At 50.4% G+C, this 576,716-nt stretch overlaps 2 protein-coding genes across 2 annotated transcripts; both read left to right on the top strand.

The window, feature by feature from the left end:
* Positions 1 to 46,379: 46,379 nt before the first annotated feature.
* Positions 46,380 to 91,978, top strand: LOC138528294 (pepsin A-like). Its single transcript, XM_069639758.1, has 9 exons — positions 46,380 to 46,432; positions 51,084 to 51,240; positions 55,599 to 55,716; positions 60,706 to 60,824; positions 60,910 to 61,106; positions 75,806 to 75,922; positions 77,955 to 78,099; positions 81,920 to 82,018; positions 91,720 to 91,978. Exons 1-9 carry the CDS (start codon positions 46,380 to 46,382, stop codon positions 91,846 to 91,848), a joined length of 1,134 nt encoding a protein of 377 aa, XP_069495859.1. The 3' UTR covers positions 91,849 to 91,978.
* A 66,077-nt stretch (positions 91,979 to 158,055) lies between these two features.
* Positions 158,056 to 465,940, top strand: LOC138528236 (pepsin A-like). The gene is made up of 7 exons (XM_069639691.1): positions 158,056 to 158,110; positions 458,909 to 459,027; positions 459,135 to 459,331; positions 460,396 to 460,512; positions 463,116 to 463,260; positions 463,685 to 463,783; positions 465,812 to 465,940. The coding sequence occupies exons 1-7, from the start codon at positions 158,056 to 158,058 to the stop codon at positions 465,938 to 465,940; spliced, it is 861 nt and encodes a 286-aa protein (XP_069495792.1).
* Positions 465,941 to 576,716: the final 110,776 nt, after the last annotated feature.

The raw sequence follows: 576,716 nt of genomic DNA on the forward strand, positions 1-576,716 counted from the left end.
ACGAGATGAAAGCCCTCAATCCTTGCATTGAAGACTCTGACAGGGAAATGTAGAAGCTAGCTGGGACCTAACTATGGGAGCCAGAGGGAGTCTGGGTGCAGGAGAAAATCCTTAACTAAAATCCTGACCAGATCTGTGCTGTCCTCAGAGGAGCCCTACTATCAAAAGTGTCAGGGGGGACCTGCCAGCCTTAATCTCCATCTCACATAGCGGGTAGGGCGGTGGTACTGGGAAGGCCCTTGGTACATTGTATTAAATCCAATTCAATTTCATTCCACCATAGAAAATCCCCTGTCCATTAAAATAAATTGAATTGTGTGGGGAACAGCCCACCTTAATCCTTTCCATTAAATTGTGGGGAGGCAGGAAGCCGTGTAGATCCTTATCTCATTGAATTGCAGTTAAATCAATTCATTCCCATATAGAAAAACACAGGTTGAGTGTTGTTAGAATTCAAAACTAACAAAGTTCATGCCCAGTGTGTTAGAGCTGGTATAGACAATAAAGACGTGGGCGTCTGTCCTTCTGAAACGCCTGACTCCTGTCCTTAAGGGGGGTGTCCATAATCTCAAAATAAGGAACCCTAACACGCTGCTATTAAAGCAAATGTAGAGGGTGGCAAACAAATGTTCCCGTTTATTCCCAGTGACTCCAAAAGCAGAATCCCAAAGCACTGCCTGTCCTTTGGATTTGTGTTGCAAAACAATGTTTCCATTGTATTGTGAATGTTTTCTATTGGTTAATATAAAATTAAATCTGATGTAAGTTGTGACTGCATATTTCAAAATTCTACCTGTGTTGTTTTAATAACGGAAAGTAATTTGGAATTGTGATATTGTGTAGTGCCACAGCATTGGTGTTTGCTAGTCGTCTTTGTCAAACCTTAAATAAATAAATATATATTATTTTTTTTAACACACTTTATTGGTTTTTTAATAACAATACAAAAACAAACGAAACATGTAACGTTTAATATATAACATACAACATATGACTTGGCTGGCTACTCGGCACCCCGCAAAAGTGTTCTTCTTCAACTGCCCCTCCGGGTGGGCAGACGGCCTTGTCGTTTGATCTCCCCTTGTCCTTATGGTAGTTCAGCAGCTTTCATTTATGCCTGCTTGGTCTAAGGGGTGTTCTGAGTGATCTCCTCTACTGTTCTACCTCCTCCCTCGGGTCTTCCCCTTCACTTACCTCTCTTTGTTCAAACAAATCTTGCATCAGTGAGTTCCATGCCATAATCTTTTGTCCTGCGTCCCTTGCATCCCCGCTCCTTTCTGTGCTGCCCTTATCCACACTTCTGTTTCTGTCATCGCCCACTTTTTGAAGTCTGCCCACCATAAGTCTATTCTTGGGCCCTCTTTAGAGGTCCACGCCATTGCTATCTGCCTTTGGCTAATATGCTTAGTAGATCTTTCATTTTTGCAAGATGTGACTTGTGTCTGTCTCCTCTTGGGAAGAGGCACAGTAGATATAGCTCAGGATTCTCCTCCTGTATTTGGAGTCCGCTTCCTGCCACCCTGTGTCTTATTTCGTCCCAGAAGACTCTTATCACGGGGCAGGTCCATAACATATGTATCATGTCCGCTTGCCCCTCCGAGCAGCGAGGGCATGTGCGGGGGTCCCCCAGCCCCATGATGTTCATTCTTTTGGGCGTGAGGTAAGCCCTGTGTGTGACATATAATTGCGCTTGTCTGAACCTTGCGTTCCTCGATACTTTTTTGGGGTACCTCAGCACCCTGGCCCATTCCTGATCGCTGAGGGGTCTTCCAAGTTCCTCCTCCCAGCTCCCTCTTGTGTGTAGCACTTGCAAGTTATTGGGTTTTAGCATTTGTTCATATAGCCTTGAGATTGTGTGTCCCCCTTCTGCTATATTGTACCAGGCGTCCAGTTCTCCTTCTGTGTCCTCTTGTTCTGGCCATTCCGGCCACCTCTTCTTGATTGTCAGTATTATCCTATTGTATAAGATGAATTGGCCTTCATGTATATCGAAGCTTTCCACCATGTCTTGGAACTCTGCCCACCGATCGTCCACCCTCAAATCACCTATTTATGCTACTCCTTTGGCCTCCCATTGGGATCTATATATTGCAAGTGTGTTAGGTCTGTGCCAAGTAACCCTGCCAATGGGATCTGTGACGAGCAGGGGTCTTTAGCCTTCTGGAGTGTCCACGCCCTCGCCCATAGTTTCATTGCAAGTTTGAGCATGTTAGGCAGGGTCTTGAGTATGGATTTATCAAGCCATGGGATTTCCCGTAGGTAGTGTGACCCTAGAGCTGGCTGGAAGAGTGTTCTGTCTATTGATTCATCCTCCCCCAGCCATTTAACCACAAATTGCAGTTGACCTGCCAAGTAGTATTTTTCGAAGTCTGGCAGCCTGATGCCCCCCTCTGCGTACTCTCTTTGCAAGGTTGTCATTGCGATCCTGCACCTTCCTCCACCCCACAGGAAGCTCCTCGCTACCATGTTCAATTCTTTGAAGAAGACTCTGGGTATGGCATGCAGGATGTTTGTGAAGTAATATAGGAGTTTTGGGAGTACCACCATCTTCAAGATAGCTGCTCTTCCCATCATCCCCAGAGGGAGTGTCTCCCAGAAGTTCATGGCTCCTTGTATTTTGTCTAGTGCCGCCTGTGTGTTTTGTTCGTGGGATTCTGCGGTGGTAAAATGTATCATTATTCCTAAGTATCTAAAGGAGTTTGGTGCCCATGTCAGGCCCATGTCTGGGAGTTTGTCTCGGGGGGTTCTTTTTAGGTCGGCCAAAGGGAAGATAAGGGACTTTTCCTTATTGATGGCTATCCCCGAAAGTCTAGTGTATGCTTCCGCCGCCTCTAGAAGGCAGGGCAGATTAACGCGCGGGTTTTCGACGAAGAGGAGGGCATCATCTGCATATAACGAGATCTGATGTACTACCCATCTATGTCTATTCCTGTGTCTTCGTATTCCGCCCTGAGGAAGACCGCCCACGGCTCCAATGCCAATATATATAGCATGGGCGACAGTGTGCAGCCCTGTTTGGTACCCCTATATATTCTCCAGGCTCTTGAAATGTGTCTTCCCGTTTTTACTCTTGCTCTGGGGTCTTTGTATAATAACCTAATCCATCTAAGGAACCCCTCCCCTATACCGAAGGGGGCCAGAACACTCAACAGCCACCTCCAGCTAACCGAATCGAATGCTTTAACGGCATCTAATGACACCACCGGGCACTCGCCCTGTCTCTGATTCATCTGCTCAATTACGTGATGTAGTCTGCAGAGGTTCCAGGACTTGTTGCGCCCCGGGACATAGTCCGTTTGCTCTGTGTGGATCAATGCTGGTATCACTGTTTTCAGGCGGTTCGCTAAGACCGCTGTGAGTATTTTAGTGTCCTGGTTGATAAGGGAGATCGGTCTATACGAGGCGCATTCTCTTGGGGATTTCCCAGGTTTAAGGATCGGTATGATTGTCGTTTCCAACATGCTGTTTGGTAGTTGTATATTCTCATATGCCTCCTGGTATGTTTCTAGCATTTTTGGGGCGATGGTGCTCTTGTATGTATTATAAAACTCTCTTGGGAGTCCATCCGGTCCCGGGGCTTTGCCCGTGGGGAGCTCGGAGATCACTGCTTCGATCTCCTCTAGTGTAATGGGGGCGTCTAGTTGTTGGGCCTGTTCTGCTGTCAGTTTTGGTAACCGTATCTCTGCCAGGGCATACGTAATATCTTCCGGTTCCACTTCCGAACTAGGTGCATAAAGCCTCTCGTAAAAGCTAGCAAATAGGGTGTTTATTTCTTCTTGTTTCCTGACTTCCTCCTTTATTTCTTCTTGTATTTCTTCTTGTTTCCTGTCTCATCCTCCAGTACCACTATGGGGTCCCTCTTATTTTCTTGTTTAGTAAGCCATGCTAGGAGTCTGCTGGGTTTATCCCCTTCCGCATGCAGTCTCTGTAGGTATTTCCCGTAGTTCAGTTTCCCTAGTTTTTCCCAGAGTTCTATACATCTTGTTTTCAACATTAGTAATTCCCTGGGTTCCTCGCCTGCCTTTTCTGCTCTTCCTTCTTCCGTTTTTATTTCTTTTTCTAGTTTATCTAGTTCCTCTGTGATTGCTCCTTTTAGGCCCCCTGTTTTCCCAATGGCTGCCCCCCTTATAACTACCTTGAATGCATCCCAGAGCGTAGCATTTCTGTCTACGCTTCGCTCATTGAGTTCGAAGTAGTCATCTATCACCTCTTGTAAGTGTTCTGTCAGTTCGCTTTCTTCTAGCGCCTCCACACGGAGGCGCCATGTTGGTATTGGGGTTTGCCTAAAGGTGTGTGCCCACGTTGCTAGTATCGGGGCATGATCCGATAGTGTGCGTGCTTTGATATCGATTGCTGTGAATTCTATTAGGGATTCGGCCCCCGTAAATAGGTAATCTATTCGTGTGAATATTCCGTGGGGTGCGCTATAGTGTGTGTACCCCCTCCCCTCTCCGTGTACCTGCCTCCATATGTCCACCAGTTGCAGTCGAGCCAGAGTCCTATGAAGTTCCTTGGCCGGGAGTGCTGGTCCTCTGTGCTTATCATCTGACCTATCGAGGAGTGGGTTAAGGGTGCAGTTGAAATCTCCTGCCCAGATGAGTGTAGCGTCTCTGTATTGAGCCACCCTAGGGGCCACCTTCTTGAAGAACTCTGTTGCGTCGTGGTTTGGGGCGTAGGTGTTTATCAGGCATATTTCCTTATTTTCTAGCATTCCATGCACCAACACTAGCCTCCCTTCCTGATCGTTTTCATGCTTTATTAGTTGGAACGGCACTCCTGGTGCAATCCATATTAGTGCCCCTCTTGTGTAATTCGAGTATGTGGTGCTATATACCTGTCCTCCCCACTTCTTGGCCACCTTGGCCTGTTTTTCCTGTGTCAGGTGCGTCTCCTGGAGCATTGCTATTTTGACTTTCATCCTGTTGAGCCAGGCGTACACTCTGAGCCTTTTGACATAGGCGTTGAGTCCCCGCACATTCCAGGTCGCTATTTTGATCTCATCTGGGTTCATGTATTTTGTTGTTTGCTTCGTTGCTTCGGCTCTGTTGTCCCATAGCCTTCTTTCTATTTAATGCCCTGTTCAATCTCTTTTCGTCTTGCACTTGGGGTCTTTCCCTTTCTTCCTGGTTTTCTCCGCTTCTGCATCTGGGGGGAACTCCTCTGATGTACTGCTGTGTGCCTTTCTGACCTCTGTCCGTTCGGACTGTTCTGTGGCCGCAAGGGTTGTTCTGTCTAGCGATGGTGCCGTGTGCCATTCGTCCATACCTCCTGTCAACCAACTTCTAACCCGCAACTTCTTGATCCCAAACTTTAACTTTCAAACTAACGCCCAGCCACCCATCCCCTGCTCGGGCCTCGCCGCTTCCCTCGTCTCGCTCCGTTAGTCGAGGCGGACTCGCTGCAGCGTAATGCCTTGGAACTGGCATCCGAACTCGCTTCGCGCTCTTCTTTGGGGGCTTGGTTTTTCCCAGCCTGTGCGTCTCTGTAGAGCCAGTCGCTCCTTGCTATTGTCCTTGTTCTCCTGACTTCATTTGTACTTTTGGGTGTCTGGTATCTTATTGCTAGCTGGTTGGGGATCTTTTCACCGGGGCTGGTCCCTCCCGTTATTGGCGTTTCTCGGCCTCAGTTGGGGGATCCCTTGTGCCTCCATCCATGTTTGCGCTTCCTCTGTGGATTCGAAGAAGCATGATTTCCCCTTGTGTATCACCTACAGCTTAGCTGGGAAAAGGAGCATGTATCGTATCTCTGCTCTTCTGAGGCGTTCTTTCGTGGGGCCAAACTGTGCTCTTTGTTTCTGAACTGTAGCTGTATAGTCCGGATATATTGTGATCCTGGAGGAATTCCTGGTGATCTCACCCCCTCCCCTTGAAAATGCTAGTATCCTCTCTCTATCTTTAAAGTTCATTATCTTGGCGATCATTGCTCTTGGTGGGGCCCCGGGCCGAGGTCTCCTAGTTAGTTCCCTGTGCGCCCGTTCCACCACAAAGCCCTGGGATAATGTCCCTGCTCCAAGTTCCTGGAGGATCATATTTTCGACAAATCCTGTGGGATCGTTTCCCTCCTCACCTTCCGGAACTCGATTATGCAGACGTTGTTCCTCCTTGCCCTACCCTCTGCATCTTCGACTTTCTGTTCCAGGTTCTTGACTCTCTGCAGCACTTCAGACATTTGTGCTGTTGTGACCGTGAGGTCAGTGGTATTTTGCTGTACCTGCTGTTCTGTAGTCATAACCCTGTCTGTCTGGTTCCTGGCATCCTGGCGAAGGAGGCCCACATCTACCATGACTGCGTCCATCTTTTGTTCTAAGGATGCCTTCAAGGCTCCTATAGCCACGTCTATTTTGTTTTCCAGACAAGTCCTTAGGGAGGTAATCGCTTCTAGGATCACTCTGTCTTTCCCGGTGTCCGGTTGGCGTAGGGTGCCCGACTCCTCTGTTGCCGCCGCGTCCGGCGGATTTGATTGCTTCTTCCCAGGCGCTTTGGCGAAGGCGTCCATGCTGGCCTGTTTGGTTTTCGCTTCTATATTCTTGTTAGGCATTGCTGATATGCGGGCTCGAGGTATGGGTCCCCACCTGCTCCTTTTAACAGGATCTGTGTACGATCTCGCTTGGATATGGGTTACTGGTGCCCGTGCTTTCTTTGTTTTGCCACAATCTTCTAGCTTATGTGCCTGGCGCTTATCTGAGGGGCATGCCGGCTCTGTCGGCTGTTCTTGAATGGGTTTCTGTTTCCTTATGTCCTTCTTGCCAGACGGCGGAGTTCTCCTGGGTTTTCTTTTATTTTTCTCAGTGTCCCTGTGTGTGTTGGGTGGTGTGGGTTTCCTCCTGTGATCTGTCCGTCAAAATCTTGCTAGATTATTCGCCGACCCAGGATGGGGGGACTCAGTTTGGTTCGCCTCTTCCTTAGATCTGGTCGTTATGTGCCCCAAGATGGGGTGGGGTCCCAACCTCGGCCTCCCCCGTTTATTGTGCCGTTGCCCTGCACTTATTCTGGTGTGGGGGGGCCCTGGCGTGTATCTTGATGTAGCTCTTTTCTTATCCCCCTGCCGTGCGTGTCTGCCGGATTCTCTCGGGATTCCCCAGTCCTCGGATGGGGGTGGTTGTCCCCCGGCATCCCCGGTAGTTTTTCCTCACCTCTTTTCCCGGGGCTTTCTGCCTCGGGTGCTTCTCTCCCCTCCTCCTGCCGGATTTTGGCCCTCCGAGGACAGCTAGAAAGCTCCAGGCACTCCCTACTTCTTTCTTGACCCGCTGGGATTGCCGGGTCTTCTCTCTGCAGTTCTGGTCCTCTGGTGCTGGTCCGGGGCGTCTCGCCCTCCTGCAAGTGGTCCTCGTGAGGCTTCTCAGGTCTTGCCTACGCCGTGGGTCTCGCGGTACGCCTCCTAGCCTGGTCGCCTGTGGTTATGTTCCTCCGAGACTTTCTGCTTCGGGCGCTACTCTCCCCACCTCGACCCCTCCGCCTCCATAGGGGTCGCACCTCCTGCTGGATTTCGGTGCTCCGAAGACAGCTGGAAGGCACCGGGCACCCCGGTCCCGTTCTTCCTTCTCGACCGATGGGGCCCGACGAGATTGCCGGATATTCTTTCGGTGGTCCCAGTCCTCTGGTGCTGGTCCGGGATGTCTCGTCCTCTTTGCGAGGCTTCTTGGGTCCCGCGTACACCACAGGTCTCACGGTACACCGCCTGATCTGGTTAGCTGTCCTGCTCGTTCTTTCGTGCTCGCTCCCTCTCGGCAGGTGTCCACGGCGGGTGTCCGCTGCTGCTCTCTCTGGGCTCAATGCTGGGCGCAATCCGGCATTCCCACTTGGATCGGCCCTCAGTTCGCGGGGTCGCATCGGTGGGCCGCCATCTTGGGTTTTTAAACTCGATATGTTCCAGGATCGTTTTCTCCCCGTTCCACGGTCCGATTTTCTACCAGAGTTGGGTCGAATCGTCCGCAGATGTTCCGATACTCTCATGCAAAGTTTTGTGCAAATTTGGTCAGTTTGTAAGGATCTTATACAGGATCAAGCAGGAGCTCTCTCTGAGCACGTCCTCAACGCATGGCCGCTTAGCCATGCCCCCCCAAATATAGATATATTTTTACTATGCACAGGTCTGGTACCTAGTCCATTGGGGATATAGGGTAATTGTTGGGGTTGGTGCAAGATAAGTGGGAAGCCTCACTAAAGCTGAATCTGGATGAGCGCTTTGGGGGCATGCCACCTTTCTTGGGGGGAAAGGAGCTCCCTGAGTTGAGTGTGACCGCCTAATTAATCGCAACAGGATATGGTTATCTTTTTAAGGAAAAATTGATGAAGGTAATTTGTACAAAGTTATTATGTGATTCTATGTGCAATAAATAAATAACACACTAGAGCGCTCCGCAGCGGGCATCTCACTCCCACTACGCCAACTTGGTTCACTCCTCCCCTTGTGGGCTCAGCCCTATTCTCGTCCATGCTCAGGTGGATTAAGAAAGGTCTGGACTGGGGAGGCCACGTGACACTAAACACTGCCCCTCTGTGGTGAGCACTGCATGCAGTCAGGCCATGGTCTCTGTACCCAGTACTGCATCCACGCTTCTTCCTTTAATGCAGTAACCTCTGTCTTTATACGGATTGACTCAATGACTCAAGCAGCACAATGTGTGTGATCCCACAGACCTGCCTTGTTGACTCCGGGTTTTGCACATTTATCTGGGTCTCCGGGGAAGAGCGTGGCTTTTCTGGGATTTTCCCACATTGCACAAAAGAGTGGCACACAAGGACATCCTCTGCCAGCCTGGTTAGCCAGTCCGGCACTGTTCACTTGGCCTTCTCGTGAGTTGCCTCCAGAATCACAATTAATGCTGTTTAGGGCAACACACCTAAAATAAAAACTTCGTTTTACCTGTGTTTGAACTCCCAGACACCTGCCAAATTACCGCCCTTCTGTTAGTGAAACCTGTGAGGCAGCAATCATACTGTATTCATTGTCACTGCCTCTACTATTCACTCAGGGAGCGGACCGCAAGCACACAGGTTATCACTCATCACGTGAGCCCTGGGCTGCTGCCATGAACACACACCCCCCTAATCTCCTCCCATCGCCTTATCTACTTGCAGATATTGTAGCTGGCGAGGTGAACGCGCGGGGAAATGAGGCAAAGTTTGGAATCTGAAGCTGGGTGCCCCTTTGCACTTCTACAATCTGGAAGTGGTTGTGTCCTTGGACTAATCGCAATGGACGCACAGACCGCAACTCTCAGTACTGCATTACTGTTAAAGGGTGCCAGCCCAAGCACGGCATACCCACAACTGGTACAGCACTTTGCTGCTCTCGAGCAAGGCCTGTGCTATAAACCTAAGATACACACATGTTCTTTCATCAAAACGCGCCCGCTCCCTGGATGTACTTCCGGTTACCTTCTGTGGTTTGGAACATGCATTGCTCTCGCTTTTGGATATAAGGTGTACATCCATACTCCACCCAGTCACTGGGAGAAATTGCGACACAATGACGTTGCCTGGGGAACAGGTCCACCCATACTCCTGGCATCGTGATCCCTTGAGCTCTCAGATGCGAGTTCAGACCATTAGCCAAATGTACTCTCCAGTGGCAAATCATTGCCCGGATGCCCTAACCTCGTGGCGAGGAAAGTAAATGGGTTGCAGGCGAGTTTGTTTGGTTTAAAACATACGGGAGTTGGTCTACCTGATGCTCCAGGACCAGTGGCATGCCTCTAAGAATGTCCCCTGGTTGGGGGAGGATGCCCCCAATATAAACATACAGGTCTATACCTGCTGCAGCTGATGCACAGGCCTTTCAGATGTACATTCTTTGGGGTTCGTCCAGGTGAACCCCCTGGTGAGCGTGGCCATCTGCTAGTTGTGTGTCTGACGCCGGATTTACAGATGCAAAAGCGACAGCTAATTCACTGTGTTGGGCTCATTATTTAGAAGCCCGCTATTTTTCATAGGCAGTGAAGGTAGGAGTATTGCTTTTTCATGGTGCAGGTTTTATCTCGACCACCATGCATTGTGGGTCCCTGCAGACGCTGACAACATTAACTTGGCTGCTGTGTTGTGGCTTATCCTGGATGTGAGCTCAGTGGCATTGCATATATTCCCAGGCAACGTGAATTTGCTTATTTTATACACCTTCTTGCGTGCCCTGCAGGTGCTCCTGAAAGTGAGTCGTGTTTGTTAACTAAAGTGTTCCATACAGCCACTTCTTGAGTGCCCTGCAGGTGCTCCTGAAAGTGAGTCGTGTTTGTTAACTAAAGCGTTCCATACAGCCACTTCTTGAGTGCCCTGCAGGTGCTCCTGAAAGTGAGTCGTGTTTGTTAACTAAAGCGTTCCATACAGCCACTTCTTGCGTGCCCTGCAGGTGCTCCTGAAAGTGAGTCGTGTTTGTTAACTAAAGCGTTCCATACAGCCACTTCTTGAGTGCCCTGCAGGTGCTCCTGAAAGTGAGTCGTGTTTGTTAACTAAAGCGTTACTCTACATCCACTTCTTGAGTGCCCTGCAGGTGCTCCTGAAAGTGAGTCATGTTTGTTAACTAAAGCGTTACTTTACAGCCACTTCTTGAGTGCCCTGCAGGTGCTCCTGAAAGTGAGTCATGTTTGTTAACTAAAGCGTTCCATACAGCCACTTCTTGCGTGCCCTGCAGGTGCTCCTGAAAGTGAGTCGTGTTTGTTAACTAAAGCGTTCTATACAGCCACTTCTTGCGTGCCCTGCAGGTTCTCCTGAAAGTGAGTCGTGTTTGTTAACTAAAGCGTTCCATACAGCCACTTCTTGAGTGCCCTGCAGGTGCTCCTGAAAGTGAGTCGTGTTTGTTAACTAAAGCGTTACTCTACAGCCACTTCTTGAGTGCCCTGCAGGTGCTCCTGAAAGCGAGCCGTGTTTGTTTACTAAAGCGTTCCATACAGCCACTTCTTGAGTGCCCTGCAGGTGCTCCTGAAAGTGAATCGTGTTTGTTAACTAAAGCGTTACTCTACATCCACTTCTTGAGTGCCCTGCAGGTGCTCCTGAAAGTGAGTCATGTTTGTTAACTAAAGCTTTATTCTACAGCCACTTCTTGAGTGCCCTGCAGGTGCCCCCTGAAATTGATTTGTGTTTGTTTACTAAAGCGTTCCATACAGCCACTTCTTGAGTGCCCTGCAGGTGCTCCTGAAAGTGAGTCATGTTTGTTAACTAAAGCTTTATTCTACTGCCACTTCTTGAGTGCCCTGCAGGTGCTCCTGAAAGTGAGTCGTGTTTGTTTACTAAAGCGTTCCATACAGCCACTTCTTGAGTGCCCTGCAGGTGCTCCTGAAAGTGAGTCGTGTTTGTTAACTAAAGCGTTACTCTACAGCCACTTCTTGAGTGCCCTGCAGGTGCTCCTGAAAGTGAGTTGTGTTTGTTAACTAAAGCATTCTCTACAGCCACTTCTTGAGTGGCCTGCAGGTGCTCCTGAAAGTGAGTCATGTTTGTTAACTAAAGCGTTACTCTACAGCCACTTCTTGAGTGCCCTGCAGGTGCTCCTGAAAGTGAGTCATGTTTGTTAACTAAAGCTTTATTCTACTGCCACTTCTTGAGTGCCCTGCAGGTGCTCCTGAAAGTGAGTCGTGTTTGTTTACTAAAGCGTTCCATACAGCCACTTCTTGAGTGCCCTGCAGGTGCTCCTGAAAGTGAATCGTGTTTGTTAACTAAAGCGTTACTCTACAGCCACTTCTTGAGTGCCCTGCAGGTGCTCCTGAAAGTGAGTCATGTTTGTTAACTAAAGCTTTATTCTACAGCCACGTCTTGAGTGCCCTGCAGGTGCTCCTGAAAGTGAATCGTGTTTGTTAACTAAAGCGTTACTCTACAGCCACTTCTTGAGTGCCCTGCAGGTGCTCCTGAAAGTGAGTCATGTTTGTTAACTAAAACGTTACTCTACAGCCACTTCTTGAGTGCCCTGCAGGTGCCCCTGAAATTGATTTGTGTTTGTTTACTAAAGCCTTCCATACAGCCACTTCTTGAGTGCCCTGCAGGTGCTCCTGAAAGTGAATCGTGTTTGTTAACTAAAGCGTTACTCTACAGCCACTTCTTGAGTGCCCTGCAGGTGCTTCTGAAAGTGAGTCATGTTTGTTAACTAAAGCTTTATTCTACAGCCACTTCTTGAGTGCCCTGCAGGTGCTCCTGAAAGTGAGTCGTGTTTGTTTACTAAAGCGTTCCATACAGCCACTTCTTGAGTGCCCTGCAGGTGCTCCTGAAAGTGAGTCGTGTTTGTTTACTAAAGCGTTCCATACAGCCACTTCTTGAGTGCCCTGCAGGTGCTCCTGAAAGTGAATCATGTTTGTTAACTAAAGCGTTACTCTACAGCCACTTCTTGAGTGCCCTGCATGTGCTCCTGAAAGTGAGTCATGTGCTGTTAACTAAATCTTTATTCTACAGCCACTTCTTGAGTGCCCTGCAGGTGCTCCTGAAAAAATTGATTTGTGTTTGTTTACTAAAGCATTCCATACAGCCACGTCTTGAGTGCCCTGCAGGTGCTCCTGAAAGTGAATTGTGTTTGTTAACTAAAGCGTTACTCTACAGCCACTTCTTGAGTGCCCTGCAGGTGCTCCTGAAAGTGAGTCATGTTTGTTAACTAAAGCTTTATTCTACAGCCACTTCTTGAGTGCCCTGCAGGTGCTCCTGAAAGTGAAACGTGTTTGTTAACTAAAGCGTTACTCTACAGCCACTTCTTGAGTGCCCTGCAGGTGCTCCTGAAAGTGAGTCATGTTTGTTAACTAAAGCGTTACTCTACAGCCACTTCTTGTGTACCCTGCAGGTGCTCCTGAAAGTGAGTCGTGTTTGTTTACTAAAGCGTTCCATACAGCCACTTCTTGAGTGCCCTGCAAGTGCTCCTGAAAGTGAATCGTGTTTGTTAACTAAAGCGTTACTCTACAGCCACTTCTTGAGTGCCCTGCATGTGCTCCTGAAAGTGAGTCATGTGCTGTTAACTAAAGCTTTATTCTACAGCCACTTCTTGAGTGCCCTGCAGGTGCTCCTGAAAAAATTGATTTGTGTTTGTTTACTTAAGCATTCCATACAGCCATGTCTTGAGTGCCCTGCAGGTGCTCCTGAAAGTGAATTGTGTTTGTTAACTAAAGCGTTACTCTACAGCCACTTCTTGAGTGCCCTGCAGGTGCTCCTGAAAGTGAGTCATGTTTGTTAACTAAAGCTTTATTCTACAGCCACTTCTTGAGTGCCCTGCAGGTGCTCCTGAAAGTGAAACGTGTTTGTTAACTAAAGCGTTACTCTACAGCCACTTCTTGAGTGCCCTGCAGGTGCTCCTGAAAGTGAGTCATGTTTGTTAACTAAAGCGTTACTCTACAGCCACTTCTTGTGTACCCTGCAGGTGCTCCTGAAAGTGAGTCGTGTTTGTTAACTAAAGCGTTCCATACAGCCACTTCTTGAGTACCCTGCAGGTGCTCCTGAAAGTGAGTCGTGTTTGTTAACTAAAGCGTTACTCTACAGCCACTTCTTGAGTGCCCTGCAGGTGCTCCTGAAAGTGAGTCGTGTTTGTTAACTAAAGCGTTCATCTTCAGCCACTTCTTGAGTGCCCTGCAGGTGCTCCTGAAAAAATTGATTTGTGTTTGTTTACTAAAGCATTCCATACAGCCACGTCTTGAGTGCCCTGCAGGTGCTCCTGAAAGTGAATTGTGTTTGTTAACTAAAGCGTTACTCTACAGCCACTTCTTGAGTGCCCTGCAGGTGCTCCTGAAAGTGAGTCATGTTTGTTAACTAAAGCTTTATTCTACAGCCACTTCTTGAGTGCCCTGCAAGTGCTCCTGAAAGTGAAACGTGTTTGTTAACTAAAGCGTTACTCTACAGCCACTTCTTGTGTACCCTGCAGGTGCTCCTGAAAGTGAGTCGTGTTTGTTAACTAAAGCGTTCATCTTCAGCCACTTCTTGAGTACCCTGCAGGTGCTCCTGAAAGTGAGTCGTGTTTGTTAACTAAAGCGTTACTCTACAGCCACTTCTTGAGTACCCCCGCATGTGCTCCTGGGAGAGTGATGTTTTTCACAAAAGATCTACCTGCAGTGATGACCCTGAAAAAAGAGTGTCATGTAAGTATTTAATGGTGTCCTGTAGTGGGTGTGGTTTGCTAATGAGAGTTTAAATTCAGAACACCTTCGAGAGCCTCTCAGATGTCAATTTTGATCAGAAATGACTAATTTATTTAATTTTATTTACATTTATATAAGCACGCTAAACCGATGGGCATCAAGGCACTGGTAACAGTAGCATGAACGTCAATGAATAGGTGGCTGGGGGCGGCATTTGAGCAGGAGGGATAAAGGGGCAGGAGAAGGATGGCCAATTGAAGATTAGTGTTTTTAGCTGTTTCTTGAACGGCCAGCAGGAGGTTTCAGCATGCAGGTGGAGCAGCAGAGAGTTCCAGAAACAGGTGGCTGTGGCTGGGTAGCTGGAGCACCCCGCTCTTGTGCGCTTGAAGTATAGTGTGGTCAGACGGTGGCTGTGGATGGATCTTGAAGGTCTGGTAGAAGTGGTCTTGGTTATTCTCAATGAGAGGTTGGATGGAGCAGAGTTTGAGAGACATCTCTGGGTAATAGAGAGAACTTTGAAAGGCGATCTATTCCCACTCGAGTAGCCAATGTGCAGATCTTATTTGGGCTGATTGGGGATGGTGGTGCGGCTGGCATTGTTTTGAATTATCTAGAGTTTGTTAAGGTTGCGCTTGGAGGTGCCAGCAAAGAGAGAGATGCAATAGTCCAGTCAGGAACCAATGGCTGCTCTAGCTATGCTTAGACTGTCTTGGGTAGAGAGGAATGGTTTTCTGGCCGTTATGAGTTTTGTGGTGTGGGCTGCTGACAAGGCAATTGCGTTGACCTGTGCGGTCTTGTTGAGGCTGGTGTCAAGGTAGATGCCCACACTCTTAACAGATGAGAAGACTGGGATGGTGAAGGCATCTAAAGTGAAGGTGGGAATGGCGGGAATGGCGGGGTCCAGCTTGGGTAGGTATGCAGGGGTGCTCACAGTAAGGATTTCTGTTTTATCATCATTGAGGCAGAGTTGGTGGGTGGCCATCCATGTCTGGATTGTTTCATAGATTTTGCTCAAGGTGCCACTGTCCTGGTTCTGGTTGCCAGAGAGGGGGAGGAGGATCGGGGGTTACCTGTGGAATTTGTGTAGCAAAAGCAGAGGGTGTCGAGGTGGTCAAAGAGAGGTTAATTATATATGTTATAAATGGTGGGGGAGACACAGGATCCTTGTGGGGCACCATAGGGTTCTGAGGTCGGATGGGCAGAGGAATTTTCGTGCAAAGTCGCGAGCGGTATGTCAGCTATGAATGATACGACCCATGTTGTTGCTTCGGGGGAGAATTAAAATAACACATTAACATTTGGCAGCGGCTCTCCCCAGAAGTGTGCCTGTACATTAACACAAAGAAGACAACAATCAGTGTGTCAATTTATGATGATCTGAACAAAGTGAGTTATAGACCAGGGAAATAACTGGCTTAAAAATTAACATTAGCCCAGGGGTCCAAGTGTTTCAAAGTAATGAGAAGTCTTGAGAAAATGTACACAATGACATGATTGCAGTGCACTGGAGGGAGTGGTAAGGGCCAGGTAGGGAGGATAGGGGAGAGAACCGAGAGAGCTCCGTGTTTCTCAAGTAAGTGAAATTTAGGCCAAAATGTTAAGATATGCACAGTTGTCTGGCTTTGATTGTAATTGGCAGTGTGTTCCAATGGAGCAGGACAAGTAGGAAGAATGAACGGAAGAGAGAGGAGTTGGGAGAGGGGCATAAACTGTGAGGAAGAGTGCAGAAAAGGAGCAGTGGAGAGGAGAGAACAAGATGATGAGTCGACAAAGATGAAATCAGAAAGGTATTGAGGGGAAAGACCATTTCTAGCTGTGTAGACCATGAGAAGGGACATGAAGAGTTAGCGGTAGAGCATGGAGAGACAATGGTCATTGTGTCCATACATGGGAGTGGGGGATGGTCTGGGTAGGCTGTCTAAAGTGCAGGTCACAAAGCTGAAGAATTTGTCTTACAGGGTGTAGGAAGGCCAAGATGTAGGCACAAGCATTGAGGGGCGGGTAAGAAATGGGCACATTTTGCAAATGTAGAGAGTGTTAGTAAGTAGTGATACATTGTTGCACACAGACGTTGCTAGGATTAGGAAATGCATGTTGTGAGCCATGCGTGAGGGAGCAATGAGATCCTTTGGGAAGGAGCTTGGAGAAGGGAGTGAAAGTATGGTGTTGCAAGAAGGAAAAAAGTGGCTTCTATTTTGGAAGAATTCAATTTTTTATTTATCCGTGTTGGTTTTGAGAGCAACACCTCAGGTGAACCCTCTATTTCCTTCAGTTTGCCGATGATTGTCTTTGCCTAGTTATTCAACATTAAACTGTTAGATTACATTATTTCCTTATGAAGTAAGTCCAGAATCAGAGGGCGAGGGGACGCAATACATTTCCTGTAAAGGGCTAAGCTGTTCCATTCCACAGAAGCTTTTAGGGATGGCAAACCCATCTCACAGTGAATGATCTGAATTGGTGTAGATGGATGGAGACGCAGAACCTTTTTCCAGAACAGACAATCTAACTGGGGCCTTTCGGTCTCCGGGATGTTAAACATCACCCCTGCTCCGTAAGTCAGGGAAGGGGTCACTTTTGATTTCTAGTACATTACTACTGGAGCAATCGAAAAGCGACCGTATTTTTTGTTTAGTGCTCGCACCTGGCTTGCTAGAGCTTCAGTTTGCTCTCTTAAATAGGTAACCATTGGGGCTTCAGTTCGAGTGTCGCTGAGCCATACTCCTGGGTACTTAAATATATGCACTTGTTCAATCCGCTCCCTATCCAGGAACCATGTGTGCAGATTTTTCCCTTTATTTGAGTTTCCAAAAATCAGGATCTTAGTTTTCTCTTTATTTATTTCTAGGCCATTGGTCTTGATGTAGGATTGAAGGCAGTCCAGCTGGTCGAAGTGCAAGTCCCAGTTCGGTTTGGTGGAGGTGCACAAAGTCAGAATTGGCACCTTTCCTCTTGTTCAAGGTGCAGTGAGCCCAAAGTGAGCAGTTTGGTGTGGTAGAACAGGGCTTTTCAGCTCGTCTGTCCCTGCGGTTCATGTGAGGCCTCAGCAGAAGATTGGAGGACAGGATGCTTCCGTTCAGGGTCTGCACTCACAGCTTAGGAATTTAGTTACAGCGTGGTTGGTCCTGGTTCAAGGGACTGGTCACTTCCGATGTGCCCTGGGAGTGGTAAGGGGACAGATCTTCCTTCTGCCTTGGACGGCCCATTCTTCCCCAAAGGCTGAGGGATTTGGAAAGTACAACTTTCCCAAAGGAAGTCCAGTGAGATCTTCAGAGCAAATCTGAGGCCTTAAAGAATCTGAGAGGAGCTGAGAGTAATCTGCTGAAGGGGTTGGAGAACCCTTCTTTTAAGGGCACAAGTCCCCAGGTGTCAGAAAAGATCTCTCTTTTAGGCATCTTTCCCTCCATATTCTATGGACCCAACACGTTTTGCTTTTGTTTTTTTACCTGGCCTGACTTTTTATAGGAATGTCATTTATTCAGTTGAATTCCCCCTTGCCTTTTTGCTCGTGTTGTCATGGGGAAACTGATCAGTCCTTCAGACTATCAGTGCTGGGAAACTAGGTTTCCCTTTGTCTGTTTTGGTAACTTTTCGAACAGCGCACACAGCATCTTACAATGCAGCGCACAGGAATACCTTTGCATGACACAAGATTTTTACAATATTGGATTTTTAGATACTTTTTAATGCGTCCAAAGACAAGATGGTGGCAGCAAATACATTTTTGGCGAGGGGGTTGTCTACCACTTATTTATTTCACTGAAAAGTAATTATAATTTCAGAAAAAATATTAAACCAAAATCACAAACAAGATTAATCGGAGTGTATCAATAAAGCTTTGGAACAAGGATATGTAGAATACATCAGAAAGCTAAGGGTTCTCTTAGCTAATGATACGCTCTCGCTAAGCCCTATTAGAAAGTGGCAACTGTTTCCACAATGTTCAAATGGCGTTTAAGTCGTGTCCAAATTATAATCGATCAATCTTTTGTAAAAAAGCCCCAATGCCACTTTTATTTTTTCATGCAAGGCAGAGTACATCCAAAGTGTGTCCAAAATAATTGCCAGTGCATTTCAGAGTGCCGGCCTTCATCAGGGCTGAACACTGTTAATAAAACTTGATTCTTGTTGCTGATGATCAATACAAATAAATGCAGACCATTAAAATCCACATAGAAAAATGAGAAAAGAAATAAATTGCACAGTCAGAATTGCTCCAGGTGTGTAATTCAAGAGGAACTAATTAAAGAAAGGGTTTCCCTAAGAACCGAAACACACGCATTAACAATCTGAATGTGTTTACCTGAGGACATCTACAGAATCAAAAACAAAAAACATGTGAAACATTCAGACTTGGTGCGTGCTCCATGGTAGAAGGAGCCACATCACCGGTAACATGTAACCATAGCATGTAACACATGTTTTTTTTGACCTGGGATATGAAGTCATCAATGTATAGAGTCGGAATTACCCATGTCTACCTGTTGGTGAACAGAGGCAATGCGAGCAGCTAAAATAACCAAACTCTAATTCAGCGCTTAACAAACAGCCTTCTATGATTGTTTGAGTTCAGGTTGTGAGCAGCAGGTAGAGGAAAGCTTGTCCTCATCTTTTATTTACCTGTGGCGCTGTTAAAAGGTACCATGACATCACGTGCACGCATGCACAATGACATCACGGCTGCCTCACTTCCCGCTCGCCCTGAGAAACAGAGCGCGCGGGTGAGACAACCGAAGGCAACACAAAATAAGGTTGAGGTAAGTAAATACACATTCCAGGACTAGTTTACAGATATAAGTATGATGCTAATGAGCTTACTGAAAAAAGGGGGGGCTCATGCCATGCTGAGCTGAGAACAACACAAATATACTTAATACTAATGAAGTGTTATGGTGTACCCAAATAAATCCTTAAGCGTGAAGAATGGTTGGAGTCACACATTAAAATAACCCTAAATCAAAAAGCAAATTACATGAAAGTTACCCACAATAGAGCGGTACATTGCCATTACATTTACATTATATACTTGAGAAGTAATTAGACAGGCCAGGGCTATATTTAAGTATAGCAATAGATCCCAACAAGTTATCCATAGGACAAATATGCAAGAACATGTCTGGAACTAAATAATACAGTAGAAATCATTTTCAACATTATATATAACACATAAAGTTGATCTCTTCATTCATTCCCTGAGGAGCCATGGTATCAAGTCGCTCTATGCAAAAGGTTTCCCTTTGGTCTAGCCTTATGGCCAATTCTTCATCTGCATCATGCTTCGTGATTGTTTCTACTATTTGAAAGTGGATTTGAGGGATGTTATGTTTCTTTTGCCACCAATGTTGCGCTCTTGTGGAGTTTGCATTGTTGTTCTTAATCCAGGATCTCTGTTCATTCCATCTAAGTTTCCCTTGCCATCTGGACTGTCCAACATAGAAGAGCCCAAATGGGCATTTAATGGTATGAATAATGTTTGCGGTGTCACATGTGGCAAAGCTGTTAATCCTGATTTTCTCACCTCATCTCGGGTGATTGATTGTGTTGCCTCTGGTCACACATCCATAGTTACTGCAATGCAGGTGTGGGAAAGTTCCATTCCATGTTGTCATTGATTGCTTGGACAACCTTGTCAAGACAAGACCTGCAAGGAAGCAATCAATGACAACACGGACTGGTGCCTTCCCATGCAAATGGGTCCTGTCTGCAATTCAACCTGAATTGGGAGCTGGGTGCAGGTGTGCATGCATATTATGTTTCTAAAGACTGAGTGGAGGTCATTACAACCCCGGCGTTCCCACTTTAACGCCTGCTTTTGGCAGGCGTTAAATTCCATGGCGCTAACCCGCCATGATGCTAATTACGCCGCCGTAATTTACGGCGGCGTAATTAGCGCCTTCCCCACTCCCATTATGCCCTATGGGGCAAAAATGGGAATGGGGAAGGGAAAATGGGAAATGGGGATTTACCGCCCCACTCACCTTGGAATGGGGCGGTAAATCCGCCATCCACCATGGTGTAAACATAGTTTACACCATGGTGGTAAAGTTGGTGCACTTAGCACCAAGGTTGTAATGACCTCCTCATTACGACCCTGGCGCTAAGTGAAAAACGATGGTGGTAAATGGTTACCGCCATCGTTTTCCGCCAGGTCCGATCATGACCCGTGACCGTTAACTACTATGCCATTAGCGGCATCGTAGTTAACGCTGCCGCTAACTGCGCTAAGGGTGCGCGCACGCGACCGGCCACACCGTACTTAGCGCCATGGCGGAAAGGTACGCAAATGCCGACCCAAGCGGACATGCACCTAACGCCATCACCCAGCCCGTTAAGTACCTTACCGCCGTGGTGCTAATTACGCCATCGCGAACCAACCATAAAGGGCCATGTAAAGTGAATGCAGCTGCCACAGGTGCACAGAAACAGCACAGGTGAAGGCAATACAGACTCAGGAAGTACAAAAAGAGCACACCCCACCCCTTCCCACACCCAGTCACACTCCACAATGATACCAATACGACTAGCAATGTTGGGGCTGGAGGACCTGATAGCAATGCATGTGCTACAACAGCAACAACAACAACAGGCAGCACAGAGGAGACGCAGGAGGAGAAGGAGGGCAAGGCAGGCCCAGCAAGCCCCACCAGCACAGCCAGTGCCAACACGCAGGCAGCCCCCAATCCCACGCATCAGAGCCAATCAATTCAACCTCACTGCTGAGCAGATCCACACCCTATACCGTTTGGACCGGGACACCATCACCGCCATCGTAGACATGATACACAACGACATCGTCAGCATGATAGAAACTCCAACCGCCACCCCCCCCCCCCACTAAAGGTAATGTCTGTACTCCACTTCCTGGACACAGGCACCTACCAGCACACAGTGGGGCACTTGCATGGCATTTCACAACCATTATTCTCACGAACACTCATCCAAGTGCTCGATGCCCTCCTCAAGCACACAGACAACCACATCTCATTACCACGGACTGCCCAGGACATTGCAAACACCAAAGTGGGTTTCCATGCACTAGCCGGCATACCCGGTTGCATTGGTGCCATCGACTTGAACCCATGTGGAATTGGTGGTTCCACGTGCCATGGAGGTACCGTACCGCAACCGGAAACAGTTCCACTCAATCAACGTGCAAATGGTCTGTGACTCCAACAAGATCATCACACATTGTTGTGCCCGATTCCCCGGATCAACCCATGATTCTATGGTCCTGAGGAACTCCACAATACCACGCTACATGGAGCGACATGCAGGCCCAAGATCCTGGCTACTCGGTGAGTCCAATGTCAAGACCATGGAAATGTGAAGTGGGTAGGTGAATGACGTACCAATGCATACCTCACCTGGCTGAAAGGGGGGGGGTGATGCATACTCCACCTGGCTGAAAGGGGGGGGGATGATGCATACTCCACCTGGCTGAAAGGGGGGGTGATGCATACTCCACCTGGCTGAAGGGGGGGGGGATGATGCATACTCCACCTGGCTGTGAGCAACACAGAGAACGGAGACAGAGGATGGGCACTCACAATGCACACAACCCCTCTGCATACATTGGGTGATGGCATGCAAAACAGGCCAGGGGAGCCATGAGCATATACTGGTTGCATTGTGTGAATCAATTAGTGCATGTAGAAGTGGTCCAAAGTAATAGTTGGATGCAAGCCATGTTGGCACATCATGTTCTTGATCAGACGACATGACTGACACATACATTCTCGCCTACATACAGGTGATGCAGGCTATCCCCTGAAGAGGTGGCTCCTTACACCAGTCCGGAACACGCAGAACCAGCACGAGGAGGACTTCAACCGTGCACATACACGTACTCGTGTGGTCATAGAGCAGACATTCGGCCTCTTGAAGGCACGGTTCCGATGCCTCAGCAGGTCTGGTGGGGCACTCCTGTACCGCCATGAGAAGGTGGCAAAGATCGTCATGGCATGTGTCATGCTACACAATATGTGCGTCAGACGGAATGTGCCCCTGCCCCCTGACGCAGAACTGCAACCACCTGACGATGAGGATGAGGAGGGTGCAGATGGGGCACCACCCCATGGAGGAGGCGACGCACAGGAGGGGCGTGCAATGCGCCAAAGTATCATCGACCACTGCTTCTAGCACACACGGCTGGTGTGAATCACATGGAGACTGCACTTGGGGCACTGTGTGTCTCTGGGACATGCACACTGTGGACTGTACACCAATAAAGCACACATACGCAATGAAAATGTCCACACATTTCATTTTGGGAAAGAAAAAAGTGTATTTAAACTATGAAACGTCGTGACACACCCTCTCCCCCCTCCCCCTGCACACCCCAACACACCCCCTCTCCCCTCCCCCCTGCACACCCCAACACACCCCCCCCCTGCACACCCCAACACACCCCCTCCCTGCCCCCGTGCATGCACGTCCTGTAGGGTGTGGGTGAGCTCAGTGAGCGCACGACGCAAGCCGGCAAGTCCAGCACAGATGTCCCTGGACATGGCCTGCATGGCATCCCTCAGGGTGGCAGTGCTCTGCGCTACTTCGGCCCTTAGGGTCTCCGTGGCCTGTTCAATGGTTGCCCTAGCCCCCACACATTCCGGGGCATGCTCAGCCTGCATCGTGGACAGTTGTTGCTGCCGTTCTGTGATGTCCTCGAGGGACTGCTGCCCCTGCTGGCCCATGGCCAGTGCTGGTGGTGTGATGGAGGGGCTGCTCCCCTCCTGTGGACTGAGGACTGGGCATGGGGTAGAAGGCCACTCCTCTACCTCTGTGTGCCCCTGTGTGTGATCCTCATGGGGGCTGGCGTCTGACAAACAGGGGGAATGTAGTAGGTCAGTGGGGCTTCTGACTTCGTGCTCCTCAATGTCTGAGTCTGAACATGCAGCTATTGCAGCTGTCTCATCCATGTTGCTGCTGGCCGCTGACCCGGTGCCTTCTGTGGCACGCAATGTTGGTAGAGGTGGAGCAGCTGCTGCTGGCCTGCTGACTACAGGGGTGCTTGCCGGTGGGACGTCCGGTATGCTTGCAGTGGGTCCTGCTTGTTGTGGGGTCTGCTCACTGCAGCTGAGGTTGAGGGTGTGGGGACGGTATTATTGGCCTTCTTGGCTCTCTTCGTCGCAGGGGTGTCCTGGTCCTCGGGGTGTGAATCTGTGCCTGTGGTGGAGCAAAGGAGGGAGGGCGTTATTGATGGGTCTGCGGACTTTGGAATGACAATGATAGACATTATTCTGGTCAGTAGATGAGGCAGATTTCAGGCAGGGCCATGCAGGTTGTCTCCTTTTAGTGTGGAATGTGGATGCAGGTATGCGGGTGCCAGCAGTGCATACAGGGTGGTGCTCGCATGTGGCTATGGGCAGTGTGGAAATGTGTTGCATTTACACTCTAGGGCAACCTTGTGCTACACATGAATGGACTGCAGTGACTATGGCATGTCTTGTTTGAGGCACCTACCTTCATCGCCTGATGTCGGAGCTCCCCTTTCCATCCCTCCGACGCCTTCAATGGCTTCCATGCCAATCGTGGTTGCACAAATCTCCTCCCACGGTTGGAGTTTTAGTGGGGATTCCGACCCTCCACCGGTACCCAGGGCAAGGTTGCGGTTCGCAGAGATGACGGCTCTGACCGGTATGCGAAGGTCGTCCCAGCGCTCGGCCACCAGGGCCCAGATGGCCTTCTTTTTCCCTATCGCTGTCCTGGTCATTTCCGGGGAGAAAACGACAGCTGCGTTGTCTTGCAGGGTCTCCGCAAGCATGCAGAGTTCCTCCCGGCTGAATCTTTCCTGGCGCTGGCGGTCACATGCCTTCTTAACAGCTTTAGGCATTTTTGGGTAGTTGGATGGGTGGGTGATTGGTTGGGACAGGTGTCAGGGTTGGATCTGGTGTTGTTCGGTAGGATGGCAATGGATTGTGTTTTTAAAGATGGCTGACGTGCTGTTTTCCGTTCCGGCACGATGACGCTATTTCCGGTTCTGCTTTTTACGGCCACCGCAAATTACGGTGGCGCTAATTACGGTGGCCGCTACTTACGGTGGCGGAAGTGCACCTTGCTCGCTTTACGATGCCGGTAGGGGCCTTTTCCGCCATGGCGTTAATTGTATTACCGCCATGGCGTAATGCTCGTGCACGATGGGTCGTAATGTGGCGCTCTTTACGCCATCGGCCCACGGCGTAAACGCTCATTACGCCATGGCGGTAATGACGGAAGATTACCGCCTGGGTCGTAATGAGGCCCATTGTGTTTATAAAGTCGAAAATAGCATTAGAGTGATGTAATATGGTGGCAAAGCACAGAATGGACAATGAGATATTCTATACACAGACAGAACATCATTCTGGCTAAAATGCCTTTAATGGAAATACATGTGACCAAAATGTGGCTTGAACAAGAAGAAACTGAAGAGTGCTCAAAGTGTGTAATGATGAGATCATTTTAAAGTTGAAACGTTTGAGGACACCATGCCTTCAGAAACTTGACTAATGGACAAAAACCTAGACTTTTAATGAGGCTGTGTCTGAAGCCTTATCTGAAAGAGTCGAGCTGCATCACCTATAAATTGAATAGAACACCTGAGGACAAGTCAGACATGCATGCTAGAGCATATTTCATTCTGAAGGGTTAGACCAATTAAATTGAATTGCCCAATGCGCTAATGTTTAACTAGGTAGTTGCTTAAGACTGTGCAGGGAGAGGTGGGGGCATTTTGCTCCCTCCCACTTTGCTATAACTTAGCTCTGTGTAATGCTGGGAGGGGGTTCTTTTTGAGGCAGGGAACTTGACCACAGCAGATAGGGCTGTGCTGTATAAGCTATGATGAAATAAACCCTTATGAATTTAACAGTCTCTGTGCTGATCCATTTGAGTGGTCCTTATTGAATTGTGTTGGAGTACCCAACCTCCTCGAGGTGCAGCTACTTTGTCTTAAGGTATTCGAGGACGAGCTCTGATTCTAGGGGCACGTCAGAGGTCACTCGATCCTCGTTTATATTTGGTAGCAGAGGATGGTTCTTGACCATCAACTATTAATTAAAATAAGACACCTAATGGCCGTTGACACAAAGTAACTCTATGTCTTCGGCAATATCACAAGTCGTTCGCCATTTCGGACTGAGTAGACTGTGATGCTCCCCATAGGCAATGACTGCAGCTGGAGCCTGAAGGGACCCAGCACATCCCAGCGGACCAGACGAAAAACCTGAAGAAAGCAGTGATCGCAAAGGGACGGTGGCGGGAGAACAGAAGGCGAGTGAAAGCTGCCGTAGCCGATAAAGAGAGACAGGGACACAGGGAAAAAGAATAATGGCAGTCAAGATTTGGGAACAAACCAAATATGTTAACTGCATTTAAAAATTAATAACAAGAGTAAAAAATTAATGAGGGACATGCATGTAGGTGGTCGGGGTTTGTGTCTGACTTTGTTACATGTCACACTATGTATGTGTCCAAATTTGTATGTTGTGGCTGTTCATGTGGCTTGCTTCGTGGCATAACTGTCTGCGTGCACAGTTAAAACATTGGAACTAGTATAAAAATGATATTTTAAGCTGAATAAAAAATTGGCGTCAAGCCAAGGTTTTAAAATTGCAAAAAATTGCATTAAAATAAGTGGTTACTTTAAAGCACACACATTCATGGTGATAACAGCCCAAAAAGAGTTAAAAAACTTGTCAAAAGTACTAAAATGCTGGTACACTTTAAGCAAACACATTGGGCCTCATTACACTGACGGCGGTAAGGGTTAACGGTCACCGTTAATGGCAACGGTGACCGTTAACCCTTACCGCCGTACTACGAGGTCCCTTTGCGGGTTGGAGGATTTAACGCCTGCTTCTTTCAGGTGTTAAAATCCAACCCGCTAAGGGACCTCGGAGCTAATTACGGCACCGCAAAATTGCGGTGCCGTAATTAGCGCCTTCCCCAGTCCCATAGAGCCCTATGGGGCAGAAATGGGAATGGGGAAGGGCAATGGCGGAAAGGGGATTTACCGCCCCTCACACCTTGGAATGGGGCGGTAAATCCCCTTTCCGCCAAGGCGGTGCCGGTATTTTACCGGCATGAGCCATGGCGCTAATAGCCATTGTGTTTCAAACCAGCAGCTATGGAGTTAAAGTTGTATTTCCATATAGCAGGCAAGATAACTGATAAATCGTGCTAAGAACGATGGATTTTCGCATTGAAATGGCTGAGTTGTAGTGATTTAGGGAAGTGTTGTCCTTGTGCGTTACGAGAAATAAAAACATGCTTGCTTTATGGCCCATGAAAATGAGCAGTGATTTGTCAAGGAAGGAATGTGCAAAGACAGTTTGGAGATAAAACACTACCCGGCAAATGACCCTGCCTTGCAAAGCTGTATAGAAAAAAAAAAAAAAAACAGGCTGTAGGCCTCGTGGGAACAAGGTATGATAAGTAGATCGCAAAATGCAAAGAATCGTTCTGAGCATTGTTGTGAATTATGGAATAAAAGGCCCACATTTAAAGATAGGGGAAATACACTAGTGCAGTTACATGCATTAACAAAGCGCTAAGGGGATATTTATTAATGAAAACAACAGCTAAATATTTCTGTGGGATGGCTGGGAAATGCAGGGCTCAGATCTGGCTGGGTCATCACATTTTTGTTATTCTTGACTCGTGGTGGGCATGCTAACAGCCGATGTAATTGTGAGGTTATTTCAGTGATCTATAGAATGTTTGAGTACATGTGTGTTAGATATTGCATTTAATTTCAAAGACAGAGTGCATTGCATGCAGAATGAAAGTGTCTCACGGCAGAGCAGCCCCAGCAATTGTAGGAAAAGTGCTTGATTGCATATTAATGCGTCCGGCCTGTTGTGGAAAGCACTGCAAGATTCTTTCATTCTAGTACTGGTGAGCGGACATCCCAGCTCTTAGGAGCAGATGACTAAAAGCTAGGTCCCATTGTGGAGTTTCAAGAATAGGCATACATTATTGGGGTGACCAGGAGGGTCTGGGGAACTAACAAGAATAATTCATTCCGATAAGGATGAATGAGCACGGACGAAAAGACATCTTTTGCACTCTGCCAATGAGGTTAACAAGAAATGCATTATTACTGATAGCTTGTGCGTGCCTCATCTGGGTTATGAGAGGCATCTGTGTGAGAACATTCAGTATTACCTAGAGGCCGTACTCTCAGTCAGACATACTATGCGGCCGTGTAGCACTTAAGACAAGCATTTAAAATGTATAGAAGATTAAATGAGATACCCAGGATCACACAGCGTTTAAGGGGTGAAGCTGGGATTTGTACCAGTATTGCAATTCCAAGCAGCTGAGCACTTTCTCTACCAGATCTTAACACAAACTAAAACAATCTAATGTTAGAAAATTATTTGCAAAGTACGCAACCCGCATTTCCAAACATGACAATTTTTAAAACCAAAATGTTACAGAAGGGGGGTTACACAACGTGGGAATGATGTTAGCATCAGTTCTCCATTATTAAAGGGATTTCCCACATGCAAGTAGGTAAAACCTTGCAGAAAACAGCACAGTAATGCAAGGGATCCTCTATGTTTTGACCAGGATCACTGTACCGTTTGCTGGCATAGCAAGGATACAAGCATGAACACATTTGCTGCACAGTCTCGAATTTGCATACTTGGTTGCCGCTGGGGCGGATATTCTATGCACATCTTATAAGGGATTGCTTAGGTTTTAAGAATGCCCAGCTGAGCATGCTAATTTTAACCCCTTTCTGGTGCAGGAACAGTGCTGCTAATGGCAATGGGTTTGAAGCCTCAGCAGCATGCAATCAAATTTTCCTGGCATGAGCTATTTTAGCCCAATGTAAACTGGAATCTTTCTTTGGGCCAGGCAGCATTGTGGGGGCCCTGGGCAGCCACCCCATGAGCCCTCCATTAAAAACGTCTCTGGAGTCTACTGTCGTGTGTCAAGGAATGAGCGATTCCTAGTAGCATGGAGCATGCAGAAGCCCATAGGCATTGTGGTGCTATTGAAAAGAAGGGGCTTGCAGAATTACACTAAAAGGCATACACTAGGGGCATCGCCTGTGGTTATAAAACAAATAGATATATATTATAGTTACTATGGATGAGCTGCATGTTAAGCACACACTGGATAGAGTGTATTAAGTAAAACACAGCATAGTGGTTAATTTAGCAAAAGGGGGATAAGTACAGACACTGCTGGGGGAAATGATAGAGGTAGGTAACCAAAGCAGGGTTGACAATTTTGCGAGAAATAAGAAGGGATGGTTCTGCACCAAATCCACTAGAAAAGCATTCCATGATTTGGGGACAAGACGGGGAGCTTAGCCCTGTGGCATTAGCCCTTTTTGTTGAATGGGGACAGCAGTGGGTAACAAGGAGCCCATGAGCAAGAGCACTGGGGAGTAGCGCAGGATTTAAGAAATGCTTGCTCCTCACATTGCATGTCGGAAAAGCTTCTCACCTAGGTAGGCCCTGCAGTGACATGTGTGTATGTGTTTATGTATTGTTAAGTGCTTTATGGAAACAGAATGCTAGCAGTAGCAGTGATCTTTAACACTAATGTTGCAGGGTGAGCGCGCATAACTGAATTGTTAAATGAGGATTTTAATCCTTGCATGGGAAGGGGAATTCAAAGCTGTGTATGACCATCCTGCGCACCCAATGGGGGAACCAGCGATGACAATGAAACATGTCTTAGCTCCATTTCTATTCCGTTCTATTGTGGGGTGGCAAGCAGCCTAGTGCAGTTAGCCAATCTGGCCCTGGCCGAGCATCGCAGAAAATATTAGCTGGGTCATTGCGCCAGCAGTCCCAGTGGCACATACATGCAGGACTGCCAGTAACTTAGGCAAATGGAATATGGCAGTCAGTGTGTGAAAGTTGCTTTCTATACCATGCGTGGCTCTAAAGGAGCCAGAGGATGGAGGTCATAGCCTAATTTAGCTGTCTCCTCGCTCTCAACCCCTTTCTGGGCTGGCAGAGATCCTGTAAAGGGCAGAGTCTGTGTCTGTGCATAGCTGTAAATGCCACCAGCCTCATACATGTCACTCAATGGGGTGCTGTTTGGACACATGGCTTTCATACCCATTGTTTGCAGACACCTTGGCTCAGATATTGCTTTGTATTTCTGAGATGTGGACTTTTAGTTAAGTTTATTGTGTATGTGCGATGTATGGCAGAGGCACAGTGTTCCCAGTTTTGCGAACTGCCTTTGGGGCATTAATAGGTGCTTTATTTTAGAAAATTGTTTTTGTATGCATTATTTGTTAATGCCTTCACATTAGTCCAGTCCAGGTGTCCGTAAGCTGGGAAAAAAACATTGCTGACATTTCAGTGGATTCCAGTCCAGGCTGTTTAGGCTCATAATTAGGCCAGGATTGGTAATGTCATTTTTCTGTAGGGCTTGAACAGTAAATTGCACATCTTGGAAGCCATTTTTCCAAAATACCTTGCAGAGGGAGTAGCCACCGGCACACTGGTTGGTATAATGTGGCCTAGTTCACTCCCGACTTCCAACCAAGATATGTACGCCCCACCAACTTCCAAGTCACCAGCCGCCACTGGGCTGAACTGATCCTAGCAGCAGTATCAGTTAAATATGCCAGCACTGTGTAAGACTTGCATTTCTGACTTTAAAAAAGTAGCCTTTGCTCCATTGATAGCCAGTGAGCAGTTCATCTGGCGCGAATTCGTGTGCATTATTTCAAAGAATACTGAGAGTTGCATACTGCTGCACTCTGCACTTTTAGAGCTTGTGAAGATTTTGTAAGATGCCTGCAAGAATGGCAGTGTAGTAATACAATTTAACACTGATAATGACACGAGAAATGAATGAGCAGGTGGTGTAAGTATGGCAGGGAAAGGAAAGGGCCGGAGGCATTAGCAAATGAGATAGTGAAAGGGAAGTAATGACACAGACGTCACTCCACCAAAATGATAGAGGTAGCAGAAGTGACATCTCATGACCCTTGACCTCTGATGATACCACTATAGGAAAAGGTTTAAACATTTTTTCAATTTCTAGGGTAGCAAAGGGGACCGTGGGGCAACACGGGATACCTCCGGGGGTGCAGCCACAACCCCTGGGGACCCTCAAATGACGTCCCTGCAATGGCACTGTAACGATAAAAGTGCAGCAAACAGAGCGTAGCATGTAACCTGGCATGGCACAAGCAAGGGTTATTTTACAGCTGCAAAAATAGTGTTAGAATTAAAAGAGGTAGTGATAAACGTCATGAGACGAGGAGCAAGTGATTTTACATGGGGTTTTAAATCAACGTGCAGACAGGGGCAGGCACTGCCCTGTAGCTGAATGATCCACTGCCATTCATGCGTTCTATCATTTTTGACTTAGAATGCCCCCTGAAATTAAAGGAGGTTACTGGATCATCTGTGACCTGCTTTTGAGGAATTCGGGGGATAGCACACATGTAGTGAAGGGGGTTTTTGGGGTGCTCCTAATTGGCTTTTTCAAGGAGCTCCACCGTGACTGGTAGGACAGTCTGCATGGAGTCATACCAGGGGTGGTAGTTTACAATTTTGAGGCCTTGTCAGCCGGAGTGGAGAACATTTTTATTAAATGGGAAAAAACTCTCGGTTTGAGTCGGACGGTTGAGATTTTGGCATCGTAGAAATTAGGTAAATGAAAAAGGCTTGAATGACAAAGCGTGAAAGCATGATGACAGTGTTAGGGTCACCAAGGGGTTACCAAGGAAAGCATGAATTTTTAGGGCATACCCCACTTAAACACAAGCAATTTTGAAGGCATGAAAGCGGCAGAAGGCAAATGAGATTGGGCGAGTGAGAAGTAAAAGATTTTGGTATGTGTGCAGTGTGATAAATGTAGCCAGCTGTATAACCTGGTGAAGGAAAAAAAAAAAAAGAAGGGAGATGAAGGATTTTAGAAATTCAGGCACAGGCTGTGAATTATGAACATTTGCAGACACAAGGTAGAAACAGATGGACCCAGAAAAATAAAGACAGCCATAAAATAGGGAAATATGGCAAATAAATAAAAGAGCGAGCGGAATGAAATAAGAAGCATGAAGGACAGTAGTGGTTCAAGTAAGGAATATCAGTGGGACACATGAAGTAAAAATGTAAGGAATATCAGGGGGGCACCTGAAGTAAAAATGTAAGGAATATCAGGGGGGCACCTGAAGTAAAAACGTAAAGAATATCAGGGGGGCACCTGAAGTAAAAATGTAAGGAATATCAGGGGGGCACCTGAAGTAAAAATGTAAGGAATATCAGGGGGGCACCTGAAGTAAAAACGTAAAGAATATCAGGGGGGCACCTGAAGTAAAAATGTAAGGAATATCAGGGGGGCACCTGAAGTAAAAATGTAAAGAATATCAGGGGGGCACCTGAAGTAAAAATGTAAAGAATATCAGTGGGACACATGAAGTAAAAATGTAAAGAATATCAGGGGGGCACCTGAAGTAAAAACGTAAAGAATATCAGGGGGGCACCTGAAGTAAAAATGTAAGGAATATCAGGGGGGCACCTGAAGTAAAAATGTAGGGAATATCAGGGGGGCACCTGAAGTAAAAACGTAAGGAATATCAAGGGGGGCACCTGAAGTAAAAACGTAAAGAATATCAGGGGGGCACCTGAAGTAAAAATGTAAAGAATATCAGGGGGGCACCTGAAGTAAAAATGTAAGGAATATCAGGGGGGCACCTGAAGTAAAAATGTAAAGAATATCAGGGGGGCACCTGAAGTAAAAATGTAAGGAATATCAGGGGGGCACCTGAAGTAAAAATGTAGGGAATATCAGGGTGGCACCTGAAGTAAAAATGTAAGGAATATCAGTGGGACACATGAAGTAAAAATGTAAAGAATATCAGGGGGGCACCTGAAGTAAAAATGTAAAGAATATCAGGGGGGCACCTGAAGTAAAAATGTAGGGAATATCAGGGGGGCACCTGAAGTAAAAACGTAAGGAATATCAAGGGGGGCACCTGAAGTAAAAACGTAAAGAATATCAGGGGGGCACCTGAAGTAAAAACGTAAGGAATATCAGGGGGGCACCTGAAGTAAAAATGTAAAGAATATCAGGGGGGCACCTGAAGTAAAAATGTAATGAATATCAGGGGGGCACCTGAAGTAAAAATGTAAAGAATATCAGTGGGACACATGAAGTAAAAATGTAAAGAATATCAGGGGGGCACCTGAAGTAAAAATGTAAGGAATATCAGTGGGACACATGAAGTAAAAATGTAAAGAATATCAGGGGGGCACCTGAAGTAAAAATGTAAGGAATATCAGTGGGACACCTGAAGTAAAAATGTAAAGAATATCAGGGGGGCACCTGAAGTAAAAACGTAAAGAATATCAGGGGGGCACCTGAAGTAAAAATGTAAGGAATATCAGGGGGGCACCTGAAGTAAAAACGTAAGGAATATCAAGGGGGGCACCTGAAGTAAAAATGTAAGGAATATCAGTGGGACACATGAAGTAAAAACGTAAAGAATATCAGGGGGGCACCTGAAGTAAAAATGTAAAGAATATCAGGGGGGCACCTGAAGTAAAAACGTAAGGAATATCAGGGGGGCACCTGAAGTAAAAATGTAAAGAATATCAGGGGGGCACCTGAAGTAGAAATGTAAGGAATATCAGGGGGGCACCTGAAGTAAAAATGTAGGGAATATCAGGGGGGCACCTGAAGTAAAAACGTAAGGAATATCAAGGGGGGCACCTGAAGTAAAAACGTAAAGAATATCAGGGGGGCACCTGAAGTAAAAATGTAAAGAATATCAGGGGGGCACCTGAAGTAAAAACGTAAGGAATATCAGGGGGGCACCTGAAGTAAAAATGTAAAGAATATCAGGGGGGCACCTGAAGTAAAAATGTAAGGAATATCAGGGGGGCACCTGAAGTAAAAATGTAGGGAATATCAGGGGGGCACCTGAAGTAAAAACGTAAGGAATATCAAGGGGGGCACCTGAAGTAAAAACGTAAAGAATATCAGGGGGGCACCTGAAGTAAAAATGTAAAGAATATCAGGGGGGCACCTGAAGTAAAAATGTAAGGAATATCAGGGGGGCACCTGAAGTAAAAATGTAAAGAATATCAGGGGGGCACCTGAAGTAAAAATGTAAGGAATATCAGGGGGGCACCTGAAGTAAAAATGTAGGGAATATCAGGGGGGCACCTGAAGTAAAAATGTAAGGAATATCAGTGGGACACATGAAGTAAAAATGTAAAGAATATCAGGGGGGCACCTGAAGTAAAAATGTAAAGAATATCAGGGGGGCACCTGAAGTAAAAATGTAGGGAATATCAGGGGGGCACCTGAAGTAAAAACGTAAGGAATATCAAGGGGGGCACCTGAAGTAAAAACGTAAAGACTATCAGGGGGGCACCTGAAGTAAAAACGTAAGGAATATCAGGGGGGCACCTGAAGTAAAAATGTAAAGAATATCAGGGGGGCACCTGAAGTAAAAATGTAAGGAATATCAGGGGGGCACCTGAAGTAAAAATGTAAAGAATATCAGGGGGGCACCTGAAGTAAAAATGTAAGGAATATCAGGGGGGCACCTGAAGTAAAAATGTAAAGAATATCAGGGGGGCACCTGAAGTAAAAATGTAAGGAATATCAGGGGGGCACCTGAAGTAAAAATGTAAAGAATATCAGGGGGGCACCTGAAGTAAAAATGTAAAGAATATCAGGGGGGCACCTGAAGTAAAAATGTAAGGAATATCAGGGGGGCACCTGAAGTAAAAATGTAAGGAATATCAGGGGGGCACCTGAAGTAAAAACGTAAGGAATATCAAGGGGGGCACCTGAAGTAAAAATGTAAAGAATATCAGGGGGGCACCTGAAGTAAAAATGTAAAGAATATCAGGGGGGCACCTGAAGTAAAAATGTAAAGAATATCAGGGGGGCACCTGAAGTAAAAATGTAAGGAATATCAGGGGGGCACCTGAAGTAAAAATGTAAGGAATATCAGGGGGACACATGAAGTAAAAACGTAAAGAATATCAGGGGGCACCTGAAGTAAAAACGTAAAGAATATCAGGGGGGCACCTGAAGTAAAAACGTAAGGAATATCAGGGGGGCACCTGAAGTAAAAATGTAAAGAATATCAGGGGGGCACCTGAAGTAAAAATGTAAGGAATATCAGGGGGGCACCTGAAGTAAAAATGTAAAGAATATCAGGGGGGCACCTGAAGTAAAAATGTAAAGAATATCAGGGGGGCACCTGAAGTAAAAATGTAAGGAATATCAGGGGGGCACCTGAAGTAAAAACGTAAGGAATATCAAGGGGGGCACCTGAAGTAAAAATGTAAGGAATATCAGGGGGGCACCTGAAGTAAAAACGTAAAGAATATCAGGGGGGCACCTGAAGTAAAAATGTAAAGAATATCAGGGGGGCACCTGAAGTAAAAATGTAAAGAATATCAGGGGGGCACCTGAAGTAAAAATGTAAGGAATATCAGGGGGGCACCTGAAGTAAAAATGTAAAGAATATCAGGGGGCACCTGAAGTAAAAATGTAAGGAATATCAGGGGGGCACCTGAAGTAAAAATGTAAAGAATATCAGGGGGGCACCTGAAGTAAAAATGTAAGGAATATCAGGGGGGCACCTGAAGTAAAAACGTAAGGAATATCAAGGGGGGCACCTGAAGTAAAAATGTAAGGAATATCAGGGGGGCACCTGAAGTAAAAATGTAAAGAATATCAGGGGGGCACCTGAAGTAAAAATGTAAAGAATATCAGGGGGGCACCTGAAGTAAAAATGTAAGGAATATCAGGGGGGCACCTGAAGTAAAAATGTAAAGAATATCAGGGGGGCACCTGAAGTAAAAATGTAAGGAATATCAGGGGGGCACCTGAAGTAAAAACGTAAGGAATATCAGGGGGGCACCTGAAGTAAAAACGTAAAGAATATCAGGGGGGCACCTGAAGTAAAAACGTAAGGAATATCAGGGGGGCAACTGAAGTAAAAACGTAAAGAATATCAGGGGGGCACCTGAAATAAAAATGTAAGGAATATCAGGGGGGCACCTGAAGTAAAAATGTAAGGAATATCAGGGGGGCACCTGAAGTAAAAATGTAAAGAATATCAGGGGGGCACCTGAAGTAAAAATGTAAAGAATATCAGGGGGGCACCTGAAGTAAAAATGTAAGGAATATCAGGGGGGCACCTGAAGTAAAAATGTAAAGAATATCAGGGGGGCACCTGAAGTAAAAATGTAAAGAATATCAGGGGGGCACCTGAAGTAAAAATGTAAGGAATATCAGGGGGGCACCTGAAGTAAAAACGTAAGGAATATCAGGGGGGCACCTGAAGTAAAAATGTAAGGAATATCAGGGGGGCACCTGAAGTAAAAACGTAAAGAATATCAGGGGGGCACCTGAAGTAAAAATTTAAAGAATATCAGGGGGGCACCTGAAGTAAAAATGTAAAGAATATCAGGGGGGCACCTGAAGTAAAAATGTAAGGAATATCAGGGGGGCACCTGAAGTAAAAACGTAAGGAATATCAGGGGGGCACCTGAAGTAAAAACGTAAAGAATATCAGGGGGGCACCTGAAGTAAAAACGTAAAGAATATCAGGGGGGCACCCGAATAAAAATGTAAAGAATATCAGGGGGGCACCTGAAGTAAAAATGTAAGGAATATCAGGGGGGCAACTGAAGTAAAAACGTAAAGAATATCAGGGGGGCACCTGAAGTAAAAGCGTAAGGAATATCAGGGGGGCACCTGAAGTAAAAACGTAAAGAATATCAGGGGGGCACCTGAAGTAAAAATGTAAAGAATATCAGGGGGGCACCTGAAGTAAAAATGTAAAGAATATCAGGTTGGCACCTGAAGTAAAAATGTAAAGAATTTCAGGGGGGCACCTGAAGTAAAAATGTAAGGAATATCAGGGGGGCACCTGAAGTAAAAATGTAAAGAATATCAGGGGGGCACCTGAAGTAAAAACGTATGGAATACCGGGGGCACCCGAGAAGAGTAAAACGTAAGGAATGCCAGGGGGCACCTGTTCATTTAAACCCCATGTCGGGGTATTGATTAGAAGGCAGGTATATGTGTGTCCACCTGGTGTTTGTCTAGTCTGTCAAGTGTCTGTTATACATGTCCTGTTGTATGTCACATGTAAGGAATCAAGTAAAAAGCTTAATGCGATTCTACAGTTGAGAAGGAATCACACATAGATTGATGATCTTGAGTAAATTGGCGGAAAAAATAATTTGCGGGAATGGACTGGATTGGAGCTCGCTGCAGTTGATGCTCGCTCATAGTAATGGGAGGGTTTGGACTCACATAAGGATATCAATAGAAACAGAGTTAAGCCCAGAAAATATTACTCCAATTGGAGGAGTGGGTTAAAGGTACCGCCCACAAGATGTTATGCTGCAGCTACAAATTGAGCCTTAATCTAAAGCCATTTTACCACGCATGGCAACTTACTTGCATGCCGCATATACAAACAAAAAGTTAGAAAAACGCTATGCTGTGCTCGAGTTGTAAAAATATAAGAGCAAGGAAAGGAGGAAGAGCCTCCAGCAGCTTGGTTGAGAAAAATAAATATGCACTGGGGGAGTGAGGCGCCTGCAGCAACTCCTACCACACCTGAGACAGGAACCGAGGAAAGTAAGCCTGAGGGACTTTGCCCATTAAAGAGAGCTAAAAGCAGCCACAGGTTATAACAACCCCGCTTATCAGTCATCTTCATACAGTAGTAGCAAAAATCAAGGGAATGTTAAGGACAAGAATCTCACATCGCTAGTCAAGGGACAAGGGGAGACACGATGATGCGTTAATGAAGAAGGGGATCAAGCACAGACAAGGGCATCTCTCAACAAGGGAGAGAGGGAGGAAGAGGAAAGAAAGCGAAGAAAGAACTGATGAGATAGCATTTACAAAGGACGAATGGATGGGACGACAAATCTCATTGAAACTCGATGGGATAGGAAGTGAGGATGGGAGGCCTAAAGAGTAGTTAAGGGCCAGAATGTTAATTAGGAAAGTTAGGCTAAGGCGAGAACAGCTTTATCGCGAAGAGCAAGAAAAGCAGCTCGATCGCAAACCAGAGAGCAGCCTATGAATGTGACAGACAGAAACAGCAAAGGTTAAAAGAAAAGCAAAGGTACATGAAAGAAGGGATGAGGAAATTCAAAGGAAAAATGAATATAGAGATAAGAAAAAGGGAGAAGAGAAGGGTCAGAGAAGAGGCGAGGAAGCACAAAAGGATTGGTCACAGAAATAAATAAACAAATAAATAAATAAATCAGGAAATACTGAAGTGAGTGGTTATCTTGAATAAAAAATAAATAAAAGGATAAGGGATAAACTGAAAAGCATAAAGAAAAAAGAGCAAAAAGTGGAAAACAAATGTCACTTATGAGGTTCCCGGGCGAACAGAAAAAAGGAGCATTGGGCAATAAAAAACACCAGGAGAGCATGAAGACCAAGAAAAGGGGCATGGCTGATAAAATTGGGTCAATTAAACGAAGGAAACTCACACAAACCATTTTAGGTAAATATGGTGAAATAAGCAAAACAACTTGTGAATACCAGTAACAATTTTGATTTATTTTACAGACAAGCTACGGACCTCTTCCATGGAAGCACAAGAAATTGTCTGCATGGCCTTATATTAGGGAGAAAAGAGAAAAAAGGTAAGTACTAGGTCACGCCAAAAGGGTTTGAACACGCAATTGATCAACACTAAAGGTAAAGGGATCCAGGTGAGTAGCAGGAAAAGGTAGCAAGAGACACAAGGTCTTCACAAGTTAGCTGTGTTTCCCAAGATAGGTATAATCAGGTGGGGAAAGAGTAGAGAAATAGATAAACAGCATGGCCATTCCAGACAACCACAGAAAACAGACGTAAAATTGAAGGTGAGTAATTATTTTCATGTTCATAATGTCAAAAGGATTGTTATGATAGAGGTATGCAAGCATTAGAATAGGCAAAACATTAATGGGAACAATAAAGGTGGAGGCACGTAGTAAAAATTGGTGCCATAGTCTTAGAAGGCAGGGGTAGGCTAGATCAAGTTAGACAGGGATGGTGTGCAGCGAAACACCTCTGTTTTATCTCCCTAGGATGAACACAAAGCACAAGCATAGACCATGGTCTAACTAACAAAAACAAAAAAAGAATAGGAAGAATGGCTGCTGAGCTGAGGAAGTATGTGCAGCTAACCAGGAAGAATTTGCTGCTAAGCTGAAGAAGTATGTGCAGCTAATTATTTAGGGAATTAGTTGTTTATGTGCACCAACGAATAGGGGAGAATGACCCAGAGAGTATTTTTTGCTAGCAGAAAGGGGGAAAGGGGGTTAAAGTCAGGAAGAAAACCTGACGCCTTGTAAATGCCCAAATGACTTTTGCCTTTATTTTTGACTTTCTACAGACGACAGGGATCCCCAAGGACTTTTCTATCATCTACTACAGACGTGCCTAGAAGACTAGGAAAAGAGGACATCTTTCTTTAATTGTTTTGTCTCCCTAGGGTTGCATGTTGCACCCGGAAGGGTGAATGCGTCCCATGTTGAACATGATGTATTAAGTGGTATTGAAAACAAAAATCATTGTCTGAGCCAGCTGACACTGTGCTAGGAAAGGGGGGTATTTTAGTTATGGTGTAAAAATGACCCACAAAAGGGGAATGTTTAAAAGGAAATGTTGTGTAGCTTGTCTAGGAGGCAGGGGTGTCAAATAAGAGGGAATGTCTCAATTCTAAGGAATGAATAATAATAGCCAATGCGAAAAGAGGTTAAGGAAATGGGTTGGTAGGAAATGTGTTAGATAAGTAGAGACCCGGTTATTTTACAAAAGAAACTCATTCTGTTTTATATTACAGGTATACGTCGAGGGACCTGTATGCCTTGGAAAATTGACATCGAACCGCGTGAGGAGAGAGGGAGGTCGTAGAGGAACCCAGTGAAAGGCAGACGCTGAATTATGTCTGAAAAGAGACTCCCCCAACCCTGCATCCCCATGCTGAACCATCCCCTCTTCTGAACCTATCAAACAATGAACCCATTTGAAAGAGAAACACTCTGGGAAAAAGTGAAACTCATGTGAAAAGGAAAAAACAATGGACTTCTGGTCTAAGCTTCAAAAGAACCTGGGAGACCGACTGTGAAAACAGCACAATGGAAAGGAAAAGGTGACAGGACACAGACTGTCCACTAACGCCAAACTCATGACAACTACAACGGAAGATCCAGAAAAGGAAAGAGTGTGGACAAGAGGGAAGGACGAAGAGAAATGATATTCATGGGCAGGAGAAGATGCTCAAGGAGAGATTGTACTTTGTTGGGGTGGGAGTTGCAGACAAGGTGTGACATACGACGAGACAATGGGCTAATGGGTTACCTCAAAGCTTGACCAAACCTCTTGAGTCTCACAATGGCTGTGAATAGTCCAAGGCATACAGTTATATTAATGGCACACAGTTACAGGAAGTAGGGCTTACATGGAAGGAGATGACACACACATGTTTGTTTTTAGTATGACAATACGTTAGTATATGCCACATTATAAAATCATGTTAGGAAATGTTTAGATAAATGTTAAGGTGAATGGAAATAGAATATGGTTTAAAGTTGTTGTTTTAAAGACATGGGAGATATATATATATATATATATATATATATATATTGAATCAACAGCTGAATGAAGTGGAGCCCCCCCCCACTTAAACCTAACCAGAGAAATTCAAAAGGACTTATGTGGTGTTGCAATTATGCGGAAATGTTTTTTTATAATGTTACAGCATACTAGTATTCAAAGGCCTTGTGTTTATAAAGTCAAAAATGGCATTAACGTGATGTAATATGGTGGCAAAGCACAGAATGGACAATGAGATATTCTATACACAGACAGAAAATCATTCTGGCTAAAATGCCTTTAATGGAAATACATGTGACCAAAATGTGGCTTGAACAAGAAGAAACTGAGGAGTACTCAAAGTGTGTAATGATGAGATCATTTTAAAGTTGAAACGTTTGAGGACACCATGCCTTCAGAAACTTGACTAATGGACAAAAACCTAGACTTTTAATGAGGCTGTGTCTGAAGCCTTATCTGAAAGAGTCCAGCTGCATCAACTATAAATTGAATAGAACACCTGAGGACAAGTCAGACATGCATGCTAGAGCATATTTCATTAAGAAGGGTTATACCAATTAAATTTAATTGTCCAATGAGCTATTGTTTAATGAGGTAGTTGCTTAAGACTGTGCAGGGAGAGGTGGGGGCATTCTGCTCCCTCCCATTTTGCTATAAATGAGCTCTGTGTAATGCTGGGAGGGGATTCTTTTTGAGGCAGGGAACTTGACCACAGCTCATAGGGCTGCGCTGTATCAGCTATGATGAAATAAACCCTTATGAAATGAACAGTCTCTGTGCTGATCCATTTGAGTGGTCCTTATTGAATTGTGTTGGAGTATTTGAATCCTGCACCCCAAACTCCTCAAGGTGCAGCTACTTTGTCTTAAGGTATTCGAGGACGAGCTCTGATTCTATGGGCCCGTCAGACGTCACTCGGTCGTCGTTAACACTGGTTTTACCAGACGTGCAGAGCGGGTCCCGCAAGGGGAAGAGGGAGCAAACAACGGTCCACTCATAACCGGCCCGTTTTTTGCTCCCTCTCCTATTCCCAGTCAGCCCTCTGGGGGCTGAAATGGGAATGGGGAAGGTCCAGGCCCGGGTTCCTGGATGGAGGAATTACTGGGCCCTCCGAACTTGGAATGGCATGGTAATTTCCCATTCTGGGAAACCGGACCCGGACCCGATTTTGGCGGCAGCCATGCCGCAAATAGCGGCATGGCTACTGCCAAAATCGTAATGAGGCCCACGATAATATAAAATGTTCAATATCCTTCCAGTCCATCCTAATATCTATATCCAAACCTGTGTTATTTTGCGTTTAGCTGCTAACTGGCAACCCTGTGTTATTTTACATTTAGCTGCTAACTGGCAACCCTGTGTTATTTTGCATTTAGCTGCTAACTGGCAACCCTGTGCTATTCTGAATTCAGGTGCTAACTGGCAACCCTGTGTTATTTTACATTTAGCTGCTAACTGGCAACCCTGTGTTATTTTGCATTTAGCTGCTAACTGGCAACCCTGTGCTATTCTGAATTCAGGTGCTAACTGGCAACCCTGTGTTATTTTGCATTTAGCTGCTAATTTGCAACCCTGTGCTATCTTGGCTCTCTGGTGCTTGGGACTCCAGCTGTGGGGCAATTTGCTCTCTGCCTCCGCAGCCACACTATGTTCACCTGGCTAACACCTATCATGTTCCCCTTCTGTGTCATACTGGACAATGTACCTTGTAGCGCTAATAATTACATAGCCCACAGGCACGGCCTAGCTAAACTCGCCCGTCCTAGACATCATCCCATACCATGCCCCACACCCTTCCTACCATGACTCCCCCTGTTCCCACCCACTCACCACCTGCCCCCCACATCACCCACCAACATAGGCCCCACCACCAACACAACAAACAGCCACCTCAGACTGAACACCGTGCCTAACCACACCAAGCGTCTTGCCAGCCTCAAGCCTCCGGGACCTACCCCCTCTCTCTCTCCTAATCTCACAACCCGCAACAATAGACTAGGCACTAGACTATCTAACACAACCAGTAAGCCCACTGCAACACTTAACTCGAAAAACTATAAGGAACACAAGGCCCCCAACAAACCCACGCCACCACCACTAAAAGGAGCTCTACTCAATGTCAGATCCCTCGCTGCCCACCCCATTGAAATAGCTGATATCATTCTCACCAATGACCTAGACTTCCTAGCCTTAACAGAAACCTGGCTTCATGAAGCATCCGGACCACACTTATCTTTAGCCATCCCGGCTAATTATAGCATCCTCAGAGCCGATAGACCCAACGCTAGGGGAGGAGGCGTAGCTATCATCTACAAATCCCCTTTAAACTTCAGATCAGTGGCCTCAGTGTCACTCACTTCCTGCAAACTACTCACTGTCAAGTTACAAACCTCCACCACAAGCGCCATCACTCTCCACGTCATATACAGACCCCCAGGGCCCCCTGCGGTCTTCGAAGAAGACATCACATCCCTCATTGCTGAAAACGCCAAGCCCTCAGCACAAATCATCATCCTCGGGGACCTTAACCTAGGTTACTATGACCCCAACGACGCACCTGCCTCATCCTTAGCCAATGCGCTAACCGAACTTGGCTTCGTACAACTCATTGTCCACCCCACCCACCAGAAAGGTAGAATCATCGACTGGGTAGCGACCCACAACTGCAACACACTTTGCAAGGACCCCCAACCTTGGACGGATCACCACCTCATCCTACTCGAGGTCAACACCAACCAACCTATGCCCAAAAATAGCCCCTTAGCTCCAGCCTCCCCTACCAGGAACAAACGCAATATTACTGCTGAAGCACTCATACCCTTGATCCTATCCACCCTCAATGCACTCCCATCTAACGCTGACCTAAACTTACTGGTCGACACATTCAATGATTCCATGGCCAAGGTGATGGACACCATTGCCCCTCTGAAACTTCGCAAAGTCAAACCAAGAGCTCACCTGAACTCCTGGTACACCCCAGAACTCAAGCTACTCAGAAAAAAGAAAGCAAAAGCACAACTTTCCTGGAAAACCAATCCTAAAACTGAAAATAAATCAACTCTCACGACCATATCCTCCCTATACAAAAATGAAATAATTTGCTCTAAAAGAGAGGCATACAACATCAGAATTGATCAGGCTGGATCCTCCACTAAAGAATTATTTAAAATCCTAAAAGAGCTGGAAAATCCCAATCCGCCCGCGGATACCTGCTCAAAAGACAAACCATGGTGCACCAGTATCCAAAACGCCCTTAACAACAAAATCATACGACTCCAAACTAAAATCGAGGACAACCGCCTACAACTTTCTAACAATAAACTCACCAACCTTGGCTCACCTACGCCTAGCAATACCAAATCAGGCTTTACATTCAAAAAAGTAACCACGGTAGAAGTCCAGAAAATCATCTCCTCACTTAAGCCCTCAAATTGCAAAGGAGATGGCTGTCCCGCCCAGATCATAAAGGACATGGCCAGAGACCTCTTCCCTTTCATCACTAAACTCATCAACCCATCATTCCTCAACAACTCTGTCCCCAGCAATCAAAAAACAATCATGGGTTCTTCCACTCCTGAAAAAACATTCCCTCGACCCAGCCATCCCCACAAACTACAGACCCATCACCACAGTTCCCTTCCTACTAGAAATCTTGGACAGGGTCGCTTACCTCCAAATTCAGGAATACCTGGAATCCAACCAACTGCTAGGAATACGCCAATCAGGCTTCAGACCTCAGCACGGAACTGAAACTGCCAATGTTGACCTCAAATGCCAAATTGATGAAATTAAAGACAAAGGCAACACCGCTATCCTACTCCTCTCAGACCTCTCAGCAGCCTTGGACCTGGTCGACCATAAAATCCTCTGCAGCCACCTAGCGACCGCAGCTCACTTCTCATCTGCTGCAGTCGCCTGGATACAATCATTTCTGGCAAACAGAACCATGCGGGTTTTCTCGGCCACAGATGCCGCAGAGCCCATCCCCATCTCCTGCGGAGTCCCACAAGGCTCCTGTGTCTCCTCCACTTTTTATAACATATTTACAAAGCCTCTATTTGACCAACTGGACCGTCTGGGTGTCACCTATACAAATCACGCAGATGACACCCAGATACTCCTTACCATCACAGGCAACTACCAGGCAGATGTCACCCGGATAAACAAGACATTTTCCATCATTCAGGCATGGATGGCCTCCCATGGCCTTTGCCTGAACGATGAGAAAACAGAGCTCCTCCTTGTCTCTCCCAGCAACCTGGCAAAATTGAATCCCAAATACAACAACATCACTATCGATGGTCACACCATCCCCATTGCCAAAAGCATAAAAACGCTTGGCTTTTACCTTGATGCTAACTGCAACCTCTCCAAACAAAGTAACATGATTGCCTCAGCCTCTGCTTACACTGGCAAACTTATCAGGGCCAGTAGACCCTTCCTATCTTCCAACAGTTGCCTCACTCTTGTGAGAGCCCTCATACAATCCAAACTGGATTACTGTAACAGCCTGTACCTAGGTGTCAACCAATCTATACTCAACAAACTACAAATACTTCAAGATAACGCACTACGCGCAGCACTCAACATTCCCAGACAGGAGCACATCTCCACTGCCAGGAACTCCTGCAAATGGCTCTCCATCCAACAAAAAATCGACCTGAAATCAATCTGCCTCACATATAAGCCCCTAAACCACTTAGCCCCACCTTATCACACCTACAAATTCTCCATGAAACCCGCCACTAGAACCACTAGATCCTCCATTGCCCTTTGCTTGTCCGTGCCCAGATTCCTCTTAAAAAGAGCTGGAGGAGCTAGCTTCGCAGTACTTCCCTCCCAACTCTGGAACACCTTACCACTCCACATTAAAACTATCGAGTCCTTCCAGATCTTCAGGAAACATGGAATCAGTAACCCCACCATAGGCTCTAATATATGTACATTCTGTAAATTGTCGTTTTCGATTACTGTAGTTCCTCCCAATAAGGGAGTACCCTGCCTTTGCTCAAACATGTCTGTATACCTTGTAAACTGCTGTAATTGGAATCTGTATGCATCACAACTATGTAACTGTCTTCTTAAGCGCCCTTCTACCTCCGGGTTTGGACCGCTATACAAATTTAAAAAAAAAAACAAACAAACAAACAAATACATTGCAACAGGAACAATTTAAGACCAATAAAGGTCTATCAGGGGCATCCATGAATATTGCCCCCTCATAAGATCAGTGTTTATCTGTTGAAAGTAGTGGGATAATGCCCTGTTTTAAACCTTGAAGAAAATGAGTTTTGCCTGGATTCTTCTAAATAGTAATACCCAATTCCTTAAATTCTTCCACCACTTCCAAAATGTCAGCTCCAAGGAATGACTTATACTTTTTAGCGGTACTCCTTTGGTCATGATAAACCCGATTCCAATGATGGGGTCTATTGTGCATGTGTGAATGCTGACTCCCGGCTACACTGCAATCGGATCAGTGTTTTATCCAGCAGAATGAGGTCATCGGCATAAGTCAACCATCTAACCCTCATTCCATCTAACCTTGGGGGGAAATTCTAAATCCGATCTATCATTTCGGTGAAATCCGTCAAATAGTGATTAAAGAGAAGGGGGGTCAGGATGCACCCCAGTTTTACTCCTCTGGTTATCAATATGTTCTTTGACAACCACCCCTTCTCACTCAATTGGATCCTAACACCATGTTCCTCCTGTCACGTAATGACCAGATTCAACAAGTCCATTGGAAGATTTAGGGACTGGACATTTTTCCATAACATCACTCTTTACACTGTATCAAAAGTGGACTTACAGTCCCAAAAAGCAATGTGCCATGGGCGCCTGTTATGCTTACACATGTCTTCTATGAGGGAGTTTAGGATACACCCTCACACCGCGGTGACAACACCCTCCTTGAATGGTTTGGAAAATACTCGGGCTATATTTCTGACAAGCTCAGTCTTGTAATCTTTGCACAATGCAAAGAGTACAACTCTTCCCCACCGCCTCCAGCAGTCATGTGGGGCTACAGGGATTAATTTACGCTCTGGGCCCATTTTTGTGGATGGGGACACGTGTGTTTTTTTTTTGTTTTTTTTTTTTCTGCCAGGAATCAGGAATACTGTGTTGAAGTAAAGAGATGTTAAACAGCAAAAATTGTTATTTGGAAATACTGCTCAGATTCTAATTGTCTCAGATAATACAACATTTAAATATGTGTGGGCCTCCTTCCATACATGAATGCTGTATATTTGGTCTCGCTGTAATGTCACTACTCATGGGGGAGGGGTGACATTGAAAGGTATGTATACAGAGGTGTAAGGTCAGGGCTAAGGGAAATCCTTGCTCCATCTCCCAAGGTGGGTCTTTAAATGGATCCTTATCACAATGTGCAATGAGCTTAAGCTCTAAAGTGGAAATGTGAGCTGTACACTCTTCAATGGAAATGTCCATTAATGCCTCCATAACTGCGCCTCTGCGTGTGTTTAGGCGCACATTGTTGCTAATCTTTATCTAATCTTGGAGTGACAGGTGTGTGTGCGGCAGTTATGCAACGTTATCAGCCTCTTTCAAGATTAGGAACTAAGACCACTCTCTTGCTTTGAGGTCCGATAAGACCTTGATCCATATCTCCCACTCGCGGTCCCTACTCAGCCGTGAAGGTCCTCTCAGGGGCAGGACTCAAGTATATAAGGGGCCTCTGCGTAGTAGCAGTCACACTCCTTGCCACAGAGCCCGCATTCCTTCCTGCAAGCGCCTGGCAGAAGAGAGGACCATGAAGTTGCTGCTGTTCCTTGGGCTGGTGGCACTTTCCGAGTGTCTCATTAGGTAAGTGTCTACCCAACACTTTACTACTCCTGAGGCTTCTGAGATCAGAGAACTGAGTGATCCAGGCAGGCCTAGTGTCAGATCATGTCACCTCTGCTCAACATGTGTCCAGCTTGCTACTTGCAAATGACTGGATGCTTCATTTCACTGCAAATATGAGGAAGTCCCGCCTCAAAGAGAGCAAGCGTGCAAGTATTGAAGCAGAGGGGTGTTGGCCTGGTCTTATATTGTTAGAGATTAATACCTTTTGACGTGGAGATAATATAACATTGCTTTGACACCCTGGCCAGATGGCAATTCATTACAGACCTCAGGTCTGGAGTAACAGGGAGAAAGGGGATGGGCCTCAGGACTGGGGTCAGAGGGAGAAAGAGGAGGGGCATCAGGACTGGGGTCAGAGGGAGAAAGAGGAGGGGCCTCCGGACTGGGGTCTGAGGGAGAAAGAGGAGGGGCCTCAGGACTGGGGTCAGAGGGAGAAAGAGGAGGGGGCTCTGGACTGGGGTCAGAGGGAGAAAGAGGAGGGGCCTCAGGAATGGGGTCACAGGGAGAAAGAGGTGGGGCCTCAGGACTGGGGTGAGAGGGAGAAAGAGGAGGGGCCTCAGGACTGGGGTGAGAGGGAGAAAGAGGAGGGGTCTCAGGACTGGGGTCAGAGGGAGAAAGAGGAGGGGCCTCAGGACTGGGGTCAGAGGGAGAAAGAGGAGGGGCTTCTGGACTGGGGTCAGAGGGAGAAAGAGGAGGGGCCTCAGGAATGGGGTCACAGGGAGAAAGAGGAGGGGCCTCAGGACTGGGGTGAGAGGGAGAAAGAGGAGGGGCCTCAGGACTGGGGTGAGAGGGAGAAAGAGTAGGGGCCTCATGACTGGGGTCAGAGGGAGAAAGAGGAGGGGCCTCAGGACTGGAGTGAGAGGGAGAAAGAGTAGGGGCCTCATGACTGGGGTCAGAGGGAGAAAGAGGAGGGGCCACAGGACTGGAGTGAGAGGGAGAAAGAGGAGGGGCCTCAACACTGGAGTGAGAGGGGGAATGAAGAGGTAGCTCAGGACTGGAGTGAGAGGGAGAAAAAGGGAGAGGAGGGAGCACAAGACTGGAGTAGGAGGGAAAAATAGGAGGGAGCTCAGGACTGGAGTGAGGGGAGTAAGAAGAGGGAGGACAGGACAGGAATGAAAGAGAAAAGGGGGGAGCTCAGGGCTGGAGCTAGAGGGATGATGCAAAATACAGGTTAGAATCAGAGGGGAGGAGATGAGGGAACAGTGCCCCAGAATGAATTCTGAATCATCGAATGATGTACCTCGGGAATAAAAAGTGAGGGACAAGCGCGCATGGGAGAGCGCTACGAAGAGACGCAGGAAGCGCAGAAGTGGAAAGTACGAAGGTCTGGCCAAATGAAGAGGAGAAACACAATGTGCAGGAGAAGATGGGGGTGCAGAAAGTAACTAGGATAGACCTCAGGAAAGGGAAGGGAGTGGAAAGAAGGATGCAGCGAGCTCCAGGATGGGTAGGGTGGGAAAGGAACACGAATGCAGAAGGTTACAGAAGCCCTTCTACACAAATAGTTAGACTAATTCACCCTGACCCCTTGCCAAGGTAATACTGCTCAGATGTTTGGCAATTATATTGCAACAATAATCACCTTGAGAGTCCCACCAGAAATACTATCAAAGGCTTTAACGAAAACTGTGGGTGACCTGCATCAGGTGTTTGCTCACCACCTGACTGGCCATTCTGCAAATGCTTTGATTTAAGGATACATATATTTATTTAACGGCGAGAGTGCATTCTTAATTTTCGACTTTATTTTAGTCCTCAATATTGACTCATTTAAAAGTGAAAAGCCAATGGCGACTATGTCACATGGCACGATACGTTCTAATTATGTGTCTTTTTTTTCATCTTAAATTATTGGTTGACAACGTCTCCCTAGATAGGTGCCATGGGCCAAAGGGGCCAGAGGTTTGGTATCACTGGTGAAATAAGCCTGCAAGACCAGGTCTCTTGGTCTTGTAGACTTTCTCAAAGTTTAATTTAGCAATTGTTTCCATGGTATCCTCTGTTCCTTTTACATTTCATTGATACGAGATACACACCAAACCAGCCTCCACCACAAGCATGGGTATGAATGTGAGAGAAGGTGTGTGGGTAAGTGACTGATGGTTAAATTGGCGTGTATGTGAGTGTGTGTGCAGGGGAGGATGTTTTGTGTGAGTGTCCATGTGGAGAATGCACTGTGAATGTTCTGGGCGACTTATGAGTGAATGTGAGACAATGTGTATTGGTGATTGACTGCTGGGTAAATGGGTATGAATGTGATTGATTGTGTGTGTGTTTGTGTGTGTTAGTGTGGGGTGTACCTGTGCACAATACAGTGTTAATGTTCTGAGTGCAGATATGAGTGAATGTGGGATATGGTGTGTAGCTGAGTCACCAGTGGGGGAATTGGTATGAATGTGATTATCTGTGTGTGTGTCAGTGTGTGGGTGCGTGCGTGTGTGTGTGCGCGCACGCGCGTGGGTGTGTGAATGAGCGAAAAGGTGTATGGGAAGTGACTGGTGAGTGAATGGGTATGAAAGTGATTCTGTGTGTGTGAATGTTCTGTTTGGATGCACATGCAGAGAATGCAATGTGAATGCCCTGTGAGTGTGTGGGAGTGAATTTGAGATAAGGTGTGTGGGTGAGTGACTGGTGGGTGCATGGGTGATTATGTGTTCTCATGAGGCAGTGAGGGTCCAGATGCAGTGGAGCATTGTTGACATTTAAAAAAAGGGACATTGCATGTATTACTGGCATTTTAGAGCTAATTGATTAGTGTTATTATGTGGCTAGACTGGCATTTTGATTAAGGCAGTTTAGCCCGGCTTACTTTCATGACATGTTTTACTGGGCCGCTATCATACAGTAAGCATAATTATTGTTATTATGTGGCTAGTCTGGCATTTTTGGTGCAACCCGTCGAGCCATTTCTTACTGTCATGACATTTTGTACTGAGCATCTATGATAAAGCAAGTATGATAACTGTTATCAAGTGTCTAGACATTCCTAGATTGGAGCCAGTTTGCATATGTTTTCTTATTGTGGCATGACATTATTAATGGCAAAGCCAATAGGAGTATATTTTTATGTGAGATTACTTCTATGTATTGGTTGAGCCAACATGGACATGTTTTCTTATGGTATCAGTACTGGCTTTATTCTCAAAGCAGACATGATTAGGTTCATATATGGGGTTATTGGCATATATTGGTGCTGCCAGCTTTGTAATGTATGGGCACAGCCAGATAGAACAGGTATCTTTATACTGGGACATCATATTTGCAAAGGAATGAAAAGGCTTTGGGAAATTCCCCTGTGCACTCTTGGTGATTTGTATCTTCTGGATGTTTGCATGGGTGACCGTACAAAATTGAATGCAAACTGTATGGCTTTCCATGCATTTCTTCACTGAATGTGTGCTGCATAATACAACATTGTATCCCATTATTACAAAAAGTCCCCTTTTGTTGGTTCAGGCACCCTCACTATGCTCGGTCACTCGTACATGCTTGTATTAAATATTTACACCCCTCTACTTAAAAAATGACCCGGCCACCACTGGTGGCTAGTACATTTGTGAGCCAGGGGCCAGGAACCACCCCTTTATTTCTAGGCTAGGTGAAAGATTTAAGCTTTGATTAAAACACATTTTACACCTTTCACCTAGTGCAATGTGCACGTGCCCCTGCAGTGGCATGATCATCATGGCCATTGAGCAGGCATGACTGTCCATGCTGGCCTGAAGTGTGGTGTGGCCAGTGCAGTGTGCACATGCCCCTGCAGTGGCATGATCATCATGGCCACTGTGCAGGCATGACTGTCCAGGATGGCCTGAAGTGTGGTGTGGCCCGTCACTGTGCACGTGCCCCTGCAGCAGCATGATCATCATGGCCAGTGTGCATGCATGACGGTCCAGGCTGGCCTGAAGTGTGGTGTGGCTAGTGCGGTGTGCATGTGCCCCTGCAGCGGCATGATCCTCATGGCCATTGTGCATGCATGACGGTCCAGGCTGGCCTGAAGTGTGGTGTGGCCCTTGCAGTGTACACATGCCACTGCAGCGGCATGATCATCATGGCCATTGTGCATGCATGACGGTCCAGGCTGGCCTGAAGTGTGGTGTGGCTAGTGCGGTGTGCATGTGCCCCTGCAGCGGCATGATCATCATGGCCATTGTGCATGCATGACGGTCCAGGCTGGCCTAAGTGTGGTGTGGCTAGTGCGGTGTGCACGTGCCACCTGCAGCGGCATGATCATCATGGCCATTGTGCATGCATGACGGTCCAGGCTGGCCTGAAGTGTGGCCTTGCCAGTGCATTGTTGAAGAGATGGGCAGGGGGCCGGTGGGGCCCCAGCATGGCTTACATGCATTACCTCACTGTTACTAAGATGTGCCACTTATGCGGTGTCACACACAGGGTGAAATGCACTTCGAGGACATCCTTCCTCGCTGTTGTGTTGAAGCTATGCACTGTATAATTACAATCCTCTTCTCTTTCTTTCCTGCCATGAACAGTACATTCTGAAACAGCCCCCGTGCACTGAGTCCCCGGTGTCTAACTTGCCCCGCCCACTGTGTGTCTGCCTCCTTCTGCCTCTGTGTAAACATCTCTCTCCACATGTCTGCTGCAGGATTCCCCTCAAGAAAGCAAAGACTCTGAGGGAGAAACTGAGAGAAGAAGGCACCCTCAAAGAATTCCTGGAGACCCATGAAACATACCCAGGTGCCAATGGAATCCCAACCCAGGACGCTGTGGTGACTTATCAGCCAATGACCAACTACTTGGATGTAAGTGTCATATTCCTCTGTATTGGCCCAGGCTCACCTGACATGAGGGGAAGAGGGAGGCGTCAGGCACAGCTGGGCACATGTGGTTTCACACTGGGATGAACATCTCTGGAGCTAACTCATGCTGCTGCCTGCTGGCTTTCAGGAACACAGCCCTCCTTAGTGTGCAATATATGTTTGGATTTGATATAATACATAATACACCTCGTGAACAAAGAGAGTAACTTCAGAATCCCACTAGAATAAGAACACGAAGGGGGGTCCAGGTACAAAGATGGAAGTGAAACATGTTTAAACTTCCCAAGAAAGACCTGCAGAGAACTGGTTGAATATGCATCGCAAGTTAGTACACACATGAACATACACATGGAATACAATATCTAATTCAGTGCTGCGAAGCAATCGAGGTGATTCCCATTTAACTGAGTGAAGTCGCCCTGGGAGGCTGAAATGGGGGTGGTGAAGAACCTCAGGGGGGTCCTCTGGAAAAGAGAATATATTTATTCTCACGCAGGCACCTGTGTGGCCAGTAATATGCTTTGCAAGTTGCTTGTCCTGCCAGGAACATCTGAAGACGGTACATATTGTTGTGATGGAGTAAGAGAAAATAAAAGCACCACAACCACAGTTCTAGTCACTGTGAAATGACGTTCAACGACCTCATATGTGATATTTACCCTGTGGCATCCCCTGCAGTTCTGGGCAATGTTTGACTCATGAGGCACGCACACACGCACACACACGTCACACGCACACACATCCTTAATGCTCTTGGTGTTTGATGTCCTTAGTATTCATCCCAGCCATGTTCACAGCTCCAACTGAGCCAATCTTTGTGGAGCCAGAATCTGCAACTTCCACGTCCTTTTCCTAAGTGTGTATTTGTATGTGTGCATGTCGACATTATGCGATGGCATGTTTCCATAGTACCATGACGCACGTGGGGTGTTTATGGTATGCAGGTATGAGGCATGTGACCACATTCCTTCTAAGAGGTTTTACATAAATGTCAGGGCAGCCACGGCATTATTGAGGAGAATGCAAAGTGGGGTCAGCAAGAGGGGAACGAGTAAAGTACCCCTGGGGTCCATCCAGAGAACGCAACATTTCCATCAAGATAGCTGAGTCAGTAAATGCGACCTTTCCCATGACCCATATGCCCCCCGAAAGGAAAGGGTTTGATCAGTGCAAGCCCCGCCTTGCATCAGTGAGAGTTTGACAAAGTACTTATTGTTGAACTGCGTGAATCTGAGATTTCAGAAAAGGCTCCCTCCAGAGGATCTTAGGATGACTGGATAACATGCTATGCACGGGTCTGCGTGATATCTTCACTGCTCCAGGTGTGTAGTAGGAACATGCACCATATTGGGCTGGGTCACTGCCAGTCACTCATCTTAGTGAGGGAGGACGCATGTGCACAAATGTGACGTGTGATACTGCCATAGAGACAGGTCATGGCACCTCTGGCAACTCTTTAGTGCTGTTACAGCGCGAGACACCCATCCCTCGTGGGTTACTCCAATGAGTACTACCTGGGTGTGTGATATGTCATCAGGAAGTGTGCTTGGTCAGTCTGCAGCTCGGAAAGGCAAGTCCTCTTGCATCTCTCAAGGGCATCTGCATTGTCTGAAGGCTTCATTTCCCTCTAGACATAATAGTGTTCATTTCTTCTGCATCTGACACATTGGCCTGCGGGATATATTCTGGAGTTACACCTTATACTGTGGGATTTTATGGTGGTAGTGTCACTTGTGGTAATTTTTTGGGGTGTTTCTTTCTTTATATTTGTGAGACTAACTTCAGAATGTAACCTAAAGAACTGTTCTCTTTACCGGGGTACTTCTTTACACTAATTACTGAACTTGGTACACTCAGAAGGGTAACTAATGTTTTAAGCCTCACAGCATTTTATTTACAATGCTGCCATATGCCCTGTTGGCTGAGTTGCAAAATCATAAGTAATACGTTGAAGCAGCGAACATTAATTTACTCTCTAACTAGAGAGTTCACAACAGTCATCTCACTTGGAAACATTTATTTTCGTGCACATGTTTGTGTGTACAGATCAAGTAAACTCACTAACTGCCGCAAAAATATACCAGGACACCCGACGACTGTAAGCTGCTGTTTTTTATCGTAATAGATGAATTTATGAAATGCACATGGCAACAATTCTGCATGTGACAGAACTTCTCAGTGCAAATGTTTTACAGGGAGAAAAATCACATTACAAAATAGAATGAGCTGTGAGCAGTTTTACCGATCCAACCTTGGAAGCGAATAGCTTTGCAAGAGTTAGGCTCTGTGAAACGATAGAACGATATTGCATAAACATTCTCTTTCATTCTAAATCACATGTACTTTTTACATTTACAACGCTACACATGAAAAGACCTGTCTCTCTGTCTAACGGCTTAACAGGCACACTTCAACCCCTTCACTTTGACCAATATTACCTGAAGGCAGCAATATTCTTGGCTTGAGTATGATCTAGAGAATCCCCATCAGTCTATTCGCCCACAGATAAGGACTACCATGACCCCAGGAAGTCTGCCAGCACTGGACGCTGTCCTGCAAATCACAGTCCTTCACAGCACAGCGTCCCAGGAAGCCTGCCTGCCAGCCCGTCTCAGCCCAGCATTTGAAGGTGTCGCCAGAATGTCTCTCTCTAGATTTTACTGGATGTCTGCCCTAGTAAACCCACTCAAGTCCTCATGTTACCTCTTGCTGCCACTCAAGGAGAATATCTCCATCTGGAGCCACCCACATCACCCGATCTGCTCAGTGCTTTTCCCATTGAGAATTACTGTCCTGCTGGCTACAAATGGTGCATCGCTTCCTTTCACTTCCTTTGCTCCCTTCCCTTCCACAATGGTTCTTTCAGCCAAGAGGAATTTCATGCGTGCACCATCCTGCAGGAGCCTAGCTGGCACGTTTGTGTTTACATTGAACAGAGCCTCAGGCATGGATATTTGAATTCAGGTTTTTCGCATATAAACTAATTTGCACTCAGTGTTAAGGACACAGGAATCAGTTTGTTAATTGGGATTGGATTAAGTTAGTATGTTAATGCATATTAGTTATCAAGTTTGGTGCAAATTCAATCAAATGGAATATTATCCTGAAATGAAACACATTTAAAGCATGCTCTGCATTTCTGCCCATTTGGCTTACCGGTTGCATTGACAACCTATGCCCCGCATACGTTTGTATTTCTGTATTTCTGTATAAAGCCCACACTAAAACTACATGTGCATGCTAAGCTAACAAGGGCCTGTAACTCAACCCCCCCCAGCTATTCACAGTCCCCATCGACTCCTACAGGCCCACAAATTGCAGGCAATTAGCGTCACAGATGGCAGAGTTTTGGCTTTGAATTCTGCAGACAGGACCTGCCTCTGACATTTTCTTTCCATGGAAGCTATCAGCAGGGTGAAAGTACCACACACCTCTACACTGCATTTGACAACAAATGTGTTCTGAATTTCACAAGCAAGTATTCAGGTGTATCTCAGAGGTTTGCCATTGTGTAAACTGATGGCCTGTGCACAGGTTACCATTAACCTCACAAGCAAGTATTCAGGTGGATCTCAGAGGTCTGCCATTGTGTGAACTGATGGCCTGTGCACAGGTTACCATTAATCTCACAAGCAAGTATTCAGGTGGATCTCAGAGGTTTGCCATTGTGTGAACTGACGACGTGTGCACAGGTTACCATTAACCTCACAAGCAAGTATTCAGGTGGATCTCAGAGGTTTGCCATTGTGTGAACTGACGGCCTGTGCACAGGTTACCATTAATTTCATAAGCAAGTATTTAGGTGCATCTCAAAGGTTTGCCATTGCGTGAACTGACGGCATGTGCACAGGTTACCATTAATCTCACAAGCAAGTATTCAGGTGGATCTCAGAGGTTTGCCATTGTGTGAACTGAAGGCCTGTGCACAGGTTACCATTAATCTCACAAGCAAGTATTCAGGTGGATCTCAGAGGTTTGCCATTGTGTGAGCTGAAGGCCTGTGCACAGGTTACCATTAATCTCAAAAGCAAGTATTCAGGTGGATCTCAGAGGTTTGCCATTGTGTGAACTGATGACCTGTGCACAGGTTACCATTAATCTCAAAAGCAAGTATTCAGGTGGATCTCAGAGGTTTGCCATTGCGTGAACTGACAGCCTGTGCACAGGTTACCATTACATCTCATTTTCTAAGCCTGATGGGAATTTTCACTGTTCTCAATTTGTGATTAAACATACTTTGTGTAGGAACAAATGAACACATGTTCTCGAGCCCTTCATAAAATTAAACAGGAACATCAATGAGTCCTTGAAGCTGATCTTTATAATTCCTATTTTTGCAGCTGGCTTATTATGGAACCATCTCTATTGGAAATCCCCCCCAGGACTTCAACGTGTTGTTCGACAGCGGCTCCTCTAACCTCTGGGTCCCATCTGTGTACTGTAACAGCTCGTCCTGTGGTAAGTACTGCTGTGTGCTTAATGCGTGCACGCAGGCCAGCCCTGCTGCTGCCACATCATGCCAGGCCACCCCTCTGTCTCCTGTCACCTGATCTCTAGAGTGATGGATTCATCGGCGCGGCTGATGAATGTTTGTGTAACTTCTCCATCCTCATGTGTGAAGCATACACATGTCATAGACATGTCAGTCTGTGCAGTGAGGTCACTAGTAAGAGTGTTCAGTTCACAGTCATCCATTAGGCTGTCCGATAGTTTGGCTGCAAAGCTTTGCATCGCCCCGGTTCTTCACCATCTGGAAATGCTCCCCAATAATGCAACCAACAATAGATGAATAGATTGATATAGTTTCAGGAAAGTGTGTTTGCAATATATTTATGTGCAATCAGAAAAATATGCATAACATTATATACACTTATGGGGTCATTACGACCCTGGCGTTAAGGAGTTTAACAGCGCCGTAAAGGGTGTCGGCGGCGTTAAACCCTTAATGCCTGATTATGAGGTCCCTTTGTGGCTCCCGACCTTAACGACTGGTCTGGTCCTGCATAGGGACGTCTGAGGTAATTACGGTACTGCAATTTACGGTACCATAATTACCGCCTTCCCCAGTCCCATTGAGCCCTATGGGCAAAAATGAGAATGGGGAAGGGCCAATGGTAAATGGGGAATTATCACCCCGCCAACCTTGGAATGGGGCGGTATTTCCCCATTTACCATTGGTGGACTCGTTACAATACCGGCAGCAACCATGGTGCTAATAGCGCCATTGGTTACCGCCTGTGTTGTAATGAGGGCCTTACAGACCGAGGAAGGGGTCATTATTGTGGGATAATTGCCTGGCAGCAATTTATGGCCTGAGGAGAAGCCTAGGGTCATATGTTGGAGATGGGTCACTATCCCAAGCAATAATGCACCCTCCTGGGGTCTGCAAGGCTATTAGCACATGAGGGCCTTAGAAACACATGTTTAGGAGTTTTGGTGATGAAGTAAACATGCTACTTTAATACTGGGTAAAGCAGCAGGCGACAGAGTTAGTACATTACATGTAATTTTATGTTTTAGATTTAAATAATAGTTGCTCTAATAAGTAAATCATTTGAAGTGAAACGTGGGCTAACCAAAACAGGTTTAACTTGAACCTGCATTTGGTTTCATTTAAAAGTACACAACAACTTTCTCTTTTGCGTGTTAAAGAATATGTTGCAGCAAAAAAACAGGTCTTCACACGAGAGGAAGTATCTTGCTGGAATACATTGTGTGCCTGGAAATTGCATTGTTGTTCCCTGTCTGCTTTTGTAGACAGAATGATCAGAGCACAGTAAATAGCTGTATTTACTGACTGCACTCTAAACCTTCCGATTGGCTGAGAGGAGGTCAATAATGATTTCCATGTGCTAATATCCAATAATGGAATGATTTTTCCTGTGCTTGCCATTTCGAGTCATATAAGGTGAGGATTCTCACATGTCTGATGAAATGGAAATGCTGTTCAGTGTAACATGTGATCACAAAGCGCCTACATCTATATACAGATTCAAACTAGCTCCTGAATATCTGATCAAATCCAACAGCATAGTAGCTTTGTGCGTGTCTCACCTGTGAGCACTCTGACCACCGTGCCCTGTGTTTCCTCGCTCCAGCATTGTGGGTAAAACCATTGCTCTGCCACACCCACCTGCCACCACACGGATACCAGGAAGCAGCACAGGTGGGTGCCATGACCACTTCAAGCCTCTTGCTCAATGAGGCGGCGGCCATCTTGTGGTGGAGGGTTCACGGTAGTGAGGGCAAGTCAGAGGTTTACCTGGAAAGGTCCTGTTCTCTCTCTGCCTCTCAGACCCCTCATCTTCTGACACTGAATGCCACATCTCTCAGAGGGGCAGCCAGGCTTTCTGATCAGTCCCTTCATGGTACACAAGCTAATCAACATGCGTGTTACAAGAACCCGGGATTCATAAATCTGTGCTATACAAACACCAATATTCACTGACAACAAACTGTATAAACCTAAAGGCAATCTTGCAGTTTATTGTGAACAACGCTGTGCTTTTTTGACAGATATGGAAAAGAATCTGTTAAACTTGAACCTGCTTATGTTAAATTTATTAAATAGCTGCTCCAATCACTTGGCCATAGGCATGGCCGTGCGGAATTGCCATCTGGCAAGGGTGCAAAGCCCTAGCTTTTTTGATTGTTAGTACATAAAATGGTGCGGGTGATTCTTTCCCCAAAGGGAGAATCTACTAACCAGATCCCCCTTTGTCACAGCTCTGTACCAAAAGCATAGTGTACTTTTGACCCACTGCATAAATAGCCTGATCCGCAGCACCCACTCTGCTCGTAACACAAAGCAGGTTGAAAGGTTAGAAGAGGCCCACTCGACCACAGCAGTGAAAGGAAAGTGACTCCAGCACTGGGGCGACATTGAAGATATATCCCCAAGTACCCAAACTACGATGATCATGAGTGTCCCGTGGTGATGGCAGGGTGATCTTTAATCCATTCTTGACTTTAGGCATAGTGCATGGCAATGCATATGATCATGGCCACCATGCCCCAATTGATCCTGCACAAGGGATTGTGTATTCAGATCAGACGGGCCGATACGGCCGCATGGCAGGACAGAAACCCCGACGACACATCCTTTCTTTGAGTCTATTAGCGAGAGATGGTAATCCCTACCCCGAGAGACAGAAGTGCCACAGGCAGCTGTCCTGGGCCCAGTTATCAAAAGAGCAACCCATCCAAGACGAGTAGCCCCACACCACAGTGCTGAAAACGCAAAGGTTATTTTCTACCAGTAGGAGGGAAGGGGGCAGGAGTGCTTTGGATACTGGGAGAAGCCTTCTGCCATCATGTTTCTCATTATCTCTCTCTTCTTTCCCACCTCCTCCACTTCCATGGAGCAAAGTACTTTGGGTGCACAAATCAAAAACGCAAAGTCCACTCCAGCTGAGTGCGGGGATTTGTCCCTGAAAGCGGATTAGCTTTAGACCAATCACCAGAAGGCCTTTTACCTTTTAAAGAAGGGTCCTCACACCCCTTCAGCAGAACACCTTCAGTTTCTCAGGGATTTTTTAAGGCCAAAGCGAGGTTCTGAAGACACTCACCTGGACTTCCTTTGGGAGCAGCTTCACTGTTTAAAGTGCTCCGCCAGAGGGGAACAATTCAGACATCAAAGACAGATGTTAGATCTGTCCCTTAACCACTCCTAGGGAACACTGGGGAGTGACCAGTGCTGTGGACAAGGCCCAACATTCTGCAATGTATCTTCTGTGCCAGAAGAGCAGACCGTGAACTGAAGCATACTGTCCTCAAATCCTTTGCAAAGGCCTCACAGCAACCCAGAGGGCCAGACCAGTCTCCTTGATCTCCTGCCCCAAAATATTTCCTCCAAATTCCATGTACATTGAATGATGGTTAGGCACTGGTGTCCGTGTTCCTCCAACCAGTCGAACTGCTGCACTGCCTCTTATCCAGCTAGACAATGCATTGTGTCATCGCCAGGTATGAACCTTGCATGGCGTGAAGTGTCTGCTCAAGTGCCGGAACTGGATCTCTGGAGGGTCACCCGCTGTCTCTAACCGGGGGGTTACAACCTCAGTTCAGCCCTGCTAGCCCAAGAACTGTCACCTCATTGATAAAACGTCAACACACCCTCGAGCACCACTTCACGATCATCGCTCAATGACTAGAAGCACTGGAGCATCATTCGCCATTCTCTTCCAGCGCCTTAAGACCGACTCAGCCTGGCCAATTTTGAACCATTCTTGGGACCACTCGACTTGCATCACTTGAACCACTGCCGTTCGATTGCACAGAGACGCCAGCATTTGACCGTACTCGATGCCCACTTGCTGTTAGGGTCTCCACGATCCTACATGGCCGACTGAGCCAGATCAGCTTACATCATTTTTCGATGCATCGGCCCACCCAGCATTGAAACCAGATACTGTGACACTGAGCTTCCCCCACGGTCCACTGAGACCCTAGGTACTTGTTAGCTCATGATTGCACTTGCATCCTGCAACATATCCTTTTTGGTAGTCTATTACATACCAACCCAAGATCTAAACTGAGAGTGCTACTTTCTACAGTCTGTTGCATCTTTTCTGTGCTTTCCTTTGGGGTGTGTTTATGTAGAGTGCAGATGGTGGGATTCAGTTTACATTTTTATAAAACCTTGATTGGACATTGCCTTTCTTTTGGATTGTGGTACTGTGTTGTTTGGGTCACTACTGTTTCACATTCAAAACCCTCTTGAGAGTATAGCCCTCCCTCGTCCCTCGTTACCACAAAAGGCAGAGGCGGTATATCTCTTGATTGTGGCTGTTTTACCTTCATGATTGTGTTGCGTTTTTGTTTGTAGAGGTGTGAGGCCTGAGTGAGCCATTTTACCCCAGGTCATCCTGGTACTACTGTGAGGCAGGATAGAATTTGTCACAATGGCGAACTCAACATTAGTTGAAAGTTGAAAAAACACCATGGAGCTCATTTGCCTTGAGGTGTGACATCAATTCAAAGAGTAAACTTCAAACACTGAATTTATGACTTGATGTGTAGTGGGTGCATGGCCACGGTCACTAGCATTGCCATATGCGCATTGCGATAGTCCTTGATGGCGTTTGATGAGTACCAGTGCACCCTGAATGTCGAACGTGCATTTAGATGGTCATTGATCAGTAAGATGGTAATTGGTCAATCAATAACCCTACTGGGATTTGCATTGGTGCAAATGAGGGTTAATTGGTATATGTGGGTGGTCATATCTGCTTTGAAAGTGTCATTGAGACCGTCAGGGGTCACTGAAGTAATGAGAAGCCCTTCAACGTATACAGATGTTGGTGGCACAGTCAATGTTGAGGCCATCGCTTCAATGGGATGGTCAGATGGGTAAACCGGTGGCCTTTGCCCCCTTCAGAGGGCCATTGCAGGGGCAGGAATGTTCCCATCATTGTAAATTAAAAACAATATATTTTGCATCCACAGCAAATCACAAGAAGTTTAACCCTTCCAGCTCCACTACATTTAAGCCTACTAATGAGTCCATTTCCCTCACATATGGAACTGGAGATTTGACTGGAATCCTGGGATATGACACTCTGCAGGTAAGGGGATTGGAGTGCATGCATTCCCTCTTGGAGTTTAGGGGTCGGCACGGCTTTTCTGACTGTTGACTCCTTTTGCTCCTAGGTCGGAAGTCTCGTGGTCACAGACCAGGCCTTCTCCCTGTCCTACACTGAAGCGGACTTCTTTGTTGATTGGCCTTTCGATGGATTCCTGGGATTGGGGTATCCTCGTCTTGCTATCGATGGAACCATCCCTGTTTTTGACAACATGTGGCTACAAAACCTGCTCCCTCAGGATGTCTACTCGGTCTACTTGAGCCCGTGAGTTAGATCCTATCCATGCAATCTTCATCAATGTAGAGTGTTGAATCATTCCAATAGAAATATTGAGGTTGAGAGGCCATTGTCAATTCTATATTTGCTAATTCTCCTTCAGATTCCATGTGACCAACCTTTCTGCAACCAACTACAGTGTATTCTCTGTGCTCTGTTAGGGGTGGTCTCTGTATCTTATGGTATGGTTATACCGTAATTTTCCCAAATGATTGGAAGTACAACAATTTAGTCAAAACTCTTGGGAGGATAGCTGGATGGAGTAGATAATACAGGGAAACATAAATACATGTGTTGTCTGGAGAGAGTTGCACCGGCCATTCTTAATATGTCTTTGGTTAAGGTAAATTCCAGATGTTTATGTAGAGACACTGCTCTGTACATAATGTTCCAAGCTTTACATTGAAGTGCTTTGTATTCACGCACCATTGTATTTAGTGTGATCCGAGAGGTTTTGCAGGTATCAGCCAGTCTGCAGGTATTTGTTGGTACTGTAAATCAGGCATTTCCATCCCCTGTTCCACTGGCACAGATGGTGTTGGATTTGAGCTAAGGTGGGAACCTTTGGTGTTGCGCTGATGACAGGTTGACCTGGTGAGAAAGATTCTAAGTGGTCGGGTGCCACGATCATTGTGGGATAAAGGATTGCATTTGGAGATGCTGGTTAGACAGGCACAAAGGATTCCATAAAGGTATCCCGCATGGGTATAGGTGATGCCTCCACACAGGAGAGCACTAACAGATCTGGGCCTGAAGGAGAAGAAGGTGCAATGGAAAAAGGATGCAGTGCTGGGGTGAAGAGAACCCGAGGACTTGTGTCCCTGTTACTCGTAACCTTTGTATCTTTACAGTTTACAGGTTTTGGGTTCTGGCAGCTTCTGAGGGTCTTTCTTTTAGCAGCAAGTTGTGGTTTGTGAAAGGACACAGTGGTTAAGTTGTTTGTCCGTGCTGGTCACAGGTGCTAGAACACAGGTTATGAGTGAAAGGGAGACAGGGATTACTCCCATAGCCAGGAGAATTGAAGGAATGCTCATGGAAGCACCTAAGGAGTCATGGCTCCAGAGAAGGTATGAGAAGTGCAAGATTCCTACTGGGGAGTGGTCATTATCTTGGGCAGGAGGGCAAAGTGTCGAGCTGCTATGCAGAGACGTTGATGTTGACAGCCTCTGACTACCAGTTCTGTCTCTAAAACACAATTGCCCTCAGTTATCTATCACACTCTAGTTTATGTTTTCTATTCTGCACACATAATAAGGTAATTCCTAATGTCTACACCTGTTTCAATGGGAGATATCTAATCTATCTCTCAGCTGCCACCCCCTCTTCATCAGGACCAATTCCTCTTTGATCACAGGCATGTGTGCACGCCTTCACTCACATCTGATGCTCATGTCCAACACTGTCTCAGGTTACAGTCTAAATCTCTAGAGTTGATTCCTGTTCTTCAGAGGAACCTTTTCGGTGGTTGTGTGTCTTTTTATAGACCACAAAGTGGTAAATGGTTTTTCTGTTTGACCTTCAACTGCTCGCCCGTTCAACTGGTGACCCTTTATTGTACCCCATGTGCAGCTGCATATTGTCTGACCCCAAGTGGCTGACGTATACATCTGTTCACCCCCTTTCCACGTCCTCCCCTGCTCTCCCTGGCCCCAGCATAACATATCCCATCCGTTCTGCATTTTTACCTTTAACTCAATACACTTTCTTGTTTCATCATTTGGATGGTCTTTCCCCCCTGAGGTACCCTTCACTACCCCCCTCACTCCAACCGGACCGAACCACCAAATACCCTCTGTATCTACCTTCCCATGCCATCACCGCCACAAAACGCTTGTTAGTTACCTAGGCTCTGCCACCAGTGCCATTTTCCCACATCCCAGACACGCCCCCTCCCATGAATTAAAGCCACCCTAGCCCTCTCCCCACCTTACAAGCATAACCTCGCCATGAATTCCAGCCACTCTAGCCCTCTCCCAACCTTACAAGCCTACCCCTCCCATGAATTCCAGCCACCATATCGCTCTCCCCACCTTACAAGCCTACCCCTCACCATGAATTCCAGCCACCCTTGCCCTCTCCCCACCTTAAAAGCATACCCCTCACCATGAATTCCAGCCACCCTTGCCCTCTCCCCACTTTACAAGCATACCCCTCACCATGAATTCCAGCCACCCTAGCCCTCTCCCACCTTACAGGCATACCCTGCACCATGAATTCCAGCCACCCTTGCCCTCTCCTACCTTACAGGCATACCCTGCACCATGAATTCCAGCCACCCTAGCCCTCTCCCCACCTTACAAGCATACCCCTCACCATGGATTCCAGCCACCCGTGCCCTCTCCCCACTTTACAAGCATACCCCTCACCATGAATTCCAGCCATCCTAGCCCTCTCCCCCACCTTACAGGCATACCCTGCACCATGAATTCCAGCCACCCTAGCCCTCTCGCCACCTTACAGGCATACCCCTCACCATGAATTCCAGCCACCCTAGCCGTCCCTCACCTTACAGGCATACCCTGCACTATGAATTCCAGCCATCCTAGCCCTCTCCCCACCTTACAGGCATACCCCGCACCATGAATTCCAGCCACCCTAGCCGTCCCCCACCTTACAGGCATACCCTGCACTATGAATTCCAGCCACCCTAGCCCTCTCCCCACCTTACAAGCCTACCCCTCCCATGAATTCCAGCCATCTTATCCCTCTCCCCACCTTACAAGCATAACCTCGCCATGAATTCCAGCCTCTCTAGCCCTCTCCCAACCTTACAAGCCTACCCCTCCCATGAATTCCAGCCACCATATCCCTCTCCCCACCTTACAAGCCTACCCCTCACCATGAATTCCAGCCACCCTAGCCCTCTGCCCACCTTACAAGCCTACCCCTCCCATGAATTCCAGCCACCATATCCCTCTCCCCACCTTACAAGCATAACCTCGCCACGAATTCCAGCCACCCTATCCCTCTCCCGACCTTACAGGCATACCCCGCACCATGAATTCCAGCCACCCTAGCCGTCCCCCAACTTACAGGCATACCCTGCACTATGAATTCCAGCCACCCTAGCCCTCTCCCCACCTTACAAGCCTACCCCTCCCATGAATTCCAGCCATTTTATCCCTCTCCCCACCTTACAAGCATAACCTTGCCATGAATTCCAGCCACTCTAGCCCTCTCCCAACCTTACAAGCCTACCCCTCCCATGAATTCCAGCCACCATATCCCTCTCCCCACCTTACAAGCCTACCCCTCACCATGAATTCCAGCCACCCTAGCCCTCTGCCCACCTTACAAGCCTACCCCTCCCATGAATTCCAGCCACCCTAGCCCTCTCCCCACCTTACAAGCATACCCCTCACCATGAATTCCAGCCACCCTTGCCCTCTGCCCACTTTACCAGCATACCCCTCACCATGAATTCCAGCCACCCTTGTCCTCTCCCACCTTACAGGCATACCCTGCACCATGAATTCCAGCCACCCTAGCCCTCTACCCACCTTACAAGCGTACCCCTCACCATGAATTCCAGCCACCCTTGCCCTCTCCCCACTTTACAGGCATACCCCGCACTATGAATTCCAGCCACCCTTGCCCTCTCCCACCTTACAGGCACACCCCGCAGCATGAATTCCAGCCACCCTTGCCCTCTCCCACCTTACAGGCACACCCCGCAGCATGAATTCCAGCCATCCTAGCCGTCCCCCACCTTACAGGCATACCCTGTACCATGAATTCCAGCCACCCTAGCCCTCTCGCCACCTTACAGGCATACACCTCACCATGAATTCCAGCCACCCTAGCCGTCCCCCACCTTACAGGCATACCCTGCACTATGAATTCCAGCCACCCTAGCCCTCTCCCCACCTTACAGGCACACCCCGCAGCATGAATTCCAGCCACCCTTGCCCTCTCCCCACTTTACAAGCATATCCCTCACCATGAATTCCAGCCATCCTAGCCGTCCCCCACCTTACAGGCATACCCTGTACCATGAATTCCAGGCACCCTAGCCCTCTCGCCACCTTACAGGCATACCCCTCACCATGAATTCCAGCCACCCTAGCCGTCCCCCACCTTACAGGCATACCCTGCACTATGAATTCCAGCCACCCTAGTCCTCTCCCCACCTTACAGGCATACCCCGCACTATGAATTCCAGCCACCCAAGCCCTCTCCCCACTTTACAAGCATACCCCTCACCATGAATTCCAGCCACCCTAGCCGTCCCCCACCTTACAGGCATACCCTGCACCATGAATTCCAGCCACCCTAGCCCTCTCCCCACTTTACAAGCATACCCTTCGCCATGAATTCCAGCCACCCTAGCCCTCTCCCCACCTTACAGGCATACCCCGCACCATGAATTCCAGCCACCCTTGCCCTCTCCCCACTTTACAGGCATACCCCGCACTATGAATTCCAGCCACCCTAGCCCTCTCCCCACCTTACAGGCACACCCCGCACCATGAATTCCAGCCATCCTTGCCCTCTCCCCACTTTACAAGCATGCCCTTTGCCATGAATTCCAGCCACCCTAGCCCTCTTCCCACCTTACAGGCATACCTCTCACCATGAATTCCAGCCACCCTTGCCCTCTCCCCACTTTACAGGCATACCTCTCACCATGAATTCCAGCCACCCTAGCCCTCTCCCCACCTTACAGGCATACCCTGCACCATGAATTCCAGCCACCCTAGCCCTCCCCCCACCTTACAGGCATACCCTGCACCATGAATTCCAGCCATCCTAGCCCTCTCCCCCACCTTACAGGCATACCCTGCACCATGAATTCCAGCCACCCTAGCCCTCTCCCCACCTTACCGGCATACCCTGCACCATGAATTCCAGCCACCCTAGCCCTCCCCCCACCTTACAGGCATACCCAGCACCATGGATTCCAGCCACCCTAGCCCTCTCCCCACCTTACAGGCATACCCCGCAACATGAATTCCAGCCACCCTTACCCTCTCCCCACTTTACAGGCATAACCCGCACTATGAATTCCAGCCACCCTAGCCCTCTCCCCACCTTACAGGCACACCCCGCACCATGAATTCCAGCCATCCTTGCCCTCTCCCCACTTTACAAACATGCCCTTTGCCATGAATTCCAGCCACCCTAGCCCTCTCCCCACCTTACAGGCATACCTCTCACCATGAATTCCAGCCACCCTTGCCCTCTCCCCACTTTACAGGCATACCTCTCACCATGAATTCCAGCCACCCTAGCCCTCTCCCCACCTTACAGGCATACCCTGCACCATGAATTCCAGCCACCCTAGCCCTCCCCCCACCTTACAGGCATACCCTGCACCATGAATTCCAGCCATCCTAGCCCTCTCCCCCACCTTACAGGCATACCCTGCACCATGAATTCCAGCCACCCTAGCCCTCTCCCCACCTTACCGGCATACCCTGCACCATGAATTCCAGCCACCCTAGCCCTCCCCCCACCTTACAGGCATACCCAGCACCATGAATTCCAGCCATCCTAGCCGTCCCCCACCTTACAGGCATACCCTGCACCATGAATTCCAGCCACCATAGCACTCCTCCCACCTTACAGGCATACCCAGCACCATGAATTCCAGCCACCCTAGCCCTCCCCCCACCTTACAGGCATACCCTGCACCATGAATTCCAGCCACCATAGCACTCCCCCAACCTTACAGGCATACCCAGCACCATGAATTCCAGCCACCCTAGCCCTCCCCCCACCTTACAGGCATACCCAGCACCATGAATTCCAGCCACCTTAGCCCTCTCCCCACCTTACAAGCCTACCCCTCCCATGAATTCCAGCCATCATATCCCTCTCCCCACCTTACAAGCCTACCTCTCCCATGAATTCCAGCCACCCTAGCCCTCTCCCCACCTTAAAGCATCCCCCTCACCGTGAATTCCAGCCACTCTAGCCCTCTCCCCACCTTAAAAGCCTACCCCTCCCATGAATTCCAGCCACCTTATCCCTCTCCCCACCTTAGAAGCATAACCTCGCCATGAATTCCAGCCACCCTAGCCCTCTCCCCACTTTACAAGCATACCCCTCACCATGAATTCCAGCCATCGTATCCCTCTCCCCACCTTACAAGCATAACCTCGCCATGAATTCCAGCCACTCTAGCCCTCTCCCCACCTTACAAGCCTACCCCTCCCATGAATTCCAGCCACCTTATCCCTCTCCCCACCTTACAAGCATAACCTCGCCATGATTTCCAGCCACCCTTGCCCTCTCCCACCTTACAGGCATACCCTCACCATGAATTCCAGCCACCCTAGCACTCTCCCCACTTTACAAGCATACCCCTCACCATGAATTCCAGCCACCCTATCCCTCTACCCACCTGACAAACATAACACTCACCATGAATTCCAGCCACCCTAGCCCTTCCCCACCTTACAAGCATACCCCTCACCATGAATTCCAGCCACCCTAGCCCTCTCCCCACATTACAAGCATACCCCTAACCATGAATTCCAGCAACCCTAGCCCTCTCCCCACCTTACAAGCCTACCTCTCCCACGAATTTCAGCCACCTTATCCCTCTCCCCACCTTACAAGCATAACCTCGCCATGAATTCCAGCCACCCTTGACCTCTCCCCACTTTACAAGCATACCCCTCACCATGAATTCCAGCCACCCTAGCCCTCTCCCCACCTTACAAGCGTACCCCTCACCATGAATTCCAGCCACCCTAGCCCTCTACCCACCTGACAAGCATACCCCTTACCATGAATTCCAGCGAACCTAGTCCTCTCCCCACCTTACAAGCATTCCCTCATCATGAATTCCAGCCACCCTTGCCCTCTCCCACATTACAGGCATACCCCGCACCATGAATTCCAGCCACCCTTGCCCTCTCCCCCACTTTACAAGCATACCCCTCACCATGAATTCCAGCCACCCTTGCCCTCTCCCCACTTTACAAGCATACCCCTCACCATGGATTCCAGCCGCCCTAGCCCTCTCCCACCTTACAGGCATACCCCGCACCATGAATTCCAGCCACCCTAGCCCTCTCCCCACCTTACAGGCATACCCCACACCATGAATCCCAGCCACCCTTGCCCTCTCCGCACTTTACAAGCATACCCCTCACCATGAATTCCAGAGACCTTAGCCCTCTCCCCACCTTACAAGCATACCCCTCACCTCAGGAAGTGTTTGTGGTCCATCCTAAATCTGGTGTACCTGATTAAATCCAAAGCTGCCAGTATGATGGAGTCAAGACAAGTTGGGGGTGGGGGCCTTTCTTTCATTTCTGTTTTTTAACTGCATTCTCACTCGTTTTTACTGCTGCATCTCTGGGCATTTGAGGATTGGCAGGTATAGTGATGCAGTGAGATCCCCCTAGAGCTTGCTCGAGCTGAGAACCCTGAAAAGCAACTCAAGATTAAGGGGTACTTAGAACATTAGGAAGCACCAGGAGTCAGAGACACACTGAGAACCATGTGAAGCTCTTTGAACCTCAGGGGAACTGAGGACCATGTGAAGCACCATGCGGGCACTAGGAAGCTTAAACAACACCTTCGTCCTGAGGAGATGTTAGAACCCTTAAAATAACCTGCACTTTAGAGATGCTGAGAAGCCTAACAAAGGTCCTGGAGCCTGAGGGACACCGAGAACCATGTGAAGCGCTTTGAACCTCAAGGGAACTAAGGACCATGTGAAGCACCATGCAGGCTCTGGGGAGCTTGGAAAACACCTTCACCCTGCGTAGAGTTTAGAACCCTTTAAAGAGCCTGCAACTGAGAAATGCTAAGAAGCCTATCAAAGTTGCTGGAGCCTGAGGTACACTGAGAACCATGTGTAGGACCATGCCGGCACTTAGGAGCTTGAAAAACACCTTAAAACTGAAGGTTTGTTAGTACCCTTTAAAAAGCCTAAACGTGAGAGATGCTGAGAAGCCTAACACAGGTCCTGGAGTGTGAGAGGGCACTGAGAACCATGTGAAGCGCTTTGAAGCTGAGGGGAACTGAACATGTGGGCCTTGGGGAGCTTGAAAAAAACATTCAAGCTGAGCAGATGTTAGAACCCTTAAAAGAGCCTGAACTTTAGAGATGCTGAGAAGCCTAACAAAGGTCATGGAGTGTGAGAGGGCACTGAGAACCATGTGAAGCGCTTTGAAGCTGAGGGGAACTGAACATGTGGGCCTTGGGGAGCTTGAAAAAAACATTCAAGCTGAGCAGATGTTAGAACCCTTAAAAAAGCCTAAACCTGAGAGATGCTGAGAAGCCTAACAAAGGTCCTGGAGTGTGAGAGGGCACTGAGAACCATGTGAAGCGCTTTGAAGCTGAGGGGAACTGAACATGTGGGCCTTGGGGAGCTTGAAAAAAACATTCAAGCTGAGCAGATGTTAGAACCCTTAAAAAAGCCTAAACCTGAGAGATGCTGAGAAGCCTAACAAAGGTCCTGGAGTGTGAGAGGGCACTGAGAACCATGTGAAGCGCTTTGAAGCTGAGGGGAACTGAACATGTGGGCCTTGGGGAGCTTGAAAAAAACATTCAAGCTGAGCAGATGTTAGAACCCTTAAAAGAGCCTGCACTTTAGAGATGCTAAGAAGCCTAACAAAGGTCCTGGAGTGTGAGAGGGCACTGAGAACCATGTGAAGCGCTTTGAACCTGAAGGGTGCTGAGGACCATGTGAAGCACCAATGCCGGCCCTCGGAAGCTTGAAAAACACCTGAAAACTGAGGAGATGTTAGAACCCTTAAAAAAGCCTAAACCTGAGAGATGCTGAGAAACCTACAAAGGTCCTGGAGTCTGAGAGCATCACTGTGAAGTCCGAGAGATGCCAAGGACATGTTTCAGCTGTTGCGTTTTCAGAAAGCGCCCAGACTCTAAGAAGGGTGAAGGGAGGTTTTGGTAAGGAATGTAAGTAGTGTATTGTCACTTAGTTTGCTATAAAGAAATCGGTTAACTATTGTGCAGGTCTTTTATCAGCAAAATAAGTGGAGCCCTTTAGTAAAGTATTTCCACATAGTTCGCTGAAAATAAAACCTGAAAAAATATTTTTTTAGGACTTATTTTATATTGAATAATGGAATGGACAAGGCTAGTTTATAACTATGTTCTTGAGTTTGAGGGAAAGCAACTGCAAAGTTTAGATTTTCCTGGCAAAATAAATGAAAGATTCTCACCACGTTTCCTAACAAAATCTCCAACTGCAGTCCCTTTTCTAGTTTGTTTTTCACCTGTTCTGTGCATTTTGAAAACTTCAAAACTCCTTTTTTTCATTAATTCAACGCACATCTACTGATTTAGTGATGTTTTTAATTTCGCTAAATTGGGGACATATAATGCACAACTAAACAAAAACAAATGATCGAAGTGAAATTGCCAAATGACCCACATTTCTCCCCAGTGGCTCTTTGATGTGAAATTATTTATGAAATGTGGCTTTCATGAAAGCATCTTTAGTAATCCACTGACTCGCCAATCAGAAGCCCTGATTCCTCATGCGCACCACTCAAAAGGACTGTACATAGTCCATGAATTCGAGTGTAGGAAAAGGGGTGCACTTCTGTTGTGATGACCAACATATGCTCACACTTAACATATAGTCACCCGAGTGGTGCTCATGGCATCCTCTTGTGGAGGTGAAAGGCGTGTAATTGACTTTGCACCAGCCCTACTAGCCATACTAGCTAGATATAGGCACCGGCCTAGTAGCACTTTTTCTGAATCTTCAGATGTTTGTATCATGCAATGGAATGAGGTCATTGTTCATATTACCACTGCCTGCCACTCATTTCCTCACTCTGAGAAGTGTGAAAGTCTTCATCAGGTAACACTGGCATGTGCTGAGTCCTCCTCAGCCCCACAAGAGTCTCAATGCTACCGGCAGGTCATAGTTAATTTCCCAACCTCATAGTAACTCCCTGTCCTGCACTCATTCTGGAAGTCTCAGAAGGATGACCACTCTAACTAAGCGCATACCTTTCCTCTGATTAGTTCATCCCCGCCCTAACCATCCTCACACGTGAGAGTCTTATTAAATCAGCACACTGCAAAACTATGCATGGCAATAGGACCCAGTCGAGCATTGAAGGCAACAAGAGGTGACACATTCTTCCACAGCCCATCAGGTCTTTCAGAGGTAGGAGGCTCCTGATTAACCGAGCTGTGTAAATTGTGCATTTCCAGTGCCTATATCATATGTCTGTCAGTACAATTGAAAATAACACGCAGAATTGAAAGGAACAAGTTCAAATGCCACAAACACCCACCAAGCGAAGGAGGCTGGGGATGGCCAGCTGCTTCCCAGTGCTCCCATGTTACATTAGAAGGGCAGAGACTGGCCAGTCCTCCCTTTGTCTCTTTGTTTTGTTTGCATTCTGGTAGCTGTCCTTTTCCTTTTTCACCTTCCTCGAGAACATCATAGACAAGATCAAGAATGAAAGCAGAGCCCTCTTCAAAGCCATCAAGCGTTTCATCAACCATCGTCTTGACCCACCCGTACTGCACTCCATTGAAAAACCTCCCACCATCAACTCTTTCTCTGTCTACACGATCTGCATGACCCACCATCACATACACACAAACGTCACAACTGACAGCACACTAAATATCCTTTCTCACAAAACCACAACTACCTGGACAACTTTCAAGACACTCACCAGGGAAGACCTGCCTGCCTCCCTAGTATCCATGGAGGTCACATTGTATGTAGACAAGATCATCCCTGCCTCCGTAGTCAAGACCCTTATGAATAAAGGACTCCTCCCTTACCTGACAATGATCATCTGCTCCCTTACTCAAGACACCTTACCGTTCACCCTCAAGACAGAACAAAACGGCCTTATTTTCAAGAAACCAACACTGGACCCAGAAGACATCAGCCACTATTTCCACGTCACCTATATTGTCTTCCCAGGTAATTGCTACCAAATTAGCTCTAGACCCGGATATAGCATAGAAGCAGGTAGCATCAAGGTTATCGATGATGCCCTTAGCATCCTGCAATTTGGGGATGCTTGTCTCTTGGTGCTTCTCTACACTGTTGAGCACCTGACACTCACCGACACTCTACATTGTCCCATGAGGATCTGAGAAACTGTCCTCGGCTGAGTTATGTCATAACTTGCTACTCACCAACAATTTGTCAAAATGTATTTCTCCACATATCCAAATCTACCCATGCCCTGTAGTGTCCTGCAAGGATCCATCCTTTCCCCATGTCCTGTAGTGTCCTGCAAGGATCCATCCTTTCCCCATGCCCTGTAGTGTCCTGCAAGGATCCATCCTTTCCCCATGCCCTGTAGTGTCCTGAAAGGATCCATCCTTTCCCCATGCCCTGTAGTGTCCTGCAAGGATCCATCCTTTCCCCATGTCCTGTAGTGTCCTGCAAGGATCCATCCTTTCCCCATGCCCTGTAGTGTCCTGCAAGGATCCATCCTTTCCCCATGCCCTGTAGTGTCCTGCAAGGATCCATCCTTTCCCCATGCCCTGTAGTGTCCTGCAAGGATCCATCCTTTCCCCATGCCCTGTAGTGTCCTGCAAGGATCCATCCTTTCCCCATGCCCTGTAGTGTCCTGCAAGGATCCATCCTTTCCCCATGCCCTGTAGTGTCCTGCAAGGATCCATCCTTTCCCCATGCCCTGTAGTGTCCTGCAAGGATCCATCCTTTCCCCATGCCCTGTAGTGTCCTGCAAGGATCCATCCTTTCCCCATGTCCTGTAGTGTCCTGCAAGGATCCATCCTTTCCCCATGTCCTGTAGTGTCCTGCAAGGATCCATCCTTTCCCCATATCCTGTAGTGTGCAAGGATCCATCCTTTCCCCATGTCCTGTAGTGTCCTGCAAGGATCCATCCTTTCCCCATGCCCTGTAGTGTCCTGCAAGGATCCATCCTTTCCCCATGTCCTGTAGTGTCGTGCAAGGATCCATCCTTTCCCCATGCCCTGTAATGTCCTGCAAGGATCCATCCTTTCCCCATATCCTGTAGTGTCCTGCAAGGATCCATCCTTTCCCCATGCCCTGTAGTGTCCTGCAAGGATCCATCCTTTCCCCATGCCCTGTAGTGTCCTGCAAGGATCCATCCTTTCCCCATGCCCTGTAGTGTCCTGCAAGGATCCATCCTTTCCCCATGCCCTGTAGTGTCCTGCAAGGATCCATCCTTTCCCCATGCCCTGTAGTGTCCTGCAAGGATCCATCCTTTCCCCATGCCCTGTAGTGTCCTGCAAGGATCCATCCTTTCCCCATGCCCTGTAGTGTCCTGCAAGGATCCATCCTTTCCCCATGCCCTGTAGTGTCCTGCAAGGATCCATCCTTTCCCCATGCCCTGTAGTGTCCTGCAAGGATCCATCCTTTCCCCATGCCCTGTAGTGTCCTGCAAGGATCCATCCTTTCCCCATGCCCTGTAGTGTCCTGCAAGGATCCATCCTTTCCCCATGTCCTGTAGTGTCCTGCAAGGATCCATCCTTTCCCCATATCCTGTAGTGTGCAAGGATCCATCCTTTCCCCATGTCCTGTAGTGTCCTGCAAGGATCCATCCTTTCCCCATGCCCTGTAGTGTCCTGCAAGGATCCATCCTTTCCCCATGCCCTGTAGTGTCCTGCAAGGATCCATCCTTTCCCCATGTCCTGTAGTGTCGTGCAAGGATCCATCCTTTCCCCATGCCCTGTTGTGTCCTGAAAGGATCCATCCTTTCCCCATGCCCTGTAGTGTCCTGCAAGGATCCATCCTTTCCCCATGCCCTGTAGTGTCCTGCAAGGATCCATCCTTTCCCCATGTCCTGTAGTGTCGTGCAAGGATCCATCCTTTCCCCATGCCCTGTTGTGTCCTGCAAGGATCCATCCTTTCCGAATGCCCTGTAGTGTCCTGCAAGGATCCATCCTTTCCCCATGCCCTGTAGTGTCCTGCAAGGATCCATCCTTTCCCCATGCCCTGTAGTGTCCTGCAAGGATCCATCCTTTCCCCATGCCCTGTAGTGTCCTGCAAGGATCCATCCTTTCCCCTTTGATCTTTAATCTTTATCAGGAACTTCTTGCATCACTCCTAGCTCCACACAACATCGACATCCATCAATATGCAGACGACACACAGCTCCATCAGAGACATCCAGAGGCGTAAGTCCTGGCTTACATTAATCCAATCCTGGATGCCCAGTGTCTTCCAGAAATTCAACCCCGCCAAGACCGAATTCCTACTGCTGACCAACGACCTTGAGCATCCAAAACTGGATCTCTGCCATTAACATCTAAGACTTCAGATCCTAGATGCAAAACTATGCAAAGCACCTTGGGTTCCACATCAACAGTCACCACAGCTTTGCATAGCAAGGAAGAAATAAACAGCATTTTACCAACTTTGCCTCCTGCAGAAAAGCAATCTTGTCATCCCAACAAGCAACTTCACATGTGCTCTCCTATCCGGAAGGCCTTGTTGCGACCACCCTGGGACCCTATAGATGTGTCCTGAGTGCTAAAGCATGTCGCACCAAAGGACTCTGTAATTCCTCCACATCACTCCACCCTCATCAGACTGAACAACCATATATAACCTTCAAATCCTCCTGTATCATCCACAAGGCTGTCTCCATGATGCTCCTAAGCTACCTTGCTGTGAAGGTCAGCATCTCCAGACGCCAATGATCCCCCAGAAGCAAGGGCAGGTATAGACTTGGCCTCCCCTATTTCAGGAAGGAAGGAACCAGAAGACAGACCTTCTCTGACTCTGCCCACATGCTATGGAATATCCTGCCCAGAATCAGCAGTATCATCACCTTGATTCCACATTTCAGACTCTCCTCAAGGAGTGATCTGCCCTAACCCCTAGGCCCACACACCCTCCTGATTATACATGTCTTTACTGCCGCATTGCCAGGCCTCTGCCTCCCCTCTCTGCTTCCCTCACCACGTTCTCCCCCCTATGAACTGTAAAGTGCTCAGTTGCTTCCCGAAGCTAGGTCTGCACTCAATAAAGAACCTACAAATAATACCATGTATAATAATTATAATATTAATAAGAATACAAGTAATAAATGCTGCACTACAAGCCCCAGAATCCACAGGTGAACCATGGAATTCATGGACTGCTCATGGCTAGCCTGGGATCACATGAGAGTTCTGGCTCCTTTTGTCTGAGCTGCAGTGAAGGTGGTCGTATTCTCGATGTTCCATCTTTTTTCTGCTGTGCCAACGCCATTGGGCTTCTGAACTTGGCAAATCCCCCACAGAGCTCCAAGGATGCTGCGGGTAACTGCCACCCTTCTCCTACCAAACATGGTGCTTTTTCCTTCTAAAAAAAGGGACCAATGACTGGAGTGGAAGGTGAGCACTAGATTTCATGCTGTAGGTTTAACACACTAGGTTCAGGGTAGACTTAAGGAACACTGACCCCAATTCCTTCTATCCAGGGAATAATGTAACATGACAGATAGGAGGGTACATGCCAGCAGAGTTATTGCTTGCAGTGGGTGAAAGGGGCAACCCCAATGCAGGTCCCACTGAGCAACTCAGAATAGTGCAGAGTGGTTTGTTTGGCAAGGAAAGCCATTGGCAGATTGTGAGCACGTGCTTGCATGCCTTCCGGATGTCAGATATATAACAGTTGTTCTTTGTACCATTACTGTATCCTTACTGCAATCCATCACCCGCACAGCGCATTGTTTCCGTTCACTCCTTGGTGCAAGCTTGGCGTGCCACACGTCTAACATCTACCTCTGCGTTCCTCTTTCTCATAGACACGGGGAGAGCGGTAGCGTGGTCATCTTTGGAGGTATCGACCCTTCGTACTACTATGGATATCTTCACTGGGTTCCTGTGTCCGAGGAGGCGTACTGGCAGATCACCATGGCTGGGTACAGTATCCCTCTCTAGAGCTGATGACTATACAGAAGGGGAGTGGCAGGGGCGGCACACCATAGAAGGTGACCAGAACACATAGGACTGCACATCTCCATGACAACCATGGCTCAGTTCATTGGTTGCCCATTGGCTGAATTTCCCTTGGAAATTGACCTTGTTCAATCCTTGCTTTAGTCTAAGAGCTGATGAGCAATGACTTGTGAGCTCCAGAACATTCTTCTCCTTTAAGGCCAGACCCTGAGGGGGCAATATTATATATGTCCAAGTACTCAAACATTCCATGATGGTTCACACATGTCAATGATTCACCATTTGGGGGTTTTGTCTAATGCTGGCTTTATGTGAAATCCTCACAGCAAGAATTTCAAAATGGCTGCATGTCATTGAGGTGGGACGGCCATCCCATAAGGCACTTACCATCAATCAGAACACGCCACACATTTTACCCTGTCCAAAGATAATCCAATTCTTCACGCCACAGTGACATCGCATTATCGGCCATTATGGCATGAAGCATGACATTGAGGTGGAGCGGCCATCCCATAAGGCACTTACCATCAATCAGAACACGCCACACATCTTACCCTGTCCAAAGATAATCCAATTCTTCACGCCACAGTGACATCGGATTATCGGCCATTATGGCATGAAGCATGGCATTGAGGTGGGGCGGCCATCCCATAAGGCACTTACCATCAATCAGAACACGCCACACATCTTACCCTGTCCAAAGATAATCCAATTCTTCACGCCACAGTGACATCGCATTATCGGCCGTTACACACATATTCACACAGGAATAGCTGTCCTCTTTCAAGAATGTTCAGAACATGTCCTTGATTTGTATTCACTGCATTCAAAGTCCCTGTCTTTATCATGGCTGAACATTGGTAAAGGAATATTTTTACTTTCAGATCATCCATATCCGACCCACCTTCTAAACCTCCATTATTATATTCATTCAGATTTATGTCCTCATTAGTAGGAAGTTCTGGCAAGGTCTCTGCATTTATTTCTGTAAGACTTTTTTATGTTCTTGAGTAAAGGGGTAATTCCCACTCAGAGAAACACACTGTGTCCAGACAGTTAAAGGATGGTTAACCTCATTGATCACCTTAGGGAGTATATACAAGATCCCAACACGGCAGGTTGCAGAGGATCCAGGATCTGTTTTGCAGAGAAGAAGCCCAATCTTCCTGGTCACAAGCGTTAAGCAAAATTCACAGACAGATCTGCCTTCCTCTAAAACCAAGTGTCTGGGAATGAAAGATGTCTTATGCTCAGCGAGATACAAGGGACAAAATAAATGAAAATGCATCAAGTACTCTGCCGCATTTCGACAAAAAGGGCAAGAAATCCACTCGTGCTCTTTGGAATTCCATACTGAAGCGGTGGAATGCAATCGCACACCGCTGAAGCTCATTTGGAAAATGGTCACATGATATGTAATGTGTGATGACCAGAGAAGGTAGGGCGGGGTCCCCCGAGAAGCAAGACAGTGCTTCATGAGATCTTTTCAAGGATTTAGTAATTTCACTGTATGTCCTAGCAGTTACATCAAGCCACAGAAGGTCAGCCCTGTATATCTATATCTAATATATGTTACCGGCTTGGTACTACCACAGCACTAGTATTCTGTGAACTGCACTAAAGGATGGGGTTGCAATATGAAGCTAGGCATTAATGTCCTCAAATCATAACATTCAAAAGTACCCACATAGCAATAGATAAAGATCTAGGATCCCTCTTCCAGACACATGGAGCTTTCCGAGTCCAGGCTTACAGAGTTCAGACCTGCCATTCAGCTCGTGTGGTATACAGTGTCATGATGCACTCCTACAAATAAGAGTGGCTCTCCATGCCAGCACGGTTGAGGACTGTATGCACTAAAAATAGCACATCTGAACAACACATGCAGAGAAGGTCCCAAGGGTACACTAATTCCACAATTGACACGGTTAAGGGATGTACTCTACACGGACGCCCCAAGAATTGATTGAAGGTGTCTTGTTCCTCCTTCCACAGAATCACCATTAATGGAAACGTGGTTGCTTGTGATGGCGGCTGCCAAGCAATGGTGGACACTGGCACGTCTATGCTTGGCGGCTCAGTTCTTGGCATTTTAAACATCCACAATGCTATTGGGGCGACTCAGAACTCTAACGGAGAGGTAAGTCTTGCAGGCTTCTCATCATTACTGTGGAATCAAAGCATTAATGTAATTCCCACATGGGAGATCCCGGCATATTATGATCCTCGGCATATAATGATCCCAGGCATATTATGATCCCTAACATATTATGATCTCTGGCATATTATGATCTCTGGCATATTATGATCCCTGACATATTATGATCTCCAGCATATTATGATCCCTGACATATTATGATCTCTGGCATATTATGATCCCTGGCATATTATGGTGATATTATGATATCTGACATATTATAATCCCTGGCATATTATGATCCCTGGCATATTATGGTGATATTATGATCTCTGGCATATTATGATCCCCAGCATATTATGATCTCTGGCATATTATGATCCCTGGCATATTATGGTGATATTATGATCTCTGGCATATTATGATCCCCGGCATATTATGATCTCTGACATAGTATAATCCCTGGCATATTATGATCCCTGGCATATTATGGTGATATTATGATCTCTGACATATTATAATCCCTGGCATATTATGATCTCTGGCATATTATGATCCCCGGCATATTATGATCCCTGGCATATTATGGTGATATTATGATCTCTGGCATATTATGATCTCTGGCATATTATGATCCCTGGCATGTTATGATCCCTGACATATTATGATCCCCGGCATATTATGATCCCTGGCATATTATGATCCCTGGCATATTATGGTGATATTATGATCCCTGGCATATTATGATCTCCAGCATATTATGATCCCCGGCATATTATGATCCCTGGCATATTATGGTGATATTATGATCCCTGACATATTATGATCCCCGGCATATTATGATCCCTGGCATATTATGGTGATATTATGATCCCTGACATATTATGATCCCTGGCATATTATGATCTCCAGCATATTATGATCCCCGGATTATTATGATCCCTGACATATTATGATCTCTGGCATATTATGATCCCTGGCATATTATGGTGATATTATGATCCCTGGCATATTATGATCTCCAGCATATTATGATCCCCGGCATATTATGATCCCTGACATATTATGATCCCTGACATATTATGATCCCCAGCATATTATGATCCCTGGCATATTATGATCCCCGGCATATTATGATCCCTGGCATATTATGGTGATATTATGATCTCTGGCATATTATGATCCCTGGCATATTATGGTGATATTATGATCCCTGACATATTATGATCTCTGGCATATTATGATCCCTGGCATATTATGGTGATATTATGATCTCTGGCATATCATGATCCCTGGCATATTATGGTGATATTATAATCCCTGACATATTATGATCTCTGGCATATTATGATCCCTGGCATATTATGATCCCTGACATATTATGATCCCCGGCATATTATGATCCCCAGCATATTATGATCCCTGACATATTATGATCCCCAGCATATTATGATCCCTGACATATTATGATCCCCGGCATATTATGATCCCTGGCATATTATGGTGATATTATGATCCCTGACATATTATGATCCCCGGCATATTATGATCCCTGGCATATTATGGTGATATTATGATCCCTGACATATTATGATCTCTGGCATATTATGATCCCTGACATATTATGATCCCTGACATATTATGATCCCCGGCATATTGTGATCCCTGGCATATTATGGTGATATTATGATCTCTGGCATATTATGATCCCTGGCATGTTGTGGTGATATCATGATCCCTGACATATTATGATCTCTGGCATATTATGATCCCTGGCATATTATGGTGATATTATGATCCCTGACATATTATGATCTCTGGCATATTATGATCCCTGGCATATTATGGTGATATTATGATCTCTGGCATATTATGATCCCCGGCATATTATGATCCCTGACATATTATGATCTCTGGCATATTATTATCCCTGGCATATTATGATCCATGGCATATTAAGATCCCTGACATATTATGATCCCTGACATATTATGATCTCTGGCATATTATGATCCCTGGCATATTATGATCTCTGGCATATTATGATCCCTGGCATATTATGGTGATATTATGACCTCTGGCATATTATGATCTCTGGCATATTATGATCCGTGGCATATTATGATCCCTGACATATTACGATCCCCAGCATATTATGGTGATATTATGACCTCTGGCATATTATGATCTCTGGCATATTATGATCTCTGGCATATTATGGTGATATTATGATCCATGGCATATTATGATCCCTGACATATTATGATCCCTGACATATTATGATCTCTGGCATATTATGATCCCTGGCATATTATGATCTCTGGCATATTATGATCCCTGGCATATTATGGTGATATTATGACCTCTGGCATATTATGATCTCTGGCATATTATGATCCGTGGCATATTATGATCCCTGACATATTACGATCCCCGGCATATTATGGTGATATTATGACCTCTGGCATATTATGATCTCTGGCATATTATGATCTCTGGCATATTATGGTGATATTATGATCTCTGGCATATTATGATCTCTGGCATATTATGGTGATATTATGATCTCTGGCATATTATGATCCCTGGCATATTATGGTGATATTATGATCCCTGGCATATTATGATCCCTGGCATATTATGGTGATATTATGATCTCTGGCATATTATGATCTCTGGCATATTATGGTGATATTATGATCTCTGGCATATTATGATCCCTGGCATATTATGGTGATATTATGATCCCTGGCATATTATGATCCCTGGCATATTATGATCCTCGGCATATTATGGTGATATTATGACCTCTGGCATATTATGATCCCTGGCATATTATGATCCCCGGCATATTATGGTGATATTATGACCTCTGGCATATTATGATCCCTGGCATATTATGATCCCCGGCATATTATGGTGATATTATGACCTCTGGCATATTATGATCTCTGGCATATTATGATCCATGGCATATTAAGATCCCTGACATATTATGATCCCTGACATATTACGATCCCCGGCATATTATGATCCCTGACATATTATGATCTCTGGCATATTATGATCCCTGACATATTATGATCTCTGGCATATTATGACTCCCCAGCATATTATGACTCCCTGGCATATTATGACTCCTGGGCATATCATGATCCTGGGTATATTATTATCCCTGGCATATTATGACTCCCTGACATATTATGACTCCCTGGCATATTATGACTCCCTGGCATATCATGATCCTGGGCATATTAGGATCCCTGGCATATTATGACTCCCTGGCATATTAGGATCACTGGCATATTATGACTCCCTGGCATATTATTATCCCTGACATATTATGACTCCCTGGTATATTAGGATCACTGGCATATTATGACTCTCGGGCATAGCATGATCCTGGGCATATTAGGATCCCTGCATATTATGACTCCCAGCATATTATGACCCCGAGCATATTATGACTCCCCGGCATATTATGACCCCCGACATATTATGATCCCCACCATATCATGCTCATGACTCCCATCCATTATTGTAGTAAGAGTGCAGTTAGCCATGTCCCAGATCTATTTTATACTGAGGGTTTTGTCTGAATCTGTGCTCTTTGATCCTCCAACTATCAGTTTCTCCTGTACGTAATCGCTCCCAGTGACCAAACTGTTACTGTTTTCCAAATGTACCTACATTGGCAGCTAATTTCCTAAAATATTTACAGTCAATAATCTTTACATATATAGAGAAACCAGACATCACTTGCTTCTCTGACAATATCTGACGCAATATTCTAACATTTTTGTGTTTGTTTCCAATCCTGTAGTACGTTGTTGACTGTGACAGTATTTTCTACCTCCCGGATATCATCTTCTATATCCACGGGAGAGCATACAATGTGCCGCCCAGAGCCTACATCAACCTGGTAAGAGAGGCATATCCAGCTGGGGGTTCTCCTTATAGTTCATGAAAGCACACGTTGGGTGACATACACCAACATATATGTGAAGCTACTGTGCTAGAAAGCATCCTTTCTTATAACTGAGGAAGTCACTGTAAGACGATAAGGTAATGTACTACATGAACAGTTGACAACACCCAGCCTCTTTTACTCACAAGCAGAGGTTATCCTAATACTAACTTTGCTTTATCTGTATAGTGGTATGTACCTTGAAATGCGGCTCTGAAGCTGCTAACAAAAGCTTGAACAAAGTATTGTCTATAGAGAAATGTGTTAAAGCAAGAGCATTATCCAAACATGCATGATGTAAGGGTTTACTGACTGAAAAATAAGAATTTAGAACAAATTAACCTTATGAAAGTAAAAAAAGAAAATACCTATAGACCAATCCCGTAATGAAGGAGTTATAGGGGAGTCTGGATTGGATCACAGTGAATAGACATTGGAAGGTTGGGATGATGGTATAAGCCAAACTGGTCTGAAATAAACAGGTGCCCCAGTTTGAAGTTCTGGGAGATAGTCCATAAGCAATTCAGCACTGGAGAAACAAAGGTCTGAATAGGAAGAGGTCAGTAGGTGTGGCAGCGTCAGGAGGTTCCTAGGAGTAGGGTTGTTTTACGGAAACATGCCACCATGACGATAGGACCAGAGGAAAGAAAGATTTCCTGACCGCTTCCCAATCATAACACATGGACAAAGCAAAGGCTGGGATGTGTAGCACAATCAGGAAAGAAAAACTCCTTTAGAAGGAGCACTTTCACTATGGAGACCCCCATAAGTGTCCATGTGAAAACCTAGAATTAATGAAATCAAAAAGAGATTTGATTAAAGGCCTAAGTGGTGAGTGATACACGCTAGCGGCACACGAGACTCACCTCTCAGTAGTGGTGCCAAGCTCAAGGCTTACACATTCAATTGACAATGCAAGTTGCTGGTAACAACACGCTCCATGTAGGTTAAGTCAACAGATACAACAATGTAATGTCAACTGTGAGACAGGCATGGCTAAAGAGATGACACAGACACAAGGAGAACTGTTTGAAAACCTTTATGTAGACACTTAGGGTTGGTGTTACGCCTATTTTGCCCTATTCCTAGTTTGAGTTTTCCCTCAACTGATGTAAATAAAAGCCAGTCTAAGTCAGTAAGTCCAAAATAAAATCTATCTTTGTCATAAACCTATGCTTGCCCTCGCATCTAACTAAATGCTGGGTAGGGATTGTCTTACTCAAAAGAATAGTGTTAAAAAGAAAAATTGCTTTGCCCTGGAGCTTTCCTATAGCTCCCTTCCCCAAGTTCACAGTACTCAGGTTCACAAAGTTCCACAGGTCTCTCAGGATTCACTTATCACCAGTTCACGGTATTCATGTTCAAAAGGTTCTGCAGGTCTCTCAGGATCACTTATAAAAAGTTCACAGTACTCAGGTTCAAAAGGTTCCACAGGTCTCTCAGGATCACTTATAACCAGTTCAAAGTACTCAGGTTCAAAAATTTCCACAGGTCTCTCAGAATCACTTATACCAGTTCAAAGTACTCATGTTCACAAAGTTCCACAGGTCTCTCAGGATCACTTATCACCAGTTCAAAGTACTCATGTTCACAAAGTTACACTGGTCTCTTAGGATTCACTTATCACCAGTTCACAATACTCAGGTTCACAAGGTTCCCAGGTCTCTCAGGATCACCTATCACCAGTTCACAATACTCAGGTTCACAAGGTTCCACAGTTATCTCAGGATTCACTTATCACCAGTTATCAATATTCAGGTTCACAAGGTTCCACAGGTCTCTCAGGATTCACTTATCACCAGTTCACAGTATTCATTTTCGCAAAGTTCCACAGGTCTCTCAGGATTCGCTTAGCACCAGTTCAAAGTACTTAGATTCACAAGGTTCCACAGGTCTCTCAGGATCACTTATAATCAGTTCACAGTCGTTAGATTCACAAGGTTACACAGGTCTCTCAGGATCACTTATAACCACTTCACAGTACTCATGTTCTCAAAGTCCCACAGGTATCTCAGGATTCACTTATAACCAGTTCAAAGTACTCAGGTTCACACATTTCCACAGGTCTGTCATGATCACTTATCATCAGTTCAAAGTACTCATGTTCACAAGGTTACACTGGTCTCTTAGGATTCACTTATCACCAGTTCACAATACTCAGGTTCACAAGGTTCCACAGGTCTGTCAGAATCACTTATACCAGTTCAAAGTACTCATGTTCACAAAGTTCCACAGGTCTCTCATGATCACTTATCATCAGTTCAAAGTACTCATGTTCACAAGGTTACACTGGTCTCTTAGGATTCACTTATCACCAGTTCACTATACTCAGGTTCACAAGGTTCCCAGGTCTCTCAGAATCACTTATCACCAGTTCACAATACTCAGGTTCACAAGGTTCCACAGGTCTCTCAGAATTCACTTATCACCAGTTCACAATACTCAGGTTCACAAGGTTCCACAGGTCTCTCAGGATCACGTATCACCAGTTCACAATACTCAGGTTCACAAGGTTCCACAGGTCTCTCAGGATCACTTATCACCATTTCACAGTATTCAGGTTCACAAGGTTCCACAGGTCTCTCATTATCACTTATCACCAGTTCTAAGTACTCATGTTCACAAAGTTCCACTGGTCTCTCAGGATTCACTTCTCACCAGTTCACTATACTCAGGTTCACAAGGTTCCCAGGTCTCTCGGAATCACTTATCACCAGCTCACAATACTCAGGTTCACAAGGTTCCACATGTATCTCAGGATTCACTTATCACAAGTTATCAATATTCAGGTTCACAAGGTTCCACTGGTCTCTCAGGATTCACTTCTCACCAGTTCACTATACTCAGGTTCACAAGGTTCCACATGTATCTCAGGATTCACTTATCACAAGTTATCAATATTCAGGTTCACAAGGTTCCGCAGGTCTCTCAGGATTCACTTATCACCTGTTCACAGTCGTTAGATTCACAGAGTTACACAGGTCTCTCAGTATTCACTTATCACCAGTTCACAGTAGTCATGTTCTCAAAGTTCCACAGGTCTCTCAGGATTCCCTTAGCACCAGTTCAAAGTACTTAGATTCACAATGTTCCACAGGTCTCTCAGGATCACTTATAATCAGTTCACAGTCATTAGGTTCACAAGGTTACACAGGTCTCTCAGGATCACTTATCACCAGTTCTAAGTACTCATGTTCACAAAGTTCCACTGGTCTCTCAGGATTCACTTCTCACCAGTTCACTATACTCAGGTTCACAAGGTTCCCAGGTCTCTCGGAATCACTTATCACCAGCTCACAATACTCAGGTTCACAAGGTTCCACATGTATCTCAGGATTCACTTATCACAAGTTATCAATATTCAGGTTCACAAGGTTCCACTGGTCTCTCAGGATTCACTTATCACCTGTTCACAGTCGTTAGATTCACACAGAGTTACACAGGTCTCTCAGTATTCACTTATCACCAGTTCACAGTAGTCATGTTCTCAAAGTTCCACAGGTCTCTCAGGATTCCCTTAGCACCAGTTCAAAGTACTTAGATTCACAATGTTCCACAGGTCTCTCAGGATCACTTATAATCAGTTCACAGTCATTAGGTTCACAAGGTTACACAGGTCTCTCAGGATCACTTATAACCAGTTCACAGTACTCATGTTCTCAAAGTCCCACAGGTCTCTCAGGATCACTAATCGCCAGTTCACAGTACTTAGATTCACAAAGTTCCACAGGCTACTAAGGATTCATTTGTCTGAACTTAAAGCCCTCTTGTTTACACAAAGTTTCTCCTGTAAAACAGATTCTCTTGTAACAAAGGTTCATCTGGTTTCTTCCGGGGTTCCCTTCCCCAATTTCAAAACTTCAACAGGCTTCTCAGGCTTCCTTTACCCAAGCTCAAAGCCCCTTTGGTTTCAAAAAAAGTTCAATGGGTGTCTTCTGGGATTCCCTTCCCCATATTCAATAGCTTTTCAGTTCTGGTTCAATTTCAGCTTGATGCAAACTTGTCACAAAGTTCATCTATTTCCCTTGGGTCTCCCCTGGTCTTGGCGCAGTTGTTGGGGGGCACAGTCCGCACATTACAGGTCACGCAACTAGGTACCCTGGGTGTTTTCTATGCCCTCTTCTTGCTACTTTCTCATTCTCATAACTACTTTCTTATTCACATGAATTGTAGTTTCTTCAATCTTTCTTGAGGGTGTTTTGCTCATACTTCTCTTCTCGCGCAGCTCACCTTTTCAACCTGCGACTTTTGCTCACACTTTGCTTCTGCGCATATCTCCCCTTTGAAAAAGGGCTTTCTTTCATCACTTAGAGGCTTTTCATGAATGTATCTTCTGTGATACGCAGTCCCTATTATTAGGCACTTCAATTCTCACTGTTCATTCTTCAACGTAGTTAAGAGACTTTCGACAACAAGTATTCTTTCACTCGCGACCACTCCACTACAATGTATTCACTCGCATTCAACACATACTTGGTTTCCCATCATCTGAAACTCATTGGTTGTGCTTCTGAGTTCTCTCTTGCTTTTCTCGTTAGCGTCTTTTCCCCTCAAAGGTCAGGGCTCCCCGCCTGCCCGTTAGGCACTCCTGGGCTCCTGTCTCGACCCAGGGGAACAAACAACTCCTCTGCAACAGGGTGAAAAGAGTCAGCATGCCCTAGATCTCCTCTGAGGAATTCTCTGGCTTCTTGGAGATACGGCTCCTGGCCACGCTTCTTCTTGCCGCCTTACTCTGCAGACTTCAGTGTCTTGGCATTCCGTCCCCCACTGGCTTGTCCTGAGCCAGTCCAGCATCTCCGCTGCTTGCCTTTCTCACCTTTCAGCTCGCTCCTCACCACAACTCCTTTTCTGTTTGAGTCCACATCCTTTATACCACAAAATAAGAATGACTCCATAAATTGGGGCAACATTTACGGAGTCATTTTTATTTTGTGATTTAATGTTTAACGGATTAAGGCTTATTTACCGTTGACCCCGTTGAATTGCGACAATCCTTAAGGTAATCAAAGTAAAGGAAAATTGATTTTAAAGTTGCCCAATCGAAGAGGATATTTAAGGAGTCGGCCATACTATTAGTTGGACTACAAAAAGCCATACATTTATGTTCACCTCCTTTATACATGTGCCAGTCTCTAATAGGTTGCAGATGTAAGGTATTAAAGTCAAGTGCCTGACCTTGCCTGATCTTATTAGTCGGACATGGCTGTATTGAGTGATAGAATTCTCCCACATCCCTCTTCCTCGTCTCTGTACTATGTGTATTCTTACCATAGGGGACCTGCATTACTTGCAGGGGCCTCTTCCTCGTCTCTGTACTATGTGTATTCTTACCATAGGGGACCTGCATTACTTGCAGAGGCCTCTTCCTCGTCTCAGTACTATGTGTATTCTTACCATAGGGGACCTGCATTACTTGCAGAGGCCTCTTCCTCGTCTCTGTACTATGTGTATTCTTACCATAGGGGACCTGCATTACTTGCAGAGGCCTCTTCCTCGTCTCAGTACTATGTGTATTCTTACCATGGGGGACCTGCATTACTTGCAGAGGCCTCTTCCTCGTCTCAGTACTATGCGTATTCTTACCATAGGGGACCTGCATTACTTGCAGAGGCCTCTTGCTCGTCTCTGTACTATGCATATTCTTACCATAGGGGACCTGCATTACTTGCAGAGACCTCTTCCTCGTCTCTGTACTATGCGTATTCTTACCATAGGTGACCTGCATTACTTGCAGAGGCCTCTTCCTCGTCTCTGTACTATGTGTATTCTTACCATAGGGGACTTGCATTTCTTGCAGAGGCCTCTTCCTCGTCTCTGTACTATGTGTAGGGGACCTGCATTACTTGCAGAGGCCTTTTCCTCGTCTCAGTAATGGCTGATGACGTGAAAGGAGGAACAGGATAAGTGTGAAAATACCCCACGAACTCTGAGGGGGGTAGGGTGTATTAGGCTTTGAAAGGGGGGACACCATGTCTCGCCTTCATACATGCTCTTCCCATTCCCCAAGGACCCTCAACTAGGTGCTCCTCCCTCGCTTGTCCACCCCTAGGGTCGGGATCCAAAAGCGTTGGCCCTCCCTGGCCACCTGAATGGAATATCACAGGGGAGTAGGTGAGAGAATGCCTTTAAGCTTCTCACACAACATACATTTTCCAAACATAGTGGTATGTCCATCAGCAGAAAGAATGAACTGTTAGGAGTAAACATTTGGGTAAATAAGATCAAAACAGTTCAAACTTCTAATACTAAATAAATAAAGGACAGAAGTCAATAATGGCCCTGCTTTCAGTGGTCTATTTAGTTCAATGGCGGTAGAAGAATTCTGAAGGTTAGGAAATATGCCATTTTTGGAATCAATTTTAACGACCAGATGTGTGTACGCAAGTACTAGGCCGGCACATTTAGAGGAAAGATCTAGTGGAGTAAATGATCTTTGCACTTGCAGCCATTTTGTGAATTCTCACCAATTAAATGTAAGAAGGTCACTGCCAGTGTTCATGAACTCCTAAATGGCCTCAAATGCTCTTTGTAGATGCTTCAAACCATTGCAAGGATGACTGCCTCCTACAGTGTCCATCTCCATAAACAGTATCTCTATTTAAGGAGAAGAGTATATTGCATGCAAGCACTATTGCATTCTATGCAACTAATCCAGACAGTTTAGTTGAGATACAAAGACAACACCTGTCCAACTATTATTCATCAAAAGCGTTATTTCAGACTGAATACACTAAAAGTTAAACAACATCAATCATGACAACAGCAAAGTGTAATTACAGTCAAAGCTGTAACAGGGAATACAATTCAGAGATGAAATAATATAAACATTAAAAGGTAATGGAAGACAATCAGGTGTAGCACAACACAGGTGCAAGCCTCAGGAGGCACTAGTCTTTGATAGCTTTTGGCTCAAGCTCTCCAAGTGTAATACATTAGGGACTACGTGCACAACTGGTCACTAGTGTTCAGCAAAATCCACAAAGTTGTTGGGCATTGTCTAAAAGCAAATGTCCAAAGTATATGAATTCAACGAGATATAAAGGACCAAGGGTTTAGAAATCTCACCATCAGTTCTAGCTGTTGCATAAAACCACAGAAGATCAGTGATATAACCTTTAATTGTTGACATATTTAGAACAGTCAGAATCTATGGATTCAAAGGACAAGTTCATCTTGAGAAGATCACTGTTTACATGTCCAATATATGGAACATAAAGGGTCTGATCACTTTGATGTAGGTTATTGATTATAAGTGAGGCATTGGGACAATCCATGACTTTTTAAAGAAAAATAACTGGAGCAACATTAAATTGATGACTCAAGTATTCAGGAGTCAGCTTTTTTTGGCATCCCAAATTTGATGCAGAGGAGGGTGAAGCTTTATATAAAAGAGTTCAGGGTTCTTTGTATTCACTCTTCACTAGCATTAGAGCCCGTATTTCTGAGTTATACGGAGCAACTATGTGGACCCTAGCCTGATAAACCATGATCTTCATGTTCACAAGTTAAAACTTATAGAGATATGCAAAATTAAAAATACTTCCAATCGCCTGCTTCATCCTACTGGACTGTTAAATCACATGTTTCAAAATATGCTGGCAAAATCTAAAACCTAAATAATGAAAGTCGTTCCCTTGGGGTATCCTTCATATCATATCATATCATATCATATCATGTCATATCATACATCCTCTCACTCAATGTTTAAAAGACATGATTGCATGAGTCACTCTTTGCAGAGAAAGACACAATATCAGATATACTGGCATTAAAAGAGAGACCTTTTGTCAATATATAATTAGGGTAAGTATCAGAGAAACTGTGCGGTGGGATCAGGCATCTGCATGAGTGAGAACCGGCTTGCCAGAGTGTTGCAAACAGAGAACTGATACATAGAGTAAATAAAAGCAGTGTCATTACTCAAATGTGTCAGATGTCCCCTGTAATCGGTCTCTTCCTCTCTTTCTTTATATTCTCTCATATAATTCCATGCTGCCTTCTCACTGTTCTCTTGGTTGACTCCTCCTATCTCTTCCATCCACCTCCTATCACTCTATATATTCTCTCTTGTAATTCTGTGCTGCCTTCTCACTGTTCTCGTGGTTGAGTCCTTCTATCTCTTCCATCCATCTCCTATCAAACTATATATTTTTTCCCATAATTCTGTGATACCTTCTCACTGTTCTCTTGGTTGACTCCTCCTTTCTCTTCCATCCACCTCCTATCACTCTATATATTCTCTCTTGTAATTCTGTGCTGCCTTCTCACTGTTCACTTGGTTGACTCCTTCTATCTCTTCCATCCATCTCCTATCAAACTATATATTCTTTCCCATAATTCTGTGATACCTTCTCACTGTTCTCTTGGTTGACTCCTCCTTGCTCTTCCATCCACCTCCTATCACTCTATATATTCTCTCATATAATTCCATGCTGCCTTCTCACTGTTCTTCTGGTTGACTCCTCCTATCTCTTCCATCCACCTCCTATCACTCTATATATTCTCTCTTGTAATTCTGTGATACCTTCTCACTGTTCTCTTGGTTGTTTCCTCCTATCACTTCCATCCATCCCCTATCACACTATATATTTGATCCCGTAATTCTGTGCTGCCTTCTCGCTGTTCTTTTGGTTGACTCCTCCTATCTCTTCCATCCATCTCCTATCACACTATATATTATTTCCCATATTTCTGTACTGCCTTCTCACTGTTCTCTTGTTTGACCCCTCCTATCTCGTCCATCCATCTCCTATCACACTATATATTCTTGCCTATAATTATGTGCTTCCCTCTGCCCTTTCTGTTGGTGGACTCCAAGTATGTCTTCCATTTTCCTCCTACTATCTCTGTATATAGACTCTTCTATCATTCTGTGCTGTGTCCTTCCCTGTCCACCCACCTCCTCCTATCGCTCTAAATCCTCTGCTATGTTCACTTCACTTCCTTGTATGCAGCATGGGCGTATGGCATGCCATTGCTTGAGTGTTGGCTGACCAGATGAGACCGCTATGCAAGAATTGATTACTCTAAAAGCTATAAGCGGCCATGTTCCTTGGTCTAGTGTAAAGTGAAAGTCACGGGTGAAACCTTCACACATTCATTTTCAGCTGCTCTTCATTGTGATGCATGTGTATGGTGCAGATGGGCAGCGATCATAATTTTGATCCCACTTTACCCTTGTTCTCCGCCATACAAATGTGGCAGCATTTACGCCAGCATGGACTTTTAATTTTGGTGCACATGTTGTGGATTCCTATGGAATCCTCCTGATTTTTACACCAGCAAAAAGTAGACAGACTCCATAAGACTGCTGCAAATGGTGGGCAGTGTTTACTCAATTTAAATTGCAGAGTTCTAGAGGGAGGTGTAAACGTGAGTTTGCCTCCACTGTACAACTCCCTTTAACACGCGGAAGGGCAAATGATGGTAATTACATGGCAGCGGCCTGTCTGCATCTAAGTGTAAATGTAAGCAGGCTCCTGCAAGAAATGTACATGATTTTCCAAACGCAGCCCCTGTATGAAATGAAACGGTGACTGTGAGAAGAGAGCACTAATCTTGCAAGGCCTACAACAGCCTGCCCGACAGGGCTGTGAGAAGGCAACTTCATGAAGTCACTCTTGCTAAATTTAAATCTTCACACTCTCCACCCTTAGAAATACTGCACCACCAACTTCATTGTCTCCCCTTTTGGCCGATGGATCCTGGGTGATGTCTTCATCAGAGGGTACTACACCGTCTTTGATCGAGCAAACAACTATGTCGGCTTCGCCACCAGCATCTGAACAAGAAAAGTTGACAATCTTATACAACTCTACGTCATGAAATATATGAACAATCAATGTTAGATAAATTGTGAAAACGTGTGTACAATCATGGATCGAATCAATAAATACTCATTAATCAATGAATCCACTTAATGTTTAAATCTGAATTTCTAGAAACAATGAATGTGCGTGTAATTATGGAATGTCTACCAACTAGCAGAGGGAAACTCTGAAGAGAGAAGAACATTGAGATGGGAAAAACCAGAAGAGCTTTGGGGGTAGATGGGAAGGAGGGCAACGTGTGCTGTCAGAGGGCCAACTAACTTCTGAGTGTTCCTTAAAGAGCAGGGGCCTGAACTCCTTCTGAACATGCTGGCGAGATTGAGCCCTTGTGGTGTGAGTCATTGTGCTATTCCAGAGGCTGTGCGCCCCGCATATGGTCCCCATGTTCCCTGACTAGAATGGGAATATCATCGGCTCATCACACCAGAAGTGTGATAATTGGATATGCACTGTGGGTTAAAAACATGGGGCGTGTGATAGCTTGAGATACCAACAACGACTGGGTATGTCAGCGGACAATCACATGGCTAGTGTGAAAACTGGAGATACCAGCAAAGAACAATGGGGACAAGTACAATGTAAGGATGAGTGATCGATCACAAGACAGTTTGCTTACACCAACTAGGGGACCACACCACTGACTCTGCAAACTTCAATCAAGTCGACAGCATCATTCATGCATGGATGGTGATAAACCATCTCTGCCTGAATGATGACTAGGGGAGTTGCTAGGTCTGGAAAAGACCTGGGGCTAAGCTGATGTCGGAATTGTCAGGACTGGGGGCTAGCTGGTCTTTTGGCTGTAGCTCCTGAGATTCTATCCGGGGCTACAAACAAAAGATCAGGGGCTATAGCCCCCTTAGCGCCCCCCCTAGCAACGCCCCTGATGATGACACAACTGAACTGCTCATAGTAGGCTGCCCATACCGCCTCAAACGACGAGACCTGGCCTTTGCTTCCCTTTGCATTGACGGAAACCCCATTAGCGTTGCAAGTCATGTAAAAACACTGGGTGCCAAACTATTTATGTATAAACACATCAAGGCCCTCAGCTCCTCCACAGCCTACACCACTAGACTCATCAACCTCAGCAAAAAATTCCTATCCACTGACATTTGCATCATCCTCACCAGAGCAATTATAGGCAGCAAACTGGACTACTGCAACGCCATCCTTGCAGGCACCTCCTCCAAAAATCTGCTCAAACTTCAACTGATTCAAAACAATGCCCTCCGTGCTGTCTGGAGCCTCAAGCGCTCAGACCACATCTCTCATGGCAGACGTGACGCTCACTGGTTGCCAATCAAAGCATGCATTGATTTCAAGATTCTCTCCCTAACACACAGATGCATCCAGAATTCGGCACCCTCCTTCCTCGCCCAACTCCCCTGCCTACAGTCCTCATCCATTCCTTCATTAGCCATCCCCAGATTCTCAAGAAAAAGAAATGGGGGCACTTGCTTCACAGTCATTGCTCCCACCCTGTGCGGAGCACCCGACCTCTCCACATCCAAGAGCAACCATCCTACCTCATCTTCGGAAAACTGCTAGAAACCTGGCTGTCCAACAAAAATGACTAACCTGAAATGACCTACCTGACTATCCACAGCACTGTCAACAAATACATAAATAAATAAATAGCTGAGGATTGGCATAGGAGGTACCAGAATGAAAAGTGATGGAGTCGGAAGGGTCAGACATGTAGGAGTTGACGAGCCAAGGAGAGATGGAGGTTGACAGTGCAAAAGATAGAAGGGACCTTGATCAAGACAAAGTAGGAAGAGAGTTCCAGTTGTGAGCACTAGTTAGTAAGATGGGAACTTTGGCAAGTGACATTTCACTTGTGCTACCGCTGTCAAATCTAGGCAAGAGTGGACTTGTAGAGTCTGTTTATTTCCAGATAGCCTATGTAGTGTGCGGTAGGGAATAATGCAGATACAAAGCTACATGTATTAGTTGTTGAAGTGTATGGATGGTTTCTGTAGGATTGGTAGGACACTAGTAGTCTTGAATTAACATGAGAGGGTCCAGTTTGCAAGTAATTCAAGTGAGTGGGCAGGAACAGCATGTTTTATTTTTGGTGTGGGGGCAGAGCATCTCTGCTGCAAATACATCAACAAGAGCACATAGCCATTTCCTAATTAAAGTTTTGTAATTTGCAAATATGCAGAGAATGTAGAGCAAATTGCTTTAATTCTTATTGAGAGTCAGGAAGAAACTGCAAAGGCAATGGGGTATAGGATTAAGTAATGCATAATTTAGCAAACCTAAGATGCATTGCAGTAGCCCCAGACATACAGCCGAACAAATATATAAGAAGCGTACTCACAACACACAATTACGTTATTTAATGATGTTTGCATGCATTCAATGTGTCAGTGGGGTGGGATAGTTATTGTGTAAATTCCTAATCTTCGGGGGAGTCAGGGAGATGAGAAAACAATAGGTTATCATGTCAGACCTATTCCACACAGATGGGAAGGTAATATGACATTCTATCGGTCAAACTGCCGCTCTCTCACAACAATACTATTAACATTCACGTCACTTACCGGCCCCCAGGACCTCCAGCTGATTTTCAAGGGCAAATCTCTCACCTTCTCAGTAACAACTTAAAACAATCCACCAAAACCATACTCCTTGGTGATCTCAATCTAGGTTATAATGATCCTAATGACAAAACAGCAACTTCGTTCCTTAGGGACCTCTCTAATTTAGACTTCACACAAAAAATCAAGTCGCCCACCCATTCTAAAGGAAGAACCCTGGATTGGCTGCTCGACCATAACTGCAACTCACACAAGAATTGTCTTGAGAGATCTTAACATCTGGGCGTCAGAAGAGAATCGGCGAGATCCATTTCAAACGGGATTTGTTGCAGGACTTGGAACCAGCATTAACATAACGACTCTTAATGCAATTAAAGAGTTGTGTGCTACAAGAAATCAACCAATTTATCTGGCGTATGTTGATTTCCGAGTAGCCTTTGATTCTGTAGACAGGAGCTTGCTAATTGAAAAATTGTTGAAATTTAGTTGTCCATCCTCGCTTGTAAGCTTAATATATTTACTTCACACTAACACCTCAATGAAGGTTAAAATGAATTTGGAAGGGCTGTTGTCTGAAGAGATTCTCACCAAGCGCGGCCTGAAACAAGGCTGCATTCTTGCCTCCACACTGTTCAATTTGTTTATACTTGACTTGGGTAGCGAATTTAGTAATGTATTGAATGATGCTCCTAAACTTGGGAACCAGAGAATTGCATGGCTTCTGTATGCAGATGATTTAGTTCTTATCTCGCAGACGCCGAGTGGCCTGCAGAACATGCTTGATAAACTGAGTCAGTATGTTACAAAGAACAATTTAACGCTAAACCTGGAGAAAACACAAGTAATGGAATTGGGGAGATATAAGTCAAGAGTAAGGAAACAGTATTGTTGGTTTTTGAATAAGCAAAAGTTGAATGTAGTTAATGAATATAAATACCTAGGTGTTATATTCAGTAACTCTCCTACAAACATGCCTCAAAGAGACAGTATAAAGGGTACACTGTCAACCTTGATATCACAAGCGAGGATCTTACAACATAAGTATGGCAAGTTTTCGTGCAAGCACATTCTTATCTTTTATCAGCAAAAGGTAATTCCTATTGTTACTTATGGGTCCGAGGCATGGTTACCCTTGAAGGCCTGTTATTGGAACAAATTAGAGGCAAGGTTTTGGAAGAACGTCTTGAATCTTCCGAACTCTAGCCCAATGGCTCTGCTTCGTTTTGAATTGGGAATTCTTTCAGTGAACATACAAGCATCTTGGAAGAGATGCTGCTTATTTCGGAAATGCGTTCTTGGCCTATCTAGTAATAGTGTACTTAAGATTCTGGCAGACTATTTACTACGATCTGACCACTTATTTCCATCAAATTGGAGAGAGGCTGTGATGTTAGATTTGACGGAAGCGAACATCTCTCTAGATCTTTTATTATCCAATCCTACTAAAGCCAAAACTAAACTATACCAATTGGATTGGAACTTAACTGAACAGAACTGTCTGAAATTAAAGGACTTTGACAGAGCTCTGTTTGGGCATAAAAAATTTCGTCATACGGCTGATTATTTATTAAAATGTCCCTCTCATATTCTCAGAAATCAAATATTGAGGTTTCGCCTAAATGTATGGCCAACAAAACAAATCCTGTTAAGGAGGGGTATTATTAATCCAGAGTCCTTATTATGTCGTTTCTGCAATGATGGAACAGCTAAAGAAAATCTGAAACATTTATTAATAGAATGTGTTGCTTTTAAAATGCAAAGAAAAGACATTATTAGCAAATTAACAAGGCACCATTGTATAAGACACTCCAATGATGAACTATGGTATGAGCTATTTGCGACATCAAAGATCACAGTAAGAATAGCCACTATCCAATTCTTAAACAAGATACTGTGCTCACTGTAATTTAGTGAGTAACTTGATGTCTGGTGAACGGGAGAATGAATGTAAACCATGGCTTTCTTCCTACTTTTTAATACTTTGATACCTACCCGTATACAGCGTGTTCATATTTGTTTTTGATGTGTTGCCTTTGATTTTGATTTGGATGAGTAGTCATATTAATCATAAGTTGATATGGTATGATGTTTTTATCTGTTTTATTTAATATATTCAAGTCAAGTTGCTTAATTTTATTTTATTGCTAAAAAATTTGTTTCTTTGTATGAGTTTTGTAAAAATAATTTTGTTTTGAAAGGTTAATCTAATTAGCCAACCAAAAAAAATAATAAAAAAAAATAACTGCAACTCATGCAACACTTCCAAGAACTTCCTTCCATGGACAGATCATAGCTGCATACAATTCACAATCCCTACAGCTCCTGCCACAAAAAACACCTCACCCTAGCAAGAAGCTCAAAATAATTAACAGCACTTAACTTACAATCCCTTCTCAATACACCATGCCTAGCCCCGCCATTCTCACAAGACCCGAATATCTTAGCAGACACCTTTAAGGTCATGCTCACCAACGCTATTAACACTATTTCTCCCTTAGCAGAAAAAAAAGAAAAAAGTCCTTCCACTCGAACTCATGGTTCACTGATGACCTCCTAGCAATACGCAATAACAAACGCCAAGCGCAAAAAAAATGGCAAGCTAGCCCTTGGACACGTCTAAAGATCTATTCAAAGATATTGCTAAAAAGTACAAAGTTGCCATTTTCAATGCCAAATCAAAAGCTTACAGCTGTTGAATATCAGACTCCAAGTCTCACTCAAAAGAACTCTTTACCATCTTTAAGGAGCTCACAGCTCTGCCAGTCTCCACTGAAGAGATTCTCAAAGATGAGGCATGGTGCAACAGCATCCAGGCCGCTCTCCTCAAAAAAATAGAGCTCTTACAAAACAAAATCCTTGCTCATTGCAACATTTTACCAAAATCTAATCAGACCTCACAAGTCCCTACAACTAACAAAACTACCAACATCCCAAAATGTGCTTTTAATGATGTCTCAGAATCTGAATTCATAGACATTCTGAAACACCGAAAACCATCAACTTGCAATTGTGATGCCTGCCAGCCAAAGTTAATAATGACTGCGCTGAACCACTTTCCCCACTCATCACCATGTTCATTAATGCTTCTTTCAAAACAAGCACTGTACTGACAGCCTCAAAGAAGCATGGGTTTGCCCCCTCCTAAAAAAAAACAACCTTAGATCCTACGCAGTCTAACAACAACAGACCCACAAGGACAGTCCCCTTCCTTCTAAAAATATTAGACAAAGTTGCACACAACCAAATCCAACTCTACCTCGAAACGAATTCTATCTTAGGAAACAGACAGTCTGGCTTCCGTAAAGGTCACAGTACAGAGACGGCCCTCCTGGACCTCAAAAACCAAATGACCAAGATCTTGGACACAGGCAAACCCGCACTCCTCCTCCTCCTTGACCTCTCAGCGGTGTTCGACCTAGTGGACCATAAAACCATCACCATGCACCTCACTCACTCAGCACATTTCTCCCACCACACCACCTCATGGATTACATCCTTTCTGGAAGGGAGGGCCATGAAAGTGTTCTCAAATACTTCCAATTCAGCTCCTACAATATTACACTGCGGTGTCCCACAAGGCTCGTGTACAGCCCCCACGCTGTATAACCTTTTCATTAAGCCTCTATTCGATAAACTGGATGCACTTGGGATCGCATACACCAACTATGTAGACGATACCCAAGTGCTCCTATCTCTAACAGGCTCTTATCACACAGACGCCCTAGCACTAAAACAAATTTACGCCACCATTCAAACATGGATGGCCACTAACGGCCAATGTCTTAATGGGGATAAGACAGACATCCTTATTATTGGTCAAAAGTCTACACTTCCCAAATTAGACAGTCTCTACATCAACTTTAACATAGACAACTGCAGCATCCCAGTTTTAGCCTTGGTTAAAACGTTGGGGGTACACATTGATGCAGCCCTCTCCATGAATAAACACGTCAGCGCAATTGTCTCATCCTCTGCATTAAGCTCCAAATTAATCAGCGCCATCAAACCTTTCATAACCAAAGAAAACTGCCTCTCAATAGCAAGAGCCACTATAGGCGCTACACTTGACTATTGTAATGCCCTTCTAGCAGGCACCTCTGTAAAAAACTTAAACAGACTCCAGGTCACCCGAAATAATGCACTCAGAGCAGCATTAAGCATCTCGAAAAAGGACCATATCTCACCAGCAAGACCATCCGTTCACTGGCTCCCTGCATAAGAGCGTATCACCTTCAGGATTCTCAGCACAACCCACAAATGTCTCCACAGCACAGCGCCCCCCTATCTCTCTGACACTCGCCACAGACCCAGCTCTAAAAAACCCACCAGATCATGCTACGCTAACAAACAAACTATACCACAAATCAACAAGGCCAAGGCAGGAGGCTCAGGATTTCCCTACATAGCTCCTACACTTTGGTATAAACTCCCCCCTGCACTAAGAGCAGAAAGATCACTCACAAAACCTCCCTCTTCAACTAAAATGCTACCTCTCTTCTGCCAGTCCAATATACAATGACAATGTTTTTTTTCATTCATTTTATATGTACATGACCCTATGTGTAACTAAGTTCTTTCTATTGCTGTAACTAATGCCACGATGCCTCTGGGCTGTTTTGTGCGCTTAACAAATATGAATAAATGAATAAATAAAATACATAGGTTAGTGTTTCCAAGCAGGTCTCACTGTCATCAATTGTGGTTAGTGGGAGAAGCCTTGGGGGAGTAATGTGGCTTTTAAGGATTTTTCAAAGGGTAAAAAGTATTTTCCCTTCTTAAAATGTGAGATAGGTAATTCCATAGCTTGGAGTCTAGTCAGGAGAACCTGCGGCCTCCACTTACAATCAGCACGGATCAGCATAATCAGTGCCGACCTGAGTATGGTTTTAAGGTTGGATTAGGGAGCAAAAGGATTTCAGCCCATACTGTCAGAGGCTCTATACGTGCAAAGGGTCTTGAAGACCACTCTTGGTTTTGAGGAACCCCTGTAGAGATTTTAGTGATGCAGTAACATGGTGACATGTCTTCGCCTACAGTGCTATCGATAGGTTAATGTTGGTGCTCATAAATTGCTGGTAGACTAGACTTTAAGCTGTTGCTGTGGTCCAGGTGAGAGAACATCATAGCTCTGGCCACCTTTGGTTTGTGGAAGAAGTCAAGCAGAGTTAACATTATCCTCTGGATGTGGAACTTATAATGGGCAGATCCCGTTACTTAAGCCAAGTTGTAAACTCTCAGGCACAGACCCAAGCCTTATTGCCTGGGCAGTCTTATGCTCTTTGACCTTCAGCTTCCTGCTCACTGCTTGTGCAGGAGCTCATCCCCTATTGGTCATAATGCACACTGGAGTGAACGTAGGTCTCAATTCTCACCCGAATTCCCCAGCCTGCCCTATCACAACACGTTCTACCTGGTGAAGATGGGGCGAGGTTTCAATACAAGGAGAGTGATGTCCATGCTAACTGTTCCGGATGCCAAACATGTATTCCAGGACTGGCGTGTGTCTGCAAATGTGTGGAGACAGCCATGACTTAATGACTAGTGTGTCTGGTTTTTGGAGCCTAGCTCCCAGCAGCTGCAATCTGTGACCTGGCCTTACACTCCTACCTGATGATCCATATATCTGCATTAAGGATGACAAACCCTATACTGCAAGCATATGGTAGGGGGTATCACCACCAGCATGGGAGACTAGCTCAGGGAAACACTTTGTTTTGGAAGAAATTCATGGCAGAGCAAGAGAGGCTTACTTTCTGGTCCCATGCTTAGAGACTGGTCTCCAGTATTAAGTGCCCAACAAAAGATTAATTAGTTACATTCAAATGTATTCATTAATTTACCGTCCTGTCAAATTTCTGTACATACAATGCATTGATCGAAGCCCATAAGGCAAAGAGCGAAGGCTGTCTTGTGGTTGTCTGGTTGCTCGGGAGCTGTGCTGCAGTTTGGCCTTGCCCCCTGGCCTCATGGTGGTTAAGGAAAAGGAGAGAGCTTCTTACAATCAGAGTACAGCTGTTCTCGCAGCGGGCCCATAAGGCAAAGGGTAAAGGCTGTCCTGTGGCGGTCTGTTTGCTCTTCGACGGGAGCCGTGCTGCAGTTTACCCACTTCCCTGTTCCTGTGGTGCATAAGGAAGAGGAGGGGGCTCCTTAAAATCAGAGGACAGCTGTCCTCGCGGCGAGCCCGTAAGGCAAACGGCGAAAGCTGTCCTGTGGCGGTCTGCTCCGCAGTGGGAGACGCGCTGCACTTTGGCTTGTGGGTGAGCATGAAGAATCTACTGTTTCCATGATCAACAAGGCAAGCCATTGGGTTAATGCCCATTTGGTGGGGGCCCAAAATGAATCCTAGGTCTATCTTAATGGCCAAAAGAGTCGGCGAAAACAGTGACGGGGGATTGAGTGCTTGCCACAATGGCCATGCTGGCAATATTAAGTGACTTGGTCACTGTGTTAAACTCTAGAGGCAAAACATCTGATAGCCAAATCCATGAGAGGTCTGGTTACCCTATGTCCTCAAAGGGGGTGGATGGCAGGGGCTGACGATAGACTAATGGCCCCCAATAAAGTATTGGAGAGAGACAAGGGGTGAGCTACTGTCAGTAAAAAGAACAGCCAGAATCCCAAGAGACAGGAACAAGTCACCAGGCAGGAGGCTATGGTTGCAAACTCCAATCAGTTCAAAGTCCTCGCCACCATTGAGGAATTAGACTGACTGGAAATTGTCCCATCGGAGGCACTAAGTCCTATTTAACCTGCACTTAACATTCAGAGTCATCACCTGGAACCACAACGGAGTAGTCCTGTGGTTGCACACGCTGCATCCATCATTAGCTGGAAAATAGTGGGGGTGAGATCTGAATTCATAGACCAGGATATATACCACCCAAAACCACAATTGAGTAGACCTGTGGCTGCACACGCTGTGTCCATCATTAGCTGGAAAATAGTGGGGGTGAGATCTAAATTCAGAGACCAGGATATATCACCGTGTTTTTGCAAAGGGACTTCAAGGGCAACCACATTTAGAAATACCCTGGGGTCATCAACTATTGATTATTTCTGTATGCATGTTCAACATTGACACCTGAGAAAAGACGGCAAGGTTATGCAAGAACTGCGCAGGGATCACTTCCCAGTTAGGCTATACCTCACGTGGGAAGGCACCCAGCTGTCTTTCATCACTTTCCTGCATTTAGACTCTTGCCAGGTCAATCCACACTGCAGGAGAACAGTTCCATGGGTCAAGCATCAGGAACTAGTGTCTTCTAATTTGCATTTGATTCTCTCAGTCCTGGATGACTCCACACTCCCAGAACGTTTGGTTAAAGCGTGTGTAGAATTGATGGGGTCATTATCCAACAAATTGCAGTTCGATTGTGTACACAAAAAGTGTGGGGTGAAGAGCTGGTTTAATGATGAGTGTAAAACATTAAAAAGAAACCTGCTTGAAGTCTTCAAGGAACCGGATAGCCTGAGGGGGAAATGATCAGGAACAGAGCTCAAAATAATGCGGCTGTAGAGAACAAGCAGGACACTATGGAAAATAAGCCTGGGAGGACCTACTCTGGCAAAGACACACAAAGGTTTGGGGAATTCTTTCACCGGGACCTCCATATAGGAGACTGCAAACCCTAGCTGAAACGCATGTGGATGCTTAGGACTGGGTGGGCCATTTCTCTTGCTTATAGAGGGGCTGTTGCACCTTCTATCTCTGGGGATTGTGGTGTTCCATTTTATTTTTCAGGGAAGGAAGTTGAGGATGCGATTGTTCAGCAAGAATGCAATCTCGTCCCGGGCCCAGATAAGGTCGCTGCAGATCTCTATAAGGTATCGGTGAAGTCATGGGCCCCACTGCTGTACATACAATGCATTGATCGAACCTGTTTTAATGCATTCCTAGAAACAGAGTAATTCCCGCCCTCTTGCAAAAATGCTGCTATCTACCCTATTTTTAAGAAAGGTGACTGTAAAAGCCCGCTAGCTTAGAGACCAATATCCCCCTTGGGCCTATAAAGATTTTGGCCCTATGGTACTGGAACTCATTGAAGAATGGATTCTTTCGAACTCGGTGCTCTCTGATATTTAATATGGCTTTAGACAGAAAGGGGGGGCCTGTGACCAAGCCTTGAATTTATATTTGGTGGGGTCCCATTTTGTGTTTGGAAATACTAGACCAATCTATTTGACATTCATTGACTTAAGGAGCACTTTTGACAAGGTAAACAGAGACAAGATCTGGACGATGCTTGGGTTCACGGGTTGTCCTCCTGGGATTTTCAGGGTCCTGCAATTCATTCATGGAGTGCGACAGGGATATTTTCCCTGGCCCCAGTTATTTTTACATTATACATACATGTTCTCAATAACGCACTTGTAGACTCAAATGTGGACCATCAGCACTTGGGCATCAAGCCCTTCCCTGTTGGCTTTTCCGATGATACGGTCCTTTCCACTTGCACCCCAGACGCTTTGCAAAGACTGATTGATGTGTGCACAGATTTCATGACAAACCTGGATCTGCAAATGAATACAACAAAGTCAGCTGCCATGGCACGCGCAGGGGGGAGAAAGGAGAAAGTTCAGATTAATGAGATGTTTAGTAATGGGCCTCTAATGCTGAGGGTGAAGGAGTTTGATTATTTGGGAATTTGTTTCTCTGCGACTTGGAAGGGAGATGCCCACATATATAAACAACACATTAAAATGAGCCAGTCATTGGGGGATGTGACTCGTTTTATGCATTTGTGTCAGGGGCAAACCCTTCATCTGAATATGGATGTTTATAATGCCCAAACAAGAGCGGCGACCAACTATCTTTGAGGGTATGAACAAATTCTTGTACTCCAGACTCTGGAAAATGTTTTTTTAAAGAAATTGCTTCACCTGCCATGCTCGGCACCCACGGTCGCTGTGCAAGCTGAGGTTGCAGCCAATTATCTGAGAGATGAATGGTCCCAGGCTCCGCTATTAGATTGGTTTAGCGTTTGGTCAACTCCTGTGGCAAGGGAAACTCAAGATATCATTCCGGACCTTGTTTGGAGAGACGCCTGGCGCAACATTCCTTGGCTAAAGTTCATTCATGGTTATTAGGCCCAGTTAAATGCTCTAAGCCTCTTTCCACTGGCTGATTGGTTGAGTCAGGGTGGAAGGAACACTTATGAAAATACTGTGTGTTCTCTGGTTAAGAGGGGGAACCAATCAAGCTTTGATTGATCTCTATTGGGAACCACTTCATGGTGACTAATGTGAACTCCTTAGAACCCTACTTGATGAAGATTGCTGGATTATAAGGAGAGCCCGATTTGATCTCATTTTGCTGAAAGCCAACACAGGCAGTTGGCAAGGCTGTGTGCAGGACTCAGAAGACCCTTGTTGTAAATCAGCAGATGGAAATCCTTTGCATTTTGTCTTGACTTGAGAAAGCAGAGGATCAGCCCTCTACCGAGGCGAGAGAAATGTGTACAATGAGGCCCTGGTCTTTCTTCTGGAAAGAGATTCACTCTGTGTCACGTGGGCATGTGTGTCTACCCTCAGGAAGACTTGGACTGCAAGGAAACCATGTGTGGACACTTTCTCCTGGATCTGCCTCTCGGTTTGCCAAATCATTGATCTGGAAATATGCGGCTCTTTTATCGATGCATGCCCATGTTATTTATTGAGAGACATGTATTTCATTATTGTCATAGTGCTATTGTGCTTGTATGTGTGATGGATCTATCCAAATAAACTAACTTTGATGATAATGCCTTGACATCTTGAAAGACAAAGCACATCTGAAATCTCCAGACCTGAATAAGAGATCTCAGTGTTCCCTGATCCCAACTCCTAAACACACATGTAAGCCCCTCCCCCAAGGGATCAAGAGTCTCTGACTCTGAGATTCAGCCTACAGATCCCTCAAGTCTTGTGACGTCCATGTAGAGAGCATGTAGCGTAGCCCCTGTGTCCTAGGGCCATGCAGTCTTGTTTTCAGTTCCTTCTGCCTGCTCACATTGTCTTTGAGCTGACCCAAGGTACACCATGCTCTCAGAACAGAGCCACCAATAGCCACAGAGCAATTCCACCCAACACACCCGCTGCATCCTATTCTGTACCAGCCACAGAGAAAAAAGAAGGGGGGCACGCCCCATCAGCAGAGGTGTGCCCAATGGTGCTTGGAGACTGGCCTAGAAGGCTTTGGGGGAAGCACAGAGGTGGAAAGGGGATCCAAGCAGATTCTCCAGGCTACTATCAATTAACAAAGTCCCTACTGTGCCAGGAACCCCACTGAGGACCCACAGGTGAGCTCAGTCCCATACCCACATGATGCAAGAGTCGGTACTGTGTGCTGCTGGCATACTAAGAGGAGGAGTGGCGGTGTCTGGGGCAGTTACTGACACTCCCAACCAATCCTTTGCATAGAAGGAATGTCCAGTGTTCTGACAACATGAAGGTAATGGGCAATTGCTACTGGAGCAGCGTAGATCAAAAGGAGAGTCCTTTGCGAGTTTCATGAGCGGTGTTGTATCTGTGTGGGGGAATCCCTGGCCCCCACTGTAATGCTCCTTGAGCCCCGGGCCTCCCTCCACTCCAGGAACTCACACAGAGGCAATGTGACAGGCTCGGGCTCCCCGGTCGCGAATGCCGTGGCCGGGAATGCCCCTTTTATTAATAGGTCATCCGGGCTATTCCCTTAAAGGGGCAGCACCACACTCCGCCTTTTTCATGAGGACAATAAACAATAGCATAACACACTGCATAACTACCATAAACATCTACCACACTCTAACACCCTTAACCCAAACAGCTAAACTTCCCAATGCGCCCCTTCATTCACAGCCACCCCCCTATCCCCACTTAGCAGGTATCTCCTTGTCAGGCTCCATCATGAGCCCAACACAAAGTCACTGAAACTAGCAGGTTTCCCTTGCCCTGTCATCAGGGGGTACCTCCTGCTCGCCTCAGGGTTGGGGGTCACGCTGTCAGCTGGGATCCTCACAGGGGATCGAGTGAGGGGCTCTGCAACACCACACTCGTCGGATATGTCCACACAGTCCTGGTCCAGCGCCACCTCAGTCCTGGATTCCCCGGCTTCCTGAAGAAGCTAACATTCCGGGTGACCGAGGCTCGGCCGTCTGATGCAGTCACCATGGACCCCTTGATTGCTATCACGTCCAGTGGCTCAGGCTCATAAGTTAGTGACAGTTTCCCGTGGGGGTGCCTGTTTCTTATCAGCACCTCGACCCGGGCACAAGTTGTTGTTGGCGTAGACCTCTCCTATCATTCTCTTGCTCAGTTCGTAGTTGCCGCTCCGGCTCCACTAGTTGAGTGTCGATGACTGCCGGCTCATTCTCCCCCACTTCCGACAGCAGGCCTCTTGGACACCGCTTGAAGAGGGCTTCAGCCGGGGCCACTCCCATTGAAGTGTGCGGTGTGGTTCGATACAACCGCAGGAATTGGTGGAGGGCCCTCTCCAAACTCTGTCCTTAACCTTGTGCAATCCGAAAGCCCTCATTTAGCATGTGCATCATCCTTTCAGCCTCCCCATTGGCCCTTGGCCACATGGGTGTGACCTTCATATGGTGTATCCCATAGTCTTTCATCAGGGCCGCAAACCGTTCTCCTTGAAATGGAGCCCCATTGTCCAAGCAGAGTTCTGTGGGGAGAACATGGGCCACAAATACCCTTTCCACTGCCACCACCACATGCTCGAAGGGCACTGACTGGATGAACTCCACCTCCAGGTACCTGGAGTACTTGTCCACCACTACCAGGAAGTGCGTCCCCTGCGATGTGGACCCAAAATCAGCATGGACCACCTCCCTGGGCCGCATGCAGCGTGGCATGGCTTTGATGGTAGGCTCCCTCTGGGCAGGTGATGCTGCCTGACACCACACACATGATACGACATAGATGTCCACCCATTTTTCTAACTTGGGTAAGCAGACCTTGAGGCATCTTTGGTCTTTGCAGCCCCTTGATGGGCTTGGTGTGCCAGGTCTATCACCTCCTGTACTTTTGCCTGCGGGACCACGATTTGATCACCTCTCAGCAGCAGGCCCTTGCTCTGTTGGAATATAGAGTCTCGTTCGTGTATCGGCTGGGTGCCAACAATGCAGATGACTACCTCTCTCGCCATCGAGAGAGTCACCGGGATGGAGAAGAGGATGGATGCACGGATGAGGCCAGGGGCCATATACAACTGGTGGTCGAAGCAGCCACCCCGAATGCTTGACCGCTGGAAGAACTGGAAGTCGCGGCTGCTAACAACGAGTGCTTCTGCATACTCAGAGTTGCACTGCAGCAGGGGTCGTGGAAGAGTGTCTTGGAGTCACTAGCTGGGCTCACACAGGAAGCAAAGGTGGTCCTCAAGCAGCTATGGAGAGTGTGGGAGGAACTGTAATTCTCGGAGAACCCCTGGAGGATTACCCTCACATCTGGGATCCCCTTTCACATGGTCAGTTGACCCCCAAACATAACATTTCCCAAATGTTTGATGAATGGGGGTTTGTTCTGACCTCTGTCTGGTTTGGGTCCAGATGGTGCACTAGCCTGATTTGGTTTCCCTTGTGGTTTACCCTTATGTTGCTGTTTGTGGCCCTTTTTTGGGTTGGAGGTATTAGAATTCCCTTTGTTGTCTTTCTTTGGCTGTTTCCCCGCATCCTTCTTCTGAGTAGCCCCAGAATACTTGTGAGTAGCCCTGTTGGCAACCCACAAGTCATCAGCCTTAGCTAGTTTCTTTGGATCTATCTCCTTAGAATCAGCCAATTGCTGTCTGAGCTCAGGAGAGCAGACATCAAAAATAGACTCCAACATAACAAGAGTTTTCATTCCTTCATAAGTGTTTACTCTGTAACCCTTAACCCAACCATCTACGTTTTTCAAACACTCACATACCCAGGTATCCCAAGTGGTACCGTCATGCTTTTTGAGGGTCCTAAACCTCTTAAGGTACTGCAAAGGGGTTCTCCCAACTCTAGAAATTAAAGCTAGCTTCACACAATCATAATCCATCCTATCCACCTCCCCCAACTCCATGAAAACTTCAGATGCAACAGTGGGTAGCCTAGAGAAGAGCCAGGAAAGCAATTGATTCCTGTGAGACCTTGAAATCCATGGCTATATTCAAACATTGCCAACCAATCTAAAATATCAAGTTTAACCTCATACATACCCACAATTTCTTTAGGCATACGGGGTCTCTTGGGACTGGAAGACCTAGAAGACTCTAGGAGAGAAGCATTTTCAAGAGACAATCTTTTCTTTTCAAGTTCATGATTCAATTCTATTTCTCTGAGCTGAAGTTCTTGGTGCTTTTGTTCAGTTTGAGCATTTAAACGTTTGAATTCCAGTTCAAGCCTCATTTTCTCTAGAGCAATGAATTCAGGACTGAGTGTAGGACCTGTGGGGGTCCCAGTAGATAAGGGTTGAGGTTGCTGAGCAGGCAAGGGGCCAGGGAGGCCTACTTTAAGAGACACATCTACTTCTTCCAACTCATCATTAATAAACATAGTGTCATCTTCAATACTTTCCACATTTGCTAGAGAGTCAGGTATTTCAGACCCACTCCCTAGACTTTGGTTCTTTAACAACTTTTCAACTAATTCAATCTTTTTGCCTTTGGCAGAGAGTTTCCTTTCTTTACACATGTTTCTTAAATAATCTGCAGTGCAACTCAGGCGGGTCTCCTGACTGTGGCTTTCCATATCAGACATGATTAATGTTGCTTTTTAGTGATGTTAGCCTTGTGGTTAGTTGATCCAAGGTAATAGCAGCACTCTAAGTGTAATTACTATACTTTTATCCTCATCGCTGTACACCAGTGTTAGGCAGAATTATATGCAGTACCCTTTGGGAACACTACCACATTTAAGACTACAAGTGACAGTACAATTTCAACTTTGGTACAAGCCTGTACTACACAGTTATAGAGGTAGCAGTAGCGGAGCAGCCAGACTTATCTCAAGAGTAAGTGAGCAGTACAAATAGGTACACAAAGGACAGCAATTACTATGATTCAGGCAAGCATTGACTCCATGTTTCTAAATAAAATAAAATATATTTATTTACTCAACAGTTGTATAACATTTCTTTTTTCATTTATTTGTTTATAGTTACATAGTAACTTTTACAAAAGGTTTCTTTAGTTTTAAGACATAGTAAAAACATATAAAAATGAATAAATATATCTTAGACTTCACAATACAAAAGTTCACAAAATTATAGTGATAAATGTTAAAACAATTACATTTCCCACATTCAGTTTTGATTCTTAATAAGACCACTAAAAAACTCACCGTTTCTAAAAGTAACACATAATGCTAATACATTGTATAATACAGTAAATGGTTCCTTTAGCACAGTTTCAGAGACAGCAATACATCTTCAGGAATCTTACTACTGCAATCTGTAATTTAACTCGTTTGCCATGCAACATGTCCAACCACAAAAGATCCAAGTCAACACACTCAGTATTCGGTACGTTTTGACTAAAGTGGCTAATACGTTCTTTCCTTAGTCCATCACATTTGGTCAACATATGCACCAATGTCTCACAATTCTCCTTTTGCTTACAGAATATGCAGAAAGAATACCCTGTGATCTGTCAATTTCTGATGTCTAATATTTCCCCGTGCCCAGCACGCTAAATAGAAATCTCATGAATTCCTGCCTCCATTCCCTATCCGGGAATTTAATTAAATATGGTGCCGGCTCTGCCATCTTTTTGCAGTCGAATAGAATGTGATTATATAGATGGGTCTTCTTAACCTCATAGACAGTGAGATTCCAGTCAGCGTGAGGTAATCATTTATTCACTTTCATAGGGTTCGTTATAAGCATGTCTCTAGGAACCTTCAATCTATCCAAAACAGCATTTGCTTCCTCCATCATGTCCCGAAGATACTTTGATGTTGGAGCACCGCTCCTGATGCCCTTTCCCATGATGTCAAACAGTGTAGTTTCATTGCTGGCTAACAGTTTCCTATATAGGGCCATTCTGCACCATTTTAGAGCACTTCTCAACGAATGCAGACCGAGCTCATATCGAATAGCCGCCAGAGGCACACATTTGGGCAGACATCTCACCAACGATTTTAACACTTTAGATTCATATATTACAACCTCACCCCTGCACTATAGTGGCGCTAGTTCTCAGCCATAACATACTTGAGCCACAATTCTATTTTTGTACAAATGTATACATGGTGATAGTGAGAATTCACCATATTTTTAATCTATTTTATGGAATTGTATTATCATTGTTCCGACCTTCGCATCCAGTAAGGCCCGAAAATTAGCTTTTTTCTTATTCCCAAACACAGTGTATCCTAAGTATCTTATGGCCATACTTGTTGGCAATTTCTCATGATTTAGGAACCAGGAGCTAGTTTTTTTATTTGTCTTGTGTCACAAACATGCAATCACAGTTTTAGTGTAATTGATTTTTACAGCATTTGTGAGAATATATTCTTTAAAAGCAGTTAAAAGACGTTGGAGACCTATAGGGGTATGATCATATAGGGTCACTTGATTTGCATAAGCAGTCCATAGTACCTTTGTGACCTCAACTTTAGGGGAATTTACTGCAAGGTTTTTTAAACTCCTTCCCATATCTGAGAAATATAAGTTAAATATGGTTGGTGCATATATACAGCCTTGCCGTAGACCATTTTTAGCCCTAATTTCTTGTGATAAAGTCCCCTCCACACTAAGTCACACTTTTAGTCTTGAGTCTTCATGTGTATTGTATAGAATCGACAGCAGAGGTGATGGAATTCCTAAATGGACTAATTTAGTCCACAAAATTGATCTATCCACTAGATCAAAAGCAGACGTTAAGTCAATCGACGCTACATAGATTGGAGGATTTCCTATAGTTCACGCCAACATTTTACAAAATGTTGATTAATAAGCCTCCTGCGTCTGTGCCCAAATTCTTTCTGAACCCAAACTGGTTTGGCGACAAAATGTTAAATTTATCTATCCACTTCCGAATGTGCTCTAGAACAAGACTTGCAAATATTTTGGAGTCAAGGTCCAAAAGGGCTATTGGTCTATAACTGGTCAGTAAAGCCCTGCCCCCTTTCTTATAAATTGGTACTATATATGACATTCTCCAACTTGTTGGGATCGTTTTCGTGTTGAGGATATCTTTAAATAAAAGAAATAACATTTTGGCCGAAAGGTTTACATTCCCCTACATAACCCTTTTACGGAGCAGATTCGGCCCAGGAGCTCTGGATGGGGAGCTTTTAACAATAATACCTTCAATGTCCTTTACATCGAAAGACATATTCCATGAGACCTTTTCAATATTGGGCGGGGGGCTCCATGCCACAATAGAGGGGCTATGTAATATACTGAAATGACCTTCCCATTTCTCAGAGTTGATGCACACTGTTTGGACTTAAGTTTGCTCTAACCCTCCCTTGTTAACCAGTGCCCAGAATCTTTTACGTCACGCAAAGATATTAATATATCCTCTGCATCTCCCTGATAGAGCTTTGCGCACAGACACCTTACTTTTCTCTTCCATTTGTTTTTTATCAAATTGATTTCATGCAACTCCACCTCTGTAGCGGAATATTTATGACGTAAAAGATCAAACCTGAGAAATGAAACCTATGCTTGGAAGTGCGCACCTGACAAATGTTATCTAAAATCCCTCATAGATCAATGCATTTTGTGGTGTTAGTGGTGTGCGTCAGTAGTGAGGGCTGAAAAGTAATTTCTCAGAAACCCTTCAAGGAGTTTAGTAAAACATTGAAGAAGCACTTCACTAAATGCGCTTCCAACTGATGTTCAATTTGGAATGATTAGAGGATATATTAAACCTATATACAATTCACTAGATTTCAACCTGAAAAAAGGGTTCAAATTCGACAAATTGTTAGCTTTACACTGGTAAGTTTTAATGTTCCATAAAAATTGCCACACCAACACGTGTTTTGATAAATATATACTTATTTGGGATGTGACAGAGTCTATCATTTATCACATTTTGTTAGTCTGAGATCGACCTAATTATAAAAACACATTTAATTCATGTTCCTGGTTCAATCCAAGCTGTACACACGTACTTTTCGGATCATACGTGCTTCTTCTTGGCAGAATTTCAATTGTCTGTCTCCACCTCTTATATGTAGCTTGATATGTTTAAGGGCCACAAATTTAATATCACATCATCATGCTATCTGATGTTCCATTTGCCAGTGCTGTGCCAGAGGTAATTTAGCATCTTGACTGTTCAAATTGGCAAGATGTTCTCTGATCCTTATTCTCAATTCCCAGATAGTACTGCCAACAAATACTTTCTTACACACACATATAATTGCATATATGATATACTTTGACCGACAGTTGATAAAGTCAGTGATGTTAACTGTAAGATATCCTTGACAGGAAAATACTTTGGTAGGTGATGTGGCAAACTTACAAAGGTTACATGTACCACATTTGTGAAAGCCACTAGGTTTGGTATTTTTAGATAACCAATGTTCCTGTCTCTTAGAACCAGATTCTATAAAAGGAGAAGCTCAAAAGGTTTTTAAGGGTTGGTGCTTTAGAAAATATAATGCTCGGTTTAGCTGAAATATACGATGCCAAGTCTGGACCTAGTAGTAACAGATTCCAATGTTTATTAAAAATGTGATAGATGAATTTAGAGTCACTGGAGAATTTACTGATAAAGTTCACATATTGAGGAAAAGTAGTAAGGCTCTTAGCTTGGGAACTAGGATTCTGTGATAAGATTGAGGAACGTTCCATTGTTTTAACATCTTGTAAGGCTTTATTAATAATAGGAGTTTGGTAGTCTCTTTCTTTAAATCTGGTTCCTATTGACTTACATCCTATTTCAAAATTTGTGTCCTCACTACAGTTCCTTCGTGCTCTCAAAAATTCACCCAGAGGTATGATGTTAATCACACTTTTTCTATGACTGCTGTTAGCATGCAGAATAGAGTTCACCACAGTCCCTTTGCGGAATGTACAAGTCTGCAAAGTATTATCAATATATAAATGTTGACATCTAAGAACATGATTTCTGTATCATTGATATTGCCAGTGAACTGTATACCAAAACGGTTTTGATTCAGAAAGTTCATAAAGTGATTAAATTGTAGGGGTGTACCTGACCATATGGCAAAAACATCATCAATATATTGTCTCCATATAGGAATATATTTGCTGAAGGGGTTATTATTGAATATATGGAGATCTTCAAAATATGCCATAAACAGATTGTCTAGGGCTGGGGCAAATTTAGCACCCATTGCAAATCCCTTGGTTTGGGTGTAATATTTTCCATCAAAAATAAAATGATTGTGTTTTAAGGTGAATTCTACAAAGCTCTTTAGCATGCGAAAATGTAATGGATGAGATGCTGAGTGTGATCTAAAAGAATGAAAGAATGATCAATGGTCTTTAATGCCAGTGTGTGTTCGATGGAAGTATACAGTGCAGTTACGTCCAGAGTAACCAGAAAGTAATGTGGTTCCCATTTTATATTATTAAGGATTTGTAGGGTGTGTAGCGTATCTTTGAGATAAGCTGCTATGGTGGGTACTAAGTCCTTAATGCAAGTGTCAATATATGCAGCTAAGTTCTCTGTGGCTCCTCCTTGGCCACTCCTGATTGGACGAACCGATGGGAAGTTAGTGTAGGGTTTATGTATCTTGGGTAAGAAATAAACAGTTGGCATTCGTGGTCTAGAATTAATCAAAACATATTTTTCATCATCAGTAATTAGGCCTAGCTGGTAACACTGCGGAATCAGAGTTCGAAGAGCTTCTACCAACTCAACCATAGGGTTATGGGTGAGAGTTTGGCAACAATCCGGTGTCGTAAGGTGTTCTTGTGCCATTGTAATGTAATCTGTTTTGTGTTCAGAATCACAATGTTTCCCCCTTTGTCAGCTTTCTTAATCACTAAAGTGCTATCAGTAGCTAGATTCTTAAGAGCTTGATGTTCCAATTTGGACAGGTTGTAACTTTTACTAGTAAAACTTCTATAATGACCATCCATGTATTGATGTATTTCTCTGCCATTGCACTGTAGAAGATTTCTATTGCATTATCCCCAACGGTAGGTGGAATAAATTTGGATCTGTTTTTTTAATTCCTGAATGTCCATATTGCGTTGGTGTACCCCTAGGTCTCTTTGGGTCTCAACTAGAGATTGTTGATGATCTCCTGTGAGGTTTGCCAAAAGGTGCATGTTTTCAATTTCTTGAATGCTCCTGCTACTGGCTGGCGGTTGTGAGGTATGTGGTATGAAAAAGTCTGGCTTATTATTAAAATACTTCTTGAGTTCAGTTTTCTGATGAATTTATACAAGTCTATTTGCACCTCAGTCATGTCTGAGGTGATGCTTGGGGCAAAGGAGAGGCCATAGTTGAGCACATTGATTTGTGTTTGAGAAAGTTGTATATCTGATAAGTGAATTACTAAGTTTTTAGAATTGGCTTTGTCTTGGATTGTTTTAGACTGGATCTCGTGAATCTTTTGTTTGTATTTCCTGTTCCCTTTTCTCTTTGATCCTCTTCCTCTTCTTCCTCTGAGGTAATGGGAGTTGTTGGAACATTTTGGCCTAAAGGGAGATTTTTTTGAAAGCGTGCTTGCTTAAAGTTTGGCATGTAACTAGAGATGTTGCCCTTTCTGTACCTCTTGATTTCCGCAAGGAAACCTCTTCGATTATGTCAGGCCTCTTCCGAGGTTGAAGCCTGATCTGGGTCATCCGAGCTATTAGTCCCTGGTTCTGATTCAGAGTCCATATCCGATGTTACAGGTGAGGTTGTGGGAGTATTAGCTACTAATTGGTCTCCATCATATTTTGCCTGGAAAGTGTACACTCTATCATTAATATAATCTTTTTTGTCTCTGTAAAACTTCCTAAACCTGCAAACTTTGATATCATCTTGGTATTCAACTAAGATAGTATTCATTTTTTCTAAGTTTTTCTTCTTTTGTAGCGGTTGGGTTGGGCATTTCTGAAATTTCCTTTTTGATCTGTTCTATTTCTGCAGTGACACTGGTGTGTTCTCGTTCAGCATGTTTAACCAGAACTTTCATTGTTATTTCAGAACAATTTGTCAAATTGGCTTCCTAGTCTGATGCTAAATCCTGGTCATCCTGATGGGTAAGATCCGGGAAAATAAGTATCCTGATCCCTCTCGTGATCATGCTTTGTTTAAGATAATTCTTTAGTGAAACTTGTTCCCAGTATTTATTAATTTCTTTTTTGCAGAGACGTTCCATTTTCATACATTTTTGGGCCAGTGTTTCAGTTTTAAGTAGTCTATTCCTAAAAGGATTATGATCTGTGCCACGAGGGGCAAAGAGGGCAGCACTATCCGCTTCCCTATTCTGCATGTATTGTGCCATAGCATTTTGATATTCAAGTGTGCAATAGTATTGTGCAGCACTCCAAAGAGGTAAAAAGAAGTAAAAGATCAAACCTGAGAAATTAAACCTATGCTTGGAAGTGCGCACCTGACAAATTTAATCTAAAATCTCTCTTAGATCAATGGTGGATATGTATTTTGTGGTGTTAGTGGTGTGAGTCAGTAGTGAGGGCTGAAGAGTAATTTCTCAGAAACCCTTCAAGGAGTTTAGTAAAACATTGAAGAAACACCTCACTAAATGCGCTTCCAACTGATGTTCAATTTGGAATGATTAGAGGATATATTAAACATATATAAAATTCACTAGATTTCAACCTTTAAAAAAATGGTTCAAATTTGACAAATTGTTAGCTTTACACTGGTAAGTTTTAATGTTCCATAAAAAAAAGCCACGCCAACACGTGTTTTGATAAATATATACTTATTTGGGATGTGACAGAGTCTATCATTTATCACATTTCATTAGTTCCAAATTTAATATCACATCGATCTGCCATCTGATGTTCCATCGATGATGCTTTGTTTAAGATAATTTTTTAGTGGAACTTCTTGTTTCCAGTATTTATTCATTTCTTTTTTGCAGAGACGTTTTTGGAATCTGGTTCTAACAGACAGGAAACTTGGTTATCTAAAATTATCAAACCTAGTGGCTTTCACAAATGTGGTACATGTAACCTTTGTAAGTTTGCCACATCACCTACCAAAGAATTTTCCTGTCATGAGGGAATCACAGGCTACTCACTGCTGTTACATTCCACTGTACCTTTCCCTCTTACTAGTTCCATCCCCTCTTGCTGTGTAGAACTGATAGGGGCATTAGGGATATCTACCGCATTTAGGGATATCTTATTTTCTTCTATTTTCTTTCGCATTTTGGAGTCTCTATCTACTGTTATCCTTTCCTTAGATTTGGCGTTAAAGAACTGTTGGATACTTCTTACCTCCTCAGTTCCTTCTAATTTGTTGTCATTCTGCTTTTTTAAATCTTTTTTTATTTCCATTTTTTTGTTTGACTGTACCAGCTTTCCCCTTATGATTCATAGCTTCTGATAGGGTGTTCTGAGCTTCTCCATATTCCTTACTATATACTGCCGATACACTTTCTGCTGTATGGTCAGTATCCCCCTCCTTCCCCTGTTCCTGTCTGCCCGACACTTGCTTCACCTCCAAGGCTAGCTAACTTTCTTCATTTAGCTGGGTGAAGTCTGTGGTCCTCCCTCTCCTGATAAGCTACAGATGTCTTTGATGTTTGTATTTGTATTTTTTAGTTTAGGAGAAGGTTGATTTTTCAGTTTTTTTGTTAACGCTGTATTCCCCCCCTCTCGCTCTTTGCTCTTCTTTTGATGGCCCTCGCTCGCATTTTCTTTTCTCTGCGCAAGATGACATACTCAAAAGGAGCCTCTTCGTCCTGATGTATGTTTCCAACATGTGTCTGCTTCTGTGCCTGCTTTTGAATAGCCTTGGGGTATCTTTTTTATGTATGTTTAGGGCATGTACGAACACTTCCAATCTGCTTAGTGTTTCTATACATTCTACCATCATAAGTCTTAGTTCCTATATCTCCCCGTGAGTCCTTTCATGCCCCTCATCCAGGAGATTTAGGATCCTGGTTAGGACCGGAAAGGACTTGAGCGTGGGCATAATCTCATCAGCATTAAAATCCTCACTTGGGTGGTTGAACATGGGTGTCTCATGCTCACGACTCTGAGGGGGATCAGGGGTAGTTGGACTTGAACATTTGTGTAAACCTGACTTTATATCACCCGGTTCCCCATTCCCAAACATGCCCCTCGCTTTCCCCATGCTATTTTCATAGGGGTGACATTTTAGAGATGTCACATGCGCCTCCATTCTTCCAATGATTGCTTTATGGAGGTGTACATTTTCAAGGACCCCTCCCCTAGCCCTTACAGGGGTTGAGGGACCTGTTGAGAGCCTAACCCTTCTATCTAACTCTGCGGTCACTACAGAGACCAATAGGGACGTGTCCAGTTGAGATGTGGAGGGCATAGTATCATCCATGTTTAGGGTTGAAGGCCTTACTGGTATTCCATGCATACTTAAAAAGCTTTTCTGCGAGGGTTCTTTGAGGAAGTATAACTTCTTGAAAGGTTCAGTTTGGTCCTTTATCCGATCTCCTGATATGTTTGGAAGCGGTGGGAATTCAATTCCACTCATTTCCCATTTATCAGTCAGCCCGCCCCCAACAGGCTCTTAGTATCTTTAACATTCATTTTCAGGGTGTGATGGTTTGCCACTTGAGGGATATTTGTGTGTGTGAACACGAAAGACCCACTTGCAATTAGTGTGTTTCTCTTCTGTTTTTTTTTTTGTTGTGTCTCACACAGCGTTGGTATCGTGCAACTTCTTAAGCTTCCCACCATACACGTCCCCTTCACCCTTATACGCACTTTTCTTTTGATTTCCTTTAGCCTCTCAAATCAGCATAGCAGTCATTGTCTATTTACACCTTCATATAGTCTGCCTGCTTCTTCCCCGTACACCTTTCTCTTTTTCCTTAATTTATGCAATTATTTCCATGTCTACCTAATATAGGAATAGGGTAAGTCCCGCCTGTGTGGCACTATCCTCGGCAGACCCGGTACACCTGGACAAACTACACTGCAGGGTGCGCAAACAGTATTTCCGAACAAAGTGTGTTCCACCAATGAGCCACTATCCTTTGGGGCTCGGAGCAACCGCCAAGACCACACTGCGTACTTCACAAACAAGTAATTCCAAACAGATTCTGTCACTTCAGTGTGCAGTTGCCCTAAGCACGCACGGAGCACCCTGAGGCACTGAACTACGTAATATGCGAACAGAATTTCCCAACAATTTTTTACAGTAGTACGCGCTGATATTTCAAAATGCCCTTGACCACTCACAAAGTAGGTACAGCAGCTCATAAATGTACCTCTTTGCCATGGACACTACAAAGGGCTGGTTAGTTCACCTCTCCATTAAAAGATCCTGTCAATCCGTAAAGGGTTCCAGCTGCCCACGCCCCCTGCTCCCAGGCTAACAGGTGAACAGGCACTTCCTTGGCACTTCCGCTCGGGCGCGTGGCCAGTGCCTATTGTAGCCAAGGCTTGTGAGGGGGCGGGGCCTAAAGTAAATAAGTAAAATAGTGTTATAAGGCTTATGTAGACACTATATTTACAGAGTATATAACGTTTGAGGATAAATAGCAATGTCCAAGGCAGCATAGAAGGTCTTCACCTTGAGTATTGGTCCAAAAAAAAGAACGAGCTGCACGTGAGGTACAGCAGCAGGGTGTTCCAGGCAAACAGACACTTCCTTGGCACTTCCGCTCGGGTGCGCGTGCTAAGGTGCGTGGCCAGTGCCTATTGTAGCCGAGGCTCGTGAGGGGGCAGGCATTGAGTATTGGTCCAAAAAAAAAGAATGAGCTGCACAACGTAGGGAACAGCAGCAGGGTGTTACAGGCGAACAGGCACTTCCTTGGCACTTACGCTCAGGCACGCACGGAAGTGAGTATAACATTTCACTATTCAAAGCAAGTTAAAAATCACAATCATAAATACACCACACCACTTCCCTTAAATTCCAGACAAGTTAAGCTCAGCTTGCTGGGAGCAAAATGGCACCCCAGCAATTTAAAAGGGAGGGAAAGACAAAGTTATTAGAAATTAGGCAAAACCAACAGGTAAGTACTCAGGGCAACTGAACAAGAGAGACTACAGTGAGGAGATTAGCTAGAAAAGGCTTAGGGCCAAAGTCAATGGGTCAAAAATCTTTTGCTCAAGATCACACATTTCAGGGTAGTTTGCGGTAAAGTTTGTGGCACAGATTCCGGACAAGGTTGGTTGGTAGAAAAGTTAGTTCAAAGAGAAGAGAAGGACAAGCCCTCAGATTGGAGAATGATTTCAAACACTTTCACCGCGGCTGACCGAAACGGAAAACCGGATTTGCACAGTACCTTAAAACAGAGAGGGGAAAGTTCCTGGTGGTTCCTGCAGGCTCATGGTTCCTGAAGCAACTGTCGGACTGACACGAAGTAGGAAGACTGGCTCTCTGGCCCACTGTAGCTCTGTACAGCAAATTTGACCAGAGGAGGGGTCCTGACTTGTAGTTTGGGAAAACTGGTTGGTCCCACCAGCTCAAGGGAAGAAGTTTCCTGGAGGATCTTCTCTATCGTCGGATTCTGGTGATTCGGACCTGCAGCAGGGCTTCACCAGGTGGTCCAGTCGTGGTAGGGTCCTCTTCTTCCAGTTCCTCGTTGGTTCTTTCATTCCAGTGCCGACTGTCTTTCCAGTCCCAGAGACCTGCTTTTGTAGCAGTTTTCCCCCATTCATACAGCCTGGCTGTCAATCACACAGCAGGGTGGCTGGCCTGGCAAGGCCTGTCCCCTTAGCCAATCAGACAAGAGTGCAACTTTGGTTGCAAAGGGAACCTATGGCAGGGGTCCGAAGATCCCTCCCTCACATTCTGCCTACCTAGACTATCAGGTGCCTTAAGGAGGGCTTCTGTGCAGAAACCCGCAAAAAGACAGCGAACAAAGGAGTCATCCCCGGTTTGGCACAGAGAGAAAAACACAAGACTTTAACAAAAAGAAATGGTGAATAAATCCAGCCAGAACCAAAAGAAAATGTATTTGGTCACGCAGGTTTATGTTCGAGGCTAATATAATAGCCTGAAACACTACCACGTTTATAAAGTATAATTGCGGTAGAAAGGTTAGGGTAGATACCACTGCAACCAGCCAAGTCTTAATGTTAAGGGAGCGAAACAATGCTCCAAGAGGCATAGACAAAAAGGGATAGGAATTAACCCTTTCCAGTACTCCATGTAAGATGGGGTGTACTGGGTCTGTGGTTTAAAGTGACTATATACAGTTAATGGCAACTTTACCTCTTTCTGGGGGACACTAGTCAGCCCCAGAAAAATGGAGTCAGTGGGAAGTCTCAAAGACAACCCTTTGTCACTGCACTGAAGGTGCTGTGTAACACACAAAAAAAAAGTGGTGCACATGGAGTAGGTAAGGCTCCAGTGCCCAAGAACACATAAAAAGTGAAAACACACACAGCAAAACACTTGTAAGAGTGGGAAAAGGCTCACACTCTTACCAGGTGAAAAAAATAAACCCTAGAAATCCAGCAAAGCTGCGAGGGACTCATTAGGGAAGGGAAATCAGCCATTTATGAGAATTCTTCCTAACAATGAGAGAGTGAGAAAAAGGTCTCACTCTCTCTAGGTGGAAAATTAAAAGTCCTAGGGCCTCATTACAAGAATCCCGCTAAAAACGGGGTCATTACCGGCATGGAGGAAGTAGCGGTCCATGCTCCTTTGACGCTGCTAGTAGCGGCTGATTACGAGTGCGCTGGCATGCGTGAACCCCCATGCTGGTAATGGTCATGCCGCCATGCCACTCATCGGCCTCGAACCCCCCCGATAGCGCCATCACGGGACCCGCCGATGCCGCCTCCGCCAAGGAACAACCCCTTAATAACGACCCGGTAATAACAACATGCTAATACCGGGCTCGTAATACCGGACCCGGAAGTAACATCATTGCGTCAGAACGGGAAATGCGTCGGTGGCCATCTTTAAAAACACAATCCATTGCAATCCTCCCAAACCACCACTGCTACAGAGCAGAGACCAGGGCCATTGTGTGCAACATGCCCAAGGCAACCGGAAAAACCACCCCCCGCCTGCGCAATAACGGCTTCTTAGATGAGGAATTGAATATGTTGGCAGATGCCCTTGCTGCCCATCCCGATGAGGTATTTACGAACAACCTCAAAAGGAAGGTGCAGTTCAGGAAGAAGGAAATTTGGGAGGAGGTAGCACGCAAGGTGTCTGTGGTAGGCACCAGGCCCCGGACAGTCAAAGACTGCAAAATGAGATGGGACGACCTCCATCTCAGGGTCCAGAACATCCTGGCCAGCAATCAGAGGGAGGCCATGGACATAGGCGGGGGTGCGCGCTCACCGGTTAAACTCATGCACTGGGAGGAAACCTGTAGCACAACCATCCAGATGGAGTCGATAGAGGGCTTCGGTGAAATGGAGACGGGTGCCGTGACATCTTGAGAAGGAGGTGGGTGACGCTGCAAACCCCAGTAGGCCAAACCATGACGTAGCACAACTGATGTGAACATGAGCCGAAGCAAGGCAATGCATGGCCCATCGTACAAACATTTACAGATCAGAGTCCAGATGGAGACCCAAACCCTGCCACACTGAAATGCATGCTGTGTGCCAATCCCATTACCATCAGACACCCAACACACAAGGACATTTGCATGTAACAAATCGCACAAAGCCCAATACAATGGCATACCACCTGGTATGTATCAGTGCCAAATGGAGATGCCAAGGCTAATGCCAATATGCCCCCTCCTTGAAACTACCCTGTGTGATACACCTATAAGATTGCAATGCATGAGAAATGAAATACCGTACAGCACCATCTCATGCTTTTTGCATGTAAGAGCGTCACTGATACCCTGTATCTCTTCTTCCCCCACAGGCACTGATGGAGAAGGTGGGCGTCAGGACTCATCTAAAAGGCTTTCTATGTCCAGAGCCAGACCGCCGGTCACTGGCCAATCCAGGGCAGGTGCACAGGCCATGCAGGCACACGAGGACACAGCAGCAGTGGACATGACTGGTACCACAGAACTGCCCACAATAGCCGAAGGGGAGGCTGACGGCACCAAGTCCGCTGCCACAAGCTCAGTGGGTGAGGCAGCAGCCACAGCCCCACTCAGTGACATTGATCTAGGAGCAGAGGAGTACGTGGACCAAGGTGGAACAATCCATGTGGAATGTCAGCACACCTCTAGCCCCCCGTCCAACCCCCCAACCCGACTCTCAGGCCACACTCTCCAGCCCCATGCTGGTTCCTGCAGTTCTACTGCACAGTTCTGACCTCAGTACCACCCCCGAGGCCAGCCCTGCAATGGCACGCCCAGCCGCAGCACCCTCAACCTCTGCTGCTCCCACTGACTTGGAGGCACGGCTGTCAAGGGTGGAGGCAAGGCAGGACTCCTTCAATGACCTTGTGCGCCAATATGTGGCTGACGGAAAGGAGACACCGCGAGAGATCGGTCAGGCCATTGCTGGGAACACTGCTGCCATTAATGCATGTGCGGTCATGATCCGTGACAGTTTGGGGGCCGTCACTTGCAGGTCCTGAACAGCATCCTGCAACGCTGTCATGATGCCTACCCCCGGGCATCCGGATCAAGCCCATCAGCCCCGGGAGCAGACATCCAGACATTTACAAAAACCCCAGCAGCACCAGCTAGGGGCTGTCTGGGTTCAGTCCTGGCGCCGTAGGCACTAGGCTCATAATAAAAATCAGTCCTGGCACAATAGGCGCCAGGCTCATAGACTTTACTTACCTGATGCAGACCATGCTGCAAAAGAGTCCAAGCCTACATGAGACCTGGATGGGACTATTTTGTTACAGGGACGATTTTTTACTCGGGGGTGGCTCTACGGAACTTCTTACCTGGAACTACTTTGGAGGCTATTTAAACCACGCCCGAACAGCTGCACATGCTTCTAGTTATTCTGCATCCAGCAGTGTGACGCTCACCATGCCTGCAGCCAGCATCCAGTCTTTTGCCACGCCTGCGTGCCTGCAGCCAGCAGCCAGTCTTCTGCCATGCCCGCCTCGAATCCGGAGCTCCTAGAATAAAGAGGAAGAAAAGGACAAGGTCAGAAAACAAACTTATTTCAAATTCCTCTCCTGATTCTGGATCCATTGCATCTCCGGACCTGGAAAGAACTTCAGTTCTCCACGCGTCGCTTCGCCAGCTCCAGCACCGCGCCATACTCACCAGTTCTCACAGCATCTTTCGATCCGGCACTTTCTCCATCAATTCTTCGCCGTACTCGGGCACCTAGGGGACACAAGAAAAACAAGGTGAGCCAAGGGAATCAACAAATACAACTTCTTACCACCATAGACGTCTCTGATTTACCACCGGCGGTATTATTCCATAACTCTCCACATTTTCATATGCCGCATCTGTAAAGAGGGAGAGAAACAACACGTTAATGCATGCAATAGTTACCGGACAGCGTTGGGTAACACAGACTCTTACCTGAACGCCAGCAGCAGCTACGAGACCTTCTTCTCACAAACTCAGTTGCAACTTATGGAAGGAAGGGGACAAGAGTGAACATCGGGCACATTGAACTCTTTGAACTTGATACTTACCAATCCCGCCTGGGACTTCAGAGTCAATACTTACCGGAACTCTCCCAATGCCTTCAAACCAGTGAAGTAACTGGTATCTACGCGCCCCTGCAAGACACGCAGGATGGAGAGCTCATCTTTTACAAACATAATGTGAGGTTACTAAGGGGATAGCGGAGGTGATTAGTGGGGGACAACAGTTGGGAGGCCATCACTAAAACCCACAGGTGGCTAATCCCTGTCTCCACTTGCAGGAAGATACTTCTTCGGGTCCAGCAGACAAGACTAGGCGGGCCAGTCCAGACAGTCATCTCTGCACTACGCATCACGTTGACGGAGACCGCAGCTATCCGAGTCTGATCGACACCCCTGTGGGGTCCAGGTGAGCGTAACAAACACATGTAGCACCAGAAACCTGCACGGCCTTGCCAATTCACACTGCATCCACCCCATCCTCCACACCTGCATCCTCCGCACCCTCCAGCCCTGTGAAGATGACAAGGCGGAGGGCAAGGCAGACTGAAATGCTGCCCCCGGACACAAAGAAAGCCCGCAAATAGTGGGGAATGACAATGGGTGTGGGGTAGGTGGTGTTGGTGGTGTGTAGGTGATTAAGGGGGTGTTCATTGGTGGTTATGGGGAGTTCATTGGGGGTATGGGGAGTTCATTGGGGGTATGGGGTGTTCATTGGGGGAATGGGGTGTTTGGGGGTGGAGGGGGGAGGGCATGTGAGTGGTGGAGGGAGGACACACTTTTCTGTAGTTTTCATTAATACACCCGTTGTGTGCAAAATCATTTAATGCCTGGACATTGTCCATTTTGTGTGTGTTAATTTTATTCATGACAGTACACAGTGCCCAACTCCCCACATACCCTGTGTGCATGTCCACATGGACCCAATGCTCAGTGTAGCAGTGTATCCATCAATGTCCCTGTGGTTCAGAAGTATTCGTCAATCAGTGATTGGCGTACATCACAGCCATCTTGTGCATCACGTACTGGCAGGGGTGCTGCTTCTCCTCCATCATCATCCTCATCATCCTCTCCCAGTGCATGCATGTCAATGTCAGGTGTAAGTGGTACATTTCTCCGGATGCACATGTTGTGCACCATGATACAGGCCATGGTGATCCTTCTCAGGCCCATAAAGGAGTGCTCCACCAGACCTGCTGAGGCAGCGGAACCGTGCCTTCAACAGGCCAAAGGTCTGCTCAATCACGACACGGGTACGGGTATGAACCCGATTGTACTCCTCTTCATGGCTGCTACGCGGCTTCCACACAGGGGTAAGTAGCCACGGCTTCAAGGGATAGCCTCCATCACCTACATCGTAGCTTTCTGTTCCAATAATGTGTTGATATTGTGTTGGTTATCTGGAAATTGAAATCGTCAACTTTTAGCCAAGATCATTCCGTGTCACTGCCTCTACCCACTACGCATGAGCTCTTTCACTTGGTGCAGAGAGTAGAACATGACCACCAGTCTGGCTCAAGAGCAGCCAGAAGCACAGAGACTGCTCTCCTGAACATCCGTGAAGATCTGCTCTCCAACCATGACTCTAACATTCCCTCTGTCCTCATCCTTCTTGATCTCTCTTCTGCCTTCGACACGGTCAACCATACCATCCTCAACCGTCTCTGGGTATAACTGATCAGGCTCTAGCCTGGCTGACCTCTTTCTTCTCTGATTGACCCTCCCAAGCCCAACTGGGTTCCTTCCTTTCTTCTATCTTCCTCTCTACCTGTAGTGTTCCCCAGGGGTCTAACCTCTCACCCTGTCTTTTCAACCAGTACATGGCAACTCTAGCACACTGCATTGCCATTTTCTGCTCAGATTCCCAGTGCTATGCTGATGACACTCAACTCATTTTCGGGCTGCCCTCAGCCACCTCCTCTCCCTCTCTGATCTCTGATTGCCTAACTGCCATTCAAGATTGGTGTGCCGCCAATGATCTTTGTCTGAATGCCAGCAAGTCGGAGATCCTCCTCATCGGCACACCTTCACCATCCTTTCCCCTCACTCTCTGGCTGGCCTCCGTTGGGCCCTCCGTTGGCCCTCCTCCTATCCCCACCTGCAAGGCTAAAAACCTCGGGGTCATCTTTGACTCCAACCATTCCTTCTTCGCCCACATCTCTGAGGTCTCTAAAAAGTCAATTTCCTACTGCACCTCCTCAGAAGTACTCTGCCTTTCCTCTCCTTCCCCCACAAGCTCATGGTATCCCAAGCTCTGGTTCTCCCTTGGTTGGACTATTGTAACAGCCTCTTTCTAAATCTACCTGCCTCTACTCTCTGCCCTCTGCAACTGATCCAGAACAGGACTGCGAGACTTGTCCTTGGCCTCAAGCCCTGTGATCGTATTTCTCCAGCTCTAAAATCTCTCCATTGGCTGTCAGTTGATGCAAGGATTAAATTCAAAAGCCTCTGCATTGTCCACTAGGCTTTCTGGGGCCTGGGTCCAAAATACCTTCAGCTATCCCTCTGCAAATACCTGCCCTCTCAAGCTCTTCGGTCCTTTCCTCTAACTCCCTCAGGGTCAGTCGTTTTTCAAAAAAACTAGCTGGGGTTGAAATCTGTATTTGGCTGGGGCCTCCCTCTGTAGCAGCCCCTCCCCTGCCTCTCTAAAACTTGAGGAGAACCATCTCTGGTTCCGGACACATCTCAAGACCTTCCTCTTTTCTTCTGCCTTTGCTCCTCATCTCCTCTGCTGATCTGTTCTCTCTTGGCACCGTGCACCTGGCCACCCTCTGTCCTCCGGGCCCAGGTACCTGCTCACCCTGCCACTCCCCCGCACTGCCTTCGGGCCACCCCTTGCACTGGGGTCTGTATCTGAACGCATACAGCCCCTCCCCCTTTTTCTTCCTGCACTTATCAGACATACCCTGTCTGCTGCCTTAAACCTAGCATTTGCAGTTTGCTGGCTGCACTACCACTGTTTGTGCCTTTATTATTTATTTATTATTATTTATCTGTTTCTCCTCTGCTTCGCACTTTCCACTTCTCCCCCCTTCCATGTACTTTTCCCCTCCCCCCTCTCCCATGCACTTGCTCATTCTCAATGTGGCTGGGCCTAGTAAGATCGATCTTTTCTTCTCCCCTGTTCCCCTCCCTTGCCTCGTCGCGCTCTGAACCACTTGTGTACGAGCGCGATAGAAATAACATATCAATATCAATATTAATGCTTTAGAAGTGGAGTGTGTATTATGTGTGCCAATGTGTCCCTCCAGAATACAATGCTTCGGCCCAAAGGCAACCCTGTGGTTTGGCACATAACAGCTCTCTAAATGTGTCTCCTGGTCATGGCGTGGAGTGCCCTTGCATTCCTGGCAAGTCATGCCATGCTGTGAAAGGCGCGTGCATCCGCTGCCTCTTATCTATGCCTAGGCTCTGCAGCTACCAATGAACTCTGTGCTCCTTGAAAGACATTATGGGAACCTACTCTGATTAGATGTCCCCAAAAAGCTTCTTGGTTTGATGTCTGATAAGATATTGAGCTGAAATCGCACGTTGGCACTTCTGAGCGGGGCCTGAAGGTTGCCCGAGGGGCAGGCACAGCAGTATATAAGGGCCCTCTTTACATGGGCCTACACAGCGGGAGTCCTGAGCCTTAGTTCCTGCGTAGATACCGTGGACACTCGCGAGGAACCATGAAGTGGCTGCTGCTTCTGGGGCTGGTGGCCCTCTCCGAGTGCCTGGTCAAGTGAGTCTTTATTGAAGCGCTGGGAAGATTGCAGGGTTTCGGTGATTTCCGAGGCACTGGGAAGGGAAGGTGTCAGAAAGGAAAGACGGACTTAGAGCACAGTAAGGAACTGATGGGGTTTAGGCAGCAGACGTGAAGAGATGAGTAAAGCACGCGTGTGGGTAGATGCACATTGAGGCAGCTCCCTAGAGCTCACCAGTGGAGAGACACCCTTGAGCTCCATTCTGGCCCTAAACGCGTCGAATATATGGGAGGGGAGAGGGCTCCAACACGCTCCTTTGCCTGAGCAGCTTAAGGCGTGTACGGACCCTCTGCAGCCTCATAAATGTATTGCACGTTTTGCCACAAGAAGAGCGACCCCAGCAGCACAGAGCAATGTCTTCCTCTGTGGTTGTGTTGGAGCTCTGGTCTTCGCCTGAGCAGAGACCCCGCAGCCCAGTAGAAAGCCCGAGCAATGTCACAAAGGGGAATCACACGTTAAGCACACATCACCAAGACCCCTCAGGACACCCTAAGCACACACTTTGCTGGAATCCAGGCGCAGCTTCTTGCAGGATCTCTGTAACAGAAGCCGACAGGATCGGGTTTCTTAGAAGTATTTAGCACTGGTGAGCTTTGATATCTGAAAGAGCAGACTGTGAGTGTGTTTATGCAGGCGCAGCCTCCTTTCAGAGAGTACCAGTGATGGCTATGCGGGAGGCCCACTGGGAAATGGAAAATGAAGGAACTGGGGTCATTGCAACCATGGTGGCATCTTTGTAGGTGTTGGTCGCTTGGTAGGAACTGCTGTCATATGCCCAGTTTTGCATGTGCTGGGGGTCGGCCTTCAGCCGTCACACACGCATACAGCCACACGCACCCATGCATGCAAGGAATACACGCCGGAGACCTGTGATGGCTCCGGTCTCCGGCGCGAACTGCCGGGCACCGCCTTTATTTCACTAACACGCATGCGCGAGCCCCGTAGCTGCTCACGCATGCGTTCTGTGTGTACACAGTACACAACATCCCTCCTTTTCCCCGGAAACAAACACTTAACACTTTACTGCAGAAACAACAACAATTAACAACGGGCTGCAGAAGTAGAACCTGGTTCCTTCTTCGGATTTGCAACAACACCTTTCCCCGCCTATGGTGCAGGGTCCATGATAAAGTCTCTGAACTTCTGGGGAAGTCGTCGTCCGGCCCTGCTCGGGTATCGTGGTGCCCCGTCACCAGGGGCCTCTGATGTCTCGTGACCTGCAGTTGGGGTAGCTTCTTCCACCATTGTCTCATCCCCTTTTTCCGGGACTTGTTCTGCTGCTGCCTCGTCACTAGCGGCCTTGATGCGCTTGAAAAATGACACATTTCTGGTGACGGTTCCTCTGGCATTGGCTGTGGTGACCATTGTACCTTTCACGTGTGTTACCCCCAGTGGTTGGGTCTCGTACGTTGTCGACAGCTTTCCTTCTGCTCTTCTGTTTCGTACCAGCGCGGTATCCCCAACCGCGATCTGTTTTTCTGGCAGTCTCCTCCGCGCTGTTTCATTCTCGTTTCTCCATGACCTTTCTAGTTGTACTTGGTCATTGTCGATCACTCCTGGTTGTCTCCCCTCTGACTCCGGTATGAGTCCTCTTGGGATCCCTTTGAAAAGTGCCTCCGCAGGGGCTATTCCAGTTGATAGATGCGGTGTTGTGCGATACTCCCGGAGAAAGTCGAACAAATTCCGTCAGAGGTCCTCACCTCCATTTTCAGATATGCGAAACACCTTATTTAGTGTCCGCATGAAGCGCCCCACTTCTCCATTGGCTCTTGGCCATAGTGGGGTGACCTTTCGGTGTTTTATGCCTCTCTCTTCGCAGTATCGAGCAAACGATTGTCCTTGGAAAGATGACCCATTGTCGGAACATAACTCGAGGGGAAACCCATGGGTAGCAAATATCTTGTCCAAGGCCAGGGTAGTGTGATCAGTGGCCTGGGACTCGACCATTTCCACCTCCAGATATCGGGACCATTGGTCAGTCACTACTAGGAAGTGTAGTCCTCTTCCGGTAGAGCCAAAATCAGCATGTACTGTCCCCCAGGGTAAATCGCTCCTTGCCATGGTCTGAATCGGGGGTCCCTTCTCCGCCGGGCTCGTTGCTTGCCACGGGATGCATGCTCTTACATACTCTTCCACTCTCTTTTCCGATTCGGGGAACCAAACTTTGAGTCTGAGACGTGCCTTCATTCTGGTCATCCCTTGGTGTCCGTTGTGTGCCAACTGAAGGACTTTCGGCACGAGTGGCCTGTGGATCACAATCCGGTGCCCTCTCAGCAGGAGACCATCAGCAGTCACTGACAGTTCTTGTTGTGCACCCCAGAGCAATTGCAAGTCCCTTTGCGTTTCTGCGTTTCTCCGGGCATTGTTCAGGAGGAGCTCCCACCATGCTCCTGTGGCTACCGCACCTTTCACTCTCAAAAACGCCTCATCCGAGTTCGATTCGTTGGCAATTTCTTGTCTTGTCAAGGCAATGGGAAGCGCCGACTCGACGACCATGTGAATGGTGTCCATACAGTTTGCAACCTCCGTAGTGTCTCTGGGTCTTCCTGCGCCGGGGTGGCGAGACAAATAGTCTGCAGGGTTGTGAGTACCTGGGCGGTATACCAGCTTCATCCCGTACTCCATGAGGGATAGCATCCACCTCTCTATCCGAGGTGGCGGTTTGGACGAGGCGCCTGCCAGAATGGGGAGTAGGGGCTTCTGGTCCGTCACCACTACAACAGGTTTCCCCTGAATATATAATCTAAAATGTTTACAGCCCCATAGTATTGCGAGGGCTTCGCGTTCAATTTGAGAATATCTTCTTTCTGTGTCTGTAAGAGCCTTGCTGGCGTATGCAACGGGTCGCATGGATCCCTGTTGATCGGCCTGCACGAGAACTGCCCCAAGTCCCACTGGACTGGCGTCCACTATGATTTCGAACTCCCGGGCTGGGTTGAAATACACCATGGTGTCCTGTTCAGACAGGGCATCCTTGATGGCCGTGAATGCTCTCTGTTCCTTTCCAGTCCACATCCATGCCACTTCATTCCTCGTGAGTGCTCTCAGGGGTTCAGAGAGAAATGCTAAGTCTCGAATAAACCGCCCACAGTAGTTCACCACCCCTAGAAAACTGAGGACTTCTGCCGGGGACCTGGGAGGTGACGCCTCTCGAATGTCTCTCACCTTCTCAGGATCTGGGGATATGCCTCCCGCATGGAAGACAAATCCAAAAAATTCCAGGCTGTCCTTCAGGAATTCACACTTTTCTTGGTGCAGCGTCAGGCCGAGGTTGTGGAGCCTGTGAAAAGTGTTTTCCAGACGCTTGATATGCTCTGCTTCAGATTTGGCAAAGACTAGGATGTCGTCTGACATGTTTATTACTCCTTTTAGTCCGGACAGAGCCCCCCTATGGCATTTTGGAAGACTTCTGCCGCCGAGGAAATTCCAAATCTGAGCCTTTTATATTGATACAGTCCTTCATGTGTTGCAAAGGTTGTAATATACCTCGACTCTGGGTGGAGCTCCAACTGGTGATAACCCACTCTCAGGTCTAGTTTCGAAAAGAATTTCGCACCCTGAAGTTCTCCAACGATGTCGTCCAGAGTGGGAGTGAGATGACGGTCTCTTTTTATGGCCAGATTAGGAAGTCTCATGTCTACGCAAATGCGTACAGCCCCAGGCTGTTTGGGCTTTGGGGCCACTACAATAGGAGAGACCCACGGGGTAGGCCCTTCCACCTTTTCAATGATATCTCGTTCCACTAAGTCTTGCAGCTCCTTTTCCACCTGAGCCCTCAGATGAAACGGTATGTGACGATGTTTCAGCGCCGTTGGTCTGACTGACTCATCAATGTGGAGCCTTATTGGCTCAGCCTTCAGTTTCCCTATGCCCCTGAAGAGCTTCTCAAAGCGTGTCAGCAGGCTGTCCAGATCTGTGTGATACACAGCAAAAGTGAAATGAACCAGGTCGAGTGCTTCAGATGCTGCGCTGCTTAAAAGAGAGTGCGGATTGACGTTGGTTACAAAAAACCTCGCTTTGATGCTGTTTTGGCCATGGGACATTGGGGCTACAAATACCCCTTGGATGGGTAGCGGAGTATCTTCACCAAAAGCGTATATCTGGGCTTTGGAGGGCGACAGGGTTGGTGGGCCTGCCAGTGCGTTGTAATGTCTGTCCGCCAGTACGCAGACTGAAGCTCCCGTGTCAATGAGGACTGGGGTGGGAATCTCTCCACTGTCCACAGTACATATGGGCCTTCTTCTAGTACCAGGGCCATTTGCGATGCTGGAAATGAATAAAATTTCTTCCTCCTCTTCTTCCTTTTCTTCGGCAATGTGTAGGTCGTGCACGTCCTGTTCAAGGGACGATATGCCCCTTGCCGTGCGAGCGCCACCTCTATCGGCCCTCTCTGGTCCTCGGCTTGCTGCCACGGGCATGGCGTCCCTACACAACCTGGCGTAATGCCCCGGTATCCCACACCTGCCGCATGTTCGTGATTTGGCTGAGCATTCGCCCCTGTGTGGGAGGTCATATCCACAATAGGAGCACGACTGAGGGGTACCTGAAGTTGTGGGTCCTTCTCCCTTCTTCGGTGTCCATCTGGCCTTCCCAGGTGTGAACCGTCCGACTGCTAGAGCCTCCTCCTCATTCTTGGGATGCGTGGCTGCGTCCATTTTCGATCCTCTGGCCTCCGCCAGCTCATACGGTCTTCCCATGTCCAGGATTTGCCAGAGGGTCAGCCCTGGTTCCTTCAGGACTTGCCTCCTAAGTTTTCCGGAGCAGCAACCTTGCAGCAGTTGGTTGCAGACCATTTCCTCTTCATTGACCCACCTGCAGGAGCTCGCTAGGTGTCTCAAACGGGCACAAAACTGGTCCAGTGACTCTTCGCTTCGTTGTTTTTCTGCCCCCATGACAAACCTGCCGAAATCAACATTCGCTAATGGTAGGAAGTGATCCCGAAGTGCTTGCTTGACAGCGTCATACGTCACCACTGGAATGTCAAGGGAGTCATATATTTTCTGGACTTCAGTGCCTGCGGAGTACATCATGATGGCGATCTTTGCCTCGTCTTCTGTCTCCCCCGAGGCTCTGAACATCATTTCCAGTCTTTTGACCCATGTGAGCCATTTTGGGCCAAGTTTTGATGGGGGCCCCGTAGTATCAAATTCAGGCATTGGGAGCCAGAGTTGTGCGCACTCTGCGTGGTATTGGGGCAACGGCACCCTCTTCATCTGTTTCTTCACCCATCATGATAGGTACTCACAGTATTGTCTTGGCAGGTTGATGGGTGGTCCGACTCCCAACTGTGGCAGAGTCTACCTGTTGGCTCTTCTGCCGCTTTCTGTGTCACAGCCCTGGTTCAGCTGGGCTGTGGAGTGTCCAAAAATTGCTGCAACTGCTTGCAACGGGCAGATGGCGCACAAGCTCCCAGAATGGGCCGCAACCACTGCATGTGTCGTAGTGAGTGAGCACTCAAAATGGCCGCCGGCTGTTAGAGCGGGTCCGCGACGGCGGAGTTGTGCTTCGTTTCGCCGGTGTCGTCGGAAAACGGGAAGAACAGCTCCGATCCCATCCTCGTCACCAGTTTTGTATGTGCTGGGGGTCGGCCTTCAGCCGTCACACACGCATACAGCCACACGCACCCATGCATGCAAGGAATACACGCCGGAGACGTGTGATGGCTCCGGTCTCCGGCGCAAACTGCCGGGCACCGCCTTTATTTCACTAACACGCATGCGCGAGCCCCGTAGCTACTCGCGCATGCGTACTTTGTGTACGCAGTACACAATACCCAGGCACTCACACCTTGTTGCAGCTGTTGCGATCTTGTGGCCAGGTAGTGTTTCTCCCCCACTCCTACACACACGCCGGAACTGTCGACTTTGCCAGGTATTGTTTTTAACAGGAATTGCGTGACTTGCTGCGTGTAAGTCATGGCCAGGTGCGTGCATATGCTACATGGGTGTGGGCGGCAGACTCCACCTGCACCATGTGTGCTGCACGTGCGCATGGATGTCCTCCCAGTGCTCAGGCCGGGGTGGAGAGGCTGGGGTTCCATCGGCTTGGAAAGGGGTGCCAAACCGAAGGGCCGCGTGGGTGAGTTCCGGTGTGACCCCTAGGAGCCTATTGTGCCTGGTGGCCTCCATGAGGCCACTCCCAGTGGAACTGTAGAGGATGGCCAAGGCCTAAATGCGTGGCTTGCATTGAACGGACCCCAGCCTCATTGCCCCACGTCCTGAGGTGTTTTCAGCCCATAGTTCTATATCGACACTGTGGTGAAGCGCATCCAGGCAGGGAAGTGTGCCTGGCTGGCCTCTGTTTAACACCCCCCCACCTCTCACTTCATAAACTGTTTAAAAAGGCTTGCACAAGATCATGCTGCAAAGTAGCAGCGTGTGCAGTAGACACTGGTGGCCCTCGAATGTTTCTCTGAGGGCCAGTTACTGGCACTGAGGTGCAAGAAATCTCGGATTGGATGCTCTAGGCAAATTATCCCCAGCAGGGTCGAACTGGTGCCCGACATTAACTCGGGCACCAATGGAAGAGTGCCCCACGGTTGCAGGTGGCAAATCATTCCTTTCGGGACAGACGCTTTGAGTAGCACCGCACCGCGAGTTCTTTCGTAAAATAATATGTGTTCAGTAGCAGTGGTCAGAACCAATAGCTGCATAATTAAGTAACACATTGCATTGACACACTTTGGGCCAAAACTGCCCATGCTGTCCAGAAATATTGCCCATACTAGCACGTAAGGCCTCTGCTTTCGGCACAGGCCTGGCTGCTGGACGTCATTCCTTCCGGGAGATTTTCAGTTTGCAGTTGCATGACATCTGGCTGCCCTTAAACGCAAGTGTAGTGCAGCTGAGTGGATATAGAACTCATCGGGCCGACCATCTGACAAACTGGCCTGCCGCCTCCTTCAAAGGCAATATCGACTCTACATTCACACCAAGAAAAGAGTCTTCATTCAAGCCTGCATCTCTGAGGCATCAAACAACACGACCAAACAGTTCAAAGTCTGCTAGGAACCGGCCAATCCTGGAGCAGCCTCCTCTTCTGACACATCCACACAGGTCCTTTTCTCGGCCCTGGCTGCACACTTCATCACACAAACCCAAGACATCCATTCCAGCCTCTTTTCCACAGCATACAGGAACACCGGAGATTCCCTTGCCCCCCCCCCCCTCCTCTTACCCTCTCCTCTTACTCACCTGTCAAACCTGATGAGGTCAGCAGACAAGTGCAATCTATAAAGGCTTCAACGAAACATGTGTAGCCCTCGTCCTCTAAAACCATTAAGGACAGTAGTGACTCCCTCGCCCCAATCTTGGCAGATCTCTGCAATCCCTCTGTTTCCACTGGAGTGTTCCCAACTGCCCTTAAACACTCACTTGTGCACCCTCTGCTCAAGAAAACCCCTCCATTCCAGCAAACAACCACCTTATCTCCATCACTCCTGTTTTGGGCAAACTCCTGGAGAAGTTGGCTATCACTCAGCTGGCCCTCCACACTGAATCTGTTGGCTGCTTCCGTGACCATCAGTCTGGCTTTAGAACACCCAGAGGCACAGAAATTGCTCTTCTGAACAACCGTGAAGACCTGTTTGCAAATATTGACATTAACACTCCCTCTGTCCTCATTCTCCTTGACCTCTCCTCTGCCTTTGAGAAGGTTGACCAGATGATCCTGATCGCATGTCTCTGTGCCACCCTGGGAATCACAGGTCACGCCCTGGCGTGGCTAACCTCCTTTCTCTCTGGCCTCCCATCCCAGGTAGAACTCAGAGCCTTTCTCTCGACTATCGCTCTCTCAACCTGTGGTGCTCCCCAGGGATCTAACCTATCCCCCTGGTTCTTCAACATCTATGTAGCTGCCGTGGCACGGGTGATTGCTACCTTCACCTCTAACTACCAGTGCTACGTGGATGACATGCAACTATCTTTCAGGATACCCTCAGTCGCCTCGTCCTCCGCGATCATATCTGAATGTCTGTCCGCAATTCAGTCTTGGTCTGCTGCAAACAACCTCTGCCTCAACGCCAGTAAGACTGACATCATTCTCATTGAGACCCCTGCTCCCACTTTCCCACTCTCACTGTGGCCGGCCTCCCTTGGCCCTGCGCCTGCACCCACCTGTGAGGCAAAACACCTTATGGTCATCTTTGACTCCACTCTCTCCTTCTACACTCTAATCACTGACATCTCAAAAAATTCTATCAGCTACACCTCCTCAGAGGTATTCTACCTTTCCTCACTTTCCCTCAGCGCCTCACTGTCTCCAGAGCCTTGGTTGTCTTTAGACTAGACTACAGCAACAGCCTATTCCTAAACCTCCCTTCTTCAGCCCTGCACTCTCTGCAACTCATCCAGAACAGAATTGCAAGATTTATCCTTGGCCTCAAGCCCCAGGGACTGAATCCCTCCGGTGCTGAAATCGCTTCGCTGGCTCCCAGCGGATGCCAGGATCAAGTTTAAGGTCCTCTGCATTGTCCACACAGCTTTCTGTGGCCTGGCACCTACCGACCTAAAACTCTTCCTACCTAAATACTGTCCCTCACAAGCCCTCTGCTTATCTACCTCCAACCTTCTGCGAATGAGCCGGTTCTCCAAGCAGAGATTTGGTGGGAGATCCTTCTCCTCAGCAGGTGCTTTCCTCTGGAATAATCTCCCTGCCATCCTCCGTCTTGAGCCTGACCTTCTTAAAGGAGAGTTCCGGGACTTTTTTTTTATTGTTCCTATGGTTCGGCCATGTGTTTTTAAGCATAAATCGGTAGATCGTAGAAAACTTTCCTATGGACCTTACCCGACTTTTCGTCCATTAACGCACTCGAAAACAGCCGCCATTTTCTGATAATCCTATCATTTCCCCCCATCGCCCTGGCTCACCTGCTTTTGCGGCACTAAATCAAATCCCCCGCCCCTGAAACAGACTTGATCAAAACATTCATATTCCCCGCCTCTATCCGTGACGTGACTGTGCTGCGTAGGCAAACGCGCCCAGGCGTCTTCTACGCGACTCCACACAGAACCAGGAAATCAACACAGATGAGCTCACACAACACAGCGCGCCACAATTGGGAATATGAAACTGTACTTTTAAATTGAACCGCAAGATTGTAAATTTGGTAAAGTACATTTATTTGACATCAAATGTTTTGAGAATATTCAGCGATTTGCATTTTTATTTGCTCACGTTCCAAAAAGTTCATTTCGAGGCACACGATGTTCCTTTGCTGTACACAGGGTCTTAGATCATCTCACAATACAGCGCCACAATTCGGAATATGAAACTGTGGTTTAAAAGCAAACGGCAAGATTGTACATTTGGCAAAGTACATTTATTGGACATCAAAGGTTTAGAGAATATTCAGCGATTTGCATTTTTATTTGCTCTCGATCCAAAATAGTTCGTCTTGAGGCAAGCGATGTTCGTGTGCAGTACACAGGGTCTTGGTTTACGATAAAATAAGCTCTTCGGTCGCACTGATAATCGCATGGCTGTTCCAACAACGAGGCACTAGGCCACCACAACGGTCTGTATGTTGCATCTAGCCGTTAGTACCGCGTAAGGGCATACTTGTACTTGGCGATCGTCCCATAAAATGGTCAGGGTGGTAACGTTGTTCACGCGGAGAAGCAACTGGCGGCTGTAAAACCCATCCGCCGGTGTCTGGTACTCGTGACACGGACAGTAATGTAGAATGTACCTGTTTTAAAAACATAAAAAATGAAATTAGTCTCACCATCAGATCTTTATTAAAATTATTCATTTTATATATTAGGTCGGGAAATTATTTCATAGCTAGGACAGTGCAACTGGGTATTATACGTCAAGGGGGGGCTGTAGGATACTGAGACAGTCCCCCAGTGCAGGGGTTGACAGGGAGGCAGTGCAGGTGGAGAGTGGAAGGGCCCCGGACCGAGGTCGCAGACAGTGGACCAGTTGTAGCAGGGGAGAGGGAGAGAGAAAGCAGAAGCAAAGAGGAAGGTTTTGAGGTGCTTGCGTAAAAGGAGATGGTTCTCCCCAAGATAGTGCGCGGTACAAAACAATATGCCACATCGAACGAACAAGTACAACTTAACCCGTCTTTAAAGCTACTGTATAGTAATTAAATTGTGGTATAAACTCATCTAAAGAGTTACTTACATTATATTTGCATTTTCCATTGTGTCTGTGCGTAGGGCAGCCCCGAAATACCACTCCTTCTATGCCGACGTTATTTCTTCTAATGAACGAACATGAAATGGCTTTCGTTTCTGAAATTATATTCATTATCGTTTCTTACGTTATTGCCCCACACCCCCAAAAAGAAGTCTTTCGGGATGGTCCCGGCCTGTCAAGGTCAAATAACAATAGAACCTTATACTGAGTCGTGGGCCATTCCGGCACCCGAGCAAAAAATCAAAGCAGCTGACCTTCACTTTGAACGAGCACACATTCCTAGTTAGCTACATTCAGTGTAAGGCCATCTCACAGGACTTGAAATTTACACTCCATCTTTGCATTTTGTCTGCGTGCTTTGCAGCCCCAGAGAACCATAAATACGGAGACATTCTATATTTTCTGAAAAATTATTTATAATACTGTTTGGTTTAATTTAATGCGCAAATGAACAAGGTTGGATAGACACATTGCATGTACACTGAGCAATCACTTTTATTTACACATTACATAGATACACATATTGAATGGGCCTGCGACATGAGGAGACTCGAAGAACAGACAATCAAATTACAATCATTTAAACCGTGATGTGTATTTCTCAATGAGCTCTTCTTTAGGTGGACATGGAACAGAGGCAATGTTGGGTGGCAATGCAGTTGTCCCCTGCACAGGTTCGTTCACAACTCCATTTATGTGCCTATCTAGGACGTCAACAATAAGTCTCTCAATAAACTCATATTGCATATCCTCAAACACTGGTTTGATCACCCATTGTTTACTTCTTTTAGTGAAGGCCTTATTGTAGCGAAGCGTCCCTAAAGTTCCGGTCGTCCTACTTTGTTGACGGCCAACATTATGGTTATGTGCCAAGACCGCTAGAAGAGTCCGATTTATCATGCCCTCCATGCCAAAATGCAATCGTTTTGGCCTGTACTTTAGGCACATATTGTGGAACACCTCCAAATCTCCTGTGTGGCAGAATTCCGTGAGTCCCCTCAAATCTCTTGTTATAGTTTTATCAAATACAATCTTTTCAATGGCTTTGTGAGTGGGTGATGAAGGAATCAACCACTTCTTCTTCCGTGCCTCCTCTGTGGACAAATGGCCATGTTCACAATTGTGGAAATGTTGGTTCGTGTTCCAACGGTGAACGTTGGTACAGTGAGGCATTACTGACGGCCATTTTTCCAGTAGAATTTCCAACGACCCTCCACATGTTTTTGAGCTCCACCAAAGATGGTTGCTGATTGACTTGGACCACTGTGAAATACCTTGCATATCTTTTTTTTTACCTGCAGCCGACATTTTTTTATTGATTGTTTTTGCAAGATGCCAAACGTCAAATTGGTGATTTATATTTTTGTACTCTTCTCTCATTGTCTTGCCAATTGAAACGTGTCTGTCCGTGGCTATCAGGTCGATCACCATTCCCCGCGATTGTAGTTCTTGCAATGATGCTACAAAGCCAACTTTCTCCATGGCCACTGAGGATGTACTTTGTGACACCTGCACGACCACCGAACTCACAATTTTCGTACTTTCCATGTCCTGAAAGTGGTAGGTGCAGTACTTGGCTGAAAATCCTGGGCTGTCGCACTGTCCATCACCCGCTAGCCTGAACTGTTTGCCCGCGAATGTACTATCAATAGACATTTTTTCCATTCTCCAAGCTTCGCTAATGGCTGGAAATAGATAATCGGTTTGGTATTTGTAGAACTGAGTTTTCGCAATGAAATGGATTCCCACAAACTGAAAGAAAGACTCTAACTTTTTAAAACTTGAACCACTAAAAAGTGCAGCCGCTGCACAAAGTAGATTGCCTGCTGGCAGTTGCCCCAGCATGGGTTGTGCAGACCATGAGAAAGGATGATATTTTGTACAGGTGGCATGTATTTTAAGGTTAGTGCCTCGAATTGCACGAGTCACATTAATCAATGGCTCCCCACATACTTCCCCACCAACCGAATGCCCACATTTCATCCGAATAATAATATCAATCAAACAACTATCGAATACAATGAATTTGGCCTCTTTCCTTATACTGTCACTCTGCATCCCAGCTGGTTCGGCCTGTAAAGTTGAGGACATGTCACTCACATGAAAGGTAGAATCTCTGATATCGTCTTCCGCTATGTTCAGTGATATTGATGGTGTTTCATTGTCGTCCACTTCATTCTCTTCCATTGCAACATCTGTTCCTTCTCCGGCGATGGGTGAATAAGACAATTTCTTCAACTTTCTCGCGGTCTTAGTTTTTGCGGGTGTGGATTCTGTGAATTGATCTCCGACTGCATCCGAACTACCAGGAGGACATTCACTATCAATGGCTGGATGTGGTATAGCTCCGTTGTCAATCACTTCATATTCTTCCCATTGGCACGATGCTTCTCCAGTCTCAAGTCCCTGCCAAAAGGTTTGACAAGCAACATCTCTCGTTCGCTTCACTGTCTGTGTAGATCTAGTTCGTACACCCACTCGCAACTAGAGGACAGATTGGAAAAGGGATGTTCAGTTTAAACACAACTTACAGTATTGAACTATTAACAGTGAAAAACGACATAATATAGTGACCAGGACACTAACCTTCTTTTGCTTTCTTTTCTTTGAAACTTTCTTGCCTCGAACTTCAACATCAGGACGCTGTTGCTCCGACTCGTGTGTGCATGTCTCCACTTCCTCTTGCGCTGCAACGACTATATTTTCATGATAAGCACATCCGTCACGCACTGACGCTCCATCGACTCCCTGAAACATAGAACTTTCATTAGTATGTATAATAATATCGAAAACACAAAATGTACTTGGGGACCAATACCCACGTACATCTCAATAGCAAAACACAAATGAACGCTTTGTGTAGAACATTCAAACGACAATTATTCACGCATAATTGATCTAGTTAGATGGAATTGTCAATATCCATACCTCGTGCTCCTCATAGACTTCCATTGATGATATTATTGAAGATGATGCTTCAGTGACTCCCTGAAACACAGTAATTGCATTAGTATGGTTTTCTATTTTGATAAAAAGAACAGAAACTTTGTGCAGGCGTCAACGGCTCATCTAAATAGACTTGCACAAATGATCAGTTGTCTAAAATAAATAATGGATATGTAAATATGATTCGATTTGCTCGATCGTTGGTAGTGTCACCACCCAGAGGTCTGCATCAACTACTAGGGGTGATGTTCTTGTAGAAGAAGCTCCGTCATCTCCCTGAAACATAGTACTTGCGTTAATAAAGAAGGAAGTATAGCGGATGTAATCACGTCATATGATTTCGCTTGATCGAACTGTCAGTATCCATACCTCGAAATGCATAAGAACATCAAGGGACGCTGTGACTGCGGTGCTCACTTCTGCAAGCTGTTGCGCCGACCCGTAACTGCATGCTCCCCCTTCTTCTTGGACTAATGCTCCATCGACTCCCTGAAACATAGGACTTTCATTAGTAATGAACACAATATTGAAAAAAGAAGACACATAGGAGGGCGACGACAGACGGGCATATCAATGGCTAAAAACGAAAGAAACATTGTGTGTAACAATCACGCTACAAGAATGCAAGATCTGGTGATCTCCATCGATGGAACTGTCTGGAAACGTACCTCGAGCATCTGAGTGACATCAACGGTAGTCGTCAATACGTTGGACTCCTCAGCATCTCCCTGAAAGACAGTACTTGCATTATTTTGGATAACAATAATTATAACTGAAAACAAAGACTAGAGGACGAGTACAAGGGTGTACCATTAGGTAAAATAATTACACGATAAATTAAAACTATTGATTTACATGCCTAAAACAAGTCAGTGGCAGAATAGCCAAGTAAGATTACCCGATAGGCGCTTGAAGTGGCTGATGACTGCAATAACGACACGGATGGAGAATCTTCCGCCTTCATATTGAGTGGATACATAAATGGGGAAATTATTGTTAGCTAATGCTACACACTACCGCAAGGCCGAGAGATAAATACGTAAACTTGACTCACCAGTGGAGGGATGTGGACGAATAGAGTGGGAATAGCGGTTGAGAGCAATTTTCGCCTCGCTCGCGGTGTGTTCTTCTTTATTAGCAATGATGTGGAGTACATGTCTGAGCTAAAGTGCCTGCTGCAGATGCGGTATCGATCACCCCTCTTGTCCGCAAAGACTTCTAGGACTCTACTTTCAAGCTCAGACGGTGGATATCCGCAATATCGGACCCATTCTCTTATCTGATCTATTGTCTTAGGGAAAACATGCATTATAGTCCCTTCAGATTTATTATGGGTCTTCGAAGGGCAACCGCCAATGGAACAGGCAGGCATTGTGGAAAGTTCTGAAAAGTAAAGATCAACAATTCTCTATGAATACCAATGTAAACTCAGAACATGTGACTAGTTCCTTGCATGTACTGTCTTGAACGAAAAGAAATTGGACGCAAAATGATTATGGTACATGGCCTTACCTTGACGAACAAACAGTTAGATGCAGGGATCAGAGTAGTTTCTTGTCGTAGAACAGGGAGCAGTTCACAGGTTGCAAACTGAGGAGTTTCCTCGAAGTGGTCACGGAAGTTCACAGAGACGAAGAGCAGATAACCAGCACCTTCACGGGTTGACTAGCAAAGCGCAAAGAAGTGCTCATTAGAAATATGAAGTGGGTTATAAAGGATTCGAAACTGGGGTGTGTTTGTGAATGAATGACGTGTATATGTCGTGGCATTATGCGGTTTGCAGGGGGGCGTCCAGCGTGAGGGGGGGTGCTTGGCAGGAGACACGGGGTCTGGAGGTAGACATGGGAACAACAACCCATGCTCTATAGACGACTTTGAAGTGTACATGGTCTTTGGCACCTCTTGGCCTTTATCGCTCCCTGACAGCTCCACTTGCCAGCGCAAGTACCCCGGTGCAAACTGCCTTTGATAGGGCAGGGGTGGATTGGGGCGGTGGTCGTGCAGACAAGACACAGGAAGACTCGTGAAGGAGACACACTTATGTGGATTGCAGGGGGGCGTCCAGCGTGAGGGGGGATGCTTGGCAGGAGACACGAGGTCTGGAGGTAGACATGGGAACAACAACCTATGCTCTATAGACCACTTTGAAGTGTACATGGTCTTTGGCACCTCTTGGCCTTTATCGCTCCCTGACAGCTCCACTTGCCAGCGCAAGTACCCCGGTGCGAACGGCCTTTGATAGGGCGGGGGTGGATTGGGGCGGTGGTCGTGCAGACAAGACACAGGAAGACTCGTGAAGGAGACACACTTATGTGGATTGCAGGGGGGCGTCCAGCGTGAGGGGGGATGCTTGGCAGGAGACACGGGGTCTGGAGGTAGACATGGGAACAACAACCTATGCTCTATAGACCACTTTGAAGTGTACATGGTCTTTGGCACCTCTTGGCCTTTATCGCTCCCTGACAGCTCCACTTGCCAGCGCAAGTACCCCGGTGCGAACTGCCTTTGATAGGGCGGGGGGTGGATTGGGGCGGTGGTCGTGCAGACAAGACACAGGAAGACTCGTGAAGGAGACACACTTATGTGGATTGCAGGGGGGCGTCCAGCGTGAGGGGGGGTGCTTGGCAGGAGACACGGGGTCTGGAGGTAGACATGGGAACAACAACCCATGCTCTATAGACCACTTTGAAGTGTACATGGTCTTTGGCACCTCTTGGCCTTTATCGCTCCCTGACAGCTCCACTTGCCAGCGCAAGTACCCCGGTGCGAACTGACTCGTTTGCCGCAGGGCCTCACCAAGGAGAGGCCATCTAACTGCATGTAAGAGGCAGGCTGCAGGATCTAGTACATGGAAGGCAGGGGGTGAGTTTATAAATACCTCACCCTCCCAGGAGAATATATGGGTGCAGTTCACCCTGGAGACCCTGGATGCCTAGGCAGTTAGTCAGCAGCAGGCTGGCCTGTGGTGGCAAGGCGGCACGTGCCAGAGGGGGTCATCTCTGTACCCGGTGCCCAAAAGGATGATTTATTGGGCGGCCTGCGTGAGGGAGGATGCTGGCCGGAGACATGTGGTGTGACAAGACAAGGCACAGGAAGACTATTCAATGGAGACACACTAGATTCATTTAAAAAATCAAAACAACCATTGTTAAAATATATGTTGGGTTTTATTTTAGATCTTAATTTCAATTAAACATAAATAATAAACATTACACATTGTAAAGTTCCGGTTGCAGCACATCCAGGGAAAATCCGCGGTATTGTCCACTGTCGCTGGGGAAATGTTGTCTAATGGCAAGTACCACACAGGCAGGTATTACTCTCCGAACGCGGTGTCCGAGCCTCCCGTGAAGCCACCAAGTGAAGCAACGATAGGCCACCAGCCTGTACCACCTGTGAAAATGAAAGATGCAAACTGTATTAAAATGACAAAACTTTCTTATCACTGTCGATTCAGGTAAAAAATGTCATTCTGCTTTGAAAAAAATTCTATCTAGAAAATGCACAATATGGAACCAATTTACATGCGTTCGAATGATATGTAGATGTAATTTTCTATGTGGGAGACGACCATGACATAGTAGTGGCATCACTGACATCACAACCAGAGTATACTTACTCGTTACTCGGATTACGCGGACGAACACTGCCGCGAAGTTCGTGCATAAGCACCATCATCATCCTCAACACGGTCCGTGAGAGGCAGGCTTCCCTGAACTCTGGCAGCTCGGTGATGCATTGCGGACTTGGCTCGCCTTCCGAAATGTAGGCCAAGCACCCGGAATTTTCACGGCAGCAGCAGTTCTCCTCCTCAGTTGGCATTAGCTCGCACCGATTGCACGTGCACCAGGTGGAGATGCCGTCCATGCGACATGGTCCAGGCTCTTCATCCGTTGACTGGTCCTCCCAACTGCCGTCCGAATCCCCATCGTTTTCGCGTGCTTGCCTTTCCAGTAGTTCTTCCTCGGTTTACTCGGGCTCGTACATATACGGCATTATTGTAGCCATTGTGTGGTAAAGAAAGTAAAATAATTTACAGAGATGGTACAGGTGTTCACAAGGCCTAGAAGCGGCGAAGGTAGCTGACCAGACCACAGAAACGAGTCACAGAATACTCAAAGTAACACAGAGAGAGGAATGGAATCGAAAATCTGCTGCTGTGTGTTGTGAAACGGTGTGTTTATACTTATAGAGGAAAGAGGCGTCCTGACATTTCCATGGCGACACTTCATTAGCTGAGGCGCAGCGATTGTTGACACGAAACGTGCTTTGGCGTTGTGAAATGGGCGGTACGCGTCTGCTGATGTCAGGCTCAGGGGCGGGGGATATGATTTAGTGCCGCAAAAGCAGGTGAGCCAGGGCGATGGGGGGAAATGATAGGATTATCAGAAAATGGCGGCTGTTTTCGAGTGCGTTAATGGACGAAAAGTCGGGTAAGGTCCATAGGAAAGTTTTCTACGATCTACCGATTTATGCTTAAAAACACATGGCCGAACCATAGGAACAATAAAAAAAAGTCCCGGAACTCTCCTTTAAGTTCTGGAAACTCCTCAAGAACCTCCTCTTCTCTTCTTCCTTCTCTCTCCCTCTACCCTGCTAACCTAGCTCTCTGCTCTTTCCCTCTCACCCTCCTCTTCCTTACAGCTTGCTGACTGGGCGCCTGGTGTTCCTCAGAGTTTCACCAGTCCCGGCCACCCCGCCAGTCCTCTCTCGCACTTGCCTCATTGCCCTACACCCACCCTGATTGCACTTGAAATAAGCCCCGAGAGTCGCTCTCTCTGCACTTTACCAATGTCTCCACCGACTGGGTGCACTTGAACTTCCCCCTCCCTGTGACCGTCTATGCACTTGCTCGATGCAACGTGCACGAAGATCGTCTGTCTGTTCTCCCTTGTCTTCACCCCTTAATTGCTCTGGTAAAACAGCAGAATCGCCGTCAGGCCTATTTGCTGTGTCTCAAACTGTTTAATGTATTTTTTACACAATTACTCTGCCTGTGCAGACTATTATCGTTTCAGAATGGCAAAGGCTCTGACCGATGTTTTTTTCCCCCCATGTTCCCACTTTCCTTGAGCGCTTTGAAACACGTTCCTGTGTGTAGGCGCTTTATAAATAAACAATACAATACAGTGACTTGGGCAGTGCCTCATACTTCCCAAAGCTGGGGTGGGCCACAAAAGAGGCATGCCATGAGTGGGAGGGGACAGGTGGAGCGATGGGATTGGCAGGGATGGATGCAGGTAATGGCATATCTGACGTCATGAAGGAGGACTTGAAGCTGTTACGTGTATGGTGGGGTTAGCATTAAACATACGATATAGCATGTATTAACACCGTATGTCCAAAGACTAGTGCGGCACACCACGCTCTCTACCCAGGCATAAACTTAGATTGTGTCCTCCGGGGAGGCAGAGTCTAGGAATTCCAACTAAGGGTGGAAATTCCAAGCACCGCAGCTTCCTTCTCGGAGCCATGCCCCTCCTGTGACTAGGTATATGCTGCATCTGATTGGCTAGGCAACATGTCATGCAGAGAGTGGCAACGCCTTAGCTAATGGGTTCAGACCATCCACCTCTCAAGTCAGACCCTGGGTTTGTGGAACGGCCACCCTTTAGGAATGGGGAAACTACTCCACAAGTGGAAGCATAGAGGCCGCCACCCAGGGTCAGGGTGGTGTGCTTGGCCTTCTGGTCTGGCGGTGGTTCTCCACTGCAGCTGCAGTGCATATGATTTGCGTCAGGCAATCACACATTAACCCTTCACATGCAGCACGTGATGCTTTACAGCCCCTGCACGAAAATACTATTCAGTGTTTCATGTGCCAAGCATCGTGTTGCTCAGGTGTTTATTCTGAAGTCACTGCATTGTCACACGCACACACGCACACCCAACCACCCCACCACACACGCACGCACACACTCTCACACATACACACATTCAGGAGAATGTGTACTTCCGGTACCCAGGAATTTCAAAGCTGGAAATAAACATCGAGGGGAAACAATATTTTTTAAGCCACTATCCATCACTTTCCACACATATTCTAGGACTAGAGTTTGCTTATATAATTGCACCAGTCTTAAAATATTTGGGGATGGGTGTTTAGGGGGTTACAAACATGTACCCATCAATGATTATTACCAGCAACGAAATCACCCTAGTTTATTGCAAGCACACACAATAAGGCCCTGGTCCATAACACAGCAGCACCTCAAACACCCCAAAACACCTGGAGTAACAGGCGAAGGGATGCATAATGACGCGCCCTGCAATTCCCACTTCCTGTGTCTGCATTCCCAGCCAATAAGCAGTGCTTCAATGTCCGCGAATCCCCATCTGTTAGTGGGCTGCTAGACACGTGCCATGTCGGACCAATGAACAGGCGATTTTCCTCCTACTGATGAGTTTGTATCAACACCTACTTCCTGTCTGGGGTGGGCAGAGTAGGAGCCACTCAGATGCAGGTGGCGGAGATCACTGCCGAGCAGGGCAGTGTGAGTGATGTGTACTGCCCATGGTAGACTTCCTGAGTCATGGTGCACAGTTATGCCCCTACCCCCGGCCTGAGGCAGGAACGAGTGGGGCCCTACTGGCGTCCTCTAGCTTTCAGTGGACCACAGAGGCCACCGTAGTTCCAGGCGCAGAGTGGCATGATGGCCAGCTGCTGGTTCTGCATCCACCCCCATGGTGGCATGAAATACAGCTGCTGGTTCCTGCATTCACCCCGCCTCCTGCGCAGTTCACCATAGTTCCATGCTCAGGGTGGCATGAAATGCAGCTGCTGGTTCGTGCATCCAACCCGCCTCCTGTGCAGTTCACCATAGTTCCATGCACAGGGTGGCATGAGAGCCAGCTGCTGGTCTCTGCATCCACTCCACCTCCTGTGCAGTTCACCATAGTTCCATGCACAGGGTGAAATGCAGGCCAGCTGCTGGTCCCTGCAACCACCTCGCCTAGTTCACCATAGTTCCATGCACATGGTGACCTGAGGGCCAGGTGCTAGTCCCTGCATCCACCCCACCTTCTGTGCAGTTCACCATAGTTCCATGCGCATGGTGGCATGAGGGCCAGCTGCTGGTCCCTGTATCCACCATGCTTGCTGCTCTTTTCCACCACTTAGCAAACCCCACCCACCTAGTGCTTTCCTGCTTGCCGCTCTGTTTCCCCACCTAAGGAGCCCTCCAGCCTCTTTTCCTTTTCAGATGGGGAGCAGGTGCAAGTGGATCTAGGTCACCTGGCCTAAGCCCCGCCCACCTGGTGCCTGCCTGCCTGCCGCTCTTTTTCACCACTTAGCAAGCCCCGCCCAACTGGTGCCTTCCTGCTTCCCGCTCTTTTTCACCACTTAGCAAGCTCCGCCCACCTGGTGCCTTCCTGCTTCCCGCTCTCTTTCACCACTTAGCAAGCCCCGCCCACCTGGTGTCTTCCTGCTTGCCGCTCTGTTTCCCTACCTAAGGAGCCCTCCAGCCTCTTTTCCTTTGCAGAGGGGGAGCAGGTGCAAGTGGATTTAGGTCACCTGGCCTAAGCCCCGCCCACCTGGTTCCTTCCTGCTTGCTGCTCTTTTTCACCACTTAGCAAGCCCCGCCAACCTGGTGCCTTCCTGCTTGCCGCTCTGTTTCCCTACTTAAGGAGCCCTCCAGCTTCTTTTCCTTTTCAGATGGGGAGCAGGTGCAAGTGGATCTAGGTCACCTGGCCTAAGCCCCGCCCACCTCGTGCCTTCCTGCCTGCCACTCTTTTTCACCACTTAGCAAGCCCCGCCCAATTGGTGCCTTCCTGCTTGCCACTCTTCTTCACCACTTAGCAAGCCCCGCCCACCTGGTGCCTTCCTGCTTCCCGCTCTTTTTCATCACTTATCAAGCCATGCCCACCTGGTGCCTTCCTGCTTGCCGCTCCGTTTCCCTACTTAAGGATCCCTCCAGCTTCTTTTCCTTTGCAGATGGACAGCAGGTGCAAGTGGATCTAGGTCACCTGGCCTAAGCCCCGCCCACCTGGTAACTTCCTGTCTGTTGCTCTTTTTGACCACTTAGCAAGCCCTGCCCACCTGGTGCCTTCCTTCACCATCACTGTCTTGTGGCCAATGCTGGATTTGACTTTTATGGACTTCATTTATTGACGGTGTGTCACTCTTTCTCAACTCTCATGCTGGACTTCCTTTGCATCTTGTACTAATGGTGGCACTAAATCACGCTGTTCCCATCTTCATCTTGAATCCTGGCTTGCAACATTATGTGTTACTACTGACTTCTGCAATTGTATTTGCTCTCCACTCTTGCTTCTTTTTGACTGCTTACTCTCTTTTCTCTTCTCCTTTCCCTTCTCCCTTCTCCTTTCTCCTCCTCTTACTTTCTTCTATGCACTTACTCTATCAGAATTGTCCCTGGACCTAATATGATAGCAACCTCGTCTGTTTCCTCCACCCTCCCATTACTGTTTTTTTTCCTCCCCACCACCCCTCCAGCACTATCTGAAATGTCACCAGGCCTAGTACAGTAGTCGCCTGTCTGTTTCCATTTCCTTCCCACTCTCCCCCTCCCTTCCTTATCTATGTCTTAGCTCTTGCACCATCTGAAATGTCGTCAGGCCGAGTACAATAGTTAATTTCACATCCTTACTGTTCATGGCCTGTAAGAATGTGGTTGTATTTTCCCCTATTTCCTCCCTTGCCTTGAAGCGCTTTGAAACACATTGTGTATAGGCGCTATATAAATAAATAATCATATCATATTATATCACCCCGCCTCCTGTGCAGTTCACCTTAGTTCCATACGCACGGTGGCATGAAGGCCAGCTGCTGGACCCTGCATCCACCCCACCTCCTGTGCAGTTGACCATAGTTCTATGGGCATGGTGGCATGAGGGCCAGCTGCTGGCCCTGCTTGAACCCCACCTCCTGTACAGTTCACCTTAGTTCCATACGCACGGTGGCATGAAGGCCAGCTGCTGGACCCTGCATCCACCCCGCCTCCTGTGCAGTTGACCACAGTTCTATGGGCATGGTGGCATGAGGGCCAGCTGCTGGTCCCTGCATCCACCCCGCCTCCTGGGCAGTTGACCATAGTTCTATGGGCATGGTGGCATGAGGGCCAGCTGCTGGTCCCTGCATCCACCCCGCCTCCTGGGCAGTTGACCATAGTTCTATGGGCATGGTGGCATGAGGGCCAGCTGCTGGTCCCTGCATCCACCCCGCCTCCTGTGCAGTTGACCACAGTTCTATGGGCATGGTGGCATGAGGGCCAGCTGTTGGTCCCTGCATCCACCCCGCCTCCTGGGCAGTTGACCATAGTTCTATGGGCATGGTGGCATGAGGGCCAGCTGCTGGTCCCTGCATCCACCCCGCCTCCTGTGCAGTTGACCATAGTTCCATGCACTTGGTGGCATGAAGGCCAGCTGCTGGACCCTGCATCCACCCCACCTCCTGTGCAGTTGACCATAGTTCTATGGGCATGGTGGCATGAGGGCCAGCTGCTGGTCCCTGCTTGCACCCCGTCTCCTGTGTAGTTCACCATAGTTCCATGCGCATGGTGGCATGAGAGCCAGCTGCTGGTCCCTGCATGCACCCCACCTTCCTTTGCAGCTCACCATAGTCCCATACGCACAGTGGCATGAAGGCCAGCTGCTGGACCCTGCTTGCACCCCATCTCCTGTGTAGTTCACCATAGTTCCATGTGCATGGTGGCATGAAGGCCAGCTGCTGGTTCCTGCATCCACCCCAACTCCTGTGCAGTTCACCATAATTCTATGTGCATGGTGGCATGAGGTCCAGCTGCTGGACCCTGCATCCACCCCACCTCCTGTGCAGTTGATCATAATTCCATGGACATGGTGGCATGGGGGTCAGCTGATGTTCCCTGCATCCACCCCCATGATGGCATGAAGGCCAGCTGCTGGTCCCTGCATCCAGCCCACTTCCTGTGCAGTTCACCATAGTTCCATGTGCATGGTGGCATGAAGGCCAGCTGCTGGTTCCTGCATCCACCCCACCTCCTGTGCAGTTCGCCATAATTGTATGCGCATGGTGGCATGAAGGCCAGCTGTTGGTCTCTGCATCCACCCCGCCTCCTGTGCAGTTCAACATAGTGCCATGTGCCGGGTGGCATGCAGGCCAGCTGCTGGTCCCTGCATCCACCCCACCTCCTGTGCAGTTGATCATAATTCCATGGACATGGTGGCATGGGGGTCAGCTGATGTTCCCTGCATCCACCCCCATGATGGCATGAAGGCCAGCTGCTGGTCCCTGCATCCAGCCCGCTTCCTGTGCAGTTCACCATAGGTCAATGCATGGTGGCATGAAGGCCAGCTGCTGGTTCCTGCATCCACCCCACCTCCTATGCAGTTCACCATCATTCCATGCGCATGGTGCTATGAAGGCCAGCTGCTGGTCCCTGCATGCACGCCGCCTCCTGTGCAGTTCACCATCATTCCATGGGCATGGTGCCATGAAGGCCAGCTGTTGGTCCCTGCATGCACGCCGCCTCCTGTGCAGTTCACCATAGTTCCATGCGCAGGGTCGCATGCAGACCAGCTGCTGGTCGCTGCATGCACCCCACCTCCTGTGCAGTTCACCATAGTTCTATGCACAGGGTGGCATGAAGGCCAGCTGCTGGTCCCTGCATGCATGCCGCCTCCTCTGCAGTTCACCATAGTTCCATGCGCAGGGTGGCATGCAGACCAGCTGCTGGTCGCTGCATGCACCCCACCTCCTGTGCAGTTCACCATAGTTCCATGCGCAGGGTGGCATGAAGGCCAGCTGCTGGTCCCTGCATGCATGCCGCCTCCTCTGCAGTTCACCATAGTTCCATGAGCAGGGTGGCATGAAATCTCCCTGCCTCTTGTGCAGCTGCCTTGTGCAGAGCAGGCATTCTGGGATAAAAGCACATAGAATGCCTTGGGCCCTCGGTCTCGGGAGAGCTGGGCTTGTACCTGCTTTAAAAAAAAAAATGTTTATTGTGCAATAGACAACATTTGACTTTTAACACATTTACAATCATACACAAGAATAATAAAACTAAAATACTTCGAACAATTTACAAAATTCATATCAATAAAATCTTCATCTTAAAAGGAGAAAAGGGGAAGAAAGAAGAAAAAGAAGAAACAAACAAAAACTCTGAAAAAGCAAACTTTTCTCCCAGAGAAATCAATTAATCCGTAGATCCAGGTTCCACAAAAGAAAGACCACCCATAGAGAAAAGAAATTTCATTATGCAAAGTCCATTAAAGACCCTCAACTACCAGATCTGACCAGGATGACGCTAGTTACTAGGAACTTAATCCATTTGTAACCAAAACTGGATCACTGATTAAATTGATTTCTCTCAAAGCTCTGACAAGTTCCATCGAGAGAGCAGATTCATGGCAGGAGGATAATCTCCCCCAGAAGGCATCAGAATCAAGCCTGGATAGCTGATGGACAAACCTGCTAAATCTTCTGGCCCTCATATTCCAGGTACCCTGAAAATTAGATAGTAGATGTTTAGAAGACTGCAAGACCTTGATACAACACTTGTCTCAGTATGGGTCTATTTTCCCTTCTCTATCTCTAGAGGACAAAATCTCTAGAGTAGGGAGTAGATTTAGACGAAATCTAAGAAGAGATAACCCAAAACTCAGATCAGGCATCTTTTTTAGATAGGCGGGAACCAGAGAGAGGGGCTTATCAATGAGGCAGATCTTTTCGTCCTCCTCATACTGTCAATCATATCAATCCAGTCTCTTTGTTTCTGCATTTGTTTTACTCTATCTGGATTTTGAAACAGTAGGGTCGAATCACAGTCCGCTCTCCCTAAAATTGCCAAGCATCTTTGCTTGAACTTAGCCAGGAACAGGTTTTTACCATGATTCAGCTCACCGGCAATTTCCTCATAAAGTGAGTTCTTAGGAGCATCTAATGCTGATCTATACAAAAACAGCCACTTCCGTTGAAGCCATGATCTAAGAGACAACAGGCCCAATTCATAACGAAGAGAGACTATTGGAATACAATCCAGCAGTCCTAATGTGCGTTTCCACAACTTGGCTTCTCAAGAATCCCACTCGAGGTCCATTGCTAAGATGTTATAATCATGACCAAACAGAAGAATCTGGATTACTTTCCCTATATAGAATTTCACCAAGGGGAGAATAGAAAATTTGCAAAACTGGGATTTGATTTTTTTCATTTGTGCTCCCAATTTTACAACTTTTAACTTCAACATGCACACCAAGTTGCCTTTCGTTGGGAAGGAGCTGATTGAAGCTCCCAAGTATGTCAATTCCGAGACAACCTCAAATGGAAGTTGGTCCAGGGTCCATACATGTTGCTTAATTATCTTTTTTGGATGTTTAAATCTTATTATCTTGGACCTGACTGGATTGATAATGAGGTTATTATTTCGGGGATAGTTTTCTAAGGTGAACAGAAGACGCTGCAGTCCTACTTGGGAATGATCAAGGACTACGATGTCATCCGCATATGCCAACCAATTGATTCTTGTTTTTCCTAATATCGGAGATATTAAACCTATTCCCTTCAGCGCCTCGGCCAGATCTGCCAAAAACAAGATGAACAATAGAGGAGCTAGGAGACACCCTTGACGGACCCCTCTCTTTCCACTAATCGGATTGTCAAAAGGCCTGATCTATCAAGCCTCACCTGCATGGAATTGTTGTGATGTAATTCTCTCAATATTGACAAGAGACTAGGAGGCAAACCCCACTCGTCTAATTGTTTCCATAGAAGATTCCTGTGTATCATATCAAAAGCTTGGCAGAGGTCTAAACAAGCACCAAAGAGGGGCGGGCTCCCTCCTTGGACAGACGGTGAAATCAAGGCGCTCAGAACCAGCCCATTTAGAGAAGTAGATAAACCCTTCCTGAAACCCGATTGCTGTCTTGGGATGACACCCATTTTCTTTGCCCATGATTCCAATTCCCCTAAAATGAGCCCTGTGAAAATGTTACTGACTACATCTAAAAGGGAAATTGGATGATAATTAACCGCTAGCAATCTGTCCCCCTTTTTATAGATTGGTATCACTAGGGAGTTTTTCCATGAGTCCGGGAAGCACTTCTGATAGATTATATTATTAAAAAGTTCCTTTAATATCCCAGCCCATAGGGAGGGGTCCTTTGTGAGGATTGAATTACTCAACCCATTCGGTCCCCCCGCTCTGGAAGTTGATGATTTCCTTATCAGTATTTCCAGATCCATGGGTGTAAAGTTCAGGGGCCACTTAATCAGTGTGTTCCTCTACCCGATTATGGCATTAGGTGAGTCATAAAGACTGGCAAAATGCTCAGACCAGACTTGTTCTTGAATAACCACATCCATTTTTTGATTCCTGCTTACCTCACCTCCCCCTACCATTGTCCAAAAATGTCTTGTGTTTCCCCTCGAGAGAGCAGATACCATTCTCTCTCCATCTTGTTGCCATATAAGATACCTATGAGCCCTGTACCAATTCCTATAGTTGTTCCTAGGAATTCCCAGGCCCTCCTTGAGTTGGACCAAATCTATACAGGATCTCTTCTGCTTCCTTCTTTGCTGCCTAAGCTCCATCTTCCTTTTCACTATTTCAATGTTAGGAGTATGCTTGTGGATCCTATGAGGTCTCTGTAAATTGGAATCAGCAGGAGCTGAGTTTGAAAGAAAGACAGAGAAATCACCAAGATTACAAAAATGCAAACGTTGTTGATCTGATAATTGATTCACCAGGCCCCTCAACTCACAATTTAGATCGCCCCCCCTCTATGAAACTTCCTAACAACGTTTACTGCTCTATTCGTTGTAAGGTCCTGCTCACAGAATAATACATCCCGAACCCCTTCAAACAGCAAAGTGCTCCCTGGATTTGATGGTCATCTATATTCCCTTCCCCCACTTCAAAACTTGAACAAGATTAAAAAATACATTGCGAGGCAAAGAGATAATCGATGGTCGAGAAAGCAGGGCCTCTATGCCACGATGGGGCACTAGGGATGTCCCCCCTCAAATTACCATTAAACATTTCGAGGCCCCATTCATGCATAAATCTGTCCAAATCTTTCCAGTTGCAGTCTTCTGGCAGGTTTTTCCTGCAATAATAAGATCATCGGCGGGATATTGATGCAAACATTCTACCAAACCATTCGAGAGATTAAGCAAAAAATCTGGGAGAGAGATAGCATTGGGGTTCCAGTAGACATTTACAATAAGCCAGGTATTGCCCTTGGTAATCCCTCTCCTCATCACTCTTACCACAAGGATGCCTTCTCTAGCATTCCATACAGTCTTTGAGTTCTCAAAAATCTCATTACTACATGCTACAAGCAAACCCCCTATTGGCCTACCCCCTTCTGACCCTCGAGCCAGTTGCTGAAAAATGGAGAAACCATCCAACCCAACTAAACCAGTTAACCAAGTCTCTTGAAATAATATAAGATCAGATGATTTAAATATTTGTGATTTCCTTGTTTCCTGGGAAAAAGATGTATATTCTCTGGTGTTCCATGACAGTACGTTAATTTGAGTCTTCCCTAGTGTCTCTGCTGGGGAACGCCCATTTTATAGAATACCTTAGAGATTATCTCTGGGACCATTTCCCACATATTTGATGAATTAGAAAAGATTCTCTCTTTGTTATTGGTTTCAGTCTTCTGCTTTTGGGTGTCTAAAAACCTTCATTCATATTTATTAAAGTTGGACATATCTGGGAGATCCTGAGACCTTTGCATTATGGGAGCTGGGAGATTTTCTCGAGAGAAAGACTCTATGGTCTTTTACTTTGCTGTCAACATAGGAAAGACTCTGCGAACCTCTCATCTTCTTGCTGGAATCATACGTGCCTTCCAGGGATTTACTTCCATTATCCCTTAGTGAATTTGCCGTTCCCTGATTCACAACGGGGGTTATTTCAAAATTTTTATTCTGCGGCCCTCCGTCCTCTAAACTTATAGCTTCCCCTTTGATTTCAGCCCCTCCTCCAATGTTCATGCCCTGGAACCCCACTGGGTTTGCGGAGGGACCACTTTTTTTTTTTTACAACAAATCGATAGACTTGATTTTGCGTTTTGCCAGAAGGAATATAGGAGCAATTTTCTTTGGCAGCTCAATTTTGTCCGCTTGGATCCCCACCGTTAATTTTTCCACAGTTGTATTTTTGTCCACCGAATCCTTAGTGTCTTGGCTTTTTGATTTAATAGTCTTCTTAAACTTTTTCCTTGACCCCTTTTGGGGAGACTTTTCTTCTGCTTGATCTCGTATTTTTTCAGACCATCTTTTAAGTTTTTCAGGAATTGACTAGCCCGTGATGTCTTATGGTTCTTTTTACTATTTCCTTGAGTAATTGCCATTGGTGGGATTTCAAGTAGAGCTCTTGCTTGCCTTTTTCTTTTCTGTTTCGTTCTTCCATTTACTTTCTTTTTCCCAGAAACGGCACAATCAGAGTCAGCTGAGGATTTATTAATCGGCTTCTCATGGTCAACTTTCACAAGATCATTATCCAACACTAATGACAACCTCAAGAACTTTTCCATAACTGATGCTGATAATGGGGTATCTTTCAAAACGGATTCTGTACTCATTTTAGAGAAGGCGCCTTTCTCTTGGTTCTCAGAGCTTCTATTACTAGGATCGCTTTTCTCTGAATTGATCATTGATATCCTAAGTAAATTTTCGCAAACTGCTGTTACCTGATCCATTTTTAGAGATTGCTCCCTGACTTCTTTTTGGATCTCCTTCACAGCTACCCCCATTGACTCATTCATTGCCAATTTCAGGGCAGTCATGGTTGAATCGTTTATCTCCAATTCTTTAGTGACCTCTAATAAGATGCCCGTATGCTGCTGAACTTCCATCTTAAGATCTTCAAAAACTTTTACTAGTGAAGTTAGGAAAAAATGTAAGGCCATTATCGTTGGCTGAGCCAGCTCCTAAGATATATTGCCTTGGTCCATGTTAGAAGTTGCTTGAGGACTTTGTATAGGATTAACAGACTTACATACTTCAGGATTCTTGGTGGACGGTTGCCCTTGATATTCACCAACTGCATTTAACTCTACGAGCCCTTTCGGTGATTCCATCACTTCTAACTCCAAGAGATCTTCACCTCTTAGTTCACTGAGATCGTTGATTAACGGCAGTTGAGAATCCCCATACTGCGCTCGAACTACTTCTTCAGTAGATGGTCCATTCATCAAACTATTCACAGAATGTTCTGTTGTTTTTGTCGGCTAGTTTGAGATCACCTTTCTCATCGTCGTTGCTCTTAGTGTCTAATCCAGGGTGCCTTGGAAGAGTGCCCGAATAGGATGACTTAGAGGAGTTGACTCCGTTCCCATAAAACTTGATTCAGCTGAGACTTTTTGGAGCCCTGATCCTGTAGGTGATTGGTTATCAGATGGATAAATGCCAGGGGGGGGAACAAAAATGCCTCCTGCTGTCTTATAGGGTTTGGAAAAACTTGAACTCCTCTTATCAGGACACTCTGAGCATTTTGAGACTACCGCAGTCTTAGAGTGGCCGACCCGATTAGTTTGGGGACCTTGGGTTGAGCTGCGCAGATCATACATTGTGACCCCTATTTCCACCGTCCCCTAAATATGGTAGTAATTCTAAGGTCCAAGTATTGGAACCTAGAACTGGTGGTAGAATATTTATCCAGTAAATGAGAAAATGCAAACTCGTGATAAATAAATAGGTGGCAACACAATTCTCCAATAGCTCTCCCTCCTCCTCCTCGCTTGCACGCTGCTGCGGGTCTTCCTCCAGCCAGTCAGGCAGCCGCGGGAGGACTTCACAGCCGGATTATTTTCGGCCGGATTTTTGCTCAGCAGAGTAAAGGGAGGATGGACTCTCAGGGGGGAGGCTCTGAGGCTCTCTGACCGAACCGCTGCTCAGGCGCCGCCGAGGGGGAGCACCCTGATCGGAGCACAGCACAACACAGCGGATGTGAACACAGAGCTACCGCTGCCGAGCTCGAGGAAAGGACCTCACAGGTCCGGCAAAGATCGTCACAGGTTCGTCAAGGATCATCAAGCCGCACTGCAAAGCTACATCAGCCACTTCCGACAATCACTTATTCACAAAGTACAGAACAGTAAAGGGAAAACACAACGTGCCCTCTATCAGTACCTGCTGCAGCGTGTGACATAAGTCGCCTAGCAACAATATTCTATATGTGTCTGTGCCTCAAGCTAGTATGATGATGGCCTGCTTATTTTTTGTTTGTTTTGTTTAATTGAAGAAATTAAACATAATATAAATGCATGAACATTGTGACTAAGGAGAAAACATGGATCCCTGGGGGGCAGTGAACAGAGACTCTAAGCGCTGCAGAATTAGTAGAGTCGTCATGAATAGTGACATTTAAAGCAGGAACAGGTGGGCTGTGTTCTCTGCCTTCATCTTTTCACCCGATTCCTTTCTTCATAGAATCCCCCTGAGGAAAGGCAAATCCCTGAGGGATCAACTGAGAGAAGATGGCAAGCTCAGGGATTTCCTAAAGACCTACAAAGTGGATCCGGGCAGCAAGTACTTCCCAAGCCTGGCAGCCCAAGTGGCCAATGAGCCCATGACCAACTACATGGACGTGAGTTACTTCAGTATTATTTAACCCATTGCATGCCGGGGTACATTGATTGAGTGGGACAGATTATATAGTGCAGTATGTTTAATGAGCCACCTCTAGGCGCTATGCAACTGCTGTGAAACAGTAACAATCTATTGCCTCAACCAACTGGCTATTTAGGATGTCCTTCAAGGAAGGAAACCTACAGTGCACAGGATGGTCTTGTTGATTTTTAGCAGCTGCTTTGAGTGAACTGTTTATCGGTTCTTTCTCTTCAGTCTCACAATGGTTCCACGCGTTTATTAGGGTTTATAAGGAACAACCGCTACCATTTTTAAAGGTCTCCAGCTGCTTCACAGAGCACTGAGGCACCATGTCCTTAACAACAACTTTCACATGTGACGAACATGCGTTTTGGTTTAGAGGAGTGAGAACGTTTCCTTGTTTAGGAAGACACACACTAAACTGAATTTCTGTTATAGACTTGATGGTCGTGCAGAGTAAGGATACCTCCGTCCCCAAGTACCGCACAGACAACACCAGAAATACTGCCTGCGCGGTCTTTGAGGCCACAGGTGAAGTAGTTCGTAGGCCTGGACTTGGGAACAGCCGGAAAAGGACCCCCCCGATCGCTGCAAGGCAATAGGTTATAGGTAAGCACAGAACAATTGGCAAGAGTATAACAACAGGGTAAGGATCCTAATGGCTTACCTATGTGTCAGTCAAAGATGTGTAATAACAGCAGGCGTTGGGAATCCCCAAATGGCGGAGGGCAGATGGAAGGTAAGCAGACAGGCAAGCGCCCAGCGTGAGGCCAGAGGCCAAGAATCCAGGAACAGAAACAAAATCCGTAAGACAAAACCAGGGACAGTCCAAAGGTCAGGCAGCAATAGTTCCAAGACGTGGTAACAAGAGGCAAAGGGCACGAGGAATCCAATGTAGAAAAGGTGGTCCGGCAACTGGTAATCCAAAGTCAAATACCAGGGCAAGGCAGAGGCAGTCAGTGGTACAGAAAACGTGGTCGAGAATTTCGTAGAGCAAAACAGAATGAGCGTCGCGGAATCCCGGTGGAAACAGCTGTGAAGCGACGCTCATTGATTTCCGGACACTCTTATCCAGCGAAGACGTATCACGTGATGAGGACGACTGAAATCACGTGATACGGAAGCATTTCTGTAGAGGAGAGTCAAGTGACACGTGACGAGCGGATCCTCCTAGGTCCATTCAGGGCACCACGGTAACCTGGGAGCCTCCAACGCAACTGCCAGGAGCGGGAGGGAAGGTAAATGCCAGGTGTACGAGCAAACCCCTGGGTATGATGCCCGAATGGGCGCCTGAACGTGCGTGCATTTGGGTGTATGTGTGAGCGAGTGGGACGGCAGGAGGCCGAGGGTGGGGGCGTGGCAACCTCAGAGATGTTGATAGGTGCAGGAGCCGTAACAATTTCAAGCATCAGCAACATGGTCCAGTTCAGTATTTCTTGAAAACCCTTCATTTTGATATCTTTAAAAACCACCAATATTTGCAGGCAAGAGAAATGAGGCTAAGGATGATCATGTGATTTTCCGTGCATCACCCACGTCGGATTCAAACTCAGTCCTCCCTGCATCACCCATGCCATATTCAAACTCAGTCCTCCCTGCATCACCCACGATGGATTCAAACTCAGTCCTCCCTGCATCACCCATGCCATATTCAAACTCAGTCCTCCCTGCATCACCCACGATGGATTCAAACTCAGTCCTCCCTGCATCTTCCACGCTGGATTCAAACTCAGTCCTCCCTGCATCACCCACGCTGGATTCAAACTCAATCCTCCCTGCATCACCCACGATGGATTCAAACTCAGTCCTCCCTGCATCACCCACGCTGGATTCAAACTCAGTCCTCCCTGCATCACCCACGCTGGATTCAAACTCAATCCTCCCTGCATCACCCACGATGGATTCAAACTCAGTCCTCCCTGCATCACCCACGCTGGATTCAAACTCAGTCCTCCCTGCATCACCCACGCCGGATTCAAACTCAGTCCTCCCTGCATCACCCAAGCCGGATTCAAACTCAGTCCTCCCTGCATCACCCACGCTGGATTCAAACTCAGTCCTCCCTGCATCACCCATGCCGGATTCAAACTCAGTCCTCCCTGTATCACCCACGCCAGAATCAAAGTCAGTCCTCCCTGCATCACCCACGACAAATTCAAACTCAGTCCTCCCTGCATAACCCACGCCGGATTCAAACTCAGTCCTCCCTGCATCACCCACGATGGATTCAAACTCAGTCCTCCCTGCATCACCCACGCCGGATTCAAACTCAGTCCTCCCTGCATCACCCATGCCATATTCAAACTCAGTCCTCCCTGCATCTTCCATGCTGGATTTAAACTCAGTCCTCCCTGCATCACCCACGCTGGATTCAAACTCAGTCCTCCCTGCATCACCCACGATGGATTCAAACTCAGTCCTCCCTGCATCACCCATGCTGGATTCAAACTCAGTCCTCCCTGCATCACCCACGCCGGATTCAAACTCAGTCCTCCCTGCATCACCCAAGCCGGATTCAAACTCAGTCCTCCCTGCATCACCCATGCTGGATTCAAACTCAGTCCTCCCTGCATCACCCATCGCCGGATTCAAACTCAGTCCTCCCTGTATCACCCACGCCGGATTCAAACTCAGTCCTCCCTGCATCACCCACGCCAGAATCAAAGTCAGTCCACCCTGCATCACCCACGCCAGATACAAAGTCAGTCCTCCCTGCATCACTCACGCCGGATTCAAACTCAGTCCTCCCTGCATCACCCATGCTGGATTCAAACTCAGTCCTCCCTGCATCACCCACGACAAATTCAAACTCAGTCCTCCCTGCATCACCCACGCCGGATTCAAACTCAGTCCTCCCTGCATCACCCACGATGGATTCAAACTCAGTCCTCCCAGGATCAACCACGACAAATTCAAACTCAGTCCTCCCTGCATCACCCACACTGGATTCAAACTCAGTCCTCCCTGCATCACCCACGCTGGATTCAAACTCAGTCCTCCCTGCATCACCCACGCTGGATTCAAACGCCGGATTCAAACTAAGTCCTCCCTGCATCACCCACGCCGGATACAAACTCAGTCTTCCCTGCATCACCCATGCTGGATTCAAACTCAGTCCTCCCAGGATCACTCACGCTGGATTCAAACTCAGTCCTCCCTGCATCATCCACGCTGGATTCAAACTCAGTCCTCCCAGGATCACTCACGCCGAATTCAAACTCAGTCCTCCTTGCATCACCCACGCTGGATTCAAACTCAGTCCTCCCTGCATCACCCACGCTGGATTCAAACTCAGTCCTCCCTGCATCACCCACGCCGGATTCAAACTCAGTCCTCCTTGCATCACCCACGCTGGATTTAAACTTAGTCCTCCCTGCATCACCCACGCCGGATTCAAACTCAGTCCTCCCGCCATCACCCACGCTGGATTCAAACTCAGTCCTCCCTGCATCACCCACGCTGGATTCAAACTCAGCCCTCCCTGCATCACCCACGGTGGATTTAAACTCAGCCCTCCCTGCATCACCCATGCTGGATTCAAACTCAGTCCTCCCAGGATCAACCACGACAAATTCAAACTCAGTCCTCCCTGCATCACCCACACTGGATTCAAACTCAGTCCTCCCTGCATCACCCACGCTGGATTCAAACTCAGTCCTCCCTGCATCACCCACGCTGGATTCAAACGCCAGATTCAAACTAAGTCCTCCCTGCATCACCCACGCCGGATACAAACTCAGTCTTCCCTGCATCACCCATGCTGGATTCAAACTCAGTCCTCCGAGGATCACTCACGCTGGATTCAAACTCAGTCATCCCTGCATCATCCATGCTGGATTCAAACTCAGTCCTCCCAGGATCACTCACGCCGAATTCAAACTCAGTCCTCCTTGCATCACCCACGCTGGATTCAAACTCAGTCCTCCCTGCATCACCCACGCTGGATTCAAACTCAGTCCTCCCTGCATCACCCACGCCGGATTCAAACTCAGTCCTCCCTGCATCACCCACGCCGGATTCAAACTCAGTCCTCCCTGCATCACCCACGATGGATTCAAACTCAGTCCTCCCTGCATCACCCACGCTGGATTCAAACTCAGTCCTCCCTGCATCACCCACGCCGGATTCAAACTCAGTCCTCCCTGCATCACCCACGCCAGATTCAAAGTCAGTCCACCCTAAATCACCCACGCCGGATTCAAAGTCAGTCCTCCCTGCATCACCCACGCCAGATTCAAACTCAGTCCTCCCTGCATCACCCATGCTGGATTCAAACTCAGTCCTCCCTGCATCACCCATGCTGGATTCAAACTCAGTCCTACCTGCATCACCCACGACAAATTCAAACTCAGTCCTCCCTGCATCACCCACGCTGGATTCAAACTCAGCCCTCCCTGCATCACCCACGGTGGATTTAAACTCAGCCCTCCCTGCATCACCCATGCTGGATTCAAACTCAGTCCTCCCTGCATCACCCACGCCGGATTCAAACTCAGTCCTCCCTGTATCACCCACGATGGATTCAAACTCAGTCCTCCCTGCGTCACCCATGCCGGATTCAAACTCAATCCTCCCTGCATCACCCATGCCAGATTCAAACTCAGTCCTCCCTGCATCACCCATGCTGGATTCAAACTCAGTCCTCCCTGCATCACCCACGCTGGATTCAAACTCAGTCTTCCCTGCATCACCCACGGCGGATTCAAACTCAGTCCTCCCTGCATCACCCATTCTGGATTCAAACTCAGTCCTCCCTGCATCACCCACGCCGGATTCAAACTCAGTCCTCCCTGCATCACCCACACCGGATTCAAACTCAGTCCTCCCTGCATCACCCATGCTGGATTCAAACTCAGTCTTCCCTGCATCACCCACGGCGGATTCAAACTCAGTCCTCCCTGCATCACCCACGCTGGATTCAAACTCAGACTTCCCTGCATCACCCACGCCGGATTCAAACTCAGTCCTCCCTGCATCACCCACGCTGGATTCAAACTCAGTCCTCTCTGCATCACCCACACCGGATTCAAACTCAGTCTTCCCTGCATCACCCACGCTGGATTCAAACTCAGTCCTCCCAGGATCACCCACGCTGGATTCAAACTCAGTCCTCCCTGCATCACCCACGCTGGATTTAAACTCAGTCTTCCCTGCATCACCCACGCCAAATTCAAACTCAGTCCTCCCTGCATCACCCACACCGGATTCAAACTCAGTCCTCCCTGCATCACCCATGCTGGATTCAAACTCAGTCCTCCCTGCATCACCCACGCCGGATTCAAACGCCGGATTCAAACTCAGTCCTCCCTGCATCACCCACGCTGGATTCAAACTCAGTCTTCCCTGCATCACCCACGGCGGATTCAAACTCAGTCCTCCCTGCATCACCCATGCTGGATTCAAACTCAGTCCTCCCTGCATCACCCACGCCGGATTCAAACTCAGTCCTCCCTGCATCACCCACACCGGATTCAAACTCAGTCCTCCCTGCATCACCCATGCTGGATTCAAACTCAGTCTTCCCTGCATCACCCACGGCGGATTCAAAGTCAGTCCTCCCTGCATCACCCATGCTGGATTCAAATTCAGTCCTCCCTGCATCACCCACACCGGATTCAAACTCAGTCAACCCTTCATCACCCACACCGGATTCAAACTCAGTCCTCCCTGCATCACCCATGCTGGATTCAAACTCAGTCTTCCCTGCATCACCCACGGCGGATTCAAACTCAGTCCTCCCTGCATCACCCATGCTGGATTCAAATTCAGTCCTCCCTGCATCACCCACGCCGGATTCAAACTCAGTCCTCCCTGCATCACCCACGCTGGATTCAAACGCCGGATTCAAACTCAGTCCTCCCTGCATCACCCACGCCGGATTCAAACTCAGTCTTCCCTGCATCACCCACGCTGGATTCAAACGCCGGATTCAAACTCAGTCCTCCCTGCATCACCCACGCTGGATATAAACTCAGTCCTCCCTGCATCACCCACGCTGGATTCAAACTCAGTCCTCCCTGTATCACCCACGCCGGATTCAAACTCAGTCCTCCCTGCATCCCCCATGCCGGATTCAAACTCAGTCCTCCCTGCATCACCCACGCCGGATTCAAACTCAGTCCTCCCTGCATCACCCACGCCGGATTCAAACTCAGTCATCCCTGCATCACCCACGATGGATTCAAACGCCGGATTCAAACTCAGTTTTCCCTGCCTCACCCACGCCAGATTCAAACTCAGTCTTCCCTGCATCACCCACGCTGGATTCAAACGCCAGATTCAAACTCAGTCCTCCCTGCATCACTCACGCTGGATTCAAACTCAGTCCTCCCTGCATCACCCACGCCGGATTCAAACTCAGTCCTCCCTGCATCACCCATGCTGGATTCAAACGCCGAATTCAAACTCAGTCCTCCCTGCATCACCCACGCTGGATTCAAACGCCAGATTCAAACTCAGTCCTCCCTGTATCACCCACGCTGGATTCAAACTCAGTCCTCCCTGCATCACCCACGCTGGATTCAAACTCAGTCCTCCCTGCATCACCCACGTCGGATTCAAACTCAGTCCTCCCTGCATCACCCACGCTGGATTCAAACGCCGGATTCAAACTTAGTCCTCCCTGCATCACCCACGCTGGATTCAAACGCCGGATTCAAACTCAGTCCTCCCTGCATCACCCACGCTGGATTCAAACTCAGTCCTCCCTGCATCACCCATGCTGGATTCAAACTCAGTCCTCCCTGCATCACCCACGCCGGATTCAAACTCAGTCCTCCCTGCATCACCCACGCTGGATTGAAACGTCGGATTCAAGCTCAGTCCTCCCTGCATCACCCACGCTGGATTCAAACGCCCGATTCAAACTCAGTCCTCCCTGCATCACCCACGCTGGATTCAAATTCAGTCCTCCCTGCATCACCCACGCTGGATTCAAACTCAGTCCTCCCTGCATCACCCACGCCGGATTCAAACTCAGTCCTCCCTGCATCACCCACGCTGGATTCAAACGCCGGATTCAAACTCAGTCCTCCCTGCATCACCCACGCTGGATTCAAACGCCGGATTCAAACTCAGTCCTCCCTGCATCACCCACACTGGATTAAAACTCAGTCCTCCCTGCATCACCCACGCTGGATTCAAACTCAGTCCTCCCTGTATCACCCACACCGGATTCAAACTCAGTCCTCCCTGCATCACCCACGCCGGATTCAAACTCAGTCTTCCCTGCATCACCCATGCTGGATTCAAACTCAGTCCTCCCAGGATCACTCATGCTGGATTCAAACTCAGTCCTCCCTGCATCACCCACGCTGGATTCAAACGCCGGATTCAAACTCAGTCCTCCCTGCATCACCCACGCTGGAGTCAAACTCAGTCCTCCCTGCATCACCCACGCTGAATTCAAACTCAGTCCTCCCTGCATCACCCATGCCAGATTCAAACTCAGTCCTCCCTCCATCACCCACGCTGGATTCAAACGCCAGATTCAAACTCAGTCCTCCCTGCATCACCCACGCTGGATTCAAACGCCGGATTCAAACTCAGTCCTCCCTGCATCACCCACGCTGGATTCAAACTCAGTCCTCCCTGCATCACCCACGCTGGATTCAAACTCAGTCCTCCCTGCATCACCCACGCTGGATTCAAACTCAGTCCTCCCTGCATCACCCACGCTGGATTCAAACGCCGGATTCAAACTCAGTCCTCCCTGCATCACCGACGCTGGATTCAAACGCCGGATTCAAACTCAGTCCTCCCTGCATCATTCACGCTGGATTCAAACTCAGTCCTCCCTGCATCACCCACGTCGGATTCAAACTCAGTCCTCCCTGCATCACCCACGCCGGATTCAAACTCAGTCCTCCCTGCATCACCCACGCCGGATTCAAACTCAGCCTTCCCTGCATCACCCAGGCTGGATTCAAACTCAGTCCTCCCTGCATCACCCACGCCGGATTCAAACTCAGTCCTCCCTACATCACCCACGCCGGATTCAAACTCAGTCCTCCCTGCATCACCCACGCTGGATTCAAACGCCGGATTCAAACTCAGTCCTCCCTGCATCACCCACGCTGGATATAAACTCAGTCCTCCCTGCATCACCCACGCTGGATTCAAACTCAGTCCTCCCTGTATCACCCACGCCGGATTCAAACTCAGTCCTCCCTGCATCCCCCATGCCGGATTCAAACTCAGTCCTCCCTGCATCACCCACGCCGGATTCAAACTCAGTCCTCCCTGCATCACCCACGCCGGATTCAAACTCAGTCATCCCTGCATCACCCACGATGGATTCAAACGCCGGATTCAAACTCAGTTTTCCCTGCCTCACCCACGCCAGATTCAAACTCAGTCTTCCCTGCATCACCCACGCTGGATTCAAACGCCAGATTCAAACTCAGTCCTCCCTGCATCACTCACGCTGGATTCAAACTCAGTCCTCCCTGCATCACCCACGCCGGATTCAAACTCAGTCCTCCCTGCATCACCCACGCTGGATTCAAACGCCGAATTCAAACTCAGTCCTCCCTGCATCACCCACGCTGGATTCAAATGCCAGATTCAAACTCAGTCCTCCCTGTATCACCCACGCTGGATTCAAACTCAGTCCTCCCTGCATCACCCACGCTGGATTCAAACTCAGTCCTCCCTGCATCACCCACGTCGGATTCAAACTCAGTCCTCCCTGCATCACCCACGCTGGATTCAAACGCCGGATTCAAACTTAGTCCTCCCTGCATCACCCACGCTGGATTCAAACGCCGGATTCAAACTCAGTCCTCTCTGCATCACCCACGCTGGATTCAAACTCAGTCCTCCCTGCATCACCCATGCTGGATTCAAACTCAGTCCTCCCTGCATCACCCACGCCGGATTCAAACTCAGTCCTCCCTGCATCACCCACGCTGGATTGAAACGTCGGATTCAAACTCAGTCCTCCCTGCATCACCCACGCTGGATTCAAACGCCGGATTCAAACTCAGTCCTCCCTGCATCACCCATGCTGGATTCAAATTCAGTCCTCCCTGCATCACCCACGCTGGATTCAAACTCAGTCCTCCCTGCATCACCCACGCCGGATTCAAACTCAGTCCTCCCTGCATCACCCACGCTGGATTCAAACGCCGGATTCAAACTCAGTCCTCCCTGCATCACCCACGCTGGATTCAAACGCCGGATTCAAACTCAGTCCTCCCTGCATCACCCACACTGGATTAAAACTCAGTCCTCCCTGCATCACCCACGCTGGATTCAAACTCAGTCCTCCCTGTATCACCCACACCGGATTCAAACTCAGTCCTCCCTGCATCACCCACGCCGGATTCAAACTCAGTCTTCCCTGCATCACCCATGCTGGATTCAAACTCAGTCCTCCCAGGATCACTCATGCTGGATTCAAACTCAGTCCTCCCTGCATCACCCACGCTGGATTCAAACGCCGGATTCAAACTCAGTCCTCCCTGCATCACCCACGGCGGATTCAAACTCAGTCCTCCCTGCATCACCCATTCTGGATTCAAACTCAGTCCTCCCTGCATCACCCACGCCGGATTCAAACTCAGTCCTCCCTGCATCACCCACACCGGATTCAAACTCAGTCCTCCCTGCATCACCCATGCTGGATTCAAACTCAGTCTTCCCTGCATCACCCACGGCGGATTCAAACTCAGTCCTCCCTGCATCACCCACGCTGGATTCAAACTCAGACTTCCCTGCATCACCCACGCCGGATTCAAACTCAGTCCTCCCTGCATCACCCACGCTGGATTCAAACTCAGTCCTCCCTGCATCACCCACACCGGATTCAAACTCAGTCTTCCCTGCATCACCCACGCTGGATTCAAACTCAGTCCTCCCAGGATCACCCACGCTGGATTCAAACTCAGTCCTCCCTGCATCACACACGTTGGATTTAAACTCAGCCCTCCCTGCATCACCCAGGCCGGATTCAAACTCAGTCCTCCCTGCATCACCCACGCCGGATTCAAACTCAGTCCTCCCTGCATCACCCACGCCGGATTCAAACTCAGTCCTCCCTGCATCACCCACGCTGGATTCAAACTCAGTCCTCTCTGCATCACCCACGCCGGATTCAAACTCAGTCCTCCCTGCATCACGCAGGCTGGATTCAAACTTAGTCCTCCCTGCATCACCCACGCCAGATTCAAACTCAGTCCTCCCTGCATCACCCATGCTGGATTCAAACTCAGTCTTCCCTGCATCACCCACGCCGGATTCAAAATCAGTCCTCCCTGCATCACCCACGCTGGATTCAAACTCAGCCCTCCCTGCATCACCCACGCTGGATTCAACCTGAGTCCTCCCTGCATCACCAACGCCGGATTCAAACTCTGTCCTCCCGGCATCACCCACGCCAGATTCAAACTCAGTCCTGTTTGTCCTCCCTGCATCACCCACGCCGGATTCAAACTCAGTCCTCCCTGCATCACCCACACTGGATTCAAACTCAGTCCTCCCTGCATCACCCATGCTGGAGTCAAACTTAGTCCTCCCTGCATCACCCACGCCGGATTCAAACTCAGTCCTCCCTGCATCACCCACGCTGGATTCAAACTCAGTCCTCCCTGCATCACCCATGCTGGATTCAAACTCAGTCCTCCCTGTATCACCCACGCCGGATTCAAACTCAGTCCTCCCTGCATCACCCACACCGGATTCAAACTCAGTCCTCCCTGCATCACCCATGCTGGATTCAAACTCAGTCTTCCCTGCATCACCCATGGCGGATTTAAAGTCAGTCCTCCCTGCATCACCCATGCTGGATTCAAATTCAGTCCTCCCTGCATCACCCACGCCGGATTCAAACTCAGTCCTCCCTTCATCACCCACACCGGATTCAAACTCAGTCCTCCCTGCATCACCCATGCTGGATTCAAACTCAGTCTTCCCTGCATCACCCACGGCGGATTCAAACTCAGTCCTCCCTGCATCACCCATGCTGGATTCAAACTCAGTCCTCCCTGCATCACCCACGCCGGATTCAAACTCAGTCCTCCCTGCATCACCCACGCTGGATTCAAACGCCGGATTCAAACTCAGTCCTCCCTGCATCACCCACGCCGGATTCAAACTCAGTCTTCCCTGCATCACCCACACTGGATTCAAACGCCGGATTCAAACTCAGTCCTCCCTGCATCACCCACGCTGGATATAAACTGAGTCCTCCCTGCATCACCCACGCTGGATTCAAACTCAGTCCTCCCTGTATCACCCACGCCGGATTCAAACTCAGTCCTCCCTGCATCCCCCATGCCGGATTCAAACTCAGTCCTCCCTGCATCACCCACGCCGGATTCAAACTCAGTCCTCCCTGCATCACCCACGCCGGATTCAAACTCAGTCATTCCTGCATCACCCACGCTGGATTCAAACGCCGGATTCAAACTCAGTCTTCCCTGTCTCACCCACACCAGATTCAAACTCAGTCTTCCCTGCATCACCCACGCTGGATTCAAACGCCAGATTCAAACTCAGTCCTCCCTGCATCACCCACGCTGGATTCAAACTCAGTCCTCCCTGCATCACCCACGCCGGATTCAAACTCAGTCCTCCCTGCATCACCCACGCTGGATTCAAACGCCGAATTCAAACTCAGTCCTCCCTGCATCACCCACGCTGGATTCAAACGCCGGATTCAAACTCAGTCCTCCCTGTATCACCCACGCTGGTTTTAAACTCAGTCCTCCCTGCATCACCCACACTGGATTCAAACTCAGTCCTCCATGCATCACCCACGTCGGATTCAAACTCAGTCCTCCCTGCATCACCCACGCTGGATTCAAACGCCGGATTCAAGCTTAGTCCTCCCTGCATCACCCACGCTGGATTCAAACGCCGGATTCAAACTCAGTCCTCCCTGCATCACCCACGCTGGATTCAAACTCAGTCCTCCCTGCATCACCCATGCTGGATTCAAACTCAGTCCTCCATGCATCACACACGCCGGATTCAAACTCAGTCCTCCCTGCATCACCCACGCTGGATTCAAACGCCGGATTCAAACTCAGTCCTCCCTGCATCACCCACGCTGGACAAACGCCGGATTCAAACTCAGTCCTCCCTGCATCACCCACGCTGGATTCAAATTCAGTCCTCCCTGCATCACCCACGCTGGATTCAAACTCAGTCCTCCCTGCATCACCCACGCCGGATTCAAACTCAGTCCTCCCTGCATCACCCACGCTGGATTCAAATTCAGTCCTCCCTGCATCACCCACGCTGGATTCAAACTCAGTCCTCCCTGCATCACCCATGCCGGATTCAAACTCAGTCCTCCCTGCATCACCCACGCTGGATTCAAACGCCGGATTCAAACTCAGTCCTCCCTGCATCACCCACGCTGGATTCAAATGCCGGATTCAAACTCAGTCCTCCCTGCATCACCCACGCTGGAGTCAAACTCAGTCCTCCCTGCATCACCCACGCTGAATTCAAACTCAGTCCTCCCTGCATCACCCATGCCAGATTCAAACTCAGTCCTCCCTCCATCACCCACGCTGGATTCAAACGCCAGATTCAAACTCAGTCCTCCCTGCATCACCCACGCTGGATTCAAACGCCGGATTCAAACTCAGTCCTCCCTGCATCACCCACGCTGGATTCAAACTCAGTCCTCCCTGCATCACCCACGCTGGATTCAAACTCAGTCCTCCCTGCATCACCCACGCTGGATTCAAACTCAGTCCTCCCTGCATCACCCACGCTGGATTCAAACACCGGATTCAAACTCAGTCCTCCCTGCATCACCGACGCTGGATTCAAACGCCGGATTCAAACTCAGTCCTCCCTGCATCATTCACGCTGGATTCAAACTCAGTCCTCCCTGCATCACCCACGTCGGATTCAAACTCAGTCCTCCCTGCATCACCCACGCCGGATTCAAACTCAGTCCTCCCTGCATCACCCACGCCGGATTCAAACTCAGCCTTCCCTGCATCACCCAGGCTGGATTCAAACTCAGTCCTCCCTGCATCACCCACGCCGGATTCAAACTCAGTCCTCCCTACATCACCCACGCCGGATTCAAACTCAGTCCTCCCTGCATCACCCACGCTGAATTCAAACTCAGTCTTCCCTGCATCACCCACGCCGGATTCAAACTCAGTCCTCCCTGCATCACCCACGCTGGATCCAAACTCAGTCCTCCCTGCATCACCCACGCCGGATTCAAACTCAGACCTCCCTGCATCACCCACGCCGGATTCAAACTCAGTCCTCCCTGCATCACCCACGCCGGATTCAAACTCAGCCCTCCCTGCATCACCCAGGCCGGATTCAAACTCAGTCCTCCCTGCATCACCCACGCCGGATTCAAACTCAGTCCTCCCTGCATCACCCACGCCGGATTCAAACTCAGTCCTCCCTGCATCACCCACGCCGGATTCAAACTCAGTCCTCTCTGCATCACCCACGCCGGATTCAAACTCAGTCCTCCCTGCATCACGCAGGCTGGATTCAAACTTAGTCCTCCCTGCATCACCCACGCCAGATTCAAACTCAGTCCTCCCTGCATCACCCATGCTGGATTCAAACTCAGTCTTCCCTGCATCACCCACGCCGGATTCAAAATCAGTCCTCCCTGCATCACCCACGCTGGATTCAAACTCAGCCCTCCCTGCATCACCCACGCTGGATTCAACCTGAGTCCTCCCTGCATCACCAACGCCGGATTCAAACTCTGTCCTCCCGGCATCACCCACGCCAGATTCAAACTCAGTCCTGTTTGTCCTCCCTGCATCACCCACGCCGGATTCAAACTCAGTCCTCCCTGCATCACCCACACTGGATTCAAACTCAGTCCTCCCTGCATCACCCATGCTGGAGTCAAACTTAGTCCTCCCTGCATCACCCACGCCGGATTCAAACTCAGTCCTCCCTGCATCACCCACGCTGGATTCAAACTCAGTCCTCCCTGCATCACCCACGATGGATTCAAACTCAGTCCTCCCTGCATCACCCACGCCGGATTCAAACTCAGTCCTCCCTGCATCACCCACATCGGATTCAAACTCAGTCCTCCGTGCATCACCCATGCCTGATTCAAACTCAGTCCTCCCTGCATCACCCACGCTGGATTCAAACGCCGGATTCAAACTCAGTCCTCCCTGCATCACCAACGCCGGATTCAAACTCAGTCTTCCCTGCATCACCCACGCTGGATTCAAATGCCGGATTCAAACACAGTCCTCCCTGCATCACCCACGCTGGATTCAAACTCAGTCCTCCCTGCATCAGCCACGCCGGATTCAAACTCAGTCCTCCCTGCATCACCCACGCTGGATTCAAACACCGGATTCAAAGTCAGTCCTCCCTGCATCACCCACGCTGGATTCAAATGCCGGATTCAAACTCAGTCCTCCCTGCATCACCAACGCCGGATTCAAACTCAGTCTTCCCTGCATCACCCACACTGGATTCAAATGCCGGATTCAAACTCAGTCCTCCCTGCATCACCCACTCTGGATTCAAACTCAGTCCTCCCTGCATCACCCATGCTGGATTCAAACTCAGTCCTCCCTGCATCACCCATGCCGGATTCAAACTCAGTCCTCCCTGCCTCACCCACGCTGGATTCAAACGCCGGATTCAAACTCAGTCCTCCCTGCATCACCCACGCTGGATTCAAACTAAGTCCTCCCTGCATCACCCACGCTGGATTCAAACTCAGTCCTCCCTGCACCACCCACGCCGGATTCAAACTCAGTCCTCCCTGCATCACCCACGCTGGATTCAAAAGCCGGATTCAAACTCAGTCCTCCCTGCATCACCCACGCTGGATTCAAACGCCGGATTCAAACTCAGTCCTCCCTGCATCACCCACGCTGGATTCAAACTCAGTCCTCCCTGCATCACCCACGCTGGATTCAAACTCAGTCCTCCCTGCATCACCCATGCCAGATTGAAACTCAGTCCTCCCTGCATCACCCACGCTGGATTCAAACTCAGTCCTCCCTGCATCACCCACGCTGGATTCAAACTCAGTCCTCCCTGCATCACCCATGCCGGATTCAAACTCAGTCCTCCCTGCATCACCCACGCTGGATTCAAACGCCGGATTCAAACTCAGTCCTCCCTGCATCACCCACGCTGGATTCAAACGCCGGATTCAAACTCAGTCCTCCCTGCATCACCCACGCTGGATTCAAACTCAGTCCTCCCTGCATCACCCACGCTGGATTCAAACTCAGTCCTCCCTGCATCACCCACGCCGGATTCAAACTCAGTCCTCCCTGCATCACCCACGCTGGATTCAAACTCAGTCCTCCCTGCATCACCCACGCTGGATTCAAACTCAGTCCTCCCTGCATCACCCATGCCGGATTCAAACTCAGTCGTCCCTGCCTCACCCACGCTGGATTCAAACTCAGTCCTCCCTGCATCACCCACGCTGGATTCAAACTCAGTCCTCCCTGCATCACCCACGCCGGATTCAAACTCAGTCCTCCCTGCATCACCCACACCGGATTCAAACTCAGTCCTCCCTGCATCACCCATGCTGGATTCAAACTCAGTCCTCCCTGCATCACCCACGCCGGATTCAAACGTCGGATTCAAACTCAGTCCTCCCTGCATCACCCACGCTGGATTCAAATTCAGTCTTCCCTGCATCACCCACGGCGGATTCAAACTCAGTCCTCCCTGCATCACCCATGCTGGATTCAAACTCAGTCCTCCCTGCATCACCCACGCCGGATTCAAACTCAGTCCTCCCTGCATCACCCACACCGGATTCAAACTCAGTCCTCCCTGCATCACCCATGCTGGATTCAAACTCAGTCTTCCCTGCATCACCCACGGCGGATTCAAAGTCAGTCCTCCCTGCATCACCTATGCTGGATTCAAATTCAGTCCTCCCTGCATCACCCACGCCGGATTCAAACTCAGTCCTCCCTTCATCACCCACACCGGATTCAAACTCTGTCCTCTCTGCATCACCCATGCTGGATTCAAACTCAGTCTTCCCTGCATGACCCACGGCGGATTCAAACTCAGTCCTCCCTGCATCACCCATGCTGGATTCAAACTCAGTCCTCCCTGCATCACCCACGCCGGATTCAAACTCAGTCCTCCCTGCATCACAAACGCTGGATTCAAACGCTGGATTCAAACTCAGTCCTCCGTTCATCACCCACACCGGATTCAAACTCTGTCCTCTCTGCATCACCCATGCTGGATTCAAACTCAGTCTTCCCTGCATGACCCACGGCGGATTCAAACTCAGTCCTCCCTGCATCACCCATGCTGGATTCAAACTCAGTCTTCCCTGCATGACCCACGGCGGATTCAAACTCAGTCCTCCCTGCATCACCCACGCCGGATTCAAACTCAGTCTTCCCTGCATCACCCACGCTGGATTCAAACGCCGGATTCAAACTCAGTCCTCCCTGCATCACCCACGCTGGATTCAAACGCCGGATTCAAACTCAGTCCTCCCTGTATCACCCACGCTGGATTCAAACTCAGTCCTCCCTGCATCACCCACGCTGGAAATAAACTCAATCCTCCCTGCATCACCCACGCTGGATTCAAACTCAGTCCTCCCTGTATCACCCACGCCGGATTCAAACTCAGTCCTCCCTGCATCCCCCATGCCGGATTCAAACTCAGTCCTCCCTGCATCACCCACGCCGGATTCAAACTCAGTCCTCCCTGCATCACCCACGCCGGATTCAAACTCAGTCATTCCTGCATCACCCACGCTGGATTCAAACGCCGGATTCAAACTCAGTCTTCCCTGCCTCACCCACGCCAGATTCAAACTCAGTCTTCCCTGCATCACCCACCCTGGATTCAAACGCCAGATTCAAAATCAGTCCTCCCTGCATCACCCACACTGGATTCAAACTCAGTCCTCCCTGCATCACCCACGCCGGATTCAAACTCAGTCCTTCCTGCATCACCCACACTGGATTCAAACGCCGAATTCAAACTCAGTCCTCCCTGCATCACCCACGCTGGATTCAAACGCCGGATTCAAACTCAGTCCTCCCTGTATCACCCACGCTGGATTCAAACTCAGTCCTCCCTGCATCACCCACGCTGGATTCAAGCTCAGTCCTCCCTGCATCACCCACGTCGGATTCAAACTCAGTCCTCCCTGCATCACCCACGCTGGATTCAAACGCCGGATTCAAACTTAGTCCTCCCTGCATCACCCACGCTGGATTCAAACGCCGGATTCAAGCTCAGTCCTCCCTGCATCACCCACGCTGGATTCAAACTCAGTCCTCCCTGCATCACCCATGCTGGATTCAAACTCAGTCCTCCCTGCATCACCCACGCCGGATTCAAACTCAGTCCTCCCTGCATCACCCACGCTGGATTCAAACGCCGGATTCAAACTCAGTCCTCCCTGCATCACCCACGCTGGACAAACGCCGGATTCAAACTCAGTCCTCCCCGCATCACCCACGCTGGATTCAAATTCAGTCCTCCCTGCATCACCCACGCTGGATTCAAACTCAGTCCTCCCTGCATCACCCACGCCGGATTCAAACTCAGTCCTCCCTGCATCACCCACGCTGGATTCAAACGCCGGATTCAAACTCAGTCCTCCCTGCATCACCCACGCTGGATTCAAACGCCGGATTCAAACTCAGTCCTCCCTGCATCACCCACGCTGGAGTCAAACTCAGTCCTCCCTGCATCACCCACGCTGGATTCAAACTCAGTCCTCCCTGCATCACCCACGCCGGATTCAAACTCAGTCCTCCCTCCATCACCCACGCTGGATTCAAACGCCGGATTCAAACTCAGTCCTCCCTGCATCACCCACGCTGGATTCAAACGCCGGATTCAAACTCAGTCCTCCCTGCATCACCCACGCTGGATTCAAACTCAGTCCTCCCTGCATCACCCACGCTGGATTCAAACTCAGTCCTCCCTGCATCACCCACGCCGGATTCAAACTCAGTCCTCCCTGCATCACCCACGCTGGATACAAACGCCAGATTCAAACTCAGTCCTCCCTGCATCACCCACGCTGGATTGAAACGCCGGATTCAAACTCAGTCCTCCCTGCATCACCCACGCTGGATTCAAACTCAGTCCTCCCTGCATCACCCACGCTGGATTCAAACTCAGTCCTCCCTGCATCACCCACGCTGGATTCAAACTCAGTCCTCCCTGCATCACCCACGCCGGATTGAAACGCCGGATTCAAACTCAGTCCTCCCTGCATCACCCACGCTGGATTCAAACGCCAGATTCAAACTCAGTCCTCCCTGCATCATCCACGCTGGATTCAAACTCAGTCCTCCCTGCATCACCCACGCTGGATTCAAACTCAGTCCTCCCTGCATCACCCACGTCGGATTCAAACTCAGTCCTCCCTGCATCACCCACGCCGGATTCAAACTCAGTCCTCCCTGCATCACCCACGCCGGATTCAAACTCAGCCTTCCCTGCATCACCCACGCTGGATTCAAACTCAGTCCTCCCTGCATCACCCAGGCTGGATTCAAACTTAGTCCTCCCTTCATCACCCACGCCGGATTCAAACTCAGTCCTCCCTGCATCACCCATGCCGGATTCAAACTCAGTCCTCCCTGCATCACCCACGCCGGATTCAAACTCAGTCCTCCCTGCATCACCCACGCTGGATTCAAACTCAGCCCTCCCTGCATCACCCACGCTGGATTCAACCTGAGTCCTCCCTGCATCACCAACGCCGGATTCAAACTCTGTCCTCCCGGCATCACCCACGCCAGATTCAAACTCAGTCCTGTTTGTCCTCCCTGCATCACCCACGCCGGATTCAAACTCAGTCCTCCCTGCATCACCCACACTGGATTCAAACTCAGTCCTCCCTGCATCACCCATGCTGGAGTCAAACTTAGTCCTCCCTGCATCACCCACACCGGATTCAAACTCAGTCCTCCCTGCATCACCCACGCTGGATTCAAACTCAGTCCTCCCTGCATCACCCACGATGGATTCACACTCAGTCCTCCCTGCATCACCCACGCCGGATTCAAACTCAGTCCTCCCTGCATCACCCACGTCGGATTCAAACTCAGTCCTCCCTGCATCACCCATGCCTGATTCAAACTCAGTCCTCCCTGCATCACCCACGCTGGATTCAAACGCCGGATTCAAACTCAGTCCTCCCTGCATCACCAACGCCGGATTCAAACTCAGTCTTCCCTGCATCACCCACGCTGGATTCAAATGCCGGATTCAAACTCAGTCCTCCCTGCATCACCAACGCTGGATTCAAACTCAGTCCTCCCTGCATCAGCCACGCCGGATTCAAACTCAGTCCTCCCTGCATCACCCACGCTGGATTCAAACGCTGGATTCAAACTCAGTCCTCCCTGCATCACCCACGCTGGATTCAAACGCCGGATTCAAACTCAGTCCTCCCTGCATCACCAACGCCGGATTCAAACTCAGTCTTCCCTGCATCACCCACGCTGGATTCAAATGCCGGATTCAAACTCAGTCCTCCCTGCATCACCCACTCTGGATTCAAACTCAGTCCTCCCTGCATCACCCACGCTGGATTCAAACTCAGTCCTCCCTGCATCACCCATGCCGGATTCAAACTCAGTCCTCCCTGCCTCACCCACGCTGGATTCAAACGCCGGATTCAAACTCAGTCCTCCCTGCATCACCCACGCTGGATTCAAACTAAGTCCTCCCTGCATCACCCACGCTGGATTCAAACTCAGTCCTCCCTGCACCACCCACGCCGGATTCAAACTCAGTCCTCCCTGCATCACCCACGCTGGATTTAGACGCCGGATTCAAACTCAGTCCTCCCTGCATCACCCACGCTGGATTCAAATGCCGGATTCAAACTCAGTCCTCCCTGCATCACCCACGCTGGATTCAAACTAGTCCTCCCTGCATCACCCACGCTGGATTCAAACTCAGTCCTCCCTGCATCACCCACGCCGGATTCAAACTCAGTCCTCTCTGCATCACCCACGCTGGATTCAAACTCAGTCCTCCCTGCATCACCCACGCTGGATTCAAACTCAGTCATCCCTGCATCACCCATGCCGGATTCAAACTCAGTCCTCCCTGCATCACCCACGCTGGATTCAAACGCCGGATTCAAACTCAGTCCTCCCTGCATCACCCACACTGGATTCAAACGCCGGATTCAAACTCAGTCCTCCCTGCATCACCCACGCTGGATTCAAACGCCGGATTCAAACTCAGTCCTCCCTGCATCACCCACACTGGATTCAAACGCCGGATTCAAACTCAGTCCTCCCTGCATCACCCACGCTGGATTCAAACTCAGTCCTCCCTGCATCACCCACGCTGGATTCAAACTCAGTCCTCCCTGCATCACCCACGCCGGATTCAAACTCAGTCCTCCCTGCATCACCCACGCTGGATTCAAACTCAGTCCTCCCTTCATCACCCACGCTGGATTCAAACTCAGTCCTCCCTGCATCACCCATGCCGGATTCAAACTCAGTCGTCCCTGCCTCACCCACGCTGGATTCAAACTCAGTCCTCCCTGCATCACCCACGCTGGATTCAAACTCAGTCCTCCCTGCATCACCCACGCCGGATTCAAACTCAGTCCTCCCCGCATCACCCACGCTGGATTCAAACTCAGTCCTCCCTGCATCACCCACGCTGGATTCAAACTCAGTCCTCCCTGCATCACCCACGCTGGATTCAAACTCAGTCCTCCCTGCATCAGCCACGCCGGATTCAAACTCAGTCCTCCCTGCATCACCCACGCTGGATTCAAACGCCGGATTCAAACTCAGTCCTCCCTGAATCACCCACGCTGGATTCAAACTCCGGATTCAAACTCAGTCCTCCCTGCATCACCAACGCCGGATTCAAACTCAGTCTTCCCTGCATCACCCACGCTGGATTCAAATGCCGGATTCAAACTCAGTCCTCCCTGCATCACCCACTCTGTATTCAAACTCAGTCCTCCCTGCATCACCCACGCTGGATTCAAACTCAGTCCTCCCTGCATCACCCATGCCGGATTCAAACTCAGTCCTCCCTGCCTCACCCACGCTGGATTCAAACGCCGGATTCAAACTCAGTCCTCCCTGCATCACCCACGCTGGATTCAAACTAAGTCCTCCCTGCATCACCCACGCTGGATTCAAACTCAGTCCTCCCTGCACCACCCACGCCGGATTCAAACTCATTCCTCCCTGCATCACCCACGCTGGATTCAAACGCCGGATTCAAACTCAGTCCTCCCTGCATCACCCACGCTGGATTCAAACGCCGGATTCAAACTCAGTCCTCCCTGCATCACCCACGCTGGATTCAAACTCAGTCCTCCCTGCATCACCCACGCTGGATTCAAACTCAGTCCTCCCTGCATCACCCACGCCGGATTCAAACTCAGTCCTCCCTGCATCACCCACGCTGGATTCAAACTCAGTCCTCCCTGCATCACCCACGCTGGATTCAAACTCAGTCCTCCCTGCATCACCCATGCCGGATTCAAACTCAGTCGTCCCTGCCTCACCCACGCTGGATTCAAACGCCGGATTCAAACTCAGTACTCCCTGCATCACCCACGCTGGATTCAAATGCCAGATTCAAACTCAGTCCTCCCTGCATCACCCACGCTGGATTCAAACTAAGTCCTCCCTGCATCACCCACGCTGGATTCAAACTCAGTCCTCCCTGCATCACCCACGCCGGATTCAAACTCAGTCCTCCCTCCATCACCCAGGCTGGATTCAAACTTAGTCCTCCCTGCATCACCCACGCCGGATTCAAACTCAGTCCTCCCTGCATCACCCATGCCGGATTCAAACTCAGTCCTCCCTGCATCACCCACGCCGGATTCAAACTCAGTCCTCCCTGCATCACCCACGCTGGATTCAAACTCAGCCCTCCCTGCATCACCCACGCTGGATTCAACCTGAGTCCTCCCTGCATCACCAACGCCGGATTCAAACTCTGTCCTCCCGGCATCACCCACGCCAGATTCAAACTCAGTCCTGTTTGTCCTCCCTGCATCACCCACGCCAGATTCAAACTCAGTCCTCCCTGCATCACCCACACTGGATTCAAACTCAGTCCTCCCTGCATCACCCATGCTGGAGTCAAACTTAGTCCTCCCTGCATCACCCATGCCGGATTCAAACTCAGTCCTCCCTGCATCACCCACGCTGGATTCAAACTCAGTCCTCCCTGCATCACCCACGATGGATTCAAACTCAGTCCTCCCTGCATCACCCACGCCGGATTCAAACTCAGTCCTCCCTGCATCACCCACGTCGGATTCAAACTCAGTCCTCCCTGCATCACCCATGCCTGATTCAAACTCAGTCCTCCCTGCATCACCCACGCTGGATTCAAACGCCGGATTCAAACTCAGTCCTCCCTGCATCACCAACGCCGGATTCAAACTCAGTCTTCCCTGCATCACCCACGCTGGATTCAAATGCCGGATTCAAACTCAGTCCTCCCTGCATCAGCCACGCCGGATTCAAACTCAGTCCTCCCTGCATCACCCACGCTGGATTCAAATGCCGGATTCAAACTCAGTCCTCCCTGCATCACCCACGCTGGATTCAAACTCAGTCCTCCCTGCATCACCCATGCCGGATTCAAACTCAGTCCTCCCTGCCTCACCCACGCTGGATTCAAATGCCGGATTCAAACTCAGTCCTCCCTGCATCACCCACGCTGGATTCAAACTAAGTCCTCCCTGCATCACCCACGCTGGATTCAAACTCAGTCCTCCCTGCACCACCCACGCCGGATTCAAACTCAGTCCTCCCTGCATCACCAACGCTGGATTCAAATGCCAGATTCAAACTCAGTCCTCCCTGCATCACCCACGCTGGATTCAAACGCCGGATTCAAACTCAGTCCTCCCTGCATCACCCACGCTGGATTCAAACTCAGTCCTCCCTGCATCACCCACGCTGGATTCAAATTCAGTCCTCCCTGCTTCACCCACGCCGGATTCAAACTCAGTCCTCCCTGCATCACCCACGCTGGATTCAAACTCAGTCCTCCCTGCATCACCCACGCTGGATTCAAACTCAGTCCTCCCTGCATTACCCATGCCGGATTCAAACTCAGTCCTCCCTGCATCACCCACGCTGGATTCAAACGCCGGATTCAAACTCAGTCCTCCCTGCATCACCCACGCTGGATTCAAACGCCGGATTCAAACTCAGTCCTCCCTGCATCACCCACGCTGGATTCAAAGTCAGTCCTCCCTGCATCACCCATGCCGGATTCAAACTCAGTCCTCCCTGCATCACCCATGCCGGATTCAAACTCAGTCCTCCCTGCATCACCCACGCTGGATTCAAACTCAGCCCTCCCTGCATCACCCACGCTGGATTCAACCTGAGTCCTCCCTGCATCACCAACGCCGGATTCAAACTCTGTCCTCCCGGCATCACCCACGCCAGATTCAAACTCAGTCCTCCCTGCATCACCCACACTGGATTCAAACTCAGTCCTCCCTGCATCACCCATGCTGGAGTCAAACTTAGTCCTCACTGCATCACCCACGCCGGATTCAAACTCAGTCCTCCCTGCATCACCCACGCTGGATTCAAACTCAGTCCTCCCTGCATCACCCATGATGGATTCAAACTCAGTCCTCCCTGCATCACCCACGCCGGATTCAAACTCAGTCCTCCCTGCATCACCCACGTCGGATTCAAACTCAGTCCTCCCTGCATCACCCATGCCTGATTCAAACTCAGTCCTCCCTGCATCACCCACGCTGGATTCAAACGCCGGATTCAAACTCAGTCCTCCCTGCATCACCAACGCCGGATTCAAACTCAGTCTTCCCTGCATCACCCACGCTGGATTCAAATGCCGGATTCAAACTCAGTCCTCCCTGCATCACCCACGCTGGATTCAAACTCAGTCCTCCCTGCATCAGCCACGCCGGATTCAAACTCAGTCCTCCCTGCATCACCCACGCTGGATTCAAACGCCGGATTCAAACTCAGTCCTCCCTGCATCACCCACGCTGGATTCAAACGCCGGATTCAAACTCAGTCCTCCCTGCATCACCAACGCCGGATTCAAACTCAGTCTTCCCTGCATCACCCACGCTGGATTCAAATGCCGGATTCAAACTCAGTCCTCCCTGCATCACCCACTCTGGATTCAAACTCAGTCCTCCCTGTATCACCCACGCTGGATTCAAACTCAGTCCTCCCTGCATCACCCATGCCGGATTCAAACTCAGTCCTCCCTGCCTCACCCACGCTGGATTCAAACGCCGGATTCAAACTCAGTCCTCCCTGCATCACCCACGCTGGATTCAAATTAAGTCCTCCCTGCATCACCCACGCTGGATTCAAACTCAGTCCTCCCTGCACCACCCACGCCGGATTCAAACTCAGTCCTCCCTGCATCACCCACGCTGGATTTAGACGCCGGATTCAAACTCAGTCCTCCCTGCATCACCCACGCTGGATTCAAATGCCGGATTCAAACTCAGTCCTCCCTGCATCACCCACGCTGGATTCAAACTCAGTCCTCCCTGCATCACCCACGCTGGATTCAAACTCAGTCCTCCCTGCATCACCCACGCCGGATTCAAACTCAGTCCTCCCTGCATCACCCACGCTGGATTTAAACTCAGTCCTCCCTGCATCACCCACGCTGGATTCAAACTCAGTCATCCCTGCATCACCCATGCCGGATTCAAACTCAGTCCTCCCTGCATCACCCACGCTGGATTCAAACGCCGGATTCAAACTCAGTCCTCCCTGCATCACCCACACTGGATTCAAACGCCGGATTCAAACTCAGTCCTCCCTGCATCACCCACGCTGGATTCAAACGCCGGATTCAAACTCAGTCCTCCCTGCATCACCCACACTGGATTCAAACGCCGGATTCAAACTCAGTCCTCCCTGCATCACCCACGCTGGATTCAAACTCAGTCCTCCCTGCATCACCCACGCTGGATTCAAACTCAGTCCTCCCTGCATCACCCACGCCGGATTCAAACTCAGTCCTCCCTGCATCACCCACGCTGGATTCAAACTCAGTCCTCCCTGCATCACCCACGCTGGATTCAAACTCAGTCCTCCCGGCATCACCCATGCCGGATTCAAACTCAGTCGTCCCTGCCTCACCCACGCTGGATTCAAACTCAGTCCTCCCTGCATCACCCACGCTGGATTCAAACTCAGTCCTCCCTGCATCACCCACGCCGGATTCAAACTCAGTCCTCCCTGCATCACCCACGCTGGATTCAAACGCCGGATTCAAACTCAGTCCTCCCTGAATCACCCACGCTGGATTCAAACTCCGGATTCAAACTCAGTCCTCCCTGCATCACCAACGCCGGATTCAAACTCAGTCTTCCCTGCATCACCCACGCTGGATTCAAATGCCGGATTCAAACTCAGTCCTCCCTGCATCACCCACTCTGTATTCAAACTCAGTCCTCCCTGCATCACCCACGCTGGATTCAAACTCAGTCCTCCCTGCATCACCCATGCCGGATTCAAACTCAGTCCTCCCTGCCTCACCCACGCTGGATTCAAACGCCGGATTCAAACTCAGTCCTCCCTGCATCACCCACGCTGGATTCAAACTAAGTCCTCCCTGCATCACCCACGCTGGATTCAAACTCAGTCCTCCCTGCACCACCCACGCCGGATTCAAACTCATTCCTCCCTGCATCACCCACGCTGGATTCAAATGCCGGATTCAAACTCAGTCCTCCCTGCATCACCCACGCTGGATTCAAACGCCGGATTCAAACTCAGTCCTCCCTGCATCACCCACGCTGGATTCAAACTCAGTCCTCCCTGCATCACCCACGCTGGATTCAAACTCAGTCCTCCCTGCATCACCCACGCCGGATTCAAACTCAGTCCTCCCTGCATCACCCACGCTGGATTCAAACTCAGTCCTCCCTGCATCACCCACGCTGGATTCAAACTCAGTCCTCCCTGCATCACCCATGCCGGATTCAAACTCAGTCGTCCCTGCCTCACCCACGCTGGATTCAAACGCCGGATTCAAACTCAGTACTCCCTGCATCACCCACGCTGGATTCAAATGCCAGATTCAAACTCAGTCCTCCCTGCATCACCCACGCTGGATTCAAACTAAGTCCTCCCTGCATCACCCACGCTGGATTCAAACTCAGTCCTCCCTGCATCACCCACGCCGGATTCAAACTCAGTCCTCCCTGCATCACCCAGGCTGGATTCAAACTTAGTCCTCCCTGCATCACCCACGCCGGATTCAAACTCAGTCCTCCCTGCATCACCCATGCCGGATTCAAACTCAGTCCTCCCTGCATCACCCACGCCGGATTCAAACTCAGTCCTCCCTGCATCACCCACGCTGGATTCAAACTCAGCCCTCCCTGCATCACCCACGCTGGATTCAAGCTGAGTCCTCCCTGCATCACCAACGCCGGATTCAAACTCTGTCCTCCCGGCATCACCCACGCCAGATTCAAACTCAGTCCTGTTTGTCCTCCCTGCATCACCCACGCCGGATTCAAACTCAGTCCTCCCTGCATCACCCACACTGGATTCAAACTCAGTCCTCCCTGCATCACCCATGCTGGAGTCAAACTTAGTCCTCCCTGCATCACTCATGCCGGATTCAAACTCAGTCCTCCCTGCATCACCCACGCTGGATTCAAACTCAGTCCTCCCTGCATCACCCACGATGGATTCAAACTCAGTCCTCCCTGCATCACCCACGCCGGATTCAAACTCAGTCCTCCCTGCATCACCCACGTCGGATTCAAACTCAGTCCTCCCTGCATCACCCATGCCTGATTCAAACTCAGTCCTCCCTGCATCACCCACGCTGGATTCAAACGCCGGATTCAAACTCAGTCCTCCCTGCATCACCAACGCCGGATTCAAACTCAGTCTTCCCTGCATCACCCACGCTGGATTCAAATGCCGGATTCAAACTCAGTCCTCCCTGCATCAGCCACGCCGGATTCAAACTCAGTCCTCCCTGCATCACCCACGCTGGATTCAAACGCCGGATTCAAACTCAGTCCTCCCTGCATCACCCACGCTGGATTCAAACTCAGTCCTCCCTGCATCACCCATGCCGGATTCAAACTCAGTCCTCCCTGCCTCACCCACGCTGGATTCAAACGCCGGATTCAAACTCAGTCCTCCCTGCATCACCCACGCTGGATTCAAACTAAGTCCTCCCTGCATCACCCACGCTGGATTCAAACTCAGTCCTCCCTGCACCACCCACGCCGGATTCAAACTCAGTCCTCCCTGCATCACCAACGCTGGATTCAAACGCCAGATACAAACTCAGTCCTCCCTGCATCACCCACGCTGGATTCAAACGCCGGATTCAAACTCAGTCCTCCCTGCATCACCCACGCTGGATTCAAACTCAGTCCTCCCTGCATCACCCACGCTGGATTCAAATTCAGTCCTCCCTGCATCACCCACGCCGGATTCAAACTCAGTCCTCCCTGCATCACCCACGCTGGATTCAAACTCAGTCCTCCCTGCATCACCCACGCTGGATTCAAACTCAGTCCTCCCTGCATTACCCATGCCGGATTCAAACTCAGTCCTCCCTGCATCACCCATGCTGGATTCAAACGCAGGATTCAAACTCAGTCCTCCCTGCATCACCCACGCTGGATTCAAACGCCGGATTCAAACTCAGTCCTCCCTGCATCACCCACGCTGGATTCAAACTCAGTCCTCCCTGCATCACCCACGCTGGATTCAAACTCAGTCCTCCCTGCATCACCCACTCCGGATTCAAACTCAGTCCTCCCTGCATCACCCACGCTGGATTCAAACTCAGTCCTCCCTGCATCACCCACCCTGGATTCAAACTCAGTCCTCCCTGCATCACCCATGCCGGATTCAAACTCAGTCGTCCCTGCCTCACCCACGCTGGATTCAAACTCAGTCCTCCCTGCATCACCCACGCTGGATTCAAACTCAGTCCTCCCTGCATTACCCACGCCGGATTCAAACTCAGCCCTCCCTGCATCACCCACGCTGGATTCAAACTCAGTCCTACCTACATCACCCACGCTGGATTCAAACTCAGTCCTCCCTGCATCACCCACGCCGGATTCAAACTCAGTCCTCCCTGCATCACCCACGCTGGATTCAAACGCCGGATTCAAACTCAGTCCTCCCTGCATCACCCACGCTGGATTCAAACGCCGGATTCAAACTCAGTCCTCCCTGCATCACCCACTCTGGATTCAAACTCAGTCCTCCCTGCATCACCCACGCTGGATTCAAACTCAGTCCTCCCTGCATCACCCATGCCGGATTCAAACTCAGTCCTCCCTGCATCACCCACGCTGGATTCAAACTCAGTCCTCCCTGCATCACCCACGCTGGATTCAAACTCAGTCCTCCCTGCATCACCCATGCCGGATTCAAACTCAGTCATCCCTGCCTCACCCACGCTGGATTCAAACTCAGTCCTCCCTGCATCACCCACGCTGGATTCAAACTCAGTCCTCCCTGCATCACCCACACCGGATTCAAACTCAGTCCTCCCTGCATCACCCACACCGGATTCAAACTCAGTCCTCCCTGCATCACCCATGCTGGATTCAAACTCAGTCCTCCCTGCATCACCCACGCCGGATTCAAACGCCGGATTCAAACTCAGTCCTCCCTGAATCACCCACGCTGGATTCAAACTCAGTCTTCCCTGCATCACCCACGGCGGATTCAAACTCAGTCCTCCCTGCATCACCCATGCTGGATTCAAACTCAGTCCTCCCTGCATCACCCACGCCGGATTCAAACTCAGTCCTCCCTGCATCACCCACACCGGATTCAAACTCAGTCCTCCCTGCATCACCCATGCTGGATTCAAACTCAGTCTACCCTGCATCACCCACGGCGGATTCAAAGTCAGTCCTCCCTGCATCACCCATGCTGGATTCAAATTCAGTCCTCCCTGCATCACCCACGCCGGATTCAAACTCAGTCCTCCCTTCATCACCCACACCGGATTCAAACTCAGTCCTCCCTGCATCACCCATGCTGGATTCAAACTCAGTCTTCCCTGCATGACCCACGGCGGATTCAAACTCAGTCCTCCCTGCATCACCCATGCTGGATTCAAACTCAGTCCTCCCTGCATCACAAACGCTGGATTCAAACGCCGGATTCAAACTCAGTCCTCCCTGCATCACCCACACCGGATTCAAACTCAGTCTTCCCTGCATCACCCACGCTGGATTCAAACGCCGGATTCAAACTCAGTCCTCCCTGCATCACCCACGCTGGATATAAACTCAGTCCTCCCTGCATCACCCACGCTGGATTCAAACTCAGTCCTCCCTGTATCACCCACGCCGGATTCAAACTCAGTCCTCCCTGCATCCCCCATGCCGGATTCAAACTCAGTCCTCCCTGCATCACCCACGCCGGATTCAAACTCAGTCCGCCCTGCATCACCCACGCCGGATTCAAACTCAGTCATTCCTGCATCACCCACGCTGGATTCAAACGCCGGATTCAAACTCAGTCTTCCCTGCCTCACCCACGCCAGATTCAAACTCAGTCTTCCCTGCATCACCCACGCTGGATTCAAACGCCAGATTCAAACTCAGTCCTCCCTGCATCACCCACACTGGATTCAAACTCAGTCCTCCCTGCATCACCCACGCCGGATTCAAACTCAGTCCTCCCTGCATCACCCACGCTGGATTCAAACGCCCAATTCAAACTCAGTCCTCCCTGCATCACCCACGCTGGATTCAAACGCCGGATTCAAACTCAGTCCTCCCTGTATCACCCACGCTGGATTCAAACTCAGTCCTCCCTGCATCACCCACGCTGGATTCAAACTCAGTCCTCCCTGCATCACCCATGTCGGATTCAAACGCCGGATTCAAACTTAGTCCTCCCTGCATCACCCACGCTGGATTCAAACGCCAGATTCAAGCTCAGTCCTCCCTGCATCACCCACGCTGGATTCAAACTCAGTCCTCCCTGCATCACCCATGCTGGATTCAAACTCAGTCCTCCCTGCATCACCCACGCCGGATTCAAACTCAGTCCTCCCTGCATCACCCACGCTGGATTCAAACGCTGGATTCAAACTCAGTCCTCCCTGCATCACCCACGCTGGATTCAAACGCCGGATTCAAGCTCAGTCCTCCCTGCATCACCCACGCTGGATTCAAACTCAGTCCTCCCTGCATCACCCATGCTGGATTCAAACTCAGTCCTCCCTGCATCACCCACGCCGGATTCAAACTCAGTCCTCCCTGCATCACCCACGCTGGATTCAAACGCTGGATTCAAACTCAGTCCTCCCTGCATCACCCACGCTGGACAAACGCCGGATTCAAACTCAGTCCTCCCTGCATCACCCACGCTGGATTCAAATTCAGTCCTCCCTGCATCACCCACGCTGGATTCAAACTCAGTCCTCCCTGCATCACCCACGCCGGATCCTAACTCAGTCCTCCCTGCATCACCCACGCTGGATTCAAACGCCGGATTCAAACTCAGTCCTCCCTGCATCACCCACGCTGGATTCAAACGCCGGATTCAAACTCAGTCCTCCCTGCATCACCCACGCTGGAGTCAAACTCAGTCCTCCCTGCATCACCCACGCTGGATTCAAACTCAGTCCTCCCTGCATCACCCACGCCGGATTCAAACTCAGTCCTCCCTCCATCACCCACGCTGGATTCAAACGCCGGATTCAAACTCAGTCCTCCCTGCATCACCCACGCTGGATTCAAACGCCAGATTCAAACTCAGTCCTCCCTCCATCACCCACGCTGGATTCAAACGCCGGATTCAAACTCAGTCCTCCCTGCATCACCCACGCTGGATTCAAACGCCGGATTCAAACTCAGTCCTCCCTGCATCACCCACGCTGGATTCAAACTCAGTCCTCCCTGCATCCCCCACGCCGGATTCAAACTCAGTCCTCCCTGCATCACCCACGCCGGATTCAAACTCATTCCTCCCTGCATCACCCACGCTGGATACAAACGCCAGATTCAAACTCAGTCCTCCCTGCATCACCCACGCTGGATTCAAACGCCGGATTCAAACTCAGTCCTCCCTGCATCACCCACGCTGGATTCAAACTCAGTCCTCCCTGCATCACCCACGCTGGATTCAAAGTCAGTCCTCCCTGCATCACCCACGCTGGATTCAAACTCAGTCCTCCCTGCATCACCCACGCCGGATTCAAACGCCGGATTCAAACTCAGTCCTCCCTGCATCACCCATGCTGGATTCAAACGCCGGATTCAAACTCAGTCCTCCCTGCATCATCCACGCTGGATTCAAACTCAGTCCTCCCTGCATCACCCACGCTGGATTCAAACTCAGTCCTCCCTGCATCACCCACGTCGGATTCAAACTCAGTCCTCCCTGCATCACCCACGCTGGATTCAAACTCAGTCCTCCCTGCATCACCCACGCTGGATTCAAACTCAGTCCTCCCTGCATCACCCACGCTGGATACAAACACCAGATTCAAACTCAGTCCTCCCTGCATCACCCACGCTGGATTCAAACGCCGGATTCAAACTCAGTCCTCCCTGCATCACCCACGCTGGATTCAAACTCAGTCCTCCCTGCATCACCCACGCTGGATTCAAACTCAGTCCTCCCTGCATCACCCACGCTGGATTCAAACTCAGTCCTCCCTGCATCACCCACGCCGGATTCAAACGCCGGATTCAAACTCAGTCCTCCCTGCATCACCCACGCTGGATTCAAATGCCGGATTCAAACTCAGTCCTCCCTGCATCATCCACGCTGGATTCAAACTCAGTCCTCCTTGCATCACCCATGCTGGATTCAAACTCAGTCCTCCCTGCATCACCCACGTTGGATTCAAACTCAGTCCTCCCTGCATCACCCACGCCGGATTCAAACTCAGTCCTCCCTGCATCACCCACGCCGGATTCAAACTAAGCCTTCCCTGCATCACCCACGCCGGATTCAAACTCAGTCCTCCCTGCATCACCCAGGCTGGATTCAAACTTAGTCCTCCCTTCATCACCCACGCCGGATTCAAACTCAGTCCTCCCTGCATCACCCATGCCGGATTCAAACTCAGTCCTCCCTGCATCACCCACGCCGGATTCAAACTCAGTCCTCCCTGCATCACCCACGCTGGATTCAAACTCAGCCCTCCCTGCATCACCCACGCTGGATTCAACCTGAGTCCTCCCTGCATCACCAACGCCGGATTCAAACTCTGTCCTCCCGGCATCACCCACGCCAGATTCAAACTCAGTCCTCCCTGCATCACCCACACTGGATTCAAACTCAGTCCTCCCTGCATCACCCATGCTGGAGTCAAACTTAGTCCTCACTGCATCACCCACGCCGGATTCAAACTCAGTCCTCCCTGCATCACCCACGCTGGATTCAAACTCAGTCCTCCCTGCATCACCCACGATGGATTCAAACTCAGTCCTCCCTGCATCACCCACGCCGGATTCAAACTCAGTCCTCCCTGCATCACCCACGTCGGATTCAAACTCAGTCCTCCCTGCATCACCCATGCCTGATTCAAACTCAGTCCTCCCTGCATCACCCACGCTGGATTCAAACGCCGGATTCAAACTCAGTCCTCCCTGCATCACCAACGCCGGATTCAAACTCAGTCTTCCCTGCATCACCCACGCTGGATTCAAATGCCGGATTCAAACTCAGTCCTCCCTGCATCACCCACGCTGGATTCAAACTCAGTCCACTCTGCATCAGCCACGCCGGATTCAAACTCAGTCCTCCCTGCATCACCCACGCTGGATTCAAACGCCGGATTCAAACTCAGTCCTCCCTGCATCACCTACGCCGGATTCAAACTCAGTCTTCCCTGCATCACCCACGCTGGATTCAAATGCCGGATTCAAACTCAGTCCTCCCTGCATCACCCACTCTGGATTCAAACTCAGTCCTCCCTGCATCACCCACGCTGGATTCAAACTCAGTCCTCCCTGCATCACCCATGCCGGATTCAAACTCAGTCCTCCCTGCATCACCCATGCTGGATTCAAACTCAGTCCTCCCTGCATCACCCACGCTGGATTCAAACTCAGTCCTCCCTGCATCACCCACGCCGGATTCAAACTCAGTCCTCCCTGCATCACCCACGCTGGATTCAAACTCAGTCCTCCCTGCATCACCCACGCTGGATTCAAACTCAGTCCTCCCTGCATCACCCATGCCGGATTCAAACTCAGTCGTCCCTGCCTCACCCACGCTGGATTCAAACTCAGTCCTCCCTGCATCACCCACGCTGGATTCAAACTCAGTCCTCCCTGCATCACCCACGCCGGATTCAAACTCAGTCCTCCCTGCATCACCCACGCTGGATTCAAACTCAGTCCTCCCTGCATCACCCACGCTGGATTCAAATTCAGTCCTCCCTGCATCACCCACGCTGGATTCAAACTCAGTCCTCCCTGCATCAGCCACACCGGATTCAAACTCAGTCCTCCCTGCATCACCCACACTGGATTCAAACGCCGGATTCAAACTCAGTCCTCCCTGAATCACCCACGCTGGATTCAAACTCCGGATTCAAACTCAGTCCTCCCTGCATCACCAACGCCGGATTCAAACTCAGTCTTCCCTGCATCACCCACGCTGGATTCAAATGCCGGATTCAAACTCAGTCCTCCCTGCATCACCCACTCTGGATTCAAACTCAGTCCTCCCTGCATCACCCATGCCGGATTCAAACTCAGTCCTCCCTGCCTCACCCACGCTGGATTCAAACGCCGGATTCAAACTCAGTCCTCCCTGCATCACCCACGCTGGATTCAAACTAAGTCCTCCCTGCATCACCCACGCCGGATTCAAACTCAGTCCTCCCTGTATCACCCACGCTGGATTCAAACTCAGTCCTCCCTGCATCACCCACGCTGGATTCAAACTCAGTCCTCCCTGCATCACCCACGTCGGATTCAAACTCAGTCCTCCCTGCATCACCCACGCTGGATTCAAACGCCGGATTCAAACTTAGTCCTCCCTGCATCACCCACGCTGGATTCAAACGCCGGATTCAAGCTCAGTCCTCCCTGCATCACCCACGCTGGATTCAAACTCAGTCCTCCCTGCATCACCCATGCTGGATTCAAACTCAGTCCTCCCTGCATCACCCACGCCGGATTCAAACTCAGTCCTCCCTGCATCACCCACGCTGGATTCAAACGCTGGATTCAAACTCAGTCCTCCCTGCATCACCCACGCTGGATTCAAACGCCGGATTCAAGCTCAGTCCTCCCTGCATCACCCACGCTGGATTCAAACTCAGTCCTCCCTGCATCACCCATGCTGGATTCAAACTCAGTCCTCCCTGCATCACCCACGCCGGATTCAAACTCAGTCCTCCCTGCATCACCCACGCTGGATTCAAACGCCGGATTCAAACTCAGTCCTCCCTGCATCACCTACGCCGGATTCAAACTCAGTCTTCCCTGCATCACCCATGCTGGATTCAAATGCCGGATTCAAACTCAGTCCTCCCTGCATCACCCACTCTGGATTCAAACTCAGTCCTCCCTGCATCACCCACGCTGGATTCAAACTCAGTCCTCCCTGCATCACCCATGCCGGATTCAAACTCAGTCCTCCCTGCCTCACCCACACTGGATTCAAACGCCGGATTCAAACTCAGTCCTCCCTGCATCACCCACGCTGGAATCAAACTAAGTCCTCCCTGCATCACCCACGCTGGATTCAAACTCAGTCCTCCCTGCACCACCCACGCCGGATTCAAACTCAGTCCTCCCTGCATCACCCACGCTGGATTTAGACGCCGGATTCAAACTCAGTCCTCCCTGCATCACCCACGCTGGATTCAAACGCCGGATTCAAACTCAGTCCTCCCTGCATCACCCACGCTGGATTCAAACTCAGTCCTCCCTGCATCACCCACGCTGGATTCAAACTCAGTCCTCCCTGCATCACCCACGCCGGATTCAAACTCAGTCCTCCCTGCATCACCCACGCTGGATTCAACCTCAATCCTCCCTGCATCACCCACGCTGGATTCAAACTCAGTCCTCCCTGCATCACCCATGCCGGAGTCAAACTCAGTCTTCCCTGCATCACCCACGCTGGATTCAAATGCCGGATTCTAACTCAGTCCTCCCTGCATCACCCACACTGGATTCAAACGCCGGATTCAAACTCAGTCCTCCCTGCATCACCCATGCTGGATTCAAACTCAGTCCTCCCTGCATCACCCACGCTGGATTCAAACTCAGTCCTCCCTGCATCACCCACGCCGGATTCAAACTCAGTCCTCCCTGCATCACCCACGCTGGATTCAAACTCAGTCCTCCCTGCATCACCCACGCTGGATTCAAACTCAGTCCTCCCTGCATCACCCATGCCGGATTCAAACTCAGTTGTCCCTGCCTCACCCACGCTGGATTCAAACTCAGTCCTCCCTGCATCACCCACGCTGGATTCAAACTCAGTCCTCCCTGCATCACCCACGCCGGATTCAAACTCAGTCCTCCCTGCATCACCCACGCTGGATTCAAACTCAGTCCTCCCTGCATCACCCACGCTGGATTCAAACTCAGTCCTCCCTGCATCAGCCACGCCGGATTCAAACTCAGTCTTCCCTGCATCACCCACGCTGGATTCAAACTCCGGATTCAAACTCAGTCCTCCCTGCATCACCAACGCCGGATTCAAACTCAGTCTTCCCTGCATCACCCACGCTGGATTCAAACGCCGGATTCAAACTCAGTCCTCCCTGAATCACCCACGCTGGATTCAAACTCCGGATTCAAACTCAGTCCTCCCTGCATCACCAACGCCGGATTCAAACTCAGTCTTCCCTGCATCACCCACGATGGATTCAAATGCCGGATTCAAACTCAGTCCTCCCTGCATCACCCACTCTGGATTCAAACTCAGTCCTCCCTGCATCACCCATGCCGGATTCAAACTCAGTCCTCCCTGCCTCACCCACGCTGGATTCAAACGCCGGATTCAAACTCAGTCCTCCCTGCATCTCCCACGCTGGATTCAAACTAAGTCCTCCCTGCATCACCCACGCTGGATTCAAACGCCGGATTCAAACTCAGTCCGCCCTGCATCACCCACGCTGGATTCAAACGCCGGATTCAAACTCAGTCCTCCCTGCATCACCCACGCTGGATTCAAACTCAGTCCTCCCTGCATCACCCACGCTGGATTCAAACTCAGTCCTCCCTGCATCACCCACGCCGGATTCAAACTCAGTCCTCCCTGCATCACCCACGCTGGATTCAATCTCAGTCCTCCCTGCATCACCCACGCTGGATTCAAACTCAGTCCTCCCTGCATCACCCATGCCGGATTCAAACTCAGTCGTCCCTGCCTCACCCACGCTGGATTCAAACGCTGGATTCAAACTCAGTACTCCCTGCATCACCCACGCTGGATTCAAATGCCGGATTCAAACTCAGTCCTCCCTGCATCACCCACGCTGGATTCAAACTAAGTCCTCCCTGCATCACCCACGCTGGATACAAACTCAGTCCTCCCTGCATCACCCACTCCGGATTCAAACTCAGTCCTCCCTGCATCACCCAGGCTGGATTCAAACTTAGTCCTCCCTGCATCACCCACGCCGGATTCAAACTCAGTCCTCCCTGCATCACCCATGCCGGATTCAAACTCAGTCCTCCCTGCATCACCCACGCCGGATTCAAACTCAGTCCTCCCTGCATCACCCACGCTGGATTCAAACTCAGCCCTCCCTGCATCACCCACGCTGGATTCAACCTGAGTCCTCCCTGCATCACCAACGCCGGATTCAAACTCTGTCCTCCCGGCATCACCCACGCCAGATTCAAACTCAGTCCTGTTTGTCCTCCCTGCATCACCCACGCCGGATTCAAACTCAGTCCTCCCTGCATCACCCACACTGGATTCAAACTCAGTCCTTCCTGCATCACCCATGCTGGAGTCAAACTTAGTCCTCCCTGAATCACCCACGCCGGATTCAAACTCAGTCCTCCCTGCATCACCCACGCTGGATTCAAACTCAGTCCTCCCTGCATCACCCAGGATGGATTCAAACTCATTCCTCCCTGCATCACCCACGCCGGATTCAAACTCAGTCCTCCCTGCATCACCCACGCTGGATACAAACTCAGTCCTCCCTGCATCACCCACGCCGGATTCAAACTCAGTCCTCCCTGCATCACCCAGGCTGGATTCAAACTTAGTCCTCCCTGCATCACCCACGCCGGATTCAAACTCAGTCCTCCCTGCATCACCCATGCCGGATTCAAACTCAGTCCTCCCTGCATCACCCACGCCGGATTCAAACTCAGTCCTCCCTGCATCACCCACGCTGGATTCAAACTCAGCCCTCCCTGCATCACCCACGCTGGATTCAACCTGAGTCCTCCCTGCATCACCAACGCCGGATTCAAACTCTGTCCTCCCGGCATCACCCACGCCAGATTCAAACTCAGTCCTGTTTGTCCTCCCTGCATCACCCACGCCGGATTCAAACTCAGTCCTCCCTGCATCACCCACACTGGATTCAAACTCAGTCATTCCTGCATCACCCATGCTGGAGTCAAACTTAGTCCTCCCTGCATCACCCACGCCGGATTCAAACTCAGTCCTCCCTGCATCACCCACGCTGGATTCAAACTCAGTCCTCCCTGCATCACCCAGGATGGATTCAAACTCATTCCTCCCTGCATCACCCACGCCGGATTCAAACTCAGTCCTCCCTGCATCACCCACGTCGGATTCAAACTCAGTCCTCCCTGCATCACCCATGCCTGATTCAAACTCAGTCCTCCCTGCATCACTCACGCTGGATGCAAATGCCGGATTCAAACTCAGTCCTCCCTGCATCACCAACGCCGGATTCAAACTCAGTCTTCCCTGCATCACCCACGCTGGATTCAAATGCCGGATTCAAACTCAGTCCTCCCTGCATCACCCACGCTGGATTCAAACTCAGTCCTCCCTGCATCAGCCACGCCGGATTCAAACTCAGTCCTCCCTGCATCATCCAGGCTGGATTCAAACTTAGTCCTCCCTGCATCACCCACGCCGGATTCAAACTCAGTCCTCCCTGCATCACCCATGCCGGATTCAAACTCAGTCCTCCCTGCATCACCCACGCCGGATTCAAACTCAGTCCTCCCTGCATCACCCACGCTGGATTCAAACTCAGCCCTCCCTGCATCACCAACGCCGGATTCAAACTCTGTCCTCCCGGCATCACCCACGCCAGATTCAAACTCAGTCCTGTTTGTCCTCCCTGCATCACCCACGCCGGATTCAAACTCAGTCCTCCCTGCATCACCCACACTGGATTCAAACTCAGTCATTCCTGCATCACCCATGCTGGAGTCAAACTTAGTCCTCCCTGCATCACCCACGCCGGATTCAAACTCAGTCCTCCCTGCATCACCCACGCTGGATTCAAACTCAGTCCTCCCTGCATCACCCAGGATGGATTCAAACTCATTCCTCCCTGCATCACCCACGCCGGATTCAAACTCAGTCCTCCCTGCATCACCCACGTCGGATTCAAACTCAGTCCTCCCTGCATCACCCATGCCTGATTCAAACTCAGTCCTCCCTGCATCACTCACGCTGGATGCAAATGCCGGATTCAAACTCAGTCCTCCCTGCATCACCAACGCCGGATTCAAACTCAGTCTTCCCTGCATCACCCACGCTGGATTCAAATGCCGGATTCAAACTCCGTCCTCCCTGCATCACCCACGCTGGATTCAAACTCAGTCCTCCCTGCATCAGCCACGCCGGATTCAAACTCAGTCCTCCCTGCATCACCCACGCTGGATTCAAACGCCGGATTCAAACTCAGTCCTCCCTGCATCACCCACGCTGGATTCAAACTCAGTCCTCCCTGCATCACCCACGCTGGATTCAAACTCAGTCCTCCCTGCATCACCCACGCCGGATTCAAACTCAGTCCTCCCTGCATCACCCACGCTGGATTCAAATGCCGGATTCAAACTCAGTCCTCCCTGCATCATCCACGCTGGATTCAAACTCAGTCCTCCCTGCATCACCCATGCTGGATTCAAACTCAGTCCTCCCTGCTTCACCCACGTTGGATTCAAACTCAGTCCTCCCTGCATCACCCACGCCGGATTCAAACTCAGTCCTCCATGCATCACCCACGCCGGATTCAAACTCAGCCTTCCCTGCATCACCCACGCCGGATTCAAACTCAGTCCTCCCTGCATCACCCAGGCTGGATTCAAACTTAGTCCTCCCTTCATCACCCACGCCGGATTCAAACTCAGTCCTCCCTGCATCACCCATGCCGGATTCAAACTCAGTCCTCCCTGCATCACCCACGCCGGATTCAAACTCAGTCCTCCCTGCATCACCCACGCTGGATTCAAACTCAGCCCTCCCTGCATCACCCACGCTGGATTCAACCTGAGTCCTCCCTGCATCACCAACGCCGGATTCAAACTCTGTCCTCCCGGCATCACCCACGCCAGATTCAAACTCAGTCCTCCCTGCATCACCCACACTGGATTCAAACTCAGTCCTCCCTGCATCACCCATGCTGGAGTCAAACTTAGTCCTCACTGCATCACCCACGCCGGATTCAAACTCAGTCCTCCCTGCATCACCCACGCTGGATTCAAACTCAGTCCTCCCTGCATCACCCACGATGGATTCAAACTCAGTCCTCCCTGCATCACCCACGTCGGATTCAAACTCAGTCCTCCCTGCATCACCCATGCCTGATTCAAACTCAGTCCTCCCTGCATCACCCACGCTGGATTCAAACGCCGGATTCAAACTCAGTCCTCCCTGCATCACCAACGCCGGATTCAAACTCAGTCTTCCCTGCATCACCCACGCTGGATTCAAATGCCGGATTCAAACTCAGTCCTCCCTGCATCACCCACGCTGGATTCAAACTCAGTCCACTCTGCATCAGCCACGCCGGATTCAAACTCAGTCCTCCCTGCATCACCCACGCTGGATTCAAACGCCGGATTCAAACTCAGTCCTCCCTGCATCACCCACGCTGGATTCAAATGCCGGATTCAAACTCAGTCCTCCCTGCATCACCTACGCCGGATTCAAACTCAGTCTTCCCTGCATCACCCACGCTGGATTCAAATGCCGGATTCAAACTCAGTCCTCCCTGCATCACCCACTCTGGATTCAAACTCAGTCCTCCCTGCATCACCCACGATGGATTCAAACTCAGTCCTCCCTGCATCACCCATGCCGGATTCAAACTCAGTCCTCCCTGCCTCACCCACGCTGGATTCAAACGCCGGATTCAAACTCAGTCCTCCCTGCATCACCCACGCTGGAATCAAACTAAGTCCTCCCTGCATCACCCACGCTGGATTCAAACTCAGTCCTCCCTGCACCACCCACGCCGGATTCAAACTCAGTCCTCCCTGCATCACCCACGCTGGATACAGACGCCGGATTCAAACACAGTCCTCCCTGCATCACCCACGCTGGATTCAAACGCCGGATTCAAACTCAGTCCTCCCTGCATCACCCACGCTGGATTCAAACTCAGTCCTCCCTGCATCACCCACGCTGGATTCAAACTCAGTCCTCCCTGCATCACCCACGCCGGATTCAAACTCAGTCCTCCCTGCATCACCCACGCTGGATTCAACCTCAATCCTCCCTGCATCACCCACGCTGGATTCAAACTCAGTCCTCCCTGCATTTCCCATGCCGGATTCAAACTCAGTCTTCCCTGCATCACCCACGCTGGATTCAAATGCCGGATTCAAACTCAGTCCTCCCTGCATCACCCACACTGGATTCAAACGCCGGATTCAAACTCAGTCCTCCCTGCATCACCCACGCTGGATTCAACCTGAGTCCTCCCTGCATCACCAACGCCGGATTCAAACTCTGTCCTCCCGGCATCACCCACGCCAGATTCAAACTCAGTCCTCCCTGCATCACCCACACTGGATTCAAACTCAGTCCTCCCTGCATCACCCATGCTGGAGTCAAACTTAGTCCTCACTGCATCACCCACGCCGGATTCAAACTCAGTCCTCCCTGCATCACCCACGCTGGATTCAAACTCAGTCCTCCCTGCATCACCCATGCCGGATTCAAACTCAGTCCTCCCTGCATCACCCACGTCGGATTCAAACTCAGTCCTCCCTGCATCACCCATGCCTGATTCAAACTCAGTCCTCCCTGCATCACCCACGCTGGATTCAAACGCCGGATTCAAACTCAGTCCTCCCTGCATCACCAACGCCGGATTCAAACTCAGTCTTCCCTGCATCACCCACGCTGGATTCAAATGCCGGATTCAAACTCAGTCCTCCCTGCATCACCCACGCTGGATTCAAACTCAGTCCACTCTGCATCAGCCACGCCGGATTCAAACTCAGTCCTCCCTGCATCACCCACGCTGGATTCAAACGCCGGATTCAAACTCAATCATCCCTGCATCACCCACGCTGGATTCAAACGCCGGATTCAAACTCAGTCCTCCCTGCATCACCTACGCCGGATTCAAACTCAGTCTTCCCTGCATCACCCACGCTGGATTCAAATGCCGGATTCAAACTCAGTCCTCCCTGCATCACCCACTCTGGATTCAAACTCAGTCCTCCCTGCATCACCCACGCTGGATTCAAACTCAGTCCTCCCTGCATCACCCATGCCGGATTCAAACTCAGTCCTCCCTGCCTCACCCACGCTGGATTCAAACGCCGGATTCAAACTCAGTCCTCCCTGCATCACCCACGCTGGAATCAAACTAAGTCCTCCCTGCATCACCCACGCTGGATTCAAACTCAGTCCTCCCTGCACCACCCACGCCGGATTCAAACTCAGTCCTCCCTGCATCACCCACGCTGGATTTAGACGCCGGATTCAAACTCAGTCCTCCCTGCATCACCCACGCTGGATTCAAACGCCGGATTCAAACTCAGTCCTCCCTGCATCACCCACGCTGGATTCAAACTCAGTCCTCCCTGCATCACCCACGCTGGATTCAAACTCAGTCCTCCCTGCATCACCCACGCCGGATTCAAACTCAGTCCTCCCTGCATCACCCACGCTGGATTCAACCTCAATCCTCCCTGCATCACCCACGCTGGATTCAAACTCAGTCCTCCCTGCATCACCCATGCCGGATTCAAACTCAGTCTTCCCTGCATCACCCACGCTGGATTCAAATGCCGGATTCAAACTCAGTCCTCCCTGCATCACCCACACTGGATTCAAACGCCGGATTCAAACTCAGTCCTCCCTCCATTACCCATGCTGGATTCAAACTCAGTCCTCCCTGCATCACCCACGCTGGATTCAAACTCAGTCCTCCCTGCATCACCCACGCCGGATTCAAACTCAGTCCTCCCTGCATCACCCACGCTGGATTCAAACTCAGTCCTCCCTGCATCACCCACGCTGGATTCAAACTCAGTCCTCCCTGCATCACCCATGCCGGATTCAAACTCAGTCGTCCCTGCCTCACCCACGCTGGATTCAAACTCAGTCCTCCCTGCATCACCCACGCTGGATTCAAACTCAGTCCTCCCTGCATCACCCACGCCGGATTCAAACTCAGTCCTCCCTGCATCACCCACGCTGGATTCAAACTCAGTCCTCCCTGCATCACCCACGCTGGATTCAAACTCAGTCCTCCCTGCATCACCCACGCTGGATTCAAACTCAGTCCTCCCTGCATCAGCCACGCCGGATTCAAACTCAGTCCTCCCTGCATCACCCACGCTGGATTCAAACGCCGGATTCAAACTCAGTCCTCCCTGAATCACCCACGCTGGATTCAAACTCCGGATTCAAACTCAGTCCTCCCTGCATCACCAACGCCGGATTCAAACTCAGTCTTCCCTGCATCACCCACGCTGGATTCAAATGCCGGATTCAAACTCAGTCCTCCCTGCATCACCCACTCTGGATTCAAACTCAGTCCTCCCTGCATCACCCATGCCGGATTCAAACTCAGTCCTCCCTGCCTCACCCACGCTGGATTCAAACGCCGGATTCAAACTCAGTCCTCCCTGCATCACCCACGCTGGATTCAAACTAAGTCCTCCCTGCATCACCCACGCCGGATTCAAACTCAGTCCTCCCTGTATCACCCACGCTGGATTCAAACTCAGTCCTCCCTGCATCACCCACGCTGGATTCAAACTCAGTCCTCCCTGCATCACCCACGTCGGATTCAAACTCAGTCCTCCCTGCATCACCCACGCTGGATTCAAACGCCGGATTCAAACTTAGTCCTCCCTGCATCACCCACGCTGGATTCAAACGCCGGATTCAAGCTCAGTCCTCCCTGCATCACCCACGCTGGATTCAAACTCAGTCCTCCCTGCATCACCCATGCTGGATTCAAACTCAGTCCTCCCTGCATCACCCACGCCGGATTCAAACTCAGTCCTCCCTGCATCACCCACGCTGGATTCAAACGCTGGATTCAAACTCAGTCCTCCCTGCATCACCCACGCTGGATTCAAACGCCGGATTCAAGCTCAGTCCTCCCTGCATCACCCACGCTGGATTCAAACTCAGTCCTCCCTGCATCACCCATGCTGGATTCAAACTCAGTCCTCCCTGCATCACCCACGCCGGATTCAAACTCAGTCCTCCCTGCATCACCCACGCTGGATTTAAAACGCTGGATTCAAACTCTGTCCTCCCTGCATCACCTACGCCGGATTCAAACTCAGTCTTCCCTGCATCACCCACGCTGGATTCAAATGCCGGATTCAAACTCAGTCCTCCCTGCATCACCCACTCTGGATTCAAACTCAGTCCTCCCTGCATCACCCACGCTGGATTCAAACTCAGTCCTCCCTGCATCACCCATGCCGGATTCAAACTCAGTCCTCCCTGCCTCACCCACGCTGGATTCAAACACCGGATTCAAACTCAGTCCTCCCTGCATCACCCACGCTGGAATCAAACTAAGTCCTCCCTGCATCACCCACGCTGGATTCAAACTCAGTCCTCCCTGCACCACCCACGCCGGATTCAAACTCAGTCCTCCCTGCATCACCCACGCTGGATTTAGACGCCGGATTCAAACTCAGTCCTCCCTGCATCACCCACGCTGGATTCAAACGCCGGATTCAAACTCAGTCCTCCCTGCATCACCCACGCTGGATTCAAACTCAGTCCTCCCTGCATCACCCACGCTGGATTCAAACTCAGTCCTCCCTGCATCACCCACGCCGGATTCAAACTCAGTCCTCCCTGCATCACCCACGCTGGATTCAACCTCAATCCTCCCTGCATCACCCACGCTGGATTCAAACTCAGTCCTCCCTGCATCACCCATGCCGGATTCAAACTCAGTCTTCCCTGCATCACCCACGCTGGATTCAAATGCCGGATTCAAACTCAGTCCTCCCTGCATCACCCACACTGGATTCAAATGCCGGATTCAAACTCAGTCCTCCCTGCATCACCCATGCTGGATTCAAACTCAGTCCTCCCTGCATCACCCACGCTGGATTCAAACTCAGTCCTCCCTGCATCACCCACGCTGGATTCAAACTCAGTCCTCCCTGCATCACCCACGCTGGATTCAAACTCAGTCCTCCCTGCATCACCCACGCTGGATTCAAACTCAGTCCTCCCTGCATCACCCATGCCGGATTCAAACTCAGTCATCCCTGCCTCACCCACGCTGGATTCAAACTCAGTCCTCCCTGCATCACCCACGCTGGATTCAAACTCAGTCCTCCCTGCATCACCCACGCCGGATTCAAACTCAGTCCTCCCTGCATCACCCACGCTGGATTCAAACTCAGTCCTCCCTGCATCACCCACGCTGGATTCAAACTCAGTCCTCCCTGCATCACCCACGCTGGATTCAAACTCAGTCCTCCCTGCATCAGCCACGCCGGATTCAAACTCAGTCCTCCCTGCATCACCCACGCTGGATTCAAACGCCGGATTCAAACTCAGTCCTCCCTGAATCACCCACGCTGGATTCAAACTCCGGATTCAAACTCAGTCCTCCCTGCATCACCAACGCCGGATTCAAACTCAGTCTTCCCTGCATCACCCACGCTGGATTCAAATGCCGGATTCAAACTCAGTCCTCCCTGCATCACCCACTCTGGATTCAAACTCAGTCCTCCCTGCATCACCCATGCCGGATTCAAACTCAGTCCTCCCTGCCTCACCCACGCTGGATTCAAACGCCGGATTCAAACTCAGTCCTCCCTGCATCACCCACGCTGGATTCAAACTAAGTCCTCCCTGCATCACCCACGCTGGATTCAAACTCAGTCCTCCCTGCACCACCCACGCCGGATTCAAACTCAGTCCTCCCTGCATCACCCACGCTGGATTCAAACGCCGGATTCAAACTCAGTCCGCCCTGCATCACCCACGCTGGATTCAAACGCCGGATTCAAACTCAGTCCTCCCTGCATCACCCACGCTGGATTCAAACTCAGTCCTCCCTGCATCACCCACGCTGGATTCAAACTCAGTCCTCCCTGCATCACCCACGCCGGATTCAAACTCAGTCCTCCCTGCATCACCCACGCTGGATTCAAACTCAGTGCTCCCTGCATCACCCATGCCGGATTCAAACTCAGTCGTCCCTGCCTCACCCACGCTGGATTCAAACGCCGGATTCAAACTCAGTACTCCCTGCATCACCCACGCTGGATTCAAATGCCGGATTCAAACTCAGTCCTCCCTGCATCACCCACGCTGGATTCAAACTAAGTCCTCCCTGCATCACCCACGCTGGATACAAACTCAGTCCTCCCTGCATCACCCACGCCGGATTCAAACTCAGTCCTCCCTGCATCACCCAGGCTGGATTCAAACTTAGTCCTCCCTGCATCACCCACGCCGGATTCAAACTCAGTCCTCCCTGCATCACCCATGCCGGATTCAAACTCAGTCCTCCCTGCATCACCCACGCCGGATTCAAACTCAGTCCTCCCTGCATCACCCACGCTGGATTCAAACTCAGCCCTCCCTGCATCACCCACGCTGGATTCAACCTGAGTCCTCCCTGCATCACCAACGCCGGATTCAAACTCTGTCCTCCCGGCATCACCCACGCCAGATTCAAACTCAGTCCTGTTTGTCCTCCCTGCATCACCCACGCCGGATTCAAACTCAGTCCTCCCTGCATCACCCACACTGGATTCAAACTCAGTCCTTCCTGCATCACCCATGCTGGAGTCAAACTTAGTCCTCCCTGCATCACCCACGCCGGATTCAAACTCAGTCCTCCCTGCATCACCCACGCTGGATTCAAACTCAGTCCTCCCTGCATCACCCAGGATGGATTCAAACTCATTCCTCCCTGCATCACCCACGCCGGATTCAAACTCAGTCCTCCCTGCATCACCCACGTCGGATTCAAACTCAGTCCTCCCTGCATCACCCATGCCTGATTCAAACTCAGTCCTCCCTGCATCACTCACGCTGGATGCAAATGCCGGATTCAAACTCAGTCCTCCCTGCATCACCAACGCCGGATTCAAACTCAGTCTTCCCTGCATCACCCACGCTGGATTCAAATGCCGGATTCAAACTCAGTCCTCCCTGCATCACCCACGCTGGATTCAAACTCAGTCCTCCCTGCATCAGCCACGCCGGATTCAAACTCAGTCCTCCCTGCATCACCCACGCTGGATTCAAACGCCGGATTCAAACTCAGTCCTCCCTGCATCACCCACGCTGGATTCAAACTCAGTCCTCCCTGCATCACCCACGCCGGATTCAAACTCAGTCCTCCCTGCATCACCCACGCTGGATTCAAACTCAGTCCTCCCTGCATCACCCACGCTGGATTCAAACTCAGTCCTCCCTGCATCACCCACGCCGGATTCAAACTCAGTCCTCCCTGCATCATCCACGCTGGATTCAAACTCAGTCCTCCCTGCATCACCCACGCTGGATTCAAACTCAGTCCTCCCTGCATCACCCATGCCGGATTCAAACTCAGTCCTCCCTGCATCACCCACACTGGATTCAAACGCCGGATTCAAACTCAGTCCTCCCTGCATCACCCACGCTGGATTCAAACGCCGGATTCAAACTCAGTCCTCCCTGCATCACCCACGCTGGATTCAAACTCAGTCCTCCCTGCATCACCCACGCTGGATTCAAACGCCGGATTCAAACTCAGTCCTCCCTGCATCACCCACGCTGGATTCAAACTCAGTCCTCCCTGCATCACCCACGCTGGATTCAAACTCAGTCCTCCCTGCATCACCCATGCCGGATTCAAACTCAGTCCTCCCTGCATCACCCACGCTGGATTCAAACGCCGGATTCAAACTCAGTCCTCCCTGCATCACCCACACTGGATTCAAACGCCGGATTCAAACTCAGTCCTCCCTGCATCACCCACTCTGGATTCAAACTCAGTCCTCCCTGCATCACCCACGCTGGATTCAAACTCAGTCCTCCCTGCATCACCCATGCCAGATTCAAACTCAGTCCTCCCTGCATCACCCACGCTGGATTCAAACTCAGTCCTCCCTGCATCACCCACGCTGGATTCAAACTCAGTCCTCCCTGCATCACCCATGCCGGATTCAAACTCAGTCATCCCTGCCTCACCCACGCTGGATTCAAACTCAGTCCTCCCTGCATCACCCACGCTGGATTCAAACTCAGTCCTCCCTGCATCACCCACGCCGGATTCAAACTCAGTCCTCCCTGCATCACCCACACCGGATTCAAACTCAGTCCTCCCTGCATCACCCATGCTGGATTCAAACTCAGTCCTCCCTGCATCACCCACGCCGGATTCAAACGCCGGATTCAAACTCAGTCCTCCCTGCATCACCCACGCTGGATTCAAACTCAGTCTTCCCTGCATCACCCACGGCGGATTCAAACTCAGTCCTCCCTGCATCACCCATGCTGGATTCAAACTCAGTCCTCCCTGCATCACCCACGCCGGATTCAAACTCAGTCCTCCCTGCATCACCCACACCGGATTCAAACTCAGTCCTCCCTGCATCACCCATGCTGGATTCAAACTCAGTCTTCCCTGCACCACCCACGGCGGATTCAAAGTCAGTCCTCCCTGCATCACCCATGCTGGATTCAAATTCAGTCCTCCCTGCATCACCCACGCCGGATTCAAACTCAGTCCTCCCTTCATCACCCACACCGGATTCAAACTCAGTCCTCCCTGCATCACCCATGCTGGATTCAAACTCAGTCTTCCCTGCATGACCCACGGCGGATTCAAACTCAGTCCTCCCTGCATCACCCATGCTGGATTCAAACTCAGTCCTCCCTGCATCACCCACGCCGGATTCAAACTCAGTCCTCCCTGCATCACAAAAGCTGGATTCAAACGCCGGATTCAAACTCAGTCCTCCCTGCATCACCCACGCCGGATTCAAACTCAGTCGTCCCTGCATCACCCACGCTGGATTCAAACGCCGGATTCAAACTCAGTCCTCCCTGCATCACCCACGCTGGATATAAACTCAGTCCTCCCTGCATCACCCACGCTGGATTCAAACTCAGTCCTCCCTGTATCACCCACGCCGGATTCAAACTCAGTCCTCCCTGCATCCCCCATGCCGGATTCAAACTCAGTCCTCCCTGCATCACCCACGCCGGATTCAAACTCAGTCCTCCCTGCATCACCCACGCCGGATTCAAACTCAGTCATTCCTGCATCACCGACGCTGGATTCAAACGCCGGATTCAAACTCAGTCTTCCCTGCCTCACCCACGCCAGATTCAAACTCAGTCTTCCCTGCATCACCCACGCTGGATTCAAACGCCAGATTCAAACTCAGTCCTCCCTGCATCACCCACACTGGATTCAAACTCAGTCCTCCCTGCATCACCCACGCCGGATTCAAACTCAGTCCTCCCTGCATCACCCACGCTGGATTCAAACGCCGAATTCAAACTCAGTCCTCCCTGCATCACCCACGCTGGATTCAAACGCCGGATTCAAACTCAGTCCTCGCTGTATCACCCACGCTGGATTCAAACTCAGTCCTCCCTGCATCACCCACGCTGGATTCAAACTCAGTCCTCCCTGCATCACCCACGTCGGATTCAAACTCAGTCCTCCCTGCATCACCCACGCTGGATTCAAACGCCGGATTCAAACTTAGTCCTCCCTGCATCACCCACGCTGGATTCAAACGCCGGATTCAAGCTCAGTCCTCCCTGCATCACCCACGCTGGATTCAAACTCAGTCCTCCCTGCATCACCCATGCTGGATTCAAACTCAGTCCTCCCTGCATCACCCACGCCGGATTCAAACTCAGTCCTCCCTGCATCACCCACGCTGGATTCAAACGCTGGATTCAAACTCAGTCCTCCCTGCATCACCCACGCTGGACAAACGCCGGATTCAAACTCAGTCCTCCCTGCATCACCCACGCTGGATTCAAATTCAGTCCTCCCTGCATCACCCACGCTGGATTCAAACTCAGTCCTCCCTGCATTACCCATGCCGGATCCTAACTCAGTCCTCCCTGCATCACCCACACTGGATTCAAACGCCGGATTCAAACTCAGTCCTCCCTGCATCACCCACGCTGGAGTCAAACTCAGTCCTCCCTGCATCACCCACGCCGGATTCAAACTCAGTCCTCCCTGCATCACCCACGCTGGATTCAAAAGCCGGATTCAAACTCAGTCCTCCCTGCATCACCCATGCTGGATTCAAACGCCGGATTCAAACTCAGTCCTCCCTGCATCACCCACGCTGGATTCAAACTCAGTCCTCCCTGCATCACCCACGCTGGATTCAAACTCAGTCCTCCCTGCATCACCCACGCCAGATTGAAACTCAGTCCTCCCTGCATCACCCACGCTGGATTCAAACTCAGTCCTCCCTGCATCACCCACGCTGGATTCAAACTCAGTCCTCCCTGCATCACCCATGCCGGATTCAAACTCAGTCCTCCCTGCATCACCCACGCTGGATTCAAACGCCGGATTCAAACTCAGTCCTCCCTGCATCACCCACGCTGGATTCAAATGCCGGATTCAAACTCAGTCCTCCCTGCATCACCCACGCTGGATTCAAACTCAGTCCTCCCTGCATCACCCACGCTGGATTCAAACTCAGTCCTCCCTGCATCACCCACGCCGGATTCAAACTCAGTCCTCCCTGCATCACCCACGCTGGATTCAAACTCAGTCCTCCCTGCATCACCCACGCTGGATTCAAACTCAGTCCTCCCTGCATCACCCATGCCGGATTCAAACTCAGTCGTCCCTGCCTCACCCACGCTGGATTCAAACTCAGTCCTCCCTGCATCACCCACGCTGGATTCAAACTCAGTCCTCCCTGCATCACCCATGCCGGATTCAAACTCAGTCCTCCCTGCATCACCCACACCGGATTCAAACTCAGTCCTCCCTGCATCACCCATGCTGGATTCAAACTCAGTCCTCCCTGCATCACCCACGCCGGATTCAAACGTCGGATTCAAACTCAGTCCTCCCTGCATCACCCACGCTGGATTCAAATTCAGTCTTCCCTGCATCACCCACGGCGGATTCAAACTCAGTCCTCCCTGCATCACCCATGCTGGATTCAAACTCAGTCCTCCCTGCATCACCCACGCCGGATTCAAACTCAGTCCTCCCTGCATCACCCACGCTGGATTCAAACGCCGGATTCAAACTCAGTCCTCCCTGCATCACCCACGCTGGATTCAAACTCAGTCCTCCCTGCATCACCCACGCTGGATTCAAACTCAGTCCTCCCTGCATCACCCATGCCGGATTCAAACTCAGTCCTCCCTGCATCACCCACGCTGGATTCAAACGCCGGATTCAAACTCAGTCCTCCCTGCATCACCCACACTGGATTCAAACGCCGGATTCAAACTCAGTCCTCCCTGCATCACCCACTCTGGATTCAAACTCAGTCCTCCCTGCATCACCCACGCTGGATTCAAACTCAGTCCTCCCTGCATCACCCATGCCAGATTCAAACTCAGTCCTCCCTGCATCACCCACGCTGGATTCAAACTCAGTCCTCCCTGCATCACCCACGCTGGATTCAAACTCAGTCCTCCCTGCATCACCCATGCCGGATTCAAACTCAGTCATCCCTGCCTCACCCACGCTGGATTCAAACTCAGTCCTCCCTGCATCACCCACGCTGGATTCAAACTCAGTCCTCCCTGCATCACCCACGCCGGATTCAAACTCAGTCCTCCCTGCATCACCCACACCGGATTCAAACTCAGTCCTCCCTGCATCACCCATGCTGGATTCAAACTCAGTCCTCCCTGCATCACCCACGCCGGATTCAAACGCCGGATTCAAACTCAGTCCTCCCTGCATCACCCACGCTGGATTCAAACTCAGTCTTCCCTGCATCACCCACGGCGGATTCAAACTCAGTCCTCCCTGCATCACCCATGCTGGATTCAAACTCAGTCCTCCCTGCATCACCCACGCCGGATTCAAACTCAGTCCTCCCTGCATCACCCACACCGGATTCAAACTCAGTCCTCCCTGCATCACCCATGCTGGATTCAAACTCAGTCTTCCCTGCACCACCCACGGCGGATTCAAAGTCAGTCCTCCCTGCATCACCCATGCTGGATTCAAATTCAGTCCTCCCTGCATCACCCACGCCGGATTCAAACTCAGTCCTCCCTTCATCACCCACACCGGATTCAAACTCAGTCCTCCCTGCATCACCCATGCTGGATTCAAACTCAGTCTTCCCTGCATGACCCACGGCGGATTCAAACTCAGTCCTCCCTGCATCACCCATGCTGGATTCAAACTCAGTCCTCCCTGCATCACCCACGCCGGATTCAAACTCAGTCCTCCCTGCATCACAAAAGCTGGATTCAAACGCCGGATTCAAACTCAGTCCTCCCTGCATCACCCACGCCGGATTCAAACTCAGTCGTCCCTGCATCACCCACGCTGGATTCAAACGCCGGATTCAAACTCAGTCCTCCCTGCATCACCCACGCTGGATATAAACTCAGTCCTCCCTGCATCACCCACGCTGGATTCAAACTCAGTCCTCCCTGTATCACCCACGCCGGATTCAAACTCAGTCCTCCCTGCATCCCCCATGCCGGATTCAAACTCAGTCCTCCCTGCATCACCCACGCCGGATTCAAACTCAGTCCTCCCTGCATCACCCACGCCGGATTCAAACTCAGTCATTCCTGCATCACCGACGCTGGATTCAAACGCCGGATTCAAACTCAGTCTTCCCTGCCTCACCCACGCCAGATTCAAACTCAGTCTTCCCTGCATCACCCACGCTGGATTCAAACGCCAGATTCAAACTCAGTCCTCCCTGCATCACCCACACTGGATTCAAACTCAGTCCTCCCTGCATCACCCACGCCGGATTCAAACTCAGTCCTCCCTGCATCACCCACGCTGGATTCAAACGCCGAATTCAAACTCAGTCCTCCCTGCATCACCCACGCTGGATTCAAACGCCGGATTCAAACTCAGTCCTCGCTGTATCACCCACGCTGGATTCAAACTCAGTCCTCCCTGCATCACCCACGCTGGATTCAAACTCAGTCCTCCCTGCATCACCCACGTCGGATTCAAACTCAGTCCTCCCTGCATCACCCACGCTGGATTCAAACGCCGGATTCAAACTTAGTCCTCCCTGCATCACCCACGCTGGATTCAAACGCCGGATTCAAGCTCAGTCCTCCCTGCATCACCCACGCTGGATTCAAACTCAGTCCTCCCTGCATCACCCATGCTGGATTCAAACTCAGTCCTCCCTGCATCACCCACGCCGGATTCAAACTCAGTCCTCCCTGCATCACCCACGCTGGATTCAAACGCTGGATTCAAACTCAGTCCTCCCTGCATCACCCACGCTGGACAAACGCCGGATTCAAACTCAGTCCTCCCTGCATCACCCACGCTGGATTCAAATTCAGTCCTCCCTGCATCACCCACGCTGGATTCAAACTCAGTCCTCCCTGCATTACCCATGCCGGATCCTAACTCAGTCCTCCCTGCATCACCCACACTGGATTCAAACGCCGGATTCAAACTCAGTCCTCCCTGCATCACCCACGCTGGAGTCAAACTCAGTCCTCCCTGCATCACCCACGCCGGATTCAAACTCAGTCCTCCCTGCATCACCCACGCTGGATTCAAAAGCCGGATTCAAACTCAGTCCTCCCTGCATCACCCATGCTGGATTCAAACGCCGGATTCAAACTCAGTCCTCCCTGCATCACCCACGCTGGATTCAAACTCAGTCCTCCCTGCATCACCCACGCTGGATTCAAACTCAGTCCTCCCTGCATCACCCACGCCAGATTGAAACTCAGTCCTCCCTGCATCACCCACGCTGGATTCAAACTCAGTCCTCCCTGCATCACCCACGCTGGATTCAAACTCAGTCCTCCCTGCATCACCCATGCCGGATTCAAACTCAGTCCTCCCTGCATCACCCACGCTGGATTCAAACGCCGGATTCAAACTCAGTCCTCCCTGCATCACCCACGCTGGATTCAAATGCCGGATTCAAACTCAGTCCTCCCTGCATCACCCACGCTGGATTCAAACTCAGTCCTCCCTGCATCACCCACGCTGGATTCAAACTCAGTCCTCCCTGCATCACCCACGCCGGATTCAAACTCAGTCCTCCCTGCATCACCCACGCTGGATTCAAACTCAGTCCTCCCTGCATCACCCACGCTGGATTCAAACTCAGTCCTCCCTGCATCACCCATGCCGGATTCAAACTCAGTCGTCCCTGCCTCACCCACGCTGGATTCAAACTCAGTCCTCCCTGCATCACCCACGCTGGATTCAAACTCAGTCCTCCCTGCATCACCCATGCCGGATTCAAACTCAGTCCTCCCTGCATCACCCACACCGGATTCAAACTCAGTCCTCCCTGCATCACCCATGCTGGATTCAAACTCAGTCCTCCCTGCATCACCCACGCCGGATTCAAACGTCGGATTCAAACTCAGTCCTCCCTGCATCACCCACGCTGGATTCAAATTCAGTCTTCCCTGCATCACCCACGGCGGATTCAAACTCAGTCCTCCCTGCATCACCCATGCTGGATTCAAACTCAGTCCTCCCTGCATCACCCACGCCGGATTCAAACTCAGTCCTCCCTGCATCACCCACACCGGATTCAAACTCAGTCCTCCCTGCATCACCCATGCTGGATTCAAACTCAGTCTTCCCTGCATCACCCACGGCGGATTCAAAGTCAGTCCTCCCTGCATCACCCATGCTGGATTCAAATTCAGTCCTCCCTGCATCACCCACGCCGGATTCAAACTCAGTCCTCCCTTCATCACCCACACCGGATTCAAACTCTGTCCTCTCTGCATCACCCATGCTGGATTCAAACTCAGTCTTCCCTGCATGACCCACGGCGGATTCAAACTCAGTCCTCCCTGCATCACCCATGCTGGATTCAAACTCAGTCCTCCCTGCATCACCCACGCCGGATTCAAACTCAGTCCTCCCTGCATCACAAACGCTGGATTCAAACGCTGGATTCAAACTCAGTCCTCCGTTCATCACCCACACCGGATTCAAACTCTGTCCTCTCTGCATCACCCATGCTGGATTCAAACTCAGTCTTCCCTGCATGACCCACGGCGGATTCAAACTCAGTCCTCCCTGCATCACCCATGCTGGATTCAAACTCAGTCTTCCCTGCATGACCCACGGCGGATTCAAACTCAGTCCTCCCTGCATCACCCACGACGGATTCAAACTCAGTCTTCCCTGCATCACCCACGCTGGATTCAAACGCCGGATTCAAACTCAGTCCTCCCTGCATCACCCACGCTGGATTCAAACGCCGGATTCAAACTCAGTCCTCCCTGTATCACCCACGCTGGATTCAAACTCAGTCCTCCCTGCATCACCCACGCTGGAAATAAACTCAATCCTCCCTGCATCACCCACGCTGGATTCAAACTCAGTCCTCCCTGTATCACCCACGCCGGATTCAAACTCAGTCCTCCCTGCATCCCCCATGCCGGATTCAAACTCAGTCCTCCCTGCATCACCCACGCCGGATTCAAACTCAGTCCTCCCTGCATCACCCACGCCGGATTCAAACTCAGTCATTCCTGCATCACCCACGCTGGATTCAAACGCCGGATTCAAACTCAGTCTTCCCTGTCTCACCCACGCCAGATTCAAACTCAGTCTTCCCTGCATCACCCACCCTGGATTCAAACGCCAGATTCAAAATCAGTCCTCCCTGCATCACCCACACTGGATTCAAACTCAGTCCTCCCTGCATCACCAACGCCGGATTCAAACTCAGTCCTCCCTGCATCACCCACGCTGGATTCAAACGCCGAATTCAAACTCAGTCCTCCCTGCATCACCCACGCTGGATTCAAACGCCGGATTCAAACTCAGTCCTCCCTGTATCACCCACGCTGGATTCAAACTCAGTCCTCCCTGCATCACCCACGCTGGATTCAAGCTCAGTCCTCCCTGCATCACCCACGTCGGATTCAAACTCAGTCCTCCCTGCATCACACATGCTGGATTCAAACGCCGGATTCAAACTTAGTCCTCCCTGCATCACCCACGCTGGATTCAAACGCCGGATTCAAGCTCAGTCCTCCCTGCATCACCCACGCTGGATTCAAACTCAGTCCTCCCTGCATCACCCATGCTGGATTCAAACTCAGTCCTCCCTGCATCACCCACGCCGGATTCAAACTCAGTCCTCCCTGCATCACCCACGCTGGATTCAAACGCCGGATTCAAACTCAGTCCTCCCTGCATCACCCACGCTGGACAAACGCCGGATTCAAACTCAGTCCTCCCCGCATCACCCACGCTGGATTCAAATTCAGTCCTCCCTGCATCACCCACGCTGGATTCAAACTCAGTCCTCCCTGCATCACCCACGCCGGATTCAAACTCAGTCCTCCCTGCATCACCCACGCTGGATTCAAACGCCGGATTCAAACTCAGTCCTCCCTGCATCACCCACGCTGGATTCAAACGCCGGATTCAAACTCAGTCCTCCCTGCATCACCCACGCTGGAGTCAAACTCAGTCCTCCCTGCATCACCCACGCTGGATTCAAACTCAGTCCTCCCTGCATCACCCACGCCGGATTCAAACTCAGTCCTCCCTCCATCACCCACGCTGGATTCAAACGCCGGATTCAAACTCAGTCCTCCCTGCATCACCCACGCTGGATTCAAACGCCGGATTCAAACTCAGTCCTCCCTGCATCACCCACGCTGGATTCAAACTCAGTCCTCCCTGCATCACCCACGCTGGATTCAAACTCAGTCCTCCCTGCATCACCCACGCCGGATTCAAACTCAGTCCTCCCTGCATCACCCACGCTGGATACAAACGCCAGATTCAAACTCAGTCCTCCCTGCATCACCCACGCTGGATTCAAACGCCGGATTCAAACTCAGTCCTCCCTGCATCACCCACGCTGGATTCAAACTCAGTCCTCCCTGCATCACCCACGCTGGATTCAAACTCAGTCCTCCCTGCATCACCCACGCTGGATTCAAACTCAGTCCTCCCTGCATCACCCACGCCGGATTGAAACGCCGGATTCAAACTCAGTCCTCCCTGCATCACCCACGCTGGATTCAAACGCCGGATTCAAACTCAGTCCTCCCTGCATCATCCACGCTGGATTCAAACTCAGTCCTCCCTGCATCACCCACGCTGGATTCAAACTCAGTCCTCCCTGCATCACCCACGTCGGATTCAAACTCAGTCCTCCCTGCATCACCCACGCCGGATTCAAACTCAGTCCTCCCTGCATCACCCACGCCGGATTCAAACTCAGTCCTCCCTGCATCACCCACACTGGATTCAAACTCAGTCCTCCCTGCATCACCCATGCTGGAGTCAAACTTAGTCCTCCCTGCATCACCCACGCCGGATTCAAACTCAGTCCTCCCTGCATCACCCACGCTGGATTCAAACTCAGTCCTCCCTGCATCACCCACGATGGATTCAAACTCAGTCCTCCCTGCATCACCCACGCCGGATTCAAACTCAGTCCTCCCTGCATCACCCACGTCGGATTCAAACTCAGTCCTCCCTGCATCACCCATGCCTGATTCAAACTCAGTCCTCCCTGCATCACCTACGCTGGATTCAAACGCCGGATTCAAACTCAGTCCTCCCTGCATCACAAACGCCGAATTCAAACTCAGTCCTCCCTGCATCACCCACGCTGGATTCAAACGCCGGATTCAAACTCAGTCCTCCCTGTATCACCCACGCTGGATTCAAACTCAGTCCTCCCTGCATCACCCACGCTGGATTCAAGCTCAGTCCTCCCTGCATCACCCACGTCGGATTCAAACTCAGTCCTCCCTGCATCACACATGCTGGATTCAAACGCCGGATTCAAACTTAGTCCTCCCTGCATCACCCACGCTGGATTCAAACGCCGGATTCAAGCTCAGTCCTCCCTGCATCACCCACGCTGGATTCAAACTCAGTCCTCCCTGCATCACCCATGCTGGATTCAAACTCAGTCCTCCCTGCATCACCCACGCCGGATTCAAACTCAGTCCTCCCTGCATCACCCACGCTGGATTCAAACGCCGGATTCAAACTCAGTCCTCCCTGCATCACCCACGCTGGACAAACGCCGGATTCAAACTCAGTCCTCCCCGCATCACCCACGCTGGATTCAAATTCAGTCCTCCCTGCATCACCCACGCTGGATTCAAACTCAGTCCTCCCTGCATCACCCACGCCGGATTCAAACTCAGTCCTCCCTGCATCACCCACGCTGGATTCAAACGCCGGATTCAAACTCAGTCCTCCCTGCATCACCCACGCTGGATTCAAACGCCGGATTCAAACTCAGTCCTCCCTGCATCACCCACGCTGGAGTCAAACTCAGTCCTCCCTGCATCACCCACGCTGGATTCAAACTCAGTCCTCCCTGCATCACCCACGCCGGATTCAAACTCAGTCCTCCCTCCATCACCCACGCTGGATTCAAACGCCGGATTCAAACTCAGTCCTCCCTGCATCACCCACGCTGGATTCAAACGCCGGATTCAAACTCAGTCCTCCCTGCATCACCCACGCTGGATTCAAACTCAGTCCTCCCTGCATCACCCACGCTGGATTCAAACTCAGTCCTCCCTGCATCACCCACGCCGGATTCAAACTCAGTCCTCCCTGCATCACCCACGCTGGATACAAACGCCAGATTCAAACTCAGTCCTCCCTGCATCACCCACGCTGGATTCAAACGCCGGATTCAAACTCAGTCCTCCCTGCATCACCCACGCTGGATTCAAACTCAGTCCTCCCTGCATCACCCACGCTGGATTCAAACTCAGTCCTCCCTGCATCACCCACGCTGGATTCAAACTCAGTCCTCCCTGCATCACCCACGCCGGATTGAAACGCCGGATTCAAACTCAGTCCTCCCTGCATCACCCACGCTGGATTCAAACGCCGGATTCAAACTCAGTCCTCCCTGCATCATCCACGCTGGATTCAAACTCAGTCCTCCCTGCATCACCCACGCTGGATTCAAACTCAGTCCTCCCTGCATCACCCACGTCGGATTCAAACTCAGTCCTCCCTGCATCACCCACGCCGGATTCAAACTCAGTCCTCCCTGCATCACCCACGCCGGATTCAAACTCAGTCCTCCCTGCATCACCCACACTGGATTCAAACTCAGTCCTCCCTGCATCACCCATGCTGGAGTCAAACTTAGTCCTCCCTGCATCACCCACGCCGGATTAAAACTCAGTCCTCCCTGCATCACCCACGCTGGATTCAAACTCAGTCCTCCCTGCATCACCCACGATGGATTCAAACTCAGTCCTCCCTGCATCACCCACGCCGGATTCAAACTCAGTCCTCCCTGCATCACCCACGTCGGATTCAAACTCAGTCCTCCCTGCATCACCCATGCCTGATTCAAACTCAGTCCTCCCTGCATCACCTACGCTGGATTCAAACGCCGGATTCAAACTCAGTCCTCCCTGCATCACCAACGCCGGATTCAAACTCAGTCTTCCCTGCATCACCCACGCTGGATTCAAATGCCGGATTCAAACTCAGTCCTCCCTGCATCACCAACGCTGGATTCAAACTCAGTCCTCCCTGCATCAGCCATGCCGGATTCAAACTCAGTCCTCCCTGCATCACCCACGCTGGATTCAAACGCTGGATTCAAACTCAGTCCTCCCTGCATCACCCACGCTGGATTCAAACGCCGGATTCAAACTCAGTCCTCCCTGCATCACCAACGCCGGATTCAAACTCAGTCTTCCCTGCATCACCCACGCTGGATTCAAATGCCGGATTCAAACTCAGTCCTCCCTGCATCACCCACTCTGGATTCAAACTCAGTCCTCCCTGCATCACCCACGCTGGATTCAAACTCAGTCCTCCCTGCATCACCCATGCCGGATTCAAACTCAGTCCTCCCTGCCTCACCCACGCTGGATTCAAACGCCGGATTCAAACTCAGTCCTCCCTGCATCACCCACGCTGGATTCAAACTAAGTCCTCCCTGCATCACCCACGCTGGATTCAAACTCAGTCCTCCCTGCACCACCCACGCCGGATTCAAACTCAGTCCTCCCTGCATCACCCACGCTGGATTTAGACGCCGGATTCAAACTCAGTCCTCCCTGCATCACCCACGCTGGATTCAAATGCCGGATTCAAACTCAGTCCTCCCTGCATCACCCACGCTGGATTCAAACTCAGTCCTCCCTGCATCACCCATGCTGGATTCAAACTCAGTCCTCCCTGCATCACCCACGCCGGATTCAAACTCAGTCCTCTCTGCATCACCCACGCTGGATTCAAACTCAGTCCTCCCTGCATCACCCACGCTGGATTCAAACTCAGTCATCCCTGCATCACCCATGCCGGATTCAAACTCAGTCCTCCCTGCATCACCCACGCTGGATTCAAACGCCGGATTCAAACTCAGTCCTCCCTGCATCACCCACACTGGATTCAAACGCCGGATTCAAACTCAGTCCTCCCTGCATCACCCACGCTGGATTCAAACGCCGGATTCAAACTCAGTCCTCCCTGCATCACCCACACTGGATTCAAACGCCGGATTCAAACTCAGTCCTCCCTGCATCACCCACGCTGGATTCAAACTCAGTCCTCCCTGCATCACCCACGCTGGATTCAAACTCAGTCCTCCCTGCATCACCCACGCCGGATTCAAACTCAGTCCTCCCTGCATCACCCACGCTGGATTCAAACTCAGTCCTCCCTGCATCACCTACGCTGGATTCAAACTCAGTCCTCCCTGCATCACCCATGCCGGATTCAAACTCAGTCGTCCCTGCCTCACCCACGCTGGATTCAAACTCAGTCCTCCCTGCATCACCCACGCTGGATTCAAACTCAGTCCTCCCTGCATCACCCACGCCGGATTCAAACTCAGTCCTCCCCGCATCACCCACGTTGGATTCAAACTCAGTCCTCCCTGCATCACCCACACTGGATTCAAACTCAGTCCTCCCTGCATCACCCACGCTGGATTCAAACTCAGTCCTCCCTGCATCAGCCACGCCGGATTCAAACTCAGTCCTCCCTGCATCACCCACGCTGGATTCAAACGCCGGATTCAAACTCAGTCCTCCCTGAATCACCCACGCTGGATTCAAACTCCGGATTCAAACTCAGTCCTCCCTGCATCACCAACGCCGGATTCAAACTCAGTCTTCCCTGCATCACCCACGCTGGATTCAAATGCCGGATTCAAACTCATTCCTCCCTGCATCACCCACTCTGTATTCAAACTCAGTCCTCCCTGCATCACCCACGCTGGATTCAAACTCAGTCCTCCCTGCATCACCCATGCCGGATTCAAACTCAGTCCTCCCTGCCTCACCCACGCTGGATTCAAACGCCGGATTCAAACTCAGTCCTCCCTGCATCACCCACGCTGGATTCAAACTAAGTCCTCCCTGCATCACCCACGCTGGATTCAAACTCAGTCCTCCCTGCACCACCCACGCCGGATTCAAACTCATTCCTCCCTGCATCACCCATGCTGGATTCAAACGCCGGATTCAAACTCAGTCCTCCCTGCATCACCCACGCTGGATTCAAACGCCGGATTCAAACTCAGTCCTCCCTGCATCACCCACGCTGGATTCAAACTCAGTCCTCCCTGCATCACCCACGCTGGATTCAAACTCAGTCCTCCCTGCATCACCCACGCCGGATTCAAACTCAGTCCTCCCTGCATCACCCACGCTGGATTCAAACTCAGTCCTCCCTGCATCACCCACGCTGGATTCAAACTCAGTCCTCCCTGCATCACCCATGCCGGATTCAAACTCAGTCGTCCCTGCCTCACCCACGCTGGATTCAAACGCCAGATTCAAACTCAGTACTCCCTGCATCACCCACGCTGGATTCAAATGCCAGATTCAAACTCAGTCCTCCCTGCATCACCCACGCTGGATTCAAACTAAGTCCTCCCTGCATCACCCACGCTGGATTCAAACTCAGTCCTCCCTGCATCACCCACGCCGGATTCAAACTCAGTCCTCCCTGCATCACCCAGGCTGGATTCAAACTTAGTCCTCCCTGCATCACCCACGCCGGATTCAAACTCAGTCCTCCCTGCATCACCCATGCCGGATTCAAACTCAGTCCTCCCTGCATCACCCACGCCGGATTCAAACTCAGTCCTCCCTGCATCACCCACGCTGGATTCAAACTCAGCCCTCCCTGCATCACCCACGCTGGATTCAACCTGAGTCCTCCCTGCATCACCAACGCCGGATTCAAACTCTGTCCTCCCGGCATCACCCACGCCAGATTCAAACTCAGTCCTGTTTGTCCTCCCTGCATCACCCACGCCAGATTCAAACTCAGTCCTCCCTGCATCACCCACACTGGATTCAAACTCAGTCCTCCCTGCATCACCCATGCTGGAGTCAAACTTAGTCCTCTCTGCATCATCCATGCCGGATTCAAACTCAGTCCTCCCTGCATCACCCACGCTGGATTCAAACTCAGTCCTCCCTGCATCACCCACGATGGATTCAAACTCAGTCCTCCCTGCATCACCCACGCCGGATTCAAACTCAGTCCTCCCTGCATCACCCACGTCGGATTCAAACTCAGTCCTCCCTGCATCACCCATGCCTGATTCAAACTCAGTCCTCCCTGCATCACCCACGCTGGATTCAAACGCCGGATTCAAACTCAGTCCTCCCTGCATCACCAACGCCGGATTCAAACTCAGTCTTCCCTGCATCACCCACGCTGGATTCAAATGCCGGATTCAAACTCAGTCCTCCCTGCATCAGCCACGCCGGATTCAAACTCAGTCCTCCCTGCATCACCCACGCTGGATTCAAACGCCGGATTCAAACTCAGTCCTCCCTGCATCACCCACGCTGGATTCAAACTCAGTCCTCCCTGCATCACCCATGCCGGATTCAAACTCAGTCCTCCCTGCCTCACCCACGCTGGATTCAAACGCCGGATTCAAACTCAGTCCTCCCTGCATCACCCACGCTGGATTCAAACTAAGTCCTCCCTGCATCACCCACGCTGGATTCAAACTCAGTCCTCCCTGCACCACCCACGCCGGATTCAAACTCAGTCCTCCCTGCATCACCAACGCTGGATTCAAACACCAGATTCAAACTCAGTCCTCCCTGCATCACCCACGCTGGATTCAAACGCCGGATTCAAACTCAGTCCTCCCTGCATCACCCACGCTGGATTCAAACTCAGTCCTCCCTGCATCACCCACGCTGGATTCAAATTCAGTCCTCCCTGCATCACCCACGCTGGATTCAAACTCAGTCCTCCCTGCATCACCCACGCTGGATTCAAACTCAGTCCTCCCTGCATCACCCACGCTGGATTCAAACTCAGTCCTCCCTGCATTACCCATGCCGGATTCAAACTCAGTCCTCCCTGCATCACCCACGCTGGATTCAAACGCCGGATTCAAACTCAGTCCTCCCTGCATCACCCACGCTGGATTCAAACGCCGGATTCAAACTCAGTCCTCCCTGCATCACCCACGCTGGATTCAAAGTCAGTCCTCCCTGCATCACCCATGCCGGATTCAAACTCAGTCCTCCCTGCATCACCCACGCCGGATTCAAACTCAGTCCTCCCTGCATCACCCACGCTGGATTCAAACTCAGCCCTCCCTGCATCACCCACGCTGGATTCAACCTGAGTCCTCCCTGCATCACCAACGCCGGATTCAAACTCTGTCCTCCCGGCATCACCCACGCCAGATTCAAACTCAGTCCTCCCTGCATCACCCACACTGGATTCAAACTCAGTCCTCCCTGCATCACCCATGCTGGAGTCAAACTTAGTCCTCACTGCATCACCCATGCCGGATTCAAACTCAGTCCTCCCTGCATCACCCACGCTGGATTCAAACTCAGTCCTCCCTGCATCACCCACGATGGATTCAAACTCAGTCCTCCCTGCATCACCCACGCCGGATTCAAACTCAGTCCTCCCTGCATCACCCACGTCGGATTCAAACTCAGTCCTCCCTGCATCACCCATGCCTGATTCAAACTCAGTCCTCCCTGCATCACCCACGCTGGATTCAAACGCCGGATTCAAACTCAGTCCTCCCTGCATCACCAACGCCGGATTCAAACTCAGTCTTCCCTGCATCACCCACGCTGGATTCAAATGCCGGATTCAAACTCAGTCCTCCCTGCATCACCCACGCTGGATTCAAACTCAGTCCTCCCTGCATCAGCCACGCCGGATTCAAACTCAGTCCTCCCTGCATCACCCACGCTGGATTCAAACGCCGGATTCAAACTCAGTCCTCCCTGCATCACCCACGCTGGATTCAAACGCCGGATTCAAACTCAGTCCTCCCTGCATCACCAACGCCGGATTCAAACTCAGTCTTCCCTGCATCACCCACGCTGGATTCAAATGCCGGATTCAAACTCAGTCCTCCCTGCATCACCCACTCTGGATTCAAACTCAGTCCTCCCTGCATCACCCACGCTGGATTCAAACTCAGTCCTCCCTGCATCACCCATGCCGGATTCAAACTCAGTCCTCCCTGCCTCACCCACGCTGGATTCAAACGCCGGATTCAAACTCAGTCCTCCCTGCATCACCCACGCTGGATTCAAATTAAGTCCTCCCTGCATCACCCACGCTGGATTCAAACTCAGTCCTCCCTGCACCACCCACGCCGGATTCAAACTCAGTCCTCCCTGCATCACCCACGCTGGATTTAGACGCCGGATTCAAACTCAGTCCTCCCTGCATCACCCACGCTGGATTCAAATGCCGGATTCAAACTCAGTCCTCCCTGCATCACCCACGCTGGATTCAAACTCAGTCCTCCCTGCATCACCCACGCTGGATTCAAACTCAGTCCTCCCTGCATCACCCACGCCGGATTCAAACTCAGTCCTCCCTGCATCACCCACGCTGGATTCAAACTCAGTCCTCCCTGCATCACCCACGCTGTATTCAAACTCAGTCATCCCTGCATCACCCATGCCGGATTCAAACTCAGTCCTCCCTGCATCACCCACGCTGGATTCAAACGCCGGATTCAAACTCAGTCCTCCCTGCATCACCCACACTGGATTCAAACGCCGGATTCAAACTCAGTCCTCCCTGCATCACCCACGCTGGATTCAAACGCCGGATTCAAACTCAGTCCTCCCTGCATCACCCACACTGGATTCAAACGCCGGATTCAAACTCAGTCCTCCCTGCATCACCCACGCTGGATTCAAACTCAGTCCTCCCTGCATCACCCACGCTGGATTCAAACTCAGTCCTCCCTGCATCACCCACGCCGGATTCAAACTCAGTCCTCCCTGCATCACCCACGCTGTATTCAAACTCAGTCCTCCCTGCATCACCCACGCTGGATTCAAACTCAGTCCTCCCTGCATCACCCATGCCGGATTCAAACTCAGTCGTCCCTGCCTCACCCACGCTGGATTCAAACTCAGTCCTCCCTGCATCACCCACGCTGGATTCAAACTCAGTCCTCCCTGCATCACCCACGCCGGATTCAAACTCAGTCCTCCCCGCATCACCCACGCTGGATTCAAACTCAGTCCTCCCTGCATCACCCACGCTGGATTCAAACTCAGTCCTCCCTGCATCACCCACGCTGGATTCAAACTCAGTCCTCCCTGCATCAGCCACGCCAGATTCAAACTCAGTCCTCCCTGCATCACCCACGCCGGATTCAAACTCAGTCCTCCCTGCATCACCCACGTCGGATTCAAACTCAGTCCTCCCTGCATCACCCATGCCTGATTCAAACTCAGTCCTCCCTGCATCACCTACGCTGGATTCAAACGCCGGATTCAAACTCAGTCCTCCCTGCATCACCAACGCCGGATTCAAACTCAGTCTTCCCTGCATCACCCACGCTGGATTCAAATGCCGGATTCAAACTCAGTCCTCCCTGCATCACCAACGCTGGATTCAAACTCAGTCCTCCCTGCATCAGCCATGCCGGATTCAAACTCAGTCCTCCCTGCATCACCCACGCTGGATTCAAACGCTGGATTCAAACTCAGTCCTCCCTGCATCACCCACGCTGGATTCAAACGCCGGATTCAAACTCAGTCCTCCCTGCATCACCAACGCCGGATTCAAACTCAGTCTTCCCTGCATCACCCACGCTGGATTCAAATGCCGGATTCAAACTCAGTCCTCCCTGCATCACCCACTCTGGATTCAAACTCAGTCCTCCCTGCATCACCCACGCTGGATTCAAACTCAGTCCTCCCTGCATCACCCATGCCGGATTCAAACTCAGTCCTCCCTGCCTCACCCACGCTGGATTCAAACGCCGGATTCAAACTCAGTCCTCCCTGCATCACCCACGCTGGATTCAAACTAAGTCCTCCCTGCATCACCCACGCTGGATTCAAACTCAGTCCTCCCTGCACCACCCACGCCGGATTCAAACTCAGTCCTCCCTGCATCACCCACGCTGGATTTAGACGCCGGATTCAAACTCAGTCCTCCCTGCATCACCCACGCTGGATTCAAATGCCGGATTCAAACTCAGTCCTCCCTGCATCACCCACGCTGGATTCAAACTCAGTCCTCCCTGCATCACCCATGCTGGATTCAAACTCAGTCCTCCCTGCATCACCCACGCCGGATTCAAACTCAGTCCTCTCTGCATCACCCACGCTGGATTCAAACTCAGTCCTCCCTGCATCACCCACGCTGTATTCAAACTCAGTCATCCCTGCATCACCCATGCCGGATTCAAACTCAGTCCTCCCTGCATCACCCACGCTGGATTCAAACGCCGGATTCAAACTCAGTCCTCCCTGCATCACCCACACTGGATTCAAACGCCGGATTCAAACTCAGTCCTCCCTGCATCACCCACGCTGGATTCAAACGCCGGATTCAAACTCAGTCCTCCCTGCATCACCCACACTGGATTCAAACGCCGGATTCAAACTCAGTCCTCCCTGCATCACCCACGCTGGATTCAAACTCAGTCCTCCCTGCATCACCCACGCTGGATTCAAACTCAGTCCTCCCTGCATCACCCACGCCGGATTCAAACTCAGTCCTCCCTGCATCACCCACGCTGGATTCAAACTCAGTCCTCCCTGCATCACCTACGCTGGATTCAAACTCAGTCCTCCCTGCATCACCCATGCCGGATTCAAACTCAGTCGTCCCTGCCTCACCCACGCTGGATTCAAACTCAGTCCTCCCTGCATCACCCACGCTGGATTCAAACTCAGTCCTCCCTGCATCACCCACGCCGGATTCAAACTCAGTCCTCCCCGCATCACCCACGCTGGATTCAAACTCAGTCCTCCCTGCATCACCCACACTGGATTCAAACTCAGTCCTCCCTGCATCACCCACGCTGGATTCAAACTCAGTCCTCCCTGCATCAGCCACGCCGGATTCAAACTCAGTCCTCCCTGCATCACCCACGCTGGATTCAAACGCCGGATTCAAACTCAGTCCTCCCTGAATCACCCACGCTGGATTCAAACTCCGGATTCAAACTCAGTCCTCCCTGCATCACCAACGCCGGATTCAAACTCAGTCTTCCCTGCATCACCCACGCTGGATTCAAATGCCGGATTCAAACTCAGTCCTCCCTGCATCACCCACTCTGTATTCAAACTCAGTCCTCCCTGCATCACCCACGCTGGATTCAAACTCAGTCCTCCCTGCATCACCCATGCCGGATTCAAACTCAGTCCTCCCTGCCTCACCCACGCTGGATTCAAACGCCGGATTCAAACTCAGTCCTCCCTGCATCACCCACGCTGGATTCAAACTAAGTCCTCCCTGCATCACCCACGCTGGATTCAAACTCAGTCCTCCCTGCACCACCCACGCCGGATTCAAACTCATTCCTCCCTGCATCACCCACGCTGGATTCAAACGCCGGATTCAAACTCAGTCCTCCCTGCATCACCCACGCTGGATTCAAACTCAGTCCTCCCTGCATCACCCACGCTGGATTCAAACTCAGTCCTCCCTGCATCACCCACGCCGGATTCAAACTCAGTCCTCCCTGCATCACCCACGCTGGATTCAAACTCAGTCCTCCCTGCATCACCCACGCTGGATTCAAACTCAGTCCTCCCTGCATCACCCATGCCGGATTCAAACTCAGTCGTCCCTGCCTCACCCACGCTGGATTCAAACGCCAGATTCAAACTCAGTACTCCCTGCATCACCCACGCTGGATTCAAATGCCAGATTCAAACTCAGTCCTCCCTGCATCACCCACGCTGGATTCAAACTAAGTCCTCCCTGCATCACCCACGCTGGATTCAAACTCAGTCCTCCCTGCATCACCCACGCCGGATTCAAACTCAGTCCTCCCTGCATCACCCAGGCTGGATTCAAACTTAGTCCTCCCTGCATCACCCACGCCGGATTCAAACTCAGTCCTCCCTGCATCACCCATGCCGGATTCAAACTCAGTCCTCCCTGCATCACCCACGCCGGATTCAAACTCAGTCCTCCCTGCATCACCCACGCTGGATTCAAACTCAGCCCTCCCTGCATCACCCACGCTGGATTCAACCTGAGTCCTCCCTGCATCACCAACGCCGGATTCAAACTCTGTCCTCCCGGCATCACCCACGCCAGATTCAAACTCAGTCCTGTTTGTCCTCCCTGCATCACCCACGCCAGATTCAAACTCAGTCCTCCCTGCATCACCCACACTGGATTCAAACTCAGTCCTCCCTGCATCACCCATGCTGGAGTCAAACTTAGTCCTCTCTGCATCATCCATGCCGGATTCAAACTCAGTCCTCCCTGCATCACCCACGCTGGATTCAAACTCAGTCCTCCCTGCATCACCCACGATGGATTCAAACTCAGTCCTCCCTGCATCACCCACGCCGGATTCAAACTCAGTCCTCCCTGCATCACCCACGTCGGATTCAAACTCAGTCCTCCCTGCATCACCCATGCCTGATTCAAACTCAGTCCTCCCTGCATCACCCACGCTGGATTCAAACGCCGGATTCAAACTCAGTCCTCCCTGCATCACCAACGCCGGATTCAAACTCAGTCTTCCCTGCATCACCCACGCTGGATTCAAATGCCGGATTCAAACTCAGTCCTCCCTGCATCAGCCACGCCGGATTCAAACTCAGTCCTCCCTGCATCACCCACGCTGGATTCAAACGCCGGATTCAAACTCAGTCCTCCCTGCATCACCCACGCTGGATTCAAACTCAGTCCTCCCTGCATCACCCATGCCGGATTCAAACTCAGTCCTCCCTGCCTCACCCACGCTGGATTCAAACGCCGGATTCAAACTCAGTCCTCCCTGCATCACCCACGCTGGATTCAAACTAAGTCCTCCCTGCATCACCCACGCTGGATTCAAACTCAGTCCTCCCTGCACCACCCACGCCGGATTCAAACTCAGTCCTCCCTGCATCACCAACGCTGGATTCAAACACCAGATTCAAACTCAGTCCTCCCTGCATCACCCACGCTGGATTCAAACGCCGGATTCAAACTCAGTCCTCCCTGCATCACCCACGCTGGATTCAAACTCAGTCCTCCCTGCATCACCCACGCTGGATTCAAATTCAGTCCTCCCTGCATCACCCACGCTGGATTCAAACTCAGTCCTCCCTGCATCACCCACGCTGGATTCAAACTCAGTCCTCCCCGCATCACCCACGCTGGATTCAAACTCAGTCCTCCCTGCATTACCCATGCCGGATTCAAACTCAGTCCTCCCTGCATCACCCACGCTGGATTCAAACGCCGGATTCAAACTCAGTCCTCCCTGCATCACCCACGCTGGATTCAAACGCCGGATTCAAACTCAGTCCTCCCTGCATCACCCACGCTGGATTCAAAGTCAGTCCTCCCTGCATCACCCATGCCGGATTCAAACTCAGTCCTCCCTGCATCACCCACGCCGGATTCAAACTCAGTCCTCCCTGCATCACCCACGCTGGATTCAAACTCAGCCCTCCCTGCATCACCCACGCTGGATTCAACCTGAGTCCTCCCTGCATCACCAACGCCGGATTCAAACTCTGTCCTCCCGGCATCACCCACGCCAGATTCAAACTCAGTCCTCCCTGCATCACCCACACTGGATTCAAACTCAGTCCTCCCTGCATCACCCATGCTGGAGTCAAACTTAGTCCTCACTGCATCACCCATGCCGGATTTAAACTCAGTCCTCCCTGCATCACCCACGCTGGATTCAAACTCAGTCCTCCCTGCATCACCCACGATGGATTCAAACTCAGTCCTCCCTGCATCACCCACGCCGGATTCAAACTCAGTCCTCCCTGCATCACCCACGTCGGATTCAAACTCAGTCCTCCCTGCATCACCCATGCCTGATTCAAACTCAGTCCTCCCTGCATCACCCACGCTGGATTCAAACGCCGGATTCAAACTCAGTCCTCCCTGCATCACCAACGCCGGATTCAAACTCAGTCTTCCCTGCATCACCCACGCTGGATTCAAATGCCGGATTCAAACTCAGTCCTCCCTGCATCACCCACGCTGGATTCAAACTCAGTCCTCCCTGCATCAGCCACGCCGGATTCAAACTCAGTCCTCCCTGCATCACCCACGCTGGATTCAAACGCCGGATTCAAACTCAGTCCTCCCTGCATCACCCACGCTGGATTCAAACGCCGGATTCAAACTCAGTCCTCCCTGCATCACCAACGCCGGATTCAAACTCAGTCTTCCCTGCATCACCCACGCTGGATTCAAATGCCGGATTCAAACTCAGTCCTCCCTGCATCACCCACTCTGGATTCAAACTCAGTCCTCCCTGCATCACCCACGCTGGATTCAAACTCAGTCCTCCCTGCATCACCCATGCCGGATTCAAACTCAGTCCTCCCTGCCTCACCCACGCTGGATTCAAACGCCGGATTCAAACTCAGTCCTCCCTGCATCACCCACGCTGGATTCAAATTAAGTCCTCCCTGCATCACCCACGCTGGATTCAAACTCAGTCCTCCCTGCACCACCCACGCCGGATTCAAACTCAGTCCTCCCTGCATCACCCACGCTGGATTTAGACGCCGGATTCAAACTCAGTCCTCCCTGCATCACCCACGCTGGATTCAAATGCCGGATTCAAACTCAGTCCTCCCTGCATCACCCACGCTGGATTCAAACTCAGTCCTCCCTGCATCACCCACGCTGGATTCAAACTCAGTCCTCCCTGCATCACCCACGCCGGATTCAAACTCAGTCCTCCCTGCATCACCCACGCTGGATTCAAACTCAGTCCTCCCTGCATCACCCACGCTGTATTCAAACTCAGTCATCCCTGCATCACCCATGCCGGATTCAAACTCAGTCCTCCCTGCATCACCCACGCTGGATTCAAACGCCGGATTCAAACTCAGTCCTCCCTGCATCACCCACACTGGATTCAAACGCCGGATTCAAACTCAGTCCTCCCTGCATCACCCACGCTGGATTCAAACGCCGGATTCAAACTCAGTCCTCCCTGCATCACCCACACTGGATTCAAACGCCGGATTCAAACTCAGTCCTCCCTGCATCACCCACGCTGGATTCAAACTCAGTCCTCCCTGCATCACCCACGCTGGATTCAAACTCAGTCCTCCCTGCATCACCCACGCCGGATTCAAACTCAGTCCTCCCTGCATCACCCACGCTGGATTCAAACTCAGTCCTCCCTGCATCACCCACGCTGGATTCAAACTCAGTCCTCCCTGCATCACCCATGCCGGATTCAAACTCAGTCGTCCCTGCCTCACCCACGCTGGATTCAAACTCAGTCCTCCCTGCATCACCCACGCTGGATTCAAACTCAGTCCTCCCTGCAAAACCCACGCCGGATTCAAACTCAGTCCTCCCCGCATCACCCACGCTGGATTCAAACTCAGTCCTCCCTGCATCACCCACGCTGGATTCAAACTCAGTCCTCCCTGCATCACCCACGCTGGATTCAAACTCAGTCCTCCCTGCATCAGCCACGCCAGATTCAAACTCAGTCCTCCCTGCATCACCCACGCTGGATTCAAACGCCGGATTCAAACTCAGTCCTCCCTGAATCACCCACGCTGGATTTAAACTCCGGATTCAAACTCAGTCCTCCCTGCATCACCAACGCCGGATTCAAACTCAGTCTTCCCTGCATCACCCACGCTGGATTCAAATGCCGGATTCAAACTCAGTCCTCCCTGCATCACCCACTCTGTATTCAAACTCAGTCCTCCCTGCATCACCCACGCTGGATTCAAACTCAGTCCTCCCTGCATCGCCCATGCCGGATTCAAACTCAGTCCTCCCTGCCTCACCCACGCTGGATTCAAACGCCGGATTCAAACTCAGTCCTCCCTGCATCACCCACGCTGGATTCAAACTAAGTCCTCCCTGCATCACCCACGCTGGATTCAAACTCAGTCCTCCCTGCACCACCCACGCCGGATTCAAACTCATTCCTCCCTGCATCACCCACGCTGGATTCAAACGCCGGATTCAAACTCAGTCCTCCCTGCATCACCCACGCTGGATTCAAACGCCGGATTCAAACTCAGTCCTCCCTGCATCACCCACGCTGGATTCAAACTCAGTCCTCCCTGCATCACCCACGCTGGATTCAAACTCAGTCCTCCCTGCATCACCCACGCCGGATTCAAACTCAGTCCTCCCTGCATCACCCACGCTGGATTCAAACTCAGTCCTCCCTGCATCACCCACGCTGGATTCAAACTCAGTCCTCCCTGCATCACCCATGCCGGATTCAAACTCAGTCGTCCCTGCCTCACCCACGCTGGATTCAAACGCCGGATTCAAACTCAGTACTCCCTGCATCACCCACGCTGGAGTCAAATGCCAGATTCAAACTCAGTCCTCCCTGCATCACCCACGCTGGATTCAAACTAAGTCCTCCCTGCATCACCCACGCTGGATTCAAACTCAGTCCTCCCTGCATCACCCACGCCGGATTCAAACTCAGTCCTCCCTGCATCACCCAGGCTGGATTCAAACTTAGTCCTCCCTGCATCACCCACGCCGGATTCAAACTCAGTCCTCCCTGCATCACCCATGCCGGATTCAAACTCAGTCCTCCCTGCATCACCCACGCCGGATTCAAACTAAGTCCTCCCTGCATCACCCACGCTGGATTCAAACTCAGTCCTCCCTGCACCACCCACGCCGGATTCAAACTCAGTCCTCCCTGCATCACCCATGCCGGATTCAAACTCAGTCCTCCCTGCATCACCCACGCTGGATTCAAACTAAGTCCTCCCTGCATCACCCACGCTGGATTCAAACTCAGTCCTCCCTGCACCACCCACGCCGGATTCAAACTCAGTCCTCCCTGCATCACCAACGCTGGATTCAAACGCCAGATTCAAACTCAGTCCTCCCTGCATCACCCACGCTGGATTCAAACGCCGGATTCAAACTCAGTCCTCCCTGCATCACCCACGCCGGATTCAAACTCAGTCCTCCCTGCATCACCCACGCTGGATTCAAACTCAGTCCTCCCTGCATCACCCACGCTGGATTCAAACTCAGTCCTCCCTGCATCACCCACGCCGGATTCAAACTCAGTCCTCCCTGCATCACCCACGCTGGATTCAAACTCAGTCCTCCCTGCATCACCCACGCTGTATTCAAACTCAGTCATCCCTGCATCACCCATGCCGGATTCAAACTCAGTCCTCCCTGCATCACCCACGCTGGATTCAAACGCCGGATTCAAACTCAGTCCTCCCTGCATCACCCACACTGGATTCAAACGCCGGATTCAAACTCAGTCCTCCCTGCATCACCCACGCTGGATTCAAACGCCGGATTCAAACTCAGTCCTCCCTGCATCACCCACACTGGATTCAAACGTCGGATTCAAACTCAGTCCTCCCTGCATCACCCACGCTGGATTCAAACTCAGTCCTCCCTGCATCACCCACGCTGGATTCAAACTCAGTCCTCCCTGCATCACCCACGCCGGATTCAAACTCAGTCCTCCCTGCATCACCCACGCTGGATTCAAACTCAGTCCTCCCTGCATCACCCACGCTGGATTCAAACTCAGTCCTCCCTGCATCACCCATGCCGGATTCAAACTCAGTCGTCCCTGCCTCACCCACGCTGGATTCAAACTCAGTCCTCCCTGCATCACCCACGCTGGATTCAAACTCAGTCCTCCCTGCAAAACCCACGCCGGATTCAAACTCAGTCCTCCCCGCATCACCCACGCTGGATTCAAACTCAGTCCTCCCTGCATCACCCACGCTGGATTCAAACTCAGTCCTCCCTGCATCACCCACGCTGGATTCAAACTCAGTCCTCCCTGCATCAGCCACGCCAGATTCAAACTCAGTCCTCCCTGCATCACCCACGCTGGATTCAAACGCCGGATTCAAACTCAGTCCTCCCTGAATCACCCACGCTGGATTTAAACTCCGGATTCAAACTCAGTCCTCCCTGCATCACCAACGCCGGATTCAAACTCAGTCTTCCCTGCATCACCCACGCTGGATTCAAATGCCGGATTCAAACTCAGTCCTCCCTGCATCACCCACTCTGTATTCAAACTCAGTCCTCCCTGCATCACCCACGCTGGATTCAAACTCAGTCCTCCCTGCATCGCCCATGCCGGATTCAAACTCAGTCCTCCCTGCCTCACCCACGCTGGATTCAAACGCCGGATTCAAACTCAGTCCTCCCTGCATCACCCACGCTGGATTCAAACTAAGTCCTCCCTGCATCACCCACGCTGGATTCAAACTCAGTCCTCCCTGCACCACCCACGCCGGATTCAAACTCATTCCTCCCTGCATCACCCACGCTGGATTCAAACGCCGGATTCAAACTCAGTCCTCCCTGCATCACCCACGCTGGATTCAAACGCCGGATTCAAACTCAGTCCTCCCTGCATCACCCACGCTGGATTCAAACTCAGTCCTCCCTGCATCACCCACGCTGGATTCAAACTCAGTCCTCCCTGCATCACCCACGCCGGATTCAAACTCAGTCCTCCCTGCATCACCCACGCTGGATTCAAACTCAGTCCTCCCTGCATCACCCACGCTGGATTCAAACTCAGTCCTCCCTGCATCACCCATGCCGGATTCAAACTCAGTCGTCCCTGCCTCACCCACGCTGGATTCAAACGCCGGATTCAAACTCAGTACTCCCTGCATCACCCACGCTGGATTCAAATGCCAGATTCAAACTCAGTCCTCCCTGCATCACCCACGCTGGATTCAAACTAAGTCCTCCCTGCATCACCCACGCTGGATTCAAACTCAGTCCTCCCTGCATCACCCACGCCGGATTCAAACTCAGTCCTCCCTGCATCACCCAGGCTGGATTCAAACTTAGTCCTCCCTGCATCACCCACGCCGGATTCAAACTCAGTCCTCCCTGCATCACCCATGCCGGATTCAAACTCAGTCCTCCCTGCATCACCCACGCCGGATTCAAACTAAGTCCTCCCTGCATCACCCACGCTGGATTCAAACTCAGTCCTCCCTGCACCACCCACGCCGGATTCAAACTCAGTCCTCCCTGCATCACCCATGCCGGATTCAAACTCAGTCCTCCCTGCATCACCCACGCTGGATTCAAACTAAGTCCTCCCTGCATCACCCACGCTGGATTCAAACTCAGTCCTCCCTGCACCACCCACGCCGGATTCAAACTCAGTCCTCCCTGCATCACCAACGCTGGATTCAAACGCCAGATTCAAACTCAGTCCTCCCTGCATCACCCACGCTGGATTCAAACGCCGGATTCAAACTCAGTCCTCCCTGCATCACCCACGCTGGATTCAAACTCAGTCCTCCCTGCATCACCCACGCTGGATTCAAATTCAGTCCTCCCTGCATCACCCACGCCGGATTCAAACTCAGTCCTCCCTGCATCACCCACGCTGGATTCAAACTCAGTCCTCCCTGCATCACCCACGCTGGATTCAAACTCAGTCCTCCCTGCATTACCCATGCCGGATTCAAACTCAGTCCTCCCTGCATCACCCACGCTGGATTCAAACGCAGGATTCAAACTCAGTCCTCCCTGCATCACCCACGCTGGATTCAAACGCAGGATTCAAACTCAGTCCTCCCTGCATCACCCACGCTGGATTCAAACGCCGGATTCAAACTCAGTCCTCCCTGCATCACCCACGCTGGATTCAAACTCAGTCCTCCCTGCATCACCCACGCTGGATTCAAACTCAGTCCTCCCTGCATCACCCACGCCGGATTCAAACTCAGTCCTCCCTGCATCACCCACGCTGGATTCAAACTCAGTCCTCCCTGCATCACCCACGCTGGATTCAAACTCAGTCCTCCCTGCATCACCCACGCCGGATTCAAACTCAGTCGTCCCTGCCTCACCCACGCTGGATTCAAACTCAGTCCTCCCTGCATCACCCACGCTGGATTCAAACTCAGTCCTCCCTGCATTACCCACGCCGGATTCAAACTCAGTCCTCCCTGCATCACCCACGCTGGATTCAAACTCAGTCCTACCTACATCACCCACGCTGGATTCAAACTCAGTCCTCCCTGCATCACCCACGCCGGATTCAAACTCAGTCCTCCCTGCATCACCCACGCTGGATTCAAACTCAGTCCTCCCTGCATCACCCACGCTGGATTCAAACTCAGTCCTCCCTGCATCACCCATGCCGGATTCAAACTAAGTCCTCCCTGCATCACCCACGCTGGATTCAAACGCCGGATTCAAACTCAGTCCTCCCTGCATCACCCACGCTGGATTCAAACGCCGGATTCAAACTCAGTCCTCCCTGCATCACCCACTCTGGATTCAAACTCAGTCCTCCCTGCATCACCCACGCTGGATTCAAACTCAGTCCTCCCTGCATCACCCATGCCGGATTCAAACTCAGTCCTCCCTGCATCACCCACGCTGGATTCAAACTCAGTCCTCCCTGCATCACCCACGCTGGATTCAAACTCAGTCCTCCCTGCATCACCCATGCCGGATTCAAACTCAGTCATCCCTGCCTCACCCACGCTGGATTCAAACTCAGTCCTCCCTGCATCACCCACGCTGGATTCAAACTCAGTCCTCCCTGCATCACCCACGCCGGATTCAAACTCAGTCCTCCCTGCATCACCCACACCGGATTCAAACTCAGTCCTCCCTGCATCACCCATGCTGGATTCAAACTCAGTCCTCCCTGCATCACCCACGCCGGATTCAAACGCCGGATTCAAACTCAGTCCTCCCTGCATCACCCACGCTGGATTCAAACTCAGTCTTCCCTGCATCACCCACGGCGGATTCAAACTCAGTCCTCCCTGCATCACCCATGCTGGATTCAAACTCAGTCCTCCCTGCATCACCCACGCCGGATTCAAACTCAGTCCTCCCTGCATCACCCACACCGGATTCAAACTCAGTCCTCCCTGCATCACCCATGCTGGATTCAAACTCAGTCTACCCTGCATCACCCACGGCGGATTCAAAGTCAGTCCTCCCTGCATCACCCATGCTGGATTCAAATTCAGTCCTCCCTGCATCACCCACGCCGGATTCAAACTCAGTCCTCCCTTCATCACCCACACCGGATTCAAACTCAGTCCTCCCTGCATCACCCACGCTGGATTCAAACTCAGTCCTCCCTGCATCACCCACGCTGGATTCAAATTCAGTCCTCCCTGCATCACCCACGCCGGATTCAAACTCAGTCCTCCCTGCATCACCCACGCTGGATTCAAACTCAGTCCTCCCTGCATCACCCACGCTGGATTCAAACTCAGTCCTCCCTGCATTACCCATGCCGGATTCAAACTCAGTCCTCCCTGCATCACCCACGCTGGATTCAAACGCAGGATTCAAACTCAGTCCTCCCTGCATCACCCACGCTGGATTCAAACGCCGGATTCAAACTCAGTCCTCCCTGCATCACCCACGCTGGATTCAAACTCAGTCCTCCCTGCATCACCCACGCTGGATTCAAACTCAGTCCTCCCTGCATCACCCACGCCGGATTCAAACTCAGTCCTCCCTGCATCACCCACGCTGGATTCAAACTCAGTCCTCCCTGCATCACCCACGCTGGATTCAAACTCAGTCCTCCCTGCATCACCCACGCCGGATTCAAACTCAGTCGTCCCTGCCTCACCCACGCTGGATTCAAACTCAGTCCTCCCTGCATCACCCACGCTGGATTCAAACTCAGTCCTCCCTGCATTACCCACGCCGGATTCAAACTCAGTCCTCCCTGCATCACCCACGCTGGATTCAAACTCAGTCCTACCTACATCACCCACGCTGGATTCAAACTCAGTCCTCCCTGCATCACCCACGCCGGATTCAAACTCAGTCCTCCCTGCATCACCCACGCTGGATTCAAACTCAGTCCTCCCTGCATCACCCACGCTGGATTCAAACTCAGTCCTCCCTGCATCACCCATGCCGGATTCAAACTAAGTCCTCCCTGCATCACCTGTTAGGGAGAATTCTCTGTTTAGGCTGAATTTCCCTACCTAGTGAGTCCCCCAGCAGCTTTGCTGGATTTCTGGGGTTTAATTTTTTCTCCTGCCAAGAGTGAGACTCTTTTACCCTCACTCTTGGACATGTTGAAGTGTGTTTTCTTGGTTAAACCTTGTGTTGAATGGGCTATGGGGTCTTTTACTCCATAGGGCCTCATGTATTTTTGTGGTGTGGGTCACACAGCACCCTCTGTGCCGTGACCCAGGGGTGTCCTAGGGACTCCCCAACATAGACTCCATACCCTGGGACTGACTACTGTCTCCCAGGGCATGTAAAGTCACCAAAGACTTTGCTAGTCTTGAATCCTGAACAGAACCAGTACAAACCATCATATTGTGGACGTACTGGCTGGGGCAATTCGATTGCCCCAGGGTCTGTTAGTCGAGGGGGCACGTCTCCGTCCCCCCTGATCGAGTTTTGGCTGGTGGCAGTGGAAACTACTTTTTATATTCGACCGCGAATATTTCCCTATGGGATTTCCCATTGTTTTAGGCTAACACATTTAATTATTTATTTACGGTAGCCTTAAACATACCGCCGGTTTATATATTTATTTTTATAACTCCGGTTGGGACTTTTTGCCAAAACTTGATTCTAAAATGGCGTTGGTGTTCGCCTCTGTAACTCTGACCCAAAGTGGAGCCCTTTGTTCCACTTTTGGCGGGCTTCTCCACAGAAGCCCTCCAAAGTGGTGCCACTCTGTCTGGGGTACTTAGGAGGGGTGGAGGGGGATTTAGGCACCCTGGACTGAGTTACCTTGGTAACTCAAGTCGCACTCCGTCCTGATTGGCCCAAGTGGTGAGCCGCCCGGCTCACCACTTAGCATGTTTGAGTGACAGCTAGGCTGGGTGAATGGGGGTTTGCTGCATAAAAGCAGGGCTTTGGGGACTGGGACTTCAGAAGTCGCCACAGGACCAAGAATCCGACGAGGGAAGAGCTGAGCCGACCTGCTTCGACGACACCACCCGGTGGAGCCCTGCTGAACCGTCTCACCACTTTTTCCCGACGACCGAGGAGAACTCTTAACGGAGTGGCTCCTTCCCTTGACTGGTGGGGACAACCAGTTTTCGCCTTCTTTCCGTTCTTTGAGGTATCTCGTGGCCGCCTTGCCTGTGCCAAGCACCCCGGCAACCGGAATACCACACTTTACCCCCATACCGCGAAAGTCGGTACCAACCCTTTAACCGGAGGACTCCGCGGCTGGTTTCTTCCCGGGCAGTGCAACGACCCTCTTCTTCTGCTCTTCAGCGAGAACTTCTTCTCCCCTGACCGACGTCGAGCCCTGCTGCCACTGCCTGGAACAACTGCCACCGCTGGAGGATCCTTTCCGCTTAAGGTACTGTGTTCTGCCTGGCTTCCCTTGCTACCGACTGTACGGGGTAGATTTAGTCCCCGGCTTTCGAACCTGGGAGTGCCTGGGACACTTTGGCTAAACTTTCTGAGCCACTCTAACCTCTTTTTGACTCTTTGCAAGACTTTGAATCTCTAACTAACAGTGTGATCTTGGGCACATTTTCGCTCCGGCTACTCTAAGAGTGGGCCCTGCCTAGTGACTTTTGCTCACCTGTGACTTTATTCTTCTTTAAGCCTATTGCAAGTGCTCTGGACCTTAGAGTGGTGTGTCTAACCCATTTCTGCTTTTTCTCTCCCTTTCTTGGAAACTACTAGAGTGTCATCTAACGTTAAGCACTCACCTCTGTTTTAATTAAGTGGTGTTTACTTAGAGTTGTCTAGATAGGAGAAAGGATTGAATCTACTTTCATCATAACTGTGTTGAAGTGCTTTTACTATATTTTTGCTAGAGTGTTTTTAACTTATGTGTATTTTAAATAAATAACTATATACTTTTGAAACCAAGCTCTGGTCAGTGTTTGCTTGTGCTATTGTGTTTTGGTACATATTGTGTATACTTTACATACTGCCTAACTCTTCTTGAGAGAAGTCTGACTGCTCAGCCACAGCTACCAGGTAAATCTGGGTGGTACGGACTGCTACCAAAGGGGTTTACTGCTCTACCTGTAGTCTTAAATCTTTTGCAGTGTTCCCCAAGGGAACTGCACAGGTTTCTGCCTAACACTGGTGTACAGCGGTGGGATTTGTATTGAGTATACATTTTATTGTGCTTTAGATACCTTAGTGCAACTAACCACAAAGCTTAGCACTGAAAAAGTAAAACCTCTAACATGTCAGTTATAGAAAGCTATAGTCAAGAGTCCCTTGCAGCCAAAACTGCTGATTGTTTAAGAGTGCTCTGTAAACATAAGGATCTCCTGACTAAGGGCAAGAAAATGGAGCTGATTGAAAGATTGTTAGCTAACCAAAGTCTGGGTGATGGTTCAGAGGAACCTACCACTCCAGCAACTGTAGATGACAGTGTTGAAGTTAACATGGAACAAAATGTTGATGTTTCTGAGGAAGAGTCAGAAGAGGAGGGTGAGGCTGTTGTAACTGTCCCCCCTAGGCCTCTGCCTGCTCTACCTGCTGTGCCTACTGGACCTTTACCAGGTCCCACATTTAGTCCTCAGTACTTTGAACTAGAGAAAATGAAGCTAGAATTGGAGTATAAGAAACTGAATGCTCAAACTGACAAAGAACTAAGGCTAAGGGAAATGGAGCTCAAGTATGACTTAGAAATGAAGAAATTATCTGTTGAGAATGTTTCTCTCTCTGGCTCCTCTAGAAGTTCCAGTCCTAAAAGACCCCGGATGCCTAAAGAATTGGTTGGTATGTATGAGCCTAAGTTGGATGTGTTGGATTGGTTGTCTCTGTTTGAATATAATCATGGGCTCCAGAACATCACAGGAAATGACTTACTCACCTGGTTGTTCTCTAGGCTTCCCCCTGTTGCAACTGATGTGGTAATGGAGATGGGGGAGGAGGATAGGAAGGACTATGAATGTGTGAAACTAGCTTTGATAGCTAGGTTTGGGAAGACCCCTTCCCAGTATCTTAAGAGGTTTAGGAACCTCAAAAAGCATGATGGTACCCCTTGGGCTACCTGGGTGAGTGAATGTTTGAAAAACTTAGAGGGATGGATTAAGGGTTACAAGGTGAACACTTATGAAGGTATGAAGAATCTCTTTATGTTGGAGTCAATTTATGATGCCTGCTCTCCTGAGCTCAGACAACACTTGGCTGATTCCAGGGAATTGGATTCCCGGAAACTAGCTAAGGCTGCTGACTTGTGGGTTGCCAACAGGGCCACTCACAAGGATTCTGGGGTAACTCAGAAGAAGGATGGGGAAAAACAGTCTAAAAAAGACTCCAAAGAGAATTCTAATAATTCCTATCCCAAAGAGGGCCCCAAACCACAAAATAACCAGGGTAAGCCACATGGGAAACCTAGTCAGGCTACTGTACCTTCTGGCCACAAGCCAGAAGGAGGTCAGAACAAGCCACCCTTCCAGAGAGCATTTGGACAATGCTATGTCTGTCAGGGTACTGACCATATCAAAGGAGATCCCAAGTGCAAGGGTAAACCTGCAGGGATCAGCACAGTCTCCTTAGCCTTCACTCCTGAGGATGAAGTACAGATGGCTAGTGCCCACTTTGAACTCTTTGCTGAAGAACCCTTGGGTCTTCAAGCAACTGTAAACTTAGAGCCTATGGGTCTGGTTAGTCCCCAGAATAGGGTTGTGTATAACTCCCTACCTGTTAACTCTAAGGTGTATTATGTGGACAGTGTTCTTGTCAATGGCCAGGATACTCCTGCCAGGAGAGACACTGGGGCCAGCAGAACAGTAGTGGATGAAAGCTTCTTTCAACCTGAGGATGTGGCCAAAGCACCCAAAGGTCCCACTAAGATGTCTGGAGGCCCTGTCCAAATGGTTCCTATTCTACCAGCCCTCATTCAATGTAACAACATGACAGTAAGGATCCCTGTCAGTGTTCAGACTGAGGTACCTGGGAAGGTCCTGTTAGGGAATGACCTAAGAACTCTAGGAGTAGTGTCACATACCCCCAGGCCTCCCAGTATGGAGAAGCAGAACTTAACCAAATTGGCTAGGAAGGCTACCTTGAAGGACCCTTCTAAGCCTGTGGGACCCTCTACTGAGAACCCCACTACAAGCCCTGGTGTTAGTAAGTTGACCTCTAACCCAGGCACATTTCAGGATAGTATGCTAGGAACATGGGTGCCCCAACCAAGCTCCATCATTGTTCCCCTAGTCTCAGAGTCTCTGACTCCCCCTGCTTCTGAGGAAGAGGTGGATAGACCAACTAGGCCCCTATCTGGACCTGAGAGAACTGGTAATTCTCAGTGCTGGTGGAAAACCAGAAAAGAAAAGTCTAAGGCCAAAAACCTTCAGACTGTTGGACCTTCTACTGAAGACCCCAACTCAAATCCTAATGTTAGGGGGGAAACTCCTAAAATAGGTAAGGGTAGATCTAAGAGGAAGGGGAAGCAGGTGCAGTGCCTAACCCCAACCCCTCCAACCAAGAGGCCTAAGACCCAACCTGCTCCCACAAGAGAGGTGGTGAGGAACCTTGGAGGCCCCTCTAGATCTCAGGGAATCCTTTATAAGGACCCCTTGAAAAAGCCTAACATAGGTTCAGAAGTTGTACCAACTTCTGAGGGACTGGTCAACCAGGTCCCCTATAACAAAAAGACTGATGTTCCTCAAAGGGTTTGTAGGTCCTTTAGCTTGCAAAAGAAAACCTTTGAGTTCTCCCTTAAGCATAGGTCAAGGTGTCACCATCAAAATGCTGATGGACTCTCTAGGATGTCTATCATCGACTAGAGGTATGAGGTTCATCCAGGAGTGGATTAAATCCTCCTGTCCCTTAGTCTGGGGGGGGCGAGTGTTAGGGAGAATTCTCTGTTTAGGCTGAATTTCCCTACCTAGTGAGTCCCCCAGCAGCTTTGCTGGATTTCTGGGGTTTAATTTTTTCTCCTGCCAAGAGTGAGACTCTTTTACCCTCACTCTTGGACATGTTGAAGTGTGTTTTCTTGGTTAAACCTTGTGTTGAATGGGCTATGGGGTCTTTTACTCCATAGGGCCTCATGTATTTTTGTGGTGTGGGTCACACAGCACCCTCTGTGCCGTGACCCAGGGGTGTCCTAGGGACTCCCCAACATAGACTCCATACCCTGGGACTGACTACTGTCTCCCAGGGCATGTAAAGTCACCAAAGACTTTGCTAGTCTTGAATCCTGAACAGAACCAGTACAAACCATCATATTGTGGACGTACTGGCTGGGGCAATTCGATTGCCCCAGGGTCTGTTAGTCGAGGGGGCACGTCTCCGTCCCCCCTGATCGAGTTTTGGCTGGTGGCAGTGGAAACTACTTTTTATATTCGACCGCGAATATTTCCCTATGGGATTTCCCATTGTTTTAGGCTAACACATTTAATTATTTATTTACGGTAGCCTTAAACATACCGCCGGTTTATATATTTATTTTTATAACTCCGGTTGGGACTTTTTGCCAAAACTTGATTCTAAAATGGCGTTGGTGTTCGCCTCTGTAACTCTGACCCAAAGTGGAGCCCTTTGTTCCACTTTTGGCGGGCTTCTCCACAGAAGCCCTCCAAAGTGGTGCCACTCTGTCTGGGGTACTTAGGAGGGGTGGAGGGGGATTTAGGCACCCTGGACTGAGTTACCTTGGTAACTCAAGTCGCACTCCGTCCTGATTGGCCCAAGTGGTGAGCCGCCCGGCTCACCACTTAGCATGTTTGAGTGACAGCTAGGCTGGGTGAATGGGGGTTTGCTGCATAAAAGCAGGGCTTTGGGGACTGGGACTTCAGAAGTCGCCACAGGACCAAGAATCCGACGAGGGAAGAGCTGAGCCGACCTGCTTCGACGACACCACCCGGTGGAGCCCTGCTGAACCGTCTCACCACTTTTTCCCGACGACCGAGGAGAACTCTTAACGGAGTGGCTCCTTCCCTTGACTGGTGGGGACAACCAGTTTTCGCCTTCTTTCCGTTCTTTGAGGTATCTCGTGGCCGCCTTGCCTGTGCCAAGCACCCCGGCAACCGGAATACCACACTTTACCCCCATACCGCGAAAGTCGGTACCAACCCTTTAACCGGAGGACTCCGCGGCTGGTTTCTTCCCGGGCAGTGCAACGACCCTCTTCTTCTGCTCTTCAGCGAGAACTTCTTCTCCCCTGACCGACGTCGAGCCCTGCTGCCACTGCCTGGAACAACTGCCACCGCTGGAGGATCCTTTCCGCTTAAGGTACTGTGTTCTGCCTGGCTTCCCTTGCTACCGACTGTACGGGGTAGATTTAGTCCCCGGCTTTCGAACCTGGGAGTGCCTGGGACACTTTGGCTAAACTTTCTGAGCCACTCTAACCTCTTTTTGACTCTTTGCAAGACTTTGAATCTCTAATGAACAGTGTGATCTTGGGCACATTTTCGCTCCGGCTACTCTAAGAGTGGGCCCTGCCTAGTGACTTTTGCTCACCTGTGACTTTATTCTTCTTTAAGCCTATTGCAAGTGCTCTGGACCTTAGAGTGGTGTGTCTAACCCATTTCTGCTTTTTCTCTCCCTTTCTTGGAAACTACTAGAGTGTCATCTAACGTTAAGCACTCACCTCTGTTTTAATTAAGTGGTGTTTACTTAGAGTTGTCTAGATAGGAGAAAGGATTGAATCTACTTTCATCATAACTGTGTTGAAGTGCTTTTACTATATTTTTGCTAGAGTGTTTTTAACTTATGTGTATTTTAAATAAATAACTATATACTTTTGAAACCAAGCTCTGGTCAGTGTTTGCTTGTGCTATTGTGTTTTGGTACATATTGTGTATACTTTACATACTGCCTAACTCTTCTTGAGAGAAGTCTGACTGCTCAGCCACAGCTACCAGGTAAATCTGGGTGGTACGGACTGCTACCAAAGGGGTTTACTGCTCTACCTGTAGTCTTAAATCTTTTGCAGTGTTCCCCAAGGGAACTGCACAGGTTTCTGCCTAACATCACCCACGCTGGATTCAAACGCCGGATTCAAACTCAGTCCTCCCTGCATCACCCACGCTGGATTCAAACGCCGGATTCAAACTCAGTCCTCCCTGCATCACCCACTCTGGATTCAAACTCAGTCCTCCCTGCATCACCCACGCTGGATTCAAACTCAGTCCTCCCTGCATCACCCATGCCGGATTCAAACTCAGTCCTCCCTGCATCACCCACGCTGGATTCAAACTCAGTCCTCCCTGCATCACCCACGCTGGATTCAAACTCAGTCCTCCCTGCATCACCCATGCCGGATTCAAACTCAGTCATCCCTGCCTCACCCACGCTGGATTCAAACTCAGTCCTCCCTGCATCACCCACGCTGGATTCAAACTCAGTCCTCCCTGCATCACCCACGCCGGATTCAAACTCAGTCCTCCCTGCATCACCCACACCGGATTCAAACTCAGTCCTCCCTGCATCACCCATGCTGGATTCAAACTCAGTCCTCCCTGCATCACCCACGCCGGATTCAAACGCCGGATTCAAACTCAGTCCTCCCTGCATCACCCACGCTGGATTCAAACTCAGTCTTCCCTGCATCACCCACGGCGGATTCAAACTCAGTCCTCCCTGCATCACCCATGCTGGATTCAAACTCAGTCCTCCCTGCATCACCCACGCCGGATTCAAACTCAGTCCTCCCTGCATCACCCACACCGGATTCAAACTCAGTCCTCCCTGCATCACCCATGCTGGATTCAAACTCAGTCTACCCTGCATCACCCACGGCGGATTCAAAGTCAGTCCTCCCTGCATCACCCATGCTGGATTCAAATTCAGTCCTCCCTGCATCACCCACGCCGGATTCAAACTCAGTCCTCCCTTCATCACCCACACCGGATTCAAACTCAGTCCTCCCTGCATCACCCATGCTGGATTCAAACTCAGTCTTCCCTGCATGACCCACGGCGGATTCAAACTCAGTCCTCCCTGCATCACCCATGCTGGATTCAAACTCAGTCCTCCCTGCATCACCCAAGCCGGATTCAAACTCAGTCCTCCCTGCATCACAAACGCTGGATTCAAACGCCGGATTCAAACTCAGTCCTCCCTGCATCACCCACACCGGATTCAAACACAGTCTTCCCTGCATCACCCACGCTGGATTCAAACGCCGGATTCAAACTCAGTCCTCCCTGCATCACCCACGCTGGATATAAACTCAGTCCTCCCTGCATCACCCACGCTGGATTCAAACTCAGTCCTCCCTGTATCACCCACGCCGGATTCAAACTCAGTCCTCCCTGCATCCCCCATGCCGGATTCAAACTCAGTCCTCCCTGCATCACCCACGCCGGATTCAAACTCAGTCCTCCCTGCATCACCCACGCCGGATTCAAACTCAGTCATTCCTGCATCACCCACGCTGGATTCAAACGCCGGATTCAAACTCAGTCTTCCCTGCCTCACCCACGCCAGATTCAAACTCAGTCTTCCCTGCATCACCCACGCTGGATTCAAACGCCAGATTCAAACTCAGTCCTCCCTGCATCACCCACACTGGATTCAAACTCAGTCCTCCCTGCATCACCCACGCCGGATTCAAACTCAGTCCTCCCTGCATCACCCACGCTGGATTCAAACGCCCAATTCAAACTCAGTCCTCCCTGCATCACCCACGCTGGATTCAAACGCCGGATTCAAACTCAGTCCTCCCTGTATCACCCACGCTGGATTCAAACTCAGTCCTCCCTGCATCACCCACGCTGGATTCAAACTCAGTCCTCCCTGCATCACCCACGTCGGATTCAAACTCAGTCCTCCCTGCATCACCCACGCTGGATTCAAACGCCGGATTCAAACTTAGTCCTCCCTGCATCACCCACGCTGGATTCAAACGCCGGATTCAAGCTCAGTCCTCCCTGCATCACCCACGCTGGATTCAAACTCAGTCCTCCCTGCATCACCCATGCTGGATTCAAACTCAGTCCTCCCTGCATCACCCACGCCGGATTCAAACTCAGTCCTCCCTGCATCACCCACGCTGGATTCAAACGCTGGATTCAAACTCAGTCCTCCCTGCATCACCCACGCTGGATTCAAACGCCGGATTCAAGCTCAGTCCTCCCTGCATCACCCACGCTGGATTCAAACTCAGTCCTCCCTGCATCACCCATGCTGGATTCAAACTCAGTCCTCCCTGCATCACCCACGCCGGATTCAAACTTAGTCCTCCCTGCATCACTCACGCTGGATTCAAACGCTGGATTCAAACTCAGTCCTCCCTGCATCACCCACGCTGGACAAACGCCGGATTCAAACTCAGTCCTCCCTGCATCACCCACGCTGGATTCAAATTCAGTCCTCCCTGCATCACCCACGCTGGATTCAAACTCAGTCCTCCCTGCATCACCCACGCCGGATCCTAACTCAGTCCTCCCTGCATCACCCACGCTGGATTCAAACGCCGGATTCAAACTCAGTCCTCCCTGCATCACCCACGCTGGATTCAAACGCCGGATTCAAACTCAGTCCTCCCTGCATCACCCACGCTGGAGTCAAACTCAGTCCTCCCTGCATCACCCACGCTGGATTCAAACTCAGTCCTCCCTGCATTACCCACGCCGGATTCAAACTCAGTCCTCCCTCCATCACCCACGCTGGATTCAAACGCCGGATTCAAACTCAGTCCTCCCTGCATCACCCACGCTGGATTCAAACGCCAGATTCAAACTCAGTCCTCCCTCCATCACCCACGCTGGATTCAAACGCCAGATTCAAACTCAGTCCTCCCTGCATCACCCACGCTGGATTCAAACGCCGGATTCAAACTCAGTCCTCCCTGCATCACCCACGCTGGATTCAAACTCAGTCCTCCCTGCATCCCCCACGCCGGATTCAAACTCAGTCCTCCCTGCATCACCCACGCCGGATTCAAACTCAGTCCTCCCTGCATCACCCACGCTGGATACAAACGCCAGATTCAAACTCAGTCCTCCCTGCATCACCCACGCTGGATTCAAACGCCGGATTCAAACTCAGTCCTCCCTGCATCACCCACGCTGGATTCAAACTCAGTCCTCCCTGCATCACCCACGCTGGATTCAAAGTCAGTCCTCCCTGCATCACCCACGCTGGATTCAAACTCAGTCCTCCCTGCATCACCCACGCCAGATTCAAACGCCGGATTCAAACTCAGTCCTCCCTGCATCACCCATGCTGGATTCAAACGCCGGATTCAAACTCAGTCCTCCCTGCATCATCCACGCTGGATTCAAACTCAGTCCTCCCTGCATCACCCACGCTGGATTCAAACTCAGTCCTCCCTGCATCACCCACGTCGGATTCAAACTCAGTCCTCCCTGCATCACCCACGCTGGATTCAAACTCAGTCCTCCCTGCATCACCCACGCTGGATTCAAACTCAGTCCTCCCTGCATCACCCACGCTGGATACAAACGCCAGATTCAAACTCAGTCCTCCCTGCATCACCCACGCTGGATTCAAACGCCGGATTCAAACTCAGTCCTCCCTGCATCACCCACGCTGGATTCAAACTCAGTCCTCCCTGCATCACCCACGCTGGATTCAAACTCAGTCCTCCCTGCATCACCCACGCTGGATTCAAACTCAGTCCTCCCTGCATCACCCACGCCGGATTCGAACGCCGGATTCAAACTCAGTCCTCCCTGCATCACCCACGCTGGATTCAAATGCCGGATTCAAACTCAGTCCTCCCTGCATCATCCACGCTGGATTCAAACTCAGTCCTCCCTGCATCACCCATGCTGGATTCAAACTCCGTCCTCCCTGCATCACCCACGTTGGATTCAAACTCAGTCCTCCCTGCATCACCCACGCCGGATTCAAACTCAGTCCTCCCTGCATCACCCACGCCGGATTCAAACTCAGCCTTCCCTGCATCACCCACGCCGGATTCAAACTCAGTCCTCCCTGCATCACCCAGGCTGGATTCAAACTTAGTCCTCCCTTCATCACCCACGCCGGATTCAAACTCAGTCCTCCCTGCATCACCCATGCCGGATTCAAACTCAGTCCTCCCTGCATCACCCACGCCGGATTCAAACTCAGTCCTCCCTGCATCACCCACGCTGGATTCAAACTCAGCCCTCCCTGCATCACCCACGCTGGATTCAACCTGAGTCCTCCCTGCATCACCAACGCCGGATTCAAACTCTGTCCTCCCGGCATCACCCACGCCAGATTCAAACTCAGTCCTCCCTGCATCACCCACACTGGATTCAAACTCAGTCCTCCCTGCATCACCCATGCTGGAGTCAAACTTAGTCCTCACTGCATCACCCACGCCGGATTCAAACTCAGTCCTCCCTGCATCACCCACGCTGGATTCAAACTCAGTCCTCCCTGCATCACCCACGATGGATTCAAACTCAGTCCTCCCTGCATCACCCACGCCGGATTCAAACTCAGTCCTCCCTGCATCACCCACGTCGGATTCAAACTCAGTCCTCCCTGCATCACCCATGCCTGATTCAAACTCAGTCCTCCCTGCATCACCCACGCTGGATTCAAACGCCGGATTCAAACTCAGTCCTCCCTGCATCACCAACGCCGGATTCAAACTCAGTCTTCCCTGCATCACCCACGCTGGATTCAAATGCCGGATTCAAACTCAGTCCTCCCTGCATCACCCACGCTGGATTCAAACTCAGTCCACTCTGCATCAGCCACGCCGGATTCAAACTCAGTCCTCCCTGCATCACCCACGCTGGATTCAAACGCCGGATTCAAACTCAGTCCTCCCTGCATCACCCACGCTGGATTCAAACGCCGGATTCAAACTCAGTCCTCCCTGCATCACCTACGCCGGATTCAAACTCAGTCTTCCCTGCATCACCCACGCTGGATTCAAATGCCGGATTCAAACTCAGTCCTCCCTGCATCACCCACTCTGGATTCAAACTCAGTCCTCCCTGCATCACCCACGCTGGATTCAAACTCAGTCCTCCCTGCATCACCCATGCCGGATTCAAACTCAGTCCTCCCTGCCTCACCCACGCTGGATTCAAACCCCGGATTCAAACTCAGTCCTCCCTGCATCACCCACGCTGGAATCAAACTAAGTCCTCCCTGCATCACCCACGCTGGATTCAAACTCAGTCCTCCCTGCACCACCCACGCCGGATTCAAACTCAGTCCTCCCTGCATCACCCACGCTGGATTTAGACGCCGGATTCAAACTCAGTCCTCCCTGCATCACCCACGCTGGATTCAAACGCCGGATTCAAACTCAGTCCTCCCTGCATCACCCACGCTGGATTCAAACTCAGTCCTCCCTGCATCACCCACGCTGGATTCAAACTCAGTCCTCCCTGCATCACCCACGCCGGATTCAAACTCAGTCCTCCCTGCATCACCCACGCTGGATTCAACCTCAATCCTCCCTGCATCACCCACGCTGGATTCAAACTCAGTCCTCCCTGCATCACCCATGCCGGATTCAAACTCAGTCTTCCCTGCATCACCCACGCTGGATTCAAATGCCGGATTCAAACTCAGTCCTCCCTGCATCACCCACACTGGATTCAAACGCCGGATTCAAACTCAGTCCTCCCTGCATCACCCATGCTGGATTCAAACTCAGTCCTCCCTGCATCACCCATGCTGGATTCAAACTCAGTCCTCCCTGCATCACCCACGCCGGATTCAAACTCAGTCCTCCCTGCATCACCCACGCTGGATTCAAACTCAGTCCTCCCTGCATCACCCACGCTGGATTCAAACTCAGTCCTCCCTGCATCACCCATGCCGGATTCAAACTCAGTCGTCCCTGCCTCACCCACGCTGGATTCAAACTCAGTCCTCCCTGCATCACCCACGCTGGATTCAAACTCAGTCCTCCCTGCATCACCCACGCCGGATTCAAACTCAGTCCTCCCTGCATCACCCACGCTGGATTCAAACTCAGTCCTCCCTGCATCACCCACGCTGGATTCAAACTCAGTCCTCCCTGCATCACCCACGCTGGATTCAAACTCAGTCCTCCCTGCATCAGCCACGCCGGATTCAAACTCAGTCCTCCCTGCATCACCCACACTGGATTCAAACGCCGGATTCAAACTCAGTCCTCCCTGAATCACCCACGCTGGATTCAAACTCCGGATTCAAACTCAGTCCTCCCTGCATCACCAACGCCGGATTCAAACTCAGTCTTCCCTGCATCACCCACGCTGGATTCAAATGCCGGATTCAAACTCAGTCCTCCCTGCATCACCCACTCTGGATTCAAACTCAGTCCTCCCTGCATCACCCATGCCGGATTCAAACTCAGTCCTCCCTGCCTCACCCACGCTGGATTCAAACGCCGGATTCAAACTCAGTCCTCCCTGCATCACCCACGCTGGATTCAAACTAAGTCCTCCCTGCATCACCCACGCCGGATTCAAACTCAGTCCTCCCTGTATCACCCACGCTGGATTCAAACTCAGTCCTCCCTGCATCACCCACGCTGGATTCAAACTCAGTCCTCCCTGCATCACCCACGTCGGATTCAAACTCAGTCCTCCCTGCATCACCCACGCTGGATTCAAACGCCGGATTCAAACTTAGTCCTCCCTGCATCACCCACGCTGGATTCAAACGCCGGATTCAAGCTCAGTCCTCCCTGCATCACCCATGCTGGATTCAAACTCAGTCCTCCCTGCATCACCCACGCTGGATTCAAACTCAGTCCTCCCTGCATCACCCACGCTGGATTCAAACGCTGGATTCAAACTCAGTCCTCCCTGCATCACCCACGCTGGATTCAAACGCCGGATTCAAGCTCAGTCCTCCCTGCATCACCCACGCTGGATTCAAACTCAGTCTTCCCTGCATCACCCATGCTGGATTCAAACTCAGTCCTCCCTGCATCACCCACGCCGGATTCAAACTCAGTCCTCCCTGCATCACCCACGCTGGATTCAAATGCCGGATTCAAACTCAGTCCTCCCTGCATCACCTACGCCGGATTCAAACTCAGTCTTCCCTGCATCACCCACGCTGGATTCAAATGCCGGATTCAAACTCAGTCCTCCCTGCATCACCCACTCTGGATTCAAACTCAGTCCTCCCTGCATCACCCACGCTGGATTCAAACTCAGTCCTCCCTGCATCACCCATGCCGGATTCAAACTCAGTCCTCCCTGCCTCACCCACACTGGATTCAAACGCCGGATTCAAACTCAGTCCTCCCTGCATCACCCACGCTGGAATCAAACTAAGTCCTCCCTGCATCACCCACGCTGGATTCAAACTCAGTCCTCCCTGCACCACCCACGCCGGATTCAAACTCAGTCCTCCCTGCATCACCCACGCTGGATTTAGACGCCGGATTCAAACTCAGTCCTCCCTGCATCACCCACGCTGGATTCAAACGCCGGATTCAAACTCAGTCCTCCCTGCATCACCCACGCTGGATTCAAACTCAGTCCTCCCTGCATCACCCACGCTGGATTCAAACTCAGTCCTCCCTGCATCACCCACGCCGGATTCAAACTCAGTCCTCCCTGCATCACCCACGCTGGATTCAACCTCAATCCTCCCTGCATCACCCACGCTGGATTCAAACTCAGTCCTCCCTGCATCACCCATGCTGGATTCAAACTCAGTCTTCCCTGCATCACCCACGCTGGATTCAAATGCCGGATTCAAACTCAGTCCTCCCTGCATCACCCACACTGGATTCAAACGCCGGATTCAAACTCAGTCCTCCCTGCATCACCCATGCTGGATTCAAACTCAGTCCTCCCTGCATCACCCACGCTGGATTCAAACTCAGTCCTCCCTGCATCACCCACGCCGGATTCAAACTCAGTCCTCCCTGCATCACCCACGCTGGATTCAAACTCAGTCCTCCCTGCATCACCCACGCTGGATTCAAACTCAGTCCTCCCTGCATCACCCATGCCGGATTCAAACTCAGTCGTCCCTGCCTCACCCACGCTGGATTCAAACTCAGTCCTCCCTGCATCACCCACGCTGGATTCAAACTCAGTCCTCCCTGCATCACCCACGCCGGATTCAAATTCAGTCCTCCCTGCATCACCCACGCTGGATTCAAACTCAGTCCTCCCTGCATCACCCAAGCTGGATTCAAACTCAGTCCTCCCTGCATCACCCACGCTGGATTCAAACTCAGTCCTCCCTGCATCAGCCACGCCGGATTCAAACTCAGTCCTCCCTGCATCACCCACGCTGGATTCAAATGCCGGATTCAAACTCAGTCCTCCCTGAATCACCCACGCTGGATTCAAACTCCGGATTCAAACTCAGTCCTCCCTGCATCACCAACGCCGGATTCAAACTCAGTCTTCCCTGCATCACCCACGCTGGATTCAAATGCCGGATTCAAACTCAGTCCTCCCTGCATCACCCACTCTGGATTCAAACTCAGTCCTCCCTGCATCACCCACGCTGGATTCAAACTCAGTCCTCCCTGCCTCACCCACGCTGGATTCAAACGCCGGATTCAAACTCAGTCCTCCCTGCATCACCCACGCTGGATTCAAACTAAGTCCTCCCTGCATCACCCACGCTGGATTCAAACTCAGTCCTCCCTGCACCACCCACGCCGGATTCAAACTCAGTCCTCCCTGCATCACCCACGCTGGATTCAAACGCCGGATTCAAACTCAGTCCGCCCTGCATCACCCACGCTGGATTCAAACGCCGGATTCAAACTCAGTCCTCCCTGCATCACCCACGCTGGATTCAAACTCAGTCCTCCCTGCATCACCCACGCTGGATTCAAACTCAGTCCTCCCTGCATCACCCACGCCGGATTCAAACTCAGTCCTCCCTGCATCACCCACGCTGGATTCAAACTCAGTCCTCCCTGCATCACCCACGCTGGATTCAAACTCAGTCCTCCCTGCATCACCCATGCCGGATTCAAACTCAGTCATCCCTGCCTCACCCACGCTGGATTCAAACGCCAGATTCAAACTCAGTACTCCCTGCATCACCCACGCTGGATTCAAATGCCGGATTCAAACTCAGTCCTCCCTGCATCACCCACGCTGGATTCAAACTAAGTCCTCCCTGCATCACCCACGCTGGATACAAACTCAGTCCTCCCTGCATCACCCACGCCGGATTCAAACTCAGTCCTCCCTGCATCACCCAGGCTGGATTCAAACTTAGTCCTCCTTGCATCACCCACGCCGGATTCAAACTCAGTCCTCCCTGCATCACCCATGCCGGATTCAAACTCAGTCCTCCCTGCATCACCCACGCCGGATTCAAACTCAGTCCTCCCTGCATCACCCACGCTGGATTCAACCTGAGTCCTCCCTGCATCACCAACGCCGGATTCAAACTCTGTCCTCCCGGCATCACCCACGCCAGATTCAAACTCAGTCCTGTTTGTCCTCCCTGCATCACCCACGCCGGATTCAAACTCAGTCCTCCCTGCATCACCCACAGTGGATTCAAACTCAGTCCTTCCTGCATCACCCATGCTGGAGTCAAACTTAGTCCTCCCTGCATCACCCACGCCGGATTCAAACTCAGTCCTCCCTGCATCACCCACGCTGGATTCAAACTCAGTCCTCCCTGCATCACCCAGGATGGATTCAAACTCATTCCTCCCTGCATCACCCACGCCGGATTCAAACTCAGTCCTCCCTGCATCACCCACGCTGGATACAAACTCAGTCCTCCCTGCATCACCCACGCCGGATTCAAACTCAGTCCTCCCTGCATCACCCAGGCTGGATTCAAACTTAGTCCTCCCTGCATCACCCACGCCGGATTCAAACTCAGTCCTCCCTGCATCACCCATGCCGGATTCAAACTCAGTCCTCCCTGCATCACCCACGCCGGATTCAAACTCAGTCCTCCCTGCATCACCCACGCTGGATTCAAACTCAGCCCTCCCTGCATCACCCACGCTGGATTCAACCTGAGTCCTCCCTGCATCACCAACGCCGGATTCAAACTCTGTCCTCCCGGCATCACCCACGCCAGATTCAAACTCAGTCCTGTTTGTCCTCCCTGCATCACCCACGCCGGATTCAAACTCAGTCCTCCCTGCATCACCCACACTGGATTCAAACTCAGTCATTCCTGCATCACCCATGCTGGAGTCAAACTTAGTCCTCCCTGCATCACCCACGCCGGATTAAAACTCAGTCCTCCCTGCATCACCCACGCTGGATTCAAACTCAGTCCTCCCTGCATCACCCAGGATGGATTCAAACTCATTCCTCCCTGCATCACCCACGCCGGATTCAAACTCAGTCCTCCCTGCATCACCCACGTCGGATTCAAACTCAGTCCTCCCTGCATCACCCATGCCTGATTCAAACTCAGTCCTCCCTGCATCACTCACGCTGGATGCAAATGCCGGATTCAAACTCAGTCCTCCCTGCATCACCAACGCCGGATTCAAACTCAGTCTTCCCTGCATCACCCACGCTGGATTCAAATGCCGGATTCAAACTCAGTCCTCCCTGCATCACCCACGCTGGATTCAAACTCAGTCCTCCCTGCATCAGCCACGCCGGATTCAAACTCAGTCCTCCCTGCATCACCCACGCTGGATTCAAACGCCGGATTCAAACTCAGTCCTCCCTGCATCACCCACGCTGGATTCAAACTCAGTCCTCCCTGCATCACCCACGCTGGATTCAAACTCAGTCCTCCCTGCATCACCCACGCTGGATTCAAACTCAGTCCTCCCTGCATCACCCACGCCGGATTCAAACGCCGGATTCAAACTCAGTCCTCCCTGCATCACCCACGCTGGATTCAAATGCCGGATTCAAACTCAGTCCTCCCTGCATCATCCACGCTGGATTCAAACTCAGTCCTCCCTGCATCACCCATGCTGGATTCAAACTCAGTCCTCCCTGCATCACCCACGTTGGATTCAAACTCAGTCCTCCCTGCATCACCCACGCCGGATTCAAACTCAGTCCTCCGTGCATCACCCACGCCGGATTCAAACTCAGCCTTCCCTGCATCACCCACGCCGGATTCAAACTCAGTCCTCCCTGCATCACCCAGGCTGGATTCAAACTTAGTCCTCCCTTCATCACCCACGCCGGATTCAAACTCAGTCCTCCCTGCATCACCCATGCCGGATTCAAACTCAGTCCTCCCTGCATCACCCACGCCGGATTCAAACTCAGTCCTCCCTGCATCACCCACGCTGGATTCAAACTCAGCCCTCCCTGCATCACCCACGCTGGATTCAACCTGAGTCCTCCCTGCATCACCAACGCCGGATTCAAACTCTGTCCTCCCGGCATCACCCACGCCAGATTCAAACTCAGTCCTCCCTGCATCACCCACACTGGATTCAAACTCAGTCCTCCCTGCATCACCCATGCTGGAGTCAAACTTAGTCCTCACTGCATCACCCACGCCGGATTCAAACTCAGTCCTCCCTGCATCACCCACGCTGGATTCAAACTCAGTCCTCCCTGCATCACCCACGATGGATTCAAACTCAGTCCTCCCTGCATCACCCACGTCGGATTCAAACTCAGTCCTCCCTGCATCACCCATGCCTGATTCAAACTCAGTCCTCCCTGCATCACCCACGCTGGATTCAAACGCCGGATTCAAACTCAGTCCTCCCTGCATCACCAACGCCGGATTCAAACTCAGTCTTCCCTGCATCACCCACGCTGGATTCAAATGCCGGATTCAAACTCAGTCCTCCCTGCATCACCCACGCTGGATTCAAACTCAGTCCACTCTGCATCAGCCACGCCGGATTCAAACTCAGTCCTCCCTGCATCACCCACGCTGGATTCAAACGCCGGATTCAAACTCAGTCCTCCCTGCATCACCCACGCTGGATTCAAACGCCGGATTCAAACTCAGTCCTCCCTGCATCACCTACGCCGGATTCAAACTCAGTCTTCCCTGCATCACCCACGCTGGATTCAAATGCCGGATTCAAACTCAGTCCTCCCTGCATCACCCACTCTGGATTCAAACTCAGTCCTCCCTGCATCACCCACGCTGGATTCAAACTCAGTCCTCCCTGCATCACCCATGCCGGATTCAAACTCAGTCCTCCCTGCCTCACCCACGCTGGATTCAAACGCCGGATTCAAACTCAGTCCTCCCTGCATCACCCACACTGGAATCAAACTAAGTCCTCCCTGCATCACCCACGCTGGATTCAAACTCAGTCCTCCCTGCACCACCCACGCCGGATTCAAACTCAGTCCTCCCTGCATCACCCACGCTGCATTTAGACGCCGGATTCAAACTCAGTCCTCCCTGCATCACCCACGCTGGATTCAAACGCCGGATTCAAACTCAGTCCTCCCTGCATCACCCACGCTGGATTCAAACTCAGTCCTCCCTGCATCACCCACGCTGGATTCAAACTCTGTCCTCCCTGCATCACCCACGCCGGATTCAAACTCAGTCCTCCCTGCATCACCCACGCTGGATTCAACCTCAATCCTCCCTGCATCACCCACGCTGGATTCAAACTCAGTCCTCCCTGCATTTCCCATGCCGGATTCAAACTCAGTCTTCCCTGCATCACCCACGCTGGATTCAAATGCCGGATTCAAACTCAGTCCTCCCTGCATCACCCACACTGGATTCAAACACCGGATTCAAACTCAGTCCTCCCTGCATCACCCACGCTGGATTCAACCTGAGTCCTCCCTGCATCACCAACGCCAGATTCAAACTCTGTCCTCCCGGCATCACCCACGCCAGATTCAAACTCAGTCCTCCCTGCATCACCCACACTGGATTCAAACTCAGTCCTCCCTGCATCACCCATGCTGGAGTCAAACTTAGTCCTCACTGCATCACCCACGCCGGATTCAAACTCAGTCCTCCCTGCATCACCCACGCTGGATTCAAACTCAGTCCTCCCTGCATCACCCACGATGGATTCAAACTCAGTCCTCCCTGCATCACCCACGCCGGATTCAAACTCAGTCCTCCCTGCATCACCCACGTCGGATTCAAACTCAGTCCTCCCTGCATCACCCATGCCTGATTCAAACTCAGTCCTCCCTGCATCACCCACGCTGGATTCAAACGCCGGATTCAAACTCAGTCCTCCCTGCATCACCAACGCCGGATTCAAACTCAGTCTTCCCTGCATCACCCACGCTGGATTCAAATGCCGGATTCAAACTCAGTCCTCCCTGCATCACCCACGCTGGATTCAAACTCAGTCCACTCTGCATCAGCCACGCCGGATTCAAACTCAGTCCTCCCTGCATCACCCACGCTGGATTCAAACGCCGGATTCAAACTCAGTCCTCCCTGCATCTCCCACGCTGGATTCAAACGCCGGATTCAAACTCAGTCCTCCCTGCATCACCTACGCCGGATTCAAACTCAGTCTTCCCTGCATCACCCACGCTGGATTCAAATGCCGGATTCAAACTCAGTCCTCCCTGCATCACCCACTCTGGATTCAAACTCAGTCCTCCCTGCATCACCCACGCTGGATTCAAACTCAGTCCTCCCTGCATCACCCATGCCGGATTCAAACTCAGTCCTCCCTGCCTCACCCACGCTGGATTCAAACGCCGGATTCAAACTCAGTCCTCCCTGCATCACCCACGCTGGAATCAAACTAAGTCCTCCCTGCATCACCCACGCTGGATTCAAACTCAGTCCTCCCTGCACCACCCACGCCGGATTCAAACTCAGTCCTCCCTGCATCACCCACGCTGGATTTAGACGCCGGATTCAAACTCAGTCCTCCCTTCATCACCCACGCTGGATTCAAACGCCGGATTCAAACTCAGTCCTCCCTGCATCACCCACGCTGGATTCAAACTCAGTCCTCCCTGCATCACCCACGCTGGATTCAAACTCAGTCCTCCCTGCATCACCCACGCCGGATTCAAACTCAGTCCTCCCTGCATCACCCACGCTGGATTCAACCTCAATCCTCCCTGCATCACCCACGCTGGATTCAAACTCAGTCCTCCCTGCATCACCCATGCCGGATTCAAACTCAGTCTTCCCTGCATCACCCACGCTGGATTCAAATGCCGGATTCAAACTCAGTCCTCCCTGCATCACCCACACTGGATTCAAACGCCGGATTCAAACTCAGTCCTCCCTGCATCACCCATGCTGGATTCAAACTCAGTCCTCCCTGCATCACCCACGCTGGATTCAAACTCAGTCCTCCCTGCATCACCCACGCCGGATTCAAACTCAGTCCTCCCTGCATCACCCACGCTGGATTCAAACTCAGTCCTCCCTGCATCACCCACGCTGGATTCAAACTCAGTCCTCCCTGCATCACCCATGCCGGATTCAAACTCAGTCGTCCCTGCCTCACCCACGCTGGATTCAAACTCAGTCCTCCCTGCATCACCCACGCTGGATTCAAACTCAGTCCTCCCTGCATCACCCACGCCGGATTCAAACTCAGTCCTCCCTGCATCACCCACGCTGGATTCAAACTCAGTCCTCCCTGCATCACCCACGCTGGATTCAAACTCAGTCCTCCCTGCATCACCCACGCTGGATTCAAACTCAGTCCTCCCTGCATCAGCCACGCCGGATTCAAACTCAGTCCTCCCTGCATCACCCACGCTGGATTCAAACTCCGGATTCAAACTCAGTCCTCCCTGCATCACCAACGCCGGATTCAAACTCAGTCCTCCCTGCATCACCCACGCTGGATTCAAACGCCGGATTCAAACTCAGTCCTCCCTGAATCACCCACGCTGGATTCAAACTCCGGATTCAAACTCAGTCCTCCCTGCATCACCAACGCCGGATTCAAACTCAGTCCTCCCTGCATCACCCACGCTGGATTCAAACTCAGTCCTCCCTGCATCACCCACGCTGGATTCAAACTCAGTCCTCCCTGCATCAGCCACGCCGGATTCAAACTCAGTCCTCCCTGCATCACCCACACTGGATTCAAACGCCGGATTCAAACTCAGTCCTCCCTGAATCACCCACGCTGGATTCAAACTCCGGATTCAAACTCAGTCCTCCCTGCATCACCAACGCCGGATTCAAACTCAGTCTTCCCTGCATCACCCACGCTGGATTCAAATGCCGGATTCAAACTCAGTCCTCCCTGCATCACCCACTCTGGATTCAAACTCAGTCCTCCCTGCATCACCCATGCCGGATTCAAACTCAGTCCTCCCTGCCTCACCCACGCTGGATTCAAACGCCGGATTCAAACTCAGTCCTCCCTGCATCACCCACGCTGGATTCAAACTAAGTCCTCCCTGCATCACCCACGCCGGATTCAAACTCAGTCCTCCCTGTATCACCCACGCTGGATTCAAACTCAGTCCTCCCTGCATCACCCACGCTGGATTCAAACTCAGTCCTCCCTGCATCACCCACGTCGGATTCAAACTCAGTCCTCCCTGCATCACCCACGCTGGATTCAAACGCCGGATTCAAACTTAGTCCTCCCTGCATCACCCACGCTGGATTCAAACGCCGGATTCAAGCTCAGTCCTCCCTGCATCACCCATGCTGGATTCAAACTCAGTCCTCCCTGCATCACCCACGCTGGATTCAAACTCAGTCCTCCCTGCATCACCCACGCTGGATTCAAACGCTGGATTCAAACTCAGTCCTCCCTGCATCACCCACGCTGGATTCAAACGCCGGATTCAAGCTCAGTCCTCCCTGCATCACCCACGCTGGATTCAAACTCAGTCTTCCCTGCATCACCCATGCTGGATTCAAACTCAGTCCTCCCTGCATCACCCACGCCGGATTCAAACTCAGTCCTCCCTGCATCACCCACGCTGGAATCAAACTAAGTCCTCCCTGCATCACCCACGCTGGATTCAAACTCAGTCCTCCCTGCACCACCCACGCCGGATTCAAACTCAGTCCTCCCTGCATCACCCACGCTGGATTTAGACGCCGGATTCAAACTCAGTCCTCCCTGCATCACCCACGCTGGATTCAAACGCCGGATTCAAACTCAGTCCTCCCTGCATCACCCACGCTGGATTCAAACTCAGTCCTCCCTGCATCACCCACGCTGGATTCAAACTCAGTCCTCCCTGCATCACCCACGCCGGATTCAAACTCAGTCCTCCCTGCATCACCCACGCTGGATTCAACCTCAATCCTCCCTGCATCACCCACGCTGGATTCAAACTCAGTCCTCCCTGCATCACCCATGCTGGATTCAAACTCAGTCTTCCCTGCATCACCCACGCTGGATTCAAATGCCGGATTCAAACTCAGTCCTCCCTGCATCACCCACACTGGATTCAAACGCCGGATTCAAACTCAGTCCTCCCTGCATCACCCATGCTGGATTCAAACTCAGTCCTCCCTGCATCACCCACGCTGGATTCAAACTCAGTCCTCCCTGCATCACCCACGCCGGATTCAAACTCAGTCCTCCCTGCATCACCCACGCTGGATTCAAACTCAGTCCTCCCTGCATCACCCACGCTGGATTCAAACTCAGTCCTCCCTGCATCACCCATGCCGGATTCAAACTCAGTCGTCCCTGCCTCACCCACGCTGGATTCAAACTCAGTCCTCCCTGCATCACCCACGCTGGATTCAAACTCAGTCCTCCCTGCATCACCCACGCCGGATTCAAATTCAGTCCTCCCTGCATCACCCACGCTGGATTCAAACTCAGTCCTCCCTGCATCACCCACGCTGGATTCAAACTCAGTCCTCCCTGCATCACCCACGCTGGATTCAAACTCAGTCCTCCCTGCATCAGCCACGCCGGATTCAAACTCAGTCCTCCCTGCATCACCCACGCTGGATTCAAACGCCGGATTCAAACTCAGTCCTCCCTGAATCACCCACGCTGGATTCAAACTCCGGATTCAAACTCAGTCCTCCCTGCATCACCAACGCCGGATTCAAACTCAGTCTTCCCTGCATCACCCACGCTGGATTCAAATGCCGGATTCAAACTCAGTCCTCCCTGCATCACCCACTCTGGATTCAAACTCAGTCCTCCCTGCATCACCCACGCTGGATTCAAACTCAGTCCTCCCTGCCTCACCCACGCTGGATTCAAACGCCGGATTCAAACTCAGTCCTCCCTGCATCACCCACGCTGGATTCAAACTAAGTCCTCCCTGCATCACCCACGCTGGATTCAAACTCAGTCCTCCCTGCACCACCCACGCCGGATTCAAACTCAGTCCTCCCTGCATCACCCACGCTGGATTCAAACGCCGGATTCAAACTCAGTCCGCCCTGCATCACCCACGCTGGATTCAAACGCCGGATTCAAACTCAGTCCTCCCTGCATCACCCACGCTGGATTCAAACTCAGTCCTCCCTGCATCACCCACGCTGGATTCAAACTCAGTCCTCCCTGCATCACCCACGCCGGATTCAAACTCAGTCCTCCCTGCATCACCCACGCTGGATTCAAACTCAGTCCTCCCTGCATCACCCACGCTGGATTCAAACTCAGTCCTCCCTGCATCACCCATGCCGGATTCAAACTCAGTCGTCCCTGCCTCACCCACGCTGGATTCAAACGCCAGATTCAAACTCAGTACTCCCTGCATCACCCACGCTGGATTCAAATGCCGGATTCAAACTCAGTCCTCCCTGCATCACCCACGCTGGATTCAAACTAAGTCCTCCCTGCATCACCCACGCTGGATACAAACTCAGTCCTCCCTGCATCACCCACGCCGGATTCAAACTCAGTCCTCCCTGCATCACCCAGGCTGGATTCAAACTTAGTCCTCCTTGCATCACCCACGCCGGATTCAAACTCAGTCCTCCCTGCATCACCCATGCCGGATTCAAACTCAGTCCTCCCTGCATCACCCACGCCGGATTCAAACTCAGTCCTCCCTGCATCACCCACGCTGGATTCAACCTGAGTCCTCCCTGCATCACCAACGCCGGATTCAAACTCTGTCCTCCCGGCATCACCCACGCCAGATTCAAACTCAGTCCTGTTTGTCCTCCCTGCATCACCCACGCCGGATTCAAACTCAGTCCTCCCTGCATCACCCACACTGGATTCAAACTCAGTCCTTCCTGCATCACCCATGCTGGAGTCAAACTTAGTCCTCCCTGCATCACCCACGCCGGATTCAAACTCAGTCCTCCCTGCATCACCCACGCTGGATTCAAACTCAGTCCTCCCTGCATCACCCAGGATGGATTCAAACTCATTCCTCCCTGCATCACCCACGCCGGATTCAAACTCAGTCCTCCCTGCATCACCCACGCTGGATACAAACTCAGTCCTCCCTGCATCACCCACGCCGGATTCAAACTCAGTCCTCCCTGCATCACCCAGGCTGGATTCAAACTTAGTCCTCCCTGCATCACCCACGCCGGATTCAAACTCAGTCCTCCCTGCATCACCCATGCCGGATTCAAACTCAGTCCTCCCTGCATCACCCACGCCGGATTCAAACTCAGTCCTCCCTGCATCACCCACGCTGGATTCAAACTCAGCCCTCCCTGCATCACCCACGCTGGATTCAACCTGAGTCCTCCCTGCATCACCAACGCCGGATTCAAACTCTGTCCTCCCGGCATCACCCACGCCAGATTCAAACTCAGTCCTGTTTGTCCTCCCTGCATCACCCACGCCGGATTCAAACTCAGTCCTCCCTGCATCACCCACACTGGATTCAAACTCAGTCATTCCTGCATCACCCATGCTGGAGTCAAACTTAGTCCTCCCTGCATCACCCACGCCGGATTAAAACTCAGTCCTCCCTGCATCACCCACGCTGGATTCAAACTCAGTCCTCCCTGCATCACCCAGGATGGATTCAAACTCATTCCTCCCTGCATCACCCACGCCGGATTCAAACTCAGTCCTCCCTGCATCACCCACGTCGGATTCAAACTCAGTCCTCCCTGCATCACCCATGCCTGATTCAAACTCAGTCCTCCCTGCATCACTCACGCTGGATGCAAATGCCGGATTCAAACTCAGTCCTCCCTGCATCACCAACGCCGGATTCAAACTCAGTCTTCCCTGCATCACCCACGCTGGATTCAAATGCCGGATTCAAACTCAGTCCTCCCTGCATCACCCACGCTGGATTCAAACTCAGTCCTCCCTGCATCAGCCACGCCGGATTCAAACTCAGTCCTCCCTGCATCACCCACGCTGGATTCAAACGCCGGATTCAAACTCAGTCCTCCCTGCATCACCCACGCTGGATTCAAACTCAGTCCTCCCTGCATCACCCACGCTGGATTCAAACTCAGTCCTCCCTGCATCACCCACGCTGGATTCAAACTCAGTCCTCCCTGCATCACCCACGCCGGATTCAAACGCCGGATTCAAACTCAGTCCTCCCTGCATCACCCACGCTGGATTCAAATGCCGGATTCAAACTCAGTCCTCCCTGCATCATCCACGCTGGATTCAAACTCAGTCCTCCCTGCATCACCCATGCTGGATTCAAACTCAGTCCTCCCTGCATCACCCACGTTGGATTCAAACTCAGTCCTCCCTGCATCACCCACGCCGGATTCAAACTCAGTCCTCCGTGCATCACCCATGCCGGATTCAAACTCAGCCTTCCCTGCATCACCCACGCCGGATTCAAACTCAGTCCTCCCTGCATCACCCAGGCTGGATTCAAACTTAGTCCTCCCTTCATCACCCACGCCGGATTCAAACTCAGTCCTCCCTGCATCACCCATGCCGGATTCAAACTCAGTCCTCCCTGCATCATCCACGCCGGATTCAAACTCAGTCCTCCCTGCATCACCCACGCTGGATTCAAACTCAGCCCTCCCTGCATCACCCACGCTGGATTCAACCTGAGTCCTCCCTGCATCACCAACGCCGGATTCAAACTCTGTCCTCCCGGCATCACCCACGCCAGATTCAAACTCAGTCCTCCCTGCATCACCCACACTGGATTCAAACTCAGTCCTCCCTGCATCACCCATGCTGGAGTCAAACTTAGTCCTCACTGCATCACCCACGCCGGATTCAAACTCAGTCCTCCCTGCATCACCCACGCTGGATTCAAACTCAGTCCTCCCTGCATCACCCACGATGGATTCAAACTCAGTCCTCCCTGCATCACCCACGTCGGATTCAAACTCAGTCCTCCCTGCATCACCCATGCCTGATTCAAACTCAGTCCTCCCTGCATCACCCACGCTGGATTCAAACGCCGGATTCAAACTCAGTCCTCCCTGCATCACCAACGCCGGATTCAAACTCAGTCTTCCCTGCATCACCCACGCTGGATTCAAATGCCGGATTCAAACTCAGTCCTCCCTGCATCACCCACGCTGGATTCAAACTCAGTCCACTCTGCATCAGCCACGCCGGATTCAAACTCAGTCCTCCCTGCATCACCCACGCTGGATTCAAACGCCGGATTCAAACTCAGTCCTCCCTGCATCACCCACGCTGGATTCAAACGCCGGATTCAAACTCAGTCCTCCCTGCATCACCTACGCCGGATTCAAACTCAGTCTTCCCTGCATCACCCACGCTGGATTCAAATGCCGGATTCAAACTCAGTCCTCCCTGCATCACCCACTCTGGATTCAAACTCAGTCCTCCCTGCATCACCCACGCTGGATTCAAACTCAGTCCTCCCTGCATCACCCATGCCGGATTCAAACTCAGTCCTCCCTGCCTCACCCACGCTGGATTCAAACGCCGGATTCAAACTCAGTCCTCCCTGCATCACCCACACTGGAATCAAACTAAGTCCTCCCTGCATCACCCACGCTGGATTCAAACTCAGTCCTCCCTGCACCACCCACGCCGGATTCAAACTCAGTCCTCCCTGCATCACCCACGCTGCATTTAGACGCCGGATTCAAACTCAGTCCTCCCTGCATCACCCACGCTGGATTCAAACGCCGGATTCAAACTCAGTCCTCCCTGCATCACCCACGCTGGATTCAAACTCAGTCCTCCCTGCATCACCCACGCTGGATTCAAACTCTGTCCTCCCTGCATCACCCACGCCGGATTCAAACTCAGTCCTCCCTGCATCACCCACGCTGGATTCAACCTCAATCCTCCCTGCATCACCCACGCTGGATTCAAACTCAGTCCTCCCTGCATTTCCCATGCCGGATTCAAACTCAGTCTTCCCTGCATCACCCACGCTGGATTCAAATGCCGGATTCAAACTCAGTCCTCCCTGCATCACCCACACTGGATTCAAACACCGGATTCAAACTCAGTCCTCCCTGCATCACCCACGCTGGATTCAACCTGAGTCCTCCCTGCATCACCAACGCCGGATTCAAACTCTGTCCTCCCGGCATCACCCACGCCAGATTCAAACTCAGTCCTCCCTGCATCACCCACACTGGATTCAAACTCAGTCCTCCCTGCATCACCCATGCTGGAGTCAAACTTAGTCCTCACTGCATCACCCACGCCGGATTCAAACTCAGTCCTCCCTGCATCACCCACGCTGGATTCAAACTCAGTCCTCCCTGCATCACCCACGATGGATTCAAACTCAGTCCTCCCTGCATCACCCACGCCGGATTCAAACTCAGTCCTCCCTGCATCACCCACGTCGGATTCAAACTCAGTCCTCCCTGCATCACCCATGCCTGATTCAAACTCAGTCCTCCCTGCATCACCCACGCTGGATTCAAACGCCGGATTCAAACTCAGTCCTCCCTGCATCACCAACGCCGGATTCAAACTCAGTCTTCCCTGCATCACCCACGCTGGATTCAAATGCCGGATTCAAACTCAGTCCTCCCTGCATCACCCACGCTGGATTCAAACTCAGTCCACTCTGCATCAGCCACGCCGGATTCAAACTCAGTCCTCCCTGCATCACCCACGCTTGATTCAAACGCCGGATTCAAACTCAGTCCTCCCTGCATCTCCCACGCTGGATTCAAACGCCGGATTCAAACTCAGTCCTCCCTGCATCACCTACGCCGGATTCAAACTCAGTCTTCCCTGCATCACCCACGCTGGATTCAAATGCCGGATTCAAACTCAGTCCTCCCTGCATCACCCACTCTGGATTCAAACTCAGTCCTCCCTGCATCACCCACGCTGGATTCAAACTCAGTCCTCCCTGCATCACCCATGCCGGATTCAAACTCAGTCCTCCCTGCCTCACCCACGCTGGATTCAAACGCCGGATTCAAACTCAGTCCTCCCTGCATCACCCACGCTGGAATCAAACTAAGTCCTCCCTGCATCACCCACGCTGGATTCAAACTCAGTCCTCCCTGCACCACCCACGCCGGATTCAAACTCAGTCCTCCCTGCATCACCCACGCTGGATTTAGACGCCGGATTCAAACTCAGTCCTCCCTTCATCACCCACGCTGGATTCAAACGCCGGATTCAAACTCAGTCCTCCCTGCATCACCCACGCTGGATTCAAACTCAGTCCTCCCTGCATCACCCACGCTGGATTCAAACTCAGTCCTCCCTGCATCACCCACGCCGGATTCAAACTCAGTCCTCCCTGCATCACCCACGCTGGATTCAACCTCAATCCTCCCTGCATCACCCACGCTGGATTCAAACTCAGTCCTCCCTGCATCACCCATGCCGGATTCAAACTCAGCTTCCCTGCATCACCCACGCTGGATTCAAATGCCGGATTCAAACTCAGTCCTCCCTGCATCACCCACACTGGATTCAAACGCCGGATTCAAACTCAGTCCTCCCTGCATCACCCATGCTGGATTCAAACTCAGTCCTCCCTGCATCACCCACGCTGGATTCAAACTCAGTCCTCCCTGCATCACCCACGCCGGATTCAAACTCAGTCCTCCCTGCATCACCCACGCTGGATTCAAACTCAGTCCTCCCTGCATCACCCACGCTGGATTCAAACTCAGTCCTCCCTGCATCACCCATGCCGGATTCAAACTCAGTCGTCCCTGCCTCACCCACGCTGGATTCAAACTCAGTCCTCCCTGCATCACCCACGCTGGATTCAAACTCAGTCCTCCCTGCATCACCCACGCCGGATTCAAACTCAGTCCTCCCTGCATCACCCACGCTGGATTCAAACTCAGTCCTCCCTGCATCACCCACGCTGGATTCAAACTCAGTCCTCCCTGCATCACCCACGCTGGATTCAAACTCAGTCCTCCCTGCATCAGCCACGCCGGATTCAAACTCAGTCCTCCCTGCATCACCCACGCTGGATTCAAACGCCGGATTCAAACTCAGTCCTCCCTGAATCACCCACGCTGGATTCAAACTCCGGATTCAAACTCAGTCCTCCCTGCATCACCAACGCCGGATTCAAACTCAGTCTTCCCTGCATCACCCACGCTGGATTCAAATGCCGGATTCAAACTCAGTCCTCCCTGCATCACCCACTCTGGATTCAAACTCAGTCCTCCCTGCATCACCCATGCCGGATTCAAACTCAGTCCTCCCTGCCTCACCCACGCTGGATTCAAACGCCGGATTCAAACTCAGTCCTCCCTGCATCACCCACGCTGGATTCAAACTAAGTCCTCTCTGCATCACCCACGCCGGATTCAAACTCAGTCCTCCCTGTATCACCCACGCTGGATTCAAACTCAGTCCTCCCTGCATCACCCACGCTGGATTCAAACTCAGTCCTCCCTGCATCACCCACGTCGGATTCAAACTCAGTCCTCCCTGCATCACCCACGCTGGATTCAAACGCCGGATTCAAACTTAGTCCTCCCTGCATCACCCACGCTGGATTCAAACGCCGGATTCAAGCTCAGTCCTCCCTGCATCACCCACGCTGGATTCAAACTCAGTCCTCCCTGCATCACCCATGCTGGATTCAAACTCAGTCCTCCCTGCATCACCCACGCCGGATTCAAACTCAGTCCTCCCTGCATCACCCACGCTGGATTCAAACGCTGGATTCAAACTCAGTCCTCCCTGCATCATCCACGCTGGATTCAAACGCCGGATTCAAGCTCAGTCCTCCCTGCATCACCCACGCTGGATTCAAACTCAGTCCTCCCTGCATCACCCATGCTGGATTCAAACTCAGTCCTCCCTGCATCACCCACACCGGATTCAAACTCAGTCCTCCCTGCATCACCCACGCTGGATTCAAACGCCGGATTCAAACTCAGTCCTCCCTGCATCACCTACGCCGGATTCAAACTCAGTCTTCCCTGCATCACCCACGCTGGATTCAAATGCCGGATTCAAACTCAGTCCTCCCTGCATCACCCACTCTGGATTCAAACTCAGTCCTCCCTGCATCACCCACGCTGGATTCAAACTCAGTCCTCCCTGCATCACCCATGCCGGATTCAAACTCAGTCCTCCCTGCCTCACCCACGCTGGATTCAAACACTGGATTCAAACTCAGTCCTCCCTGCATCACCCACGCTGGAATCAAACTAAGTCCTCCCTGCATCACCCACGCTGGATTCAAACTCAGTCCTCCCTGCACCACCCACGCCGGATTCAAACTCAGTCCTCCCTGCATCACCCACGCTGGATTTAGACGCCGGATTCAAACTCAGTCCTCCCTGCATCACCCACGCTGGATTCAAACGCCGGATTCAAACTCAGTCCTCCCTGCATCACCCACGCTGGATTCAAACTCAGTCCTCCCTGCATCACCCATGCTGGATTCAAACTCAGTCCTCCCTGCATCACCCACACCTGATTCAAACTCAGTCCTCCCTGCATCACCCACGCTGGATTCAACCTCAATCCTCCCTGCATCACCCACGCTGGATTCAAACTCAGTCCTCCCTGCATCACCCATGCCGGATTCAAACTCAGTCTTCCCTGCATCACCCACGCTGGATTCAAATGCCGGATTCAAACTCAGTCCTCCCTGCATCACCCACACTGGATTCAAATGCCGGATTCAAACTCAGTCCTCCCTGCATCACCCATGCTGGATTCAAACTCAGTCCTCCCTGCATCACCCACGCTGGATTCAAACTCAGTCCTCCCTGCATCACCCACGCCGGATTCAAACTCAGTCCTCCCTGCATCACCCACGCTGGATTCAAACTCAGTCCTCCCTGCATCACCCACGCTGGATTCAAACTCAGTCCTCCCTGCATCACCCATGCCGGATTCAAACTCAGTCGTCCCTGCCTCACCCACGCTGGATTCAAACTCAGTCCTCCCTGCATCACCCACGCTGGATTCAAACTCAGTCCTCCCTGCATCACCCACGCCGGATTCAAACTCAGTCCTCCCTGCATCACCCACGCTGGATTCAAACTCAGTCCTCCCTGCATCACCCACGCTGGATTCAAACTCAGTCCTCCCTGCATCACCCACGCTGGATTCAAACTCAGTCCTCCCTGCATCAGCCACGCCGGATTCAAACTCAGTCCTCCCTGCATCACCCACGCTGGATTCAAACGCCGGATTCAAACTCAGTCCTCCCTGAATCACCCACGCTGGATTCGAACTCCGGATTCAAACTCAGTCCTCCCTGCATCACCAACGCCGGATTCAAACTCAGTCTTCCCTGCATCACCCACGCTGGATTCAAATGCCGGATTCAAACTCAGTCCTCCCTGCATCACCCACTCTGGATTCAAACTCAGTCCTCCCTGCATCACCCATGCCGGATTCAAACTCAGTCCTCCCTGCCTCACCCACGCTGGATTCAAACGCCGGATTCAAACTCAGTCCTCCCTGCATCACCCACGCTGGATTCAAACTAAGTCCTCCCTGCATCACCCACGCTGGATTCAAACTCAGTCCTCCCTGCACCACCCACGCCGGATTCAAACTCAGTCCTCCCTGCATCACCCACGCTGGATTCAAACGCCGGATTCAAACTCAGTCCGCCCTGCATCACCCACGCTGGATTCAAACGCCGGATTCAAACTCAGTCCTCCCTGCATCACCCACGCTGGATTCAAACTCAGTCCTCCCTGCATCACCCACGCTGGATTCAAACTCAGTCCTCCCTGCATCACCCACGCCGGATTCAAACTCAGTCCTCCCTGCATCACCCACGCTGGATTCAAACTCAGTCCTCCCTGCATCACCCATGCCGGATTCAAACTCAGTCGTCCCTGCCTCACCCACGCTGGATTCAAACGCCGGATTCAAACTCAGTACTCCCTGCATCACCCACGCTGGATTCAAATGCCGGATTCAAACTCAGTCCTCCCTGCATCACCCACGCTGGATTCAAACTAAGTCCTCCCTGCATCACCCACGCTGGATACAAACTCAGTCCTCCCTGCATCACCCACGCCGGATTCAAACTCAGTCCTCCCTGCATCACCCAGGCTGGATTCAAACTTAGTCCTCCCTGCATCACCCACGCCGGATTCAAACTCAGTCCTCCCTGCATCACCCATGCCGGATTCAAACTCAGTCCTCCCTGCATCACCCACGCCGGATTCAAACTCAGTCCTCCCTGCATCACCCACGCTGGATTCAAACTCAGCCCTCCCTGCATCACCCACGCTGGATCCAACCTGAGTCCACCCTGCATCACCAACGCCGGATTCAAACTCTGTCCTCCCGGCATCACCCACGCCAGATTCAAACTCAGTCCTGTTTGTCCTCCCTGCATCACCCACGCCGGATTCAAACTCAGTCCTCCCTGCATCACCCACACTGGATTCAAACTCAGTCCTTCCTGCATCACCCATGCTGGAGTCAAACTTAGTCCTCCCTGCATCACCCACGCCGGATTCAAACTCAGTCCTCCCTGCATCACCCACGCTGGATTCAAACTCAGTCCTCCCTGCATCACCCAGGATGGATTCAAACTCATTCCTCCCTGCATCACCCACGCCGGATTCAAACTCAGTCCTCCCTGCATCACCCACGTCGGATTCAAACTCAGTCCTCCCTGCATCACCCATGCCTGATTCAAACTCAGTCCTCCCTGCATCACTCACGCTGGATGCAAATGCCGGATTCAAACTCAGTCCTCCCTGCATCACCAACGCCGGATTCAAACTCAGTCTTCCCTGCATCACCCACGCTGGATTCAAATGCCGGATTCAAACTCAGTCCTCCCTGCATCAGCCACGCCGGATTCAAACTCAGTCCTCCCTGCATCACCCACGCTGGATTCAAACGCCGGATTCAAACTCAGTCCTCCCTGCATCACCCACGCTGGATTCAAACTCAGTCCTCCCTGCATCACCCACGCCAGATTCAAACTCAGTCCTCCCTGCATCACCCACGCTGGATTCAAACTCAGTCCTCCCTGCATCACCCACGCTGGATTCAAACTCAGTCCTCCCTGCATCACCCACGCCGGATTCAAACTCAGTCCTCCCTGCATCACCCACGCTGGATTCAAACTCAGTCCTCCCTGCATCACCCACGCTGGATTCAAACTCAGTCCTCCCTGCATCACCCATGCCGGATTCAAACTCAGTCCTCCCTGCATCACCCACACTGGATTCAAACGCCGGATTCAAACTCAGTCCTCCCTGCATCACCCACGCTGGATTCAAACGCCGGATTCAAACTCAGTCCTCCCTGCATCACCCACGCTGGATTCAAACTCAGTCCTCCCTGCATCACCCACGCTGGATTCAAACGCCGGATTCAAACTCAGTCCTCCCTGCATCACCCACGCTGGATTCAAACTCAGTCCTCCCTGCATCACCCACGCTGGATTCAAACTCAGTCCTCCCTGCATCACCCATGCCGGATTCAAACTCAGTCCTCCCTGCATCACCCACGCTGGATTCAAACGCCGGATTCAAACTCAGTCCTCCCTGCATCACCCACGCTGGATTCAAACGCCGGATTCAAACTCAGTCCTCCCTGCATCACCCACTCTGGATTCAAACTCAGTCCTCCCTGCATCACCCACGCTGGATTCAAACTCAGTCCTCCCTGCATCACCCATGCCGGATTCAAACTCAGTCCTCCCTGCATCACCCACGCTGGATTCAAACTCAGTCCTCCCTGCATCACCCACGCTGGATTCAAACTCAATCCTCCCTGCATCACCCATGCCGGATTCAAACTCAGTCATCCCTGCCTCACCCACGCTGGATTCAAACTCAGTCCTCCCTGCATCACCCACGCTGGATTCAAACTCAGTCCTCCCTGCATCACCCACACCGGATTCAAACTCAGTCCTCCCTGCATCACCCATGCTGGATTCAAACTCAGTCCTCCCTGCATCACCCACGCCGGATTCAAACGCCGGATTCAAACTCAGTCCTCCCTGCATCACCCACGCTGGATTCAAACTCAGTCTTCCCTGCATCACCCACGGCGGATTCAAACTCAGTCCTCCCTGCATCACCCATGCTGGATTCAAACTCAGTCCTCCCTGCATCACCCACGCCGGGTTCAAACTCAGTCCTCCCTGCATCACCCACACCGGATTCAAACTCAGTCCTCCCTGCATCACCCATGCTGGATTCAAACTCAGTCTTCCCTGCATCACCCACGGCGGATTCAAAGTCAGTCCTCCCTGCATCACCCATGCTGGATTCAAATTCAGTCCTCCCTGCATCACCCACGCCGGATTCAAACTCAGTCCTCCCTTCATCACCCACACCGGATTCAAACTCAGTCCTCCCTGCATCACCCATGCTGGATTCAAACTCAGTCTTCCCTGCATGACCCACGGCGGATTCAAACTCAGTCCTCCCTGCATCACCCATGCTGGATTCAAACTCAGTCCTCCCTGCATCACCCACGCCGGATTCAAACTCAGTCCTCCCTGCATCACAAACGCTGGATTCAAACGCCGGATTCAAACTCAGTCCTCCCTGCATCACCCACGCCGGATTCAAACTCAGTCTTCCCTGCATCACCCACGCTGGATTCAAACGCCGGATTCAAACTCAGTCCTCCCTGCATCACCCACGCTGGATATAAACTCAGTCCTCCCTGCATCACCCACGCTGGATTCAAACTCAGTCCTCCCTGTATCACCCACGCCGGATTCAAACTCAGTCCTCCCTGCATCCCCCATGCCGGATTCAAACTCAGTCCTCCCTGCATCACCCACGCCGGATTCAAACTCAGTCCTCCCTGCATCACCCACGCCGGATTCAAACTCAGTCATTCCTGCATCACCCACGCTGGATTCAAACGCCGGATTCAAACTCAGTCTTCCCTGCCTCACCCACGCCAGATTCAAACTCAGTCTTCCCTGCATCACCCACGCTGGATTCAAACGCCAGATTCAAACTCAGTCCTCCCTGCATCACCCACACTGGATTCAAACTCAGTCCTCCCTGCATCACCCACGCCGGATTCAAACTCAGTCCTCCCTGCATCACCCACGCTGGATTCAAACGCCGAATTCAAACTCAGTCCTCCCTGCATCACCCACGCTGGATTCAAACGCCGGATTCAAACTCATTCCTCCCTGTATCACCCACGCTGGATTCAAACTCAGTCCTCCCTGCATCACCCACGCTGGATTCAAACTCAGTCCTCCCTGCATCACCCACGTCGGATTCAAACTCAGTCCTCCCTGCATCACCCACGCTGGATTCAAACGCCGGATTCAAACTTAGTCCTCCCTGCATCACCCACGCTGGATTCAAACGCCGGATTCAAGCTCAGTCCTCCCTGCATCACCCACGCTGGATTCAAACTCAGTCCTCCCTGCATCACCCATGCTGGATTCAAACTCAGTCCTCCCTGCATCACCCACGCCGGATTCAAACTCAGTCCTCCCTGCATCACCCACGCTGGATTCAAACGCTGGATTCAAACTCAGTCCTCCCTGCATCACCCACGCTGGACAAACGCCGGATTCAAACTCAGTCCTCCCTGCATCACCCACGATGGATTCAAATTCAGTCCTCCCTGCATCACCCACGCTGGATTCAAACTCAGTCCTCCCTGCATCACCCATGCCGGATCCTAACTCAGTCCTCCCTGCATCACCCACACTGGATTCAAACGCCGGATACAAACTCAGTCCTCCCTGCATCACCCACGCTGGATTCAAACGCCGGATTCAAACTCAGTCCTCCCTGCATCACCCACGCTGGAGTCAAACTCAGTCCTCCCTGCATCACCCACGCTGGATTCAAACTCAGTCCTCCCTGCATCACCCACGCCGGATTCAAACTCAGTCCTCCCTCCATCACCCACGCTGGATTCAAATGCCGGATTCAAACTCAGTCCTCCCTGCATCACCCACGCTGGATTCAAACGCCAGATTCAAACTCAGTCCTCCCTCCATCACCCACGCTGGATTCAAACGCCGGATTCAAACTCAGTCCTCCCTGCATCACCCACGCTGGATTCAAACGCCGGATTCAAACTCAGTCCTCCCTGCATCACCCACGCTGGATTCAAACTCAGTCCTCCCTGCATCCCCCACGCCGGATTCAAACTCAGTCCTCCCTGCATCACCCACGACGGATTCAAACTCAGTCCTCCCTGCATCACCCACGCTGGATACAAACGCCAGATTCAAACTCAGTCCTCCCTGCATCACCCACGCTGGATTCAAACGCCGGATTCAAACTCAGTCCTCCCTGCATCACCCACGCTGGATTCAAACTCAGTCCTCCCTGCATCACCCACGCTGGATTCAAAGTCAGTCCTCCCTGCATCACCCACGCTGGATTCAAACTCAGTCCTCCCTGCATCACCCACGCCGGATTCGAACGCCGGATTCAAACTCAGTCCTCCCTGCATCACCCACGCTGGATTCAAACGCCGGATTCAAACTCAGTCCTCCCTGCATCATCCACGCTGGATTCAAACTCAGTCCTCCCTGCATCACCCACGCTGGATTCAAACTCAGTCCTCCCTGCATCACCCACGTCAGATTCAAACTCAGTCCTCCCTGCATCACCCATGCCGGATTCAAACTCAGTCCTCCCTGCATCACCCACGCTGGATTCAAACGCCGGATTCAAACTCAGTCCTCCCTGCATCACCCACGCTGGATTCAAACTCAGTCCTCCCTGCATCACCCACGCTGGATTCAAACTCAGTCCTCCCTGCATCACCCATGCCGGATTCAAACTCAGTCCTCCCTGCATCACCCACGCTGGATTCAAACGCCGGATTCAAACTCAGTCCTCCCTGCATCACCCACGCTGGATTCAAACGCCGGATTCAAACTCAGTCCTCCCTGCATCACCCACTCTGGATTCAAACTCAGTCCTCCCTGCATCACCCACGCTGGATTCAAACTCAGTCCTCCCTGCATCACCCATGCCGGATTCAAACTCAGTCCTCCCTGCATCACCCACGCTGGATTCAAACTCAGTCCTCCCTGCATCACCCACGCTGGATTCAAACTCAGTCCTCCCTGCATCACCCATGCCGGATTCAAACTCAGTCATCCCTGCCTCACCCACGCTGGATTCAAACTCAGTCCTCCCTGCATCACCCACGCTGGATTCAAACTCAGTCCTCCCTGCATCACCCACGCCGGATTCAAACTCAGTCCTCCCTGCATCACCCACACCGGATTCAAACTCAGTCCTCCCTGCATCACCCATGCTGGATTCAAACTCAGTCCTCCCTGCATCACCCACGCCGGATTCAAACGCCGGATTCAAACTCAGTCCTCCCTGCATCACCCACGCTGGATTCAAACTCAGTCTTCCCTGCATCACCCACGGCGGATTCAAACTCAGTCCTCCCTGCATCACCCATGCTGGATTCAAACTCAGTCCTCCCTGCATCACCCACGCCGGATTCAAACTCAGTCCTCCCTGCATCACCCACACCGGATTCAAACTCAGTCCTCCCTGCATCACCCATGCTGGATTCAAACTCAGTCTTCCCTGCATCACCCACGGCGGATTCAAAGTCAGTCCTCCCTGCATCACCCATGCTGGATTCAAATTCAGTCCTCCCTGCATCACCCACGCCGGATTCAAACTCAGTCCTCCCTTCATCACCCACACCGGATTCAAACTCAGTCCTCCCTGCATCACCCATGCTGGATTCAAACTCAGTCTTCCCTGCATGACCCACGGCGGATTCAAACTCAGTCCTCCCTGCATCACCCATGCTGGATTCAAACTCAGTCCTCCCTGCATCACCCACGCCGGATTCAAACTCAATCCTCCCTGCATCACAAACGCTGGATTCAAACGCCGGATTCAAACTCAGTCCTCCCTGCATCACCCACGCCGGATTCAAACTCAGTCTTCCCTGCATCACCCACGCTGGATTCAAACGCCGGATTCAAACTCAGTCCTCCCTGCATCACCCACGCTGGATATAAACTCAGTCCTCCCTGCATCACCCACGCTGGATTCAAACTCAGTCCTCCCTGTATCACCCACGCCGGATTCAAACTCAGTCCTCCCTGCATCCCCCATGCCGGATTCAAACTCAGTCCTCCCTGCATCACCCACGCCGGATTCAAACTCAGTCCTCCCTGCATCACCCACGCCGGATTCAAACTCAGTCATTCCTGCATCACCCACGCTGGATTCAAACGCCGGATTCAAACTCAGTCTTCCCTGCCTCACCCACGCCAGATTCAAACTCAGTCTTCCCTGCATCACCCACGCTGGATTCAAACGCCAGATTCAAACTCAGTCCTCCCTGCATCACCCACACTGGATTCAAACTCAGTCCTCCCTGCATCACCCACGCCGGATTCAAACTCAGTCCTCCCTGCATCACCCACGCTGGATTCAAACGCCGAATTCAAACTCAGTCCTCCCTGCATCACCCACGCTGGATTCAAATGCCGGATTCAAACTCAGTCCTCCCTGTATCACCCACGCTGGATTCAAACTCAGTCCTCCCTGCATCACCCACGCTGGATTCAAACTCAGTCCTCCCTGCATCACCCACGTCGGATTCAAACTCAGTCCTCCCTGCATCACCCACGCTGGATTCAAACGCCGGATTCAAGCTCAGTCCTCCCTGCATCACCCACGCTGGATTCAAACTCAGTCCTCCCTGCATCACCCATGCTGGATTCAAACTCAGTCCTCCCTGCATCACCCACGCCGGATTCAAACTCAGTCCTCCCTGCATCACCCACGCTGGATTCAAACGCTGGATTCAAACTCAGTCCTCCCTGCATCACCCAGGCTGGACAAACGCCGGATTCAAACTCAGTCCTCCCTGCATCACCCACGCTGGATTCAAATTCAGTCCTCCCTGCATCACCCACGCTGGATTCAAACTCAGTCCTCCCTGCATCACCCATGCCGGATCCTAACTCAGTCCTCCCTGCATCACCCACACTGGATTCAAACGCCGGATTCAAACTCAGTCCTCCCTGCATCACCCACGCTGGATTCAAACGCCGGATTCAAACTCAGTCCTCCCTGCATCACCCACGCTGGAGTCAAACTCAGTCCTCCCTGCATCACCCACGCTGGATTCAAACTCAGTCCTCCCTGCATCACCCACGCCGGATTCAAACTCAGTCCTCCCTCCATCACCCACGCTGGATTCAAATGCCGGATTCAAACTCAGTCCTCCCTGCATCACCCACGCTGGATTCAAACGCCAGATTCAAACTCAGTCCTCCCTCCATCACCCACGCTGGATTCAAATGCCGGATTCAAACTCAGTCCTCCCTGCATCACCCACGCTGGATTCAAACGCCGGATTCAAACTCAGTCCTCCCTGCATCACCCACGCTGGATTCAAACTCAGTCCTCCCTGCATCCCCCACGCCGGATTCAAACTCAGTCCTCCCTGCATCACCCACGCCGGATTCAAACTCAGTCCTCCCTGCATCACCCACGCTGGATACAAACGCCAGATTCAAACTCAGTCCTCCCTGCATCACCCACGCTGGATTCAAACGCCGGATTCAAACTCAGTCCTCCCTGCATCACCCACGCTGGATTCAAACTCAGTCCTCCCTGCATCACCCACGCTGGATTCAAAGTCAGTCCTCCCTGCATCACCCACGCTGGATTCAAACTCAGTCCTCCCTGCATCACCCACGCCGGATTCAAACGCCGGATTCAAACTCAGTCCTCCCTGCATCACCCACGCTGGATTCAAACGCCGGATTCAAACTCAGTCCTCCCTGCATCATCCACGCTGGATTCAAACTCAGTCCTCCCTGCATCACCCACGCTGGATTCAAACTCAGTCCTCCCTGCATCACCCACGTCAGATTCAAACTCAGTCCTCCCTGCATCACCCACGCTGGATTCAAACTCAGTCCTCCCTGCATCACCCACGCTGGATTCAAACTCAGTCCTCCCTGCATCACCCACGCTGGATACAAACGCCAGATTCAAACTCAGTCCTCCCTGCATCACCCACGCTGGATTCAAACGCCGGATTCAAACTCAGTCCTCCCTGCATCACCCACGCTGGATTCAAACTCAGTCCTCCCTGCATCACCCACGCTGGATTCAAACTCAGTCCTCCCTGCATCACCCACGCTGGATTCAAACTCAGTCCTCCCTGCATCACCCACGCCGGATTCAAACGCCGGATTCAAACTCAGTCCTCCCTGCATCACCCACGCTGGATTCAAACGCCGGATTCAAACTCAGTCCTCCCTGCATCATCCACGCTGGATTCAAACTCAGTCCTCCCTGCATCACCCATGCTGGATTCAAACTCAGTCCTCCCTGCATCACCCACGTTGGATTCAAACTCAGTCCTCCCTGCATCACCCACGCCGGATTCAAACTCAGTCCTCCCTGCATCACCCACGCCGGATTCAAACTCAGCCTTCCCTGCATCACCCACGCCGGATTCAAACTCAGTCCTCCCTGCATCATCCAGGCTGGATTCAAACTTAGTCCTCCCTTCATCACCCACGCCGGATTCAAACTCAGTCCTCCCTGCATCACCCATGCCGGATTCAAACTCAGTCCTCCCTGCATCACCCACGCCGGATTCAAACTCAGTCCTCCCTGCATCACCCACGCTGGATTCAAACTCAGCCCTCCCTGCATCACCCACGCTGGATTCAACCTGAGTCCTCCCTGCATCACCAACGCCGGATTCAAACTCTGTCCTCCCGGCATCACCCACGCCAGATTCAAACTCAGTCCTCCCTGCATCACCCACACTGGATTCAAACTCAGTCCTCCCTGCATCACCCATGCTGGAGTCAAACTTAGTCCTCACTGCATCACCCACGCCGGATTCAAACTCAGTCCTCCCTGCATCACCCACGCTGGATTCAAACTCAGTCCTCCCTGCATCACCCACGATGGATTCAAACTCAGTCCTCCCTGCATCACCCACGCCGGATTCAAACTCAGTCCTCCCTGCATCACCCACGTCGGATTCAAACTCAGTCCTCCCTGCATCACCCATGCCTGATTCAAACTCAGTCCTCCCTGCATCACCCACGCTGGATTCAAACGCCGGATTCAAACTCAGTCCTCCCTGCATCACCCACGCTGGATTCAAACTCAGTCTTCCCTGCATCACCCACGGCGGATTCAAACTCAGTCCTCCCTGCATCACCCATGCTGGATTCAAACTCAGTCCTCCCTGCATCACCCACGCCGGATTCAAACTCAGTCCTCCCTGCATCACCCACACCGGATTCAAACTCAGTCCTCCCTGCATCACCCATGCTGGATTCAAACTCAGTCTTCCCTGCATCACCCACGGCGGATTCAAAGTCAGTCCTCCCTGCATCACCCATGCTGGATTCAAATTCAGTCCTCCCTGCATCACCCACGCCGGATTCAAACTCAGTCCTCCCTTCATCACCCACACCGGATTCAAACTCAGTCCTCCCTGCATCACCCATGCTGGATTCAAACTCAGTCTTCCCTGCATGACCCACGGCGGATTCAAACTCAGTCCTCCCTGCATCACCCATGCTGGATTCAAACTCAGTCCTCCCTGCATCACCCACGCCGGATTCAAACTCAATCCTCCCTGCATCACAAACGCTGGATTCAAACGCCGGATTCAAACTCAGTCCTCCCTGCATCACCCACGCCGGATTCAAACTCAGTCTTCCCTGCATCACCCACGCTGGATTCAAACGCCGGATTCAAACTCAGTCCTCCCTGCATCACCCACGCTGGATATAAACTCAGTCCTCCCTGCATCACCCACGCTGGATTCAAACTCAGTCCTCCCTGTATCACCCACGCCGGATTCAAACTCAGTCCTCCCTGCATCCCCCATGCCGGATTCAAACTCAGTCCTCCCTGCATCACCCACGCCGGATTCAAACTCAGTCCTCCCTGCATCACCCACGCCGGATTCAAACTCAGTCATTCCTGCATCACCCACGCTGGATTCAAACGCCGGATTCAAACTCAGTCTTCCCTGCCTCACCCACGCCAGATTCAAACTCAGTCTTCCCTGCATCACCCACGCTGGATTCAAACGCCAGATTCAAACTCAGTCCTCCCTGCATCACCCACACTGGATTCAAACTCAGTCCTCCCTGCATCACCCACGCCGGATTCAAACTCAGTCCTCCCTGCATCACCCACGCTGGATTCAAACGCCGAATTCAAACTCAGTCCTCCCTGCATCACCCACGCTGGATTCAAATGCCGGATTCAAACTCAGTCCTCCCTGTATCACCCACGCTGGATTCAAACTCAGTCCTCCCTGCATCACCCACGCTGGATTCAAACTCAGTCCTCCCTGCATCACCCACGTCGGATTCAAACTCAGTCCTCCCTGCATCACCCACGCTGGATTCAAACGCCGGATTCAAGCTCAGTCCTCCCTGCATCACCCACGCTGGATTCAAACTCAGTCCTCCCTGCATCACCCATGCTGGATTCAAACTCAGTCCTCCCTGCATCACCCACGCCGGATTCAAACTCAGTCCTCCCTGCATCACCCACGCTGGATTCAAACGCTGGATTCAAACTCAGTCCTCCCTGCATCACCCAGGCTGGACAAACGCCGGATTCAAACTCAGTCCTCCCTGCATCACCCACGCTGGATTCAAATTCAGTCCTCCCTGCATCACCCACGCTGGATTCAAACTCAGTCCTCCCTGCATCACCCATGCCGGATCCTAACTCAGTCCTCCCTGCATCACCCACACTGGATTCAAACGCCGGATTCAAACTCAGTCCTCCCTGCATCACCCACGCTGGATTCAAACGCCGGATTCAAACTCAGTCCTCCCTGCATCACCCACGCTGGAGTCAAACTCAGTCCTCCCTGCATCACCCACGCTGGATTCAAACTCAGTCCTCCCTGCATCACCCACGCCGGATTCAAACTCAGTCCTCCCTCCATCACCCACGCTGGATTCAAATGCCGGATTCAAACTCAGTCCTCCCTGCATCACCCACGCTGGATTCAAACGCCAGATTCAAACTCAGTCCTCCCTCCATCACCCACGCTGGATTCAAACGCCGGATTCAAACTCAGTCCTCCCTGCATCACCCACGCTGGATTCAAACGCCGGATTCAAACTCAGTCCTCCCTGCATCACCCACGCTGGATTCAAACTCAGTCCTCCCTGCATCCCCCACGCCGGATTCAAACTCAGTCCTCCCTGCATCACCCACGCCGGATTCAAACTCAGTCCTCCCTGCATCACCCACGCTGGATACAAACGCCAGATTCAAACTCAGTCCTCCCTGCATCACCCACGCTGGATTCAAACGCCGGATTCAAACTCAGTCCTCCCTGCATCACCCACGCTGGATTCAAACTCAGTCCTCCCTGCATCACCCACGCTGGATTCAAAGTCAGTCCTCCCTGCATCACCCACGCTGGATTCAAACTCAGTCCTCCCTGCATCACCCACGCCGGATTCAAACGCCGGATTCAAACTCAGTCCTCCCTGCATCACCCACGCTGGATTCAAACGCCGGATTCAAACTCAGTCCTCCCTGCATCATCCACGCTGGATTCAAACTCAGTCCTCCCTGCATCACCCACGCTGGATTCAAACTCAGTCCTCCCTGCATCACCCACGTCAGATTCAAACTCAGTCCTCCCTGCATCACCCACGCTGGATTCAAACTCAGTCCTCCCTGCATCACCCACGCTGGATTCAAACTCAGTCCTCCCTGCATCACCCACGCTGGATACAAACGCCAGATTCAAACTCAGTCCTCCCTGCATCACCCACGCTGGATTCAAACGCCGGATTCAAACTCAGTCCTCCCTGCATCACCCACGCTGGATTCAAACTCAGTCCTCCCTGCATCACCCACGCTGGATTCAAACTCAGTCCTCCCTGCATCACCCACGCTGGATTCAAACTCAGTCCTCCCTGCATCACCCACGCCGGATTCAAACGCCGGATTCAAACTCAGTCCTCCCTGCATCACCCACGCTGGATTCAAACGCCGGATTCAAACTCAGTCCTCCCTGCATCATCCACGCTGGATTCAAACTCAGTCCTCCCTGCATCACCCATGCTGGATTCAAACTCAGTCCTCCCTGCATCACCCACGTTGGATTCAAACTCAGTCCTCCCTGCATCACCCACGCCGGATTCAAACTCAGTCCTCCCTGCATCACCCACGCCGGATTCAAACTCAGCCTTCCCTGCATCACCCACGCCGGATTCAAACTCAGTCCTCCCTGCATCACCCAGGCTGGATTCAAACTTAGTCCTCCCTTCATCACCCACGCCGGATTCAAACTCAGTCCTCCCTGCATCACCCATGCCGGATTCAAACTCAGTCCTCCCTGCATCACCCACGCCGGATTCAAACTCAGTCCTCCCTGCATCACCCACGCTGGATTCAAACTCAGCCCTCCCTGCATCACCCACGCTGGATTCAACCTGAGTCCTCCCTGCATCACCAACGCCGGATTCAAACTCTGTCCTCCCGGCATCACCCACGCCAGATTCAAACTCAGTCCTCCCTGCATCACCCACACTGGATTCAAACTCAGTCCTCCCTGCATCACCCATGCTGGAGTCAAACTTAGTCCTCACTGCATCACCCACGCCGGATTCAAACTCAGTCCTCCCTGCATCACCCACGCTGGATTCAAACTCAGTCCTCCCTGCATCACCCACGCCGGATTCAAACTCAGTCCTCCCTGCATCACCCACGTCGGATTCAAACTCAGTCCTCCCTGCATCACCCATGCCTGATTCAAACTCAGTCCTCCCTGCATCACCCACGCTGGATTCAAACGCCGGATTCAAACTCAGTCCTCCCTGCATCACCAACGCCGGATTCAAACTCAGTCTTCCCTGCATCACCCACGCTGGATTCAAATGCCGGATTCAAACTCAGTCCTCCCTGCATCACCCACGCTGGATTCAAACTCAGTCCTCCCTGCATCAGCCACGCCGGATTCAAACTCAGTCCTCCCTGCATCACCCACGCTGGATTCAAACGCCGGATTCAAACTCAGTCCTCCCTGCATCACCCACGCTGGATTCAAACGCCGGATTCAAACTCAGTCCTCCCTGCATCACCTACGCCGGATTCAAACTCAGTCTTCCCTGCATCACCCACGCTGGATTCAAATGCCGGATTCAAACTCAGTCCTCCCTGCATCACCCACTCTGGATTCAAACTCAGTCCTCCCTGCATCACCCACGCTGGATTCAAACTCAGTCCTCCCTGCATCACCCATGCCGGATTCAAACTCAGTCCTCCCTGCCTCACCCACGCTGGATTCAAACGCCGGATTCAAACTCAGTCCTCCCTGCATCACCCACGCTGGAATCAAACTAAGTCCTCCCTGCATCACCCACGCTGGATTCAAACTCAGTCCTCCCTGCACCACCCACGCCGGATTCAAACTCAGTCCTCCCTGCATCACCCACGCTGGATTTAGACGCCGGATTCAAACTCAGTCCTCCCTGCATCACCCACGCTGGATTCAAACGCCGGATTCAAACTCAGTCCTCCCTGCATCACCCACGCTGGATTCAAACTCAGTCCTCCCTGCATCACTCACGCTGGATTCAAACTCAGTCCTCCCTGCATCACCCACGCCGGATTCAAACTCAGTCCTCCCTGCATCACCCACGCTGGATTCAAACTCAATCCTCCCTGCATCACCCACGCTGGATTCAAACTCAGTCCTCCCTGCATCACCCATGCCGGATTCAAACTCAGTCTTCCCTGCATCACCCACGCTGGATTCAAATGCCGGATTCAAACTCAGTCCTCCCTGCATCACCCACACTGGATTCAAATGCCGGATTCAAACTCAGTCCTCCCTGCATCACCCATGCTGGATTCAAACTCAGTCCTCCCTGCATCACCCACGCTGGATTCAAACTCAGTCCTCCCTGCATCACCCACGCCGGATTCAAACTCAGTCCTCCCTGCATCACCCACGCTGGATTCAAACTCAGTCCTCCCTGCATCACCCACGCTGGATTCAAACTCAGTCCTCCCTGCATCACCCATGCCGGATTCAAACTCAGTCGTCCCTGCCTCACCCACGCTGGATTCAAACTCAGTCCTCCCTGCATCACCCACGCTGGATTCAAACTCAGTCCTCCCTGCATCACCCACGCCGGATTCAAACTCAGTCCTCCCTGCATCACCCACGCTGGATTCAAACTCAGTCCTCCCTGCATCACCCACGCTGGATTCAAACTCAGTCCTCCCTGCATCACCCACGCTGGATTCAAACTCAGTCCTCCCTGCATCAGCCACGCCGGATTCAAACTCAGTCCTCCCTGCATCACCCACGCTGGATTCAAACACCGGATTCAAACTCAGTCCTCCCTGAATCACCCACGCTGGATTCAAACTCCGGATTCAAACTCAGTCCTCCCTGCATCACCAACGCCGGATTCAAACTCAGTCTTCCCTGCATCACCCACGCTGGATTCAAATGCCGGATTCAAACTCAGTCCTCCCTGCATCACCCACTCTGGATTCAAACTCAGTCCTCCCTGCATCACCCATGCCGGATTCAAACTCAGTCCTCCCTGCCTCACCCACGCTGGATTCAAACGCCGGATTCAAACTCAGTCCTCCTTGCATCACCCACGCTGGATTCAAACTAAGTCCTCCCTGCATCACCCACGCTGGATTCAAACTCAGTCCTCCCTGCACCACCCACGCCGGATTCAAACTCAGTCCTCCCTGCATCACCCACGCTGGATTAAAACGCCGGATTCAAACTCAGTCCGCCCTGCATCACCCACGCTGGATTCAAACGCCGGATTCAAACTCAGTCCTCCCTGCATCACCCACGCTGGATTCAAACTCAGTCCTCCCTGCATCACCCACGCTGGATTCAAACTCAGTCCTCCCTGCATCACCCACGCCGGATTCAAACTCAGTCCTCCCTGCATCACCCACGCTGGATTCAAACTCAGTCCTCCCTGCATCACCCACGCTGGATTCAAACTCAGTCCTCCCTGCATCACCCATGCTGGATTCAAACTCAGTCGTCCCTGCCTCACCCACGCTGGATTCAAACGCCGGATTCAAACTCAGTACTCCCTGCATCACCCACGCTGGATTCAAATGCCGGATTCAAACTCAGTCCTCCCTGCATCACCCACTCTGGATTCAAACTCAGTCCTCCCTGCATCACCCACGCTGGATTCAAACTCAGTCCTCCCTGCATCACCCATGCCGGATTCAAACTCAGTCCTCCCTGCCTCACCCACGCTGGATTCAAACGCCGGATTCAAACTCAGTCCTCCCTGCATCACCCACGCTGGAATCAAACTAAGTCCTCCCTGCATCACCCACGCTGGATTCAAACTCAGTCCTCCCTGCACCACCCACGCCGGATTCAAACTCAGTCCTCCCTGCATCACCCACGCTGGATTTAGACGCCGGATTCAAACTCAGTCCTCCCTGCATCACCCACGCTGGATTCAAACGCCGGATTCAAACTCAGTCCTCCCTGCATCACCCACGCTGGATTCAAACTCAGTCCTCCCTGCATCACTCACGCTGGATTCAAACTCAGTCCTCCCTGCATCACCCACGCCGGATTCAAACTCAGTCCTCCCTGCATCACCCACGCTGGATTCAAACTCAATCCTCCCTGCATCACCCACGCTGGATTCAAACTCAGTCCTCCCTGCATCACCCATGCCGGATTCAAACTCAGTCTTCCCTGCATCACCCACGCTGGATTCAAATGCCGGATTCAAACTCAGTCCTCCCTGCATCACCCACACTGGATTCAAACGCCGGATTCAAACTCAGTCCTCCCTGCATCACCCATGCTGGATTCAAACTCAGTCCTCCCTGCATCACCCACGCTGGATTCAAACTCAGTCCTCCCTGCATCACCCACGCCGGATTCAAACTCAGTCCTCCCTGCATCACCCACGCTGGATTCAAACTCAGTCCTCCCTGCATCACCCACGCTGGATTCAAACTCAGTCCTCCCTGCATCACCCATGCCGGATTCAAACTCAGTCGTCCCTGCCTCACCCACGCTGGATTCAAACTCAGTCCTCCCTGCATCACCCACGCTGGATTCAAACTCAGTCCTCCCTGCATCACCCACGCCGGATTCAAACTCAGTCCTCCCTGCATCACCCACGCTGGATTCAAACTCAGTCCTCCCTGCATCACCCACGCTGGATTCAAACTCAGTCCTCCCTGCATCACCCACGCTGGATTCAAACTCAGTCCTCCCTGCATCAGCCACGCCGGATTCAAACTCAGTCCTCCCTGCATCACCCACGCTGGATTCAAACACCGGATTCAAACTCAGTCCTCCCTGAATCACCCACGCTGGATTCAAACTCCGGATTCAAACTCAGTCCTCCCTGCATCACCAACGCCGGATTCAAACTCAGTCTTCCCTGCATCACCCACGCTGGATTCAAATGCCGGATTCAAACTCAGTCCTCCCTGCATCACCCACTCTGGATTCAAACTCAGTCCTCCCTGCATCACCCATGCCGGATTCAAACTCAGTCCTCCCTGCCTCACCCACGCTGGATTCAAACGCCGGATTCAAACTCAGTCCTCCTTGCATCACCCACGCTGGATTCAAACTAAGTCCTCCCTGCATCACCCACGCTGGATTCAAACTCAGTCCTCCCTGCACCACCCACGCCGGATTCAAACTCAGTCCTCCCTGCATCACCCACGCTGGATTAAAACGCCGGATTCAAACTCAGTCCGCCCTGCATCACCCACGCTGGATTCAAACGCCGGATTCAAACTCAGTCCTCCCTGCATCACCCACGCTGGATTCAAACTCAGTCCTCCCTGCATCACCCACGCTGGATTCAAACTCAGTCCTCCCTGCATCACCCACGCCGGATTCAAACTCAGTCCTCCCTGCATCACCCACGCTGGATTCAAACTCAGTCCTCCCTGCATCACCCACGCTGGATTCAAACTCAGTCCTCCCTGCATCACCCATGCTGGATTCAAACTCAGTCGTCCCTGCCTCACCCACGCTGGATTCAAACGCCGGATTCAAACTCAGTACTCCCTGCATCACCCACGCTGGATTCAAATGCCGGATTCAAACTCAGTCCTCCCTGCATCACCCACGCTGGATTCAAACTAAGTCCTCCCTGCATCACCCACGCTGGATACAAACTCAGTCCTCCCTGCATCACCCACGCCGGATTCAAACTCAGTCCTCCCTGCATCACCCACGCCGGATTCAAACTCAGTCCTCCCTGCATCACCCATGCCGGATTCAAACTCAGTCCTCCCTGCATCACCCACGCCGGATTCAAACTCAGTCCTCCCTGCATCACCCACGCTGGATTCAAACTCAGCCCTCCCTGCATCACCCACGCTGGATTCAACCTGAGTCCTCCCTGCATCACCAACGCCGGATTCAAACTCTGTCCTCCCGGCATCACCCACGCCAGATTCAAACTCAGTCCTGTTTGTCCTCCCTGCATCACCCACGCCGGATTCAAACTCAGTCCTCCCTGCATCACCCACACTGGATTCAAACGCCGGATTCAAACTCAGTCCTCCCTGCATCACCCATGCTGGATTCAAACTCAGTCCTCCCTGCATCACCCATGCCGGATTCAAACTCAGTCCTCCCTGCCTCACCCACGCTGGATTCAAACGCCGGATTCAAACTCAGTCCTCCTTGCATCACCCACGCTGGATTCAAACTAAGTCCTCCCTGCATCACCCACGCTGGATTCAAACTCAGTCCTCCCTGCACCACCCACGCCGGATTCAAACTCAGTCCTCCCTGCATCACCCACGCTGGATTAAAACGCCGGATTCAAACTCAGTCCGCCCTGCATCACCCACGCTGGATTCAAACGCCGGATTCAAACTCAGTCCTCCCTGCATCACCCACGCTGGATTCAAACTCAGTCCTCCCTGCATCACCCACGCTGGATTCAAACTCAGTCCTCCCTGCATCACCCACGCCGGATTCAAACTCAGTCCTCCCTGCATCACCCACGCTGGATTCAAACTCAGTCCTCCCTGCATCACCCACGCTGGATTCAAACTCAGTCCTCCCTGCATCACCCATGCTGGATTCAAACTCAGTCGTCCCTGCCTCACCCACGCTGGATTCAAACGCCGGATTCAAACTCAGTACTCCCTGCATCACCCACGCTGGATTCAAATGCCGGATTCAAACTCAGTCCTCCCTGCATCACCCACGCTGGATTCAAACTAAGTCCTCCCTGCATCACCCACGCTGGATACAAACTCAGTCCTCCCTGCATCACCCACGCCGGATTCAAACTCAGTCCTCCCTGCATCACCCACGCCGGATTCAAACTCAGTCCTCCCTGCATCACCCATGCCGGATTCAAACTCAGTCCTCCCTGCATCACCCACGCCGGATTCAAACTCAGTCCTCCCTGCATCACCCACGCTGGATTCAAACTCAGCCCTCCCTGCATCACCCACGCTGGATTCAACCTGAGTCCTCCCTGCATCACCAACGCCGGATTCAAACTCTGTCCTCCCGGCATCACCCACGCCAGATTCAAACTCAGTCCTGTTTGTCCTCCCTGCATCACCCACGCCGGATTCAAACTCAGTCCTCCCTGCATCACCCACACTGGATTCAAACTCAGTCCTCCCTGCATCACCCATGCTGGAGTCAAACTTAGTCCTCCCTGCATCACCCACGCCGGATTCAAACTCAGTCCTCCCTGCATCACCCACGCTGGATTCAAACTCAGTCCTCCCTGCATCACCCAGGATGGATTCAAACTCATTCCTCCCTGCATCACCCACGCCGGATTCAAACTCAGTCCTCACTGCATCACCCACGTCGGATTCAAACTCAGTCCTCCCTGCATCACCCATGCCTGATTCAAACTCAGTCCTCCCTGCATCACTCACGCTGGATGCAAATGCCGGATTCAAACTCAGTCCTCCCTGCATCACCAACGCCGGATTCAAACTCAGTCTTCCCTTCATCACCCACGCTGGATTCAAATGCCGGATTCAAACTCAGTCCTCCCTGCATCACCCACGCTGGATTCAAACTCAGTCCTCCCTGCATCAGCCACGCCGGATTCAAACTCAGTCCTCCCTGCATCACCCACGCTGGATTCAAACGCCGGATTCAAACTCAGTCCTCCCTGCATCACCCACACTGGATTCAAACTCAGTCCTCCCTGCATCACCCATGCCGGATTCAAACTCAGTCCTCCCTGCCTCACCCACGCTGGATTCAAACGCCGGATTCAAACTCAGTCCTCCCTGCATCACCCACGCTGGATTCAAACTAAGTCCTCCCTGCATCACACACGCTGGATTCAAACTCAGTCCTCCCTGCACCACCCACGACGGATTCAAACTCAGTCCTCCCTGCATCACCCACGCTGGATTCAAACGCCGGATTCAAACTCAGTCCTCCCTGAATCACCCACGCTGGATTCAAACGCCGGATTCAAACTCAGTCCTCCCTGCATCACCCACGCTGGATTCAAACTCAGTCCTCCCTGCATCACCCACGCCGGATTCAAACTCAGTCCTCCCTGCATCACCCACGCTGGATTCAAACTCAGTCCTCCCTGCATCACCCACGCAGGATTCAAACTCAGTCCTCCCTGCATCACCCATGCCGGATTCAAACTCAGTCCTCCCTGCATCACCCACGCTGGATTCAAACGCCGGATTCAAACTCAGTCCTCCCTGCATCACCCACGCTGGATTCAAACGCCGGATTCAAACTCAGTCCTCCCTGCATCGCCCACGCTGGTTTCAAACTCAGTCCTCCCTGCATCACCCACGCTGGATTCAAACTCAGTCCTCCCTGCATCACCCACGCCGGATTCAAAATCAGTCCTCCCTGCATCACCCACGCTGGATTCAAACTCAGTCCTCCCTGCATCACCCACGTTGGATTCAAACTCAGTCCTCCCTGCATCACCCATGCCGGATTCAAACTCAGTCGTCCCTGCCTCACCCACGCTGGATTCAAACTCAGTCCTCCCTGCATCACCCACGCTGGATTCAAACTCAGTCCTCCCTGCATTACCCACGCCGGATTCAAACTCAGTCCTCCCTGCATCACCCACGCTGGATTCAAACTCAGTCCTCCCTGCATCACCCACGCTGGATTCAAACTCAGTCCTCCCTGCATCACCCACGCCGGATTCAAACTCAGTCCTCCCTGCATCACCCACGCTGGATTCAAACTCAGTCCTCCCTGCATCACCCACGCTGGATTCAAACTCAGTCCTCCCTGCATCACCCATGCCTGATTCAAACTCAGTCCTCCCTGCATCACCCACGCTGGATTCAAACGCCGGATTCAAACTCAGTCCTCCCTGCATCACCAACGCCGGATTCAAACTCAGTCTTCCCTGCATCACCCACGCTGGATTCAAATGCCGGATTCAAACTCAGTCCTCCCTGCATCACCCACGCTGGATTCAAACTCCGTCCTCCCTGCATCAGCCACGCCGGATTCAAACTCAGTCCTCCCTGCATCACCCACGCTGGATTCAAACGCCGGATTCAAACTCAGTCCTCCCTGCATCACCCACGCTGGATTCAAACGCCGGATTCAAACTCAGTCCTCCCTGCATCACCTACGCCGGATTCAAACTCAGTCTTCCCTGCATCACCCACGCTGGATTCAAATGCCGGATTCAAACTCAGTCCTCCCTGCATCACCCACTCTGGATTCAAACTCAGTCCTCCCTGCATCACCCACGCTGGATTCAAACTCAGTCCTCCCTGCATCACCCATGCCGGATTCAAACTCAGTCCTCCCTGCCTCACCCACGCTGGATTCAAACGCCGGATTCAAACTCAGTCCTCCCTGCATCACCCATGCTGGAATCAAACTAAGTCCTCCCTGCATCACCCACGCTGGATTCAAACTCAGTCCTCCCTGCACCACCCACGCCGGATTCAAACTCAGTCCTCCCTGCATCACCCACGCTGGATTTAGACGCCGGATTCAAACTCAGTCCTCCCTGCATCACCCACGCTGGATTCAAACGCCGGATTCAAACTCAGTCCTCCCTGCATCACCCACGCTGGATTCAAACTCAGTCCTCCCTGCATCACCCACGATGGATTCAAACTCAGTCCTCCCTGCATCACCCACGCCGGATTCAAACTCAGTCCTCCCTGCATCACCCACGTCGGATTCAAACTCAGTCCTCCCTGCATCACCCATGCCTGATTCAAACTCAGTCCTCCCTGCATCACCCACGCTGGATTCAAACTCAGTCTTCCCTGCATCACCCACGCTGGATTCAAATGCCGGATTCAAACTCAGTCCTCCCTGCATCACCCACACTGGATTCAAACGCCGGATTCAAACTCAGTCCTCCCTGCATCACCCATGCTGGATTCAAACTCAGTCCTCCCTGCATCACCCACGCTGGATTCAAACTCAGTCCTCCCTGCATCACCCACGCCGGATTCAAACTCAGTCCTCCCTGCATCACCCACGCTGGATTCAAACTCAGTCCTCCCTGCATCACCCACGCTGGATTCAAACTCAGTCCTCCCTGCATCACCCACGCCGGATTCAAACTCAGTCCTCCCTGCATCACCCACGCTGGATTCAAACTCAGCCCTCCCTGCATCACCCACGCTGGATTCAACCTGAGTCCTCCCTGCATCACCAACGCCGGATTCAAACTCTGTCCTCCCGGCATCACCCACGCCAGATTCAAACTCAGTCCTCCCTGCATCACCCACACTGGATTCAAACTCAGTCCTCCCTGCATCACCCATGCTGGAGTCAAACTTAGTCCTCACTGCATCACCCACGCCGGATTCAAACTCAGTCCTCCCTGCATCACCCACGCTGGATTCAAACTCAGTCCTCCCTGCATCACCCACGATGGATTCAAACTCAGTCCTCCCTGCATCACCCACGCCGGATTCAAACTCAGTCCTCCCTGCATCACCCACGTCGGATTCAAACTCAGTCCTCCCTGCATCACCCATGCCTGATTCAAACTCAGTCCTCCCTGCATCACCCACGCTGGATTCAAACGCCGGATTCAAACTCAGTCCTCCCTGCATCACCAACGCCGGATTCAAACTCAGTCTTCCCTGCATCACCCACGCTGGATTCAAATGCCGGATTCAAACTCAGTCCTCCCTGCATCACCCACGCTGGATTCAAACTCAGTCCTCCCTGCATCAGCCACGCCGGATTCAAACTCAGTCCTCCCTGCATCACCCACGCTGGATTCAAACGCCGGATTCAAACTCAGTCCTCCCTGCATCACCCACGCTGGATTCAAACGCCGGATTCAAACTCAGTCCTCCCTGCATCACCTACGCCGGATTCAAACTCAGTCTTCCCTGCATCACCCACGCTGGATTCAAATGCCGGATTCAAACTCAGTCCTCCCTGCATCACCCACTCTGGATTCAAACTCAGTCCTCCCTGCATCACCCACGCTGGATTCAAACTCAGTCCTCCCTGCATCACCCATGCCGGATTCAAACTCAGTCCTCCCTGCCTCACCCACGCTGGATTCAAACGCCGGATTCAAACTCAGTCCTCCCTGCATCACCCACGCTGGAATCAAACTAAGTCCTCCCTGCATCACCCACGCTGGATTCAAACTCAGTCCTCCCTGCACCACCCACGCCGGATTCAAACTCAGTCCTCCCTGCATCACCCACGCTGGATTTAGACGCCGGATTCAAACTCAGTCCTCCCTGCATCACCCACGCTGGATTCAAACGCCGGATTCAAACTCAGTCCTCCCTGCATCACCCACGCTGGATTCAAACTCAGTCCTCCCTGCATCACTCACGCTGGATTCAAACTCAGTCCTCCCTGCATCACCCACGCCGGATTCAAACTCAGTCCTCCCTGCATCACCCACGCTGGATTCAAACTCAATCCTCCCTGCATCACCCACGCTGGATTCAAACTCAGTCCTCCCTGCATCACCCATGCCGGATTCAAACTCAGTCTTCCCTGCATCACCCACGCTGGATTCAAATGCCGGATTCAAACTCAGTCCTCCCTGCATCACCCACACTGGATTCAAACGCCGGATTCAAACTCAGTCCTCCCTGCATCACCCATGCTGGATTCAAACTCAGTCCTCCCTGCATCACCCACGCTGGATTCAAACTCAGTCCTCCCTGCATCACCCACGCCGGATTCAAACTCAGTCCTCCCTGCATCACCCACGCTGGATTCAAACTCAGTCCTCCCTGCATCACCCACGCTGGATTCAAACTCAGTCCTCCCTGCATCACCCATGCCGGATTCAAACTCAGTCGTCCCTGCCTCACCCACGCTGGATTCAAACTCAGTCCTCCCTGCATCACCCACGCTGGATTCAAACTCAGTCCTCCCTGCATCACCCACGCCGGATTCAAACTCAGTCCTCCCTGCATCACCCACGCTGGATTCAAACTCAGTCCTCCCTGCATCACCCACGCTGGATTCAAACTCAGTCCTCCCTGCATCACCCACGCTGGATTCAAACTCAGTCCTCCCTGCATCAGCCACGCCGGATTCAAACTCAGTCCTCCCTGCATCACCCACGCTGGATTCAAACACCGGATTCAAACTCAGTCCTCCCTGAATCACCCACGCTGGATTCAAACTCCGGATTCAAACTCAGTCCTCCCTGCATCACCAACGCCGGATTCAAACTCAGTCCTCCCTGCATCACCCATGCCGGATTCAAACTCAGTCCTCCCTGCCTCACCCACGCTGGATTCAAACGCCGGATTCAAACTCAGTCCTCCTTGCATCACCCACGCTGGATTCAAACTAAGTCCTCCCTGCATCACCCACGCTGGATTCAAACTCAGTCCTCCCTGCACCACCCACGCCGGATTCAAACTCAGTCCTCCCTGCATCACCCACGCTGGATTAAAACGCCGGATTCAAACTCAGTCCGCCCTGCATCACCCACGCTGGATTCAAACGCCGGATTCAAACTCAGTCCTCCCTGCATCACCCACGCTGGATTCAAACTCAGTCCTCCCTGCATCACCCACGCTGGATTCAAACTCAGTCCTCCCTGCATCACCCACGCCGGATTCAAACTCAGTCCTCCCTGCATCACCCACGCTGGATTCAAACTCAGTCCTCCCTGCATCACCCACGCTGGATTCAAACTCAGTCCTCCCTGCATCACCCATGCCGGATTCAAACTCAGTCGTCCCTGCCTCACCCACGCTGGATTCAAACGCCGGATTCAAACTCAGTACTCCCTGCATCACCCACGCTGGATTCAAATGCCGGATTCAAACTCAGTCCTCCCTGCATCACCCACGCTGGATTCAAACTAAGTCCTCCCTGCATCACCCACGCTGGATACAAACTCAGTCCTCCCTGCATCACCCACGCCGGATTCAAACTCAGTCCTCCCTGCATCACCCACGCCGGATTCAAACTCAGTCCTCCCTGCATCACCCATGCCGGATTCAAACTCAGTCCTCCCTGCATCACCCACGCCGGATTCAAACTCAGTCCTCCCTGCATCACCCACGCTGGATTCAAACTCAGCCCTCCCTGCATCACCCACGCTGGATTCAACCTGAGTCCTCCCTGCATCACCAACGCCGGATTCAAACTCTGTCCTCCCGGCATCACCCACGCCAGATTCAAACTCAGTCCTGTTTGTCCTCCCTGCATCACCCACGCCGGATTCAAACTCAGTCCTCCCTGCATCACCCACACTGGATTCAAACTCAGTCCTCCCTGCATCACCCATGCTGGAGTCAAACTTAGTCCTCCCTGCATCACCCACGCCAGATTCAAACTCAGTCCTCCCTGCATCACCCACGCTGGATTCAAACTCAGTCCTCCCTGCATCACCCAGGATGGATTCAAACTCATTCCTCCCTGCATCACCCACGCCGGATTCAAACTCAGTCCTCCCTGCATCACCCACGTCGGATTCAAACTCAGTCCTCCCTGCATCACCCATGCCTGATTCAAACTCAGTCCTCCCTGCATCACTCACGCTGGATGCAAATGCCGGATTCAAACTCAGTCCTCCCTGCATCACCAACGCCGGATTCAAACTCAGTCTTCCCTTCATCACCCACGCTGGATTCAAATGCCGGATTCAAACTCAGTCCTCCCTGCATCACCCACGCTGGATTCAAACTCAGTCCTCCCTGCATCAGCCACGCCGGATTCAAACTCAGTCCTCCCTGCATCACCCACGCTGGATTCAAACGCCGGATTCAAACTCAGTCCTCCCTGCATCACCCACGCTGGATTCAAACTCAGTCCTCCCTGCATCACCCATGCCGGATTCAAACTCAGTCCTCCCTGCCTCACCCACGCTGGATTCAAACGCCGGATTCAAACTCAGTCCTCCCTGCATCACCCACGCTGGATTCAAACTAAGTCCTCCCTGCATCACACACGCTGGATTCAAACTCAGTCCTCCCTGCACCACCCACGACGGATTCAAACTCAGTCCTCCCTGCATCACCCACGCTGGATTCAAACGCCGGATTCAAACTCAGTCCTCCCTGAATCACCCACGCTGGATTCAAACGCCGGATTCAAACTCAGTCCTCCCTGCATCACCCACGCTGGATTCAAACTCAGTCCTCCCTGCATCACCCACGCCGGATTCAAACTCAGTCCTCCCTGCATCACCCACGCTGGATTCAAACTCAGTCCTCCCTGCATCACCCACGCAGGATTCAAACTCAGTCCTCCCTGCATCACCCATGCCGGATTCAAACTCAGTCCTCCCTGCATCACCCACGCTGGATTCAAACGCCGGATTCAAACTCAGTCCTCCCTGCATCACCCACGCTGGATTCAAACGCCGGATTCAAACTCAGTCCTCCCTGCATCGCCCACGCTGGTTTCAAACTCAGTCCTCCCTGCATCACCCACGCTGGATTCAAACTCAGTCCTCCCTGCATCACCCACGCCGGATTCAAACTCAGTCCTCCCTGCATCACCCACGCTGGATTCAAACTCAGTCCTCCCTGCATCACCCACGCTGGATTCAAACTCAGTCCTCCCTGCATCACCCATGCCGGATTCAAACTCAGTCGTCCCTGCCTCACCCACGCTGGATTCAAACTCAGTCCTCCCTGCATCACCCACGCTGGATTCAAACTCAGTCCTCCCTGCATTACCCACGCCGGATTCAAACTCAGTCCTCCCTGCATCACCCACGCTGGATTCAAACTCAGTCCTCCCTGCATCACCCACGCTGGATTCAAACTCAGTCCTCCCTGCATCACCCACGCCGGATTCAAACTCAGTCCTCCCTGCATCACCCACGCTGGATTCAAACTCAGTCCTCCCTGCATCACCCACGCTGGATTCAAACTCAGTCCTCCCTGCATCACCCATGCCTGATTCAAACTCAGTCCTCCCTGCATCACCCACGCTGGATTCAAACGCCGGATTCAAACTCAGTCCTCCCTGCATCACCAACGCCGGATTCAAACTCAGTCTTCCCTGCATCACCCACGCTGGATTCAAATGCCGGATTCAAACTCAGTCCTCCCTGCATCACCCACGCTGGATTCAAACTCCGTCCTCCCTGCATCAGCCACGCCGGATTCAAACTCAGTCCTCCCTGCATCACCCACGCTGGATTCAAACGCCGGATTCAAACTCAGTCCTCCCTGCATCACCCACGCTGGATTCAAACGCCGGATTCAAACTCAGTCCTCCCTGCATCACCTACGCCGGATTCAAACTCAGTCTTCCCTGCATCACCCACGCTGGATTCAAATGCCGGATTCAAACTCAGTCCTCCCTGCATCACCCACTCTGGATTCAAACTCAGTCCTCCCTGCATCACCCACGCTGGATTCAAACTCAGTCCTCCCTGCATCACCCATGCCGGATTCAAACTCAGTCCTCCCTGCCTCACCCACGCTGGATTCAAACGCCGGATTCAAACTCAGTCCTCCCTGCATCACCCATGCTGGAATCAAACTAAGTCCTCCCTGCATCACCCACGCTGGATTCAAACTCAGTCCTCCCTGCACCACCCACGCCGGATTCAAACTCAGTCCTCCCTGCATCACCCACGCTGGATTTAGACGCCGGATTCAAACTCAGTCCTCCCTGCATCACCCACGCTGGATTCAAACGCCGGATTCAAACTCAGTCCTCCCTGCATCACCCACGATGGATTCAAACTCAGTCCTCCCTGCATCACCCACGATGGATTCAAACTCAGTCCTCCCTGCATCACCCACGCCGGATTCAAACTCAGTCCTCCCTGCATCACCCACGTCGGATTCAAACTCAGTCCTCCCTGCATCACCCATGCCTGATTCAAACTCAGTCCTCCCTGCATCACCCACGCTGGATTCAAACTCAGTCTTCCCTGCATCACCCACGCTGGATTCAAATGCCGGATTCAAACTCAGTCCTCCCTGCATCACCCACACTGGATTCAAACGCCGGATTCAAACTCAGTCCTCCCTGCATCACCCACGCTGGATTCAAACTCAGTCCTCCCTGCATCACTCACGCTGGATTCAAACTCAGTCCTCCCTGCATCACCCACGCCGGATTCAAACTCAGTCCTCCCTGCATCACCCACGCTGGATTCAAACTCAATCCTCCCTGCATCACCCACGCTGGATTCAAACTCAGTCCTCCCTGCATCACCCATGCCGGATTCAAACTCAGTCTTCCCTGCATCACCCACGCTGGATTCAAATGCCGGATTCAAACTCAGTCCTCCCTGCATCACCCACACTGGATTCAAACGCCGGATTCAAACTCAGTCCTCCCTGCATCACCCATGCTGGATTCAAACTCAGTCCTCCCTGCATCACCCACGCTGGATTCAAACTCAGTCCTCCCTGCATCACCCACGCCGGATTCAAACTCAGTCCTCCCTGCATCACCCACGCTGGATTCAAACTCAGTCCTCCCTGCATCACCCACGCTGGATTCAAACTCAGTCCTCCCTGCATCACCCATGCCGGATTCAAACTCAGTCGTCCCTGCCTCACCCACGCTGGATTCAAACTCAGTCCTCCCTGCATCACCCACGCTGGATTCAAACTCAGTCCTCCCTGCATCACCCACGCCGGATTCAAACTCAGTCCTCCCTGCATCACCCACGCTGGATTCAAACTCAGTCCTCCCTGCATCACCCACGCTGGATTCAAACTCAGTCCTCCCTGCATCACCCACGCTGGATTCAAACTCAGTCCTCCCTGCATCAGCCACGCCGGATTCAAACTCAGTCCTCCCTGCATCACCCACGCTGGATTCAAACACCGGATTCAAACTCAGTCCTCCCTGAATCACCCACGCTGGATTCAAACTCCGGATTCAAACTCAGTCCTCCCTGCATCACCAACGCCGGATTCAAACTCAGTCTTCCCTGCATCACCCACGCTGGATTCAAATGCCGGATTCAAACTCAGTCCTCCCTGCATCACCCACTCTGGATTCAAACTCAGTCCTCCCTGCATCACCCATGCCGGATTCAAACTCAGTCCTCCCTGCCTCACCCACGCTGGATTCAAACGCCGGATTCAAACTCAGTCCTCCTTGCATCACCCACGCTGGATTCAAACTAAGTCCTCCCTGCATCACCCACGCTGGATTCAAACTCAGTCCTCCCTGCACCACCCACGCCGGATTCAAACTCAGTCCTCCCTGCATCACCCACGCTGGATTAAAACGCCGGATTCAAACTCAGTCCGCCCTGCATCACCCACGCTGGATTCAAACGCCGGATTCAAACTCAGTCCTCCCTGCATCACCCACGCTGGATTCAAACTCAGTCCTCCCTGCATCACCCACGCTGGATTCAAACTCAGTCCTCCCTGCATCACCCACGCCGGATTCAAACTCAGTCCTCCCTGCATCACCCACGCTGGATTCAAACTCAGTCCTCCCTGCATCACCCACGCTGGATTCAAACTCAGTCCTCCCTGCATCACCCATGCCGGATTCAAACTCAGTCGTCCCTGCCTCACCCACGCTGGATTCAAACGCCGGATTCAAACTCAGTACTCCCTGCATCACCCACGCTGGATTCAAATGCCGGATTCAAACTCAGTCCTCCCTGCATCACCCACGCTGGATTCAAACTAAGTCCTCCCTGCATCACCCACGCTGGATACAAACTCAGTCCTCCCTGCATCACCCACGCCGGATTCAAACTCAGTCCTCCCTGCATCACCCACGCCGGATTCAAACTCAGTCCTCCCTGCATCACCCATGCCGGATTCAAACTCAGTCCTCCCTGCATCACCCACGCCGGATTCAAACTCAGTCCTCCCTGCATCACCCACGCTGGATTCAAACTCAGCCCTCCCTGCATCACCCACGCTGGATTCAACCTGAGTCCTCCCTGCATCACCAACGACGGATTCAAACTCTGTCCTCCCGGCATCACCCACGCCAGATTCAAACTCAGTCCTGTTTGTCCTCCCTGCATCACCCACGCCGGATTCAAACTCAGTCCTCCCTGCATCACCCACACTGGATTCAAACTCAGTCCTCCCTGCATCACCCATGCTGGAGTCAAACTTAGTCCTCCCTGCATCACCCACGCCGGATTCAAACTCAGTCCTCCCTGCATCACCCACGCTGGATTCAAACTCAGTCCTCCCTGCATCACCCAGGATGGATTCAAACTCATTCCTCCCTGCATCACCCACGCCGGATTCAAACTCAGTCCTCCCTGCATCACCCACGTCGGATTCAAACTCAGTCCTCCCTGCATCACCCATGCCTGATTCAAACTCAGTCCTCCCTGCATCACTCACGCTGGATGCAAATGCCGGATTCAAACTCAGTCCTCCCTGCATCACCAACGCCGGATTCAAACTCAGTCTTCCCTTCATCACCCACGCTGGATTCAAATGCCGGATTCAAACTCAGTCCTCCCTGCATCACCCACGCTGGATTCAAACTCAGTCCTCCCTGCATCAGCCACGCCGGATTCAAACTCAGTCCTCCCTGCATCACCCACGCTGGATTCAAACGCCGGATTCAAACTCAGTCCTCCCTGCATCACCCACGCTGGATTCAAACTCAGTCCTCCCTGCATCACCCATGCCGGATTCAAACTCAGTCCTCCCTGCCTCACCCACGCTGGATTCAAACGCCGGATTCAAACTCAGTCCTCCCTGCATCACCCACGCTGGATTCAAACTAAGTCCTCCCTGCATCACACACGCTGGATTCAAACTCAGTCCTCCCTGCACCACCCACGACGGATTCAAACTCAGTCCTCCCTGCATCACCCACGCTGGATTCAAACGCCGGATTCAAACTCAGTCCTCCCTGAATCACCCACGCTGGATTCAAACGCCGGATTCAAACTCAGTCCTCCCTGCATCACCCACGCTGGATTCAAACTCAGTCCTCCCTGCATCACCCACGCCGGATTCAAACTCAGTCCTCCCTGCATCACCCACGCTGGATTCAAACTCAGTCCTCCCTGCATCACCCACGCAGGATTCAAACTCAGTCCTCCCTGCATCACCCATGCCGGATTCAAACTCAGTCCTCCCTGCATCACCCACGCTGGATTCAAACGCCGGATTCAAACTCAGTCCTCCCTGCATCACCCACGCTGGATTCAAACGCCGGATTCAAACTCAGTCCTCCCTGCATCGCCCACGCTGGTTTCAAACTCAGTCCTCCCTGCATCACCCACGCTGGATTCAAACTCAGTCCTCCCTGCATCACCCACGCCGGATTCAAACTCAGTCCTCCCTGCATCACCCACGCTGGATTCAAACTCAGTCCTCCCTGCATCACCCACGCTGGATTCAAACTCAGTCCTCCCTGCATCACCCATGCCGGATTCAAACTCAGTCGTCCCTGCCTCACCCACGCTGGATTCAAACTCAGTCCTCCCTGCATCACCCACGCTGGATTCAAACTCAGTCCTCCCTGCATTACCCACGCCGGATTCAAACTCAGTCCTCCCTGCATCACCCACGCTGGATTCAAACTCAGTCCTCCCTGCATCACCCACGCTGGATTCAAACTCAGTCCTCCCTGCATCACCCACGCCGGATTCAAACTCAGTCCTCCCTGCATCACCCACGCTGGATTCAAACTCAGTCCTCCCTGCATCACCCACGCTGGATTCAAACTCAGTCCTCCCTGCATCACCCATGCCTGATTCAAACTCAGTCCTCCCTGCATCACCCACGCTGGATTCAAACGCCGGATTCAAACTCAGTCCTCCCTGCATCACCAACGCCGGATTCAAACTCAGTCTTCCCTGCATCACCCACGCTGGATTCAAATGCCGGATTCAAACTCAGTCCTCCCTGCATCACCCACGCTGGATTCAAACTCCGTCCTCCCTGCATCAGCCACGCCGGATTCAAACTCAGTCCTCCCTGCATCACCCACGCTGGATTCAAACGCCGGATTCAAACTCAGTCCTCCCTGCATCACCCACGCTGGATTCAAACGCCGGATTCAAACTCAGTCCTCCCTGCATCACCTACGCCGGATTCAAACTCAGTCTTCCCTGCATCACCCACGCTGGATTCAAATGCCGGATTCAAACTCAGTCCTCCCTGCATCACCCACTCTGGATTCAAACTCAGTCCTCCCTGCATCACCCACGCTGGATTCAAACTCAGTCCTCCCTGCATCACCCATGCCGGATTCAAACTCAGTCCTCCCTGCCTCACCCACGCTGGATTCAAACGCCGGATTCAAACTCAGTCCTCCCTGCATCACCCATGCTGGAATCAAACTAAGTCCTCCCTGCATCACCCACGCTGGATTCAAACTCAGTCCTCCCTGCACCACCCACGCCGGATTCAAACTCAGTCCTCCCTGCATCACCCACGCTGGATTTAGACGCCGGATTCAAACTCAGTCCTCCCTGCATCACCCACGCTGGATTCAAACGCCGGATTCAAACTCAGTCCTCCCTGCATCACCCACGATGGATTCAAACTCAGTCCTCCCTGCATCACCCACGCCGGATTCAAACTCAGTCCTCCCTGCATCACCCACGTCGGATTCAAACTCAGTCCTCCCTGCATCACCCATGCCTGATTCAAACTCAGTCCTCCCTGCATCACCCACGCTGGATTCAAACTCAGTCTTCCCTGCATCACCCACGCTGGATTCAAATGCCGGATTCAAACTCAGTCCTCCCTGCATCACCCACACTGGATTCAAACGCCGGATTCAAACTCAGTCCTCCCTGCATCACCCATGCTGGATTCAAACTCAGTCCTCCCTGCATCACCCACGCTGGATTCAAACTCAGTCCTCCCTGCATCACCCACGCCGGATTCAAACTCAGTCCTCCCTGCATCACCCACGCTGGATTCAAACTCAGTCCTCCCTGCATCACCCACGCTGGATTCAAACTCAGTCCTCCCTGCATCACCCATGCCGGATTCAAACTCAGTCGTCCCTGCCTCACCCACGCTGGATTCAAACTCAGTCCTCCCTGCATCACCCACGCTGGATTCAAACTCAGTCCTCCCTGCATCACCCACGCCGGATTCAAACTCAGTCCTCCCTGCATCACCCACGCTGGATTCAAACTCAGTCCTCCCTGCATCACCCACGCTGGATTCAAACTCAGTCCTCCCTGCATCACCCACGCTGGATTCAAACTCAGTCCTCCCTGCATCAGCCACGCCGGATTCAAACTCAGTCCTCCCTGCATCACCCACGCTGGATTCAAACACCGGATTCAAACTCAGTCCTCCCTGAATCACCCACGCTGGATTCAAACTCCGGATTCAAACTCAGTCCTCCCTGCATCACCAACGCCGGATTCAAACTCAGTCTTCCCTGCATCACCCACGCTGGATTCAAATGCCGGATTCAAACTCAGTCCTCCCTGCATCACCCACTCTGGATTCAAACTCAGTCCTCCCTGCATCACCCATGCCGGATTCAAACTCAGTCCTCCCTGCCTCACCCACGCTGGATTCAAACGCCGGATTCAAACTCAGTCCTCCTTGCATCACCCACGCTGGATTCAAACTAAGTCCTCCCTGCATCACCCACGCTGGATTCAAACTCAGTCCTCCCTGCACCACCCACGCCGGATTCAAACTCAGTCCTTCCTGCATCACCCACGCTGGATTAAAACGCCGGATTCAAACTCAGTCCGCCCTGCATCACCCACGCTGGATTCAAACGCCGGATTCAAACTCAGTCCTCCCTGCATCACCCACGCTGGATTCAAACTCAGTCCTCCCTGCATCACCCACGCTGGATTCAAACTCAGTCCTCCCTGCATCACCCACGCCGGATTCAAACTCAGTCCTCCCTGCATCACCCACGCTGGATTCAAACTCAGTCCTCCCTGCATCACCCACGCTGGATTCAAACTCAGTCCTCCCTGCATCACCCATGCCGGATTCAAACTCAGTCGTCCCTGCCTCACCCACGCTGGATTCAAACGCCGGATTCAAACTCAGTACTCCCTGCATCACCCACGCTGGATTCAAATGCCGGATTCAAACTCAGTCCTCCCTGCATCACCCACGCTGGATTCAAACTAAGTCCTCCCTGCATCACCCACGCTGGATACAAACTCAGTCCTCCCTGCATCACCCACGCCGGATTCAAACTCAGTCCTCCCTGCATCACCCACGCCGGATTCAAACTCAGTCCTCCCTGCATCACCCATGCCGGATTCAAACTCAGTCCTCCCTGCATCACCCACGCCGGATTCAAACTCAGTCCTCCCTGCATCACCCACGCTGGATTCAAACTCAGCCCTCCCTGCATCACCCACGCTGGATTCAACCTGAGTCCTCCCTGCATCACCAACGCCGGATTCAAACTCTGTCCTCCCGGCATCACCCACGCCAGATTCAAACTCAGTCCTGTTTGTCCTCCCTGCATCACCCACGCCGGATTCAAACTCAGTCCTCCCTGCATCACCCACACTGGATTCAAACTCAGTCCTCCCTGCATCACCCATGCTGGAGTCAAACTTAGTCCTCCCTGCATCACCCACGCCGGATTCAAACTCAGTCCTCCCTGCATCACCCACGCTGGATTCAAACTCAGTCCTCCCTGCATCACCCAGGATGGATTCAAACTCATTCCTCCCTGCATCACCCACGCCGGATTCAAACTCAGTCCTCCCTGCATCACCCACGTCGGATTCAAACTCAGTCCTCCCTGCATCACCCATGCCTGATTCAAACTCAGTCCTCCCTGCATCACTCACGCTGGATGCAAATGCCGGATTCAAACTCAGTCCTCCCTGCATCACCAACGCCGGATTCAAACTCAGTCTTCCCTTCATCACCCACGCTGGATTCAAATGCCGGATTCAAACTCAGTCCTCCCTGCATCACCCACGCTGGATTCAAACTCAGTCCTCCCTGCATCAGCCACGCCGGATTCAAACTCAGTCCTCCCTGCATCACCCACGCTGGATTCAAACGCCGGATTCAAACTCAGTCCTCCCTGCATCACCCACGCTGGATTCAAACTCAGTCCTCCCTGCATCACCCATGCCGGATTCAAACTCAGTCCTCCCTGCCTCACCCACGCTGGATTCAAACGCCGGATTCAAACTCAGTCCTCCCTGCATCACCCACGCTGGATTCAAACTAAGTCCTCCCTGCATCACACACGCTGGATTCAAACTCAGTCCTCCCTGCACCACCCACGACGGATTCAAACTCAGTCCTCCCTGCATCACCCACGCTGGATTCAAACGCCGGATTCAAACTCAGTCCTCCCTGAATCACCCACGCTGGATTCAAACGCCGGATTCAAACTCAGTCCTCCCTGCATCACCCACGCTGGATTCAAACTCAGTCCTCCCTGCATCACCCACGCCGGATTCAAACTCAGTCCTCCCTGCATCACCCACGCTGGATTCAAACTCAGTCCTCCCTGCATCACCCACGCAGGATTCAAACTCAGTCCTCCCTGCATCACCCATGCCGGATTCAAACTCAGTCCTCCCTGCATCACCCACGCTGGATTCAAACGCCGGATTCAAACTCAGTCCTCCCTGCATCACCCACGCTGGATTCAAACGCCGGATTCAAACTCAGTCCTCCCTGCATCGCCCACGCTGGTTTCAAACTCAGTCCTCCCTGCATCACCCACGCTGGATTCAAACTCAGTCCTCCCTGCATCACCCACGCCGGATTCAAACTCAGTCCTCCCTGCATCACCCACGCTGGATTCAAACTCAGTCCTCCCTGCATCACCCACGCTGGATTCAAACTCAGTCCTCCCTGCATCACCCATGCCGGATTCAAACTCTGTCGTCCCTGCCTCACCCACGCTGGATTCAAACTCAGTCCTCCCTGCATCACCCACGCTGGATTCAAACTCAGTCCTCCCTGCATTACCCACGCCGGATTCAAACTCAGTCCTCCCTGCATCACCCACGCTGGATTCAAACTCAGTCCTCCCTGCATCACCCACGCTGGATTCAAACTCAGTCCTCCCTGCATCACCCACGCCAGATTCAAACTCAGTCCTCCCTGCATCACCCACGCTGGATTCAAACTCAGTCCTCCCTGCATCACCCACGCCTGATTCAAACTCAGTCCTCCCTGCATCACCCATGCCGGATTCAAACTCAGTCCTCCCTGCATCACCCACGCTGGATTCAAACGCCGGATTCAAACTCAGTCCTCCCTGCATCACCCACGCTGGATTCAAACGCCGGATTCAAACTCAGTCCTCCCTGCATCACCCACGCTGGATTCAAACTCAGTCCTCCCTGCATCACCCACGCTGGATTCAAACTCAGTCCTCCCTGCATCACCCATGCCGGATTCAAACTCAGTCCTCCCTGCATCACCCACGCTGGATTCAAACTCAGTCCTCCCTGCATCACCCACGCTGGATTCAAACTCAGTCCTCCCTGCATCACCCATGCCGGATTCAAACTCAGTCGTCCCTGCCTCAACCACGCTGGATTCAAACTCAGTCTTCCCTGCATCACCCACGGCGGATTCAAACTCAGTCCTCCCTGCATCACCCATGATGGATTCAAACTCAGTCCTCCCTGCATCACCCACGCCGGATTCAAACTCAGTCCTCCCTGCATCACCCACACCGGATTCAAACTCAGTCCTCCCTGCATCACCCATGCTGGATTCAAACTCAGTCTTCCCTGCATCACCCACGGCGGATTCAAAGTCAGTCCTCCCTGCATCACCCATGCTGGATTCAAATACAGTCCTCCCTGCATCACCCACGCCGGATTCAAACTCAGTCCTCCCTTCATCACCCACACCGGATTCAAACTCAGTCCTCCCTGCACCACCCACGCCGGATTCAAACTCAGTCCTCCCTGCATCACAAACGCTGGATTCAAACGCCGGATTCAAACTCAGTCCTCCCTGCATCACCCACGCCGGATTCAAACTCAGTCTTCCCTGCATCACCCACGCTGGATTCAAACGCCGGATTCAAACTCAGTCCTCCCTGCATCACCCACGCTGGATATAAACTCAGTCCTCCCTGCATCACCCACGCTGGATTCAAACTCAGTCCTCCCTGTATCACCCACGCCGGATTCAAACTCAGTCCTCCCTGCATCCCCCATGCCGGATTCAAACTCAGTCTTCCCTGCATCACCCACGCCGGATTCAAACTCAGTCCTCCCTGCATCACCCACGCCGGATTCAAACTCAGTCATTCCTGCATCACCCACGCTGGATTCAAACGCCGGATTCAAACTCAGTCCTCCCTGCATCACCCACGCTGGATATAAACTCAGTCCTCCCTGCATCACCCACGCTGGATTCAAACTCAGTCCTCCCTGTATCACCCACGCCGGATTCAAACTCAGTCCTCCCTGCATCCCCCATGCCGGATTCAAACTCAGTCCTCCCTGCATCACCCAGGCTGGATTCAAACTTAGTCCTCCCTTCATCACCCACGCCGGATTCAAACTCAGTCCTCCCTGCATCACCCATGCCGGATTCAAACTCAGTCCTCCCTGCATCACCCACGCCGGATTCAAACTCAGTCCTCCCTGCATCACCCACGCTGGATTCAAACTCAGCCCTCCCTGCATCACCCACGCTGGATTCAACCTGAGTCCTCCCTGCATCACCAACGCCGGATTCAAACTCTGTCCTCCCGGCATCACCCACGCCAGATTCAAACTCAGTCCTCCCTGCATCACCCACACTGGATTCAAACTCAGTCCTCCCTGCATCACCCATGCTGGAGTCAAACTTAGTCCTCACTGCATCACCCACGCCGGATTCAAACTCAGTCCTCCCTGCATCACCCACGCTGGATTCAAACTCAGTCCTCCCTGCATCACCCACGATGGATTCAAACTCAGTCCTCCCTGCATCACCCACGCCAGATTCAAACTCAGTCCTCCCTGCATCACCCACGTCGGATTCAAACTCAGTCCTCCCTGCATCACCCATGCCTGATTCAAACTCAGTCCTCCCTGCATCACCCACGCTGGATTCAAACGCCGGATTCAAACTCAGTCCTCCCTGCATCACCAACGCCGGATTCAAACTCAGTCTTCCCTGCATCACCCACGCTGGATTCAAATGCCGGATTCAAACTCAGTCCTCCCTGCATCACCCACGCTGGATTCAAACTCAGTCCTCCCTGCATCAGCCACGCCGGATTCAAACTCAGTCCTCCCTGCATCACCCACGCTGGATTCAAACGCCGGATTCAAACTCAGTCCTCCCTGCATCACCCACGCTGGATTCAAACGCCGGATTCAAACTCAGTCCTCCCTGCATCACCTACGCCGGATTCAAACTCAGTCTTCCCTGCATCACCCACGCTGGATTCAAATGCCAGATTCAAACTCAGTCCTCCCTGCATCACCCACTCTGGATTCAAACTCAGTCCTCCCTGCATCACCCACGCTGGATTCAACCTCAGTCCTCCCTGCATCACCCATGCCGGATTCAAACTCAGTCCTCCCTGCCTCACCCACGCTGGATTCAAACGCCGGATTCAAACTCAGTCCTCCCTGCATCACCCACGCTGGAATCAAACTAAGTCCTCCCTGCATCACCCACGCTGGATTCAAACTCAGTCCTCCCTGCACCACCCACGCCGGATTCAAACTCAGTCCTCCCTGCATCACCCACGCTGGATTTAGACGCCGGATTCAAACTCAGTCCTCCCTGCATCACCCACGCTGGATTCAAACGCCGGATTCAAACTCAGTCCTCCCTGCATCACCCACGCTGGATTCAAACTCAGTCCTCCCTGCATCACCCACGCTGGATTCAAACTCAGTCCTCCCTGCATCACCCACGCCGGATTCAAACTCAGTCCTCCCTGCATCACCCACGCTGGATTCAAACTCAATCCTCCCTGCATCACCCACGCTGGATTCAAACTCAGTCCTCCCTGCATCACCCATGCCGGATTCAAACTCAGTCTTCCCTGCATCACCCACGCTGGATTCAAATGCCGGATTCAAACTCAGTCCTCCCTGCATCACCCACACTGGATTCAAACGCCGGATTCAAACTCAGTCCTCCCTGCATCACCCATGCTGGATTCAAACTCAGTCCTCCCTGCATCACCCACGCTGGATTCAAACTCAGTCCTCCCTGCATCACCCACGCCGGATTCAAACTCAGTCCTCCCTGCATCACCCACGCTGGATTCAAACTCAGTCCTCCCTGCATCACCCACGCTGGATTCAAACTCAGTCCTCCCTGCATCACCCATGCCGGATTCAAACTCAGTCGTCCCTGCCTCACCCACGCTGGATTCAAACTCAGTCCTCCCTGCATCACCCACGCTGGATTCAAACTCAGTCCTCCCTGCATCACCCACGCCGGATTCAAACTCAGTCCTCCCTGCATCACCCACGCTGGATTCAAACTCAGTCCTCCCTGCATCACCCACGCTGGATTCAAACTCAGTCCTCCCTGCATCACCCACGCTGGATTCAAACTCAGTCCTCCCTGCATCAACCACGCCGGATTCAAACTCAGTCCTCCCTGCATCACCCACGCTGGATTCAAACACCGGATTCAAACTCAGTCCTCCCTGAATCACCCACGCTGGATTCAAACTCCGGATTCAAACTCAGTCCTCCCTGCATCACCTACGCCGGATTCAAACTCAGTCTTCCCTGCATCACCCACGCTGGATTCAAATGCCAGATTCAAACTCAGTCCTCCCTGCATCACCCACTCTGGATTCAAACTCAGTCCTCCCTGCATCACCCACGCTGGATTCAACCTCAGTCCTCCCTGCATCACCCATGCCGGATTCAAACTCAGTCCTCCCTGCCTCACCCACGCTGGATTCAAACGCCGGATTCAAACTCAGTCCTCCCTGCATCACCCATGCTGGAATCAAACTAAGTCCTCCCTGCATCACCCACGCTGGATTCAAACTCAGTCCTCCCTGCACCACCCACGCCGGATTCAAACTCAGTCCTCCCTGCATCACCCACGCTGGATTTAGACGCCGGATTCAAACTCAGTCCTCCCTGCATCACCCACGCTGGATTCAAACGCCGGATTCAAACTCAGTCCTCCCTGCATCACCCACGCTGGATTCAAACTCAGTCCTCCCTGCATCACCCACGCTGGATTCAAACTCAGTCCTCCCTGCATCACCCACGCCGGATTCAAACTCAGTCCTCCCTGCATCACCCACGCTGGATTCAAACTCAATCCTCCCTGCATCACCCACGCTGGATTCAAACTCAGTCCTCCCTGCATCACCCATGCCGGATTCAAACTCAGTCTTCCCTGCATCACCCACGCTGGATTCAAATGCCGGATTCAAACTCAGTCCTCCCTGCATCACCCACACTGGATTCAAACGCCGGATTCAAACTCAGTCCTCCCTGCATCACCCATGCTGGATTCAAACTCAGTCCTCCCTGCATCACCCACGCTGGATTCAAACTCAGTCCTCCCTGCATCACCCACGCCGGATTCAAACTCAGTCCTCCCTGCATCACCCACGCTGGATTCAAACTCAGTCCTCCCTGCATCACCCACGCTGGATTCAAACTCAGTCCTCCCTGCATCACCCATGCCGGATTCAAACTCAGTCGTCCCTGCCTCACCCACGCTGGATTCAAACTCAGTCCTCCCTGCATCACCCACGCTGGATTCAAACTCAGTCCTCCCTGCATCACCCACGCCGGATTCAAACTCAGTCCTCCCTGCATCACCCACGCCGGATTCAAACTCAGTCCTCCCTGCATCACCCACGCTGGATTCAAACTCAGTCCTCCCTGCATCACCCACGCTGGATTCAAACTCAGTCCTCCCTGCATCAACCACGCCGGATTCAAACTCAGTCCTCCCTGCATCACCCACGCTGGATTCAAACACCGGATTCAAACTCAGTCCTCCCTGAATCACCCACGCTGGATTCAAACTCCGGATTCAAACTCAGTCCTCCCTGCATCACCAACGCCGGATTCAAACTCAGTCTTCCCTGCATCACCCACGCTGGATTCAAATGCCGGATTCAAACTCAGTCCTCCCTGCATCACCCACTCTGGATTCAAACTCAGTCCTCCCTGCATCACCCATGCCGGATTCAAACTCAGTCCTCCCTGCCTCACCCACGCTGGATTCAAACGCCGGATTCAAACTCAGTCCTCCTTGCATCACCCACGCTGGATTCAAACTAAGTCCTCCCTGCATCACCCACGCTGGATTCAAACTCAGTCCTCCATGCACCACCCACGCCGGATTCAAACTCAGTCCTCCCTGCATCACCCACGCTGGATTAAAACGCCGGATTCAAACTCAGTCCGCCCTGCATCACCCACGCTGGATTCAAACGCCGGATTCAAACTCAGTCCTCCCTGCATCACCCACGCTGGATTCAAACTCAGTCCTCCCTGCATCACCCACGCTGGATTCAAACTCAGTCCTCCCTGCATCACCCACGCCGGATTCAAACTCAGTCCTCCCTGCATCACCCACGCTGGATTCAAACTCAGTCCTCCCTGCATCACCCACGCTGGATTCAAACTCAGTCCTCCCTGCATCACCCATGCCGGATTCAAACTCAGTCGTCCCTGCCTCACCCACGCTGGATTCAAACGCCGGATTCAAACTCAGTACTCCCTGCATCACCCACGCTGGATTCAAATGCCGGATTCAAACTCAGTCCTCCCTGCATCACCCACGCTGGATTCAAACTAAGTCCTCCCTGCATCACCCACGCTGGATACAAACTCAGTCCTCCCTGCATCACCCACGCCGGATTCAAACTCAGTCCTCCCTGCATCACCCAGGCTGGATTCAAACTTAGTCCTCCCTGCATCACCCACGCCGGATTCAAACTCAGTCCTCCCTGCATCACCCATGCCGGATTCAAACTCAGTCCTCCCTGCATCACCCACGCCGGATTCAAACTCAGTCCTCCCTGCATCACCCACGCTGGATTCAAACTCAGCCCTCCCTGCATCACCCACGCTGGATTCAACCTGAGTCCTCCCTGCATCACCAACGCCGGATTCAAACTCTGTCCTCCCGGCATCACCCACGCCAGATTCAAACTCAGTCCTGTTTGTCCTCCCTGCATCACCCACGCCGGATTCAAACTCAGTCCTCCCTGCATCACCCACACTGGATTCAAACTCAGTCCTCCCTGCATCACCCATGCTGGAGTCAAACTTAGTCCTCCCTGCATCACCCACGCCGGATTCAAACTCAGTCCTCCCTGCATCACCCACGCTGGATTCAAACTCAGTCCTCCCTGCATCACCCAGGATGGATTCAAACTCATTCCTCCCTGCATCACCCACGCCGGATTCAAACTCAGTCCTCCCTGCATCACCCACGTCGGATTCAAACTCAGTCCTCCCTGCATCACCCATGCCTGATTCAAACTCAGTCCTCCCTGCATCACTCACGCTGGATGCAAATGCCGGATTCAAACTCAGTCCTCCCTGCATCACCAACGCCGGATTCAAACTCAGTCTTCCCTTCATCACCCACGCTGGATTCAAATGCCGGATTCAAACTCAGTCCTCCCTGCATCACCCACGCTGGATTCAAACTCAGTCCTCCCTGCATCAGCCACGCCGGATTCAAACTCAGTCCTCCCTGCATCACCCACGCTGGATTCAAACGCCGGATTCAAACTCAGTCCTCCCTGCATCACCCACGCTGGATTCAAACTCAGTCCTCCCTGCATCACCCATGCCGGATTCAAACTCAGTCCTCCCTGCCTCACCCACGCTGGATTCAAACGCCGGATTCAAACTCAGTCCTCCCTGCATCACCCACGCTGGATTCAAACTAAGTCCTCCCTGCATCACACACGCTGGATTCAAACTCAGTCCTCCCTGCACCACCCACGACGGATTCAAACTCAGTCCTCCCTGCATCACCCACGCTGGATTCAAACGCCGGATTCAAACTCAGTCCTCCCTGAATCACCCACGCTGGATTCAAACGCCGGATTCAAACTCAGTCCTCCCTGCATCACCCACGCTGGATTCAAACTCAGTCCTCCCTGCATCACCCACGCCGGATTCAAACTCAGTCCTCCCTGCATCACCCACGCTGGATTCAAACTCAGTCCTCCCTGCATCACCCACGCAGGATTCAAACTCAGTCCTCCCTGCATCACCCATGCCGGATTCAAACTCAGTCCTCCCTGCATCACCCACGCTGGATTCAAACGCCGGATTCAAACTCAGTCCTCCCTGCATCACCCACGCTGGATTCAAACGCCGGATTCAAACTCAGTCCTCCCTGCATCGCCCACGCTGGTTTCAAACTCAGTCCTCCCTGCATCACCCACGCTGGATTCAAACTCAGTCCTCCCTGCATCACCCACGCCGGATTCAAACTCAGTCCTCCCTGCATCACCCACGCTGGATTCAAACTCAGTCCTCCCTGCATCACCCACGCTGGATTCAAACTCAGTCCTCCCTGCATCACCCACGCCGGATTCAAACTCAGTCGTCCCTGCCTCACCCACGCTGGATTCAAACTCAGTCCTCCCTGCATCACCCACGCTGGATTCAAACTCAGTCCTCCCTGCATTACCCACGCCGGATTCAAACTCAGTCCTCCCTGCATCACCCACGCTGGATTCAAACTCAGTCCTCCCTGCATCACCCACGCTGGATTCAAACTCAGTCCTCCCTGCATCACCCACGCCGGATTCAAACTCAGTCCTCCCTGCATCACCCACGCTGGATTCAAACTCAGTCCTCCCTGCATCACCCACGCTGGATTCAAACTCAGTCCTCCCTGCATCACCCATGCCGGATTCAAACTCAGTCCTCCCTGCATCACCCACGCTGGATTCAAACGCCGGATTCAAACTCAGTCCTCCCTGCATCACCCACGCTGGATTCAAACGCCGGATTCAAACTCAGTCCTCCCTGCATCACCCACGCTGGATTCAAACTCAGTCCTCCCTGCATCACCCACGCTGGATTCAAACTCAGTCCTCCCTGCATCACCCATGCCGGATTCAAACTCAGTCCTCCCTGCATCACCCACGCTGGATTCAAACTCAGTCCTCCCTGCATCACCCACGCTGGATTCAAACTCAGTCCTCCCTGCATCACCCATGCCGGATTCAAACTCAGTCGTCCCTGCCTCAACCACGCTGGATTCAAACTCAGTCCTCCCTGCATCACCCACGCTGGATTCAAACTCAGTCCTCCCTGCATCACCCACGCCGGATTCAAACTCAGTCCTCCCTGCATCACCCACACCGGATTCAAACTCAGTCCTCCCTGCATCACCCATGCTGGATTCAAACTCAGTCCTCCCTGCATCACCCACGCCGGATTCAAACGCCGGATTCAAACTCAGTCCTCCCTGCATCACCCACGCTGGATTCAAACTCAGTCCTCCCTGCATCACCCATGATGGATTCAAACTCAGTCCTCCCTGCATCACCCACGCCGGATTCAAACTCAGTCCTCCCTGCATCACCCACACCGGATTCAAACTCAGTCCTCCCTGCATCACCCATGCTGGATTCAAACTCAGTCTTCCCTGCATCACCCACGGCGGATTCAAAGTCAGTCCTCCCTGCATCACCCATGCTGGATTCAAATACAGTCCTCCCTGCATCACCCACGCCGGATTCAAACTCAGTCCTCCCTTCATCACCCACACCGGATTCAAACTCAGTCCTCCCTGCACCACCCACGCCGGATTCAAACTCAGTCCTCCCTGCATCACAAACGCTGGATTCAAACGCCGGATTCAAACTCAGTCCTCCCTGCATCACCCACGCCGGATTCAAACTCAGTCTTCCCTGCATCACCCACGCTGGATTCAAACGCCGGATTCAAACTCAGTCCTCCCTGCATCACCCACGCTGGATATAAACTCAGTCCTCCCTGCATCACCCACGCTGGATTCAAACTCAGTCCTCCCTGTATCACCCACGCCGGATTCAAACTCAGTCCTCCCTGCATCCCCCATGCCGGATTCAAACTCAGTCTTCCCTGCATCACCCACGCCGGATTCAAACTCAGTCCTCCCTGCATCACCCACGCCGGATTCAAACTCAGTCATTCCTGCATCACCCACGCTGGATTCAAACGCCGGATTCAAACTCAGTCTTCCCTGCCTCACCCACGCCAGATTCAAACTCAGTCTTCCCTGCATCACCCACGCTGGATTCAAACGCCAGATTCAAACTCAGTCCTCCCTGCATCACCCACACTGGATTCAAACTCAGCCCTCCCTGCATCACCCACGGCGGATTCAAACTCAGTCCTCCCTGCATCACCCACACCGGATTCAAACTCAGTCCTCCCTGCATCACCCATGCTGGATTCAAACTCAGTCTTCCCTGCATCACCCACGGCGGATTCAAAGTCAGTCCTCCCTGCATCACCCATGCTGGATTCAAATACAGTCCTCCCTGCATCACCCACGCCGGATTCAAACTCAGTCCTCCCTTCATCACCCACACCGGATTCAAACTCAGTCCTCCCTGCACCACCCACGCCGGATTCAAACTCAGTCCTCCCTGCATCACAAACGCTGGATTCAAACGCCGGATTCAAACTCAGTCCTCCCTGCATCACCCACGCCGGATTCAAACTCAGTCTTCCCTGCATCACCCACGCTGGATTCAAACGCCGGATTCAAACTCAGTCCTCCCTGCATCACCCACGCTGGATATAAACTCAGTCCTCCCTGCATCACCCACGCTGGATTCAAACTCAGTCCTCCCTGTATCACCCACGCCGGATTCAAACTCAGTCCTCCCTGCATCCCCCATGCTGGATTCAAACTCAGTCTTCCCTGCATCACCCACGCCGGATTCAAACTCAGTCCTCCCTGCATCACCCACGCCGGATTCAAACTCAGTCATTCCTGCATCACCCACGCTGGATTCAAACGCTGGATTCAAACTCAGTCTTCCCTGCCTCACCCACGCCAGATTCAAACTCAGTCTTCCCTGCATCGCCCACGCTGGATTCAAACGCCAGATTCAAACTCAGTCCTCCCTGCATCACCCACACTGGATTCAAACTCAGCCCTCCCTGCATCACCCACGCCGGATTCAAACTCAGTCCTCCCTGCATCACCCACGCTGGATTCAAACGCCAAATTCAAACTCAGTCCTCCCTGCATCACCCACGCTGGATTCAAACGCCGGATTCAAACTTAGTCCTCCCTGCATCACCCACGCTGGATTCAAACGCCGGATTCAAGCTCAGTCCTCCCTGCATCACCCACGCTGGATTCAAACTCAGTCCTCCCTGCATCACCCATGCTGGATTCAAACTCAGTCCTCCCTGCATCACCCACGCCGGATTCAAACTCAGTCCTCCCTGCATCACCCACGCTGGATTCAAACGCCGGATTCAAACTCAGTCCTCCCTGCATCACCCACGCTGGACAAACGCCGGATTCAAACTCAGTCCTCCCTGCATCACCCACGCTGGATTCAAATTCAGTCCTCCCTGCATCACCCACGCTGGATTCAAACTCAGTCCTCCCTGCATCACCCACGCCGGATTCAAACTCAGTCCTCCCTGCATCACCCACGCTGGATTCAAACGCCGGATTCAAACTCAGTCCTCCCTGCAACACCCACGCTGGATTCAAACGCCGGATTCAAACTCAGTCCTCCCTGCATCACCCACGCTGGAGTCAAACTCAGTCCTCCCTGCATCACCCACGCTGGATTCAAACTCAGTCCTCCCTGCATCACCCACGCCGGATTCAAACTCAGTCCTCCCTACATCACCCACGCTGGATTCAAACACCGGATTCAAACTCAGTCCTCCCTGCATCACCCACGCTGGATTCAAACGCCGGATTCAAACTCAGTCCTCCCTGCATCACCCACGCTGGATTCAAACTCAGTCCTCCCTGCATCACCCACGCTGGATTCAAACTCAGTCCTCCCTGCATCACCCATGCCGGATTCAAACTCAGTCCTCCCTGCATCACCCATGCTGGATACAAACGCCAGATTCAAACTCAGTCCTCCCTGCATCACCCACGCTGGATTCATACTCAGTCCTCCCTGCATCACCCACGCTGGATTCAAACTCAGTCCTCCCTGCATCACCCACACTGGATTCAAACTCAGTCCTCCCTGCATCACCCACGCTGGATTCAAACTCAGTCCTCCCTGCATCACCCACGCCGGATTCAAACGCCAGATTCAAACTCAGTCCTCCCTGCATCACCCACGCTGGATTCAAACGCCGGATTCAAACTCAGTCCTCCCTGCATCATCCACGCTGGATTCAAACTCAGTCCTCCCTGCATCACCCACGCTGGATTCAAACTCAGTCCTCCCTGCATCACCCACGTCGGATTCAAACTCAGTCCTCCCTGCATCACCCACGCCGGATTCAAACTCAGTCCTCCCTGCATCACCCACGCCGGATTCAAACTCAGCCTTCCCTGCATCACCCACGCCGGATTCAAACTCAGTCCTCCCTGCATCACCCAGGCTGGATTCAAACTTAGTCCTCCCTTCATCACCCACGCCGGATTCAAACTCAGTCCTCCCTGCACCACCCATGCCGGATTTAAACTCAGTCCTCCCTGCATCACCCATGCCGGATTCAAACTCAGTCCTCCCTGCATCACCCAGGCTGGATTCAAACTCAGCCCTCCCTGCATCACCCACGCTGGATTCAACCTGAGTCCTCCCTGCATCACCAACGCCGGATTCAAACTCTGTCCTCCCGGCATCACCCACGCCAGATTCAAACTCAGTCCTGTTTGTCCTCCCTGCATCACCCACGCCGGATTCAAACTCAGTCCTCCCTGCATCACCCACACTGGATTCAAATGCCGGATTCAAACTCAGTCCTCCCTGCATCACCCACTCTGGATTCAAACTCAGTCCTCCCTGCATCACCCACGCTGGATTCAAACTCAGTCCTCCCTGCATCACCCATGCCGGATTCAAACTCAGTCCTCCCTGCATCACCAACGCCGGATTCAAACTCATTCTTCCCTGCATCACCCACGCTGGATTCAAATGCCGGATTCAAACTCAGTCCTCCCTGCATCACCCACTCTGGATTCAAACTCAGTCCTCCCTGCATCACCCACGCTGGATTCAAACTCAGTCCTCCCTGCATCACCCATGCCGGATTCAAACTCAGTCCTCCCTGCCTCACCCACGCTGGATTCAAACGCCGGATTCAAACTCAGTCCTCCCTGCATCACCCACGCTGGATTCAAACTAAGTCCTCCCTGCATCACCCACGCTGGATTCAAACTCAGTCCTCCCTGCACCACCCACGCCGGATTCAAACTCAGTCCTCCTTGCATCACCCACGCTGGATTTAAACGCCGGATTCAAACTCAGTCCTCCCTGCATCACCCACGCTGGATTCAAACGCCGGATTCAAACTCAGTCCTCCCTGCATCACCCACGCTGGATTCAAACTCAGTCCTCCCTGCATCACCCACGCTGGATTCAAACTCAGTCCTCCCTGCATCACCCACGCCGGATTCAAACTCAGTCCTCCCTGCATCACCCACGCTGGATTCAAACTCAGTCCTCCCTGCATCACCCACGCTGGATTCAAACTCAGTCCTCCCTGCATCACCCATGCCGGATTCAAACTCAGTCCTCCCTGCATCACCCACGCTGGATTCAAACGCCGGATTCAAACTCAGTCCTCCCTGCATCACCCACACTGGATTCAAACGCCGGATTCAAACTCAGTCCTCCCTGCATCACCCACGCTCGATTCAAACTCAGTCCTCCCTGCACCACCCACGCTGGATTCAAACTCAGTCCTCCCTGCATCACCCACGCCGGATTCAAACTCAGTCCTCCCTGCATCACTCACGCTGGATTCAAACTCAGTCCTCCCTGCATCACCCACCCTGGATTCAAACTCAGTCCTCCCTGCATCACCCATGCTGGAGTCAAACTTAGTCCTCCCTGCATCACCCACGCCGGATTCAAACTCAGTCCTCCCTGCATCACCCACGCTGGATTCAAACTCAGTCCTCCCTGCATCACCCACGATGGATTCAAACTCAGTCCTCCCTGCATCACCCACGCCGGATTCAAACTCAGTCCTCCCTGCATCACCCACGCTCGATTCAAACTCAGTCCTCCCTGCACCACCCACGCTGGATTCAAACTCAGTCCTCCCTGCATCACCCATGCCGGATTCAAACTCAGTCCTCCCTGCATCACCCACGCTGGATTCAAACGCCGGATTCAAACTCAGTCCTCCCTGCATCACCCACACTGGATTCAAACGCCGGATTCAAACTCAGTCCTCCCTGCATCACCCACGCTGGATTCAAACTCAGTCCTCCCTGCATCACCCACGCTGGATTCAAACTCAGTCCTCCCTGCATCACCCACGCCGGATTCAAACTCAGTCCTCCCTGCATCACCCACGCTGGATTCAAACTCAGTCCTCCCTGCATCACCCACGCTGGATTCAAACTCAGTCCTCCCTGCATCACCCATGCTGGAGTCAAACTTAGTCCTCCCTGCATCACCCACGCCGGATTCAAACTCAGTCCTCCCTGCATCACCCACGCTGGATTCAAACTCAGTCCTCCCTGCATCAACCACGCTGGATTCAAACTCAGTCCTCCCTGCATCACCCACGCCGGATTCAAACTCAGTCCTCCCTGCATCACCCATGCTGGATACAAACGCCAGATTCAAACTCAGTCCTCCCTGCATCACCAACGCCGGATTCAAACTCAGTCTTCCCTGCATCACCCACACTGGATTCAAATGCCGGATTCAAACTCAGTCCTCCCTGCATCACCCACGCTGGATTCAAACTCAGTCCTCCCTGCATCAGCCACGCCGGATTCAAACTCAGTCCTCCCTGCATTACCCACGCTGGATTCAAACGCCGGATTCAAACTCAGTCCTCCCTGCATCACCCACGCTGGATTCAAACTCAGTCCTCCCTGCATCACCCATGCCGGATTCAAACTCAGTCCTCCCTGCCTCACCCACGCTGGATTCAAACGCCGGATTCAAACTCAGTCCTCCCTGCATCACCCACACTGGATTCAAACTAAGTCCTCCCTGCATCACCCACGCTGGATTCAAACTCAGTCCTCCCTGCACCACCCACGCCGGATTCAAACTCAGTCCTCCCTGCATCACCCACGCTGGATTCAAACGCCGGATTCAAACTCAGTCCTCCCTGCATCACCCACGCTGGATTCAAACGCCGGATTCAAACTCAGTCCTCCCTGCATCACCCACGCTGGATTCAAACTCAGTCCTCCCTGCATCACCCACGCTGGATTCAAACTCAGTCCTCCCTGCATCACCCACGCCGGATTCAAACTCAGTCCTCCCTGCATCACCCACGCTGGATTCAAACTCAGTCCTCCCTGCATCACCCACGCTGGATTCAAACTCAGTCCTCCCTGCATCACCCATGCCGGATTCAAACTCAGTCCTCCCTGCATCACCCACGCTGGATTCAAACGCCGGATTCAAACTCAGTCCTCCCTGCATCACCCACGCTGGATTCAAACGCCGGATTCAAACTCAGTCCTCCCTGCATCGCCCACGCTGGATTCAAACTCAGTCCTCCCTGCATCACCCACGCTGGATTCAAACTCAGTCCTCCCTGCATCACCCACGCCGGATTCAAACTCAGTCCTCCCTGCATCACCCACGCTGGATTCAAACTCAGTCCTCCCTGCATCACCCACGCTGGATTCAAACTCAGTCCTCCCTGCATCACTCATGCCGGATTCAAACTCAGTCGTCCCTGCCTCACCCACGCTGGATTCAAACTCAGTCCTCCCTGCATCACCCACGCTGGATTCAAACTCAGTCCTCCCTGCATTACCCACGCCGGATTCAAACTCAGTCCTCCCTGCATCACCCACACTGGATTCAAACTCTGTCCTCCCTGCATCACCCACGCTGGATTCAAACTCAGTCCTCCCTGCATCAACCACGCCGGATTCAAACTCAGTCCTCCCTGCATCACCCACGCTGGATTCAAACTCAGTCCTCCCTGCATCACCCACGCTGGATTCAAACTCAGTCCTCCCTGCATCACCCATGCCGGATTCAAACTCAGTCCTCCCTGCATCACCCACGCTGGATTCAAACGCCGGATTCAAACTCAGTCCTCCCTGCATCACCCACGCTGGATTCAAAAGCCGGATTCAAACTCAGTCCTCCCTGCATCACCCACGCTGGATTCAAACTCAGTCCTCCCTGCATCACCCACGCTGGATTCAAACTCAGTCCTCCCTGCATCACCCATGCCCGATTCAAACTCAGTCCTCCCTGCATCACCCACGCTGGATTCATACTCAGTCCTCCCTGCATCACCCACGCTGGATTCAAACTCAGTCCTCCCTGCATCACCCATGCCGGATTCAAACTCAGTCGTCCCTGCCTCACCCACGCTGGATTCAAACTCAGTCCTCCCTGCATCACCCACGCTGGATTCAAACTCAGTCCTCCCTGCATCACCCACGCCGGATTCAAACTCAGTCCTCCCTGCATCACCCACACCGGATTCAAACTCAGTCCTCCCTGCATCACCCATGCTGGATTCAAACTCAGTCCTCCCTGCCTCACCCACGCCAGATTCAAACTCAGTCTTCCCTGCATCACCCACGCTGGATTCAAACGCCAGATTCAAACTCAGTCCTCCCTGCATCACCCACAATGGATTCAAACTCAGCCCTCCCTGCATCACCCACGGCGGATTCAAACTCAGTCCTCCCTGCATCACCCATGCTGGATTCAAACTCAGTCCTCCCTGCATCACCCACGCCGGATTCAAACTCAGTCCTCCCTGCATCACCCACACCGGATTCAAACTCAGTCCTCCCTGCATCACCCATGCTGGATTCAAACTCAGTCTTCCCTGCATCACCCACGGCGGATTCAAAGTCAGTCCTCCCTGCATCACCCATGCTGGATTCAAATACAGTCCTCCCTGCATCACCCACGCCGGATTCAAACTCAGTCCTCCCTTCATCACCCACACCGGATTCAAACTCAGTCCTCCCTGCACCACCCACGCCGGATTCAAACTCAGTCCTCCCTGCATCACAAACGCTGGATTCAAACGCCGGATTCAAACTCAGTCCTCCCTGCATCACCCACGCCGGATTCAAACTCAGTCTTCCCTGCATCACCCACGCTGGATTCAAACGCCGGATTCAAACTCAGTCCTCCCTGCATCACCCACGCTGGATATAAACTCAGTCCTCCCTGCATCACCCACGCTGGATTCAAACTATGTCCTCCCTGTATCACCCACGCCGGATTCAAACTCAGTCCTCCCTGCATCCCCCATGCCGGATTCAAACTCAGTCTTCCCTGCATCACCCACGCCGGATTCAAACTCAGTCCTCCCTGCATCACCCACGCCGGATTCAAACTCAGTCATTCCTGCATCACCCACGCTGGATTCAAACGCCGGATTCAAACTCAGTCTTCCCTGCCTCACCCACGCCAGATTCAAACTCAGTCTTCCCTGCATCGCCCACGCTGGATTCAAACGCCAGATTCAAACTCAGTACTCCCTGCATCACCCACACTGGATTCAAACTCAGCCCTCCCTGCATCACCCACGCCGGATTCAAACTCAGTCCTCCCTGCATCACCCACGCTGGATTCAAACGCCGAATTCAAACTCAGTCCTCCCTGCATCACCCACGCTGGATTCAAACGCCGGATTCAAACTCAGTCCTCCCTGTATCACCCACGCTGGATTCAAACTAAGTCCTCCCTGCATCACCCACGCTGGATTCAAACTCAGTCCTCCCTGCATCACCCACGTCGGATTCAAACTCAGTCCTCCCTGCATCACCCACGCTGGATTCAAACGCCGGATTCAAACTTAGTCCTCCCTGCATCACCCACGCTGGATTCAAACGCCGGATTCAAGCTCAGTCCTCCCTGCATCACCCACGCTGGATTCAAACTCAGTCCTCCCTGCATCACCCATGCTGGATTCAAACTCAGTCCTCCCTGCATCACCCACGCCGGATTCAAACTCAGTCCTCCCTGCATCACCCACGCTGGATTCAAACGCCGGATTCAAACTCAGTCCTCCCTGCATCACCCACGCTGGACAAACGCCAGATTCAAACTCAGTCCTCCCTGCATCACCCACGCTGGATTCAAATTCAGTCCTCCCTGCATCACCCACGCTGGATTCAAACTCAGTCCTCCCTGCATCACCCACGCCGGATTCAAACTCAGTCCTCCCTGCATCACCCACGCTGGATTCAAACGCCGGATTCAAACTCAGTCCTCCCTGCATCACCCACGCTGGATTCAAACGCCGGATTCAAACTCAGTCCTCCCTGCATCACCCACGCTGGAGTCAAACTCAGTCCTCCCTGCATCACCCACGCTGGATTCAAACTCAGTCCTCCCTGCATCACCCACGCCGGATTCAAACTCAGTCCTACCTCCATCACCCACGCTGGATTCAAACACCGGATTCAAACTCAGTCCTCCCTGCATCACCCACGCTGGATTCAAACGCCGGATTCAAACTCAGTCCTCCCTGCATCACCCACGCTGGATTCAAACTCAGTCCTCCCTGCATCACCCACGCTGGATTCAAACTCAGTCCTCCCTGCATCACCCACGCCGGATTCAAACTCAGTCCTCCCTGCATCACCCATGCTGGATACAAACGCCAGATTCAAACTCAGTCCTCCCTGCATCACCCACGCTGGATTCAAACGCCGGATTCAAACTCAGTCCTCCCTGCATCACCCACGCTGGATTCAAACTCAGTCCTCCCTGCATCACCCACACTGGATTCAAACTCAGTCCTCCCTGCATCACCCACGCTGGATTCAAACTCAGTCCTCCCTGCATCACCCACGCCGGATTCAAACGCCGGATTCAAACTCAGTCCTCCCTGCATCACCCACGCTGGATTCAAACGCCGGATTCAAACTCAGTCCTCCCTGCATCATCCACGCTGGATTCAAACTCAGTCCTCCCTGCATCACCCACGCTGGATTCAAACTCAGTCCTCCCTGCATCACCCACGTCGGATTCAAACTCAGTCCTCCCTGCATCACCCACACCGGATTCAAACTCAGTCCTCCCTGCATCACCCACGCCGGATTCAAACTCAGCCTTCCCTGCATCACCCACGCCGGATTCAAACTCAGTCCTCCCTGCATCACCCAGGCTGGATTCAAACTTAGTCCTCCCTTCATCACCCACGCCGGATTCAAACTCAGTCCTCCCTGCACCACCCATGCCGGATTTAAACTCAGTCCTCCCTGCATCACCCACGCCGGATTCAAACTCAGTCCTCCCTGCATCACCCAGGCTGGATTCAAACTCAGCCCTCCCTGCATCACCCACGCTGGATTCAACCTGAGTCCTCCCTGCATCACCAACGCCGGATTCAAACTCTGTCCTCCCGGCATCACCCACGCCAGATTCAAACTCAGTCCTGTTTGTCCTGTCTGCATCACCTTCGCCGGATTCAAACTCAGTCCTCCCTGCATCACCCACACTGGATTCAAATGCCGGATTCAAACTCAGTCCTCCCTGCATCACCCACTCTGGATTCAAACTCAGTCCTCCCTGCATCACCCACGCTGGATTCAAACTCAGTCCTCCCTGCATCACCCATGCCGGATTCAAACTCAGTCCTCCCTGCATCACCAACGCCGGATTCAAACTCATTCTTCCCTGCATCACCCACGCTGGATTCAAATGCCGGATTCAAACTCAGTCCTCCCTGCATCACCCACTCTGGATTCAAACTCAGTCCTCCCTGCATCACCCACGCTGGATTCAAACTCAGTCCTCCCTGCATCACCCATGCCGGATTAAAACTCAGTCCTCCCTGCCTCACCCACGCTGGATTCAAACGCCGGATTCAAACTCAGTCCTCCCTGCATCACCCACGCTGGATTCAAACTAAGTCCTCCCTGCATCACCCACGCTGGATTCAAACTCAGTCCTCCCTGCACCACCCACGCCGGATTCAAACTCAGTCCTCCTTGCATCACCCACGCTGGATTTAAACGCCGGATTCAAACTCAGTCCTCCCTGCATCACCCACGCTGGATTCAAACGCCGGATTCAAACTCAGTCCTCCCTGCATCACCCACGCTGGATTCAAACTCAGTCCTCCCTGCATCACCCACGCTGGATTCAAACTCAGTCCTCCCTGCATCACCCACGCCGGATTCAAACTCAGTCCTCCCTGCATCACCCACGCTGGATTCAAACTCAGTCCTCCCTGCATCACCCACGCTGGATTCAAACTCAGTCCTCCCTGCATCACCCATGCCGGATTCAAACTCAGTCCTCCCTGCATCACCCACGCTGGATTCAAACGCCGGATTCAAACTCAGTCCTCCCTGCATCACCCACACTGGATTCAAACGCCGGATTCAAACTCAGTCCTCCCTGCATCACCCACGCTGGATTCAAACTCAGTCCTCCCTGCACCACCCACGCTGGATTCAAACTCAGTCCTCCCTGCATCACCCACGCCGGATTCAAACTCAGTCCTCCCTGCATCACTCACGCTGGATTCAAACTCAGTCCTCCCTGCATCACCCACCCTGGATTCAAACTCAGTCCTTCCTGCATCACCCATGCTGGAGTCAAACTTAGTCCTCCCTGCATCACCCACGCCGGATTCAAACTCAGTCCTCCCTGCATCACCCACGCTGGATTCAAACTCAGTCCTCCCTGCATCACCCACGATGGATTCAAACTCAGTCCTCCCTGCATCACCCACGCCGGATTCAAACTCAGTCCTCCCTGCATCACCCATGCCGGATTCAAACTCAGTCCTCCCTGCATCACCCACGCTGGATTCAAACGCCGGATTCAAACTCAGTCCTCCCTGCATCACCCACACTGGATTCAAACGCCGGATTCAAACTCAGTCCTCCCTGCATCACCCACGCTGGATTCAAACTCAGTCCTCCCTGCATCACCCACGCTGGATTCAAACTCAGTCCTCCCTGCATCACCCACGCCGGATTCAAACTCAGTCCTCCCTGCATCACCCACGCTGGATTCAATCTCAGTCCTCCCTGCATCACCCACGCTGGATTCAAACTCAGTCCTCCCTGCATCACCCACGCCGGATTCAAACTCAGTCCTCCCTGCATCACCCATGCTGGATACAAACGCCAGATTCAAACTCAGTCCTCCCTGCATCACCCACGCTGGATTCAAACGCTGGATTCAAACTCAGTCCTCCCTGCATCACCAACGCCGGATTCAAACTCAGTCTTCCCTGCATCACCCACACTGGATTCAAATGCCGGATTCAAACTCAGTCCTCCCTGCATCACCCACGCTGGATTCAAACTCAGTCCTCCCTGCATCAGCCACGCCGGATTCAAACTCAGTCCTCCCTGCATTACCCACGCTGGATTCAAACGCCGGATTCAAACTCAGTCCTCCCTGCATCACCCACGCTGGATTCAAACTCAGTCCTCCCTGCATCACCCATGCCGGATTCAAACTCAGTCCTCCCTGCCTCACCCACGCTGGATTCAAACGCCGGATTCAAACTCAGTCCTCCCTGCATCACCCACACTGGATTCAAACTAAGTCCTCCCTGCATCACCCACGCTGGATTCAAATGCCGGATTCAAACTCAGTCCTCCCTGCATCACCCACACTGGATTCAAACTCAGTCCTCCCTGCATCAGCCACGCCGGATTCAAACTCAGTCCTCCCTGCATTACCCACGCTGGATTCAAACGCCGGATTCAAACTCAGTCCTCCCTGCATCACCCACGCTGGATTCAAACTCAGTCCTCCCTGCATCACCCATGCCGGATTCAAACTCAGTCCTCCCTGCCTCACCCACGCTGGATTCAAACGCCGGATTCAAACTCAGTCCTCCCTGCATCACCCACACTGGATTCAAACTAAGTCCTCCCTGCATCACCCACGCTGGATTCAAACTCAGTCCTCCCTGCACCACCCACGCCGGATTCAAACTCAGTCCTCCCTGCATCACCCACGCTGGATTCAAACGCCGGATTCAAACTCAGTCCTCCCTGCATCACCCACGCTGGATTCAAACGCCGGATTCAAACTCAGTCCTCCCTGCATCACCCACGCTGGATTCAAACTCAGTCCTCCCTGCATCACCCACGCTGGATTCAAACTTAGTCCTCCCTGCATCACCCACGCCGGATTCAAACTCAGTCCTCCCTGCATCACCCACGCTGGATTCAAACTCAGTCCTCCCTGCATCACCCACGCTGGATTCAAACTCAGTCCTCCCTGCATCACCCATGCCGGATTCAAACTCAGTCCTCCCTGCATCACCCACGCTGGATTCAAACGCCGGATTCAAACTCAGTCCTCCCTGCATCACCCACGCTGGATTCAAACGCCGGATTCAAACTCAGTCCTCCCTGCATCGCCCACGCTGGATTCAAACTCAGTCCTCCCTGCATCACCCACGCTGGATTCAAACTCAGTCCTCCCTGCATCACCCACGCCGGATTCAAACTCAGTCCTCCCTGCATCACCCACGCTGGATTCAAACTCAGTCCTCCCTGCATCACCCACGCTGGATTCAAACTCAGTCCTCCCTGCATCACCCACGCCGGATTCAAACTCAGTCCTCCCTGCATCACCCATGCTGGATACAAACGCCAGATTCAAACTCAGTCCTCCCTGCATCACCCACGCTGGATTCAAACGCTGGATTCAAACTCAGTCCTCCCTGCATCACCAACGCCGGATTCAAACTCAGTCTTCCCTGCATCACCCACACTGGATTCAAATGCCGGATTCAAACTCAGTCCTCCCTGCATCACCCACGCTGGATTCAAACTCAGTCCTCCCTGCATCAGCCACGCCGGATTCAAACTCAGTCCTCCCTGCATCACCCACGCTGGATTCAAACGCCGGATTCAAACTCAGTCCTCCCTGCATCACCCACGCTGGATTCAAACTCAGTCCTCCCTGCATCACCCATGCCGGATTCAAACTCAGTCCTCCCTGCCTCACCCACGCTGGATTCAAACGCCGGATTCAAACTCAGTCCTCCCTGCATCACCCACGCTGGATTCAAACTAAGTCCTCCCTGCATCACCCACGCTGGATTCAAACTCAGTCCTCCCTGCACCACCCACGCCGGATTCAAACTCAGTCCTCCCTGCATCACCCACGCTGGATTCAAACGCCGGATTCAAACTCAGTCCTCCCTGCATCACCCACGCTGGATTCAAACGCCGGATTCAAACCCAGTCCTCCCTGCATCACCCACGCTGGATTCAAACTCAGTCCTCCCTGCATCACCCACGCTGGATTCAAACTCAGTCCTCCCTGCATCACCCACGCCGGATTCAAACTCAGTCCTCCCTGCACCACCCACGCTGGATTCAAACTCAGTCCTCCCTGCATCACCCACGCTGGATTCAAACTCAGTCCTCCCTGCATCACCCATGCCGGATTCAAACTCAGTCCTCCCTGCATCACCCACGCTGGATTCAAACGCCGGATTCAAACTCAGTCCTCCCTGCATCACCCACGCTGGATTCAAACGCCGGATTCAAACTCAGTCCTCCCTGCATCGCCCACGCTGGATTCAAACTCAGTCCTCCCTGCATCACCCACGCTGGATTCAAACTCAGTCCTCCCTGCATCACCCACGCCGGATTCAAACTCAGTCCTCCCTGCATCACCCATGCTGGATTCAAATTCAGTCCTCCCTGCATCACCCACGCTGGATTCAAACTCAGTCCTCCCTGCATCACCCATGCCGGATTCAAACTCAGTCGTCCCTGCCTCACCCACGCTGGATTCAAACTCAGTCCTCCCTGCATCACCCACGCTGGATTCAAACTCAGTCCTCCCTGCATTACCCACGCCGGATTCAAACTCAGTCCTCCCTGCATCACCCACACTGGATTCAAACTCTGTCCTCCCTGCATCACCCACGCTGGATTCAAACTCAGTCCTCCCTGCATCAACCACGCCGGATTCAAACTCAGTCCTCCCTGCATCACCCACGCTGGATTCAAACTCAGTCCTCCCTGCATCACCCATGCCGGATTCAAACTCAGTCCTCCCTGCATCACCCACGCTGGATTCAAACGCCGGATTCAAACTCAGTCCTCCCTGCATCACCCACGCTGGATTCAAAAGCCGGATTCAAACTCAGTCCTCCCTGCATCACCCACGCTGGATTCAAACTCAGTCCTCCCTGCATCACCCACGCTGGATTCAAACTCAGTCCTCCCTGCATCACCCATGCCCGATTCAAACTCAGTCCTCCCTGCATCACCCACGCTGGATTCATACTCAGTCCTCCCTGCATCACCCACGCTGGATTCAAACTCAGTCCTCCCTGCATCACCCATGCCGGATTCAAACTCAGTCGTCCCTGCCTCACCCACGCTGGATTCAAACTCAGTCCTCCCTGCATCACCCACGCTGGATTCAAACTCAGTCCTCCCTGCATCACCCATGCCGGATTCAAACTCAGTCCTCCCTGCATCACCCACACCGGATTCAAACTCAGTCCTCCCTGCATCACCCATGCTGGATTCAAACTCAGTCCTCCCTGCATCACCCACGCCGGATTCAAACGCCGGATTCAAACTCAGTTCTCCCTGCATCACCCACGCTGGATTCAAACTCAGTCTTCCCTGCATCACCCACGGCGGATTCAAACTCAGTTCTCCCTGCATCACCCATGCTGGATTCAAACTCAGTCCTCCCTGCATCACCCACGCCGGATTCAAACTCAGTCCTCCCTGCATCACCCACACCGGATTCAAACTCAGTCCTCCCTGCATCACCCATGCTGGATTCAAACTCAGTCTTCCCTGCATCACCCACGGCGGATTCAAAGTCAGTCCTCCCTGCATCACCCATGCTGGATTCAAATTCAGTCCTCCCTGCATCACCCACGCCGGATTCAAACTCAGTCCTCCCTTCATCACCCACACCGGATTCAAACTCAGTCCTCCCTGCACCACCCACGCCGGATTCAAACTCAGTCCTCCCTGCATCACAAACGCTGGATTCAAACACCGGATTCAAACTCAGTCCTCCCTGCATCACCCACGCCGGATTCAAACTCAGTCTTCCCTGCATCACCCACGCTGGATTCAAACGCCGGATTCAAACTCAGTCCTCCCTGCATCACCCACGATGGATATAAACTCAGTCCTCCCTGCATCACCCACGCTGGATTCAAACTCAGTCCTCCCTGTATCACCCACGCCGGATTCAAACTCAGTCCTCCCTGCATCACCCACGCCGGATTCAAACTCAGTCTTCCCTGCATCACCCACGCCGGATTCAAACTCAGTCCTCCCTGCATCACCCACGCCGGATTCAAACTCAGTCATTCCTGCATCACCCACGCTGGATTCAAACGCCGGATTCAAACTCAGTCTTCCCTGCCTCACCCACGCCAGATTCAAACTCAGTCTTCCCTGCATCACCCACGCTGGATTCAAACGCCAGATTCAAACTCAGTCCTCCCTGCATCACCCACACTGGATTCAAACTCAGTCCTCCCTGCATCACCCACGCCGGATTCAAACTCAGTCCTCCCTGCATCACCCACGCTGGATTCAAACGCCGAATTCAAATTCAGTCCTCCCTGCATCACCCACGCTGGATTCAAACGCCGGATTCAAACTCAGTCCTCCCTGTATCACCCACGCTGGATTCAAACTCAGTCCTCCCTGCATCACCCACGCTGGATTCAAACTCAGTCCTCCCTGCATCACCCACGTCGGATTCAAACTCAGTCCTCCCTGCATCACCCACGCTGGATTCAAACTTAATCCTCCCTGCATCACCCACGCTGGATTCAAACGCCGGATTCAAGCTCAGTCCTCCCTGCATCACCCACGCTGGATTCAAACTCAGTCCTCCCTGCATCACCCATGCTGGATTCAAACTCAGTCCTCCCTGCATCACCCACGCCGGATTCAAACTCAGTCCTCCCTGCATCACCCACGCTGGATTCAAACGCCGGATTCAAACTCAGTCCTCCCTGCATCACCCACGCTGGACAAACGCCGGATTCAAACTCAGTCCTCCCTGCATCACCCACGCTGGATTCAAATTCAGTCCTCCCTGCATCACCCACGCTGGATTCAAACTCAGTCCTCCCTGCATCACCCACGCCGGATTCAAACTCAGTCCTCCCTGCATCACCCATGCTGGATTCAAACGCCGGATTCGAACTCAGTCCTCCCTGCATCACCCACGCTGGATTCAAACGCCGGATTCAAACTCAGTCCTCCCTGCATCACCCACGCTGGAGTCAAACTCAGTCTTCCCTGCATCACCCACGCTGGATTCAAACTCAGTCCTCCCTGCATCACCCACGCCGGATTCAAACTCAGTCCTCCCTCCATCACCCACGCTGGATTCAAACGCCGGATTCAAACTCAGTCCTCCCTGCATCACCCACGCTGGATTCAAACGCCGGATTCAAACTCAGTCCTCCCTGCATCATCCACGCTGGATTCAAACTCAGTCCTCCCTGCATCACCCACGCTGGATTCAAACTCAGTCCTCCCTGCATCACCCACGTCGGATTCAAACTCAGTCCTCCCTGCATCACCCACGCCGGATTCAAACTCAGTCCTCCCTGCATCACCCACGCCGGATTCAAACTCAGCCTTCCCTGCATCACCCACGCCGGATTCAAACTCAGTCCTCCCTGCATCACCCAGGCTGGATTCAAACTTAGCCCTCCCTTCATCACCCACGCCGGATTCAAACTCAGTCCTCCCTGCATCACCCATGCCGGATTTAAACTCAGTCCTCCCTGCATCACCCACGCCGGATTCAAACTCAGTCCTCCCTGCATCACCCAGGCTGGATTCAAACTCAGCCCTCCCTGCATCACCCACGCTGGATTCAACCTGAGTCCTCCCTGCATCACCAACGCCGGATTCAAACTCTGTCCTCCCGGCATCACCCACGCCAGATTCAAACTCAGTCCTGTTTGTCCTCCCTGCATCACCCACGCCGGATTCAAACTCAGTCCTCCCTGCATCACCCACACTGGATTCAAATTCAGTCCTCCCTGCATCACCCATGCTGGAGTCAAACTTAGTCCTCCCTGCATCACCCACGCCGGATTCAAACTCAGTCCTCCCTGCATCACCCACGCTGGATTCAAACTCAGTCCTCCCTGCATCACCCACGATGGATTCAAACTGAGTCCTCCCTGCATCACGCACCCCGGATTCAAACTCAGTCCTCCCTGCATCACCCACGTCGGATTCAAACTCAGTCCTCCCTGCATCACCCATGCCTGATTCAAACACAGTCCTCCCTGCATCACCCACGCTGGATTCAAACGCCGGATTCAAACTCAGTCCTCCCTGCATCACCAACGCCGGATTCAAACTCAGTCTTCCCTGCATCACCCACGCTGGATTCAAATGCCGGATTCAAACTCAGTCCTCCCTGCATCACCCATGCTGGATTCAAACTCAGTCCTCCCTGCATCAGCCACGCCGGATTCAAACTCAGTCCTCCCTGCATCACCCACGCTGGACTCAAACGCCGGATTCAAACTCAGTCCTCCCTGCATCACCCACGCTGGATTCAAACGCCGGATTCAAACTCAGTCCTCCCTGCATCACCAATGCCGGATTCAAACTCAGTCTTCCCTGCATCACCCACGCTGGATTCAAATGCCGGATTCAAACTCAGTCCTCCCTGCATCACCCACTCTGGATTTAAACTCAGTCCTCCCTGCATCACCCACGCTGGATTCAAACTCAGTCCTCCCTGCATCACCCATGCCGGATTTAAACTCCGTCCTCCCTGCCTCACCCACGCTGGATTCAAACGCCGGATTCAGACTCAGTCCTCCCTGCATCACCCACGCTGGATTCAAACTAAGTCCTCCCTGCATCACCCACGCTGGATTCAAACTCAGTCCTCCCTGCACCACCCACGCCGGATTCAAACTCAGTCCTCCCTGCATCACCCACGCTGGATTTAAACGCCGGATTCAAACTCAGTCCTCCCTGCATCACCCACGCTGGATTCAAACGCCGGATTCAAACTCAGTCCTCCCTGCATCACCCACGCTGGATTCAAACTCAGTCCTCCCTGCATCACCCACGCTGGATTCAAACTCAGTCCTCCCTGCATCACCCACGCCGGATTCAAACTCAGTCCTCCCTGCATCACCCACGCTGGATTCAAACTCAGTCCTCCCTGCATCACCCACGCTGGATTCAAACTCAGTCCTCCCTGCATTACCCATGCCGGATTCAAACTCAGTCCTCCCTGCATCACCCACGCTGGATTCAAACGCCGGATTCAAACTCAGTCCTCCCTGCATCACCCACACTGGATTCAAACGCCGGATTCAAACTCAGTCCTCCCTGCATCACCCACGCTGGATTCAAACTCAGTCCTCCCTGCATCACCCACGCCGGATTCAAACTCAGTCCTCCCTGCATCACCCACGCTGGATTCAAACTAAGTCCTCCCTGCATCACCCACGCTGGATTCAAACTCAGTCCTCCCTGCACCACCCACGCCGGATTCAAACTCAGTCCTCCTTGCATCACCCACGCTGGATTTAAACGCCGGATTCAAACTCAGTCCTCCCTGCATCACCCACGCTGGATTCAAACGCCGGATTCAAACTCAGTCCTCCCTGCATCACCCACGCTGGATTCAAACTCAGTCCTCCCTGCATCACCCACGCTGGATTCAAACTCAGTCCTCCCTGCATCACCCACGCCGGATTCAAACTCAGTCCTCCCTGCATCACCCATGCTGGATTCAAACTCAGTCCTCCCTGCATCACCCACGCTGGATTCAAACTCAGTCCTCCCTGCATCACCCATGCCGGATTCAAACTCAGTCCTCCCTGCATCACCCACGCTGGATTCAAACGCCGGATTCAAACTCAGTCCTCCCTGCATCACCCACACTGGATTCAAACGCCGGATTCAAACTCAGTCCTCCCTGCATCACCCACGCTGGATTCAAACTCAGTCCTCCCTGCACCACCAACGCTGGATTCAAACTCAGTCCTCCCTGCATCACCCACGCCGGATTCAAACTCAGTCCTCCCTGCATCACTCACGCTGGATTCAAACTCAGTCCTCCCTGCATCACCCACCCTGGATTCAAACTCAGTCCTCCCTGCATCACCCATGCTGGAGTCAAACTTAGTCCTCCCTGCATCACCCACGCCGGATTCAAACTCAGTCCTCCCTGCATCACCCACGCTGGATTCAAACTCAGTCCTCCCTGCATCACCCACGATGGATTCAAACTCAGTCCTCCCTGCATCACCCACGCCGGATTCAAACTCAGTCCTCCCTGCATCACCCACGTCGGATTCAAACTCAGTCCTCCCTGCATCACCCATGCCGGATTCAAACTCAGTCCTCCCTGCATCACCCACGCTGGATTCAAACGCCGGATTCAAACTCAGTCCTCCCTGCATCACCCACACTGGATTCAAACGCCGGATTCAAACTCAGTCCTCCCTGCATCACCCACGCTGGATTCAAACTCAGTCCTCCCTGCATCACCCACGCTGGATTCAAACTCAGTCCTCCCTGCATCACCCACGCCGGATTCAAACTCAGTCCTCCCTGCATCACCCACGCTGGATTCAAACTCAGTCCTCCCTGCATCACCCACGCTGGATTCAAACTCAGTCCTCCCTGCATCACCCATGCTGGAGTCAAACTTAGTCCTCCCTGCATCACCCACGCCGGATTCAAACTCAGTCCTCCCTGCATCACCCACGCTGGATTCAAACTCAGTCCTCCCTGCATCACCCACGCTGGATTCAAACTCAGTCCTCCCTGCATCAGCCACGCCGGATTCAAACTCAGTCCTCCCTGCATCACCCACGCTGGATTCAAACGCCGGATTCAAACTCAGTCCTCCCTGCATCACCCACGCTGGATTCAAACTCAGTCCTCCCTGCATCACCCATGCCGGATTCAAACTCAGTCCTCCCTGCCTCACCCACGCTGGATTCAAACGCCGGATTCAAACTCAGTCCTCCCTGCATCACCCACGCTGGATTCAAACTAAGTCCTCCCTGCATCACCCACGCTGGATTCAAACTCAGTCCTCCCTGCACCGCCCACGCCGGATTCAAACTCAGTCCTCCCTGCATCACCCACGCTGGATTCAAACGCCGGATTCAAACTCAGTCCTCCCTGCATCACCCACGCTGGATTCAAACGCCGGATTCAAACTCAGTCCTCCCTGCATCACCCACGCTGGATTCAAACTCAGTCCTCCCTGCATCACCCACGCTGGATTCAAACTCAGTCCTCCCTGCATCACCCACGCCGGATTCAAACTCAGTCCTCCCTGCATCACCCACGCTGGATTCAAACTCAGTCCTCCCTGCATCACCCACGCTGGATTCAAACTCAGTCCTCCCTGCATCACCCATGCCGGATTCAAACTCAGTCCTCCCTGCATCACCCACGCTGGATTCAAACGCCGGATTCAAACTCAGTCCTCCCTGCATCACCCACGCTGGATTCAAACGCCGGATTCAAACTCAGTCCTCCCTGCATCGCCCACGCTGGATTCAAACTCAGTCCTCCCTGCATCACCCACGCTGGATTCAAACTCAGTCCTCCCTGCATCACCCACACCGGATTCAAACTCAGTCCTCCCTGCATCACCCACGCTGGATTCAAACTCAGTCCTCCCTGCATCACCCACGCTGGATTCAAACTCAGTCCTCCCTGCATCACCCATGCCGGATTCAAACTCAGTCGTCCCTGCCTCACCCACGCTGGATTCAAACTCAGTCCTCCCTGCATCACCCACGCTGGATTCAAACTCAGTCCTCCCTGCATTACCCACGCCGGATTCAAACTCAGTCCTCCCTGCATCACCCACACTGGATTCAAACTCTGTCCTCCCTGCATCACCCACGCTGGATTCAAACTCAGTCCTCCCTGCATCAACCACGCCGGATTCAAACTCAGTCCTCCCTGCATCACCCACGCTGGATTCAAACTCAGTCCTCCCTGCATCACCCATGCCGGATTCAAACTCAGTCCTCCCTGCATCACCCACGCTGGATTCAAACGCCGGATTCAAACTCAGTCCTCCCTGCATCACCCACGCTGGATTCAAAAGCCGGATTCAAACTCAGTCCTCCCTGCATCACCCACGCTGGATTCAAACTCAGTCCTCCCTGCATCACCCACGCTGGATTCAAACTCAGTCCTCCCTGCATCACCCATGCCCGATTCAAACTCAGTCCTCCCTGCATCACCCACGCTGGATTCATACTCAGTCCTCCCTGCATCACCCACGCTGGATTCAAACTCAGTCCTCCCTGCATCACCCATGCCGGATTCAAACTCAGTCGTCCCTGCCTCACCCACGCTGGATTCAAACTCAGTCCTCCCTGCATCACCCACGCTGGATTCAAACTCAGTCCTCCCTGCATCACCCACGCCGGATTCAAACTCAGTCCTCCCTGCATCACCCACACCGGATTCAAACTCAGTCCTCCCTGCATCACCCATGCTGGATTCAAACTCAGTCCTCCCTGCATCACCCACGCCGGATTCAAACGCCGGATTCAAACTCAGTTCTCCCTGCATCACCCACGCTGGATTCAAACTCAGTCTTCCCTGCATCACCCACGGCGGATTCAAACTCAGTTCTCCCTGCATCACCCATGCTGGATTCAAACTCAGTCCTCCCTGCATCACCCACGCCGGATTCAAACTCAGTCGTCCCTGCATCACCCACACCGGATTCAAACTCAGTCCTCCCTGCATCACCCATGCTGGATTCAAACTCAGTCTTCCCTGCATCACCCACGGCGGATTCAAAGTCAGTCCTCCCTGCATCACCCATGCTGGATTCAAATTCAGTCCTCCCTGCATCACCCACGCCGGATTCAAACTCAGTCCTCCCTTCATCACCCACACCGGATTCAAACTCAGTCCTCCCTGCACCACCCACGCCGGATTCAAACTCAGTCCTCCCTGCATCACAAACGCTGGATTCAAACGCCGGATTCAAACTCAGTCCTCCCTGCATCACCCACGCCGGATTCAAACTCAGTCTTCCCTGCATCACCCACGCTGGATTCAAACGCCGGATTCAAACTCAGTCCTCCCTGCATCACCCACGATGGATATAAACTCAGTCCTCCCTGCATCACCCACGCTGGATTCAAACTCAGTCCTCCCTGTATCACCCACGCCGGATTCAAACTCAGTCCTCCCTGCATCCCCCATGCCGGATTCAAACTCAGTCTTCCCTGCATCACCCACGCCGGATTCAAACTCAGTCCTCCCTGCATCACCCACGCCGGATTCAAACTCAGTCATTCCTGCATCACCCACGCTGGATTCAAACGCCAGATTCAAACTCAGTCTTCCCTGCCTCACCCACGCCAGATTCAAACTCAGTCTTCCCTGCATCACCCACGCTGGATTCAAACGCCAGATTCAAACTCAGTCCTCCCTGCATCACCCACACTGGATTCAAACTCAGTCCTCCCTGCATCACCCACGCCGGATTCAAACTCAGTCCTCCCTGCATCACCCACGCTGGATTCAAACGCCGAATTCAAATTCAGTCCTCCCTGCATCACCCACGCTGGATTCAAACGCCGGATTCAAACTCAGTCCTCCCTGTATCACCCACGCTGGATTCAAACTCAGTCCTCCCTGCATCACCCACGCTGGATTCAAACTCAGTCCTCCCTGCATCACCCACGTCGGATTCAAACTCAGTCCTCCCTGCATCACCCACGCTGGATTCAAACTTAATCCTTCCTGCATCACCCACGCTGGATTCAAACGCCGGATTCAAGCTCAGTCCTCCCTGCATCACCCACGCTGGATTCAAACTCAGTCCTCCCTGCATCACCCATGCTGGATTCAAACTCAGTCCTCCCTGCATCACCCACGCCGGATTCAAACTCAGTCCTCCCTGCATCACCCACGCTGGATTCAAACGCCGGATTCAAACTCAGTCCTCCCTGCATCACCCATGCTGGACAAACGCCGGATTCAAACTCAGTCCTCCCTGCATCACCCACGCTGGATTCAAATTCAGTCCTCCCTGCATCACCCACGCTGGATTCAAACTCAGTCCTCCCTGCATCACCCACGCCGGATTCAAACTCAGTCCTCCCTGCATCACCCACGCTGGATTCAAACGCCGGATTCGAACTCAGTCCTCCCTGCATCACCCACGCTGGATTAAAACGCCGGATTCAAACTCAGTCCTCCCTGCATCACCCATGCTGGAGTCAAACTCAGTCCTCCCTGCATCACCCACGCTGGATTCAAACTCAGTCCTCCCTGCATCACCCACGCCGGATTCAAACTCAGTCCTCCCTCCATCACCCACGCTGGATTCAAACGCCGGATTCAAACTCAGTCCTCCCTGCATCACCCACGCTGGATTCAAACGCCGGATTCAAACTCAGTCCTCCCTGCATCACCCACGCTGGATTCAAACTCAGTCCTCCCTGCATCACCCACGCTGGATTCAAACTCAGTATTCCCTGCATCACCCACGCAGGATTCAAACTCAGTCCTCCCTGCATCACCCACGCTGGATACAAATGCCAGATTCAAACTCAGTCCTCCCTGCATCACCCACACTGGATTCAAACGCCGGATACAAACTCAGTCCTCCCTGCATCACCCACGCTGGATTCAAACTCAGTCCTCCCTACATCACCCACGCTGGATTCAAACTCAGTCCTCCCTGCATCACCCACGCTGGATTCAAACTCAGTCCTCCCTGCATCACCCACGCCGGATTCAAACGCCGGATTCAAACTCAGTCCTCCCTGCATCACCCACGCTGGATTCAAACGCCGGATTCAAACTCAGTCCTCCCTGCATCATCCACGCTGGATTCAAACTCAGTCCTCCCTGCATCACCCACGCTGGATTCAAACTCAGTCCTCCCTGCATCACCCACGTCGGATTCAAACTCAGTCCTCCCTGCATCACCCACGCCGGATTCAAACTCAGTCCTCCCTGCATCACCCACGCCGGATTCAAACTCAGCCTTCCCTGCATCACCCACGCCGGATTCAAACTCAGTCCTCCCTGCATCACCCAGGCTGGATTCAAACTTAGTCCTCCCTTCATCACCCACGCCGGATTCAAACTCAGTCCTCCCTGCATCACCCATGCCGGATTTAAACTCAGTCCTCCCTGCATCACCCACGCCGGATTCAAACTCAGTCCTCCCTGCATCACCCAGGCTGGATTCAAACTCAGCCCTCCCTGCATCACCCACGCTGGATTCAACCTGAGTCCTCCCTGCATCACCAACGCCGGATTCAAACTCTGTCCTCCCGGCATCACCCACGCCAGATTCAAACTCAGTCCTGTTTGTCCTCCCTGCATCACCCACGCCGGATTCAAACTCAGTCCTCCCTGCATCACCCACACTGGATTCAAATTCAGTCCTCCCTGCATCACCCATGCTGGAGTCAAACTTAGTCCTCCCTGCATCACCCACGCCGGATTCAAACTCAGTCCTCCCTGCATCACCCACGCTGGATTCAAACTCAGTCCTCCCTGCATCACCCACGATGGATTCAAACTGAGTCCTCCCTGCATCACCCACCCCGGATTCAAACTCAGTCCTCCCTGCATCACCCACGTCGGATTCAAACTCAGTCCTCCCTGCCTCACCCATGCCTGGTTCAAACACAGTCCTCCCTGCATCACCCATGCTGGATTCAAACGCCGGATTCAAACTCAGTCCTCCCTGCATCACCCACGCTGGATTCAAATGCCGGATTCAAACTCAGTCCTCCCTGCATCACCCACGCTGGATTCAAACTCAGTCCTCCCTGCATCAGCCACGCCGGATTCAAACTCAGTCCTCCCTGCATCACCCACGCTGGACTCAAACGCCGGATTCAAACTCAGTCCTCCCTGCATCACCCACGCTGGATTCAAACGCCGGATTCAAACTCAGTCCTCCCTGCATCACCAATGCCGGATTCAAACTCAGTCTTCCCTGCATCACCCACGCTGGATTCAAATGCCGGATTCAAACTCAGTCCTCCCTGCATCACCCACTCTGGATTCAAACTCAGTCCTCCCTGCATCACCCACGCTGGATTCAAACTCAGTCCTCCCTGCATCACCCATGCCGGATTCAAACTCAGTCCTCCCTGCCTCACCCACGCTGGATTCAAACGCCGGATTCAGACTCAGTCCTCCCTGCATCACCCACGCTGGATTCAAACTAAGTCCTCCCTGCATCACCCACGCTGGATTCAAACTCAGTCCTCCCTGCACCACCCACGCCGGATTCAAACTCAGTCCTCCCTGCATCACCCACGCTGGATTTAAACGCCGGATTCAAACTCAGTCCTCCCTGCATCACCCACGCTGGATTCAAACGCCGGATTCAAACTCAGTCCTCCCTGCATCACCCACGCTGGATTCAAACTCAGTCCTCCCTGCATCACCCACGCTGGATTCAAACTCAGTCCTCCCTGCATCACCCACGCCGGATTCAAACTCAGTCCTCCCTGCATCACCCACGCTGGATTCAAACTCAGTCCTCCCTGCATCACCCACGCTGGATTCAAACTCAGTCCTCCCTGCATCACCCATGCCGGATTCAAACTCAGTCCTCCCTGCATCACCCACGCTGGATTCAAACGCCGGATTCAAACTCAGTCCTCCCTGCATCACCCACACTGGATTCAAACGCCGGATTCAAACTCAGTCCTCCCTGCATCACCCACGCTGGATTCAAACTCAGTCCTCTGTGCATCACCCACGCTGGATTCAAACTCAGTCCTCCCTGCATCACCCACGCCGGATTCAAACTCAGTCCTCCCTGCATCACCCACGCTGGATTCAAACTCAGTCCTCCCTGCATCACCCATGCTGGATTCAAACTCAGTCCTCCCTGCATCACCCATGCCGGATTCAAACTCAGTCGTCCCTGCCTCACCCACGCTGGATTCAAACTCAGTCCTCCCTGCATCACCCACGCCGGATTCAAACTCAGTCCTCCCTGCATCACCCACGCTGGATTCAAACGCCGGATTCGAACTCAGTCCTCCCTGCATCACCCACGCTGGATTAAAACGCCGGATTCAAACTCAGTCCTCCCTGCATCACCCATGCTGGAGTCAAACTCAGTCCTCCCTGCATCACCCACGCTGGATTCAAACTCAGTCCTCCCTGCATCACCCACGCCGGATTCAAACTCAGTCCTCCCTCCATCACCCACGCTGGATTCAAACGCCGGATTCAAACTCAGTCCTCCCTGCATCACCCACGCTGGATTCAAACGCCGGATTCAAACTCAGTCCTCCCTGCATCACCCACGCTGGATTCAAACTCAGTCCTCCCTGCATCACCCACGCTGGATTCAAACTCAGTCCTCCCTGCATCACCCACGCAGGATTCAAACTCAGTCCTCCCTGCATCACCCACGCTGGATACAAACGCCAGATTCAAACTCAGTCCTCCCTGCATCACCCACACTGGATTCAAACGCCGGATACAAACTCAGTCCTCCCTGCATCACCCACGCTGGATTCAAACTCAGTCCTCCCTACATCACCCACGCTGGATTCAAACTCAGTCCTCCCTGCATCACCCACGCTGGATTCAAACTCAGTCCTCCCTGCATCACCCACGCCGGATTCAAACGCCGGATTCAAACTCAGTCCTCCCTGCATCACCCACGCTGGATTCAAACGCCGGATTCAAACTCAGTCCTCCCTGCATCATCCACGCTGGATTCAAACTCAGTCCTCCCTGCATCACCCACGCTGGATTCAAACTCAGTCCTCCCTGCATCACCCACGTCGGATTCAAACTCAGTCCTCCCTGCATCACCCACGCCGGATTCAAACTCAGTCCTCCCTGCATCACCCACGCCGGATTCAAACTCAGCCTTCCCTGCATCACCCACGCCGGATTCAAACTCAGTCCTCCCTGCATCACCCAGGCTGGATTCAAACTTAGTCCTCCCTTCATCACCCACGCCGGATTCAAACTCAGTCCTCCCTGCATCACCCATGCCGGATTTAAACTCAGTCCTCCCTGCATCACCCACGCCGGATTCAAACTCAGTCCTCCCTGCATCACCCAGGCTGGATTCAAACTCAGCCCTCCCTGCATCACCCACGCTGGATTCAACCTGAGTCCTCCCTGCATCACCAACGCCGGATTCAAACTCTGTCCTCCCGGCATCACCCACGCCAGATTCAAACTCAGTCCTGTTTGTCCTCCCTGCATCACCCACGCCGGATTCAAACTCAGTCCTCCCTGCATCACCCACACTGGATTCAAATTCAGTCCTCCCTGCATCACCCATGCTGGAGTCAAACTTAGTCCTCCCTGCATCACCCACGCCGGATTCAAACTCAGTCCTCCCTGCATCACCCACGCTGGATTCAAACTCAGTCCTCCCTGCATCACCCACGATGGATTCAAACTGAGTCCTCCCTGCATCACCCACCCCGGATTCAAACTCAGTCCTCCCTGCATCACCCACGTCGGATTAAAACTCAGTCCTCCCTGCCTCACCCATGCCTGGTTCAAACACAGTCCTCCCTGCATCACCCATGCTGGATTCAAACGCCGGATTCAAACTCAGTCCTCCCTGCATCACCAACGCCGGATTCAAACTCAGTCTTCCCTGCATCACCCACGCTGGATTCAAATGCCGGATTCAAACTCAGTCCTCCCTGCATCACCCACGCTGGATTCAAACTCAGTCCTCCCTGCATCAGCCACGCCGGATTCAAACTCAGTCCTCCCTGCATCACCCACGCTGGACTCAAACGCCGGATTCAAACTCAGTCCTCCCTGCATCACCCACGCTGGATTCAAACGCCGGATTCAAACTCAGTCCTCCCTGCATCACCAATGCCGGATTCAAACTCAGTCTTCCCTGCATCACCCACGCTGGATTCAAATGCCGGATTCAAACTCAGTCCTCCCTGCATCACCCACTCTGGATTCAAACTCAGTCCTCCCTGCATCACCCACGCTGGATTCAAACTCAGTCCTCCCTGCATCACCCATGCCGGATTCAAACTCAGTCCTCCCTGCCTCACCCACGCTGGATTCAAACGCCGGATTCAGACTCAGTCCTCCCTGCATCACCCACGCTGGATTCAAACTAAGTCCTCCCTGCATCACCCACGCTGGATTCAAACTCAGTCCTCCCTGCACCACCCACGCCGGATTCAAACTCAGTCCTCCCTGCATCACCCACGCTGGATTTAAACGCCGGATTCAAACTCAGTCCTCCCTGCATCACCCACGCTGGATTCAAACGCCGGATTCAAACTCAGTCCTCCCTGCATCACCCACGCTGGATTCAAACTCAGTCCTCCCTGCATCACCCACGCTGGATTCAAACTCAGTCCTCCCTGCATCACCCACGCCGGATTCAAACTCAGTCCTCCCTGCATCACCCACGCTGGATTCAAACTCAGTCCTCCCTGCATCACCCACGCTGGATTCAAACTCAGTCCTCCCTGCATCACCCATGCCGGATTCAAACTCAGTCCTCCCTGCATCACCCACGCTGGATTCAAACGCCGGATTCAAACTCAGTCCTCCCTGCATCACCCACACTGGATTCAAACGCCGGATTCAAACTCAGTCCTCCCTGCATCACCCACGCTGGATTCAAACTCAGTCCTCTGTGCATCACCCACGCTGGATTCAAACTCAGTCCTCCCTGCATCACGCACGCCGGATTCAAACTCAGTCCTCCCTGCATCACCCACGCTGGATTCAAACTCAGTCCTCCCTGCATCACCCATGCTGGATTCAAACTCAGTCCTCCCTGCATCACCCATGCCGGATTCAAACTCAGTCGTCCCTGCCTCACCCACGCTGGATTCAAACTCAGTCCTCCCTGCATCACCCACGCTGGATTCAAACTCAGTCCTCCCTGCATCACCCACGCCGGATTCAAACTCAGTCCTCAATGTAATCACCCACGCTGGATTCAAACTCAGTCCTCCCTGCATCACCCACGCTGGATTCAAACTCAGTCCTCCCTGCATCACCCACGCTGGATTCAAACTCAGTCCTCCCTGCATCAGCCACGCCGGATTCAAACTCAGTCCTCCCTGCATCACCCACGCTGGATTCAAACGCCGGATTCAAACTCAGTCCTCCCTGAATCACCCACGCTGGATTCACACTCCGGATTCAAACTCAGTCCTCCCTGCATCACCAACGCCGGATTCAAACTCAGTCTTCCCTGCATCACCCACGCTGGATTCAAATGCCGGATTCAAACTCAGTCCTCCTTGCATCACCCACTCTGGATTCAAACTCAGTCCTCCCTGCATCACCCACGCTGGATTCAAACTCAGTCCTCCCTGCATCACCCATGCCGGATTCAAACTCAGTCCTCCCTGCCTCACCCATGCTGGATTCAAACGCCGGATTCAAACTCAGTCCTCCCTGCATCACCCACGCTGGATTCAAACTAAGTCCTCCCTGCATCACCCACGCTGGATTCAAACTCAGTCCTCCCTGCACCACCCACGCCGGATTCAAACTCAGTCCTCCCTGCATCACCCACGCTGGATTCAAACGCCGGATTCAAACTCAGTCCTCCCTGCATCACCCACGCTGGATTCAAACGCCGGATTCAAACTCAGTCCTCCCTGCATCACCCACGCTGGATTCAAACTCAGTCCTCCCTGCATCACCCACACTGGATTCAAACTCAGTCCTCCCTGCATCACCCACGCTGGATTCAAACTCAGTCCTCCCTGCATCACCCATGCCGGATTCAAACTCAATCGTCCCTGCCTCACCCACGCTGGATTCAAACGCCGGATTCAAACTCAGTACTCCCTGCATCACCCACGCTGGATTCAAATGCCGGATTCAAACTCAGTCCTCCCTGCATCACCCACGCTGGATTCAAACTAAGTCCTCCCTGCATCACCCATGCTGGATTCAAACTCAGTCCTCCCTGCATCACCCATGCTGGATTCAAACTCAGTCCTCCCTGCATCACCCATGCCGGATTCAAACTCAGTCCTCCCTGCATCACCCAGGCTGGATTCAAACTTAGTCCTCCCTGCATCACCCACGCCAGATTCAAACTCAGTCCTCCCTGCATCACCCATGCCGGATTCAAACTCAGTCCTCCCTGCATCACCCACGCCAGATTCAAACTCAGTCCTCCCTGCATCACCCACGCTGGATTCAAACGCCGGATTCAAACTCAGTCCTCCCTGCATCATCCACGCTGGATTCAAACTCAGTCCTCCCTGCATCACCCACGCTGGATTCAAACTCAGTCCTCCCTGCATCACCCACGTCGGATTCAAACTCAGTCCTCCCTGCATCACCCACGCCGGATTCAAACTCAGTCCTCCCTGCATCACCCACGCCGGATTCAAACTCAGCCTTCCCTGCATCACCCACGCCGGATTCAAACTCAGTCCTCCCTGCATCACCCAGGCTGGATTCAAACTTAGTCCTCCCTTCATCACCCACGCCGGATTCAAACTCAGTCCTCCCTGCATCACCCATGCCGGATTTAAACTCAGTCCTCCCTGCATCACCCACGCCGGATTCAAACTCAGTCCTCCCTGCATCACCCAGGCTGGATTCAAACTCAGCCCTCCCTGCATCACCCACGCTGGATTCAACCTGAGTCCTCCCTGCATCACCAACGCCGGATTCAAACTCTGTCCTCCCGGCATCACCCACGCCAGATTCAAACTCAGTCCTGTTTGTCCTCCCTGCATCACCCACGCCGGATTCAAACTCAGTCCTCCCTGCATCACCCACACTGGATTCAAATTCAGTCCTCCCTGCATCACCCATGCTGGAGTCAAACTTAGTCCTCCCTGCATCACCCACGCCGGATTCAAACTCAGTCCTCCCTGCATCACCCACGCTGGATTCAAACTCAGTCCTCCCTGCATCACCCACGATGGATTCAAACTGAGTCCTCCCTGCATCACCCACCCCGGATTCAAACTCAGTCCTCCCTGCATCACCCACGTCGGATTAAAACTCAGTCCTCCCTGCCTCACCCATGCCTGGTTCAAACACAGTCCTCCCTGCATCACCCATGCTGGATTCAAACGCCGGATTCAAACTCAGTCCTCCCTGCATCACCAACGCCGGATTCAAACTCAGTCTTCCCTGCATCACCCACGCTGGATTCAAATGCCGGATTCAAACTCAGTCCTCCCTGCATCACCCACGCTGGATTCAAACTCAGTCCTCCCTGCATCAGCCACGCCGGATTCAAACTCAGTCCTCCCTGCATCACCCACGCTGGACTCAAACGCCGGATTCAAACTCAGTCCTCCCTGCATCACCCACGCTGGATTCAAACGCCGGATTCAAACTCAGTCCTCCCTGCATCACCAATGCCGGATTCAAACTCAGTCTTCCCTGCATCACCCACGCTGGATTCAAATGCCGGATTTAAACTCAGTCCTCCCTGCATCACCCACTCTGGATTCAAACTCAGTCCTCCCTGCATCACCCACGCTGGATTCAAACTCAGTCCTCCCTGCATCACCCATGCCGGATTCAAACTCAGTCCTCCCTGCCTCACCCACGCTGGATTCAAACGCCGGATTCAGACTCAGTCCTCCCTGCATCACCCACGCTGGATTCAAACTAAGTCCTCCCTGCATCACCCACGCTGGATTCAAACTCAGTCCTCCCTGCACCACCCACGCCGGATTCAAACTCAGTCCTCCCTGCATCACCCACGCTGGATTTAAACGCCGGATTCAAACTCAGTCCTCCCTGCATCACCCACGCTGGATTCAAACGCCGGATTCAAACTCAGTCCTCCCTGCATCACCCACGCTGGATTCAAACTCAGTCCTCCCTGCATCACCCACGCTGGATTCAAACTCAGTCCTCCCTGCATCACCCACGCCGGATTCAAACTCAGTCCTCCCTGCATCACCCACGCTGGATTCAAACTCAGTCCTCCCTGCATCACCCACGCTGGATTCAAACTCAGTCCTCCCTGCATCACCCATGCCGGATTCAAACTCAGTCCTCCCTGCATCACCCACGCTGGATTCAAACGCCGGATTCAAACTCAGTCCTCCCTGCATCACCCACACTGGATTCAAACGCCGGATTCAAACTCAGTCCTCCCTGCATCACCCACGCTGGATTCAAACTCAGTCCTCTGTGCATCACCCACGCTGGATTCAAACTCAGTCCTCCCTGCATCACCCACGCCGGATTCAAACTCAGTCCTCCCTGCATCACCCACGCTGGATTCAAACTCAGTCCTCCCTGCATCACCCATGCTGGATTCAAACTCAGTCCTCCCTGCATCACCCATGCCGGATTCAAACTCAGTCGTCCCTGCCTCACCCACGCTGGATTCAAACTCAGTCCTCCCTGCATCACCCACGCTGGATTCAAACTCAGTCCTCCCTGCATCACCCACGCCGGATTCAAACTCAGTCCTCAATGTAATCACCCACGCTGGATTCAAACTCAGTCCTCCCTGCATCACCCACGCTGGATTCAAACTCAGTCCTCCCTGCATCACCCACGCTGGATTCAAACTCAGTCCTCCCTGCATCAGCCACGCCGGATTCAAACTCAGTCCTCCCTGCATCACCCACGCTGGATTCAAACGCCGGATTCAAACTCAGTCCTCCCTGAATCACCCACGCTGGATTCACACTCCGGATTCAAACTCAGTCCTCCCTGCATCACCAACGCCGGATTCAAACTCAGTCTTCCCTGCATCACCCACGCTGGATTCAAATGCCGGATTCAAACTCAGTCCTCCTTGCATCACCCACTCTGGATTCAAACTCAGTCCTCCCTGCATCACCCACGCTGGATTCAAACTCAGTCCTCCCTGCATCACCCATGCCGGATTCAAACTCAGTCCTCCCTGCCTCACCCATGCTGGATTCAAACGCCGGATTCAAACTCAGTCCTCCCTGCATCACCCACGCTGGATTCAAACTAAGTCCTCCCTGCATCACCCACGCTGGATTCAAACTCAGTCCTCCCTGCACCACCCACGCCGGATTCAAACTCAGTCCTCCCTGCATCACCCACGCTGGATTCAAACGCCGGATTCAAACTCAGTCCTCCCTGCATCACCCACGCTGGATTCAAACGCCGGATTCAAACTCAGTCCTCCCTGCATCACCCACGCTGGATTCAAACTCAGTCCTCCCTGCATCACCCACACTGGATTCAAACTCAGTCCTCCCTGCATCACCCACGCTGGATTCAAACTCAGTCCTCCCTGCATCACCCATGCCGGATTCAAACTCAATCGTCCCTGCCTCACCCACGCTGGATTCAAACGCCGGATTCAAACTCAGTACTCCCTGCATCACCCACGCTGGATTCAAATGCCGGATTCAAACTCAGTCCTCCCTGCATCACCCACGCTGGATTCAAACTAAGTCCTCCCTGCATCACCCATGCTGGATTCAAACTCAGTCCTCCCTGCATCACCCATGCTGGATTCAAACTCAGTCCTCCCTGCATCACCCATGCCGGATTCAAACTCAGTCCTCCCTGCATCACCCAGGCTGGATTCAAACTTAGTCCTCCCTGCATCACCCACGCCAGATTCAAACTCAGTCCTCCCTGCATCACCCATGGCGGATTCAAACTCAGTCCTCCCTGCATCACCCACGCCAGATTCAAACTCAGTCCTCCCTGCATCACCCACGCTGGATTCAAACGCCGGATTCAAACTCAGTCCTCCCTGCATCATCCACGCTGGATTCAAACTCAGTCCTCCCTGCATCACCCACGCTGGATTCAAACTCAGTCCTCCCTGCATCACCCACGTCGGATTCAAACTCAGTCCTCCCTGCATCACCCACGCCGGATTCAAACTCAGTCCTCCCTGCATCACCCACGCCGGATTCAAACTCAGCCTTCCCTGCATCACCCACGCCGGATTCAAACTCAGTCCTCCCTGCATCACCCAGGCTGGATTCAAACTTAGTCCTCCCTTCATCACCCACGCCGGATTCAAACTCAGTCCTCCCTGCATCACCCATGCCGGATTTAAACTCAGTCCTCCCTGCATCACCCACGCCGGATTCAAACTCAGTCCTCCCTGCATCACCCAGGCTGGATTCAAACTCAGCCCTCCCTGCATCACCCACGCTGGATTCAACCTGAGTCCTCCCTGCATCACCAACGCCGGATTCAAACTCTGTCCTCCCGGCATCACCCACGCCAGATTCAAACTCAGTCCTGTTTGTCCTCCCTGCATCACCCACGCCGGATTCAAACTCAGTCCTCCCTGCATCACCCACACTGGATTCAAATTCAGTCCTCCCTGCATCACCCATGCTGGAGTCAAACTTAGTCCTCCCTGCATCACCCACGCCGGATTCAAACTCAGTCCTCCCTGCATCACCCACGCTGGATTCAAACTCAGTCCTCCCTGCATCACCCACGATGGATTCAAACTGAGTCCTCCCTGCATCACCCACCCCGGATTCAAACTCAGTCCTCCCTGCATCACCCACGTCGGATTAAAACTCAGTCCTCCCTGCCTCACCCATGCCTGGTTCAAACACAGTCCTCCCTGCATCACCCATGCTGGATTCAAACGCCGGATTCAAACTCAGTCCTCCCTGCATCACCAACGCCGGATTCAAACTCAGTCTTCCCTGCATCACCCACGCTGGATTCAAATGCCGGATTCAAACTCAGTCCTCCCTGCATCACCCACGCTGGATTCAAACTCAGTCCTCCCTGCATCAGCCACGCCGGATTCAAACTCAGTCCTCCCTGCATCACCCACGCTGGACTCAAACGCCGGATTCAAACTCAGTCCTCCCTGCATCACCCACGCTGGATTCAAACGCCGGATTCAAACTCAGTCCTCCCTGCATCACCAATGCCGGATTCAAACTCAGTCTTCCCTGCATCACCCACGCTGGATTCAAATGCCGGATTCAAACTCAGTCCTCCCTGCATCACCCACTCTGGATTCAAACTCAGTCCTCCCTGCATCACCCACGCTGGATTCAAACTCAGTCCTCCCTGCATCACCCATGCCGGATTCAAACTCAGTCCTCCCTGCCTCACCCACGCTGGATTCAAACGCCGGATTCAGACTCAGTCCTCCCTGCATCACCCACGCTGGATTCAAACTAAGTCCTCCCTGCATCACCCACGCTGGATTCAAACTCAGTCCTCCCTGCACCACCCACGCCGGATTCAAACTCAGTCCTCCCTGCATCACCCACGCTGGATTTAAACGCCGGATTCAAACTCAGTCCTCCCTGCATCACCCACGCTGGATTCAAACGCCGGATTCAAACTCAGTCCTCCCTGCATCACCCACGCTGGATTCAAACTCAGTCCTCCCTGCATCACCCACGCTGGATTCAAACTCAGTCCTCCCTGCATCACCCACGCCGGATTCAAACTCAGTCCTCCCTGCATCACCCACGCTGGATTCAAACTCAGTCCTCCCTGCATCACCCACGCTGGATTCAAACTCAGTCCTCCCTGCATCACCCATGCCGGATTCAAACTCAGTCCTCCCTGCATCACCCACGCTGGATTCAAACGCCGGATTCAAACTCAGTCCTCCCTGCATCAACCACACTGGATTCAAAAGCCGGATTCAAACTCAGTCCTCCCTGCATCACCCACGCTGGATTCAAACTCAGTCCTCTGTGCATCACCCACGCTGGATTCAAACTCAGTCCTCCCTGCATCACCCACGCCGGATTCAAACTCAGTCCTCCCTGCATCACCCACGCTGGATTCAAACTCAGTCCTCCCTGCATCACCCATGCTGGATTCAAACTCAGTCCTCCCTGCATCACCCATGCCGGATTCAAACTCAGTCGTCCCTGCCTCACCCACGCTGGATTCAAACTCAGTCCTCCCTGCATCACCCACGCTGGATTCAAACTCAGTCCTCCCTGCATCACCCACGCCGGATTCAAACTCAGTCCTCAATGTAATCACCCACGCTGGATTCAAACTCAGTCCTCCCTGCATCACCCACGCTGGATTCAAACTCAGTCCTCCCTGCATCACCCACGCTGGATTCAAACTCAGTCCTCCCTGCATCAGCCACGCCGGATTCAAACTCAGTCCTCCCTGCATCACCCACGCTGGATTCAAACGCCGGATTCAAACTCAGTCCTCCCTGAATCACCCACGCTGGATTCACACTCCGGATTCAAACTCAGTCCTCCCTGCATCACCAACGCCGGATTCAAACTCAGTCTTCCCTGCATCACCCACGCTGGATTCAAATGCCGGATTCAAACTCAGTCCTCCTTGCATCACCCACTCTGGATTCAAACTCAGTCCTCCCTGCATCACCCACGCTGGATTCAAACTCAGTCCTCCCTGCATCACCCATGCCGGATTCAAACTCAGTCCTCCCTGCCTCACCCATGCTGGATTCAAACGCCGGATTCAAACTCAGTCCTCCCTGCATCACCCACGCTGGATTCAAACTAAGTCCTCCCTGCATCACCCACGCTGGATTCAAACTCAGTCCTCCCTGCACCACCCACGCCGGATTCAAACTCAGTCCTCCCTGCATCACCCACGCTGGATTCAAACGCCGGATTCAAACTCAGTCCTCCCTGCATCACCCACGCTGGATTCAAACGCCGGATTCAAACTCAGTCCTCCCTGCATCACCCACGCTGGATTCAAACTCAGTCCTCCCTGCATCACCCACACTGGATTCAAACTCAGTCCTCCCTGCATCACCCACGCTGGATTCAAACTCAGTCCTCCCTGCATCACCCATGCCGGATTCAAACTCGATCGTCCCTGCCTCACCCACGCTGGATTCAAACGCCGGATTCAAACTCAGTACTCCCTGCATCACCCACGCTGGATTCAAATGCCGGATTCAAACTCAGTCCTCCCTGCATCACCCACGCTGGATTCAAACTAAGTCCTCCCTGCATCACCCATGCTGGATTCAAACTCAGTCCTCCCTGCATCACCCATGCTGGATTCAAACTCAGTCCTCCCTGCATCACCCATGCCGGATTCAAACTCAGTCCTCCCTGCATCACCCAGGCTGGATTCAAACTTAGTCCTCCCTGCATCACCCACGCCAGATTCAAACTCAGTCCTCCCTGCATCACCCATGCCGGATTCAAACTCAGTCCTCCCTGCATCACCCACGCCAGTTTCAAACTCAGTCCTCCCTGCATCACCCACGCTGGATTCAAACTCAGCCCTCCCTGCATCACCCATGCTGGATTCAACCTGAGTCCTCCCTGCATCACCAACGCCGGATTCAAACTCTGTCCTCAAGGCATCACCCACGCCAGATTCAAACTCAGTCCTGTTTGTCCTCCCTGCATCACCCACGCCGGATTCAAACTCAGTCCTCCCTGCATCACCCACACTGGATTCAAACTCAGTCCTCCCTGCATCACCCATGCTGGAGTCAAACTTAGTCCTCCCTGCATCACCCACGCCGGATTCAAACTCAGTCCTCCCTGCATCACCCACGCTGGATTTAAACTCAGTCCTCCCTGCATCACCCACGATGGATTCAAACTCAGTCCTCCCTGCATCACCCACGTCGGATTCAAACTCAGTCCTCCCTGCATCACCCATGCCTGATTCAAACTCAGTCCTCCCTGCATCACCCACGCTGGATTCAAACGCCGGATTCAAACTCAGTCCTCCCTGCATCACCAATGCCGGATTCAAACTCAGTCTTCCCTGCATCACCCACGCTGGATTCAAATGCCGGATTCAAACTCAGTCCTCCCTGCATCACCCACGCTGGATTCAAACTCAGTCCTCCCTGCATCAGCCACGCCGGATTCAAACTCAGTCCTCCCTGCATCACCCACGCTGGATTCAAACGCCGGATTCAAACTCAGTCCTCCCTGCATCACCCACGCTGGATTCAAACTCAGTCCTCCCTGCATCACCCATGCCGGATTCAAACTCAGTCCTCCCTGCCTCACCCACGCTGGATTCAAACGCCGGATTCAAACTCAGTCCTCCCTGCATCACCCATGCTGGATTCAAACTAAGTCCTCCCTGCATCACCCACGCTGGATTCAAACTCAGTCCTCCCTGCACCACCCACGCCGGATTCAAACTCAGTCCTCCCTGCATCACCCACGCTGGATTCAAACGCCGGATTCAAACTCAGTCCTCCCTGCATCACCCACGCTGGATTCAAACGCCGGATTCAAACTCAGTCCTCCCTGCATCACCCACGCTGGATTCAAACTCAGTCCTCCCTGCATCACCCACGCTGGATTCAAACTCAGTCCTCCCTGCATCACCCACGCCGGATTCAAACTCAGTCCTCCCTGCATCACCCACGCTGGATTCAAACTCAGTCCTCCCTGCATCACCCACGCTGGATTCAAACTCAGTCCTCCCTGCATCACCCATGCCGGATTCAAACTCAGTCCTCCCTGCATCACCCACGCTGGATTCAAACGCCGGATTCAAACTCAGTCCTCCCTGCATCACCCACGCTGGATTCAAACGCCGGATTCAAACTCAGTCCTCCCTGCATCACCCACGCTGGATTCAAACTCAGTCCTCCCTGCATCACCCACGCTGGATTCAAACTCAGTCCTCCCTGCATCACCCACACCGGATTCAAACTCAGTCCTCCCTGCATCACCCACGCTGGATTCAAACTCAGTCCTCCCTGCATCACCCACGCTGGATTCAAACTCAGTCCTCCCTGCATCACCCATGCCGGATTCAAACTCAGTCGTCCCTGCCTCACCCACGCTGGATTCAAACTCAGTCCTCCCTGCATCACCCACGCTGGATTCAAACTCAGTCCTCCCTGCATTACCCACGCCGGATTCAAACTCAGTCCTCCCTGCATCACCCACGCTGGATTCAAACTCAGTCCTCCCTGCATCACCCACGCTGGAATCAAACTCAGTCCTACCTGCATCACCCACGCTGGATTCAAACTCAGTCCTCCCTGCATCACCCATGCCGGATTCAAACTCAGTCGTCCCTGCCTCACTCACGCTGGATTCAAACTCCGGATTCAAACTCAGTACTCCCTGCATCACCCACGCTGGATTCAAATGCCGGATTCAAACTCAGTCCTCCCTGCATCACCCACGCTGGATTCAAACTCAGTCCTCCCTGCATCACCCACGCCGGATTCAAACTCAGTCCTCCCTGCATCACCCAGGCTGGATTCAAACTTAGTCCTCCCTGCATCACCCACGCCGGATTCAAACTCAGTCCTCCCTGCATCCCCCATGCCGGATTCAAACTCAGTCCTCCCTGCATCACCCACGCCGGATTCAAACTCAGTCCTCCCTGCATCACCCACGCTGGATTCAAACTCAGCCCTCCCTGCATCACCCACGCTGGATTCAACCTGAGTCCTCCCAGCATCACCAACGCCGGATTCAAACTCTGTCCTCCCGGCATCACCCACGCCAGATTCAAACTCAGTCCTGTTTGTCCTCCCTGCATCACCCACGCCGGATTCAAACTCAGTCCTCCCTGCATCACCCACACTGGATTCAAACTCAGTCCTCCCTGCATCACCCATGCTGGAGTCAAACTTAGTACTCCCTGCATCACCCACGCCGGATTCAAACTCAGTCCTCCCTGCATCACCCACACTGGATTCAAACTCAGTCCTCCCTGCATCACCCACGATGGATTCAAACTCAGTCCTCCCTGCATCACCCACGCCGGATTAAAACTCAGTCCTCCCTGCATCACCCACGTCGGATTCAAACTCAGTCCTCCCTGCATCACCCATGCCTGATTCAAACTCAGTCCTCCCTGCATCACCCACGCTGGATTCAAATGCCGGATTCAAACTCAGTCCTCCCTGCATCACCAACGCCGGATTCAAACTCAGTCTTCCCTGCATCACCCACGCTGGATTCAAATGCCGGATTCAAACTCAGTCCTCCCTGCATCACCCACGCTGGATTCAAACTCAGTCCTCCCTGCATCAGCCACACCGGATTCAAACTCAGTCCTCCCTGCATCACCCATGCTGGATTCAAACGCCGGATTCAAACTCAGTCCTCCCTGCATCACCCACGCTGGATTCAAACGCCGGATTCAAACTCAGTCCTCCCTGCATCACCAACGCCGGATTCAAACTCAGTCTTCCCTGCATCACCCACGCTGGATTCAAATGCCGGATTCAAACTCAGTCCTCCCTGCATCACCCACTCTGGATTCAAACTCAGTCCTCCCTGCATCACCCACGCTGGATTCAAACTCAGTCCTCCCTGCATCACCCATGCCGGATTCAAACTCAGTCCTCCCTGACTCACCCACGCTGGATTCAAACGCCGGATTCAAACTCAGTCCTCCCTGCATCACCCACGCTGGATTCAAACTAAGTCCTCCCTGCATCACCCATGCTGGATTCAAACTCAGTCCTCCCTGCACCACCCACGCCGGATTCAAACTCAGTCCTCCCTGCATCACCCACGCTGGATTCAAACGCCGGATTCAAACTCAGTCCTCCCTGCATCACCCACGCTGGATTCAAACGCCGGATTCAAACTCAGTCCTCCCTGCATCACCCATGCTGGATTCAAACTCAGTCCTCCCTGCATCACCCACGCTGGATTCAAACTCAGTCCTCCCTGCATCACCCACGCCGGATTCAAACTCAGTCCTCCCTGCATCACCCACGCTGGATTCAAACTCAGTCCTCCCTGCATCACCCACGCTGGATTCAAACTCAGTCCTCCCTGCATCACCCATGCCGGATTCAAACTCAGTCCTCAATGCATTACCCACGCTGGATTCAAACGCCGGATTCAAACTCAGTCTTCCCTGCATCACCCACGCTGGATTCAAACGCCGGTTTCAAACTCAGTCCTCCCTGCATCACCCACGCTGGATTCAAACTCAGTCCTCCCTGCATCACCCACGCTGGATTCAAACTCAGTCCTCCCTGCATCACCCACGCCGGATTCAAACTCAGTCCTCCCTGCATCACCCACGCTGGATTCAAACTCAGTCCTCCCTGCATCACCCACGCTGGATTCAAACTCAGTCCTCCCTGCATCACCCATGCCGGAATCAAACTCAGTCGTCCCTGCCTCACCCACGCTGGATTCAAACTCAGTCCTCCCTGCATCACCCACGCTGGATTCAAACTCAGCCCTCCCTGCATCACCCACGCCGGATTCAAACTCAGTCCTCCCTGCATCACCCACGCTGGATTCAAACTCAGTCCTCCCTGCATCACCCACGCTGGATTCAAACTCAGTCCTCCCTGCATCACCCACGCTGGATTCAAACTCAGTCCTCCCTGCATCAGCCACGCCGGATTCAAACTCAGTCCTCCCTGCATCACCCACGCTGGATTCAAACGCCGGATTCAAACTCAGTCCTCCCTGCATCACCCACGCTGGATTCAAATGCCGGATTCAAACTCAGTCCTCCCTGCATCACCAACGCCGGATTCAAACTCAGTCTTCCCTGCATCACCCACGCTGGATTCAAATGCCGGATTCAAACTTAGTCCTCCCTGCATCACCCACTCTGGATTTAAACTCAGTCCTCCCTGCATCACCCACGCTGGATTCAAACTCAGTCCTCCCTGCATCACCCATGCTGGATTCAAACGCCGGATTCAAACTCAGTCCTCCCTGCATCACCCATGCTGGATTCAAACTAAGTCCTCCCTGCATCACCCACGCTGGATTCAAACTCAGTCCTCCCTGCATCACCCACACCAGATTCAAACTCAGTCCTCCCTGCATCACCCACGCTGGATTCAAACACCGGATTCAAACTCAGTACTCCCTGCATCACCCACGCTGGATTCAAATGCCGGATTCAAACTCAGTCCTCCCTGCATCACCCACGCTGGATTCAAACTAAGTCCTCCCTGCATCACCCACGCTGGATTCAAACTCAGTCCTCCCTGCATCACCCACACCGGATTCAAACTCAGTCCTCCCTGCATCACCCACGCTAGATTTAAATGCCGGATTCAAACTCAGTCCTCTCTGCATCACCCACGCTGGATTCAAACTCAGTCCTCCCTGCATCACCCACGCTGGATTCAAACTCAGTCCTCCCTGCATCACCCACGCCGGATTCAAACTCAGTCCTCCCTGCATCACCCACGCTGGATTCAAATGCCGGATTCAAACTCAGTCCTCCCTGCATCACCCACGCTGGATTCAAACGCCGGATTCAAACTCAGTCCTCCCTGCATCACCCACGCTGGATTCAAACTCAGTCCTCCCTGCATCACCCACGCTGGATTCAAACTCAGTCCTCCCTGCATCACCCACGCCGGATTCAAACTCAGTCCTCCCTGCATCACCCACGCTGGATTCAAACTCATTCCTCCCTGCATCACACACACCGGATTCAAACTCAGTCCTCCCTGCATCACCCACGCTGGATTCAAACGCCTGATTTAAACTCAGCCCTCCCTGCATCACCCATGCTGGATACAAACTCAGTCCTCCCTGCATCACCCACGCTGGATTCAAACTAAGTCCTCCCTGCATCACCCACGCTGGATTCAAACTCAGTCCTCCCTGCATCACCCAAGCCAGATTCAAACTCAGTCCTCCCTGCATCACCCACGCTGGATTCAAACTTAGTCCTCCCTGCATCACCCACGCCGGATTCAAACTCAGTCCTCCCTGCATCACCCATGCCGGATTCAAACTCAGTCCTCCCTGCATCACCCACACTGGATTCAAACTCAGTCCTCCCAGCATCACCCACGCTGGATTCAAACGTAGTCCTCCTTGCATCACCCACGCCGGATTCAAACTCAGTCCTCCCTGCATCACCCACGCCGGATTCAAACTCTGTCCTCCCAGCATCACCCACGCCAGATTGAAACTCAGTCCTCCCTGTATCACCCACGGTGGATTTAAACTCAGCCCTCCCTGCATCACCCACGCCGGATTCAAACTCTGTCCTCCCAGCATCACCCACGCCAGATTGAAACTCAGTCCTCCCTGTATCACCCACGGTGGATTTAAACTCAGCCCTCCCTGCATCACCCATGCTGGATTCAAACTCAGTCCTCCCTGCATCACCCACGCTGGATTCAAACTAAGTCCTCCCTGCATCACCCACGCTGGATTCAAACTCAGTCCTCCCTGCATCACCCAAGCCGGATTCAAACTCAGTCCTCCCTGCATCACCCACGCTGGATTCAAACTTAGTCCTCCCTGCATCACCCACGCCGGATTCAAACTCAGTCCTTCCTGCATCACCCATGCCGGATTCAAACTCAGTCCTCCCTGCATCACCCACACTGGATTCAAACTCAGTCCTCCCTGCATCACCCACTCTGGATTCAAACTCAGTCCTCCCTGCATCACCCACGCTGGATTCAAACTCAGTCCTCCCTGCATCACCCATGCCGGATTCAAACTCAGTCCTCCCTGACTCACCCACGCTGGATTCAAACGCCGGATTCAAACTCAGTCCTCCCTGCATCACCCACGCTGGATTCAAACTAAGTCCTCCCTGCATCACCCACGCTGGATTCAAACTCAGTCCTCCCTGCACCACCCACGCCGGATTCAAACTCAGTCCTCCCTGCATCACCCACGCTGGATTCAAACGCCGGATTCAAACTCAGTCCTCCCTGCATCACCCACGCTGGATTCAAACGCCGGATTCAAACTCAGTCCTCCCTGCATCACCCATGCTGGATTCAAACTCAGTCCTCCCTGCATCACCCACGCTGGATTCAAACTCAGTCCTCCCTGCATCACCCACGCCGGATTCAAACTCAGTCCTCCCTGCATCACCCACGCTGGATTCAAACTCAGTCCTCCCTGCATCACCCACGCTGGATTCAAACTCAGTCCTCCCTGCATCACCCATGCCGGATTCAAACTCAGTCCTCAATGCATTACCCACGCTGGATTCAAACGCCGGATTCAAACTCAGTCTTCCCTGCATCACCCACGCTGGATTCAAACGCCGGTTTCAAACTCAGTCCTCCCTGCATCACCCACGCTGGATTCAAACTCAGTCCTCCCTGCATCACCCACGCTGGATTCAAACTCAGTCCTCCCTGCATCACCCACGCCGGATTCAAACTCAGTCCTCCCTGCATCACCCACGCTGGATTCAAACTCAGTCCTCCCTGCATCACCCACGCTGGATTCAAACTCAGTCCTCCCTGCATCACCCATGCCGGAATCAAACTCAGTCGTCCCTGCCTCACCCACGCTGGATTCAAACTCAGTCCTCCCTGCATCACCCACGCTGGATTCAAACTCAGCCCTCCCTGCATCACCCACGCCGGATTCAAACTCAGTCCTCCCTGCATCACCCACGCTGGATTCAAACTCAGTCCTCCCTGCATCACCCACGCTGGATTCAAACTCAGTCCTCCCTGCATCACCCACGCTGGATTCAAACTCAGTCCTCCCTGCATCAGCCACGCCGGATTCAAACTCAGTCCTCCCTGCATCACCCACGCTGGATTCAAACGCCGGATTCAAACTCAGTCCTCCCTGCATCACCCACGCTGGATTCAAATGCCGGATTCAAACTCAGTCCTCCCTGCATCACCAACGCCGGATTCAAACTCAGTCTTCCCTGCATCACCCACGCTGGATTCAAATGCCGGATTCAAACTTAGTCCTCCCTGCATCACCCACTCTGGATTTAAACTCAGTCCTCCCTGCATCACCCACGCTGGATTCAAACTCAGTCCTCCCTGCATCACCCACGCTGGATTCAAACGCCGGATTCAAACTCAGTCCTCCCTGCATCACCCATGCTGGATTCAAACTAAGTCCTCCCTGCATCACCCACGCTGGATTCAAACTCAGTCCTCCCTGCATCACCCACACCAGATTCAAACTCAGTCCTCCCTGCATCACCCACGCTGGATTCAAACACCGGATTCAAACTCAGTACTCCCTGCATCACCCACGCTGGATTCAAATGCCGGATTCAAACTCAGTCCTCCCTGCATCACCCACGCTGGATTCAAACTAAGTCCTCCCTGCATCACCCACGCTGGATTCAAACTCAGTCCTCCCTGCATCACCCACACCGGATTCAAACTCAGTCCTTCCTGCATCACCCACGCTAGATTTAAATGCCGGATTCAAACTCAGTCCTCTCTGCATCACCCACGCTGGATTCAAACTCAGTCCTCCCTGCATCACCCACGCTGGATTCAAACTCAGTCCTCCCTGCATCACCCACGCCGGATTCAAACTCAGTCCTCCCTGCATCACCCACGCTGGATTCAAATGCCGGATTCAAACTCAGTCCTCCCTGCATCACCCACGCTGGATTCAAACGCCGGATTCAAACTCAGTCCTCCCTGCATCACCCACGCTGGATTCAAACTCAGTCCTCCCTGCATCACCCACGCTGGATTCAAACTCAGTCCTCCCTGCATCACCCACGCCGGATTCAAACTCAGTCCTCCCTGCATCACCCACGCTGGATTCAAACTCATTCCTCCCTGCATCACCCACACCGGATTCAAACTCAGTCCTCCCTGCATCACCCACGCTGGATTCAAACGCCGGATTTAAACTCAGCCCTCCCTGCATCACCCATGCTGGATTCAAACTCAGTCCTCCCTGCATCACCCACGCTGGATTCAAACTAAGTCCTCCCTGCATCACCCACGCTGGATTCAAACTCAGTCCTCCCTGCATCACCCAAGCCAGATTCAAACTCAGTCCTCCCTGCATCACCCACGCTGGATTCAAACTTAGTCCTCCCTGCATCACCCACGCCGGATTCAAACTCAGTCCTCCCTGCATCACCCATGCCGGATTCAAACTCAGTCCTCCCTGCATCACCCACACTGGATTCAAACTCAGTCCTCCCAGCATCACCCACGCTGGATTCAAATGTAGTCCTCCTTGCATCACCCACGCCGGATTCAAACTCAGTCCTCCCTGCATCACCCACGCCGGATTCAAACTCTGTCCTCCCAGCATCACCCACGCCAGATTGAAACTCAGTCCTCCCTGTATCACCCACGGTGGATTTAAACTCAGCCCTCCCTGCATCACCCATGCTGGATTCAAACTCAGTCCTCCCTGCATCACCCACGCTGGATTCAAACTAAGTCCTCCCTGCATCACCCACGCTGGATTCAAACTCAGTCCTCCCTGCATCACCCAAGCCGGATTCAAACTCAGTCCTCCCTGCATCACCCACGCTGGATTCAAACTTAGTCCTCCCTGCATCACCCACGCCGGATTCAAACTCAGTCCTTCCTGCATCACCCATGCCGGATTCAAACTCAGTCCTCCCTGCATCACCCACACTGGATTCAAACTCAGTCCTCCCTGCATCACCCACGCTGGATTCAAACTTAGTCCTCCTTGCATCACCCACGCCGGATTCAAACTCAGTCCTCCCTGCATCACCCACGCTGGATTCAAACTCAGTCCTCCCTGCATCACCCACGATGGATTCAAACTCAGTCCTCCCTGCATCACCCACGCCGGATTCAAACTCAGTCCTCCCTGCATCACCCACGCCGGATTCAAACTCAGTCTTCCCTGCATCACCCACGCTGGATTCAAATGCCGGATTCAAACTCAGTCCTCCCTGCATTACCCACGCTGGATTCAAACTCAGTCCTCCCTGCATCACCCACGCCAGATTCAAACTCAGTCCTCCCTGCATCACCCACGCTGGATTCAAACGCCGGATTCAAACTCAGTCCTCCCTGCATCACCCACGCTGGATTCAAACGCCGGATTCAAACTCAGTCCTCCCTGCATCACCCACGCTGGATTCAAACTCAGTCCTCCCTGCATCACCCACGCTGGATTCAAACTCAGTCCTCCCTGCATCACCCATGCCGGATTCAAACTCAGTCCTCCCTGCCTCACCCACGCTGGATTCAAACGCCAGATTCAAACTCAGTCCTCCCTGCATCACCCACGCTGGATTCAAACGCCGGATTCAAACTCAGTCCTCCCTGCATCACCCACGCTGGATTCAAACTAAGTCCTCCCTGCATCACCCACGCTGGATTCAAACTCAGTCCTCCCTGCATCACCCACGCCGGATTCAAACTCAGTCCTCCCTGCATCACCCATGCTGGATTCAAACGCCGGATTCAAACTCAGTCCTCCCTGCATCACCCACGCTGGATTCAAACGCCGGATTCAAACTCAGTCCTCCCTGCATCACCCACGCTGAATTCAAACTCAGTCCTCCCTGCATCACCCACGCTGGATTCAAACTCAGTCCTCCCTGCATCACCCACACCGGATTCAAACTCAGTCCTCCCTGCATCACCCACGCTGGATTCAAACTCAGTCTTCCCTGCATCACCCACGCTGGATTCAAACGCCGGATTCAAACTCAGTCCTCCCTGCATAACCCACGCTGGATTCAAACTAAGTCCTCCCTGCATCACCCACGCTGGATTCAACTCAGTCCTCCCTGCATCACCCACACCAGATTCAAACTCAGTCCTCCCTGCATCACCCACGCTGGATTCAAACACCGGATTCAAACTCAGTACTCCCTGCATCACCCACGCTGGATTCAAACGCCGGATTCAAACTCAGTCCTCCCTGCATCACCCACGCTGGATTCAAACTAAGTCCTCCCTGCATCACCCACGCTGGATTCAAACTCAGTCCTCCCTGCATCACCCACACCGGATTCAAACTCAGTCCTCCCTGCATCACCCACGCTGGATTCAAACTCAGTCTTCCCTGCATCACCCACGCTGGATTCAAACGCCGGATTCAAACTCAGTCCTCTCTGCATCACCCACGCTGGATTCAAACTCAGTCCTCCCTGCATCACCCACGCTGGATTCAAACTCAGTCCTCCCTGCATCACCCACGTCGGATTCAAACTCAGTCCTCCCTGCATCACCCACGCTGGATTCAAATGCCGGATTCAAACTCAGTCCTCCCTGCATCACCCACGCTGGATTCAAACGCCGGATTCAAACTCAGTCCTCCCTGCATCACCCACGCTGGATTCAAACTCAGTCCTCCCTGCATCACCCACGCTGGATTCAAACTCAGTCCTCCCTGCATCACCCACGCCGGATTCAAACTCAGTCCTCCCTGCATCACCCACGCTGGATTCAAACTCATTCCTCCCTCCATCACCCACACCGGATTCAAACTCAGTCCTCCCTGCATCACCCACGCTGGATTCAAATGCCGGATTTAAACTCAGCCCTCCCTGCATCACCCATGCTGGATTCAAACTCAGTCCTCCCTGCATCACCCATGCTGGATTCAAACTAAGTCCTCCCTGCATCACCCACGCTGGATTCAAACTCAGTCCTCCCTGCATCACCCAAGCCAGATTCAAACTCAGTCCTCCCTGCATCACCCACGCTGGATTCAAACTTAGTCCTCCCTGCATCACCCACGCCGGATTCAAACTCAGTCCTCCCTGCATCACCCATGCCGGATTCAAACTCAGTCCTCCCTGCATCACCCACACTGGATTCAAACTCAGTCCTCCCTGCATCACCCACGCTGGATTCAAACTTAGTCATCCCTGCATCACCCACGCCAGATTCAAACTCAGTATTCCCTGCATCACCCACGCTGGATTCAAACTCAGTCCTCCCTGCATCACCCACGATGGATTCAAACTCAGTCCTCCTGGATTCAAACTCAGTCCTCCCTGCATCACCCACGCCGGATTCAAACTCAGTCCTCCCTGCATCACCCACGCCGGATTCAAACTCAGTCTTCCCTGCATCACCCACGCTGGATTCAAATGCCGGATTCAAACTCAGTCCTCCCTGCATCACCCACGCTGGATTCAAACTCAGTCCTCCCTGCATCACCCTCGCCGGATTCAAACTCAGTCCTCCCTGCATCACCCACGCTGGATTCAAACGCCGGATTCAAACTCAGTCCTCCCTGCATCACCCACGCTGGATTCAAACGCCAGATTCAAACTCAGTCCTCCCTGCATCAGCCACGCTGGATTCAAACTCAGTCCTCCCTGCATCACCCACGCTGGATTCAAACTCAGTCCTCCCTGCATCACCCATGCCGGATTCAAACTCAGTCCTCCCTGCCTCACCCACGCTGGATTCAAACGCCAGATTCAAACTCAGTCCTCCCTGCATCACCCACGCTGGATTCAAACGCCGGATTCAAACTTAGTCCTCCCTGCATCACCCACGCTGGATTCAAACTAAGTCCTCCCTGCATCACCCACGCTGGATTCAAACTCAGTCCACCCTGCATCACCCACGCCGAATTCAAACTCAGTCCTCCCTGCATCACCCACGCTGGATTCAAACGCTGGATTCAAACTCAGTCCTCCCTGCATCACCCACACTGCATTCAAACGCCGGATTCAAACTCAGTCCTCCCTGCATCACCCACGCTGGATTCAAACTCAGTCCTCCCTGCATCACCCACGCTGGATTCAAACTCAGTCCTCCCTGCATCACCCACACCGGATTCAAACTCAGTCATCCCTGCATCACCCACGCTGGATTCAAACTCAGTCCTCCCTGCATCACCCACGCTGGATTCAAACGCCGGATTCAAACTCAGTCCTCCCTGCATCACCCACGCTGGATTCAAACTAAGTCCTCCCTGCATCACCCACGCTGGATTCAAACTCAGTCCTCCCTGCATCACCCACACCGGATTCAAACTCAGTCCTCCCTGCATCACCCACGCTGGATTCAAACACCGGATTCAAACTCAGTACTCCCTGCATCACCCACGCTGGATTCAAAAGCCAGATTCAAACTCAGTCCTCCCTGCATCACCCACGCTGGATTCAAACTAAGTCCTCCCTGCATCACCCACGCTGGATTCAAACTCAGTCCTCCCTGCATCACCAACACCGGATTCAAACTCAGTCCTCCCTGCATCACCCACGCTGGATTCAAACGCCGGATTCAAACTCAGTCCTCTCTGCATCACCCACGCTGGATTCAAACTCAGTCCTCCCTGCATCACCCACGCTGGATTCAAACTCATTCCTCCCTGCATCACCCACGCCGGATTCAAACTCAGTCCTCCCTGCATCACCCACGCTGGATTCAAATGCCGGATTCAAACTCAGTCCTCCCTGCATCACTCACGCTGGATTCAAACGCCGGATTCAAACTCAGTCCTCCCTGCATCACCCACGCTGGATTCAAACTCAGTCCTCCCTGCATCACCCACGCTGGATTCAAACTCAGTCCTCCCTGCATCACCCACGCCGGATTCAAACTCAGTCCTCCCTGCATCACCCACGCTGGATTCAAACGCCGGATTCAAACTCAGTCCTCCCTGCATCACCCACGCTGGATTCAAACGCCGGATTCAAACTCAGTCCTCCCTGCATCACCCACGCTGGATTCAAACTCAGTCCTCCCTGCATCACCCACGCTGGATTCAAACTCAGTCCTCCCTGCATCACCCACGCCGGATTCAAACTCAGTCCTCCCTGCATCACCCACGCTGGATTCAAACGCCAGATTCAAACTCAGTCCTCCCTGCATCACCCACGCTGGATTCAAACTCAGTCCTCCCTGCAACACCCACGCTGGATTCAAACCCAGTCCTCCCTGCATCACCCATGTCGGATTCAAACTCAGTCCTCCCTGCATCACCCACGCTGGATTCAAACTCAGTCCTCCCTGCATCACCCACGCCGGATTCAAACTCAGCCCTCCCTGCATCACCCAGGCCGGATACAAACTCAGTCCTCCCTGCATCACCCACGCTGGATTCAAACTCAGTCCTCCCTGCATCACCCACGCCGGATTCAAACTCAGTCCTCCCTGCATCACCCACGCTGAATTCAAACTCAGTATTCCCTGCATCACCCACGCCGGATTCAAACTCAGTCCTCCCTGCATCACCCACGCTGGATTCAAACTCAGTCCTCCCTGCATCACCCACGTCGGATTCAAACTCAGTCCTCCCTGTATCACCCACGCCGGATTCAAACTCAGTCCTCCCTGCATCACCCACGCTGGATTCAAACTCAGTCCTCCCTGCATCACCCACGCCGGATTCAAACTCAGTCCTCCCTGCATCACCCACGCTGGATTCAATCGCCGGATTCAAACTCAGTCCTCTCTGCATCACCCACGCTGGATTCAAACTCAGTCCTCCCTGCATCACCCACTCTGGATTCAAACTTAGTCCTCCCTGCATCACCCACGCCGGATTCAAACTCAGTCCTCCCTGCATCACCCATGCCGGATTCAAACTCAGTCCTCCCTGCATCACCCACACTGGATTCAAACTCAGTCCTCCCTGCATCACCCACGCTGGATTAAAACTTAGTCATCCCTGCATCACCCACGCCAGATTCAAACTCAGTATTCCCTGCATCACCCACGCTGGATTCAAACTCAGTCCTCCCTGCATCACCCACGATGGATTCAAACTCAGTCCTCCTGGATTCAAACTCAGTCCTCCCTGCATCACCCACGCCGGATTCAAACTCAGTCCTCCCTGCATCACCCACGCCGGATTCAAACTCAGTCTTCCCTGCATCACCCACGCTGGATTCAAATGCCGGATTCAAACTCAGTCCTCCCTGCATCACCCATGCTGGATTCAAACTCAGTCCTCCCTGCATCACCCTCGCCGGATTCAAACTCAGTCCTCCCTGCATCACCCACGCTGGATTCAAACGCCGGATTCAAACTCAGTCCTCCCTGCATCACCCACGCTGGATTCAAACGCCAGATTCAAACTCAGTCCTCCCTGCATCAGCCACGCTGGATTCAAACTCAGTCCTCCCTGCATCACCCACGCTGGATTCAAACTCAGTCCTCCCTGCATCACCCATGCCGGATTCAAACTCAGTCCTCCCTGCCTCACCCACGCTGGATTCAAACGCCAGATTCAAACTCAGTCCTCCCTGCATCACCCACGCTGGATTCAAACGCCGGATTCAAACTTAGTCCTCCCTGCATCACCCACGCTGGATTCAAACTAAGTCCTCCCTGCATCACCCACGCTGGATTCAAACTCAGTCCACCCTGCATCACCCACGCCGAATTCAAACTCAGTCCTCCCTGCATCACCCACGCTGGATTCAAACGCTGGATTCAAACTCAGTCCTCCCTGCATCACCCACGCTGCATTCAAACGCCGGATTCAAACTCAGTCCTCCCTGCATCACCCACGCTGGATTCAAACTCAGTCCTCCCTGCATCACCCACGCTGGATTCAAACTCAGTCCTCCCTGCATCACCCACACCGGATTCAAACTCAGTCATCCCTGCATCACCCACGCTGGATTCAAACTCAGTCCTCCCTGCATCACCCACGCTGGATTCAAACGCCGGATTCAAACTCAGTCCTCCCTGCATCACCCACGCTGGATTCAAACTAAGTCCTCCCTGCATCACCCACGCTGGATTCAAACTCAGTCCTCCCTGCATCACCCACACCGGATTCAAACTCAGTCCTCCCTGCATCACCCACGCTGGATTCAAACACCGGATTCAAACTCAGTACTCCCTGCATCACCCACGCTGGATTCAAAAGCCGGATTCAAACTCAGTCCTCCCTGCATCACCCACGCTGGATTCAAACTAAGTCCTCCCTGCATCACCCACGCTGGATTCAAACTCAGTCCTCCCTGCATCACCAACACCGGATTCAAACTCAGTCCTCCCTGCATCACCCACGCTGGATTCAAACGCCGGATTCAAACTCAGTCCTCTCTGCATCACCCACGCTGGATTCAAACTCAGTCCTCCCTGCATCACCCACGCTGGATTCAAACTCATTCCTCCCTGCATCACCCACGCCGGATTCAAACTCAGTCCTCCCTGCATCACCCACGCTGGATTCAAATGCCGGATTCAAACTCAGTCCTCCCTGCATCACTCACGCTGGATTCAAACGCCGGATTCAAACTCAGTCCTCCCTGCATCACCCACGCTGGATTCAAACTCAGTCCTCCCTGCATCACCCACGCTGGATTCAAACTCAGTCCTCCCTGCATCACCCACGCCGGATTCAAACTCAGTCCTCCCTGCATCACCCACGCTGGATTCAAACGCCGGATTCAAACTCAGTCCTCCCTGCATCACCCACGCTGGATTCAAACGCCGGATTCAAACTCAGTCCTCCCTGCATCACCCACGCTGGATTCAAACTCAGTCCTCCCTGCATCACCCACGCTGGATTCAAACTCAGTCCTCCCTGCATCACCCACGCCGGATTCAAACTCAGTCCTCCCTGCATCACCCACGCTGGATTCAAACGCCAGATTCAAACTCAGTCCTCCCTGCATCACCCACGCTGGATTCAAACTCAGTCCTCCCTGCAACACCCACGCTGGATTCAAACCCAGTCCTCCCTGCATCACCCATGTCGGATTCAAACTCAGTCCTCCCTGCATCACCCACGCCGGATTCAAACTCAGTCCTCCCTGCATCACCCACGCCGGATTCAAACTCAGCCCTCCCTGCATCACCCAGGCCGGATACAAACTCAGTCCTCCCTGCATCACCCACGCTGGATTCAAACTCAGTCCTCCCTGCATCACCCACGCCGGATTCAAACTCAGTCCTCCCTGCATCACCCACGCTGAATTCAAACTCAGTATTCCCTGCATCACCCACGCCGGATTCAAACTCAGTCCTCCCTGCATCACCCACGCTGGATTCAAACTCAGTCCTCCCTGCATCACCCACGTCGGATTCAAACTCAGTCCTCCCTGTATCACCCACGCCGGATTCAAACTCAGTCCTCCCTGCATCACCCACGCTGGATTCAAACTCAGTCCTCCCTGCATCACCCACGCCGGATTCAAACTCAGTCCTCCCTGCATCACCCACGCTGGATTCAATCGCCGGATTCAAACTCAGTCCTCTCTGCATCACCCACGCTGGATTCAAACTCAGTCCTCCCTGCATCACCCACGCTGAATTCAAACTCAGTCCTCCCTGCATCACCCACGCCGGATTCAAACTCAGTCCTCCCTGCATCACCCACGCTGGATTCAAATGCCGGATTCAAACTCAGTCCTCCCTGCATCACCCACGCTGGATTCAAACGCCGGATTCAAACTCAGTCCTCCCTGCATCACCCACGCTGGATTCAAACTCAGTCCTCCCTGCATCACCCACGCTGGATTCAAACTCCGTCCTCCCTGCATCACCCACGCCGGATTCAAACTCAGTCCTCCCTGCATCACCCACGCTGGATTCAAACGCTGGATTCAAACTCAGTCCTCTCTGCATCACCCACGCTGGATTCAAACTCAGTCCTGCCTGCATCACCCACGCCGGATTCAAACTCAGTCCTCCCTGCATCACCCACACTGGATTCAAATGCCGGATTCAAACTCAGTCCTCCCTGCATCACCCATGCTGGATTCAAACTCAGTCCTCCCTGCATCACCCACGCTGGATTCAAACGCCAGATTCAAACTCAGTCCTCCCTGCATCACCCACGCTGAATTCAAACGCCGGATTCAAACTCAGTCCTCCCTGCATCACCCACGCTGGATTCAAACTCAGTCCTCCCTGCATCACCCACGCTGGATTCAAACTCAGTCCTCCCTGCATCACCCACGCCGGATTCAAACTCAGTCCTCCCTGCGTCACCCATGCTGGATTCAAATGCCGGATTCAAACTCAGTCCTCCCTGCATCACCCACGCTGGATTCAAATGCCGGATTCAAACTCAGTCCTCCCTGCATCACCCACGCTGGATTCAAACTCAGTCCTCCCTGCATCACCCAGGCCGGATTCAAACTCAGTCCTCCCTGCATCACCCACGCTGGATTCAAACGCCGGATTCAAACTCAGTCCTCCCTGCATCACCCACGCTGGATTCAAACGCCGGATTCAAACTCATTCCTCCCTGCATCACCCACGCTGGATTCAAACTCAGTCCTCCCTGCATCACCCACGCTGGATTCAAACTCAGTCCTCCCTGCATCACCCATGCCGGATTCAAACTCAGTCCTCCCTGCATCACCCACGCCGGATTCAAACTCAGTCCTCCCTGCATCACCCATGCCGGATTAAAACTCAGCCTTCCCTGCATCACCCAGGCCGGATTCAAACTCAGTCCTCCCTGCATCACCCACGCCATATTCAAACTCAGTCCTCCCTGCATCACCCACGCCGGATTCAAACTCAGTCCTCCCTGCATCACCCACGCTGGATTCAAACGCCGGATTCAAACTCAGTCCTCCCTGCATCACCCACGCTGGATTCAAACGCCGGATTCAAACTCAGTCCTCCCTGCATCACCCACGCTGGATTCAAACTCAGTCCTCCCTGCATCACCCACGCTGGATTCAAACTCAGTCCTCCCTGCATCACCCATGTCGGATTCAAACTCAGTCCTCCCTGCATCACCCACGCCGGATTCAAACTCAGTCCTCCCTGCATCACCCACGCCGGATTCAAACTCAGCCCTCCCTGCATCACCCAGGCCGGATTCAAACTCAGTCCTCCCTGCATCACCCACGCCGGATTCAAACTCAGTCCTCCCTGCATTACCCACGCCGGATTCAAACTCAGTCCTCCCTGCATCACCCATGTCGGATTCAAACTCAGTCCTCCCTGCATCACCCACGCCGGATTCAAACTCAGTCCTCCCTGCATCACCCACGCCGGATTCAAACTCAGCCCTCCCTGCATCACCCAGGCCGGATTCAAACTCAGTCCTCCCTGCATCACCCACGCCGGATTCAAACTCAGTCCTCCCTGCATTAGCCACGCCGGATTCAAACTCAGTCCTCCCTGCATCACCCACGCTGAATTCAAACTCAGTCTTCCCTGCATCACCCACGCCGGATTCAAACTCAGTCCTCCCTGCATCACCCACGCTGGATTCAAACTCAGTCCTCCCTGCATCACCCACGTCGGATTCAAACTCAGTCTTCCCTGCATCACCCACGCCGGATTCAAACTCAGTCCTCCCTGCATCACCCACGCTGGATTCAAACTCAGTCCTCCCTGCATCACCCACGTCGGATTCAAACTCAGTCCTCCCTGTATCACCCACGCTGGATTCAAACTCAGCCTCCCTGCATCACCCACGCCGGATTCAAACTCAGTCCTCCCTGCATCACCCACGCTGGATTCAATCGCCGGATTCAAACTCAGTCCTCTCTGCATCACCCACGCTGGATTCAAACTCAGTCCTCCCTGCATCACCCACGCTGGATTCAAACTCAGTCCTCCCTGCATCACCCACGCCGGATTCAAACTCAGTCCTCCCTGCATCACCCACGCTGGATTCAAACGCCGGATTCAAACTCAGTCCTCCCTGCATCACCCACGCTGGATTCAAACTCAGTCCTCCCTGCATCACCCACGCTGGATTCAAACGCCAGATTCAAACTCAGTCCTCCCTGCATCACCCATGCTGGATTCAAACGCCGGATTCAAACTCAGTCCTCCCTGCATCACCCACGCTGGATTCAAACTCAGTCCTCCCTGCATCACCCACACCGGATTCAAACTCAGTCCTTCCTGCATCACCCACGCTGGATTCAAACGCCGGATTCAAACTCAGTCCTCCCTGCATCACCCACGCTGGATTCAAACTCAGTCCTCCCTGCATCACCCACGCCGGATTCAAACTCAGTCCTCCCTGCATCACCTACGCTGGATTCAAATGCCGGATTCAAACTCAGTCCTCCCTGCATCACCCACGCTAGATTCAAACGCCGGATTCAAACTCAGTCCTCCCTGCATCACCCACGCTGGATTCAAACTCAGTCCTCCCTGCATCACCCACACTGGATTCAAACGCCAGATTCAAACTCAGTCCTCCCTGCATCACCCACTCTGGATTCAAATGCCGGATTGAAACTCAGTCCTTCCTGCATCACCCACGCTGGATTCAAACTCAGTCCTCTCTGCATCACCCACGCCGGATTCAAACTCAGTCCTCCCTGCATCACCCACGCTGGATTCAAACGCCGGATTCAAACTCAGTCCTCCCTGCATCACCCACCCTGGATTCAAACTCAGTCCTCCCTGCATCACCCACGCCGGATTCAAACTCAGTCCTCCTTGCATCACCCACGCTGGATTCAATCGCCGGATTCAAACTCAGTCCTCTCTGCATCACCCACGCTGGATTCAAACTCAGTCCTCCCTGCATCACCCACGCTGGATTCAAACTCAGTCCTCCCTGCATCACCCACGCCGGATTCAAACTCAGTCCTCCCTGCATCACCCACGCTGGATTCAAACGCCGGATTCAAACTCAGTCCTCCCTGCATCACCCACGCTGGATTCAAACTCAGTCCTCCCTGCATCACCCACGCTGGATTCAAACGCCAGATTCAAACTCAGTCCTCCCTGCATCACCCATGCTGGATTCAAACGCCGGATTCAAACTCAGTCCTCCCTGCATCACCCACGCTGGATTCAAACTCAGTCCTCCCTGCATCACCCACACCGGATTCAAACTCAGTCCTCCCTGCATCACCCACGCTGGATTCAAACGCCGGATTCAAACTCAGTCCTCCCTGCATCACCCACGCTGGATTCAAACTCAGTCCTCCCTGCATCACCCACGCCGGATTCAAACTCCGTCCTCCCTGCATCACCCACGCTGGATTCAAATGCCGGATTCAAACTCAGTCCTCCCTGCATCACCCACGCTGGATTCAAACGCCGGATTCAAACTCAGTCCTCCCTGCATCACCCACGCTGGATTCAAACTCAGTCCTCCCTGCATCACCCACACTGGATTCAAACGCCAGATTCAAACTCAGTCCTCCCTGCATCACCCACTCTGGATTCAAATGCCGGATTGAAACTCAGTCCTCCCTGCATCACCCACGCTGGATTCAAACTCAGTCCTCCCTGCATCACCCACGCCGGATTCAAACTCAGTCCTCCCTGCATCACCCACGCTGGATTCAAACGCCGGATTCAAACTCAGTCCTCTCTGCATCACCCACGCTGGATTCAAACTCAGTCCTCCCTGCATCACCCACGCTGGATTCAAATGCCGGATTCAAATTCAGTCCTCCCTGCATCACCCACGCTGGATTCAAACGCTGGATTCAAGCTCAGTCCTTCCTGCATCACCCACGCTGGATTCAAACTCAGTCCTCCCTGCATCACCCACGCTGGATTCAAACGCCAGATTCAAACTCAGTCTTCCCTGCATCACCCACGCTGGATTCAAACGCCGGATTCAAACTCAGTCCTCCCTGCATCACCCACGCTGGATTCAAACTCAGTCCTCCCTGCATCACCCACGCCGGATTCAAACTCAGTCCTCCCTGCGTCACCCATGCTGGATTCAAACGCCGGATTCAAACTCAGTCCTCCCTGCATCACCCACGCTGGATTCAAATGCCGGATTCAAACTCAGTTCTCCCTGCATCACTCACGCTGGATTCAAACTCAGTCCTCCCTGCATCACCCACGCTGGATTCAAACTCAGTCCTCCCTGCATCACCCACACCGGATTCAAACTCAGTCCTCCCTGCATCACCCACGCTGGATTCAAACGCCGGATTCAAACTCAGTCCTCCCTGCATCACCCACGCTGGATTCAAACGCCGGATTCAAACTCATTCCTCCCTGCATCACCCACGCTGGATTCAAACTCAGTCCTCCCTGCATCACCCACGCTGGATTCAAACTCAGTCCTCCCTGCATCACCCACGCCGGATTCAGACTCAGTCCTCCCTGCATCACCCACGCCGGATTCAAACTCAGTCCTCTCTGCATCACCCACACTGGATTCAAACTCAGCCCTCCCTGCATCACCCAGGCCGGATTCAAACTCAGTCCTCCCTGCATCACCCACGCCATATTCAAACTCAGTCCTCCCGTAATCACCCACGCCAGATTCAAACTCAGTCCTCCCTGCATCACCCACGCTGAATTCAAACTCAGTCTTCCCTGCAACACCCACGCCGGATTCAAACTCAGTCCTCCCTGCTGTCATGATCTCTGCTTCCAAAAGGTCAGGGTTTTCCCAACTCCCTTGGAAGCAGATCCATAACCCAGGTTCCGAGTGCCAACCAGTCCCAATTGGGACCTTTTGGACCCAGTCCTGGCGCCAGTGGCACCAGGCTCATAAATATGCCCAGTCCCAGCGCTGAAAGCGCCGGGCTCATAATGCTTGGGTGGACTTACCTGCAGCAGACCATGCTGCTTACTTGCCTGCCAGTTGAGCCTCTGATCCTCTTCTGTTTGGAACTACTTTTCCTGTTGGGTGGGGCAGGAGCCACTCCCTAGGTTCAGAACACTGGAACTCTTCTGGAAAGCAGGAACTCTTTTCTTACCTAGGCGTGGCTGTGGAAGGAGACACCTAAGCACTACAGGAGGCTATTTAAACCACACCCGATGGATGAATCTTGCTTTGCGTTATTCTGCATCCTCTGCAGCAGAACGCTCATCGTGTCTTCTGCATCTGATCCTGGGCCTAAGGAAAAAGGCTTACCATCCTGAATCCAGTCTTCAGCAACACCTATAAAGACAAGAAAGAACAGGTTAGCATTACGGTCTTCAGTGACAGCGCTTCACTTACCTGGTCCATCGGCTGTCACCAACGCCTCGCGCTGCATTCCGGCATCTGAAAGACAAAGGCTTACCTACTCTTCGTGCGCTCCGGAGGTCTTCGCACTGCATTCCGGCATCTGAAAGACAAAAGCTTACCAGCTCTTCGCACGCTCCGGAGGCCTTCGGCGCTGGATCCCGCATCTGAAAGACAAAACAAGGTGCGTTTAAAGACATTGGAGAACTTTAATACTCACGTGCCTTTACTCCTTTCCACATCTAACCCATTGGGTATTCCGGCACTCTGCAGCTGCTCCGAACTTGTACCTGCAAAATAAAAAGACAGTTAGAGCGCATCGTGAAGCAGGCAACAAGTGCTTACTTACGTGCTTCCAGGCGCTTCCATTCATCACACGGGCTCCATCTTCAACTCACTTCAGTCCGTCATCCGCCATCGCCGGAACCCTGCAAAACAAGAGACATCATTACTAAAGACTTTTAAAGACATTAGAATTACTCGAAACTTACCGTTCGTGCAGTAAACGACGGACAGCAGTCCTCTGAAGTCAAGAGGCCTGCTCCCCTTATCCAGTGAAGAAACTGGTTACAGCACCCTGCCCCGAGGCAGATGGAGAGCACGGCGTTCACTTACCTAAGGTGAGAGCGTTAACCTTTGGGGTTCTACAGGAGAAGAGAAAGGGAAGAAGAGAGAGACATTCAATAACCCAGTTCATTAATCCCATATTTTCTATCTGCAGACATCTTACCCTTCGAGTCAGACATACAGTGCACAGAGGTCCAGCCCAAAGAGCCAGCCGTGTGTTACACATCACCTTTGAAGATACGGTATACGCCCAGTCAAGACCGGTGCCTCTACGGGAATCAGGTGAGCGTTACAGAACGCAAAGCCTACCGCAAAACTCCCGTCCAGGCGCATATGGAAACCTCGGATACCGACCAGCTAGCCCAGTTACTTGGGGAACTAAGGGCAGAAGTGCATGCAGCCCGTCAGGAAACGAACGCTCTAAGAAGGGAACTGATTATTTCCAAGGAGCGAACAGATGATCTCGCTAGACAATTGCTACAGTCACAAGCCGGACAGACCCCGTTACCCGCATCTGGGGGAAATCTTCCTTCTACATCCTCTATGAATCCAGTGCAGATCAACCTACCTGGGAATGTACCTCTGGCTCCGCCCGAACGATTTTCTGGTGACCCAAAGAGGTTTGCAGTATTTATCTATCAGTGCCAGTTGCATTTCTTATGCCGGCCAGCAGCCTTTCCAACTGATCAAGCTAAAGTAGCTTTCGTGCTTTCGTACCTTAATGGCAATGCGGCAGACTGGTCGATCCCTCTAGTAAATCAAGATGATCCGGCCCTCCATGATTTTCAAGCTTTTCAGCTCAGTATGGAAAAACTGTTCGCAAGGCATTCACAGGGGCAGGCCTTGGACAATGAGCTTCTTTCGTTGCGACAAGGTAATCAAGACCTTTTGGCTTATATTGCGTCTTTCAACAGACTGATAGTGGAAACTCAATGGCCTGAGGACAAAAGGATTACGCTGTTTTATAGAGGTCTACGTGGAGAGCTCAAAGATGTGTTAGCCCAAGTAGTGAATCCCCCACAAGATTGTTCGGACTATATAGACTTAGTCGTTCAAATAGATCACAGACTGCAGAACAGGAAGGCCGATCGTTCCAAGTTTGATGCTCGAGTATTTTCCAAACCGCCAACTCCTTCCAAAGGAGTAGACTCCGGGGAACCCATGCAAATAGGGGGCCTGAAAGGTCCTCTAACACAAAAGGAGCGGGAAAGGAGAAAACAGTTGCAATTATGCCTCTATTGCGGAAACTCAGGGCACTTTCTTCGAGACTGTCCGGTGAAACCTGCCAAGAAGGCAGTAGGAGCTGCAGTTACCAAAGTTACAAACTCTGAGCAGGGAAACGACCTCGCCCGACAAGAATAGAGGTCCTCTTGCCGAGCGTGAAAACCAGTTCCGTGACCTCGCATTTCGTGATACCTATGGTCCTCATTAGCCCTGATAATCCGGATCGATTACATGCAATTGAAGCTTACGTCGACAGCGGTGCCATCGGCAATTATGTGGATCATGAAATGGTTTTGAGGATGAATCTAACTCTTTGTCCCAAGGCTGTAAAGGACGTCATTACTACGGTGGATGGAACGGAGATAGCCTCCGGACCAGTAACGCATACCACTCAAGAAGTGACGCTAGTAAGTCAAGATGGACACCATGAGAAGATCGTGTTCGATGTGATCAAGGCTCCTCAGTTTCAGATTATTCTAGGAATACCTTGGTTAGAGAAACACAATCCTCTGATCGATTGGCGAGCAAGAACGGTCCAGTTTCCAGAATGTGTCTCTACTTGTCACCCTCCACCTGGTGTTGCACTGGCAGCAATTTCTTCAGAGACTCCCCAGTTACCTCCCGAATACCTAGAATACCAAGATGTTTTCCGGAAGGACGAGGCTAACTCTCTACCTCCTCATAGGTCTTATGACTGCCAGATAGACCTGATACCTGGATCTACTCCTCCTTGTAGTAGAATTTATGCCCTCACCGAGCCTGAGAACCTTCACCTTCGACAATACCTGGATCAATACCTGACAAATGGGTTTATTCGTCCTTCCAAGTCCCCTGCTTCTTCAGCTTTATTCTTCGTTCCAAAAAAGGAAGGAGACCTCAGAACTTGTATAGATTATCGCTCCCTGAACCAGATCACCGTCAAGAATAGATATCCGTTACCTTTGATCCCTGAACTCCTGGACCAAGTCAGAAAAGCATGCATATATACAAAGCTGGATCTTAGAGGAGCCTACCACTTGGTACGAGTAAAAGAGGGCGATGAATGGAAGACGGCCTTCCTCACCAAATATGGGCTATTTGAATATCAGGTCATGCCCTTCGGACTTTGCAATGCCCCGGCCGCCTTTCAATATTTTATGAACGATGTCCTCAGAGAGCTCATAGATGTGTGTGTTGTGGTTTACATTGACGACATCCTCGTTTATTCTTCATCATAATCTGAACATCGGAAACACGTGAAAATGGTCCTCGAAAGATTGCGTCAACACAAACTTTTCGCTAAGTTGGAAAAATGTGTTTTCAACGTGACTGAAGTTGAATTCTTGGGATTCATATTATCACCTGGCGGAGTGCGTATGGATTCAAAGAAGGTCGATGCAGTTCTCAAATGGCCATCACCATCCTCCGTAAAAGGTGTGCAAAGCATGTTAGGCTTCGCTAACTTTTACCGCAGGTTTATCACCGAATTTTCTCGAATAGTCCAGCCCATTACTGCCTTGTTAAAGAAAAACAAACGTTTTGAATGGTCTACCGAGGCGGAACAAGCTTTCCAGGATTTGAAGACTAAATTTGTCTCTGCACCAATCTTAAAACACCCTCGGCCCGAACTCCCCTACATCGTGGAAACTGATGCTTCAAGCCTTGCCATGGGGGCAGTTCTATCACAAAAGGACCCGGTAACCAATCAGTTGCATCCCGCGGCATTTTGGTCCCGCAAACTCTCGCCTCCTGAAATCAATTACACGATTACTGACAAGGAACTTCTGGCTATCAAGTCTGCCTTTAAGGCTTGGCGGCATTATCTGCTGGGGGCCCGAAACACTGTCACTGTGATTACGGATCACCGAAACCTGCAATATTTGAAAACCGCAAAAGCCCAATCCTCTAGACAACTCCGTTGGACATTATTCTTTGCCGAGTTTGACTTCATAATTACCTATCGACCTGGTACAAAAAACGGTAAAGCTGATGCCCTTTCTCGGATGGGAGTGGAAGAACACTTGATCAACCCTAAACCTGTACCAATCATTCCCGAACAAAGAATTCTGGGTGTAATTGCCACACAATCCATAGAGGAAGTTAAGGATAAAGCCAGGCAACTTGTAACTCCAGCAGACATACAGAATTGGCATCTGCAGGGAAAGGACTTTGCAGTAAAGGACAACTTATTGTATTTCCAAGAACGATTATACCTGCCCACCACAGATTTACAGAAAAAAGTAATCTCTTGTTATCACGATTCTTTAATGGAAGGACATCCCGGTATGGCCAAGACCTCAGAAAAGATCAAGCGCTACTTCTGGTGGCCGTCTTGGAAAAAAGATTTCAGAGACTTTATAATGTCCTGTGGAGTATGCGCCCAAAACAAGAGTCAAAGGAAAGACCAGCAGGCCTCTTACGCCCTATTGACATCCCACCTCGCCCTTGGCATACGCTTTCTATGGACTTCATCACCGATCTACCTCCATGCTCCGGATATAATACGATTCTAGTAATCGTGGACTTATTCTCCAAGATGGCGCATTTTATTCCGCTCAAAGGCTTGCCAACAGCAGCAACTCTGGCCCGAGAATTTCTCAAAAACATCGTCCGACTGCACGGTTTTCCTTCGGTTCTAATTTCGAATCGAGGTAGTCAATTTATTTCTCATTTTTGGCGAAGTTGCTGTCGGTCGGCTCAAATTGATGTGAGACTATCGACCAGTCACCACCCTCAGACCGACGGACAAACCGAGAGGACCAATCAAACTCTGGAACAGTATTTACGCTGCATGCTGCAACAAACTGAAAAAACTTGGAAAGACATCCTTTGGATAGCCGAATATGCCTACAATAACTCTGTCCATTCGGGAACTGGGAAAACCCCGTTTTTTCTTTTATACGGCAGTCACCCTCGAACCTCGGAGTTGGATCCCCTCCAAGATCTTGAAACACCAGCAGTAGACTACCTGCATTCTACAATCACCCAAGCCTTTAAGGAAGCTGTTTCTCACCTTCAAAGGGCTAAAGAACAATACAAGAAAGGAGCAGCTCAACATCGGAAGGAAGCCCCTCAATATCAAGTAGGGGATCAAGTCTGGTTATCCACCAAATATCTACCTCTAAAAGGGCCACGCACATTCAACCCAAGATACCTTGGTCCCTATTCCATCACTACCATAGTAAACCCAGTAGCGGTCAAGTTGGACTTGCCCCCGCACATGAAGATACATCCGATCTTCCACGTCTCTCTATTAAAACCCGTGCAACCGCAAACCCGACTAACTAAATCTCCAAAACCCATCCTAGTTGATGGAGAACTCGAGTTTGAAGTCAAAAGCATTCTGGACTCCAAGATCTCCAAATCTAAACTATTTTACCTAATTGACTGGAAAGGCTACGGCCCCCAAGAGAGATCCTGGGAACCTGCTGAATATGTCCACGCTCCTCGCCTAATCAAAAGATTTCACCGAACATTTCCTGACAAGCCAAAACCCCCGGAGAAGCCCGGTTTGGGAGGGGCCTTGAGGGAGGGTACTGTCATGATCTCTGCTTCCAAAAGGTCAGGGTTTTCCCAACTCCCTTGGAAGCAGATCCATAACCCAGGTTCCGAGTGCCAACCAGTCCCAATCGGGACCTTTTGGACCCAGTCCTGGCGCCAGTGGCACCAGGCTCATAAATATGCCCAGTCCCAGCGCTGGAAGCGCCGGGCTCATAATGCTTGGGTGGACTTACCTGCAGCAGACCATGCTGCTTACTTGCCTGCCAGTTGAGCCTCTGATCCTCTTCTGTTTGGAACTACTTTTCCTGTTGGGTGGGGCAGGAGCCACTCCCTAGGTTCAGAACACTGGAACTCTTCTGGAAAGCAGGAACTCTTTTCTTACCTAGGCGTGGCTGTGGAAGGAGACACCTAAGCACTACAGGAGGCTATTTAAACCACACCCGATGGATGAATCTTGCTTTGCGTTATTCTGCATCCTCTGCAGCAGAACGCTCATCGTGTCTTCTGCATCTGATCCTGGGCCTAAGGAAAAAGGCTTACCATCCTGAATCCAGTCTTCAGCAACACCTATAAAGACAAGAAAGAACAGGTTAGCATTACGGTCTTCAGTGACAGCGCTTCACTTACCTGGTCCATCGGCTGTCAACAACGCCTCGCGCTGCATTCCGGCATCTGAAAGACAAAAGCTTACCAGCTCTTGGCACGCTCCGGAGGCCTTCGGCGCTGCATCCCGCATCTGAAAGACAAAACAAGGTGCGTTTAAAAGACATTGGAGAACTTTAATACTCACGTGCCATTACTCCTTTCCACATCTAACCCAGTGGGTATTCCGGCACCCTGCAGCCGCTCCGAACTTGTACCTGCAAAATAAAAAGACAGTTAGAGCGCATCTTGAAGCAGGCAACAAGCGCTTACTTACGTGCTTCCAGGCGCTTCCATTCATCACACGGGCTCCATCTTCAACTCATTTCAGCCCGTCATCCGCCATCGCCGGAACCCTGCAAAAACAAGAGACATCATTACTAAAGACTTTTAAAGACATTAGAATTACTCGAAACTTACCGTTCGTGCAGTAAACGACGGACAGCAGTCCTCTGAAGTCAAGAGGCCTGCTCCCCTTATCCAGTGAAGAAACTGGTTACAGCACCCTGCCCCGAGGCAGATGGAGAGCACGGCGTTCACTTACCTAAGGTGAGAGCGTTAACCTTTGGGGTTCTACAGGAGAAGAGAAAGGGAAGAAGAGAGAGACATTCAATAACCCAGTTCATTAATCCCATATTTTCTATCTGCAGACATCTTACCCTTCGAGTCAGACATACAGTGCACAGAGGTCCAGCCCAAAGAGCCAGCCGTGTGTTACACATCACCTTTGAAGATACGGTATACGCCCAGTCAAGACCGGCACCTCTACGGGAATCAGGTGAGCGTTACACCTGCATCACCCACGCTGGATTCAAACTCAGTCCTCCCTGCATCACCCACGTCGGATTCAAACTCAGTCCTCCCTATATCACCCACGCCGGATTCAAACTCAGTCCTCCCTGCATCACCCACGCCGGATTCAAACTCTGTCCTCCCGGCATCACCCACGCCAGATTATAACTCAGTCCTCCCTGTATCACCCACGGTGGATTTAAACTCAGCCCTCCCTGCATCACCCATGCTGGATTCAAACTCAGTCCTCCCTGCATCACCCACGCTGGATTCAAACTAAGTCCTCCCTGCATCACCCACGCTGGATTCAAACTCAGTCCTCCCTGCATCACCCACGCCGGATTCAAACTCAGTCCTCCCTGCATCACCCACGCTGGATTCAAACTTAGTCCTCCCTGCATCACCCACGCCAGATTCAAACTCAGTCCTCCCTGCATCACCCATGCCGGATTCAAACTCAGTCCTCCCTGCATCACCCACGCTGGATTCAAACTCAGCCCTCCCTGCATCACCCACGCTGGATTCAAACTCAGTCCTCCCTGCATCACCCACGCCAGATTCAAACTCTGTCCTCCCGGCATCTCCCACGCCAGATTCAAACTCAGTCCTGTTTGTCCTCCCTGCATCACCCACGCCAGATTCAAACTCAGTCCTTCCTGCATCACCCACACTGGATTCAAACTCAGTCCTCCCTGCATCACCCACGCTGGATTCAAACTTAGTCCTCCCTGCATCACCCACACCGGATTCAAACTCAGTCCTCCCTGCATCACCCACGCTGGATTCAAACTCAGTCCTCCCTGCATCACCCACGATGTATTCAAACTCAGTCCTCCCTGCATCACCCACGCCGGATTCAAACTCAGTCCTCCCTGCATCACCCACGCTGGATTCAAACTCAGCCCTCCCTGCATCACCCACGCCGGATTCAAACTCAGTCCTCCCTGCATCACCCATGCTGGATTCAAACTCAGTCCTCCCTGCATCACCCACGCTGGATTCATACTCAGTCCTCCCTGCATCACCCACGCCGGATTCAAACTCAGTCCTCCCTGCATCACCCACGCCGGATTCAAACTCAGTCCTCCCTGCATCACCCACGCTGGATTCAAACTCAGTCCTCCCTGCATCACCCACGATGGATTCAAACTCAGTCCTCCCTGCATCACCCATGCCGGATTCAAACTCAGTCCTCCCTGCATCACCCATGCTGGATTCAAACTCAGCCCTCCCTGCATCACCCACGCCGGATTCAAACTCAGTCCTCCCTGCATCACCCATGCTGGATTCAAACTCAGTCCTCCCTGCATCACCCACGCTGGATTCATACTCAGTCCTCCCTGCATCACCCATGCCGGATTCAAACTCAGTCCTCCCTGCATCACCCACGCCGGATTCAAACTCAGGCCTCCCTGCATCACCCACGCCGGATTCAAACTAAGTCCTCCCTGCATCACCCTCGCTGGATTCAAACTCAGTCCTCCCTGCATCACCTATGCTGGATTCAAACTCAGTCCTCCCTGCATCACCCACGCCGGATTCAAACTCAGTCCTCCCTGCATCACCCACACCGGATTCAAACTCAGTCCTCCCTGCATCACCCACGCTGGATTCAAACTTATTCCTCCCTGCATCACCCACGCCGGATTCAAACTCAGTCCACCCTGCATCACCCACGCCGGATTCAAACTCAGTCCTCCGTGCATCACCCACGCTGGATTCAAACTCAGTCCTCCCTGCATCACCCATGCTGGATTTAAACTCAGTCCTCCCTGCATCACCCAAGCTGGATTCAAACTCAGTCCTCCCTGCATCACCCACGCCGGATTCAAACTCAGTCCTCCCTGCATCACCCATGCTGGATTCAAACTCAGTCCTCCCTGCATCACCCATGCTGGATTCAAACTCAGTCCTCCCTGCATCACCCACGCCGGATTCAAACTCAGTCCTCCCTGCATCACCCACGCCGGAGTCAAACTCAGTCCTCCCTGCATCACCCACGCTGGATTCAAACTTAGTCCTCCCTGCATCACCCATGCCGGATTCAAACTCAGTCCTCCCTGCATCACCCACGCCGGATTCAAACTCAGTCCTCCCTGCATCACCCACGCTGGATTCAAACGTAGTCCTTCCTGCATCACCCACGCCGGATTCAAACTCAGTCCTCCCTGCATCACCCACGCCGGATTCAAACTGAGTCCTCCCTGCATCACCCACGCTGGATTCAAACTCAGTCCTCCCTGCATCATCCACGCCGGATTCAAACTCAGTCCTCCGTGTTCCAAAACAAAGATCTCATTCAACCTGATCTGATATTCTACTGGACGATAAGCATCTTTTTTATTTATTTGTGTTGATGCATTATGAACCTTTACAAAACATGCAACATATAGAAGACATGTATAGTATAAACTTTCTGTGAAACATGTTTAAACATCTAAAACATGACATCACCTAAAAACACAAACATCACATAGCGACCTGAGTGCTTGCCTTTCAACATATCACATGTATAGATCGGGGTCACTCAGGTAAGTTTTCAGAACTAATCCGCAACCTCTTTTAAGCAGCTAGAAATAACTAAAAATAACTAAAAATCCATACCAAGAATTCAAAATGTACAACTAGTTATAACAGCTTTAAAAACATCAATGGTTGATTTAAAATTGATTTCATTCCATTTCATATTATTCATCAAGCATTTTCCAATAGTCTTTTTTTTAAAACTTCTGTTTATTGATTTTTCAACAACCGAAATACAAACAATAAGAATGTCCTGATGAAGGGTGATCTGGCCGGTTCTGAGCATAAGGAGAGGCAATTGCCATCATTTCTAGTGGCCTAGGGAGTTCTTTGCCAATAGTCTTAATTAACAAAACCAAAGAAGACGATACAAGAGGCCTTGTTCTCAATTATGTCTACTCATGGTGTTCAAACTTAGTTATGTCACTCCAATCTTGTATTGTGTTAGGTGGACCAATTGGAGATCAGAGTTTAGACCGAAATTCCAAAATGCATCGCTTTTTATGGCATCATAGTTGCTTACAAAACGACCCAGGATGGTCATGTAGACTGCGGCCATTTTAGGGCAGCTGCCAGGGCATGTCTTGAAGATTCGATGTGCGACTGTCGTTTGCAGACTCGGCAGATCATTTATTCAATAGGGATATTACTATGACTACCTTGTAATGCAAGCACTGGGAGTTGATTTACTCGCAGTTTCTTCATGAAAGTACAAACAGCTGAGCATGGGCATATCAAGAGGTACTGTTGCATTTTGAAGCTCTAGTGGGCAATAGTTGATGTGTATTTACAATTATTCAGTGTCTGGAGAGTTGAATAGTTGTTCATACAGTCCCACTCTTCAAGTTTATTTTTAAAAATAGCACTCAATATTACATATGTTGTACTGCATTTGTAATCAGGACTCAAACTCATGTCCTTAAAACATGAATCTTTCAATTTTACAAAGTTATTGAAAGATCTCCAATCATAGTTTGTACTAAGAAAATGTAACAGCGGGCATTTGAGGGAATCAGCGAGATTTAATATAGAGGGGACCTCTACGTATTAAGACCTGACTCTTTAGCAAAACTAGTTCTACATCAAAGCGGAGATAGGCCATTGTGGTTGATGGGGACAAGTGCAACAGTTTTCTCAACAGTTTTCTCTAGAAGATTCCTTCAATTACATTGAGCCATGTAAGGTCATTCAAGGATAAAGCTTCACGACCATGTAATATGGCAGTTGTGAAACTTTGCTTATACAGTTTGCGGATACCTTCAATCGAGTTTCCTGCAGTCTGATTTGCTCATTTGCTTTCAAACAAGTCAACTGTCTTGCCTTCCTTTTTTTGTTCTCCTCGATGGATTTATAATCCCCATCGACACTCAGCTCAATTCCTAAATAAGGGTAACTATCACATACGGAACCTTATGAGAATCAATCAGGAAATTTCCTCTAGTGGGCCTACTACCTGCCATTAACATGATTTTGGTCGTCATGCTGATCACAAGATCATTTTGTTCTGCAAACTCATTGAGGGCCTTGAATGTATTTGTGTCTCCCCTTCTCGTCAAGTTCATCAGCATAAAGTAGGCTTTCAATGTGTCTGGCACCGAGCTTGGCAGAACATCCTTCTACAGCCAGCAATTTTGCTGGAAGGTCGGCTAAATACAGATTGAACAGGAGGGCAGCTAGGATACAACCTTGTCTGACCTCTCGGTTAACATCTATAGGAGTTGTCTCTGTACCAGTGTTGTAGAGTCCCACTCGTACACTGTTACCAGAGTATAGATGTATGATGGTTGATAATAGTCTTTCTGGACAGCCCCAGGATTGAAGCTTCTTCCATAAAATGCCCTGATTGACAGAATCAAAGGCAGCACTAAAATCCTCCCAAATTACACAGAGAGCAGGTGTTCCCTTTTGTGCAACTTCACAAATTAATGCATCTAATAGCCTGATGTTGTGTGTGGTTGCGGAACCACGTCGAAAACCAATTTGAATGTCATGTAATATGTTGTTTTCTTCAACCCAAGTCTGGAGTGCTTTTAACACAAAGATGGTGAAAAATTTACCTGTGACCTGCAGCAAAGGTAGAAGTTGAAGGACATCATCTATTACCTTTATTGTGGAGATGCAAGAGGGCGACCGACTTCCATGAGGAAGGGATGGATTTTCTGAACATACCTTTCTGAATAGGACATACAATGCTTTTGCCCATGCCTCCGGATCAGACGTAAGGACAGCGTTAGACAGCCCATTTGGTCCGGGTGCTCGTGAGCTCTTCAAGTTTACAATCGCCTTGTGGATTTCGATAATATTGGGGGCTGATAGCCAGACCACCTCATAATCATTTTCAAAAGTGGACTCTTCAATAGACACGAAATTTAACAAAACATATTCCTTCCACCTGTGCTCTGGTATTGGGTTAACCATTGTACATCGGGAATCTCCCAAGCTCTGGCTAGCATTTGCCAAATAGATCTGATGTTCCCAGAACAGAGTAACATGAACATAGATTGCCTTGCCCTATTAAGGACAGACTGTCTTCACCTTCTTAGCCACACAGCCATTTACTATTTGTGCACACCTGATTTGGCACCGCATTTGGTGCTTTGCATTGCGTACTTCGATGTCAAAGGCATTTTAGTGTTTACTGTCTCTGATTGCAAATTGTAGACATACTATATTCCCCGTTTCATATGCAAGTGTACAACCGACCCTTTATGTACACTACATTGCATCCAGCCCAGAAGTCCACTTCATCTAGAACGAGAGAATTAAGATATATGGTAGCATTACTGAGGATTTTAGCTGACCAAAAGATCCTGTTACCCCCATTATTGACTGCGAGGTTAACATGGGCTGTCATTTGTTCATATTTAAAGTCAGTATCACAGGATTCCAACTGTAAAACTCTTTCTGAAAAATAGTTAGTGCCAAAAAAGTAATCTAGGGTTGAGGAGCAGGTACCAGCAGACCAGGTACACTGGCCAGGACAATCTCCAGAGGAACGTCCATTGTACATCAAGAACCTCCACTCTCTGAGAGTGTCAATCCACGTCTTTCCTTTCTGGTTTCCTCTAGGTTTTCCCATAACACTCCTTGACTTAACATTTTCGTAATTGGGCCAAGGTCATGGTCTCTACATGCTGCATTGAGAATGCTGCCTATCAATGCAAATTCATGGTTTTGACTGGTCATCCAAGCTGAACAAATCATATCTAATCTAGGGCTCTAGTATTTCATCTGGGCTATCAACTTCAGGAGAGACATATGCACTGATGAGCAACATCTGGACCATAATACCTTCAAAGTTCACCATCATTTCAATTGCAAGCACGTTAGCTGTGCTACTAAGGATATTCATATTGACTGATGGGACAATGTGTTTCACTCCAATAATCAAGCTGCCAAAAGCCCGACCACGTGCACCTTTGGTCGCAAATTGCTGAACTAATGTATAACCTTCAATTTGGATCTTTGAGTTTCTTGCATAAAAAATACATGAAATTCAGAAAGTCTTGAAAGTGATATTTTTGGTTCAGGTAAATTTGGAGAAGCCCCTCGTATTCCAACTGGTGATCGTTAAAGTTCATTTTGACTCAATCAATTGGCGAACCAGAAACTTCGTAACCAAATCCAGCCTGTGGCATAATCGAGGGCATCTTTTTTGGTAACATCTGCCATCCTTCCTGCTATCTCAGCCCTTAATGATGGAGTTACGGCTGGGGTGGTATTGGTTACTGGGGGTAAAGGAACATGGGAGGGGCAATCAACAATCCCACATTCTGAATCGATGGCTGATGGTTACGGATGAGAGAGGTCCCTTCAGCAGATGAGCAGTGCACACAAACCTAATTACCACCATTGACCTTCACGCGTTCAACAAAGCTAAATGCAGCTGAGGACAGTGCAGGTAATGCAGGTATTCTACTACACACATTAATGACATCAGACCTATTAGCGCGGCCCTCAGTGAATGTCGCTGGACCTCTACTCATTGTGAAGGTTTTTATTTCCTTTACTATGGGGGCGCAGGAATGAGGGCACTCTGGTGGCTGAGACTGCTCTGGTTTAACTTGACATGTGTCTCCAGAGGCCTTAAGGCCAAGCTCTGCCAATAAACTATTCAATTCTCCATGCCCAGTAATAGGTTGCAGTACCAATATTTTTTTGTTGGTAGCTTGCTTGCATAATCTGGCACATTTTGCAAGGAACCTCTCTTTACAGGTGTCATACATGGACACATCGACAACATCAACTTCATAAGTTTCTCAGACTACCGTGGTGGTTCTTAGCTCACAAGCAGCACTTTCGGAGACTAGGCCAATAGGCACCACCTGGTCATCATGGACTGAACGTGTAGGGTCGAGCGATACATGTTGTGTTCTCAGGTTTAGCTCTTTAAGCATTGCTCCATGAGTTTTCACTTCCTCAAGTATGACACCACAAAGTTTTAACAAAATCTTAACTGCAAATTGTAGAACACCTTCAGACGGATCTACATTGTTTCTTGAGGCAGCACCATGACCATTGTTGGGCCTTATTGTGGGGCTTTCTTCGGCATCAATGGAACTCCTATTAGTACTTGGACAACGATATGGTGACATCGACAATCGCTGTTGAGTACAGAGTCTATTCTGAAGAGTGGCTTCCAGGCAATCGGGTGCAGTGTCAACTGGTGTCACAGGGCTCGCCAGAATGTCAGCCGAGGCATTGATATTAGCATTAAGATCAGCCTTAGGTATGAGAGTTGAACCTGTGGGTATGACCTGGGCATTGGAAACGGGCGTGGCACACCTGGCAGCAGTGCCTGACAGCAGATCGCACATTGCAAGTAAGGAAGTGTTGTTGATGTCTCCATAATCTGTATTAGAAACTTCAAACGGTGCTGTGTGTCTTTGGGCAACCTCTTGTGCTTCTACACTGTTCACTCATGTAGTTGTTGGTTGGTAGAAGGCTGTAATTAGTCCTGCCTCGGTCACATTATTTTGCGCATTACCAGAGCTCGTTACATCGGAGCGGGTGGACATACGAGGTGGGTCGGCAGGATTTCCAGATTTGTAAGCGCCACCACTTTCCGGGGGAAGTTTTTCACATGTTTTACTGTTCCCGGATTTCTGAAACCTGGGTTTCATCATGGCTTTGCTCAGCATGACCCAAGAGTATTCTGGGTTTTAAAAAAGGTTGTGGGTAGAGGGTTGCCTTTAGAACAATGTTGGCGTCCACTCAAGAGACGTAATAATCCTGCTAGGTCACAGCTGAGACACAATGGAGATGTGTTTGTTGTTTTGCAGGCACTTGGCCTATCAGCCAAAGCTTTAACTGTTGGCGAACTCAGTACTGAGGGTTATGTGCTACTAGACGTGGGACACACTCCCGACCTATCTGTGTATGAGGCAGCTGGAAACACAGTGGAATGGGCTGAGGCTATGAGGCTATGAGGCTATGCTTTAGCACTCACACTCCCAGTTCCACAATTGCGATAAAAAAAACAAGTTAAGATCAAACAGATCAGGAGGTAGCGATCTGTTTAGTACAAGGGTTCTCCCGTGAGGGTCAGCGACTGAAGGAAAAGTGGTTCAAACAAGGAGCAGCTAAGCCCAGAGTTTGAGGGCTCTATCTTAATCAGTTATAAAGCAAAGGTCGCTCACCATTCTCTGTGCACCAAGCCCAAAACACCAAAAACAGTGTCCGCACACCGCACCGCTCTCCACGCATGTGCAGTTTATTTATTGGAAGTCTGCCTCACAGGATGAAAAGAGAAAGCAGACTGCAGCCACCTTGCCACCAAACACACTGTCTGCACACCGCATTAACACATAGAAGTTATTATTGACCTCCCAGAAAACAAAATGGTCAGAATGTAGTCAATAACTACTGTTAATGACTGCATGCCATACATTCTTACTTCAGAAGCAGACTGGGAAACAGCAGACATAATTTCCTTTCATTTAAGAAACAGCAATGTGATTTCCCAGAAATATTTAATTCAACAAGACACTCCAATCTAATTTAATACAGCAAAGTGAAATATGGAACACGGCTTTCACATCTGTAAAGAGAAAAAAAAAACATTCACTGCAAACTCATGCTAATACTGCTCCAGTTCAATTAAGTTTCCAATAGAAAAATGTACCTTCTTATAACAACCTAATTATTTAAATATTACAAAACAAAACCACATTTAATGTACTAACATGTTTGGGGTACCATGTTAAACCTACTTGTTTGACTTTGCCACCACATCTCCATAACCGTTATTGTTACTATCATTGTGTTAATAGACCTAAAGACTTGGAGAGGGGCCATTACAGCCTAGGGTAATGGCCCTTTCACAGTTTATGGCCCTCAGCATCAGCTTAGGCCATGATTTGAGAGCAGGTCATTAGTGAGTGATAATGGCCCACTTCCATTGGTCTAGAATGCTATATGAATGGTATACACTAAACCACATTAGAAGATCACTGGAAACCTCAATGTGTTCCAACTTGGATACCTTGAGGTACTTTTGCTGAACCCGGTAACTTTCCCTGATTGCATGTTTGATAGAATATTAGACACAGGTGCAGGATCTGGTGAAGCAAACATCAGCATGCTTAGCTTGGGTATTGTGTTTACATGCCCCCTCTCATGTGTTTCAGGTGTCTTATTATGGAACCATCTCAATTGGGACCCCTCCTCAAGACTTCAATGTGATCTTTGACAGTGGCTCATCTAACCTTTGGGTTCCATCCGTGTACTGCAGCAGCTCTCCCTGCAGTAAGTATCACTGCCGATCGCAAAGGTCTTACTGTCCATTTAAAAGCACATGTGCAGGGGGTTCATTTTCATTTCAAGGGAAAAGAAAGTTGATTGGAAAAATGTGAAGGGAACATAACTTACAAAAAAAACATGATGGATGCGGGTTTGCTGGCTGCTTCCAAAGGAACACTATGTATAAAACATGTGAGGTGATGCTTTTACAGCGATAACCAGATATTCTGAGATTAATTGCACGGATAGAACGACTGGAAGGTTGTAGGCATATTCTATGTATAGCCTCAAGATTTGTATTCGCATATCTACAGTCGTCCAGCCTATGGTAAGCCTTTTCCTAATGTCCATTGTTTTTTAAAGCAATAAAGGTGACTTTGGACTATATCAACTTAAAAATAATTCTTATCTAACAAGCTCATGGTTGCATTCAAATTTAAGATTTTTCAGAAAAATCAGCACAGCTCATCCCCATCATATCACATGTCTATACGGTATCACATATCACCAGTTTAGCACTCACTTTAACCAAATCATTGTTCCTATACATGATTTTGGTGAGACAGTTATCAACAGCTCATGAATGCAGTTCGTGCTCCACGTTCTGATTTGTTTGGTCCTCTATTCTACAGTAGTAAATAACAATACATTTGTGTGAGTCAGGATATGGTGTACAACTCTAGGCAACTGCCATGGGGACCATATTTGCACCCCTCCACCTTGAACTTTGCATGTGTTGCCAGGAGATGCTGCAGGTTTTATTTGAGAATGCCTCCTGTGTACATCATGCACTGGCTTGGATACACTTTAATGATGAGCTGCTTATAACGTGGGATGAGATGAGATGATTCTATAAAAAAAAACTTCTTGTACACCACAAGGACCTTAAAAAAGATGAGGGTAATGTACATCTGAATGTACATCTATATATGGGTGGATAATGGAAACATTGTCTGTCACTGTATTTTGCACTCAACATCTTACCTTTCCATTTTACACTGTCAGAGGGTCAATCACTAATCTCCGCCCCATAGCTTACCATTTGATTAATGTGTTTATCTAAAATACCCCTAATTACATTTGGAGAAGTGTCTGCATTATCAGTCTCTTCTATTCATTCAAGGCATTCTACCGTCTAGTTCCTTTCAAATGCCTTGTCCACAGTAGATACTGAACAGAACAACCTTTCTGAGCAATTCCTCAAATTCAGAAAACCATAAAACCAATGGCTTAAACAATACATGCCACCCACAATGTATTACTCGATTTAGCAAACATCTTTGAACAATTAGACCTGTGTTTGCCAGTCAATCGTAGTTCAGGAAACTTGCACTGGCTCACCATAACATCTATTGTGGTCCACAGCTGATGTCTCATTCTGGCATGTGAGTTCATAACTCAACCAGATTTTATTTGTCAGTATGAACAGTATAGAAAATACCAAACAAATGCCATTAATGAAATTATTCTCTCCTATAGGGCAGGCCATTCACAACATTCCTCTCTCCTATAGGGAAGGCCATTCACAACATTCCTCTCTTCTATTTGGCAGATAATTCGACATATTTCTCTCTCATATAGGGCAGGCCATTCACAACATTCCTCTCTCCTATAGGGCAAGCGATTCACAACATTCCACTCTCCTATAGTGAAGGCCATTCGTGACATTCCTCTCTCCTATAGGGCAAGAGATTCACAACATTCCACTCTCCTATAGTGAAGGCCATTCACGACATTCCTCTCTCCTATAGGGCAGGCCATTCACGACATTCCTAGTTCTGATTTATCATGCTTGCACTTTTTTGAAGTACAGAAAATTACTCATCCATCAGGTGGAATAAATATTTTTCTTCAACAACAGGAATGCATGTGGATGAAACAATTATGAACTGTAATTCTGAATGTTTTAACAAAGAAACAGAATTTTACATTTAAAGAAATATAGGGTGAATATAGATGTTGGGTTGAGTGCTTTCTGCCACGATCTGTGTGTGATCTGTAGGTCGCAGGTTCGACTCCCGGCAAGGCAACGTCGCTTTTCATCTTTCCAAGCTCGATGAATGAGGACCTACTTCGGTTGGGTGATAGTGTCTGCAAATATGTTCTCTGTAAAGAGCTTCGCGAAAGTGGAATATGAATAACACAACATTATCATATATACATATCTTTCGGTATCATGCTGTTCTTCTGTCTGAGTCACTCTCCCTGCATCTCAGATCTGCTCTCGCTGCCTTCTGTCTGAGTCACTAACCCTGCATCTCAGATCTGCTCTCGCTGCCTTCTGTCTGAGTCACTAACCCTGCATCTCAGATCTGCTCTCGCTGCCTTCTGTCGGAGTCACTAACCCTGCATCTCAGATCTGCTCTCGCTGCCTTCTGTCTGAGTCACTAACCCTGCATCTCAGATCTACTCTCGCTGCCTTCTGTCTGAGTCACTAACCCTGCATCTCAGATCTGCTCTCAATGCCTTCTGTCTGAGTCACTAACCCTGCATCTCAGATCTACTCTCGCTGCCTTCTGTCTGGGTCATGCACCCTGCATCTCAGATCTGCTCTCGCTGCCTTCTGTCTGAGTCACTAACCCTGCATCTCAGATCTGCTCTCAATGCCTTCTGTCTGAGTCACTAACCCTGCATCTCAGATCTGCTCTCGCTGCCTTCTGTCTGAGTCACTAACCCTGCATCTCAGATCTGCTCTCGGTGCCTTCTGTCTGAGTCACTAACCCTGCATCTCAGATCTGCTCTCAATGCCTTCTGTCTGAGTCACTAACCCTGCATCTCAGATCTACTCTCGCTGCCTTCTGTCTGAGTCACTAACCCTGCATCTCAGATCTGCTCTCAATGCCTTCTGTCTGAGTCACTAACCCTGCATCTCAGATCTACTCTCGCTGCCTTCTGTCTGGGTCATGCACCCTGCATCTCAGATCTGCTCTCGCTGCCTTCTGTCTGAGTCACTAACCCTGCATCTCAGATCTGCTCTCAATGCCTTCTGTCTGGGTCATGCACCCTGCATCTCAGATCTGCTCTCGCTGCCTTCTGTCTGAGTCACTAACCCTGCATCTCAGATCTGCTCTTGCTGCCTTCTGTCTGAGTCACTCACCCTGCATCTCAGATCTGCTCTCAATGACTTCTGTCTGGGTCATGCACCATGCATCTCAGATCTGCTCTCGCTGCCTTCTGTCTGAGTCACTAACCCTGCATCTCAGATCTGCTCTTGCTGCCTTCTGTCTGAGTCACTCACCCTGCATCTCAGATCTGCTCTCAATGCCTTCTGTCTGGGTCATGCACCCTGCATCTCAGATCTGCTCTTGCTGCCTTCTGTCTGAGTCACTAACCCTGCATCTCAGGTCTGCTCTTGCTGCCTTCTGTCTGAGTCATTCACCCTGCATCTCAGTCACTCACCCTGCATCTCAGATCTGCTCTTGCTGCCTTCTGTCTGAGTCACTCACCCTGCATCTCAGATCTGCTCTTGCTGCCTTCTGTCTGAGTCACTCACCCTGCATCTCAGATCTACTCTCGCTGCCTTCTGTCTGAGTCACTCACCCTGCATCTCAGATCTGCTCTCTGCCTTCTGTCTGAGTCACTCACCCTGCATCTCAGATCTGCTCTTGGTGCCTTCTGTCTGAGTCACTCACCCTGCATCTCAGATCTGCTCTTGCTGCCTTCTGTCTGAGTCACTCACCCTGCATCTCAGATCTACTCTCGCTACCTTCTGTCTGAGTCACTCACCCTGCATCTCAGATCTGCTCTCGCTGCCTTCTGTCTGAGTCAATAACCCTGCATCTCAGATCTGCTCTCTGCCTTCTGTCTGAGTCACTAAACCTGCATCTCAGATCTGCTCTTACTGCCTTCTGTCTGAGTCAATCACCCTACATCTCAAATCTGCTCTCGCTGCCTTCTGTCTGAGTCACTCACCCTGCATCTCAGATCTGCGCTCACTGCCTTCTGTCTGAGTCACTCACCCTGCATCTCAGATCTGCTCTCGCTGCCTTCTGTCTGAGTCACTCAGCCTGCATCTCAGATCTGCTCTCGCTGCCTTCTGTCTGAGTCACTCACCCTGCATCTCAGATCTGCTCTCGCTGCCTCCTGTCTGAGTCACTCACCCTGCATCCCAGATCTGCTCTCGCTGCCTTCTGTCTTAGTCACTAACCCTGCATCTCAGATCTGCTCTCTGCCTTCTGTCTGAGTCACTAACCCTGCATCTCAGATCTGCTCTTGCTGAATTCTGTCTGAGTCAATCACCTTACATCTCAAATCTGCTCTCGTTGCTTTCTATCTGAGTCACTCACCCTGCATCTCAGATCTGCGCTCGCTGCCTTCTGTCTGAGTCACTCACCCTGCATCTCAGACCTGCTCTCGCTGCCTTCTGTCTGAATCACTCACCCTGCATATCAGATCTGTTCTTGCTGCCTTCTGTCTGAGTCACTCACCCTGCATCTTAGATCTGCTGTCGCTGCCTCCTGTCTGAGTCACTCACCCTGCATCTCAGATCTACTATTGTTGCCTTCTGTCTGGGTCACTAACCCTGCATCTCAGATCTGCTCTTGCTGTTTTATGTCTGAGTCACTCACACTGCATCTCAGATCTGCTCTCTCTGCCTTCTGTCTGAGTCACTCACCCTGCATCTCAGATCTGCTCTCGCTGTCTCCTGTCTGAGTCACTCACCCTGCATCCCAGATCTGCTCTCGCTGCCTTCTGTCTTAGTCACTAACCCTGCATCTCAGATCTGCTCTCTGCCTTCAGTCTGAGTCACTAACCCCGCATCTCAGATCTGCTCTTGCTGCATTCTGTCTGAGTCAATCACCTTACATCTCAAATCTGCTCTCGCTGCTTTCTATCTGAGTCACTCACCCTGCATCTCAGATCTGCGCTCGCTGCCTTCTGTCTGAGTCACTCACCCTGCATCTCAGACCTGCTCTCGCTGCCTTCTGTCTGAATCACTCACCCTGCATATCAGATCTGTTCTTGCTGCCTTCTGTCTGAGTCACTCACCCTGCATCTTAGATCTGCTCTCGCTGCCTCCTGTCTGAGTCACTCACCCTGCATCTCAGATCTACTATTGTTGCCTTCTGTCTGGGTCACTAACCCTGCATCTCAGATCTGCTCTTGCTGTTTTATGTCTGAGTCACTCACCCTGCATCTCAGATCTGCTCTCTCTGCCTTCTGTCTGAGTCAATCACCCTGCATCTCAGATCTGCTCTCGCTGCCTTCTGAGTCACTCACCCTGCATCTCTGTTAGGCAGAATTGCAGGCAGTACCCTCTGCGACCACCACACAATATTAGGACTACAGGTGTTAGCCAAAACAACTTTTGCTATAAGTCTGTACCACACCGTTTTTGGTAGCGAGTTGAGCAGCCAGGCCTATCTCAAGAGTCAATGTGAGCAGTACAAGTAGTTACACTGAGGACTTTCAATCATAGTAGTTCAAGTAAACACTTATACTCAAAGTTTCTTCATAAAATCACTGAGTAATTTATTACAGAATTATTTAGAAAACATTTCACTAGAAGGAGGCAACTTAATATTATAAACCAATACACTTCGATGCAAAATTCCAAGGTTTTGAGACAGTTTGAGCTCCCCTGAAATAGGAGCCAAATGGTAGTTCAGTTACTTAGAAAGGAGCAAAAGGCACAAGGTAAGTAAATTAGATCACATATGCTTTTTAGACAGTGCAAATAGTTTCAGTTCACCAGAAGAGTTCAATTCAAGTCAATAAGCCAGGCCAAAATAAATTGGCTAGTGTTCTGGATAGCAAAGAGCAGTTCTGTTAACAAACGTGAAAGTCTTTGCGAAAGTTCTTAGAAGTAGTTTAGGCGAAAAAGGATCATACTATGGGCCACAAGCTGATTAGGCCTGCAAGTTGGGAAAGTTTCACAAACTTTCAAGGCGAGAGTGGAGTTCTCTCAATCGGGTAGGCACAGTACCTTTGTATGAAGAAACAAATGCTGCTGAAGTCGTGGGTCCTGGCAGGTCCTGCAGATCTCACTGTTCCTGAGCCTCAGTCGTGGGGACAAGAGGAAGGACATCGGGGGACTCCTGTACTGCACGGGATTGTTGAAGAAAGTCACTTCAGTTCCAGTAGCTGTAGATTCAAGAACAGAAACTGGTTTCCTTCTCCCTGGTTAATCCTAACCAGCCTTGACAATGGTATTCAGGTGTCTTAGGAGTTGATTGGTCCCACCAACTCAATGGAAGAAGCCATCCTTGAAGGAGCTTCTCTGTCGAATGGAGTTTGGCAATTTGGACCTGCAGCAGGGCTTCACCGGGCAAACCAACGGTCCAAGAGTTGCAGCAGCCATCCTCTACAAGCTCGTCTTCGGTTCTTTCGTTCCAGTGGTCAACTCTGCTTTCCAGTACTTGAGACTTGCATGCTAAACAGTTTTCTCCCTTTCATTCCAGACTAGCTGTCACACACCCAGCAGGGTGGCTGTCCTTGCCAGACAGTCAGCCAACCAATCACACCAGCGTGCATTTGGATCTCCTTGGAGACTAAGCACATGGGGTTTCGGGCACCTCCTTCACTTCCTGCCCACCCCAGTCACTCAGACCCCAGAGGCGGTCTTCAGACCTGAAGCTGACAAAGGCACTCAAACAAAGGGACCAAACCTGGTTTGGCACGCAGTGACAAACACTAGAAGGACCTTTCCAAAAAGAAACGGTGAAAAAAGAAGACCAGGACCTGTTTAAGGCGCCATCTTGAAAAACATGGCTCTCGTGATTTTTAGCTACTGGTGTTCGCGGTCGGAAAAAATCATGGAGGTATGTTGTTAAACCACTGCCACCAACCTTTTCAATAGGAAAGGGTAGCATTTGACTGCCACATGAGTTTTCAAACTGGGTCTAGGAATTTGGAAAGACTAGTTAAGTCAATTTCACTTTACATTCTCTGGTACACAGTAGTTTACCCCAGAGAAGGTATTTAAACCTGTGGGAAGTCAAAAAGACATCCCTGTGTCACTGCACTGGGGGTGCTGTGTGACAAATATGAAAAGATGATGCCTATGGAGTTATCGAAAAATCCATAATCAAAGAACACAAATGTAAAACCCACATCAAAATAAATGAAAGAGTGGGAAAAAATTATCACACTCTTTCCAGGTAAGAAAATCAAGTCCTCAAAAATCCAGCAAAGTTGCTGGGAGTCTCTAAGGTGAAGGGAATTATCACAATTATGAGAATTCTCCCTAACACACGTCCACCCCAGACTAAGGGACAGAGGTATTTAATCCACCCCTGGATGAATCTCCTTACTCCAGTTGGTCTAACATTCTGGAGAGACGATCAGCATTTTGGTGATTACACCGTGATCTGTGTTCAATGGTAAAACCAAACCCTTGCAGGCTGATTGACCATCTCAGTAGTTTAGGATTTTCCCCCTTCATCTGCATTAACCATCTCAAGGGTTGGTGGTCAGTCTGAATCACAAAAGTAGATACATACAAGCATGGTCTAAACTTCTTCAGTGACCACACAATAGCTAAACATTCTATTTCAATGGTTGCCCACCTTGTTTCTGGTTCCTTCAGCTTTCTGCTGATGAAGCAGATGGGGTGCTTCCTACCTTTCTCATCCAGCTGACCCAGAACTGCACCTATACCCGTATTGGAAGCATCTGTTTTCACAATTAAGGTTTGGCTGTAGTCAGGAGCTCTTAGGACTGGAGCTTGACAAAGGGTGTTCTTAAATCCTTCAAATGCCTTGTTGCACTCCTCATTCCATCTGACCTTCTTAGGAAATTTGGGTGAGGAGACCACATTCAAGGGAGAAGCTATGGACCCATAGTTCTCAATGAAGTTCCTATAATAACCAGTGAGACCTAAGAAGGCTCTCGCTTGGATTTGATTAGTAGGGGTGGCCCCGTTATGTACAGCTTATACTTTTCTAGGCAATAGCCTTATTTTCCCTCCTTCTATGTCATGTCCAAGGTAGACCACTTAGCTCTGACCAATTTGACACTTACTTGCCTTTATGGTCAGGTGGGCCTGCTCAAGAGCCTGCAAAACACATCCCAGGTGGTCAATATGTTCTTTCCAAGTAGGGCTTAACACTGCTATGTCATCCATTATGCCATGCAAACGTCCTCCATCCCATTCAGAACTTGATTAACCATACTTTGGAATGTTGCAGGTGCATTCTTTAGTCCAAAAGTCATTACTTTATAGTGGTAGAGGCCTGCTGGGGTTGCAATGCAGTTTTCTCCTTGGCATGGTCTGTCAGTGCTATTTGCCAATAGCCTGACATTAGGTCAAATGTACTGAGGTACTTGGCTGAACCAAGTCCATCCACCAGTTCATCTGTCCTTGGCAAAGGATGGGCATCAGTCTTAGTGACTGCATTTAGAGATCTATAGTCCAAACAGAATCTCAACTCCTTGGATCCTGCCTTTGGCACTAGTACAACTGGACTAGACTATTGGCTAGTATAGAGTTCTATTATCCCGAGATCAAGCAGCTTGTTGACCTCTTCCTTTATGTGGGTTCTGACATTATCTGACATCCTGTTACCTCTGATTTTAACAGGTAAACAGTCACAGTGAGAATATCATGCTGGTCCCAAGGGGTCAAGCCTGGTGATAGATAGTGAAAACAGGGAAGCAAACTGATTTAACAGAAACTTGCACTCCTCCTGTTGTTCCAGTGTCAAATTAGAAGAGAGATTAACTCCTTCTATTTTCTCATCTAAAGGTTGGCCCCTGAGGAGATCAGGTAGAGGTTCACTCACTTCCTCCTCTTGAGCTAGAGCTAGAAGCAAAGCTCCCACTTCTGATCTGGTGAGATAAGCTTTTAGATGGTTGGTGTGAAAGACCCTAGGGGCCTCCTTAGGATTGCCTAAGTCCACCAGATAGTTGACATCTCCAAATGTTTGCACTACCTTGAAGGGTCCTATCCATTTGTCCTGTAAGGCCCTCTGCCTTGTAGGATCCATAACTAAAACTTGCTGGTCTTGACTAAACACAACCATGTTGGCCTTCTGGTCATGCCAATGCTTCACCAGAGCCTGACCTGCTTTTAAGTTATCAGATGCTTCTGTCATCATGTGTGTAATTATCCTCTGGACCCCTAACACATAGTCAGTGACTCTCACTGGCTTGGGAGGAGGAGCACTCTCCAACACCCCCTTAATTAGGGCCAGTAGCCATCTAACTGGATTACCATAGAGAATCTCAAAAAGACTAAATCTAACTCCCTCCTGAGGGACTTCTCTATAAGCAAACAAAAGGAATGTCAGTGGAAGGTCCCACTTTCTTCTAAGGAGTTCCTCTAAGGCACCTATCATGCTCTTCATAGTACAGTTAGTCCTCTCTACCAATCCATTTGTCTGTGGATGGTAGGCAGTTGAGAACTTGTAAGTTACTCCACAGTTTTTTCACATGGCCTGCATGTCGTAGGACATAAAGTTTGATCCTCTGTCAGAGATGTCTTCATTAGGAAAACCTACCCTGGTAAAAATACCATGTAGGGCCTTAGCAGCACCCTGAGCTGTAACAGTACTCATAGGTATGGCTAAAGGATACCTAGTAGCATGGTATATCTCAACCAATATAAATCGATTGCCTGAAGAGGTTGGAAGGTCTAAGGGACTAGAAATGTTGATTCATACCCTCTAAAAAGGGGCTCCGACCACTGGGAAGAGCACCAAAGGTGCCACATTCTTGGCTCCACTCTTGCCAGAGGTATGACAAGTGTGACAGCTCCTACATAATTTATCTATATCAAACTTCAACTTAGTCCAGTAGAAATATAGAGAGAGCATTTCCTTGTTCTTCTCGGAGCTCAAGTGACCAGCCAAAGGAATCGCGTGGGCTAACTGTATAAACTGGTGTCTTGTCTCTAGAGGCACTACAAGTCTTCTGTAGTCCCCTCGGATAGACTCAGTTGGTTCACTGTAGAAGAGGCCATCTTCCCAGTACAACCTATGCTTCCCTGGCTCTTGCACATCCAGCTGGGAAGCTGCCTGTTGGCGAAGACCCTCAAGAGTAGGACACTCTCTCTGGCCTCTGATGATGTCTGGCCTACAGGGGCCACCTTCTGTGAGTAAAAACTGCAGCTCAAGCTGGTCTTTAGGATCCAGATCTCCAACAGGGTCAGATCTTCATCTAGCTCTGAATCTTCAGCAGCTGATTCAACCTTTCCTGGTTGTCCCTCACACTCAGCCTCAGCTGGTGGAGCAGTCACAGGTGTGACTGTGGACAGACCTCTCGGGGATGTCCTCCTTGGAAGCACAGGAGTGCTTTCTGACTTTTTCCTTGAGAGCTTAGGTTTCCCCACTGTCCCATTCTTCCTTGAAATAGAAGTTTGTAGCTCCTGTGGGCTAGGTGTTATAGATTCTTCTGTAACATCCTCTGGAGAGCCATCTAAGGTACTCTCCCTGGCCCTCCTTGTCTGCCCCTGTTTCATTTTGCTGGGAGGTCTGGGGGTGCTTGATACAAATCAAGAGTTTTTAAGTCATTCCCCAACAGGACTCTCAAAGGCAGCTCAGTCTGTACAATAACAGGCATCTTGACAGTCATGTTGTTGCACTGGATGAGAGCTGGTAGTCTAGGAAGCATTTGGCCTCCAGCAAGCTTAGTGAGGCTTTTGGGTGCCTTAGAAACATCCTCAGCCTTGAGAAAAGATTCATCCACTACAGTAATGCTGGCCCCAGTGTCTCTAATGGCAGGGGTCTCCTGACCATTTACAAGTGCACTGTCCTTGTAATATTCTTTGGTGTTATCTGGAATCGAATTATAGACATCTAAATTCTGCTGTTCCCAAAGACCCAGGTACACTAAAGAAACACTGGCAGAGACTCCAATGGGGTCTTCAGCCAGTATGTGAATGTTACCATTTGTCACGTGTACTTTTTCCTCTGGGGAGAAGGCTAAGGAGACAGTGTGGACCCCTGAAGGTTTACCCTTGCATCTGGGATCCCCTTTCACATGGTCAGTTGACCCACAAGCATAACATTTTCCAAATGTTTTGACAAATGGGTGTCTCTTCTGACCTCCCTCTGGTTTGGCACGAGAGGTTTCAGCAGCCTGATTTGGTTTCCCTCGTGGTTTACCCATCTTATGTTTGGGGCCCTCTTTTGTATTGGATGTATTAGAATTTGCTTTGCCATCTTTGTTGTGCTGCTTCCCATCATCCTTCATCTGAGTTGCCCCATAATCCTTGTGAGTGGCCCTGTTGGCAACCCACAAGTCAGCAACCTTTGCTAACTTCTTTGGAACAATTTCCTTACAGTCAACCAAGTTCTGTCTCAGCTTAGGAGAACAGGCATCAAAAATAGACTCCAACAAAAATAGATTTCTCATTCCTTCAAAAGTGTTAACTCTGTAACCCTTTACCCAACCATCTGAGTTTTTCAAACATTCACACAACCAGGTAGCCCAAGGGGTACCATCATGCTTTTTGATGGTCCTAAACCTCTTAAGGTACTGGGAAGGAGTTTTCCGAAATCTAGCTATCGAAGCTAGCTTCACATGTTCATACACCAATCTTTCAAGCCCCCCCTCCCCCTCCATTACAGCATCAGTGGCAACCTCGGGGAGCCTAGACAAAAGCCAAGGAATCAACTGATTCCCAGTGAAACCCTGAATCCCATAGTTATATTCAAAAGCAGCCAACCAATCCAAAATATAAACCTTCACCTCATACATACTTACAGCATCTTTGGGCATGCAAGGCCTCTTAGGACTGGAAGATGTAGCAAACTCTGGGAGAGAACCATTTTCAAGAGACAATTTCTTCATTTCAAGCTCATGATTCAATTCAATTTTTCTGAGTCTGAGTTCTTGATGTTTACTTTCAGTTTGCATTTGAATTCTTTTGAACTCTAACTCAAGTCTCATCTTTTCAAGAGAGACTAATTCTGGACTCTGTACTGGACCTAGTAGGGTCCCTGTGGTTATAGCTTGAGGACCTAAAGCAAGTAGAGGTGCAGTGAGGCTCACATCCTGAAACTCCTCTGACTCTCCTGACTCATCAATAACATCTGAGCCTGACTCTGAAACATTATCATCCTCATCAACATTATCTACATTTGCCGTGGGGATATGGGTTATAGCTCTACCTCCCAGTCTTTGATGATTCAACAATTTCACAATCATTTCATTTTTCCTGCCCTTAACAGAGAGAGACCTGACTTATCGTTCAGTTGATCTACTGTTAGAATGTTCAGGGCTTCCTGTTTGAAGTTATCCATATCTGGCATTACAAAACAATTGCTTGTCTAATGGTGCTTATCCTTGTGAAGGTTATTTGAACAAAAATAATAGCAGCACTCGCAATGTAATAACTATACTTTATCCTCACCGCTGTGCAGCAGTGTTAGGCAGAATTGCAGGCAGTACCCTCTGGGACCACATCCCACAACTAGGACTACAGGTGTTAGCCAAACCAACCTTTGGTATAAATCTGTACCACACAGTTGTTGGTGGAGAGCTGAGCAGCCAGGCTTATCTCAAGAGTGAATGTGAGCCGTACAAGTAGTTACACAGAGGACTTTCAATCACAGTAGTTCAAGTAAACACTTATACTCAAGGTGTCTTGGTAAAAACACTTAGTAATTTATTACACAATCAGAAAACATCTCACTAGAAGAAGGCAACTTAACCCTTTAAGTGCCATGGGTATTTCTCCCCAGTGCCAGAGCCTTTTTTGGTGATTTTGGTATGTGGCCATTCAATGGCTTGTAACTTTTTTGTTACATGAGATATCTCGGCCAAATTTGGCTCCTTTTCTTCCCACATGTAGGCGGTCGTAACGTCACCCAGGAATCCCAGGTTGCTGTAGGGGGGTGAGAGAAAATAAGGAAAATGTGCGAAAATTTTGGGTTTTTTCAAAAAATGCCAATAAAATGATGCACAAAGAAGCCAGTGGTTTTTTCCTTGTAAGAGCTAGGAACAAATGGTTTGCTGTGCTGAGTTCCCCAATGTGTTGGCTTTCAGGAACAGGTTGAGTGGAAATGGAAAAAAAATATTTTGATGGGGATATCAACCGTTTTGTGAGAGGTAGGCGATTTTTGCCATTTTTGCCAATTGGACATGCATGGACGGAATGGAAGAAAAGGGCAGGAAAGCCAAATTGGAGGACAGAAAGGCATATATTTCTGAAAAGTAGACAAAATTCCAAGTTTAGGAAGGGGTGATTTGTATAGGTCAGGCAACAACTAGGTAGGGGAAACTGCCATCGAATGGGGGAAAAGCGGGAAAATGACTGAAAAAAAAGGTATGTGTTGGACATGGTTGGCTTGGTACGGCAATGGCTTCTATGAATTTTGAGAAAAGCAATGCTCCGCTACATTCCCCCGACTCTTGCAGTTAGGAGAGCATACCATTTTTGTAGTGTTTGTACAAAACAAGCAATACCACAAGCCAAACACTGAGCCATGGTACACAGGAGTTTTACGCTCACGGTCTGACCAGACGCACTTAGCATGTGTAAATTGGGAAAACCAATGTGGTGAGGAACGGCAGCCATACATTTTTTGAAAGAGCACAGGCAGACCTTTTCAAGGGTAGGTGACTTGTGCAGGTTACAAAAGTGTATGGTGGCTAAAGCAGCGACTAAATGTAGGTCACATTTGGGAAAAGAAAGGGTTGTGAGACAAAGGGCTCCAGCAAATGGGTCAAAACGTTATGAAAACCACACAAACACAACACATGGCCTACCGTCCCGCGTTCCCACAGGTGTCCCGATGAAAACGGTACCTCACATGTGTGGGTGCACCTACCTGGCCGCCAAGGGGAAAGCCCAAAACACAAGTAACCCCAAGTCTGTTTTCACACCGGAAATGTCACACTCTCCCATCATACAGATATGGGCCTCGGGTGTCCAAGCCACCGAGGAAAACAGGGAACCCCATGCATTTCCGAAAAGAGGACACCCGTGGGAATCCGCAGAGGTATGATATGCCCAAATTGCCCCAGAATTTATTACCCAGACACCCCTGCAAAGTCGGAAATGTGGGGAAAAAAACGCTTTTTCCGTACATTTCGCTCGACGCACCCATCGAAACACGCCCCCAACAACACATGGCCTACCGTCCCACGTTCCCACAGGTGTCCCGATGAAAACGGTACCTCACATGTGTGGGTGCACCTACCTGGCCGCCAAGGGGAAAGCCTAAAACACAAGTAACCCCAAGTCTGTTTTCACACCGGAAATGTCACACTCTCACATCATACAGATATGGGCCTCGGGTGTCCAAGCCACCAAGGAAAACAGGGAACCCCATGCATTTCCGGAAAGAGGACACCCGTGGGAATCCGCAGAGGTATGATATGCCCAAATCGCCCCAGAATTTATTACCCAGACACCCCCGCAAAGTCCGAAATGTGGGAAAAAATACGCATTTTCCTCACATTTCGCTCGACTCACCCATCGAAACACGCCCCCAACAACACATGGCCTACCGTCCCGCGTTCCCACAGGTGTCCCGATGAAAACGGTACCTCACATGTGTGGGTGCACCTACCTGGCCGCCAAGGGGAAAGCCTAAAACACAAGTAACCCCAAGTCTGTTTTCAGAGGGAAAACTCAGACATTCTGCCGACCGGCACAAGGTACAGATATGGGCCTCGGGTGTCCAAGCCACCGAGGAAAACAGGGAACCCCATGCATTTCCGAAAAGAGGACACCCGTGGGAATCCGCAGAGGTATGATATGCCCAAATTGCCCCAGAATTTATTACCCAGACACCCCTGCAAAGTCCGAAATGTGGGGAAAAAAACGCTTTTTCCGCACATTTCGCTCGACGCACCCATCGAAACACGCCCCCCACAACACATGGCCTACCGTCACGCGTTCCCACAGGTGTCCCGATGAAAACGGTACCTCACATGTGTGGGTGCACCTACCTGGCCGCCAAGGGGAAAGCCTAAAACACAAGTAACCCCAAGTCTGTTTTCACACCGGAAATGTCACACTCTCACATCATACAGATATGGGCCTCGGGTGTCCAAGCCACCAAGGAAAACAGGGAACCCCATGCATTTCCGGAAAGAGGACACCCGTGGGAATCCGCAGAGGTATGATATGCCCAAATCGCCCCAGAATTTATTACCCAGACACCCCCGCAAAGTCCGAAATGTGGGAAAAAATACGCATTTTCCTCACATTTTGCTCGACTCACCCATCGAAACACGCCCCCAACAACACATGGCCTACCGTCCCGCGTTCCCACAGGTGTCCCGATGAAAACGGTACCTCACATGTGTGGGTGCACCTACCTGGCCGCCAAGGGGAAAGCCTAAAACACAAGTAACCCCAAGTCTGTTTTCAGAGGGAAAACTCAGACATTCTGCCGACCGGCACAAGGTACAGATATGGGCCTCGGGTGTCCAAGCCACCGAGGAAAACAGGGAACCCCATGCATTTCCGAAAAGAGGACACCCGTGGGAATCCGCAGAGGTATGATATGCCCAAATTGCCCCAGAATTTATTACCCAGACACCCCTGCAAAGTCCGAAATGTGGGGAAAAAAAACGCTTTTTCCGCACAATTCGCTCGACGCACCCATCGAAACACGCCCCCCACAACACATGGCCTACCGTCACGCGTTCCCACAGGTGTCCCGATGAAAACGGTACCTCACATGTGTGGGTGCACCTACCTGGCCGCCAAGGGGAAAGCCTAAAACACAAGTAACCCCAAGTCTGTTTTCACACCGGAAATGTCACACTCTCACATCATACAGATATGGGCCTCGGGTGTCCAAGCCACCAAGGAAAACAGGGAACCCCATGCATTTCCGGAAAGAGGACACCCGTGGGAATCCGCAGAGGTATGATATGCCCAAATCGCCCCAGAATTTATTACCCAGACACCCCCGCAAAGTCCGAAATGTGGGAAAAAATACGCATTTTCCTCACATTTCGCTCGACTCACCCATCGAAACACACCCCCAACAACACATGGCCTACCGTCCCGCGTTCCCACAGGTGTCCCGATGAAAACGGTACCTCACATGTGTGGGTGCACCTACCTGGCCGCCAAGGGGAAAGCCTAAAACACAAGTAACCCCAAGTCTGTTTTCAGAGGGAAAACTCAGACATTCTGCCGACCGGCACAAGGTACAGATATGGGCCTCGGGTGTCCAAGCCACCGAGGAAAACAGGGAACCCCATGCATTTCCGAAAAGAGGACACCCGTGGGAATCCGCAGAGGTATGATATGCCCAAATTGCCCCAGAATTTATTACCCAGACACCCCTGCAAAGTCCGAAATGTGGGGAAAAAAACGCTTTTTCCGCACATTTCGCTCGACGCACCCATCGAAACACGCCCCCCACAACACATGGCCTACCGTCACGCGTTCCCACAGGTGTCCCGATGAAAACGGTACCTCACATGTGTGGGTGCACCTACCTGGCCGCCAAGGGGAAAGCCTAAAACACAAGTAACCCCAAGTCTGTTTTCACACCGGAAATGTCACACTCTCACATCATACAGATATGGGCCTCGGGTGTCCAAGCCACCAAGGAAAACAGGGAACCCCATGCATTTCCGGAAAGAGGACACCCGTGGGAATCCGCAGAGGTATGATATGCCCAAATCGCCCCAGAATTTATTACCCAGACACCCCCGCAAAGTCCGAAATGTGGGAAAAAATACGCATTTTCCTCACATTTCGCTCGACTCACCCATCGAAACACGCCCCCAACAACACATGGCCTACCGTCCCGCGTTCCCACAGGTGTCCCGATGAAAACGGTACCTCACATGTGTGGGTGCACCTACCTGGCCGCCAAGGGGAAAGCCTAAAACACAAGTAACCCCAAGTCTGTTTTCAGAGGGAAAACTCAGACATTCTGCCGACCGGCACAATGTACAGATATGGGCCTCGGGTGTCCAAGCCACCGAGGAAAACAGGGAACCCCATGCATTTCCGAAAAGAGGACACCCGTGGGAATCCGCAGAGGTATGATATGCCCAAATTGCCCCAGAATTTATTACCCAGACACCCCTGCAAAGTCCGAAATGTGGGGAAAAAAACGCTTTTTCCGCACATTTCGCTCGACGCACCCATCGAAACACGCCCCCAACAACACATGGCCTACCGTCACGCGTTCCCACAGGTGTCCCGATGAAAACGGTACCTCACATGTGTGGGTGCACCTACCTGGCCGCCAAGGGGAAAGCCTAAAACACAAGTAATCCCAAGTCTGTTTTCACACCGGAAATGTCACACTCTCACATCATACAGATATGGGCCTCGGGTGTCCAAGCCACCAAGGAAAACAGGGAACCCCATGCATTTCCGGAAAGAGGACACCCGTGGGAATCCGCAGAGGTATGATATGCCCAAATCGCCCCAGAATTTATTACCCAGACACCCCCGCAAAGTCCGAAATGTGGGAAAAAATACGCATTTTCCTCACATTTCGCTCGACTCACCCATCGAAACACGCCTCCAACAACACATGGCCTACCGTCCCGCGTTCCCACAGGTGTCCCGATGAAAACGGTACCTCACATGTCTGGGTGCACCTACCTGGCCGCCAAGGGGAAAGCCTAAAACACAAGTAACCCCAAGTCTGTTTTCAGAGGGAAAACTCAGACATTCTGCCGACCGGCACAATGTACAGATATGGGCCTCGGGTGTCCAAGCCACCGAGGAAAACAGGGAACCCCATGCATTTCCGAAAAGAGGACACCCGTGGGAATCCGCAGAGGTATGATATGCCCAAATTGCCCCAGAATTTATTACCCAGACACCCCTGCAAAGTCCGAAATGTGGGGAAAAAAACGCTTTTTCCGCACATTTCGCTCGACGCACCCATCGAAACATGCCCCCAACAACACATGGCCTACCGTCACGCGTTCCCACAGGTGTCCCGATGAAAACGGTACCTCACATGTGTGGGTGCACCTACCTGGCCGCCAAGGGGAAAGCCTAAAACACAAGTAACCCCAAGTCTGTTTTCACACCGGAAATGTCACACTCTCACATCATACAGATATGGGCCTCGGGTGTCCAAGCCACCAAGGAAAACAGGGAACCCCATGCATTTCCGGAAAGAGGACACCCGTGGGAATCCGCAGAGGTATGATATGCCCAAATCGCCCCAGAATTTATTACCCAGACACCCCCGCAAAGTCCGAAATGTGGGAAAAAATACGCATTTTCCTCACATTTCGCTCGACTCACCCATCGAAACACGCCCCCCACAACACATGGCCTACCGTCCCGCGTTCCCACAGGTGTCCCGATGAAAACGGTACCTCACATGTGTGGGTGCACCTACCTGGCCGCCAAGGGGAAAGCCTAAAACACAAGTAACCCCAAGTCTGTTTTCAGAGGGAAAACTCAGACATTCTGCCGACCGGCACAATGTACAGATATGGGCCTCGGGTGTCCAAGCCACCGAGGAAAACAGGGAAACCCATGCATTTCCGAAAAGAGGACACCCGTGGGAATCCGCAGAGGTATGATATGCCCAAATCGCCCCAGAATTTATTACCCAGACACCCCCGCAAAGTCCGAAATGTGGGAAAAAATACGCATTTTCCTCACATTTCGCTCGACTCACCCATCGAAACACGCCCCCAACAACACATGGCCTACCGTCCCGCGTTCCCACAGGTGTCCCGATGAAAACGGTACCTCACATGTGTGGGTGCACCTACCTGGCCGCCAAGGGGAAAGCCTAAAACACAAGTAACCCCAAGTCTGTTTTCAGAGGGAAAACTCAGACATTCTGCCGACCGGCACAATGTACAGATATGGGCCTCGGGTGTCCAAGCCACCGAGGAAAACAGGGAACCCCATGCATTTCCGAAAAGAGGACACCCGTGGGAATCCGCAGAGGTATGATATGCCCAAATTGCCCCAGAATTTATTACCCAGACACCCCTGCAAAGTCTGAAATGTGGGGAAAAAAAACGCTTTTTCCGCACATTTTGCTCGACGCACCCATCGAAACACGCCCCCAACAACACATGGCCTACCGTCACGCGTTCCCACAGGTGTCCCGATGAAAACGGTACCTCACATGTGTGGGTGCACCTACCTGGCCGCCAAGGGGAAAGCCTAAAACACAAGTAACCCCAAGTCTGTTTTCACACCGGAAATGTCACACTCTCACATCATACAGATATGGGCCTCGGGTGTCCAAGCCACCAAGGAAAACAGGGAACCCCATGCATTTCCGGAAAGAGGACACCCGTGGGAATCCGCAGAGGTATAATATGCCCAAATCGCCCCAGAATTTATTACCCAGACACCCCCGCAAAGTCCGAAATGTGGGAAAAAATACGCATTTTCCTCACATTTCGCTCGACTCACCCATCAAAACACGCCCCCAACAACACATGGCCTACCGTCCCGCGTTCCCACAGGTGTCCCGATGAAAACGGTACCTCACATGTGTGGGTGCACCTACCTGGCCGCCAAGGGGAAAGCCTAAAACACAAGTAACCCCAAGTCTGTTTTCAGAGGGAAAACTCAGACATTCTGCCGACCGGCGCAACTTACAGATATGGGCCTCGGGTGTCCAAGCCACCGAGGAAAACAGGGAACCCCATGCATTTTCGAAAAGAGGACACCCGTGGGAATCCGCAGAGGTGTGATTTGCGCCCATCGCCCCAGATTTTTTTACCCAGACAGCCCTGCAAAGTCGGAAATGTGGGGAAAAAAACGCTTTTTCCGCACATTTCGCTCGCCGCACCCATCGAAACGCGCCCCCCACAACACATGGCCTACCGTCCCGCGTTCCCACAGGTGTCCCGATGAAAACGGTACCTCACATGTGTGGGTGCACCTACCTGGCCGCCAAGGGGAAAGCCTAAAACACAAGTAACCCCAAGTCTGTTGTCAGAGGGAAATCTCCGACATTCTGCCGACCGGCGCAACTTACAGATATGGGCCTCGGGTGTCCAAGCCACCGAGGAAAACAGGGAACCCCATGCATTCTCGAAAAGAGGACACCCGTGGGAATCCGCAGAGGTGTGATTTGCGCCCATCGCCCCAGATTTTTTTACCCAGACAGCCCTGCAAAGTCGGAAATGTGGGGAAAAAAACGCTTTTCCCGCACATTTCGCTCGCCGCACCCATCGAAACACGCCCCCCACAACACATGGCCTACCGTCCCGCGTTCCCACAGGTGTCCCGATGAAAACGGTACCTCACATGTGTGGGTGCACCTACCTGGCCGCCAAGGGGAAAGCCTAAAACACAAGTAACCCCAAGTCTGTTGTCCATTCTGCCGACCGGCGCAACTTACAGATATGGGCCTCGGGTGTCCAAGCCACCGAGGAAAACAGGGAACCCCATGCATTTTCGAAAAGAGGACACCCGTGGGAATCCGCAGAGGTGTGATTTGCGCCCATCGCCCCAGATTTTTTTACCCAGACAGCCCTGCAAAGTCGGAAATGTGGGGGAAAAAACGCTTTTTCCGCACATTTCGCTCGCCGCACCCATCGAAACGCGCCCCCCACAACACATGGCCTACCGTCCCGCGTTCCCACAGGTGTCCCGATGAAAACGGTACCTCACATGTGTGGGTGCACCTACCTGGCCGCCAAGGGGAAAGCCTAAAACACAAGTAACCCCAAGTCTGTTGTCAGAGGGAAATCTCCGACATTCTGCCGACCGGCGCAACTTACAGATATGGGCCTCGGGTGTCCAAGCCACCGAGGAAAACAGGGAACCCCATGCATTTTCGAAAAGAGGACACCTGTGGGAATCCGCAGAGGTGTGATTTGCGCCCATCGCCCCAGATTTTTTTACCCAGACAGCCCTGCAAAGTCGGAAATGTGGGGAAAAAAACGCTTTTCCCGCACATTTCGCTCGCCGCACCCATCGAAACACGCCCCCCACAACACATGGCCTACCGTCCCGCGTTCCCACAGGTGTCCCGATGAAAACGGTACCTCACATGTGTGGGTGCACCTACCTGGCCGCCAAGGGGAAAGCCTAAAACACAAGTAACCCCAAGTCTGTTGTCCATTCTGCCGACCGGCGTAACTTACAGATATGGGCCTCGGGTGTCCAAGCCACCGAGGAAAACAGGGAACCCCATGCATTTTCGAAAAGAGGACACCCGTGGGAATCCGCAGAGGTGTGATTTGCGCCCATCGCCCCAGATTTTTTTACCCAGACAGCCCTGCAAAGTCGGAAATGTGGGGGAAAAAACGCTTTTTCCGCACATTTCGCTCGCCGCACCCATCGAAACGCGCCCCCCACAACACATGGCCTACCGTCCCGCGTTCCCACAGGTGTCCCGATGAAAACGGTACCTCACATGTGTGGGTGCACCTACCTGGCCGCCAAGGGGAAAGCCTAAAACACAAGTAACCCCAAGTCTGTTGTCAGAGGGAAATCTCCGACATTCTGCCGACCGGCGCAACTTACAGATATGGGCCTCGGGTGTCCAAGCCACCGAGGAAAACAGGGAACCCCATGCATTTTTGAAAAGAGGACACCCGTGGGAATCCGCAGAGGTGTGATTTGCGCCCATCGCCCCAGATTTTTTTACCCAGACAGCCCTGCAAAGTCGGAAATGTGGGGAAAAAAACGCTTTTTCCGCACATTTCGCTCGCCGCACCCATCGAAACACGCCCCCCACAACACATGGCCTACCGTCCCGCGTTCCCACAGGTGTCCCGATGAAAACGGTACCTCACATGTGTGGGTGCACCTACCTGGCCGCCAAGGGGAAAGCCTAAAACACAAGTAACCCCAAGTCTGTTGTCAGAGGGAAATCTCAGACATTCTGCCGACCGGCGCAACTTACAGATATGGGCCTCGGGTGTCCAAGCCACCGAGGAAAACAGGGAACCCCATGCATTTTCGAAAAGAGGACACCCGTGGGAATCCGCAGAGGTGTGATTTGCGCCCATCGCCCCAGATTTTTTTACCCAGACAGCCCTGCAAAGTCGGAAATGTGGGGAAAAAAACGCTTTTTCCGCACATTTCACTCGCCGCACCCATCGAAACACGCCCCCCACAACACATGGCCTACCGTCCCGCGTTCCCACAGGTGTCCCGATGAAAACGGTACCTCACATGTGTGGGTGCACCTACCTGGCCGCCAAGGGGAAAGCCTAAAACACAAGTAACCCCAAGTCTGTTGTCCATTCTGCCGACCGGCGCAACTTACAGATATGGGCCTCGGGTGTCCAAGCCACCGAGGAAAACAGGGAACCCCATGCATTTTCGAAAAGAGGACACCCGTGGGAATCCGCAGAGGTGTGATTTGCGCCCATCGCCCCAGATTTTTTTACCCAGACAGCCCTGCAAAGTCGGAAATGTGGGGAAAAAAACGCTTTTTCCGCACATTTCGCTCGCCGCACCCATCGAAACGCGCCCCCCACAACACATGGCCTACCGTCCCGCGTTCCCACAGGTGTCCCGATGAAAACGGTACCTCACATGTGTGGGTGCACCTACCTGGCCGCCAAGGGGAAAGCCTAAAACACAAGTAACCCCAAGTCTGTTGTCAGAGGGAAAACTCCGACATTCTGCCGACCGGCGCAACTTACAGATATGGGCCTCGGGTGTCCAAGCCACCGAGGAAAACAGGGAACCCCATGCATTTTCGAAAAGAGGACACCCGTGGGAATCCGCAGAGGTGTGATTTGCGCCCATCGCCCCAGATTTTTTTACCCAGACAGCCCTGCAAAGTCGGAAATGTGGGGAAAAAAATGCTTTTTCCGCACATTTCGCTCGCCGCACCCATCGAAACGCGCCCCCCACATCACATGGCCTACCGTCCCGCGTTCCCACAGGTGTCCCGATGAAAACGGTACCTCACATGTGTGGGTGCACCTACCTGGCCGCCAAGGGGAAAGCCTAAAACACAAGTAACCCCAAGTCTGTTGTCAGAGGGAAATCTCCGACATTCTGCCGACCGGCGCAACTTACAGATATGGGCCTCGGGTGTCCAAGCCACCGAGGAAAACAGGGAACCCCATGCATTTTCGAAAAGAGGACACCCGTGGGAATCCGCAGGTGTGATTTGCGCCCATCGCCCCAGATTTTTTTACCCAGACAGCCCTGCAAAGTCGGAAATGTGGGGAAAAAAACGCTTTTTCCGCACATTTCGCTCGCCGCACCCATCGAAACACGCCCCCCACAACACATGGCCTACCGTCCCGCGTTCCCACAGGTGTCCCGATGAAAACGGTACCTCACATGTGTGGGTGCACCTACCTGGCCGCCAAGGGGAAAGCCTAAAACACAAGTAACCCCAAGTCTGTTGTCCATTCTGCCGACCGGCGCAACTTACAGATATGGGCCTCGGGTGTCCAAGCCACCGAGGAAAACAGGGAACCCCATGCATTTTCGAAAAGAGGACACCCGTGGGAATCCGCAGAGGTGTGATTTGCGCCCATCGCCCCAGATTTTTTTACCCAGACAGCCCTGCAAAGTCGGAAATGTGGGGAAAAAAACGCTTTTTCCGCACATTTCGCTCGCCGCACCCATCGAAACGCGCCCCCCACAACACATGGCCTACCGTCCCGCGTTCCCACAGGTGTCCCGATGAAAACGGTACCTCACATGTGTGGGTGCACCTACCTGGCCGCCAAGGGGAAAGCCTAAAACACAAGTAACCCCAAGTCTGTTGTCAGAGGGAAATCTCCGACATTCTGCCGACCGGCGCAACTTACAGATATGGGCCTCGGGTGTCCAAGCCACCGAGGAAAACAGGGAACCCCATGCATTTTTGAAAAGAGGACACCCGTGGGAATCCGCAGAGGTGTGATTTGCGCCCATCGCCCCAGATTTTTTTACCCAGACAGCCCTGCAAAGTCGGAAATGTGGGGAAAAAAACGCTTTTTCCGCACATTTCGCTCGCCGCACCCATCGAAACACGCCCCCCACAACACATGGCCTACCGTCCCGCGTTCCCACAGGTGTCCCGATGAAAACGGTACCTCACATGTGTGGGTGCACCTACCTGGCCGCCAAGGGGAAAGCCTAAAACACAAGTAACCCCAAGTCTGTTGTCCATTCTGCCGACCGGCGCAACTTACAGATATGGGCCTCGGGTGTCCAAGCCACCGAGGAAAACAGGGAACCCCATGCATTTTCGAAAAGAGGACACCCGTGGGAATCCGCAGAGGTGTGATTTGCGCCCATCGCCCCAGATTTTTTTACCCAGACAGCCCTGCAAAGTCGGAAATGTGGGGAAAAAAACGCTTTTTCCGCACATTTCGCTCGCCGCACCCATCGAAACACGCCCCCCACAACACATGGCCTACCGTCCCGCGTTCCCACAGGTGTCCCGATGAAAACGGTACCTCACATGTGTGGGTGCACCTACCTGGCCGCCAAGGGGAAAGCCTAAAACACAAGTAACCCCAAGTCTGTTGTCAGAGGGAAATCTCCGACATTCTGCCGACCGGCGCAACTTACAGATATGGGCCTCGGGTGTCCAAGCCACCGAGGAAAACAGGGAACCCCATGCATTTTCGAAAAGAGGACACCCGTGGGAATCCGCAGAGGTGTGATTTGCGCCCATCGCCCCAGATTTTTTTACCCAGACAGCCCTGCAAAGTCGGAAATGTGGGGAAAAAAACGCTTTTTCCGCACATTTCGCTCGCCGCACCCATCGAAACGCGCCCCCCACAACACATGGCCTACCGTCCCGCGTTCCCACAGGTGTCCCGATGAAAACGGTACCTCACATGTGTGGGTGCACCTACCTGGCCGCCAAGGGGAAAGCCTAAAACACAAGTAACCCCAAGTCTGTTGTCCATTCTGCCGACCGGCGCAACTTACAGATATGGGCCTCGGGTGTCCAAGCCACCGAGGAAAACAGGGAACCCCATGCATTTTCGAAAAGAGGACACCCGTGGGAATCCGCAGAGGTGTGATTTGCGCCCATCGCCCCAGATTTTTTTACCCAGACAGCCCTGCAAAGTCGGAAATGTGGGGAAAAAAACGCTTTTTCCGCACATTTCGCTCGCCGCACCCATCGAAACACGCCCCCCACAACACATGGCCTACCGTCCCGCGTTCCCACAGGTGTCCCGATGAAAACGGTACCTCACATGTGTGGGTGCACCTACCTGGCCGCCAAGGGGAAAGCCTAAAACACAAGTAACCCCAAGTCTGTTGTCCATTCTGCCGACCGGCGCAACTTACAGATATGGGCCTCGGGTGTCCAAGCCACCGAGGAAAACAGGGAACCCCATGCATTTTCGAAAAGAGGACACCCGTGGGAATCCGCAGAGGTGTGATTTGCGCCCATCGCCCCAGATTTTTTTACCCAGACAGCCCTGCAAAGTCGGAAATGTGGGGAAAAAAACGCTTTTTCCGCACATTTCGCTCGCCGCACCCATCGAAACGCGCCCCCCACAACACATGGCCTACCGTCCCGTGTTCCCACAGGTGTCCCGATGAAAACGGTACCTCACATGTGTGGGTGCACCTACCTGGCCGCCAAGGGGAAAGCCTAAAACACAAGTAACCCCAAGTCTGTTGTCAGAGGGAACTCTCCGACATTCTGCCGACCGGCGCAACTTACAGATATGGGCCTCGGGTGTCCAAGCCACCGAGGAAAACAGGGAACCCCATGCATTTTCGAAAAGAGGACACCCGTGGGAATCCGCAGAGGTGTGATTTGCGCCCATCGCCCCAGATTTTTTTACCCAGACAGCCCTGCAAAGTCGGAAATGTGGGGAAAAAAACGCTTTTTCCGCACATTTCGCTCGCCGCACCCATCGAAACACGCCCCCCACAACACATGGCCTACCGTCCCGCGTTCCCACAGGTGTCCCGATGAAAACGGTACCTCACATGTGTGGGTGCACCTACCTGGCCGCCAAGGGGAAAGCCTAAAACACAAGTAACCCCAAGTCTGTTGTCAGAGGGAAATCTCCGACATTCTGCCGACCGGCGCAACTTACAGATATGGGCCTCGGGTGTCCAAGCCACCGAGGAAAACAGGGAACCCCATGCATTTTCGAAAAGAGGACACCCGTGGGAATCCGCAGAGGTGTGATTTGCGCCCATCGCCCCAGATTTTTTTACCCAGACAGCCCTGCAAAGTCGGAAATGTGGGGAAAAAAACGCTTTTTCCGCACATTTCGCTCGCCGCACCCATCGAAACACGCCCCCCACAACACATGGCCTACCGTCCCGCGTTCCCACAGGTGTCCCGATGAAAACGGTACCTCACATGTGTGGGTGCACCTACCTGGCCGCCAAGGGGAAAGCCTAAAACACAAGTAACCCCAAGTCTGTTGTCAGAGGGAAATCTCCGACATTCTGCCGACCGGCGCAACTTACAGATATGGGCCTCGGGTGTCCAAGCCACCGAGGAAAACAGGGAACCCCATGCATTTTCGAAAAGAGGACACCCGTGGGAATCCGCAGAGGTGTGATTTGCGCCCATCGCCCCAGAATTTTTTACCCAGACAGCCCTGCAAAGTCGGAAATGTGGGGAAAAAAACGCTTTTTCCGCACATTTCGCTCGCCGCACCCATCGAAACACGCCCCCCACAACACATGGCCTACCGTCCCGCGTTCCCACAGGTGTCCCGATGAAAACGGTACCTCACATGTGTGGGTGCACCTACCTGGCCGCCAAGGGGAAAGCCTAAAACACAAGTAACCCCAAGTCTGTTGTCCATTCTGCCGACCGGCGCAACTTACAGATATGGGCCTCGGGTGTCCAAGCCACCGAGGAAAACAGGGAACCCCATGCATTTTCGAAAAGAGGACACCCGTGGGAATCCGCAGAGGTGTGATTTGCGCCCATCGCCCCAGATTTTTTTACCCAGACAGCCCTGCAAAGTCGGAAATGTGGGGAAAAAAACGCTTTTTCCGCACATTTCGCTCGCCGCACCCATCGAAACGCGCCCCCCACAACACATGGCCTACCGTCCCGTGTTCCCACAGGTGTCCCGATGAAAACGGTACCTCACATGTGTGGGTGCACCTACCTGGCCGCCAAGGGGAAAGCCTAAAACACAAGTAACCCCAAGTCTGTTGTCAGAGGGAACTCTCCGACATTCTGCCGACCGGCGCAACTTACAGATATGGGCCTCGGGTGTCCAAGCCACCGAGGAAAACAGGGAACCCCATGCATTTTCGAAAAGAGGACACCCGTGGGAATCCGCAGAGGTGTGATTTGCGCCCATCGCCCCAGATTTTTTTACCCAGACAGCCCTGCAAAGTCGGAAATGTGGGGAAAAAAACGCTTTTTCCGCACATTTCGCTCGCCGCACCCATCGAAACACGCCCCCCACAACACATGGCCTACCGTCCCGCGTTCCCACAGGTGTCCCGATGAAAACGGTACCTCACATGTGTGGGTGCACCTACCTGGCCGCCAAGGGGAAAGCCTAAAACACAAGTAACCCCAAGTCTGTTGTCAGAGGGAAATCTCCGACATTCTGCCGACCGGCGCAACTTACAGATATGGGCCTCGGGTGTCCAAGCCACCGAGGAAAACAGGGAACCCCATGCATTTTCGAAAAGAGGACACCCGTGGGAATCCGCAGAGGTGTGATTTGCGCCCATCGCCCCAGATTTTTTTACCCAGACAGCCCTGCAAAGTCGGAAATGTGGGGAAAAAAACGCTTTTTCCGCACATTTCGCTCGCCGCACCCATCGAAACACGCCCCCCACAACACATGGCCTACCGTCCCGCGTTCCCACAGGTGTCCCGATGAAAACGGTACCTCACATGTGTGGGTGCACCTACCTGGCCGCCAAGGGGAAAGCCTAAAACACAAGTAACCCCAAGTCTGTTGTCCATTCTGCCGACCGGCGCAACTTACAGATATGGGCCTCGGGTGTCCAAGCCACCGAGGAAAACAGGGAACCCCATGCATTTTCGAAAAGAGGACACCCGTGGGAATCCGCAGAGGTGTGATTTGCGCCCATCGCCCCAGATTTTTTTACCCAGACAGCCCTGCAAAGTCGGAAATGTGGGGAAAAAAACGCTTTTTCCGCACATTTCGCTCGCCGCACCCATCGAAACGCGCCCCCCACAACACATGGCCTACCGTCCCGCGTTCCCACAGGTGTCCCGATGAAAACGGTACCTCACATGTGTGGGTGCACCTACCTGGCCGCCAAGGGGAAAGCCTAAAACACAAGTAACCCCAAGTCTGTTGTCAGAGGGAAATCTCCGACATTCTGCCGACCGGCGCAACTTACAGATATGGGCCTCGGGTGTCCAAGCCACCGAGGAAAACAGGGAACCCCATGCATTTTCGAAAAGAGGACACCCGTGGGAATCCGCAGAGGTGTGATTTGCGCCCATCGCCCCAGATTTTTTTACCCAGACAGCCCTGCAAAGTCGGAAATGTGGGGAAAAAAACGCTTTTTCCGCACATTTCGCTCGCCGCACCCATCGAAACACGCCCCCCACAACACATGGCCTACCGTCCCGCGTTCCCACAGGTGTCCCGATGAAAACGGTACCTCACATGTGTGGGTGCACCTACCTGGCCGCCAAGGGGAAAGCCTAAAACACAAGTAACCCCAAGTCTGTTGTCCATTCTGCCGACCGGCGCAACTTACAGATATGGGCCTCGGGTGTCCAAGCCACTGAGGAAAACAGGGAACCCCATGCATTTTCGAAAAGAGGACACCCGTGGGAATCCGCAGAGGTGTGATTTGCGCCCATCGCCCCAGATTTTTTTACCCAGACAGCCCTGCAAAGTCGGAAATGTGGGGAAAAAAACGCTTTTTCCGCACATTTCGCTCGCCGCACCCATCGAAACGCGCCCCCCACAACACATGGCCTACCGTCCCGCGTTCCCACAGGTGTCCCGATGAAAACGGTACCTCACATGTGTGGGTGCACCTACCTGGCCGCCAAGGGGAAAGCCTAAAACACAAGTAACCCCAAGTCTGTTGTCAGAGGGAAATCTCCGACATTCTGCCGACCGGCGCAACTTACAGATATGGGCCTCGGGTGTCCAAGCCACCGAGGAAAACAGGGAACCCCATGCATTTTCGAAAAGAGGACACCCGTGGGAATCCGCAGAGGTGTGATTTGCGCCCATCGCCCCAGATTATTTTACCCAGACAGCCCTGCAAAGTCGGAAATGTGGGGAAAAAAACGCTTTTTCCGCACATTTCGCTCGCCGCACCCATCGAAACACGCCCCCCACAACACATGGCCTACCGTCCCGCGTTCCCACAGGTGTCCCGATGAAAACGGTACCTCACATGTGTGGGTGCACCTACCTGGCCGCCAAGGGGAAAGCCTAAAACACAAGTAACCCCAAGTCTGTTGTCAGAGGGAAATCTCAGACATTCTGCCGACCGGCGCAACTTACAGATATGGGCCTCGGGTGTCCAAGCCAGCGAGGAAAACAGGGAACCCCATGCATTTTCGAAAAGAGGACACCCGTGGGAATCCGCAGAGGTGTGATTTGCGCCCATCGCCCCAGATTTTTTTACCCAGACAGCCCTGCAAAGTCGGAAATGTGGGGAAAAAAACGCTTTTTCCGCACATTTCGCTCGCCGCACCCATCGAAACGCGCCCCCCACAACACATGGCCTACCGTCCCGCGTTCCCACAGGTGTCCCGATGAAAATGGTACCTCACATGTGTGGGTGCACCTACCTGGCCGCCAAGGGGAAAGCCTAAAACACAAGTAACCCCAAGTCTGTTGTCAGAGGGAAATCTCAGACATTCTGCCGACCGGCGCAACTTACAGATATGGGCCTCGGGTGTCCAAGCCACCGAGGAAAACAGGGAACCCCATGCATTTTCGAAAAGAGGACACCCGTGGGAATCCGCAGAGGTGTGATTTGCGCCCATCGCCCCAGATTTTTTTACCCAGACAGCCCTGCAAAGTCGGAAATGTGGGGAAAAAAACGCTTTTCCCGCACATTTCGCTCGCCGCACCCATCGAAACACGCCCCCCACAACACATGGCCTACCGTCCCGCGTTCCCACAGGTGTCCCGATGAAAACGGTACCTCACATGTGTGGGTGCACCTAACTGGCCGCCAAGGGGAAAGCCTAAAACACAAGTAACCCCAAGTCTGTTGTCCATTCTGCCGACCGGCGCAACTTACAGATATGGGCCTCGGGTGTCCAAGCCACCGAGGAAAACAGGGAACCCCATGCATTTTCGAAAAGAGGACACCCGTGGGAATCCGCAGAGGTGTGATTTGCGCCCATCGCCCCAGATTTTTTTACCCAGACAGCCCTGCAAAGTCGGAAATGTGGGGGAAAAAACGCTTTTTCCGCACATTTCGCTCGCCGCACCCATCGAAACGCGCCCCCCACAACACATGGCCTACCGTCCCGCGTTCCCACAGGTGTCCCGATGAAAACGGTACCTCACATGTGTGGGTGCACCTACCTGGCCGCCAAGGGGAAAGCCTAAAACACAAGTAACCCCAAGTCTGTTGTCAGAGGGAAATCTCCGACATTCTGCCGACCGGCGCAACTTACAGATATGGGCCTCGGGTGTCCAAGCCACCGAGGAAAACAGGGAACCCCATGCATTTTCGAAAAGAGGACACCCGTGGGAATCCGCAGAGGTGTGATTTGCGCCCATCGCCCCAGATTTTTTTACCCAGACAGCCCTGCAAAGTCGGAAATGTGGGGAAAAAAACGCTTTTTCCGCACATTTCGCTCGCCGCACCCATCGAAACACGCCCCCCACAACACATGGCCTACCGTCCCGCGTTCCCACAGGTGTCCCGATGAAAACGGTACCTCACATGTGTGGGTGCACCTACCTGGCCGCCAAGGGGAAAGCCTAAAACACAAGTAACCCCAAGTCTGTTGTCAGAGGGAAATCTCCGACATTCTGCCGACCGGCGCAACTTACAGATATGGGCCTCGGGTGTCCAAGCCACCGAGGAAAACAGGGAACCCCATGCATTTTCGAAAAGAGGACCCCCGTGGGAATCCGCAGAGGTGTGATTTGCACCCATCGCCCCAGATTTTTTTACCCAGACAGCCCTGCAAAGTCGGAAATGTGGGGAAAATAACGCTTTTTCCGCACATTTCGCTCGCCGCACCCATCGAAACACGCCCCCCACAACACATGGCCTACCGTCCCGCGTTCCCACAGGTGTCCCGATGAAAACGGTACCTCACATGTGTGGGTGCACCTACCTGGCCGCCAAGGGGAAAGCCTAAAACACAAGTAACCCCAAGTCTGTTGTCCATTCTGCCGACCGGCGCAACTTACAGATATGGGCCTCGGGTGTCCAAGCCACCGAGGAAAACAGGGAACCCCATGCATTTTCGAAAAGAGGACACCCGTGGGAATCCGCAGAGGTGTGATTTGCGCCCATCGCCCCAGATTTTTTTACCCAGACAGCCCTGCAAAGTCGGAAATGTGGGGAAAAAAACGCTTTTTCCGCACATTTCGCTCGCCGCACCCATCGAAACGCGCCCCCCACAACACATGGCCTACCGTCCCGCGTTCCCACAGGTGTCCCGATGAAAACGGTACCTCACATGTGTGGGTGCACCTACCTGGCCGCCAAGGGGAAAGCCTAAAACACAAGTAACCCCAAGTCTGTTGTCAGAGGGAAATCTCCGACATTCTGCCGACCGGCGCAACTTACAGATATGGGCCTCGGGTGTCCAAGCCACCGAGGAAAACAGGGAACCCCATGCATTTTCGAAAAGAGGACACCCGTGGGAATCCGCAGAGGTGTGATTTGCGCCCATCGCCCCAGATTTTTTTACCCAGACAGCCCTGCAAAGTCGGAAATGTGGGGAAAAAAACGCTTTTTCCGCACATTTCGCTCGCCGCACCCATCGAAACACGCCCCCCACAACACATGGCCTACCGTCCCGCGTTCCCACAGGTGTCCCGATGAAAACGGTACCTCACATGTGTGGGTGCACCTACCTGGCCGCCAAGGGGAAAGCCTAAAACACAAGTAACCCCAAGTCTGTTGTCAGAGGGAAATCTCCGACATTCTGCCGACCGGCGCAACTTACAGATATGGGCCTCGGGTGTCCAAGCCACCGAGGAAAACAGGGAACCCCATGCATTTTTGAAAAGAGGACACCCGTGGGAATCCGCAGAGGTGTGATTTGCGCCCATCGCCCCAGATTTTTTTACCCAGACAGCCCTGCAAAGTCGGAAATGTGGGGAAAAAAAGGCTTTTTCCGCACATTTCGCTCGCCGCACCCATCGAAACACGCCCCCCACAACACATGGCCTACCGTCCCGCGTTCCCACAGGTGTCCCGATGAAAACGGTACCTCATATGTGTGGGTGCACCTACCTGGCCGCCAAGGGGAAAGCCTAAAACACAAGTAACCCCAAGTCTGTTGTCAGAGGGAAATCTCAGACATTCTGCCGACCGGCGCAACTTACAGATATGGGCCTCGGGTGTCCAAGCCAGCGAGGAAAACAGGGAACCCCATGCATTTTCGAAAAGAGGACACCCGTGGGAATCCGCAGAGGTGTGATTTGCGCCCATCGCCCCAGATTTGTTTACCCAGACAGCCCTGCAAAGTCGGAAATGTGGGGAAAAAAACGCTTTTTCCGCACATTTCGCTCGCCGCACCCATCGAAACACGCCCCCCACAACACATGGCCTACCGTCCCGCGTTCCCACAGGTGTCCCGATGAAAACGGTACCTCACATGTGTGGGTGCACCTACCTGGCCGCCAAGGGGAAAGCCTAAAACACAAGTAACCCCAAGTCTGTTGTCAGAAGGAAATCTCCGACATTCTGCCGACCGGCGCAACTTACAGATATGGGCCTCGGGTGTCCAAGCCACCGAGGAAAACAGGGAACCCCATGCATTTTCGAAAAGAGGACACCCGTGGGAATCCGCAGAGGTGTGATTTGCGCCCATCGCCCCAGATTTTTTTACCCAGACAGCCCTGCAAAGTCGGAAATGTGGGGAAAAAAATGCTTTTTCCGCACATTTCGCTCGCCGCACCCATCGAAACACGCCCCCCACAACACATGGCCTACCGTCCCGCGTTCCCACAGGTGTCCCGATGAAAACGGTACCTCACATGTGTGGGTGCACCTACCTGGCCGCCAAGGGGAAAGCCTAAAACACAAGTAACCCCAAGTCTGTTGTCCATTCTGCCGACCGGCGCAACTTACAGATATGGGCCTCGGGTGTCCAAGCCAGCGAGGAAAACAGGGAACCCCATGCATTTTCGAAAAGAGGACACCCGTGGGAATCCGCAGAGGTGTGATTTGCGCCCATCGCCCCAGATTTTTTTACCCAGACAGCCCTGCAAAGTCGGAAATGTGGGGAAAAAACCGCTTTTTCCGCACATTTCGCTCGCCGCACCCATCGAAACACGCCCCCCACAACACATGGCCTACCGTCCCGCGTTCCCACAGGTGTCCCGATGAAAACGGTACCTCACATGTGTGGGTGCACCTACCTGGCCGCCAAGGGGAAAGCCTAAAACACAAGTAACCCCAAGTCTGTTGTCAGAAGGAAATCTCCGACATTCTGCCGACCGGCGCAACTTACAGATATGGGCCTCGGGTGTCCAAGCCACCGAGGAAAACAGGGAACCCCATGCATTTTCGAAAAGAGGACACCCGTGGGAATCCGCAGAGGTGTGATTTGCGCCCATCGCCCCAGATTTTTTTACCCAGACAGCCCTGCAAAGTCGGAAATGTGGGGAAAAAAACGCTTTTTCCGCACATTTCGCTCGCCGCACCCATCGAAACACGCCCCCCACAACACATGGCCTACCGTCCCGCGTTCCCACAGGTGTCGCGATGAAAACGGTACCTCACATGTGTGGGTGCACCTACCTGGCCGCCAAGGGGAAAGCCTAAAACACAAGTAACCCCAAGTCTGTTGTCCATTCTGCCGACCGGCGCAACTTACAGATATGGGCCTCGGGTGTCCAAGCCACCGAGGAAAACAGGGAACCCCATGCATTTTCGAAAAGAGGACACCCGTGGGAATCCGCAGAGGTGTGATTTGCGCCCATCGCCCCAGATTTTTTTACCCAGACAGCCCTGCAAAGTCGGAAATGTGGGGAAAAAAACGCTTTTTCCGCACATTTCGCTCGCCGCACCCATCGAAACGCGCCCCCCACAACACATGGCCTACCGTCCCGCGTTCCCACAGGTGTCCCGATGAAAACGGTACCTCACATGTGTGGGTGCACCTACCTGGCCGCCAAGGGGAAAGCCTAAAACACAAGTAACCCCAAGTCTGTTGTCAGAGGGAAATCTCCGACATTCTGCCGACCGGCGCAACTTACAGATATGGGCCTCGGGTGTCCAAGCCAGCGAGGAAAACAGGGAACCCCATGCATTTTCGAAAAGAGGACACCCGTGGGAATCCGCAGAGGTGTGATTTGCGCCCATCGCCCCAGATTTTTTTACCCAGACAGCCCTGCAAAGTCGGAAATGTGGGGAAAAAAACGCTTTTTCCGCACATTTCGCTCGCCGCACCCATCGAAACACGCCCCCCACAACACATGGCCTACCGTCCCGCGTTCCCACAGGTGTCGCGATGAAAACGGTACCTCACATGTGTGGGTGCACCTACCTGGCCGCCAAGGGGAAAGCCTAAAACACAAGTAACCCCAAGTCTGTTGTCCATTCTGCCGACCGGCGCAACTTACAGATATGGGCCTCGGGTGTCCAAGCCACCGAGGAAAACAGGGAACCCCAGGCATTTTCGAAAAGAGGACACCCGTGGGAATCCGCAGAGGTGTGATTTGCGCCCATCGCCCCAGATTTTTTTACCCAGACAGCCCTGCAAAGTCGGAAATGTGGGGGAAAAAACGCTTTTTCCGCACATTTCGCTCGCCGCACCCATCCAAACGCGCCCCCCACAACACATGGCCTACCGTCCCGCGTTCCCACAGGTGTCCCGATGAAAACGGTACCCCACATGTGTGGGTGCACCTACCTGGCCGCCAAGGGGAAAGCCTAAAACACAAGTAACCCCAAGTCTGTTGTCAGAGGGAAATCTCCGACATTCTGCCGACCGGCGCAACTTACAGATATGGGCCTCGGGTGTCCAAGCCACCGAGGAAAACAGGGAACCCCATGCATTTTCGAAAAGAGGACACCCGTGGGAATCCGCAGAGGTGTGATTTGCGCCCATCGCCCCAGATTTTTTTACCCAGACAGCCCTGCAAAGTCGGAAATGTGGGGGAAAAAACGCTTTTTCCGCACATTTCACTCGCCGCACCCATCGAAACACGCCCCCCACAACACATGGCCTACTGTCCCGCGTTCCCACAGGTGTCCCGATGAAAACGGTACCTCACATGTGTGGGTGCACCTACCTGGCCGCCAAGGGGAAAGCCTAAAACACAAGTAACCCCAAGTCTGTTGTCCATTCTGCCGACCGGCGCAACTTACAGATATGGGCCTCGGGTGTCCAAGCCACCGAGGAAAACAGGGAACCCCATGCATTTTCGAAAAGAGGACACCCGTGGGAATCCGCAGAGGTGTGATTTGCGCCCATCGCCCCAGATTTTTTTACCCAGACAGCCCTGCAAATTCGGAAATGTGGGGAAAAAAACGCTTTTTCCGCACATTTCGCTCGCCGCACCCATCGAAACGCGCCCCCCACAACACATGGCCTACCGTCCCGCGTTCCCACAGGTGTCCCGATGAAAACGGTACCTCACATGTGTGGGTGCATCTAGCTGGCCGCCAAGGGGAAAGCCTAAAACACAAGTAACCCCAAGTCTGTTGTCAGAGGGAAATCTCCGACATTCTGCCGACCGGCGCAACTTACAGATATGGGCCTCGGGTGTCCAAGCCACCGAGGGAAACAGGGAACCCCATGCATTTTCGAAAAGAGGACACCCGTGGGAATCCGCAGAGGTGTGATTTGCGCCCATCGCCCCAGATTTTTTTACCCAGACAGCCCTGCAAAGTCGGAAATGTGGGGGAAAAAACGCTTTTCCCGCACATTTCGCTCGCCGCACCCATCGAAACGCGCCCCCCACAACACATTGCCTACCGTCCCGCGTTCCCACAGGTGTCCCGATGAAAACGGTACCTCACATGTGTGGGTGCACCTACCTGGCCGCCAAGGGGAAAGCCTAAAACACAAGTAACCCCAAGTCTGTTGTCAGAGGGAAATCTCCGACATTCTGCCGACCGGCGCAACTTACAGATATGGGCCTCGGGTGTCCAAGCCACCGAGGAAAACAGGGAACCCCATGCATTTTCGAAAAGAGGACACCCGTGGGAATCCGCAGAGGTGTGATTTGCGCCCATCGCCCCAGATTTTTTTACCCAGACAGCCCTGCAAAGTCGGAAATGTGGGGGAAAAAACGCTTTTTCCGCACATTTCACTCGCCGCACCCATCGAAACACGCCCCCCACAACACATGGCCTACCGTCCCGCGTTCCCACAGGTGTACCGATGAAAACGGTACCTCACATGTGTGGGTGCACCTACCTGGCCGCCAAGGGGAAAGCCTAAAACACAAGTAACCCCAAGTCTGTTGTCCATTCTGCCGACCGGCGCAACTTACAGATATGGGCCTCGGGTGTCCAAGCCACCGAGGAAAACAGGGAACCCCATGCATTTTCGAAAAGAGGACACCCGTGGGAATCCGCAGAGGTGTGATTTGCGCCCATCGCCCCAGATTTTTTTACCCAGACAGCCCTGCAAAGTCGGAAATGTGGGGAAAAAAACGCTTTTTCCGCACATTTCGCTCGCCGCACCCATCGAAACACGCCCCCCACAACACATGGCCTACTGTCCCGCGTTCCCACAGGTGTCCCGATGAAAACGGTACCTCACATGTGTGGGTGCACCTACCTGGCCGCCAAGGGGAAAGCCTAAAACACAAGTAACCCCAAGTCTGTTGTCAGAGGGAAATCTCCGACATTTTGCCGACCGGCGCAACTTACAGATATGGGCCTCGGGTGTCCAAGCCAGCGAGGAAAACAGGGAACCCCATGCATTTTCGAAAAGAGGACACCCGTGGGAATCCGCAGAGGTGTGATTTGCGCCCATCGCCCCAGATTTTTTTACCCAGACAGCCCTGCAAAGTCGGAAATGTGGGGAAAAAACCGCTTTTTCCGCACATTTCGCTCGCCGCACCCATCGAAACACGCCCCCCACAACACATGGCCTACCGTCCCGCGTTCCCACAGGTGTCCCGATGAAAACGGTACCTCACATGTGTGGGTGCACCTACCTGGCCGCCAAGGGGAAAGCCTAAAACACAAGTAACCCCAAGTCTGTTGTCAGAAGGAAATCTCCGACATTCTGCCGACCGGCGCAACTTACAGATATGGGCCTCGGGTGTCCAAGCCACCGAGGAAAACAGGGAACCCCATGCATTTTCGAAAAGAGGACACCCGTGGGAATCCGTAGAGGTGTGATTTGCGCCCATCGCCCCAGATTTTTTTACCCAGACAGCCCTGCAAAGTCGGAAATGTGGGGAAAAAAACGCTTTTTCCGCACATTTCGCTCGCCGCACCCATCGAAACACGCCCCCCACAACACATGGCCTACCGTCCCGCGTTCCCACAGGTGTCCCGATGAAAACGGTACCTCACATGTGTGGGTGCACCTACCTGGCCGCCAAGGGGAAAGCCTAAAACACAAGTAACCCCAAGTCTGTTGTCCATTCTGCCGACCGGCGCAACTTACAGATATGGGCCTCGGGTGTCCAAGCCACCGAGGAAAACAGGGAACCCCATGCATTTTCAAAAAGAGGACACCCGTGGGAATCCGCAGAGGTGTGATTTGCGCCCATCGCCCCAGATTTTTTTACCCAGACAGCCCTGCAAAGTCGGAAATGTGGGGAAAAAAACGCTTTTTCCGCACATTTCGCTCGCCGCACCCATCTAAACGCGCCCCCCACAACACATGGCCTACCGTCCCGCGTTCCCACAGGTGTCCCGATGAAAACGGTACCTCACATGTGTGGGTGCACCTACCTGGCCGCCAAGGGGAAAGCCTAAAACACAAGTAACCCCAAGTCTGTTGTCAGAGGGAAATCTCCGACATTCTGCCGACCGGCGCAACTTACAGATATGGGCCTCGGGTGTCCAAGCCACCGAGGAAAACAGGGAACCCCATGCATTTTCGAAAAGAGGACACCCGTGGGAATCCGCAGAGGTGTGATTTGCGCCCATCGCCCCAGATTTTTTTACCCAGACAGCCCTGCAAAGTCGGAAATGTGGGGGAAAAAACGCTTTTTCCGCACATTTCACTCGCCGCACCCATCGAAACACGCCCCCCACAACACATGGCCTACCGTCCCGCGTTCCCACAGGTGTCCCGATGAAAACGGTACCTCACATGTGTGGGTGCACCTACCTGGCCGCCAAGGGGAAAGCCTAAAACACAAGTAACCCCAAGTCTGTTGTCCATTCTGCCGACCGGCGCAACTTACAGATATGGGCCTCGGGTGTCCAAGCCACCGAGGAAAACAGGGAACCCCATGCATTTTCGAAAAGAGGACACCCGTGGGAATCCGCAGAGGTGTGATTTGCGCCCATCGCCCCAGATTTTTTTACCCAGACAGCCCTGCAAAGTCGGAAATGTGGGGAAAAAAACGCTTTTTCCACACATTTCGCTCGCCGCACCCATCGAAACGCGCCCCCCACAACACATGGCCTACCGTCCCGCGTTCCCACAGGTGTCCCGATGAAAACGGTACCTCACATGTGTGGGTGCACCTACCTGGCCGCCAAGGGGAAAGCCTAAAACACAAGTAACCCCAAGTCTGTTGTCAGAGGGAAATCTCCGACATTCTGCCGACCGGCGCAACTTACAGATATGGGCCTCGGGTGTCCAAGCCACCGAGGGAAACAGGGAACCCCATGCATTTTCGAAAAGAGGACACCCGTGGGAATCCGCAGAGGTGTGATTTGCGCCCATCGCCCCAGATTTTTTTACCCAGACAGCCCTGCAAAGTCGGAAATGTGGGGGAAAAAACGCTTTTCCCGCACATTTCGCTCGCCGCACCCATCGAAACGCGCCCCCCACAACACATGGCCTACCGTCCCGCGTTCCCACAGGTGTCCCGATGAAAACGGTACCTCACATGTGTGGGTGCACCTACCTGGCCGCCAAGGGGAAAGCCTAAAACACAAGTAACCCCAAGTCTGTTGTCAGAGGGAAATCTCCGACATTCTGCCGACCGGCGCAACTTACAGATATGGGCCTCGGGTGTCCAAGCCACCGAGGAAAACAGGGAACCCCATGCATTTTCGAAAAGAGGACACCCGTGGGAATCCGCAGAGGTGTGATTTGCGCCCATCGCCCCAGATTTTTTTACCCAGACAGCCCTGCAAAGTCGGAAATGTGGGGGAAAAAACGCTTTTTCCGCACATTTCACTCGCCGCACCCATCGAAACACGCCCCCCACAACACATGGCCTACCGTCCCGCGTTCCCACAGGTGTACCGATGAAAACGGTACCTCACATGTGTGGGTGCACCTACCTGGCCGCCAAGGGGAAAGCCTAAAACACAAGTAACCCCAAGTCTGTTGTCCATTCTGCCGACCGGCGCAACTTACAGATATGGGCCTCGGGTGTCCAAGCCACCGAGGAAAACAGGGAACCCCATGCATTTTCGAAAAGAGGACACCCGTGGGAATCCGCAGAGGTGTGATTTGCGCCCATCGCCCCAGATTTTTTTACCCAGACAGCCCTGCAAAGTCGGAAATGTGGGGAAAAAAACGCTTTTTCCGCACATTTCGCTCGCCGCACCCATCGAAACACGCCCCCCACAACACATGGCCTACTGTCCCGCGTTCCCACAGGTGTCCCGATGAAAACGGTACCTCACATGTGTGGGTGCACCTACCTGGCCGCCAAGGGGAAAGCCTAAAACACAAGTAACCCCAAGTCTGTTGTCAGAGGGAAATCTCCGACATTTTGCCGACCGGCGCAACTTACAGATATGGGCCTCGGGTGTCCAAGCCAGCGAGGAAAACAGGGAACCCCATGCATTTTCGAAAAGAGGACACCCGTGGGAATCCGCAGAGGTGTGATTTGCGCCCATCGCCCCAGATTATTTTACCCAGACAGCCCTGCAAAGTCGGAAATGTGGGGAAAAAACCGCTTTTTCCGCACATTTCGCTCGCCGCACCCATCGAAACACGCCCCCCACAACACATGGCCTACCGTCCCGCGTTCCCACAGGTGTCCCGATGAAAACGGTACCTCACATGTGTGGGTGCACCTACCTGGCCGCCAAGGGGAAAGCCTAAAACACAAGTAACCCCAAGTCTGTTGTCAGAAGGAAATCTCCGACATTCTGCCGACCGGCGCAACTTACAGATATGGGCCTCGGGTGTCCAAGCCACCGAGGAAAACAGGGAACCCCATGCATTTTCGAAAAGAGGACACCCGTGGGAATCCGCAGAGGTGTGATTTGCGCCCATCGCCCCAGATTTTTTTACCCAGACAGCCCTGCAAAGTCGGAAATGTGGGGAAAAAAACGCTTTTTCCGCACATTTCGCTCGCCGCACCCATCGAAACACGCCCCCCACAACACATGGCCTACCGTCCCGCGTTCCCACAGGTGTCGCGATGAAAACGGTACCTCACATGTGTGGGTGCACCTACCTGGCCGCCAAGGGGAAAGCCTAAAACACAAGTAACCCCAAGTCTGTTGTCCATTCTGCCGACCGGCGCAACTTACAGATATGGGCCTCGGGTGTCCAAGCCACCGAGGAAAACAGGGAACCCCATGCATTTTCGAAAAGAGGACACCCGTGGGAATCCGCAGAGGTGTGATTTGCGCCCATCGCCCCAGATTTTTTTACCCAGACAGCCCTGCAAAGTCGGAAATGTGGGGAAAAAAACGCTTTTTCCGCACATTTCGCTCGCCGCACCCATCGAAACGCGCCCCCCACAACACATGGCCTACCGTCCCGCGTTCCCACAGGTGTCCCGATGAAAACGGTACCTCACATGTGTGGGTGCACCTACCTGGCCGCCAAGGGGAACGCCTAAAACACAAGTAACCCCAAGTCTGTTGTCAGAGGGAAATCTCCGACATTCTGCCGACCGGCGCAACTTACAGATATGGGCCTCGGGTGTCCAAGCCAGCGAGGAAAACAGGGAACCCCATGCATTTTCGAAAAGAGGACACCCGTGGGAATCCGCAGAGGTGTGATTTGCGCCCATCGCCCCAGATTTTTTTACCCAGACAGCCCTGCAAAGTCGGAAATGTGGGGAAAAAAACGCTTTTTCCGCACATTTCGCTCGCCGCACCCATCGAAACACGCCCCCCACAACACATGGCCTACCGTCCCGCGTTCCCACAGGTGTCGCGATGAAAACGGTACCTCACATGTGTGGGTGCACCTACCTGGCCGCCAAGGGGAAAGCCTAAAACACAAGTAACCCCAAGTCTGTTGTCCATTCTGCCGACCGGCGCAACTTACAGATATGGGCCTCGGGTGTCCAAGCCACCGAGGAAAACAGGGAACCCCATGCATTTTCGAAAAGAGGACACCCGTGGGAATCCGCAGAGGTGTGATTTGCGCCCATCGCCCCAGATTTTTTTACCCAGACAGCCCTGCAAAGTCGGAAATGTGGGGGAAAAAACGCTTTTTCCGCACATTTCGCTCGCCGCACCCATCCAAACGCGCCCCCCACAACACATGGCCTACCGTCCCGCGTTCCCACAGGTGTCCCGATGAAAACGGTACCCCACATGTGTGGGTGCACCTACCTGGCCGCCAAGGGGAAAGCCTAAAACACAAGTAACCCCAAGTCTGTTGTCAGAGGGAAATCTCCGACATTCTGCCGACCGGCGCAACTTACAGATATGGGCCTCGGGTGTCCAAGCCACCGAGGAAAACAGGGAACCCCATGCATTTTCGAAAAGAGGACACCCGTGGGAATCCGCAGAGGTGTGATTTGCGCCCATCGCCCCAGATTTTTTTACCCAGACAGCCCTGCAAAGTCGGAAATGTGGGGGAAAAAACGCTTTTTCCGCACATTTCACTCGCCGCACCCATCGAAACACGCCCCCCACAACACATGGCCTACCGTCCCGCGTTCCCACAGGTGTCCCGATGAAAACGGTACCTCACATGTGTGGGTGCACCTACCTGGCCGCCAAGGGGAAAGCCTAAAACACAAGTAACCCCAAGTCTGTTGTCCATTCTGCCGACCGGCGCAACTTACAGATATGGGCCTCGGGTGTCCAAGCCACCGAGGAAAACAGGGAACCCCATGCATTTTCGAAAAGAGGACACCCGTGGGAATCCGCAGAGGTGTGATTTGCGCCCATCGCCCCAGATTTTTTTACCCAGACAGCCCTGCAAATTCGGAAATGTGGGGAAAAAAACGCTTTTTCCGCACATTTCGCTCGCCGCACCCATCGAAACGCGCCCCCCACAACACATGGCCTACCGTCCCGCGTTCCCACAGGTGTCCCGATGAAAACGGTACCTCACATGTGTGGGTGCACCTACCTGGCCGCCAAGGGGAAAGCCTAAAACACAAGTAACCCCAAGTCTGTTGTCAGAGGGAAATCTCCGACATTCTGCCGACCGGCGCAACTTACAGATATGGGCCTCGGGTGTCCAAGCCACCGAGGGAAACAGGGAACCCCATGCATTTTCGAAAAGAGGACACCCGTGGGAATCCGCAGAGGTGTGATTTGCGCCCATCGCCCCAGATTTTTTTACCCAGACAGCCCTGCAAAGTCGGAAATGTGGGGGAAAAACGCTTTTCCCGCACATTTCGCTCGCCGCACCCATCGAAACGCGCCCCCCACAACACATGGCCTACCGTCCCGCGTTCCCACAGGTGTCCCGATGAAAACGGTACCTCACATGTGTGGGTGCACCTACCTGGCCGCCAAGGGGAAAGCCTAAAACACAAGTAACCCCAAGTCTGTTGTCAGAGGGAAATCTCCGACATTCTGCCGACCGGCGCAACTTACAGATATGGGCCTCGGGTGTCCAAGCCACCGAGGAAAACAGGGAACCCCATGCATTTTCGAAAAGAGGACACCTGTGGGAATCCGCAGAGGTGTGATTTGCGCCCATCGCCCCAGATTTTTTTACCCAGACAGCCCTGCAAAGTCGGAAATGTGGGGGAAAAAACGCTTTTTCCGCACATTTCACTCGCCGCACCCATCGAAACACGCCCCCCACAACACATGGCCTACCGTCCCGCGTTCCCACAGGTGTACCGATGAAAACGGTACCTCACATGTGTGGGTGCACCTACCTGGCCGCCAAGGGGAAAGCCTAAAACACAAGTAACCCCAAGTCTGTTGTCCATTCTGCCGACCGGCGCAACTTACAGATATGGGCCTCGGGTGTCCAAGCCACCGAGGAAAACAGGGAACCCCATGCATTTTCGAAAAGAGGACACCCGTGGGAATCCGCAGAGGTGTGATTTGCGCCCATCGCCCCAGATTTTTTTACCCAGACAGCCCTGCAAAGTCGGAAATGTGGGGAAAAAAACGCTTTTTCCGCACATTTCGCTCGCCGCACCCATCGAAACACGCCCCCCACAACACATGGCCTACTGTCCCGCGTTCCCACAGGTGTCCCGATGAAAACGGTACCTCACATGTGTGGGTGCACCTACCTGGCCGCCAAGGGGAAAGCCTAAAACACAAGTAACCCCAAGTCTGTTGTCAGAGGGAAATCTCCGACATTTTGCCGACCGGCGCAACTTACAGATATGGGCCTCGGGTGTCCAAGCCAGCGAGGAAAACAGGGAACCCCATGCATTTTCGAAAAGAGGACACCCGTGGGAATCCGCAGAGGTGTGATTTGCGCCCATCGCCCCAGATTTTTTTACCCAGACAGCCCTGCAAAGTCGGAAATGTGGGGAAAAAACCGCTTTTTCCGCACATTTCGCTCGCCGCACCCATCGAAACACGCCCCCCACAACACATGGCCTACCGTCCCGCGTTCCCACAGGTGTCCCGATGAAAACGGTACCTCACATGTGTGGGTGCACCTACCTGGCCGCCAAGGGGAAAGCCTAAAACACAAGTAACCCCAAGTCTGTTGTCAGAAGGAAATCTCCGACATTCTGCCGACCGGCGCAACTTACAGATATGGGCCTCGGGTGTCCAAGCCACCGAGGAAAACAGGGAACCCCATGCATTTTCGAAAAGAGGACACCCGTGGGAATCCGTAGAGGTGTGATTTGCGCCCATCGCCCCAGATTTTTTTACCCAGACAGCCCTGCAAAGTCGGAAATGTGGGGAAAAAAACGCTTTTTCCGCACATTTCGCTCGCCGCACCCATCGAAACACGCCCCCCACAACACATGGCCTACCGTCCCGCGTTCCCACAGGTGTCCCGATGAAAACGGTACCTCACATGTGTGGGTGCACCTACCTGGCCGCCAAGGGGAAAGCCTAAAACACAAGTAACCCCAAGTCTGTTGTCCATTCTGCCGACCGGCGCAACTTACAGATATGGGCCTCGGGTGTCCAAGCCACCGAGGAAAACAGGGAACCCCATGCATTTTCGAAAAGAGGACACCCGTGGGAATCCGTAGAGGTGTGATTTGCGCCCATCGCCCCAGATTTTTTTACCCAGACAGCCCTGCAAAGTCGGAAATGTGGGGAAAAAAACGCTTTTTCCGCACATTTCGCTCGCCGCACCCATCGAAACACGCCCCCCACAACACATGGCCTACCGTCCCGCGTTCCCACAGGTGTCCCGATGAAAACGGTACCTCACATGTGTGGGTGCACCTACCTGGCCGCCAAGGGGAAAGCCTAAAACACAAGTAACCCCAAGTCTGTTGTCCATTCTGCCGACCGGCGCAACTTACAGATATGGGCCTCGGGTGTCCAAGCCACCGAGGAAAACAGGGAACCCCATGCATTTTCGAAAAGAGGACACCCGTGGGAATCCGCAGAGGTGTGATTTGCGCCCATCGCCCCAGATTTTTTTACCCAGACAGCCCTGCAAAGTCGGAAATGTGGGGAAAAAAACGCTTTTTCCGCACATTTCGCTCGCCGCACCCATCTAAACGCGCCCCCCACAACACATGGCCTACCGTCCCGCGTTCCCACAGGTGTCCCGATGAAAACGGTACCTCACATGTGTGGGTGCACCTACCTGGCCGCCAAGGGGAAAGCCTAAAACACAAGTAACCCCAAGTCTGTTGTCAGAGGGAAATCTCCGACATTCTGCCGACCGGCGCAACTTACAGATATGGGCCTCGGGTGTCCAAGCCACCGAGGAAAACAGGGAACCCCATGCATTTTCGAAAAGAGGACACCCGTGGGAATCCGCAGAGGTGTGATTTGCGCCCATCGCCCCAGATTTTTTTACCCAGACAGCCCTGCAAAGTCGGAAATGTGGGGGAAAAAACGCTTTTTCCGCACATTTCACTCGCCGCACCCATCGAAACACGCCCCCCACAACACATGGCCTACCGTCCCGCGTTCCCACAGGTGTCCCGATGAAAACGGTACCTCACATGTGTGGGTGCACCTACCTGGCCGCCAAGGGGAAAGCCTAAAACACAAGTAACCCCAAGTCTGTTGTCCATTCTGCCGACCGGCGCAACTTACAGATATGGGCCTCGGGTGTCCAAGCCACCGAGGAAAACAGGGAACCCCATGCATTTTCGAAAAGAGGACACCCGTGGGAATCCGCAGAGGTGTGATTTGCGCCCATCGCCCCAGATTTTTTTACCCAGACAGCCCTGCAAAGTCGGAAATGTGGGGAAAAAGACGCTTTTTCCGCACATTTCGCTCGCCGCACCCATCGAAACACGCCCCCCACAACACATGGCCTACCGTCCCGCGTTCCCACAGGTGTCCCGATGAAAACGGTACCTCACATGTGTGGGTGCACCTACCTGGCCGCCAAGGGGAAAGCCTAAAACACAAGTAACCCCAAGTCTGTTGTCAGAGGGAAATCTCCGACATTCTGCCGACCGGCGCAACTTACAGATATGGGCCTCGGGTGTCCAAGCCAGCGAGGAAAACAGGGAACCCCATGCATTTTCGAAAAGAGGACACCCGTGGGAATCCGCAGAGGTGTGATTTGCGCCCATCGCCCCAGATTTTTTTACCCAGACAGCCCTGCAAAGTCGGAAATGTGGGGAAAAAAACGCTTTTTCCGCACATTTCGCTCGCCGCACCCATCGCAACACGCCCCCCACAACACATGGCCTACCGTCCCGCGTTCCCACAGGTGTCCCGATGAAAACGGTACCTCACATGTGTGGGTGCACCTACCTGGCCGCCAAGGGGAAAGCCTAAAACACAAGTAACCCCAAGTCTGTTGTCCATTCTGCCGACCGGCGCAACTTACAGATATGGGCCTCGGGTGTCCAAGCCACCGAGGAAAACAGGGAACCCCATGCATTTTCGAAAAGAGGACACCCGTGGGAATCCGCAGAGGTGTGATTTGCGCCCATCGCCCCAGATTTTTTTACCCAGACAGCCCTGCAAAGTCGGAAATGTGGGGGAAAAAACGCTTTTTCCGCACATTTCGCTCGCCGCACCCATCGAAACGCGCGCCCCACAACACATGGCCTACCGTCCCGCGTTCCCACAGGTGTCCCGATGAAAACGGTACCTCACATGTGTGGGTGCACCTACCTGGCCGCCAAGGGGAAAGCCTAAAACACAAGTAACCCCAAGTCTGTTGTCAGAGGGAAATCTCCGACATTCTGCCGACCGGCGCAACTTACAGATATGGGCCTCGGGTGTCCAAGCCACCGAGGAAAACAGGGAACCCCATGCATTTTCGAAAAGAGGACACCCGTGGGAATCCGCAGAGGTGTGATTTGCGCCCATCGCCCCAGATTTTTTTACCCAGACAGCCCTGCAAAGTCGGAAATGTGGGGGAAAAAACGCTTTTTCCGCACATTTCACTCGCCGCACCCATCGAAACACGCCCCCCACAACACATGGCCTACCGTCCCGCGTTCCCACAGGTGTCCCGATGAAAACGGTACCTCACATGTGTGGGTGCACCTACCTGGCCGCCAAGGGGAACGCCTAAAACACAAGTAACCCCAAGTCTGTTGTCAGAGGGAAATCTCCGACATTCTGCCGACCGGCGCAACTTACAGATATGGGCCTCGGGTGTCCAAGCCAGCGAGGAAAACAGGGAACCCCATGCATTTTCGAAAAGAGGACACCCGTGGGAATCCGCAGAGGTGTGATTTGCGCCCATCGCCCCAGATTTTTTTACCCAGACAGCCCTGCAAAGTCGGAAATGTGGGGAAAAAAACGCTTTTTCCGCACATTTCGCTCGCCGCACCCATCGAAACACGCCCCCCACAACACATGGCCTACCGTCCCGCGTTCCCACAGGTGTCGCGATGAAAACGGTACCTCACATGTGTGGGTGCACCTACCTGGCCGCCAAGGGGAAAGCCTAAAACACAAGTAACCCCAAGTCTGTTGTCCATTCTGCCGACCGGCGCAACTTACAGATATGGGCCTCGGGTGTCCAAGCCACCGAGGAAAACAGGGAACCCCATGCATTTTCGAAAAGAGGACACCCGTGGGAATCCGCAGAGGTGTGATTTGCGCCCATCGCCCCAGATTTTTTTACCCAGACAGCCCTGCAAAGTCGGAAATGTGGGGGAAAAAACGCTTTTTCCGCACATTTCGCTCGCCGCACCCATCCAAACGCGCCCCCCACAACACATGGCCTACCGTCCCGCGTTCCCACAGGTGTCCCGATGAAAACGGTACCCCACATGTGTGGGTGCACCTACCTGGCCGCCAAGGGGAAAGCCTAAAACACAAGTAACCCCAAGTCTGTTGTCAGAGGGAAATCTCCGACATTCTGCCGACCGGCGCAACTTACAGATATGGGCCTCGGGTGTCCAAGCCACCGAGGAAAACAGGGAACCCCATGCATTTTCGAAAAGAGGACACCCGTGGGAATCCGCAGAGGTGTGATTTGCGCCCATCGCCCCAGATTTTTTTACCCAGACAGCCCTGCAAAGTCGGAAATGTGGGGGAAAAAACGCTTTTTCCGCACATTTCACTCGCCGCACCCATCGAAACACGCCCCCCACAACACATGGCCTACCGTCCCGCGTTCCCACAGGTGTCCCGATGAAAACGGTACCTCACATGTGTGGGTGCACCTACCTGGCCGCCAAGGGGAAAGCCTAAAACACAAGTAACCCCAAGTCTGTTGTCCATTCTGCCGACCGGCGCAACTTACAGATATGGGCCTCGGGTGTCCAAGCCACCGAGGAAAACAGGGAACCCCATGCATTTTCGAAAAGAGGACACCCGTGGGAATCCGCAGAGGTGTGATTTGCGCCCATCGCCCCAGATTTTTTTACCCAGACAGCCCTGCAAATTCGGAAATGTGGGGAAAAAAACGCTTTTTCCGCACATTTCGCTCGCCGCACCCATCGAAACGCGCCCCCCACAACACATGGCCTACCGTCCCGCGTTCCCACAGGTGTCCCGATGAAAACGGTACCTCACATGTGTGGGTGCACCTACCTGGCCGCCAAGGGGAAAGCCTAAAACACAAGTAACCCCAAGTCTGTTGTCAGAGGGAAATCTCCGACATTCTGCCGACCGGCGCAACTTACAGATATGGGCCTCGGGTGTCCAAGCCACCGAGGGAAACAGGGAACCCCATGCATTTTCGAAAAGAGGACACCCGTGGGAATCCGCAGAGGTGTGATTTGCGCCCATCGCCCCAGATTTTTTTACCCAGACAGCCCTGCAAAGTCGGAAATGTGGGGGAAAAACGCTTTTCCCGCACATTTCGCTCGCCGCACCCATCGAAACGCGCCCCCCACAACACATGGCCTACCGTCCCGCGTTCCCACAGGTGTCCCGATGAAAACGGTACCTCACATGTGTGGGTGCACCTACCTGGCCGCCAAGGGGAAAGCCTAAAACACAAGTAACCCCAAGTCTGTTGTCAGAGGGAAATCTCCGACATTCTGCCGACCGGCGCAACTTACAGATATGGGCCTCGGGTGTCCAAGCCACCGAGGAAAACAGGGAACCCCATGCATTTTCGAAAAGAGGACACCTGTGGGAATCCGCAGAGGTGTGATTTGCGCCCATCGCCCCAGATTTTTTTACCCAGACAGCCCTGCAAAGTCGGAAATGTGGGGGAAAAAACGCTTTTTCCGCACATTTCACTCGCCGCACCCATCGAAACACGCCCCCCACAACACATGGCCTACCGTCCCGCGTTCCCACAGGTGTACCGATGAAAACGGTACCTCACATGTGTGGGTGCACCTACCTGGCCGCCAAGGGGAAAGCCTAAAACACAAGTAACCCCAAGTCTGTTGTCCATTCTGCCGACCGGCGCAACTTACAGATATGGGCCTCGGGTGTCCAAGCCACCGAGGAAAACAGGGAACCCCATGCATTTTCGAAAAGAGGACACCCGTGGGAATCCGCAGAGGTGTGATTTGCGCCCATCGCCCCAGATTTTTTTACCCAGACAGCCCTGCAAAGTCGGAAATGTGGGGAAAAAAACGCTTTTTCCGCACATTTCGCTCGCCGCACCCATCGAAACACGCCCCCCACAACACATGGCCTACTGTCCCGCGTTCCCACAGGTGTCCCGATGAAAACGGTACCTCACATGTGTGGGTGCACCTACCTGGCCGCCAAGGGGAAAGCCTAAAACACAAGTAACCCCAAGTCTGTTGTCAGAGGGAAATCTCCGACATTTTGCCGACCGGCGCAACTTACAGATATGGGCCTCGGGTGTCCAAGCCAGCGAGGAAAACAGGGAACCCCATGCATTTTCGAAAAGAGGACACCCGTGGGAATCCGCAGAGGTGTGATTTGCGCCCATCGCCCCAGATTTTTTTACCCAGACAGCCCTGCAAAGTCGGAAATGTGGGGAAAAAACCGCTTTTTCCGCACATTTCGCTCGCCGCACCCATCGAAACACGCCCCCCACAACACATGGCCTACCGTCCCGCGTTCCCACAGGTGTCCCGATGAAAACGGTACCTCACATGTGTGGGTGCACCTACCTGGCCGCCAAGGGGAAAGCCTAAAACACAAGTAACCCCAAGTCTGTTGTCAGAAGGAAATCTCCGACATTCTGCCGACCGGCGCAACTTACAGATATGGGCCTCGGGTGTCCAAGCCACCGAGGAAAACAGGGAACCCCATGCATTTTCGAAAAGAGGACACCCGTGGGAATCCGTAGAGGTGTGATTTGCGCCCATCGCCCCAGATTTTTTTACCCAGACAGCCCTGCAAAGTCGGAAATGTGGGGAAAAAAACGCTTTTTCCGCACATTTCGCTCGCCGCACCCATCGAAACACGCCCCCCACAACACATGGCCTACCGTCCCGCGTTCCCACAGGTGTCCCGATGAAAACGGTACCTCACATGTGTGGGTGCACCTACCTGGCCGCCAAGGGGAAAGCCTAAAACACAAGTAACCCCAAGTCTGTTGTCCATTCTGCCGACCGGCGCAACTTACAGATATGGGCCTCGGGTGTCCAAGCCACCGAGGAAAACAGGGAACCCCATGCATTTTCGAAAAGAGGACACCCGTGGGAATCCGTAGAGGTGTGATTTGCGCCCATCGCCCCAGATTTTTTTACCCAGACAGCCCTGCAAAGTCGGAAATGTGGGGAAAAAAACGCTTTTTCCGCACATTTCGCTCGCCGCACCCATCGAAACACGCCCCCCACAACACATGGCCTACCGTCCCGCGTTCCCACAGGTGTCCCGATGAAAACGGTACCTCACATGTGTGGGTGCACCTACCTGGCCGCCAAGGGGAAAGCCTAAAACACAAGTAACCCCAAGTCTGTTGTCCATTCTGCCGACCGGCGCAACTTACAGATATGGGCCTCGGGTGTCCAAGCCACCGAGGAAAACAGGGAACCCCATGCATTTTCGAAAAGAGGACACCCGTGGGAATCCGCAGAGGTGTGATTTGCGCCCATCGCCCCAGATTTTTTTACCCAGACAGCCCTGCAAAGTCGGAAATGTGGGGAAAAAAACGCTTTTTCCGCACATTTCGCTCGCCGCACCCATCTAAACGCGCCCCCCACAACACATGGCCTACCGTCCCGCGTTCCCACAGGTGTCCCGATGAAAACGGTACCTCACATGTGTGGGTGCACCTACCTGGCCGCCAAGGGGAAAGCCTAAAACACAAGTAACCCCAAGTCTGTTGTCAGAGGGAAATCTCCGACATTCTGCCGACCGGCGCAACTTACAGATATGGGCCTCGGGTGTCCAAGCCACCGAGGAAAACAGGGAACCCCATGCATTTTCGAAAAGAGGACACCCGTGGGAATCCGCAGAGGTGTGATTTGCGCCCATCGCCCCAGATTTTTTTACCCAGACAGCCCTGCAAAGTCGGAAATGTGGGGGAAAAAACGCTTTTTCCGCACATTTCACTCGCCGCACCCATCGAAACACGCCCCCCACAACACATGGCCTACCGTCCCGCGTTCCCACAGGTGTCCCGATGAAAACGGTACCTCACATGTGTGGGTGCACCTACCTGGCCGCCAAGGGGAAAGCCTAAAACACAAGTAACCCCAAGTCTGTTGTCCATTCTGCCGACCGGCGCAACTTACAGATATGGGCCTCGGGTGTCCAAGCCACCGAGGAAAACAGGGAACCCCATGCATTTTCGAAAAGAGGACACCCGTGGGAATCCGCAGAGGTGTGATTTGCGCCCATCGCCCCAGATTTTTTTACCCAGACAGCCCTGCAAAGTCGGAAATGTGGGGAAAAAGACGCTTTTTCCGCACATTTCGCTCGCCGCACCCATCGAAACACGCCCCCCACAACACATGGCCTACCGTCCCGCGTTCCCACAGGTGTCCCGATGAAAACGGTACCTCACATGTGTGGGTGCACCTACCTGGCCGCCAAGGGGAAAGCCTAAAACACAAGTAACCCCAAGTCTGTTGTCAGAGGGAAATCTCCGACATTCTGCCGACCGGCGCAACTTACAGATATGGGCCTCGGGTGTCCAAGCCAGCGAGGAAAACAGGGAACCCCATGCATTTTCGAAAAGAGGACACCCGTGGGAATCCGCAGAGGTGTGATTTGCGCCCATCGCCCCAGATTTTTTTACCCAGACAGCCCTGCAAAGTCGGAAATGTGGGGAAAAAAACGCTTTTTCCGCACATTTCGCTCGCCGCACCCATCGCAACACGCCCCCCACAACACATGGCCTACCGTCCCGCGTTCCCACAGGTGTCCCGATGAAAACGGTACCTCACATGTGTGGGTGCACCTACCTGGCCGCCAAGGGGAAAGCCTAAAACACAAGTAACCCCAAGTCTGTTGTCCATTCTGCCGACCGGCGCAACTTACAGATATGGGCCTCGGGTGTCCAAGCCACCGAGGAAAACAGGGAACCCCATGCATTTTCGAAAAGAGGACACCCGTGGGAATCCGCAGAGGTGTGATTTGCGCCCATCGCCCCAGATTTTTTTACCCAGACAGCCCTGCAAAGTCGGAAATGTGGGGGAAAAAACGCTTTTTCCGCACATTTCGCTCGCCGCACCCATCGAAACGCGCGCCCCACAACACATGGCCTACCGTCCCGCGTTCCCACAGGTGTCCCGATGAAAACGGTACCTCACATGTGTGGGTGCACCTACCTGGCCGCCAAGGGGAAAGCCTAAAACACAAGTAACCCCAAGTCTGTTGTCAGAGGGAAATCTCCGACATTCTGCCGACCGGCGCAACTTACAGATATGGGCCTCGGGTGTCCAAGCCACCGAGGAAAACAGGGAACCCCATGCATTTTCGAAAAGAGGACACCCGTGGGAATCCGCAGAGGTGTGATTTGCGCCCATCGCCCCAGATTTTTTTACCCAGACAGCCCTGCAAAGTCGGAAATGTGGGGGAAAAAACGCTTTTTCCGCACATTTCACTCGCCGCACCCATCGAAACACGCCCCCCACAACACATGGCCTACCGTCCCGCGTTCCCACAGGTGTCCCGATGAAAACGGTACCTCACATGTGTGGGTGCACCTACCTGGCCGCCAAGGGGAAAGCCTAAAACACAAGTAACCCCAAGTCTGTTGTCCATTCTGCCGACCGGCGCAACTTACAGATATGGGCCTCGGGTGTCCAAGCCACCGAGGAAAACAGGGAACCCCATGCATTTTCGAAAAGAGGACACCCGTGGGAATCCGCAGAGGTGTGATTTGCGCCCATCGCCCCAGATTTTTTTACCCAGACAGCCCTGCAAAGTCGGAAATGTGGGGAAAAAAACGCTTTTTCCGCACATTTCGCTCGCCGCACCCATCGAAACGCGCCCCCCACAACACATGGCCTACCGTCCCGCGTTCCCACAGGTGTCCCGATGAAAACGGTACCTCACATGTGTGGGTGCACCTACCTGGCCGCCAAGGGTAAAGCCTAAAACACAAGTAACCCCAAGTCTGTTGTCAGAGGGAAATCTCCGACATTCTGCCGACCGGCGCAACTTACAGATATGGGCCTCGGGTGTCCAAGCCACCGAGGAAAACAGGGAACCCCATGCATTTTCGAAAAGAGGACACCCGTGGGAATCCGCAGAGGTGTGATTTGCGCCCATCGCCCCAGATTTTTTTACCCAGACAGCCCTGCAAAGTCGGAAATGTGGGGGAAAAAACGCTTTTTCCGCACATTTCACTCGCCGCACCCATCGAAACACGCCCCCCACAACACATGGCCTACCGTCCCGCGTTCCCACAGGTGTCCCGATGAAAACGGTACCTCACATGTGTGGGTGCACCTACCTGGCCGCCAAGGGGAAAGCCTAAAACACAAGTAACCCCAAGTCTGTTGTCCATTCTGCCGACTGGCGCAACTTACAGATATGGGCCTCGGGTGTCCAAGCCACCGAGGAAAACAGGGAACCCCATGCATTTTCGAAAAGAGGACACCCGTGGGAATCCGCAGAGGTGTGATTTGCGCCCATCGCCCCAGATTTTTTTACCCAGACAGCCCTGCAAATTCGGAAATGTGGGGAAAAAAACGCTTTTTCCGCACATTTCGCTCGCCGCACCCATCGAAACACGCCCCCCACAACACATGGCCTACCGTCCCGCGTTCCCACAGGTGTCCCGATGAAAACGGTACCTCACATGTGTGGGTGCACCTACCTGGCCGCCAAGGGGAAAGCCTAAAACACAAGTAACCCCAAGTCTGTTGTCAGAAGGAAATCTCCGACATTCTGCCGACCGGCGCAACTTACAGATATGGGCCTCGGGTGTCCAAGCCACCGAGGAAAACAGGGAACCCCATGCATTTTCGAAAAGAGGACACCCGTGGGAATCCGTAGAGGTGTGATTTGCGCCCATCGCCCCAGATTTTTTTACCCAGACAGCCCTGCAAAGTCGGAAATGTGGGGAAAAAAACGCTTTTTCCGCACATTTCGCTCGCCGCACCCATCGAAACACGCCCCCCACAACACATGGCCTACCGTCCCGCGTTCCCACAGGTGTCCCGATGAAAACGGTACCTCACATGTGTGGGTGCACCTACCTGGCCGCCAAGGGGAAAGCCTAAAACACAAGTAACCCCAAGTCTGTTGTCCATTCTGCCGACCGGCGCAACTTACAGATATGGGCCTCGGGTGTCCAAGCCACCGAGGAAAACAGGGAACCCCATGCATTTTCGAAAAGAGGACACCCGTGGGAATCCGCAGAGGTGTGATTTGCGCCCATCGCCCCAGATTTTTTTACCCAGACAGCCCTGCAAAGTCGGAAATGTGGGGAAAAAAACGCTTTTTCCGCACATTTCGCTCGCCGCACCCATCTAAACGCGCCCCCCACAACACATGGCCTACCGTCCCGCGTTCCCACAGGTGTCCCGATGAAAACGGTACCTCACATGTGTGGGTGCACCTACCTGGCCGCCAAGGGGAAAGCCTAAAACACAAGTAACCCCAAGTCTGTTGTCAGAGGGAAATCTCCGACATTCTGCCGACCGGCGCAACTTACAGATATGGGCCTCGGGTGTCCAAGCCACCGAGGAAAACAGGGAACCCCATGCATTTTCGAAAAGAGGACACCCGTGGGAATCCGCAGAGGTGTGATTTGCGCCCATCGCCCCAGATTTTTTTACCCAGACAGCCCTGCAAAGTCGGAAATGTGGGGGAAAAAACGCTTTTTCCGCACATTTCGCTCGCCGCACCCATCGAAACACGCCCCCCACAACACATGGCCTACCGTCCCGCGTTCCCACAGGTGTCCCGATGAAAACGGTACCTCACATGTGTGGGTGCACCTACCTGGCCGCCAAGGGGAAAGCCTAAAACACAAGTAACCCCAAGTCTGTTGTCCATTCTGCCGACCGGCGCAACTTACAGATATGGGCCTCGGGTGTCCAAGCCACCGAGGAAAACAGGGAACCCCATGCATTTTCGAAAAGAGGACACCCGTGGGAATCCGCAGAGGTGTGATTTGCGCCCATCGCCCCAGATTTTTTTACCCAGACAGCCCTGCAAAGTCGGAAATGTGGGGAAAAAAACGCTTTTTCCGCACATTTCGCTCGCCGCACCCATCGAAACACGCCCCCCACAACACATGGCCTACTGTCCCGCGTTCCCACAGGTGTCCCGATGAAAACGGTACCTCACATGTGTGGGTGCACCTACCTGGCCGCCAAGGGGAAAGCCTAAAACACAAGTAACCCCAAGTCTGTTGTCAGAGGGAAATCTCCGACATTTTGCCGACCGGCGCAACTTACAGATATGGGCCTCGGGTGTCCAAGCCAGCGAGGAAAACAGGGAACCCCATGCATTTTCGAAAAGAGGACACCCGTGGGAATCCGCAGAGGTGTGATTTGCGCCCATCGCCCCAGATTTTTTTACCCAGACAGCCCTGCAAAGTCGGAAATGTGGGGAAAAAACCGCTTTTTCCGCACATTTCGCTCGCCGCACCCATCGAAACACGCCCCCCACAACACATGGCCTACCGTCCCGCGTTCCCACAGGTGTCCCGATGAAAACGGTACCTCACATGTGTGGGTGCACCTACCTGGCCGCCAAGGGGAAAGCCTAAAACACAAGTAACCCCAAGTCTGTTGTCCATTCTGCCGACCGGCGCAACTTACAGATATGGGCCTCGGGTGTCCAAGCCACCGAGGAAAACAGGGAACCCCATGCATTTTCGAAAAGAGGACACCCGTGGGAATCCGCAGAGGTGTGATTTGCGCCCATCGCCCCAGATTTTTTTACCCAGACAGCCCTGCAAAGTCGGAAATGTGGGGAAAAAAACGCTTTTTCCGCACATTTCGCTCGCCGCACCCATCTAAACGCGCCCCCCACAACACATGGCCTACCGTCCCGCGTTCCCACAGGTGTCCCGATGAAAACGGTACCTCACATGTGTGGGTGCACCTACCTGGCCGCCAAGGGGAAAGCCTAAAACACAAGTAACCCCAAGTCTGTTGTCCATTCTGCCGACCGGCGCAACTTACAGATATGGGCCTCGGGTGTCCAAGCCACCGAGGAAAACAGGGAACCCCATGCATTTTCGAAAAGAGGACACCCGTGGGAATCCGCAGAGGTGTGATTTGCGCCCATCGCCCCAGATTTTTTTACCCAGACAGCCCTGCAAAGTCGGAAATGTGGGGAAAAAGACGCTTTTTCCGCACATTTCGCTCGCCGCACCCATCGAAACACGCCCCCCACAACACATGGCCTACCGTCCCGCGTTCCCACAGGTGTCCCGATGAAAACGGTACCTCACATGTGTGGGTGCACCTACCTGGCCGCCAAGGGGAAAGCCTAAAACACAAGTAACCCCAAGTCTGTTGTCAGAGGGAAATCTCCGACATTCTGCCGACCGGCGCAACTTACAGATATGGGCCTCGGGTGTCCAAGCCAGCGAGGAAAACAGGGAACCCCATGCATTTTCGAAAAGAGGACACCCGTGGGAATCCGCAGAGGTGTGATTTGCGCCCATCGCCCCAGATTTTTTTACCCAGACAGCCCTGCAAAGTCGGAAATGTGGGGAAAAAAACGCTTTTTCCGCACATTTCGCTCGCCGCACCCATCGAAACACGCCCCCCACAACACATGGCCTACCGTCCCGCGTTCCCACAGGTGTCCCGATGAAAACGGTACCTCACATGTGTGGGTGCACCTACCTGGCCGCCAAGGGGAAAGCCTAAAACACAAGTAACCCCAAGTCTGTTGTCCATTCTGCCGACCGGCGCAACTTACAGATATGGGCCTCGGGTGTCCAAGCCACCGAGGAAAACAGGGAACCCCATGCATTTTCGAAAAGAGGACACCCGTGGGAATCCGCAGAGGTGTGATTTGCGCCCATCGCCCCAGATTTTTTTACCCAGACAGCCCTGCAAAGTCGGAAATGTGGGGGAAAAAACGCTTTTTCTGCACATTTCGCTCGCCGCACCCATCGAAACGCGCCCCCCACAACACATGGCCTACCGTCCCGCGTTCCCACAGGTGTCCCGATGAAAACGGTACCTCACATGTGTGGGTGCACCTACCTGGCCGCCAAGGGGAAAGCCTAAAACACAAGTAACCCCAAGTCTGTTGTCAGAGGGAAATCTCCGACATTCTGCCGACCGGCGCAACTTACAGATATGGGCCTCGGGTGTCCAAGCCACCGAGGAAAACAGGGAACCCCATGCATTTTCGAAAAGAGGACACCCGTGGGAATCCGCAGAGGTGTGATTTGCGCCCATCGCCCCAGATTTTTTTACCCAGACAGCCCTGCAAAGTCGGAAATGTGGGGGAAAAAACGCTTTTTCCGCACATTTCACTCGCCGCACCCATCGAAACACGCCCCCCACAACACATGGCCTACCGTCCCGCGTTCCCACAGGTGTCCCGATGAAAACGGTACCTCACATGTGTGGGTGCACCTACCTGGCCGCCAAGGGGAAAGCCTAAAACACAAGTAACCCCAAGTCTGTTGTCCATTCTGCCGACCGGCGCAACTTACAGATATGGGCCTCGGGTGTCCAAGCCACCGAGGAAAACAGGGAACCCCATGCATTTTCGAAAAGAGGACACCCGTGGGAATCCGCAGAGGTGTGATTTGCGCCCATCGCCCCAGATTTTTTTACCCAGACAGCCCTGCAAAGTCGGAAATGTGGGGAAAAAAACGCTTTTTCCGCACATTTCGCTCGCCGCACCCATCGAAACGCGCCCCCCACAACACATGGCCTACCGTCCCGCGTTCCCACAGGTGTCCCGATGAAAACGGTACCTCACATGTGTGGGTGCACCTACCTGGCCGCCAAGGGTAAAGCCTAAAACACAAGTAACCCCAAGTCTGTTGTCAGAGGGAAATCTCCGACATTCTGCCGACCGGCGCAACTTACAGATATGGGCCTCGGGTGTCCAAGCCACCGAGGAAAACAGGGAACCCCATGCATTTTCGAAAAGAGGACACCCGTGGGAATCCGCAGAGGTGTGATTTGCGCCCATCGCCCCAGATTTTTTTACCCAGACAGCCCTGCAAAGTCGGAAATGTGGGGGAAAAAACGCTTTTTCCGCACATTTCACTCGCCGCACCCATCGAAACACGCCCCCCACAACACATGGCCTACCGTCCCGCGTTCCCACAGGTGTCCCGATGAAAACGGTACCTCACATGTGTGGGTGCACCTACCTGGCCGCCAAGGGGAAAGCCTAAAACACAAGTAACCCCAAGTCTGTTGTCCATTCTGCCGACCGGCGCAACTTACAGATATGGGCCTCGGGTGTCCAAGCCACCGAGGAAAACAGGGAACCCCATGCATTTTCGAAAAGAGGACACCCGTGGGAATCCGCAGAGGTGTGATTTGCGCCCATCGCCCCAGATTTTTTTACCCAGACAGCCCTGCAAATTCGGAAATGTGGGGAAAAAAACGCTTTTTCCGCACATTTCGCTCGCCGCACCCATCGAAACGCGCCCCCCACAACACATGGCCTACCGTCCCACGTTCCCACATGTGTCCCGATGAAAACGGTACCTCACATGTGTGGGTGCACCTACCGGGGGCGCAAAAGGAAAAGGGTAACCAACTGGGAACCCCAAGCCATTCGCCACTGCCCATTTTGTTCATGTGGGCAACCTACAGATTTGGGCCTAGGGTGTCGCAGCCAGCAAGGGAAACAGGGAACCCCATGCATTTCCCAAAAGAGGACACCCGTGGGAATCCACAGAGGTCTGACTTACGCAAATCGGCCCAGAATGTAATACCCAGAACCACCAGCAAAGACCCACATGGGAGAAGGGTGCCCAAGGCCAGGGATATTACCGCCGACTTTGCTGGAGCCCTGGCTGCCCTGCGTTACAGCTTCTCCCCACCAAGGAGTCTCGGCAGTGTGCCAATACCTCCCCGAAGGGAAAAGCTGTAATGCAGCCAAGCCGCAACTCCAGGACAGTTGGAGGTGATCTGCCCAGACGGGCCATTCCCACCCACACCACCAACAATCCAGCCCCAGTCTCACCCACCCCACTGACAGTGGGCCCTAACCATAGAATAATAAAAAACAGTACTCACATAACGTTGCAGCTGCTCGGGTAGAAAAAGCTGTAAACAAAACAAAGAACATGTGTTACCTATGGTCACACCAGCAAAATGTAGCCCTCCCCGGGGGCAGATAGGGGGGGGGGGTTGTCCTGCACTCCTCCCTGGGCTGAGGCGTCCGTTCCTAGGAGCAGATATCTGGTCCCAGGAAGGGCTGCATGACTTGGCACCCACTCCATTGCGGGTGGGGGGGGGGTCAACGCCCCATCCCATTAGAAAATTCCCTGACCCATTGGGGTGCCCCACCGCCCCCCCTAAAAAGCGTACCACCATTTTCATTTTTTTCCTTTGGTAACCCAACTCCCCTTGGTGCAGAGGGTCACATTGGTGTGCCAATCTGGCGCCGGGGTGCCCAAACCTTACTGCCCCACCCACTGGGGGGGCCTGACCCACCATTTTTGGGGGCCCTCTCCCCCCTCACCCCAAATGGCTGGGGGACACACCTCATGCAGGCCTCCCTGGGCCTCCTCCAAACGGCTGCGTGAGGTACACCCCACCTCCATTTGGGGTGAGGGGGGAGAGGGCCACGCCAAAAGGTGGGGCAGGACCCCCAATAGATGGGGCAGTAGGGTTTGGGCACCCTGGGGGCAGATAGCCACACTAATGTGGCCATCTGCACCAAGCAAAGTTGGGTAAACAAAAACAAAATATACAAAACCACAGGCTGCTTTTTAGGGGGGGCTGAGGGCCACCCTAAATTGGCAGCGCATGATGTACCGCAACGGGGGGTGGCCCTCAACCCCCCCCCCACCCCAAATGGAGGGCCCCACCTCATGCAACCCTCCCTGGGGGCAGATATCTGCTCCTAGGAAGGGGCATCTGACCCCAGGGAGGGATGCATGAGGTGAGGCCCCCCTATCTGCGCCCAGGGAGGGTTGCATGAGGTGGGGCCCTCCATTTGGGGTGGGGGGGGGGTTGAGGGCCACCCCCCGTTGCGGTACATCATGCGCTGCCAATTCAGGGTGGCCCTCAGCCCCCCCTAAAAAGCAGCCTGTGATTTTGTATATTTTTTTTTGTTTACCCAACTTGGCTTGGTGCAGATGGGCCCATTAGTGTGGCTATCTGCCCCCAGGGTGCCCAAACCCTACTGCCCCATCTATTGGGGGTCCTGCCCGACCTTTTGGGGTGCCCCCCCCACCCCACCCCCAATGGCTGGGGGACACACCTCATGCAGGCCTCCCTGGGCCTCCTCCAAACGGCTGCGTGAGGTACACCCCACCTCCATTTGGGGTGAGGGGGGAGAGGGCCACCCCAAAAGGTGGGGCAGGACCCCCAATAGATGGGGCAGTAGGGTTTGGGCACCCTGGGGGCAGATAGCCACACTAATGTGGCCATCTGCACCAAGCAAAGTTGGGTAAACAAAAAAAAATATACAAAACCACAGGCTGCTTTTTAGGGGGGGCTGAGGGCCACCCTAAATTGGCAGCGCATGATGTACCGCAACGGGGGGTGGCCCTCAACCCCCCCCCACCCCAAATGGAGGGCCCCACCTCATGCAACCCTCCCTGGGGGCAGATATCTGCTCCTAGGAAGGGGCATCTGACCCCAGGGAGGGATGCATGAGGTGAGGCCCCCCCTATCTGCGCCCAGGGAGGGTTGCATGAGGTGGGGCCCTCCATTTGGGGTGGGGGGGGGTTGAGGGCCACCCCCCGTTGCGGTACATCATGCGCTGCCAATTCAGGGTGGCCCTCAGCCCCCCCTAAAAAGCAGCCTGTGATTTTGTATATTTTTTTTTGTTTACCCAACTTGGCTTGGTGCAGATGGGCCCATTAGTGTGGCTATCTGCCCCCAGGGTGCCCAAACCCTACTGCCCCATCTATTGGGGGTCCTGCCCCACCTTTTGGGGTGCCCCCCCCACCCCACCCCCAATGGCTGGGGGACACACCTCATGCAGGCCTCCCTGGGCCTCCTCCAAACGGCTGCGTGAGGTACACCCCACCTCCATTTGGAGTGAGGGGGGAGAGGGCCACCCCAAAAGGTGGGGCAGGACCCCCAATAGATGGGGCAGTAGGGTTTGGGCACCCTGGGGGCAGATAGCCACACTAATGTGGCCATCTGCACCAAGCAAAGTTGGGTAAACAAAAAAAAATATACAAAACCACAGGCTGCTTTTTAGGGGGGGCTGAGGGCCACCCTAAATTGGCAGCGCATGATGTACCGCAACGGGGGGTGGCCCTCAACCCCCCCGCACCCCAAATGGAGGGCCCCACCTCATGCAACCCTCCCTGGGGGCAGATATCTGCTCCTAGGAAGGGGCATCTGACCCCAGGGAGGGATGCATGAGGTGAGGCCCCCCCTATCTGCGCCCAGGGAGGGTTGCATGAGGTGGGGCCCTCCATTTGGGGTGGGGGGGGGTTGAGGGCCACCCCCCGTTGCGGTACATCATGCGCTGCCAATTCAGGGTGGCCCTCAGCCCCCCCTAAAAAGCAGCCTGTGATTTTGTATATTTTTTTTTGTTTACCCAACTTGGCTTGGTGCAGATGGGCCCATTAGTGTGGCTATCTGCCCCCAGGGTGCCCAAACCCTACTGCCCCATCTATTGGGGGTCCTGCCCCACCTTTTGGGGTGCCCCCCCCCACCCCACCCCCAATGGCTGGGGGACACACCTCATGCAGGCCTCCCTGGGCCTCCTCCAAACGGCTGCGTGAGGTACACCCCACCTCCATTTGGGGTGAGGGGGGAGAGGGCCACCCCAAAAGGTGGGGCAGGACCCCCAATAGATGGGGCAGTAGGGTTTGGGCACCCTGGGGGCAGATAGCCACACTAATGTGGCCATCTGCACCAAGCAAAGTTGGGTAAACAAAAAAAAATATACAAAACCACAGGCTGCTTTTTAGGGGGGGCTGAGGGCCACCCTAAATTGGCAGCGCATGATGTACCGCAACGGGGGGTGGCCCTCAACCCCCCCCCACCCCAAATGGAGGGCCCCACCTCATGCAACCCTCCCTGGGGGCAGATATCTGCTCCTAGGAAGGGGCATCTGACCCCAGGGAGGGATGCATGAGGTGAGGCCCCCCCTATCTGCGCCCAGGGAGGGTTGCATGAGGTGGGGCCCTCCATTTGGGGTGGGGGGGGGTTGAGGGCCACCCCCCGTTGCGGTACATCATGCGCTGCCAATTCAGGGTGGCCCTCAGCCCCCCCTAAAAAGCAGCCTGTGATTTTGTATATTTTTTTTTGTTTACCCAACTTGGCTTGGTGCAGATGGGCCCATTAGTGTGGCTATCTGCCCCCAGGGTGCCCAAACCCTACTGCCCCATCTATTGGGGGTCCTGCCCCACCTTTTGGGGTGCCCCCCCCACCCCACCCCCAATGGCTGGGGGACACACCTCATGCAGGCCTCCCTGGGCCTCCTCCAAACGGCTGCGTGAGGTACACCCCACCTCCATTTGGGGTGAGGGGGGAGAGGGCCACCCCAAAAGGTGGGGCAGGACCCCCAATAGATGGGGCAGTAGGGTTTGGGCACCCTGGGGGCAGATAGCCACACTAATGTGGCCATCTGCACCAAGCAAAGTTGGGTAAACAAAAAAAAATATACAAAACCACAGGCTGCTTTTTAGGGGGGGCTGAGGGCCACCCTAAATTGGCAGCGCATGATGTACCGCAACGGGGGGTGGCCCTCAACCCCCCCCCACCCCAAATGGAGGGCCCCACCTCATGCAACCCTCCCTGGGGGCAGATATCTGCTCCTAGGAAGGGGCATCTGACCCCAGGGAGGGATGCATGAGGTGAGGCCCCCCCTATCTGCGCCCAGGGAGGGTTGCATGAGGTGGGGCCCTCCATTTGGGGTGGGGGGGGTTGAGGGCCACCCCCCGTTGCGGTACATCATGCGCTGCCAATTCAGGGTGGCCCTCAGCCCCCCCTAAAAAGCAGCCTATGATTTTGTATATTTTTTTTTGTTTACCCAACTTGGCTTGGTGCAGATGGGCCCATTAGTGTGGCTATCTGCCCCCAGGGTGCCCAAACCCTACTGCCCCATCTATTGGGGGTCCTGCCCCACCTTTTGGGGTGCCCCCCCCCCACCCCACCCCCAATGGCTGGGGGACACACCTCATGCAGGCCTCCCTGGGCCTCCTCCAAACGGCTGCGTGAGGTACACCCCACCTCCATTTGGGGTGAGGGGGGAGAGGGCCACCCCAAAAGGTGGGGCTGGACCCCCAATAGATGGGGCAGTAGGGTTTGGGCACCCTGGGGGCAGATAGCCACACTAATGTGGCCATCTGCACCAAGCAAAGTTGGGTAAACAAAAAAAAAATTACAAAACCACAGGCTGCTTTTTAGGGGGGGCTGAGGGCCACCCTAAATTGGCAGCGCATGATGTACCGCAACGGGGGGTGGCCCTCAACCCCCCCCCACCCCAAATGGAGGGCCCCACCTCATGCAACCCTCCCTGGGGGCAGATATCTGCTCCTAGGAAGGGGCATCTGACCCCAGGGAGGGATGCATGAGGTGAGGCCCCCCCTATCTGCGCCCAGGGAGGGTTGCATGAGGTGGGGCCCTCCATTTGGGGTGGGGGGGGGTTGAGGGCCACCCCCCGTTGCGGTACATCATGCGCTGCCAATTTAGGGTGGCCCTCAGCCCCCCCTAAAAAGCAGCCTGTTTTTTTGTATATTTTTTTTTGTTTACCCAACTTGGCTTGGTGCAGATGGGCCCATTAGTGTGGCTATCTGCCCCCAGGGTGCCCAAACCTTACTGTCTCATCTATTGGGGGTCCTGCCCCAGCTTTTGGGGTGCCCCCCCCCACCCCACCCCCAATGGCTGGGGGACACACCTCATGCAGGCCTCCCTGGGCCTCCTCCAAACGGCTGCGTGAGGTACACCCCACCTCCATTTGGGGTGAGGGGGGAGAGGGCCACCCCAAAAGGTGGGGCTGGACCCCCAATAGATGGGGCAGTAGGGTTTGGGCACCCTGGGGGCAGATAGCCACACTAATGTGGCCATCTGCACCAAGCAAAGTTGGGTAAACAAAAAAAAAATTACAAAACCACAGGCTGCTTTTTAGGGGGGGCTGAGGGCCACCCTAAATTGGCAGCGCATGATGTACCGCAACGGGGGGTGGCCCTCAACCCCCCCCACCCCAAATGGAGGGCCCCACCTCATGCAACCCTCCCTGGGGGCAGATAGGGGGGGCCCCACCTCATGCATCCCTCCCTGGGGTCAGATGGCCCTCCCTAGGAACAGATATCTGCCCCCAGGGAGGGTTACAAGGGGTGCCCCCTTTCTACTTTGGTTGGGGGGGCACCCGCCCCTATGGGGGGACACCCCCTCCCTTTCATTCAGTAAATAATCCATGGTGGCTAGTGGCCCCCACCCCTTCCCCCAACCCTGTTTCCCATCATTTCATTTTTGTTTTTTATTTTACATTCCCTTGGGGCAGATGGTCAGCCATCTGCCCCAGGGTTCACATACACGTGCCCCCATGCTTTGGGGTCGGGAGGGGGGAGAGGGCTGCTTACTTGAAGCAGCCCCCTTCCCACCCCCCACCTCACAAAGAGATCCATGGTGGTCTAGTGGGTTGCTGGTCACGGATCGAGCGCTCTGCGCCGATCCGTGACCAGCAATGCCTCATATGTGGTGTCCTTGGAAAGGGGAGAAAGTCCCCTTTCCAGGGACACCACTTTCTGTTCAATCCCTGGTGGCCTAGTGGGCCCCAGGACCCCAAACCCCCTCCCACCTCCCCCCATCCCTCAGATTATTATTATTTTTTTTATATATATTTCCCTGGGGGCAGATGGCCAGCCATCTGCCCCCAGGGTACATTTTCATGTGTCCCCATGCTTTGGGGGCCGGGGGGGGGGGAGAGGGCTGCTTACCTGAAGCAGCCCCCCTCCCCCCCAACTCGCAAACAGATCCATGGTGGTTCAGTGGGTTGCTGGTCACGGATCAGCGCTCTGCGCTGATCCGTGACCAGCAATGCGGCATATGAGTGGTGTCCCTGGAAAGGGGAGAAAGTCCCCTTTCCAGGGACACCACTTTTAGGTCAATCGCTGGTGGCCCAGTGGGCCCCAGGGCCCAAAACCCCCTCCCACCTCCCTCCTTCCCTCGATTTTTTTTTTTTTTTTTTTTTTCCCCCCACCCCCGGGGGCAGTGATCATCTGCCCCCAGGGGTCCCTGGCGCTGTGGCCCCATGCTTTGGGGCCACGGGGGAAGGGGGCCGCTTACCTAGTAAGCAGCCCCCCCTCCCCCACGCGTCACAAAAGGATCTTCGTTTGATCCGTGACGTTGCTGCCCGCGGATCGAGGCGCCCTGCGCCCGATCCGCGGGCAGCAAAGTCACACAATGGGTACCGTTGGAAAGGGGAGAATCTCCCCTTTCCAACGGTACCCGCCTCGATCTCCGGCTTGAAATACAGCCGGAGATCGAGGCGGAACAAGAAGGGCACTCACCTTCTCTCTCCAACGCAGCAGCCGAAAATGGCTGCTGCGTTGGAAATACTTTCCGTTTCACGCCGACGTGCGTAACGCACGTCGGCGTGAAACTGAAGGAAATCCAACCCCCGGGCAGTGAGGGGGGACCTCCCCCTCGCATAGCCCGGGGGTTGGATTACAGTTTTGAGCGATCCCTGCTTTGCAGGGATCGCTCAAAACAAGGTGCCAAAAAGGACGAGCTATCTCGTCCTTGGCACTGCGTGTGCACTTCCAAGGACGAGATACCTCGTCCTTGGCACTTAAAGGGTTAATATTATAAACCAATACACAATACACAATTCTAGGGTTTTGAGACTGTTTGAGCTTCGCTGAAATAGGAGCTTAATGGCAGTTCAGTTACTTAGAAAGGAGCAAAAGGCACAAGGTAAGTAAAATAGATCATATATACTTTTTAGACTATGCAAATAGTTTCAGTTCACCAGAAGAGTTAAATTCAAGTCAATAGGCCCAGGCCAAAGTCAATGGGCTAGTGTTCTGGATAGCAAAGAGCAGTTCTGGTATCAAACGGGAAAGTCTTTGTGAAAGTTCTTAAAAGTAGTTTAGGCGAAAAAGAATCATATGTCGGGTCACAAGCGGATTAGGCCTGCAAGTTGGGAAAGTTTCACAAACTTTCACTGCGAGAGTGGCGTTCTCTCAATCGGGTTGGCACAGTACCTTAATATGAAGAAAAGATGCAGCTGAAGACGTTGGTTCCTGGAAGTTCCTGCAGATCTCACTGTTCCTGAGCCTCAGTCATGGGGACAAGAGGGAGGATGTCGGGGGACTCCTGTACTGCATGGGATTGTTCAAGAAATCAAAGAAGATGGAGTCACTTTAGTTCCAGTAGCTGTCCATTCAAGAACACAAATTGGTGTCCCTCACCCTGTTTTATCCTAACCAGCCTTGACAATGGTATCCAGGTGTTTTATGAGTTGATTGGTCCCACCAACTCAAAGGAAGAAGCTGTCCTTGAAGGAGCTTCTCTGTCGAATGGAGTTTGGCAATTCGCACCTGCAGCAGGGCTGCACCGGTCAAACCAACGGTCTAGGAGTTGAAACAGCCGTCCTCTTCCAGCTCGTCTTCGGTTCTTTCGTTCCAGTGGTCGACTCTGGTTTCCAGTCCTGGAGACTCACCTTTTAAACAGTTTTCTACTTTTCATTCCAGCCTAGCTGTCACTCACCCAGCAGGGTGGCTGTCCTTGCTGGATAGTCAGCCAGCCAATCAATCCAGAGCGCATTTGGATTTCCTAGGAGACTAAGCACAGGGAGTTTCGGGCACTTCCCTCACTTCCTGCCCACCCCAGACACTCAAACGCCAGAGGCAGCCTTCAGTCCTGAAGCCCGCCAAAGGCACACGGACAAAGGGACCAAACCTGGTTTGGCGCACAGAGACAAACACTAAAAGGACCTTTACAAAACATAAAGGTGAAAAAAGAAGACCGGGACCTGTTTAAACAAAGGAGTTTAAGGCATGATCTTGAAAAACATGGCTCCCGTTATTTTTAGCTACCAGTGTTTGCGGTCTGGAAAAATCATGGTAGTTCGTTGTAAAACCACTGCCACCAGCCTTTTCAATAGCAAAGGGTACTATTTGACTGCTACGCTACATGAGTATTTAGACACAGGGGATACTAGGTAACCCCTCGAGCACTCAATTGTAAGATTTATGTGCTGGGTCTAGAAATTTGGAAAGACTAGTGAAGTCAATTTCACTTTCCATTCTCGGGGGAAACAGTAGTTTACCCCAGAGAAGGTATTTAAACCTGTGGGAAGTCTAAAAGATATCCCTGTGTCACTGCACTGAGGGTGCTGTGTGACACATACGAAAAGATGATGCCTATGGAGTTATCTAAAACTCCATAATCAAAGAACACAAATGTAAAACACAAATCAAAATACATGAAAAAGTGGGAAAAAAGGCTCACACTCTTTCCAGTGAATATCAAGTCCTCAAAAATCCAGCTAAGTTGCTGGGGGTCTCTAAGGTGAAGGGAATTAGCACATTTATGAACATTCTCCCTAACAATCTGAGATCTGCTCTTGCTGCCTTCTGTCTGGGTCACTAACCCTGCATCTCAGATCTGCTCTTGTTGCTTTCTGTCTGAGTCACTTACCCTGCATCTCAGATCTGCTCTTGCTGCCTTCTGTCTGAGTCACTCACCCTGCATCTCAGAGCTACTCTCGCTGCCTTCTGTCTGAGTCACTCACCCTGCGCCTCAGATCTGCTCTCGCTACCTTCTGAGTCACTCACTCTGCATCTCAGATCTGCTCTCGCTGCCTTCTGTCTGAGTCACTCACCCTGCATCTCAGATCTGCTCTTGCTGACTTCTGTCTGAGTCACTCAACCCGCATCTCAGATCTGCTCTTGCGGCCTTCTGTCTGGGTCACTAACCCTGCATCTCAGATCTGCTCTTGTTGCTTTCTGTCGGAGTCACTCACCCTGCATCTCAGATCTGTTCTCGCTGCCCTTTGTCTGAGTCACTAGCCCTGCACTTCAGATCTGCACTTGCTGCTTTCTGTCTGAGTCACTCACCCTGCATCTCAGATCTGCTCTCGCTGCCTTCTGTCTGAGTCACTAGCCCTGCATCTGAAATCTGCTCTTGCTGCCTTCAGTCTGAGTCACTAACCCTGCATCTCAGATCTACTCTTGCTGACTTCTGTCTGAGTCACTAACCCTGCATCTCAGATCTGCTCTCAATGCCTTCTGTCTGGGTCATGCACCCTGCATCTCAGATCTCCTCTCGCTGCCTTCTGTCTGAGTCACTCACCCTGCATCTCAGATCTTGTCCCACTGCCCTCTGTCTGAGTCACTCACCCTGCATCTCAGATCTGCTCTCGCTGCCCTCTGTCTGAGTCACTCACCCTGCATCTCAGATCTGCTCTTGCTGTCTTCTGTCTGAGTTACTAAGCCTGCATCTGAGATCTGCTCTTGCTGCCTTCTGTCTGAGTCACTCACCCTGCATCTGAGAACTGCTCTTGCTGCCTTCTGTCTCTGAGTTACTAACCCTGCATCTCAAATCTGTTCTCGCTGCCTTCTGTCTGAGTCACTAACCCTGCATGTCAGATCTGCTCTCGCTGCCTCTGTCTGAGTCAATCATCCTGCATCTCAGATCTGCTCTCGCTGAGTTCTGTCTGTGTCACTAACCCTGCATCTCAGATCTGCTCTTGCTGCCTTGTGTCTGAGTCACTAACCCTGCATCTCAGATCTGCTCTCGCTTCCTTCTGTCTGAGTCATTCACCCTGCATCTCATATCTGCTCTCGCTGCCTTCTGTCTGAGTCACTCACCGTGCATCTCAGATCTGCTCTTGCTGTCTTCTGTCTGAGTTACTAAGCCTGCATCTGAGATCTGCTCTTGCTGCCTTCTGTCTCTGAGTTACTAACCCTGCATCTCAAATCTGTTCTCGCTGCCTTCTGTCTGAGTCACTAACCCTGCATCTCAGATCTGCTCTTGATGCCTTCTGTCTGAGTCACTCACCCTGCATCTCAGATCTGCTCTCGCTGCCTCTGTCTGAGTCAATCACCCTGCATCTCAGATCTGCTCTCGCTGAGTTCTGTCTGAGTCACTAACCCTGCATCTCAGATCTGCTCTTGCTGCCTTGTGTCTGAGTCACTAACCCTGCATCTCAGATCTGCTCTCGCTTCCTTCTGTCTGAGTCATTCACCCTGCATCTCATATCTGCTCTCGCTGCCTTCTGTCTGAGTCACTCAGCCTGCATCTGAGATCTGCTCTTGCTGCCTTCTGTCTGAGTCACTCACCCTTCATCTCAGATCTGCTCTCACTGCCTTCTGTCTGAGTCACTCACCCTGCATCTCAGATCTGCTTTTGCTGCCTTCTGTCTGAGTCACTCACCCTGCATCTCAGATCTGCTCTTGCTGCATTCTCTCTGAGCCACTCACCTTGCATGCTGAGAGCATCTTGAGAGGCTCATATGCAAATGTAACTCCTGAAAATGTGCTCAAGGGCCTCTCAGAGATGCTTGGGCAGCTCCACGTTTGATTTAGTTTTAGACTTTGGGGATCAGGTATAAGGAAGCAGAAATGCATCTCAAATATTCAGGGCACATTTGAATTTGCTCTAGTGCAAATCTTAGTGAATCGGTTGCATTGTGTGCATACTATGTGCAATGGTAGCAGAGCACCTGCACCTGTTATGCGTTTTTAGCTTGAATGCACTTTTGCCATTGGCTGTATTCAGGTTCCCGGTTGGTATCACTTTGCACTTTATTACAAAGCCGATCCACTTGAAATGCAACCTTTTCTCCATCTTTATCTGTACAAGAGGACTTTGTTTCGCACACTGCTTGGCACAGACATGGTACTCACTGAGCCTTTAGAACATGGCTGCCAAATTGAGCTACGGTTAAAAAGGATTGCGCTGGTCCAGTGTGTTGAGCATTCCTTCAATGCTTGGATTTGAAGTATGAATATTATATACACACCACTGGGAGAGGTTCTGTAGAGTGGTGTTCCGGTGCATAGGCTGCTTATGCATGCGGCCACGAAGAGTGGAGGAGTATTCTCTCGCTTCCACGCTTCCCGTCACCACTGTTCCTCCTTCCGGGCTAGGTCCCATCCTGGCTGATATGATATGATATGATATGATATGATATGATAAGTCATGTATAACTCACCTGAACGCAAGTGTTTCAAGGCTACACAGCTCAGGACAGCATTAGATCACACATGGCAGCAGACCACAGTAGCAGGGCAGAAGGGAGGGGTTCTCTTTACCCTTCTGAATCCCCAGGCCTCCTTTGCAGGGTTACGGAAATGCCTGTGATTTGAGTGGAGGGGGCTGGGGTTGGGGGCAAGGGGCCGTCAAGGTTTCCATTTAAATTGATTCCCCAGTGAGTGGATATTCTGGACACACATGTAGAATGTGTAAGGTCTTACATTTGATTTCCAAGAGAGCAATGTTTTAATATTGCATGTCTAATTGTACACAGAAACACTCTTTTGATACACGTTAATACCATGATCTCCAGTTAGTCAAGTTGGCTCCACCCAAAGCCACCATCGGCCCAGCTTGCGATGACCATGATGGAAATCGCCAACACCGGTGAAGTCATCGCTGCGCGGCACCACATCCATCATCAGTACCTGGAAGGCAGGGATCCATTCTTGCTATCAATTCTCTGATAATTACATCTTTTCTTTCCACAGCAAATCACAACAAGTTTAACCCTTCCAGTTCCTCTACTTTCCAGTCTACCAGCCAAAGTCTTTCGATTGGGTACGGCACGGGAAGCATGACTGGGGTCCTGGGATACGACACCGTCCAGGTAAGAAGCTCAGATTCTGAATCCTGCCCATGTGGGTCTCATCCCTGTATGCAGCCTTGTACAGCTTTGAGTTCTGCTCCTGACCACTGCCATGAATCTTCTCCTAGGTTGGAAGCCTCACAGTCACTGACCAGGTCTTTGGACTGGCCTACACTGAAGCCGCCTTCTTTGCCCAAATGCAGTTTGATGGAATCCTGGGTGTGGCGTTCCTGAGCCTGGCATCCGACGGTGCCACCCCCGTCTTTGACAACATGTGGAGCCAGGGTCTGCTCCCTCAGGACCTCTTCTCTGTCTACCTGAGCGCGTAAGTACGGGTGTTCTCTAGAGGTTGAAATGAGTCAGGAGGTGCAGCGGTCCACACCCTCACAGAGTCATTCTCAGGGCAATGTCAAGAGATCAGAACAGAGAGTTGTGGAAGATGACAGTTTCAGGGGACATCTAGCGAGATCTAGAGAAAAGCCAAAAGTGGCAACGAAACAGACAGAAAGAGTTGATGATCACTGTGCCTTCAAGAGATTCTAAAAGAAATGATGGAAGAACATGCAAATGGCATTCAATGTCCATAGTATGAAAGCGAATAGAAGCAAAGTGTTGCTTATCAGAGTGCAACGTGATGCACTTTGGAACGGTATGGATCAGGGAAGAGGCAGTGGAACTAAACGAGGCACAGGTTGAATGGTTCATTGACTGGTACCTTCCAAGGGCCAGTGTGCTACACGTGGATGGCTTCAGAGCGCTGCTCGTGATGAGGTGTTGATGCACCCCGGGGAGGGTCAGATTCAAAGTGAAGAAAAGATGAGCGCAATGGCATGGCAGGAAAGGGTACAGTATTACCGCATATGGTCTGATTAAAGCAGAAAGCAGGGGGCAGAGATTTAAGTGTTAAGAAGCCCTGATTGCCAATCGCAAAAGCCATGCACTTAAAGCAAACTGTTATTCTGTGAGGGCAACGTATGCCCCACTCCTGTGCTGTAGCTGCTTTGCTCCATCACAGTGAAGCACTGTCGGTGGGCATTACCCCATAGGTAGGCCAGAATCATCTTGCCCCTACTTCACCCAATCCCTTTTCCACATCTCCTCGCAGGCAGCTTAATCTGTCATAGCATCATGTCATGGTCAACAGTAGACATTTAAGAGAGAAAGCTGAAAGCAAAGTTACACAATGGTTGAGCCTGATGAAGGACATGTGGTGGAAACACTGCGAGAAAGGATGGGAGAACCCCAAGGAGGCTTGGAGCGAGAAAGGATGGGAGAACCCCAAGGAGGATCGGAGGGGTTCCCGGTCCGTGCACATCAATGCGTTCACCTTCTTGGTGGTAGTTTTTGATTGTTATTGCTAAACAAAGACTTTATTCTCCATCTGCCCAGGAATGAAGCCAGCGGGAGCGTGATGACCTTCGGTGGCTATGACACTTCTTACTACTCCGGCACCATGAACTGGATCCCTCTCTCCGCAGAGATCTACTGGCAGATCATCGTGGACAGGTAGGCATTGCAAGCTGTAAGCAGATCACATAGGAGAGCCATGTGGAGGCGAAGGTTCCCTGAAGCCAGGATTTGGCGGCAATTGCTCATCACTTGCCAGTATTGACGAGAGCAACACATCCATGTACTTTACATGCTCATTAAAGTCAGACATGTTGCTCTATTGGTGCAGGCTTTGTAATGAGGATATAGCACGTGTACAATCCCTCACTTGTTATCCATGGAAGGTCAGTGCAATATGTTCCCAAGTAGTCTTCCCTGAGCTAGGATTCTCCTAAATGCCTCACATCATCGCTTTAGCAAAAGCAGCCTCTCCTCCCAACATCCCCCTTTCTCTTACAGGACCCAAAGCACCAGGAGAGCATGCACATGTCAGACCACCACTATACAAAGCATAACACAACATAGCAAACAAAACATGTTAGCATAACCACTTCCAGGCAGCCAAAGTGATTCCGTTGTGTGTGGCATTGGGACACACTTTCCCTATAGAGAAAGATCTGATAGGCCTTTGAGAGTCGGTGGGTGATTAATAGAGAGACCTTAGAGTAATTGTTAGCGGTTGATGGTACAATACATTCTGCGTCTCCATCTTCTGTGCACTGCACACAGATAAGCCCACGACCTTTTATTGCCAACACTACCTACAGTGTGTCAGTAGCCATTGGACTAACAACCCAACAAGCCTGGGAGTAGCGGGTAATAACACAAAAGGCCCAGAGGGCTATCGCTGCTCCTCAGCTTAGAGGGTGAGCACAATAGACCTGGGGCAACATTCAATGGACTCATACATATGTTCATTGCTGAACCAAGGTCTTCAAAAGAGAGTCTGCACACAGCAGTACTGCCGTGTCCATTTCCACAACAGTCACTGTGCATAAGATGCCTTTCTGGTGCATGTAATGTACCACACCTTCAGCGTCTCCATGCACCCTGCCCCCTTCCCTTTACAACTATTTGTAATATTTGTAATTATGTTTTACATTTTGTATCCAGTGCCGTTTGTTTCCCAATTACTCAATTTCATAACAACTCGTACTACAAACACGTTATACTCCCACTACATTACGACCAATTACTTTACACATATTGCTGCTATGATCATGCTGGCCTTTCTCCTACTACATGACCTATAATTACAATACACATACTACTACTGTAGTCATTGTGTCCAGTGCACATATTGTAGGGGGCATGGCCTGCCGCCATGCCCCCCAAAATCTAGCCACTGCCCACAACACAATTAACTGCATACCAAGCATGTATCATACACGGTGCACTAATGAAACTTACCCCCAAAGCCCTGCAATACAAATAATATTCGCAGCAGGTTTGTGGACGTTGGGGAAAAAACATGCCTGTTTTGGGACTTTTTAAGGCCATATCCCATCCCGTCCTCATCACTCGTCAACTCCCCAGATATTGTTTCATTAGATTGACAAGTGCAATCTTGTGTTTCTTCATATGTTTGTACCGCGATGTTCACGGACAACCGCCGCTGTTCGCATATCCAATGTTCCGGCTTTCCCAAAATCTGGCGCACCTCACCCTTTTCACCATCCAATCAGCGGGCGTGTCCAATGTCCGTGGACCTCACGGCACCGGCTGGACAAATCGTAGGCTTGTCCGTGAACCAAACAGGGAAGTGAGACCGTGAACCGAACCCAGATATCATGATTTTTTGTTTTGTCTACTTTTTGGTTGTTTTAACCAAATCTACAAAAGCATGCTTTTGGGACCAAACCACCGCTCCTGGAAATTTGGAAAAAACATGCATCCAGCAGTTTGGACTGTAGATGTGAGCAAAATAATGTTTCCATTGTGTCTATGGGGAAAACAACACATTTTGGCAGCACCCCTATAACTTTGCACCCCCTGCACGAAATCTCAGCAAACTATGCAGGATAAATCTGGCTGGGCGGTAGACATTTCATATGTAAAGTTCTGTGCTGATTCGTCCGTGGGGGGGGGGAGGATGGACAAAGTTATTAGCTGCCCAATAAGTGCCCTTCATATGGGTTGAACAACTTAACCATAACTGCAGGGCCGCTACCGCAGACCCTCTTATATATATATATATATATATATATATATATATATATATATATATATATATATATATATATATATATATATATCCATATTGTGTTTATATTTGAATTTACTGATCTGCATATGTACACACATACACTTGCGCCCATGTAAGTGCAGTAATTTGGGAGTAACTACCTATGTATTCTATGTATGGGTGAAATGGCCTACTTCAGCTGCCCACGAGCACATTGGTTGCAATATATTTGCAAGAATGTTTATTTTCACATGTGCTGCCAATAAAGAGAAAACACCTTTAATGCTCCGAGGCTGGATGCCTGGGATAATGAGTATGGCAAGTGGACATCTGTGTGAATGCCGCGTAGTGTCCTTCACGTAGCTAGGGTCAAGGCAGGTGTGGGTCTAAGGACACAGTTACTGTTTGCAGGTCAGGGAACACTGTTGCTGTTCTTTACATTAACGTCAGACAGAGAAATAGTTCATGTTTAGTGGAAATGCTTGGATCCTTATATAACTGAGCAATGACACGTCTCTCTTTCCCTTGACCTCAGCGTCACCATGAACGGAAACGTCATCGCCTGCAATGGCGGCTGCCAGGCCATCGTGGACACTGGGATGTCTCTGCTCGCCGGCCCGTCCTCTGGAATCGCAAACATCCAGAGCGCTATCGGAGCTTCTCAGAACTCTAACGGGGAGGTAAGTGATGCCGGATTATCATAGCGAGTGCAGGGTGTCGATCATTCACGGTCATACATGATGAGAAAGAACACATGGGTGATATGATATGATATGATAGGTTAGTTATAACTCACTTAATACCCAGAGGTTTCTAAGCACGAACCCAAGGATCGCACCTGTGGTGCTCAGTGTCGCCTTGCTTACAAGGCGAGCACGTTGCCCCTGAGCTATCCTCCCGAGGTGAGGATCTCGTCCAAATCCCCAGCTGATAAACGCGAATCACCAATACACTGATGATCGATGCTCTGTAGTGAACTCATATGTTCTCCTTAGATGAAATGTAAATGATCCATTAGAGAGTGCTTCTTGAATTCATCCTAGAATGCCATACAACGTCTAGCTGTAGAATCAACCAGACGGTCTGTCTTCTTTTCTTTCTCAGTTCGTGGTTAGCTGCAACTCCATCAGCTCCCTGCCTCCTATCGTCTTCACAATCAATGGTGTCCAGTACCCTGTGCCAGCCAGCGCCTACCTTAACCAGGTAGGTCAGGTCTGCTGCTTGCTGTGTTACTGTGTCACTCTTAGACAAGTATTGATACCTGCCTGACTTTCTCTTCCAATGTATCATTCTGAGGTGGGAGAGTTGGTAAACTGTTAGAGTGTAAGACTCAAGATGTGACGTCTAGGAGCGGCTCTAGGTACAGAGCAATGGCTGCTTCCCGGGGGCCAAAACACGTAGTTAGGAGGTTCTCAGAGATCAAAGCCCTCACATGACATTAGGGCTGCAGGCACTATGCGACAGGATTACATTCAGCTCAAAATAATATGAAAATACTTTGTAGATTGTGATGCCACAGAATACTCTTGGAAAAAAAAATCAGGCATTCACACATCAAGTGGGGTTTCATATTTTCAGCTGTCCGATTGAAAGCTTATTTCAGAAACCTATTAAAGTCTGTGGGTTGTGAAAACTATCTGAATAATGCTTGAGTGTTTACAAATACCTTCAGCTAGTCAAAGCTACAGGGCAGAGCCATGCTAGAGATGAGCCTGGCCATGTATTGGTAAGATATGAATTCATGAAATAACGCTCCGCTCCTTAATAGTTATTTCTAGGGCGATCATTTCATCCTAATAGCTGCTAGAGGAGGTATCCAAAGAAGGGCCAGCATCCTTCAGTCAGCTAAGCTGCTGCTCTACGTTGCACTTTCACAGAGCATAAAAGTCCCCTGGTCAGGATCTGGGGTGAACGGCCTGTCTGTCCAAAAGGTCTTTGTATTTGCTCTGCGTTGGCTCCTGATGAACTTCCACTTTCAGACTTAGACATATGTTCATGTTCTTGGGCCCCTCCAATCTAAGTGGCAAGTTTGTGGCCAGGGGTTTTCCCACTTAGTTGTTCCTCATCATCTCTGGTGAGTGTAGAACACTTTGGGGTTTGGTAACAATGACTGCGAGGAATGATTTGCTTAGTGCTAACTTTATCAAATGTAAAGAACCATTGATCTGGGGCTTGGACAATTCTCCTTCAGATGAACCAGTGAGCGTACAATGGAGAATATATGGACTTCACATGTAGTCATCAGGTCATATACAGTTAGTCGGCAAAGTGGTGGCTAAAACCACCAGAGGCTCCATTTATGGTCTCCAAGATTGGTGTGGATATTAAAGTGTCTGCACCACTAAAAACTGTCCACCACAAACATGGGCTACTTTATGACAAGCAATCGTAAAACACCTTCCACTACTGTCCGTGGGAAACCAATGTGTATTATGTATCCACTACGGTAATGACACCTGCCCGCGCCTGTTTTTCAGTGAAATCGACAACCAAGAGCCAGGAAGCGACATCTCCCTAACTCCCCAACCCCCTGTCTTCCATGCCCTCTCATCCCTCAACTAACTCCTCACTGCTATAACCTTGCAACCCTACACTTCACACACCCTCTCAGACTAATGGCCAGGTCTAGTGTACACACCAGACTCAGACTCCATCTATCTTCTATCAACAAGTATTCTGTCAATTCTACACTCTACGACCTGGGGGCTTCCCCCACGGTTGACCTGCGCCGGACCATACCAATCTCATTCACTTGTGTCTTCTAATTACTCTCCCTCCAGTGGAGAGATAATTACTGTTATAATGTCACTAAAGCAGAAGTTAGTTACTCCTCTTCTTGCCAGAAGAAAAGGGGGTCTTAAAGTGAGTTTGCAGCAGAACGCTGACTCAGCAGGATACCAGGGAGGATCTAGAGGACGGGAGGTGATATGCTAGGTTATTTATAATGCACTTAATACCCAGCGGTTTCTAATTGCGGTCCCGGGGAACAAACCGCCGTAGCTCTGTGTGGTCTTGCTTCCAAGGCAAGCACGTTGACCCTGACTTATCCTCCCGATTTGATCACACAGGCAAGGACACATATAGATTGAGGGTATGAGTAGGTAGCACCAGTGTAGCAGGCGTGTGATTTTACAGCATCGTTTGAAACATGCAGTATTTGCACTAAAGAATAATTCAAGAAATGGTCTTGTAAATGCTGCTAAGTTATTGTCTTCTCCCGCCCACTCACAGAACTCCTGCACCAGCAACTTCCAGGACACCTCTTCCGGCCTCTTGATCCTGGGAGACGTCTTCATCCGGGAATACTATGTGGTTTTCAACAGAGCTGGGAACAATATTGGCCTGGCTCCCATCGCTTGAACACGAGGAGCTCTTGAAAAGTCTTGAATTAATGAAGAGGGATGGTTGTGTATCATTTGTTTGATTGTTACGTCACTAAGTTTGTGTGAACCAATCATGGGGAGCTCAATAAAAGATGGCATGGAAACAAATAAATCTGTGTTCATTTAATAAAGTCATTAAACAGATCTGAACAAGGGAGTAATGATGTCATGGTGGCAGCGACAGCAAGATGTCAGTCAGACAGTTCAGCAAGATGGCCTTTTTTTTTGACCATTCTTAAGTGTGCCACCTGCAGGCACAGAAGCATTTCCCAGGAGGGCACCTCGGGTCTCCATCCTTCCAAACCATATCCATTGAGCGATAGTGTCACCTATTAGGACACAGTTTAAGAAGAAGAAAAAGGCCATGCCAAGCAAGAGATGATGGCAGCAATGGACCTCACACCTGGAAGAGGCCCACTACACCGGAGACCTGCAGTGAGGACCTATAGCACAACATGATTCTGATCTGCTGGAAGGGGTTCCTATATACCAGCCTCAGTAAGGTCCCAAATACCAGACTCACGAATACCAGCCTCAGTAAGGTCCCAAATACCAGACTCAGTAAGGTCCGAAATACCAGCCTCAGTAAGGTCCCAAATACCAGACTCACGAATACCAGCCTCAGTAAGGTCCCAAATACCAGACTCACGAATACCAGCCTCAGTAAGGTCCCAAATACCAGACTCACGAATACCAGCCTCAGTAAGGTCCCAAATACCAGACTCACGAATACCAGCCTCAGTAAGGTCCCAAATACCAGCCTCAGTAAGGTCCCAAATACCAGACTCACGAATACCAGCCTCAGTAAGGTCCCAAATACCAGACTCAGTAAGGTCCGAAATACCAGCCTCAGTAAGGTCCCAAATACCAGACTCACGAATACCAGCCTCAGTAAGGTCCCAAATACCAGCCTCAGTAAGGTCCGAAATACCAGCCTCAGTAAGGTCCAACTACCATACTCACGAATACCAGCCTCAGTAAGGTCCGAAATACCAGCCTCAGTAAGGTCCGAAATACCAGCCTCAGTATGGTCCAAATACCAGACTCACGAATACCAGCCTCAGTAAGGTCCGAAATACCAGCCTCAGTAAGGTCCCAAATACCAGCCTCAGTAAGGTCCAAAATACCAGCCTCAGTAAGGTCCCAGATACCAGCCTCAGTAAGGTCCCAAATACCAGCCTCAGTAAGGTCCGAAATAGCAGCCTCAGTAAGGTCCAAATACCAGCCTCAGTGAGGTCCTAAATACCAGCCTCAGTAAGGTCCTAAATACCAGCCTCAGTAAGGTGCCAGATACCAGCCTCAGTAAGGTTCTATATACAAGCCTCAGTAAGGTCCTAAATACCAGCCTCAGAAAGGTCCCAAATACCAGCCTCAGAAAGGTCCTATATACCAGCCTCAGTAAGGTTCCATTGAAAGTCTTACTATGGTACACTAAGGTGACATCATCATCAAAGTAAGTTGCTAAATCTACATAAGATTCATGTTATCAATAGGGGAAACACATTTTTAATAAGACACAGCTCTTAATATGTAATTCTACCCATCACCTAGACAATGTGGCTCGGTGGACCACTGCATCTGATGGAGGGAGTTGTGCCTGACCTGATGGTGACAGGTGTGAGTACTGACAGTTCCACTTAGCCCTTTAGCTTTCTGAGTTTGCTAAAATGAGTACCAACCTCCCCGGGGTGAGAGTGTGCTCTATAAATAGACATGATTTATAAATGTTGCTGTTGCTAATTATTATTTATTTATTAAATGCATGTGTTTCCAGGCACCAGGCACCATAAGGCAAAGTGGTGAGGGAACATGCGGGGTAAATAACAAGGGGAACTGCAAATATACAATTGTGGTCCTACTAGGCCTTGCACCATTCGCACATGCAAGTGCAGTAAAAGAGGTGCTGGAGATGAGGAGGGAGGGGGCGCTGGGGGAGAAGGTAGGGCAAGTGCTGGTGGGAGCTCGGGAGGGAAGTGCCAAGGGGTGCCCGGGAGGATTCCACTGGCTAAGTGCTAGGGCAGGGGTATTACAGGCAGGGGGCCTCACGGGCAGTGCTGAGGGGGGAAGGTGCTGATAACGACCAGGTAGAGGGCCTGCTGACCTGTGAGAGTCATGAAGGGCCATGCTGCCAGCCCCAGCAGTAGTGGAGTAATTAGCAGGCGAGGGAAAGAGAGAAGGAAGTAGAGAAAAGCAGAGTTTTGAGAAGTTTCCAGAACTTAAGGAGGTCCGGCTAATGTTTAAGAGCATCAGGGAGGCTTTTTCAAAGAGAGGCACATGCCGAAGAGAGAGACTTGCCCTCCACTCTCTGCTTGGAGAAGCGTTTGACAAGCATAGAGTTGGAATTAGAGGAGCGGAGGGCTCTGACAGAAAGGTATTTTTGAGAGAGAAAGTTGGAGCTAGCGTGGTGCCAAGCACCAGAAAGCCTTTTGGATGATGCAGAGGGCCTTAAATCTGATCCTCGTGGCCAGCCAGTGGAGAGATACAGTCCGTGGGCTTGAGGCCAAGGATAAGTCTTGCAGCCCTATTCTGGATTAGATAAAGGGGGCGTAGGGTGGAAAGGGGGATATTTAGGAAGAGGCTGTTGCAGTAGTCCAGCCTAGAAAGGACTAGAAATCTGGAGACATGGAGCTTCTGGGGAAAGGTGAGGAAAGAGAGGATGCCTTTAAGGAGGTGGAGCTGGAAGGTGGTCTACTTGGCAAGCTCCAAGATGGGAGGGGCCAAGGAGAGATAGGAGTCAAAGATAACAACAAGGTTTTTGGCCTCACAGGATGGTGAGTGTAGAGTGCCCAAGTAGAGCGGACAGAGCCTAGGACGGAAGCAGGGCACTGTCATCCAATGAGAATGATCACTTTCTTACTGACATCAAGCCAGAGATCATTGGCTGCACACCATGTCTGGAGGGCGATCAGACAATCAGGGATGAGAGAGGAGGAAGAGGAAGTAGTAAAGAGAAGTTTGAAGGAAAGCTGTGTGTCATCAGCATTACACTGGAAATGAGGAGAGAAGGAGGTGATCAGGTGAGCAAGAAGGACAAGATGGATATTGAAGAGCCATGGCGATAAGATAGAGGCCTGGGGATGCTGCAGGTCGAGAGTAAAGTGTTGGACGAGTAAGGGCCCAGCTGCATCTGTGAGGGGATGTTAGTGAGGAAAGAGGTCAGCCAATCTAGTGCCCGATCCGTGATTCTGAGGGTCTCAGGGCGTCATTTTATGAAGCTAGAAAGGTTGATCGTGTCAAAGGAGAGATTGTGGAGGAAGAGAACAGCAGGAGAGTTAGAGTCAATATTTGCGAGCAGGTCTTCACGGGTGTTCAGGAGTTCAGTTTGAAGGCTCAGTTGAGGGAGGACCAACTTCGACAATAGTTTAGCCATGAAGGGGGTAGGGTGGAGATAGGGCAATAGTTAGCCAGACAGAAGGGGTCAACAGACAGCTTTTTTAGGAGAGGGTGCACAAGGGATTGCGTAAGGGAAAGTTGGCAGGAGCAGAGGTGAGAGAGGAGGTGTTGCCATTAATGGTTCTAGAAGAGCAGGGGAGCACCTGATGGAATGAGACCTTCATAGAGAGGACAACTTTGGAGACTTCATCAGGTGCAATAGACAGGAGGGAAAAGAGTGTGGGAGATTCAAGGAAGTCAATGGGGCGGGAACAGGAGTGGAGATGGGGTGATGGAGAGTGAAGACAGGATGCCCTGGTTTTAGAGGTGAAATGGGAGGCTGGAGGTCCCCAGGGGGCGCAACAATGTTGGCACCCTTTCTGTGAGGCTCTAATGCACACAGGTTGAAAAGAGTATTGAGCCCCCGTTTTAGCCACCCCAGCAGCCATCAATACTGAGGGGCCCACATAGTGGGACTTTGCGCTCGAGGGAGTGAAATCCTGGAGCTAGTGACCCACCAGAACGAGAGATATCTGCACTAGAAGTCGGGCTGGCAAGACAGCGTAGACAGGCCTGCCCTGCAGCATCACGCTGATGGATGGGGTGCACAGCGTGATGCGGCAGTGGAGAAGAGAGCAGAAGGATGTTTACAGCGCACCTCGATCCTTTAAAGGTATGAATCAAGCTGTTAGCGGAGGAGCGCGCTCACACCCCGGGAGCCCTGGCCTCGTCTGCAGAGGTGGGATACATGGACACAGTCTTGTGAAGGTAAGGGTCGGGAAAGAGCCTGGGCTGACCCACCGGATGATGAGAGGTGAGACAACGGCAATGCCTGAGGAGACCGGGCTGACTTGGGGGTCCTGGAGAGGATTGTGCTCGAGATTCCTCAGGGAGGGACCCCAGAGAGATGGTGCCACCCCCTGACTCTGACTTAAAGAGGTCTGACTCACCACTATGCCTTCAGGGATCATCCTCCCACCCCCGTACCCTCTCCCGTGCACAGATACGGAGCGGTCAAGACCAAGACTGAAACTGAAACATGCGTGCTACCTGACCTGTAACCTAGAAACCCTGGGGTGCTTGCAGATCCCCGGCACAGTCGCCAGCCGTAGAGCCCACAGATTGGCCCATGCCGGGTCTGCCAGGTGAAAGGTACTTGCAGTGGAGGGGACTGGACATCGTCTGAGAGAGAGAGAGGTGAGGTGGAGAGAGTCCCTGCAGCCCCCGGGGTGAAGAAGGCAGCCAAGCTGTGGTGCTCTGCAGACCTGCAGATGGTCTGAGCCTGCCCAGGCCTTGGGTGGATGATGAAGACTTGGGTGGTCTTAGGAAGAGGGTGCCCCGCCCGGGTCTTTGCCCACCTTGGGGGGTCGGATGAGATCTTGTGGGGTCCAGTGAGAATTTCAGGGCTCCCTGGCAACCCACCCTCAATGCTTGGAGAATCGAGGCCTGCAGGAGGGGACTCAGTGGCGAAGGGGCTCAGAGTGGAGGGGTATAAATTGGTGCCTGAGGTGTGTGTGGAGCCCCTCCTCACCACAAATGGACTGGGAGCCTCCCTCCAACAATTTCACTTTCCCCGGGGTGACGCAACAGCTAGCCCAGCTATTAGCAAAACTATGGCACAGGGAGCCGAAGACCAGGCGTGCACCGAAAAAGACATTGCTTCCCTATTGAAAGAGCTGAGGGGAATACGAGCAGCTATCAAGGGTAGACTTGATAGGCTAGAAAAACGAGTCGATAAGATGGACGAGACAATACAAGAAGTGAAGACTAATCAATTGTCCCTAGATATAATGGAAACCAAAGGGATATGAGGTTCTCAGAACTGGAAAGAAGGGAGACCAAACTGCCATTAAAGATGGATGACTTTGAAAATTAAGAGAGGACAAACAACTTGCAGTTTTTTGGCTTCCCAGAGAAGGACGGCGAAACAGAGAGGGACCTAAAGAACTCAATTCAGTAAGTTGCTAAGATGTTATTTGGTAATGATATAATTGATGAGCCAAAGACTGATAGAGTTCACAGAGCAGGAGGATCATCGAGATGTCTGAGATTGGTCTTAGCCCGATTCCACAATTATCCAGAGAAAATGAGAATCCTTGATAAGGCACGGCAGAGAGGTCCGATCCAGATAGGCACGGCCAGAATTACAATTTTCCTAGACATCTCTTACTTTACGCTCGCAAGACGCAGGATGTACTGTCCCTCACAAAATGACCCAATGTAAAAGGGGCCCAATATAAATGGGGATTTCTATTCGCCATCTCATTTGAATATGAAGTCTATAAATACCAGTCGATGATGGAGGATGGCGTATGATCTCTAACCAAGGAGTTGGTGGGGAGTCACAGAACAATACACTAGAAAAGGTTGACAAACCTAGGGGAGAACCATGGAAGACCAAGACCCTGAAAAAGTATTGGGTGCCGGACTGAAGGAAATTCATGAAGCTGAACACCCCCTTGAACTTGATCATTAGGCTATCTACCCGAGATGCAGAGAGGTCTCGCTTCGGACAAACTCACGATGGGACCACCACCATTGATATATCAACAGGGCCTCTCCCGGATTCGGGGGAGGGCACTCATAGGGGAGGCAAAGAGAGGGAGGTGGACATAAGGTGGGGGAGAATGAGTTGTTGGGGCAGTTGGTGGGGAAAGGGACGTATTGAGAATATACTGGTCATGAGGTAAGGGCGACTGGAAAGAAAATGGAGGCCGGTGGGTGGGATAAGGGGCACAAGTTCAATAGGTAGAAGTATCGGGTAGTTTGAAGTAAGACGGTTCTGGTTGGAATGTTAATAAAAGGGGCAATGGGCATACCCTCCTCTGGCATTCCCTCAAGTGTACGAGGGGGCATTGTATTTAGTAGAGGTGCCAGGAGAGGGAGTTGTGGGGACTCAAATGGATGAGAAGTTAGGTGGTATAGTTAGGCCTGTAGGGTCAGGATTACTTGGTGGTTCGGCACATGGCCTATGGTTATGAGGCAATGGGTCAGGACGCCTAAGGGTGCGGGCGGCGAGTTCACTTGGGGGCAGGGGTTAGACAATAAACGTTCTTTATTGTCTTGGGAGGATCAGCCGCCTCACCTGGATCTACTCTGTCTTCAAGAGACCCATTGGGTGAGGTGAAGGGAGTCCAAGCTGACCTCTAAATTGGTGGGGGAGGTGATAAGTGCATCGGGAGGTATAACAAAAAGAGGAGTTGCACTCCTGCTGTCTAGTAGAATTAGTGTGCCGGTGGACAAAGTGCTTAGAGACCCTGGGAGACGATATATTTTTGTACGGCTACAGGGGAAACCTATGGCACTGGGATCGGTCAATTGTCCCAACAAGGATCGGGTAATATTCTGGGAGGCAGTTAAAATGAAACTCAAAGGCTTCGTGGTGGGCCCCCTAATGGTGGGTGGTGATTTCAACATGGTGCTGGATCCTTATAGAGATAGGAAGCAGATGAAAGTTGCCCGGTAACGGCTGTACAGAGGCAGGAAGCAGACACATTTAAACAGATGAATGGGGAACTGGGAAAAATGGACCCACTGACACCTGCTCCAACAGGAGACTCGCCATTCACCTTCTACTCTCAAACACACGACTCCCGTGGTTTGACCATGATCTGCTTAGGCGCGCGGCTGGCTCGGCACACAGGGGGGAGATGGAAATGCAACAATTTCCTGCTTGAAGATAAGGACACAGCACAAACGGTATTTACGGAAATAAAGGATTACTTTGAGTTCAATGCAGGGGAGAGTCCAGTCCGCGCTACCTGTGGGAGGGCTTTAAAGCAGCATTGATTGGAGTCCTGATGAGGTTAGGGGCACATACAAAGAGGGAGAGACAGCGGGCAGAAAAGGAGTTACGGGAGCAAATTGAGGCTTTGCAACCTGGAGTGCGCCAGAAAGGACATACTTCCCCTGCTCAGGTAGCATAGTTGAAACGATATAAGTCACAGCTGAAGGACCTACTGGTTCAGGAGACTGAAAAGAAGCTCCTGTACCTGAAGCAATATCCTGAAAAAGAGCGATAAGGCTGACAGGATCCTGGCGTGGAGATAGAAGGAGGAGCGCAAAGCTTAGAAGTGTTGGGCATACAGGGTCACAGGGGGGCAGTGGTAATAGACCCAGAGGGAATAGGTAATGAATTCCGGAACTATTACGAGAGGCTCTACTCCTCCAAGGTCTTTCTATGGATCAGGCGAGCGCTATAGAGGTACCGATCATAGGGAAGGTTTGCAATCAAGAACATAAAGGGGACACAACCCCAGGGAATGATGGTTTCACGGTGCACTTTTATAAAATGTGCCACTCGCTACTGGCTCCACATTTGGCCCGAGTGTTTAATAATGTTCTAGCGGGGGGGCTCTATGCCAGAAACCATGCTGGGAGGTAGAATAATGGTCATGCATAAGGAAGGCAAAGACCTGGAATGCTGCTCCCCATGTAGGCTGATTTCCCGTCTGGCCAGACTGCTGGGAAAGAGAATAGAGGGCTACCTCCAGACCCTGATCCATGGCGACCAGGTAGGGTTCATAAAGGGAAGGCAGGGCTCGGAGAATATAAGGTGAACCATTGATCTAATGCAATGGGTGTAGAGGGCGGGGCTAGACGTGGATTTGCTTAGATAGACTCGGAGGAGCCCTTCAACAGAGTGGAATTACTTTACTTAACCAAAGTGCTAATGAAAATGGGATTTGGAGGGAACTTTCTTGCCTGGGCGATAGCTCCCTGAGGGCGATAATTCAAATGAATGGAGTGCCGAGGGACCCCACTGTCCTGTGCAGGGGAGGGCAACAGGGGTGTGCAATCTCCTGCTTGCTGTATGCTATGGCTATGGAGCCCCTGGCCATAGCAATACGGGCCAATCAAGGTATACAGGGTATCGACTGTAGGGAGGTGGAATTTAAACTGTCTCTATTCGCAGACAACAGATTGGTTTACATGGGCAACCTTTTCAACTCCCTGCCCGCTCTGCTGGCACATATTGGATCATTGGGTCACTTTTCCGTGCTAAAGGATAATGTTGGCAAATCAAGTGTCATGCCGATTAGGACGGAGGGCTCCTGCCTGGATGGGATTTCTGGAACATCAGGGATGAGAGTGGAAACCCATCATATTACATATAATGAGGGATGCGTCTCCCAAGGGACTTAACAGCAGTAAACACTATCAACTATGATCCCATCCTTGAAAAAGTCAGAAAATACCTCCAGAGATGGGCCTCAGCGGTTCCATTGTGGTACTGCCGAATGATGTTGATAAAGATGATTGCCCTTCCCCGCTTCCTGTTTGTTTTTCCTGCGCTTCCAACCGTCCTTCCTGACCCCTATGTTAGGGAGTTACACAGAGGCCTATCATTTGGCAAAAAAAGGGGCTGAGAATAAAACACTCTACACTCACACTACCCCGGGACCTGGGAGGCTTCAGCCTGCCTGAGTTTCCAGTATACTATAAGGCTTCGCATGTTCGGTTCCTTTCTTCGAAGCCTCAGAACAGATCCTAAAAAGGTTAGGGATTGGCAGTGGTCACCAAAAACACAAATACCTAAGAAGTCGATTGCCCACCCATCAATGGGCGTCCTATGGTCTATATGGAGACAGAACAGAGCCAATCCAGCCCTGATCTCATGGCCATCGCTGTTGACATCGGTCTGGGGTCCCCCTCTGGACCTCATGCGACACTGCTTTCGACACTCACAGAAATGTTCGGACAGGGGGCTGGAGAGAGTGGGGCAGCTATTCCAACAGGCAGACTTTATGGATTACGAGCCTCTACAGGGAGTCTTGGGACGCAAGACTATAACAATATACGAATAGGTGAGACTTAAGGGCAAGAAATTAGGGGACGAATTAACTAGGAACTTGACTCCTTTGGAGAAAATTGTTCTCTCTGCTATGGCAAGAAAGGGATACTTTCAAAAATCTATAAAATTTTAATAACATCACAGATAACGAACAGACAGAGCTACAAAGCACATTGGGACAACTTGGTGAGGCGGAGACAGTTCAGAGGAAGTTTGGGGGAAAATCTTCAAGGCCAACTTTCACTGTAATCTTTTTACCTCATCCATTCAACATAACTTTAAAATGCTACATGGCTAGCATTGGGATCAGTCAAACTGTCCAAGATGTTCAGGGGTTTATCCCCTCTATGCCCGAGGGCAAAGGGACTTGTGTTTCCATATGTTGTGGCTCTGCCCGAGGATACAGACTTATTGGGGAGAGGTCCTGAGTTGGATTTAGGACCTCACGGGGGAGGAACTGTCCATGGGGCCCCTACAGTTACTGCTGGGAATCCACCCACCAGGGATAGTGAAGAGTTTAGACTCTCTGGGGGGGATATGTGGCGCTATGCTGAGGCCATGGAGTATAGCGATAGAACAGAAATGGAAATCTCCGATCACACCAGGAAGGAGGGAGTGGGAGCATAAAACCTGAGATATGTTTGTTATGGAAAAATCCACAGCCATGGTTAACGATCACATGGGAGCGTTTCAGGAAGAATGGGGCCTGTTGATAAAAAGATGGGACATGAAGGTAACGCGAGATGACTCCAGGGAGACGACTTAGGATAACAGGAGACTGACTAGTTGGAGGGGGGTGAGTATGGGATGAGTATGGTGGGGAGATGAGTGGTAGCATGGAAGGGGAATACTTTGGAAGGGAGACAGCCCCCCACATATGGGAATCAGAGTGAGGGATGGGGGTCATTAGTGGTGCATGATAGACTTCGAACGGTTCTGATCTCAAGGCGTTGAGTTTGGGAAGGCCCGGGGCCATAAAAGTCTGTTTCAATGTGATTCCTGACAAGGGGATCATGTGATCACTGTCTTTTCCTTTACTTTCTTGGTTTGTTGTTTTCTCTTGTTTAGTTTTAGTGTTGGGGATTTTGCTAGCTAGAGGTAGGAGGGAGGGCAAGGGAGGGTGATGCTAATTGTGGTGTAAAACTGTGACTGTAAAATGTTTTTGATATGAAATACTAAATAAAACTCAAGTTTTAAAAAAGAAACGGGAGGCCAAGGTGGTGCAGATAGCCGGGGAAGGAAGGAGAGTGGTGGAGACTGCAGTTCGATTGGCAAGTTCCTTGTAGATGTTAAACAGTTCAGCCGTGTTGTTAGTGGCTCCAGAGATGCAGGCTTGGATGTGGGCACGCTTCTTGGAGCCTATTTATTTATTTATTTATTTATGTATTTGTTACACACCCAGACCCTCGGGTATCGTGGAGTGGTTACAAGACAACTTAGGAATTGGGCATACATTGTTACAGAGTACACAATTAAGCACAGATGGCGAGCTATTACAGCTGAATGAACAATATTTACAGTTTACAGTTTTCACTGGGGTGTTACACTTGTGCTGCGGCATGTCACATTGTGCAAGTTGTGGTTAAATAACCATGTTTTTAGCAGTTTCTTGTAGCCAGGGAAAGACAATTCTTTTTTGATATTAATGGGGAGGGTGTTCCAGTGTTTAGGAGCTAGATTGGGGAAGCTGCTGCCCCCTGCTCTAGTTGTTTTGTAATGAGGGGTGCCCGTAAGAGGTTGTTATTGGATCTTAGTGCTCTAGTGGATTCTTTTAGCTGTAGAGTGTTGTTCAGGTAAGTTGAGCCTTTTTTGGTAAGACATTTGTGCGCGATGCATAGTGTTTTAAACATCATTCTTGCTTTGATGGGAAGCCAGTGAGCGTCCTTCCTTGTCTTAGAAATGTGGTCCGATTTTTGTATCACGCAGGCTGCCCTCAGGACTTTATTTTGCAGTAGGTGCATTTTGGAGAGTTTGTTATTGGATGTGCCTAGTAGTAATACATTGCAGTAATCCAATTTTGATGATGCTAGGGCCCGGGCCAAGGTAAGGCAGTTTGCTGGGGTCAGAAATTGTCGACAGAGAGCAATAGGTTTAGATGTGTAGGCCGTGGAAGAGGCGAGTGCATTAATATGTTTAGTCATAGTGAGACTGGCGTCGAGGTAGACTCCTCACGTTTTCACTTGCTTCAGCACTGGAATAAAGGTGCCATCAATATTGATAGATGAGTAGTCTGGGTGTAGAGCCGCTATTTTAGCTGGGGATCCTATGATGAGAACTTCTATCTTCTCATCATTAAGACAGAGACAATTTAGTGCCATCCAATTTTGGATGATGACATATATTTTGTTGATGGTCGTGGTATCCTGGTTATAGTTACCTGTGAGTTGTATGAGGATCTGGATGTCATCCGCAAAATTGGTGTAGATGACACCCATGTCGTCTAATGCTGAGAAGAGGAGTTTGGTGTAAGCGTTGTACAGTGTGGGGGAGAGGCATGATCCTTGGGGCAGTCCGATGGGAACTGGGATGGGGTTGGCCGCTTCTTTGCCTATGTACACTCTGGAAGTACGATCGGTTAAGAAGGATTTCACCCATGCAGTGGCGTCACTGGAGAAGTTGAAGTCCCGAGCATGTGAGATGCATGGTTTATCATGGTCCACCAGATCAAATGCTGCGGAGAGGTCCAACAGCAGGAGGATGCAGAGTTTCCCTGAATCTCTGATGGCATCCATCTGGATTTTGAGGTCCAAACGTGCTGTTTCTGTACTGTGGTTCAGCCTAAAGCCTGATTGTCTGGTGCCGAGGAGCTGATGCGATTCCAGGTGAGTTTGGATTTGATTGTAAGCTAGTTTGTCAATGATTTTGAGTAGGAATGGGACCGTCGTTATGGGGCAATAATTAGTCGGAATAGTGGGGTCTAGGTTTGGTTTTTAAGAAGCGGGTTAACCTAGGCTTCTTTGATGCAGACTGGAACTGTATTTGAAACGAAGGAGGAGTTGTCAAATTTGGTAATGGTAGGGGTCAAGGTGGAAGCACATGCTTTGACTAGTTTGGTTGGGACGGTGTCTCCTTTACATTTAGAGAATTAGAGGCTTTTAATTTGGAGATGGTGTCAAATACAAGTTCTTGTGTGACAGGTGTGAAATGGAATACTGGATTAGGGTTACATATATATATAGGGTGATAGAAAAACAATATTGCCTTTGAAGCAGGTGACAGGCCAGTTTGTCAGAGGATGAACCTGAGGTCTGCCACTTCTGTTCAGCAACTCTGCACTCACATGAAAGTGGAGGCAAAGGCAGTGATTGACACTTGCTTCATTGGTCAAAGGAGGCTGGCAGTGCTGGGAGAGACTTTGATAGAGGGCAGAGGGGCCCCAAGTGGGAGGAGAGAGTGGTGGGATCAGAACAGGGTGGATGGAGATAAGGATATCACCACAGATTAAGGCATCCAGAGTGTGTCAAGCAGAGTGGGTCAGGCCAGAAGGGAGAATGGTGAGGGCGAGGGAGTCACAAAAGGCACAGAACAGTGAAGTGGCTGATTCTGGAGAGCCAAGGTGGAGGTTGAAGTCACTGAGGAGGCGGCGTTTGGAAGAAGAGGTCAGCAGGGAGGAGGTGAGGTCAGCCCACTCAGAGAGGAAGAGAGAGATAGGGACAGGGGGCCTGTAGATGGTGGTGAGAGTGAGTGAGAGAGTAGGAGAGACCCAAGCCTACAGACGAGGCATTCAATGGTGGTGTAAGATTGAGTAGGAATGATAGAAGCAGGGACCCACTCACGGAAAATCAGGGCCACTCCACCTCCAGGCCGAGCGGCCCTGCAAATGTAGCATGCCATCACTCAAACTCTGGCAGAGAGGCTTGGTTTTTAGAGAGTGTCAGAACTAGACTGTGAACAACTATGGAGAATGCTTGCTTTCTGGTTCATGAGAAGATTATTGTGAATGGACTTTGGGAGAGTATGGTGAGATTCAGTGTGAGGAGAGGGAATGAGGAGTGTCTTTGGATATAATCTGACATTGAATACCAGGACGAGTTTATGCTGGAGTTCAGGAGTGGGGCTCATGTGACACTCTTGTGATTGATCACTGGGGGGGGGCATTGTATGGTGAGTCTAATGTTCCTGAAAATGCAGTTCAGCATTTAGAGGGAAAGCATCTAGACATTGGGTTTATTTGTGCAGTAACAAAAATGGCTGTCTGTGAAAGGTGTCATGGGAGTACGAAAACTGAACAATCGTCCACCTGATAAATTGGGGACAATAGCTTTGTTTGGAGTACCAAGTTGATCAAATACAATTCCTATGGGGAGAAAGCAGCATACAACAGAAGGTATGAACTACTCAGCTGCACATTCAAATTTGTGAGGGATGAACACAGAGGTTGGATGCCAATGGTTTCCATGTTTCTATGCATAGCTCCATCCTCCCTGCAGGATCCCCCATGTCTCGCTTATGGGTCACTCTTATGCACTGGACTGTAGATTTAAGGACATTGGTTGGAGGATCTCCCATGTGTAATCCATCTAAATACAAGCGGGAGAATAGTTGGATACGAAAGTCAGAATTGATGGAGGATTAGCTCTAACAAGTGAACGGTTGTATATAATTTTATTCATTTTATTTTTAGTCAAGGGTCTCAAAGCGTGCAAAAAAACTAAACAAGACAGTGACAAACAATAAGTAATTGTCAGAAAGAATAAAGGTGGGAGAGGACTGGTCTAACCAATGGCCTATGCAGCCTAATTTGGATCAAGTCTGAACAGATGGATTTTAACACGTTTCTTAAACTCACAGATGGAGTTAGACTGCCTAAGTTCACAGAGGTTTATTCCAAAGGGATGGAGCCTGAACATCAAACGTGGAGCCCCGAAGGTCTTAAGCTTATACCTGGGATGAGTACGTTTTGAGGAATCATATGAGCTCAAGCAACGACCAGGTGAAGCAGGAGTACGTCGATTGACCAGATGCTTTGGGGCCATTCCATTGCAACGCTTAAAGTTGAGGGAAAGCAACTTGTGCGTAACTTGTTATTTAATTGGATGCCAATGGAGATCCCATCTGGCATTTGTGACATGATCCCTTCTGGCAAGACAATAGATGGCTCTGACTGCCCCGTTTTGATCAACATGCAAGGCCAGAAGATTAGCCCTAGGTGTCCCTAAGAGCAGGCTGTTGCAATAATCAAGAAGTGAATTAATCATGCATGTAGCCAGTAAAGATCTATTTTTCAATTAGATGTTTGGACGGATATAATTCAATCATTTTGTGATGTAGCCACAGAAGGCCCGGACAGAGGCAACCTGGGATTTCATGGACAACTCTGCGTCCAGAACAATACTGAATGTTTTTACCTTTTTGGACATTTCAATGTTGTTTCATGTTATGCAACAACTATCGTAGTCTGAGGGCAAACTTTTGAGCTTTTCTCCAGAGGCTATGATCAAGGGCCGTTTTTTGGGGATTCAGTGCCAAGGAATTAGTGATCATCCACTCTTGGATGGATTCATAAATTAAGTGAATGGCATCAGACTGCTTACTATAGCAGCCAGACAGTTCTAGAATGACCTGGGCGTCATCTGCGTAGATGCTATACTGAACCCCCCAGGCAATTTCCAGGAGGGCAAGAAGAGGAACGATAGCATTGTTAAATAACAACAGAGAGATGCTTGATCCCTGTGGAATCCGACAGGTGACAGATGTCAGTGTTAAGCTGTCATTTTGCACCACTGGGACAGAGAAAAGAAGAGATCCATTGGCATGCCATGTAGGAACAGTGAACCTTTTCGCTCAGCCTGGTAACTAAGAAGGAATGGTCCACCAAGTCAAACACTGTGGACAGATCTAGCTGCAAGAGTAGGCCTGGCTTACTTTTATCCACAATGCTGGTGATTTTCGATTTAAGGTCCAGCAAGACAGTCTCCGTCCCATGACTACGTCTAAAACCTGTTTGTCTCTGGTTCAATAAGTTGTTATTCTCTATAAACTCCTGGAGGTAAATATACACAACATGGTCCAAAACGTTTAGTAAAAAGGTAACATCTGTGATTGGTCGGTAATGTTTAGCTATGTTAGGATCACGATTACTCTTCTTCAAGAGCCGAGTGATCTACAACTCCTTTAGGACCAGAGGTACTGTGCACTCAGCAAACAACAGATTAACTAGTTTAGTTACCAAGGAGGCAAGAGTGTCAACACAGGCTTCAAAGGTACTAGAGGGACAAGTGGCTCCGAATCACGAAGTGGATTTCATGCCAGCTACAATTTTACAGACCTGCAGTCTGTGCACGCCTGAAACTGGAATAGGCTTTGAGAATATTTGTCATTGATGTGGAGTTATGAGGTCCAGATGACCAGAGTGACTAGATGTCTGCCCAGCATGATTCCACTGCCGAGCAATCATAGAATGTTGGTGGTCAGAAATGTTAAGTTTGAACTCATCGTGTATGGATTGACACCAAGTGCAGTCCTTCTAATGTTGTTACATTTGGTGACTTGGCCTCAAACTATTTGAAGTGCTCCGTGAACTTGATTTCACCAAGAAGATCCTGTCATTGAAGTTTTGTGATTTAGCAGCAATGATGGCTTGTTTCAATGTTTTTACTGATTGTTTATATGTGGACGACAGGGAGGGAGATGGATTTTCCCACCACTATCTTTCGCTTTTCCGCTTAGCGTTTCGAAGGGTGGTAATGGGGTCCCCAAACTAATCAGTCTTGCTGGACTTCATTTTGATGTGTTTCAATGTCGTCGGTACTAGGACACCTATGATATCATTAAGGGTGTGAGAGATATGAGAGGTAAGATCCCCTGCATTGAGAAAAGTGGCAACTGGAGCCAGTATTAGAGGACACCATATCCCAGTTGAAGTTCAGTGTCTTACTATGAAACAGAGGAACCACCGGTTTCCACACCCTACGGACGCCGTTCCATTCACTCAGTCTTAGGGTATTTCAAGTGCTTGACTTTTGGCCTTGACAATTGTTCTTGTCTCAGATCTGGTTCTACTTTGATCTCGAGACACCACAACCTATGATGGCCATGGGCCTGGCTTAGGAGATACCCAGAAGATTACCAGCAGACAATTCTTCCTGGCTGTGTAGGTGCTTTTCAGGCTATAATTATTTTCACCCACCAGCCAAGCTGGGCTTAAGCCTACTACAGGCTCAGCTTTGCTTTCAGGTTTCCAGGTTCTGCTTTGCTACAGCCCCCACAAGTCATGGATGCTCTTGGTTAGGTTCTGGTGGTCACAGGTCCCCACCAGGGTCCAGGTGATAGCTCCCAGTAGGGTTCTTACTCATCACTCTATTGTATGCCTTCACTGTCAGGGCCGAACTTGCTTATTCAGCAATTTGCTCCCATCTCCTCTTCTCACACTCTCTGCAAAAACACCAACTCTCTGAAACTCCAGTCCATCTCTCCTTTGATGGTCTAGTTTTTCCTTCGTGTACATTGTTTCGGGATGCTCAAGTACATCACTAACATTAGGGTTGGCTGGACACTATCCTCCAAAGCTCTGGGGTACATGTTTGCTGAGCATTTTGTAGCCCCCCTCCTTTTGTTTCTACTTCTCTTTTCATAACTCAATGTGTGGTGCATTTTCTAGTTTCCATGTTCTCCACTGCACTGAGATCCATGGGCCGAGGTCTTAAAATGGCAACTGCCTCTTAGTACAAGGCATGTGTAGCCTGCAATATCCACAGCCTTCATGGGCATCTCCTGCCTTTTGAATCCCTGTCCATGTCCGTAGCCCAAGCTCCCCGGTCTTTGGGACTCATGGTAACTCCTATCCAGGAACCGGCCTGTGTTCGTTGTGTGGAAAGAATGGTGAAACTCACTATCTCTGCAGGATCCTGTGAAAAATATCAGCTGTGCACTGTTGTTGTATGTGACTTTGAGCCCTGGCAGCATAGCACCTTTAGGGGTAGGGAGGGGGGGCTCTATTGTGGAGTATTCTACAGTGTAGCCTTTATAGCACAAGGTCCACAGCAAAGGGGTTTTCTGAAAGGTCTGATACCGGGTTCTCTGTTGTTGGAATACCGTTGTTCTAGCAATATAGAGCTGACGGTACAGGCATTAATACCAGCATTTTGAAGTTTTTGCAGAGTCAGCTTTCAATAGCACAGAACACATTTGAAATGTTTGCAATCATATTCAACACTGGAGCAATATCACACCCTCATACCACTGGGCTGTGCCGAGAAACCAAGGGACTTATCTGCAAGGATTCTTGTGTGACTTTCAAGACACACACGATTGCCCAGGTATCTTATGAGTGTTCATATGCAGAAACACACATTAAAAACATACCGGATGTCATATATGATATCATTGGTGATGCAATTTGTGATGTCATCAGTGTGCTTAACGGCTGTGCAATGGGTGCCTCATAGTTAGGTTGGTGTAGCTTCTAAGTCCTGTCAAATTTCAGGGGTTTTACAAGTGGCTCTGAACGCGACATACAGCAGGCGAGAGAACACAGCTATTGTGAGGCTGCTCTTAAAGCGGCATCAGGGAATGTGGTAGTGTCAGACATAGCCTGTGCAAAACTACTGCAGCCCATTACGTAGTAGACATTGGGCCTCTTTACGGTGTTGCCAAAAACCCACTATGCCGCGAGTTTTCCAGCAACCCCGTAACAGCCGTACCGCTGCTTGATATCCCATTGCCACCGCGACATTACATGTCCCTGCAGCCTGGGATGCTGGGCGGCAGGGACTGTAAGTCCCAATTCCTTTTGAGTCCCATAGGACTCCATGGGAATGGGGACATGGCGGCACCAGCATCATTTTTAATTGTGCCGGTGCTTCCCAGAAAACCATGCCTTCCGGGGCGTGTGCTCCCAGCAGGTCATACCTGCCAGGAGCACCGGCCGTTGCATGCATTCTCATAGTCAGCGGTCCGGAAAGGGTGCTGGTACGTTACTGCCGGCACCCTTTTTCCGCACCGCCAGACATGTAATGAGGACCATAGCAACAGCGGGCAGGATGCATTTGCCTTTCTCTGGACAAGCGGCTCATATTCATTTAAACTTTTGCAGGCGGCGTGGCAGTGTGCTAGGGATCACCTATGCATCTGTAACTTGTTATTTTGAATAAAATGGAAATCGTGTGATTAAACAGCCTGTTTCTTGGGCTATAAGCTCAGTGTCGTTTCTCTGGCATAAATGATGCAGGGTAAATGTGCAGTCCATGGTGGGCATTATACCGAGGCGTCTCTGTGCTGCACTGAAGCCTGTGTCACAGAGCAGCTGCCTGCAGCCAGATGTGAGGACTAAAGCTTCCTCTAGCAAGTCTGCACATGCCAGCGCGCATGCGTGAACTCTGCAGTGACACCTAGTGATGGACACGCTCTGACCCTTCTGACATGTCTCAGGTGTTCTCGCAGATCAGGTACAGGCTTCTGAATAAATCAGAGAGGAGGTAGGAGGCCACGCCAGGTTGCAGTCATGGATGCTCTATATTTGGAACATAGAACAGTTCAAACATGCTATCAGCTCATGTCCTAGACAGTAGCTGCCTGAGAGGTGGCTGGGGGTTCAGTTGTGTGAATGATGCTACTAAACACATGAACACTGCATGGCTTTTGCGGAACCACAGATTATCGCATAGGTCGGAGGTCTTCAAACTTGGGGCCCGCACCCCGGGGGGTTGCGAGAGCCCAGCATGAAATGTAAACAAAAAACATGTTTTTATTTTTTTATTTTTCGATTGGAGGAAATGGGCAGGTACAGCTCACATGGTCAGACTGGAGCATAAAACTATCTCAGGCACCAATGGAAAAGGGGCCCACAGTTGCAAATGGATATTCACTCCTCCAGTTACAGTTTGTTTTTTTGTTAAAATGTAAGCAAATTGTGATATTTAAAGAATATTTATTCAGCAACACTGGTAAAAAACTATTAGCTACCTAGTGAAGTAACTCATGAAACTGGCCCATATTGGCCAGAAAAGTGGCCCATTTGGACTAGCCCACACTAGCATTTTTGGTACAGGCATTGCCCTATAGGCCAGTCACAGCCTGGCAGCTCATCCATAATGGGTGATGGGGTATCCACCCAGTGGCCCCCTAACCCATTATGGAGGAGCCAAGCAGCCAGCCCAGTGAAACACTGAGCACTCCCTCAGTTGCTTTTCCCAGCTGAGTGAGTGCTCCTGGGCTGGCTGAATTATCAAAGGGATACATTGGCCCTCATTCCGAGGTTGGTGCTAGTCATGGCGCTATTAGCGCCATGACTAGTACCAATACTGATACCGCCAACGACGTGGGGGTATGGGGACTTACCGGTCCATTCCGCCCTTTGCGGGACCAGTAAGTCCCCATTTGAAATGCCATTCCCCATTCCCATTTGAGCCCCCATAGGCTCAATGGGAAGGCGTCAATAATGGTACCGCAAATTGCGGTACCGTTATTGACCCCGGTATCCCTTTGCGGGTCCCGTCCTTAACGCCTGCTAAAACCAGGCATTAAGGAAGGACCCGCAAAGGGACCTGGGAATAGGGCGCAAAGGGATTACTGGCACCGGTGTCATTACCGGTGCCCGGTATCGCTTTGCGCCCAGCTTGTAATGAGGGCCATTGTTTCCCTTTGACAGTTCAGTTCCGCAGCTGCACATGCTCACTGAGCAATGCAAGGCTGGGGGTGTTTTGCTTCTCCAGCATTGCATAGGTCCTTTGAAATGCTGGCTGGGGCACTGCATGTCTGCATGTGCAAGGGGGAGCTCATGCACCGCCTCACAGATATGGACAGAGGAGCCTGGCGCAGGGCGTTTCAGCACCCACGCACAGGCCCCTGCAGAAGGTATGTTCATGTTCATTTATTTTTTATTTTAATGTGTATGGATGCATGTATGCTCGTGTGAATGATAAAGTGATTGCTGTGTGAATGTGTGTGTGTTTGTTTTGGTCCGTTTTGCTGATTTTAGCGAGTGCGGGGTAGAGGGGGAAGGAGGGTTGTACAACAAAGGCATTTTAAAAATGCCTAAATGCCTTAGTTGCACAAACCCCCTACCCACCTGCCAAAATCAGCTCTCATTCTGAGGCGTTGTGAAGCCCAGGGGACAGGGATGGTACTTTTTACTGGATATGTATCATAGATGTCCAGTAAAAAATGTCATGCCTGCCCCCTGGGGCCCCAGCGCCGATTGCAAACTGTTTATATATTTACTCATTTTTTTAAACTATGCTCTAAAATGCAACATTGTAACCCATTATTTAAAAATAATTTACAGGGGTACCCCCCCATGCGTTCCTGAATGGTTCGGGCTCCCTCGCTCCACTTGGTCACTATGGCATATCTGCTGGAAAATATGTATACCTCTCCACTTATACAATTGACCAGCTGCCACTGGGACTGTGGTGGGAGCAGGATGGGCGGGAGCCCAGGGGCTGTGGTGGGAGCAGGATGGGCGGGAGCCCAGGGGCTGTGGTGGGAGCAGGATGGGCGGGAGCCCAGGGGCTGTGGTGGGAGCAGGATGGGCGGGAGCCCAGGGACTGTGGTGGGAGCAGGGTGGGGGAGCACAGGAACTGTGGTGGGAGCAGGATGGGCGGGAGCCCAGGGACTGTGGTGGGAGCAGGAAGGGCGGGAGCCATGGGGCTGTGGTGGGAGCAGGAAGGGCGGGAGCCATGGGACTGTGGTGGGAGCAGGATGGGCGGGAGCCCAGGGGCTGTGGTGGGAGCAGGATGGGCGGGAGCCCAGGGGCTGTGGTGGGAGCAGGATGGGCGGGAGCCCAGTGTCTATGGTGGGAGCACGAAGGGCGGGAGCCATGGGATAGTGGGTGCAGCAGCGTGGGGAGAGCCCGGGCTCTGTGATGGGGTGGGGAGAGCCCAGGGACTGGGTAGGAGTGGGATGAGGGAGCCCAGCCACTGTGATGGGAGCATGTGGGGGAGCCCAGGAATTATACTGGGAGTAGGGTGCAGTGATGGCGCACACTAGTTCATAGCCATTTGAACTTACTGTACATTTGGCATTTTTGGGGGGGACCTGGCCTGCCCACATTTTGCTTGGGGGGGCCAGGCCTAAAATGTGTGAAGACCACTGGCATAGGTGTACAGTTTGCAACCACAAACACAGCATGCCATGGCCTACTGCAGGGCAGAGAAACATGACACTTACCCCACATTGAAACCTCAGTATTGTGTTGCTACCATCAATAAAACGCCGAAGAAAGCGTGCATGGATGGGCACAGTGTGGACCCATTCATGCTGCGCTATTACACACCGTGAACACTGTGCACATGTTTCTATGAAGGCAGAACACGAAACACATCAACGTGATATGGCATTGCCACATGTGCAAAACCAGTTAGCTCACACTCCATCGCATTAAAGCCAGAGCAAATGAATTGCTATTGCACTATTACTCATTGGATTGTGTTTGCACGCAACATGCCTTTACATATGCCAAACGGGTTTTATGGTGTGTTATGTACAATATCTAACCAACATGTCAAAACTCAAAAATGCCAACAGCACAATCACACAACTTCATCAGGGAATGCAGGCATGAAAGACCTGGGCACTGTGAACACGATGTATTGATGTATGTGTCAGTGGGCACACAGCTTTGTCTGTTGTGCATGAACTCACTGCCTACCCAGCGCACACACACATGTTACTTGATATTACACGATATTTTTAAAGCGCAACGTCCACTGTGTCCATGCGTCTTGGCGCTACCGGCTGCCGCGGGTGTGTAGGATTGCGCCACCTTTTGTTGGCTGCCCTCAGGTGAGATTTTCCAGGGGAGAACAGCCGTGCTGAATCGCCAAATCTATGGACTAAGAGGTCAACGAGGCAGAGGGGGGTCCGGCCTTGAGGCCTCCCGCAACGCCTGGTATCGGTGCTAGTACGGGTGTATTGAAATAATGCACAGGGAACAGGAGTGTAAGTTCTTTGGATACCACAGAGCCATAGAACAGGTAGGCTGCACAGGGAGGATACCTGCTACCTGGGTGACGCTAATGTCACTCTTCACGCTTAAATGAGGATAGCCGTTGGAGCGGGCGCTCTCAAAGGTATTCAGGTCTTTTAGGCGCTTTGCAGGGTGGTTCTAATGGGGCAGAATCCAGTAATGTTACCGAAAATAAAACACAGAATAACTTTTTTACCCCAACGGAATTAACGAAAAATATCGATTTTTTTAAATGAAAATGTATATGGGGGTTGGGGTGAAGGGGTGGTAAGAGTCCGGGGATGGTTTAGAAGCACAGGGAAACTGACTGTTTCGGGGCGGGGGCTGGGGGGGGGATTGTGCAAATAAAAACAACGTTTCGGTAAACAAGTATTTTTTGTCCTGTTAAGAGTGGGTCCCAGGGTGGTCTTGAACGGCATCGCAGCCCTTTTGGTTTATTTTTGGGGGGTGTCAGGTGTAACTGTTTGGTTGGTTTAATGAGCTATAAAAGTGGTACAGTTGCCAAGCTTTAGACTGGTCAATCATGGTGTCCAATAATGACGTGGCATTTGCCCCAAATAAAGAATCGAGCCATCAACATACATGCACAATTCACTGAAGAATAGTTGCTAATGATTAAATGACACTGTGTGTGCCTTGCCATAAGGACCACAGAACTTGTGCCGTGTTACTTGCCACTGACTCCTGGACTCATCTCTGGGCACGGCAAAGCCACCGTATTTCTAACGTTCCATTACTCATCAAGACCCCATAAAATCCATCACCACTCAATTAGAAATCCTCATCCAAAGACAAGCTCCTCTTCTCTGACCTCCAATCTGCTTCAGATGAAGCAGAAGCACCAAACCTTCCACTCTGTAAATGGGAGAAGAACTCCTAATACCTTGCCTTGCATAGAAACTCCACAACGATACTTACACTCCTTGACTACTCAGTGGCATTTCACACAGTTAACAACACAACTGATAACCAGAGGTCAAACGCCAAAGAGCCCTCTAACTGGTATTTGCCAAAAATAAGCCAACACAGAGTGATTGTGGTTTGCCCAATGCAAGGAATCGCAGCTTTATTGAAATATAGACTGGGGGAAAAGCAAGATTAAAAGCCAAGCTCTCACTCAAGAATTTCTCCACATCTTGACAGGAACCAACAGGTGTTATAGGCATTATGATGTCACAGTTATGAAAACCTATCGCTCCTGGTGATTTGCTTCCTCTGCTAAACTACATATATAATTCTCTATGTCCACAACTAGTGATTGGACAATCCTTATCTAAGATCCCACCCATAACACATCCCATTAAAAATGTGCTACTCAGACTACTTGAGTATTATTGGTAGTCCCTAAATTACTTCTGCAGTGAAAAAAGACATGTGCTCTTCGGTTTGAACTGGATGGTCTCCAGACAGCTCTCTGACTGGGATCGCCAAACAGCCCTTTAAGATGAGTAGCAGTACCCTCGAGTTAGATGGGGATGCATTTTCATACTCAAGCATCAAATAACTATGACAACTCAATAGTTTGGCAAAGGGAGTCTGTTTAATACCAAGTACATAAAACGGGGAGTACAATGAACATCAGCAACCACTCGATCTTCTCTCTCTCTTCCAACTCCAACTCAATTTTAGAGAAAACACAGTATTTATACCAAACACCTGTCATCATTGACGTGCAATCTTAAGAACCTAACATGCAATGTGATTGGTTCTAGGAAGGTAACTTTATCATAGGTACTATAACTGTATGTGGTAACAGGGAGAGGGGATTGGATAATCAATGTCAGGTGGGGCAATTAAGCACCTCCTTCAAAATGGCCACTATGAATGTCACTAAAGGTACGACGTCCCATTGGCTCTAGTCTCTATAGGACCCTAGATTACACGGTCCACTATGATTGGTTTGGCATCAACCCACTCAAACCTTACCATTTGCGTCTAGCGGCATGCAGAACAACCAGCTAGGTGCAGGGAGCTCATCTGCACCCCAGATTCCCTCCAATTATGTTAGAATCAATCATGACCTCAGTGATCATGTGTCAATTACTGCTTTGTAGTTTGTCCTCGAGTCTGCTTCTTGGTCTGAGAACTTTTAAGGAGTATGGGCATGGCAGAGATCCATGCGTAGGTGTGACAGTCTCACTCTTTCAGCCTGCCTTGTCACGTGACTAGGACACCGTGAAATCAGACTCTCCTTCTCGTATTTTCGTGTTTTTGACTTAATTCTGTCAGTCTTCTATCATCTGCGGCTTATCTTGACCTTTCAGAAAAGGATACTCTGTTCTTGTATCCTTAATTGTATCCACTGTCGGCCTTTTCCAACCACTCCTCTTGAGATCTTTAGTAACCTTTGTTCAATTCTGCTCATGTGCGTAGTGGAATTATACTCATGTATAAAGTGCTTTTGAGGTATTTATATATGTATATGTTGGCACTTGCCGCAATCTATTTTACTACTAAGCATATGCAAGCTTCACAATATCTTTACTTCTTGCCGTTTCTTGCATCTGTACACGCTTAAACTAACTGAATATCTTCAACGTGCATATGGCATATGTTTCTTTATCTTGGGTTCAAGATGTCATTTATCCATATTCTTTTGACTTTGTTTTCCATCAGCATTCTCTGGTCTTACATCATCTATGTGTGTGTCCGTCCGATGTCTTATGACGTCACCATTCGTCTTCCTTTATTATCTTCTTAGCTTCTTTGGGTATTCCATCCTGACAACCGTCATTTTGTCTTGACTGTAGGTATGGTTTTATCAATGGGTACCTTACTGTCCAGGTTTTCTTAGATGTTGGTACTTCAATAGGTACTGTTACTCTAATAGGCTCTGGGGAGATCCCAACCGCTGCTCTTTGCTTGTTTATTTGTTCTTCATATGTCACATACATTGTTGTGAAAGTACTGGGTACTATGAAGGGGGTGGCAGGAGTGTGGATGGCACCTGGTACTTCCTCTTCACTCCCCCTCTGGCCGATTCATCGGCCACTCTCACTTCCTTCTTTTTATCGACTTTAATTCCATCCTCTGGATCAAGGCATCTAGGTCTGAAGAAATGATTTCTTGGTGTCCATAACTTTATGACTCCCTGCAGGCATTCTGCTGTTCTCACGCGCTCATCTTTCTTCCATGTCATTAGTTGACATTCTCCATTTGGATTGCAATAGATCCATCTTCCCACATATTTTATATGTTTCCTAGGATACAGGAACTTAGTTCCTTCTGGTGCATAAATGCTGGCATTCACAAAGTCTCTTATTTCTTCACCCTTGGGCTTCCATCCTGACTCAACATCAATTATGATTTTCATTCCTATGGTCTTTTTTGCAGTTTTCTGGCACTGAGAGATTATTAGCTTGATTACACAGAATCCAAGCAATATCATCACCAACAGGGCCCCTAGGAACTTGAATGCATCTGCCATCCATTGTGGAACCCATGAAAACAGTGATACAAACCAACTGTCATCGTCGACTTCATCTATCATCTGATTCTGTAGTGTTGCTAGCTATGGTTTCTGTTAAGGTTCTATTTTCATCATCGTGTGAAGGTATAAATGTGCAACATGATTCTCCGATTTTTGCACAAACACCTCCATCCATAGCTATGATCATGTTTAGGACATATCTTTTCTAGAGATCATTAATCAAATTGCTCTTAACTCTTCTTTCATTGCATTATATCCCTTTATGGTTGTGTTGAGGGTTTGCAGTAACTCCCATCTGGTTATCTGCAACCATTTAGTATTTGTTCCAACCTGAATTCTTGGCATCAGAATTGTCGTGAACACTGATGAGGTTAAGCTGAACAGCCTATGTTCATACAGGATTGCATCAAAGGTTTCTATTGATTTGGCACAGAAGTAGTTTTCTCTCTTCATTCGACTTAGTAGTTCCACAGATCTCTTATTCCTTAGGTGAGCATCTGCTTTCGGGAAATTGACGATATTCAGATCCCTTCTTGGAATCACCAATGCTGGAACATGGACATCAACCAATGTACATATACCTGCCCAATCCCTAGGCAATCTGATTATGCTTTGGATCCACACGCCCAATAATGATCCATGTACACTGCAGTTCCATGCATCATTCCTGTAGCATCAAAGATTCGTCCACAGTTCTGATTCTCACCCATTTTTCTTGTACCATTGTTTCTAAAGTATAGTTTGGAACTATCCAAGGGCACTATCTGCAAGGGTCCGTCTCTGTCTTTGACCCATGTCAGCAGTCTTGCAAGCCTCGGCCATAATGGTTTGCATATCATTTGTGCATTTTCAATTGTTTCTTTATAGTATCCAATGATCATCCATGCTCTGCAGATCACCACTCCTTTCTCCCATCCTTCTGGAGAAAGTACTGTTCCCCAAATTTGCATTTGAGCTTTGTCCTTCCATTTCGAGCGTCTTCTGTAGATTTTCCTTGGATGTTAAGTTTTTTGTTTGTTTCTCTTCTGATCTCTGCTCCTTTCACTCCAGGTTTCTCATATCTGATCACAATGTTCTTCGTTTTGCCATTATTTCTCGTCTTTATGTCTTGGACTGAACATAATCATCTTCATCTGGATCAGTTGCTTCAGTTGCCCATTTGAGCAAAGCATCACTTCCCATGAACTGGCCTTGGTCATGCAAATTGCTATATATGATAGACAGTGTACTGTTTTGACATCTATCTCCAGAGCTACGAAGATTTTTGACTTGCCCAAGCTGTACGGTAGGAGTGCACAAACAAAGCATTCTTCATCTGAAGTTTGCCTTCCAACTTCCTTCATGTGTTGGTACCATATGCTGTTTTCCAAATGTGCTGTGTTGTCCAGGTAATCATTCAGTTTGTTATTGTCTTGTTGTGTGCTTCTTCTAATTCTTAAAGTCTTTCTGTAGTTTGCCAAAACCACATCTATTAACACATCCGTATAGCTTCTTCTGGCTGGTTGATTTATGGGAACATCCATCCGGGTTCACTGAGTAGTAGAAAGCTCTGTTAGTCCTTCTCCATCCCTATGTCTCTTCCTGGTAATGGCTATAAACGGCATATTGACTCTGCTATAATCTTCGCACGTGATTGTCTTGCAGGACTTGAGCTTGACCTTTCATCACTGGACCAGGAGTGCTCGTAGGTGTTGTCTCCGTCTGTTCATTCTCAAAAGATTTTTCTCTCCTTAAAGGTTCAGCTTCCTCCATTTGACTCTCATTTTCTTTTGGCGTAAAACTTCTCATAGTTTTTTGTTTAGGCTTTCCCCTTTCTCTGGAATGTGATTCTGAAATCATTGACACTAGACCAGGTGTGTATGTGCCCATTATCTGTGTAGGAAGTAAAAGAAACTGTTCTGCAATCACTGTGAGCAGCCTCTTTATTGTCTTTTCATTTTCAGGATCTTGAATAAACTCTGTTATGTTGGTGAGTCATCCCACCAACGACGGGTAGGACCTCAATACTAACTCAAAATAGATAAGAATGTCTTTGGTGAGGTCACTATTGTGTGACACCATAAGTGAGTCCAAACAAGGATTCTGTGGCGAAGGACTGAGGATACTGTATTCTCTTCCAGTTTATATGTCCTCAATCAAAATTTGGCATAGCTTTTCTTATCAAGGCTTCAATGTGCCTCAGTCCAAAGTTCAAAATCAACAGCCTTTTTTGTGACTTATAAATGCAATTCTCTTCTTTCACCCTGCAATTAGGTCACACAGAGTGTTCATGTTTTGTGTCCTTTTTCCCTTACTTTGCTTAAAGGGATTGTCCAGAACTAACCCACAACGTTGCACAAAAGTTTCTTGCCTTTTGCTTGACTGGTCCTGCGTCATTCTTCCTCGTCATGGATCTTGTTTGCACGTGCTGTAGTTCTTCCCCGTTGTCTGTAGTCTCTTCGCCGTGGGGTGCGTGCAGAAGGATTTCTCCGATGTATGGCTTGATGTCACGAAGGAAGATTCAAGCTCTTCTTCCCTGTAACTTGACAGCATAGGGTGTGATGTCCTCTACAATGAATGGCCCGTGAAACCTTGACTCGTCCCACCTTTTTCTTGTGTGATTCCTCACTAAGACAGTGTCCCCAGGGAATAATTGAGGTACATGTAATTTGGAAACGTTACCTGTTGTAGAATCTCCTTCTGTGTTCGGTACTGCCCTACACCCTTCTTGTCGTTGCTGCAGCTGTCCTGAAATTACAGAAAAACAGGATGTCATGCAGTTCAAGTAGTATTGCATTTCCAATCCTAACACATCTACTGTTGGCTGAGCATCACATCTAGCTCTAGTCTGAGATGTTAATGGCATCCACATCCTTCTGCCCGTCACAACTTTGTGCGGCGTGAGATGTTGATCAGAACCAGGTTCGTTTCTGAGTGCATACTGTACCAGTGGAAGACAGTGTAACCATCCCTTCTTCAGTCTATGCTTCAACTTGGCTATCCTTTTCTTTAACAAGCCGTTGAGCTTCTCGCATATTCCATTCCCTTGAGGATGATAAGCAGATGCAAACTTTAACTTTATACCAAGTAACAAGCTGATCTGTTCAAATACTGCATTAGCAAAATGAGGATCATTATCTGACCTCATCACTTCACACACTCCCCATCTGGGAAACACCTCCCTCACAAGGAATTTAGCCACACAGGTAGAGTCTGGGTGTGTACATGGACCCGCTTCTATCCATCTAGAGAATGGACACACCACAACAATTAAATACCTGTACCCGTTACATACTTGAATCATATCAACATAATCGATATGCAAGTGCTGAAAAGGCAACATGCACGGTATTAACTGTAGTCACCCCAGGGTAACCTGCATGTTTCTAGACATCTTCAGCTCTATCACCAAGTATGGTGATTAAAAGACCCTTAATATCCACTATAGCTAAATTGTTCCCTCCCGTCATTTTTTCTAATTCATGTGTCCATTTTCCGGCTCCAGATGTCAACATTGGGAGGTTAGTTTTCAGTTTTTCTCTATCCATCTGCAACTAAGGTATATATTGTGGCCTCGTTCCTCCTTTTTCTAATAAGGGTAACTGTGAGACATTAAACTCCTTTTCCTCTCTCACAATTTTTCTGTCTACCGCAGGAGTAATAGTCCTGCATCACAGTCTACCTGGCAATGTCCTTAACCTGCTAACATATGATGGTGGAGACACCCCCCTTCTGACTGTGTGACACTCCTCATGCGGATCTGATTGTATGGCTAACTCTGATGTTTAGGTGCAGACCTAGTAGAATCCGACCACCTTATTCTCTTTCCCCTAGAAAAGTGTCTTTCATGACTTCTCTCGTCTTCTCTTTCTTCACATTCTTCTCTTTCTGCATCTGATATTGTCTGTGCCCAACTTGTGCAACCACTCTCATCCTCCTCTTTTCTATTCAGTGTAAGCCTATCTAAGGACAGCTCTCTATATCTGCTACTTCAGGAGGCGTTCTCAGTATAATACAACTGAGTGCTCTCAACTGGTTGGTATCTTTTCTAGCCCCATCCCATCATATATTCTATTGATTGTCTCTCCGATACTTCTGGTGGCTAAGTCATCTTCAATATTTAATCTAGATGTGCCTGGTACTGAATCGTACTCAGGAAATAATTCTTCTATATCTTCTTATTCTACTACCGGATCAGGTTTTTTAACCTCTCTTTCCAGAAATTCGAGATCCTGTGCTTTCTGTCTTTGATTGCATTCTATGTCATCATCAAATTCTCTACCGTTCCTTGCTTCCTATCTGACCCTATCTTCTTCTTGTTTCCTTCATCTCTTCGTTCATGTGCCCTTCGCATTTCCTCATCTCTTTGTCTTTTTAATCTCTTCTCCCGTATTTTTTGTTCACCTTCTTCTATTCTCATTTGTTCTATTCTATCCTGATCATCAGAAGTTCTCTGCTTATGGTCACATTTTCTTTCTTCTTCCGCCTTTTCCTGTTTTATGACCTGCTTCTCATGATATAACTGCTCTCATTTCTGCCTATCTTTATTCCTAACCCCTTCATCTCTTAATTGTTTTTTCTTTTCCTTCTCTTTTCCTTCTAATTTGTCCTGTTCTCCCCTTTGTCTCATGTCCCCAATACCTTCACCATCGAGTTTCAATAAAATCTGACCTCCCATCCATTTGTTCTGTGTGAATGCTATCTCATCAGTCCTATCCTCATCTCCTTTCCATCTCTTTACCTCTCTTCCCGAACCTCGAGATGTACTTGCTTGTGCTTGATCTCCTTTTTTCCTTTTCTCGTCTCTCCTTGTCCTTCGGGACTTTGGAGGTAATATCTCTTTCTCTCTCCTTTTATGGGCTTTCGTCACTACTTTGCGTAGGCGACTCATATGACGGGTTGCTATATCCCGTGGCTGCTTTAAGTTCTCTCTACGGGTATAATCCTTCCTCTTTACTAGCTTTTCATTTTTGTTTTCCGAAGGGGGGGTGGTGCAGAAGGCTATTTACCCCCCTCTGTGCACATATTCAGTATCCAATCTAAAGGTGGCTCCTCCTCTTTTTCTTCTTGGTACATTTTCCAAAGTTCTTAACTAGCCACGCGTTTGCCTAACTTTTTTCACGTGTATGTCACATGTTACTACGTTGTCATGTGCTGTAGGACCGTTTTAGAGGCCATGGCATAAACATTTTGTCTGCGGTCCCTTTAACCCATTCTACACTGTACTGTTTAAGCTTGGGTGCAGGCTTCGGCAGCTGTTTGCACAAGTGTATCAATGGGGTAATGTCTTCCATGCTTAACCCGTTTATCTTCTCTTTATATATCACTTTATTATACTTTACGTTTCACAAACAAAATCAACCGTATGAGGGAGCACCAATCGTCACAAGCTCCAATCACATTTTTGCAACAATAATTTTACTTTTACTTTTGTGAACAACAACCATCAATCCATGCCATGCAACATTTTTTCTTTATAATCGTGCAGTTTTCATGCTATTTCAAAAACTTTTTTTACCTTATGATGTCAAAAATTAACTAAAACACATAAAACAGACAGATAGATTCTGGCCAGCCACACAAATGTTATGCCATCTGCTTCCTAAGATGCATCCTGCCCCTATTTGTATGCCAACATGGAATGTAAGCCCATTTCTTTCAGATCGTCTTTAATCTATCTGAACTCCTACATCATCCTATCAATCAGGACTTTAGATAAAGGCTTCTGCTAGCGCTCTTTAAAACCTAGGCACTGGGTATATGCTATTATCGTGGCCAAACTCACAATATCGCTTTATGTTGCTCGGCCACACTCGAGTCAATGTTTTCCCCTTATATATACATTTACATTATACTCTTATTATGACATTATATTTGTCCCACCTCCCTCTGTTACCTTCCCTTTACTTGTTCTTTAAGGAATGCAAGCTTTTGCCAAAACATGCAGTCTTTTTCTCTCACCGTTCGCATGTTTTTCCTCTCTGGATGCTCGGGATCTCGCCTTCATCACCGCCTTTCCATGCCGCTCGTTTGATCAGCTGCGCGTAGAAGTGGGAAGGGTTTTTGGGAGAAAGCAAGGGTCCATTCACACCTAACCTGCAGGGTTTTCAATTAAACTAACCACTTTCTACGGTGAGCTTCTCATTCTACGGGCCAGATGGAAAAGGACACGTGATATTGCCGAGGACCGGAAGTTACTTATGTCGACTGCCGATGGGTATCTTATCTAATTGAACCATCAATCTCTGCAACCAAGTGAACGGGATGGTCTCCAGCCAGCCCTCTGACTGGGGAACTCCAAACAACCCTTTAAGATGAGTAGCAGTACCCTCGAGATAGATGGCGATGCAACTCAATAGTTTGGCAAAGGGAGTCCGTTTAATGACAAGTACATAAAATGGGGAGTACAATGAACAGAAATATTATAGCAAACACTTGTCATCATTGATGTGCAATCTTAAAAACCTAACATGCAACATGATTGGTTATAGGAAGGTAACTTTATCATAGTACTATATCTGTATTTGGTAACGAGGAGAGGGGATTGGATAATCAATGTCAGGTGGGGCAACTAAGCCCTTCCTTCCATATGGCCACTATGAACGTCACCAAAAGTATGACATCCCATTGGCTTTACTCTCTATAGGACCCTAGATTAAATGGTCCACTATGATTGGGTTGGCATCAACCCCACTCATACTTTTCCACTTACATCTAGCAACATGCAGAAAGACCAGCCAGGTGCAGGGAGTTAGTCTGCACCCCAGCTTTCCTCCAATTAGGTTACAATCAATCATCACCTCAGTGATCATGTGTCAATTACTGCTTTGTAGTTTGGCCTCGAGTCTGCATCTGGGTCTGAGAACTTTTAAGGAGTATGGGCATGGCAGAGATCCATGCGTAGGTGTGACAGTCTCACTCTTCCAGCCTGCCTTGTCACGTGACTAGGACACCGTGAAATCAGACTCTTCTTCTCGTATTTTCGTGTTTTAGATTTAATTCTGCCAGTCTTCTACCATCTGTGGATAATCTTGATCTTTCTGAACATGATACTCTGTTCTTTTCTTCTTAATTGTATTCACTGTCGGCCTTTTCCAACCAGATACGACCATGGCTTTTTGGCATGGTTACCCTCAGTTGAGTTTCGCTCTGTCTTAATTCTTGATTTGTTTGCTGCGACACTCTCCTCTTGAGAGCTTTAGTAACCTTTGTTCAATTCTGCTCATGTGCGTAGTGGAGTTATACTTATGTATAAAGTGCTTTTGATATATATATATATATATATATATATATATATATATATATATATATATATATTCAATGAAAAAACTTTGTTAAAAGGGACGTTATGGTTAAGTTGCGCTACTAAAAACCTATCAAATTCAGTAAAAAAACTTTGTTAAAGGGACGTTATGGTTCAAAGTAAAACCGAAAAACTCCTGAAATTCGGCAGTTATGGTAAGATAAGCAACCATAACTCGCACCACCGTGCACTGCTAACACTAACACCCAGGACATCAAAGATGACATCACAAATGTCATTGATGACATCACTGATGACATCACATGGCTGGCTCTCCCTTTCCTTTACTGACATATCTAAGCCACATAGTTTTCTTCAGTAACAGTCAGGAAGTAAAAATTGAAAAGGTACTGTATTTGTAGACTTAGGGTCAAGTCATATCATATGAAACATATATATAGCGGAAGACACAGGCTTGAAAGAGAGCAATCCTTTCTGTGCGTGAAGATAATCATTAGAGTTATCAGCACTTTCTCATAGTTTTATTTTTATTACTAAACCTTCCCTGTATATGCTCATATTTGTATACATTGTACTCACACTCCTTTCCTTAGGGTACACTGACATCATTTGATACACATACATACAGTAAGTAGCAGCTTTGAAACAGCTTTGAAACAGAGCAATCATTTCTCTGCATAAAGATAATCAGTTAGGTTATGAACTTTTTCTGCTAATACTTTTGCTTTTTTGCTTACTTCTCTGTCCCTGTATATACTCATATTTGTATGCGTTGTTGTCTCTTTGTGTTTTGTCTGTAATAATTATGTATTAAGTGGGTTTTATTATCTACTTATTACATGTTTCACAGTACGCAAAACTCTAATAAGAAAGCAGTTATCATTTCATTATTCTACATGGCAAGATTATGAATGTTGCACCTTCATCATGTATACTGCACACACTGCCTAAGTTCCTGCATGAGTTGCTTAGTATACTGGATAGAACTTCATAATAGAATGCTATTTATATCAATGCATTGCTCAATGCACTAATTAGCTCATGATATTTATTCAAATGATCCTTGACACTTTTTGGTCAACATTAAAAGAATCCCTCCTACAGAGTTTTCATGAAAAGTAAATGCACATGTGATGTCATCAGTGATGTCATCAATGACATTTGTGATGTCATCTTTGATGTCTTGGGTGTTAGTGTCAGCAGTGCACGGTGGCGCGAATTATGGTTGCTTATCTTACCATAACTGCTGAATTTCAGGGGTTTTTCGGTTTTACTTTGAACCATAACGTCCCTTTAACAAAGTTTTTTACTGAATTTGATAGGTTTTTAGTAGCGCAATTTAACCATAACGTCCCTTCTAACAACGTTTTTTCATTGAATTTCATAGGTTTTTATTAGCGCAGCGTAACCATAACGTCCCTTTAACAATAATATCCCTGACTTTATATACATGTAACATAGAACATACTGAACACCTAGCTAGTGATTTCGATGTCCGCGGACTACCGCCATGTCCGCGGACATATCAAAAATCTGAGCGTGGTGAATGTAAATTTAAATAGTGTGCCCCATTTCCCCTTTGAGGTTGGCTCTGAAAAGAGCCGTTTTTTAAAAAAAAAATTTGCAGATGCTTGACAGACACCTGTTATTTTGTATTTTGTATTTTTTTTCTTACTTTACTCCTAAAATCTTCACATAACCTTCTCCAAAGCAACCCTTACATTCCAAAACAGAATGACATTTCCCATAAAAGATAAGGAAATGCCATCTTCTTTAAAATAAACAGCATTACTGGAATCAATATTCTCATTATTACATGAAGGCACACATGCCTCGGTTGATTTCACACCTAGCATTGTTTTGCTGAGGACAAAAAACTGAACTATTGTCCCATATTGCCCTAGTTACTAATCCAGAAAAAATTACTTTGGCATTTGGAAGGATGTTCATTACTGATTGAACCAAGTGTTCCAAATCTGCCAACAAAGTAGGGGCACTGACATAGCCCAAATGGAAAGCACCATAGTGCAAAACTACCACATGGGGACTGTTCATCCTGCCCATATCTTCACAAACTTGTACAATTCCCTGTACATTGCAATCAGGCACAGTGCTCCACACCATCTCCACTCCTTTAACATCAAAATTATTTGCAACATGCCTGCTTTGAGCATACTGTTGTAAACCATGCACAAACATATCTCCAAGCACCAACACCCTGACTTTCTCCACTTCTGCCATCTTCACTACACACAGCCTCTTTGAACACAAATCCACAACCTCAACATCTGATTGGCTGATCCCTACAGTCTTCTTTCCATGCTGGATTTGCTGGAAAACCCCAGATGTAGCACGCCCTGTCCGCGGACCGCGTAACTCTTAGACAGCCCTTCTACCATTTCCACTTCACTCTCTGTGCCATTCCCTCATTGGATACAGCTAAGCAGGCCCACAATATGGAGAACGTCCTCAGAACACCCCCATTTTGTTTATTTTCGAACATTTCAGGACACCGCGAGTGTTCTTAGAACACATTCAACTTGCCAGCGAACAATACGGACAACGTCCTCAGAACACCCCCATTTTCTTTATGTACGAACATTTCAGGACACCGCGAGTGTTCTTAGAACACTTTCAGCTTGACAATGAACAATACAGACAAGGTCTTCAGGACACCCCCTGCGAACATTCCAGGACCCCACGAGTCTTCTTAGAACACTTTCAAGTTGACACCAAATCCATTCTGTTTATTTACGAACATTTCAGAACAGCCGTGTTGTCCGCAGAAAAATCAGACACAACAAAAGCGTCTAGCACATAAAAAAACAGAACATTGAACCTATCTCATACCCCCCGCCCTCCCCAAACACTCTTACCCACCAACAGACTCCACTAAATATAATTTTGAATCCAAGTTTCACCACGCTGTCCGCGGTCGTCGGCGAATGCAAGATGGCGGATGACACAGAAAATCTGACGTGCACCACGCCCTACGCCCCACGCCGTCCATTCAGCGAACACGTCGCATGTTCGCGGACATGACGCAATATATATATATTGGCACTTGCTGCAATCTATTTACTTTTCAGCATAAGCAAGCTTCACAATTTCTTTGCTTCTTGCATTTTTGCATCTGTACACGTTTAAACTAACTGAATATATTATTTGTGTATATGGCATATGTTTCTTCATCTTGGGTTCAAGATGTCATGTATCCATAGTATCTTCTTTTGACTTTGTTTTCCATCAGCATTCTCTAGTCTTATATCATCTATGTGTGTGTCCGTCCGATGTCTTATGACGTCGCCATTTGTCTTCCTTTATTATCTTCTTGGCTTCTTTGGGTATTCCATCCTGACAACCGTCATTTGTCTTGATTGTAGATCTGGTTTTCTCAATGGTTACCTTACTGTTAAGGTGTTCTTAGGTGTCCGTACATCAATAGGTGCTGTTACTCTAATACGCACTGGGCAGAGCCCAACCGCTGCTCTTTGCTGGTTTATTTGTTCTTCATACGTCACATACTTTGGCGTGAAAGTTTCAGGTACTACGAAGTGGGTGGCTGGAGTGTGTATGACACTTGGCACTTCCTCTTCACATTGGCTTCTCAAACTATAGGGCTCTTGGCTATGTGGCCCTCTACAATTGGTTAGCACACTTGTACCCTTCTGGAATATTCCACTCGCTAGCAGCACGCAACCTGGTACCCCAGGTGCTTATGGGTTTGAATTGGTCAAGCCTTTCCACCCAATTAGCCAATCATCTATCATCACTTCTGCTGTCTGCCATTCAAATTAGTCTTTGAACTCGGCCTTTTGGGGTTCACTGTGCCTGAAAGCAAAAGGCAGTGTGAGCACAGCCTTATCTTCAGTCTATATTTGACTTGCCCAAAGTCTATTTCCATCTTGACCATGTGACAGGAGACAGTGTCTGAGCTCCTTTCATCGTATTTAATGCTATTAAATGAATGAAGCTTGGCAATCATAGCGTTGTTCATTGCACCTCAAACAGGAGCTTGCCGTGCTTCTCACGTTCATTGTATCTTGTTGAATAGATAACTTGTTTCTTGGCTGCCACAACCCTTGACACTCAGCCAGACAAGCCTTCTCGATTCTTCCTTTACCATTTGCTGTATTCTTTGATGCGCCACTCTTTCAGCCCTTCTGCTCACAGGTTCCTAATTTGCAAAACACAACGTGAAATATGTATTGGCGGCACCGCCTGCAGTCTATTCACTACATATAGCCAGCCTTCATGATTACTTAATCTACTTGCGTTTCAGCATCTGTACAGTTATAAAGCGATTTGCATTTTCTTCAGTGCTTTTCGTGCGAGCAATCTTCATTCCGTACATGAAATGTTACTTAATTCTTTACATCTTCATTGAAATCTATAATGTCTATATGCTTTATTATTCAGTCTCTTTTCTTGGTGCATCATTTGCACTTCATGTGACGTCACCAGGCTCTTGCCTTCACCGCTTCACACTTCTTCAGGTGCTTCGCCTAAGAACACATCCGTTCTTCGAGGATACCTTTCATAGGGTCTTCTCAATGGATAACTTGCCTCAAAGCTTCTTTGTTGTACAGGCACTAATGCTGACGTTGTGCATGTCGCAATTTCTGGCTTCCAACATATGGGCAGTATATGGGTGGGACTTCAGGTAGAGACATTTAGCTCCTCCTCTACAACAGAACACATTGTGGCAAAACCAAAAGACGAGCAAGGGTGAAAACACATTGCGACAAGGCCAAAAGACTGGCGAGGAAAATGCAAAGTTAATGTAAACCAGAACACAGGTACAGTTACAGACAAAAATGTATGTGCAAGAAAGCCTAGGGTTATCGGTTACGTGACTTGTAATGGGTGGACCATGTGATCTGACCACTGTGCCTAGACCGAGGAGAACCTGTCTGTGAAAGACAAGGAAACATACAGACCATTATTCTGCTTGTATGGAAGAGATTACTGAAATGAAGCAGAAGAAAGCAGTCTATGTAAACTGGCAAGGAATTAGAAGGAGTGTAAAGTTTACCTGGAACTGGTTTTGAATATTAAGAGACTGAAACTAAGTGTGAGTTAACAAGCTGGACAAGCTGACACCTTTGGGAAGGAAAACCTAAGACCTTGAGAACTTTGTTGTTTCCTTGGGGAAGGGAACCCTGAGGCCCTGCTGGAAATGTGTTGTTTTCTTGCGGAAGGGAACCCTGAAACTTTGTGGAGCTGTCTTGAACTTGGAAAAGGAGAGCTGGAAAGCAAGCCGAGAGCTGGAAAAAGCTCAAAACTTTACTTTGAAACACTACATGATTTGTTGTTGACATCCCTAGACAATAATTATCATAAGTTATGAGGGAAAACATAGGTTTTGCCAGAAGAAAGGGAACTAGAAAGAATACTAGTCCGAGGTATGCTCGCACTGTGCTCTTGAAAAAAAGCTGCTGTCATTATTTTTGTTCAATTTGTCATATATACTTCAATTGTCAAGACATGGATTCATTGAAAAGTTTCAGTTTTTTAATTACTTGAAAGGCAAAAGTGCATCCAGATATTGAGTGTCGCCATTATAGTGTGCCATTGCAATTCAGATCAAGTCCGTCATCAGGGATAGAACAATGAGTTCGTGAAAAGTGCATGGAAACAGTTTGTACATCGAACAACAAAGTGTAAGGATCAATATTTACATATCATGGTGAGTCTTAGTCAACAAGTGCATAAAATGAGACACAATGAGGCAAATAATTAGTGCATGCATGTTGGAAATCAGTGTTGATGCAAATACGTGATTAGAGCATATGTCTTTAATGTGCTTGTCTCAAATAAATAAGGCAAGGCCTTATGCTGTATCTGAAACAGACAAGTGAATGAGGCTAAGGATTAGATTGTATTTGGAGCGCTGACTTTATGAAAAATGACGTGTCTGCACAAAGTCTTCAGGACTGAAGATTCAAAGTCTAGACAGTTACCTGGTGTCAGCGTGATCGCCCTAAGAGGGTTGTTCACCTAAAAGCAAAAGGGTTGCTTTACTAAAATTTTCTTTGTTGGGATAATGATATGTAGAGATTTAGGATTCACAGACATGTCTCTTACGTTGATTGTGTGAAAGGACGCCCACAAACTGGATGGGATCCAGCGTGCGCCTAAGCCGTGGATTATTTTCGCGGTTTTGCAGTCGCCATTGCTAGGCGATGTGACTGCCTGCATCCTGAAATGCGAGTGCCTCACATACGCCTCGCTTCCTGTCGCTACTGTCGCCAGGGGTAATGGGAAGGCGGCCCTAACAATATATCGCAAAGTTGGAAATCTACTGGCAGCATGCTGTGTGCAAACGTAATATGATGAATAGTCTGTTTAAATAATCATTCGAAGAAGGAAGTATCCCACTTAGTGACTCACCTTCAAAATGTCAAAGTGCATTACTTCATTAGCGGCCAATGACAATATATCACAAAGTTAGAAATCTATTAGCAGTACGCGTTGTGCAAGCGAAATATGGTGAATAATTGGTTTAAATAATCTTTCGCACTCAATAAATCATCTTCATAATGTCAGAGCACATTACTACATTAGCGGCAACTCTACAATAGGTGCAAAGGGTACACCCATTTGGTGTCATTGATGCCAATTAATGTAGAAACTTGTGCATTGCGTACATACTCCGTTTGCCTTCATGAGGACTAATTGATGATTTTCTAATGCTCTACACTTCTACAATTAGTCGCACAAAAGATATTGGTATATTAACCACACACTATATACTAGTGTGTGGCTAGATCTCAAATGGGTCCTGCTTCACTGTAACTGAAGTCCTTAGTTGAAATTCATACGTCTATATCATTTAGGGTCATAGGTAGCAAGTATAGTTTATTTCTTCATTGAGGCTGAGAGAATCAAGGCAGTCTATCCAGTAAGTTTCCCTCTGGTCTAGACAAATGGTTAGGTTTTCATGTTTATTTCATTTTGTGACCACATCCACTATTTGGAACCATATTCGGCTGACGTTGTGTTTCTTCTCGTGCCAGTGGCGTGCTACTGCCGAGTTTGTATTGTTGGTCCTGATGCATGACCTATGGTCATTCTATTGTAATTTTCCTTGGTGTTTGGATTGTCCCACATAGTATACACCACACAGGCATTTGATGGTATACATTATATTGGGTGTATCACATATGGTGAAACAGTTGATTTAAACTTTTTTATTTTTCACCTGTGCGTGGATGTTTAATTGTATCTCTTTTGGTCACAAAGCAACAGTTGCTGCAATGGAGACATGGAGACGTACATCTTCGTGACGTTGGCAGTGGTCTAATGGTTTGTCTAATTTTGACTAGACGGTCTCTAAAACTAGCGCTCCTTTTATAGGCAAATACTGGTAATTCTGAGAATAGGGTTTCAACACTTGGATCACTAGTCTGAGTCCTCCAGTTCTTCTTAATGTCAGACTTTATTCAGTTGCTCTGAATAGAGTAGCAGGATATGTAGACCAATGGTGTGCTGGTCTTGTCTGGAGCACCTCGTTGTCTTAAGTCTTCATGCAGCGGTTTCATGAGTAGGTCCGTTGCTGCTTTTATCTCATCAATTTTGGACCCCGAACCAGAAATCTTTCTCCCATTCTTTAGACTTATGTTTCATATTCAGCAAGATCATTCACGATTCTCTTCACTTGTAGCATTAGTTTTTGATCAGACTTGGTTGATGAAAGCTTTATCTGTGCAGAAGATTGTTCTGGTCCGTTTCTTTGCAGAAGATATTTGTCAAGTATATATCTTCTTGTGTTTTTATTGACTCGTCCAGAAAATGTATCTGTTTGGTGGATGATTCATTGGTGAATTGAATCCTGGGGTCAATCGTGTTTAGGTATGCAAAGAATCCTTGAAGGTTTTCTTCAGTCCCTCTCCAAATTCCAAAAATGCCATAGCAGACCCATAAAGAAATAGTGTTGCGCCATACTCTGTGTTCCAAGATATGTTCCCTCTCAAATGTTTGCATAAAGCAGTTTGCATACATAGGGGCCATGGTAGCACCCATGGACGTGCCAGAGGTTTGCAAGTTGACATTCTTCTTGTATTGAAAACATGAATTAACGGATATGAATTGAAGTAAGACCAGAATTCATTCCTTGGGTGCTCTGATTTCTCCTTTGTTAAGGAGTAGCCATTCATTTGAATCTAATCCTAGATCATGCAGGATGGAGGTACAAAGGCTTTTTACATCAATGGTGAACATTATCGAACCCTTGATATAATGAGTGCTCTTGAGTGGTTCCAAAAAGTGTGTTGTGTCTTTGATATATGTACTAGTATTCTGTACAATTGGTTGAAGAAAATGGTCAATATACATCCCTAAGGTTTGGAGAACACTGTCCATGCCGGGTACTATTGGTCTTCCTGTGTAACGCTCACCTGATTCCCGTAGAGGCGCCGGTCTTGACTGGGCGTATACCGTATCTTCAAAGGTGATGTGTAACACACGGCTGGCTCTTTGGGCTGGACCTCTGTGCACTGTATGTTTGACTCGAAGGGTAAGATGTCTGCAGTTAGAAAATATGGGATTAATGAACTGGGTTATTGAATGTCTCTCTCTTCTTCCCTTTCTCTTCTCCTGTAGAACCCCGAAGGTTAACGCTCTCACCTTAGGTAAGTGAACGCCGTGCTCTCCATCTGCCTCGGGGCAGGGTGCTGTAACCAGTTTCTTCACTGGATAAGGGGAGCAGGCCTCTTGACTTCAGAGGACTGCTGTCCGTCGTTTACTGCACGAACGGTAAGTTTCGAGTAATTCTAATGTCTTTAAAGTCTTTAGTAATGATGTCTCTTGTTTTGCAGAGTTCCGGCGATGGTGGATGACGGGCTGAAGTGAGTTGAAGATGGAGCCTGTGTGATGAATAGAAGCGCCTGGAAGCACGTAAGTAAGCGCTTGTTGCCTGCTTCACGATGCGCTCTAACTGTCTTTTTATTTTGCAGGTACAAGTTCGGAGCAGCTGCAGGGTGCCGGAATACCCACTGGGTTAGATGTGGAAAGGAGTAATGGCACGTGAGTATTAAAGTTCCCCAATGTCTTTAAACGCACCTTGTTTTGTCTTTCAGATGCGGGATGCAGCGCCGAAGGCCCCCGGAGCGTGCGAAGAGTTGGTAAGCTTTTGTCTTTCAGATGCCGGAATGCAGTGTGAAGACCTCCGGAGCGCACGAAGAGTAGGTAAGCCTTTGTCTTTCAGAATGCAGCGCGAGGCGTTGGTGACAGCCGATGGCCCAGGTAAGTGAAGAGCTGTCACTGAAGACCGTAATGCTAACCTGTTCTTTCTTGTCTTTATAGGTGTTGCTGAAGACTGGATTCAGGATGGTAAGCCTTTTTCCCTAGGCCCAGGATCAGATGCAGAAGACACGATGAGCGTTCTGCTGCAGAGGATGCAGAATAACGCAAAGCAAGATTCATCCATCGGGTGTGGTTTAAATAGCCTCCTGTAGTGCTTAGGTGTCTCCTTCCACAGCCACGCCTAGGTAAGAAAAGAGTTCCTGCTTTCCAGAAGAGTTCCAGTGTTCTGAACCTAGGGAGTGGCTCCTGCCCCACCCAACAGGAAAAGTAGTTCCAAACAGAAGAGGATCAGAGGCTCAACTGGCAGGCAAGTAAGCAGCATGGTCTGCTGCAGGTAAGTCCACCCAAGCATTATGAGCCCGGCGCCTCCAGCGCTGGGACTGGGCATATTTATGAGCCTGGTGCCACTGGCGCCAGGACTGGGTCCAAAAGGTCCCAATTGGGACTGGTTGGCACTCGGAACCTGGGTTATGGATCTGCTTCCAAGGGAGTTGGGAAAACCCTGACCTTTTGGAAGCAGAGATCATGACATCCTGGTGGCGATGTGGGATGTTTGTGTACCTTGGGCAGTATATAAAGTTTGGAATCATAGGATGCCTGTTGAGTAAAACACATGTTTGTTCGTTCATTTATCCATTCTAATTCTTCTGCTTTATTAAGAATAATTTCCAAATTTGATAGGATCTCTATGGTTGGATCAGACTCGAGTTTGGTGTAAGTTGAGATGTCATTGAGCTGTCTTTCACATTATGTGTTATAATCAGTGCTGTTCATAGTGACCAAAGCTCCCCCTTTGGCTGCCGGTCGTATTGCTATGTTTTTATATCCGAATATGTTTTTAAGTAAAGTAAATTATGAAGGTTTGAGATGGCTGAATTTAAGGCATTTGCATAAAATTTTCTTGAGGTCGTTGAGGGTCTGTTTGTGGAAGATTTCAATGGATGGGACATTGGTGGGTTCAAGTTCATTGACAGGTTTTGGAGCATAGGGCAAGTTAGGCCTTCTACAATCCTGGCATTTAAGGTGATAAACTATTTTTGTTTGAACTTTGAATCCATGTCTTGCTTCATGATGCCTTCTGCTGAAAACTGCTTGCAACATATTCTAAGACTGGCTTAAATTAATTATGCAACTCCAGTCCTGGAATATTGGGGGATAGTGCTGGATGGTGGTCCAGGAAACATTAGGAATAAATATTATTTCAAAGATAGCATATTTTTCATCAATATTTTCGTTAGATGCTGACTTTCACAGCAGGTTGATGCACTACTAGTAAAGGGTCTGTGAACATTCACACTGTAAACCCGACCCCTGCTGGGTTTCCATTTTAATCTACTTTCTACATCTTCCTTGTGCATTTCAGTTTAAACCAACATGCAATATGTTCAAACCACTTGCACATACAGAGAAAATGGAGCAGGCTCATTAACCCTGGAGATGGAGAAAAATCATAGAAAATCCATATTTAGACTCTGTGGGCCTGATTCATGGAATGTTTTGCCTGGTTCAAAGTGATGTTCACTGCTAAAAAGTGACTTTGCACTGCTGTCATTCCTAAGATGGATGTATTATCTCTGACTTGGTGAGCTGAAGTTTAGGATGCCACCCTCAGTTTAGTGAAATATGGACCCTACTGGACAAGCCAGACCGATCTAGGTAGCTTGGCAAGAGCTCAAGGCTAAATCTCAGGAGGGGTGAGAGTGATCAGAAGCCCACAATGAGCACACACAGCAACGAACGAACCACAAATGACTCTTAGACAAGTGTATATGAAAGATATCTATACATTTATTGTTGGCTTGACCAAATAGACACAAGTAACTTTAATAATGAGAAAACAGTTTTCACACAAATCCACAAATCCTTAAACTATACAATATATATACATTACGTTTCCTACTGAAATACCGTGATCAATGCCACAACAATGTGTAAAGAAAGGGTTAAATTAACACATAGATGGTACATAGATGGCAGTAGGCAATTCAACCCTAAGAAGAGTGGAGCCTTGTGCTCAACAGTACAGGTGTGCGTAAGTACGCACAAACGCGCAGATGAAACACAAAGCGGGTCTTCTTGGAAGGGCAATAGCAAGTCAGGAAGGGGCTTGAGGTGATGAAGAATTGGATCCGACTATTCAAATAGGCCCTGTCCTTGGTGGCAAAGCAGTATTCAAAAGGTGAGAATAGCTAGGGAGTGCAGACTAACCCAGCCAAGTTCGAATACCTTTATGGGATACTCATGCATAAAAGCAATCAGCTGTGCCAGGGGGCCACCGGTAAATTATGCAAGTACTCACCGACCCTCGGCACAGTCTGGACCAAACTTTGCCAGTGTAGTCGAGGTCACTCGTTGGTTTGAGTCCTGCATTTTCGCGGGTCTCTGTATCTCAGCGGCTGCGGTGGAGAATGATCGTCCATGATGGGACAGTTGCCTTTACGCAGCTTCTGAAGGAGGTTTGAAGAAAATTCCAGTGCAGTGAGCTTCAGAGCACAAGAGAGCAGAACAGCAAGGGGTCTACAGTGACCATCACCAACAGCATTACGCACTCTCCTAATTTGGGACCCAGAGGAGCTAGGCCTCCTAAATCTGGTTGAAAGATTCATGGGACCACAAGCAAGTGATGCCCCAAGTCTCGGGCTCGGGCTCCACACAGCAGCAGTTTTGCAGGATATACTGAGGTTGAGTTGGACAGTTCACGGGGTGGCTCAGCAACATTTCCGAAGAGGCTCGTTTGGTGGTGAAGCGGCGGATGCCGAGAGTAGTTGTTCCCACTATTGCAAAAGGGCAACGCACCTCGGCAGGCCTTCTAGTCTGATGAACAAAGCAAGGATTTGACAGGACAGCAGAGGGATAAGGGTGTCTAAACCTTCCAAATTGTCTTCAGCACTTTCACAAGTCTGTTTCTTCATGCAGGAGGCTTGGCTCCTTCTGTAGTGCAACATTTACGAAGAGGCTCATTTGGTGGTGAAGCAGCGGATGCCGAGAGTAGTTGTTCCCACTACTGCAAAAGGGCAACGCACGTCGGCAGGCCTTCTGGTATAATGAACAAAGTGAGGATTTGACAGGACAGCAGAGGGATAAGGGTGTCTAAACCTTCCAAATCGTCTTCAGCACTTTCACAAGTCTGTTTCTTCATGCAGGAGGCATGGCTCCTTCTGTAGTTCAGTGAGAACTCAGGTGATCAACCTGGAATGGATGCAGATCCCCTTCTTTTATCCAAGATTAGCTTCTAACCCAAATCAATGGAATTTCAATTAAATATCTGCTCTCTTGCAGGCATCCAAGACGTGGACCAATCACAGTCCATGGTGATCTCAATCATCCAGGCACTCCAGACATCCTGGCATCAGTAGTGTGGATTGGGACTAGACAGTCACAACCCTCTTCCTGAACGCACACATGTGACAGGCAGAAGCTGCGAAAGAGATCAGTTTTTCCTCGACCTAGGTGAAGGCAAGGGACAAAATGGCCGTAGGACAGAACAAAAGACATTGTGGCTTGGCCATTTTTGGACCTGGCCACAGTTTTAAGCCAAATGCATTAAACACGGTTTATCTCAGTAAAAAGAAGTGAAACATTATGAAAAGTAGCTGCTGCCACCAGTTCATCCCATACACCCTTGTACAATCACCTACAAGTCCTTTGAGGGTGCCTAGGGTGTTTGTGCCCACCCTGTCTAACACGTGTAAAATGAACAAGACAGAGACTCCCTGGACAGGGAATAAGGCACAAAAGCACAGGCTGCGAGAGTCACAAGGAAGGTTTATCTGGATCTCTGAGAGCGCTCTGACCACATCAAGGTTACAACACATTTATATAGTACATCTACATTTTTGACATATGATGCTACGTTGGACCAGGATTGGTCAGCCGTGGTGGTGACTTAGGTGTGGGCATCATCCCTTCCTCCGGGTTGGTTGCTTGGTTGGCGGGAGGATTGACGTCAGACATAGTGCTCCGGATGGGTGAAGGTCAGGTCGCTGTGAAACACGATGGTCACTATCTAAGCTAAGAAAATACATTCTGAATAATGCATGCACTAAATAACAGTTGATCAAAAGACTCTTAGTAGTGTATCATGTTGTTATACAAATCACTCAAGGGCTTACACCATATACACATTTGGGTTACACAGGTCACAGGTTTAAGGGCATTGACCACTATAATACTGTCATTGAACTATAGGGTTAGTCTCACAAGAATCTCAGGTATGTGGCATTTGTTAGTATTGGGCACAATATACTGCATCGGGGTCAAATGTTAGCTGGGGGGTTTGTTGGGTGGGCTTCATAGCGAGGTTGGCAGTCTGGAACATGAAAGGGATGCCTTGCAAGGACACAGGGTTAGAATGACAATAAGTTTCGATTGGCGAGGGTAAGAGGGCAAGGACACGTTTGTGGAGATGGACGAGCTCTGTGTCTGGCTCTTGTCGGTTCACATGCAGGACAGTGATCTCACAGGAAAAGGGATGTGTTACTTTCATTATTTGTTGCAAGCAGCTCCGGCCTCAGCGTGAGAATGGAGCCGCAGAGTTTTCCAGTTGGTGTGGGGACGAGGGTGGGGGCTATGTGCTCCAGGCTGCGGCGGTGGCAAAGGGGAGTGATACATTTTATTCTATTGCAGTGAGGCCTAGTTACCAAGATGGAGTCGAAAGGGGGTACAGAAAATGGATGCCCTGTGTCCTGCTCGATGGTCCCATCTATGCGAATATAACTAAAGTTAATATCGCATAAGGGCAAGGGGTGTACCCACCACTTAGAGGCACTTGGTCCAAGTTCTGTACTGAGAAGTGTCGGTAGAGAGGGGCCCATTGGCCCCTCGCTCCCACACATTCCCCCCTTTCATTACATCTAAAGTAACAAATTCTTCTACTTTTTATTCTTTTCATTTTCCCTTCGGTAGTACTCAACCTCTGCCACTGCCTCGTCCCACGCAGGGGTACCTTTTATGGGCATCCAAGCTCTGCAGACACTCCTTAGGCTATTCCCTCTTCTGGTATATTCATCTGGGGTACACATTAAGTAAATACCTCCATCCCCATCGAGATCTACCCATACTTCTTGGTACCATTACAACTCTCTTGGCTCCTTTATTGTCGTGTAATGCAAATTATCCACTATTCCCCATATTGCCTGTAAATTGCTGTCATTCTGTACTGTGGTGTGGTGTATTCTCCTGTTTGCATTTGGGCATCTATCATGGTAGCTACCGTTGTCGGTAGGCCCATTGTTACCATCATCATAGCCGAGGTTGGCATGCTTTTCTCACAGCACCATAGTCCCAGTTGGCACACACAAAAGAGCAAGAGCACAAAAACGATGATGAGATCAGTATTTTCATTGCCATGTTTACCCATGATGGTATCCATCTGAACAAATTGTCGAACCATGTACTTTCCTCTGCTCCTCCTTCCGTTCTCATCCTCTCCCCTAGGTTGTGTACTGCTTTTATCACATGGGAGAGTGTCCCGTTATCAGCGTCTTCAGTTGGCACAAATGTGCAACACGCCCCCCCAATTTTCCAGCACACACCACCGTCCATCGCCGTGAGCAGATCAAGAACATATCGATTTTGCATTGTCATTAGGCGCAACGCACAGAGTTCTATCTTTATCACGTTGAACCCCTCATCAGTGTCATTAGCCAATTGAATGAGCGCCCAGCGCACGATCTGCAACCGTTTGGCATTTGCTCGTGCTTGTAGTCCAGGGGCGAGAAGTGAGGCAAAGAATATCTCTGCTGATGAGAAGAGCTTGTATTTCTGCGGGATCTCTGCAAGTTGTTTCGATGACTCGGATGAGATGTAATTGGAGGATCTTTTACTTCATGTCAATCTTTTCTTCAGTTCATATTCTGATAATAGTTCATATGCTGGGGCTTCTGTTTGCGTTAGTTGGGACGCTGCTGATGGTTCAGCCGATTTCCTTGATGCCGATATGCCAGCCGATTGCTCTGCTGCCGATATGCCAGCCGATTGCTATGCTGCCCCTTGGATGTGGCTCTCCGGTATTACCATCAGGGCTGTGTGGAGGGTCGCTAAAGCACAAGTTCCTTTCCACGATGCGGGGAGGTGCAGGTAAGCTTGTTTGCCGCAAATCCAGTACATGTCCATCAGTGCAGCGGTGCCTTTCTTCATGTCGGGGATTATTACCGTCTTGTTACATTTCCTTGCTTCTCCCATGTTCACCTTCCCTTCCCCGTGGAAACATAGTTCATGTGGCAATTCTTTTCGTATTTTGATAGGTTTTTCTAATGCTGTGACCCAGGTTAGCTTTGCAACATGTTGTGACCAGATGTGGTTACATGCCCCTTTTATCCATTGGAGAGTGTCATTTGGTAGGCCTCGAAGCGCTTCTGCTTTGCATTGTATTGTTTCGTCGTGCCATTTATTGTCTGCAAATCGTGTCCCTTTGATGACAAGGAATGGTTCTTCGAGGCAAACTACTCCTTGACGTCGGCTTGTGCATGGTTTCTCGTTCTCCAGCTTTTCCAGTGTGACAGTGTGCGCCTGGAATGTGCTCTTTATTCTGCATAGAACCAGATGAATCAAACATTGGGTCTCCGACAAGGGCACTTCCTGCGGTACTAACATTTTCGGTGTTCCTGATGCGTGCGGGATGAGTGAACAGATGTAGCAACTCTCATTTGTTGCTTGCTTCGCCGTGGCACTCATGTCAGAATACCATTTATTTGATTGATCAGGGTGGCAGGGATCTTCTATTTCATCTAATCCCAGGTCGTGATAGATGTCATATCTTTTCCCTCCCGCCCCCCTTTTCCTCCTCTTCCTCCTCCTCCTCCCTTCCTGATCATTGTTTCTCACCCTTTTGTAATGTATCGGAAACATCCCAGCCCATGTTGTATCATTATCATTTAATATGGCATATGTATCATCATTTGTAGCAGCAATTTTGTGCGAGGTAGAGTGTATGGTTGTTTGTGCATTAATACTAGCGTTAATTAAATCATTTGTTTAATAATAATCTCCATCATGTTCGTTATATCCATAAACATCACTTGTATTTACATTGAAACGTAACATTGACACACTTGTTGATTACACAGTAATGTACTCTGAGGGGTGAATTCCATCTGTTTGGTTGTCATTAAGTCCATGTGACGCCTGCCATATTGTCTTCACCCCAGTCCATATCAATTGTGATCCTTCTCTTATCATGTTAGCCCCACTCCCTCCCCTTTGCATGTCATCAACAGGAGATATAAGGGTGTAGTACCATGCTGCAAAAAACACCATTACCGGCATAAAAATTGCAGCACATTTCAAAATGCATTCAACATCACTGAACCTTTTAGCCCTAACGGCGACCCTATCACTATCTAACATTAATTCGTTCTCTCCGATCGTGGGTCGTTGGGCCATTGTTCACCTGGAGGGGCGATATAAATTTGTTAAGTCATCATAATATATACAATTATTTACATTCTTGTTCAATTTCACAGTTAATCATTATTTTCAGTCAGGCTTGTTCTGTTACTCTTTTATTCATGTTATTTTACTGTAGAGACAGCCATTAAAAAATTAAGGCGGGAGACAGAGGGGGAGAGATAGGTGAGGTGTAGATAATATGCTTGGCCAATTGAAGAAGAGAGTGGGGAAGAGACAGAAAAGAAGGAAGGAGGAGGTAAACTGTGCAGATCAAAATACATATAATCATTTTATCTCTGCATGTTCTTTTACTGACTCTTTTGTTATTTTCCTACGACCTCGTTTGTGGTCCCAGTGGCGCTGTCTTGCTCCTCTGGGGGGATTGTACACTGTGTCCCCTCCTCACATCGGATAAGTGCACCCAATACTTCAATCCCTTCACTTTCACTGCGGTGGGGATACTGTAAATCACTTTGTAGGGCCATGAAACCTAGGTGAATTCCACCTTCTCACAAAGCTGCAGAGATACACATGTGCCCCTGGCATTAGTGGTCCACTTGAACTGTCCGTGGCTGGTGTAGTAGTATCAGTTATCACATTTTCAGTGAAAGGTGGTGCTATTTGTCGCGCTATGCTACGTACTGCGCATGTTAGCTGAGTTAGGTATTCCTTCAACTCTTCCCCCAGCACTGTGGCAGCTCTGTGCGCATCCGAGGCTCTTCTGATTGGGGATACTGGTGTGTGTATTCGCCTCCCAGTTACAATTTCGTGGGGGCTTTGGTGGTGGTCTTTGCACGGCTGCGTCCTGAGTTGGAACAGTGCCAGGGCAAGCAATAAACCCAGTTTTTCTTCAATGTATTACACAATTTAGACAACTTGCTCTTCAGTAACCCGTTGATCTTTTCTACCATCCCATTCACCGCTGGGTGATAAATCGAGCATAATTTGTGCTTCACCCCCAAAAGTGATGTTACTTCCTTAAAGAGGTCATTCACAAAATGCGTGCCATTGTCTGATCTAATGACGTTGCATATCCCCCATCATGAGAACACCTCCCGCACGAGGAATTTGGCTGCGCATTTCGCATCTGGGTGGGGACATGGGCCTGCTTCCACCCACCTTGAAAAAGGGCACACCACCACAATCAAATATCTTGCTCCGTTACACCGCTCTCCCATATCAGCATAGTCTATGTGGAGCTCTCTAAATGGTCCTGTTGGTCAGGGCAAGGTGCCATGTAGTGCTCTTAATGTCATTCCAGAATTATATGTTTGACATGTTATGCATTCTTCAATGAATTTTGACAGGTGCTCTTGTAAATTGGGGACGAACCAGTGTTCTTGGATGTCTGCAGCAATGTGTAGTTTCGCTATATGGCCGGGGAAATGCAACTGCTGGAATGCTATTTCCAGTAACTCTATGGGCATTACAACCTTCCCTGTCGTCTCTTGTCTCCAAATGAGATCTGTGGCTGATTGTGTACATCCCCGTTTGCTCCACAGCTCTTGCTCCTCTTGGGATGCACGTTTCTGTAACTCTATTATATGTGCTATTGGGGTATTATTGTATGCTTCTTCTTGTGGGTCTATCGTAATTGCTTTTGTGATGCACTCAAGTGTTGGTGTCATATTGAAATACGAGGCCTCCTTCGCGGCCGTGTCGGCTGCCGCGTTTCCCAATGAGTTTGCGTCTGTGTTGTTGGTATGGGCTTGGCACTTCACCGCTGCCACTACCGATGGTACTGCTAATGCATCTATCAGTTCATTTAACAATTTTGCATGCTGTACTGGATAACCATCTGCCCTCCTGAATCCCCTTCTACGCCACCGTGACAGCCCTGAATGCACTGTGGTAGTTGCATAGGCTGAGCTTGAGTATATTGTCACTGCACAGCCTTTTGCAGTGCGCAGTGCTTCAATCAATGCGGTTAATTCTGCCGCCTGTGCCGAATAATGGAATGGAAGGCGCTTTTGCACAATTGTCTCATATTCATCTTCCTCCATGCGGACTACCACCATTCCAACATGTTTTTCTCCTGTCTCGGGATCTATTGATGCTGACCCATCTATGAAGTATATTTCTCCCTCCTGTAAGGCATTCTCACTTGCTTTAGGGATGTCGTCACCTTCCCCCTCATAGGTGGCACAATCGTGTTCCTGTATGTCTTCTGTCGTGCATGACTCTGTAATAAATGTTGCGGGTTTTTGCTGTCTTGCACCTCACAACGTGTACGTTGGGGCTTGATATCATTACCTCATATGCTGTTGCTCGTTGTGTCGTCAGTGTTGATTTTGTTCGCTCAAGGATGGCGAACAGGGAATGCTCCGCATATAGCGTTACCGAACATCCCATGACAATGGTGGTGCTTTTCTCAATCGCAAAGGCTGCAGCTGCGAGGGCCTGTTCGCATGTGAGACCTTGCATTACTGGATCTAGTGTCCCACTGTAGTAAGCCAATGGTGTGTGACCTAGTGATGTCTTCTGTGTCAGTACTGCTGTCATCAGTGTCCCATTGCAGTGGGAAAACAAGAAAAATCCCTCTCGTAATCTGGGTTCGCAAGGACTGGGGCGTCTGCGATAAGGTCTTTCAATTTCGAGTACTGTGTTATCATTTCCTGTGTCCATTTTATTGTAGCCCTATTCTTTTGTGCTAGTTTTAATGCTTGTAGTAAGGGGCGTGTGTATGCCGCATAATCAAGGATCCAAGATCGGCAATAGTTGCAAATGCCAAGAAATTTCTGCATTTCTTTCACAGTTTTTGGTATTATTATGTTGCTTATAGCAGCTGCTCGGTCTGGGAGTATTCGCTTCCCATCTTTTGATATCAGCTGTCCGAGGTATACAACCTCGGCCAGGCAGTATTGCAATTTCCCTTTGTCTACCTTGTATCCTTTGGCAGCTAACACATTCAGTAGTGTTATCGAGTCTTCTCGACACTTTTCTTCTGTATGGCCACAGACGAGCAAATCGTCTACGTACTGAATGATAGTGCTCTCTACATCGATGTTTCCAATGTCTTCCCACAGTACCCTGTTAAATATGCTGGGGCTTTCGCAATATCCCTGTGGGAGTCTGCAATGTTCATACCTGTTGTTCCCTAATGTAAATGCTGTCAGGTATCGGGATCCTGGGTCATGGGGTATGGAGAAGAAGGCGTTTTTCAGATCAATTACAGTAAAACATGTTGATTCTTTTGGCACACTACACAGTATTGATGCCGGGTTAGGTACTAGAGGGAACTCTTTTTGAATGACGTCATTGAGTGGGCGGAGATCCTGGATCATCCTCCATACCCCTCCCTTTGCTTTTTTGATCGGAAAAATCGCTGTATTGCATGGGGAGGTTGATGGCACTATGATGCCTTGTTTCAGGAGTGCATTTATGGTCTCTCTAACTCCCTCCTCCGCTTCTTTTGATATGGGATATTGTTTTACTCTTGGCAGCATTGCACCTGGTTTGAGTTTTATTTTTATTGGTGTCACCTCATGCAGCAGCCATACATCGTGGGGCCCGGAGGTCCAAATTTCAGGTGCTACTTTTGTCATGTCTTCCTCAAATATAGTCAGTGGGGCTTTAACGCTAGCCATCAATGGGTTATGTACCTCTCTGTATTGGACCATAATATCACATGGTATGCTTATTTCCATTATTATTGCTCCGTCATCCTCAACATCAGTGAACAATTCCTCATCTGTTATATCTCGTAGCATTATGTTTGGGTCTATGCATAACACAGTCCTCCACTCGCACCCCTGCGCGTCCAGTCCCATGACCACAATACGTTTACTGGATACTTGAACTGCCTCAATGTCTATGGACATTATCGTGCCTGGTACAATGTCTGTGTGTGCAATTGGACGGAATATGAAATCTGATGGTGTTCTCCGTTCTTTTCTCGTTATCTCTGGCACCACCCGTGCCAACACCTTGATACCATATATGAACATGCTTATATCAATGGGTACCCCTCGCACCACAACTTCATTCATCGTTGTACTAATCATCAACATTGCTCGTACTGGGCGCACTCCTGATGTTGAGCACACTATTCCTCGTTCTGTAAAGGAGATCATCATATTCAATTTACTTAACAAATCTCTACCCAGCAGGTTTATTGGTGCGTCTTCGTGGTACAGTAAGGGTGCGCGCACGGTTTTACCCCCCACCGTTATATCAAGATCTTTAGTGTAAGGAACATTTAAAATAGCCCGAGAGAACCCCTGCATCTCTAAATTCCTGCCTGAGAGCGGAAACCGCCCTTCCATAAGGCATGATTTCTCTGCTCTAGAGTCTACCATGAAGATAAACTGCTTATTTCCTATCTCTGCCCCCACTAGTGGTTCCTCTTCTGCACATAGGGTGGTGGATAGGACTGGATACGCAAGTGTTCCCTGTGGGCTGCCCTAATCTGAATGTCTTTCTTGCCCTGGCACGGAGAAGACATTATCTCCGATCACTGTCACGCCACGGTATGATGCAGGTGCACCATTCGCAGATGTTGCATAGCAATTACTGGTCGCGCTTCCCACTGCATTTTGCCTTACCATTGGTTGTGGTGGTGGTTGCTGTCCTTGCTGTACCTGAGGTTCATTATAGCAGTAGTCTTGTTGTCTCCCACTTCCCATTCGTTGCCCATAGGGGCTACCTGGGTGTGGACACCCCCAACCTTGTTCGTTCTCCATGGGCTGTTGCCCCTGCAAATATCCTGAAGGCCGCATTGTACAATCTTTAGAGTAGTGTCCCCATCTCCCACAGTTCCAGCATGACCCTTGTGGTCCGCCTCTCATTCCTTGGCCGCCAAATCCCCTATTTCCCATACCTCCAAACCCCCCCTCTCTGGCCGTAGTACCCACCTCTTCCTCTTGCTGGTCGGTCTTGCCACTGTTGACCACTGTATTGCTCTTCTCCGTTCCACTGTCCTGGCCCTCCTGTAGCCCGTGGTGCTGCTATTGTTGCTGGTCTGTACGTTGCTCCTTCGTCCCCCTCGTTTTCTCGGTCTGTGGTTGCGCTGGCGTTGACGGCGGCAACCTTCACTAATTTGTTCTGTACCAGCTTTGCCTCGTCTGCCAGCCTTTTTTGTGCAATCTCCTTTTCTCTCTCTTTGATCCTCCTGCAGTGCTGCACAATTATACTCTGTATTTCAGGCCAGCCCTTGGCTTCTATCCCAGCTATTTTGTCCAAGGCCTTCTGCACCTCCTTCGCGAGCCCCTTCTTGATGATAAAATAAAACAAGGCGGTGGTCTGGTTCCACGCCGTGCCAGTTTCACTTCTCCATAAATCCTGCACCTGTAGTATGAATTGCGTAGGATCCTCGTTCTCCTCCATTGTACATTGCATCACTAAATGTAAATCCAGAATATCGGGAAACGTGCGCCTCATTGCATCCCATACTTGTGCTCGAACGTTATTGAACGCTGATCCATCGTGGCGGTCACAACTCATCATTACTCCGGGAAATCCGGCCTTTTCCCACACTGCCTCTGCTTGGTCACCGATTGCTGACACTAATAAGCTCTTTACATCCCCTATTGCTAGCGGCACTCCTGCTCTGTTTTTCTCGAAGGCGTGTATCCATTTTCCAGCCCCTCACGACAGTGGGGGGAGGACCTTTAGAAAGTTGTTTTTGTCCATCTGCGCCCACGGAATGTCATGCGGCCTACCTGCTCCTTTATGTATCAATGGCATTTGTAACTTGTGTTTCTTCCCTATCTTACTTACCGCACCTTTCTTTGTCTTACTTACCATCATATTTCCCCCTCACTGTCTTAGTCTACCCTGCCATAGTGGTGGCGATGGTGTGTCTGGGTAACGGTGGTTTGGCAGTGGGGACCCGGCCTCGGCAGCTACCTCTTCATATTCGTCTAAGTCACTCCACACCTCTTCTATTTCTGATTCTTGCTCATTGTTTCCTTCACATCCTTCCCCTCTCTCACTTTCTGGGGTGGGTGGGTGTATAATCCTCACAGGTTTGTCATTTAGATGAATCAGGAACTCCCCTGACTGCCACTCTTTCTCTTGCCCTTGTGGTATGCGTGTTCCTTGTGATGATACTGATCGCGCTGGCTCTGAGATTGATTGCGCCACTTCCCCTGCTGTGCTCAATGTTGGCGTTAGATCCGCCATGGATAATGGTGGCACCTCTCCTCCCCCTGGCAGCATTTGGCCTCTATCGCACAATGCTCTTAGCCGCGTTATTTCCATCTGTGCATGCGCTAACTGGCGGTCTAATTCTCCAGTTAAGTGTGCCAAATTCACAGGGGGTGCGCTTGTTGGGCCATATAAACCTCCTTTATCATAGGGTGGCGGTGCCGAGGCAAATGCTCTGGTTGAAGGTGCGGGGGTGGGACATGCTGGTATGTACAGGGGCTCACTGTATCCTACTGCTGGCCTTGACATGAAAGGATATATTTTTGTTGTATCGCCTTCAGCTGTAGTGGTTGTGCATTCACCCTTTGGCGTTCCGCTTACCTCTTCCTGCGTTTTCTGGGTTTCGTTCGCTCTGTCTTTATTTACTTCTGCTGTTGGCGTAACTTCTTCAAACATTCACCACAGGTCTAGTACTTCTCTTCTATTCTGTCGTTTCCCCTTATACCTTGCTAACAAGTGTGTGGATACTAAATCTAACACCCTTTTATCGTATGACCAACCTTCTGGCCAAATTGGCGTTACACTGTCTCCTTTTATCTCCGTCAATCATTGATCGTGGTACTTTTGTATCTTCTCACTGTATAACGGAGGGTGCTGACAAATATGTGCTAGTGGTGTTATTCCCCCCATGATGATATTTTTTCTTCTTTCCCTTTGTCTGTACTTGCCCTTCAACCTCTCCTTCCCTCTAATCACTTCTCCACTTGCTTTTCTTTCCTTTTAGCTGAACAATATACCCTGAATCTTTTCAATTACTTATAGGTGGTCTGCACACATATGTATCAAGATAGATATATGAATCGCTTTTCAACGTTAACCTTATGGTTGTTGCATGTTCAAATTCAACAGTTCATTTTTGCATATTTTGCCACTTTAACCACAAATTAATCACAGTACTTGGATATCCTTGACAAAAATGGACAGAACCCAAAAGACATATAACACATATCATGCACATGCACTACCTGCGCGCTTTTTGTTCCCGTCTGTTCTTTTACCACCCCTTCCCCGTTTCGCTTACTCTTCTCATTCACTCCCCACCTCTTACACCCTTTTACTCTTTTCCAAGAATCCTTTCGTACTCAGAAAAAGAATGTTCTAAATAACTACTCCGAGTCTACTCAATATACGAGACTCATACTATTTTCTCTCTATCTTCACTTATTTGTTCTGCACTGGACGAGACAATGCTACGCGGCGCCGCCTTCTACCCCGTTCGGGCTAGGATACCACTTCTCTTTTTTCTCTTCACTTCTTACAAAAACCTAATGGCCATATAAAGGACAGATCAGAAAAACCTCATCATCACTCACACAGGCCCTACTCTTCCCTATAACCCATTACCACCCGTCCCCCCTATTTCCCCCTTACCTTTCCTTCGTAACCTTCGCAACCGGCACTCACGTGTTCAGTCAGGTGGCTCGAGGGTCGCCGCTCGCAGTCCGACCCCAGTCAGGCTCGCACCCCAACCAAGCCGTGTCCCACCTCGGCGAGCAGCTTTTCAGTCGGGTATTCGTCAACCGGGAACCCTTGACCCTTCTTCGTAGTGCGCGCAGACTGGTCGACCTCGGAGGCAATGGTTTTGCTGGGGGGGCGACCCGGATCTCGCCGCTCGGTGCCGGCCTTGAGGCACCTCTCCGATCACGTCGCAGGGGGTCACCAAATGTTTGTGCCCACCCTGTCTAACACGTGTAAAATGAACAAGACAGAGACTCCCTGGACAGGGAATAAGGCACAAAAGCACAGGCTGCGAGAGTCACAAGGAAGGTTTATCTGGATCTCTGAGAGCGCTCTGACCACATCAAGGTTACAACACATTTATATAGTACATCTACATTTTTGACATATGATGCTACGTTGGACCAGGATTGGTCAGCCGTGGTGGTGACTTAGGTGTGGGCATCATCCCTTCCTCCGGGTTGGTTGCTGGGTTGGCGGGAGGATTGACGTCAGACATAGTGCTCCGGATGGGTGAAGGTCAGGTCACTGTGAAACACGATGGTCACTATCTAAGCTAAGAAAATACATTCTGAGTAATGCATGCACTAAATAACAGTTGATCAACAGACCCTCAGTAGTGTATTATGTCGTTATACAAATCACTCAAGGGCTTACACCATCTACACATTTGGGTTACACAGGTCACAGGTTTAGAGCCTTGACCACTATAATACTGTCATTGAACTATAGGGTTAGTCTCGCAAGAATCTCAGGTATGTGGCATTTGTTAGTACTGGGCACGATATACTGCACCAGGGTCTAATGTTAGTTGAGGGGTCTGTTGGGTGAGCTTCATAGCGAGGTTGGCAGTTTGGCACATGAAAGGGATGCCTTGCAAGGACACAGGGTTAGAATGGCAATATGTTTTGACTGGTGAGGGTAAGAGGGCAAGGACACGTTTGTGGAGACGGACGAGCTCTGTGCTTGGCTCATGCCGGTTCACATGCAGGACAGTGATCTCACAGGGAAAGGGATGTGTTACATACATTATTTGTTGCAAGCAGCTCCGGCCTCAGCGTGAGAATGGAGCCGCAGAGTTTTCCAGTTGGTGTGGGGACGAGGGTGGGGGCTATGTGCTCCAGGCTGCGGCGGTGGCAAAGGGGAGAGATACATTTTATACTATCGCAGTGAGGCCTAGTTACCAAGATGGAGTCGAAAGGGGGTACAGAAAATGGATGCCCTGTGTCCTGCTCGATGGTCCCATCTATGCGAATATAACTAAAGTTAATATCGTATAAGGGCAAGGGGCGTACCCACCACTTAGAGGCACTTGGTCCAAGTTCGGTACTGAAAAGTGACGGTAGAGAGGGGACCATTGGCACCTCGCTCCCACACAAGGGCAATAAAATGAAAATGGACCCCAGAGCATCGTCCTGGAAGGTACATTGTGCACTGATAAAAAGTTACCAAGAAATGGCAACATAGTCAAAGACAAAGAGAAACATAGTTTTTTCAGTACCTACAGTCTGAAGGACGTGTCAGTTTCCCCATAAAAAAGTGAGCAAAAGCCAAGGGGAGTTCAGCTGAAGGCTGGGCTCTGCTGGGAAAAGTCAGGATAGGAAAGCCAAACAAAAGCAAAACGTTTGGGGTGTCCATAAATGGAGGGATAATTGCACAAGAATGAAATCTTTCCCAACAGTAAGTCAGTGCAAAGTCATTTTTGCAGTACAAAATTAACTGTGCACTGACTTTGCCCTGCAAAAGTAGGACAGCCCTGCCCTGCCCTGAAAGGGGATGGCACACGGGCAACGCGCTGGTCTTGGGAGCATGACCACGCAGAGCAACAGAGGTTTGAATCCAGGAACTGCGCTTAGAAACCGAACTCAGGTATTCTACTTGGCGCGTTATAAAAAAACAATTAAATAAATAAATAAACAAATAAAATGCACTTTGTTACAGTTCTATGAATCAGGGTTCGTGTCGGCAGTGCAAAGTCACTTTTCAGCATTGCAAAGTCAATTTGAATTGTGCAAACAATTCTATGAATCGAGCCCTGTATCCATTGTTTTAACCATGCCAAATACCACTATCAGGCTTTAGCCTCTGCTCCCTGGCTGTGAATCTCTGTCATGTAGCAATCTTCTCTCCAGAGGATTTTAAAAACGTCCATTTTCTGTGTTGCTTTCCTTTCATTTGAGAACTCAGTTCAATAGTTTGGTTCTGATGTGTTTGCCTTTTCTAAATCATTTGTCAATAATAGGTATATAAATAGTTTCATGCCTGCCTTTCAGCCTTTCATTTAGTTTTTCCTTTGTGTTGGGTCGTCTATTCATCGATCTCATTCTGCAAATTGTCATTTTATTCTTAAATACTTCCCAGTTCTCAATGACCCTTTGACTGTCAGGATGCCCTCCATACACTTCACATATGAAGACTTTAACATGGGTCCTCATCTTCACCTGGCCCTGAGGTTAGAGTCGCAACACCACAACTATTAACTGAAAGAGGGAAACACAGGGCCACCAGGGAAAGGGGATCTGTGCTGCCAGACACAGAGGGGGACTGAACTAGAAACCAGTGGACAACCAAGGCCTCCATGTAGAAGCATGGGGCGGGGTTGAAGTGAGCCCCACACTCACCTATTCCACCATATCACCACGAAGGGACCGTGGAAACCTAAATATGTAGGAAATAGAGTGTGATAAAGTGAAATTGAGGGGACACTGGCTTTTTCAGCACAAGTCTCTTAAGCCATTTCTCTGACTAGGAAAGGAAACTGGTCAGTTTTCGCCCAATAGAAGCTTGTCCAGATTGAGGTGTATTCAGCAGATATGAAGAAGCCATGAGATGTTGCTTGGAATTGGGATCCAGGTCTGGATGTGAGCGCATCCTCCCTCTAGTTTTGCAAGTGCACTTGTGCCAAGAGGCTGATCAGGCGCACGAGAGCTTTAGGAAAAGGTTTTATATGAAAGTGCCAAAAAAGTCAGTACATGTAAAAGAAATGGACAGGACAGAAACTGAATTTCGGATATTCTGTGCGTGGTTAACTTTTATTCTATATATTTAGACACAGACATGTGGGATTCAATGGAAGAGAGTGTGTTTCATGATAATTAAAGATTAGGGAGTAACCCCACTGGCAGAATAGCTTGAAACCTCATCAAGCTCATTATAGGTTCAGTTCTTTATTTCAGCGGAGCTCCCCAGAGCCCAACATCGCACTCCTCAGCGATTTCCAACCGTCACTCTCACTGGTCACGCGGCTGCTCCAACCCTAACATCAGTCCGCGAGACCAGCTGTGAGCAACGTTCCAACCCAAAGCTCTACACATCTTTCCCCTTATACAAAATATAATATAATATAATAATAATAAATAATAATAACCGATTCTACTAAAACCTAAAGTATTCTATTACCTTTTTTTTTTTAACTTAACCAAAACAGTCTTCATATAGAGATATGCCAAACATACTATTTTTTTTTTTTTTAACCTAAATTAGAACATTTAAATATTGAATTTACTCTCTGTAAAATCCTCAAGTTTCTGTTTCATAATCTCTCATCCACACAGGCTTTGACCTATGCCTATGTGAACTATCTTCTTTCACTCTTACATCCATCATTCCCCCTTTCACTTCCTCTTCAACTACTCTTTTTTCCACATTCTCTCTACTTTCTTTCACTGTATCTTCGCTCTCCGTCCTTGCTCTTGCCAACCTTCCTTTTGACCAAACTTCACCTCCCTCCAAGACCACCACATTGCTTTTAACCGCACATATCTTTTTTGGACCTAAAAACGTACTTTCTACACACTTATTCACCAATCTTGGATTTTTAACATACACCATCTCCCCAACCTTCCACTCTTGTTCTTTCACTCTCATCCTGTCATCAAACAGTTCTTTGTTCCTTTCCTGATTCAATTTAATTAATCTCATTATTTGATCACGATCCACACTGACCACCCTGGCCATTCCCAGCCATCCTGGACACAGTCTCGTACCAGGTTCCCTACCTTTCATTGACACAAATGGAGATACACCAGTTACCGAGTGTGGCGTAGTGACGTAACTCCATGTTAACATCTTCAACACCTCCCTCCATGGTTGTTTAGACTTCATTGCCAATTGTAGGCCCCCTTTTATGTACCTGTTGATTCTCTCCACTAGACCATTAGCCTTGGGATTATACAGTGCAGTCCTTGTGTGTTTTATGCTGTAACTCGCCAGAAAGCTCCTCATTGCCACAGACACAAACTGTACCCCATTATCAGACACTATTTCTTCTGGCACTCCTTCCTTAAGAAATACTTTTTCCAAGAAACCAATTAACTCCTTAATCGTCACTTCCTTCACTACTTCCCATTCGAACCATTTAGAATGGAAGTCTACTACTACCAATATAAATTTATATCCTTCTTCCAAGCCAGTCACTGGGCCCATAATGTCTACTGCCAATTTGTTCCAAGGTTGATCTGGTATCACATTAGGTATTAATGGGGCCTCTCTCACCACTCTGCACTTGTCGCTAGTTTGACAACTCCAACAATCCTTAACATAACTTTCAGCACTTTTGTCAATTCCCGGCCACCAATAGTTTTGCCTCAACTTCCTTTTCATGGCAGCTTCCCCTGGATGACCTTGATGTGCCAATTTCACCAATACCAATCTAATGGTTTGAGGGGGAACCAAACACCTACCCCTCCTCAATCTGCCTTCACACAAATTCAATTCCTCTCTTATCTCCCACCATGTATTTAATTTATTCTCCAGCACTTTTTTATCCGGCCACCCTTTCACCGTCCATTCTTTTATACGTTTTAGGTCTTCATCTGACTCTTCTTCTCGTGTCCACTCTTCTCTACTGACTGCACATTGTATTTCCGCCACCACTGACTCCTCTTCTTCCTCTTTCTCTTCTGCCCTGTCACTTTCCCTTGGTAGCCTGGACAGGCAGTCCGCCACCACATTTCGCTTTCCCGGCAAGTAACTCACATCAAAGTTAAAATTCTGAAGTCCTAAACCCCACCTGCTTATTCTCCGGGAACCCAACGCCCACCTTCCACTTTCAAAGAGCTGCACCATGGGTTTATGGTCCGACCTGACCACGAATCTTCTTCCCCACAAGAAATACTTAAAATGATTTACCGCCCAGAACATAGCCAAGGTTTCCCTTTCAATGACGGAATATTTACACTCCGCCCCTCTTAGCGTCCTAGACGCAAATGCAATAACTCTTTCTGTATTATCTTTGTCATACTGCACCAACATTGCCCCCAACCCCAACATACTCGCATCAACCACCAACACACTTTTATCCTTGGGGTCAAATCTTCCTATAGATGGTGCTTCACTCACTGCATTCTTAATACACTCAAAAGCTTCCTCACATTCTTTTGACCATTCAAATCTCACACCCTTCTTAAGTAACACTCTAAGAGGAGTTGATACCTTGGCAAAATCCTTCACAAATCTGTGATAATACTCGGCCAACCCTAAAAATGATTTGACCTGTTCTTTATCCCTTGGCACCGGTGCATCCCTCAATGCTTCCACTAGATTCTTCTTCGGTCTCACTCCCTGTTCATCAATTTCATGTCCTAGATACTCCACACTTCTCACTGAAATCTTACATTTACTCCTTTTCACCGTCAGCCCTGCCTCACCCAATCTGTTCAACACCTGTTTCAACACTTCATCATGTTCCTTAGTGGAACTAGCATATATCAAAACATCATCTTGGAACACAATAATGTTTTTCACTCCATCCAGTACTGTCTCCATCACCCTTTGAAATACCGCCGCCGCCGAAGCAAGTCCAAATGGCATCCTACAGTACTTATATGTTCCAAATATCGTTATAAATGCTGTTAAATGTTGACACTCTTCCGTCAATGGAATTTGATGATACGCTTGAGAAAGGTCAATTACTGAAAATACTTTGGCATTGTTCAACACAGATAATTTATCACCAATTATAGGTAAGGGATGCCTATCCACCAGGATGCTCCTGTTAAGATCTCTCAAGTCTACACAAAGTCTGATGTCTCCACTCGCCTTTGCAGCTACCACCACCGGCGACAACCATTCCGAGCTTTCACTTCTCTCGATTATTCCTCTTTGAAGCAATGACTCTACCTCCACCTTCAGCTTCTCACTCAATTCATGGGGTACTGGCCTCACCTTATGCACCCTTGGGCTTGCGCCCGCCTTCAACCGAATTTGGTGCTCAAACCCTTTCAACATACCCAACTCATCCTTAAATACCATGGGATACTCCTTCTCCCACTTGTCCTTTACTTCAGCCACATCAATCGGTCTCTCTGCATTCGCTTGGATTCTGATCCCTAATTTCCATTGTTCACTCCAACCTAGGAGTGTTGATCCTTCTTGTGTCACATACACTTCTGCTTCACAGCTTCTACCCTTATACTTTATGGAGGCCTGGAACATTCCTACCATATCAATCTTCACGTTTCCATATGCATAAGGTTCAATGTTATGTTCTTTCAACAATTTCACATCTCCCTGCATGCAACTTAGAAAAGTTGCCCTTGACATTAATGTCCACGGTGAACAACTGTCCACCTTCATGGTCACCACTTTTCCATTGACCATGAATACATCTGTGGGTGCACCTCCTTGGCTTGACACCTCAGAAATCTCTAGCACATGCTTTGTCCGGTTGCATAGTTCCGATTCTTGTTCCTCTATTTCTTCTTGCACCTTTCTTCCCACTTCAATGTTCTGCACCACACCTGATTCCCGACACACTCTCGCAAAATGGCCCTTCTTCTTGCACTTCAAACACGATATATTCTTGGCGGGACAGAACATACTTGTGGAAATGTGGCGGTTACTTCCACACTTGTAACATCTTATTTCCTTGTTTATAACAATCTTACGGAAACTCTTTACGGCAGCCACTTCTCCCTCTCGCTTGTCTCCCTTCATGGTTGACATATATTTATGAGTTTGTTCCATACTCCTCGCTGTTTCAATGGCTGATTCCAGTGATGCATCCTTTGACAATAGTCTTTCCTGTATTTTTACATTATTGGTGCATCTAACCAATTGGTCTCTTATAAGGGAGTCTGTGAGCAAACCAAATTCACATGTGTGGCTCAACGATCTTAGTGCCGCAATAAAGTTCTCTACTGGTTCCTGTGGATCTTGTACCCTCTGAAAGAACCTATGTCTTTCGAACGTTATGTTCTTCTTGGCTTCAAAATGGAGTTCCAATTTTTTCTCAGCCATTGAGTATTGGTCCATTTCACCTTGGCCTCGCTGCACGAGATTAGGCAATCCATCATACACACTTCTGCCCTCTGTTCCTAAGTTATGGAGCAGGATAGCTTCTTTTCTCGCCGCTGCAAACTTATCACCCCCTATTGCAATCAGGTAAGTGTCGAACAATTTCTTCCACCTGTCCCATCTTATTGGCGGAGTTCCGGGTTCTGACAGAAATGGAGGGGGCGGTGACATACTAGCCGCAGCCATAATTGTGTATTATATTTCAATATATACCTCCTGGCTCTATGTACGCAGTTGCACACTGGCTGTATCCTTATTGCCCCAATATTTTATTTACTTCAGTCTACTTATAGCCTCTCCTCGTATTTCCGTTTGTCTATTTGTTCTGCAACTCCTCTCTGTACCTTGGCCAAGTCGTATCAAAAGTGCCCTCTGTATACTTCACAGTCATTAGCCTGACACCAGCTCTTATGCAGCTTCCATCAAGGGGTGTCACTACACTTCCTTGTTAAAGACAAAATCCCGTAACTATCACTGCTTCCTCATACACTGCCTCCCTTAGAATCAGTTCCTGTTTTTTTTTTCTGCTACTTGGGTTTGCACTTTCCAAAAGTTCCACCAGGTGGCACTGTATTTATATGTGCCTCCTCTTCTTCCTGTTGTCCCCAGCCCCCTCCCGTCCTCCTCCTCACCTCTTTATCTTCAGGGGACTGGGAACCTCAATACCTAGCAGCTTCTTCTGGTGAGGTGGGAAGGATGAAGAACTCCACTTCTCCCCCGCCGCAGTGACCGTCTCCAATGCAGCTCCGATGTCGCTGCCGAGACAGCTCCTCTGCAGCCACCGCTGAGACCGTCTCCCCGCAGCGTCACCCTCTGCCGCTGAGGACGCTTCCTGCAGCCTCCCACACTTTTCTCCCTGCTACGCGAACACCCGTAGCCGAAGGGATTATCTTAGAGAGGTCCCGACACTGACGTTCGTGTCAAGGAACCACTCCGGCGGCTCCGTGGCGAGCTCCGCTCCTCGTCGCCAATGAAGAGATCACTGACACCGTAGATAGGTTCAGTTCTTTATTTCAGCGGAGCTCCCCAGAGCCCAACATCGCACTCTTCAGCGATTTCCAACCGTCACTCTCACTGGTCACGCGGCTGCTCCAACCCTAACATCAGTCCGCGAGACCAGCTGTGAGCAACGTTCCAACCCAAAGCTCTACACATCTTTCCCCTTATACAAAATATAATATAATATAATAATAATAAATAATAATAACCGATTCTACTAAAACCTAAAGTATTCTATTACCTTTTTTTTTTTTAACTTAACCAAAACAGTCTTCATATAGAGATATGCCAAACATACTATTTTTTTTTTTTTTAACCTAAATTAGAACATTTAAATATTGAATTTACTCTCTGTAAAATCCTCAAGTTTCTGTTTCATAATCTCTCATCCACACAGGCTTTGACCTATGCCTATGTGAACTATCTTCTTTCACTCTTACATCCATCATTCCCCCTTTCACTTCCTCTTCAACTACTCTTTTTTCCACATTCTCTCTACTTTCTTTCACTGTATCTTCGCTCTCCGTCCTTGCTCTTGCCAACCTTCCTTTTGACCAAACTTCACCTCCCTCCAAGACCACCACATTGCTTTTAACCGCACATATCTTTTTTGGACCTAAAAACGTACTTTCTACACACTTATTCACCAATCTTGGATTTTTAACATACACCATCTCCCCAACCTTCCACTCTTGTTCTTTCACTCTCATCCTGTCATCAAACAGTTCTTTGTTCCTTTCCTGATTCAATTTAATTAATCTCATTATTTGATCACGATCCACACTGACCACCCTGGCCATTCCCAGCCATCCTGGACACAGACTCGAACCAGGTTCCCTACCTTTCATTGACACAAATGGAGATACACCAGTTACCGAGTGTGGCGTAGTGACGTAACTCCATGTTAACATCTTCAACACCTCCCTCCATGGTTGTTTAGACTTCATTGCCAATTGTAGGCCCCCTTTTATGTACCTGTTGATTCTCTCCACTAGACCATTAGCCTTGGGATTATACAGTGCAGTCCTTGTGTGTTTTATGCTGTAACTCGCCAGAAAGCTCCTCATTGCCACAGACACAAACTGTACCCCATTATCAGACACTATTTCTTCTGGCACTCCTTCCTTAAGAAATACTTTTTCCAAGAAACCAATTAACTCCTTAGTCATCACTTCCTTCACTACTTCCCATTCGAACCATTTAGAATGGAAGTCTACTACTACCAATATAAATTTATATCCTTCTTCCAAGCCAGTCACTGGGCCCATAATGTCTACTGCCAATTTGTTCCAAGGTTGATCTGGTATCACATTAGGTATTAATGGGGCCTCTCTCACCACTCTGCACTTGTCGCTAGTTTGACAACTCCAACAATCCTTAACATAACTTTCAGCACTTTTGTCAATTCCCGGCCACCAATAGTTTTGCCTCAACTTCCTTTTCATGGCAGCTTCCCCTGGATGACCTTGATGTGCCAATTTCACCAATACCAATCTAATGGTTTGAGGGGGAACCAAACACCTACCCCTCCTCAATCTGCCTTCACACAAATTCAATTCCTCTCTTATCTCCCACCATGTATTTAATTTATTCTCCAGCACTTTTTTATCCGGCCACCCTTTCACCGTCCATTCTTTTATACGTTTTAGGTCTTCATCTGACTCTTCTTCTCGTGTCCACTCTTCTCTACTGACTGCACATTGTATTTCCGCCACCACTGACTCCTCTTCTTCCTCTTTCTCTTCTGTCCTGTCACTTTCCCTTGGTAGCCTGGACAGGCAGTCCGCCACCACATTTCGCTTTCCCGGCAAGTAACTCACATCAACTCACATCAAAGTTAAAATTCTGAAGTCCTAAACCCCACCTGCTTATTCTCCGGGAACCCAACGCCCACCTTCCACTTTGCACCATGGGTTTGTGGTCCGACCTGACCACGAATCTTCTTCCCCACAAGAAATACTTAAAATGATTTACCGCCCAGAACATAGCCAAGGTTTCCCTTTCAATGACGGAATATTTACACTCCGCCCCTCTTAGCGTCCTAGACGCAAATGCAATAACTCTTTCTGTATTATCTTTGTCATACTGCACCAACATTGCCCCCAACCCCAACATACTCGCATCAACCACCAACACACTTTTATCCTTGGGGTCAAATCTTCCTATAGATGGTGCTTCACTCACTGCATTCTTAATACACTCAAAAGCTTCCTCACATTCTTTTGACCATTCAAATCTCACACCCTTCTTAAGTAACACTCTAAGAGGAGTTGATACCTTGGCAAAATCCTTCACAAATCTGTGATAATACTCGGCCAACCCTAAAAATGATTTGACCTGTTCTTTATCCCTTGGCACCGGTGCATCCCTCAATGCTTCCACTAGATTCTTCTTCGGTCTCACTCCCTGTTCATCAATTTCATGTCCTAGATACTCCACACTTCTCACTGAAATCTTACATTTACTCCTTTTCACCGTCAGCCCTACCTCACCCAATCTGTTCAACACCTGTTTCAACACTTCATCATGTTCCTTAGTGGAACTAGCATATATCAAAACATCATCTTGGAACACAATAATGTTTTTCACTCCATCCAGTACTGTCTCCATCACCCTTTGAAATACCGCCGCCGCCGAAGCAAGTCCAAATGGCATCCTACAGTACTTATATGTTCCAAATATCGTTATAAATGCTGTTAAATGTTGACACTCTTCCGTCAATGGAATTTGATGATACGCTTGAGAAAGGTCAATTACTGAAAATACTTTGGCATTGTTCAACACAGATAATTTATCACCAATTATAGGTAAGGGATGCCTATCCACCAGGATGCTCCTGTTAAGATCTCTCAAGTCTACACAAAGTCTGATGTCTCCACTCGCCTTTGCAGCTACCACCACCGGCGACAACCATTCCGAGCTTTCACTTCTCTCTATTATTCCTCTTTGAAGCAATGACTCTACCTCCACCTTCAGCTTCTCACTCAATTCATGGGGTACTGGCCTCACCTTATGCACCCTTGGGCTTGCGCCCGCCTTCAACCGAATTTGGTGCTCAAACCCTTTCAACATACCCAACTCATCCTTAAATACCATGGGATACTCCTTCTCCCACTTGTCCTTTACTTCAGCCACATCAATCGGTCTCTCTGCATTCGCTTGGATTCTGATCCCTAATTTCCATTGTTCACTCCAACCTAGGAGTGTTGATCCTTCTTGTGTCACATACACTTCTGCTTCACAGCTTCTACCCTTATACTTTATGGAGGCCTGGAACATTCCTACCATATCAATCTTCACGTTTCCATATGCATAAGGTTCAATGTTATGTTCTTTCAACAATTTCACATCTCCCTGCATGCAACTTAGAAAAGTTGCCCTTGACATTAATGTCCACGGTGAACAACTGTCCACCTTCATGGTCACCACTTTTCCATTGACCATGAATACATCTGTGGGTGCACCTCCTTGGCTTGACACCTCAGAAATCTCTAGCACATGCTTTGTCCGGTTGCATAGTTCCGATTCTTGTTCCTCTATTTCTTCTTGCACCTTTCTTCCCACTTCAATGTTCTGCACCACACCTGATTCCCGACACACTCTCGCAAAATGGCCCTTCTTCTTGCACTTCAAACACGATATATTCTTGGCGGGACAGAACATACTTGTGGAAATGTGGCGGTTACTTCCACACTTGTAACATCTTATTTCCTTGTTTATAACAATCTTACGGAAACTCTTTACGGCAGCCACTTCTCCCTCTCGCTTGTCCCCCTTCATGGTTGACATATATTTATGAGTTTGTTCCATACTCCTCGCTGTTTCAATGGCTGATTCCAGTGATGCATCCTTTGACAATAGTCTTTCCTGTATTTTTACATTATTGGTGCATCTAACCAATTGGTCTCTTATAAGGGAGTCTGTGAGCAAACCAAATTCACATGTGTGGCTCAACGATCTTAGTGCCGCAATAAAGTTCTCTACTGGTTCCTGTGGATCTTGTACCCTCTGAAAGAACCTATGTCTTTCGAACGTTATGTTCTTCTTGGCTTCAAAATGGAGTTCCAATTTTTTCTCAGCCATTGAGTATTGGTCCATTTCACCTTGGCCTCGCTGCACGAGATTAGGCAATCCATCATACACACTTCTGCCCTCTGTTCCTAAGTTATGGAGCAGGATAGCTTCTTTTCTCGCCGCTGCAAACTTATCACCCCCTATTGCAATCAGGTAAGTGTCGAACAATTTCTTCCACCTGTCCCATCTTATTGGCGGAGTTCCGGGTTCTGACAGAAATGGAGGGGGCGGTGACATACTAGCCGCAGCCATAATTGTGTATTATATTTCAATATATACCTCCTGGCTCTATGTACGCAGTTGCACACTGGCTGTATCCTTATTGCCCCAATATTTTATTTACTTCAGTCTACTTATAGCCTCTCCTCGTATTTCCGTTTGTCTATTTGTTCTGCAACTCCTCTCTGTACCTTGGCCAAGTCGTATCAAAAGTGCCCTCTGTATACTTCACAGTCATTAGCCTGACACCAGCTCTTATGCAGCTTCCATCAAGGGGTGTCACTACACTTCCTTGTTAAAGACAAAATCCCGTAACTATCACTGCTTCCTCATACACTGCCTCCCTTAGAATCAGTTCCTGTTTTTTTTTTCTGCTACTTGGGTTTGCACTTTCCAAAAGTTCCACCAGGTGGCACTGTATTTATATGTGCCTCCTCTTCTTCCTGTTGTCCCCAGCCCCCTCCCGTCCTCCTCCTCACCTCTTTATCTTCAGGGGACTGGGAACCTCAATACCTAGCAGCTTCTTCTGGTGAGGTGGGAAGGATGAAGAACTCCACTTCTCCCCCGCCGCAGTGACCGTCTCCAATGCAGCTCCGATGTCGCTGCCGAGACAGCTCCTCTGCAGCCACCGCTGAGACCGTCTCCCCGCAGCGTCACCCTCTGCCGCTGAGGACGCTTCCTGCAGCCTCCCACACTTTTCTCCCTGCTACGCGAACACCCGTAGCCGAAGGGATTATCTTAGAGAGGTCCCGACACTGACGTTCGTGTCAAGGAACCACTCCGGCGGCTCCGTGGCGAGCTCCGCTCCTCGTCGCCAATGAAGAGATCACTGACACCGTAGATAGGTTCAGTTCTTTATTTCAGCGGAGCTCCCCAGAGCCCAACATCGCACTCCTCAGCGATTTCCAACCGTCACTCTCACTGGTCACGCGGCTGCTCCAACCCTAACATCAGTCCGCGAGACCAGCTGTGAGCAACGTTCCAACCCAAAGCTCTACACAGATCCTGAACAGTGTGATGAGAGAAGACAGGATGGTGACTGTAGAGGCATTCATTGGAAATGATGTCTGAGAAGAGCGTCCATTAATTTAAATATATTGAATTGTCTGCATGTCTATTCAGCAGTATCAGGCTAGCAGAGCACTGATGATGTCACTGGCATAGCTCTGTGATGTCACAAGGTGTAGAGGACAGGAAGACATCAGAGGCTGCATATGAGAGACCTCAGCTACGGTGGAGGGAAGTGAGCATCACAGGGGCTGGATACAAGAAGCAAGCAAGCCTTCTATTCACTTTCACACATAGCCTGATTATCTTCAGGAGATTTGCCAGTGGTAGATGCTCTTTTAGTTTTGCTATTACCCCCCTACCATCAGAGAGCACATGGTATCACCCACACTGAAGAGATGCCATCATGACATGGGATACATTTCCCATTGTGACACATTCCTGGTATAGAGGTCTGGTCACCAAGGAGCTGCAGCACTGGAGACCAGGACCTTGGTCAGGAAGGATCACTGCTGGGCAAGCTGCATTGAGGCGCCCAGGACAAATGACCTCAAGAGGGCCAGGGGTGGGGGGTAAGGGGAAGAAGGTAAGTATATAAATAAACTGAACCGAATACCAAACTGAATACCAACCAGAAACCTCCTTTGACCCGTACCGTGAAGTCCTGCTCCCCACTGAAACTTCGCAATCCCCCTAACCTCACCCTATTTCAGAATTGTCTTTCTAATCCAACATCCAATCTTCAACTCTCCCTTTCTGAATTCTGACTTTTTCCTTCCCACCCCATTTCTCCAATCCTATCATTACCCTAATTTGCTCCTGCTCCTTTAATGTGTAATCCTCTCCCCCTCATTCGTGTCCCGTCCAACTCGCCCTTTTCGGTGGCCTCCCTCTTCCCTCCTGATTCCACTCAACCCAATCCCACTTCAATCTTTACCCTCCCATCGCCTCTAGACCCTCGTAGCATTTACCCTCCCTCTCCCCATTCTCCCCTCCTCTTACCCTCCTCATCCTGCTGTTCAATCCCACTCTCACCCTTCCCACTAACTACCTAACCCATTGCACCATATCCCCTCATGTCAATGCCCCCTCTCTCCAATGTGCCCCTTTCAATTCCTCCCCCATCTGCATACCCAAACCCCCCCTCTCCATACCCCCACCCACCACGTCTCCTCTCCCTCCTACTCTAACCCACTGCCCCTCTGCCTAACCCCAAACCCTCTCCCTGGCCAGAAGCCCCTCCCACCCAACCCCTCTTCTCAATATCTCCTCCTCTCCATACCCCACCTCTCCCTACACCATCCTCTCCCTCCCTCCCACCCACCCACCCCTCCTCTCCCTAATACCACCAACCCACCCACCCACACCCCCCTCCTCCCGACCCACACCCACACACTCATATCCCCTTCCTCTCCCTACTCCAACCCACCCTCCTTTCCCTACTCCTTCCCACTCCCCCTTCTCTCCCTGAATACCCACCACCCTCCCCTCCCTACCAGCATGCACCACCCTCCTCTCCCTACCCCCACCCAACCCCCTACTCTTCCTGCCCCAAAACCTCTCCCACCCACCCCGTCCTTTGAATAACCCCTCCTCTTCATACCCCACATCTCCCTAAACCCTCCTCTCCCTACATCCCCCTCCCTCAAATAATGAACACCCACGCCCTCCTTTCCCTACCACCACCCAACCCCCTACTCTCCCCATCCACCCACCCCCACCTTTCCCTACTCCCACCAACCCCCTACTCTTCCTGCCCCAAAACCTCTCCCACCCTCCTCCTCTCCCTACCCCCACTCACCCACCTCCTCTCCCTAACCCTCCTCTCCCTACCCCCACCCACCCATTCCCCTTCTCCCTGCCCCCACCCAACCACCCCCTGTTCTCCCTACCTCCACCCAACCCCCTTCTTCTCCCAACTCCAACCCACCAAACCTCACTCCTCTTCCTAAACGCACCCACCGCCTTCTCTCCATGTACCAAACCCCGCCTTTCGCTACCACCACCAAACACCCTTTTACCCCAATCCCCACCCACCCACATCCTCTTCCTACCTTCATCCACCCACCGACCCCCCTCTCCCTAACCCCACCCACCCCCTCCTCCTCCTACACCCCTCCAACTCCCTCCTCTCACTACCACCACCCACCTGCCTGCTCTCCTTACCCCCACCAACCCCCTTCTCTCCCTACAACCCACCGCACACCCCTCTCCTCTCCCTACCCCCACCCCCTCCTCTCCCTACCCCACCCCACTCCTCTCCTTACCACCACCCCCACCTTCTCATCTCTCTACCACTACCCACCACACCTCTCCTCTCCCCACCCCCACCCATCCGCCCCCTCTCCCTAACACCACCCACCCCATCCTCTTCCTACACCCCCCACCCACCCTCCTCCTCTCCCTACCCCCATCCATCCACCCCCTTGCCCTAACGTCAGCCACACCCCCAGGCTTCCTACACCCCCACCCACCCCTTCCTCTCCCTACTCCCAACCACCGCCCCTCCTCTCCCTACCCCACCCACCCCCACTCAACCTACACCTCCCCCCCCGCACCAACCACTCACCCCCTCCTCTCCCTACCCCTAACCAAACCTCTTCCTCCCCTACCTCACCCACCCCCATCCTTCCCCTACCCCCAGCCACCCACTCCTCTCCCACTCCCTCCTCTCCCTACCCCACCCATCCCCACTCACCCTACTTCTCCATACCCCCAACCACTGACTCCTCTCCTCTATCTACCCCCACCGACCCCTTCCTCTCCCAACTCTCAACTCCCTCCTCTCCCTACCCACCCCTCCTCTCACTACCCACACCCACCAACCCCCTCTTCTCACTACCCCACCCAGCCTCCACCTCCTCTCCCTGCACCTACCACTCACCCCCCCTTCTCCTTACCCCTACCCAACCCTCCTCTCCCTACCCACAACCACCCAGACCCTTCCACTCCCTATCCCAACCACCCATACCCTTCCACTCCCTACACCCAACCACCTGCCCTCTCCAATCCTAACAAACCCACCCACCCACCCCCTCCACTTGCTACTCCCACCCACCCACTCCTCTTCCTACACCAACCCAGCCCCTTCTCTGCCTAACCCCACCCACCCCCTCCTCGCTCTACCACCACCCACCCCTCCTCTCCCTACCCCACTGACCCCCTCCTCTCCCTATCCCCCTCCTCTCTCTACCCCAACCCGCTCAGTTTCCCTCCATTTCCTATCCCCACCAACCCACTCCCCCCTCCCCCTACCCTGCCCCTTACCCTCCTCCTCACCCTACCCCCACCCACCCTTCCTCCTCACCCTACCCCCAGCCACCCACCATCCTCTCCCTACCCCACCAACCGCCTCCTCTCCCTACACCCTCCTCTCTCTACCCCCACCCACCCAGCCCCCCACCACTCCAGACCCACCCCCACCCATCCCCTGCACTCCCTACCCCCACCCACCCCCACCTCTTCCTATACGGATCTCTCCCTACACCGACCCATCCCCTCCTTTCCCTACCCCATGCACTCCCCTCCTCTCCATACTCCACCCACCCAGCCCCCCTCCACTCCCTAACCCCAACAACCCACCCCCTCTACTCGATACCCCCACCCACCCCCTTCCTCTCCCTACCCTCCTCTTCCTACAGCCACCCACCCCCTCCTCTCCCTACCCCCACCCACTCACCTCAGTCCTCTTCCTGCCCCTACCTACCCCTCCTGCTCCACAACCTATCCCACCCACCCCCTCCTCTCCCTACCCCACCCACCCACTCCTCTCCCTACCCCCCTTCAAATACCCCCACCCACGCAGCCCCCAGCCACCAACCCCGTCCACACCCTACATCGACCCACCCCCTTTTCTACCCACCACCTTCCTCTCCCTACCCCAACACACTTCCCTCCTTTCTCTACCCCAGCCACCCCATCCTCTCCCTACCCACCCTCCTCCCCTCCCAACCCATCCCCTCCCCTTCTTACCCCCTCCTCTCTCTACCCCCACCCACCAAGCCCCATCCCACTCCCTACCCCCAGCCTCCCAACCCACGCCACTCCCTACCTCCACCCACCCCCTCCACTCCTTCCCCCCTCCACTCCCTACACGCACCCACACCCCTCCTCTCCCCACCTCCTTCCTCTCTCTACCCTAACCCACCCCCTCCTTTCCCTACCACCTCCCACCCACCATCTCTCCCTACCCACCCCCTCCTCTCCCTACCCCCTTCTCTCCCTACCCCGCCCACTCCCCTCCTTCCCACACCCCACCCATCCCCCACTTTCCCTACAACCACCCAATCCCCCTCATCCCACCCCCACCCACCCCTACCTCTTCTGCCTACCCCACCCATGGACCCCCTCTCCCTACCCTACCCACCTTCTTTTCCTACCTGACCCACCCTCTCCTCTCCCTACCTGCACCCACCAACCCCCCTATTCTCCCTACCCACACCTGCCCACTCCCTCCTCTCCCTACCCCCACCCACTCACCTATCCTCCTCCCCCTACCCCCACCCACCTCCTCCTCCTGCCTACCCTACCCCCCTTCTCTCCATAGCACCACCCACCCTGCCCTTCTTCACTCCCTTCCCCCAAAAACCCACACACCCCCTCCTCTCCCTAACCCCATCCACCCCCTCCTCTCCCTGCCCACTTCACCAACCCCTCTCCTCTCCCTACCCCCATATCCACCCCCACTCTTGTCTCTCTACCCCACATGCACCCACCCTCCTTTCTTTCCTTACCCCATCCACCCACACCCCCTCCTCTCCCCACCTAATCCTCTCCCTTCCCCCACCCACCCACTCCCCTTCCAGGCCTACCCCCACCCACCCCTCCCTCCTCTTCCATACCCCACTAACCCCTCTCCTCTCTCTATCCCCCACCCAACCTCCCTCCTCTCCCTACCCCACCCAACCCACTCCTCTGCCCCCACATCCCAACACCCTCCTCTCCCTACACCCACCCATCCATATCCCTCCTCTCCCCACCCACATCCACCCACACCCTCCTCTCCCTACCCCCACCCTCCCACCACCCCTCCTCTCCCACAACCTTCTACTGCCTACCCCCACCCATTCCCCTCCTCACCCTAGCCCCATCCACCCATCCCAACCTCTTCTTCCTATACCCAACCACTGACCCCCTCTCTCCCTAGCCCCACCTCCCACCTCTTCCTTCCCACACCCACATCCCTCCTCTCAACCCTCTCCTCTCCCTACCCCCATGCACCGAGCCCTCTCTTCTCCCTACCCCCACACACCCTCTCCCCTCCTCTCCCTATCCCCACCCACTCACCCCCTTCCTTCCCTACCCCCTCCTCTCCCTACCCCTACCAACCCAGCAACCCTCCCCTCCCTACCCCACCTACTCACCCCTCTCCTCTGCCCACCTCCACCCACCCCACATCTCCCTACCCAATCCACCCCTGCCTCTCCTACTGCCCACCTCTCCATACCCCCACCCACCCAGCCCACTCCACTCCCTAGCCCCCACCCACCCCTCTCCTCTCCCTCCCCTACCCACCCTGGCCCATCCTCTGCCTACCCCCACTCACCCACCCCCCTCCTCTCCCTACCCCGACTCACCCTTCCCTCTCGAACCTCACCCACACCCCTCCTCCCCCTATCCCCCCACCCGTCCTACATTCTAACCCTACTCCCCACCCACCCAACTCCTCTCCCTACCCCACCCCGCCAACCCCCTCCTCTCCCTACCCCCCACCCATCCACCACCCTAATCTCCCTACCCACATTCAAACACCCCCTCCTCTCCCTACTCTCACCCACACCCCTCTCGCTACCTCCACCCAACCCCCTCCTCTCCCTACCCCCCACCCATCCACCACCCTAATCTCCCTACCCACATTCAAACACCCCCTCCTCTCCCTACTCTCACCCACACCCCTCTCGCTACCTCCACCCAGCCCCCTCCTCTCCCTACCCCCACCCATCCCCCATCCTTGTGCTATCCCCACCTACCCATTCCACATCACCCACCTATCCCCACCCACTGAGCCACCTCCTCCCTACCCCTACATACCCAGCACTTCCCTCTTCTCCCTACCGACACCAACACCCCTCCTTTCCCACCACCGTCTCCCAAGCCTCACCCCCCTCCTCTCCTTATCCCTACCCACACCACTCCTCTCCATACCCCCTTCCTCTCCCTATCTCCACTGACCCGCCCCGTCCTGTCCCTACCCATATCCACAGACCCTTCTCCTCTCCCTACCCCCACTCACCCACCAACCCTCCTCTCCCTACCCCCACATCTCCCTACCCCCACCTATCCCCCTCTTCACCCTACCCTACCCCCACCCACCCATCCCCCCTCTTTTCCCTATTCACCCGTGGACCCCCCATTCTTGAACCTTTTCCCACCCACCCCTTTCTCTCCCTACACCCACCTCCCTCCTCTACCTACCCCCATCCACCCCCGCTTCTCCCTACCTGCACCCACCCCCTCTTGTCCCACCCCCTCCTCTCCCTACCCACATCCACCCAGCCCCCTCTACTCCCGACCCCCACCCGCCCCCTCTTCTCCCTACCCTCTCCTCTCCCTTCACCCAACCACCCATTCCTCTCCCTTCTCCCATCCAACACCGCCTTTCCTTACCCCCACCCACCTCCTCCTCTTCCAGCCCCCTCTTATCCCTACCCCCACCCATCCCTCCTCCTCATGCTACCCCACCACCCTTCCCCCTTCTTCTCCCTCTTCTCCCTACGCCACCCACTGACCCCCCTCCTCTCCATACCCCCACCCACCCACCCCTTCCTCTCCATACCGCCACCTCCATCTTCTCCCTACAAACCACCCACCCACCCTCCTCTCACTAGCCACACCCACCCCCTCCTCTGCCACCCCTCTCTCCCTACCCCTACCCACCCCCCTCCTCCCCCTCCTCTCCCTATCCAAACCCACAGACCCCCCTCCTCTCCCTATCCCGACCCACAGACCCCCTCTTCTCCCTAACCCCACCCACCCCCTCCTCCTCACACTGCCCCCACCCCACTCTTCTCCCTACTGTTAGGCAGAATCACCTGCAGTACCCTTTGGGAACACTACAGGCAATTAGGACTACAAGTGTAAGCACAATTTAACCTTTGGTACAAGCCTGTACTACACAGTGAAGTGGTAGCGATGGCTGAGCAGCCAGACCTATCTCAAGAGTTTAAGTGAGCAGTAGAACATGTTACAAAAAGGACCAACAAATACAGTGATTCTCAAGGTTTCTTGGTAAAAGAATATACATTTATTTACACAGTCAGTTTGAAATAATTACACTAGCAAGAGCAGCTCCATATCAAACACTAATAAACCACAAAAATCCAACCGGTAAGTAAATGAACAAGTTTAGCTCCAAATGAAGTGGGAGCAAAATGTCACTTCAGATACTTAAGAAAGGAGGGAAAGGACAAGGTTATAAGAATAGACAGCCAAATACATTTCTTGGCAGACAGCCAGCTGGCCAATCATGCCAGAGTGCATTCAGGCCTCCTAGGAGACAAAGCACAGGGAGTTTCGGGCACCTCCCTCACATCCTGTCCACCCCAGCACTGAAGCCCGCCAAAGGCCAATGAACAAAGGGACTAAACCTGGATTGGCGTGCAGACGACCCTGGCGGTAAGTGTAAAAGGATGCCAGTAAAGGATTACCAGCATCGCTTACCGCTAGGTCCTATTATGATCCGAGTAACTGCAATTAGCAGCACCGTAGTTAACGGTGCCGCTAACAGCACCAAGGACGCGGGCACGCGACCCCCCATGCCGGAAATATCGGCATGGTGCAAATTGGGGAACATGACGAGTCGAGCGGACATGCTCTTAACGCCCATGCGAAGGCCGTAAAGTACCTTACCGCCATGGTGCTAATACCGCCATCGCGGACCAACCGTAAATGGCCATGTGCAGTGTTCCCAGCTGTCACAGGTGCACACAATCAGCACAGGTGGAGGCAATACAGACTGGCCAAGTACAAAAGCAGCACACCCCACCCCTTCCCACACCCAGTCACACTCCACAATGATTCCAATACGACTAGCTGGAGGACCTGATTGCAATGGAAGCGCTACAGCAATAACAACTACTACAACAACAGGCAGCACAGAGGAGACGCAGGAGGAGAAGGAGGGCAAGGCAGGGCCAGCAAGCCCCACCAGCACAGCCAGTGCTACCATGCAGGCAGCCCCCAATCCCACGCATCAGAGCCAGTCCATTCAACCTCACCGCTGAGCAGATCCACACCCTGTACCGTTTGGACCGGGACACCATCACCACCATCGTGGACATGATACACGACAACATCGTCAGCATGATTGAAACACCCACCGCCACCCCCCCCCCACTGAAGGTAGTGTCCGTGCTCCACTTCCTGGCCACAGGCACCTACCAGCACACAGTGGGGCACTTGCATGGCATTTCACAACCATTATTCTCACGTACGCTGAACCAAGTGCTCAATGCCCTCCTCAAGCACACAGACGACTACATTTCCCTACCACGGTCTGCCCAGGAGATTGCAAACACCAAAGTGGGTTTCCATGCACTGGCCGGCATACCTGGTTGCATTGGTGCCATCAACTGCACCCATGTGGAATTGGTGGTCCCACATGCCATGGGGGTAGCGTACCGCAACCGTAAGCAATACCACTCAATCAACGTACAAATGGTATGTGACTCAAACAGGATCATCACACATTGTTGTGCCCGATACCCCGGATCAACCCATGATTCAATGGTCCTGAGGAACTCCACAATACCACGCTACATGGAGCGACATGCAGGGCCGAGATCCTGGCTACTTGGTGAGTCTCATGTCATGGCCATGGAATTGTGAAGTGGATAGGTGATTGACGTACCAATGCATACTTTACCTGGCTGATGGGGGGGGTTGCATACTTCATCTGGCTGACGGGGGGGGGGGAGGATGCATATTTCATCGGGCTGACAGGGGGGGGGAAGATGCATACTTCATCTGGCTGACAGGGGTGGGGATGCATACTTTACCCGGCTGACAGGGGGGGAGGATGCATACTTCATCTGGCTGCGAGTAGCAGAGGTAATGGAGCCAGCTCATACCCTAAAGCAGTGCAGACTTTAGCTGACACCTGACCACATAATGCCAGATGTAGGCAGCCCTACCATGTGAATGAAGATGTGTCCCAACCATGACCCAACCAAATGCATGTGCACTGTACAAAATTAGACCGGATCCAGCTCAAAGAAATGCACCTACATGCAATGACTTCAGCCAATACATGGCACCAAAAACCATCAACTGAAAGGCCAGTCCACCATAACTGCGCACAAAGGAGCCACATGACGGACATGAACATCAAAACACCAATACATGGACATAGAGGCCCAAATGAATTGCATGACAACATTTTTAGTGCTCAGTGAGGTCATCATGAGGCTGACAGAAATGGTGCCATGATGAGAGCATTGATAACACATGGACATTGGCCAGATCACCAAAACAACCGCTATGTACTAACACAGTGAATGGGCACTCATAAGGTACTGGACCCCCCTGCATACAGTGGTTGAGGGCATGCAAAACAGTCCATAAGAGGAATACACATATAGCGGTCACATCGTGTGACTGCATTCGTGCATGGAAATGGGGTTCAAAGGAAGAGATGAATGCATGCCATGGTGTTATGTCATGATTTGAAATCTGATGTCATGATTGACACACACATTGTTGCCCACATACAGGTGATGCAGGCTATCCCTTGAAGAGGTGGCTCCTTACCCCAGTCTGGAACCCACAGAACCGGCACAAGGAGGAATTTAATCATGCACATACCCGTACCCGTGTGGTGATTGAGCAGACATTTGGCCTCTTGAAGGCACGGTTTCACTGCCTCGGCGGGTCTGGTAGGGCACTCCTGTACCGCCATGAGAAGGTGGCAAAGATCGTCATGGCATGTGTAATACATTATGTGCATCAGACGGAATGTGCCCCTACCCCCTGACACTGAACTGCAACCACCTGACGATGAGGATGAGGAGGGTGGGGATGGGGCAGCACCTCAGGGCAGAAGCAATGCACAGGAAGGACATGCCATGCGTCAGACTCTAATTAACCAATGCTTCTAGCACACATGGACGGTGGGTGTCACATGGAGATGGCACTTGGGGCACTGTGTGTGTCTGGGACATGCACACTGTGGACCGTTCACAAATAAAGCACACATACACAATGATCAATGTCCACACATGTGATTTGTGCATAACCATAAACTGTATTGATTAGGTGATTTGACTGAACACACCCCCTCCCCCCTGCCCTCTCAACTCCCCAACACACCCCATCCCCCCTCCCCCCTCAACTTCCCAACACACCCCATCCCCTCTCCCCCTCAACTTCCCAACACACCCCATCCCCCCTCCCCCCTCAACTTCCCAACACACCCCATCCCCCTCAACTTCCCAACACACCCCATCCCCCCTCCCCCTCAACTTCCCACAAAAGTGTGTGGATGCCTGTGGTGTAGTGCATCATGTGGGATTGTCCCACTGGGCGGACTCTATTGCCCCCCCTCTCCCTGCACTCAGGGCACCCCTGCCTGTACTCCGCAGGTTCCTGGCCGATCCGCGGACAGGGCTGGATGGGGCAGAACTGGCAGCCGAGGAGGTACTTGGCCCCTCACAAGGACGCATGTCCCTCAAAACCTAAACAAGGTCTGCAAGCACGTGCTGCACCACGGCTAATTCTGTGTATATGTCCTTGGATGTGGGTACTATTGCTGCCTTCACTGTTTCTGCACATTTTTGCATTTCGGCCCTAGCACTCCCACATTCGGCCACATGCTGGTTCATTAGTGAGGACAGTTGTTGGCGCTGGACTATTTGTTCCATTGACTCCTGGTTTTTCTGGGCCGACGATGATGCCAGTGGTGTGTTGAATGTGCTGCTCCCCTCCTGCACATTTTCAACTGGGGATGGAGTGGCTGGCCAAGAGTTATCAGGGGATTGCCCCTGTATGCCTTCAACATGCTGGCTGCATGGGGACAGGTAGGGGGAAAGAAGGTGGCCAGTGGGGGGACCTACAACTACATCTGCATTCCCTGCATCATCGTCCGAGCAACCTGCGGTGGCAGCAGTCTCGACTATTGTGCTGCTTCCGGCAGACCCAGTGCTTTTGGTGGGCAACACTTGCTGGGTGTGTGATGCTGGTGCTACCAAGGTGCTTGGCCTGGTGCACATCTGTGCCCTGACCTGAGTTGTGGTCGTTGATTTTGGCTGCAGAGGGATTTTGGTTTTTTCCAGCAGAGGTGGAGGGTTGTTGTGTGGGGACATCAGGCCTGGCCTTCTTTGCAGGTGTGGTGGCAGTGTCTTCCTCGTCACTGTCCGAATGAGAGCCTGTGGTGGAGCAAAGTGGGCAAAGGGTTAGTGATGCCTCTGTGGACATTGAGCAGGCATTGTGATGGCTGAATTCATTTTGATTGGTACATGTTGCACATTGGAGGCAGTGACATACTTTTAGGTGGTAGAAGCATAGAGGCATGTGGGTGGCTACGGAAAGGGTGTGCATACTGCATGTGTACAAGGTGGAGGTCAGAACTGCCTGTAGGCAGTATTATGCAGATGTGTTGTGTTAACCCTGTCAGGCATCATTGCAATTCCCATCAATCTGGACTTCAGTGACTTTGGCATGGCTGGATTAGAGGCACCTACCTGCGTCACATGAAGTCGGGGCTCCTCTCTCCATGTCTCCGACCCCCTCAATGCTTTTGGTGCCAATGAGTGCGGCACATGTCTCCTCACATGGCTGCATTTTTATTGGTGACTGTGCTCCTCCACCAGTTTCCATGTCCAGGTTTCTGTTGGCAGAAAGAATACTCCTTACGCAGAGCCGTAGGTCATCCCACCTCTTCCTGCACTGTTGTGCATTGCGGGGTGTAGTGCCAACTGCACTTACCCTCTGTGCGGCCAGGGCCCACATGGCCTTCTTACGGGCTATTGCCGGTCTTGTCATCTCGTTCGAGAACACCACGTCGGCATGTTCCTGTAGTGTGTCTGTCAACATGTTAAGCTCCTCCCTTAGAGAAGCGCTCCTGCCGCAGCCGCTCTCCAGTTTTTTTCACAACTTTTGGCATTGTGAGGAAGGATTAATGTAGATGAAGCTTTGCAGAGGTTGTGGGGGTCAGGTGTCCACTGGTTGAGGTGGATGGCAATGGATTGTGTTTTTGAAGATGGCCGCCATGCTCTTTCCCGTTCCTGTACGTTGCCGCAACTTCCGGTTCCGCTTATTTGCGGTCACCGCTAATGGCGGTGATCGTTAATATCGATGGCTGAGGTGGCGGATGTGCTATTTGCACGGCATACGATGCCGATAAGTGGCGTTTTTGGTACTTTTGCGCATGGCGGTTGTTACATTACCGGCATGGTGCAATGTTCATGCCCGAGAGGTCATAATGTGCCGCTTTTAGCAGTATCTGGCCAGCACGGACACGTTAATTGCGCCATGCCGGTAATGTCTGCAAATTACCGCCAGGGTGGTAATGAGGGCCAAACACAAGAAGGACCTTTCCTAAAAGAAATGGCAAAAAAGGATGACCGGAAACTGTTTTTACAGATAGGTCTTTGGCGCCATATTGAAAAACATGACTGACCCGATTTTCAGCTACCGTTGCTAACGGTCGGGAAAAATCACAGCAGTTGATCTAAACCACTGCCAGCAGTCATTTAAAGTAGGAAAGGGTATTATTTGACTGTTACATGAGTGTTTTGATTCTGGGGAAGCTAAGCAACCCTTCCAGCACCCTATATGATTATAGTGTGTGATGGGTCAGAAAATTTCAAAGAGACTAGTAAAGCCAATTTAACTTTATATGCTCTGGGAGACAGTTGTCAGTCCCAGAGAAGGTACTTGGGAAGTCTGAAAGACCTCCCTGTGCCACTGCACTGAAAGTGCTGTGTGGCACACAGAAACAGATATTGTCACTGGAGTTGTTTTAAAACTCCATAACCAGAGAACACAAAAGTAATACACATTGAAAACCAAAAGTTCAAAGCCCCAAAATATAGCAAAAGAACTGGAGGGCTCTAATGTAGAGGGAATTAAACACTTGGATGAGAATTCTCCCTAACACCTACCATAACCACCCCCCCCCCTCCTCTCCCTACCACCACCTGTTAGGCAGAATAACATAAAGTACCCTTTGGGAACACTACACACAATTAAGACAAGTGTCAGTACAATTTCACCTTTGGTACAAGCCTGTATTACAAAGTATGTGGTAGCAGTGGCTGAGCAGCCAGACTTATCTCAAGAGTATAGTGAGCAGTACAAGAGGTTACACAAAGGACTAGCAATCACAGTGATTCAAGTAAACACTTACTCAAGGTTTCTTGGTAAAAAGAATATATATATTTATTTACACAGTCAGTTGGAAAACATTCCACTAGCAAAAGCAGCTCAATATCACAATAAAATATACTACAATACACAGCCAGTCCGTTTCGGAACAAGTTCAGCTCCCCTAAAGCGGGAACAAAATGGCACTTCAGTTACTTTAAAAAGGGGTAAAAAGACAAGGTTATGTGAATCAACAGCACAAATACTTTCTGAGGTAGAGCAAATAGTTTCAGTTCACTACAACCAGCAATTCAATTCAATAGGCCTGGGCCAAAGTCAATGGTTCAGAGTCTTGGATAGGCTAGCACAGTTCTGGTAGTAAACGGTTAAGTCTTTGCCACAGTTTTTAGAAGTAGCTGGTCAGACGAAAATGTAGATTTTGGTTTAGGGAAGGACAAGCTTTCAAAGTCGGGAAAGTTTCACAAACTTTCACTGCGGCCTAACAGAGTTTTGGACCGCATTTGCACAGTACCTTTAAAATTAAGAAGAGCTGTAGTTGAGGCAGTTGTTCCTGGCAGTTCCTGCAGATCTCTCTGTTCCTTAGCTCCAGTCATGGGGACAAGAAGGAGGATGTCTGGAGATTCCTGCACTGCCCAGTGAAGAGGCCACAAGCTTGGCAAAATGTTGGTTTAAGGTGTGAGTGCCTTAAAGACCACAAACTGGTATCCTTCCCACTGGCTATTTGGTTTTCAACAGCACTCTGAAGAAAATTCGACCAGTATAGTGACAGTGTCCAGGTGACTTGCAAGTTGGTTTTTCCCACCAAACTCAAGGGAAGAAGTCATCCGTGAAGGGTTTCTCTGTTGAGGGAGTTTCAGGCAGTTCTGACCTGCAGCAGGGCTTCACCGGTGGACCAGGAGATGCAGCAGTCCTCTTCCTTCAGCTCATCATCGGTTCTCTCTTTCCAGTGGTCGACTCTGCTTTCCAAGTCCCAGACGCCTGCTTTTGAACAGTTTTCCCTTAATCATTCTAGCCTGGCTTTCACTCACACAGCAGGGTGGCTGTCCTGACCTGACAGCCTGCCGGCCAATAATGCCAGAGTGCATTCAGGTTTCCTAGGAGACTAAGCACAGGGAGTTCAGGCACCTCCCTCACATCCTGTCCACCCCAGGTTGTTCCCATCAGCTCAAGGGAAGAAGTCATCCTTGAAGGGTATTCTCGGTAGTGAGGGAGTTTCAGGCAATTCGGACCTGCAGCAGGGCTTCACCGGTGCACCAGGAGTTGCAGCTGTCGTCTTCCTTCAGTTTGTCTTCAGTTCTTTCGTTCCAGTGGTCGACTCTGCTTTCCAAGTCCCAGAGACCTGCTTTTAAACAGTTTTCTCCCATTCATTCCAGCTTACCCATCACTCACCCAGCGAGGTGGCTGTCCTTGCTGGACAGTCAGCCAGCCAATCACACCGAGTGCATTCAGGTCTCTTAGGAGACCAAGCACAGGGAGTTTCGGGTACCTCCTTTACATCCTTTCTGTTAGGGAGAATTCTCAGAAATGTGCTAATTTCCCTTTCCTTTAGAGACCCCCAGCAACTTTGCTCAATTTCTAAGACTTCCATTTTTACCTGGAAAGAGTGTGAGCCTTTTTTCTCACTCTTTCATGTATTTTGATGTGTGTTTTACTTTTGTGTTCTTTGGGTATGGAGTTTTAAAACAACTCCATAGGCATCATCTTTTACTTGTGTGTCACACAGCACTTTCAGTGCAGTGGCACAGGGGTGTCTTCAGAATTCCCAAGGTTTAAATACCTTATCTGGGACTGACTACCATCTCCCAGAGCTTGTAAAGTTAAATTGACTGTAGTAGTCTTTTTAAATTTACAGACCCAGCACACACCTAGTCAAATGTTGCCCTTTTCTACTTGAAATGGCTGGTGGAAGTGGTTTTTGAACAAACTACCTTTTTCCCGACCGCGAACACCGGTAGCTAAAAATCAGGTCAGCCATGTTTTTCAATATGGCTCCCAAGACTACGGTCGACTTTTTTCACTGTTTATTTGAGAAAAGGTCCTTATCGTGATTAACTCTGTGTGCCAAACCAGGCTCGGTCCCTCTTTGTTCGTTGGCCTTTGGCAGGCTTCAGTGCTGAAGCTCTCCTCTGGCGCCTAAGTGTCTGGGGTGGACAGGATGGGAGGGAGGTGCCCAAAACTCCCTGTGCTTAGTCTCCTAGGAGACCTGAATGCACTCTGGCGTGATTGGTCAGCTGGCTGTCTGGCAAGGACAGCCACTCTGCTGTGTAAGTGACAGCCAGGCTGGAATGAATGGGGGGAAACTTTTTAAAAGCAGGTTTCTGTGACTTGGAAAGCAGAGTCGACCACTAGAACAAAAGAACCGAGGACGAGCTGAAGGAAGACGACTGCTGCAACTCCTAGACGACCGGTGAAGCCCTACTGCAGGTCCGAATTGCCCGAAACTCCATCGACCGAGAAGCCCTTCAAGGTTAACTTCTTCCATTGAGTTTGGTGCGAAAACAACTCACAAGCCACCTGGACACCGTCCCCAACCTGGTCGAATTTTCTTCAGAGTGCTGTTGAAAACCGGATAGCCAGAGGGAAGGAAACCATTTCATGGACTTTAAGGCACTCACACCTTAAACCGATGTTTTGCCAAGCTTGTGGCCTCTTCCCGGGGAGAGCAGGAACCTCCCGACGTCCTCCTTCTTGTCCCCACGACTGAAGCTCAGGAACTGCGTGATCTGCAGGAACTGCAAGGAACAACTGCCTCAGCTACAGCTTTTCTTCACTTAAAAGGTAGTGCGGTCAGGAAATCATTTCTGCCGCAGTGAAAGTTTGTGAAACTTTTCCAACTTTGAAGGCTTGTCCTTCCCTAAACAGACATATAACTTTTCTTCTGGTAAACTACTTCTAAGAACAGTAGCAAAGACTTAATCGTTTACTATCAGAACTGTGCTATCCTATCCAAGACACTGAACCATTGACTTTGGCCTAGGCCTATTGAATTGAAATTCCTGTTGTAGTTAACTCTATCTATTTGCCCTGCCTATGAAAGTAACTGTGTGTTGATTCTTCTAACAGTTGTCTTTCTATGCCTTTTAAAAGTAACTGAAGTGCCATTTTGCTCCCACTTCAGGGGAGCTTAAATTGTTAAGAAATGTATTGGTTTAGTATTGTAGTGTATTATAGTGCGGTATTGAGCTGCTCTTGCTAGTGGAATGTTTTCTAACCAAATATGTAAATAAATGTATATCCTTTTTTTACCAAGAATCCTTGAGTAAGTGTTTGTTTGAACCGCTGTAATTGTAACAAGTCGTTTGTGTAACGTCTTGAATTGCTCACTTTCCTCTTGAGATTAGTCTGGCTGCTCAGCCACTGCTACTACATAACTATGTAGTACTGGCTTGTACCAAAGGTTAAATTGTACTTACACCTGTAGTCTTAATTGTATGTAGTGTTCCAAAAGGGTAATGCATGTTATTTTGCATAACATGACGTACCTGGGAGAGTCCTGCAGCAGAATGGCTTAACGACTCCTGGAGTTGTATCAATCACCCCCAGGCATCCCAGCAAAAGGAAACAGGAGCAGACAAGGAAGGCCAGAGAGAGTACATTAAAAGGCTCTCTAGGGGAAATTATAGAGGGAACTATAACCCCTAGTCCACAAGACTTACTGACTGTTATTTCAAAGAAAAAGGAGGAAAAGGGGAAACCTAAAACCTCCAAGAAAAAGCCAGCAAGCACTCCTGTGCTACCCACAAGGACATCCCCGAGAGGACTGTCCAAAGTCACACCTGTGTCTCCTCCACCAGCGGAGGCTGAGTGTGTGGAACAACCTTGTGTTGTTGAATCAGCTGCTGAGGGATCAGAGCTTGAACAGGACCTTGCCCATCCGGAGCTGCAGTCTTTACTGGCAGAAGGTGGACCCTGTAGGGCAGACTTCAGCAGAGGTCAAAGAGAGTGTCCTATTCTGGAAGGTCTTTGCCAACAGGCAGCTTCCCAGCTGGAAGGGAAAGAGCCAGGAAAGCATAGGTTGTACTGGGAAGATGGCCTCTTCTACAGTGAACTGACTGAGTCTATCCCAGGGGACTACAGAAGACTTCTAGTGTCTCTAGAGAGCAGACACCTGTTCCTACAGTTAGCCCATGAGATTCCTTTGATGGTCACTTGAGTTTCAAGAAGACTAAGGAAAGGCTTTCTCTGTATTTCTACTGGCCTAAATTGGGGTGTGATGTAGACACATTCTTTAGGAGCTGTGACACTTGTCAGATATCTGGCAAGAGTGGAGACAAGAATGGGGCACCCCTGGTGCCTCCCCCAGTGGAGGAAGTCCCTTTTGAGAGGGTAGGAATCAACATTGTTGGTCCTTTAGACCCTCCAATCACTTCAGGCAACAGGGTTATCCTGGTTGTGGTAGACCATGCTACTAGGAATCCTGAAGCAATACCTATTAGGACTGTTACAACTAAGGCTGTTGCTAAGGCCCTACTTGGTATTTTGACCAGGGTAGGTTTTCCTAAGGAGGTCATCTCTGACAGGGGATCCAATTGTATGTCCCACTACATGCAGGCCATGTGGAAGAATGTGGAGTGACTTTACAAGTTCTCAACTGCCTACCATCCACAGACAAATGTATTGGTACAGAGGTTTAACCGTAAAATGAAGAGCATGGTAGGCGCTCTAGAGGAACCCCTTTGAAGAAAGTTAGACCTTCTATTTGCATATAGAGAAGTCCCTCAGGAGGGAGTTGGATTTAGTCCCTTTGAACTTCTTTATGGCCATCCATTTAGAGGCCCCTTGGTCCTAATTAAGGAGGGGTTATAGAGTGCTCCTTCCCCCCAAGCCAGTGAGAGTCACTGACTATGTGATAGGTCTCCGGAGGAGAATGTCACACATGAAGGCAGAAACATCAAACAACTTGAAAGCAGGTCAGGCTCTGGCAAAGCATTGGCATGACCAGAAGGCCAACATGGTTGAGTTTGCTCAAGACCAGCTAGTTCTAGTTATGGTACCTACAAGGCAGAGGGAGGGCCTTACAGGACAAATGGATAGGACACTTCCAGGTTGTGGGTAAACTTGGAGAGGTCAACTATCTGATGGACTTAGGTAATCCAAAGGAGGCTCCCAGAGTCTTTCACACCAACCGCCTAAAAGCTTATGTCTCAAGACCAGAAGTAGGAGCTTTGATTCTAGCTTCAGCTCAAGAGGAGGAGAGTGAACCTCTACCTGACCTACTCAGAGGATAGCCTTTAGATGACCCCTTGAGGCCAGCATGATATTCTCACTGGTGACTGTTTACCTGTTAAAAGCAGAGGTTACAGAATGTCAGATCATGTAAGAACCCACATAAAGGAAGAAGTCAACAAGATGCTTGTTCTTGGGGTAATAGAGCCACCTACCAGTCCATGGTCTAGTCCAGTTGTACTAGTGCCAAAAGAACGATCAAAATAGTTGAGATTCTGCATGGACTATAGAGCTTTTAATGTACTCACAAAGACTGATGCCCATCCTTTGCCAAGGACAGATGAATTGTGGACAAACTTGGTTCAGCCAAGTACCTCAGTACATTTGATCTCTCTTCAGGCTATTGGCAAATAGCACTGATAGACCATGCCAAGGTGAAAACTACATTCTCCACCCCAGCAGGCCTCTACCAGTTTAAGGCAATGCCTTGTGGACTAATGAATGCACCTGCAACATTCCAAAGGATGGTTAATTAAGTTCTGAATGGGGTGAAGGACTTCTGCATGGCATACTTGGATGACATACAGTGTTCAGCCCTACTTGGAAAAAAACATGTTGATCACTTAGGATATGTTTTGCAGGTTCTTGAGCAGGCCCATCTGACAATAAAGGCACGTAAGTGTCAAATTGGTCAGAGTTAAGTGGTCTACCTTGGCCATGAGGTAGGAGGAGGTGGAATCAGGCCATTGCCTAGCAAGGTACAAGCTGTACAAAATTGGGCCACCCTTACTACTCAAACCCAGGTGAGAGCCTTTCCAGGCCCCACTGGTTAATATAGGAACTTCATAGAGAACTATAGGACCATAGCTTCTCCCTTGAATGTGATCTCATCCAAAATTCCCAAAAAGGTCAGGTGGAATGAGGAGTGCACTCAAGTATTTGAAGGACTTAAGAAAGCCCTTTGTTAACCTCCAGTTTTAAGAGCTCCCGACTACAACCAAACCTTCATTGTGCAAACAGATGCTTCAAATACTGGTATAGGTGCAGTTCTGAGTCAGCTGGATGAGAAAGGTAGGGAGCATCCCAATTACTCCATCAGCAGAAAGTTGAAAGAACCTGAAACAAGGTAGGCAATCATTGGAAGATAATGTTTTGCTATTGTGTGTTCACTAAACAAGTTTAGACCGTACTTGGATGGATCTACTTTTGTGATTCAGACTGACCACGAACCCTTGAGATGTTGATGCAAATGAAAGTGGAAAACCCAAAACTATTGAGATGGCCAATCAGACTGCAAGGGTTTGATTTCACCATTGAACACAGCTCAGGGTGTGACCACCAAAATGCTGATGGTCTCTCCAGGATGTTTGACAGACTGGAGTAAGGAAATCCTCCTGCCCTTAGTCTGGGAGGGACAAGTGTTTCACGCGCCAGCTCCTATGGCATGTTTGGTCTGCCTGGCGGCTGTTCCGCTGTTACGTTGTTCCACTACGCTCCCGTCCCTTGGGGAGCATAGGTCTAGTCTTTCTGTTTTGTTTTCTTCTGGTTTATAGCCCCTTCCTTGCTTCGCCGCGTTGCGTTGCAACCCTTTGCCTTTGCTTACCTCTGGGTTGACGCTAGTTTACTCGCTGTTTCTTGCTACTTTGTGATTATTAGGTGCCTCTTTTTAGGTGCCTTTTCCTTACCTACCTTTCTCTGCTTCCCCACAGTTCCTCTCTCTATGCACTTCGGTCCGTTCCGTTTTGTTTCTGTCTCCTGCCTCCTGCGCCGGTCCCCATCCCAGCTTTTCTCCAGCCTTGGTTTCACCTCTGTCTTTACCTTTCCTTCCGGGTCTCTCCTCCCGTAGGGTTCTCTCTATCTCTTTCCCTCAGCTTTCTTTGCTATCAGTCCTTCATCCATTTTCAGCCCGCCTGCTCCTCTCCTGTCAGCTGTTTTCCTTTCAGGCTTTTCCATCTACCTTCCGGAGCCTGCCCCCACTGGTTTTTCTCCAGCTTTGGAGCTACGGCCAGCTGTCATATCTCTGTATCCGTATCCTGATATCTCTCTCCACTTACCCCTTCATTACTGGGACCTACCTGTTTGATTTGCCTGGACATTTGGTACTGCCCTTTGGAACTCGCTCTGACTTTCATGTTCCTGCACAGGCTTGCTGTATCTGTAGTGTTCTCTCTATGGAGTTCCCAGGGCCACGTGGACAACACGAGAGGTTTTTTTCAACCTTCTGGTTTTTTCCTGTCTTGGACACCATTGGAAGGGGGGCCCTTTTGCTTGCCATCATCAGCAAGGCAGCAGAGTGGCCTCAACCCGAGGGAGGCCCTATTTCTACAAGAAAAAACCCAAAGGACAGAAAGAAAATAGGAAAAGGTCCAGATACTTCAACAGAAGATACAGGTGAGGAGGAGGGGGACATAGAACTAAGCGATGACCCTTATACCAGTGCTAAACTCATCCAGCTTGACAGTTTGCAACAACCAGAAAGGGAAACAACTATGGCCACAGCAGAACATCTACAAGAACTGATCAATGCAGAACAAGGACTGTCCCAGGAGGTCCAGGCCTTAAATACTGGGAATGCCACATTCCAGCAGATGGTGGCCAATCGGGATCAGCAGTGCACCGAGCTCCCACCTGTGTCTCTGACCTCGGGCAAATATGATGGCTCACCCTAAAAGTTTAAGGAATCATGGAAGCCTGTATAATTCACGTTACCTTTCGCCCACAAACCTACACTGCTGACCAGGCTCGCATGGGCTTCCTGATATCAAATCTAACTGGGAATGCTCTAGCCTGGGCTACTCCCCTGGTCACCAGCGCGATTCCCTTGTTGACGGACTATGGCGTTTTTACAGCACAATTCAAGACAGCTTTTGAAAGGCAGGAATCAGCTCAAGTTGCCAGTGAGGAACTATTGGATAGACAACAGGGTGCTTCTGATCTGCTTACCTACATCTCACCTTTCAAATGTGGAGCAGTAGAGACCGTTGGCTGGACACTGCCCAATATACCATCTTCCGGAGGGGACTAAGGGAGGAGTTAAAAGACGAGTTGTCCCGATCCCCGATACCAGCTACCTTCTCCGACTTACTGTCCAGTTCTGCAGGTCGATGTTCGTCTCAGTGAGAGGCGTCCCGAGCGAAGAAACATTTGAAGTACCTCCCTGTTGGAACCCCCTTCACTGGTGCCCTCCTCACCTCGACAAACCAAGGAAGAACCCATGCAAATAGGGACTACAAGAGGACCCCGGATTGCCAAAGAACGGAAGAGAAGAAAGGACAACAGTCTCTGCATGTATTGCTGATCCGACAAACACATGCTTCGCGATTGTTCAGAAGTGCCTCCTCGTCGGTCGGGAAACAGCCGTCCTTGGAACTAGAAACGGCAAGTCTCTGAGGAAGTTCTTCCAGTCCCTATGTCTCTATGTCCGTTACCACTGTCGTTCCCACTGAAGACAATGGGCTCATGGTAGTGGGTATCCAACTCCAATCCAGTAAAGGAAGTATTGAGGTCTTAGCTCTTGTCGACTGCGAGGCAGCATGCTGCTTTATTGATACTTCTTGGGCCAGGAAGATGGGCATTGAAACCCTGGAAAAGGACAAAGATCAAAAAGTGGAGGGTGTGGATGGCAAACCCCTGAGCTCAGGCCTCATCACCCATATTACCGTAGCATTGACCCTGGCTGTCATGCAGCATACAGAGACCATCCAGTTAAACCTCATCAGGGCCGCCCATTTCTTCATCATACTCAGGGTTTCTTGGCTCAGGAAACACAATCCCACCATCGATTGGGCAAAGAATCAAATGGCCTTCACCTCAGACTACTGCAACAGGACATGCCTTCAAGGTATGAACCACTCTACTGTGGACACCTCTACTGCAACGGCTAAATCGCTGACCACCCTGGGGATCCATACCCCTTCCCTCCTTCCTTGGAGACTTCAACAAAGTGTTCTGTGATGAGGACCCACAGTAACTACCACATCACCTTCCAGAAGATGATGCCATCGATCTAGTGTCTGAGCCCTTGGTTCCCTTCGGCTGTATGTTCTCTGTCTCCCTCAAGGAGAAGGAGGTTTTGCAGAAATACTTGTACTCCAACCTACGCAACGGTCTGATCCAACCTTCTCGCTCCTCTGCAGTGGCTTCTCTGTTCTTTCTTCCAAAAAAGGACACGCAAGAGCTCCGACCTTGCATTGACTAATGTGGCCTTAATCGTGTTACCATACAAGACCGTTATCCCATGCCCCTTATTAAGGATATCCTGGAGGCACTACAAGGAGCTGTGGATTTCTCCAAGCTGGACCTTAGAAGAGCCTACCATCTCTTACATGTCTGTGTGAGGGACAAATGGAAGACCGTCTTTCGTTCCCCGTACGGGCACTATGAGTATCGAGTTATGCCATTTGGCTTGGTTAACACTCTGTCCATATTTCAAAGGTTTATGGACCTCTTGTTTTCTAATCTTCTCTATCACACTACTATCATCTACCTTGAAAATATCCTGGTGTACTTATCCTCCTTTGATGCTGTTCAGGAGGAGAGGAAATTACTGACGGACCCATTGGTCAGTACTCTACCCCCGAGAACTTGTAATACTAGATAGCTGCACCCTGTGAGGACAGGGTGCAGGATTCACATACTCCAACACATCTCAAAAATCAGGACTCAATAAATTGGCAAAGGGAAGTCTGTTTAATAATACATACATCGGCATATGGAAATCAGTAGCATCGCGAACACATGTCTCTCTCCGATTTCCTCAAGCTTCAGCAAAACAGCCGTTTTTACATGCTAAACTCATCATCATTGACGTCTAATTCTACAAAAAATCATCACGCAATATAATTGGTTGGGAAGGGTAACTTAAGTATAGCTGTTATGTCTATATATGACAATGGAGCTTGCCGATTGGTTAATTCTTATCTGGTGGGCGTTGTCGCCCATCCCTCTACATCACAGTTGATTGACGTCACCATAAGTACAATGTCCTATTGGTTACAGTATCTATAGGACTCCAGATAACTTGGTCCATTGTGATTGGGCAGGTTACACCCCTAAACATAAATCTCCACTTTAATTAGCAGCATGCAGAATGCGCACCCAGGTGCCCAGTGTCCCAAGATTCACCCTGCCTCCCTTCCATCAATCAGTGGTTTTAGGGCGATGTGTCAATTAGTTGGCTAAGGAAGGCCTCAAAACTGTAGTCTCTTATCAAGTTATGGCACCCCTCGGATCTGGGTGACATCAGACGATGGTACATCTTCGCGCCTGGCTGGTCACGTGTTGGTTCACTGTGAATCTGCTTCAGTTTCCAGCTTTTTGTGTATTTAATTCTGCTTCGGCCCTGCCACCTGCCTGGGCCTCTCTTATCTTGACCTTCACGGGCGAGCTGGTATGCTCTGGAGTTTCTAACCTCCTTAGCTGATGCTCGCCTCCCTCTCTTGGGTTGACCCCGATTTCCCAGGCCTGAGCCATCCTTTGTTGAGTTTCGATTCCGCTCTTTCCCCTGGCTCGAGCGTGGGTATGAGACCCGACCAGTTAGGCCTTGGCCGCCTGGGCATACTTCTGCTTTTACAAAATGGAGTCACACGTGTACATTGTGCCTTATTGAGGTAGATATATGGTTGGCGCTTGCCGATCTATCTTCTACTAAGCATTGCAGGCAGTATCGATTTCTTAGCATCTTGCATTTCAAGCCTATTTACACACGTTTACCATGTTGGTTGCTTCCATCTTGCCACGTAGCACCATTTCCTCACGTTTTAACATTGTCTCTTCTCTGCGTCCATTACATTTATTTTCGTAGTTACTCACACTGGCGTGCTTGTCTTTCCTCATGCATTAGTCTGTCCAGGGCCTCTTCTCATCATCGTTTGCCTTCCATCAGGGCTCTTTGTGTCTCCTCACGGACAATCTGTAAATACTCATCATTTCGTATCAGCAGCTGGTATGGTTGTCTGATTGGGTACCGTGCTGCTCTAGGCTGTCTGCTTATTGGCATTTCAACAGGTACTGATCTTCTAATGTACACAGGGCAGAGGCCCAATGCGGCTCTTTGCTGGTTCAGCTGCTCCTCATACATCACATACCTTGGCAAGTATTTTACTGGCAACTCGCAATAGGAGGCAGGGGTGCAGGCCATATCTGGGACCTCTTCTACACTCCCCCCTCTGGTCGGTTCATCGACCACTTCTGCTTCCTTCTTTATATTTAGTTTATTTGTTTCTTCAATGTCTTGTTCATCGTCTTCTGGGTTTGCAAAAGATGGTGTGAATGTATGCAGTTTTGGTGTCCATATCTTTATCACCCCTTTCAAGCTTCCTGCTGTTTTCACATGCTCATCTTTGTTCCAGGTCATCAGCTGGCATTGTCCATTTGGACTGCAATAAATCCATTTTCCTTCATACCTTCTTCGATTCTTGAGATAAGTGAATTTTGTTCCCTCTGGGGCAAATTCACTGGCCTTCACAAAGTCCTTTATCTCTTTGTGTGTTAGGTCTCTGGGCTTCCAACCTGGCTCGGTATCGACCATAATTTTCATCCCAATGGCCTTCTTTGCAGTTTTCTGGCACTGTGTGATGATTATCTTGATAACACAGAACCCAAGCAGCACCATAGCGAGTAAGGCTCCCAGAAATTTGAATATGTCAGCCATCCATTGCAGGACCTAAGAGAATAAGTTCCCAAACCAGCTGTCATCATCCACTTCATCTATTTCCTCAGTCATCTGGTTCTTTAGGCTTGTCAGCATGTCTATGGCCTCGGTGAGGGTTCTATTTTCCTCATTGTGCGATGGTTTAAATGTACAACACGATTCTCCGATTTTTGCACAAACACCTCCATCCATCGCTGTAATCATGTCAAGCACATATCTATTCTGGAGAGTCATCAGTCTGATTGCTCTTAGCTCTTCTTTGATCGTGTTGAATCCTTTTATAGTGGTATTGATGATCTGCAATAATTCCCAATTGGTTATCTGCAACCATTTAGCATTCACTCCAACTTGGATGTGGGGCAAGAGTAGGGTTGTGAATATTGTTGAGGTGAGGCTAAACAGCCTGTGTTTGTACGGGATTGCATGGAATGCCTCTTCTGTTTTGGGAGAAAAGTAATTTTCCCTTTTCATCCTGGATACCAGTTCCACAGATCTCCTTCTTCTTAGATGAGCACCTGCTTTCGGTAAACTGTCCAAATTCAGTTCATTTTATGGAATTACCAGTGCAGTAACATGGACGTTCACCAGTGTGCATATGCCTCCCCAGTTCCTTGGTAGTCTTTTATATGCCTTGGATCCACATGTCCAATAATGGTCCATCAGGACTGCAGTTCCTTGCAACATCCCTGGGGCTTCATATATTCACCCGCAGTTGTGATTCTCCCCCATTTTCCTTGTGCCATTACTTCTGAAGCACAGTTTTGGGTTTTCCAGTGGTATTATTTGCGGGGTCCTCCTCTGTCTTCAACCCATGTCAGCAGTTTTACCAATCTTGGCCACAATGGTTTGTATAGTCTTTGTGAATGTTCTATTGCCTCTTGGCAGGCTCCAAGGACCATCCAGGCTCGGCAGATCACGACCCCTTCTTCCCCTCAGTTTTGGAGACACTACTGACCCCGAGATCTGCATTTGGCCTCGGTTCTTGCAGACTTGAGCTTCTTCAGCTGTTTTCCCTTGGACATTCAGTCTCAGGTTTATTTCCTATCTTATTCCTGATCCTTTGACATCAGGGTTCACATATCTAATCACATGATTCTTGGTGTGCGCCCTGTTTCTTGTTTTGATGTCCCGAACAAAACCGTCTTCATCAGGGAAACCCTTTTCATTGGCCCATATCAGGAGGCGTCTCACCCCTTAAACTGCCCTCTAGTGTTGAAAATTTCTATGTGTGACATGTATCGTTACAAAGATTTTGGACTTGCCCATGCTGTATGGCAGGAGTGCACAGACGAAACATTCCCCTTCTGATTGTCTCCTTCCAACTTCCTTCATGTGTTGGTACCAAATGTTGTTTCCTAGATGGGCTGTACTGTCCAAGTAATTGTTCAGTTCGTTGTCGGTTTCATATGGGCTTCTCTTGATTCTTAACGTTTTTCTGTAATTGTCTATCACTATGTCCCTGAATGCGTCTGTACTGCTCTTCCGTTCGGGTAGGCTTTTGGGTATTATCCTTGGTGGGCACGTTTCATCTCCTGCCCTGCAGTAATAGGGGGATGATTTGCGTCTCTTTTCCTTCCCTTGTGCATTCTTTTGTAGACCTCCTCCCACCACCATTGGCTCATCATTTTCCCAATACGTGGCAGCATTGTAGGCCTGATGCTTATTTCTGGCGTTGGAGCAGGTGTGCTCGTTATTACAGTTTCCGTGGTTTTCTTGCTCAGCTCCTCATGTAGCTTTTTTGTTCTTAGTATGAGCGGGAACACATACTCAACCAACGCATGTGTTTTCTCAGTAAGTTCTTTCGTGGCTTCTTCCGGTTCTTTGAGGGATTCTGTCATGCCCCCTATGCTTGGGTTCTCGCCTTGCTCCTCTTGTTTACTTCCACTATTTTCTGGAGCCGGTCGTTCCTTAGGCAGTATTTCTTTTACTGTTGATTTGGTCTGAGGTTCCGTAGCCATTGACACTTGCCCTTGTTCGTGTGCATTCAGTGTGTGGGTGCGTGCCGTGGACAGTGCTATGTTATCATTCATTCTGAGCTGACCTTGTCTCCAGCTTTTCTCATCATTCATAACCTCAACCGTGTAGCTGTCACTATTTATTACAATCAAATCCAGTTTATTTGCTTTACCACCAGCTTTGCTTGGAACAGGGATGACAATATATGATCTGGGTGCTTTTGTGGGTCCCATATATTCATTATCTGGTGGATGCACAGACAATGGGACACTCGTGCATTATTCAAGTATTATTCAAATGTCCCCTTTATGGGTGTAACCAGTCGTTTCGAGATATGCGGCACAGCACCGTTTAGCTAGACTATGGAGAAAGGTTAGACTACCGTCTTTATCATATCATTTTCATTTTGAATTTCTATAATAAACACAGTCCCAGGGCACTCCTCCAATTCACCTTTGCCCTGAGGACATGCAGGAATCTGTTTGCAATGACACCATGAAGCGATGGATTCACTACAAATCACGCAAAAATAAAATGTCGAAAAAATAAAAATAAAAATAAAAGTAAAAGTGAACATATGAGAAGGTAGGAAAAAATAAGAAAGATGTTGAAAACAGAAAACATGATGGTGAAATTCTCATGTCCGTTCCTTCCAATTGGTCATTCGTTGGCACGTTGAAGAATAGTGTCTCTCTCCTCCATCTGCGCCACGGCAGAAAGATGATGAAAAATAGAAGAAAAATACAGGAAATAAAAATAAAAATAAAAATAAAATACAAGCACAAAGTGGTTATCCTTGTTTCCGCTCTTCTCAATTTGTCCTATGTTAGCAGAATGGAGAACTTTGTCCTTGTTTTCTTACTCTGTCCTCGGCGGAAGGATGATGAAAGGTTTTATCGTGGATCTCCCCCTTCTAAGGCTCTCCTTAGCAATGGATGTCCATAATTGCTTCTCAGCTGCGAGAAGATAGCTCTCAGGAGTCTGTTGAGTTGCACGTTCTTTGTTGGGTCACTGAGGAAGGAGGGCACGTCGACAGTGATGGGTCTACCCACTAGTTCTGGAAAGTTCTCAATAAGGTGGAAGAAGACTCAGAATGTGTATCTGCTGTCTTCTGGTGTCAACGACATGCGCTCTTACTTTCTGGCCTCTAGATCACAGGCCCCCCCTTTTTTTTTAACAGTCTTTGTACTTCCCTCGATCTGTCCTTTGGCGAACAGTCTCACAGGAATCTCCTTAGGAACTCTCGTGGAAGTTGGACAGTTCCACTTGGAGCATAATCCTATGGAGAAGAGTCTTCATGTGTAGGAACTTGACTGGATCTCTGAGGAAAGTGACAACATCAACATCAGCAGGCCTTCCCACCATTTCTGGATAGTCTGTGGCTAGTCTAATCAGGACATTGTGGGATAGCTGCGTGTCTGCAGTGGACATGGACATTTGTTTTGTTTTGCTGGGTCCCAATCACAAGTCTTTCTTTTGTCGTGAGCAGTTTTTGCACTTTCCAGCTGCGTGGATTGCTACCACATGGGTCAGTTTATACCACACTTGGTTCAAAAAGTCCTTGTTTCAGGGATCTCTGATGAAAGTCAGTGTATCTGTGGTTATCCCAACAAGTCCTGGGCACTCCTTTATGATTCGGAGCATTAGTCTCTTGTTCACTATGCTCGGGCAACTCGGTGAAGACTTCTGTGATGACAGTCAGTAGTTGCCTGATTACCTTCTTATTTTCTGGATCTAGAATGTATTCTGTGACACTCGTTCCTCTCCCTATGAGTGACGGATATCTTAGGAGCACAAGCTGAAGGTAGATGAGTACATCCCACTTGAGACTTCTGCCGGGATGTACCATAAATTCTGTGCACAAAGTCTTGGTACTGAATGCTTTAGGTTAACATTTTTTTGGTTCTCAAAAATGTCTTATTTTATAACTTATCAGAGTCTTAGAATTCATGTTCAATGCTTTGTATGGTTCAACGTGTTCGAGTTAGCAATGTCACTGCGGTTCCGGAATATATGATTCTCCTTTTACCCTGCACCTTTGGCTGCAAAGAGTGTTCGTTTGCTTGGTTTTGTCTTTTTTTTTTTGTTGCATAAAGGAAAAGTTCAGTGTGGACACGATTTTCACAAACGGGCTCTTTTCTTTTCTTCTCTGCTCATGCGTCCTTCTTCCTCACCATAGATATTGTCTGCACGTGCTGAGGTCCTTCCCTGTTGTCTGTTGATTCCTCAGAGGTGGATGCAGTTGGAGTGCTCTCCCCTATAAACGGTTTGATGTCGTTTAGGAAGATCCAGGCTCTTCTGCCCTCAAGCTTGACAGAGGACGGGGTGCAGTCCTCTACGATGAAAGGGCCATTAAACCTTGGCTCGTCCCATTTTTTCCTTGTAAAATTCCGTATGATGCCGCTGCTGCCAGGGAAGACAAGGGGCGCACAAAGGCTGTGAGCTGCGCCTGCATCAGCACTGTCTGTTGTGGTTTGTGCTGTGCTGTTCCCTTTACGCCATCGCTGCAGCTGGCCTGAAATGACAGTGGCGCTGGATGTGAAACAGTCAAGGTAATTCTTCATCTCTGCTCCCAGAACCTCCCTAGCAGGCTGGGCATCAAAACAAGCCCTGTCTCGGGGGGTGAGAGGGGTCCTCATCCTTCTACCAGTAACAATTTTGTGTGGCGTAAAATGATGGTCGGAGCCTGGTTGGTTCCGAAGAGCATACCATGCCAGTGGTAGACAGTGCAGCCATCCTTTCTTTAATGTGAGCTTTAACTTAGCTATTCTCTCTTTTAACAGTCCGTTGAGCCACTCACATATCCCATTTCCCTCTGGTTGATACGCCGATGAGAACTTGTGCTTTATACCAAGCAACAAGCTAATCTGATCAAACACTGTGTTTACAAAATGGGGCCCATTATCTGATCTCATTACCTCGCACACTCCCCACCTAGGGAACACTTCCCTCACCAGAAATTGTGCAGTACAGGCTGCATTGGGGTCTGTACAGGGACCTGCTTCTATCCGTGTTGAGAAAGGACACACCACCACAATTAAATTCCTATAGGCTTCTGGTGTGGCTCGTGCTACCACCATTCGTTCATGGGTACATGCCACCTTCACGTTCATGATTGTTTCATTCTTGGATGCCATGCGCTTGGCTTCTGTGTCCGCTTCATGGTTTCCACGTGACACGAAATCTGTCCCCTTGGTGTGAGCGGCACATTTCATGACCGCTATGCACACTGGGAGCTGTAGTGCTTTTATCAGCCTATCCAGTAAGGCTGCATGTTGCACTGGTGTGCCGTCTGCTCGGAGGTAACCCCTCCTTTTACATCATGCTAAACCTGCGTGCACGGTGGAAGTCACATAGGCAGAATCACTGTGCACTGTTACTTCCTGATCTGCATGATTTTCTATGGTGAGTATCAGTGCCACCAGTTCTGCAGCTTGGGCTGAATAGTGAGAGGGTATTCGCGCACTGACGAGTACCTGAAACTCTCCATCCGCCAGGTGTTTCACCACGGCTACGCCTGTATACTTTTGTCCGTCTTATTGGTCGATTCTAGAAGAAGCGTCAATGAAAATGACCTCCTCACTTGGCAGGGCGTTTTCCTTTACCCTTGGGATTTCATCGTAGAATTCTTCATAGTTTGCACAGTCGTGGACTGGTTCACCCTCGGTTACTGGTTCTATTATGAACGTTGCAGGGTTCACCGTTTTACATCAAACTATTTTGATCGATGGATTAGAGATAATTACCTCATAGGCGGATGCTCTCTTTGAAGTCAATGTGCCTTTTGGCTTCTCCAGTATGGCGAACAGTGAGTGCTCGACATACAATGTCATGGAGCACCCCATCACAATGGAAGATGCCTTCTCGATGGCAAACGCGGCGGCGCATGGGAAGTGGCTCCTCATAACCGGGTCCAGACTCACACTGTAATACGCTAGAGGTTTGCACCCCAGCGATGTTCGTTGAGCAAGTACTGCCGTCATAAAATTGCCATCGGTATGTGAGAATAGATAGAATTCTTCTGCATAATTAGGGATCCCACGAACTGGGGCCTTACAAATTGCCCCCTTGAGTTCTGAAAAACCCTTTTCCATTGCCTCAGTCCACTCGATTTCTTCCTTTGTCGCTTGGGCCTTCTTCAGGGCCTGAAGCAAGGGCTTGGTGTACGGGCTGTAGTCAAAGACCCAAGCTCAGACATAATTGCACAGGCCTAAAAAGCTTTGCATTTGCTTGATTGTGCGTGGCTTGGCCGTGTTCATGATGGCTTCAGCCCTTTCTGGGGTTTTCTTTTTCCCTTCATGACAAATTAGTTGCCCTATGTACAGCACTTCCTGCTGACAGTATTGCAACTTTTCCTTGTCAACTTTGTACCCCTTCTCAGCTAGTATCGTTAGTAGCTGGACAGAGTCACTCCTGCATTGCTCCTCAGTGGTGCTGCAGATCAGAATGTCATCTACATACTGCAAAACAACACTGCCTACCGCAATATTGCTTAGGTCCATTTGCAGGACTCTGTTAAAAATTGCTGGGGACTCACAATACCCCTGTAGCAGCCTTGTGCTTTTCAGGCGCATTTGCCTGAATGTGAACGATGTCAAGTCTTGTGAGTCACAGTGCAACGGAATTGAGAAAAATGCATTTTTGAAATCGATCACCATGCAATATTTTGCCTCAGTGGGTATGTTACACAAAATTGTAGACGGGTTAGGGACTAGAGGGAACTCTGCTTCAACAATGTAGTTCAATGCCCTTAAATCCTGGATTAAACGCCCAGACCCGCCCTTCGATTTCTTGACGGGATAGATCACTGTGTTACATGGTGATTCTGACGTCACTATGCACTAGGATGCCCTGTTCCATCATGGTGGAAATTGTCTTTGCGATCCCCTCATCCGCCTCTCTGGACATGGGATACTGTCATGCTTTTGGTAGGATCGCTCCTGACTTTAGTTTCATTTTCACCTCTCCCGCCCCCTTCAGGAGTCCTACATCATAAGGCCCTGTTGTACATACTGCAACAGGCACCTGGGCCATGTCCTCCTCGAAGTATTCTGGACGTACCAGCGCCAACATCATTCTCTGTGGTACGTCTCGTTTGATCATTTTGACCCAGAATATGAGACTTACTTCCACTCTTGTCTTGTCTAAGTCAGGGTGTTCTTCGAACAGATCGTCATCCGTGACGTCAGTCACTCGATACCCGTATTCAATGGTGATAACAGCACTCCATTGCCTTCCTTCGTCATCATATCCTTCTACCAGGACCACCTTCCCCTTTACTGCGGCAGATTGTATTTCCAAGGGAAATATTTGTCCCTCTTCCTCATGCATGGGTATTCTTGGTCTAAATAGAAATTCGTCAGAGGTTCTCATAGGTTTGTCTGCGAGGCCTGGCAATCCCGCCATAAGCACTCGTACGCCATATGCGAATACTTCTGGCTCCAGCGGTATAGCTCTCATGGCTGCACGTCCAGAGTATGCTCTGATCATTCGCACACATTAGAATAGTGCATTCCTGGCATGGAGCACACTATACCATCCTCAGTAAACAAGATTGTCATATTCAACTTTGTCATCAAATCTCGACCCATGATGTTTACTGGGGACTGACGTGAGTACAATAAGGGCACATTCATTTCATGCTCTCCCACTGAGACTGGGAGTGTGTCCGTAAAGGGAACTCTGCTATGAGCTCCATTGAAACTCTGAGTATCTATAGCCTTGCCGGACAAGGAAAACTTGCCTTCTCGTATGCACGAATGCGTCGCACCCGTGTCAACTAATAAGGAATATTCTTTCCCCCCTATGGTGACATTTACCCTGGGTTCCCTATTAGGGTCTGGTGTCACCGATAGGATAAAGCACATCAGAGTTTCCCATGAGCTGTCCTATTTTATGTATAGGTTCGGCCCACTGTAGTTTTGTGGAATGCCCCCATTCCTGGGGTTGGTTCCTCCTCTTTTGTTCATTCATTGTGGCACCGGCGATGGTGCCTGTTGGGGATGCCCCTGTTGCAAGTTCTCCATGTTTGAGGGTTGAAACCCTTGTTGTCAACCCTGCTACAAGCTTGCTGCCTGCTGCTGCTACGTGGCCCTGCGCACTGCCTTGTTGCGGGGTAGCAGGCTGATTCACCATACCTGCTCCCATTCCTTGGCCATTTTGCCACATGCCTTGGTTTCTGCACATGCGCGAGCACATGTCCTGTCATTCTACACAGCCAGCATACTGGTGGTGGTCGGACCAAATGCCCATCCGGCATAGCTTGACCGTTCATCTGTTCATTCTGAAATCCGCCTTGGTTATTTTGAAAACCTCCCTGATTACCGTGGAAACCTCCCTGATTACCATGGAAACCTCCCTGGCCACTTTGCCATCCTCTTCCTCCAAATCCTCTACCCCTCGGGTAATATCCCGTATTAGCTTGGTTATTTACTTGCTGCGTGCTGGGCTCGGCTGGGCTGGTCAATATGGCTCCCTCGAGAGTATACTTCAAGAGCTTCTTTTGTACCAGCTTCGCCTCCTCCCCCTTACGGGTGCTTCCTTTTTCAGTTCTTTTCTTGTAACAATCTGCAGTATTGTGCAATTGTCAATTGAATTTCGGCCCACGGTTTGGCTTTGATCCCTACCAATTTCTTGAGCTGTTTTTGCACCGGTTCAGGCAACCCTTGACACAGTATGTGGTAGAAGACAGGGATAGACTTTGACCAAGACTCATGCATTTCGAGAACCCGCGCGTCTTGAAAATTTTGGATATAAATCAACGGATTATCTGACTCTTTCATTTTCTGAGTCATTATAGCTCCCATGTCTGATGTGTCTGGGTATAGCGTTCACAGCGCTTTCCACACTGCTGCTCTACAATTATTAAACGTTGCACCATCATGGGTAGTGTTAGTTATCGTTACCCTTGGTTACCCAGCCCGTTTCCACACATCGTCAGCCCTTTCACCAAGTATGGCGATCAGGAGGCCATTGAAGCCCCCTATAGCTAAGGTGACTCCCCAGTCATCTTTTCTAACTCGTGTATCCATTTCCCAGCCCAAGATGTCAGCATTGGAAGTTTATTTTTTAAGTTTTCTCGGTCCATGTGTGGCCATGGAATGTATTGTGGCCTCACGCCCCCTTTTTCTTGCAGCGGGAATTGAAAGGCACAATCTTCCTTTTCTTTTCCCCCACTCCTCCCGACTACTGGCGGGACACAATTACCATTTTGCTGTCTATCCGGCAAAGCCCTTAATCTGCCTGTATAGGTGGATGCTGGCTCCCCCCTCTGATCGCAGGGTGTTCCCTCACGTTTGCCATGTGCCTTGGTAGGCTTCGATGTCCTTGTTTCAGATTCACTGGCATCGGACCATCGTACCCCTTGGCCTCGAGGGAGCGGCTTTTCACATCATCTCCCTTCCTCCTGTGCCTCGTCCTTCGTATCCCCACCGGAGTCCGATCCTGCGTAATCCCAGTTTACGCAACTCCTTGCATCCTCTTCGGTTTGCCTGATCTCAAGTCTATCAAGGGACAGTCCCCTGCTCCCACTACCTTGGGTGGTATCCTCCATGTCATATAGCTGAGTGCTCTCTAAGCGCTCATCTTCCCTTCCCCCTTGGTGGGCTACCTCTAGTGCCATCTCGTCATATATTTTATCAATCGTTTATCCGATGCTTCTGGTATCGAAGTCATCGTCATCATTCATCCCGATTGTACCGGATACCGCATTGCTTGCAGGAAAGAATTCTTCTATGTCTTCCCACTCTACTGTAGGATTGGGTTTAACGACTACCCGCTTCAAATACTCAAGATCTCGTGCCCTTTGTCTGCGTTTTCGTTCCAATTCCTCATCTATCTCCTTTCACCTTTTTGCTTCTTCTCTAGCCTTATCTACCTCTCTCATTCGTTCATTTCTACGTTCCTTTGCCCTTCTACTCTCCTCGTCTTCCCGCTTTTTCACCTTCCTTTCGTGCAGTCTCCTTTCTTCCTCCAATTTTAACATGTTCAGCCTGTATTTTTCATAGGCTGCATGCTGTGTGCGACTGAGCGGTATTCCTTGCTCTTTGCGATATAGTTGTTCTCGCCTTAATCTACGCTTCTTTCTCGTCCTTTCATCCCTTGCTTCTTTCTCCTTTCTTTGCTTTTCATTGTGCCTTCCTCTCGTCTGCACATCATCACCTCCCTTTCCATCTAGCTTTAATAGTATCTGTCCTCCCATCCATTCGTCTTTCGCGAATGCTGTCTCATCACTTCCTTTCTGCTCCTTTCCCTCTCTCTCTTTATCGAGAGGTGCACTCACTTGTGCCTGATCCTTACTACCATCGCCGCACCTCTCCTTGTGCCTCGGGACTGTGGAGGCCAAATCAATTTCCTGCTCCTGTTCTTTAGTTTCGTCACTACTACATGTAGGTGACTCATATGCGGGGTTACTGTACCCCGTGGCTGCTTTGAGTTCTCGTAACGGGTAAAGACCCTCTGCTTTGCTTCCCTCAATGACTAATTCTGGCGGGGCTGGTGGCGCGGTAGGCGTCTGACCCCCCTCCATTTAATATCCAGTCTGCAGGTGGTTCTTCTTCCTTCTTTTGCTCAAACATCTTCCAAAGTTCGAGAACAGCAAGGCGTTTCTCAAGCTTTTTGCCAGTATATGTGGCATGTAGGAAGGTTGTCATGTGCTGTAAAACAGTCTTAGACAATGACCCATTCTGGGGCCAAGGCATAAACATCTTATTGGCAGTACCCTTAACCCACTCCTGGCTATATTTCTTCAATTTTGTTGCATGCTTGAGCAGTTGCTTGCACAAGGGCGCAAGTGGGGTAACCTCTTCCATTCTCCTAACTCTGACCCCAACAATATTTACACAATCTTTTAATCTTTCCACTAGTATGAGTGAGCACCACAACTGCAAACTCCAATCCACTTCTTCCTGCCAAAATGTATACTATCAATTAATTCAAAAGAAACCATCAATTCACTGGCGATTCCCCCTTAGTTACAGAATAGCATAAGGCCAAAATGCATTTCAATCAATCAGCAATACAATTGTTGAACATTTAACATGCAGTAGGACACATATGACGGACACTTGACAGACTAGACAGACACGAACTGGACATACATGTACATGCCTTCTAATTCATACCCCACCATGGGATTTGAATGAACCCGGTTAATTCCGTCTTTAAACATAATCGTAGCCTAAATTGTCCCCCCTCTGTGGGCTCTGGGTTCACGTTCCTTCTGACCACTCTTTAAAGCGCAGGAACAAGGCAAATTCTCGTTTTTCTCTCGGGTGTCCCCCCCGGTATTCTCTTACGTTTTAGCTCAGGTGCCCCCCTGGTATTCTTTTACGTTTTGGCTCAGCTGCCCCCCTGGTATTCTTTTACGTTTTGGCTCAGGTGCCCCCCTGGTATTCTCTTACGTTTTGGCTCAGGTGCCCCCCTGGTATTCTTTTACGTTTTGGCTTAGGTGCCCCCCTGGTATTCCTCTTTATATATGTTTTTCTTTTTATACTCGAGTCATTAACCCTTTAAATATATACTCTCTTCTCTACCTCTAGCTACTTTTTTTTTCTCCGCCACCCACCGTTACCTTTCCCCTACTTGCTCTAATGCCTATGAGACATTTGCCAAGGTAATGAGTTTTGTTGTTTCACTCACCGATGCCGCCTCTTTTCCTCTCTGGAACTTCAGGATCACCGCCCCTTCCTCTTCCCGCTTTTAACTTTTTCGTCCGATCCGCTGCCAGTGGGAATGAGAAGGGTTATGCTTGGAAAGGCGGGTTCTTTCAGACCCACTGCAGATTTTTTTTAAAATTGTTTACTCTATCATTGTCCACGGGGAGCTTCTCGGCCTACTCAGCCAGAATGGCGAAAGGACTTGTGATGTAACCAAAGGCCCAAAGTTACTTCATGCCGTCGGTCTAAGGGTGTCTTATAACTATACCAATCGATTATCAATAATCGATGGCCGAAACCATCCTCACGCTACCAAGTGTTCAGGAGGCGAGGAAATTACTGATGGGCCCATTGGTCAGTACTCAACCCCCCGAGAACTTGTAATACTAGATAGCTGCACCATGTGAGGACAGGGTGTAGGATTCACATACTCCAGCACATCTCAAAAATTAGGACTCAATAAATTGGCAAAGGGAAGTGCGTTTAATAATACATATATCCGCATATGGAAATCAGTAGCATCACAAACACCTGTCTCGCTCTGACTTCCTCGAGCTTCAGCCGAACAGCCTTTTTTACATGCTAAACTCGTCATCATTGACGTCTAATTCTACAAAAAATCATCACGCAATATAATTGGTTGGGAAGGGGAACTTAAGTATAGGTGTTATATCTATATATGACAATAGAGCATGCGGATTGGTTAACTCTTATCTGGTGGGCGTCTACGCCCATCCCTCTACATCACACGTGATTGACGTCACCATAAGTACGATGTCCTATCGGTTACAGTATCTATAGGTCTCCAGATAACTTGATCCATTGTGATTGGGCAGGTTACACCCCTAAACAAAAATCTCCACTTTAATTAGCAGCAAGCAGGCTGGACACCCAGGTGCCTAGTGTCCCAGGATTCACCCTGCCTCCCTTCCATCAATCAGTGGTTTTAGGGCGATGTGTCAATTAGTTGGCTAAGGAAGGCCTCAAAACTGTAGTCTCTTATCAGGGAAAGTTATGGCACTGCTCGGATCTGGGTGACATCAGACGGTGGTACATCTTCGCGCCTGGCTGGTCACGTGTTGGTTCACAGTGAATCTGCTTCAGTTTCCAGCTTTTCGCGTATTTCATTCTGCTTCGGCCCTGCCACCTGCCTGGGCCTCTCTTATCTTGACCTTCATGGGTGAGCTGGTATGCTCTGGAGTTTCTATTCTCCTTAGCTGATGCTCGCCTCCCTCTATTGGGTTGACCCCGATTTCCCAGGCCTGAGCCGTCCTTTGTTGAGTTTTGATTCCGCTCTTTCCCCTGGCTCGGGCTTGGGTATGAGACCCGACCAGTTAGGCCTTGGCCACCTGGGTGTACTTCTGCTTTTACAAAATGCAGTCGCACGTGTACATTGTGCCTTATTGAGGTAGATATATGGTTGGCGCTTGCCGCTCTATCTTCTACTAAGCATTGCAAGCAGTACCGATTTCTTAGCATCTTGCCTTTCAAGCCTATTTACACACGTTTACCAGGTTGGTTGCTTCCATCTTGTCACGTAGCTCTGTTTCCTCATGTTTTAACATTGTCTCTTCTCTGCGTCCATTACATTTGTTTTCGTAGTTACTCGCACTGGCGTGCTTGTCTTTCCTCATGCATTAGTCTGTCCAGGCCCTCTTCTCATCATCGTTTGCCTTCCATCAGGGCTCTTTGTATCTCCTCACGGACAGTCTGTAAATACTCATTGTTTTGTATCAGCAGCTGTTATGGTTGTCTGATTGGGTACCGTGCTGCTCTGGGCTGTCTGCTTATTGGCATTTCAACAGGTACTGATCTTCTAATGTACACAGGGCAGAGGCCCAATGCAGCTCTTTGTTGGTTCAGTTGCTCCTCATACGTTCCATACCTTGGCGAGTATTTTACTGGCAACTCGCAATGGGGGGCGGGGGTACATGCCATATCTGGGACCTCCTCTACAATGCTCACCAAGAACACCTCCGTCAGGTGGTTCAGCACCTCAAAGAACATCACCTCCTGGTCAACCCCAACAAGTGCGTTTTTCAGGCTACCACGGTACCGTATTTGGGTTTCATTCTTTCCAGTGCTGGCATTCAGATGGATCCATGCAAGGTGACAGCTATCCTCGAGTGGCTTGTTCCTACATCGGTGACGGATGTCCAGAGGTTCCTGAGATTAACCACCATTTACCGTAAATTTATTGCAGGATTCTCCGAGGTTGTTTTACCTATTACATCCCTGCTCAAGAAGACTGTGGCCCCTTTTCTCTGGACTGGGCAAACGGATCAAGATTTTGCCCTCTTTAAGCGCTCATTTTGCTCGGCTCCCATTTTGCGTCAGCCCGATCAGAAACTTCCTTTTGTTGTGGAAACGGATGCCTATGTGGCCGCTCTTGGTGCCATTCTACTACAGGAACATCATGGTATCGAGCATCCGGTGGCTTATCTTTCCAGGACTCTTACTCCCAACCAAGTGAACTATTTGGTTATCGAAAAAGAGCTCCTAGCCATGAAAACTGCATGCGAGGAGTGGCGTCATTTGCTCCTAGGCGCCATAAATCCTTTTATCATCAGGACTGATCACAAGAACTTGAGGGTCATACAGCAGATGGAGTGTGTCAACTTCCGCCAGGCTAGATGTGTACATTTTTTTGCCCAGTATGATTTTTTGATAACTTACCTGCCGGGTACCAAGAACGTACAGGGGGATGCCCTCTCTCGAGTTCCAGTTTGTGGCTCATCCCCAGACCATCTTCCTGGACGCCTGTTCCCATTCAACAAGAGCATCAGTCAGGTCTCGTCATTCCTACAGAAGTTGAAGGATGCCACGGTCTTTGCTCCGATACCGCGTTCTCTCACCACACGGGACACGGTCAGCAAGAAGTATGGCCTGCTTTTTGTCAACCGACGCTTGTTCCTTCCGGACTCCCCCTCCATACAGAGTGCTCTGGAATGGTGCCACAACAGTCCTGTGGCGGGGCACCGTGGAGTCTCCAACACAGTGGATCTGCTCAAGTGGCAGTTCTGTTGGCCTGGTTTGCTAGCTAATTTTGTATTTGTATTTGTATTTGTATTTGTATTTATTTTATTTGTAACGTGCAAACCCACAGGCCCGGAGGCATCAGGGCGCAATTTGTACAGGTTACAGATATACATGTAACCAGTTATGTTTTTTCCTGCCCGGTTTGCTGTAGATCCAAGAACAACACCCAGAGACCGATTGGTCTGTTACACCACGATGCTCTTCCTACTAGACCATGGAACACAATCACTACAGACTTCATAGTAGAGCTACCCCTCTCGGAAGGGTGTACCTGCATCATGGTGACTGTCGATACATTCACAAAGATGGCACATTTTTTCCC

Source organism: Ambystoma mexicanum, chromosome 7q (genome assembly GCF_040938575.1).
Source record: "Ambystoma mexicanum isolate Mex_15411 chromosome 7q, UKY_AmexF1_1, whole genome shotgun sequence".
Lineage (NCBI taxonomy): Eukaryota > Metazoa > Chordata > Amphibia > Caudata > Ambystomatidae > Ambystoma > Ambystoma mexicanum.

Bases quoted from the DNA above. Each gene is read 5' to 3' on its own strand.
- LOC138528294 (XM_069639758.1), top strand. From the start codon at position 46,380: ATGAAGTTGCTGCTGTTCCTTGGGCTGGTGGCACTTTCCGAGTGTCTC. The intron at 78,100-81,919 runs GTAAGTCTTGCA...CCAATCCTGTAG, and splicing joins CTCAGAACTCTAACGGAGAG to TACGTTGTTGACTGTGACAG. The intron at 82,019-91,719 runs GTAAGAGAGGCA...CTCCACCCTTAG, and splicing joins CCAGAGCCTACATCAACCTG to AAATACTGCACCACCAACTT.
- LOC138528236 (XM_069639691.1), top strand. From the start codon at position 158,056: ATGTGTAATAACAGCAGGCGTTGGGAATCCCCAAATGGCGGAGGGCAG. The intron at 158,111-458,908 runs GTAAGCAGACAG...TTCTTTCCACAG, and splicing joins TGGCGGAGGGCAGATGGAAG to CAAATCACAACAAGTTTAAC. The intron at 460,513-463,115 runs GTAGGCATTGCA...CCTTGACCTCAG, and splicing joins TGGCAGATCATCGTGGACAG to CGTCACCATGAACGGAAACG.